This window comes from Heterodontus francisci, chromosome 31, assembly GCF_036365525.1.
Source record: "Heterodontus francisci isolate sHetFra1 chromosome 31, sHetFra1.hap1, whole genome shotgun sequence".
NCBI lineage: Eukaryota > Metazoa > Chordata > Chondrichthyes > Heterodontiformes > Heterodontidae > Heterodontus > Heterodontus francisci.
This window is the reverse complement of record NC_090401.1, coordinates 40,646,220-41,220,302: the sequence shown is the minus strand read 5'-3', so window position 1 is coordinate 41,220,302 and position 574,083 is coordinate 40,646,220. Positions and strand designations below refer to the sequence as shown.

The window sequence follows — 574,083 nt, the reverse complement described above, 5'->3', positions numbered from 1 at the left end:
TGGTATGAAAATTTAAAATTTTTTTGTCATACGTGAAGTTGCATCAGACATCGTAGCGCGACACGAGAGGTTTTATATGCGAGGTCACACACTTGGGTTGGGTTCATTGTGATGTGAGGGTGTGCATCGTCAGATCATCTCTTCCCCTTAATGTGAGTATTTTTGCCCTCTTAGAACCTCACAATGACTCCTCTCAAACCGCAATGTCAATTATTTGTATATTAAGATCCTCCCAAGAGGATCTGTCTATTAGATCTTCCTGGGTCTCTCTCGCACTTAACTCCAGATGACATTCAGCTTCCTTTTGGTTTTTGATTGAAGGCAGCGTCGGTTGTACAGTTTCATGTCTGTTCTGTAGTTTGTCTCCTCGCCTGCCTGCGGGTAGTTTGCTGGAGGGGAGATGTAGCATTGCGGTGAGGTGACACTGATGAAATGAAGGATGGAGAGGAAGTGGCAGGACACCAATATTTGCTTGCAGCTGTAAAACAAAAACAAACCTTTTGACATAATTTTTAAGCCTGACAATCAATCAGCATACCTTGAAACAGTGATGCTGGTAGGAAGGCTGTTTATTAATCCTTTTAAAATTAATCTTGCTGAACTAAGCTGGAGACACAAAAACAAATGCTATGAAAAAAGCAACAGAGATAACACCAGCCACCGAGAGACACTAGTGCTTTAGTTTATGAAGACAAAGCCTTGGACCTCAATAAGATGAAGCATCGTGTTCCAACAACATGCAAACATCTTTTTCTGGAAAACTGACAATAAGGAGCTTCATATAATGGAAGATTACTAGAGAAAACAAAAGAAAAATGGTCAGCTTTCTGAGCAGATTCAAATCATGATTTAAACAAAGAGCACAGAATATAATTGGGTATTCTGAGTGTTGCAGACTGGCACATTCCAAGGTCCAGGACTACGTGCTGAAGAACACACTAAAACTTGGGGCAGCAGCCGCAAAGGCTCAATGGGGAAAGGCCACTGTGTAAGGCCCTCATCCATAGTAAACAGAGAGGCTGGAAACTGTAAAACCCCCCCCAGGCTGTATGAAATGTAAATGTACATTGTAAATATAACCTGAAATGGCAAGTGTAGTGAGGCACCTCATTTACTATACTGAAAGAAACTGATTTGCATTGCACTTTATGTAATGTCAATTTGAATTGTTATGTAATGTATTTTTACACATTTAATGAATAAAGTATATTTTTGAAAAACAAAATTGAGATCTCAAGGAGAAGGAACTTGGCTGATCACCAAGAAGAGAACTTACAATTAACAGCAATGGTCACTTTGGTTGATTGTACGACCAGCTGGTAACATAATTGAGCATTCTACTGCTAGATATTGTTGAAACATTTACTTGCTGGGGTAGAGTAACATTGTTGAAGCATTCATTTGCTGGGAGTAAAGTAACAAAGCAGCTTTTTTTTTATTATTTACTTTTCTCAGCCTTTCAAAGCTGTATTCATTTTCTGTAACCAATTGAATTTACCATCGCCCAGTGTGTGAAACAAAACAATGGATGCAAGGTACTACCTGGCGCCCTGGTTTCTGAAAAGTTGTTTGGTTTGTGGCATACCAGAAAAATGATGAATGTGAGAAGATAAGGTTAAGAAAAGAAATTGAGGAAAAGAACACAAAAGCTAGTGATCGGGAGGCTGTGGTTGACCGATTATTTAAAAAACAAGAGAGAAAAACGTATGAATGAGGAGGGTTAAAGTTACAGGACATGAGAGGAAGAGATTGTGCAGGAGTTATGGCATTCAAGTGCTGCAAAAGAGTGGCATAAGAGAAAACTCTGAGTTAGGGAAAACAGTTAAAAGGAAAAGAAATAAAATAAGAACATAAGGAACATAAGAAATAGAAGCAGCAGTAGGCCATTTGGCCGCTCGCACATGCTCTGACATCCAATAAGATCATGGCTGATCTGATCATGGCCTCAACTCCACTTTTCTACCTGCGCCCCATAACCCTTGACTCCCTTGTAGATCAAAAATCTGTCCAACTCAGCCTTGAATATATTCAATTACTCAGCCTCCACTGATCTCTGGGTAGGGAATTCCAAAGATTAAATGACCCTCTGAGAAAAGACATTGCTCCTCATTTCCATCTTAAATCCTTATTCTGAAACTGTGCTTCCTAGTTCTAGATTCCCCCATGAGGGGAATCCAGGGATAGGCATGGACATGTTGTACCACGGACATTTGACAAAATTATTGACTCGGCCACGGACATGAGGGCAATTAATTTGTACATAAAATGTATAGCCAATCTAATGCCATCAAAACACAGTCCAATTTAAAACACATTTCTCCCTATGAATAAAGTAGTCAAGCATACAAACATGAATGGAGAGCAGCACAAATGTATTAGCTAGCTAGGAAGCAAATTAGTATGCAATGCCAAAGCAAATTACTTTTGTTGACAGAATAGAGTTAGTTGGACCATTTCACGGAGTAGTAGATGAACCTTATTTATTTAGAGATACAGCACTGAAACAGGCCCTTTGGCCCACCGAGTCTGTGCCGACCATCAACCACCCATATATACTAATCCTACACTAATCCCATATTCCTACCCCATCCCCACCTTCCCTATATCCCCTTACCACCTACCAATACTAGGGGCAATTTATAATGGCAATTTACCTAAAAACCTGCAAGTCTTTGGCTGTGAACACACATTATCTGAACACACAATGTCACGTTCCACATGTAAGGTGTAAGGCTTCAACCAATCACCACCTCTCTCAGCTCCCATGTGTTGTCAGACTGCTTGTCTGACATCCAGTCATAGATGAAGCCAAAATGTCTTCCAAGTAAACATTGGGAAGTTTAAGTCACTGCCTTTGGTCCACAGCACAAACTCTGTTCTCTGGCCATCGATTCCATTCCCTCCCCTGACCACTGTCTCAGGCTGACCACACTGTTTGTAACCTTGGCATTCTATTTGACCCAGAGCTGAGCTTCCGATCCCATACCCACTCCATCACAAAAAAATGCCTAATTCCTATTCTGTAATATCACCTGTCTCTACCCCTGCTTCAGCCCATCTGCTGCAGAAACTCTCATCTATGCTTTTTTTTAACCTCCAGACTCAACTATCCCAATCTTCGACTACTACCCTTTGTTTCCTGGCCCTGACCTAATTTTGGACCCAACCTGCCACATTTCCCTGTATCCCATGGGCTTTCATTCTACTGACCTTGTCAAATGCCTTACTAAAATCCATGTAGACCACATCCACTGCACTACCCTCATCAATCCTCCCTGTCACTTCCTCAAAAAACGCAATTAAGTTAGTGAGACATGGCCTTCCCCCAACAAATCCATGCTGACTATCCCCAATCCATGCCTTTCTGAGTGGCAGTTTATCCTGTCCCTCAGAATTTATTCTAACAATTTTCCCACCACCGAGGTCAGACTGACTGGCCTAGAATTATTTGGCCTTTTCCTCACCCCCTTTTTAAACAATGGTACAATGTTCGCAGACCTCCAATCATCTGGTACCTCACCTGTATCTAGTGAGGATTTGAAGATGATCCTCAGCACATCCGCTATTTCCTCCCAGGCTTCCTCTAACAATCGGGGATGCAATCCATCCGGTCCTGGCAATTTATCCACTTTCAAGGATGTCAGACCCTCCAGTACTTCCTCTCTCATTATGCTTATCGTATCTAAAATTTCACACTCCTCTTTAATTACAATGTCTCCATCAACCCTCTCCTTTGTGAAGACAGAGACAAAAAACTCATTAAAAACCCTGCCTATATCTTCTGCATCCATGCATAAGTTCCCTTGTACATCTCTGATAGGCCCTACCCTTTCCTTAGTTATCCTCTTGCTCTTAATGTACTAATAAAACATCTTTGGGTTTTCCTTGATTTTACCTGTCAATAATTTTTCATGTCCTTTCTTTTCTTTTCTAATTTCCCTTTTTACTTCACTCCTGCACTTTCTATACTCCTCTTGGCTTTCTAAAGTATTAAGATTTTTGTGATCATCATAAGCTTTCTTTTTCTGCTTTAACTTACCCTGTAAGCTTCTAGATAACCAGGGGGCTCTAGATTTGGCAGTACCACCCTTTATACTTGTGGGGACATGCCTACACCGTGCCTGTAGAATCTCGCTTTTGAATGCCTCCCACTGGTTTGCCACTAATTTTCCTTCAAGTAGCGGTATCCAGTCCACTTTTGTCAGGTCACCTTTCAGTTTCTTAAAATTTGCCTTCCCCCAATTTAGAACTTTTACTCCTGTTTTATCTTTGTCCTTTTCCATGATTATGCTAAAACTTTCTGTATTATGGTCACTATCTCCAAAATGGTCACCCACTGTTACTTCCTCCACTTGCCCAGCTTCATTACTGAAGACTAAATCTAGAATTGCGCCCCCTCTTGTTGGGCTTGTTATGTGCTGGCTAAAAAAGTTCTCTTGAACGTAGTTCAAGAATTTTGTTCCCTCTGTGTTCTTCACATTGTTTGTATCCCAATTGATATTGGGGTAGTTGAAATCCCCCTATAGTTTTTGCACTCAAAACTGTGTCTACATATTTGTTCTTCTACCTAAAGGCTGGCTCGGGTCTGCAAATGAAACCCGACCTGAGCCTGACAGATCCACATTCGACTCCAAGCCCAACCCGGCTCGAGTCTTTCCATTTTTTCCCACGCCCGACCCGACCCGACCATCAGCTAACCTACCTTCCATTTTTCACTTTGTTGCTGATCTGCACAAGTTTAAAACAAACACACCTTTTTTGTCCAAAAATTACATTAGCATTGGAGCCACTTACCTGAGGTGGTGATAGAGCATGTCCAACCCGACCCGGGCCTACCCGAACAGTGCCCAAATGCCAGACCCGGAAGTATGACCCGACCCGAAGCCGACACTGGGTCCCATCGGGTTCGGGTTGGGTAGCTGGTCTTTACTTCTACCTCTCTCTCACTATTTGGGGGTTGTTGTTGTAAACATCGCTCATTAATTAATTTTTATTAATGTAAATTTTATTAATTTAAAGTTTACTATCAAATTTGAGATGACATTATTTCTAGTTTTCTCCTATTAAATTACATTCCCCATCCTCAATGATGGGGGAGCCAAGCACATCAGTGCAAAAGACAAAACTGAAGTATTTTTAACCATCTTCAGCCAGAAATGACAAGTGGATGATCCATCTCGGCCGCCGCCTGAGGTTCTCAGCATCACAGATGCCAGTCTTCAGCTAATTCGATTCACTCCACGTGATATCAAGAAATAGCTGATGGCACTGGATGCTGCAAAGGCTATGGGCCATGACAACATTCTGGCAATAGTATTGAAGATCTGTGCTCCAGAACTCGCCGTGCCCCTACCCAAGCTGTTCCAGTACGGCCATAACACTGGCATTTCCCCTTGATATTCACTGGCATTACCATCGCTAAATCCCCCACTATCAACATCCTGGGGGCTACCATTGACCAGAAACTGAACTGGACCAGCCATATAAGTACTGTGGGACTACAAGAGCAGGTTAGAGGCTGGGAATTCTGTGCCGAATAACTCCCCTCCTGACTCCCCAAGGCCTGTGCACCATCTACAAAGCACAAATCAGGAGTGTGATGGAATACCCACCACTTGCCTGGATAAGTGCAGCTCCAACAACACTCAAGAAGCTGGACACCATCCAGGACAAAGCAGCCCACTTGATTGGCACCCCATCCACCACTTTCAACATTCACTCCCTCCACCTCCAATGCACAGCGGCTGCAGTGTGTACCATCTACAAGATGCACTGCAGCAACTCACCAAGGCTCCTTCAATAGCATCTTCCAAACCTCTACCACCTAGAAGGACAAGGGCAGCAGATGCATGGGAACACCGCTACCTGCAGGTTCTCCTTCAAGCCACATGCCATCCTGACTTGGAACTATGGGCTGGATTTTACCTTAGGCGGACGGGAATTCGCCACCGACCTAAAAGTTGGTGGCAAACCCACTTTTGCCTAGCCCGGGGATCTGTCCCGCATTTTACAGGGCCCCGGGCTTTAACTGTCCCGAGGCGGGACTTCCACCCGCCTCATTGAGCTTTCAGACAATCAGCGGGCATTGTGTGCCCTCTTTTCCTAATTAAACAAAAATACTTAGTTTAAACATATTTGTAGGGATATCATGCAGTCACCCAAAGGGGTTGATGTTGCATTTCATTACTGTGCCATTGCTGAGCGCTACTTGAACCCTTCCGCATCACTGTTCATCTCAGACTTGCCCATCTTGCCTACCAATGCAAGGCAGAAGCCAAACAATGATCATACAGGGCTTCCACATTGCATCATGAGTACACATATACCCTCCCTTGACACATTGACGATTATATGAATAAGGAATGCCCCTTACCCGGGCAGAGCGAAGCAGGTCATTGAAACTCTTGCGGCACTGGATCCATGTCCGCCTTACAACGCCATGGCTGCTGACCACCTCCGCGACATCCAGCCAGGCCCTCTTGGTCACTTGGGAGGGTTGCCTTCTACCATCTGGATTGAAGAGGATCTCCCGCCTCTCCTCAACCGCCTGAAGGTGGACCCGCAGTGAATAATCCGAAAATCGAGGGGCTGAGCGAATGCTTCTCCCCTCCATCACTTCTTGTACTTCACCTGTACTCTGCCAGTCCTTCTCTCCTTGCGGGTGTAGAGCCTTTTAATATGCCAGACCTAATGCCACTGATGTCTTAAAGTCAAGCCAGGTAAGAACTAACTGTTCAATTTCATTGCAGTAAACCTTTTTCAAGGGCTTACATCAGACTTTCCCGGATGTGGCCCCACCCCCATTGCTGAATATCATCCCGACCGTGCACGCCCTTTCATTTCACAGATACGCCACGGGGCCGCTAATTGGCTGCCCCACACGTGATGGCAGTGGCCAGGAGACGCGGAGTAGTTTCGGAGCCCTCATCCGCTTCAGGTGCATCCGCCCCAGAGCCACAGGTAACAGTAAAATTCTGGCCGTGATATCCGGTAAATGTTTTTTAACAGAGTCCTTTAAAAAATCAAAGTCCAGCATCTATGGAATCACTTCAGTCCTCCAATGAATTCATCTCCACAATTATAAAACACAAATCCTCAAAAAATATTTTAAAAAATAAGCAATTTCATAACAAAGGGTGTGAATTTACCCACTAGATACCCATTAAAGACACCAGAAAACAGTAGGGCTTGTCCAGTCAAGTGTAAGTGATTTTTTAATGGTGTGATAGAGAATAGTATTAACTACTGCCAAACAACCTCTCTGGCACTGAAAATTAACTTTTAAAATTGTTGAGTCTCAAGCTATTAGATTTTAATTATTGTTGTAGATTTTTAAAAAATAGAGGCTTTTTTTTTACATTTTCTTTCTGTCTCTTATCTGTCTTTTTTTATTCATTCGGGGATGGTGGGCGTCGCTGGCTAGGCCAGCATTTATTGCCCATCCCTAACCATCTCACCTAATCCCATCTCACTTAATCCCATCTTTCTTTCCCTCACTTTATTTCACTTTCTGTACATGATTTGGCATTGAATTAAATATTCTAACTTATATTCTGGTTTTGACTGTGTGTCTCAGTAAGGATTCTTCAATCTAATTTGTTGAGGAGATATACTGTTGCCTACCCTGTCACACAGGTCCCAGATTCCCTTGGAGAGGGTGTTTTGATGCTCTTATCATAGAATCGTAGAAATATAAGGCACAGAAGGAAGCCATTTGGCCCATTGTGTCTGTGACAGCTTAGAAAGAACTATCCAGCTTAATCCCACTGTCCAGCTCATGGCCCATAGCCTTGTATGTTACGATGCTTCAGGTACCTATCCAAGTACCTTTTAAATGCGATTGGCGTTTTCTGCCTCTACCACCGTCTGGGTGAAAAATGTTCTCCTCAACTCCCCTCTATTACCTCTACTAATGCTAAAGCTCCCTCCTATCCACTCTATTTAGGCCTCTCATTATTTTATACACATCAATTAAATCTCCCCTCAGCCTCCTCTGTTCCAAAGAAAACAACCCAGCCTAGCCAATCTTTCATCATAGCCAAAATTTTCTAGTCCTGGCATCATCCTTGGAAATTTCCTCTGTAGCCTCTCTGGTGTGATCACATCCTTCCTGTAATATGATGACCAGAACTGTACGCAATACTTGATCTGTAGCCTAACTAGTGATTTGTACAGTTCTAACAAAACCTTGCTGCTCTTACATTTTATGCCTTAGCTAATAAAGGAAAGTATCTCATTGCCTTCTTAACCATCTTATCTACCTGTTCTAAATTCAGGGATCTGTGGACATGTGCTCCATGGTCCCTTTGTTCCTTTACACTTCTCAGTGGCCTGTTATTTATTGTGGGTTTCTTCGTCTTTGCCTTCCCCAAATACATTACCCCATTGTTCGCCAAGTTGAATTCCATTTACCAGTTTTCTGCCCATCTGACCTGTCCATTGATATCTTCCTGCAGTCTACAGTTTTCTTCCTCACTATCAACTGCATGGCCAATTTTTGTATCATATGCAAAATTCTTAATCATGCCCCCTACATGTAGGTCTAAATCATTGAAATATATGCATCTAAGCCTAAATCATTGATAAACACACCATAATAACCGCAAGTCACGGTGCAAAATCCCACAGAAAGTCTGTAAGCAATTGCAAATGTAATGAATGGCAAGTGCTGTTCTTTTGCTACTGACTGCAAATCGGAGCCAATATGATTTAAATGTTTTCTCACATATACAAACATATACATACTTACCACCATCAGAGTTAAAAATAACACACTGTTTTCCAAGACCTATATATAATTCATCAAACAGCTTTTCATTATAACCTCTTTGACATGATGACAGGCGAGAGTAACCCTCAGACACTGGTGAGGTGCGCTGAGAGATTGCTCTGCCATGCTAACCACGAACAAATCTCCCTTTCTTAGATAATACACAGGTGAATATCCAATATTACAACTCTTCATATTACATAGAACGTCACAAAGAATCAGTTCATTATTGTTTCAGTGTTGTAGAAATATTCTGTGTGTTATGAATAAATAGTATATTCACTTTTAATCATTTCCTATCAGTCATCTTGTGTAGTGATTTATACATACATGTTCTTTCTTCGGTAGTGACGCCTGGACGATAAACTCCAAATGAGAAACAAAAATCTCCTTCTGTCTGACTGGTTGTTGTGTAAAAGGATAATTGTTGTGTAAACACAAGACAATAATCATATTTCACTGACATTAAAGCTTCAAAGTTTCATCAGAAACCAGTTTTAACCCATTTCCTGGGGCAATAAAACACATGGCCGTGATTTTATCCGGGCGACGGGGGTTTTGACATCCGGCAAAAACGCCACCGAGAACCCTGCATAGCCCCTACTGTGGGAGGCCCGCCGATTCAAGTGCCAATTCGGCACTTAACTGGACAGCAGTACGCTTTCCATGGGAACAATGACACCGGCAACGGAAATCCCACCCTCTGAGAGCTGTCAGCCAATCAGAGGCCGGCAGCTTTTTAACTTTTTTTTATTTCCAAAATTTACTTTATTCATAAAAATCTGTAAAAAATACATGAAAAAACAGTTCTAAACAGCACCAGGTCAAAAACTACAAACAGTGCAAAGGAGGTCAGTTTCCTTCAATACAGGAGTGAGTTGCCTCACAACCCTTCCATTTCATTTTTCATGCCATATACATTTTTCAGCAAACGAAAATTTTCCCGATACAGTTCGAGGGGTTTCCCATGGATCCAGCCCCTCCATTCAGCTTGGTGGGGGGACCTTACACAGTGGTCTTTCCCCATTGAGCCTTTGCTGCAGCTGCCCCAAGCTTTAGTGCGTCCCTCAGCACGTAGTCCTGGACCTTGGAATGTGCCAGTCTGCAACATTCGGTGGTGGACAACTCTTTGCGCTGGAAGACCAGCAAGTTTCGGGCAGACCAAAGGGCGTCTTTCACCGAATTGATAGTCCTCCAGCAGCAGCTGATGTTTGTCTTGGTGTGCGTCCCTGGGAACAGCCCATAGAGCACAGACTCCTGTGTTACAGAGCTACTTGGGATGAACCTCGACAAAAACCACTGCATCTCTTTCCATTCCGGCAGCTCTTTAACTAAGTAACGCCAGCACGGAGGCAGTGGCTACTGAGGCCCAGGAGCGGCACTGGACTCAGACCACAGGTAGGTCAGGGCGGGAGGGGCCTTGGAGGGTGGGGGTTGTGGGGAAGGGGGCGTGGGGTGTCGGTCGCAAGGGCAGGGGGTTGGCCCGATGTTGGGTCCCTCATTCAGGCACTAAATATCTTTTAACTTGGAAAACCACCCACCCCACCACCCCCCCATGTGGAGCTAGCAAGCAGCCCGCACAGTTTATCCTGCCACACAACACAATGGTGGGCACCCTCAGTGTGAAGACGGGACTTCGTCTCCAGGAGGACTGTGCGGTGGTTACTCCTGCCAATAATGTCATGGACAGATGCATCTGCGACAGGTAGATTGGTGAGGAGTTGCCTCATCAGCCTGGACCAGGAGAAGGCTTTTGACAGGATATCGCACACCTAAATGATGGACGTGCTTTCCAAAATGGGGTTTGGGGATGGAATCTGCAATTGGATCAAACTGCTCTACACAAACATCAGTAGTGCAGTCTCAATCAATGGGTGGGAATCAGAAAGTTTCCCGATCCAATCTGGAGTCAGACAGGGCTGTCCTCTCTCCCCTGTCTTGTTTGTTTGCTGTATTGAACCCTTTGCTGAGTCTATTAGGAAGGATGCGAGCATAAGAGGGGTGACAATCCCAGGCAGTGGAGGCACTCAGGTTAAAACCTCCCTGTACATGGATGACGTCGCCGTCTTCTGCTCGGATCCGCTGTCCATTCGCAGACTGATGAGCATCTGCGACCAGTTCGAACTGGCCTCGGGAGCCAAAGTTAACCACGGCAAGAGCAAGGCCATGTTCTTTGGGAACTGGGCTAACCGATCCTTTGTCCCCTTCACCGTCAGGTCAGACTACCTGAAGGTGCTGGAGATATGGTTCGGAAGGGCTGGGGCATGCACCAAAACCTGGGAGGAGCGAGTAGCCAAGGTACAATACAAGCTGAGCATGTGGGAGCAGCGATCTCTCTCCACCTGATGATCAGATGCGAGGCGCTCACGTTGTTGCTGTACGTGGCGCAGGTCTGGCCCATACCCCACTCCTGCACTGTGGCGGTCACACGAGACATTTTCCACTTCATCTGGGGATCCAAAATGGACCGGGCCCGGAGGGACATGATGTTCAAACCTCTGGATAAGGGCAGGAAAAATGTACCCAACGTGGCCCTCATCCTGATGACTACCGTCGTGTGCGGCTGCATCGAGCTGCGTGTAGACCTCCAGTCCGCAAACTCCAAGTGTCACTATGTGCTGAGGTTCTATCTGTCCCTGGTGTTGCGAAGGATGGGCCTGGTCACATTGCCGCGGAACACTCCAACCAGTGCCGTACTACCTATCCTTCGTGGAACAGTTTCTGTGGAAAAACATCTTTGACCACCAATCCATCAGAAAGTGGTCTGCACGGAATGTCCTCAAGGCCCTACAGGAAAAGGAGATGGTGGATCCTGTTGGATGGTTCCCCAAGCAGACTGCCAAAGTTATTTGGCAGAATGCCTCATCACCAGAACTTTCAAACAAGCACCAAGATGTAGCTTGGCTGGTGGTGAGAAGAGCCCTCCCCGTCAGATCCTTCCTGCACGCCCGAAGTCTCACCCCCTCCGCACAGTGCCCTCACGGTGGCTGTGGTGGGAAAAAGACGGTTGCCCACCTCCTTCTGGAATGTGTCTTTGCAAAGCAGTTGTGGCAAGAGATGCAGTGTTTTTTGTCGAGGTTCATCCCAAGACCACTGTTTATGGTACCCCCACCAAGCTGAACTGAGGGGCTGGATCCATGGAAAACCCCTCTTTGCATCCTCCTCACAACCCAGATTCCCATCTAGTTTTTGTGTCATCAGCAAACTTGGAAATACTACATTTGGTCCCCACAACTAAATCATTGATATAGATAGTGAATAGTTGGGGTCCAAGCACTGATCCTTGTGGTACTCCACCAGTCACAGCCTGCCAACCTGAGAATGACCCATTTATTCCTACTCTCTGTTTTCTGTCCGTTAACAAATTCTCAATCCATGCCAGTATATTATCCCTAATCCCATGTGCTCTAATTTTGCCTCTGGGTTGTGAGGAGGATGCAAAGTGGCTTCAAGGGGATTTAGACAGGTGAAGTGAGTGGGCAAGAACATGGCAGATGAAATATAATGTGGAGAAATGTGAAGTTATCCACTTTGGTAGGAAAGACAGAAATGCAGAGTATTTCTTAAATGGTGAGAGATTGGGAAGTGTTGAGGTCCAAAGGGACCTGGGTGTCCTTGTTCGTAAGTCACTGAAAGCTAACATGCAGGTGCAGCAAGCAATTAGGAAGGCAAATGATATGTTGGCCTTTTTTGCAAGAGGATTTGAGTACAGGAGTAAAGAAGTCTTGCTGCAGTTTATCAAAAGCCTTATGAAAATCCAAATTCATTGGGTTCCCCTTATTTATTCTGCTAGTTACATCCTCAAAAATCTCTAACAGGTTTGTCAAACATGATTTATCAACATTCAGTCCCATTAATTTCTCCAGTACTAGTTTTTCGCTCATACTAATTATGAAAGAGCTGCATAAAAGCTGCTTGGAAAAGGATTAAAATAGTAAAATAGACAGATTCCACTGATCCAGGAAGTTAAAAGGGAATCCTGGGTGTGAGGGAAGGAAGAACAGGTGAAAAAAATGATATTCATCGTAAACATCAAGTACCACGACCTGTAAATTACAGGGATAAAAATAAATAAATTACATAATTTTAATGTATGAAAATCACAACACATTAAATCCTAGGACAATAAATTGTCCCATTAATTTCTAAAATGCAAACCAAAAGCAAAAAAAGTTATTTGTTTTAAATAGAAATTTGTTTTCCTGTATACATGCCAACTTTCCATTTTATTGAGACAAACAACAGGCAGAATTTCATGGAATACCCTCAGGAGGAGAACGAAGGAATGAGGCCCATAAAATTGTGTTGGAAAGCAGGGGTTGGAATGTCCGTTGCCTTCCCATTTAGTTGGGGCGGGGAAGGCTGAGGACAGCCTTCCTGCCCCAGGCCAATTGAGGCTTTTAAGTGCCCAATTAATGGCCACAAGGGCTTCTTCCCACCTCTGCCTCAATTTAATGGGAAGTAAGGAGATACTGCCAGGTTCCTCCTAGCGGGGTCGCAAGGTCCCTCCTTTGGGGGCAATCAAGGGCCCCCGGAGGGTCTCCCTGTGAGCGTTTGCTCCCCCCACCACCGCCTGAAGACCTTCCCTCCATCCTCATTAAGTCTACCTCACCCACCCCAGAGACCCTAACCCCACTCAACTCTCCTGGGGTCTCTGATGACCTCAGCATCCCAAGGCCTCCTGCAGTACCGAAAGTCATCACTGCTCCCAGTGGAGCTGCTGTTATGTAGAGCTGCCCGCCCCGATTGGCCGGCAGCGCTTGGCAGCGGGAGCTTGTCCCTTAAAGGGACTGAGTCGCCGACTGCGGGCAGTTAATTGCCTGCCCTCTGTTAAATAGTAATGGGGCCCAACAGAGGGCTGAGGTGGGGTACCCCCCCCATCTTCCGACCTGTTGCCAGAATCCCCGTCTTCAGAACAAAATCCAGCCTAACATTCTAGATCCAGTGCCTACAAGTCCATATTTGCTGGTAAAATTCCATTCTGTTTTAGAACATCCGAGCTGGTTGACATTGAAAATTATTCCCTTTCCACACATTATCCTTTCCAAATCTGCCATTGTCACACTTCTCCTCATAAACTCATTCTCAGCCCCTCTATCCTTGCACTTTACCGCCCCATGTCCAGTCTCGCTTTTCTCTCCAGAGCCCTTAAACGTGCTGTCACCTTCCAAGTACATGCCCATCTTTCCCGCATATTTCCTGCATATCATGTTTGAACCTGCATGCCCAATCAAGTTTTTGACACTGCTGCAGCAGAAATGGCCCTATCAGTCACAAATGACTTCCTCTGTGACTGTGATCACTCTGCAATAGCCCTTGACCACACCAATGCTTCTCATATTCGGCTGAGTGGGACTTCCCTTGCTTGGTTCTGCTCTTAACTACCCAATCAGAGCCGAATAATCTCCTGCAATGGTTTCCCTTCCTGCCCACAGACCATGACCTCGAGATTCCTTCAAGGATTGATCCTTGTTCCCCTCCATTTCTTCATCTACTTGACCCTTTGGTGCCACCATCTGAAGACATAGGGAGTTCCACATATATGCAGATGACACCCTGCTCCATCTCTTCATCACCTCTCTTGATTCATCCACAGCTTCTGTGTTGTCAGACTGAAATCCAGTCCCGAATGAGCTGCAATTTCCTCCAGTTCAATATTTGGAAGATCAAAGCCATAGTCTTCGGCCCACACCACAAACTCTGTTCTCTGACCACCAATTCCATCCCCCTCCCTGACCACTGTCTCAGGCTGGCCAGACTGGTTGTAACTTTGGTGTCTTATTTGATCCAGAGCTGAGTTCCCAATCCCATAACCTCTCCATCACAAACACCGCCTACTTTATATTCCGTAAAATCGTCTATCTCCACCAATGCCTCAGTCAAAACTCTGCTGCTCATATCTTATCCCGCAGCATCGTGTTCACCGATCAACTTCATGCACATTGACCTACATTGACAATCGGTGCCCAATGCCTCAAATTTAAAATTCCAATCCCTAACTACCTTCCTGTTCTCTTGCTGCCCTTCCAAGCTTGAATCCGCTTCAACTAAGATATCTTCTATGCCTCTCTTGGCAATTTCAGACGAGCACATGGAGGCACTCAACGCTGTCACTTTATGAATAGCAACTGGCACTGCCCCATCCTCCTCTATCTGACCTTCCCATTCACTGCATCCATTGGGCCGAATTTAGTTGAACTGGCGGGAGTCCCGGCACTGGGCTGGAAAGTTGAGAGGAACTCTGCCTCAGCCCTTCGGAGCCACCCCAGCACAATACAGCAGCGCTTGGGTACTCAATTGCCTCCAAGAGCTGCTGCCCAATCAGAAGGACAACAGTTCAGTAGTGATGGCAGCGCCACAGGAGCGGTGGCCACTGCTGGAACTACACCAGGTCTGGGATCAGGCCCCATGCAGGAACCCTGGACCCAAGGTAAGTGAGGCGGGGTCACCATGGTCAGTCTGGCAGGCCCCGGTGAGAGAGGGAGGAGGGTGGTCTTGGTGGGCAATCAATGGGGTGTTAGCAAGGGTCGGCTTTATTTGTCAAAGAACAAAGAACAAAGATAATTACAGCACAGGAACAGGCCCTTCGGCCCTCCAAGCCTGCGCCGATCCAGATCCTCTCTCTAAACATGTCGCCTATTTTCTAAGGTTCTGTATCTCTTTTCTTCCTGCCCATTCATGTATCTGTCTAGATACATCTTAAAAGACTCCATCGTGCCCGCATCTACCACCTCCGCTGGCAATGCGTTCCAGGTGCCCACCACCCTCTGCGTAAAGAACTTTCCACGCATATCCCCCCTAAACTTTTCCCCTTGTCAGGAGCCCTCTTTGGGCCACTGATTGCCCACCGAAGAGGACCCCCCATTGTTTTACTGAACGGCCTCCCCATATGGCAAAGATCCCCCCCTCCCACCACTGGATTAATTCCATTGGCATTGGGAAGAGGCCTTTAAGTGGTTACTGATTGGCCACTTAAGGGCCTCAATTGGCCTCTGGGCGGGAAGGCTGCCTTTGACCTTTCCCACCCTCAACGTAAATGCAGTATGACGGGAAGGCGACGGGCCCTCTGCCCTCCCCCACCATCCATCACAATTCTATGGGCTTCCCCGCCTCCTAGCCTGTCTCCCAGGGGCCCATTAAATTCCAACCAGTATGTGCTAACCTCACCCACCTCCTTCCTGCCCCACTCACCACTGCTCACTGGGATGCTGCCAGCAGATCAACATTCACCACCCATCTCTGCATTTCTCTCCAGAATGTTTGCTCATTGGTGAACAAGCCCCTTGCCATCCACAATCATATTGTGGATGATTGCATTGATATTATGGCCTGACGGAAATAGGTAAAGACTCCTTGCCTGGTGATTGCATTCATCACTTGCCCTATCCAAAGTGCTGCAGTGGTAGTGTGGCCCTTATCACCAAGTCACATCTTGGTCTCTCCTCTTACCTCTCTGGCATCTCCTGCTCCTTCCACTTCCTCAACCGCCCTTTAAAATCCTTACTATTAGAGGTTAAGTATAGTCCACACTTGTTGCTGAAAATGTATCTGTTGGTGTGAAGAGGATGGCTTTCTGAATTTTTGTCTGCACACAGAGTTGATGGAAGATTCTGTTCCATTGGTATTGGTCCATTTTACTTCTCTGCCAAGCGGCAGACTATGCCCTACTTTGCTTGCTTTTCCTGCTTTGAAAACTTTCTATCTGCAGAAATAGAAGGGATCAGACAGGGGGAAATGCGAGGCAGACTGTAATGGGTTAGGAGGGTATTTGCATAAATGCACAGATGTTGGTGAGCTGCAGGCACAGACTGCTACATGGGACTATTACGTACTTGCAATAAAAAGGATACCTTGCTCAAAGAAGGGAGGATTGGGAACTTAATCTTCCTGATTACAAGGTACTCAGGAAACATAAGGAAGGAAAAAAGGGGGGAGGTGGCAGTGTTGATTAAAAATACACTTCCAGCACTGAAAAGGGATGATGTACATGAGGTGTCAAAGGCAAAATCTACTTGGTTAGAATTAAGGAACAATATAAGGGCCATTACATGGCTGGCTGCGCACGACAGGTGACCAAATAGTGGAAAGGAGATAGAGGAGCACATTTGCAGTCAAATTGCAGAAAGATACAAGAACTTTAGTGTAGTGAGAACAGGGAACTTCAATTATCCTAATCAAGGCTGGGAAAATAATAGTGTAAAGGGTAAAGAGGAGGAGGATTTCCTGAAATATGTACAAGAGAACTTTCTTGATCAGTGTGTTTCCAGCCCAATGAGGAAGGAAGCAGTGCTGGATCTAGTTCTGGGGAACGAAGTGGGACAAGTGGAACATGTTTCAGTGGGAGAGCATTTTGGAAACAGTGATCTCAATATCATTTGGTTTAGAGTAGTTATAGAAAAGGACAAGGAACAAGCAAATGCTGAAGATATTCAACTGGAGGAGGGCTGATTTCAATAAGTTGAAAAGGGATCTTTCAAAAAGTGTTTGATAAAGTACCACATAATAAGCTTGTTAGCAAAATTGAAATCCATGGGATTAAGGCAGCAGTGGCCTTGAGGATACAAAATTGGTTAAGGGACAGAAAGCAGAGAGTAGTGGTGAACAGTTGCCTTTCAGACTGGAGGGAAGTGTGCAGTGATGTCCCCAGGGGTCAGTATTAGAACCACGGCTCTTTTTGATATATAATAATTACCTAGAATTGGGTATACAAGGCATAATTTCAAAGTTTGCCTATAACACAAAGCACAGACATGTAGTAAACGGTGAGGAGGATAGTAACAGACTTCAGGAATTCATAGACGGACTAATGAAATGGCAGACACGTGGCAGATGAAATTTAACACAGTGAAGTGTGAAGTGATTCATTACGGTAGGAAGACTGAGCAGAGAGACAATATAAACTAAATGGTATGATTTTAATGGGGTGCAGGAAAAGAGAGACCTGGGGGTATACATGCTCAAATCATTTGAAAGTGACAGAACAAACTGCGAAGGCTGTAAAAAGGCATATGGAATCCTTGGCTTTATAAATGAAGGCATAGAATATAAAAGTATTATGTTAAACCTTTATAAAACACTGGCTAGGCTTGTGACAAAATTGAGGGCGCCACAATTTAGGAAGGATGCCAAAACCTTGGAGAGGGTGTAGAGGATAAAGAGAAACTGTTTCCAGTGGCAGAGCATATGAACGTAGGAGCAGGAGTAGGCCATTCAGCTCGTCGAGCCTGCTCCGCCATTCAATTTGATCATGGGTGATCATCTACCTCAACACCACTTTCCCGCGCTATTCCCATATCCCTTGAGAAGGATTGGTAACAAGGAGACACAGATGTAAGGATTTAAGACGCAACATGAGGAAAAAATAATTTAGGTAGCAAGTGTTGTGATCTGGAATACACTGCCTTAAAGGGTAGTTGAAGCAGGTTCAGTAATAACATTCAAAAGAGAATTGGTTAAATACTTGAAGAGGGAAAATTGTACAGGGCTATGTGGAAAGAGCAAGGGAGTGGTTCTAATTGGATAGCTCTGGCACAGACACATTGGACCTTGACTACACTTCCTCACATGCTGTTTCCTGTAAGGACTCCATCCCATTCTCCCAGTTTCTCCGTCTCCGACACATCTGCTCTGATGATGCAACCTTCCACAACAGCACTTCTGACATGTCTTCCTTTTTCAACTGAGGATTTCCCTCCACTGTGGTTGACAGGGCCCTCAACCGTGTCCGATCCATTTCTAGCACTTCTGCCCTCACCCGTTACCCTCCCTCCCAGACCCGCGACAGGGTTCCCCTTGTCCTCACTTTCCACCCAGCAGCCTCCACATACAAAGGATCATCCTCTGCCATTTCCTCCACCTCCAGCATGATGCCACCACCAAACATATCCTTCCCTCCCTTCCCCTGTCAGCGTTCCGAAGTGATCATTCCCTCCATGACACCCCGGTCCACTCCTCCATCATCCCTGACACCTCGTCCCATTCCAATGGCACCTTCCCACGCAATCGCAGGAAGTATAATATCTGTCCTTTTACCTCCTCTCTCCTCACCATCCAAGACCCCAAACGCTCATTCCAGGTGAAGCAGCGATTTACTTGTACTTATTGGCTGTAAATTTACATTATCGGGGGTAGGTGGAAACGTGGAGTAATCAGTTCAGCCATGAACTTATTGAATGGTGGAGCAGACTCAAGGGGTCAAGTGGCCTACTCCTGCTCCTAATTCGTATGTTCATATGTTCCTTCAATTTAGTATACTGTATTCGCTGCTAACAATCCTGTCACCACTACATTGGGGAGACCAAACGCAGATTGGTGACTGCTTTGCAGAACACCTCTGCTCAGTCCAAAAGCATGACCCTGAGCTTCCGGTTGCTTGCCATTTCAGCACACTACCCTGCTCTCATGCCCACATTTCAGCCTTGGCCTGCTGCAGTGTTCCAGTGAACATCAACACAAGCTTGAGGTACAGCACCTCATCTTTCGATTAAGAACTCTGCAGCCTTGTGGACTCAACATTGAGTTCAACAATTTCAGAGCATGACTAGCCTTTTAAAAATTTTTGTTTAATTATTTTATTTTATTTTTTACCCATGTGCCTGTATTTCATGTTGTGCTTTTGGACAGAGCTGCTCGATATTCTGCCATTAACACTCTCCCTGGACTAATGCTTTGTCTTTCACCACAACCATTAACATACTCTTTGCCTTTGTCCCATGACATCTTTGTTATTTAATCTCTCCTGTCCTCTGCCCTATCTCTTCCCCACCACCACTCAACGCCCCCTTCATTTGCTTAAAAACCTAATACTTTTCTTACCTTTGTCAGTTCTGATTAAAGGTCTCAGACCTGAAACGTTCATTCTGCTTCTCTCTCCACAGATGCTGCCTAACCTGCTGAGTATTTCCAGCACTTTCTGTTTTTATTTCCGATTTCCAGCATCTGCAGCATCTTGTTTTTATTATGTTGGACCTATTGGTCTCCCATTCCGCATCATTCTATGATTCATGTCTTTCCTGGAGATACCTCCCTCAAATATTCATACATGCTTTGTTTCACTTTAATGCCTTCCCCCCATTGTCTTACTTCTAACCATCTAAGAGTTTGCATTCTTCTCTATTATTGTTTCAGATTTCCAGCATCTTTTAGAATCATATAATCATAGAAAGTTTAAGGCACAGAAAGAGGCTACTTGGCCCATCATGTCTGTGCCAGCCAAAAAATGATCCACCCATTCTAATCCCACCTTCCAGCATTTGGTCCGTAGCCCTGCAGATTATGGCACTTGAGGTGCATATCCAGATTCCTTTTGAATGAGATCAGGCAGTGAATTCCAGACCCCCACAACCCTATGGGGGAAAAAAATCCTCATCTCCCCTCTAATTCTTTTTTTTTATTTCCAAAATATACTTTATTCATAAAAATCTGTAAAAATTACATTGCCAAACAGTTTCAAAACAGCACCAAAAAATACAAACATTGCAAGGGAGATCAGTTTCCTTCAATACTGTCATGAGTTTCTTCCCAACCCTTCCGTTTCACAATTGTCATGTCAATGACAGTTTTACATTTACAGCAACTGAGAATATTAACGATACAGTTCGAGGGGTTTCCCATGGATCCAGCCCCTCAGTCCAGCTTGGTGGGGGAACCTTACACTGTGGTCTTTCCCCATTGAGCCTTTGCTGCGGCTGCCCCAAGCTTTAGTGCGTCCCTCAGCACGTAGTCCTGGACCTTGGAATGTGCCAGTCTGCAACATTCGGTGGTGGACAACTCTTTGCGCTGGAAGACCAGCAAGTTTCGGGCAGACCAAAGGGCGTCTTTCACCGAATTGATAGTCCTCCAGCAGCAGTTAATGTTTGTCTCGGTGTGCGTCCCTGGGAACAGCCCGTAGGGCACAGACTCCTGTGTCACAGAGCTGCTTGGGATGAACCTTGACAAAAACCACTGCATCTCTTTCCACACCTGCTATGCAAAGGCACATTCCAGGAGGAGGTGGGCGACCGTCTCTTCCCCACCACAGCCAACGCGGGGGCACTGGGCGGATGGGGCGAGACTTCGGGTGTGCATGAAGGATCTGACGGGGAAGGCCCTTCTCACCACCAGCCAAGCTACGTCTTGGTGCTTGTTTGAAAGTTCTGGTGATGAGGCATTCCGCCAAATGACTTTGACGGTCTGCTCGGAGAACCATCCGACAGGATCCACCGTTTCCTTTTCTCGTAGGGCCTTGAGGACATTCCGTGCAGACCACTGCCTGATGGCTCTCCCCTTTAATTCTTCTATCAATCACTTTATACCTATGCCCCCTAGTCAGTCACTGCTAAGGTAAATAGACCTTTCACCTCCACTCTATCCAGGCCCTTCAAAGTTTTGGACATTTCAATCAGATTTCCCCTCAGCCTTCTCTGTTCTAAGGAGAACAATCCCAGCCTATCCTCATGTCTGCATTTTCCAGTCCTGGCAACATCCTCGTAAATCTCTTCTGTACCCTCTTTAGTGCAGTTACATCCTTTCTGTAATGAGATGACCAGAAAAGATTTTGGAAGGCTCCCCTTTGCCATCCAATCAGTTGGCACCAGCCCAGGATCCCAGTGTTCCAGGGTGGCCACATGCTCTGAATTCTGGGTGTTGTAGTCCAACAGCGACATAGTGGTGCCGCAGTGCCCTCTGGCCGTTGTAGTCTCTGTTCTGTCCCATTCCTCGAGAGCAGATGGCTGCGCTGTCGGGAAGTGACTACAATTCCCATCAGGCGGCGGGGTGGGGGGGGGGAAGAGGCGGATAGGCTGCGCGCATGCGTATTCCGCGTTTCTTGGGTTGGAGCGGTGAGCATAAAGAAGCAGAGAGACGGTTGGAAGTCTCGAGTCTGTCGGAAAATGTCTCGACAGGCGAACCGAGGTACCGAGAGCAAAAAAATGGTAATTCATGGATTAGAAGTTGTGTGGTTACTGAGGCCAAAAGCGAATGGTCGTAGTGATTGCTCTGTCAGCGCCTGGTCTGTGTCTAGGCCCGTTCTGCTTTATACAGGAGTTGCTGACCTAAACTCAGTGGGTTTCTTAATGGCAGGGTCGGGTCCTTCATTCTCATGATATGTCGCAATACACACCCATTTTGTTTAAATGTTTAACCTGTCTTGATGTGTTCCTAAACGTATACACCGTATCGGTGAGTTTGCAGTCTCTCGCATCCTGGCCATAACTGTCCTATTTGACAGATCTGCACTATTCTGAATTCGGTATTTTATTTTTGTTACTTTTTACTTCAACGCTGTACAATTTGAAGTGATTAAGTGCAAACTATTGTGCTGGTGCAATTTTTAAAATATGCTTTCATTTACAAGTTTAAAAGGCACCTTGTAAGTAGTCCAGGTTGGTGTGAGGATGATCATGTTCAAGTACTAATATTTCAGGGTCCATACCTCTCTGAAGAATTCGAGCATGGATATAATTTGTAAACTTGGGATAATAGACTGAAACCTGGACTAGGATTTTTCATTGGCTATATAGGGTCTCAAATGTGGTTCAGTTGGTAGCACTCTCGCATCTGAATCATAAGGTTTTGGGTTCAGGTTCCATTCCAGGCAGTACTAAGGGAGTCCTGCACTGTCGGAGGTGCAATCTTTTGAATGAGATGTTAAACAAAGGCCCCATCTGCCTGCTCGGATGAATGTAAAAGATTCCATGGTGCTATTTCAAAGATGAGCAGGGCAGTTACCCCAGGTAATAAAAGCAAAATACTGCGGATGCTGGAAATCTGAAATAAAAACAAGAAATGCTGGAATCACTCAGCAGGTCTGGCAGCATCTGTGGAAAGAGAAGCAGAGTTAACGTTTTGGGTCAGTGACCCTTCGGAGGACACCCTAGGTGTCCTGGCCAATGTTTCTCCTCAATCAACATTACCAAACAGTTTATCTAGTCATCATAGAGTCATTTATGCCACAGAAGGAGGCCATTTGGCTCATCGAGTCCATGCTGGCTGTCCATGGATCAATGCAGCCAGTCCCACTCCCTGTAGTCGTGCAAGTCTGTTTCTCTCAGGTGACCATCCAACTTCCTCTTGACGTCATTGATGGTCTCAGCTTTCACCACCCTTGTGGGCAGTGGGTTCCAGGTCATTACCACCTGCTGTGTTTAAAAAGCAAAGTGCTTCCTCATGTTCCTCCTACATCTTTTGCCCAAAACTTTCAATCTGTTCCCCCCCCCTAGTCTTAGTACTATTTCTTATTGGGAACAGTTTTTCCTTGTCTAACTTCTCTAAACCTCTCATAACGTTGTACACTTCTATTAAATCTCCCCTCAATCGCCTTTTGTGCTAAGGAGAACAAACCTAGCTTTTCCAACCTAACCTTGTAACTAAAATCCTCCATCCCGGGAACCATTCTGGTAAATCTCCTCTGCACCCTCTCGAGGACCCTCACATCCTTCCTAAAGTGTGGTGACCATTGCTGTTTGTAGGAGTTTTTGCAAATTGGCTTCCACATTTTCTACAACAGTGACCACACTTCAAAAAATACTTCATTGGCTGTAATGTGCTTTGAAACATCTGGTAGTCATGAAAAGCGCTATATAAATGCAAGTCTTTTTTATTTTAACAACCTGGTCTGGCTTGTGAGCATATTTTTTGCTGTTACTTGGGGTTATTATCTGGATATGTTGTGAAATAACAAACTATGATTTAGTCTATTTGACAGAAAAGACTTGTTTGGATATCAAAATATCAAGGCCTAAGTTATCTAAGTGTGAAATATAATCAAGTTTTATAAACTTTCCATTTAAATTAAATCAATTCAAATGTAATGTGTCTTTATTTGAATTTAAATCCCATTATATTATAACTGGAGAAAATATAGTAATTTGCTGTGTTGTGGTAACTTACTGATATAAGCTGTGATGTGATACAATCTATGTTTCTGACTTTTCCACCAAAGTATTTGCCCAGTCCACTCTTGTTGCTTGACGAGTACTTAGCCAGCATCTCCATTTTCCCTTAAATACTTTTTGTGTTCCATAAATTCAGTTCATTTTACATCTTTATTTGTAAAGGGTGTGTTGTATTTTAAGCCTGTCAAATCTAGTGTCAAATTTGAATTGTATTTGTAAATATAATAGCTGGTCAGCATCAGCACTGCAATATTTGGGACTTAAAGTAAGATGGAAGCACAAAGAAAGCAATAGAAATTGAAGACTCTTTGTCTATCAATTTGCAAGGGTTTAATTTGGATTTTCAATAAAATGTAATAGAGAAAAAAACAGCTTTTTAGTTTGAATTTTATAATTTATTAAATTCAACCAAAATTCCCTGAAAAATTCTACTTCAGTACAATATTGTATTTTTTTCACAAGGGTATCTTTGAGAGTTTTCTGTCTTATTTGGAATACAATGTACAGAGGAGGTGTTGGGTGACAACTCACTGCAGTAATTGCAAATTCAGTTTTCCTTATTTACATAAATATTCAAATTCTGCTGTATCTGTCATTGATTTGAACAGCGATGTCAGTCATATGAGAAGAAACCAGTCCATTTTGGACTTGTGAAGAGCCCGATGGATATACTTGTAGATAAAATTGCTTAAGCTGAGAAATTTCAAGCACTAGTTTTAAACATATGACAGAATGGAATGAATTGTATCCAGATTTACTGCTGAGACCAGTTGGAGATTAGATTGTCTATAGTTTTATTCAGTAGTGAATTAATCAGACTGTAATATAATACATCACATGATTAGACTAATGCTTCCTTGAGTATTATCGTGACATCTTCATGAACATTATGGACTGCATCCCTATATTTTTAAGCAGTAAACTAGCAATAATGCAGTTTGAAGAAATGTGTAAAGAAGACTGGATTTGTTATATCAGAATTACTAATTATATTGATAACCATACAGTACATTCCCATGCTTGGTTGCACTGTGGTGCTGAGCATTGTGTAGAGGGCAGAGGCTTATTACATAAATAGGTCAGTTGGTGAGAAGTTACTTTGGGCCTGTCTCTCGTGTCTTTCCAGGAAGATTAAGTGGATTGGAAGAGGCCTGGGTGGTGCTAAGCAGTTTGTCGGCCCTACTTGGTTGGCTGTTGTGTGTGACATTGGAAAAAGTGAAATAGTAATATTGGGACTTCACTGCTAAATTCATATTTTGAACTGAATGCATGGTGGAAAGAAAGGATTTTTTTTATAAAGAGCAATCTGGTTGTCATATGCACCCTGATTATGTGACCATGCAGCCATAAACAATCGGAGTACTATCATGACTTTTGATGTATTTCTTCCCATATCTGTGATGCCATAATCACATATATGCCTGTGTGGGCAAGAAACAATACCAGTCATAGTTTTTAACCAGAAGTAGTACAAGTAACTCCCTTCTGATTTTTGTTTTGTTCAGAGAATCTACCACTAGCTTTGCTTTTCTGCAAATAATTATGGACTTACTTGAGACTGTTAACTTTAAAACAAGAGACATGAACTCCCAGACTGAGTAAAGAATTACATGGCAAGATTTAACGTTTTAAGGCTTATGCTATAACAACTATACTAAAATTCAACATTAACTGAACAGTACACTAAATTACAGAGAAGTGTATTTCCTATTGACTTATTAACACACACGAAAACCCCACACCACATTCACACATTACACAGTATTTTTAGAAAGTCCCAAACTCCTCCCAGTTGCAATGGATTTGATCTCCCAGTGTCCTTAACAAAGCCAATGTCGTCTTTGCTCACTTCTTCCGAGCACACTTGACTGCTCTTCTGTTAATAAGGCAATCTCTGGTGACCCTGTTGCTCTTTTGTCCTCTGCAAACCACAAGCCTTCGAATCGGGTTAAAATCTCAGCAGCTTTTTGCTATATCAGTGTTCTGAGAGGAGTTTTTTCTCTTCTGAGGCTGCTGCTGCAGGTCTTTGTGTCTTCCTCTCTCCCTTACAGCCTGTCAGACCTAGGAAAGCCTGTTGAATTTATCCAGACAAAAGTCAGTAGTCACTTCCCTTTTTCAATATTCAGAGTCCATAAGACTGGTCATAGAAAAACCACTTGGTCCTTCCTTTGTTTCCAGGTATTAGCAATTGCAACTCAGATTTGCATTTTTAGAGCCCCTGCCTCTCTGTTTACGATCTGAGATTCTGGGAGAGTGAAACCCATCGTCCTTCAGTTGTTACAACCTTGCACTGTGCTTTCAAAAGGGTCCTTGATTTGGGTTCCTTGTGTTCATGGTAACCAAGATCCCTGCCTTGTTTCTGGGCAGACTTGGTGTGAGGTCACATATCTCCTCCGAATCCTCCTTCCACTATATTAAATGTCTCAGTTTTTAAAATGTAATCATGCTGCAAAGTCCAGCATTCATAACATAGTGAATTGCTTATTTGGAATCTCAGGTTTGGATCATCAGTAATGAGTGCCATTTGATAACTTGAATAATTGGCATTATGTAAGAAATAAGAAACAATGTATGCATCCATTTTTGTAATGGATTCGGAGCTTGATATCTTGAGATTTCAGCATTGGTTTTACTTTTGAGTCTCTTTTTCTATGGCAGAAATTCATCAAAACAAAATATTCAAGCCCTATTTATATTACTACTGCTTATTGTGTTTATCCAATGTTTGTGGACTGTGCACACAGCAACTAAATTCTTGCTGCTAAAAACGATAAATGCCTGTCAATTTTCTCTTGTTCGAAGTATGCAGATTGTGGGGGAAAAGTACCTGCGTGGGTTAAAGTATGTTGGCATAATAACTTGAACTTTAAAAGTTCTTAAATATTTTCTACTAGCATTGTCCAGTCAAGCATAATTTTTTAATTAAATCAAGGATATGTTAATAGTACATTCAGTACTGAGTTCCAATGTGTTGGGGTTAAAACTGATGAGTTACCCCGTTTGCTGTATGTGCAGGACTGCAAGATCTTGGGTTGTGTTCTGTTATAATTTTTATTTAGGTAATACATCCTTTTGATGTGTACTTCATTGTGTACAAGTTTTGCTTTATGTGTGATGTCACTAAATCTCGATTCTGTCTTTTTCCTGTCTCCTGCCTAACGCATTCATTCTGTAGTACTGGTATTTGCCATTCATTTCACCTTCTGCATCTCTGCATCTCATGGTAGGTGTTGGGAATACTAATCTCTTTGAAAATGGGTTTGTCGCAATGCATGTTTTCATTTTGTCTGATTTGCTTCATGGCTAGTCCTGTGAATTTTTGGGTTTCCCTTAGATTATGAAATGTAAAGTGAAATTTGTAATCAATTCAAAACTTGATTTGGTTTCCAATATCTGCTAAACTATTTTATAGAATATTGCAACTATTATTTGAAATGTTGCTGCATGAATTAAGGAAATATGTTTGGTTAACTTTAATTGAAATTGCTACATTGATCCTCTACTATGAGGAACATATCTGTGGCATTATAGAAACTACATTTCAAGTCTAAGGAGAGGAACAGAATCATTTGCGTGCATATTCCTGATCACTATCCTGCTGGAATGGAGATGTGTATTTATTTCTAGACATATTAGGAAAAGTTCGGGTCAGGCTTGGCTGTGATCACCTATTTCTCCTCTCTCTTTCACCCACTTCGCCCTCCCCATCAGTTAAATAAATAGCCTGTCAACATTTACACATGTGAAAAATAGCTGTTTAGAAGAGGTGCAGGAGGACAGCCAACACCTATGGGAGTTTGCAACTTCAGAAGCGGTCTGATAGTTGGAGATGATTATTTCATATTTTGAGGTCCTATAATCCTAAAACCATTGGAACATGTGGGTGGGGTTTAAGAGGGCAGAGGAATGTGCATTAGTTTTTATCTAATGTAGCATGACTAACAATAATTTTCTGGAACTTGCTTGACTGTTTTGGGGAGTCGTGGAGAGATTTCCCAGAGTTTCTCTAAAATTACCCAGTTTTTGTATTCTGTTTTATTGCCTCCCATAGAAGTTCAATTTTACTAGTAGTTGGATATTGTGCAACCTGGTAAAGCACCATCTAATGGAATGGGGGAGAATCAATGGGATGAATCTTCCCTCACCTTTCCTTTTGTATGGGAGGGGTGGGGGCAGAAATAGAGGCAACACGAGCCTTACTCCAGGGCTTCCCAAAGGCTCACTAAGTTATTGAGTGTATAGCTGACTTATTTGAACCTGGGAGTCTTCTGTTTGATTCCTGGCTTATGCTGAGTTAGTTAATGTCAGCAGTTGAGCACGACGATTGGCTTGGGCACCCATGGCTTAGAGAGAAAAGTATTGGGCAGGTTTCCCACTCCAGATAGCTATTCAGCTCCTGTTAGAAGTGCAGTTTGGATGAATGTTTGTTTGGTGAGGATTGGATTAGGGTTCTCTGTGATGTCTTGCCAAAATTCAATGTTGAGACTCATTTATAACTAATGGTAATTTGGGTAAAATACTGTATGGTGACCAGCACCAGAAAATTGTACCATAGGTCAGAAGGGGCAGAAAATTGGTGGGTGGAAGTTAAATACTAGCTGCAATGCAGCATCTAGTTTCTGCTTGCTGGAAGGTACTGATCTACATGCTCAACAGTTTGTGGTAATCATTTAAAACACACTGCCTTGAGTTCATTAAAAAATACCACAACAAGGAAACATTTATAACAGGAATACATTCTATGATCTCATAGGTTTAGCAGCGATATTAGATCAGATTAATTGAAACGCTCAGTAAGTAGATATTTATGAACAAACCCTGGAATAAAATGGTGATCACACTGATAGTGTGGCAATCCTGCTACTGATTTTGTACTAATCATTTGATTGTCTTTTCAGTTTTGGTGCACATCCGTGTTTATCAGATAAGAAGTAAACAGGTTTACAAATAAACCTTCAAAGTTACTCTGATTTCCAACTATGGGAATATTTTTCACCAATGATTATTTAGATGAGAGGAGAAATTATAACGAACACTATTTTAAGCCAAGTTTGTCATCTTGGTGCTTTTACTAATGTAGGGATATGAATTTTCCTCTGACTCTCATTTAACAAATGAAAATAATTGTGTGTGCATTATATCCTATTTGCTTCCTGTAATACTTTCCCTGTCACGTTGTTGATAACACCATGATTTTCTGACTTGACATCCACATTCATTCCATATATATTATATAAATATAAATAAAATGAAGGCTAAGTAGTAACGTGTTATCTCGAATACACAAGAACAATGTTGCAATTAGGAATAAAATACTAATGTATCCTTACTTTTCTGAAAAGCTACTTAAGCATTCAATTTCAAAGTAGCCTTTACCATGGGCAACTCCTTTTTTTTATATAAAAAAAAGGGACATTGTCTCCATTCCAGTTTCTCAATCACCTCTGGATAAGTGGATTAATTAACTTCAGTTTCTTTTTATGAATGTTTTCCTGATCAAGACGTCTGCTTCTCCTATGCGTGTGCTTCATAAATATCTATAAGAAGGTTCATAATGTTTATGCTCATATTTCGAAGAAGTGAGTAATTTTATGATTATGTAAAGCCTGACGTATCGTACCTTCCGCAAACTGTGAAACTGAAATGCTACTTAAGAAATTCTTTCTGGTAGGGTTAAGATGACATGTAAATAAAATGAATACTTTATGCTATAACGTTTCAAAAGCCAATGACATTTCCTAAGCTGCTCCAATCCCTTGCATTAACATGCATTGGTGATGCAGTGGTAGTTATCAACAGTTGCATCAAATTGCTTGACTGGAACATTTTGCATTTATAGTGAATTTCTGCAAAGGGTGAAGATTTTGGGCCAATTATTTGCAATAATGAGTTGAACCAGAGACATTTTTCCCCCTTGACCCTGTGCTGAGTTTCATAGCCACGGCCTACCATCACTAAGATTGTGTACTTCCACCTTCACAACATTGCCCACCTTTGTCCTAACATCAGATAATCTGTTGCTGAAACTGTTGCCTGTTCTTTTGTCCCCATCAAACTTGATTACTTCATCATCCACTCTCCATAAACTCACTTGCCCAATACCCCTATCCTTGGTGACCTACACTGGCTCTCTGTCCTCCAGTGCATCTCCTTTTCCCTTTTTCTTATGTTCCTCTTATTTGTCTGTAAAATGCACTATGATTTCTTGTACGTTAAATGTGTTGTATAAATGCAAATTGTTAACAAAAGTTGCAGAATCTGAAATGTTTCTTTGTGAAGGTGGGGTGTTGTGGGGAGTGGAAGTCCAGCTTGCTACATAAACTGACTTTGTTCAGTACATTTGGCAAATAATGCAAATAAAATAATGAATGTTCTAACAATACAGTCAAAAGTTGTTCTGAGTTGGCATGTATGTATATTTTATACAAATATATAATATATGGAAATTGAACAAAAAGGACAGGACTATTGAATTTCAAGGTGTAGGGACTTAGCAAACTGCATGGAAATTGACAGTTCAGTGCGAAGTGACTAAGGAGAAATACAATGAATCAGAAGTAAAACTACAGTGCATTTTAGTGCATATGTAACTTCAGCTCAGTTGTGATACTCATTTAGTTAGCAGTTATATAACTGACCCGTTGAATGAAATTAAAACTATGTTTTTTAAAAATTCATTCAGGGATGTGGGCGTCGCTGGCTAGGCCAGCGTTCATTGCCCATCCCTAATTGCCCTTGAGAAGGTGGTGGTGAGCTGCCTTCTTGAACCGCTGCAGTCCATTTGGGGTAGGTACACACACAGTGCTGTTAGGAAGGGAGTTCCAGGATATTGACCCAGCGACAGTGAAGGAACGGTGATCTGCCCTTGTCCTTCTAGTTGGTAAGCCCCCAGATGTTAGTAAGGAGGACTTTGCAGGGTCGACAGGGCTGGGTTTACCGTTGTCGTTTCCGGTACCTTGGTCGATGCCGGGTGGTCCGTCCGGTTTAATTCCTTTTTATTGACCTCTTAGCGGTTAGGTACAATTGAGTGGCTTGCTAGGCCATTTCAGAGGGCATGTAAGAGTTAACCACATTGCTGTGGGTCTGGAGTCACATGTAGGGCAGACCAGGTAAGGACAGCAGATTTCCTTCCCTAAAGGACATTAGTGAACCAGATGGGTTTTTACAACAATCGGCAATGGTTTCATCATTAGACTAGCTTTTAATTCCAGATTTATTAATTAAATTCAAATTCCACCTTCTGCTGTGGTGGGATTCGAACCCATGTCCCCAGAAATACCCTGGGTCTCTAGGTTACTAGTCCAGTGATATTACCACTACGCCACTGCCTACCCTATTTTTCTATTTTCTATTTAGTGAAGGCTATTTCCCACCCCTGCCCCAATTCCTATCTGGTTATGTTGTTGGCTGGAGGTGACCAGATTGATGGCTGTGTCCAGTATGTTCCTTGTAGTTCATGTATGATGTAATAACTGGTTCAGTTGGTCAAGCAGTAAGCTGTTGAGAAAGAATAGTCACTATTGCTATGTGTTAGACATGCACCTGATTGCATTTATCATCAAACTAATTCAGTTTTTTTTTTTAGTTTGAGTTGGAAGTTATTAATGTAGTTCTTGGAGTTTCTGAATGTTTTGCTCATCGTTTCTCGCTTCCTCAACAGAACTCAGAGCTATTCACTCTGACCTATGGAGCTCTGGTTACACAACTCTGTAAAGATTATGAAAATGATGAAGATGTCAATAAGCAGTTGGATAAAATGTAAGTATATTTGAAAAATGTAGTCACTATACAATGGGCCAACTGTTCTTTTTTGTACTTGCCAGGTTTACTTTAATCTTTTCCTATCTGTGTTTAACTTTCTCCATTGTTAGTGAAAACACAAGCAAGCATGGGCTTGTTAGAATTAGGTTAACATGGAATTTGCATGTGAAAGCAGTATTTGGCTTTAAACATAGAAAATAGGAGCAGGAGTAGGCCATTTGGCCCTTCGAGCCTGCTCCGCCATTCATTGTGATCATGGCTGATCATCCAGCTCAGTAGCCTGTTCCTGCTTTTGGCCCATACCCCTTGATCCCTTTAGACCCAAGAGCTATATCTAACTCCTTCTTGAAAACATACAAGGTTTTGACCTCAACTGCTTTCTGTGGTAGCTAATTCCACAGGCTCACCACTCTCTAGGTGAAGAAATTTCTCCTCTCAGTCCTGAAAGGTTTACCCCATATCCTTAGACTATGACCCCTGGTTCTGGATTCCCCCACCATCAGGAACATCCTTCCTGTATCTACCCTGTCAAGTCCTGTTAGAATTTTATAGGTTTCTATGAGATTCCTCCCCCCCCCCCTCCCCCCCTCCCCCCCTCACTCTTCTGAACTCCAGCGAATATAATCCTAACCGATTCAATCTGTCCTCATACATCAGTCCCCCCACCATCCCAGGAATCAGTCTGGTAAACCTTCGCTGCACTCCCTCTATAGCAAGAACGTCCTTCCTCAGATAAGGAGACCAAAACTGCACACATTCCAAGTGTGGCCTCACCAAGGCCCTGTATAATTGCAGCAAGACATCCCTGCTCCTGGACTCGAATCCTCTCACTATGAAGGCCAACACACCATTTGTCTTTTTTTACCACCTGTTGCACCTGCATGCTTACCTTCAGCGACTGGTGTACGAGAACACCCAGGTCTCGCTGCATATTCCCCCTCAGTTTATAGCCGTTCAGATGATCTGCCTTCCTGTTTTTGCTACCAAAGTGGATAACCTCGCATTTATCCCCATTATACTGCATCTGCCATGCATTAGCCCACTCACTCAACTTGTCCAAATCACCCTGAAGCCCCTATGCATCCTCCTCAAAACTCACCCTCCACCCAGTTTTGTGTCATCTGCAAATTTGGCGATATTACATTTAGTTCCCTCATCTAAATCATTAATGTATATTATGAATAGCTGGCTTTATTACTTTTCCGAATTACTGTTCTGATGACGATACTTGCAGTCTCAATGAGAACAGTAAAAATGAAGCATTGAATTTTTTTTATTGATTAACAAAAGATATGAGGAATGGCGTTCCAATGGTTTCATAATGTCACAAGATATTTCAGTATTTTAGATTTTCTTTAAGTCATATGCTCCATGGCCAGCATGTGTTGAGATTCTATCTGGCACTCACAGATCTCATCTGGCATAACATTTTTGCTTTTAAATTATGCAGTTAGTTCCAGTTGGATGAATATTGTATATATTATCCCAGAAGTTAATGGCAGATTGTTGATAGGTTCAGACTAAACTAATGTCTGTTTACTCACATTGTTGATTGATTTAATTTAGTACAAAGCGCATTCTAAATTATGTAGACGTAAAACCGATTACACAGTGAATTTTGTAAGGACAGCTGTTTGAATCTGATACCTTTAGAACTGCATCTGGGATGCATTTGGATGTACAGTAGAACTGCTCCCTCTCAATGGATAATGGAAGGTTGCAGGAAATCAAGAGTGCCTAAATTTTGGTCTTGCTACAGTCATGCTTGGAAGGAGCTGTGATGAAAAAGACAATGAAATGGAAGAATTGGGAATTAAAAAAAGTCAAGTGTTAAACAAAACCGCAAGAACATGGACCCTTGTACCACAGTCAAATTGGAGTAGCAGTCACGTGACCCCTCCTGCACTGGAAATCAACAAACTTATCTGCAAGGATGGAACTCTTTAACCTCATCGGAAATAGCTCTGGGGAGTCGCCTTTGAGATTGAAAAGAGCACTATTTCATATTAATGACTCATCAACATGAATTAGCTAACAAAGGATTCTGGAGACAGAGGGACTCGCAGCTCAAACCAAAATTGAATAGGTGTAAAATAGCACCGTGTTTCCAGAATGATCCCCATTCAGACATCAATCAATAGCTGTGATCTTCCTATCCTGGTTCATTGTGTGGTCACTCGGAGAGTGGGCAAATGTCTCCTAACAGAAACTCTAATGTGATGAATGTTTACTTTTAAAAAGGTATCCCTCTAGATAGAAAGGGGGAGATCAAGCCAACACCTTCAGAAAGCAGTCCAGCCAGGGACTGTGAAACAGATCCAGCCAAGCTGCTAATTCTATACTTCAAATTGCTGCAGCAGAGAACTTAGTGACCACCATCTCCAGCCTGAAGTTTTAACCACCAGAAAATCTACAACACGTCAACAGGTTCAAGACAACAAACACCCAGGCCTGCACTTTTAAAAGAGACTGTCCTCCTGAGAAAATTCAACAGGTTTACCGTAAACCACGAACTCCTACTTACCCTTTTTCTCTCACATCGACCTATTCTTGTCTGTGTGTGAGAGTGAATGTGTGCGTGGGTGAGGTTACAACCATTTTGGAAATTGTATAAAAATAGTTTTTTTTTAACCTATGAGCAAACCTGTTGTGTGTTTATTTGACCTGAAAGACACTGACAAATACAGCATTTTAACAAAACACAAATACGGTCAGTTGGGAGGTTAAAAAGTGGGAACCACCCACACCCTATTCTACGGTTCGTAACACTGCAGAGGTAATTGCTGTAACAATCACTTAAGCATGGGAATGAAAACCAGTAGAATACAATTGCCGTGAACTGAATTTGATCTTTCTTGGGCTGAGAGATTGCATTGTCAGAATTAAGTTGGTCCTGGAGTCTGCAAAGAAGTGATCTTTCAAAGTTTTGTCCTATGAAAGTTTAGTAGATAGTTGGGAAAGTGGCTAAATGGAGTGAGGTTAAGGGGCTTCAGATGTATAAAACATTACTGGTGAATAAAGGTCTTTTTTTGTTTTACAGTAGGTAGGTAGTTTCACCAGTCAGGGAAAACTGTCACCATATGGTGAAAAGCATGATTCCTGATCGATCCCCCTCCCATTTCATTGTTTCTACGAAGTGATTTTAAATCAATTGGACACTGGTTCTCATGTGACATTAAAATTCATTTGAAGCAATAGAAGAAATTCTATTTCTTTTAATTTGTGAAACACCATATTGGCACTTGTGCAGTTTTATAGAAGTAGAACTTTTGCTTTTTCTCTGACTCAATTTTAATGTTAAAAGTGAAAGCAGCTGACTCTGGGTGAAAGCAATTGAAATTGATGATGGATTTGGGGTAGGTTACCAAAACTTCAGTATTTGGATCCCAACAGCACTACCTTTTATTTTTTGATTTTCGCCAAGGTCCATAGTACAATACAGTAAGCTTGAAGAGCTTAAAAGAGAAAATAAGGTAAATTGGGAAGCAGTGATAACATTGAGCATAGATTTTTTTTTAAATCGTAGGAAAATGAAAAGGAATTAGGAACTCTGCATTCAGTTTCATTTCAGAAAAGCAAATTTCATAAAACGTAGGTTTTGTTTATTCTCAATACGCTATTGTATGCTGATAAGTGTACATTATGCTCATTGCATACTATATTGATTTGTGCTGTTGATAGCAAGGGTATTTTTTTTGCAGCAGTGGAGATTGTTGTTCCCCATATCTAACTAGTATTTTTTAATAAAGGTTGCCTTATTTGAGTAGTTTATCAGGGATGCTAGGAAATATATGCAAGTTTGAAGGGAGTGTATACGTGACTTTTTTTAACGCGACTATTTTCTGCTAAATGAACAATATTAACTTACCCTGTGTTTCAAAATAGGGGGTACAATATTGGTGTCAGACTGATTGAAGATTTTTTGGCTCGATCTAATGTTGGAAGATGCCACGATTTCCGTGAAACCGCAGATGTTATTGCAAAGGTAAATTAAAACTTGGCATGGATTTAATGCAAATTAAATCTACTTTTAATTTATATGGTCATTTTACAGTAACAAATGCTACTTGAATTGGGTAGAATTTACAATGAACAAAACTGTTAGAAGTTAATAGAAATTGGGAAAATAAAACTGCTCCAGAATCCTGCTGTTACCGACAGCCTGTATATGTATTTTTAATGCTAGTATATGAGCTATTGTGAAGACTGTAGTCCAGTGGTCAATTATAATATTTTAACATTATAACTTCACATAATTCCAAGCCTTAGCTGGAATTTATTATCCCCTTTAGTGCAAACAATGCTGCAGTAACCATTGTTGGGATTATTTTGCTTGCCATTATAATTGGATTGTTAACATGGTACTATTCAGATTAGATTTCTATTTTGCAATGCTTTGTAATGTAAATTTTATTCAGGTTGTTTTATGCTTCAAGCCTTGTGATTTATTAACATGGTCATTGACATGGATATAGAGGTTTGAAAATTTGATTGACAGAGGCTGGATGGTTGGAGGGGTTCTACAAAGCTCTTTCAGCTTCCAATATTCCTGCATGGGCCAAGTATGCTCAACTTCCAAGTTTATTTTCATGGCAACAACTGTCAAGGCAATGAGATTATTAAATAGGTCACTTACTACTTTAGTTATCTGCCCTTGTGAAAATTATTGGCCTGGATTTTGTGGTCAGTGGTGAGTGAACAGCACTACACTAACAGCTGGCCACAGGTTTTCACGGGCTCTTGAGTGGAGAAATTTTCTAATGGCTGATCTACTGTGACACCCACTACAGGGCATCCACGAGAAGGACAAGAAACAGCTCTTGATTGAATCCTCTTTGAGACATGCTGGCCGGAATTTTGCGTCTCTTTCCCCTGCCACCCCCTGCCCACAGAGTGGGCTGGGAGGTGGGGTGGCATAAAATCATCTGGGAGGCAGGGGTGCAGTGCCCATCGCCTGCCCGCTCCTGCTGCTATGTTACCAGCAGCGGGGGAGGTGCATATGGCCCACCCGCCCCTGTTCAATTGAGGCCCTTAAGTGGCCAATTTTATAGCCACTTAAGGGTCTCCTTCAGCCATTGCTGGTATTTTACCAGCAACGGATGGGAATTTCAGAACATGAGAAGGTCACGCAGTGATACCTGGTGGCTTCCTTGTGGGATGGGGGTGGGGAACTCCCCTGATCGGACACGCTGTGCCCCACGGAGGCCCCCACCCCAGCAGCACTGGCCTCACTCGCTAAAACAATGCCACCTGCCTGCTATCCAACCCATTCACGCGCCTCCCCCACTCCCCTGTACTTGCCGGGTCCTAGCTGATTGTCCCCGGTGTGTCCCAATCCTTACTTGCCTGCTCCAAGGCCAGTGTCCAACGTTGCTCCTGTCGCTGGCTGCAGTCCCAACAGTGGCCACCACTCCCGGTGGTGCTGCTGAGATGGAAGAGCTGGCAACCACTCCAGTTTGATTTACTCTAATCTCCTCTGCAGAGTTCTGAGAGGTGCATTGGAAATGGTGAGGATTGTGATATATTTGTGCATTGCAATTTAAGGGCTGAATTTTATGCAGGAGATGCGGCTCTTGGCACTGGGCCAAAAAGGCAGGGGGAGCATCGTCTCTGCCTTTTCCTAATTAAAAAAAAAAGCCCCACCGCATTCCTCCAGTCTTTTTTTCTATCAAAGTTTCAGGAGACGGGATCCCCATTCCTTTAAAAACGTGGATTTCTCCTCCCATGAGCTGCCGGCCCTATCAGCAGCGCCACTGGGAGTGGTGGCCACTGCTAGTATTGCAGAGGCCTTGGACCCAGGCCCAGTGCTGGAACCCTGGACCAGTGGTAGGTGAGGCAGGGTTGCCAGGGCTCTGGAAGGCCTTGGCGAAGGGCTAGGAGGTGGTCTTGCAGTCCGGGTGGTGGTGGGGGGGGGGGGGGGCCACAGATCTTCCATGGAGGAAGGTCCCAACTGAGGCCAATTAAGGGCCTGGGCCATGCAAAATAGCAGCTTGACTTCCTGGCCTGGTGGAGGCGCCCCCCCCCCCCCCACCCCAATCCCCAACTTTTCAGTTGATGGCGGGGCCGCTGCCTTAATGTTAAATTCCAGCTGCAGAATCTAAACCAGGAAGCATAAAGCAGGAAGTATAAATTGGGTTTAAATCATTTACAGAGTGTGAAATAAAGATTGGGAATTAAAGATGGGGTTGAGAGAGAGAGAGAGAGAGAGAGCGATAAGAGACAAGCACACAAAGTTTTAAAAAAAAATTAATTTTTTTTAAACCCTCCATCGCCAATTAACTTCTGAAGGAATGAGGTTCCACACGTGTAAAATTAAACTTTGAGCAGAGAGGTTGTTTGGCAGTAATTATCACTTATTACATTGTTTAAAAAAAAAAATCACTTACACCTACACCTGAATTCACCAACCCTAACTTCTGGCATTTTTAGTGGGTAGCTATCACGCGAGTACCCCAAATTCACATCATTGCATTCATTTCAATGCCGAGCCTATCGGTGAGGTACTGTTATTGTATGGCCTGCGGAGGAGCTTGGGAACTTGGACCACAGCTTCTTGATTTCCACATTTAACTGAACATGTTCATCCTTTGGACTTGCTGCCTAATTTACTCCATAATAATGGCACATGCTGCTGGTTTCACTATGATTATTAATGCAAATTCCTATCTCTTTTTTGACAATTGTCAGGTTGTTAAATGGATTCTGTTGCTTTGCAATATTTCTACAATTTTTTGTTTTATTTACAGGTTGCATTTAAAATGTATCTGGGTATAACTCCCAGTGTGACCAACTGGAGTCCAGCAGGAGATGAATTTTCATTAATTCTGGAAAACAATCCACTCGTGGACTTTGTGGAATTGCCTGACAATCACTCCAGTTTGATCTACTCTAATCTCCTCTGTGGAGTTCTGAGAGGTGCATTAGAAATGGTGAGGTTTGTGATATATTTGTGCACTGACAATTTAACACTTTAATGCTCATCTATCTAAATCTATTGGGCATGAATTTGAACTGATTTGAAAGTTTATTCAGGTAATGGGACTATGCCTGACCCTTAATTTGAAATATAAGTTAAAGAGAAAAAAGAAAGTTGCATTTATGTAGTGTTTCGCAGCTAATGAAGTACTGTTCAAGTGTAGTCAAGTTGTAATGTACGGAAGAGCAGCAGGTAATTTACACGAAACATCACCTTCTAAGCAACCAATAGATTAGTGGCCACATAATGTTTTTAGTGATGTTGGTCGCGATAAATGTTAGTGCCATGGGATCTTTTATATCCACTTGAGGGAGAAAATGGGGCCTTCATTTAACATCTCATTTGAAAGATGGCACTTCCAACAGTGCAACACCTTCTCAGTACTGCACTGAAGTATCAAATTGGATTATATGCTCTGGTCCCTGGAGTGGGACTTGAAGCCACAACCTTCTGACTTGAAGATGAGAGTGCTATCACTGAGGCAAGATTGAACGCGTAACATTTTTAGAGTGAAGGTGCATTATGCTTGATCCTTAAAATGTTCATCCTTCTGTTTAACTCCCTTTATGGCCTTGCACCTTATTATCTATGTAACCTCCTGCAGTCCTAAAACCTGCTCTGACTATGGCCTGTTATGCATTTCCCTCCAGTTGTCCTATTGTCATCTGTGGCTACAGCCAACTTGGTTCCATACTCTTTACGTACCTCCCAAATCCCCTCCACATCTTTAAGACCATCGTTAAAACCCACCCCTTCTAATATCATCTTTGGTTTGGTAACCATTTTTGCCTAATTTGGCATTCCTCTGTGAAGTACCTTGGGGTGTTCTAAGTTAAAAGTGTTATGAATAAAAGTTGTTGATCCTTTCAGTAAAGTGGATTTGGCATGTGGCTATTTGGTGTAGCCCAGGCTAGAGCATGTCTGTTTCTTGAATGTCCAGTACTGGTCCACTTTCTTTATGCCTCACATCCTTTTACTGGGGTGTTTACTTACAAGTCATTATGTTTTCCTCCTCATTAGTTCCTGTGATATCAAATAACTGTGAATCACAACCATCTTTAAAATTTCACAGTATTTATTACAAATCACTTAACTCGTTAAAAATAGATGCCATAATTGATTAGTTGCTATGTTAATTTACTGAATGAAAGCAATTTATCTGGCTTGCAGCTCACCTATGTGTGATCTATATGCAATTTGAAAATCCATAAGAAGTGTACTCATATTTTTCAGTGGCAATTAAGTATACCATAATGTTTAATCCCAAATTAAATGGAATTTTAAAAACTTTGAAAGATTATATGTATTGTTCAAATATACAACACTGCTAATGTGCATATGGAGACGTGATCCAGTAAATTTAATGTTATAATGCTCAAAACGTGAGGTGGCCTGAAGTTAATTGACTGGGTTTAAAAAAAAAAACAGTTCTGACCTCTGTCAAGAGCATTATTAGAATCAACAGTACTGTGTATTCTCTCTCTAACTGTTTCTGTATTACCAGGTTCAAATGGCGATCGATGTGAAATTTGTCCAGGACACACTCAAAGGTGACAATGTAACGGAAATCAGAATGAAATTCATTAAAAGGATTGAAGAAAATCTTCCAGCAGGAGAAGAATAACATTTTATAGTGCAGTATTTTACTGGACAGTAAGAAGATATTCTGTCAATTCTATAGATTGTTGCATTGTGAAGTTATTTTATTGGCAAAAATCTGACTTTTAAAGAGGAATGGAAAACAATTTATTAGCCATGGAGTTAATCTAGAGAGACTCCTTAAACAGAATACAGCAGCAAAGTTCCTGTGCTCATGCTCTTTCACTTCTTTGAGGTCATATTCAAGAGTTTGTGCTTTTCTTTACTGTTCTGTAATTATCTGTATTTCTGTGGATTGCATATCTCTGTTTGGAGGCTTTAAAAAAATATGGTTCCTTCACCTGTTCTCCTGACACCACCCCATGGATTACTCTTTAAGGATGCAATGTTAATGTAAACAAGGTCACCACTGCCCACTCATCCCATACCCCAAAACTTTGTTATGGCCAAGACTGGCTACTCAGAATGAAGAGCCATATCACTAACATGCGCTTTTATTCCTGGTTATTAACATGACAGGTTTGTGGGATTTTGTTATGTTGGCGGTTATGTGGAGCTGGATGGAGCTTGAAGGAAACTTAAAGGCTACTTTAAAATGGTAAACAGAAAATGCTGGAACTACATTACCGTGCTGACTAACCTAAAGAGAGAAGACAGGTTAATGTGCATTTTGGGTAAAACCTGTTAAAGCTTCATGCTTTTCAACATTTCATTCTTTCTATTTCTAGCATTTGCAAATTTTTTATTTTATTAGAATGGTGGTTGAGCTTATTGAGGGTGCTATATATCCTGTATTATGATGATCTGGTTCTACTTTTACACTGTTTTACTTGAACTTGAATTTGGTTTGGACTCTACTCCAGTGTAAATCTTTCCCTCCAACTCTTTGTAAATTGTAATTTCCAGTGTTGATCTAATTAAAACCGAAATAGTGCTATGAAATTTCTTCAACAGTAATGTTCCAAAGGAAAATCAATGGAAATTGCTCCCCCAAATCCTTCTGATGGCGGACAATATAGCTGCCTGGTAAATGTGTTGCTGAGGCTTTATTTGGGTCAATGATGTAATGAACTTACTGGTAGCTTTTTTGTTAATTTAAATGTTCCAGATCTGGCACATACTTTTACAGGTGTAATTTTCAGTCCAAATTCGAACATAGCACTGGCATCCTAATACATTCTGTTGTTTCTAACTCTGAATCTCTCCAACACTTCATTTCATGATGTGGCAAATGTGCATATTTACTTATCTGTGTGATAACCGTAAGCCGTGACAATATTCACTGACAGTGAAAGATGTATGGAAAACTGGATAACAAAATAAAACTCATTCATTCAAGCTTTTGAAGAGAAGGAGGAAGAAAAATTTGGCTCTAATTCCAAGAAACAGATCTAGGTTGATCTTTTACAATGTACCCATATTCTTTTCAGTAGCACTTTGCTATCTAGTTTTTGCTTGATGGAAGAAGTTGCTATTGTTTCAAAAAAAAACTTACAAATGTGCCACTTTCACTTAATATTCTGTTTTAGCTGTTGAGAGAGTTCCAGATCAGTGGACAAAATGCAAGGGAGACTTGGTAACAAAAACTGATACAAATGTGGTATTTCTGCTGCTTAGTTGCAGCTTGCAGAATTTTCTAAACTTTGTACACCTGCATAGATTGTTGAAATAATATTTTGAAATTTACTCATTACAAATTATGCCTCATTTAACACTGATTTTCAGCACTAGATTTAGTCAGGAATTTGCTTTTAGCCATCTTGTTTGTTTGTTATGGATTCTGTCTGCACTAGATTTGATCAGAAGTTAAGCCAGTTCAATTTTGAAGGGTGAAAATGAAACTAGTGATATTCTGCATATGTAGTGATATGTCCCCCAGACGAACTCAAAACTGGAACCCTGATTCAAATCAAGAGCAGTACAAGTCCAGCATTGCACTGTACAGGAGATGTAACATTTAAAATGTGTAGTTTAATATCTAATAAATAAAACTATGGTTTGCTCTATTTTTAAGATGTAGACTTTATTAGAAAACTTACTTCAATATTGGAAATTCTGCCTTTATTAAAACTTTCTTAAAGGGACATAGTGAAATGCAGCACAGACCAGGAAGCAGACATGTTGATGGACCATTAATATAACTTTTTTATTCTAAGAAGTTGCAAATATTTATAAAAATAAATTGCATTAAAATGTACAAAAACACAAGGCATGAACTAAGTTAAGTCATCAAAACTATACATTTCAATAAAAATGAAATTGCTTGAAGGATGTATTTTTTCACCTTGTGATTTAAAACCAAATCTAAAATAGTTTACCATGAACATGAAGTCTGGAGTGAAAAAACTCCACTCCTGCTCCTTTCAATAGGTTATGTACAATTTGCTTTGGAGTTCATTTCAACTGAAGGAGAAAAGGAACATGGTTACATTTTAAAAATGAGGTTAAAATTCCAAAACATATGTGGATATCAGTAAGCCTAATTTGTTGCTCCTAATTAACTGCACCAATCAATAAAGTTAACTGTCGGCCAACTGAGCAGGTTAATTATCAGTGTTGCGCAAAGGTTGTGCAGTGTTTTGGTCAATGTCTCCTGATGGTACAAACAGGCCATGTTCAATCCCTTGAAGTGATTCTTTAATTTTTCACTCACAGAAGAATGTTTCAGCTTATCTTTATGTGGTTGTTAAATTAATGGTTTCTGGACGGGTACCTGAAGAAGGATCGAAGCCGTTCAGTCCAAATAGAAACCTCTTCTGTGATTTGTTCAAATCTATATTTTTGATAGCTCTGTTTGAATTAAACTGAGTTATTTAAATTCATTGGGTCCTAGTTATTTTTTGTAGATATATTTCAGCTTGCCTTTTTCAAATCAAAGAGCACGTTTTGAGCCTGTGGGGAGAGATAATTAGACCAGATAACTTCCTTAGCGAGGAAAAAAGGAAAATAAATTGCATTAAAATTTTTTATTGTTTAACACAACAGTTACAAATACTATTTACTAGTGGTAGAGCTAGCTAAATTTAACCAGTTAAAATTATGTTTTGCGTTACTGCTACTATTTGCTTGTTCCATACAGTTCAATACATTTGCCATTTAATTCTCAAGTCAAAGTCTAGTTGTGCTATTCTACACCTCCCAAAGACCAGGATCATATGAAAACATGGTATAAAACTTATAAGTAGATTGAAGAGGGTTCTATGTTCACTTCCTACCACGCTACAAATTTACTTAGATATCTGGGAAAATGAAAATGCTCTTTTTGGGAGGTAGGGACACTATTTGCCCACAAGAATAGGACTGGCACATGAAAGCCAAAGCGATCTAAAGTTTAAAAAAAAAAATCGAAGTCTGATAATGTAACAGTGGGCCAAGTTATGATGGGGTGTTCTCCATCACATTTCGGGTCATAGAGGCACTTTAAGTTTTACTGCAGACTATTTCTTCGAGTTGGGGATAAAATTTACATTGTGGGTGCCTGGAGCTTGTCATTACAGGGAACCATTCAGGTACATACACTTTTTTAATATGTGAAGACATTTAATTGTAAAGCAAGTATAAACCACTTAACACAGCATGCTTGTTTTATTCTGAAAACGATGTGATGTACAAAATTTGATTTTGATCTACCTTTTATTGTGTAACTCGGGCCAGGTGCATTTTATTTGCAGGATGTGATTTGACAGTCCAGATACTTGAAAACTTCTCTTTCTTACACCAGATAGTCCAGAAGATGTCCTTCTATGGGAGGTGTTGATTGGGCCTACAGCTGTAAATCAGTAAGATATATTTTGGTATCCAGCTACGACTCTTTATCTTGATAGATCTGAAGAACTAGAGAATGGAAACACTAATGGTTAAACAAAACCAACCGTGTAAGTCCTGTGTTGACATTAGTTCATGTTTACAGTTACTAAGAAAATTGCAAAGTATTTTGTTTTGCACGAGGTGTAAATTTAAGATTCTATAAGTGAATGTCTATATTAATTTTCTGCTATTGTTTACCTTTATTTTTAATAAACCTAATTTGTAGTTTATAGATGAAGTTTCAGACTGAAAGTGTTTATTCTTCCACAAGCTGAGGATTTGAGAAGAATCAGTTCAGCGACCAGTGTTTCTGATTATTCCTGAACAATACTACACTGTTTCATGGGGAACAAAAGCAGACTAAATGGGGATCTTTGGTGCTGAGCACAAAGAAACTATGCTGAACAACAGCAACAACTTATATTTATATAGCATCTTTAACGTAATAAAGCATCAAGATGCTTTGCAGGAGCATTATAAAACAAAGTATGACACTGAGCCACATAAAGAGATATTAGATCAGATGACCAAAGGCTTGGTCAAAGAGGTAGGTTTTAAGGCGGGTTTTAAAGGAGTGAAGTGGAGAGGTAATTCCAGAGCTTAAGGCCAAGGCAGGTGAAGGCATGGCTGTCAATGGTGGAGCAGTTAAAATCGGGGATGCTCAAGAGTCCAGAATTAGATGAGTGCAGATATCTTGGAGGGTTGTGGGGCTGGAGGAGATTACAAATAGGGAGGGGCGAGGCCATAGAGGGATTGGAAACGAGGGTAAGAATTTTTAAATGGAGACGTGGCTTCACTTGGAGCAAACGTAAGTCAGCAAGCACGGGCAATAGGTGAATGGAACTTGGTGAGAATTAAGACATGGGTAGCAGAGTTTTGGGTGACCTCCAGTTTATGGAAGGTAAAATGAGAGACCAGTCAAGAATGCATTCAGATAGTCAAGTCTAGAGGTAACAAAGGCATTCATGAGGGTTTCAGCAGCAGATGAGCTGCGACGGGCAAAGTCGGGTCATGTTACAGAGGTGGAAATAGGTGGTCTTGGCAATGGTGCAAATATGTGGTTGGAAGCCAAATATTGACACAAAGATTGTGAACAGACTGGTTTAGTCTCATTGTTGCCAGGGTGTGGATGGAGTCGGTGGCTAGGGAACAGAATTTGGAGCGGGGAGCAAAAACAATGGTTTCAGTCTTCCCAATATTTAATTGGAGGAAATTTCTGTTCATCCAGTACTGGAATTTAGCAACTGTCAGGAGAGGTGATGGTGAGGTAGATCTGGGCATCGTTAGTGTACATGTGAAATCAAACGCTGTGCTTTTATGTCACCATAGGGCAACATGTAGATGAAAAATAGGAGGGCATTGAGCATACCAGAGGTAACGATGTGCGAATGGTAAGAGAAGCCATTACAAGTGATACTCTGGCTAGGATTGGATGAATAGAACCAGGTAACACAAGTCCCACCCAGCAGGACAGGCATTCTCGGAGGATTGTGTGGTCAACTGTCAAAGGCTGCAGATATTCAAGAAGAATGAGGAGGGATAGTTTACCTTTGCCACAGTGATGTAGGATGTCATTTGTGACTTTTTGGCAAGATGACGCTCTAGCAATGTAGCAATTAGATTAAAGGAAGATAGTTCTATGTCCGACATTGATGTTTCTTGTACAATATTCAGAACCATCATTATTGGACAATGTGGAGGTACTATTTAAAGTATATTTGCATGTGCAATTATTCTTCCTGGCCTTCCATGTAATATTTACTGAGTATTTGATTGTGTTGATCCCTTGCTGCATTCTGAAATGGAAAACTTCACAATGCATTAGTTAGTTAAAAGGCAAACTACCTTTACCACTAGATGGTAGCATTGTACTGAATGATGAGCCTTAATGGCAAATTCTCATATGTGTTTGGTCAGCATTATCCCTAAAGTTGCATGCAATAGAGAAGTACCACTCGTTCAAAGTGATGCAGACCCGGTTATTTGAAATAAGCGACAGTAGACATTGATCCAATAAGAAATATGATTTGTAAAATAAAAATACAACACTGATTAGGAGGAGGTTTACTAGAATGATACCAGGGATGAGGGACTTCAGTTATGTGAAGAGACTAGAAAAGCTGGTATTGTTCTCCAGCACAGACGGTTAAGGGGAGAATTAATAAAGGTTTTCAAAATTCTGAAGGGTTTGATAGAGTAGCTAGAGAGAAACTTTCCTCTGGCAGCAGGGTAAATTATCAGAGGACAGATTTATGATATTTGGCAAAAGAACTAGGGGAAAAGAGAATTTTTTTTGAGTGATGGAAGCAGATTCAGTAGTAACTATATCTTGTGTTACTGCTGCTATTTGTTTGTTCCTTATTGTTTAATAACCTTGGCATTTAAAAATTAAATGAAAGTGAAGTGCTATTCTGGGCCTTCCAAAGGATCATGTGTAAGCATCGTATAAAAATAATTTGTAACTGTTGTTCAATTCTATTGCTATTTAAAAATATATAGTTTGATATAGGAACATAGCAGGAGTAGGCCATTCAGCCCATTGACCCTGCTCCACCATTTAATACGATAATGGCTGATCATCCACTTCAATGCCTTTTTCCCCACACTATCCCCATATCCCTTTGTCATTGGTATTTAGAAATATGTCTATCTCTGCTTAAACATACTCAATGACTGAGCTTCCACAGCCCTCTGGGGTAGAGAATTCCAAAGATTCACAACCCTCTGAGTAAAGATATTTCTCCTCATCTCTGTCCTAAGTGGTGCCCCCGAATTTTGATTTTGTGTCCCCTGGTTCTAGACTCCCCAGCCAGGGGAAACATCTTGCCTGCATCTACCTTGTCTATCCCTTTTAAGTATATTGTAGGTTTCAATGAGATCGCATTCTTCGAAACTCTAGAGAATACCGGCCCAGTTTCCCCAATCTCTCTTCGTAGGACAGTCCTGCCATCTCAGGAACCAGTCTGGTGAACCTTCGTTGCACTTGCTCTATGGTGTTACAACTGAGGCAGGAATAATGCACTGTCAATTCAGTCCCACTATGCAGGTCATAGCATATTATTAAAGTTTACCAGCTACCAGAAATTAACCAGATTAAACACTTTATTAACCCCCAGAATAAAACAGCTGAAGGGACTTGAGGAAGGAAGGGAATGGCAGTCCAAGAGAAACAGGCAGGTAGTTCAGGAGTCCCCTAGAGTCTCGCTTGCAAATCGGTATTCCATTTTGGAGGCTGATGAGGCTGGTTCCTCCAGGGAGTGCGGACAGAGCCAAGCTTCCTGCACCACAAGCAGCCTGTCTGCACAGGAAGGGGGAAAGAGAGGAAAAGCAATAGTAATAGGGGATTCTATAGTCGGGAACAGATAGGCGCTACTGTGGCCGTCAACGTGACTCCAGGATGGTGTGTGGCCTCCCTGGTGCCAGGGTCCTGGATGTCACTGAATGGCTGCAGGGCATCCTGAAGGAGGAGGGTGATAAGGCAGAGGTCATGGTACATGTTGGTACCAAAGACATAGGTAGAAAGAGGGATGAGGTCTTGCATCAAGAATTCAGGGACTTGGGCAGTAGACTAAAAAGCAGGACCTCTCGGGTTGTAATCTCTGGATTACTCCCAGTGCCACGTGCTAGCAAGTATAGAAATAGGAGAATAGCACAAATGAATGCGTGGCTTAAGAGTTGGTGCAAGAGGGAAGGTTTTAGATTCCTGGACCACTGGGACAGTTTCTAGGGAAGGTGGGACCTGTACAAGCGGGACGGTCTACATCTGAACCAGCGGGGGACTAACATCCTTGCTGGCGGGTTTGCTAGTGCTGTTGGGAGGAGTTTAAACAAATTTGGCAGCGAGAGGGGACGCAGACTCCTAGCAGAATAGGGACACAGCTAAACACAGGAAAGCAAACAAGTCAGAGGGAATACAGCGGAAGTAAGTTTCAAGGGAGTAAGACCAGGATGGATGGCCTCTACTTTAATGCCAGGAGTATTACAGGTCAAACGGATGAGTTAAGGGCAGGATTGGCAGCTCAATGTCCCGGGGTATAGAATCTTCAGGCAAGACGGGGGGTGGGGGGTAAAAGAGGAGGGGGCATTGCAATATTAGGTAAGGAGTCAGTTACTACAGTAAGGAAAGGAGATATCTTGGAGGGGGCATCAAATGAAGCTTTATAGGTAGATTTTAGGAATAAAAAAGGGACAGCCACATTGCTAGGTATTATAGACCCCTAGATAGTCAGTGGGAAATTGAGGAGCAAATATGTGTGCAATTCAGAGGTGTGTAAAAATAATAGGGTAATTATATTAGGTGATTTCAACTTTCCCACCATTAATTGGGATAGTCATCGTGTTAAGGGTTTAAATGGAGTGGAGTTCTTAAAATGTATACAGGAGAACTTTTTAGCTCAATATGTAGAGGATCCAACAAGGGAGGGTGCAGTGCTGGACCTAATTCTAGGGAATGAAGTCGGACAGGTGGTTGATGTGTTGGTGGGGGAGCATTTTGGTGATGGCGACCACAACATGGTACAATTTAAGCTTGTTATGGAGAAAGAAATAGACAAGTTGCAAAAAAAGGTTTTGGATTGGGGAGAGAGCGAATTTTAGTAAAATAAGGCAGGATCTGGCCAAGGTAGACTGGAAAGAGTTACTTGTCGGGAAATCTACAGAAGAGCAGTGGGGGGCATTCAAAAAGGAAATGGGGTGGGTACAGGCCCAACATGTTCCCTCTGGGGTAATAGGTAGGAGCAACAAGCCCAGAGAACCATGGATGGCCAGAAACATTCAGGGTACGATGAGAAAGAGAACAGAGGCTTATCGTAAATACAAGGAGAGCAAATCAACAGAAGCATTAATGGAGTACAGAAAGTGTAGGATGGAGCTTAAGAAAGCAATTAGGAGAGCAAAGAGGGGATATGAGAAAGCTCTGGCTGGTAAAAGTAGGGAAAATCCCAAGATATTCTATACGTATATCAACGGGAAAAGGATAACTAGGGAAAGAGTAGGACCCATTAGGGACCAAGAGGGAAATCTGTGGGTGGAGCCTGAGGACTTTGGTAGGGTGTTGAACGAATTCTTCACATCTGTCTTCACCCAAGAGAATGAGGATGTAGATATGGAACTCAGAGATTGAGGTTCTTGAGCAAATTGTCATAGGGAGTGGAAAGGTATTTGAGGTTTTGGCAGGCTTAAAAGTGGACAAATCTCCAGGTCTGGAAGATTTGTGTCCCAGGATGCTGTGGGAGGCGAGGGTGGAGATTGCAGGTGCTCTGACCCTAATTTTTAATACATCTCTGGCCACGGGGGAGATGCCAGAGGACTGGAGCACAGCTAATGTGGTCCCGCTATTTAAGAAAGGTTGTAGAGATAAGCCAGGGAACTACAAACCAGTGAGTCTCACGTCACTGGTAGGGAAACTATTGGAGAAAATTCTGAAGGAGCGAATCTTATCTCCACTTGGAGAGGCAAAATTTGATTAGGAATAGTCAGCATAGCTTTGTCAGAGGGAGGTCATGCCTAACAAATTTGATTGAATTTTTTGAGCATGTGACCAGGTGTGTCGATGAGGGTAGTGCAGTTGATGTCGTTTACATGGATTTCAGCAAAGCCTTTGACAGGGTCCCACATGGGAGATTTATCAAGAAAGCAAATGCACATGGGATACAGGGTAACTTGATAAGGTGGATTCAAAATTGGCTTAGCTGTAGGAGACAGAGTGATGACAGGCGGCTGTTTTAGTGACTGGAAGCCAGTGTCGAGTGGTGTACCACAGGGATCTGTGCTGGGTCCCCTATTGTTTGTCATTTATATAAACGACATGGATGACTATGTGGGGGGTAGGATCTGTAAGTTTGCGGATGACACAAAGATTGGCCGTGTCGTTAACAGTGAGGTTGAGTGTCTTGGGTTACAGGTAGATATAGACTGGATGGTCAAATTGGCAGAAAAGTGGTAGATGGAATTTAACCCTGAAAAGTGTGAGGTGAGGAGTAATGTGACATGGAAGTATTCAATGAATGGCCTGACACTGGGAAGTTCCGAGGAACAAAGGGACCTTGGCGTGTTTGTCCATAGATCTCTGAAGGCAGAAGGGCAGGTTAATAGGGTGGTGAAGAAGGCATATGGGGCACTTGCCTTTATCAATCGAGGCATAGATTACAAAAGCAGGGAGGTCATGTTGGAGTTGTATAGAACTTTGGTAAGGCCACAGCTGGAGTACTGTGTGCAAGTCTGATCACCACATCATAGGAAGGATGTGATTGCACTGGAGGGGGTGCAGAGGCGATTCACCAGGATGTTGCCTGGGATGGAACATTTAAGCTATGAAGAGAGGTTGGATAAGCTTGGGTTGTTTTCGCTGGAGCAGAGAAGACTGAGGGGGTGACCTGATTGAAGTGTACAAGGTTGAGGGGCATGGACAGGGTGGATAGGGAGCAGCTGTTCCCCTTAGTTGAAGGGTCAATTACGAGGGGACACGAGTTTAAGGTGAGGGGCAGGAGGTTTAAGGGGGATTTGAGTAAGAACTTTTTTACCCAGAGGGTGGTGACGGTCTGGAATGCACTGCCTGGGAGGGTGGTAGAGGCAGGTTGCCTCACATCCTTTAAAAAGTACCTGTATGAGCACTTGGCACGTCATAACATTCAAGGCTATGGGCCAAGTGCTGGCAAATGGGATTAGGTAGATAGGTCAGATGTCTTTAATGCATCAGTGCAGACTCGATGGGCCGAAGGGCCTCTTCACTGTATTATTCTGTGATTCTGTGAACACACCAAACCAGGTTTCTTTAAACAGCAACAAATTAGCTATTTATTAATAAACTAAATCTTAAACAATATCGAGATAAATCTATGTCTAAAATGATTTTATAACCTCTTATTCCTCCTAACCCACAAACACACACACACACGTTCAAAAACCAATTTCCAGCATTTCTTGTTTTTATTTCAAAAACCAACGGTTAACTGGTTTTAAAAATTATGTTTTAAACATTCAAGCTGTTTCTTAAGAATAAATAAATAACTGGGTTGTAAGTCTTGGTGGGTTATGTTACCAGTTTGGTGAAGTGTCCCAGAGTCGAATAGTCAGATGCCACCTGAAAACTCCAGGCAGATTTGATGAACAGTCTGAAATGGATCGGCATTCAAGGCATTTCGGCTGCACAGGCGTCACACAGATCTCTCCACGAAGAGTATAGCCACAGATCTATTTGGATTTTGAATTAGCAGTCAAATAGTAGAAACTTTACTGAGAATTCCTGAACCTCCAGAAACACAAAAGGCAACAGAAAGTCACTCCTGAGGCAGAGACTTCTTAGAGACTGGAAGTAAAAAGGAGTTTGCTATCTCTAACGATGCAAAAATTCCGCTCCAGGAGTCTTTTCCTCTTTAGACGAAACACAGCCTGTTGGCCAATGTAGATTTTCTGCTGAGAGACACTTCCTTCCTTCAGGGACAGCACGCTTCACTGGTCTGCCAGATCAAACTAATTCTAGCCAGTCGTGTACACAGTCATTGTATCAAACTGATACAATATGGCATGTGAACTCCTCTCTCGTTGTTGCCTAGGAACAGGCTTGCAGTTTGCACACACTGTTCCCAGAGAAATAAAAACTTCTTAAAGGCACATGGATCCCCCTTAGATTTTAAAAACAGAGGGGAAAAAAACACTCCCATGACAATAATATCCTCCCTAAGGTAAGGGGACCAAAACTGCACACCGTGTCCCAGATGCGGCCTAACCAAGGTTCTATATATTGAAGGAAGACTTTGCTACTCCTTTACTCAAATCCTCTTGCGATAAAGGCTAATATACCATTAGTCTTCCTAATTGCTTGCTGCACCTGCATGTTAGCTTTCAGTGGCTTATTGATCAGGACACCTGGGTCCTTTTGTCCATCTACATTTTCTAATCTCTTACCATTTAAGAAATATTTTGCACATCCGTTCCTCCTACCAAAGTGTATAATTCTAATTTTTCCACATTATCACCTGCCATGTTCTTGCCCACTCACTAAGTCTGTCCAAATCCCCTTGAAGCTGCTTTGCATCTTCCTCACAACACACATTCCAACCTAGTTTTGTGTCGTCTGCGAACTTGGAAATACTACATTTGGTCCCCACATCCGAATCATTGATATATATTGTGAACAGCTGGGCCCAAGTACTAATCCGAAGAAGGGTCACTGACCCGAAACGTTAACTCTGCTTCTCTTTCCACAGATGCTGCCAGACCTGCTGAGTGAATCCAGCATTTCTTGTTTTTGTTTCAGATTTCCAGCATCCGCAGTATTTTGCTTTTACCCAAGTACTAATCCTTGCGGTACCCCACTAGTCACAGCCTGCTGATGCGAAAATGTTTAGAGGAAAAAATAGCAGAACTATGAGGAAAGCAGGACAATGGGAATAATTGGATAGCTCTTTCAAAGAGCTGGCAGAGGCACAATGCATCAAATGGCCACCTCCTGTGCTGTTGGATTCAATTATTAATGATTTGAAATTTTATAAATTCCATCTACAAAAGATGGACATGCAGCAAACAATTAATTTGGATAGGGTGTCTTCTCTTGGTGCACCTTTGGTGATGGCTGTGAAGGCCAATTCTTGAGAGGCCGTTTGACTCGTAGTGTAAAAACAGAAATTGAACTAATTTTTCCGGGGCTGGGGCAGGAGACTGATGGAACCACTTAACTTCAGAATTTGTAGTATTGGATAAAGCTAAGTAGTCGCCCAGAACTTAATTTCTCACCACTTAAAAAAGAAAACTTTGAACGATAGCGAACTGGTATTTTATTTGCATTTAAAACAGCAGCCCTCATCCAGGGAAGAGGAATGCCGCAACACAAAAGTGAGTTACATGCACATAATAGGCTGTGAATCTAATATTCAGGAGTGCTGTTTACAGTGGGGCTTTGACTGAGGAATATGCAATACTGGAAGATGATCCAAAAGGATTTTGAATGACTCCAATTCTGCTACCTGTGGTTTTGAAAGTAACAATGGTCATGAATAATCTGTCGACTGGATCTTTCCAATCACAGGGAGGTGATATCCAAGGAAATCACTGAAAGTACTGTACATTTGGATTTAGGAAGTAACTATTTAAAGCACTCTTCCTGAAGGCTTGGTCATAAGATGTGGAGCAAAAATAGAAACCAATATTAACATTTTATACCATTGTTGACTTCCCTGGAGTTCAGAATGCTGTTGACTGTACACAAGTGGAGATGGAGGTGCCAGTAGCCAATATTAGGATAAAATAACTACTAGGCCTTGTGTTCCTTCAATATGCAGGTGAGTTTAATGTCCAGGGTCAATATGTGACTCCCACATCTTTAGCCAGTCACATGGCTGGTTTGTTTGGGACAATGAACTGCAAGAATGACACTTTGACCTATTTTAAAGGAGAGCAGGATTGGTGTATGTGGGCATCAAGGTTGATAGAAAGCTGGCCTGCCCTCTGCAGCCTAAGGACTAGGAAATTTTAACTTCAGGGCCTTGTGTATATGCATTGCAGCGCGCTCCTGCTCAAAATTAATGGCAAGGGTTACCTGGGTGGCAGGCAGTAGCTGGAGTTCTGGAGCCTGAAGGCTGCCCTCTGAGGCCAATTGGAACGGATCCCAGCACTAAGGTAAGTTTGTAGGAGAGCATTGGGGTAAAGGGAGGGAAGCCTAGGGTTGCGAAAGCCTAAGGTTTCCTTGTAGCAGCAGAGGAGATCCTTCATGTCCATAAGCAAATGAAAAGAAATTAAAATAAACTTGCTGTCTGGGTTTCTCCTGGCCCTGGCTCCTCTTCCCAATAGGTTTGATTTTGGTGAGAAAGCCACGACAGTTTGTCTGCACAGGCCTTGGGTTAAGATTGCAGTAGAGCTCTGATCAGCATATTTAAAATAGGATCACTGCCTCTGGTGAGTGCTTGCTCGCCTGCTACAAAGGATGCACTAATATTAAGACTCGCCTGAAGACAGTGGGATCAGAGTGGATAATTCGCAATGGACATTTTAACTGTCTACCTGAGTTCTTCTGGGTGGGAATGGTTAAAATTTGACCCTGGATGTCAGATTTAGATCTTAAAACTATGGTCCATTTGTTGACTCTTGCACAACTCTTTGGTGCCAGCAAATCACAATTTTAATAAAACTCTAGTTTTTTAAATTCTTCTCCCTCTTCTGAAGGCGTTAATTTTTTGCTGGGTTATGATCTTGTGTTTCTGTGCTGATTGTCTTCTGAAACTTATCCATTAGTCATATAACAATAAACATTAGTGAGTTATATGATGTGAGGCATCATAACTCAGCCCAAGTAAAATCAGTAATGAAAAAGTAAAATATTGTGGATGCTGTCTGAAATAAAAACAGAAAATGTTGGGAACACTTAGCAGGTCTGGCAGCATCTGTGGAGAGAAAAACAGTTAACATTTCAAGTTGATGTTTTGTCAAAACTGTACAACTCAATCCAATCCTGTTCTCTCCCAAAGTTCACTGTGCACTTCCAGCAGGTGTCACTGGATAATAAGGACAGGTAAGACCCCTGGACATTTTCCTTCCCCACCTTCATAATCCAAGGATGTTGGGACCAATTGTAAATCCTTTTCTGTAACCTGGACTGAGACCAGCTAACTTGGCATTGGACTGAACTTAGGGTTTCTGTGGTGTCTTAGTGTAATATTTGAAATTAAATGCTTCAATTATGATAAAAGAAATTAAGGATCCAATGCAGCATTTTCCCATAATTGGTTTAGTCCAGTTTTCACCCATGTTACCATTTAATGAAAGCAGTGTGGTCTTTATGCTGTATAATTGAAATGCAATTTTTGATTTAAGTTGATGCAGTTCACAGATTCTCTCAGATTTAGTTGATTTTAAGCTGGTCACAAAAGATTTTATTTTTGTACTAAAATCTTGGACTTCTTTGTGTTTAAAAAAAAAATGAAAGAAGGATTTTGCTCCGTGAAGGACACCTGCAAAAATAATTGGAATTCCAACAATGTTTTGAAAGGAAGTTCAGAACAATGAGTTGAACTTTATGGGTGTTTTGAAAGGAAGTTAAACTTGGAAAGGGGTAGGAAGGTCAGCAGTTTCAAGGAAATCACAGGGGTTTGACCTTTCTTCAGAGCAGCTTGAGTGACAAGAGTGAGACACTCTTGTGTGGCACAGTGGCGCAGTGGTTAGCACTGCAGCCTCACAGCTCCAGGGACCCGGGTTCAATTCTGGGTACTGTCTGTGTGGAGTTTGCAAGTTCTCCCTGTGCCTGCGTGGGTTTCCTCTGGGTGCTCCGGTTTCCTGTCACCGCCAAAAGACTTGCAGGTGATAGGTAAATTGGCTGTTATAAATTGCCCCTAGTGTAGATAGGTGGTAGGGCATATGGGATTATTGTAGGGTTAGTATAAATGGGTGGTTGTTGGTCGGCACAGACTCGGTGGGCCGAAGGGCCTGTTTCAGTGCTGTATCTCTACATACATACATACATACATACATAGTGTGTCTGGACATGTAACCATGTTTTAGGAAGGTGATTTATTTCACTTTGGACCATTTAAAAGCCTGTGAATTGGGCAAAGAGCAGGCATTTGAAATCTTTGCTTGATCTGCCTGTAGCCAGAGAGAAAAGACCCAGAAAAGTGCTACCTCCCTCTCTGTAAAGGAGACTCCTGTCTCTTGAAAAGGAATTCTGCATTTGAAAGGTAGCAGATTCCTATTGCCTCCGGTCTCTAAAGAATTTCTGCGTTCAGTGAGATGCCTGCTGCCTCCTGTGTTCTAAGAAAGTCCTGAAATCTGAAGAATTCTTCTATTGCTAGACTGCTGCTTCAGAACACAAGCAGACCTGCTGCTACACCCCTGATGGAAGACCTATATGACGCCTGCTGCAGTTAAATTGCCATGAATACCTACCCATCACAGACTGTTCATCAACCTCGCCTTGAGAGACTTCAAGTGGCATCCGACTATTCAACTCTGGGACACCTCACTGTACCGAAAACATCCTACCAGAACGTGAATCTCAATTTTTTTTATTATTTCTTCTATTCCTAAGAAACAGTTATAACCCCAAAGCCACTTTTGAAACCGGTTATCCGTTTCTTTTTGAATGTATGTGTGAGTGAGGGTTAGGGAATAAGGTTTATTTCATGTATAGATTTATTTCGTTAGTAGTTAAGACCTAATATTTCTTTTCTAATTAATAGTTAATGTCGTTGTTTAAAGAAACCTGGTTTGGTGTGCTTTACTCTGGGGAGACAATAGTGTTAAATTTGGTTATGCTTCGGTGGGTGGGAAACTTTATTTGATATCCTATGACCTGTGGAGTAGTGGGACTGAATTAACAGTGCATTACTCCCGCCTTGGTCATAACAAGCTTGATGTGATCAGTTGGTTGTTTCTTTAAAGAAGCAGAATATATGGAATGAAGATTTTTTTAAGCTCTGCATTTCTAGCAAGATACCAGAGCATTCTGTTGAATAATGGGCTCATTCATAGCTGTTCTTTATCTGGGGCCTTTTCTCTATAGAGGGTAAGTATACCAAGAGGTCATTAGAGTTGAATATGTGGCTTTTTCACGAAAATGTTTCAAACTATTAAAAAAAAGTAGACCTTTTTATTTATATATATATATATATATATATTAAAAACTCCTAGACAGTAAGGAAACTAGAGGTGCAATTAATGTACAGCTGCAAGAAGTTAAAAGATTGCAGCAACTAATCCAGCCAATTTATTTTAGCAACAGATAACGTAAGTGATTGCATTTCAACATAAATACCTAGCCAGGGTTTGGACTTTGATGTTGTATTTACTAAGAGTTTCTTGGAACTGTAGCTCTGCAGGAATACATGGTTAAGTATTGAGAGTTTGATTGGCCTGATACTGATAAGTAATGGTCTGTGTAATGTGAGCCAAGGGAAGCAAGTTATCGTTTAAAGTTTTTTTTTACTTGAAAGGGGGATTTTCTCAAAATAACTTCCAATAGCTCAGAACCAGTTATTTATACGTGAAATTCAAAATTGAACAAAATGTTCCCTTGACCATATTTTCAAGGTCACCATCCACATATTCTGAATAGTAGTCTAAGTTCATGGCTTTTGCTTCTTTTGTTTTCTATTTTATCTCCCCAACCCCCACCAGTTATTCCTGAATTGTTATTTTTGATTCATTTCCCATTTATCTTTTCTCCATTTTCTCCCCCTTCATTCAGTCTCCTTCCACTGTCTTTTGTCTCTGCTACAACTATTTATTTACTTGTGAGATATAGTTGCTATGGAGTCCGGTAGTGTCCGTTATATTTTCAAGTCACATATATCAGGGTTGTGCTTGTAAGGTATCTGGCCAAGATATAGTGGTCTCCAATTGTACTTTGCTTTATGATGCACAAAACAGATGATTTATACTTTAAATTTGAGAAGTACCAATTTTTTAAAATACTGCATATTCTCCTATAGTACTGCTAAAATATATTAATAGAGGTTTTACCTTTCCCTGCTGTTGCCAGTTTTTAGAAATATGTTCCTTAACGGAATATTATCAGATGTATATTTATACAATCTATGACTTTTAATATGCCTCACCCCAAATACAATAAGGTAAATCCCAAGGTACTTGCAATTGCCTTACAGTATTTATCATACTTTCGTAGATCTAAGATTATACATATTAAGGTAAAGGGGTATACTCTGTTCCCTACACTTCTTTTGCAGCTGGCATATGGAGAATATCATATCCACAGTAGATCTGCCAGCACGGAAACTGTGCTGTGCTTCCGGGTACACTCGGTCTTCAAGTAAATGGAGTCTTTTGAGTATGACTCGAGCAAAGGCTTTCCCCGTGACACCAAGGAGTGAGAAGCCCCTGTAGTTGTTCCAGGCTCCTCTATTGCCTTTGTTTTTGTATAGTGTGATGATTTTGGCATTACGCATCGCCTGTAGAACGGAGCATACTTTCCAGCAGTGAAATAGAAGGTCATAAAGGTGTGGTAATACATGGAACTTACATGCCTGAGCAAATAAAAACAAGAAATGCTGGAACCACTCAGCAGGTCTGGCAGCATCTGTGGAAAGAGAAGCAGAGTTAACGTTTCGCGTCAGTGACCCTTCTTCAGAACTGACAAATATTAAAAATGTCACAGGTTATACGCAAGTGAGGTGGGGGTGGGGCAGGAGATAATAAAGGAAAGGAACAAAGGATGCCTGAGCAGTTCAGCTGGGATTCCGTCTCTGCCAGGTGCCCTTCACTGGAAGTTGTTAGCAAATTCTGCTACCTTGGGTCCACAGTGACAGAGAATCTGTCCCTTGATGCAGAGCTCAATACACAGATAGGGAAAGCAGCTACCACCTTTGGCTGACTTGCGAAATGCACAGAAGTGCACATGGGATAACAGCAAGCTGACCCTTAGGACCAAGCTGCTGGTTTATAAGGCCTGTGTTCTCAGCACCTTGCTGTACAGCTGTGAAACATGGGCGACTTGCAGCTACCAGGAAAAGCTCAATAATTTTCCATCTTCACTGTCTACGGTGCATTATGGGTATACCCTGGCAGGACAAAATCACAAATGTAGCAGTCCTACCAAAGGCAGAGCTCCCAAGCATGTTGGCACTAATCAAACAGAGGTGGCTTCGGTGGATCGGACACATCCACAGGCTGGAGAATGGTCACATACCCAAGGATCTTCTGTATGGTGAGGTAGCCGATGCCAGGTGACTAGTGGGGCACCCAAATCCCCGCTTCAGGGATGCTTGCGAGCATGACGTAAAGGACCTAAATGTTGACCATTGTACCTGGGAGTCACTAGCTGGTAAAGAGGCATCCTGTGGACTGGTGTGCACTACCACGATGACCAGTTGCTACAGCAACTTGGCAACAGGTGCCAACGTTAAAAACAACTCGCATCTCTTGGCAGCTTCACATGCAGCACTTGTGGCAGAATCTGCCCCTCAAGGATTGGCCTTCACAGCCATCAGCAAAGGTGCGCCAAGAGAAGACACCCCACCTAAATGGATTGTTTGTTGTGTTTCATAGAGTCATAGAGAGATACAGCACCGAAACAGGCCCTTCGACCCACCGAGTCTGCACCGACCATCAACCACCCATTTATACTAATCCTACATTAATCCCATTTTCCCTCTCACATCCCCACCTTCCCTTAATTCTCCTACCACCTACTTACACTAGGGGAAATTTTTACAATGTTTAATTTACCTATCAACCCGCAAGTCTTTGGCATGTGGGAGGAAACCGGAGCACCCGGAGGAAACCCACGCGGTCATGGAGAGAACTTGCAAACTCTGCACAGGCAGTACCCAGAACTGAATCCGAGTCACCTGGAGCTGTGAGGCTGCGGTGCTAACCACTGTGCCACCCTCTTTCGTAAATGGAAGGATGCCAACCATAAATAACTTTTCCAATATTTTATGCTGAATACATGGGGGTGAAAACCAACCTTAAAAGGCATCTTTTCCAGCATGTTGCAGATATATTTGGATATAGGTGATGTACTCTGGATGGAATGTAATTTGTTTCTAACGCATGCTGGAAATTGATGTGCTAGAAGCTGAGGTCTGGATGATCCATACAACCAACAGCACTCGTAATTATTTTTATTCATTCATGGGATAAGGGTGTTGCTGGTAAGGCCAGCAGTTATTACCTATCCCCAATTGCCCTTGAGGTGGTGGTGGCATGAGCCACCTTCTTGAAGAGCTGCAGTCCTTGTGGTGTAGGTACTGCACAGTGCTATTGGGTAAGGAGTTCAGAATTTTGACCCAGTGACGATGAAGGAATGGAATCCAAGTCAGGATTGTGTGCGACTTGGAGGGGCACTTGCAGGTGGTGGTGTTCCCATGTGCCTGCCTCCCTTTCCTTCTAGATGGTAGAGGTTGCTGATTTGTGAGGTACTGTTGAAGAAACTTTGTCAAGTTGCTGCAGTGCATTTTGGAGATGGTACTTTGTAGCCACTTTGTGCTGGTGGTGGATGGTTTAAGATGGTGGATGGGGTGCCAGTCAAATGGGCTGCTTTGTCATGGGTGCTCTCAAGCTTCTTGAGTGTTGTTGGAGCTGCACTTGTCCAGACAAGTGGAGAGTATTCCATCACACTTCTGATTTGTGCCTTTTATAAATAGTGGAAAGGCTTTGAGGAGTCGGGAGGTGAGTCACTCACTGCAGAATATCCAGCCTCTGACCTGCTGTCGTAGCTTCAATATTTATGTCACTAGTCCAGCTAAGTTTCTGTTCAATAGTAACCCCCATGATGTGATAGTGGGGGATTCGGTGATGGTAATGCCATTGGATGTCAAGGGGAGCTGGTTCACCCTCTGTTGTTGGAGATAGTCATTGCCTGGCACTTGTGTGGTGCAAATGTTACTTGCCACTTATAGCCCAAGCCTGAATGTTGTCCAGGTCTTGCTGCATGCAAGCACAGACTGCTTCATTACCTGAGGAGTTGTGAATGGACCTGAACACTCTGCAAATCATCAGTGAACTGCTCCACTTCTGACCTTATGATGGAGGGAAGTTCATTGATGAAACAGCTAAAGATGGTTTGACCTAGGACACTGCCCCGAGGAACTCCTGTAGCAATGTCCAGGGGCTGAGATGATTGGCCTCGAACAACCACAGCCATCTTTCTTTGGGCTAGGTATGACTCCCAGCCACTGGATATTTTTCCCTGATTCTCATTGACTCCAGTTTTGCTAGGGCTCCTTGATGCCACACACGGTCAACTGCTGCCTTGATGTCAGGGCAGTCACTCTTGTAACACTTCTGGAATTCAGCTCTTTTGTCCATGTTTAGACCAAAGTTATGGTAAGGTCTGGAGCTGAGTGGTCCTTGTGGAAGTCAGTGAGCAGGTTATTGGTGAGTAAGTACTGCCTGATAACACTGATGACACCTTCCAACACTTTGCTGATAATTGGCTGGATTGGATTTGTCCTGCTTTTTGCAGACAGGACACGCCTGGGAAATCTTCCATTTTGGACTTCAGTAAAGCCTTTGACAAGGTCCCTCATGGCAGACTGGTACAAAAGGTGAAGTCACACGGGATCAGAGGTGAGCTGGCAAGATGGATACAGAACTGGCTCGGTCATAGACAGACGGTAGCAGTGGAAGGGTGCTTTTCTGAATGGAGGGCTGTGACTAGTGGTGTTCCACAGGGATCAGTGCTGGGACTTTTGCTGTTTGTAGCATATATAAATGATTTGGAGGAAAATGTAGCTGGTCTGATTAGTAAGTTTGCGGACAACACAAAGGTTGGTGGAGTTGCGGATTATGATGAGGATTGTCAGAGGATACAGCAGGATATAGATCAGTTGGAGACTTGGGTGGAGAAATGGCAAATGGAGTTTAATCCGGACAAATGTGAGGTAATGCATTTTGGAAGATCTAATGCAGGTGGGAAGTATACAGTAAATGGCAGAACCCTTAGGAGTATTGACAGGCAGAGAGATCTGGGCGTACAGGTCCACAAGTCACTGAAAGTGGCAATGCAGGTGGATCAGGTAGTCAAGAAGGCATACGGCATGCTTGCCTTCATTGGTCGGCGCATAGAGTATAAAAATTGGCAAATCATGCTGCAGATGTACAGAACCTTAATTAGGCCACACTTGGAATATTGCGTGCAATTCTGGTCGCCACACTACCAGAAGGATGTGGATGCTTTGGACAGGGTACAGAGGAGGTTTACCAGGATGTTGCCTGGTCTGGAGGGTATTAGCTATGAGGAGAGGTTGGATAAACTCGGATTGTTTTCACTGGAACGACGGAGGTGGAGGGGCGACATGATAGAGGTTTACAAAGTTATGAGTGGCATGGACAGAGTGGATAGTCAGAAGCTTTTTCCCAGGGTGGAAGAGTCAGTCACTAAGGGACATAGGTTTAAGGTGCGAGGGGCAAAGTTTAGAGGGGATGTGCGAGGCAAGTTTTATTACACAGAGGGTGGTGAGTGCCTGGAACTTGCTGCCGGGGGAGGTGGTGGAAGCAGGTACGATAGCGACGTTTAAGAGGCATCTTGACAAATACATGAATAGGATGGGAATAGAGGGATACGGTCCCCGGAAGTGCAGAAGGTTTTAGTTTAGACAGGCATCAAGATCGGCGCAGGCTTGGAGGGCTGAATGGCCTGTTCCTGTGCTGTACTGTTCTTTGTTCTTTGTCAGGTGGATGCCAGTGTTGTAACTGTAGTGGAACAGCTTGGCTAGAGACGTGGCTAGTTCTGGAGCACAAGTCTTCAGAGCTTCACCTATGTTGTTGGGGTTCATGGACTTTGCTGTTGTAAGGGGTAGGGCTTGCCCCGGTACCCATAAACGCCTCGAGAGTCGGGTGTCTTATCCAAACAAGCGATCTTTATTATGAGCATGCAAGGAGAAGTCCTACTCTCACGAATGATTGTAGGCATTCTATTAGTACAATATCTGAGCAGTCACTTTATACAGTTTACAGGAGGTTTATTTGATAAGCTGTTTCTTTAATTATCTCCTCTCCCACCTACTGTCTTCCCTAATCTCATCCTACCTTGATTATATTATTCACCTCGTCAACCTCTTGATTAGTTTTTTCATGTGATTCGGGTGTCTTCCTCCTGATCTTGTTTACCTTTTGATCATGTGATTTGTGTGTCTAGCAGGCAAGCTTTTCTTCAGTTTCAGGGACCTAAGTTATGCCAAATATCCCATAGTCCCCATAGGCCAGTCTCCCCTACAGACCCCCCTTTTGGCCCTTGGCAAGCTCCTGGCCCCAGGTAGCCATTACCATAGAATCCTCTGCCCGTCAAATAATCCGTGGATCCTACCAGTTTCGATGAGCTTCGGATCCTTCCCGAGCATCCTCTTATGACCTCACCTGTGTCCTAGTAACCAGGCTTAGTCTTGGATTGATACTTTGTATTATGCTACATAAATTACAGCAATTTTAGTTAAGCCTGCCATACTGCCAGGGTACATCTCTTTAGTCTTCCCTTTTGGCCCTTGGCTATGAGCAAGATGGCCAACTAATGCTAAGTGCTCCTTGCTCCATCACTGTTGGTCAGACAGGCAATTAGATTTGCACGGTTACATTTTCTAAATTGTCTAACATCTCAATTTAGGTGCTAGGGTACAACATTCAACCATAGCAATTAGCAACTGCACCGGTACCAGCACGTGCAAATCAATTCTAATCCAGTGGTGAACGTCCACCCTAATACCCCAGTCCCAAACCACCTCCCACCACGATGCTTTCTCCAGTTCGGCTTCCACATCCTCTCCCAGTTGTTTGACCTCCAGTTGGATTCGGTGATACTGCTTCATTGCTGTCTGGGCCTTTTCCTTCACCTTCAGTAGATGTTCCAGCAGTTTAGGGAGACGCTTCCCCTTGGGAAGCAGATATCTTATTAAGTCCTCCGTTAGATCATCGGTTATGCTCATCCACTCCCTATGGGGAGGCTGGATGTGAGCTATTGCCGAATGTCTGATTGTCGTTGGGGCCCGGGGGTGGAAGCAGAAACTCAAGTTGATCACTGGGCAGTGGATGTTACCGTACTGGTATTAAGGTTTGCTGGTGGTCACGCAGTATTCCCCTTCTCCACGGTATGCCACCTGCAAGGGTTCATGGCGGGTGCTGGAAATTTCAAGGATACAGTTTAGGGTGGTATTAAAATCATGCGCGGCTCTCATCCCTATCCCTATGGGATGTGGACTGACAACATTATTCCCTACACCCAGCCAGTGAGATTCCGTAAGGCAGGAATTTCTCTGGGTCACGTATTTGGGTACGAGGTAGTACTTTGGCCAATTGCTATCTCCCATGATCCCTGTATTCTCTACCCTGAGAAGGGTTTGGATGCCCCTGGTTCTTAAGTGTTTTGCTGGCATGTTGGTTAAATTCAAAGCTAACTTATAATTCCATTTAAACATTGCTTTGCTCAATATGATTTAGAAGTCAGCAAACTCATTATAGCCAGCAGCTGTAATTCATTATTAAAATACAGACTGGCTCTACACAATTATTCTAGCAATCCAATTTAAAAAAAATTGAGTTACAATTGAATCAGTGAATCTGGCTGTGCAGTTCAGCCACGAAGCTAGTCCGTGTGCTCATGTACACTTAATGGACTCGAACAACCTCTCATTCAGGATACAAATAATGAACAGATTACCTAAAATGGGACCCTGCAGTCAACATTCACATTGGTTAGACAATTTAGTAACAAATAACTTGAATAGAACTTAATCCAACAAGTAACTGCTTACAGATAGAATAGGGGTTATAAAGTTAGAACTCCAGTGGATGATACTGATGCTAGATTTATGCATGACTGCTTTAAGTATAAAGGGAAGCTTCATTGCCATGCTTTGCAACTTCAGGCGCTGCTGTTCCCCATTCCCAACTGCCCTGAGCTACTCCTTAGGCATACTAGTTTGTTAACCATGACATTTAATGTTCCACATGCCTGATCGCAATTGGCATCGTTCAAGTTCTTTTAGAACAGGCCTTGTTGGGTCCCACAGTCAACCGACTTGGTTCCTTCCGCGATCGAGGTTGCCAGACATATAAGCAGTACTGCGGTTTTCATGGTCCTGTAAAGGGAGAACATAGCGAACGCCGGTCATCACCGGTTAGTCCTGATTATTCTTTGTGTTTCCATACTCCTTGATCTGTGTCCAGTGTTTCTACCGGCCTTTCCCTTCCACATCCACATGTACAAGTGTTGCTGGTCATTGGGACCTCGTAAGGTCCTTGCCAATGAGATGCTAAGCCTGGTTTTGCAAGTAGAACCCTAACAATCACTTGATCCCCTACTCCTGGCAACGTTTCCCTGTCCTTTAGAATAACTTCCAAGTTCTGATCCATACTTAACTACATTTGAATTGCGTCATCTTTAACTTGCTGCAAAAGTGTGAAAGGTTAAAACTGGGTTTCTGCCGGACTTCTACAAGGCTCTGGACTTATCTTTATATTTGGAAAACAAACTGGAGCTTCATCCCCAGTTGCCAGTAGTTTGTGCCAGCATGTCTTAGTTTTAAAATTGCGCTGAAAATCACAAATTCAAGCACACAAGCATCATGCACCCAAATAAAATAAATAAATCCACACATACCCACAGACATAAAAGAATAGCACGTGCGTTTAAAGGAAGAGAAACAGAAATAAATCAATACGTCAACGATCCCAATTCTCTTTTCTTCAAATATAATTAGAAACTAAAGGAAAAAGATAAACTCTCACAAAGCAGACAAACTGCAAGAGGTTATGCAGCAGCCTTTCACAGTCATTCTTGGACGAGTATTCTGAACTGGCTGATATGCATCGCCTTTTCTGAGGCCCATAGCCATAGTTACCCAAGTCTTCATTTTGTCTCAGGTGCGGAGCCATTCTCCCTTCCTCTGGTAGGGCTGAGTAAATTCCTGAGCTTAATTCATAGTCTATCCTGTTCCCACACTCTGCCTTAACATTGTCTCACTCCTGCTCAGCTTCGCTACACCTCTGCTTTAACAATCTCTCGTCCATCTCCCTCTTTTCCCCTTCCTTTGATATATCTGCACAATATGCCTTCAGGAACTCCACTTTCCCAGCCCACTGACCTGTCTCTTAATTGACTTTATCCTGTCAACTATGGCACACCTATCTTCCTTTTCTTTCCTTAATTTACTCCATTCTAATTCCAACTGTCTATACTTTTCCTCCTGGTGCTTACACTTAGCCTGATACTCCAACAGCCAGACTGCTTTCATTTGTCTGTCTTTACATGTGGACTCCTGCTGGGGCAGCACAGTGGCGCAGTGGTTAGCACCGCAGCCTCACAGTTCCAGCGACCTGGGTTCAGTTCTGGGTACTGCCTGTGTAGAGTTTGCAAGTTCTCCCTGTGACCGCGTGGGTTTCCGCCGGGTGCTCCAGTTTCCTCCCACAGCCAAAGACTTGCAGGTTGATAGGTAAATTGGCCATTGTAAATTGCCCCCAGTGTAGGTAGGTGGTAGGAGAATTGTGGGGAGGTGAGAGGGAATATGGGATAATGTAGGATTAGTATAAATGGGTGGTTGATGGTCGGCACAGACTCGGTGGGTCGACAGTGCTGTATTTCTCTATGAATCTACTGCTCTGCCTTACTGATAGGGTTGTCTGCAATTTGTACAATCTGGATCCACCCTATAAATTTCGCTACCAAACAAAGCAAGTTAGAAAGCAATGCTTTCTAATAACTTAAACACTCCTTATCGTAGCTTCTTTTAACTTACACCAATTTAATACAACTTCACTCAGAGATGCTTCACACATATTTACGTTTACCATTCAACAAGTTCTGAACACACAGACCAAACATCAACATAGACTTACATGCACCCACACACACGCACAAACATTGTCCTCCTTTTGGCCTTTCAGCTGTATTCTAGACTACTGTGGTACTTCCAATGTAATTTCTACCAATCGTTTTCTATCTCTAGACTTGTTTCTGGACTCTGTTAATTTGTTTCTGCTTTTGAGAATTTTGGTGGACTCGCCGGCAGAGTCCCATATAAGAATTGATTATGATCGCAATTGCCTTATCTCCCGACCTTTCTTTTGGCCCTTCCATCATGCTCTTTGTACTTCTGGGTGGTCGTTAGATTTCCACCTACCCTTTTTCATTTTACTAGTCAAATTTTCACATTCATCTGCCATAAACCCGGACCCCCCACCCAGTCCCCAAATCTAGGCCTTCTGCACTATTGGTCATTCTGTCAGAGCAGTATTGACCTGCAGAATACCCTTTAAATCCCCTGAACGGTATTGATCTGTGGGATGCCCTTTAAATCCCCTGGGGGGTATTGACCTATGGGATACCCAGCTCGACCTCTTGTGAAGGTCTGCCTTGCGGTCTTTCTCAGCACGGTCTCCTGCGTGGTAACGGCCTTTGGGATACCTCCTAAATCCCCTGCGCGGCTCCGCCTACAATGTGGCTCTGCATTGCAGCTTTCTCAGCGCGGCTCTCTCCCCGGTTCTCTCAACTTGGGACCCACTACCCTGGCGCGCGCTTTGATCGCTCGGTACTCGAGTCTCCAGGCATTGGTTCTTTGATACCCACTTAAAGTACCAGTCCTGCGACTGTGAGGTAGACCCTTCCTAACTATGGGTGGTAAAATAAAAGGTTCTTGCCCCTTGATTGGACTCCTCACTGTTGCAGTCCCGATATGGTATATTCTGCCAACTTTCTTTGGCCTCCTTATCTCGAGAGATAATGGGTAAGCGCCTGGAGATGGTCATTGGTTTGTGAAACAGCGCCTGGAGTGGCTATAAAGGCCGATTCTAGAGTGACGGGCTCTTCCACAGGTGCTGCAGAAAAATTTGTTTGTCGGGGCTGTTACACAGTTGGCTGTCCCCTTGCGCTTTTGTCTTTTTACTTGCCAACTGCTAAGTCTCTTCGACTCGCCACACTTTAGCCCCGCCTTTATGGCTGCCCGCCAGCTCTGGCGAACGCTGGCAACTGACTCCCACGACTTGTGATCAATGTCACAGGACTTCATGTCGCGTTTTCAGACGTCTTTAAAGCGGAGACATGGATGGCCGGTGGGTCTGATGCCAGTGGCGAGCTCGCTGTACAATGTGTCTTTGGGGATCCTGCCATCTTCCATGCGGCTCACATGGCCAAGCTATCTCAAGCGCCGCTGACTCAGTAGTGTGTATAAGCTGAGGATGTTGGCCGCCTCGAGGACTTCTGTGTTGGAGATACGGTCCTGCCACCTGATGCCAAGTATTCTCCGGAGGCAGCGAAGATGGAATGAATCGAGACGTCGCGCTTGGCTGACATACGTTGTCCAGGCCTCGCTGCCATAGAGCAAGGTACTGAGGACACAGGCTTGATACACTCTGACTTTTGTGTTCCGTGTCAGTGCGCCATTTTCCCACACGCTCTTGGCCAGTCTGGACATAGCAGTGGAAGCCTTTCCCGCGCGCTTGTTGATTTCTGCATCTAGAGACAGGTTACTGGTGATAGTTGAGCCTAGGTAGGTGAACTCTTGAACCACTTCCAGAGCGTGGTCGCCAATATTGATGGATGGAGCATTTCTGCCAACTATGCCAAATGTAAGGGGTAGGGCTTGCCCCGGTACCCAAAAATGCCTCGAGAGTTGGGTGTCTTATCCAAACGATTGATCTTTATTATGAGCATGGAAGGAGAAGTCCTACTGTCTCGAATGATTGTCGGCATTCTACTAGTACAGTGTCTGAGCAGTCATTTTATACAGTTTACAGGAGGTTTATTCGATAAGCTGTTTCTTTAATTACCTCATCTCCCACCTACAATCTTCCCTAATTACATCCTGCCTTGATTATATTATTCACCTCGTCAGCCTCTTGATTAGGTTATTCATGTGATTTGTGCGTCGAACAGGCAGGCTTTTCTCAAGTTTCAGGAACCTAAGTTATGCCAGGTATCCCATGATCCCCATAGGCCAGTCTCCCTTACACTGCATCTGGTGAATTCTGCCATTTCTGATATCAACTGGCATCAATAGAAGGCAGCCAATTCTGTGATGATGGAGACCTCAGGAGGGCACAGTGATGGATCATTCACTTGACACCTCTGGTTGAAGATGGTTACAAACACTTCAGCCTTGTCTTTTGCACTTGTGCTGGGCTGCGCCATCATTGAGGATGGGAATGTTTATGGAGCCGCCTCCTCCTTTAGTTGTTTCGTTGTCCGCCACCATTCACAACTGGATGTGGCAGGACTGCAGAGCTTTGATCTAATCTGTTGGCTTTGGAATTGCTTAGCTTTAACTATTGCATGCTGCTTCTGTTGTTTAGCATGCATGTAGTCCTGTGTTGTACCTTCATCTGGTTAGCATCTCATTTTTAGATACACCTGGTGCTGCTCCGGTATGCTCATCTACACTCCTCCATTGCAATGGGTTTGGTCCACGGCTCGATGACAATGGTGGAGGGAGAGATATGCCAGGCTATTAGCTTACGGATTGTTGTGGAATACAGTTCTGCTGCTGATGGCCCACTGCACCTCATGGGGACCCAGCTCTGAGCTGTTAGATGGAATAGATTCAGAACAGACCTAGCAGAGTTGTAGTGCCGTACAACACAATAGAGGGCGTCCTTGGTAGGAACATGGGGCATCATCTCCTCCACAATGTCTGTGTGGTGGTCACTCCTATCATGGATAGATGCACCTGGAATAGGACATACCCAGGGATGGTGATGGAGGAGTCTGGGACATTGGCTGAAAGGTATGATTCTGTGATTATAACTGTCATATTATTGCTTGTCCTTTGTGTTGGTTCTCTCACCATCTGCCACAGGCCTAGTCCGGCAGTTATGTCTTTCAGGACTCAGCCAGCTAGGTCAGTAGAGATGCTACTGAGCCACTCTTGGTGATGGATATTGAAGACCCCATCCAGAATACATTCTGTGACCTTGCTTCCTTTATAACTGGGGACGGTCGCATGGTGGTAATGTTACTGGACTAGTAATCCAGAGGCTCGGGCTAATGCTACAACAACATGAGTCCTTACCCAGTCTGGCCTACATGTGACTCCAGACCTACAGCAATGTGGTTGACTTTTAATTGCCCTCTGAAATGGCCTAGCAAGCCACTCAGTTATAGGTGGCTCACCACCACCTGCTCAAGGGTAATTAGAGATGGGTAATAAATGCCGGTCTTGCCAGCGATGCTCACGTCCCAAGCACGATTTTTTATTTTTTAAAGTTACTTCCAAGTGGTGGACAACATGAAGGAGTACTGATTCATCAGCTGAAGGAGGGCAATAGGTGGTAATCAGCAGGAGGTTTCCTTGCCCATGTTTGACCTAATGCCATAAGATTTCATGTAGTATAAAGTTAACATTGGGGATTCCCTGAGCCACTCTGGGCCTGCTTTACCTGTGGAACAGGACATATTCGGATGGTGCTGGAGAAGTCTGGGACATTGGCTGAAAGGTATGATTCAGTGATTATGACTCCCCCTCGGTGACTAGTCTGTGGGACAGGTCTCGCAATTTTGGCACAAATCCCCAGATGTTATTGAGGAGAACTTTGCAAGGTCGTCTGCTCTGGCGTGTCAAGTGCCTAGCTGACGCCAGGTGGTCTGTCTTATTGTATTTTTCTTATTTTTTTGTAGTGGTTTGTTGCAACTGAGCAGCTTGATAGACCATTTCAGAGGGCACTGAAGAGTATTGCTGTGGATCTGGAGTCACATGTAGGTCAGACCAGGTAAGGACAACAGATTCCCTTCCCAAAGGACATTAGAGAACCAGATGGGTTTATACGACATTCAGGTAGTTTCATGGTCACCATTACTGTTGTTAGCTTTTTATGCCAGATTTAATTAATTAATCTGAATTTTAATTCACCAGCTGCTGTGGAGGATTTGATCATTAATCTGGGCCTCTGGATTACTAGTCAGTAACATAACCACTCTGCTTCTGTACCTGTATTTCCATTTTGTAATCCTGTTTTCAGATTGTTTGGGTATTTGCCACAACTGCATTGTCACTTGTATAAATAAAGTCACCATGCAACGTTAGATTTGCTGAATTAAATTCTAGATTTCTATTCTCAGTTAAATCTCAGAACTCTACTTATACAAAACATCACATGCTAGTTTGAAGCTTTGCTTTAATTGGTCAGATGTTTTAATCATATTCTTAATTAACTGATTTAGTCCTTCTAGTCCTTTTATACATTAGCACAGCAGTGTAACAAAGAGGGACTAATTTTCATTCCTGTTTATGGATGGGAACAGGGCAATAGTAGAAAGAAACCTGGAATACAGGACTTAGCCCTCCCCCCACGACCGTTATTGCCGATGTCTGGGTTGTCCCATCTTGAGGGGCTCCTTGAAATGGGTGGCACTATTGCCTGCTAAAAACAGGTGAGTGCTGCATTAGCCCATAGAAATCAAGACCCTATGGTGCCAATAGAACTCTGATGCAATTTTCTGGTACTAATGGGCAGAGCATGTGCCATATATGCTCTGCCCATTACTTCATGCATTGAGTGGCCTAACCAGTGGTCCTTAAAGGGACTACGGCATACTGCTTAAACACAAGTAAGTTAAACTTTTAAAATGATTTTTGTGGGATCCGCCCTCCCCAGGCTTGGTTTACAAATGTGGCTGGTCTCCGCACTGGGACCATCTGGTTTTTCAGTCTCTCTTACTGGTGAACTGTTTGACTGTATGAGAAGATTTCTGGCAGATATGGAAGTGAGGCCTGACATTGAAAAATTATTTGGGCCTTGGACCAATTCCATTGGTCTGGCAGTGGGTTTGCACCATCCGCTTCTTACCTGATGAAATCGGACACATGAAAATCTACCTCAGATTTAAATGAGCAGTGTGACTCTAGATTGCACTTGGAATTGGACAGTGACTCCCAGCAGCTGAGAGAGTCAAACCTAAACTGAAGATCTGCAACTGCAGCATAATCTTAGTCTTCAGTCATGTGAATTCCAAACGCTTCTCCCTTATCACGGGTAGTTTTGTGATGCCATGACATCAGAACATGACAGAGCTAGAAATACAGCCTCAGACAGAGCAAGTGAGAATTGGTTTGAAAGAATCAGCTGTTTAAACTTGCAATGAACTTGAGAACAGTTTGCTATGCTCAGTATCAATGCACACTAAGCCCATTCTTTTTTCCATAACCAGAATGAGCTAGGATTCCTGTAACTGCTTAAGAAGGTGGCGGCGTCCTGTACAGATACTGAAATTCTTGTGAAATTTGCTGCAAGTTTAGAAAGCTCATGATGCAGTTTTAAACTAACGTCTTGGATCTTTAGCATTTAGCAAAGTTGTTCCACAACAGTTTAGTTCTGATAATTCAGTCATTTCTTGTGCTAAAATTTGAATTATCCAATAATTTGAATGAAGCAATGTAAATAACAAAGCAAAATGAGAATTTAATACCAACAAAATTTGAATTATCTGATAATTTGAATTTAGTAATTTTGAATTGATTAGACAATATACATTTATGTTACTTGCTGTTTGCCTTTCTTTGCTGTGTCTTGCTCCTATTTCCTTTTGCTATTGTTTTAATTTGTTTTATTAATTCTGTCCACTCATCTGTACTCATTAGTGTCACTTGTTTCTCTCTCTTGTTTTGTCTGCTCCCTTCTATCTTCCCATTGATTTTTCTTTGCTCTCTGCTGCATCTTAATTTCTCTCCTTTTTCCCATCTCTCTGTCCTTCGGTTCCCCCTCCCACCACCTCCCCCCGCACCCCCTCTCCCCCGCACTCCTTGGTTCTTTTGATTCCTCTGTTTTTTCTGTCCTATCTCTTTCTGTAAGTACTACATGACAGCTAAACTATCTTCCATTTATTCCTACTGCACTGGCAGATTGTGAACTATGAGTGCTGGACCCGTGATACGGGCCTGGCTGCTGGCCTGCGGCCAACTGAATCACTTAATGCAGTAGCCATAAATCTGAAAAATATTAGATATGCTTCTTGCCTACTCTGTGCTGTCTTATTGAAATACGTTTTTAGCACTGCTGTTGCATGTTAATTAAACAGTCACAGACATTGCTTTGATCCATTTCTAGCTGCAACCTCTAGTGGAAAATCTCAATGCATTTTGAGTAATGGTACACTAATGGTTGTAATGGCACACTAATGGTTGTAATGGCATTAGATTAGATTAGAGATACAGCACTGAAACAGGCCCTTCGGCCCACCGAGTCTGTGCCGAACATCAACCACCCATTTATACTAATCCTACACTCATCCCATATTCCTACCAAACATCCCCACCTGTCCCTATATTGCCCTACCACCTACCTATACTAGTGACAATTTATAATGGCCAATTTACCTATCAACCTGCAAGTCTTTTGGCTTGTGGGAGGAAACCGGAGCACCCGGAGAAAACCCACGCAGACACAGGGAGAACTTGCAAACTCCACACAGGCAGTACCAGGAATCGAACCCGGGTCCCTGGAGCTGTGAGGCTGCGGTGCTAACCACTGCGCCACTGTGCCGCCCTAATGTTCCTGAATGCAGCTGCAAAACCACAAAAACCATCAAAATGTAACATCCACAAAACAAATGTTTGACATAAATTGTGAAAAGTGGTTAAAATGGGAAGAAAAACATTTTTAAAGATTGCCGGATACTGTGAATAAATTAACTGCATGACCTTAGTGCACAAAAGGTTCATTTAAGCCAAATTCATGTAAGAAGTCTGTGGGAAAACTAGAGCAAATTATTACAAGACAGAAATGAAAATACTCTATCCAGGACACTAAGTAAATATGAATGCTTTGAAAGAAAACACTCGACAAGCCATTAGGCTTTGTGCGCATTAAAATAATTTGATGTACCAAAGGCATTTTTATTGGTTATAAGGAGTGAGTTCCAAGAAGAATCACCCTTCACTTTGATACTATTCCCTGTAGAATTCCCAACATATTTTTCCCAATTTATTTTTTAATCATTCATGTGAAGGCCAGCATTTATTGCCCATTGCTAATTGCCTTTGAGAAGATGGTCTGGAACTGCTGCTGTCTATGTGATGCAGGTACACCCACAGTGCTGTTAGGGAGGGAGTTCCAGGATTATGACTCAGCGACAGCAAAGGATCAGCGATTTAGTTCCAACAAAGAATGGTGTGTGACTTGGAGGTGAACTTGCAGGTGGTGGTAGTTTGTGCGTCTGCTGCCCTTGTCCTTCTAGGTGGTAGAGGTTGCAGGTTTGGAAGGTGCTGTTGAAAGAGGCTTGGCAAGTTGCTGCAGTGCTTGTACGCCGGTGGTGGAAGAAGTGAATGATTAAGGTGGTGGATGAGATGCTGATCAAGGAGCTGCTTTGTCCTGGATGATGTCGAGCTTCTTGAGTTTTGTTGGAGCTGCACCCATCCAGGCAAGTGGAGAGTATTCCATCAAACTCCTGGCTTGTGACTTGTAGATGGTGGACAGGCTTTGGAGAGTCAGGAGATGAGTTAGGCGTCAGGCAGAATTCCCAGCCTCTAACCTGCTCTTATAGCCGCAGTATTTATACGACTGGTCCATTTAGGTCAATGGTGACCCCCAGGATGATTTTTGGGGTTTCAGCTATGGTAATGCCATTGAACTTCAAGTGGAAATGGTTAGCTTCACAGCACTAGGCCTTTACATCATGTGTAATTGTGAAGTGCCACATGACCTTGGAAGGAGAAGGGAGGAAGAACAGCACAATAAAGTTTTTCTAATGGTAAGATAATTGTCTTAAGTTTCATTTAGATAGAAAGCAAAGCATTCAATAAGCTGTCCTGACATTGTACAACTTCAGAAGGGTTAGCCTTATTAGATGGTCAATGCCACTAAGCCAAAGAGTTCCAATTTCCACGTTCAAAGTGAGGTTTGCCAAATTAGTGCCACTTGCTGTGAAGTCTGAGGGCAGTTTTGCTTCTGCTGTCTGGGAACTGGGTTGTGACTGCCTGAGCTCATTTCCCTTTGGGTTTTAAAGAACTGTCAAAATGAGTTTTAAAAATTCCATTTATTTATATTGAATTAGACCTAGCCTAAAAAGTGAAATGACACAATTCTCACATACTATGCCTGCTGGTCTCCTGTTTCATCTTTTAAGTACCAAATGCTTACAAACCTGAGCCATTTGTGAACTTGAATCCTTTGTATTAACAACCTGATTTAACTGATGTTGCCACCCATCTGAAAATCTTTTTACTAGTATTGCTATGATGTTTCCCAGTGTGAATATTTTGCATCCACTTAGTGCTTCAGCTAGAAATTTCAGTAAGAACTGAAAAAAAATGGAATTGCAATGGAAGGAAAATAATTTGAACAACAAATTGAACCTTGAGTCAGTTCTTCAAGGAATAAAATATCTACGTAAAGAATGCCTCTTGCTGTAACTGGTAATGTGCTAAGATAGACCTTTGGACTTTTACAGAGCTGTTATAGAACAGACACGTTTATATTACTGGTCCTACTTTTCACTATTCAAGTTTCCCCCAAGTTGATGCATACAAGATTATTCTTCCAAGTTGCAAAATTTCTTCAAATTGCAAAGAGGCTTTAATTTTAAGAGCAATCACAGAGTCAAATTCCTCTCAATTTTTATTGAGGAATGTCTCAGGACAGTTAAGTCATTGAAATAGAGATAAAACAGCTATTTATTTTAGTAAGATCTTGATGTTATTTTAATTGTGCCATAAATCAGGCACAATTTAGCTACAATTTTGGGTCGAAAGGTCATAACTATTTTTGCAGTTCTGCTTGTACTTTTTGCAGCAATCAGATTGGCGATCTGTTTGTGGGAAGTTTTTTTTCACTGTATCATGTTTTCTCATTATTACATGTTTGACACATGCACGGAAACGTTCACAAATTCATTTTCTACAGCTTAAATAACCTTTAACATAATGGTTCTGAAATATCAAGCAAAACTGCTCTTGTTAACAAATGAAGTGAAAACTCCAGGCAAGGAAACAGCAAGACATCATTTACAGAAAAAATAATTCTGGTCATGTTTGGAGCAGGACTGTAAAGCAGGAAACAGCACTCACTTTAGGAAAGGGAGGATAATATCCACTTAGGAAAGAGCGCCTAAACAAGACACAGGACAGCTTAATGGTGAAAGCCAAACAAACCTCTCATACAGAGAGGAAAGCAAAAAGAATGGTAGAACAAAAAAAAATGCTGCTGCCTGCAATCCCATATGTGGATGAGGAGAAAAAAAGCAGTTACAAAGGCAAAGGGATAGCTATTTAATAAGAAAAGCAGGACAGTTTTAACACGCGGGCATAAATGGATGAGAAAACTAAATTCCAACCAGGCAACGTCATGTCCCACTAAATTTAGACATTTCCCAAGTTATTGGAATCCTGCTAAGGTTTTTCTTAATATAAGATTATACCAAATATTAAATAATTTATTGTTCAAAAGCCACTGAGCAAGAGAAACAATCCATGCCAGAGGACCAGATACAGGTGGTGAACCTGTGCAGGTACCAAGCATGCTGAGGGAAGGATTCTGAGATAAAAACAGAAAATGATGGAAATACACAACCGATCTGACAATATCTGTGGAGAAAGAAACCGGTTGATGATCTTTTGTCAGGATTTTTAACATTGGTCATATTTGTCACAAGTGAACAAAAACCTGCTTTGGAAACCGTTATTCAATGTCCCACTAAAATCTTCCTGACAGGCCAAGTTCAGGTAAAGTAGCCTGCGAAAGGACCAGAAAATCACCTCTCCTGCTTCCATATCTACCTCAACAGTCACTGAACAGCACAGAATTTATCCCCTCATTCCAGGTTTACACTGAAGGCGAGGTCTTTTACATTTGAAACCAGGACCAACAATGGTGTCGCTCAGCTGCACCAAGTTTCTTTCCAGAATAGCAGAGTGAGACGATTCATTTTTAACAATTCTTTTCTGGTCTCAGCTACCTTCACTAAGACAAATGAGCAGAACTTTCTGGTCACCGTCTTGTTCATGACTATGGTGATTACTGAGCAATTTAAAAACATGAAGAATTCAAAGGGACCATTTGGTCTCCTTACCATCCCATTTTGGTAGCCAGTGGAAAATGAAACAGCCATGCACTATCTACTTACCATTCTTTAACAGTTGGTCAGATTTTTCAGTGGACATTAATCCTGGCCGCCACAGCTCCCATCTGAAACCAACGGAGCCTCATGAATATATTCAAATTGGGGACAAATTACATTATTCTGACAGTAGGCAGTATGAAGCTTTTGAAGATGTTTTTATTCCAGTAGCTTGTGGGTTTTTTGATCTAAAAGGATTGGAAAGTACAGTACTTTGAAAGTTGCTGCTCGAAGTTCTGGACCATTGAAAGCCTCTGCCACTACAATTGCTTCTTGATGGGGGTCCTCTTAGGAATCCCAATCTGGAGAGAAAGAGCAGGAGCAGGACGAAGGAGCAAAGAACTGCAACTGGAGGGAGAGCAAATAGAAGGAGGTGAGCTTGTAGGAACCCTCACTCACCCTTACAATATAGTTTATAGGTTCAGAAAACTATACCTGCAGCTCCTTGGACACTTCCACTTCCTTATCTACACGCTACCTCTTGGCAACATCATCCACAGACATATCTCAACTTCCCTAAACAACACCCAGCTCTATCCCTCTCAACTCCTTCACTCTTTCTGTACTGTCGCACTGTGCGTCCAACATGCCGTTCTGGATAAGTTGCAATTTCGTCCAGCTAAATATAGAGAAAACTAAAGCCACCCTCTTTTTGCCTACCATAAACCCTTGCCACCAATCCATCCCCTTCAATGGTCACTGTTTTTAGGTTGAGCCAGAATGGTGCCAAAATCAGCATCCTATTTTACCCAGTGTGGAGCTTCTGATCCCCTGTAGGTATGTGACCATGTGGTTACAGTACTTTAGGATGTGAAATGCACTACATAAATGCAATTCCTTTCTTTTGTTTGTTGAATCCCACCATGGCAAGTTATTAAATTGAATTTAATAAATCTGGTAATATATGGACTAGCACCAGAAATGTTGACTATAACAAACTGTTGGTTTTGTTGTAAAAACCTAACTAGTTTACTGATGTCTTCAGCGGAGGGAGCTTGCTCTCCCTACTCAGTCTGCCCTACATGTGAGTCCAGTCTCACACTATGTAGTTGACTCTTAATACTTTAAGAGCATCCAGGGCTGGGCAATAAATGTTGTATCCCAAAAATAAAACACAAAAAATCCAAACAATCAAAAAGATTGCCTACTTCCACCTCCATAACATCACCTTCCATCCCTACCTCATCCTACCTGCTGGCTCAAATCATTATCCATACTTTTGCCATCTACAGACTCAACTACTCCAGGAGACTACTAGTCTCCTGGCTAGCCTCCCATTTTTCACCGTGCATATCTCATCTAAACTGTGCTGCCTGTATCCTATCCTTCACCAAGTCTTGCACACTCATATTCCCTGTCATTGCTGACCTACATTCACTCATGGTCTCCAAATGCCTCAAATTTCAAATTCTCATCTTTGCGTCTAAGTAATTCTGGGGTCTTGCCCCTTCCTATCTCTGTAATCACTTCCAGCCCTACAACTCCCTTCAGCTTTCAATTTCTCAGGCTCCATATTCTTGTGCATCCAACTCCCTCCAATGCACCATTGGACCACACCTTCAGACACCTAGGCCAATGGTCAAGAATTCCCTTTGTAAACCCCTCCACCACCGTCTCCTCCTTTAGGACCCTATTTAAAACCCAACACATCAATCAAGATTCTGGTCACCAATTCCAATAATACCTTCTTTAGCTTGGTGTTCTTTTTCCTTATGCTTTGAAAGGCTTTGGGATATTCTGTGTTAAAGGCGCTATTTAAATGCATGTTGTTGGTAATGTCATCAAGATTCCCTGTTTGACTAATAATAGACAGAACCTAATGAAATATATTCCCATGCTAAAGATCTCTTTGTAAAGCTTCTTTCTTTAAAAGGGGTTTCGAGGGTAAGACACCTTTAACTTCTAACAAAAACGTAAACAGATTGCATGATTTTTACATTCCACCAATTGCAGAAGAACTTTAACAATGAGAACTTCCCAAACCTAGCTAAAATGTTTCCTTCTGTTCATAGAGTTTGATCATTGTTTGCTTCAATGCAGAAAATCTCCACTGGAACAGGTTTGAGTTCATATAAATGAAGCATTCAGAATTATGACTCTAATCTGGTTTGGTTGTACTTATTGCCATATGACTTTGGAGGTTTACATTCAGGAAAAGACACCAGAATTCAACAATAAATTTCTGCCACAGTGAGGTTTTATGTGCCAATCTTCCCCCTCATCTCAATTGAAAAAATAAATATGTTTGAAAGGTTAGTATTTCTAATATATAAATTAAACAAAGGGAAAATATGCAAAGTAAGCTAGAAAGTGGTCAAATTCTTTTAGGCAAAGAACTTTTATTCCCTAGATAGCTTGCCTTCAATGTTTCTTTCAAAGTAATAGATTTGGCAGTATATGAAAGCCAATGGTTTCAAACATTTTTATGCAGTTTTCTGTACAAGTTTTATCATTTATAGGTTTGTCTTTCAATGGGATGCAGTTCTACATTTGTTTTTCATAAACACCACATGGGAGTATTTGAAGGTTTTTGGGAGATTCCTGTATATTTACACTTGGGGAAAAGGAATGTTATTGGGTATTGATAGACTTTTTATGTAGCAGTTTTAAATTGAATGTTATTAACTAACTAAACAACACCTACTTCTGGTTTCTCCTCTAATTTATCATTCACATGTTTGCTGCAGCCCAGTTGATTTTTAGTTTTCAGCTTAACCTGATATTTCATTTACTGTATAAAGCAGGATGCCAGATTTATAAGCAACCTCTGATGTCTGCTCTGTATGGTAAACAAGCCTAAGACCTGGACCATATTCAGCAATGTGTGAAAGTGTTAGCCTTTCAGAGTCTACATGCTGAAAAATATGATTTAAGACTCCTCGCCAACCAAATCTCTTTCACAAGACTCTTGTAGTGTTACATTATAGAATGAGATATGAAAAACAATGTAGATTCTCCTAAAACACTGAAAATATGAAAAATGAAACTGCCGCAGCCTAGTCCTTGGGATGGATGATGTGAAATACTGTATGTAAAGAATACTTTAATGTGAATGACGACTACTGCATCTAAAGCTTTCTGTCTTTAATTACGATACTCCTTGAGGCACCTTTTCTGCAATTCAGTGCTTGCCTGTTTCAAGCTGATTCAATCTCCTGGGATTTCCTGGCGATGACCTAATTAATTACTCGCTATGAACTGGCACTTGACATTTTCCAAAGGAAGGGGGAGAATTGTATGTCACAGCTGCACTTAAAGGGTTGGTGGAAACATTAAAAGAGATGTGGCCATTAAATGTTAATGTTCACATATGGAGGTACAAACCTGTCCGAAGGCTGCTTGAGTCAAACCCAGTGACTCATAAAATAAACTGGAGGCAGAAAATGAGGACTAGAAGCAACCAATGGATTGGTGGAGCACCCAAATCCCATTTGGTGACTGATGGGGTGCAGGTGCTGTGGAATGATGTGAATACATGGGGATTTCTGTGTTTGGCATTCCTCAGAGATTAATAGTGGAGTGTGTCTGGCAGGAGGTGGCAATAAAATTCAATTTCATTGGCAATGCCATCACTTTGGCACATGTTGCCTATAGGTGTCCTTGCAACAGATGGCATAGATTTACTACTGATACTGCTCTGACCATAACCAGTCCCTCACTGTCTTTGTCTTTGCCAGGTAGATATCGCAGGAACTGCAGAGGTGGTTGGCATAATGCATAATATCTGGCTTGTGATTTCCCTGACACAACGTATTTCATTTTGGATTACTTTATGAAATATTAGGGCTGAAGCACTTCAAAGCCAGCCCCATCAGTAATTTTAACTTATCTGCGTAGTCGCCAGGGACCCTTTCCTTAGATGCTCCCATGAAAGTTTGTATTGTAAAATCTCCTTTCACATGTCCCCCTATTTTCTCAGCTTTTCTTTATCTGACGAATTCTTCTACGTGCGCCAGTGAATGAGCATACAGAATGTAGCTACTTTAGTTTCCACATGAACATTACGTACCATTGGGAGAAAAAAAAATTCCATAAAGATGTAAACCAAAATTAATAACAAGCCTATACTGAAATCTGCTGTAGACCAAAAAAACCTACTGAAGCCTTGATTTTTAACTTGGGACGAAGTCAGAGTGGAATCAGCATGAGGCCGGCCATGACTCCCCGATGTGAGGCCTGGGCCATTTTAATTCCCAAGTTTCATCAGCATAGTCCAGCTCCAACATCTGTCTGAAGCTGGTTAGGAATGACAAGGAGCCTGCATGCAGCAGTAGGACAAGCGTGGAGGAAAACTGCTGCCAGAGACCTGTGGGGAATGGTCACCAGCAGTCAGGTACGTGGATTGAAAGGCCTCTGGACATGATTGCGTTCAGGCTAGGGGAAGTCCAGGCATAGAAGATCGAAGGGTTTTACTCAAAACACTCAGCTTCAAATCTCATCCCAGCTGTAATCCAAGCATGGAAGCAAGAGCTGAATGCTAGAGGAGGAGAGAGTAGCTACCCTCAACATCAAGGCAGGCTTCAACCACATATAGCATCAAGGAGCTCGAGTAAGACTGAGTTAATTGGCGTTCAAGGGGAAAGCCCTCTAGTGACTGGAGTCACACATCACACGAAAAAGATGTTTGTAGTTGTTTGAGGCCAATCATTGTAGTTGCAGGAGTTCCTCTGGGAAATATCAATGATTCAACCATTTGCAGCAGCTTCACTTAATTATATTAAAGGTGTTATATTATTCTGCTGTCACTAACAATATTTAATAAGATCTACTTTCTCAATGTTTTTTTAATTGATGTATCAATAGATTGAGATATTGAAATGGTTGTAGGAAATACAAACATTCGGAAAGCTTTAGTGGGATACTAACAATGAAGTTTCTGTTTCCCACTGAATATTGCTACAGCAGCCCTGATTCAATTCAGCCAGTGATGGATTGAAATTCTGCACAGAAGGGATGAGGTTCCAGGTGCCAAGACTGGGAGAATTCCTCAGACAGGTGAGGTGATGCATGAAACATTTGTTATTACTTCATGTATCCTTTTAGACTTGATGCAGGATGTACAGGTGCAACGGTGTACGAGGTATTGACGTGGAATTTTGGCTTAAACAATACAAACCCTCATAGCATTGATATAAAATGCTGGAAGCACTGAGCAGATCAGACAGCATTCATGTAGAGAAAGGGCAGGTTTTGGGTGTAGCCCCTTCAAAACTCCATTGTGTTGATCTATTTACGATCATGTAGAAGACTGAAAGAGCAGACTGGGGAGCGAGGACAGTATTTTAGCTAAATCACCCCATTCAATTCAATAGCTTTGTCCTATGCTGAATCCAAAAACAAGAAAGGATTTTTTTTCCCTGTCACTTTCCAACAATTACAATATTTTATCACTGGGTAGATATGGGGGCCAACAAGTCATACGAAGAACATTACCTTCCCCCCCACCCACCCCGATTCTTTGTCCCTGATAAAGTTATTACTAGTGAAACTTTTTAAGACATGGAAAAAGATCTAAAAATATTAAGAAGACCTTGTAAACATTGGTTTAAAAAACACACATGACACTTCGGAGTTTTTATTGATGGAACTTCCCTTGCTCCCATTCTAGGCTGAGCAAAACCAGGATAAATTGCACAGCATCATGCAATTTTCCCACAAAATCTGGGTCTTAAAGAGACTAAGGCACAAATTCAGTGCAGGCTGTCAAGCAGATGCAACAAACTGCATGCCAATAGGAAATGGGCATAGGGCCTGCTCTCCCAGTTCCATTGCACATGTGATGCAACTGCTTCCCCAATGTACACCAGCACCTAATCAGCATACAGTCCCTAAAGCTGCGGATGACCAATATTTCCAGCATTTTATCCCACTTGTCTTAGAGTAGTTTGGATCTGTTTACAAAGCTAGGACATTGAATGCTTATAACTGAAGAGCATTTGGCATTCTTATTGAATAGAAGTGAGTGTAAAACATCACAGACAACCTTACTGATCTGTCTTATAGAGTTGGCCGCCTCAGCATCCCAGATGTTTGTCTGCATGCCTTGTCCTTAACACTTCAATAAGCAGTAGTAAAGTAGTAGCTTACATTGTATAATCTTTTTTTGTTTTAGATATTTTGTGACCTCTCAGATATTGCTTTAGTTATTTCCAGATCTTGATCAGACTTTTTCTGTATACTGCATGATTTTTACTTCCCTATTTTCCTTTCTATATGAGTGAGGATTATAGCAAACCAGGAATTACCAGAATATTATTTCTAATTGTTTGTTTTTCTCTTTTATGTGTTTCATTCTTCCTCTTAGCTTTTTTTTTGATTTTTGTCTGTCTGCCTTTTTTTGCTGAAGCTTGATGTTGCAGTATTTTCAGAAAGACTATTGTTAATATTTTTAAAGTTTAACTGCTTTTCTTAATCTTGCTACCCACCTTCCGAGGTCTCTCTTTTCTGTTTACACACACTGCTTGTGCTTTTTATGCTTCCTCTCCTTTCCTCTGTTCCCATACTACTTATGTTTTCTGCTCTGTTATATTTTTCACCCTTCTCACTCTTTGTTTCTTGTTCTACGATGCTATAGTCCAATCTTTATTTGCACCACCTTAGAAAGCAATTTTTCAAATTCATAGTCAGGGATTCAGAAATATATTCCAGTGACAGGTTTTACTTTTAAATAATTTTATGACGGCAAGACTTCTTTTCGCATTGGAGGATGCTCGAGCACATGTAATGAAACTGAAATAATGTAGATCGAAAACAAAAATGAAGGAATAACATAACCACTTTTGAGTTTGCTGTAGAATAAAAAATATTACCATTAAATACCAATAAAAATCTAAATATAATAGCCCTTTATATTCCATTTATTTATGTTCAAATGCAAGATGAGAAGATGCAGTTACTTTGACTATTCAGATAAAGAAAAGTGCAGTGATGTCTATATTTTACGGCACGATCAGTTACCCAAGGCTGACAGTCTCATGTTGAAGTAATTTCCTGCTCGGGTATGTGACTACAGACAGAATTGAACACACATACCAATCCATTTCATTTTTTTTTATTACTGTGTTCAGTGGTTTCAGAGTATGGTGAGAATTGTAACGTCTAGAAAGTAAAAATTCCATTTGTAAACATTAGCTCATGCTTTTACAGAGTTTTTTTTAACATAGGGATTGTGAGTATGATCAGCAAATGTTTTAATCAACATTTCAGTTTTAAAAATGTTCATTTTTAAGCTCCTTATTAGAAAATGCAGCAGATTTATATGGAATATAATTAATAAGTCATTCCAATTACTTTTCTCCTGCTCCTATGTCCCTGGACTAGACCTGACTCTGCAGCTAAAAAGACAGATCGGAAAACTGCTATCAGGATTTTGTCAAGGATGCTTTTCAACCAGCTACTGGACAGTGGGCAACAGCAACCTGGGTGACTTACCTTCTAACTCCTTTCTCCTCCTCTCCCTGTGCAAAAGTCCCTCCCTTTCCAGTCTTCACCTCTCCTTGATGGCAAAGCCAAGATCAGAAAGCTGCTTGTGGTGAATCATAGATATGAACTAATACCTAATAGGGGTTTACAATTGTATGCAAAGTGAACACTGCTTTTGAAGAAACAGACTGTTGACAGATATCAGAGATGTTTTCTGAATGAAAATGTGCCATTGCTGAATACTGTGTAGTGTTTAGAAATATATTCAAAATGATAATTGTATTAAGACCTTCTTGCAGCATGATCTGCTATACAGGTAACAGACACATTCTGCTACCTTTTGATTCTATAATAAGTTATAGAATCACCTTGGTATATTCACAGGTATTGATGTGGGACACAACAGAAACTTTGAGATGAGAAATGACAATACATTTCATTGACTACAGAGAACACTGAAGCATTCTCAGTTCTGCTCTGCTGATCACTCTGTGATTGGTCCTTTATTTACGTATTTATGGAGCCTAGGTGGTCACCTGGAATGTCTGCAAAGCTGCCATTAACAATAAAAAATAATAAAGACTTTTACCTATATTGTGTCTTTTTGACCTCAGGATATCCCAAAGCGGTTTGCAGCTAATGAAGTACTTTTTCACTAAAGTGTAGTCACTTATGCAATGTTGAAATATACACTCAGGTAATATGGTGGTGCCATTAACACAGGTGCAGATCAGGCATGGGGTGCTGTGCCCAAAATTAGTCCTTTTCGCCATAAAACAGGCACAATATAATCCAATTTCTACACCTAAGTGTCAAAGTAAGTGATATTAAACTCTCAGGGAGAACAGTGTAATTCACCAGAATGCCAGCAGGTGACAGTGTTTATTAAATTTTGTTTACACCTGTACTCTCTCTTGATGCAAAATCCTTGGGTTGGAAATGACACAGTGAGATTACACTTATAAATTCCTTTTTCTGTTATTTTAGTGGAAATGTTTATCCATTTATTTTAAATGGGTAACTGGGTTAATACCTCCATTTAGATAGTAGAGGATGAATTAGAGGCAAATACGTTAATACATTTGTACACTAATATCCGATTGTGTATTTTTGAGGTTTAATTTTTAGACTTGCTACTTTGGCTGTCCTCTAAATTTACTTTAGGAACAGAGCTTGACACTAATGGCTAATCCTGATGCCCAGGCACCAAGGCAGTGTTTGTTGACAGGTGGAATGCTGGTGGCATTTTCCTGAGGGCCAGACCATTTGTCTCTCACTGTATTTAAGTTGAAGTTCCCCTTTCTCCCACCTGATATGCCATGAAGTTGCTGCTTCAACCCACACCAGTTGCCATGATAAAAATGTGTTGCTCCCTCAATAGATGATAGCACTGTAAATGAAAGAAAGACTTGCATTTCTATAGGGCCTTTCATGACCACAGGACACACCAAAGTGCTTCACCGTCAATGAAGTTCTTTCAAAGTGTAGTCACTGTTGCAATGTAGGAAATACAGCAGCCAATTTACTCACAGCAAGCTCCCACAAACAGCAACGTGATAATGAGCAGATGATCTGTTTTTGTGATGTTGATTGAGGGATAAATATTGGCCAGGACCTGGGGATAATTCCCCTGCTCTTCAAAATAGTGCCATGGGATGTTTAATGTCCACCTGAGAGGGCTGACGGAGGTTCGCTTTAATGTCTTGTCTGAAAGATGGCACCTCCAACAGTACTGCACTGGCATGTCAACCTTGATGGAGTAGGACTTGAACCCAAAATCTTCTTGACGCAAAGGCGAGAGTACTCCCGACTGAGGCAAGGCTGACACAGGAAATGGGGAGATGGAATTAGTACACACGTTGAGCAAGATGAAGAGATTGGGCACATGAGGGTATCAGAAGCATTAGGACCAGCGGGTTGAGCACCATCAGTGATGTGGTAGTATTGAGGAGGGGACATCAGTTGTTGGCATAGATTCTTCTTCAGTTAATTCCTAACCAGGTAGCAACTAGAACTTAATCTAATTCAAAATTCAATAAGAATGGACAGTAATTATAAGAAATGAAAAGAGGAAATGTTGGAAATACTCAGCTGGTCAGGCTGCATCTGTGGAGAGAGAAACAAAATTAACGGCTGGAATTTTATGTCCAGGTGGTGGCTCTGCCCGCCGGCTAAAATTTGTGGGCAAGCCTCTGCCGGGCCTGGAAGCAACGTAGTAATTTTACACGGCCCAGGCCCTTAATTGGCTTCGGTCCAGACTTCTGCCCCTCTGATCCAGGAGGTCCCGCCTCCAGGAGCTGCCGGCCAATCAGAGGGCTGAACTCCAGTCTCAGCAGAGCTACTAGGAGTGGTGGCCACTTCTGGGACTGTACCCGGCCAGGACCAGCAACAATGGACGAGAGCCCAGAAGAGGTAAGTGGGGATCAGGCCTCGCCGGGGACAATTGGCTGGTCCCTAGCAAGGCAAGAGGGCAGTGGGGGGGGAGGTGTTCCAGCGGGGGCAACTTGTGCCACTGGGGGGCCCTCTGTGGAGTATGGGTTCCCGATTAGGAAGGCCCCCCCAGCCCACAAGGAGGCCGCCAGGTATTACTGAACAGCCTTCCCAAGTGCTGCAGTGCCTGTCTGCCGCTGGTGGGGGTGGGGTTAGGGGACGGAATGATGCCCTGCCTCCCACTTTATTTTACGCACCCCCTGCTTCCCAGCTTGCTCCGGGGGTTGGGGTGAGGAGGGGGCCTGTAAAATTCCGGCCAAAGTTTCAGTCGATGATTTTTCATTTTCTCTTTATTTCAAATTTCCCACATCTGCAGTAATATAGCTTTTGTTTTAGTAATTATAAGAAATTCTTAGAATTTTCTGTCTCAGAATGCTTGAAAATGCAAATAAGTTTCTATCAAGAAGTATCTGCTCAGAAAAAGACATGCAAAACACAATTAGAGATACAGAGAAAACACATTTTTCAATTGCCATTCTAATTTTTTAAAATTCCTTTTCAAACAACCTTAGGCTTACCATAGATCACGGCATATAAGTCGACCCAATTTTCCAGCCCCAAAAATCATGTTTTTTGGATATACACAGCATATAAGTCGACCCTACTTTTCAGCCACGACCTGCTATGCTCACGTTAGTAGATAGCCTCAATTTTTCACCCCACAAATGCATTTTTTATTTACCTTTTATAACTGGGTGCAAGGGATCAAGCAGGCGATATGGGCTGTGTTGCAAAGCTGCGCAGGAGTTTATGAAATGCTGGCATGGATTAAGGATTGATTAACAGGCAGAAAACAGACAGTAGGAATAACCAGGTCATTCTTGCGTTGGCAGTCTGTGACTAGTGAGGTACCGCAGGGATCAGTGCTTGGGCCCCAGCTGTTCACAATCTCTATCAATGATTTGGATGTGGGGACCAAATGTTGCCATAGTGAGAGAGAGTACAACGAAGGTTCACCAGGCTTGTTCCCGGGATGCCAGGACTGTCCGATGAAGAGAGATTGGGGAAACTGGGCCTGTATTCTCTAGAATTTTAAGAATGAGAGGTGATTTCATCGAAACCTACAAAATACTTAAAGGGATAGACAGGGTAGATGCAGGTAAGATGTTTCCCCTGGTTGGGAGTCTAGAACCAGGGGACATAGTTTTAAAATAAGGGGGAAGCCACTTAGGAAAGAGATGAGGAGAAATTTCTTTACTCAGAAGGTTGTGAATCTTTGGAATTCTCTACCCCAGAGGGCTGTGGAAGCTCAGTCATTGAGTATGTTTAAAGCAAAGATTGACAGATTTCTAAATACAAATGACATAAGGGGATATGAGGATAGTGTGGGAAAAAGGCATTGAAATGGATGATCAGCCATGATTGGATTAAATGGTGGAGCAGGCTTGATGGGCTGAATGGCCTACTCCTGCTCCTGTGTTCCTATGTGCCCACAGAGAGCAGACTTTGCGTGGCAAACGAAGAGAAAGGTGTCTTCCAGCAAAATGAATGCAATATGTTCCTGGTCTGAAGCTAAAAGTCATAATATTTGCTAACTCATCAAATAACTATGCTGCAGTGAGGGAATTTGGTGTCAGTGAAAAACTAGTGCGAGAATGGAAGAAGGAATCTGCCCTGAAGATGATGCCCAAGACCAAATGAACAGGGACCAATCATTGGCCTGATTTTGGAAGGCATGTATTGGAATGACCAGAGCACCATGGGTGGCTCAGCTGTGCAGGGAAGGTGGATTCTATAGTTAGGGGAACAGATAGGCGTTTCTGTGGTCACAGAAGTAGTTCCAGGATGCTATGTTGCCTCCCTGGTGCAAGGGGCATGGATATCACCGAGCAGCTACTGAGCATTCTGGAGAGCTAACAGCCAAAGGTCATGGTCCACATTGGAATGAACGATATAGGAAGAAAGAGGGATGATGTCCTGCAGGCTGAGTTTAGGGAGTTAGGAATGAGATTAGCAAGCAGGACCTCAAAAGGTAGTAATCTCCGGATTACTCCCAAGCCCACATGCTAGTGAGTATAGAAATAGGAAAATACTCCAGATGAATGCATGGCTGGAGAGATGGTGCAGGAGGGAGGGCTTCAGATTTTTGGGGCATTGGGACTGGTTCTGAGGAAGGTGGGACCTGAACAGGACTGGGACAAATATCCTTGCAGGAAGGTTTGTAAGTGCTGTTGGGGATGGTTTAAACTAGTTTGGCAGGGGGATGGGAACCTGAGTGCAGTCTTAGATAGGACAATTTCATGGCAGGGAACAGGAGGCAGAAAATTAGCGAGTGACTGAAAGACAGAAGTAAAGGTTAAAAAGTGTGCAGCACAGGAAATTGGTAGTATTAAAGGGTATTTATTTAAATGCAAGGGGTATAGTAAATGAAGCTGATGAGTTGAGGGCACAGATAGACACATGGCCACATGATATTGCTATAATGGAAACTTGACTTAAAGTGGGGCAAGAATGGCAACTCAACATCCCTGGATATTGAGTTTTCAGTCAGGGGGAGAGAGATAAAAAAGGAGGGGCTGCACAATTGTTAATTAAGGAATTAATAGCAGCTTTGAAGAGGGATGGTATGCTAAATTAATCCTCAAATGAGGCCAGATGGGTGGAGCTCAGAAATAAAAAAGGGGCAGCCACATTACTAGGAGTGTACTATAGACCCCCAAATAGTGTGAAGGAGATAGATGAGCAAATATGTAGGCAAATTTCGGAGTGCAAAAACTATAGGGCAATAATAGTTGGGGAATTTCAACTACTCCAATATCAACTGGGATGCAAACAGTGTGAAGGGCACAGAGGGGACGAAATTCTTGAACTGCATTCAAGAGAACTTTTTTAGCCAGCACATAACAAGCCCAATGAGAGGGGGCACAATGCTACATTTAGTCTTTGGTAATGAAGCTAGACAACTGGAGGTAGTGACCATAATACAGTTAGTTTTAGCATAATCATGGAAAAGGACACATAAAATAAGAGCAAAGGTTCTAAATTGGGGGAAGGCAAATTTTATGAAACTGAGAGGTGACCTGGCGAAAGCGGACTGGATACAGCTACTTGAAGGAAAATCAGTGGCAAACCAGTGGGAGGCATTCAAAAGCGAGATACAACAGGCACAGTGTAGGAATGTCCCCACAAAGATTAAGAGTGGTATTGCCAAATCTAGAGCCCCCTGGTTATCTAGAAGGTTACAGGGTAAGTTAAAGCAGAAAAAGAAAGCTTATGACTATCACAAATATCTTAATACTTTAGAAAGCCTAGAGGAGTATAGAAAGTACAGGGGTGAAGCAAAAATAGAAATTAGAAAAGCAAAGAGAGGGCATGAAAAATTATTGGCAGGTAAAATCAAGGAAAACCCGAAGATGTTTGATCAGTATATTAAGAACAAGAGGATAACTAAGGAATGGGTTGGACCTATCAGAGATGTATAAGGGAACTTGTGTTTGCATGCAGAAGTTGTGGGCAGGGTTCCTAATGAGTTTTTTGTCTCTGTCTCACAAAGGAGAGGGTTGATGTAGACATTGTAGTTAGAGGGAGAGTGTGAAATATTAGATACGATAAGCATAATGAGAGAGGAAGTACAAAAGGGTCTGACATCCTTGAAAGTGGATAAATCACCGGGACCAGATGGATTGCATCCCAGGTTGTTAAAGGAAGCCAGGGAGGAAATAGCAGATGCACTGAGGATCATCTTCAAATCTTCACTAGATACGGGCGAGGTACCAGATGATTGGAGGTCTGCGAACATTGTACCATTGTTTAAAAAGGGGCTGAGGGAAAGGCCAAATAATTATAGGCCGGTCAGTCTGACCTCGGTGGGTAAATTGTTAGAATCAACTCTGAGGAACAGGGTAAACTACCACTTAGAAAGGTATGGATTAATCAGGGATAGTCAGCATGGATTTGTTAGGGGAAGGTCATGTCTCACTGACTTACTTGAGTTTTTTGAGGAAGTGACGGGGAGGATTGATGAGGGTAGTGCGGTGGATGTGGTCTACATGGATTTTAGTAAGGCATTTGACAAGGTTCTGCATGGCAGACTGATCAGTAAAATGGAAGCCCATGGGATACAGGGGAATGTAGCCATTTGGATCCAGAATTGGCTCAGGGACAGGAAACAAAGGGTAGTAGTCGATGGATGTTTTTGTGAATGGAAAGCTGTTTCCAGTGGTGTTCCACAGGGCTCAGTGTTGGGTCCCTTGCTGTTTGTGGTAAATATTAATGATTAGGACTTAAATATGGGAGGCATGATTGGGAAATTTGCTAATGACGCAAAAATTGGCCGTGTAGTTAATAGTGAAAGGGATGGCCGTAGACTCCAGAATGATACCAATGGTTTGGTTGAGTGAGCAGAAAAGTGGCAAATGGAATTCAATCCATAGAAGTGTGAGGTAATGCATTTGGGAGGGCAAATAAAGCGAGGGAATACACAATAAACGGGAGGATATTGAGAGGGGTAGGAGAAGTGAGAGAACTTGGAGTGCATGTCCACAGGCCCCCAAAGGTGAAGAAGGCATATGGATTGCTTTCCTTTATTGGCTGAGGTATAAGAATACAAAAACAGGGATGTGATGCTGGAACTGTATAAAAATTGCGTACAGTTCTGGTCACCACATTACAGAAAAGCCAAAATTGTTCTGGAGAGAGTACAGAGGAGATTTACAAGAATGTTGCCAGGGCTTGAAGGTTGCAGCTATGAGGAAAGACTGGATAGACTCGGGTTGTTTTCCCTGGAAGTAAAGAGGTTGAGGGGAGACTTAATTGAGGTGTACAAAATTATGAGGGGCCTAGATAAAGTGGACAGAATGGACCTGTTTCCCCTGGTGGGGTGGGGCGGTCAGTTACCAGGGGACACAGATTTAAGGTCATTGGTCGTAGGATTAGAGGGGACATGAGGAAAATCTTTTTCACCCAGAGGGTGGTGGGTGTCTGAAATTTGCTGCCAGGAATGCTGGTGGAGGCAGAAACCCTTACTTCTTTTCAAAGGTACCTGGACATGTACCTGAAGTGCTGTAACCTACAAGGCTATGGACCAGGTGCTGGTAGGTGGGATTAGATTGGGTAGCTAGTTTTGTCGACCGGCCTGGACACAATGGGCTGAATGGCCTCCTTCTGTGCCGTAATTGTTCTATGGCTCTATGGGTCCGCAAATCGTCAGAATGGTTACATCGTCACCAGAAATGCAATGCATATATATGCACTTAAGTGGGCCAAATCAAACCCTGAGTCCAGCAGAGATTTCAGAGCAACAGCTAGTTGGTATAGCCACTTAATGGAACAACAATGTCTAGTGTTGTGGCAGAAGATCAAGATTGCTCAGGGACTACCAAAAGATCTCAATGCCAAAATTACCAGTTTCCAGTAATTCATCAGACAGTGGCAAAAACACAAGTACCCATTCTGCCACATTGGCAACAAGGAAGAAACGCCCATGAATTTCTATATGCCCAGCAACCAAAGTGTGGAATGGAAAGGTTTGAAAACAGTTCTAGTGAAAACTACAGGATGTGAGAAGACAAGATTCACGGTGGCACTAGTCTGCATGGCCGATGGAACAAAATTGAAGCCTATAGTAATTTTCAAACGTAAAGCCATGCCGAGCATTCAGTTCCCTGCAGGAGGTTTTGTGTATGTCCATGACAATGGTTGAATGGATGAGGATGGAATGAAGTTATGGATTGATAATGTGTGGAATAGGCATCCCAGTGGCCTACATAAAGAATGCAGCTTATTACTGTGTGACTGTTCAGATCCCATATAACCAATGAGATCAAGAGGTGCCTGCGCAGAAATAACACCCACACTGCAGTTATACCCAGGGCTCTGATGTCTGTATTTCAATCTTTGGATGTGCGCCTTAACAAGCCATTCAAGGATCATGTTCACGCTGGATGGTTGACGGAGAAAAAACTTTCAAGAGGAGTGGAAATACACGCACTGGATCGCTTGATGTTTTGTGTGGTTTTGTCATCAAATCGTGGAATGCTATTGGTGCACAAACTGTCAGCTGATTGTTCAAAAATGCAGAATATCCAATTCAATGGATGGAGAGGAAGATGATTTGTTGGGGAGAAATGATTATGAAACTGAAAGTGCCACATCTAATCCAGAGTGGGATCCTTATGATGATGCCATAGCCAAAGTGACTCGCAATGCAGTTGATGAACTCTTTGTGTCTGATGCTGAAAGCAATGAATTTGATGGGTTTTTAAAACCTTGATTGTGGTTAAAGGTATCTTAGAAGAATTAATTTATTCAATACACTACACCACATTGATTTAATATGAATTACCTGGGTTTTTTTCACATTTCAAAATGGCGACCACCCACACCCACACCCACACCCACACTGGCGGATCACATTTTACACTCTGTATAATAAGTCGACCCCGTTTTTGGAATGATATTTGAAGGCTTCAAAGGTTGACTTACATGCTGCCATCTATGGTATCTTAATAAAGATTGTTCAGTGTCAAGTTTTATTTTGAACAGATTACACAAGTACACACCTCTTTAAAGATGCATTTCTTTTTAATATTTTTATAAAGTGAAGTTTAAAATTAAAAATACACTCTGAACCTAATTTATGTGCTATATATGTTTGATTGCAATTAAATCCATATATCAAAATGTGCTTGGTAATGTACCTTAGGAATTCACATTGAAATATTATCATTTGAATATTCCTGACAAGTGAATGCAATTTTACAGTAAACAAGTTATTTATTTAAAAGGAGCCAAGTGCATCAATAGCTAAGTAGTTTGGATTTTCCTGGCTTTTGTTACATTGCTGAAATTTCCATTTATTTCTCTTCGCTACTCAAGGTCCTATAGTTACCAACTCTGTTTTGCATGATTCCAGACTCTCTCTAACATATTCCAGATGGAGTTTTTCCCCCAAAGGGATGTTTTGCATATTTCTATCAGTCCTGAATAAAAAATATAAACTTGGATTACAGTACTAAAACCACTGCTATTCCAACAAATTCAGTGGAAGAATCGAGCAAAAATCAAAGGGCTGATGGTGCCAAATGGCACTATGGACAATTATTATTACTACATTGTTAAAAGTATGAAGATTATAATGTTAGATGTTTACCTTGCAAGTTTTGCTTGATTACCTTACTGGGATTTGGAAGCAATTTCAAAGGATTTTCACTCACTACAAGTGTTGCATCTGGTTATTCTTTGCTCTCATTAGATGAGCAATTTAGGTCCAAGAGTGCAAGTTATACCCTGCCTGTTGACAACAGTAGGCTCAATGAACCGAGTGGTCTTTTTTTGTTGCTTACTTTCTTAACTAAATACCTATCTCGCTTGTTATAGACCACCCTATACCTTCCTCCTCCTTCTCCCTGCATTCTCACTGGGTTTCAATCAAGGCTTATCACACCAACTTACACTCTAACTCGGTCTTTCTCAAAACTCTGTAACTACTTACCTTGCTTGAGTTTGCCTTCTTCCTACAACCCACAGGCTTTTGAAGCCCAAGCTTTTGCCCACTGACTTCAACTTTTCACTTTATCCTATGTTCTCTATTCTTTTGAAGCTTGTTGATATATTGTGCCAGGAGCTTGGTTTTTTGCCAGTTTTTTCCAATAATATAGCAAAAGATCTACAACAGATTTTACATAGAATTACGTAGAATGTACAGAACAGAAATGGGCCATTCAGCCCAACCTGTCCATCCTGGCATTTATGATCCACTTGAGCCTCCTCCCATCCTTTCTCGTCCAACTCCATCAGCATAACCCTTTATTCCCCAATACCTCATTTACTCATCAAACTTCCCCTTAAATGCAAATATACTATTCACCTCAACTGCTTCCTGTGGTAGCGAGTTCCACATTCTCGTCACTCAGTGAAGAGGTTTTCTTCTACGTTCCCTATTTGATTTCTTGGTGACTAGCTTATATTGATGGTCTTCAGTTTGGCTCTTTCCCACAAGTGGAAACGCTCTCTCTGTGTCTACTCTACCAAAGCCTTTCATAATTTTAAAGACCTCTATAAGATCACCTCTTTCAGAAGAGACCAGCCTGTTCATCATTTTCTGATATAACTGGGTCTGAGTTTTAACTTTTTTCACTTTTGACACTTTTCTCTCTTCACCCTCTAAAGATGTCAACTTATTACTGCAGACAGCTCCATGGGCATTTGGCACTCTCAGATCCTTTGTCTGTCTAAATATCTTTTATTTATCTGTGAGACTTGACAATGAGTGCCAATATGCTGTTTGACAATAAGAGCATCAAAGCTGAGTTTTGAAGTGTCCTCACCCAAAATCCAAATGTGCACTTCCAACAGGGATAACTAGATAGCAATCAGCAGCTGGGAGACTGGTTGATCCTCCCTTCTCTAACTCAGGGTACTAGCCACTTGTATTTATGCTACTGCTATTCCAGATGACATCTGGGGATTCAATTTTGTACCTTTTCTGGTCTGAATAGAGGCCATTAGGGAAGCTTACTAAGGTGCCAGTTTTACACAAGTTCATCGACCAATAAAATGCAATTCAAGTTTTTCTTTTAAAATGTCTGAAATTATATAGTACTTAAATAAGTCACTTTGCATTGAATTGTTTTGATATATTGCTCTGAATTATTTGAAGTGTAGTGATTTGTTATGTGAGCAAATGCAGCAAATTGTGCACAATAAGATCAGACTGCAATGAAATGAATGACCAGGTCATCTGCTTTCTGTTAGTATTGTACAAGAAAATAGTGTTGACCAGGACGCTAAAAGAACTACCTACCCCTTGAATAGAGCCATGGGATCTTTAATATCCACATGAACCACTGGAACAGACAGATGCAACCTCATCTTAAAGTTGGTATCTCTGACAATGCAGTACTCCTTCAGTACAGCACTGTAATATCAAACTAGATGATGTGACTAAGTATTGGAGTGAAAATTGAACCCACAAATTTCTGAATCAAAGGGGTTTATTACAACAGGTTCCCATGTATTGTATAAAATCATAGCATATGGATAATTCTGTGACGCGGGGGGTTAGTGTACCATCCACTGTACCAGTGATAATATGTTGATTTTTTCCTCGCCGTTTAGTTTCTTCCATCAGCCAGCTTGGGTTGGGGGACGGTGGTGGTGAGTGAAAGCTATGTACCTCTGTCTTCCAATCTTTTTGTCAAGACATAGTTCATCCTATATTGGCATCTAATAGAGAAGAAAGATAGTTAAAAGCCCAAGGGAAAACATGAACATTCAAAAAAGTACTTTAGACTTAATAGAATCCAGTGCTGTTTTCTGTATATGAGCGTAGGGACTTATTGTGTGAAGGTTTCTCTTGTAAATGGCCTGTGGGGGGAATAAAAGTGTTGTATAAATATTGCTTTACAACCAGTGAATTCCTTTTGAAGTATGGTCATGTTATGGCAGCCTTACAACAAGGTCCCACTAACAGCCAATGAATAAATGGCCAGGTAATCTGTTTTTGTTTTGGGTGGTGTTGGTTGAGGAAAGAATGTTGGTCAGGACAGCTGAAGAACTTCTGGCTTTCCTTTTAGTTATGCTACAGGACTTTTTTACAACCACACTTGGGGATTCGGTTTAACTTCTCTTCAGCACTCTAACAATGCAGCACTCCCTCAATACTGCACTGAAGTGTCAGCTTAGATTCTGTGATAAAGTCTGTGATGGGACTTGAACCTACTACTTTACAACTATCAACTGAGCCAAGCTGACGTTTAAGTAGCATGAGCAGTAGCGTTCTGAAATCATGCTTAGGGAACAATAGCTGGATAATGGCTTCCTTGACATTTATTGTAAGTAGTTGTATGATGCATTACAACAACACTTTGTTAACAGGAACTGAGAAATTATAGCCCTGATATTTATGGGCAGGCAGGAAGGATGCAAGGGAGGCTGATAATAGCTGAAGAACCTGGAAAGGCCAGGGTTGTGGAGGTTTTTCCAAATGTGAAGGCAGGACCTCAGTAACAACTTTATCTTCCATTTTCTGCCCGACAGCCAACCAAATGGATAGGCAGATCAGTGGGAAAACCAGTGACAGGAGGCTCCAACCAGGTACCCTTGGGGATGATCCCGGGCAATTTTCTTTTTGGGGTGGTGAGGGAGGATGATGGTGGAGAGGTGGGGAAGATCAGCATTTGATGCTTAAGGGTGGGGGTGGCTGGCTGTGATTGGGGTTGGTGAGAGAGGACATTGGGGCACTTGGGAGGGCACGGTGATTATGGCAGGCAGATGAGAGACTGTAATTTGCTAAGTGGATGCTGATGGCTTTTTTGAGAGGCCAGTGGATCACTTCTGCTCCTCCTAGCACACGAGAAGTGCTGCAAAGGGCACTTACCTGTTGCAGTTGGCGGCTCCCATCGTCCTTACACTGGGTTTCCCCAATGCATTTCATTGTGGAAGTATTTCAGAGATTAAATGAGGAAAACGTGGGAGAATGAACTTTGGAAAATTTAGGAAACTTTTTCATTATGTTAGTCTCTCATTTTACCTTTTTAAGGAGTTTAACTCACAGCATTGATGCTGGGTCTGTAAAATATTTATTTTGAAGTGCATATTTTGCCCAGTGCTTTACACTAATTTTCTGTATATTAGCTTTGTTCTGTTTGAGTGGCTTCCAATGTTTTTAGAGGTTATGTGGTAGCCTTTACTTGTTCTTGGGTGGGTTTTTTTTAATCATGAAATTTTGATAAGATTTTGGCATTGATTTTTCTTTACTTCTATCATCTCATAACAGTCCAGCACAATCAAGAGCTTTAAGATCACAGGAGAAGCCAAGGGGGATTAGTTGGTACAGTTGGTTAGACACTTGTTCTTCACCTCAGGGACATGGGTTGACTCCAGTCCAGGCTGATGAGATGAAAGTTTCCTCCATCTGCAGGCTGTAAAATTTCTATCTGGATTAAATTGGAGCAATCTCAATCCAGTGGCACTAAGGAAATATAGGGCTGGATTTAACAGCCGCCGCCCCCTCCCCCACCTCCAATTACGGGGGTCATGGTGGTGGGGGGAGGCTGTAAAATTCCTCCGGCAGAGGCCCACCACGGGCCTCAACACCGATAAGACCTGGATCGATATTGGCGGCGAGGCCTCACAGCAGCGGCCCCCTGCCGCTCGGCGACGGAAGGCAAATTTAAATATGCAAAATAATGTTAATGACAGAAATAATTAATTACTTACCTGCTCCCGCCATCCGTTCCGCAGCGATATTGCTGCCGGTGGCCAGCACTCCTGTGCCTTCGGATACCCGTCCAGGGATCCGATGTGGGACACTGGTGGGAGAGGGGAACAGGTAAGTAATTCAGTGCAGGATGGGGGTGGGGGGTTTGGTGAGTGGCATCAGAGTGATTTGATTGGTGTAGGGGATGGTGGGAAAGGGTAAAGGTTAACGTTTGTGAACTTTGGTGGGGGGAAGGAAGGTCAGGTGCGCAAGGTAAGTATTTTGTGGGGGGGGGTGCGGGTTGCTTGAGAGGGTAAGGAATGAATTGTATGGTTATTAGTGGGGTGGAAGAGGGGCTAGAAATATTAATTTCTTTGAATAAATTTTACATTACTATCTCTTTAAAAATTTTAATTAAATGGAAGGGATTGAAGCCCTTTGAAAATGGCGTCAGTTCCTGCGCAATGGCGCCTGACACTATTGCTGGGGACGGACAGCCCGACCCTCCACATCATCAGGGGTGGCGGTCTGCTTTGGCCATTTAAATGTTTAATATTGCAACGGCTGCGCAAAGTGCTACCCGCACGTGTGGGCCGCCATTGTTTATGGCCGCCATCGACATAAATTTCAGCCTATCGACTTGCTTAACTTTTATAGTGTAGATTAACAGAAATTGGCACATCGTATATATGAAAAATGCCATACAAGATCAAGCAAACCTTGAAATGGAAAGTAGTTCATTCCATTTCATTCTCTGGCACTAACCTCCCCACCTTTTTATGAGTACAAATATAAGCACATAAGACTAAATATACCCTGAGTTACAGAGGCATTGCAAGTCAGAGAAGGGAGTTCAGAATGATTATGCAGGAGTGATGGGAAAGAAATTCAGGTTCTGAACCTAAGTACTTTACATATTACCATACATCTGCTTATTGTGCATGCAAGCTCTTTTATATACTGTTTTGGTGTGCTGATAATCCATACCTTTTTTCTTCCCCCTTCACATCTGCGAGAAGAATAGTCTTCATCACTTTCACTACACCAGAAACAACAAATAACTACTTCAGAAAATACACCCAGCAAAAGTGTGAACTTTGTTTACATGATTCATGAAATGCGGCCAGTTCTGAATTATTGTGGCAGCAAACTCTTGCAGATAATTACTGGTCATCTGTTCTGAAAACCACATGGATGAACTGCTCTTTATTACATAATATTTCATAAAATCTAAGCTTAGAAACAGGCCATTCTGCTCAACTAGTTTATGCCAGTGTTTATACTCCACCTGAGCCTACTTCCACTCTAATAACCTCTAGGTTACTTATGTGTATTTTAAATAATAGTGGTCCTAGCAAGGATCCATGCAGGGCACTGCTTCCCACTTTCTGCTAGTCTGAGAAGCTTCCATTTATCCCTACCCTCTATATTGTGTTTTGTAGCCATATTTCAATTCCTGACTCCACATGCCTTGCCCTTTGTCATGAGTCTCTTATGTGTCAAGGAACACATTCATGGAGTGGGTGGAAATTCTACTCGGCCGGATCTGCCCCAAGAATGTTCAGGCTTACAAGCTGTATGTTTCAATAGGAAAGACACAATAAAGTCACTTGCTGGCATATTTAATTCTGAAATACTATATATGATCATTGTTGAAGGTGTTCACTCTTCTTCACATTGCTGAGACACTGTTAGAGTAATGGGCTGCTTTGGAAGTACCTATTAGAAAGAAAGACTTGCATTTATATAGTGCCTTACACGACTACCAGACATCTCGAAGTGTTTTACAGCCAATGAAGTACTTTTTGAAGTATAGTCACTGTTGTAATGCAGGAAATTCAGCAGTTTGTGCACAACAAACTCCCCCAAGCAGCAATGTGATAATGACCAGATAATCTGATTTTGTGATGTTGATTGAGGGATAAATATTAACTAGGACACTAGGGATAACTCCCCTGCTCTTCTTCGAAATAGTGCTATGGGATCTTTTACATCCACCTGAGCAAACAGATGGGGCATTGGTTTAACATCTCATCCAAAAGACAACATCTCTGACAGTGTAGCACTCCCTCAGAACTGTACTGTCAGCCTTAATTTTTGTGCTCAAGCCCTGGAGTGGGACTTGAACGCACAACCTTGTAACTCAGAAGCAAGGGTGCTACCAATTGAGCTACAATTGGTAATCTTGAAAGCAGTAATCTAAAAATTGGCATTTGAAATGCTCTGTGGCCTGTAGAATGAAGCTCAACTAATGTGCAGCAACCTGTCGTATAGGTTTACCTAACCTCACATCTTTAAAAAGTTGTTGTCAATATAACAGGTAAAAGTTTACATATGTTCTGAATTAAACTGGTCTTGGTAAAGACTAATTTACTGGTACATAAATTGGAGAAAATAGAGATGGGGAGACTTTTCACATTTCTGTCCTTGGTTCAAATTTCTGGATCAAAACAACTTTGTAGATAAAAGAAAGGTAATGTTCAAAGCCAATGCTTGAGCTGTAGAAGCAGTTTATCCTAGGAAAAGAAGTATGTCTAATTATTGGCTCTGGCTGATAGATTTACTGAAAAAAATCGGCAGCATAAGGAAGCAACTAAAGGATGAAAATGTCGAATCTGAACTGTTGACAGTTCCGGAGGAAAAGATTGAATTCCTTATTGGCAAGTGCTGGCATTACATAAGCATTATGAAACATCTTTTTAAAAAAAAAGTACGCATGCTTAGATTCCCACAGTTGTACATTTCGGCAGTGCTAGTTCCGTCCCATGGAAAAATGGAATGATTGTGCATTGGACAGACCAAAGTCTGGTTGCTTGAAAATTGAGACTTCAAATAATATATCATGTGGGAAATTTAGTAAGAGTGAAGATTACTGCATCTGGCTCATGCCTTCAAAGGTTATGTTCTACTTGTGACATTTGAGAAGTCTGATATTCACCCATTCTAACATCACCATAAGCATAAAACTGACAGCATTGAATAAAATACATTTTTGGTGCACACTTAAATTTAACTTTTATTATTTAGTAAGATATCATCCATTCCATGATTTCCATGGTTTTGCTGACACACACAGGAACAATTTGTTTATTCTCAGAGCACTGGTGGGGCCTTGCCATGAACCAAGGAGCAGCAGACCCAGAAGAAACTCAGAAAGATAATGCATTAATATTTTAAGGTTTCTGGTGGACCTGGAGGAGTAGAAGTCCTCCTCTGGGCCCATAAAGAAACCTTGGACCTCCTGTACCCCTAGCCTCCCCCCTCCTACCCCAACTGGATCCTCTCCTCCCCCACAACTGCCAGAAACCGTTACCACAGTTTCACCAATGGCAGACTCCGGCTGCAATTGTCTCACCTCTGCCCTCCTCATTCCTGGTGGGTTCAGGTGGCAGTCGGACCTGGACTATGTTAATGAGACTCTGGTGTTAAAATGTCTTGGGCCTCATGTCGGCGAGTACTGCTGCAAACCTGCTGGATGTCCCGCTGGCCCTACGCTGACCTCTCACCCTCAGTTAAGGTCCGTGTTTAAGAATTCAGTCACTTGCCCAATTTTAGGTAGTCTAGAATTTGATGATAGGAATCAAAATTAATAAAATAATTAGTCCCTTGATCACCAATGTTTGATTATATTCCTGAAAAGTGTCAGAACATGTTAATACAATTGACATATAATCTATGTGCCCACTTTCTGCACTAGCTCATGAAAGGTTAGACCCAGGCCCAACATGGCTCTGTTAATTTACAACCACAGAAGTTCTCAGTACAGAGGAGGCCATTCAGCCCTTTGTGCCTCTGCTGGCTCTTTACTAGAGCAATTCAAAATTAATACTACTGCTCTCCTCTCTGTCCATAACCCCATATTTTCCTCTGGTTCAAATACTTACCTAATCTTCCATTAAACATTTAAATATGGTGCACTACTCCAGAAAAATTGGCAGGAGGACAAGGAAAGGTTAGACTCAGACCAAAGAAGTTGCATCATTCCAAGCAGAAGGGCCACCTGCGCATCAACACGAGCAGAATTTCTCACCCACAGCTGTTACAAAAATTTCTAAATTCACTTGTAACAGCCCTTCAAAACACTCCCACAGGGGATGCTGAGACCAAGTGGGCCCACATCAGAGACGCCATCTATGAGTCAGCTTTGACCACCTACGGCAAAAGTGCGAAGAGAAATGCAGACTGGTTTCAATCTCATAATGAAGAGCTGGAACCTGTCATAGCCGCTAAGCGCATTGCACTGTTGAACTACAAGAAAGCCCCCAGCGATTTAACATCCGCAGCACTTAAAGCAGCCAGAAGTACTGCACAAAGAACAGCTAGGCGTTGCGCAAACGACTACTGGCAACACCTATGCAGTCATATTCAGCTGGCCTCAGACACTGGAAACATCAGAGGAATGTATGATGGCATGAAGAGAGCTCTTGGGCCAACCATCAAGAAGATCGCCCCCCTCAAATCTAAATCGGGGGACATAATCACTGACCAACGCAAACAGATGGACCGCTGGGTTGAGCACTACCTAGAACTGTACTCCAGGGAGAATGCTGTCACTGAGACTGCCCTCAATGCAGCCCAGCCTCTACCAGTCATGGATGAGCTGGACATACAGCCAACCAAATCGGAACTCAGTGATGCCATTGATTCCCTAGCCAGCGGAAAAGCCCCTGGGAAGGACAGCATGACCCCTGAAATAATCAAGAGTGCCAAGCCTGCTATACTCTCAGCACTACATGAACTGCTATGCCTGTGCTGGGACGAGGGAGCAGTACCCCAGGACATGCGCGATGCCAACATCATCACCCTCTATAAAAACAAAGGTGACCGCGGTGACTGCAACAACTACCGTGGAATCTCCCTGCTCAGCATAGTGGGGAAAGTCTTTGCTCGAGTCGCTCTGAACAGGCTCCAGAAGCTGGCCGAGCGCGTCTACCCTGAGGCACAGTGTGGCTTTCGTGCAGAGAGATCAACCATTGACATGCTGTTCTCCCTTCGTCAGATACAGGAGAAATGCCGTGAACAACAGATGCCCCTCTACATTGCTTTCATTGATCTCACCAAAGCCTTTGACCTCGTCAGCAGACGTGGTCTCTTCAGACTACTAGAAAAGATCAGATGTCCACCAAAGCTACTAAGTATCATCACCTCATTCCATGACAATATGAAAGGCACAATTCAACATGGTGGCTCCTCATCAGAGCCCTTTCCTATCCTGAGTGGTGTGAAACAGGGCTGTGTTCTCGCACCCACACTTTTTGGGATTTTCTTCTCCCTGCTGCTTTCACATGCGTTCAAATCCTCTGAAGGAGGAATTTTCCTCCACACAAGATCAGGGGGCAGGTTGTTCAACCTTGTCCGTCTAAGAGCGAAGTCCAAAGTACGGAAAGTCCTCATCAGAGAACTCCTCTTTGCTGACGATGCTGCTTTAACATCTCACACTGAAGAGTGCCTGCAGAGTCTCATCGACAGGTTTGCGTCTGCCTGCAATGAATTTGGCCTAACCATCAGCCTCAAGAAAACGAACATCATGGGGCAGGATGTCAGAAATGCTCCATCCATCAATATTGGCGACCACGCTCTGGAAGTGGTTCAAGAGTTCACCTACCTAGGCTCAACTATCACCAGTAACCTGTCTCTAGATGCAGAAATCAACAAGCGCATGGGTAAGGCTTCCACTGCTATGTCCAGACTGGCCAAGAGAGTGTGGGAAAATGGCGCACTGACACGGAACACAAAAGTCCGAGTGTATCAGGCCTGTGTCCTCAATACCTTGCTCTACGGCAGCGAGGCCTGGACAACGTATGCCAGCCAAGAGCGACGTCTCAATTCATTCCATCTTCGCTGCCTTCGGAGAATACTTGGCATCAGGTGGCAGGACTATATCTCCAACACAGAAGTCCTTGAAGCGGCCAACACCCCCAGCTTATACACACTACTGAGTCAGCGGCGCTTGAGATGGCTTGGCCATGTGAGCCGCATGGAAGATGGCAGGATCCCCAAAGACACATTGTACAGCGAGCTCGCCACTGGTATCAGACCCACCGGCCGTCCATGTCTCCGCTATAAAGACGTCTGCAAACGTGACATGAAATCGTGTGATATTGATCACAAGTCGTGGGAGTCAGTTGCCAGCATTCGCCAGAGCTGGCGGGCAGCCATAAAGACAGGGCTAAATTGTGGCGAGTCGAAGAGACTTAGTAGTTGGCAGGAAAAAAGACAGAGGCGCAAGGGGAGAGCCAACTGTGCAACAGCCCCGACAAACAAATTTCTCTGCAGCACCTGTGGAAGAGCCTGTCACTCCAGAATTGGCCTTTATAGCCACTCCAGGCGCTGCTTCACAAACCACTGACCACCTCCAGGCGCGTATCCATTGTCTCTCGAGATAAGGAGGCCCAAAAGAAAAAGAAAAAAACTCCAGAAACTTTGGCAGGAGGACAAGGAAAGATTGATTTCACCTATACAACTTTTGGATTGATGCTAGGATGTTCTTCTTCACACAAAATGTGATCAACATCTGAAATGGACATCTGGCTAGGGCAGTGGAGGCAAAAATCATGGAATGATTTAAGAAACGGCCATATGTTATGACTGGAGGGGATGGGGTGGAGGATTCTATCTGAACAGGCAAGGATGAGTTCAATAGGCTTCCTCATCCATTTCCATCCCGGAAGTTACATGAAAGAATCTGAAGATTGCATATGTACAGTTTCAACTCATTGAGAGGTAGTATAATTGCATTTTAGGTGAAAGAGATTACAAGTTAGTTATCAGCTGAATTACATTACGTGGGAGCTACTATAGTTTGTGTTCCAGCAGAACTAATGAACGCTATGTGCAGAAAATCACAGTTCACTTCCCTGCCAGGTTAAGATAGACTATTGGAGAAAACAGCCCTTGCAAAGTGAAAATGGGGAACAGAGTCAAAGATAAGCTTATTGGTCATAGTAGAAAACCGAAGTAGAAAATCAAAGGTAATGAGAAAGTTTGGTGGTTTTGTTAGGGAAGGTTTTGTGATGAAATACAACTTTCATTCCATCTGCAATAAAAGAAGCCAAACAGATCTCTTATTTGTTTCAGTTTTATATGTAAAAGTCGTGCAAGCTTGGGAAATGAATGGGAAATCTAATAATGTAGAAAAATCGTATATGAATTGTTTCTTACACTCTGCAATGATTACCAGAATTACAGTAAAAGGCCAAAGGTGGTTTGTTTGACATACAAAAACACGGTTTGGTCGGAAAATGATTTGTCTTACGTCAAATGCTGGGAAAAAGTCATACCCATGATATGTTTCACTAAATCAGAATTCTAACTGGGTTTATACTTGGAAACATTTCTGTCTGTTAATTTTCCTGGTGGTTTTCCTCTAAACATTAGTCTCTGGTTACTCCAAAGAAGTCTTTCAGTGCTTAAAGATTGCATGCAGATTGCTTAATACTGTTTTAATAAGAGTGAGTCCGGTTTTTTAAAGTCTACTTTAAACTGCAATAAAATTCACTTTTATGTTTGTTTCACAAGCGAAGCATAAACGGAATTGACTTCAGTACTTGAACTGTTCTACAGCTGCAAATGAAAATGTTCACATAAATTATTTTTAAATAACGGTTGAGAGTCCAAAAATATCACAATTTGGTGGCACTTCAATGAGGAATGGATCAGATATCAAAATACACTGGGATCAATATTCACTTCTATTACCTGATGTTGATGAGACAGTGGCAGCCTCAAAATGGAGTCGGTAACCTCACTCTCCCATTGACACTGGCGAAGCGGGTGGTGACATTTTGAAGAAGGCACACTGCTGGGCGCCCAAGCCTGTTCTCAGACCCTGAATGCCATTTTAATTCAGAATTGGTTGCAATGTGTTTGGTGCACGTTTCAAAATGTTGAACGGGTGATGGAGCTGAAGAAGTCCAGCCAAGGTAAGATTGGAATTATTTTTGTAGGGCCTGGAAGAGCACTTCTGCTTCTCAGGGCCCTACAAAAATAACTTGGGCTGCTGCCGCCCTAGGACACCCCCGGTCTGCAGTCATGACTTCCCCCAGCCCCACACTTACCAAAGGGGCTTGATATTGAGAGGCCTCAATCTGCCGAGCTGCATCGGGATGCCCATTTGGGATCCTGCAGCTCGCCATCCTGATAATGAGGCGACTTGCCTGAGTATTACAGCCAACCCATCGTTGCAGATACAGCGATCAGCGTTGTGCAAAAGTGAAAAATTGACTCCTGTGTGATTCCTTGATTAATTTTGATGGGTAAGTTTAAAATTTAATTTGAATAACCAGCTCCATGCTCAAGATTGGTTTCCCAAGCTGTGCCCCTTAAAAATGTCACTCCACCTTGTTGGAGGCAATATCAAGGTATTGGCCTCCAATCTACTGCTCATATGCCATTAATTTCTGTCTGCTTTGGTGGAAGATCCTCAGAAACCCTGGAGAAATGGCATAACTGGCAAATACATCATTTCTCTGGCGTTTCTGCAGACCTTCCACCAAAGGTACAACAGATGATCGGGAGAACTCTCATGGAAATTCAAAACCCATGACGTTTACCAGGGCTAAGAATATTCCGAGACATTTCATCTAATATCTTTGTGTATTTTCTCATTCAAGACGCTGCCACCTCTCGGTAATGTCATACCAATGATGTTGCAGTGTCCAAAATCCAACAATGCGCAGCTTCAAAATGCTTGGACACAGGATCCAGACAAATAAGAGTGAGGACTTCAGAGAGCTTACAGCGGTGCAACTGTCTGTCTTATAACAGATCAGATGCCACTGCCTGGACTCTACGGTGACATGAATGCAGAAACACAGGAATATGTGGCTTGCTGTTAAGTTACCACTAGCAACTGCTTTAAACAGATGACAAGAGAATCCACCACCCCCCCCCACCCCACCCCCACAAATGGAATAGGCAAGGCAGAGGCTGCACCCCATCACTGTAGAATGTTTGACATGGCACATGCAGGATTGCTTTCTTGACAGGTAAAGAGATTAGAGGACATAGAGAAAAAGAACAGAAATCTAAACTTAAGAGTCCTGTCATAGCTAACAAAATGGTGCAGCACACTTGAATTGTCTAACTATCTTTCTCTAACTAAATAATACAAGACATGGATTGCTGACTTCAGGTATTATAATATAATTTTTTGAACAATGGTTGAGCTCCATATATTACATTTTCCTGTGTCATGCTTGGAAGGAGCTGTGTTGAAATAAACAATTAATTGGATGAATTATGAAAGTAAGTCAACTGTTCAACTGAACCACAAGAACATGGACACTTGTACCACAGACAAAATGGAGTAGCAGTCGGGTGAAAGGAGCACATTGCATATTAATGACTCCTATCTACATGAATGAACTAACAAAAGATTCACAGCCCAAACCAAAATGAATAGTACTAAAGTAGCGCCATTATAGCAGAATGGTCCCCATTCAGGCATCAATAGATAGCCATGGTTTCCATACCCTGGTCCATTGTGTAGTCATACCAGAGGAGAGGGCCATGTGTCACCTGTGTCAAAGTCAAATGTGATGGATTTTTACCTTAAAAGGTAACCCTCTGGAGAGAGAGAGAGAGAGACAAACCAAGACCACAGAAAGCCACTTTCCAGCCAGAAGCAGTGACAGAGATCCAGCCAAGAAAGAAGAACCCTGCTGAACAACAACTTGAACAGCCATGACAGCAGAGACATTACAAAGTGACTTTGAGAATTTCTACCTGTGAAGGTAACAACATTAACACCAGCTTGGTGCTGAGTTGTAAACACTAGAACTCTACAACATCTCCATAAGTTCAAGACTACAAACAACCAGGCCTGCACTTTTAAAAAGACTTTTCGCCTGAGAAGATTCAACAGTTTTCTGTAAACCACCAAACTCTTACACCACCTTAGACTTTGATTGCATCCTACCCTTTTCCTTCTATCTATCTATTCTTGTGTGTGTATGGGTGAGGTTGCGACCATTTCAGCAATAATTTAAAAATAAATAGTTATTTTTTTTAACCTATGAGAAAACTTGTCATTTGTCTGTTTATTTGACCCTAAAAGCACTAAGGAGCAAATGCACCATTTTTAACAAAACACGATTGTAGTCAGTTGGGAGGTGAAAAGTGGATGCCACCCACAGCACTTACCACCTGCTCATACCACCTGCCTTATGCACTGATTTATGATGTATTGTGTGTGAGCAAGTTTGGTGAGAGTTTTCAGGTGAATTTGAAGTTTCCCTAGTATCAAGTACTGATGTGCATGCTGTAGCTCTACAGTAGTATAATGTATATGTAAACTATACTAAAATGTAATTATACGTAATTGTAAGCAAATGTTCTTGTTTTAATTCCAAAGATAGTGCCAATGCCTTCTACAGATGTTTCTTCTTTGGCCTCCTTGTTTCGAGAGACAATGGGTAAGCACCTAGAGGTGATCAGTGGTTTGTGGAGCAGTGCCTGGAGTGGCTATAAAGGCCAATGCTAAAGTGGCAGACTCTTCCAAAGGCGCTGCAGAAAAAATTGGTTGTCGGGGCTGTTACACAGTTGGCTCTCCCCTTGCGCTTCTGTCTGTTTTCCTGCCAACTGCTAAGTCTCTTCGACTCACCACTCTTTAGCCCCGCCTTTATGGTTGCCCGCCAGCTCTGGCAATCACTGGCAACTGACTCCCATGACTTGTGGACAATGTCACAGGACTTCATGTCGCATTTGCAGATGTCTTTAAAGCGGAGACATGGATGTCCGGTGGGTCTGATACCAGTGACGAGCACGCTGTACAATGCGTCCTTGGGGATCCTGCCATCTTCCATGCAGCTCACATGGCCAAGCCATCTCAGGCACCGCTGGCTTAGTAGGGTGTATATGCTGGGGATGTTGGCTGCCTCAAGGAACTGCGTTGGACATACGGTCCTGCCACCTGATGCCAAGGATTCTCCAGAGGCAGGGAAGATGGAATGAGTTGAGACGTCGCTCTTGGCTGACATATTTTGTCCAGGCCTCGCTGCCGTAGAGCAAGGTACTGAGGACACAGGCTTGAAACACTCAGACTTTTGTGTTCCGTGTCAGTGCGCCATTTTCCCACACCTTCTTGGCCAGTCTGGACATAGCAGCAGATGCCTTTCCCATGCGCTTGTTGATTTCTGCATCGAAAGACAGGTTGCTGGTGATAGTTGAGCCTAGGTAGGTGAACTCTTGAACCACTTCCAGAGCATGATCGCCGATATTGATGGATGGAGCATTTCTGACGTCCTGACCCATTATGTTTGTTTTCTTGAGGCTGATGGTTAGGCCAAATTCATTGCAGGCAGCCGCAATCCTGTCGATGAGTCTCTGCAGACACTCTTCTGTGTGGGATGTTAATGCAGCATTGTCAGCAAAGAGGAGTTCCCTGATGACGACTTCCCGTACTTTGGTCTTCGCTCTAAGAGGGGCAAGCTTGAACAACCTGCCACCTGATCTTGTGTGGAGGAAAATTCCTTCTTCTGAAGACTTGCACATGTGAGAGCAGCAGGGAGAAGAAGATCCCAAACAGGGTAGGTGTGAGAACACAGCCCTGTTTCACGCCACTCTGGATAGGAAAGGGGTCTGATGAGGCACCGCTATGCTGAATTGTGCCTTTCATATTGTCATGGAATGAGGTGATGATACTTAGTAGCTTTGGTGGACATCCGATCTTTTCTTGTAGTCTGAAGAGACCACGTCTGCTGACGAGGTCAAAGGCTTTGGTGAGATCTATGAAAGCAACATAGAGGGGCATATGTTGTTCGCAGCATTTCTCCTGTAGCTGGCGAAGGGAGAACAGCATGTCAATGGTGGATCTCTTTGCTCGAAAGCCGCACTTTGCCTCAGGGCAGACACGCTCAGCCAGCTTCTGCAGTCTGTTTAAAATGACTCGAGCGAAGACTTTCCCCACTATGCTGAGCAGGGAGATTCCACGGTAGTTGTTGCAGTCACCGTGGTCACCCTTGTTCTTATAGAGGGTGATGATTTTAGCATCGCGCATGTCCTGTGGTACTGCTCCCTCGTCCCAGCACAGGCAAAGTATTTCATGTAGTGCTGAGAGTATAGCAGGCTTGGCACTCTTGTTTATTTCGGGGGTAATGCCATCCTTTCCAGGGGCTTTTCCACTGGCTAGAGAATCAATGGCATCACTGAGTTCCGATTTTGTTCGCTGTTCGTCCAGCTCATCCATGACTGGCAGAGATTGGGCTGCATTGAGGGCGTTATCAGTGACAACATTTTCCCTGGAGTACAGTTCTAGGTCGTGCTCCACCCAGCGGTCTATTTGCTTGCGTTGGTCAGTGATCGTTTCCCCTGATTTAGATTTGAGGGGGTGGGCGGCGATCTTCTTGATGGTTGGCCCAAAAGCTCTCTTAATGCCATCGTACATTCTTCTGATGTTTCCGGTGTCGGAGGCCAGCTGAATATGACTGCATTGGTGTTGCCAGTAGTCATTTGCACAGCGCCTGGCTGTTTTTTGTGCAGCGCTTCTGGCTACTTTAAGTGCTACGGATGTTAGCTCGCTGGGGGCTTTCTTGTATTTCAACAGTGCAGTGCGCTTAGTGGTTATGACAGGTTCCAGCTCGTCAAAGTGAGATTGAAACCAGTCTGCATTCTGCTTCTCATGTTTGCCACAGGTGGTCGTTGCTGAGTCATGGATGGCGTCTCTGATGTGGGCGCACTTCATCTCTGCATCCCCTGCAGGAGTGTTTAACACCCTAAGAAAGCATATATTTTTCAAATTTATCCTTGTTTTCAGAATTGTGTGGATGTTTTGATTGTCCATCTGTGAAGGTAACCAAATTCACACCACCAGCTTGATTTATTTAGATTTAGAGATACAGCACTGAAACAGGCCCTTCAGCCCACCGAGTCTGTGCCGACCATTAACCACCCATTTATACTAACCCTACACTAATCCCATATTCCTACCACATCCTCACCTGTCCTTATATTCTCCTACCACCTACCTATACTAGGGGCAATTTATAATGGCCAATTTACCTATCAAACTACAAGTCTTTTGGCTGTGGGAGGGAACCGGAGCACCCGGAGGAAACCCACGCAGACACAGGGAGAACTTGCAAACTCCACACAGGCAGTACCTAGAATTGATGCTGAGTTGGTCCTGAGTTGTAACCACTAGAACTCTACAACATCTCCTCAAGTTCAAGACTACAAACAACCAGGCCTGCACCTTTAAAAATACTTTTCTGCCAAGAAGATTCAACATTTTCTGACTCACTTATGATATAAATTTGTTTTTGATCACCCATCTAAAACCTCTACTGTGCATCAGCATTCCTGAGGGATTAGGTGTCAAATCCCGATGCTAACTTGTAGCATCTGCTTTCACAGCACATGTATTACAGGTTACCAGGTTTGATAAGAAGTTTTCTTTTCAAATCCCCTGATTTTATCATCATAAACCTGATTTGAATGTGGCAATGTGACTAGACTTTGTAAAACATTCCGACAGCTCATTTGGACCCAGCTTATGTGGGAGAGATACTTCTGCAATCAGATCCACAAGCAGTACTGTAATTAATTCAGATTTATTTATATGACAGAGGTTCTTCTCAGAAACTTGTCAGGCAATTTCCTTGAAAGATTTCTTCAGCTAATAAGAAAGAAAACAACTACTGTGTTGGACACAAACTGACTCAAAGAGATTGCGGGCATTCAAGACATGTGTCTCAGGCTCAGGAGGGTCCAGGCAGTTTATAGTTTGGGAGTTCGCACCAAAGACATAAACATACATTTTAGAAAATTGCTATAGTTCCTGATGATTCTGGTTCTGCTTGAAGTGGTTTACACAATTCACAGCATTTATACTGTCTACAAGCAATTAGTTTCCATAAAGGTCTTTGTTAAAAAATCATCCCTTGGCCACTGTGTGCAACAAAAAATTCTGATGCTGTGTCTGTGTAAATTTAATGCAGATCACAGGACTTTATTTCACACAAGATGATCCTGGTATTTTTAAATACAGGGTACAAACCAGTAGACAGAAACCAGCTACAATTTTACTACAGCTGCTAACAGACCACCATATACAAAGAAAACAAAGAAAATTACAGCACAGGAACAGGCCCTTCGGCCCTCCAAGCCTGTGCCGATCCAGATCCTCTATCTAAACATGTCGCCTATTTTCTAAGGGTCTGTATCTCTTTGCTTCCTGCCCATTCATGTATCTGTCTAGATACATCTTAAAAGACGCTATCGTGCCCGCGTCTACCACCTCCGCTGGCAACGCGTTCCAGGCACCCACCACCCTCTGCGTAAAGAACTTTCCACGCATATTCCCCCTAAACTTTTCCCCTCTCACTTTGAACTCGTGACCCCTAGTAATTGAATCCCCCACTCTGGGAAAAAGCTTCTTGCTGTCTATACCTCTCATGATTTTGTACACCTCAATCAGGTCCCCCCTCAACCTCCATCTTTCTAATGAAAATAATCCTAATCTACTCAACCTCTCTTCATAGCTAGCGCCCTCCATACCAGGCAACATCCTGGTGAACCTCCTCTGCACCCTCTCCAAAGCATCTACATCCTTTTGGTAATGTGGCGACCAGAACTGCACGCAGTATTCCAAATGTGGCCGAACCAAAGTCTTATACAACTGTAACATGACCTGCCAACCCTTGTACTCAATACCCCATCCGATGAAGGAAAGCATGCCGTATGCCTTCTTGACCACTCTATTGACCTGCGTTGCCACCTTCAGGGAACAATGGACCTAAACACCCAAATCTCTCTGTACATCAATTTTCCCCAGGACTTTTCCATTTACTGTATAGTTCACTCTTGAATTGGATCTTCCAAAATGCATCACCTCGCATTTGCCCTGATTGAACTCCATCTGCCATTTCTCTGCCCAACTCTCCAACCTATCTATATTCTGCTGTATTCTCTGACAGTCCCCTTCACTATCTGCTACTCCACCAATCTTAGTGTCATTTGCAAACTTGCTAATCAGACCACCTATACTTTCCTCCAAATCATCCAAATCCAGCACGGATCCCTGTGGAACACCACTGGTCACACGTCTCCATTTTGAGAAACTCCCTTCCATTGCTACTCTCTGTCTCCTGTTGCCCAGCCAGTTCTTTACCCATCTAGCTAGTACACCCTAGACCCCATGCGACTTCACTTTCTCCATCAGCCTACCATGAGGAACCTTATCAAACGCCTTACTGAAGTCCATGTATATGACATCTACAGCCCTTCCCTCATCAATCAACTTTGTCACTTCCTCAAAGAATTCTATTAAGTTGGTAAGACATGACATTCCCTGCACAAAACCATGTTGCCTATCACTGATAAGCCCATTTTCTTCCAAATGGGAATAGATCCTATCCCTCAGTATCTTCTCCAGCAGCTTCCCTACCACTGACGTCAGGCTCACCGGTCTATAATTACCTGGATTATCCCTGCTACCCTTCTTAAACAAGGGGACATGTGTGTCCTGCAAGCTTGGGACCAGCTTGGAAAGTGTTTGACTTAGTTGTACTGCATCTTAGAAGCATGGATCTCACCAAAATTGGAACTGTTCTGCTTTCTGAACCACAGTATAACCAGGATATAAATTTATTAACTTCTGAGTAAAGTATTGGATGGAATTTTGGCCTTGTTATTGCCAATGGGAGAAAATTCTTGTATAAAGTAGCTCCAAGTACTTAGTTTTATTTTGCTTACAATTTTTCTACATGAATGTACCAGCAGCTCACTGTTGATTTATCTTTAGAACAAACTGTTTACAAAAGCAATAAACATAAATGATGAGAAATGTTACATTAAATTCCTACCTTCACTGTTTTCTGACTCTGTCTGACAGCCTGTGTTAATATTAGTCCACAAACTCAATGCCAAATACTGCCTTTAGACTCTGCTTTTGGCAGATAAACAAGGCAATATTAAAGAGAGCTGACATGCTGTCCTCTGGGGATTCTGCAGAAGCTCATGTGAATCTCTACTTATCTTACACTTAACTGTAGCACTGTGAGTGGAACCATTGTGCATGAGTTTCTTTGATATTTTAGTTACAAACTGTTGAATGGGTGAATGAGTCTATGTTTCAGTACACTTTGCAAATTAATAGTTTGCCTTTCATTTCGATTTTCTTTTTTTGGTCTGAACTTTGTGCCTATCAAGGTGCAAAGATGATTGTGTTGGGCTACAGAAAACAATTCCAATTCATTCACAATGACAGTTATGGTGCCACAACTCAGGTACTGTCCTTACACGGTTTCATGTAAAATGATGTATTAAAACCATCCTCAGTAGTACAGTAGCATCTGTACCAGTGTGAAAGCTCAGTATCATACCCCTATTAGCGTTGATTAACGTGTAATTTAATATGTCAACTTGACAATAACGCTCATAAATATTATCAGAGAGAAAACGTCTTCACTCCCGATCTAAACTGTCTGGGTTTAAACCCAGGCCCAAGATGTGAAAGAACATAATAATAGGGCAGCACAGTGGTTAGCACCACAGTCTCACAGCTCCAGCGACCCGGGTTCAATTCTGGGTACTGCCTGTGCGGAGTTTGCAAGTTCTCCCTGTGACCGTGTAGGTTTTCGCTGGGTGCTCCGGTTTCTTCCCACAGCCAAAGACTTGCAGGTTGATAGGTAAATTGGCCATTATAAATTGCCCCTAGTATAAAGTAGGTGGTAGGGGAATATAGGGACAGGTGGGGATGTGGTAGGAATATGGGATTAGTATAAAATGGGTGGTTGATGGTCGGCACAGACTCGGTGGGCTGAAGGGCCTGTTTCAGTGCTGTACCTTAAAATATAAATGTAACCTATATTAGCACGTCAATCTTCATGTGCATTGCCAATTACCCACTCTATATCAAAAAGAAGTAGTATACCTTCTATCGCAGAGGTCTTATAGTTGAAAGGAGAATGTTTTAACATATGGGCTCAACCATTATTCATCTGTTGGATGCATATTTATAAAACTTAATTTATTGGCTATGTTTACATAGCAGACATAGATTGGCACTTCCTTTTTCTCATTTACAATCTTTCAAAATTTTGAAATAAAAATGCAATTCTTTCTTTTAGTATCCTCTGAGCAATTATGATCTGGTCATTATCATATTGTTGTTTGTGGGAATTTGCTAAGCGCAAATTAGCTGCTACATTTTCTACACTAAAACAGTGAGTACACTTCAAAAGTACTTAATTGGCTGGAAAAAGCTTTGCAACACCCTGAGGTCATGGACAGTGCTCTAAAAATGCAAGTCTTTCTTCCACAGAGCATGGTTTATTTTGTTATTTGTGGTTTACTGAATGTCCTGGACTACATACATGGTTCGATAGTTTCATAGAGTTATTACAGCACAGAAAGAGGCCATTCAGCCCATCAAGTCCATGCTGGCTCTCCATGGAGCTACTCAGTCAGTCCCACTCCCCCGCTTGATCCTCGCACCCTGCAAGTGTTAAATAAACAGATGTCCAGTCACCAAAATGAGGAAGCCAATGACAGTCTCTATTCCACAACTGTTTTATTGGCAATTCATAGTTCAGTCCAAACATCAGTTCCCACTTTTTTCTTCTGGACTAACTCTCTGTCCAGAGGCAACTCCCCAACTGGGCAAAAATACAAATACAAATACAAAACTATAATGAGCATCACCTGCTCTCTGTAAACACTGAAGTCAGTTCTGTTTAATTAAAGGGACCAGCATTTTCAATATTGTCACAAGTCTATTTCTTTCAAGTGGCCATCCAATTTCCTTTTGAAGTCATTGATTGTCTCCGCTTCCACACCCTTGTGGGCAGCGAGTTCCCCTTATGACCTCCTGTGTAAAAAAAAAATTTCCTCATATTCCCCCTGCATCCCTTGTCCAAAACCTTCAATCTGTGTCGCCTAGTCCTTGAACAATTAGTTAATGGGAACAATTTTTTCTTGTCTAATTTATCTAAGCCTGTCATTATCTTGTAAATTTTTATTAAACCTCCCCCCAATCTCCTTTGTTCTAAGGAGAACAACCCCAGATTTTCCAAAGTAACTAAAATGCCCCCATCCCTGGAATCATTCTGGTAAATCGCCTCTGCATCCTCTAAAGGACCTTCACAAACTTCCTGAAGTGTGGTGACCTGAACTGGATGCAATACTCCAGTTGGGCCCTATAACCAGAGCTTCAAAAAGTGTTATGATCAGATGAGGAGGGGTTGAAAGGTTCCCCTCTTGTCCCTCTCCTTGGTTGACCGCAACAGGGTTTATTTCTTTTAAACAGTGGATATGCTTCCCAATTCAGTGAGTGTTTAACCCTTTTATGTGCTATGATCATAAAAGAACCAATCACACAGGTTTTCATGAGTTTAAACAAGAAAGAGGTTAATTTATTGTACTTAAAACCAAATCCCATCTAAGTACATTAATAAACTATGCTACAACTTTCACACACATTTCTCCCAGGGGTCTCTGTCTACAGCAATGATAGACTTGGATGTTTTGCAGCCCACAGGCGGGGTTCAAACTTAGAGGATTGCCTGGAGACAGAGAGACAGACTGACCCCCTCACTTGGGTCCTGCACTGGTCAAACTCAGGTTCTTGTTTGCTGTAGCAAAAAAACCTGCCAGTTTTCACAAAGATGGAGAGACTGTCACATGATTGTCCAGTGTATTCTCTCTTTTGCAATTTCGTTAGACAACATCTAAATTCCAATCTCTCAGGGTCCCATTGCTTCAATGTTTACCCTTTGAGGTTCATCTCCACCAGTGTTAATGTGCCAAGATGACTTTAAATGTCTTGTTAATGGAGGTGAGGCAGGTACCTCATTCAAAATTCACAAGCCATTATTCTGGTGGGAGATTAACCAGACATTCGTCTTCATCTTGATACCTTGGTATGTGAGGTATTTCAATTCAAATTGCGGTGGTCATTTTAGCTGCTTTCTTTTTAAAGTTTAATTCAAGTTCTTTGTCTCCTGCTTTCTTTTTAAAGTTTAATTCAGGTTTCCAGCTGATGAATTAAAAAGACATCATATGACATAGCATGTGTTCATGACAAAAGGTTCAGCATAACTTCCCTGCTTTTGTACTCAATGCCTCTGTTTATGAAGCCCAAGATCCCATATACTTTACAAACCACTCTCTCAAAATGTCCTGTCACCTTCAAAGATCTATGCACATGCACCCCCAGGTCCCTGTGTTCTTGCACACTTTTTAGAACTGTGGCATTAATTATATCTCCCTATTCCTTCTGCAATATACATCATCTCACACTTGTCAGTATTAAATTCCATCCACCACCTCTCTGCCCATTCTGCTAGCCTATCTATGGCCTGTTGCAGGCGGCTCATATCATCCTCACTGTTTGCCACACCTCCAAGTTTGGTGTCATCGTCAAACTTTGAGATTCTACTCTGTATTCCAAGATCCAAGTCATTTCTCTATAGCAATAAAGCAATGGTCCCAGCACTCACCCATGGGGAACACCACTGTCAATCATCCTCCAGTCTGAAAAACAATCATTTACTACGATTCGCTGTTTTCTGACCTTAAACCAATTTTTAGTCCAATTTATTAGGACGTTGTTCCAGAACAGTGAATGCAGTGTAAGATTAAGAAGAAAGAAAGAACTTAGACTCATATTGTAACTTATCACACTCTTAATATATTCTAAAGTGCTTCCAGCTATTTATAGCACAAAACATTTTGAGCGGAAGCAGCAGGAAAATGTCTAACAAATGTCGTACACTTTGAGATGCCCTGTTCCAGCAAAATTTGGCCCATTTCAGCAGATTTTGTTTGGGATCCTTGAGAAAGGGTATAATGAGTAGAGACTATGGAGAGGAAATAGCAAAATATGGGTTTGATTCAGTGAGTGATAAAGCTGTATGTTGTAAGAGGCTTGTAGACCTTCCTCACAAGTATAATTCCATATGTAGCTGTCTTTCATTTAGTATTCTGCATGAACCACACATTTGAATGTAAGAAAGATTTTGTACTTAATTAAAATTTGAGTAATATGTGGGGGAGTAGCTGTTTTACAAAAGGTCCAATTTTTTAATGGGTTATATGTAAAATTATGCTTTTTAGGATTGAGAAAGGGGTATAATATTATGCAATAATTGTACAAGATGATATTAATATTCAATAACTATCACTGGTAATTTTACAAAGAAATTGAAATCACAGAAGAAATCCAAAAATGATATGTTTATCAGTAAAATTAAAATTAGTAGTAATTGTACTGGAAATCAGTTAGGAATTGCTTTAATGTTTTACCAAGTTTCTTCTCCATTTCCAAGTAGTTTACTTTTGCTATCTTTACCATAGTTTGGGGAATATGTAAGTTATACTTAAACTTTCAAAACAAGAACTGTCCATCTGCTTAAGTGTCCAAATCCTAATGGGAATAGTGCTCGTTAGCTATCAGTCTTTACACTCATAAATGTACTGCTGTTGTTTACCTTCAATGGTGAAGTGTTCTCTATTGATTCAATTGTTTCTTCCAACCTAACCGTATGTATTATGCTCATAGTATCCTGTATATATATCCCAACAGGACAAATCACAAATGCGGCAGTCCTCTCAAAGACAGAGTTCCCAGGTGTGTTGGCACTAATCAAACAGAGATAGCTTCAGAGGATCGGACACATCCACAGGATGGAAGACGGTTGCATGCCCAAGGACCTTCTGTATGGTGAGATAGCCAGGGTCAGACGACCAGTGGGAGGCCCAAAGCTCCACTTCAAGGATGTTTGCAAGCGTGACATGAAGGCCCTAAATGTTGACTGTGGCACCTAGGGGTCACGAGCTGCGAAAGAGGGAAATGGCGACACATTCTGTGGACTGGTGTGCACTACCATGATGACCAGTTGCTACAGCAGCTTGGCAACAGGCACCAATGTCAAAAACAACAACTCAAATCGTCACTTGGCAGCTTCATGTGCGGCACTTGTGGCAGAACCCGCCTCTCAAGGATTGGCCTTCACAGCCATCAGCAAAGGTGCATGAAGAGAAGACACCCACCTAAATGGATTGTTTGCTGTGTGTCCATCATCTTTCGTAGATGGAAGGATGCCAACCAACCAACCATACTATTAGAGGGAGGCATTTTCAGAAAATTAGCAAGGATTAGAAGCCCACTGACATGAATAAGTTGCTGTTATTGTTTTGCAGGACAATAGAAGAAAATCAATAAATCTCTCGCAAAATAAGAGAAATTTATCCAAATGTATGGGCCAGGAAGTGCTGGGAGGAGGCTTTGCACCTTTTGTGTGCTAGGACCACACTACCCATTTTCTTATGGTTGGGCTGTGCTGGTTTTGCAGAAAGCTTGTGCTGCTACCAAAAGGGCCTCAGTAAGGAATGAAGGATAGGCATGTATGGAACTTGAGGTCAAATGGAGGATAATAATGGGCATGGGCTTAGTGTGCCAGTTCATTGTCAATATGTTGGTGTTATTTTGATTTGTAATTGAAATTGTAAGTTAGATATTGACCCTCTAATCTAATTGACCCCTCTAATAGTTCTATTCGTTATACCCTTTCTCAAGGATCCCAAACAAAATCTGCTGAAATGGGCCAAATCTTGCTGGAACAGGGCATCTCAAAGTGTATGACATTTGTTAGACATTTTCCTGCCGCTTCCGTCCAAAATGTTTTGTGCTATAAATAGCTGGCAGCACTTTAGAATATCCTAAGCGTGTGATAAGATGCAATATGAACCTAAGTTCTTTCTTTCTTCTTAATCTTACACTGCATTCATTGTTCTGGAACAGTGTCCTAATAAATTGGACTAAAAATTGGCTTAAGGTCAGAAAACAGTGAATCGTAGTAAATGGTTGTTTTTCAGACCGGAGGATGATAGACAGTGGTGTTCCCCAAGGGTCAGTGCTGGGACCACTGCTTTATTGCTGTATATAAATGACTTGGATCTTGCAATACAGAGGAGAATCTCAAAGTTTAATGATGACACCAAACTTGAAGGTGTGGCAAACAGTGAGGATGATATGAGCCGCCTGCAACAGGACATAGATAGGCTAGCGGAATGGGTAGAGAGGTGGTGGATGCATTTTGCAGAAGGAATAGGGAGAGGCAATGTATAATTAATGGCACAGTTCTAAAGAGTGTGCAGGAACACAGGGACCTGGGGTGCATGTGCATAGATCTTTGAAGGTGACAGGACATTTTGAGAGAGTGGTTTGTAAAGTATATGGGATCTTGGGCTTCATAAACAGAGGCATTGTGTACAAAACTAGGAAAGTTATGCTGAACGCCTTGTCATGAACACATGCTATGCCAAATGATTTTTTTTTTAATTCATCAGTTGGAAACCTGAATTAAACTTTAAAAAGAAAGCAGCTAAAATGACCACCGCAATTTGTATTGAAATACCTCACATACCAAAGTATCAAGATAAAGACGAATGTCTGGTTAATCTCCCTCCAGAATAATGGTTTGTGAATTTTGAATGAGCTACCTGCCTCACCTCCATTAACAAGACATTTAAAGCCATCTTGAAACATTAACACTGGTGGAGACAAACCTCAAAGGGTAAACACTGAAACAATGGGACCCTGAGAGATTGGAATTTAGACGTGATCTAACTAAATTGCAAAAGAGAGAATACATTGGACAATTATATGACAGTCTCTCCATCTGTGTGAAAACTGGCAGTTTCCTTTTGCTACAGCAAACAAAAACCTGAGTTTGACCAGTGCAGGACCCAAGCTGGGGTCTGTCTGTCTCTCTCTCTCCAGGCAATCCTGTAAGTTCAAACCCCGCCTGTGGGCTGCAAAACATCCAAGTCTATCATTGCTGTAGATAGAGATCCCAGGGAGAAAACCATCTACATCACTGTCTCCAAGAAAACCCTGAACCAGGTGGCCACCTCTACCAGCCAGAAACTTCAGCCACGAGTTCTGCTGGAAAACAACTGAATTACCAGACCCCGCAGACTGTATATTCTTTTATTTATTCTGGACTCTAATCCAACCAATCTATTCTTCTTCACTCTGTAACTTATTTGTGTGCATGTGTGAAAGTTGTAGCATAGTTTATTATTTTATTTTGCTTGGGTTTTGATTTTAAGTACAATAAACTAACCTCTTTCTTGTTTAAACTCATGAAAACCTGTGTGATTGGTTCTTTTATGATCATAGCACAAAAAGGGGTTAAACACTCACTGAATTGGTAAGCACATCCACTGTTTATAAAGGAATAAACCCTGTTGTGGTCAAACAAAGAGAGGGACTAGAGGGGAGCCTTTCGACCCTTCCTCACCTGATCGTAACACTGGCCTGAAACCAATTGCTAAGATCAGTTTATGGTGTCAGTTTTGTGTCAGCCTCTATAGTTCAAGTAGTTACATTGTGGAATGGAGCTGATACCAGTTCTGTATAAGCAGGCATGTGGTTGTTCAGTAATTATCATACAGACCATTTGCTATCAATTGGACTTTTAGTAGCGTCACTTTTTTTTAACATGGGCAATATTGAGAGGCAGTTTTGTAATTAACTTTTACAGCGCCTGAAACACATTTAACTTGCAGATAATATGTGTTGCTGTATGATTCCCCACAGTTCTCCTTTAATATGTCTGGAATTCAGAGACTTGCAATAAAAAAAAGCATTAAATGGACGAGGGGAAAAGTCAGGTCTGTAAAACATAATAAAAATGGATTTTTGTACAGAATGGAAATCTGTAAAATCGCTGGGTCAAAATCCTGGAACTCCCTGCCTAATGGCACTGTGGGTGTACCTACACCAGATGGACTGCAGTGGTTCAAGAAGACGACTCACCACCACCTCCTCAGGGGCAATTAGGGATGGGCAACAAATGCCATGATAGAATAATTATTTTTAAAAAGGCTGTAGATTCCCATTGACTTATACAGTCAATTTCAAAAGAAAAACAGAAAAGAGACAGTTTTTTAGTGATTTGAACAACAGTCGGGCAGGTTCTGTACTGGTTTCAAAAGCCAAATCTGTGAACATTACTGTTGCAATAAAACGACTGTTACTTCTTTGACTGTTTTCTACATCATTTAAAACCTTAAAACCCACTAAGGTATTCCACACATTGACTGTGAAGTGCAGTTTTTCTAATCATTGCTGTTAATAAAAGTAATATCTGAGAGAGTTACAATTTTTAGAAAGGAAATTGTCTGCATTTAAAAGAGACTATGGGCCTACCTGATCTGTTTTTTATATATGTAAGCATTATCATTTTTCCAGTCATAAATCCCTATAATATTGAATAAAATTCTCTTTCGCACAGGTGGTCATTCCTGCAGAGAAAGCCACCCACACAGACATATTGGGATGAATTTTCGAGGTCAGAAACAGAGGCCAGGCTGGGGAGGTGGTGGTGGTGGGGCCCAAAAATATTGGTGCCGACCGGAATGTCAGTTTCAAGACACTGTTCCCAGTGCTTGCAATGTTCACCAAGGCAGGGGAGAGGGTGGGACAGCGATCTCATCCACATCCCAATTGAGGCCAATTAAAGCACTTAAACAGCTCATTAAGAGCTTGTTAGAGGGGGAGGTTTGAATTTCTGAAGTGGGTGTACAGGTTTCATGCGCTATCCATTGCTGACCAGCTAAAGGTGGGCGGGTACAGAGTGGGGAGCCAGTCATGGCTGCCTCAGGGAACTACCCTGACCATATAAGAGCATTAGCAGGGCAAAGGAGGACTCGACACTTGGTAAGTAGGTGCCCTTGGTGCTGCGCAGGTGGCAGGGAGAGTGGGCTCTCTGCTCTTGGCTATTGAAAGGGGTCATCATCCGCCCTGGCACTGTGGGGGCAGAAGAGCATGGAGCAAGGCTGCCAATCACAATAGGATGGCCGCCTGGCCAGAAGGAGTGCTTCAGTTGGGAATGGGGGCACAACAGTCAGATTTTAGGCCCAATGGCAATGAGGAGCAACAGGAAGGCATGGGAAAGGAAAGAGGGGCAGAAAGGAATGGCAGCCGTACACTCACCACAGAATCTACCACCGAAGATGAAGCTACCCAGAGATGACTGAGACCCAGTCCTGCAGGAGATGGTCACAGATCTCTGTGCCCTCATGCCAAAAACCTTGCACCTCGCAGCACTGTTCGCCATACTCTGCCAGTAGCTGTCAAAGTCACTGTGGCCTTGGCCTTGAACTTCTTCACTTCTGGCTTCTTCCAAGGATTATCTGCAGACCTTCATGGCTTCTCGTAAGCGCCAGCACACTACTGCATCTCACAGGTCATTGACGCCCTCTTTGGAAAGCTGCTCAGTACATTCACTTCACAACAAACACGTCCTCGTAGGGACAGAGGGTATTGGGTTTCACTGCCATCGCTGGATTCCCCCATGTGCAGGGCATCATCGATTGCGCCCATGTGGCCATCAAGGTACTGAGTGACCGGCCAATGAGATTCATTAATAGGAAGAGCTTCCACCTTCTCAACGCCCAACTAGTCTCTGATCACAACAAGAGCTTCCTCCATGTGTGCGCTCACTTTCCAGCCAGCTGCCGTGACTCCCTCATCCTCCACCAGACCACACTGCCACAGATCTTCACTCCAATCCCCAAAGTGTGTGGATGGATCCTGGGGGACAAGGGATATCCCTTGAAGACATGGCTACTCACCACTATACGGGAGCCCCAGACAAAGGCGCAGAGGCAAAATAACCATTGCCACCTGCTAACTAGGACAACCATTCAGCAGGTCATCGGGCTTCTCAAGATGTGATTCTAGTACCTGGATCGGTCGAGTGGCATGCTTCAGTACACTCCTGCAACAGTCTCAGTCATTGTAGTGGTCTGCTGCAGTCTGAATAAAATGGCACTCCAGAGAGGTGTGAACCTTGAGGTATACCATTATCTTATGGGGGGCCTCCTGCAAGAAAATGTAGGGTTTAGAATTTCTGAGCTATCCTCTCAATTGTTTGGTATTCTGTGCCATCTTGTCATGCAAACGCATAAGTGGTCTTCCAATGTTGTAATTTGAAGGAGCACCTACACACTGACAGACATGTGTCTGATCTGCAAACAATGCCTTGTGTCAGAAGTGACCATGCATTGCAAAGTTTTGTGAAACCCTTTGAAGGCATCAATGTGCCAGTACTTTGCAGTGTAAGCTTCAATGTCTTGGTGTTTGGGTATGCATAGTTAGCAATAAAAGACCTATAACATTCTGTGGGTGTTAGGCATAGACCAACATGAAATGTTGACAGGCAACACATTGCAGCACACACATTGGGCCATCTCCTGGTTTGCAGCAATGTCAGGTTATTCTTCTTTGAATTTCCATAAAGTGTCCCATCTTCTTTTCAGGGCATGTGGGTAGTGCACACAGTGTTGATCCTGACTGCTACCTTCTGTCTGGCATGCTGTATTATACTGTTCTAGAAATAGAAATAGTGCCCTGGAGTACTCAAAAGGGCATTGCTTTTCATGCAGCACCACTTTGCAAAGCCCATCAAATAGTGGGTTTGTATGCAGTGCTTCTCCATCACCTTCCCACAGACATATTTTGCTGCCTCCATATTTATTTTGTCAGCCACTGGTTTTTTGGCAGGCTTTTGTTTTTGTCCCTTACAATCTTTGGAAAGACTGCAAAAATGTTTTTCCCACATGCAGCCACGTACCTCCAAGTGGCATCTCCTTTTCAATTTGGCTACAGTCCTTTAAGGGTTACTGATACATACAATTTACTCTCCACCCTACAATTTGAGGAGCTCCCAGTACCAGGCCCAAAGAACCAGGAGCTTCCATTAATAAATAATATAGACAACCCTAAAATTCCAGGAGGTAGGATTAGTGTGAATCACGTGAGAGAGAAAGAGATTCTGTGGGTAATCCTGCTCCAACTCGCCTTTGTAATGGTTATAAGAGAATTATTGTTGTGGAATTTTACACAGAAGAAAGAATGTACATTCTTTAAGAACACGCAAGGCTTTACTGTACTCCAAAGAACTTCCATATTTAACTTGTGCAATCAGCAAACGTTCTCATCTGTGTGCTATTCTCCAAATGATATACACAAAAAACAGATGTGGTTTAATAACGACATTAATAACATTATTTTAGAAACTGATTGAAATAATAAACAGAAGAAAATTTTAAACATCAGTTCTCAGCAGCCAAAAAACTTTGCCATATTTCAGTAATAGCTACAGGTCGCAAAGGAATCAGAGAAAGACTAATTTGTTTCCTCAAGTTGTGTGTAAGTAAATCAACAGTCACAACCCTCAAAATAAAGCCATTATTAAACTCAAAATTCTAGTTTAAATAAAGTAGACAATTAATTTTTTGATTTGTCCATAGCTGTGGAGAATTTTTAGGCTGCTGGCCCAATGTATATCTAATTAGCTCATACTGTATCATTGATAGTTTAAAAAAGTTCCTTCATGGGATCACTGGCAAGTTGACATTTATTGTCCAGCCCTAGTTGTCCTTGAGAAGGTGGGTTGGGCCTTCCTGAAACACTGTAGTCCATGAGGTGATGGTGCTCTCACAATGACATTAGGTAGGGATTTTCAGGATTTTGCCATGATGAAGGAATGGTGATGTATGTCCAAGTCAGGATGATGGGTGACTTGAAAAAGAAGTTCAAGGTGATGGTGGTGAGTTTCTCTAGTGCATCCTGTAGATAGTACACAAAGCAATTATGCTTCATTGATAATGGAGGGGGTGGATTTTTTAAACTAGTGAATGAGGTGCCAGTCAAATGGACTGCTTTCTGGTAAACTTTTTGAGTAAAAACAGAAAATGCTGGAAATACTCAGCAGAGCTGGCAGCAACAGAATTAACGTTTCAGGTTGATGGCTTTGCGTCAGCAACTTCTTGAGTGTTGCCTTAACTGCACCCGCCCTGGCAAACAGTAATCCCCAAGATGTTGTTAGTGGAGGATTCGATGATGGTGCTAATGCCATTGAATGTCAGGAAAAGGTGGCTGGCATTCCCTTATAAATACAAGTTCATTCTTTCTTTCTTATTGGAGATGTTCACTTGTGTGGTGCGAATATTGCTTGCCTCTCATCATCCCAAACGTCACTGTTTTCCAGGTCTTGCTGCTTGCATGCATGGACTGCTTCATTATCTGAAAAATTGTGAATGGAATTGAACACTGCAATCATCAGTGAATAGCCCCACTTCTGACCTTATGATGGAGGGAAGATCATTGATGAAGTAACAGAAGATGTTTGGGCTTAAGACACTATCCTAAGGAATGCCTGCATCAATGTCATGGGGCCAAATGATTGGCCTCCAAAACTGTCTTTCTGCAAGATATGACTCCAACCATGAGAGAATTTTCCCCTTGATCTCCATTGACTTTAGTTTTTTTTTTAAGAGTTTCCGGGTGCCACATTCAGTTGAATGCTGCCTTGATACCAAGACCAGTCACTCCTATATCACCTCTGGAATTTGTGCCTGTGTTTGGACCACGGTTGTAACGAGGTCCAGAGCTGAGTGGCCCTAGAGGAACCCAAACTGAGCATTGGGAAGCAGTTATTGGTAAAGAGGTACTACTTGATAGTATTGTTGATGACTCCCTCCATCAGTTTGCTGATGATTGGGATAGACTATTAGGGTGGTAATCAATGTTCCTTCTAACTTCTGTTTGCTGTGAGCGGCTGGCTTACACTGTGTGGTCATTTTAAGATTGGCCCGCGGCCGTGCACGCACACATTAAAGGGAAAGTTGCTTGTACGTGGCCTGTTTTCTCCATCTGCACGTCTTAGAGTGAACATTGGTGGTAATTAGCTGGTTGAATTTGTCCTGCTTTTTGTGGACAGGACATACCTGGGTAATTTTGTGTATTGTCGGGTAGACTCCAGTATGTAATTGTATTGGAGATGTCCAGTGCACTTGGCCATTTCTCATTGTAATGTGGAGAGAATTGAATTGGCAGACATCTGGCATCAGTGATGGCAAAGACCTCATGAGAAGGTTGAGAAGGATTATCTACTTGGCATTTCTGGTTAAAGTTGGTTGCAAATGTTTCATCTGCAGCCACATGCTTGATTCTGCCATTATTGGGGATGGGGATGTCCATGACACTACCTCCTCCAATTGGTAGCTTAATTAATTGGTTATCTAGCTTGATAGTGATAGAGGAATGAAAGACATGCTGGGCCAGGAGACTATAGATTGAGGTGGTGTAAAATTTTGCTGCTCCTGCTGGCCCACAGAGTGTCATGAAAGTCCAGTTTTGAGCTGCTAGATCTGCTATTAATTGTTCTCCCTCCAACCAATGCTGTTATCTGTGACAGGTAGATTAAGAGGATAAGGCCAAGTAGGTTATTCCCTCAAATAAAAACAAGAAATGCTGGAACCACTCAGCAGGCCTGGCAGCATCTGTGGAAAGAGCAGAGTTAACGTTTCGGGTCAGTGACCCTTCTTCGGTCACTGACCCGAAACGTTAACTCTGCTTCTCTTTCCACAGATGCTGCCAGACCTGCTGAGTGGTTCCAGCATTTCTTGTTTTTATTTCAGATTTCCAGCATCCGCAGTATTTTGCTTTTATTTTAGGTTATTCCCTCATGTTGATTCTCTCATGACCTGCTACAAGCCCAGTCTGGCATCTGTGCCCTTCAGGACTCGTCAACCTGGTCAATGAGGGTATCATCAAACGACTTGGTTGTGATGCAGATTAAAGTCCCCCACCCAGACCACATTCCGTGCCCTTGATACTTTCAAGGTTTCTTCCAAGTGGTGTTCAACAGAAATTTGTAATAGTATTAACATTACACCAACAAAGCTTTTAAAATGCCAATAAAATTTTTATTTGTTATAATGAACAGAGAAATAAGTTTACTCTTAAAGAAACCACATTGACCTAGAAATTTGATGGTGGGTGGTCTTTATTCAGGCGCAAATTGGGTGGGCGAGATACATACACTTATTATGCAACGGAAGTGAGCTGCCTGCCATATTGCTAGAAGCAGAAAAAAAGACATCTAGGACCTACAGCTAAAACAACATTCGGCCCATTGCGTATGTAAATAGGAGGGCTAATGCCTGTTTAAGGCCCCTTTGTAAAACTGGGTACCCTGAAAGCAGTCAGCAGCAGGAAACAGGACTGTTGGAGGCTGCCATTAAAATGATGAGTTTTAAAACAAAACTCTTAACTGAATATGGAGTTCCTCCTCTGTCCTCTGCAGTACCAAAGACTATTACTGGCCTCTGCTCTGTCCCCTCCCAAATGCCTCGCTCCTTCTACCAATTGCTGCAACCCCCACCTACCCCGTGGTAGCTGCCTTCCTCTCAATCACCCCCATCCCTCTCCTGATCACCCCATTTACTCCCGCCAACTTCTCCCACTCACCCTCCTCCCTCCTGATTGTTTCCCCCTCTTCCAGGACTTAAGTAAGGAGCGCTGTCACTGACGCAGTGTTTAAAAATTGATATCTTCTTCACTGAGATGCCCATCAGGTGTTTGCAGCTCTCTGGTCTCATGGAAACGAGACCCATTATTGGGTTGGCCTTGGTCCTACCCATTCTGACTTAGGCACCATTCGCTGCTGCCAGTGCAAACCATTTTCTTGGCCATTAATTTCTAACTTTTGTGCACTTATAGATGTCAAATCAAGAAGAGGACTCAATGGATACTTAAACCCATCAGTAGTCTCTAAAGTCCGAAGTAAGTAAGTTTAGCTGTATTTTTCAAAATATTAAGCTTTCATCTTAACTTTGCATTGTAGAGCTGTACCATCTTTTTCCAACTTTAATAAAATTTATTCTTGAATTATGTTAGATTAAATCTAAGATATTTGCCTGCATTAGTCAGTGAAATAAGTGGCAACATCACTGCTTGTGAAATAATTTCCTACAACATCACCTCAAGTCATTAAATTACCGCTGCTGCTAACAACACAGAAATGGGCAAGATAAGAAATTACGTTTATAGAAATTATATAGTCTAACACACTGGAGTATGCTCCAAGGAATTAGATGGTATAAGTACAAAACTGAAAGTCCGATTTATCATCTTAATTTCTTGATTTATTACTATCTTGGGACATGTAGCATAAGTTCTCCAATGTATAATTTATTCTCACTTCAAGTGATTGTCAAAGCTCTGCTTTCCCTAATCAGAAGTTTTGACCAGTGAAATAATTGATTGAAACTGGTATTGAATGTACCCTGTATACAACAGCTTGTGGTAATCTGCACATCAGCAGAAAATTGTAGCTTTCAGCAGCTGAATGGGATAGCAATAAAGATCCTGGTTTCACAGCTGCGGGTGATTTTGTAGATCTCCACTGGGCTGCCAAATAGGATGGCTTACCAGGGCTGGAAAATTCCTTTAACCGACTTGGCAATTTATTAGTGAACATTTGGAATCTCCGGTCTTTCTTTTCCTACTGCGTTGCAAGATCAATCCAGTTTATAACTGTTCCAACACTCAGCCCCTTGTCTGTATAAGACGTAACCTTTATTTTTAGAATTAACTTCTTTTGGTTAAACTTCATGCAAAACAATGTTAAGTTATGTGTTTTGTAGGCCTGTTGAAAGATTCCTACTTGCCAAATGGTAAGTAATTTTGAAAGCATCGAGCATGTGTTGTCCATGGTAAGTAAAACAAAATTAAATACTTTTTTTAAAAACATGTTATTGGAAAGACATTTGAAGCTTATTTAAATGAAAAGCCCTTCACTTATAGGGGTCTTAGATGTTGTTTCGATATCTCCATATATGTTTATTAAAAACAGGATTTTGTACTGAGAGATGTGCAATGTAGAATTGTAATTCAAAGGCAAATGTATGTTTAATGTCTCCTGTCCCTTTAAAGCTACAAAATCTAAATAGGTGTATGCCAAGGCCCGTTAAAAGTGTTTCGTGCTTTTCTTGTTCACTGTTAGTTTCATAAGATTAAGTTGTAACTTCACTCAAATTACTATTCAGTCACTACACATCAATCAGTTCACTTTGAGGTGTGACTGTTTTCAAGTGTCCATAATGTATGCTTATGAAAGATATATAAAATTATGTAAGTGTGGCTCTCCCATTGTATTGTTCACAGTTGCATGAAATGATGTGTGCGTTACCTGTTTATGTTGCCTTTGTACGGTTGGTGTCGCTGTGTCTTTTTCTGGTTCTGTTTGGTGTTTTGTGGCTGACCCTGATGTTGTGGTTGTGTCTTCTCTGTCTTTTCGGCTACGCCATTCTTATGGCAGGGGAGGCACATGGTTTCTTGATCTTGTGCTCCTAGTTCTCCCCCTGCTAACCTACATTTTTTAAAAATTCATTTATCCTGTGTTCATGCTCCCATAGTTTCCCATCTATTCTGCTTTTCTTCTTTCTCCTTGAGCTACTTATCTTTCTCTCTCTCACGCGTTCTCATTTCTCATGATCCCATACTTTTCCCCTTTGACATCTTTGTTACCTGCTCCCTTCGCCACCCACCCACCCATCACTTTCCTACTTCAGCTCTCTGTACTCTTGTGCAAAAGGTCTCTGCATTCTTAAGGGGTCCCCATAGCATTACATATTGTGATATATCACTTACCTCCTCACCCTTCTTTGATCTCTGATCAGACATTCACAAAACTGAATTCCAGAGGTGGAGAGTGATTGTCCAAATATGGTATCTAGGAGCCCTCACAAAATTGAAGTCAATGGGAATCAGGGGGAAAACTCTCCCCTGTTTAGAGTCATACCTCACACAAAGGAAGAAGGTAGTGGTTGTTGGAGGCCAATCATCTCAGCCCCAGGACATAGGTGCAGGTGTTCCTCAGAGTAATGTCCTCAGCTCAACCATCTTCAGCTGCTTCATCAATGACCTTCACTCCTTCATAAAGCCAGAAGTGGGTATGTTCATTGATGGCTGTACAGTGTTCAGTTCTATTTGGAACTCCTCAGAAAAGGAAGCAGTCTATGCCTGCATGCAGCCAGATCTAGACAACATTCAGGCTTCAGCTGATAAGTGGCAAGTAACATTTGCGCTAAACAAGTGCCAGGCAATGATAATCTCCAACACAGTGGCGGCACAGTGGCTAGCTCCGCAGCCTCACAGCTCCAGTGACCTGGGTTCGGTTCTGAGTACTGCCTTTGCAGAGTTTGCAAGCTCTCCCTGTGACCGCGTGGGTTTCCTCTGGGTGCTCCGGTTTCCTCCCACATGTCAAAGACTTGCAGGTTGATAGGTAAATTGGCCATTGTAAAAAAAAAAAATTGCCCCTAGTGTAGGTAGGTGGGGATGAGAGAGGGAAAATGAGATTAATGTAGGATTGGTATAAATGGGTGGTTGATGGTCAGTGTGGACTCGGTGGGCCGAAGGGCCTGTTTCGATGCTGTATCACTCTATGACTAAGAGAGAGGCTAACCACCATCCCTTGATGTTCAGTGGCATTACCATCACTGAATACCCCATCATTAACATCCTGATGGATTACCATTGACCAGAAATTTAACTGGATCAACCATATAAATATTGTGGCTACAAGAACAGATCAGAGGTTGGGTACTCTGCAGTGACGGACTCACCTGACTCCCCAAATCCTGTCATATACAAATCAGAATGTAATGGAATACTCTCCACTTGCCTCGTGTTAGCCATTCCAACAACACTAAAAAAACTTGATACCATATAGAACAAAGCAGCCCGCTTGATCAGCACCTCATCTAGCACCTTAAACATTCCTTCCCTCCACCACTGGCACACAGTGAGAGCAGTGTGTACCATCTACAAGTTGCACTTCAACAACTTGTCAAGGCTTCTTCAGCAGTGCCTCCCACACCCACGACCTCTACCACCTAGAAGAACAAGCTAGGCAGACGCATAGGAACGCCACTGCCTGCAAATTCTTTTTCAAGCCACACACCATCCTGACTTGGAACTATATCTCCCTTCCTTCACTGTTGCTGGATCAAAATCCTGGAAATCCTTCCCTAACAGCAGAGTGGGAGTACCTGCACCACATGGAATGCAGCAGTTGAAGAAGGCAGATTACCAGCACCTTCTCAAGGGCAGTTAAGGATGGGCAATAAATGCTGGCCTTGCCAGCGATGCCCACATCCCATGATAGAATAAAAAGAGCACTTCCTCATTATAAGGAGAATGGTTCTTGTGGTGGGCTTCTTGTTTCTTGCCACTTTTTGGTGTGCTAACATTTCTAGTGTTACTTATAAAAAAGCAAATTACACATTTTGACTGCATTCTGGTTCTTGATTGTGGAGTTGTAGCCAGCTTTTAATCACCTCCTTCAAATCTGTTTCAACTCCAATTCATTTTCCTGGGTTGGTGGTCATTAGAGATGTACCTTGGACTCCTGAAAGAATTCCTGCTACCAAGAGGGAGCCTGCCAGTATGAGGGGGTAAAATCCCCGGTGGTGCGGCAGCACCATAAGAGAGCATGAGGAACCTTAAAGGGCAGAACCATCCTTAAGATGGCATCGATGCTCCCAATGAAGTCTTCGGTCTTGACGGAGGCCTTCAGCTGGAGGTGATGGGCCTGAATTGGAGAGAAGAGACCACTACATGGCTATCTCCTTCTGGTGTGTAAACTTGGGGTCTACCATTGTTTTACTCCAGAAAGCTTGTTATAGAAGGATAAGGCCGGAGCCTTTATTTACTCAGTTTCACATTTATTGTGCGCAGTAAAAGGATTACAAAGATGTAGTTCTACACACAAATCCCTCCACCAGTCCCAGTGAATGTCTGCTTTTACGTGCTCAACTAAAGCCCCAATTGACTCCCTTCACCTGCATATAATCACACAATTAGCACATATAATTGCACAATTAACAGGTTCCCTTCTTTCTTTCACAATACAACTTAGATTAACATGCTCAAAGAATATTCAAAATAAATCAAAATTAAATTCCATATTGGGCACAAAGTTTTTTTTTACATTGTGAGACGGCCCTCATCCAGCACCTCGAACAATTTCTTTGCAATTGCATTTCTCTTTGTGAAACAATCGGATAGCTGATAACTTGCATCTACCCATTTGAGTTTGGAGATTTCCTTTCTCTCCAGCATTTGTTTCAATGCAGCGAGGTCAATACATAATCTTTTCTCACTCACACTTTTTGTGGAGTGTATATTGTCCCATTATCCACATAACATTCAATGGGTATCCTATCTTCAGGATGTCCCTTGTTCAGAATTTCACACAAAATATTTGACAAATCGAACCCCATATCCACTGCCTCCACAAGACCCGGTGTTTCTGCAACTAACGTGCTTTTAGCAACCCATTTATTTTCTTAGCCTCCCAAGCTAAAGGACAACATTTCCCATTTTCACCCATCAGAAATATTATGAAGCCAGCCGCACTTGAATACCCATCAGCAGGATTAGCATGTGAAGCGTCACAAAAAATTATTAGCTTCATGTTCTTTGGGTCACCTAAGGATGGGAACTTCAGTACACATTGCTCTAGATTTAGTTTTTTCAATGTTTTATATGCCCTTAAAACATTCTCAACTTTTGGATGTTTCATCATCGTACTTTCTCCAGCACATCAAAACTAACATCAGGCTGAGTCTGAGAGCACAACCAGTTTAATTGACCCACCAGGCTTCGCAATTGCTCAATCTCTGCTTTAGATATATCATCTGTTTGTAATGATCTAACAATCTAACACTATTAACCAGGATGGGAGTAACACTCTCTAAATAGGATTGTTGATTCAAACTTATTCCAGATTTATTCTGTTTAATATGTAAACCAATATATTTAAAGGCCCCACAAGCCTGACTCCCAGTCTTAAATTCTGCCTTAATCTTATTTATTTTTTTTATTTAGAGATACAGCACTGAAACAGGCCCTTCGGCCCACCGAGTCTGTGCCGACCAACAACCACCCATTTATACGAACCCCACAGTAATCCCATATGCCCTACCACCTACCTACACTGGGGGCAATTTATAACAGCCAATTTACCTATCACCTGCAAGTCTTTGGCGGTGGGAGGAAACCAGAGCACCTGGAGGAAACCCACGCAGACACAGGGAGAACTTGCAAACTCCACACAGACAGTACCCGGAATTGAACCCGTGTCCCTGGAGCTGTGAGGCTGCGGTGCTAACCACTGCACCGCCCATGTTATTAATAACATATTTCTCAAAATCCACAGTACCACCCCATAAGAAATCATCAACGTGCATCATGAAGATGCCTGGAAGTTTCCCTTTATGATACCAATAAAACATTGCAGGATCTGCTTTTAGTTAAATCCAACTAATTTTCAACAAAACAGATCTCACCGAGAAATACAATACCCTGGAAGTATTAAGGCATTTGTTCAGTTTCCATAGTTTTCCTTCTGCATCTGCTGCCTCTTTAGGTGGTTTCAGAAACACTTCTCTCTGTAAAGGATCATCTTGCAGAAATGCAGCCTTTATGTCAATGGATCTACACTCCTATGAATGTGTGGCCAAAAGAGCCAAAAAGATTTTCAAGATTACTTTTCCAACTGTGGGAGAGTCCACTCTGACATCGGTATTCCCCCAATCGCTCTTCAAAACCCCTCGCAATTAACCTTGCTTTAGCCTTATAAGTTCCATCGGGACTTTCAGTACAAATCCATCGATGTGACAAAGCCAGCTGTCCCCTGTCTGGTACCTCAGAATAGACTCCAAACTCTCTCCAATTCTCTAATTCCTTATGTTTTGCTTCTCTTATTAGTTTATCCTCAAGTTTATTGGCAGCCACTAAAACTTTACGATCATGAGGACTTCTGCTTCTAGTTCTATTCCCAGACTGCCCTATAGCTTTCATTTCATTGTGGAATCTATTAATACTACAGCCTCTATTAGCACTTTGATGTCTTTCGGAACTACAGCTAGAAGATCTCCCTTGCATTTTATCGGAGGCTCTTTCTCCAGCATGTGATCGCTTCCTTACGCAAGAGTCACTTCCAGACCCACTATCAAAACTTGCACTCCGCTTTCTTACCCTACACTCTTTCACCCCATTCTGCCAGTCTATGGCCCTTGCTTCTTGGCCATCATCTTGAACATTTAACCAATATTTAAACTTGCCTGTAGATTTTCCTGCACACCCCAAAATTGTTACATCCCTCCATTTTTCAGACCCTCTCTGGAATATATGTCACCGAGTGCCTACTCGAGGCAACTGGCCTTTGGATGCGACAGCTCTTTCCTGAGCATCATGATCGGTTACATTACTATCCAACTCTTGAAGGTCCTGAGGCACAGGTAGATCATCACAAAACACATGAGTATTCGAGGTACAAGGTGCCTCTTCTCCCTCTATCAGCTGCTCAGATTGAGATTTTGTAATCAACCCGATTAATGGTGAAGAATGAACCTTAACAGTTTGATTTCCATGCTTGATGGCTACTGTCTTACCATCACGACTGATTACCTTACCAGGGTCCTTCCATTCCCTATGGCCCTCTCTTTTAAAAAAGACCAAATCTCCCAAACTAAATTTCACCTCAGATGGCCATATACAATGCATCAGAGCTCTGTGAATTTTTTCCAGAGACCTCAGCCTTGATGAAAGCCCGTCTCCCTGCATGTAAAGCATTCAAATATGTAGAAAAAATGGAACTAATTGTAGTACCTTCTGGAGCAGGAGGGCTGTCGCACAGTACAGAAGGCAATTTGGGATTCTGCCCATAGACCAATTGATAAGGACTATATCCTCCAATCATCCGAAGTGAATTCTTCGCATGAACCGCCCATGCCAGAGAGATAGTCAACTTGCAGTTTGGCTGGTCAGCCAAGATTTTATGTAACATTTCAGCCATCGCTGTGTGATTCCTTTCACAAAGCCCATTGCTGAAAGGACTTTCAGCTGCAGTATGCATAACCGTAATGTTCATGTTTTCACACACATCTCTGGAGGGGAATTTGCCAGTCAGAAACTTAGCTGGTGCCCCAAGTCCAGTCCCTATCCATTTCTCCATAAATTTTATCTATAATCACCCTTTTGTCCTTACTATTTATTATTGTAGAAAGACTAAATCTAGTTGCTAGTCTATAAAATGTAGAATGAAAATATTCTTGTCTTTTTCCCATACTTTTAAATCCATGGCAACAAGCTTGTTAAAGTCACGTGCCAATGGAAGGCTGACGATGGTGTCCTCCAATACTTTTTACAAATCTCACACTATTCACTAATCTCTTCCATTATCCTCATATACTGTCCATCAATCACACCTGCATCTTTTAGTAGGGTTTTAAATCTCTGACAAGAAGGGTGAGCAAATTGCCTGTGCAACTTTAAGACAGTTCGCCTTTTATCTCTGATTCGTAATACCTGATGTCATCAGCACTTCTCTAGCACTGACTAGAAATATCAGGTTTTGTTAAGGGGACACAACAATGCGCAACGGGAGTCGGTTAGCTCAGTTGGCTAGTGTGTGATGCAAAAAGATGCCAACAGCACGGGCTCAATCCCCATACCAGCTGTGGTTGTTCTGAAGGCCTGCCTCCTCGCCTTGCCCTATGCTTGTGGAGTGGTGACCCTCAAGCTATACATCACCAACAGTCTCTCTCAAATGGGAGAGATGCCTATGGTCCTTTGGGACTATGGCAGCAACAATAATGCCCTGACTGGGCTAATTGCCAATTCGCTGGCTTCCTAAAAACAATTGCCTTATCATGCTCCATATCAAGTTTCATCTGTGCCTTTTTCATTGAAGGCTCACTCAAGAGTAAAGGTATCTCACTGGAGACTACATCAGTACTGATAAAGTGGCTTATCCCAGCTATTTTGCATGGGATTACTACTCTCTTCAGTGACTTCAATGTGTTATCACCAAACCTAAAGCTGGTAGTACTTTTATATTCCTTAACCTAGCATCGATCCTCACTACTGAGTGAATCCAGATAACACTGTAACCAATTTCACATACTGTCGATGTACAAGCACTATCCGGTACCGCACAGTTGAATGAATCCACAACCAACACATTCATCACAGGACTAAAACTTCTTGTGACTAGTACAATTCCTTCAGATCCATCAGTGTCTTCCTCTTCTGCCTCAGAATTTTCTGCATCATACGTTATCTCGAAAACTCTGCCTGTCCGCTTAGGGCAATTCATTGCATAATGATACTTTGAGTTACATCTGAAGCGCCTATTAACTGTTCCTTGGGAATTCATTCGCCTTTGATTGCTGTTCCAACCCTGTTTTCCACTGTAATATTCAGACCTAACAGTGCTTTCAACCTCATTCTTCCTGTCTTTAACTCTTCCATTGTACTTAGGCCTGCTTCCAGTACCTGGATTATTTCTAAATCTTGAGAACATGGAGTCCTCCATTCTTTGTGTCACCACAGAGTGTCCTGCTTGTTCTACCAGGACTGCAGGAAATGATTGTTTCCCCAGGAATTTTTTTAAGGCTGCAGACATTTGGTCCAACAGTGAGTCTTTGTCCAAGGACCGAACCCCAGTTAGAACCAAGAGCCTGTCCATATGAGACACCCTGGCACAATCTAGCAATTTAAAAGCTAGCACTGAACCAGGGATCTCCAAATTGAATTTCTTCAATCTTTTATACAGTCTGTTAAAGTCCATGATATATTCTTCCAATGGATAACCATCTGTTTTCCAAAATCTATCAAAGTCTGACCATGCCTCATACGCATTAAATAGGTCATCTTTCTTGTAAATTCATCCAAGAATTATACCAGAAGATCCAACCCTTCATCAGTATCCAACTGATGAGCATCCAGATCAGAAAACACTACTTCTGATTTTACTTTTGGTAGGAAGTGACAACGCCAAGGCCACACCTTATTTCATTTTTGGTAGAAATGTAACCCATATCCACTTCATTCTTCCACTGGTCATATGGTTCAGCATCCAAAAAACAGTGGAGGGTAATCATACCCTGACAACTTGCACTTACTTTCTGCCATATTTTTCACAATAGCCTTGAGACTTTAGTTTTCTATCCCCAAAAAAATTCCTATTTTCCAACCTTTAGCTTTAAGTAACCATCTTCTACTACAATGTTTAACTCCAGGAGCTTGTTATAGAAGGATAAGGCTGGAGGCTATATTTACTCAGTTTCACATTTATTGTGCAAAGTCAAAGGATTATAAAAATGTAGCTATACACAAATCCCTCCACCAGTCCCAGTGAGTGTCTGCTTTTAAGTGTTCAACTAAGGCCGCAATTAACTCCCTTCACCTGCATATAATCACACAATCAACACATATAATTGCACAATTAACAACCATCACCTTTCACATAATAATATAAAAGCAAAATACTGCGGATGCTGGAAATCTGAAATAAAAACAAGAAATGCTGGAACCACTCAGCAGGTCTGGCAGCATCTGTGAAAAGAGAAGCAGAGTTAACGTTTCGGGTCAGTGACCCTTCCTCGGAACAGGATGATAATTTACCAATTTAAGAGTTAATTCTTCCAGAACCAGTATTTCTGCTGAATTATTTATCCTCACTCCTGCTGAACGTTTGGTCAGCTATTTTTAAAAGAACATTTCGTATTGTTTGAGGCTTCTGAATCACATATCCCAAGCAAGAGTAACCAAAGGATTGTGGGTCCTTTTATTACTGTCTGAAAATGTATGCTTAAAATAGTTAAAGACCATTAATTCCGCCTCCTTTTCCTTATTCTCTTCCTTCGTAATTTGAGAAAAAAAGTAAATAATGTCTATATTTGTTTTGGCCAGTATTAAATATTTAATTTGTTTATTTTTTTCATAGCTTTCCAACTCCAAAAGACATGAAATTCCCTTTTAAGATGAATCAGTATGTTTTGAACAGTCATTTCTTTTACATGCAATTACAGTTAATAATTTTATTTTTAAGGAATTGTACTTGGGAATTTCAACCCATCTCCCACTTGCACCGTCTGAAACTCCTTTAGCAGATATGCAAGTCTTAAAAGGAATTTTTAAATCTTTCAAGTCGGGTTCAAAATGGCTTGCATTTATTGATTTCTTGGCCCAAGTGAAATCTAGCTTCCTTGACTGATTTCAGCTGGTAACATTTGAGGTAATACCACATTACTGTTAACACTATCAGTGCAAAAGTCCATGATGGATGCAGAGAATCAGATATTCAGTTTTCCAAAAATGGTAATGCTTATGGAATATCAATTGATATAAAAAATGGAAGTGCATTAAAACTGTCATATACTTCAATACACAAATTTTCCTTATTTTTAGACAACATAATGTCCGCAATAATTCTTTCTTTTAAACATTGTTCTGAGAATAACAATTTTTCTGAACTTTAAACCAAAAGTAGTAAAACCAAATTACTGTGCAAACTGCAGTGCAGTTACAGACAGTCACTGTCAATAAATACTTTTTAACTCGTAAATAACAGGAGTGGAGGAAAAAGCAGAAGTTCAATGTATAATACCCTCAATGAGATCAATTGGAGCACTCCCACTAGTACCCCTCTTAATATGAACTAATTAAGCACAGACCAGGAACTGAATCTCTGATCCATTTTAGCTACAGTTAGGTGAAAGAGAGGAAGGGAAAACTGGATAGGGAGACCTCTCCACGCAGCCTTCCAGAAGCAGCATTAGGCTTGGCCTGAGACTGGGTGTAGGTTGTTCAGCTTTACCTCTGTGCTAAATTAGGTACCCACCCAAGGGAACTGGTGAAAAGAGAAAAACAGGCATCTTGAGCATATACCACTGAATATAAACAACAGTATATTTATTTAGCTGCTGATTCTGTAGTGTGTATCAATGCATGCATTTTGTAGGTGTGGGAGTTCTCAGGTGCTGTAAGGATGCATTACTATGACCTTAGTGATTTCTTTTTAGAGGGTTGCATAATCTTTTAACTCTTGAACCTGTGTTTAAATCTATTTGAGTGAGAAGAGATGAATGTCTCATCCACAGAGGATTAGGATACTGTAATTTTACCTCTGGGTCCTGGGTTTATATTCCAACCTAGGCAGGATGGAGCCAAGCTTTCTCTGATGGAGGACTGTGTATTGCAATATGTTACAATATTACCTTCCTCTAACATCCTAATCTAAAGTTTAGACTAGACAGAATGAATGAAGGTTTCTGTCTTTGATGTACAGGTTGGTACAATGTTTTAGAATAGATTCATCTCTGGGACTTGGGTTTTAATTTATTTCTCACAGATGGAATTAAAGTCTTTGTTGCAATTAAATTAAATTAGTTTGACTAATTTGGGTCAGCTTCCCAGAAACCATGGGATCTACAAGGAAAATGTAGTTTGTACAGAGCATAAATGATTACAATTTAAAAGTATTTGACTGTAAAGCGCTTTGAGGTGTCTGGTGATCATGAAAGGTGCTATATAAATGCAAGTCTATAAATATGTGGAGTGTAAGAAATTACAATCCTTCTATGCAGTTGCATGATAAGTATGTTCTTTTGAGTTTGAAATTCAGGAAGATTGCCGAGTTATTGTGTTCCAGTTGAGCTTGGCCACTCCAAATTGGAATGTGGTAATGACGCTACTGAGTAAAAGGTCATTCCAGTCTTTCATTCTTCTCCCTGATGAATACCAATGCACCCAGAGATAATCTTGGCCTGTAAAGAGTTACCAATCAGGACTTGATCAATATGTTCACCGTTTATCACTAGAAAACCTTCAATACTCTGGATCCAGTAAACATTAACAACAGTTCCTTTTACAGTTATTCTTCTATAGTTTCACTCACAGTAGTTCCGCTAATCTGTAGCATATGGTCCGCTCAATTCTTTTGTTGATTTCTTTTCTCCATTTCTTGTCATTAGTCTGCTGTTAATCCAACAACCATCTGTCCTTGGCAAACAATAGAGCTGGACCTTGCTCATATGGAACCTGTACAATTGCCAGACTGAAACTATTTCCCACTGTTTGCTATTCACATCTGTTGAACAGCTGAAAAAATTGCAAAGGATCTTTGTGTCTGAGGCAGAATGTAATGTTGCTGGAAACTTAGTCTGACCAAACATTCTAGTCTGCACTCAAACGTACTGACTTATAGATTTTTTTTCAAACTAATGTCTAAGAAATATTAGGCTGAGTGTTCGTAAAGTTGAAAGCATTTATTGCCAAGAGTACATCAACTCTGAATTAGTGAAGCTTAGATGACTAGTATTCCTTTGTACAATCTGCTCTGGAGATATTTAAGAACTATTGTGATTGGTATTGACACTCTACCTGTTCGCACTTGTCTCGGTCACAGCACCAAAGGAGGTCATTCAGCTTATTATGTTCACGCCGACTGACAAATAGCCATCCAATTGAATCCCACTTTCCAGCTCTTGGTCCATAGTCTTGTAGTGACGGTACTTCAAGTGTATATCCAAGTATTTAAAAAAATGTTATGAGGGTTTCTGCCTCTACCACCCTTTCAGGCAGTGAGTTCCAGATCCCTACCACCCTCTGGGTGAAAAAAATTTCCCCTTGAACTACACGCAGTGCTCCAGTTGTGACCTAACTTGCGTTTTACACAGTTCCAGCCCAACCTCCTAGCTTTCATATTCTATGCCTTGCTAATAAAGACAAGTACCCCTATGCCTTCTTGACCACCTTATCTCCCTGTCCAGTCACTTTCAGGGATCTGTGGATGTGCACTCCAAGGTTCCTCTACCCTTCTCAGTATCCTACCATTTATTGTCTAGTCCCTTGCCTTGTTAGCCTTCCCCAAATGCATTACCTCACACTTCTCTGGACTGAACTCCATTTGCCACTGTTCCACTCACCTGACTAGTGCATTGATATCTTCCTGCAGTCTACAGCTACCTTCTTCATTGTCAATCACACGGCCAGTTTTTGTATTGTCTGCAAACTTCTTAATCATACCCCCTACATTCAAGCCCAAATCTTACAGCTTTCTTCTTCATTACCAACCACATGGAGGTGGGTGGTCAGTTAGCTCAGTTGACTAGATGGCTAGAGTGTGATGCAGAAAGATGCCAACAGCGCACGCTCAATCCCTGTACCGGCTGTTGTAGTTCATGGAGACCTGACTCCTCGCTTGCCCCACACTTGAGGAGTGGTGATCGTCAAGTTATGCATTATCAATTGTGTGTCTCTCTCATGGAGAGCAATGCCTATGGTCTTTGGGACTACGGCTAGAGCAACAACAATCAACCATGTGGCCAATTTTTGTATCGTTTCCAAACTTCTTAATCATATCCCCTACATTCAAGTCCAAATCATTCATATATATATACCACAAAAAGCAAGGGACCTAGTACTGAGCCGTGCAGAACTTCACTGGTAACAGCCTTTCCGTCACAAAAGCACACTTTGACCAATACCCTTTGCTTCCTGCCTCTGAGCCAGTTTTGGATTCACCTTCTCTCACCTTTCCATGGTCCATCTCTGACACTTCCCTTCCTCGACTTCTCTCTCTCCATCTCTGGGGATAGGCTGTCTACTAATATTGTTAAGATTAGATTAGAGATACAGCACTGAAATAGGCCCTTCGGCCCACCGAGTCTGTGCCGAACATCAACCACCCATTTATACTAATCCTACACTAATCCCATATTCCTACCAAACATCCCCACCTGTCCCTATATTTCCCTACCACCTACCTATACTAGTGACAATTTATAACGGCCAATTTACCTATCAACCTGCAAGTCTTTTGGCTTGTGGGAGGAAACCGGAGTACCCGGAGAAAACCCACGCAGACACAGGGAGAACTTGCAAACTCCACACAGGCAGTACCCAGAATCGAACCCGGGTCCCTGGAGCTGTGAGGCTGCGGTGCTAACCACTGTGCCACTGTGCCACCCCCATTACAAGATCACTGACTCCCACAGCTACCTCGACTAAACTTCTTCACAACCTGCCTCCTGTAAGGACTCCATTCCATTCTCCCAGTTTCTCTGTCTCCGACACATCTGCTCTGATGATATCTTCCATGACAGCACTTCTGATATGTCTTCCTTTTTCCTCAGTCGAGGATTCTCCTCCACTGTGGTTGACAGGGCCCTCAACCATGTCCAGCCCATTTCCCGCACCTCTACCCTCACCCCTTCCCCTCCCTCCCAGAACCGTGACAGGGTTCCCCTTGTCCTCACTTTCCACCCCACCAGCCTCCACATCCAAAGGATCATCCTCCGCCATTTCCGCCACCTCCAGCATGATGCCACTACCAAACGCACCTTCCCCTCCCTTCCCCTGTCAGCATTCCAAAGGGATCGTTCCCTCCGCAACACCCTGGTCCACTCCTCCATTACCCCCACCACCTCCTCATCTTCCCACGGCACCTTCCCCTGCAATCGCAGGAGGTGTAATACCTGCCCATTTATCTCCTCTCTCCTCACTACCCAAGGCCCCAAAGACTCCTTTCAGATGAAGCAGCGATTTACTTGTACTTCTTTCAATGTAGTATACTGTATTCGCTGCTCACATTGTGGTCTCCTCTACATTGGTGAGACCAAACGCAGACTGGGTGACCGCTTCGCAGAACACCTCCGCTCAGTCTGAAAGCATGACCCCGAGCTCTCATGCTCACATCTCTGTCCTAGGATTGCTGCAGTGTTCCAACGAACATCAATGCAAGCTCGAGGAACAGCACCTCATTTACCGATTAGGCACGCTACAGCCTGCCGGACTGAACATTGAGTTCAATAATTTCAGAGCATGACGGGCCCCTCCCTTTTATTTTTAGTTATTTTTAATTTTTTAATTTTTGTGTTCATTTTATTTTAGTTTATTTAGTTTGTTTCTACTGTGCCTACCCACTGTTTTTTTCATGTTTGTGCTTGGGGCCAGGCTGTTCAGTTTTCTGTCCATTTACACCCTCTCTGCACTCACGCTTTGTCTTTCAGCACACCATTAACATACCGTTTGCCTTTGCTCCAGAACCTTCTGGTCAGTTATTCTCTGTGACCTTGTCCTAGCAACACTTTCTCTTTTGTTATCTCTTGCCCCACCCTCACTTTACTTGCTTAAAACCTTTTACATTTCTAATATCTGCCAGTTCTGATGAAGGGTCACTGACCTGAAACATTAACTCTGCTTCTCTCTCCAGAGATGCTGCCAGACCTGCTGTGTATTTCCAGCATTTCTTGTTTGTGTTTGGATTCACCTTGCCACTTTGTCTTGGATCCCATGGGCTTTTACTTTCATGACCAGTCTGCCATGTGGGACCTTATCAAAAGCTTTGCTAAAATCCATATAGACGATATCAAATGCACTACCCTCACTGATCCTCCTTGTTAGCTCCCCAAAAAATTCAATCGTTAGTCAGACACAACCTTCCCTTAACAAATTTGTGCTGACTGTCTTTGATTGATCCATGTCTTCCTAAATGAAGTTTTATCCTGGCCCTCAAAAATTTTTTTAAATAATTTTCCAACCACCGAGGTTAGGGCGACTGACCTGTAATTACTTGGTCTATCCCTTTTTTAAACAATGGTACCAGTCCTTTGTCACCACACCTTTAGTTAAAGAGGATTAGAAAATGCTGGTCAGAGCCTAGGATACATTTTTATCTGGGGATTTATTCACTTTCAAAGATTTTTTTTTTATTCGTTTGTGGGATGTGGGCTGCATTTATTACCCATCCCTCATTGAACTGAATGGCTTGCCAGGCCATTTCAGAGAGCATTTCAGAGTCAACCACATTGCCGTGGGTCTGGAGTCACATGCAGACCAGGTAAGGACAGCAGATTCACTTCCCTAAAGGATATTAATGAACCAGATGGGTTTTTACAACAATCAACAATGGTTTCATGGTCACCATTAGATTAACTTTTAATTCCAGATTTTTTTATTAGTTGAATTCAAATTTCACCATCTGCCGTGGGGGATTAGCCTGGGCTCTGGATTACTAATCCAGTGACATTACCACTACGCCACTGCCTCCTCCTTAATACTTCCTCGCTCACCATGTTAATTTCACCTAATATTTCACACTCCTCCTCCCTGATTGCAATGTCTCTATCGTCCCTTTCTATTGTGAAAATAGTTGCAAGGTATTCATTAAGAATCATACCCATATCCTCTGTCTCCACACACAGATTATCCTTATGGTCTCTAATAGGCCATATTCTTTCTTTAGTTATCCTCTTGCTCTTTATGCATTTATAAAAAATCTCATTTGTAATTCTGGAATTTCAGTAAAATAAAACCACATTTATCTAACTACAGTTTCATATTTATCTTTGATATGAAGATTCTAACAACTAAATAGTTTCATTTGATCACTTCTTGAATATCTATATTTTGTTTCTGTGATATTTATCATTCAGATTGGCAGAAGCCTGAATGATAGATTAGTCAAAAGTAATTATAATACCGAGACAGACTCAGCGTGAATATTGCACCAATCCTAAAAGCCTTTTTAATTTGATAATTGTAAGGTTAAATTCATAACTTTCAGATTTGGCCCAATTTCCACTCTTTAGTTTCAGGGCCTCCTGTCCTTTTTTGATTGAACGATGTGGTGCTTTGTATCATTTTTTTCCCCCTCTGTGGAATCTTCTTGCACTGTGCAGCTTCTTTATTCAAGATTGCATTAAGTTCATAAGCCATTAACCAATGCTACTCTTGTGGAAGGGGTGCCAACTGACCATCTGGGTAATTGAGGGATTTCCTCAGTGTCCCCTGTGAATGATTCCATAGCACTGTATTATCAGCCCTTTTGAAGGAACCAATTCGCCCTGGCTACTCCACATTCTGCTTCTACAAATTGTATGAGAATGGCGGGGGCTTATTGGGCCTTAGGATTTTGTTCCTCCTTTTATTTGGGGAAAGGCTTATTCTTCATTTGCTGCTTCTTCATAACACAGTTGGACTTGACAGCTAACCATGGCTGGAATAACAGGTGGAATCCTATGTACAATTCTAACATGCTCTGCTTTTATGGTGCCTCAGAAGCAACTGTCCCATTTGAAGGTAATTCCTGATAATGCATAAGCACATAAGGTGAGTCGAAGAGACTTAGTAGTTGGCAGGGAAAAAGACAGAGGCGCAAGGGGAGAGCCAACTGTGCAACAGCCCCGACAAACAAATTTCTCTGCAGCACCTGTGGAAGAGCCTGTCACGCTAGAATTGGCCTTTATAGCCACTCCAGGCCCTGCTTCACAAACCACTGACTACCTCCAGGCGCGGATCATAATGAGCTATATCCTAGAACTGTTGCCATCCTTGAGCTATTGGTGCTGCCATGGGGTTTATAGGGAATTCCACGATTTTTAAGCTGGAAGTTGATGGATGGTGGTGTATGTCCTAGTGGGAATGATGTGTGACTCCAAGCAAGAAAACCTTACCAAAACAAAACAGCAACAACATGAATAAAAATTGGATGTTCATTTGCTTGAAAAGGCTGTTTGTGTTTTATTCCAGCCAATACACTGAGATGGCCACATCATAACAGTAACTTACTGGCTCTACATTTGAAGTGTCTTCTACTGCATCAATCTGTATGTGTTATTACAAATAAACTATTTCAGCCAATAAATCCTATTTTACTTCATTGTCTTCTGAGCAAATGCAACAAAGAATATTCTGATTGTAGAGCAGTTATGTGAAATGGTCACCACTATCACAGCCACTTGGGTGTAATGGTTATCAGTGTCCCTCTACATATGTTTAATGTTTGCTGCTGTTACAGGAGAATGGGATCCATGAATGGAAGTAAATGCGGCCCTAGGTATGATAATATGCTGGCAGAATTGAAGTTTTTCTTTAAGAAAAGACAATTGAGAGGCAATATGCTATAGGTTGTTGATAAGGATCATGTCAATTCAAGCAATTTACTTCATTTAAACCAGGACCCCTGAAGTAGAGGAACATTTAAAAAAACTGCTCAGTAAATAATGATTAGAATGAAACTGCCTGCTTGATGTTGCAAACATTTTGAATAGATTTCTATCTAAACTCAATGCTGAGTAACTCCTTGATAAGGTCAACGAGTGCTTGGATTAGAGTGGTACTGAAGGTTATAAAAAAATTCCAGGAGTTTCTTTGCTACCTTTATTCAGACTAACTTTGATTACAAGGTGTAGACAACTGCTTTCATAACCATATAGGCTCTTTCATTAGGAAATTAGGTCTTAATGAACGTACCAAAGAATTCACTATTATCTTGCTACTGAAGCAGCTGTAGTTTCTTTAAGGGTATTTAAGACAGATTACAACAGCAACCATATGGCTCCTTTAATGTAATAAAACATCCCAGGCGCTTCACAGGAGCATTATAAAACCAAATTTGACACAAGCCACAGAAGGAGATATTAGGCCAGATGACCAAAATCTTGGTTGAAGAGGTAGGTTTTAAGGAGTGTCTTAAAGGAGAGAAGAGAGGTAAAGAGGCAGAGAGATTTAGGGAGGGAATTCCAGAGCTTGGGGACTAGGTAACTGAAGGCATGGCCACCAATGGTGGAGCGATTAAAACTGGGGATGCTCAAGAGGCCAGAATGCAGATATCTCGGAGGGTTGTGGGGCTGGAGGGGATTACAGAGATAGGGAGAGATGTGGCCATGGAGGGAGTTGAAAACAAGGCCACTATACTTCTAACTCTGTTGGAAGCATCGACATCTATCTTTGAAATAGAACAGGTCATGGTAGACTGTAAAGTATAGACTACACAGAATATAATGTCTGATTGATATTTTGAAATTATTGATTCAGTGTTCTTATCTTCTTGGGAATTTTACCTTTAGTAATTTATTGGGCAATTAAAATAATTTTGAGAGAGTCTATGATTATACAAATTGGAAATAATCTGTTGGAAGGATTGACTTTTTGCAATTGCTTCAATTCCATACCTTTATGTTCTAAAGAGTTGATTTTCCCAATAGTGTTCTCAGTGATGAGAAATGCTTGGAGCAATGATTTGAAAATTTCAGGCTCACAGATCTTGGGCTGGATTTTACCAAGCCCACGACGTTGAGCTCCGTGGCGGGGTGGGAGTGGGGGAAGATTGTTCTGGCAGAGGCCCGCCATGGAGGCTGATGCCAGGAAGGCTATGCCCGATTTTCCTAGTGGCAGCAAGGCTCTGTGGCGGCCCCCCTGTTGCTGGGTGATGGGAACTGAATTATAATATTTAAATGAACAAGATGAATAAATTTTAAATAAACTTACCTTTAATCGCAATCCTCAGTGCGGCGGCCGGCACTCCAGTGCCTTCAATTCCCCGTCTGGGCAAGGCCGGCGTGACTCTGATGGGAGGGCAGAGGAGTTAAGATTTTCAGTGCTGGTGGGGGGGAAATGAGGTCAAATAAATATAAGGGCTGGATCTTACCAGCCCCCTGATGTTGGGAGTCATGGTGGGGGGGGGGCCTGGAAAATGCCTCCGGGAGAGGCCTGCCACGGGCCTCCACGCTGGGGAGGCCCCACCCCATATTACCGTCAGTGGCGAAGCCTCGTGGCAGCCCCCTCACCGTTCGGCGACGGGAGCAGGATTTAAATATGTTAATGAATGAATTAATTACCTACCTGCTCCCGTCGGCTGTCCTGCTGCCATATTCCGGTCGGTTGCCGTGACTCCCGTGCCTTTGAATCTCCAACCGGAGATCCAATGCAGGACACTGGTGGGGAGGGGAGAGGAGGAAGGTTTTCAGGGCGGGGGGGAGGGGGAGCTAGGTGAAACCTTTTTGATTGGTTATAGGGAGTGGTAGGAAAGCGCAAGTTTCAAAGTTTGTAAACTTTGTCGGGGTGGGGGAGAAGGTCGGGACCGCAAGGTTAAGCTTTTTTGGGGGTGGGAGGGCAAGTAATAATTTGTTTTGCCATTGAGGGGGTGGGAGAAAGTATTGAAACTTTTATTTTGTTTTTTTTAAATTCATTCATGGGATGTGGGCATCGCTGGCCAGGCCAGCATGTATTGCCCATCCCTAATTGCCCTTGAGAAGGTGGTGGTGAGCTGCCTTCTTGAACCGCTGCAGTCCTTTTGGGGTAGGTACACCCACAGTGCTGTTAGGAAGGGAGTTCCAGGATTTTGACCCAGCGACAGTGAAGGAACGGCGATATAGTTCCAAGTCAGGTTGGTGTGTGACTTGGAGGGGAACTTGCAGGTGGTGGTGTTCCCATGCATTTGCTGCCCATGTCCTTCCAGTTGGTAGAGGTCACGGGTTTAGAAGGTGCTGTCTAAGGAGCCTTGGTGCATTGCTGCAGTGCATCTTGTAGATGGTACACACTGCTGCCACTGTGCATCGGTGGTGGAGGGAGTGAATGTTTGTAGATGGGTTGCCAATCAAGCGGGCTGCTTTGTCCTGGATGGTGTCGAGCTTCTTGAGTGTTGTTGGAGCTGCACCCATCCAGGCAAGTGGAGAGTATTCCATCACACTCCTGAATTGTGCCTTGTAGATGGTGGACAGGCTTTGGGAAGTCAGGAGGTGAGTTACTCGCCTCAGGATTCCTAGCTTCTGACCTGCTCTTGTAGCCACGGTATTTATATGGCTACTCCAGTTCAGTTTCTGGTCAATGGTAGCCCCTAGGATGTTGAAAGTGGGGGATTCAGCAATGGTAATGCCGTTGAATGTCAAGGGGAGATGGTTAGATTCTCTCTTGTGGAGATGGTCATTGCCTGGCACTTGTGTGGCGCGAATGTTACTTGCCACTTATCAGCCCAAGCCTGGATATTGTCCAGGTCTTGCTGAATTTCTACATGGACTGCTTCAGTATCTGAGGAGTCATGAATGGTGCTGAACATTGTGCAATCATCAGTGAACATCCCCACTTCTGACCTTATGATTGAAGGAAGGTCATTGATGAAGCAGCTGAAGATGGTTGGGCCTAGGACACTACCCTGAGGAACTCCTGCAGTGATGTCCTGGAGCTCAGATTATTGACCTCCAACAACCACAACCATCTTTCTTTGCACTAGGTATGACTCCAGCCAGCGGAGGGTTTTCCCCCTGATTCCCATTGACCTCAGTTTTGCTAGGGCTCCTTGATGCCATGCTCGGTCAAATGCTGCCTTGATGTCAAGGGCAGTCACTCTCACCTCACCTCTGTTGAGTTCAGCTCTTTTGTCCATGTTTGAACCAAGGCCGTAATAAGGTCAGGAGCTGAGTGGCCCTGGCGGAACCCAAACTGAGTGTCACTGAGCAGGTTATTGCTAAGCAAGTGCCGCTTGATGGCACTGTTGATGACACCTTCCATCACTTAGCTGATGATTGAGAGTAGGCTGATGGGGCGGTAATTGGCCGGGTTGGATTTGTCCTGCTTTTTTGTCCACAAGACAGACCTGGGCAATTTTCCACATTGCAGGGTAGATGCCAGTGTTTTAGCTGTACTGGAACAGCTTGGCTAGGGTCGCGGCAAGTTCTCGAGCACAGGTCGTCAGTACTATTGCCGGAATATTGTCAGGGCCCATAGCTTTTGCAGTAACCAGTGCCTTCAGTCGTTTCTTGATATCATGGGGAGTGAATCGAATTGGCTGCAAGTCTGGCATCTGTGATGCTGGGGTATTCAGGAGGAGGCCGAGATGGATCATCAACTCGGAACTTCTGGCTGAAGATTGTTGCAAATGCTTCAGCCTTATCTTTTGCACTGATGTGCTGGGCTCCCCCATCATTGAGGATGGGTATATTTGTGGAGCCACCTCCTCCAGTTAGTTGTTTAATTGTCCACCACCATTCACGGCTGGACTGCAGAGCTTAGAACTGATCCGTTGGTTATGGGATCACTTAGCTCTGTCTATCGCATGCTGCTTACGCAGTTTGGCACGCAGATAGTCCTGTGTTGTAGCATCACCAGGTTGACACCTCATTTTGAGGTATGCCTGGTGCTGCTCCTGGCATGCCCTCCTGCACTCTTCATTGAATCAGGGTTGGTCTCCTGGCTTGATGGTAATGGTAGAGTGGGGGATATGCCAGGCCATGAGGTTACAGATTGTGGTTGAGTACAATTCTGCTGCTGCTGATGGCCCACAGCGCCTCATGGATGCCCAGTTTTGCATTGCTAGATCTGTTCGAAATCTACCCCATTTAGCACGGTGATAGTGCCACACAACACGATGGACGGTATCCTCAATGTGAAGGCCGGACTTCGTCTCCACAAGGATAGTGCGGTGGTCACTCCTACCAATACAGTCATGGACAGAAGCGTCTGCAGCAGGCAGATTGGTGAGGACGAGGTCAAGTATGTTTTTCCCTTGTGTTAGTTCCCCCACCACCTGCTGTCGACCCAGTCGAGCAGATATGTCCTTTAGGACTCAGCCAGCTCGGTCAGTAGTGGTGCTACCGAGCCACTCTTGGTGATGGACATTGAAGTCCCCTACCCAGAGTACATTTAGTGCCCTTTCCACCCTCAGTGCTTCCTCCAAGTGGTGTTCAACATGGTGGAGTACAGAGACATCAGCTGAGGGAGGGCGGTAGGTGGTAATTAGTAGGAGGTTACCTTGCCCATGTTTGACCTGATGCCATGAGACTTCAAGGGGTCCGGAGTCGATGTTGAGGACTCCCAGGGCAACTCCCTCCCTACTGTATACCACTGTGCCACCACCTCTGCTGGGTCTGTCCTGCCAGTGGGACAGGACATACCCGGGGATGGTGATGGCAGTGTCTGGGACATTGACTGTAAGGTATGATTCCGTGAGTATGACTATGTCAGGCTGTTGCTTGACTAGTCTGTGGGACAGCTCTCCCAACTTTGGCACAAGCCCCCAGTTGTCAGTAAGGAGGACTTTGCAGGGTCGACAGGGCTGGGTTTGCTGTTGTCGTTTCCGGTGCCTAGGTCGATGCCGGGTGGTCCGTCCAGTTTCATTCCTTTTTATCAACTTCGTAGCGGTTAGGTACAACTGAATGGCTTGCTAGGCCATTTCAGAGGGCATTTAAGAGTTAACCACATTGCTGTGGGTCTGGAGTCACAGGTAGGCCAGACCAGGTAAGGACAGCAGATTTCCTTCCCTTTTATTGAGGTTTTCATTTTTAATTTACAGTAATTAACTTAAAAAATTTAAATATATTGGAAGGGCTTGAAACTCTTTAAAAATGGCGCCTGCACAGTGGCGGACACTGTTGTCGGGGACAGAGTGCCCCCCCCCCCCCCCCCCAACAACATCATCGGGGCAGGTGGGCAGTCCGCCCCAGCCACGTAAATATCACAGCGGCTCTGCCAAGTAAGTCTCGCGCATTCGCCCCGCCATTCTTGAAGCTTGTCACCATGGAAAAACTCAGCCCAGTGGGTGGAGAGGATGGTGGAAAGGAGTTAACTTTAAACTTTGTGCATTCTTGGGCAGAGTGGGCAGGGGGAAGGTCAAGTTTAAAAGGTAAGTATTTTGGGGGGGAAGGGCAAATAAGTAATGTAATTGTTAGGGGGGATAGGAAAGGGGTGTTGGAAATTTATTTGATAAATTTTGGGGGGGGGGTGGGTGTATCTTTAAAAATGTAAATATGCCAGTCTGGCTGACAGCAATTTAAAAATGGCACGACCGCCTGCGCATAGGCAACTGACGCCATTGCCGGCGACAGACAGCCCGCCCCCTCCACATGATTGGGGTGGGAGTGCGCAGGCCGCCCCAGCTATGTAAATGAGCCGCCACGCGGGAGATTGCGGCAGCACTTTGGGTGCGGCCCGTATGTGCGGGCACCCATTTTTTGAGCTTCCCACCAATATTGGTGGTGGACTCAAAATCCAGCCCCTTGATTTTCCAATTATTTAAGTTAACGGACAAAACAATAAATCAGCAGCTGTCGGGTTGTGATCCCTCATAACCTGTCTCTGGCAGTGGGATTGGGAAATGACACTTATGTTTCCCGTAGCTCTATGTTTCTGTGATTATGCAACGGCTTTCAGTGTTTATTGTACTAAAACGGGTGTGTGTCACTACTTTTAGTCACCTCCTGTTGAGATTTTAATTGAAACTAGTCTGAACTTTACCTGGCCCTTGGAGACAGGCTGGAAGGTGGAGGGTGGGGGGCACACAAAATGGTGTGGGTGGTGTTGGGCAGCATGCCCAACATTGTCCTACCCACATGCCATTTTGTCTGTGCCGGACACCATTGGGGAGGGAAAGTCTGCTGGGAGGCCAATTAAGCCACTTAAGTGGCCTATTAAAGGTCAATAAGGGCTGCCTCCCACCTCTATTGGCATTTAGCCATCGTTGGAGCCCACTGCTGCATGGAGACAGCATCAGTTGAGACCTGGTGGCCTTCTAGCAAATTTGTGGTGGGCTCCCTCCTCTGGAGGCAATCTGTGGCCCACGGAGGGTCCCCTGGCGGCAATGGCCGCCCCCCACAGCAAGACGCCCCTCCCCCCCACCGCTGTCCTCACCCCCTTTCAGGGCCTGCCTGACTGACCCCAGCAACCCCAACCCCACTTATCCTGGTCCCAGGGTCTCCTCCATCTTTGCTGCGCCAGAGCTCCTGCAGTACTGGAGTGGCCACAGCTGCTGGTGGAACAGCTGGTACAGCTGAGCTGCCAACCCTCTGATTGGCCGGCAGCTCGGGGTGAGATCTTGTCCCTTAAAGGGCGAGCGTCCCTGACCGAGCAGTTAATTGCCTGCCTGCCATTGAATTTGGCTGGGGGTCCAATGGTGGGCCCAGGCGGGGTCGCCCCCTGCCTTCTGGCCCATCGCCAGGACCCCCGTCACTGATATAAAATTCAGCCCTCTGTTATTGGATACCTTTCGACAAGGCTTTTTTGGTAAAATGGTGGCTCTCAGTTTCCCTTACCTGTGCTGCTTCAGAAACTCTCCAACCTCCAATCGTTTCAGTGTTGATTGCTGTGCCACTCACTCTTAATCTGCTCTCAATTCCAACATTTTCCCACTGGAATTCCATAGGCTCTGATTAGTTCAGCTGTGAGGGAAAGATCCAAATAGAAATTGCCTTTAAACATGGTCCATAGTTTTAATAGTTTTCAAGTTTTGGTTAGCTTGTTTGATTGGCATTACTGAAATCAACACCAACTCCAAAATTTCTATTTGAGAGTTTACGGACATCTGTTGGTTAAACTGGATTCCAAAAAACATATATCATATTCCTAATATATAGTGTTACGGCCAGGTGAGGAGGGGGGGGTCTCAGGCTCCCCTCTTGCCCTTCCTCTTATTTGACCCCAACAGGGTTTATTCCTTTTAAACAGTGGTTATGCTTACCACCTCTGTGAATGTTTTACCTTTTTCCTTTACTGTGATCTTGAAAGAACCAATCGGACAGGTTTTCTTGAGTTTAAACAAGAAAGAGGTAAGTTTGTTATACTTAACAATCTAACCCTGATTTAAAAATAATAAAAAAAACTGCTACACATTCACACACACATTCACACGAGAATCACACACACACAAATAGATCACAAAGTGGAAAGTAGGTTTTTGGTTGGATTAAAGTTCAGAATAATGGAAAGTTAAATACACAGTTTGAGGTTGGATGATTCGGTGGTTATCTAGCTGAAGTTGTACTCTTGAAGCCATTGGTTTGTGCACTTTGTGGCTGGGCTGCTTTGCTCAAGGTTTTCTTGAAGGCAGGCTGGTAGGTGGTTCTCTTCCCCTGGTCTCTGGTTGTAGCAGTCTGTAGGTTTGGAGGCTCCACAGTCGGAGACGGTTTCAAACTTGACGTTTTCTGAAGAGAGAGAGGGGGAGAAAAAGGGAGGCACACAGCTTTCTCTGCTGCTGTACAATCATAGAGTCATAGAGTCGTACAGCATAGAAACAGGCCCTTCAACCCACCACGTCCATGCTGACCATAATGCCTATCTATACTAATCCCACCCGCCTGCATTAATTCCATATCCTTTATGCCTTGCTCATTCAAGTACCTGTCCAGATGCCTCTTAAATGTTGCTACTGTTCCTGCCTCCACCACCTCCTCAGGCAGCTCATTCCAGAGACCCACTATTCTTTGTGTGAAAAATTTACCCCTTTGATGCCCTTTAAACCTCCTCCCTCTCACCTTAAATCAATGCCCCCTAGTTTTAGTCACCCCTACATTGGGAAACAGACTCTGGCTATCTACCCTATCTATGCCTCTCATAATTCTATATACCTCTATCATGTCCCCTCTCAGCCTCCTTCGCTCCAGGGAAAACAGACTCAGCCCATACAATCTCTCTTTATAACTCAAGCCCTCCAAACCAGTCAACATCCATGTGAATCTTTTCTGCACCCTCTCTAGCTTAATCACATCTTTCCTGCAGTGCTTGTTTCTCGTGAGTGTAACAAAACTCCCAGTATTTTCAAAGATGGACAGACGGTTACATGGTTCTCTCAATCCCCTTTGTTTTTAAAAAGGTCCAAAGTTTAAAACCCAAAAGCGCTCTCAGGTGGTGTTGTCACTGTTTACCCCTGGAGGGATGTTTTCCCTTATGAATGCCTCCATATGTCCTGCTAACGAGGATGATCTAGATAATCTACTCAGCCAAACCATTGTTCTGGCTGGGCTTCTTGTTCGACTTCTGGCTCCGGTTGGGGCCTTGTAATGTTTAAAGGTGTTTCAGATGTAAATTGCAGTGGCCATCTTGGCTGCCAGTTTTTTTCTAACGTTAGCTGCAAGATTTTCTCCATTGAAAGTCTAATGTAAGTTTCCAACCAATGAAACTAGTATTTCTCATTTGGCATATAGGGTTTTCTTGACAATAGGAAATCATTCTGGTGCCACATAAATTGTAAAATTTACTTTGGATGTTCGACAAAAGATCTTTAAGTCTTGTAACATAGAAATAAACACTAGAAAATGGTGAGGTAGACAGCGAGATGCGGTTTTTGCAAAGCTAAGATATACACTTTTTACATTCCACTTAGGCTTATGAAAGCAATGGTATTTGTTGAACTGATGTAACCTTGTCTGATATGCTAACTGATTAGAAACAAATATTCTGTGTGTCTGTTGTAATAAAGGTGATTAATGAATGCAGGAGATGGCATTTATTTAATAATCGTTATTCATCCACAGTTTTTGAATGGAAAGGGAAACAGAATGCTGCAGCATACCAATTCTCCACACTGATACCTTTAGTGACTGATAACTAACCAATATCAAAAACCAAACTTTAGAACCCCGCATATCTTCTCAATGGTCTGGTGGGTAAAGGGACCACTTGGATCTATACAGACCAGATAGATCACTGCTTTGATTTACAGTCTTTGAATTAGCCGATCTCAGCCAGGTGTGCAACCAGTCTCAACGTCTCTTGGCCCATGGGGGAAGAAACTACAATTGCTTCAGATTGCTATCCGGTGACCTATTTTGGAAAAGCCATGTGTGAGGATGTCAGGTAAGAACCGTATCAGACATGGCTGTGATGTCCACCATAGTTCAGTAGCTGACCACTCATCCCTATCTTAGCTCGTGTGAGGAACAGATGAGATACCCGAAATCTGCCAGCACCCTGTGGAACAGTGACTCAGCAGGAAACAGCAGATTCAGGAGAGGAGAGAAGGAAAAATTGGAGAAAATATCACTGGAAATTCTAGCTTCGGTGATTACAGATGCAATTTTACTAGAAATGCTGGTTTGTGACCAATATAGTGTAAGGAGTTTATTGGTTCAAAAAAATGGACAAGGCAAAAGGTAGAGCTGTACCATGGAAAAAACACCACTCCTCCAGCAGGAAATGTGCCAGTACTTTTTCAATGTCTGATTTAGATGAACAACATATCTACCTATCTAAGTTCTCTGATTACAGTAGTTTGATTTTTTTTTTAAATTATGTATTCACTATTTAAATATATCATGCCAACAAGAATAATATCATTGCCAAAAGTTAAAAGTCATCGGGCTAAATTTTAACTTAAAAAACAAAGGCAGCTTTGGTGGAAGTGGAGGGGTGTTAAAGTATGAAAAATCCTTTTCCTGACCCAAAGCCACTGATTTCCATCTTGAATTGAGGTCGGAAGTTGGGAAGACAACCAAGCTGATTCAAGGAGGTGGGTTGCAACTATAAATATGTTAATGAGGCTGCGAGCCTCATTCAGGTTTTTGACTTTAACAGCTGTCAGCTGGGTTTCCAGAGCGTTTGGAAATGCTAGCCGCTTCCTTAAGGTGAGGACTTCCTGGATTCAGGAGGTAAGTGCCAATTGCCTTCACACCTACCTCTTGGATTCAGGCACCTGCCTGAGGAGACTCTGCAATAGGGCTTCTCCTGAACGACCTTCTCCACCAGGCCTCCAATCTCCCCCTACTGCCCTCCAAATCAGGCCCCAATCCCACACCATCAGGCCCCAATTTATTTTTTCCCCTACCACGAGGCCTCCAACCTTCCCGCTGCCATCACCCACTCCCCCTCCAGGCACCTGGGCAGCCCCCACGATCATGCCAACCTCCATTTCCCCTCCACCCACCCCACTCTGTACCCAGCACGGACTTAATTGTTGCTGTGACCATCAGTGACTGGTTCCCAACTGGAGCCCCAAATACCAATCAGGTCACTCCCTGCGGGTCTGGTCAGTTAAAAATTCTGCCTATAGTGTTCAATTATGCATATTTATCTGCAATTCATATAAGAATATATTAAATAATTCAATTTATATTGAGTTATTTTTTTTAAAAAGAGAACTCCTAGACTCCAAAGTCACATCTACACTTGTCCGACTCCGTCCTTAGCTTTGCAAAAATGGCATCTTGCTGTATACCTCACCAATTACTTGCATTGAACTGTGAGGTTGCTGTATTTGGGGAGTAAATACAAAGTAAACTTGTCGCAGAAAGTTAAGTCTTGTCATTAGTAGTGTAAGTACTTAAGAAAGGGGCCGGTTTGGGTTATGTTTGGGGGTTAAAGTCTGAAAAATCTCTTTCCCAAACCAAATCTATCATTTCTGCCTATAATTGAGGTCAGAAGGTGGGTGGCCACCAACCCGATCCAAGCAGGTGGGTTGCAACTTTAAGGTCGTGATGATTGTTAATTACTGCCAATCAACCACTTGTCACTGCAAATTAACTATTACAAGTATGGAGTCTCATTCCTTCAGGTATTAATTATTGGAGATTTTAAAACTGTAAAATTTAAATTTTTTTTAAATGATTGCCTTATTTTCTCTCCTCACTTAATACAATAATTCTTTCCCTCTTCAGTTTTCTTTTTGTACCTGATTTGACACAGAATTCATTAATTATAACTTACAATTCCTTCTCAGTCCTTAGGCTGCTAATTTCACAATTTTTTGATCTCATTGGTTAAGGAGATATACAGTTGCAAGCTCTGATCACTCAGGGCCCAATGCCCTGTTTCCCGCTCTGTGGAATTATCAGCTCACACTTTCAGAAACTTCGCAGGCAAAAATGTTTTGAGATGCAGGGGCAAATCTAACTAACAGCACTGTTAGAAGCCCTGCAAAACCTGGCTCACTATAATTTTTATTGATGCAATGATTGATACTTCCATTTTAAGCATCCTACGTAATTATCGTAGCTGGCTTGTTAGAATCATACTTTGCTTACAAATCCTAAAGTTCCTCATGGTTACATCATAATAAATAAAAATGAATTTGGTTCGTAAGTCACAGCAGTTCCACTACTTTTCTACAACATTGATGCAAAATTAGAGACCTCAATTACGCAAGCTTGTGATTCAGCTTTTTCCTTCACAGGGTAGAAACGAGCCCTATTTTAAACATGTGCAGCTGCCAAGTGTTTAAAAACATAGGAAATAGGAGGAGTAGGCCATTCGGCCCCTGGAGCCTGCTCCGCCATTCAACTAGATCATGGCTGATCTGCCTCAATGCCATATTCTCGCACTATCCCCATATCCCTTGATATCTTTAATGTCTTTAATCCAAAAAATAGTGCAGATTGGCTAATTCTGACCAGTTTGTCCTTTACTAGCCAATTATTTTAGTGGTAATGCCTAAATTCTGTAATTAAATCACAATTCAAAATTCACAATATTCCTAAAGTACTTTTAGCACCAAATAACCATTCCACAATAGTTCCTAAATATGGAAATTCAAAGATTGTTTTAGAGCAGACCATTCCAGCCATGGTTCATTGAAAAAGGCAACTGTTTGATTCATGTCTGCAGCCATTGTTCCTTTATAAGCATTCCATTAGTCTCTTGGATAGTAAGCAAATATGATAGTTTGTTGGGCTACTTCAATTCTGTTTAAATTACAGTTGCTCTAATATCACTAAATTCTCCCCCCTCCCAATCAATCGAGAAAAAAACTGAGGTTGGTCAGGTAGGAGACAGCCATTTTAATGCTGTGTTAATGATTTGTTTCCCTGACACCTACTGTTTCATTTTGTTTTTATTATTGTTTCAACTTTTTTATTATTGAGGTCAGATTGTAGTTGTCAGGTAGGACTCTGGTGTTCTTCTTGAGAATTACATATGTCACGTTCCTGGAGGGTTTACATTTGTTTCAGGCAATTTGGAATTAATTTACTTTTTCAAATAATTGCTGCACAGATCATTGAAAGAAGATACAGTTCACTTTCTCCATGAGCTGCTGAGCGAGAGGAAAAAATTAGAGCAAATAGAAAAACAAAAGGCAAGAGGTCTGGATTTAGAAATGCAATGAGGAATGTTAAAGAAATGCAGAAGTAATTGGTGCAGAACCATGAACAATCGTTGTTATCTTTTCTAGTTATCTGAGAAACTATGTTTGTAAAGAAATGGTTTCACATACATCGGGATAACAGCTTTTCAGAAGACCTTGCAGTCAGATCTCTGTGGAATGCTGCAGCGTGCTTTAGAGGCCTGGTTTCTAAATACAAATAGTCAGCAGAATGTTAATTACTTAGAAATCAAATAGCAAGAATTAAGTGGGGGTTCTGAGTTCACCAACTGGGATTCAGCATCCACCTCTGATCATCAACTACATCTGTTTGCCAGATTTTAAAAAATATCTATTTTTCTTCTCATCACCATCTTCATTCACATCGACTCTGTTGGTTGAGACACTTGAGTAAAAGACTGTCCTTTTAAATTTCTGGAGATCGTAAAAACACGGACAGAGCTCTTGGCTGTCAGAAGGAGATTTGGGGAAAAACTGCAACAGCAATTTGAGTTTTGGTGAAAATGTAAGGTTAATTTGAAACTGTATTAAAGCTCTGGCAATTCCAGGCTAGCTGGTAAGAGTAAGAGCTCATTGTCTCGTCATAACCACTAAAACTCGAAAGATGCAGTTTCCAATTTGGTCAAGTTGATGTCTGCCATGATTCAAAACAGATGAAGTATAGGAGTGTAGGTTAATTAAATGTGACAGTGGTTCAGATAAAATACTTCTTGGTACAAACTCCATTCCCTAGCCACTGACTTCATCTTTCTCCCTGGCAACTGTCTCAGGCTGAACCAAGCTGTTCGCAACATGTTGTTGGCATCATGTTTGACTCCGAGATGAGCTTCCAACCACAAATCTGCACCATCACTTATATTGCTTATTTCCACCTCCAAAACATCGCTCAACTCTGCTTCCATCGGCTGCCTAAATCCTGATCCATGTCTTTGTTACCTCTAGACTTGGATATTCCAATGCACTCCTGGCTGCCCTCCCACGTTCTACCCTCTGTAAACACGAGGTCATTCCAAAACTCTTCCCGTATCCTAACTCGCACCAAGTCCCATTCACCCATCACCCCTGTGCTCGCTACATTGACTCCCAGTTAAGTAACACCTTGATATTAAAATTCTCATCCTTGTTTTCAAATCGCTTCATGGCTTTGCCCCTCCCTATCTCTCTAATCTCCTCCAGCCCCACACCCTTCAGATATCTGCACTCCTCTACTTCTGGCCTTTTGAGCATCCCAGATTTTAATTGCTTTAGGTGCCAAGGCCCTAAGCTCTGGAACTCCATCCCTAAAGCTCTCTGCCTCGTACATTTCATTCCTCCTTTTAAAACCATTTTTTCCCTCCTTAAAACCTAATTAGTCGACCAAACTTTTGGGCATCTGCCCTAATATCTCCTTATGTGGCATGGTGTCATATTTTGCTTTATAACGCTACTGTGAAGTGCTTAAAGGCAGTATCTAAATGCAGGTTGTGCCAATACAAAAACAATTTCACAGCAAATGAAATCACACTATCATGGTACTATCCAATTTGATTAACTGCTGTTTAGTGAATCATGTTGGATAGTGTCTACAGTATGTTCTGGCTTTAGACATAAGTGTACTTGCTCTGTATATCAAATGTTATTTGGGTTAAGGGACTCTATGTAGTCTCAATATACGTGGAGTAAAATAAATGAAAAGCCAAAGTTGCAGAAAATCACAACATTTGTAACAGTAAAAAACTTTTCTGAGGTAAGGGGGAAGTGCTTCTGACATGAAATACAAAGGAAAAAGCATGTTTTGGAACAAAAGGTGTTTAGAAACATAGAAAAATAGGAGCAGGAGTAGGCCATTCGACCCTTCGAGCCTGCTCCGCCATTCAATACGATCATGGCTGATCATCCAAACTCAGTAACCTGTTCCCGTTTTCTCCCGTATCCCTTGATCCCATTAGCCCTAAGAACTATATCTAATTCTTTCTTGAATATACTTAATGATTTGGCCTCAACTGCTTTCTGTGGTAGAGAATTCCACAGGTTCACCACTCTCTGGGTGAAGAAATCTCTCTTCATCTCAGTCCTAAATGGCTTACCCCTTATCCTTAGACTGTGACCCCTGGTCCTGGACTCCCCCGCTATCGGGAACATCCTTCCTGCATCTAGTCTGTCCAGTCCTGTTAGAATTTTGTAGGTTTCTAAGAGATCCCCTCTCATTCTTCTAAACTCTAGTGAATACAAGCCTAATCGACCCAGTCTCGTCATATGTCAGGCCTGCCATCCCAGAAATCAGTCTGGTGAACCTTCGCTGCACACCCTCCATAGCAAGACCATCCTTCCTCAGATAAGGAGACCAAAACTGCACACAATACTCCAGATGTGGTCTCACCATGGCCTTGTATAATTGCAGCAAGACATCCTTGCTCCTGTACTCGAATCATCTCGCTATGAAGGCCAACATACCATTTGCCTTCTTAACTGCCTGCTGCAGCTGCATGCTTACTTTCAGTGACTGGTGCAGAAGGACACCCAGGTCTCGTTGCACCTCCCCCTTTCCCAATTTGTTTACCTAATGTCATGGAAGATCTTTTAAGGGTCAAGAGAAGCACATGTATGGTCAGGAACAGCTGGTTAAGAGGCTTGCCTAAAGGGTAGAGTTGAGGTGGAGAGGAAATTATTGTGCCTGAATATCTGATTTCAGGGAGGATTTAACATGAAGATGAATTGCTTCCTTTAGAAATAGCACCATTATTTTCAATGAAAGTAAACCTTCATCTAAGCCAACAACTGGGTGCACCTAGCTATAGTGAGTGTATCTGAATACACTTATGTATTTTAAGTCTATTTTTCTGCTTTTGGAATAAAGACCCCAAGATCATAGCCACACATTTTTTGAAATTTTACTGCATGCTGTGTGTGGTCTGAGTACATATGGGAGTTGGATATGGATTTCTAATTATCAACAAAATATGAACACAGGATGTTTAATAACTCTTGTGGCTAGCCATTTATTATTAGTTAAATGTTTTTCTTCACTATGGCACTATGCAATCAGTTGGTTGTCAGTTCTGTCAATATTTCCACAGGGAAGCATGTGGAATAGTACATTAATTTTCACACAAATTACCAGAAGTTGATGTTTATTTTTTAAATAGGCTCAATGTTAAGGCTCCACATGTTGTGTAGAGCCTAACACCGACCAGAAGTAACAAAATCAGGCCTTTATGGGTTTGAAGTATATTTTTCTGCCGTGAATATTTGATGAATGTGGTAAAATAGGATTATTACGTCTGTGTTAAATATTAAACAACTGTTGTATGCACACAGCCTTTGTTGAGCCAGCAGGAGCATTTCAAAATCACCAGCTCCTCTGTAAGGAGATAGTAATTGCGTTTAACATTAAGTGGTGAAGTCTTTATTAGAGTGGAACTTCCGTTTTCAAACGAGGTGAAAGGAACCCCTCACACCCCTCTCTGCTCCTTGTAAATAATGGGAATTAATAAATAAATTAGATTATTCAATCATTAAGCTTATTTTTAAAATCCAGTAATAGCATACCAGAGTGGCTAAAAAGTGGAAAAATGAATTTAAAATATATGGCTTACATTATTACATGTTTCATAATCGAGTTATGAACTTATCTGGAATTGGTTGAGAAACTGGGCTGGGTTTTTGATGCTTTGATTAATTAAACTGAAATTTAAAATCTATTCATTAAAAAAGTAGCCTTTCAAAGCTAATTTAGCACTGATCTGTGTTGCCTTCTTGAAATTGAGATGACAATTATTACAGGTTTTTAAAAGTTATTTATTTTTGCTGATGTTTAATTTCTGCTATCTTTTGTTGCGCATATGGTCAAGTACCAAATGGCTATGGGCTGGATTTTAAATGGTCTCTGGTATAAAGTGACTGTCTGTCTGTGATTTGGGTTATTCAAGATTTTGCGGAACTGAAGTCCCTGAATATATTCTTTCAAAGGATCAGTCTACTTCCCACGTTACTCGATTAAAGGAAAGATCAAGATTGCTTAGATCGTTTCCCAATAATGTTCATGCTAATTTCAATCAACGGGCAGAGTTCATGTGTGGCCTGTGCCGAACTCCAGAGCCTGGGAAATAAAACAACTCGCTTCCTCAAATATGCTTCTTTAAATAGAAGTCTATAAATCACTCCATTGCCAGGTCTCTAGCAACATCATTTTTAAGACAGTCAGTGGCATGAAAATTGACTTAAATGCTGGAAAATTGCAATCACCATTGATTTCAATTGGGGAACGGAGCATTACTAATTACCTTCTGTTCTTGGAGAGGGTCATGGCGGAGCAGCATAAAAGCCCCAGGAAAATGTGGAGTTGCAATATTGATGGTGTAAATCACTTACTCCATATTGTTTTTTCGTCTGTTCAAGGGCCCCTATGCCATAGATGTGCTATTACAATGGCACAAGTACCCAGGAAAATCTAGACCATTCTGTTTGTTTCTTGTCCAATAGTAACTTTAACAATTTGTGACCTATGTGGACTAGAAAATTAGCATTCCTGAAACAGTCCATTTTGACTCATTTGATACGTGGACAAATTACGCGTACTTTATGGATACCCTACATCTGCAACCTTCTCCACCTTTGCATCCCATGCCCTGTGGACCTGCAATGATGAGGCTGCCCACTGGAATAGAACTGAGAAAGTAAAGGTAGATGCTTACTCAGCAAAATTGCTGGTGCCCTGTGCAACCTTCCCACCTCCAGCATTTCTCACTCGGTAGAGATTTCAGCCAAGTCCTACCCGCTGTAATTTTCCTTTTTAAATGTCTTTGCCTAGCTACCTCCTTCCCCACCTTTTAAAAGCCTTCTGTTTTTCATTGTGATTTTGGTCAACTCTTCTACCTAAAGACCTTTTCATCTGTTCTCCTCTACCTGAAGCACCTTTGGATGTTTTATTGTGCTGAAAGCATTTTACATATGCTAGTTGCAACTTTCTTCACTACTGTGTATAAGGGCCATAAGTGAGAGAGGTTTGGGTAGCCTCAGTATATTTCCTAGTATGTGTGAATCTGCAGCACAAGATTGCCTATAATTTGGCATTGAATCAGTAGCGTCACTCAGAAACTATACACAGGGCTTCTGTAGGAAATAGAAATTTATATTTGTGTAGCAGGGTGAACTCTTGCAGTTGGGATTAATGAGTATTGTTGAAAGAGTGTAGAAATAATTTACTTTAAAGCATTAACTTCCACTCTTAGGGCTGAATTTTAGATGAAATTTTATTAAAACTTAAACTCTAATACAGTTCACACCTACGGATATACAACGCACCCATGCTGGCGTGCACACACGATATCACATGCAGACAGGGACAGAAAAGAGAAGAGGGAAATATAATAGAGAGGTGTTTGAGGCAATATCTTGCTATGGTGCTTCGAGCGCACCGTAGACCTTTTGTAAGTAGTCTTGCTTTTCGTTGGGGCCCAGTAGTCTTCTTAAAACCTTATTCACATAGGAAACCTTTCTCTTGTTGAGTTTCGTGTGTTTTCACAAGATTCAATTCCATGGGAAAGAGATGGAGGCAGGCAGACAGGAGAGGAGATGTTCTCAGTTCCAGGAGAGATCTTTACTCCATGAGCACACAGCTTTGTTTGTCTTCAGATCCTTTGTTGGAAGTTCAAATTCTCTGCAATAGCCAGTTAGTCATGTGACTAAAACTGGTCTGACCACTTCTGTGTATTGGGGAAGCAACTACTGGGTCCCCATTGTTCTAACATTGTTAGTACTATGCAAACGTCCTTCAAGTCATGTGGTGAAGTAATGGATGCCTCAGTCTTGGTAGATGGGGGGTTTACCTGACACCTCCACACCCAGGGGAATGAAGTGTGATTTGAAGAAAAACAGCACATTTCATTGCAGAGTTTGAGAAATATAAGATATAGAAAGAAAACCATGTATTTCTTTCATTCATTTCCATTTATTCACCAATCTTAAAGCTCATTAAAAATGGTCTGTTCTGGGTGCCAGGGCTGCTTTACAAAGACTTTTGACTTCAGGGGATGGGCGGTTCCCTTTTCCTCTGACTGTGGGGGAGGAGTCTCTGTTACTCTCCCCTTTGTTCTCTGGGACACTCCTACCTGTAGGTATTTGTGCAGACTTGGCTGCATGCTCCTGTGGCACTTTGACTAGGTGAGGTGGTGGCGTAGTGGTATTGTCACTGGACTAGTAACCCAGAGACCCAGGGTATTGCTCTGGGGACATGGGTTCAAATCCCACCACAGCAGAAGGTGGAATTTGAATTCAATTAATAAATCTGGAATTAAAAAGCTAGTCTAATGATGGTCATGAAACCATTGTCAATTGTTCTGCTGTGGTGGGATTTGAACCCATGTCTCCAGAGTAATACCCTGGGTCTCTGGGTTACTAGTCCAGTTACAATATCACTACGCCACCGCCTCCCCATATATAACTTATACTATCCCCCCAAAACAAACTTTTATTCAGATGCCAATCTTTCCCCCCCCCCCGAACTTAGTTTCCTTTGACCCTTAACCCCTTCCCACCAGCCTCTCAAGCAGTACGAAGTTTCCCCCTCCCGCCCTGAAAATTTCACTCCTGCCCCCTCCCCACCAGTGTTACACCTTGGAACACCGAACGGAGATTTGAAAGCAGAGGACTTCCGGCAACCGACCGGAATATCAGTGTGGGATGGACATCACAACAAGGTAAGTAATAATTCTTCAATTATAATTTATTTATATATGCTAATGAAGTTTTTTTTGCCAAGTGACAGGGGTACCGCCCCGAGTCCTCGCTCCCAGGAGAAATCCTTCAAATCCACTGACTCCTTCAAACACTGACTGCTACAAAATTGGCACAAGATAAATTTATCATGGAAACATCTAGGTAACAAGGTATGGACTGGCATGATTCTGTGTTGGAGATCACTGATCAACAGGTCATTTCTGCTCATCCAGGTCAGAGTGTAGTCAGGTGGTACATGGGTGCAATCCGTCATTGCTTTTACTCATGAAAGCCATGCTGGTAGTGCAATAGAATTGTTTAGCCCTCTCCCCTGCTGCTGCTGTCCAGTGGTGAGTGTAATAAAGTTGCTGGCCCTATTGAATAAAGCATAAGTTTTTTTCTTGATACATCAATGCAGATGTTCTTGCAGCCTAAAAGAAGGAATTGAACACAAAAATTGAGGTCGGATTATCTTGACAGGCACTTGCAGTGCCTTTTTAAATTATAGCTTTTGTCTTGTAGGCCTTCATGTAGGAGATGGTCCTACTAAATCATAGTTTCCCAAGACACTGCTCTGCAGACAGACTCTGGTGCATTTGGATAGTATAGCAGCAGATCCTGGCAAGAGGTACAAAAGGCTTATTTACACCTTTGTCAGTCTGTTCCAGCTGTTGTCAATCTGCCTTAGCCAAGTCAAGTGCTAAAAAAGCACCGTGCATTACGCATTCTTCTGTCTTAACAGACCAACATTGTGGAAAAGCATCTATTTCTTAATGATTCCCCACTACTGAGATGTTAGATCAGCTCCAATGACCATATGATATGAACAACAGGAATGCATCACCCCTGTAATGCAGAAACTCTGGAATGAAATTTGTCCCCCAGCTTTGAGTGAAACTGTGAATTTTAGCACTCTTGATTTTACTGCTGCTGTTCCCTGAGTTATCACCAGCATAAACCTATATGCCAATAGTAACCTTTCAGCTATGAAGTTTATAACAAAAGTTTTATTGGCTACAGAACATTATTAAGTATCAGCCACTGGGCCTGTAGCTGCCTGAAAAATCAACCTCAGAGCAGTTTCCTGATTTAACCTCTGCTTTCTTCTGTCTGATGATGATGATCGTGAAAGTAATGTCCCCATGCCCACTTTTTTCTCCTTTTGTATTGATCGTTCATTCTAAAGAAGCCAAACTGATATTAGGTCCCGAGATGCTTCTAATCAGAAAGTAAATCTTTAATAACTTGCCAGTACTGTTAAACCACATGAAGCTCCTATTATTGTATTTAACAACGCCTGAGATTGTATTTTGTTTACCATCCTAGAATGGTACAGCACAGAAAAAGCCATTCAGTTTATCGTGTCTGTGTTAGCTCTTTGAAAGAGCTACCTGATTAGTCCCAGTCCTCTGCTCTTTCCCCATGGCTCTGCAAATTTCTCCTTTTCAAGTGTTTATCCAATTCGCTTTTGAAAGGTACAATTGAATCGGCTTCCGTCATCCTTTCAGGTGGTACATTCCAAATTTTAATAACTCACTGACATGATTCCTATCTTCACATTCATACTCGGGGCTGATTTGAAACAATTCACTTGCTGCGGTCTCTTTTGATTAAATTATTTGTCCTGTTAATTTAATTTCAAGTTACAGTTTAATTCATAGGAAATGTGTAACAAGCACTTGTACTAGCCTCTTGTGATATGACAGTGCCAAGTAAGACTGAGATGAAATGGCAATTTTATTTATTAAAAAATGATCAGATTAAATAACTTCCCGTGATTACTTTTTCCCATTGGTCCTCCAGATTCATAAGAATTGGAAATTTGCACCATAAACATAATAGGGGAGAGAGTACTGAATAATCCCTTTATGGGAGAAATTAGAAAGGTTGCTGAAGTTAGGTGGTACAGATTGTTACAGTTTTCAGTCAGTGCTTAAGGGCAGCATCCTAATCACATCAATGGCAATTGTAGTTTAACCTCCAGGAGGAAAAATGTTGATCCTAATTGCATCAGCCTCTAGTAATTTCCAACTAATTCTCTTCCATACAAAAATGTTAGCAAGTATGTTGAAGTGGGAGTCAGCAAACTGTTACAAATCTGATGGAAAGTGGTTCACATGCTGTTAGAAGATTAATTTACAATTCTCTTGTAGATTTAAAGTGTACTTAAAATCAGTGTGGACGTTATGCTGGCAATTTCACTTAATTTTAGACCTCTGAACACAAGAGCTGACTGGAGGCAGTTCCCTATATCAACCCAAGATGTGAACAACATCAATTTGCATTTATATAGCACCTTTTAACATGGTTAAATATCCCTAAGTGCTTCAGAGGAGTGTTATGAAACAAAATATGACACCGAGCCACATAAAGAGATATAAGGGCCGATGACTTAAAAGTTTGGTCAAGAGGTAGGTTTTAAGAAGCGTCTTAAAAGGAGGAAAGGGAGGTGAAGGGATGGAAAGGTTTAGCAAGGAAATTTCTGAACTTGGGTCCGTGGCAGCTGAAGGCATAGCCACCAGTAGTAAAATTAGGGATGCACAAGAGGTCAGAATTGGAGAAGTGCAGTTATCCCTAGAGTTGTAGGGTTAGAGGAGGTTATAGAGATATGGAGGAGTGAGGTCATAGATGGATTTGAAAACAACGAAGAGAATTTTAAAATCAAAGCATTGCTTAATTGGGAGCCAATGCAGGTCAGTGTGCAGTGGGGTGATGGGTGAATGGGACTTGGTGCAAGTTAGATTACAGACAGAAGATTTTGGAAGAGCTTAAGTTTATGGATGGTGGAAGTAGGGGGCTGGATTTTACTGCAGGCAGACGGGACTTTGCCACCGACGTAAAAGTTGGTGGTGAACCCGCTTCCACCTAGCCCCGGGATCTGACCCGCATTTTACGGGTCCCCGGGCTTTAATTGTCCTGAGGTGGGACTTCCACCAGCTTGAGAGAGGAGGTCCCACCTTAGTGAGCTGCCGGCCAATCAGCGGGCCTGCAGCTCTTAGACTCAGCAGAGCCACCGGGATCAATCGTGGCACGGAGGCAAGGATAGCGGTTTGGGGGGGTGGGGGGGGGGGGCGTCTTGGGTTCCGGGGGTGGGTTGGGAGGTGGGGGCAACCCTTAATTGGGCACCCTCTGCCCGACTGCCATGGCACCACCACCCCCCACCCCGGCACGCAGAAAGGCCAGCAGCCTTCGCTGGGAGGCCCTTCACGTCCCCAGCATGCCCACTTGCCACAGGTAAAAAAACCCATGGAGGTGGGAGAGGGCCCTGAAGTGGCCATTAAGGTCACATAAAGGCCTTGATTGGCCTCGGGCGGGTGGGCCACTTCCCCCAACCCCCCGCCCGACTGCCGTAAATTTGGCCGGAGGACGGTGGGAAGGCCTCCCACCATCCAACCTGGTGCTGTTTGGAAGCTCAGTTCAGCGTGGATCAGGATGTTAAGAATGGTTTAGAATGAGACTGTGGATGGGAGAAGGATGGTGTTGGTGCTGAAGTATATAGTTGTGGTGGGGGCCAAGGATGATGGCTTTGGGCTCAATGGTTAGCTGGAGGAAGTTACACCATCCAAGACTGGATATCAGACAGGCAGTTAGATGACAGAGAGACAGTAGAGGAATTGAGAGAGATGATGGAGGTCGAACTGGATATCATATCCTATGTCTAAAACAAAGGTGTCGGAGGAGGATGGTCTGAACAAAGAACAAAGAACAAAGAAAATTACAGCACAGGAGCAGGCCCTTCGGCCCTCCAAGCCTACGCCGATCCAAATCCTCTATCTAAACCTGTCGCCTATTTTCTAAGGGTCTGTATCTCTTTACTTCCTGCCCATTCATGTATCTGTCTAGATACATCTTAAAAGACGCTATCGTGCCTGCGTCTACCACCTCCGCTGGTAATGCGTTCCATGCACCCACCACCCTCTGCGTAAAGAACTTTCCACGCATATCCCCCCTAAACTTTTCCCCTTTCACTTTGAACTCGTGTCCCCTTGTAATTGAATCCCCCACTCTGGGGAAAAAGCTTCTTGCTATCCACCCTGTCTATACCTCTCATGATTTTGTACACCTCAATCAGGTCCCCCCTCAACCTCCATCTTTCTAATGAAAATAATCCTAATCTACTCAACCTCTCTTCACAGCTAGCGCCCTCCATACCAGGCAACATCCTGGTGAACCTCCTCTGCACCCTGCACGCAGTATTCCAAATGTGGCCAAACCAAAGTCCTATACAACTGTAATATGACCTGCCAACTCTTGTACTCAATACCCCGTCCGATGAAGGAAAGCATGCCGTATGCCTTCTTGACCACTCTATTGACCTGCGTTGCCACCTTCAGGGAACAATGGACCTGAACACCCAAATCTCTCTGTACATCAATTTTCTCCAGGACTTTTCCATTTACTGTATAGTTCACTCTTGAATTGGATCTTCCAAAATGCATCACCTCGCATTTGCCCTGATTGAACTCCATCTGCCATTTCTCTGCCCAACTCTCCAGTCTATCTATATTCTGCTGTATTCTCTGACAGTCCCCTTCAGTATCTGCTACTCCACCAATCTTCGTGTCGTCTGCAAACTTGCTAATCAGACCACCTATACTTTCCTTCAAATCATTTATGTATATCACAAACAACAGTGGTCCCAGCACGGATCCCTGTGGAACACCACTGGTCACACGTCTCCATTTTGAGAAACTCCCTTCCACTGCTACTCTCTGTCTCCTGTTGCCCAGCCAGTTCTTTATCCATCTAGCTAGTACACCTTGGACCCCATGCGCCTTCACTTTCTCCATCAGCCTACCATGGGGAACCTTATCAAACGCCTTACTGAAGTCCATGTATATGACATCTACAGCCCTTCCCTCATCAATCAACTTTGTCACTTCCTCAAAGAATTCTATTAAGTTGGTCAGACATGACCTTCCCTGCACAAAACCATGTTGCCTATCACTGATAAGCCCATTTTCTTCCAAATGGGAATAGATCCTATCCCTCAGTATCTTCTCCAGCAGCTTCCCTACCACTGACGTCAGGCTCACCGGTCTATAATTACCTGGATTATCCCTGCTACCCTTCTTAAACAAGGGGACAACATTAGCAATTCTCCAGTCCTCCGGGACCTCACCCGTGTTTAAGGATGCTGCAAAGATATCTGTTAAGGCCCCAGCTATTTCCTCTCTCGCTTCCCTCAGTAACCTGGGATAGATCCCATCCGGACCTGGGGACTTGTCCACCTTAATGCCCTTTAGAATACCCAACACTTCCTCCCTCTTTATGCCGACTTGACCTAGAGTAATCAAACATCTGTTCCTAACCTCAACATCCGTCATGTCCCTCTCCTCGGTGAATACCGATGCAAAGTACTCGTTTAGAATCTCACCCATTTTCTCTGAGTCCAAGCATAACATTCCTCCTTTGTCCTTTAGTGGGCCAATCCTTTCTCTAGTTACCCTCTTTCTCCTTATATATGAATAAAAGGCTTTGGGATTTTCTTTAACCCTGTTTGCTAAAGATATTTCATGACCCCTTTTCGCCCTCTTAATTCCTCGTTTCAGATTGGTCCTACATTCCCGATATTCTTTCAAAGCTTCGTCTTTCATCAGCCGCCTAGACCTTATGTATGCTTCCTTTTTCCTCTTAGCTAGTCTCACAATTTCACCTGTCATCCATGGTTCCCTAATCTTGCCATTTCTATCCCTCATTTTCACAGGAACATGTCTCTCCTGCACGCTAATCAACCTCTCTTTAAAAGCCTCCCACATATCACATGTGGATTTACCTTCAAACAGCTGCTCCCAATCTACATTCCCCAGCTCCTGCTGAATTTTGGTATAGTTGGCCTTCCCCCAATTTAGCACTCTTCCTTTATATCCACTCTCGTCTTTGTCCATGAGTATTTTAAAGCTTACGGAATTGTGATCACTATTCCCAAAGTAGTCCCCTACTGAAACTTCAAACACCTGGCCGGGCTCATTCCCCAACACCAGGTCCAGTATGGCCCCTTCCCGAGTTGGACTATTTACATACTGCTCTAGAAAACCCTCCTGGATGCTCCTTACAAATTCTGCTCCATCTAGACCTCGAACACTAAGTGAATCCCAGTCAATGTTGGGAAAATTAAAATCTCCTATCACCACCACCCTGTTGCTCCTACATCTTTCCATAATCTGTTTACATATTTGTACCTCTATCTCACGCTCGCTGTTGGGAGGCCTGTAGTACAGCCCCAACATTGTTACCGCACCCTTCCTATTTCTGAGTTCTGCCCATATTGCCTCACAGCTTGAGTCCTCCATAGAGCCTTCCTTCAGCACAGCTGTGATAACCTCTTTGACCAGTAATGCAACTCCTCCACCCCTTTTACCTCCCTCTCTATCCCGCCTGAAGCATCGGTATCCAGGGATATTTAGTTGCCAATCATGTCCTTCCCTTAACCAAATCTCAGTAATAGCAATAACATCATACTCCCTGGTACTAATCCAAGCCCTAAGTTCATCTGCCTTACCTACTACACTTCTTGCATTAAAACAAATACACGTCAGACCACCAGTCCCTTTGCTTTCATCATCTGCTCCCTGCCTACTCTTTCCCTTAGTCACGCTGACTTCATTATCTAGTTCCTTACAGGCTTTAGTTACTACATCCTTACTCTCCACTGACCTCATTTGGTTCCCATCCCCCTGCCACATTAGTTTAAACCCTCCCCAACAGCGTTAGCAAAAGCACCCCCAAGGACATTGGTTCCAGTCCGGCCCAGGTGTAGACCGTCCAATTTGTAATAGTCCCACCTCCCCCAGAACCGGTCCCAATGTCCCAAAAATCTGAACCCCTCCCTCCTGCACCATCTCTCAAGCCACGCATTCATCCTGACTATTCTTTCATTTCTACTCTGACTATCACGTGGCACTGGTAGCAATCCTGAGATTACTACCTCTGAGGTCCTACTTTTTAACTTGGCTCCTAACTCCCTAAATTCTGCTTGTAGGACCTCATCCCGTTTTTTACCTATATCATTGGTGCCTATGTGCACAACGACAACTGGCTGTTCACCCTCCCCCTTCAGAATGTTCTGCAGCCGATCTGAGACATCCCTGACCCGTGCACCTGGGAGGCAACATACCATTCGGGAGTCTCGTTTTCGACCACAGAACCGCCTATCTACTCCCCTTACAATCGAATCCCCTATGACTATCGCCCTTCCACTCTTTTTCCCGCCCTTCTGAACAGCAGAGCCAGCCACGGTGCCATGAACCTGGCTACTGCTGCCTTCCCCTGGTGAGCCATCTCCCTCAATAGTATCCAAAACGGTATACCTGTTGTGGAGGGAGATGACCGCAGGGGACACCTGCGCTGCCTTCCTGCTCTTTCTCTGCCTTTTGGTCACCCATTCCCTTTCTCCCTCAGCAATCCTAATCTGCGGTGTGACCAATTCACTAAACGTGCTATCCACGACCTCCTCAGCATCACGGATGCTCCAAAGTGAGTCCATCCGCAGCTCCAGAGCCGTCATGTGGTCTAACAAGAGCTGCAGCTGGACACACTTCCTGCACGTGAAGGAGTCAGGGACATCAGCCATGTCCCTGAGCTCCCACATTGAGCAAGAGGAGCATGTCACGGGTCTGAGATCTCCTGCCATTTTTAATCTTAAGCTTAAACTTAGTTAAATGAAAAAGGAACGAAAAGTTTTTTACCAATCACACGATAAAAAAAAAAGAGAAATAGAAAAAGCCTTACCTTATCTACACACCACCGAGTCCTTTTTTTGGTTAGAGGAGGAGGGCGGATGGGAGACACTACAGGTGTAGTGTCTCGGGTTCAGAAACGGCCCAAATATATAGGGTTTTACTTACCCAGCAGCCCCCTGGTCTCCGCCGAAAACAAAAGGAAATTAAATTTACTTTAAACTGACCTTCCCAGCTGCTCACTCGCTCGCACTCTCTGCTCCCGAAAAAGCTGCTGCAATGAAAGGCAAGTTATTTTAAACGGCCCAAATATATAGGGTTTTACTAACCAAGCAGCCCCCTGGTCTCCGCCGAAAACAAAAGGAAATTAAATTTTACTTTAAACTGACCTTCCCAGCTGCTCACTCGCTCGCACTCTCTGCTCCCGAAAAAGCTGCTGCAATGAAAGGCAAGTTATTTTAAACGGCCCAAATATATAGGGTTTTACTTACCCAGCAGCCCCCTGGTCTCCGCCGAAAACAAAAGGAAATTAAATTTACTTTAAACTGACCTTCCCAGCTGCTCACTCGCTCGCGCTCTCTGCTCCCGAAAAAGCTGCTGCAATGAAAGGCAAGTTATTTTAAATGGCCCAAATATATAGGGTTTTACTGGTCAACTGTTGTAGAGGTCAAGAATGGCTAATCCAACATAGTCACAGAGAAATACATTTGTGACTTTGGTTTGGGCTATTTTGCTGCTGAATGATGGATTCAAACAGAGAGCTGTTGGAACAAAGGACAGAATCAGCGAGGCAACAAAATTTTAAGGGCCAGAATAAATGGAGGCTGGAAAGAGTACAGTAGTTCGCAAGGGCAGAGGAGTTGAGGGTAGTTTTGGTTGAGAGAATGGGTGATGACTATGCTTTTGAAAGGGAGCTAGATGTTGCTTGAGTAGAAGAAACCATTTACAATATCAACATGGGGGCCAAGAAGGGAAATTAGGTGGTAAGGAATTCAGTGTGATTGGGGATGAATGAGCGAGAGGACAGTATTGTCGTCAAGATGAGCTTGGAGACAACTGAGGCACTGAAATGGGGGAGAAGGTAGAGAGATGAGTGTTCAGAGTTAGTTAGGAAGAGGGCATTGGTAGAAGAACAAAACAAACAAAGAACAGTACAGCACAGGAACAGGCCATTCGGCCCTCCAAGCCTGCACTGATCTTGATACCTGTCTAAACTAAAACCTTCGGCACTTTCGGGGACCGTATCCCTCTATTCCCATCCTATTCATGTATTTGTCAAGATGCCTCTTAAATGTTGCTATCGTACCTGCTTCCACCACCTCCCCCGGCAGCAAGTTCCAGGCACTCACCACCCTCTGTGTAAAGAACTTGCCTTACACATCCCCTCTAAACTTTGCCCCTCTCACCTTAAACCTATGTCCCCTAGTCACTGACTCTTCCACCCTGGGAAAAAGCTTCTGACTATCCACTCTGTCCATGCCGCTCATAACTTTGTAAACCTCTATCATGTCGCCCCCTCCACCTCCGTCGTTCCAGTGAAAACAATCCGAGTTTATCCAACCTCTCCTCATAGCTAATTGCCTCCAGACCAGGCAACATCCTGGTAAACTTCTTCTGTACCCTCTCCAGAGCCTCCACGTCCTTCTGGTAGTGTGGCGACCAGAATTGCACGCAGTATTCTAAGTGTGGCCTAACTAAAGTTCTGTACAGCTGCAGCATGACTTGCCAATTTTTATACTCTATGCCCTGACCGATGAAGACAAACATGCCGTATGCCTTCTTGACTACTTTATCCACCTGCGTTGCCACTTTCAGTGACCTGTGGACCTCTACTCCCAGATCTCTCTGCCTGTCAATACTCCTAAGGGTTCTGCCATTTACTGTATACTTCCCAACTGCATTAGACCTTCCAAAATGCATTACCTCACATTTGTCCGGATTAAACTCCATCTGCCTTTTCTCCGCCCAAGTCTCCAACCAATCTATATCCTGCTGTATCCTCTGACAATCCTCATCACTATCCGCAACTCCTCCAACCTTTGTGTCGTCCGCAAACTTACTAATCAGACCAGCTACATTTTCCTCCAAGTCATTTATATATACTGCAAAGAGCAAAGGTCCCAGCACTGATCCCTGCGGAACATCACTGGTCACAGCCCTCCATTCAGAAGGTTTGGTTTAGTGGGGAAATGGGATGGGAAGTGGCAGGGGAAGCAACAAATGCAGCTCTATCTTTGTGTTCCACCAGTATTCTAAACAATTGACCTTGAATATTTTGTTCAAAGACTCAACAGTGAGTTGGGGTAATCTATTTTCAAAGTTGTCTTCTCACTTTTTCATTGCTTTGGTTTAGAAAGGTTTTTTTGTCTTTCTGGTGACAAGTCCTCATAGGCTGAAAACAGATGCAAATATTGGAATTTGTTTGGTGGAAGTGAGATTGTGGATTAACTATATGCTTCGAATGCCATGTGGCCTTGTTTCAGTGTTATTTTTATTTGATTTACACCAGGATTGCCTTGCATACCAGTGGATAAGCCGATAGGCTAAAACAGTCTTCAGTTCTTGGAAACTGGAACAAAATTTATTCAGGATATGAGAGCATCATGAGCCAAGTTGTTACCTTACACCATTTGTACTTTGTTGGACTTGAGTCCTGTGGTTGGCTACAGTAAATAAACCTAGTTATATTTGAACTTTCCCCTGTTGGTAGTATTAGCAGAAATACCATCAAGACTGGTGAACTCCTTGGGAGGTGTAAAAAATAAAGAATGGAATCTATTGAGGAAGGACTGTGGCACATCACATGGTGGGATGTTGGTACACATCAGCTGTTCCCCACTTAGTGAATTTCTAATCATGATCATGCCGATATGGGAAAGGCTAAGCAGAGACTAGGCGCTCCTTTACAGAAAGGCAAGCAAAGTCAGAAGACCAGTCAAAGTTAACCCATGTTACTACTGTGTACATTCTTTATCATTTCAAAATGTGCCAACAGTACAGCCTGCAGTAGGTAACATGTTCTGTCAGCTGAGAAATGATGATAGAGGAAGAGGGGGCAAGAAGGAAAGGAGTTGTAAAGGGTGAGAAAATGGAATAAGGACGTATGACTTTAAATATGCTTTTTGTTGCCTGAAGTACTTAAAATAGATACCTTGTATACTTACCCTCTCAGCTGAAGAGAATTACGTGAATCAGTTTGCTTGTTCGCTCTCCCAGCTTAAGGAGACTTTGTAGAGTGTCACTGGCTCATTTGCTCATTATCCCAACCAAAGGAAGGTGTTTGGAGGTGGAAGTATTTGGAACTAATGATTGAAAGATGACATTAATATCAACCATGTGCATGCAACTGATTCTGTACAATAAAGACAGCATGCAATCATTATGCTAGAACTGGGACTGGGCTTACACAGGTAATATCAGCTATCCATTTAACATTGTGTCATATTTGTACATAAGGATAGATTTGGGATTCAAAGGCACCCAGTGAATTAGTTTAAAAGGACTTTTATAACTGTAAAAGCAATACCTTATTTTTAAGAAAGGAAACTCTCCCTAATTGCACACATTATCACAGGTGAGATATTTGGCCTATAGTTTCCCAGATGTACAAAGAACAGTTTGTGTCATATCCATGGAAAGACTTTTCTATCAATTACACATACTACCTCATGATTTTTTATTTGTGATGAAAATACTTAAGAAGTATGATTGATTGAAGCAACAGACGAGACAAGAGACATGTTCGGTTTGCATTCCCAAGGAGGCAAAAATGTAAGCAATGTCTGAGAAAAGCAGTCTTGTTGATTTTGGTATTGGATAAAAGATGAAGATATTACTTTTTCTATAGCCAATACTACATTTATGGAGTAAGAGACTATATTTAAAATGTTTCCTAAAATTCCAGCAACTTGTATGTGCTTAATGTCTTTTGGAGCATGTATTTATCCATAATGTACTGGAATAACAGTGCAGGCTTATACATAATTTGCTCCCAAGAGATAACAGTTGACTCTACTTCTGCTTAAGTGATTTTTTTTCCACTTTAATTTCCAAAAGTTTTAGAATTCAAACCCAATTCCTGTATTGGTTAGTATTCCTTGTAAACTTGCAGTTTATACACTAGCTTGATGTTCCAAACAGCCAGACAAGAGCTGTGTTATAAAGCAGATGTCCTTTGTTCAGAAGGGAATGATAATATATGTTAAAGCAGAGGTCATTAGAGAATCATTGTGCTGGACGTTAAGGGTACAGAATAGGCGGCACAGAGGCGCAGTGGTTAGCACTGCAGCCTCACAGCTCTAGGGACCTGGGTTCGATTCTGGGTACTGCCTGTGTGGAGTTTGCAAGTTCTCCCTGTGTCTGCGTGGGTTTTCCCTGGGTGCTCCGGTTTCCTCCTACAGCCAAAGATTAGCAGGTGATAGGTAAATTGGCCGTTGTAAATTGCCCCGAGTGTAGGTAGGTGATGGGGAATATGGGATTACTGTAGGGTTAGTATAAATGGGTGGTTGTTGGTCGGCACAGACTTGGTGGGCCGAAGGGTCTGTTTCAGTGCTGTATCTCAAAATAAAATAATGATGATGTTTTGACATTTACACTTAACCCTTGAAATAAGTTGAAGGCTTCTTGCATATTTGCTCCGCATACTATTATGGTTCTTACAGCTTAATACTGGGATGATAACTTGATATGCTAAGAATCTCAAAATTTTATCTCATTGAAATAAGAAAAATGTTTGTGAAGACTGTGGCTATCCAATCCAGAGAGGCAATGTGGAGCAGAGCAACAAGACTCGTCTGTGAGGTCAGACAAAAGCTGTGAAGAAACATTTCAGTTAGGGTAGGGTTCTTCACTGTGGAAAATTCAGAATCTTTGAGGAGATCTTATTAAAGGTTGCAAAACTTAACACGATAAGAGAAAATAAACAATATTTTCGTGTACATCAGCAGGATGAGAGGCTTTGGGTTATGAAGAGCAAATTTAGGATATACATCATGGAGGTCCTGGTGGGGGGGGGGCCTGGAAAATTCTTCCAGGAGAGGCCCGCCATGACCCCAATGCCAGGAAGGCTCCGCCCCATTTTACTTGCGGCAGCAAGGCCTCAGTGCGGCCCCCTCCCCCGCCACACAGCGGCGGAGCCTTCATTTCCATATTATAATGAATGCAAATAAATGTTAAATAACTTATCTGACTGGACGGCTGTCCCACGGCGATATTCCGCTGTTAGCCGGAAGTCCCATGCTGTCGGATCCCCATTTGGGGAACCGTGGCAAGTCACTGGTGGGGAAGAGGGAGAAGTGTAATTCTCAGAGTGGAAGGTGTGGGGGGGGGTGGGTGGTGCTTGGGGAGAACTATTGTTATTGGTGTGGGGATGATGGGAAGGGGTTGAGGGTCAAAGATGCTGAAGTCAGGGGGGAAAGTTCAGAATATCAAAAGATTTTTTGGGGGAGATATGTCAAATTATTAAAAGAAGACTCAGTTGGGGGGTGGGTGGGAGAGGGGAATCATAGTAAAATTAAAAGTATTTTGCACTTTTCTTTGAAATGGTACCTTTAAAAATTTAAAAGACTGAAAGGCCTGAAGCCTTTTAAAAATGGCGCCGACACCTGCATGGTGTTGCTGGACATCATTACCGGGGAGGGAGCGGCTGCCCCCTCTACGTCCTCGAGGGAGGCCGCTCCACCCCCTCCATTTAAATGAGCCCCCGCGCAAAATATTGCGGGGGCTCAGCGATGGCCCATCCCTGTGGGAAGAACACCGACATGATTTGCGATGTGCTCATAAAATTCAGCTCCAAGTATTTATTTATACAGAAGGTAATCATGGCTGAAGGGTATTCTTCATCTGAACAAAATGCAATATTGAGATGATATCAAGTGTGGCACATTTTCAAATGATTTTAATTAAAATAATAGTTAAGATCATTCACAGGATTAACTTTATTTACTTGAAGTATGGGAGTCAAATAACAGTTTGAATTAAGTGTTCAGATACGGAAGGGGGACAATTAGCTATTTAGAGTTATTTTTGATTTTACTATACTGTACATATACAGTATTTAGTACCAGACTTAAATTTAAATACTTTTTTCCAATAATGGAAGTTTACCTGGTCATTTTACTGCAATGTACAGAAATTTAACAAATGAAAAGTTTAATCATTGAAGATCTTATAGGATTAAAACATTAATCTGAAAGTATATAACATTGATACATATTAAAAATATTACCTTCACTCAAACGTTCTGTGTCATTCAGTTAGAATGAAAACTGCCTATGTAAACTTGTCACAATGTAATTACATCATCTTGCCAATGGTTGCGCTGTAAACTCCTGTTTTGTGCACCCGGTTTCTGAGCCTGGCCTGAGAAATTTCAATGTTCCAACCAACTCTACTTGTCTGTTTTTCAAATCGCAATAGGTTTTACCATTCAGCTATAAATAACATAATATCCAAGTATTAAAGAGAAAGAGGACAAAATGTATAACTCCTCAACTCCCACTTTAAGAAAACTACATATCTTGACTCTGTGCAATATCATGGGAGATCAATTCGCTTTGAAATAAATATTCTTCTGACAAAATTCTAACTAAACTACAATTACATGGCAACAACAATCTTTATATATAACCAGCACCACAAAGTTTGTAGATCTCATAGATAATTATTTTTTTCATGGATTGAACAGTTCACATTAGCACAGAAACACTCATTACTTGTAAAGGTTATTTGTGTAATTGTACACATGTAGCTATCCCAAAGATTACTGTTCCCTGTTGGTTTTTAGAGGCTTAGAAAATCCTTTGATCCAAGCTGGAGGAATTACTCAGTATTTTATTCAAACAGCAGAATTTACAATTTTGTGGCTCACTTCCTCAGATCATTTATCAAGATCAAATGTAAGAAATTCCACTTTAATGGTGTTGCCAGAGTCCAAAGTCAAGAGGTGAAAAGTTTGAAACTTCACCGTGTCATCAGAATATAATTAATTGATACATAGGTGAAAGTCTTTCGTCATCATCATTGTAAAACAAATACAATTTCAGTAAAATGCTAATATTTTTCTGGCTCATTCTGTATATTTTTTTTATTTGCGGGGAGCTAATTAATCTCAAGTAACTCTCATTATCAGAGTGAACTATTTAAATTCAAACCCAGTACTCCATGAGGTGGTTAAAATACGTTCTTGAATACGTAGACATATAAGCAGTCCAAGTGCACTTCAGCTACACAGGGTATAATCTTCCTTCTGAGAATAAATGACAGCACCAAACCTGACAAGGTATTTATAGGAGACCCAAATTTTAAACAATGGCCCTATTCCTACTTTGATTATTCTCTTGCTACTAATGTACCTATAGAAAGCTTTTTTAAATAATCTTTTGTTTGCTTAATGTTCCCTCATATTTCCTCTTAGCCTTTATAATTTCTCGCTTTGTGGCTTCTTGAATTTGTATTTATTCTGACTGTCCTTTTTGTAATTATATGCTTTCTAATATTTCAGCCATGCCTCAGTTGGCGACTCAGTCAGAGGTTGTGGGTTGAAGTCCATCTATAGAGACTTGAACAAAAAATCTAGACTGACGCCCCAATGTAGTACTGAGGGAGTGCTGCACTCTGAGGTGCTGTCTTTCAGATAAGACATTAAACCAAGGCCCCATCTGCCCCCTCAGGTTTTAAAAAATTCATTCAAGGGATGTGGGCATCACTGGCTAGGCCAGCATTTATTGCCAATCCCTAATTGCCCTTGAGAAGGTGGTGGTGAGCTGCCTTTTTGAATCGCTGAAGTCCTGGTGGTGCAGGTACACCAACAGTGCTGTTAGGAAGAGAGTTCCAGACTTTTGATCCAGCAACAGTGAAAGAACAGCAATATAGTTCCAAGTCAGGGTGGTTTGTGGCTTGGAAGGGAACTTGCAGAAGGTGGTGTTCCCACCCATCTGCTGCCCTTGTCCTTCAGGTAGAGGTCGCAGGTTTGGAAGGTGGTGTCTAAGGAGCCTTGGTGCGTTGCTGCAGTGCATCTTGTAGATGGTACACACTGGTGTCACTGTGCGTCAGTGGTGGAGGGAGTGAATGTTTGTGGATGGGGTGCCGATCAAGCGGGCTGCTTTGTCCTGGATAGTGTCGAGCTTCTTGAGTGTTGTTGGAGCTGCACCCATCCAGGCAAGTGGAGAGTATTCCATCACACTCCTGACTTGTGCCTTGTAGATGTGATCCCATAGCACTCTTCTTCTTCTTTGGCCTCCTTGTCTCGAGAGACAATGGGTAAACGTCTGCAGGTGGTCAGTGGTTTGTGGAGCAGCACCTGGAGTGGCTATAAAGGCCAATACTAGAGTGACAGACTCTTCCACAGGTGCTGCAGATAAAATTGGTTGTCAGGGCTATTTCGCAGTTGGCTCTCCCCTTGTGCTTCTGTCTTTTTTCCTGCCAACTGCTAAGTCTCTTCGACTCGCCACACTTTAGCCCCGCCTTTATGGCTGCCCGCCAGCTCTGGCGATCACTGGCAACTGACTCCCACGACTTGTGATCAATGTCACAGGACTTCATGTCGTGTTTGCAGACGTCTTTAAAGCGGAGACATGGACGGCCGGTGGGTCTGATACCAGTGGCAAGCTCGCAGTACAATGTGTTCTTGGGGATCCTGCCATCTTCCATGCGGCTCACAGGGCCAAGCCATCTCAAGCGCCGCTGACTCAGTAGGGTGTATAAGCTGGGGATGTTGGCCGCCTCGAGGACTTCTGTGTTGGAGATACGGTCCTGCCACCTGATGCCAAGTATTCTCCGGAGGCAGCGAAGATGGAATGAGTTGAGACGTCGCTCTTGGCTGACATACGTTGTCCAGGCCTCGCTGCCATAGAGCAAGGTACTGAGGACACAGGCTTGATACACTCGGACTTTTGTGTTCCGTGTCAGTGCGCCATTTTCCCACACTCTCTTGGCCAGTCTGGACATAGCAGTGGAAGCCTTTCCCATGCGCTTGTTGATTTCTGCATCGAGAGACAGGTTACTGGTGATAGTTGAACCTAGGTAGGTGAACTCTTGAACCACTTCCAGAGCGTGGTCGCCGATATTGATGGATGGAGCATTACTGACGTCCTGTCCCATGATGTTCGTTTTCTTGAGGCTGATGGTTAGGCCAAATTCGTTGCAGGCAGCCGCAAACCTGTCAATGAGTCTCTGCAGACACTCTTCAGTGTGAGATGTTAATGCAGCATCGTCAGCAAAGAGAAGTTCCCTGATGAGGACTTTCCGTACTTTGGTCTTCGCTCTTAGACGGGCAAGGTTGAACAACCTGCCACCTGATCTTGCGTTCGAAGAAAAGCAGGGGAGTTATAACCCTGACCAATATTTATCCCTCAGTCAACATCACTAAAAACATATTATCTAGTCATTATCACATTGCTGTTTGTGGAACCTTGATGTATGCAAATTGGCTACTGTGTTTCCTACATTACAACAGTTGAATACACTTTAGAAGTATTGCATTGGTTGTAGAACACACAGACATTGTGAAGAGATTTCCTTGTTCATCCTGTTGAAGAAAAAAATCACTTTCTTCCCTTCCTGGAATGTACGTGAATTGTAACCTTTCAACCCCCTGTTTAAACATTTCCCATTGTGATCCATAGTTCTATTTGTCTGTTTTTCCATTCTATTTAAAAGGATATAGGCCCCTTTTAATCATTTAAAACATGCTTTTTTTCCCCTAGTCTGTTGTCCTCTGCTTTTCTTTTTCCTTTTTTGTTCTTGCACTGAACCTAATTACATTGCAGTCAATGCATCTTTGCTTCTGTATCATAGAATCATAGAATAGAATATACTTGCTCCAGCTCATTACACAGAATCCAGTCAAGTCGTGCTTCCTTGCTTGTTGGAGCAGCAACATATTGACTTTGTGCGATAGTGTAAAAAAGGTGATAGCGAATCTGTAGCTCGTTTGACGTATCTTCCGACTTATTAAATTTCCACTGAAGCAGCCTACTCTCTTGCTTTACCTCTCACCCCCTGCCAGATTAGTTTAAACTCTCATCCACAGTTCTAACTAGCCTCCCTGAAAGAATATTAATCCCAACTCCATTCAGGTGCAGGCCAGAGACTGCAGAGGTCTTGAGTACTGTGGAGTTTGCTGCATACAAGTACATTGCCGCATTCGTGGAATCATAGAAATTTACGGTGCAGAGGGAGGCCATTTGGTGCATTGTGTCTGTGCTAGCCAAAAAAGAAATCTAGTCCAATCTCACTTTCCTGCTTTTGGTCTGTAGCCCTGTAGGTTACGGCACTTCAAGTGCATATCCAAGTTCTTTTTAAATGTGCTGAGGGTTTCTGCCTCTACCACTCTTTTTAGGCAGTGAGTTCCAGACCACCCTCTGGGTGAAAAACTTTCTCCTCAATTTCCTTTTAATCCTTCTACCAACTATTTTAAATCTATACCCCTGGTTATTAACCTCTTTGCTAATGGAAATAGGAACCTTCCTATCCAATCTGTCTAAGCTCCTCGTAATGTTATACACAATTAAATCTTCTCTCAGCCTCCCCTGTTCCAAAGAAAACAACCCCAGGTAATTCAATTGTACCTCAGAACAAACATTTTCCATTCCTCGCAACATCCTCATATATCTCCTTGTAAATCTCCTCCGTACCCTCACTATTGCGATCACAATTTTAAAAAAAAAAACTATTATTGAAGAATTTGCATCATTTAGGTGGTATATTAATTTTAAGAACAAAATTGTTTTGGAGGGAAGTGTTTGCAATATGAACTACTTACTATACTTTTGTATCCAGCTAGTTTAGTGTTAACCTTAAATGGAAATCAGCAGGCTATTCAACTATGTGTGCATACTTTCCAATAGAAGTCACAGGATAGTGAGCAGGAGTGAGACCAGAACCTCCTTCGTCCTGTGATACTAAATCCAACATGAGCACCCTTGAAGCTCAATGTAAGCTCAAGGAACAGTACCTTATCTTTCAATTAAGCACTTTACAAATTTCCAGACTCAATAATGAGTTCACAATTTTCAGTTCATAACCTCTGCTCCCATTTTTTCAGACAGTAGCTGTTGGCGATGCTTCTGCTATTGCCATTTACACCTCCTCTAGACATTGGGCTGAGTATTACCAGCCCCTCGAAGCCGCGGGGCGCAGTGGGGGGGGGGGGGGGCCAGTAAAATCCTGCGGGCAGCGGCCCGCCTCGACTCCCAACGTTGACAATGGCCTGCCGCATATTACCAGCGGTGGGGACCTCAGTGCGGCCCCCATGCCGCCTGGCAAAGGGCCCTTCATCTAAATATTTAAATGCACAGTAATGGCAGGTAAATGAACTTGCCTGCAGGCGGCACCCTCCCCACCAGGTTGTCGCTTTGGAACTCTGTACGAAGTTCCGAGGCGAGAACCTGGTGGGGAGGGAGGAGAAATAAAATTTTCAGGGCGCAAGTGGAGGGAGCAGCAAAAACAAACGCAATTGGGTGAGGGGATGGTGAGAAGTGGTTGCAGTTTAAAGGAAAGAAAGTTCAGGGGGGTGGGGGGAGAAAGGTTGTTATGGCAACTTTAATGTTTTTGTAGGGGGATAGGACAAATAATACTCTGATTATTCATTGAGGGGGTGGGAAAGGGGATTTGAAGTGTGCATAACATTTTATTCAAAAGTTTTTCAAAACCTGCTACTTTAAACATTGAAATGTAATTGAAGGGCTTGAAGCCCTTTAAAAATGGCACCAGCACCTGCGTAGTGGTGCCGGATGCCGTTGCCGGGGACGTGGCGGCCGCCCCCTCTACGTCATTAGGGGCAGCCGCTCCGCCCCCTCTATTTAAATCAGGCCCCACACGAAATATCGCGGGGGCTAAAGCGCACCGCTGCAGAGCAGGACGCACGAATGAAATTCAGCCCATTGTTTCTTTATTTATCCCATTACCATCTCCCTTTTGCCTTGTGCCATCTTTCCTTTTATCATTTAATCTCACCTGCCCTCCACCTCACCCTTTTGTTCTTCCCTCCCCTCCCCTGCCTCTGTATTTGCTTAAAACCTGTTACATCTCTAATTTTTTCCAGTTCTGATAAGTGGTCACCGGCCTGAAATGTTAACGGTTTCTCTCTCCACAGATGCTGCCAGACCTGCTCAGTATTTCCATCATTTCCTGTTGTTTCAGATTTCCAGCATCCACAGTATTGTGCTTTTGTCTAAAGCCCATAGTGCTGCCTTGGCTGATATCAACTATTTCAGCACACATCAAAGTTTGACCTTGGGATGTTCTTGGTCTAATGACTGTGCTCGGCAGTACTTTTATTAATTCAAACTAGTTCTAAACAATTTCTGTTCTTTCCAGCATTACCTTTAGAAAGGGATGCTTCAAAGAGCATAAAGCTACTTTCTTTAATGACAGCGCATTGAGTTAATTCACACTGTTTAGATGCCGTATTAGCATCATTTGCACTAGTGTTAAACTAATCCTCTTTGTCCATTGAAGTACATCAATATTCCCATTTACACTGTCACTTGTAAACTGAAAAGAAACAGACTTGCATTTATATAGTATCTTTCATGACCTCGGGATGACCCGAAGTGTTTTACGGTAAATTAAATACTTTTGAACTGTAGTCACTGTTGTGCTGTAGCGAATTGCGGCAGCCAATTTGCAGACAGCAAGTTCTCAAATAAGAATGTGATGATACCAGGTCCTCTGTCCTCTTGAGAGGGCAAATAGCTTCTCTGTTTAAAGACAGTACTTCCAACAGTACAGCTCACTCTTAGCAATGTACTGAAGTGTCAGCCTGGATTATGTGCACTCAATGCTCTGGAATGAGGCTTGTACCCACAATCTTCTGACTCAGACAAGAGTTCTGCCACTGCCATGGCTGACATATTTCTAACCTCAGAGTGTGCCCGAGGTTAGAGAAGCTCTAACATCCAGCATACTGCAGCTTACAACTGACAATAGAAGTGCCATAATATTCCTGGAGCATATTCGACAGCTGTGATCAGCGGTGGTCAGTAGAGTCCGCTTGCGTTAAATTGGGAATAAAACCTGAATTATCTCAGATCCGTCCTTCTGAAAACCAACAGAAAAGGGTGAAGACTGTTTGTTTGGACAGAAATTCGAGCTCTTAATATTCAAATTTATGCAATAAATTAATCCTCATGGTTTAAAACTGGGATAGGTTAATCACATTGTTTCTTATGTTGTATTGGATTAACTTACCCCATTTAGACTATAAAATTAAGGTCATTATCAGTAGTTAGTACATTTAAACTAAATACAAATCCAACAATCTACTGTAGAATGAAGGAGTGCAAGAGAAATGTTTGGAATATTTTGACAGATTGCATTTGCTGGGTGTTTCCTAGGTCCATTTATTTTTTTTTTAATTAGTTGTCGTGATTTCTCACACTTTTAATACTAGAACAGCAATAAATGATGCAAACTGACTGAGAAAAACTTCAGCTGGCTCTTAGCCACCAAGAACAACAAAACATTCTTGTTACATGTATCTATAATACCTTGACAACAGGTACTACAAAAGGATTGTGATGAATGTAAAAATTATTCATTATGATTCTTGACTTTTGCCAAGTTCTGTTGTCATAGCACATCAAATCTTTTTGCTTTGACAAGTTTTTGGCAATATAATGAATGAATTAAGAGGCGTCAAAGCATTTCCAGTAGAAATTTGCATGTTTCAGAGTCCTGGGAATTAATTCCACAATCCACCCAGATGGTTGGAGCGAGAACAAAAAAACCCTCAGTGGAAGCTAGTTGAAAAGAGAATGCACAAGATATAAAAGAGATGCAGCATAAATCAACAGTTGAATGTCACAATGTGAACATTTTACCTCTTTAGCTCTTCCATCATAAACCCTGACAAGATAAAGAATCCTTACTTTGTTTCAACAAAATCTATGAACATTTTTTATTGGAGTATGTAACTATGAAAGGGTCCTGCTAGAGTTGATTTGAGTTTCACTCAAGTAAGTGTCTGCTAATTAACTATTGAGTGACTAGAATATTAACTGGAAAATACATTCAATTAATGCCTATTGATCAGTACCAGATCTGCAATAATCTCATAATATTTGTGCTTAAAAAGAAAAGAGGCTGCCTCAACTTCAGAAGCTCAAGTTAAGGTAGACTAGCAGCTCCAGCACAAGCAGTTAAATTTTGACCCCTTTCACTCCTGGCCCAAGTCACTCAATTTGTTCTCTAACTCCATATGCTCCATATATAGCTTGTCTAGGCTTAGCCTAGTCCGTCTTCTTTTGGTGTCCCTTTCGCTGACCTCAGCCCAAATCCATGTTTCAGTATTCATTTATTCAATCCAATCTGGTCAACTTCTCTAAAACCAGCAATGCAGTGAGATATTGTAATGCCATATCATTTCTGTATCACACTTGTGAAAACATACAATGCAATACATTAAAATAGGAGAATATTGAAAATCTCACATTACAGAACAATTGAACTTAGCTTTTGAGATACAAATAAATGATAGAATTCCCTCAGAAAATTCTAGTCCCAAATATCATTATAGAAGAGTAATTATTCCCTCAGGCTTACCTGCGGGATTCTATCGCCAGGCACAGTAGCATGTAAACAAATTGACAAAGATATATTAAAACTCCATAACTCAAAAATACAATGCAAAGGTTCTTAAGGTTCTGACATTATGTTGAGATACTAACATGCAGATAGTTAAATTATTTATACCTGAACCTCCCCTCTCTATTTTAGTGGAGGTGTTAATTTTTAACTAAATAGTTTTGTAACTCTGCTAAATTAATGAGAAGTTTGGGGCCACATCATATTATCCCACAATATAATTTTAAGATCTATTTCTGAACATTATGAATGAAAAATACCAGTCTGAGTAAATTCGTTGTTTATATCTAGTGCTCATATTTATATAATTTCTTTCATAGGAACATATTGAAGGATTTTACACAACAAATTACTGTTTTGGAGTGCAGTGATTGTGGTTATATAAACAAATAACTTTAATGTTCATAACTTGCCAGTTCAATCCTCTGATGGAATACAGTGACTCATCACATTGTTTATTTCCTGTTCTACTTTCTGATGATCTCCTTTACCATGAAATAAAACATATGACCTGACAGAGTTCCTCATCAATTGTTTCTTTCTTTGTTTTTCAATGCTTTATACTTCTGAGAGATCAGCTGTGTGTGTAATGTCAGTGAAGGCTAAATTTACAGCCTGCTCCATTACCTAATCTTCTCATTATCACCCACATGTACAACAATAGAAAAATATTGTAAGTGGATCAGCTGCCTCACACCACAGAGGAAATTCCAATTGATTGAGGTTCAAAGTTATTCTTCGATTTCCCTCCGCTCCCCCCATACCCCCCCCCCCCCCCCCACCAATGTAACACTACACATCACAAATTCTCAGTTTGACTGCTAATCTTCAAAGTTTTGTACAGCTGGAAAAATATACAACGCTACATGTGAACAGAATGCAGAACAGTCCAAATCTTTCCTCGACCAAGCAAGCGGCATGTGTTATGAAAAATCTACTAAGACTATATTATGGCCTTTTAGAAACATGCCAAACTTTTTTTTAAAAAAGTAATCGGAAAATAAAATCCAGAGACAACTATCTTGTTACTCATGGCAACTGAAAATCTTCTTAACTAACTTCCTCGATCTACAGTGCTAGAAATGTTCAAATATTGCCATAGCATTTCAGGAAGAATGAGAAAGGTTTGAAGAAAGTTTTTATAGAGCAGTCTGGAACCTGATTTAGTTTGTGTTGGCTGTCAAAAGGGACCCAGCAATTTTAACTTCAAATCTTACTATCATTTTAAAATCACTAGCAATCATTTTGCAGTTATGAAAAATAAAGATATTACACGTTTGTGAAATACAATTCAAGGTCTCGTCCATATTCTAAGTAATCCCTCTTGCTGAATATCCTACCAAAATGAAAACCTCTGCTGCCACAAAATCAAAGAAACACTAATAACAAAATACTCAAAAGAGCATTATAATCATTTTATGGGAAACTCAGTGGCCCAGTGAATTAGAACACAGGCCTTTCATTTCTGGGACGTGCATGCAAGAAGGATAAAAGAAAATCCTTCTAATTTGACTGTATATTTTTTAAAAACCAGTTTGGGCAATCTCAACCCAAGGCCTAGAGGCCACAGAGCCAAACTGCCACCAATATAGCAATGAACAGGAAATCACATTTCAAAGCCATGGGATGGCTGATGTGGCATATAGAAACAGTAGTTATGGCATTGGAATATCAAATCAAACGTCAGGGAGTTCAAATCCCACCACAAGGTGTAAAAATAAATTTAATAAATATGGGTTAGCAGCAGACGAATGACCACAGTAATTGCTGTATTGTTGTAAAAATCCAATTGGTTCATGAACATTCTTCAGGAAGCAACTTGCCATCCCTCCCCCAACTTTCTGGTTGATACTTTATACAACTGGAGATGCTGCAATCAATGTTGCTCATGTTCCAAGATCAAAATGAAAAAAAACATTGTACTGCTGCTGGTGCAACATATTATTAACTTCTGTACAATAACATCTAGAAAAATCATTAATATTAGATTTTATTTTTCCTCTCATTTACCTTCCATTCAAGTTCCTCACCATATCTTATCCAGGGCTCAAGAAAATGGTTTGAAAAACCTGCTCTGACAATGTAGGTAAGAAAGATAACAAATGGATTATCAGAGATATTTGGCATAACATTTGGATGAGCAGCCAGAGCTGTGGCACCACGGCTGGCACTGTTGTTCAGCAGGGAGGGACAAAGCGCAGAAGAGCAATAGTTATAGGGGACTCTATAGTCAGGGGCACACATAGGCGCATCTGTGGACGTGAAAGAGACTCCAGGATGGTATGTTGTCTCCCTGGTGCCAGGGTCAAGGATGTCTCTGAACGGACAGGGGGCATTCTGAAGGGGGAGGGTAAACAGCCAGAGGTTGTGGTACACATCGGTACCAACGACATAGGCAGGAAGAGTGATGAGGTCCTGCAGAGGGGGTTTAGGGAGTTAGGATGAAAGTTTAAAAAACAGGACCTCTGGGTTGGAATCTCGGGATTACTCCCTGTGCCACGTGCCAGTGAGGCTAGGAATAGGAAGATAGTACAGCTAAACACGTGGCTGAAGAGCTGGTGTAGAAGGGAGGATTTCAGATATCTGGACCATTGGGATCTCTTCAGGGACAGATGGGACCTGTACAAGAAGGACAAGTTGCATCTAAACTGGAGGGGCACAAATATCCTGGCTGCGAGGTTTGCTAGCGTCACTCGGGAGGGTTTAAACTAGTGTGGCAGGGGGGTGGGAACCAGAGCAGTAGGACAGCAAGTGAAATAAATGAAGGGGAACTAGTAAATAAGGCCAGTAAGACTAAGAGGAAGAGCAGGCAGGGAGATGTTGCGGAGAATAGTGGGACTGGTGGTCTGAAGTGCATTTGTTTCAATGCAAGAAGTATAACAGGTAAGGCAGATGAACTTAGAGCTTGGATTAGTACTTGGAACTATGATGTTGTTGCTATTAGAGACTTGGTTGAGGGAAGGACAGGATTGGCAGCTAAATGTTCCAGGATTTAGAAGTTTCAGGCGGGATAGAGGGGGATGTAAAAGGGGTGGGGGAGTTGCATTACTGGTTAAGGAGAATATCACAGCTGTACTGCGGGAGGACACCTCGGAGGGGTCATGCAGCGAGGCAATAAGGATGGAGCTCAGGAATAGGAAGGGTGCAGTCACGATGTTGGGGGTTTACTACAGGCCTCCAAACAGCCAACGGGAGGTAGAGGAGCAGATATGTAGACAGATTTTGGAAAGATGTAAAGGTAACAGGGTTGTAGTGGTGGGTGATTTTAACTTTCCCTATATTGACTGAGACTCACTTAGTGCTAGGGGCTTGGATGGGGCAGAATTTGTAAGGAGCATCCAGGAGGGCTTCTTGAAACAATACGTAGATAATCCAACTCGGGATGGGGCCGTACTGGACCTGGTATTGGGGAATGAGCCCAGCCAGGTGGTCGAAGTTTCAGTAGGGGAGCATTTCGGGAACAGTGACCATAATTCCGTAAGTTTTAAGGTACTTGTGGATAAGGATAAGAGTAGTCCTCGGGTGAAGGTGCTAAATTGGGGGAAGGCTAATTATAACAATATTAGGCAGGAACTGAAGAATTTAGATTGGGGGCGGCTGTTTGAGGGTAAATCAACATCTGACATGTGGGAGTCTTTCAAATGTCAGTTGATTAGCATCCAGGACCAGCATGTTCCTGTGAGGAAGAAGGATAAGTTTGGCAAATTTCGGGAACCTTGGATAACGCAGGATATTGTGAGCCTCGTCAAAAAGAAAAAGGAAACATTCGTAAGGGCTGGAAGGCTAGGAACAGATGAAGCCCTTGAGGAATATAAAGAAAGTAGGAAGGAACTTAAGCAAGGAGTCAGGAGGGCTAAAAGGGGTTATGAGAAGTCATTGGCAAACAGGATTAAGGAAAATCCCAAGGCTTTTTATATGTATATAAAGAGCAAGAGGGTAACCAGGGAAAGGGTTGGCCCATTCAAGGACAGAGAAGGGAATCTATGTGTGGAGCCAGAGGAAATGGGCGAGGTACTAAATGTATACTTTGCATCAGTATTCACCAAGGAGAAGGACTTGGTGGATGATGAGCCTAGGGAAGGGAGTGCAGATAGTCTCAGTCATCTCATTAGCAAAAAGGAGGAGGTGTTGGGTGTCTTGCAAAGCATTAAGGTAGATCAGTCCCCAGGGCCTGATGGAATGTACCCCAGAATACTGAGGGAGGCAAGGGAAGAAATTGCTGGGGCCTTGACAGAAATCTTTGCATCCTCATTGGCTACAGGTGAGGTCCCAGAGGACTGGAGAATAGCCAATGTTGTTCCTTTATTTAAGAAGGGTAGCCAGGAAATTATAGGCCGGTGAGCCTTATGTCAGTGGTAGGGAAATTATTAGAGAGGATTCTTCGGGACAGGATTTACTCCCATTTGGAAACGAATGGACTTATTAGCGAGAGGCAGCATAGTTTTGTGAAGGGGAGATCGTGCCTCACTAATTTGATTGAGTTTTTTGAGGAAGTGACAAAGATGATTGATGAAGGAAGGGCAGTGGATGTTATCTATATGGACTTTAGTAAAGCCTTTGACAAGGTCCCTCATGGCAGACTGATACAAAAGGTGAAGTCACATGGGATCAGAGGTGAGCTGGCAAGATGGATACAGAACTGGCTCGGTCATAGAAGACAGAGGGTAGCAGTGGAAGGGTGCTTTTTTGAATGGAGGGATGTGACTAGTGGTGTTCCACAGGGATCAGTGCTGGGACCTTTGCTGTTTGTAGTATATATAAATGATTTGGAGGAAAATGTAGCTGGTCTGATTAGTAAGTTTGCGGACGACACAAAGGTTGGTGGAGTTGCGGACAGTGATGAGGATTGTCAGAGGATACAGCAGGATATAGATCGGTTGGAGACTTGGGCGGAGAAATGGCAGATGGAGTTTAATTCGGACAAATGTGAGGTAATGCATTTTGGAAGGTCTAATGCAGGTGGGAGGTATACAGTAAATGGCAGAACCCTTCAGAGTATTGACAGGCAGAGAGATCTGGGCATACAGGTCCACAGGTCACTGAAAGTGGCAACGCAGGTGGATAAGGTAGTCAAGAAGGTATACGGCATGCTTGCCTTCATCAGTCAGGGCATAGAGTATAAAAATTGGCAAGTCATGCTGCAGCTGTACAGAACTTTAGTTAGGCCACACTTAGAATATTGCATGCAATTCTGGTCGCCACACTACCAGAAGGGCATGGAGGCTTTGGAGAGGGTACAGAAGAGGTTTACCAGGATGTTGCCTGGTCTGGAGGGCATTAGCTATGAGGAGAGGTTGGATAAACTCGGATTGTTTTCACTGGAACGATGGAGGTGGAGGGGTGACATGATAGAGGTTACAAAGTTATAAGCGGCATGGACAGAGTGGATAGTCAGAAGCTTTTTCCCAGGGTGGAAGAGTCAGTTACTAGGGGACATAGGTTTAAGGTGAGAGGGGCAAAGTTTAGAGGGGATGTGCGAGGCAAGTTCTTTACACAGAGGGTGGTGAGTGCATGGAACTTGTTGACGGGGGAGGTGGTGGAAGCAGGTACCATAGAGATGTTTAAGAGGCATCTTGACAAATACATGAATAGGATGGGAATAGAGGGATACGGACCCCGGAAGTGCAGAAGGTTTTAGTTTAGGCAGGCATCAAGATCGGCGCAGGCTTGGCGGGCCGAATGGCCTGTTCCTGTGCTGAACTGTGCTTTGTTCTTTGAGTAGCGTTCGTTGTTTTAGCACTACAGATGCTGTTTAGTGTCCAAAATACTGTCCGTGGTGCGTGCACATACTTTGGGACAAGTCATGCCTGACACCATATTGGTGAGGGCATTAGCATGCACAGTCATTGGCCGGCAGAAGTATGCAGAGCAGCCAGATCATGAAATCAATATGATGCCATTGGTGCCTTTTTGGAGATCAACGCTCCAGCTAATGTCATATTTTATATTGGAAATGGTGGGGGGATGGGCGGGGTAGAAAAGCTGTATTTGGTGGAAAGTCATGAGATGAAACTGCAAGGGATAACTTTTAACCTTGCACAACTGAACATGCGTTCAGCAGCAGCAAGAACCAACCACCAGCGTTACTGAAAGTGATCAAGGTAAGTGTCAGCTGTGGCTCAGGTGGTAGCACTCCCACCTCTGAGTCAAGAAGGTTGGGATTCAGGTTCCACTCCAGGAATTGAGGGAGTACTGCACTGTCAGAGGTGCTGTCTTTTGGATGAGATGTTAAACCGAATCCCCATCTGCTTTCTAAGGTGGATATAAAAGATCCCACGGCACTATTTCAAAGAAGAGCAGGGGAGGTATTCCTGGTGTCCTGGCCAATAATTATTCCTCAATCAACAGCACAATGTAATAATGTGGTCATTATCACATTGCTGTTTGCGGTAGTTTGTTGTGCGCAAAATTGGCTGCCACATTTTCTATATTACAACAGTATTTAAGATGTACTTAAACATTTGGTGGTCAGGAAAGGTGCTATATAAATACAAGACTTTTTTTTGTCAACTACCTTCAGGTTTGTGGCTGGTTGATTTCTTCTGGCTGTTGCTCTGATTCTACAAGTGTTTGATGCTTTCTACGGTTAGTTGCCGAAGTTTACAGGGAGCGGTGTGACAGGTGTTCAAGGAGCTTTTCTGACTTCAAGACTTCTGGACAAACCAGTTGCTCCCATGCCCGGGTGCATTAGCTACTTCCCTTGGAATACAGCACAACATAGGGTATGGACAGAGGCCACGCAGAGCAGGACAAACTGTTGGAAGAGGACAAGGGGGAGAAGGGCCCTCAGCAGTAGACCAAATCCACACAGTGTGTTCAGGGGAAAGTTCTCCTAGAGGCTAGTTTGATGTGTTGGATATGGCATTTGAAGATGCATTCACTGACCTTGACCACTCATTTCAGGATATTAAACTTCTGGCAGCACTACATCCAGATCCTCGGGGCTTGACTCCTGACATTGACCTCCATGGCTATTTGCTCCCACGACCTTCTGAGCATGTGTCCTGGCCCCCTGCCGATACAGGATATCTCTCCTACCTTTGATCTCCTCCACCAAGGCCTCCAGTGCAGCGTCTGAAAACCTTAGAACCTGCTCTCTCCCATGTTGTGCCGTTATGCAATGTTTTCCTGTCAGATTCACTTACTGTACAACTGCCAGTGCCTGCTCCAGCCACAATGCACCATCCCTTTAAGAGGTGCAGGCTAGCTTTAACTGGTGCTGGCCACTCACGATTTTGGCCCTCTGCTCAGAGCTTCAGCCAATCAACAGCATGCTTAGCATTGGCTGGATGCTGAAATCAATTAAAACAGCAGGCAACATGATGTTGGCATGCTGAGTGCTTTGCAGTCAACGGGCGTGGGTTAATCGTGCATCACGATCCCCCGTCTAGTTTTGGGGACTATCCAATCTGGCCTGCTACATCACTAAGATGCTTTTTTTTCTGAACAATCTTCATATTTTGAACTGAAGAAATCTATTTCATAGTTGGCTTCTGAGAATATCTACAAGACATTTTGGTACCTTATTAAAATTGCATCAACAAGCCTTGTCACTGTCCTCATAAAATATATCCCCACAGTAAGATGAAGAGATCCTTTTTAGATGACCATTAGCCCTGCGGAGTTGGCATGAACTAAGGCCCATATTCACAAAGCTTTACGCAGGAATCTTTAGCAAAATAAAGTAATCTGTGGGCCACACAGCATGTCATTTAACAGAGACCAATAGTTAGTAACAGGGAGGTTGTAGTACAAACTGCAGCTCCTCAGTTCCACAGCTGCATAAACATGTTCATATGAACAAACTGATATTTTGATAAATGAGATCATAAAGATGTTAACTGTGAATGAAGTTTCATCTTGGTTAATGAATGCTTTTCTGGAGTTTTCTGAATATTGTAAAATTGCTAGCTCAGTTTATTAAAGAACATAATGGCCGAAATTTTACGCCACCCCAGCGAGCTGGATGGTGGCGGTCGGGGGGACGGTGGTGGCATAAAATTGAGCGGGAGGCTCCGGGAGGCCTTCCTGGCCCGTTCCTGCCTCCGCCCCACTTTACATGGGCCCCAGTGGGGGCGAGAAATGGGCCGCCCGCCCCAGGCCAATCAAGGCCCTTAAATGGCCACTTAACGTTCACTTAAGGGCCTCTGCCCGCCTCCACGGGTATTTTACCCGTGGCAAGCAGGAGTCCGGTAGATGTGAAAGGTTGCTCAGTGATACCTGGCAGCCTCTCAGCGCACCGGGTGGGAGGGTTGGGGGGGGGTCCCTGACAATCGGGAAGAGGGTGCCCAATTGAGGGCCTCCCCTCTTCCCCAACCACCCCCAGGACACAACATGCCCCCCCCCCCCGCTTTCCCCGCAAACAACCACCCTTGCCTCGCTGGGTCGCGGCCGATTCCCACAGCGAGGCAAACCCCCAACTTACCTTCAGTCCCGCCTCCATGTCCTTGGCTGGGCTGCAGTCCCAGCAGTGGCCACCACTCCCGTTGGTGCTGTTGTGACTAAGAGCTGCCGGCCCGATGATTGGCCGGCAGCTCAATGAGACCGGACTTCCTCCTTCAAGCAGGTGGAAGTCCCGCCTCAGAACAATTAAAGACCAGGGACCTGTAAAATGCGGGACGGATCCCGGGGCCGGGCGGAAGTGGGTTTGCCACCGACTTTTACATCGGTGGCCAGCTCCCATCTGCCCAACGTAAAATCAAGCCCAATGTTTTCCTGCTCTATATTTCTAGAATAAATTTGTTATGAATGGTACTTATTTATGTTTCACATATATAAAAATGCTGGAATTACTCAGCAAGTCAGGCAGCATCTGTAGAGAGAGGAGAGTTAACATTTCAGATCTGTGACCTTTCATCAGAACTGGGAAAAGTTAGAAATGTAGTAGGTTTTAAGAAAGTAAAAGGGGGAGGGCTGTGAAGAAGAAGAAAAGGGAAGGTCTGTGATAGGGTGGAGGACAGGAGGGATAAAATGACAAAGGGTACAAGGCCAAAAGGAGTGGTAATGGGACAAATAAAGAAACAAAAGATATGTCTAAAGGAGTTGTGAATGGCAGGATTCTGAATAGATGCCAACAGACAGCAAAGGAAATATGAGAGAACAAAACCAAACCAGTAAAGAAAAACTTGCATCCACAGTATTTTGCCTTTGTATGTTTCATATATTTGTCGTACTTTCTCCTTAAATGTGCAGATATTGTGTGGAGACATAGGCCGGAATTTTACGCCGGCCCGGCAGGTCAGATGGTGGCATGGGGGCGGCGTAAAATTGAGCGGCAGGCTCCGGGAGGCCTAACCACCCTAATTCCACCTCCGACCAAGTTTACGGAGGTGGGGTGGGGTGGGGGGGGGGGAAGAAGCGGCCCGCCCGCCCAAGGCCAATCAAGACCCTTAAGTGGCCACTTAACGGCCACTTAAGGGCCCTCGCCCGCCTCCATAGGTATTTTACCAGTGGCAAGCAGATGTACCGGGGACGTGAAAGGCCACCCAGCCAAAGCTGTTGGCCTTTCCGCACCCTGGGGGGGCCTGGCAATCGGGCACAGGGTGCCCGATTGAGGGCTGCTCCCGCCTCCCAACCCAACCCCGGGATCTAAGATACCCCCCTCCCCCCAAACGACCACCCTAGCCTCATCAGGGCACGACCAATTCCCCTGGTGAGGCTGCCCGAACTTACCTTCTGTCCCGTTCCATTACGTCCTCCTCCGTCGGCTATGCTGCAGTCTCAGCAGTGGCCACCACTCCCAGTGGCGCTGCTGAGACTAAGAGCTGCTGGCCCACTGATTGGCCGGCAGCTCACTGAGGCGGGACCTCCTCCCTCAAGTGGGTGGAAGCCCCGCCTCGAGCCTATTGAAGCCCGGGGATCCGTAAAATACGGGACGGATCCCCAGGCTGGGCGGGAGCGGAATCAGCACCAACATTTACGTCAGAGTCCGGCTCCTGACCACCCAGCATAAAATTCTGGCCATATTAACAGGAAATTTTATTCACAATAATATTGCTGAAAAAAGAGACATGCTGTCGCAGCTTTTCATCTTGCACTCATCAGGACAGCTGCAAGAATGCCAAATTCGAAGTGTTATGACCAAGGCAGGAGTAATGCACTGTTAATTCAGTGTCACTACTCCATAAGTCACAACATATCAAGAAAGTTTTCCACCTACCAAAGAATAGCCAAATTAGACACTCTGGACTGCATTTTAAGAGACCACCGCTGAAGTAGACGGCAGATGTAAAGAAATTCAGCCCGCATGGGTGCCACATCACGGAGCCACCGGGATTTCAAATGCGATGACATGGAGGGGGAGGGCAAACTGCTGCAGGCAACAGCGTCCAGTGTCCGGCGCCAAAATTCCGGTGCCATTTTATAGTGTTTACAGCCCTCAGTGGGACATTAAAGGGACAGGCAAGTAGAATTTCCACAAAACATATTTCAATGACCTTTAAATGAATTTTCCCAGCCCTTCAATGGCATTTCCAGACATTTGTGCCCTTCCCCACCCACACCCCCCCCCCCACCCCAGTATTTGAATATTGACAATTTGACCTTCCCCCTTCCCCCCCAAAGTTCAGGAATTATGCCCTTTACCCCTTCCCATCAGCCCCCAACCAATCCACAACATTGTTATCCCACTCCCCCCTTCCTGCACAGAGAAAAAAGCTGCTTGGAAACATGTGCCTTGCAGTCTGTGTAATTCATTCAGTTCAAACCCACCAAGTTTCAGCAATCAATGTCCACAGAGAAAAATCCTTTCCTCAGTTTTTAAAAACGCACAGAATTCTAAGTTTTCAATCCAAAAACAAACCTCTTGTAACAAAAGGGAGCAACAATTTATACTGCATGAGCAAAGGGTGCTGATTGGTTGGCAAGTCAACTCTGGTTGAGGCATTGCCATGGAGATTGCACGAGGGAACTATTGTCCTCCATGCTTTTATTTAATTCAAAAGAAAGTGCAATATCTGGACATATTTCTTTTGCCTGCAGAGGACAGGCACCTGTATATGAATACATGTAGCTTCTAGCAAGCGTAAATGAGCCACATTGCGAGCCTGACTGATAATCTTAAATTGGTTGTTAGTGTAATTCTTAGCACACTTGGGATTGTTCAGTATGTGCTGTCCAGTCACGGAATCATATCTGATGTTAGACATTGTGTTCTGAGTTTTGCAAGTACGGGATGGTTGAGTACAGTCGGTACTCTGCCTATTGCGAACAGCCAAAGGGACATGCTGTTTGATATGATCCGCCAGTCATTGGGACGTACACCTGGCATCACACTGGCACTGGAATTCATATACCACATTACTCATTTGTGTGGTAGGCAGAACGTCCTTTTGGCTTGACGGTAAAGTGTGGCTACCCGACCCGAATCCGACGAGACCCTACAACATGCTTTGGGTTCGGGTCGGGTCTCTCTTCCGGGTCCAGCATTTAGGCTCGGGGCAGGTCAGGCTGGACGTGGACAGTGCTGCCTTGCTCCGGGAAGTAATCTTCAAAATGAACATTCAGGACGTCAAGGCGGGAAACGTGCAGTCCAGACTCCACACTCTGCAGTAAAGCCTGGCTACCCGACCAAACCCGACTACATGTGTCGGGGTCAGGTCGGGCATTTAAAAAAAAATTAAAGAACTCGGGCCCGGGTCGGGTTTTAATTTTATACCCGAGCCAGGCTTTACTTGACGGCAGCATCCTGTTAGTGGAAAATAGCACTTGTGTTGTTACTGTATAGTAGTAGTGTGAAACGGCTACCCCTATCAGATCATTATGTATCATGCATACTCACAAAGGGGCCTACTGCCACTTTCAGATCTGAAAAGTGCCCAGTTTACCTCAAATTACCCTGGAAGGGAGAGGTATCTCAAAAATTTGAACAACAGGTGAAGCTAGCCTTTGATTATGTGACATAATATTACCTTTGGCCTAATGACATAAAAGATGTTAAGTAGTTTATGCTATTTTACTGGCAATTATGAGACAATATTGTATCTTCTGTACTTTGTAAGTAATTATGTCAAAGCATGGTCATTGCTTTACAGCTGGTCTCTTCTATGCACTGCTAGTGTTCTACAGAGGTCACTCATTCTACTCAAAGTACTTGATCTATCAATAATGTTTTAAATAAATTGCTTCAAACTCAAAAAGGTATCAGGAAAAATCATTGTTGGGTGCACATGGCTTGCATCAAGATCTGAGGACTCACACAATCATTTAGTATAGGACTAAGTAGGGTGATGTATTAAAGGACAGACAGGGTGAGAGAGACAGGCCAATTCATGGAAAAGAGATTGGACAGATAAATAGGATTACTGATGCTCAGGCACAAAGCAAAATGAGCTTTCAGACAAATGGTCAGAGATAATAAAAAACCTAGTGATATACATAGAAATTGTATAATAAACCTAAACGAGGATAAATAATCATTTTTATAATATTGTGCCACAATTGAACATCAAAAATAAAACTGTGGACAATTCTCCCTCTCACACTGGATCCACAGCTCAGTTTCAATAATGTTTCAAAAACTTTTAAGTATAGCATTATATATGAACATGTAGCAGACATGTATTAGTGATTAAAATTTGTCATGGATCATTACTGTAAAACACTAATGCATACAATCTGTGACAAATGTAAATTAACACCAGTAATTATGCCATAGACTTTTCAGTGAACTCTCATCATCCTGCCTTGCACAAGCATTGGAAGATAATAAAATGTCTTCAAATTTTCCTCAAGTTTCCTCACAATGATCTGTCACATTCATATAACATCCTTCAGTCAGGGCAGTGAATAAGCAAGGCCACAATTTTCATGGCACCCACTTATGTAGTCCTTGGACAATCCAACAGAAAGACTAGTGGTATTCAAGAAAACTGAGATTTTCCATTGCTAACTCTGAAAGTCGACAATTCCTTTGAGGAATATTTCTAATGAATTGGTTAACACTTTTGGTCGAAATTCCTCTCTTTGCTTTTTTAATTAAGTTGTTGAGGACTTTGTTAAAATAGTGAGCAGAGGAATTTCACTGAAACACGTTTATCAATCCATTAAAAATAGCACACAGAGAAATTTGTACCCTCTGGTAATTTGAGCAAGAACTACCAAATCTTATTCTAATGACAAGTAGATTGATTAAACTGATCCTTTAATGGCACAAGATAAGACTTGGTTTCAGATCAAGAACTGATTAAACTAATTTCAGTTATGAGAAAAAGAACCGGAGCCTGGAACTGATTAAACTTCTCTCTGATGTTGCTGGTCTAATTGGTCAATTGAAATGACGGACAACCCTGGAAATGATTAAATTCATTTGAAATCTGGTGATTGGATTTGAATAAAAGTCAGCCATAAAACAAGCTAAATTTAATCTAACTAGCTAATACATTTTAGTGACAAACAGACTTAGGAGTGACTCAACTCATTGCGATTTGATTGCAGTTTGATTGACATGTAAATCTAGATAACGTTTCTTTTATGACACAGTGGAAAATTGCTGTGAGTTACAGGACTTCAACTCACCTCAAACACAGCAAGTGGACTTGAGTGACAGGCAGCTTTAAAACTGATTAAACTTTCCCCGTTGACAGCTAGATTAAAGTGGCTGTTAGCTCAAGCCAATAGGCACCAGTTTGCAACACTAGTATTGAATCCGAGGTATACTACTCGGTTTAACATAACTGAGAAACAATTGTTACACTTAACACAATTGTTTACTTTGAAATTAGTACACATACTTTACGGCACAGTGGCGCAGTGGTTAGCACCGCAGCCTCACAGCTCCAGGGACCCAGGTTCAATTCTGGGTACTGCCTGTGTCTGCGTGGGTTTCCTCCGGGTGCTCTGGTTTCCTCCCACATGCCAAAGACTTGCAGGTTGATAGGTAAATTGGCCATTAGTAATTGCCCCTAGTATAGGTAGGTGGTAGGGAAATATAGGGACAAGTGGGGATGTGGTAGGAATATGGAATTAGTGTAGGATTAATATAAAATGGGTGGTTGATGGTCGGCACAGACTCGGTGGGCCGAAGGGCCTGTTTCAGTGCTGTATCTCTAAACTAAACAAATACTTGTGTGCTTCAAAAAATGTCTGGGAAGCTCCACTCCGAAAAAGGTTCAGTTTCATTCATTTTGCAATTATAGACACTCCGTTACACATGCTCCACTTTTGTTTCATCATGGGGAAAATTGATATTTTTGCAATTTATTAAAATCATAGATGGAATTTTTTTTAAAACTTCTTTGTTGAATTTGTACAATTGAACACTGAGTTTTGAAATTGCATATGAATATATTGCAATTTCAAATGCATATCAAAACAATTTAGAGTAAAAGAGCAGATGCTATACAGTATTTTAGAATTTTAACAGTATAATTTTCATATGGATGTAATTGCAATGTCCAGAGATGCAATCATGCAAAATGACGGGTCAGGTATTTGTAAGGAGATGATATCAAAATGTTTGCAGGCATTTTAGTTGGGTTGATGCCACAGGATTTGAAAGCCACTTGCATGTATGCATATGGTGGCTATATACGGCTATAGAAATACAAAGAGTCCCATCAAAATAATGGCAAATTGTATGTCTAAATTATTTTCAGGTTTCCTCACAAGTAATTTTTCACTTCCATATAACCTTCAGTCAGGACGGTGAATGAACAAGGCCAGAGCTTAAGAATGCATTTATTAAAACACTGTGGCATGATTGCTAACAATACTTCAGTGGTGTTTTGATAGTTTTCCAAGGAAGGGGTTACAAATCAGGATTTAAATGCATGTGCAATTCTGAAAGTCAGGACATTTTACTACACCACACTAAAATTTTCAACACACTGGGGGATATTTAAGAACACATTCCTTCCACGTTGGTACCTCTGAAACATTGTATTGCTTTAGAGAGGATTTGGCGTTTACTGTAGCTCCATCTCCAGTTAAGAATGCTTGTTGCTAGGTTACACAGTATTTAGAATTTGTAGAGATAGGAAGTTTCTTGCTGTGCAGAAAATGATAGCTGCATTGGTATGTAGATTAACAATAGTCATATTGATTTTCTCACACTGAATCCCACATTCCGTTCCACTATACTTTCCCTGTATTGAACTCAGAATTAGTGCCATTATTTTTGCATTATATACTAGGGGATACTGGGTGGTGGGGCGAGGGCGGGGGGTGGGGGAGGGGTGGGTGGAGAGGGGTCTCCCACTGAGCTGCGAAGGCTCCAAAACTAAATGGTTGTCCTGCACTCGGACTTTGACTCCTCCAATGAGGAGGAGAGTGGGAGAGAGATACCGTATCAGTCACACGGAGAGAGGTGGGCAGAGCACCAGCAGCATGAGGCTGCGATGGGACGAGGATGGGAAGGCGCAGAGGGGCAATTATGCGGACTAATGTTCGAAGCAGTCATTACCCACTTCAAAGGGTTTACCAACAGAGGCTTAGCTTCATGGAGATGTCTGAGCATTAGTATTTCCGAAGATTGCATCTGTCCAGGCAGGTGGTAATGGCAGACTTGTGCGAATGCTGGAGGATGAGTTGAGGCCACAAGGATGTGGTGGGAACCCATTGCCTGTGGTGGTGCAGGTAACTGTGGCACTCAACTTTATCACATCAGGCTTGTTGCAGGGATTATCTGGAGACATTTGTGGGATCTCTCAGGCAGCAGCTCATTATTCCATGAAGCAGGTGACGGATGCCTTGTTCCAGAGGGCAGGGGAATACATCAGGTTTCATACTGATCAGGCCAGTCAGCAGAGAGGGTGATCGAATTCGGGGCCATGGCAGGATTTCCTCCGGTCCAGGGCAATATAGACTGCACATATGTGGCATCAGAGGAGCCAGGCACATTCGTTAACTCGCTCAATATTCAAACTGTCCGCCACCACCGCAAAAGGATCCTCCAGCTGTGTGCAAGATTCTCAGGGAGCTGCCGTGAATCGTAGATCCTGAGACAGTCCCAGGTGCCTCAATCCTTCACTCCACCTGAACACCTTCATGGATGCATCTGGGTCTCAAGGGGTAGTCACTAAAGACATGGCTGCTTGCACCTGTGCGGAACCCCAACACAGAGGCAGAGGAAGCCTGCAACTGCTGCCATAGATCTATCAGAGCAACTATCAAACAGGTAATTGGGCTTTTGAAAATGCAGTTCCAATGCTTATACAGATCTGGGGGAGCCCTGCAATATGCCGCATCCCGTATCATGGTGCTCTGTTCCACTCCAGATAGGAGTTGCATTGGAGACGGATGGCCACATTGAGCACGCTGCCTCCTCCGAGGAGAATGAGGGGGATCCTATCAAGACCCACTATCCAATGGCTATGCACCTGCTGGGTCAATGACTTTGGCCATTGACATGCATGCTTTTTTCCCCCAAAATATACTTTATTCATAAAAATTTGCAAAAAGAAATATTACAAAACAGTTCAAATTTCACATTTTGAAAAATACAATAGAGATCAGATTCCTTCGATACAGAACATGAGGTGCCATCTTGCTATTCCATTTCATCTGCAAAGTACATTTGCATTACACAGGAAAAACATTTTTGGTGCATACAGCCCAAGGGGTTTTACACAGGTTCCAGCCCCTCGGTTTACTATGGCAGGAAGACCTTACACAGTGGTCTTTTCCCATTGAGCCTTTGTGCCCCATGCTTTAGTGCAATTCGCAGCCCATAGTCCTGGACCTTGGAATGTGCCAGTCTGCAACACTCGGTCGTGGACAACTATTTACACTGGAAGACCAGCAAGTTTCAGGGGCAGACCAAAGAGCGTCTTTCACCGAGTTGCTGGTCCTCCAGCACAGTTGATGTTTATCTCAATGTGCATCCCTGGGAACAGCCCATAGAGCACAGAGTCCTGTGTCACGGAGCATGCATGCAAGGGAGACACATGCCTCCCTCATCCACATATGATTCTCCTGAGATTCCCTGTAATGCCAGTGGACATGGTGGCCTGTCATGAAATTCCCTAACCATGTCACTGACCCCGTCATGAGACTATTCTAAGTCCTACACCCACCATCAGCCTACATTCAGTGCCCACCATTTCATGCCCTCCAGCTCAATGACTTAACATCTGGTCAGGGCCCACTGGGGTAGAAATAAACAGACAAACCATCTCAGTATGCATTTCACCAAATTTTAAGGTGCACAGAGCAATTATACAGTGGCATTCAGCAACTGAATATCACCCAGTGACACCCCAATTTCTACTAGGTGCTTTTATGTAAAAGCTTCCAGATACACCTATGTTGTGCTCTCCTGGCAGCAGCAGTTGAAGTGGAGGCAGGTTCCCGGCCTTGCTGCTGTGATCCATGAGATGCCCACGGCGGGCAGCCTTTGGATAGCTGAGCCCTAGAGGGGCACATCACACACTGTGCCACCTGCCTCTGTGCAGGGGCAGCCTTTGTCCTTGGGGCTGCAGGCAGCGCTCGTGTCACTGTCAAAAGGCCGAGCTCACGCCGTCAATGCAAGAGGCACCCACAGCATTCAGACATCTGCTCCTCGACTCTTTCAAGGTCCACCTGCATTCCCCTGCTTACCTGGAGTGGGACGATACCTGACGATGGGTTGATGCTTCTCTGTGCTATCTAACCTACACAGCGCTCAACACTGCTCAAGGATGAAGCCATACAGTGGAGGCCAGTGAGCACCTCCTGTATCTACTTGGTGGTCAGCCACATGTAGTTCTCTGTGAGGGTCTCTACTCTTTCAATGAATGAGAACATGTGTTCATATGTCACAGGCATGGTGCCACTCATGGCATCGATGGATGCCTCCACTGTTCACGCACACAAGTGAACAGCCTTTGGGAACTCTGACAGGTGTCCACACATTTCACGCTGCTGTTCCGGTATCTGTCCCTTCAGTGAGGACTCCTGAGGCTCAGGCATCTGCGTGAAGCTGAGCATAGCTGGGCCTGTCCTCAAACCTCCGATAGGGTCAGGCTGGAGCTGTCACTGCCTCAGTCACCTGCTCCCACGTGTGCTGTGCTGACCAGCTGGTACCGCCCACTCTAAACGCGCATCAATGCCCACCGACGTGAAAGTATCTGTGCTGTTGGAGCGTGTGCTGATGTGATGCTGTCTCCTCAGATGGTGGCTCCTCCTCTGATTTGAAATATTCATAAAACCAAAGCCTAATGCTAGTAACTGGAGACCTTAGTGAAAATCTCTCTAGCTTCCAAATGAACTTCCCTACTGATGTTGGGTTAGTGCAGATTTGCAATGGAGTTTACTGGTCATTCTTATCTGGACAATTATTCTGTTAATGAGGTGACATATTATCTTGTTTCTGTTATACAGGTAAACCAAGTTGGTGAGAAAAATAATACCTGTTGGGTCACAGTATGTCAGAGGGTGTAGCAGTGATGAATAGCAAGTGGGCAGGGGTTTTGGAGGCTGATAGGGGTGACAATGGAGGTGGGCAGGTGTGTACTTTTGCGCCACTGGCCAGCATGCCAGTTTGCCAGCACCATCCCGTCCTCGAGCCATTTTCAAGAAGGTTGGATCGGGCATGGAAAAATTATCCACCCACAAGCAGCCGGTAGCTTGTGAAGGTAATTAAAAACCCAATTAAGGCCACTGATCAGAGGCCAAATGGAACTTTCCAGTCAGCCTGTGGGCCCCCCATGACATCGGAAGCACGACAGCTGCCTGGAGCCGGCCTCCCAGTGGCCGACCAGGGGAGAAACGCTCCAGGAAGACTTTGAGGCCTCCCCATCTGCCTGGCTTCAAATCTTAGAACATCTGATGCTGAAACTGCCCAATTTCCCCTACCCCTCAAAAAAAAAAACAGAATATTTCTTCCAGTTATTTGAACCATGTAAGTGCTGAGGCATTACTCCACGCAAAATGTGTGAAGAACACCACATTTTTGTGAGAGTATCCACAGGGACTCTCCAGCGATACGATCAAACACACCATTTCAGTTATGATACTGATATGTTCTGAAACTTCACCCCAATCACAGATGAACTTCCATGGTCTAAAACAGGTCTAGATTGTGTAAAGTGTCAGTTGCGATAATGGTGCCATTCTTAATAAAACAAATAGTAAGACAAAACCTAAAGCTGGAAAAAGTAAAGAATGCTAATAAGAGGTGGTTCTCACTCACACTTAATGGGCTAGATTTTACCAAATGAGTCAACGTCCCAATGCTGGGGTCATTTGCGAGTTGCGCAGCCTCAAAGGTGGGTGGCAGGACTTCACCAATCTTCCTATATGCAGCCAATTAGAGTTTGGCCCTTGGGGGAGCTGGCCAATAATGGATAGCGGGCTGGAGTAGAACCAACAGGTAGATTGCTGCACGTCGCCCTGTTGAGGCATTCTCCACCACAGTGTTGCCCTGGCAACTATAGCCTATTTTATTTCAAATATTTTTAAAATGCTGAGAAGGTGCCTCAAGATGGAAGGTCTCCTATTGACCCTACAGCTTTGAGAGCCCACCCACTGCCCTTCATTGGACGGCGAGTGTGCCCTCAGGTCACTATTTGGCCATTCCAGGCAAAGTTGTTGTCGGGTGAATGCTCATGACATGGTGGAGGGTCAGGACCTGCATTTGACCCCAACGTTAGGGTTCTGATCCAAATTGGAAAATCCTGCCCTATGTTTATTACTATTGCCTCTAAATGATTATTTGAACCAGATATTAATTAAATAGGTTATAAACACACCTCATGTCCCCCGCTTTAAATGGGATAAATCGTTTATTTTGACAGACGTTCACAGTGAAAATTGAATAATAGCTTACCAGTGTCGATAAGATAGAATAGTTAACCCCAGTTTCTGTTTCAAATGAATCTCCACTCATAACGTTCAGATTAGAGTGATCTGAATTGCATGCATTTCATGGAAATACGCTGATGTCTGACACCAGTGCAAGATTGTTGGTCAAACACAGGAAACACTTGTATGCAACAAATGAAATTCCATTTCAGAAAGATTTACTGATTGCTCACAGGCCCTGGAATGTTGAGACAAATATGGAAAGCAGCACTAACAAAAGGTTAATCTAAAGGCCTACTCGATTATTCAGAAAATCATGTAAACAGATTATACCATCGGTTGCGCTGACAAATCCTACTAAATACTAATTATCCATCATTTATGTAACTGTTGTAAGCCCAATGTGAAAGCAGATGAGTGGTCTTTATGTGATCTAGGCTATTAATAAACTATATATTTGCGAGCCTCATATTTGCTCATTTAACCTGCTCCAATGACACTTCTCTTTTGACTATTTTTATGGAAACATTAACCCATTTAACAGGTTAATGCTTGTATTAAAATAGTGGACGGAGGAATATCATTTGCATGTGTTAAGGTTTCGGCAATTTTGCAAATGGTAATTTCTTTAATTTTTTTAATTAAAGAAAACAATTGTGACATAAGTGGGTTCTTGTATATGGAGTCATGATATGAAAGAGCCCTGTATAATTTACTCTATGTCACGAGTTATGCAGTCAGCTTTAATTGTGAAATTGCTCTGGATTCAGCAACTTCATATAAAGAATTCACACGTCTCGATTTTAAAATTCTACCCATATTTTCAGATCCCTCCAAGGTCTCGTGCCTCTATCTCTGTAACTTCCTCCAGCCCTACAAACCTCAGGAGATCTCTGTGTTCCTCCAATTCTGGCCTCTTATGCACTCCAAATTTTATTGCTTCACTGTTAGTGGAGGTGCTGCTTCAGCTGCTGAGGCCCTAAGTTCTGGAATTCACACCATAAACCTCTCCACCTCTTTCGCCTCCTTTCTGTCACTCCTTAAAACCTACCTGTTTGGCCAAGGTTTTAGTCACCTGTCCTAATAGGTCCTTATATGGCTCAGTGACAAATTTTGACCAGTAATGCTCCTGTGAAGCCCCATGGGACTCTTTTTACTTCATTAAAGGCACTATATAAATGCAAGTTGGTGTCTCATTGGGAAGTAGGCATGGCCTCATCATCTGTATTTATCTATCCAATTTTATTCTCTTATTAGATGATCTTTTGGAGAGGTAATTTGTGCATAGAAATTCCAAATGGCACTCGTGATAGCTCTTGCTCCTTATTGCATACTTACCTGCTCTCTAATCTTATGAAGTTGTTTCTGTTATGCCAGGGATCGTGGATGGGAAACACTTTCAATATGACTTGTGTGCTGTGCTGTTCTGTTCTGCTACACTTGGCTAATTTGCCACTGAAGTAAATCCTGATAACACCGCATAAATAGGTACTAAAAACAAAATAAATGTGGGGAACTAATTGCATATCTTTCAAGTAAGGAAGATGCAGCAGGACCTGAGCCTGTAAAAAGAATAAAGGCAAGGACTAACTGTAATCTTAGCTGAAGAACAGATCTAGTTTTTGGTGGTTGAGAATGAAATTGTTGAAGAGAAGCTACAAACGTAATTGTGAATAGGAGATTGGGGAAATTGTAGGCCAAAACCTTGGAATGGGTAGAAAACATTTTACGTATAATATTGTAACATAGTCAAAAATGGCCGCATACTTATCTGATTTGCGGGGAGGTGGCACCGTGGTGTCTGCACTGATAGCTTAGTATTAGCTATTTATTGTTCACACTAAGGTTTTCCAATGTTACAGGTATTCAACAATAAAGTAGGACTTAGCTTTGGAACAGTTTATATAGTAGTAAAGGTTGGGTGGAGATTAACCAAAATCATTTTCAGACTTGGCTCCAGAGTTTAGTTAACATTATTGGTTTTCAGTCTGGACTGAATCAATCTACGCAAATGAACGTTGACTAATTTGATTTCTACTGGCAAAAATGCCATATATAGTTTTCTTTGAAGGCAGCATTTCTATTCTGTTCAGCTTACAGCTTACATCACCCTGAAAAATTGTTGCAGATTTTCTAGTGTTAAAACTAATTCCACATTTAATACTTTACACCCTTTTTCACACAATGGAGCTATTTGATTTTATATTCTTTGAAAATTGTAGTGTAAAATCTCCATCTAATTCCCCTTGGGCAAGTTTTAGTTTTCAATGAATGTTTCTGAAACATCAGAGCCTTAGACTGACTGTGAATTGTATTCCTCTCCACAGGCATTTATTAGAAAGGAGATGGGGATGAATTGCTTACAACTTACTTTTTAAAACAGCTATTTCCTGAGCCGATGAATAGGAGTCTCATACATTCAGAAAGACTTGAGGTTGCAGTCATTAATAAAGAAGTAATGACGTAATGGCGTTAGCAATTTGGGTAAAAGTTTCCATTTTACTAGAATAAATATTGGTTCATCCAAACTCCCTGAATAGGGCTTATGCATTTTCTCCGAGTGTGCTCTGAAAATGTATTCAGATATTTTCTATTCATTTGTTTTCCTTGAGACATATTCTCTACAGATGCATTTCCAATAATGGATTGGCTGCCAAAATGCCTTGCAGAACATATTTAGTAGCGAATGATGTAACTAATGAAACATGGGTTATCGTTGTACAATCTAAGATTGTTCCCCTTTGCATTCCAATTAGTCCAGGCGCTGCGTACTATTTCACTATGGTCTTATTTTTCTATTAAAAACAGTAGCAAAGAATCACAGAATAAAGGATTATGTGAATGAGTTATGGGGTTGCTGTTTAATCAAATGATACATCATCAGAATAATAACTACTGTCAATGCTTTTATTTATCTGAAGCATATCTCAATGATCTTGAGGCATTTTCTCCATCTGTAACACACAACTATCAATTGCTCAATAACGAATGCTTCAATTTTGTTTCTTGCAGCCTTCTTCCCCTGTTCTGTTTGGGTATAGTTTCTTAAGTGCCAGCAGCACAGGCTATTCTATTGTGAACAGGAATCACAGAAAAGCCTGATCCTGTTCTTATCTAATATCCATTTTCTTTGAGAGATCAATGAATAGCTAGCAGGAATGGGAACCCTCCCTGATTGCTCCCTCTTAGCACAGGGGAACTGTGGCACAATTTGGAAGCCCAACTGCAGCTCTGACTGAGATCAGCTAACTCACCACAGAATAGAAATCAAACCTGGGACCTTCTGGTCTAAACTTGGTGCTATGCCAGATATTGCTCTTATTGACTAGGTCATTGGGGGAAACTGATTGCTTTTATTTTTATAATGTACAATGCAGCACAATTCTCTTAAATACTATTGGACTAGGGGACTGTTTGATGCAGAATACTATCCTTTCATATCTGGAATCTGCAGTTGACTCCACACAAGACTGATAGGATGAGAGTCTGAGTCTCCTTTCTGTAAATTTAAAGGTAATTATGGCTGATGAGTAAAATAAATAAAATATTTGTTCCAGCTTTGATCTATTTCCTGGTGAACATAACTCTAATATATCTGTCATGATGTTTTATAAATTGGAACTAAATAGACAATGTCATTTAGAGGTCAAAAGTATAACTGGCTTGGCAAATGCAGGTCTCACATTGACATAGTGGCAGGGGTTGGGGGGGTGGTTGGTCTTTTAAGATTTGCATCTGTCGCATTGTTAGAGTAACATTAAGAGACGGTAGAATTGAGGGACCCTCATGATGCATCTAACTTGATGTTGATATAATACAATCAGCAAAAAAAGGTATCATCCCCTCCCTTACTGCAGGATTTTTATTGTTGATTACCTAGCAGTCTGTAATAGTGGACACAGCATTGTTGAAAAGAGGATATTCAAATATTGCAGCAGAAAGTATGTAAGAGAAGACCTGAAATAAACTACTATAGTTCTATGGGTTGTAATACTTATCAGATAAACCAAGCATAATGATAGTTTAAAATATGTCTCATAAATTTAGTGCTATGCACATTTTGACTAAGTAACTTACTGTGCATAGAAATAAATGGACTCTGAAAACAACAAGAGCAAGTACCACTGCAGGCTATTGACTTCATGTCGAGACTGCCATTCTGCCAGCCATTAAAATCAGATCAAGTTAAGGGTCTAGGAATAAGCAAACACATAATATTTCGAACCACTGCTCCTGCTCTTGCAGTGGGTGGGGGGGGGGGGGCGGGTGGGTGGTGAGTGGGGGTGTGGGAGGAGAGCAATGACTGAGGAATGCACTCCTTAATACATTAGTTCATTTACAGAAGAGAGATGTAATGTATTGTGCATGTACATAAGAGAGGGATGCATTATTCAATGGGCACTTTAACTTGCTCCCAAATAAATTTTAACGTTACAGTGAGAGCATGTGAAATGCGGAGGTTGGCAAGTATGCTACTATAATAAAAGAACAAACTTGCATTTCTATAGCACTGCTCGTGATCTCGGGATGTCCCAAAGCACTTTACAGTTAATGAGGTACTTTTGAAATTCAGTCATTGTTAAAATGTAGGAAATGCAGTAGCCAATTTGCACACAGCAAGTTCCCAAACCAGCAATGTGATAATGACCAGATAATCTGTTTTAGTGATGTTGGCTGTGGGATAAATATTGGTCAGGACCCTGGGGAGAACACCCTTGCTCTTCTTTGGAATCGTGCCATGGGATCTTTTATGTGCACTTCAGATGGCAGATGGAGCCTTGGTTTAACATCTTGTCTGGAAGATGGCACCTCCAACAGTACAACAGTCCCTCAGTACTGTGCTGAGTGTCAGCCAAAGTTTTGTGCTCAAGTCTTTGGAATGGGTCTTGAACCTTCAACCTTCTGACGCAGAGGCGAAGGTGTTATGGCTGATGGCTGACCACAAAACTAAGAAAATGAAACAAATATTCTGCCAGCAGACTTTCAAGGAATATGGATCTAAATCTCCTTGGGCAACTGATTATCAAAAGGTCCTGATTCCATTTGATGCTGTGATTGATGAGCAAGCATCTGGCATTTTTGGCCACAATCACCAGATAATAGAAACATAGTGGACATGTAGAATGACATTGTACACACTTACAGAAATATTCATCCCCTTGCATGTTCACAGTGCCATTGTGTTTTGCCATCTAAAATAATATGGTTCAACTTGCTCTGCATAAGGCAAATTGGATCTTTGGGCCTTTCTACTCAAGCCAGTAATGGCCAATTTTGAGTCCCAAATTCAGATCAGTGTTAATCCTGTTTGAGTCTACAATGAGGCTTTAACCATTTGGAAGCTGTATGAAAGGAGAATGGTTCCTTGTTTGAAACCTGAAAGTCTCGAGGGCTAATGAACATACTTTAATGAAAGTTGAAAAAAAAATGCAGTTCTAAATTCTACAGATTTTGTTGCAAAGACTGATGTATTCATTCCTTTATTAAATCAATGCACAATTCAGTAAGAGATCGTGATACATTCAGGAAAATACCAAGTCAAGATGCCAAATGGGGAATGACGTTAGACAATTACTGCCTGGAAACAATCTCCATGCTTGCTGTCTGGCCGTCTCAAACCTGCCTGAAGATATTTGAAGTCTTTCATTTTTTTTTTAAAGTTCCAGTTGTACTGAGACTTAAAACCTCAGTAGGAAGCTATTTGTATCTATTATCAATGAAAAGAAATGTCTGTGTTAGCCCTGGAGTGTAAAAACTCTGCCAAATAAAGTATTTTCCTCGATGCTGATGATGGCTTTGAATTTAGCAAGAACATTTAGGTAAGAGAAACCAATATAGTTTTGCACAGATTCTGGCTTGGAATAACCAAGCAGAGGATTTTAAATTTAAAACATTAAAAAGGAAGAAACATTAAAGAACAGAAAATCAATGAGGACAGTTTCCGAAGGTAAAAACTGGTGGGGATGGGGAACACAAATAACATGGTGGAAAATGAAGAAAGAGGCCTGGGGTTTCCTTGAAACTAATCCATTTTGTTGCCATGACTTTGCTGAAGGTGTGTTGGAAACCCCATTTAACAGGTCTAAATGGGATTGCTGCACATTTCTGGTGAAATTATAGTGGCAAAGTGGGAGCAGCTAAAAGAAAATGCCATGCCAAAGAAACTTAACCAAAATTATTCTCTGACTGTGAACTTGGTGCCTTATCCAACTTCAACCTCTCTGTTGCCTTTAACACTGTTGACCTCACCATCCTCCTCCAATGTCTCTCCTCCATTGCCCAATTAATGGGATTGTCCTTGCTTGGTTCCATTCAGCTATCGATCATAGCAAGGGCATCTTCAGTAATGGCTTCTCTTCCTACCCTTCTGCCATCACCTCTGGAGTTTCCCAAGGATTTCCCCTTGACCCCCCCCCCCCCCCCCCCCACTTTTACCTCATTTATAGTTGTCCCTTGGTGAAATTATCAGATGTGGAGCAGCTTCCACAAGTACACTGATGGCACTCAGTTCTACTTTTCTGCCAGCTCTTTCAGCTCTTCTACTGCCTTTGTGTTGTCAGACTGCTTGTCTGACGTCCAATCTTGGATGATTCACAATTTCATCCAGTTAAACACTGGGAAGATTGAAGCCATTGTTTTCAATGCCTGCCCCAAACTCCTTACCATTATCAATAACGTTGATTTCTCTCCACTCCGTCACTCTCCAACCACTATCTCAGGTTAAACAAGAATGTTTGCAGATTTAGCACATTGTGAGAAAGGGGTCTAGGGTTCCCTTTCAACCTTCACCTGGTCTTACCGTAACAGGGTTTAATTTTAAACACACTGTTTTTAGCTCCCCCTTGGTGAATCCTTGTTCACGAGCTTCCAATTATAAGGAAAAGAAACTAGCTGAACAGGTTTTCTTAGGCTTAAAGAAAAAAGGTTAAACTTTATTAAACTTAAACTCTAATTCGGTTAACGCCTACAGATACGCAACACGCCCATACTAGCATGTGTATGCGATACACACATGCAGATAGAGGCAGAAAAGAGCAGAAGAAAAATGAAATGGAAAAGTTTGAGGCAATCTCTGAAGAGGGTTTTTGTTATGGTTCTTCAAGCTCACTGTAGAGTCCTTGATTGTAGGTAGATCTTGCTGTTCATTGGGGCCCAATATTCTTCTTAAACCTTGTTCACTGTAGGAGGCCTTTCTCTCTTGGGGTTCATGTGTCTTCAGTGGATTTGAAGTTCCATGCGAAAGAGAGGGAGAGCCAGCCAGGAAAGGTCTTTTCAGTCCAGGAGCAAACAGACACTCTGAGTTCAAACATATCCTTGCAAAAACTGCCTACTTCCACCTTTATAACATCGCCCATTATGATTCATCTCTCAGCCTTTCTATCGTTGAAATCCTCATCCATGCCTTGATCATCTCCAGTCTTGCCTATTCCAATGCTCTCCCGGCTGGCCTCCTATCTTCCACCCTTTGTAAACTTCAACCAGATGTCTGCGGTCTGTATCCTATTCCACAGCAAGTTCTACTTACTCATTGTCCCTTTCCTTATTGACCTACTGATCCTCCAATGCTTCAAATATAAAATTTCCATCCTGGTATTTAATTCCCTTCATAGCTTTACCCTTGCCTATCTCTGTAACTATCTCCAGCCCTACAACTACTCCCCCAATATTGTTATTTTGTGCACTCCCCGCTCCTGTGTTTTAGATTCCTCAGCCAGCGAAAACAAGTTCTCAGTGCCTACCCTGCCAAGCCCCTTCAGAATCTTGTAACACCTTCAGAAGCTGAGGACAAAAAATGGAAAGGAAAATGTATTTAGATAGTTTTGCTGTGTTGAAACATCTATAGATACACAAGCAAATTATTGTGATTAATATTTTAATTCAATGGATTAGCATCATTGTATAGCTAATATGTGGTACACTAAGAACAAACTTTCAATTATATGACTCCTTTCATATTTTCAGGATGTCCAATGGATAAATGATGATACCATGGTTGTTATGTTTAGTTTAGTTTAGAGATACAGCACTGAAACAGGCCCTTCGGCCCACCGAGTCTGTGACGACCATCAACCACCCACCACCCATTTATACTAATCCTACACTAATCCCATATTCCTACCACATCCCCACCTGTCCCTATATATTTCCCTACCACCTACCTATACTAGGGGCAATTTATAATGGCCAATTTACCTACCAACCTGCAAGTCTTTTGGCAGGAAACCAGAGCACCCGGAGAAAACCCACGCAGACACAGGGAGAACTTACAAACTCCACACAGGCAGTACCCGGAATTGAACCCGGGTCGCTGGAGCTGTGAGGCTGCAGTGCTAACCACTGCGCCACTGTGTCGCCCTATGTAGACAAAGGAGAACATACAAACACACGAATTAGGAGCAGGAGTAGGCCACCTAGAAAGCAAAATATTTTCCTATTCAAATCAATCTTGTGAAACAAACAGCACAAAAAATATTTGCTGTGATCTCAAATCAAAATTGAAAATTCTGTAAGTGTTCATGAAATAATATATCAGCCATCTATAACAGCAGATCTGCATTACATGAAAACAGAACTGAATATTGCTGAAGGAAACTTGATAGGATGGGGTCCATCATAGCACTAGTTGGAAGGAATTTCCTGAGATTTCAGTCTATTCTGGGAGTGGCTCATTGTGACATGAGCAATTCTACAGCTGATTGGTGAGTTCAAGGGATAAATATGAGAGAGCTCCCTGCAATTTTTTTCCTTTATATATCACACACATTTTATTAAGCTACAGACTCTCGGTTGCATTGAAAAACTAATAGCAGACAATTCACTCAGGCTGCCAGTCAGTCTGTGGAGGAAATAACATAATAGATTCTCTGTTTTGATAACTGCTGCTGCGATAGCATCTGTGAGTACCTAAGCAACTAATTGTGGAACTGCTCCTAGGGCTCTGCATTTGTTTTGTCAACTGTTTGGAAGTTAGGTCTCTGCTGTTTGGGACATGCATCTCACACCAGTAAAAAAAAAAGCATTCCAAATTAGTCAGGAGTTTCATAAAGTGGTAATAATTGATTATCCAACATGTTTTAGAACATAGAACATTACAGCGCAGTACAGGCCCTTCAGCCCTCGATGTTGCGCCGACCTGTGAAACCATCTGACCTACACTATTCCATTTTCATCCATATGTCTATCCAATGACCACTTAAATGCCCTTAACGTTGGCGAGTCTACTACTGTTGCAGGCAGGGCGTTCCACGCCCCTACTACTCTCTGTGTAAAGAAACTACCTCTGACATCTGTCCTATATCTATCACCCCTCAACTTAAAGCTATGTCCTCTCGTGTTTGCCATCACCATCCGAGGAAAAAGGCTCTCACTATCCACCCTGTCCAACCCTCTGATTATCTTATATGTCTCTATTAAGTCACCTCTTCTCCTCCTTCTCTCTAACGAAAACAACCTCAAGTCTCTCAGCCTTTCCTCGTAAGACCTTCCCTCCATACCAGGCAACATCCTAGTAAATCTCCTCTGCACCTTTTCCAAAGCTTCCACATCCTTCCTATAATGCGGTGACCAGAACTGCACGCAATACTCCAGGTGCGGCCGCACCAGAGTTTTGTACAGCTGCAGCATGACCTCGTGGCTCCTAAACTCGATCCCCCTACTAATAAAAGCTAACACACCATATGCCTTCTTAACAGCTCTATTAACCTGGGTGGCAACTTTCAGGGATTTATGTACCTGGACACCAAGATCTCTCTGCTCATCTACACTACCAAGAATCTTCCCATTAGCCCAGTATTCTGCAATCCTGTTACTCCTTCCGAAGTGAATCACCTCACACTTTTCCGCATTAAACTCCATTTGCCATCTCTCAGCCCAGCTCTGCAGCCTATCTATGTCCCTCTGTAACCTACAACATCCTTCGGCACTATCCACAACTCCACCGACCTTCGTGTCATCCGCAAATTTACTAACCCACCCTTCTACACCCTCATCCAAGTCATTTATAAAAATGACAAACAGCAGTGGCCCCAAAACAGATCCTTGCGGTACACCACTAGAAACTATACTCCAGGATGAACATTTACCATCAACCACCACCCTCTGTCTTCTTTCAGCTAGCCAATTTCTGATCCAAAGCACTAATTCACCTTCAATCCCATACTTCTGTATTTTCTGCAATAGCCTACCGTGGGGAACTTTATCAAACGCCTTACTAAAATCCATATAGACCACATCCACGGCTTTACCCTCATCCACCTGTTTGGTCACCTTGTCAAAAAACTCAATAAAGGTTTGTGAGGCACGATCTACCCTTCACAAAACCATGCTGACTATCTCTAATGAACTTATTCTTTTCAAGATGATTATAAATCCTATCTCTTATAACCTTTTCCAACATTTTACCCACAACCGAAGTAAGGCTCACAGGTCTATAATTACCAGGGCTGTCTCTACTCCCCTTCTTGAACAAGGGGACAACATTTGCTATCCTCCAGTCTTCCGGCACTATTCCTGTCGACAATGACGACATAAAAATCAAGGACAAAGGCTCTGCAATCTCCTCCCTGGCTTCCCAGAGAATACTAGAACAGAGGACTTATATGGGCTATGATTGCTATAGAGTAAATATTTACACTTAAAATGGCTGGCACAGACATGATGGGCCAAAGGGCCAGTTTCTTTGCTGTATAACTCTATATGATTAAAAAAAAATCAAATTAAAAAAATTAGGAACGAGACTGCACTTTATAAAAGAACAAACTGAGATTATTATACATATAGAGGCAGCTGGACAATGTATAGTAATGTTTTTTATTCTACATCCTTTGTCAACCTTACAAAGGGCATAGATAAACTGGAATCATTTTCTGAAGATGTGAAAGTAGAGTCTTCATTGCTGCATGAAGTTTTTCGAACATATGACAAGCAGGTCTCCAGCTTCTGCCACCTGCTCAACAATTGGAAGGTATTTGCCTTTCTCACAAAGCATGGGGAAATTGTCTTCAGCAGTTTATCTATCTCATTGAGTGTTTTGAAGCTAGGGTTGTAAAAATCTGGTTGGACATATGGGTTTCACCTCATGACCTCCTGCCTCCAACTGCCCTGCCCACTCAAACAGCAAATCCTAATCTCCAATATTTTTTAGAACCAATAAACCGATGTTCAAAGAAGATGAAAAAACATACATAATTTTCATTTTCAATTCCCCTATGGTTTTTCTCCTGTGTTGCTCGTAGCAGTCTTCTGAAGGCTCCAGGTTAATCCTTTGGGCTCCCAACCCTATTTGGTTCTCCGGATTGTCAATACCACCAATCTTTAAAGAAAAATCCACTTTGAAACATAATGATTAGAGATCAAGCAGCTAGGTACATCAAACAGTTAATTTACAAATGCTAAAATGCATTTTCATACCAACATTAACAAAATACCAGATGATGTCATTAGCAAAGCTTTGACAGCCACAAAAAAAAAGACACTAAAGATCCCAGGGAGATGATGGTGTAGTGGTAATGTCGCTGGCCTAGTAATCTAGGCTATAATGCAGTGGGAACATACGTTCAAATCTCACCATAGCAACTGCTGGAATTTAAATTCAATTCATAAAAATCTGGATTTGAAAGCTAGTTGTAGTAATGGTGCCATGAAACTATCATTGATTGTTATAAAAACCCATCTGGTTCACCAATATCCTTTAGGGAAGGAAATCTGGTGTGGCCTACATGTGACTCCAGATCCACAGCAATGTGTTTGACTGTCCTCTGAAATGACCTAGCAAACCATTCCAGTTGTCAAGGACAAGTAGGGGTAGGCAACAAATGCTGGCTTTGCCAGCAATACTCACATCCCATGAAAGAATCATAAAAAAAAGTTGATGAGCTCAATGAACAGAGACTCATGAATAATTAACATATTGAATCCTTAATCTAAATGGAAGGCTATTTGCATTGCAGTCTACAACATTAATAGTAAATTACAAACTAGTGAAACATAGGTCAAAGGGAATTTCTGAAACACCATCCAAAGACATAAAGTACAAGGAAAACTTGTATTTTTCTTATGCTTCCATATTTCTGCAAAAAAATGTAATGCAATCAAGATACTAAATTATTGTGGAACTATTAAGCTGTGAAGATAAAACAGTAAGAATTCTCACCAAACTCTGATGGAGGGTCCCAAGTGAAATACTATCCTATCTTTTTCTCCTTTAAATGCAAACTGGCTTCCTCTATGTATTTCCATCATATCCTGACCCGTTGTGGTTGGTTATATTCTCTCAATGACCACTTTTTTAATGCATGGATATCTGCCCACTTTTCCAATATAGGACACAACTAAAATAACATATCCAGCAATGATTTATAAAATCTGATAATCCACTGAAACCTTTTATGTTGAATATTGCTTGCTGTGAGAAGATGCTATTTACTAGGAATTTAAGTAGATCGGGTGCAGCTGATGAGCATTACTGACTGACGGGTTGGTGAAATGGAGCAAGCAGCAAGTTCAGTCACAATGAACAGACAGGCACAGCACTTTAATGACATCTAGCCAGATTCAGCTCAGGTTCCTGATGTAAAATTAATTTGCACAAAGTTGTAACTTGAGGCTGCTTTCTGTAGAAAGTTTAACGAATATTCACGTGTAATTAAGGGAGTGCTGAGACAGAGATGAAGCACTTTTTGATAAGTAGTACATGAACTGGTGAGTCATATAATATTGTTCCTTTCGTTAATCTTTGTGCAGCACAGTTTTCACTATAAACAAGTTTCTTTTCCTCTCTCTTGTTTTCTCATCTACTCTACTACAGTATTTTAATTGTTTATAAAGTTCTAGCCCTGCTTTTGTAGAGCACAGGTAACTTGGTCAGTGCTATTTACATTTTTAAAAAATGGACAAAGAACAGTATGACTGAGTTAAACCAACAAATAGTTACAGAAATAAAGCCAGGATCAGAAAGATTCTCTTCTGCAACAGATTTGTAAATCATGGAGGAGACCTTCAGCCAAAATCAATAATATATCAATTAGCAGCTTTAAAAAGGAGCTGGCTAAATATTTGGTTAGGAATTCTATTGAAGATTATAAAGATAAGTGCAGTTAGAAATGAGTACGTTGTTTTGAATAGTTCCTGAACTGCTGGCACCACAGTGTTGTATGTGGAAAATGAAGATGAATAGTACAGGATGTATGTCTTAAATATTCTAACATTCTTGTTGAATTACCTATTGGCAGAACACTGGAGGTGTAGAGATTTTGCATAACATCTGTCAGGGGATTAAATAGATTTGGTAAATCCATTGTCTCTGCAAGGAATGGGCTTGAATGGCCATTCTCATTACATGTTTTCTTAAACTATGTAACAATATTCACAGCATTGCAAAAGTAATTCTGCAATCCAATTCCTAATAACATTCTCTGTGACTGTGACCATGGTGCACAATCCCTCCTTGCTCTTCCCATCCACTCTGCAGCTTGTGACATGGTCAACCACACTATTCTCAATACCTCTCTGTTGTCCAGCTCATTTGAACTGCCCTCAGTTCATTCTATTCTTACCTATCCACTCGTAGCCAGAGTACCTTTAATAATGGTTTATCTTCCTGTCTCCACACAGTTACCTCTGTTGGTACTCCCTTTTCCTCATCTATGTGCTGCTTCTTGGCAACATCCAAAGACAGCACCACAGCCTCACGGCTCCAGCGACCCTGGTTCAGTTGTGGGTACTGCCTGTGCGGAGTTTGCAAGTTCTCCCTGTGACCGGGTGGGTTTTCGTCGGGTGCTCCAGTTTCCTCCCACAGCCAAAGACTTGCAGGTTAATTGGTAAATTGGCCATTGTAAATTGCCCCTAGTGTAGGTAGGTGGCAGGAGAATTGAGGGAAGATGGGGATGTGGTAGGGAATATGGAATTAATGTAGGATTAGTATAAATGGGTGGTTGATGGTCAGCACAGACTCAGTGGGCCGAAGGGCCTGTTTCGGAGCTGTATCTCTCTATGACTCTCTATGACTCTATGACATGGCATACGTTCCACATGTACAGTGGCCATGCCTCTCTGCCACCTCTGTTGACCCCTACTTGTCCAATATCCAATCCTGAATGAGCTACAATTTCCTTCAGTTAACCATTAGAAAACCTGAAGTTATCCCTTTCAGCCCCTAATTCATTTATTTTCCTGGCTACTGACTTGACTTGAACCAGACTGTTTACAACCTTGGCATCCTATTTGATCCCAAGCTGAGTTTTCGATCCCATATTCGCTCCATTACAAAGACTGCCTACTTTCACTTTCATAACATCTGCTGTCCATTGTTGCTGAAACTCTTATCCATATTTTTCACCTCTACTGTTGGCTTTTCCAGTGCTTTTCTGGCCAGCTTCTCATTCTGTAGCCTCCACAAACGTCAGCTCATCCAAAGTTTTGTGCCTGTATCCTATCCTGCACCAAGTCCCAATTACTCATCGTCCCTGTGCTCACTGATCTACATTGGCTTCCAATCCCCCGTGCCTCAAATTTAAAATTCTCATCCACTTGTTTAAGTGCCTTCAGGGTCTCACCCTACCCCATCTCTGTAATCTCCTACAGCCGTACATCCGTCAGAGAGCTCTGCATTTCTCTTACTCTGGCCTCTGTTGTATCCCCACTTTCTTTGTCCTACAGTTAGCATTTCTGCCTTCAGCCTTCTAATCCCTGCACTCTGTTATTTCTGCCCTAAACCTTTGAAGCTCCCTTGCTCCCTCAACTTATTTAAAAGCAATCTCTTTGATAAAGCTTTTAGCCACCCCTCCAATATCTCATTCTTTGGCTCCGCATCCATTTTTGTCTGATTATGCCTTTGTAAAGTGCCCTTGTTATCTATAGACTTGACTGTTTCAATACACTCCTTGTTGGCCTCCATGTTCTACTCTCCATAAACTTGAGGTCATCCAAAACTCTGCTGTCTGTGTCCTAACTAGTACCGTCCCATCCACCCATCACCCTTATGCTCGCTGACCTACGTGGACTGCCAGTTAAGCAACACCTCGATTTAAAAGTTCTCATCCTTGTTTTCAAATCCTTCATTGGCCTCGCCCCTCTTTATCTCTGTAATCTCCTCTAGTCCCACAACCATATGAAATATCTGCACTCTGCTATTTCTGGTCTCTTGAGCATCCCCAATTTAATCATTCCACCATTGGTGGCTGTGCCGTCAGCTGACAATGGCCCTAAGCTCTGCAATTCCCTCCCTAAACATTTCTGCCTCTCTACCTCTCTTTCCTCTTTTAAGATGCTCTTTAAAACCTACCTCTTTGACCAAGATCTGCCCTAATATCTCCTTATGTAGATTGGAGTCAAATTTTGTTTGATCACACTCTTGTGGAGCATCTTTGGACATTTTATTATGTTAAAGGTGCTATATAAATACAAGTTGTTGCTTACACTAAAAGGTACTATATAAATGCATGCTGTTGTAATGTTCTTAAGCTCATATTGTTTGGTCCCTACCTATTTCTGTCATTGTTGAAGTTTCTGTAGTACCTCTTCGATTATTAAATAAACATAGGTTTGACTAGCTTCAGCAGTGGAGCTTTCAATCAAATAAAACTGTTGCTCTTATTGATTTTGTAAGCTAAACCCATTTTAGTCTATGGCAGTGTAGAGTAAAACAAGATTTAGTATCCAAGATATAGGGAATTAATGAATTATTATTCTTGGATCATCCTTTTTGTTAGTATTTGAACTATTATTTGTTTCAGTCAGACTGCTCAATCCCTTATGTAATAATTGTGTCTTATTGACTTACATAAAAGAGGCCATTTATTGGGGATATGAATATCCTCAAGCTGGTCTTTATACTTAGTGGAGCCAACTTGTAATTGAGAAGGAGTTCATTGGGAATTAAATCACATATTAAGGATTGGCACCAGTGGGATCGTGGAGACTCCTTATCAGCATGAGTAAGGAGGAAGATTAAATAATCTATAATCTATCTTGTGCTGACTTTTATAGGCTTTTTCTACTTTGAACATTATTGGGGAAAGAATTCCAAATTAACATATGGAATTGGTGCTGAAGCATAGAAAATTCCAGGCAGCAGTTCCAGAAATGAGGAAAAGGTGGAAGTTATACAGACTGAGGTTTGAAAGAGACATTTTTGAATGTGTGGCTCCCTTTCGAATAGCTAGGAGCTGGAAGACCTGATTAATTAGTAGCCCTGTTTAAAACCAATGAGCTTTATTGATCCTACTTTATTTATTTAACTTCCACTCCTTGGTCTCATATACCAATAAGACAGAGCCAAAGGCACATTACTGCAGTGCAGAATGTAATCGTACTGTTGTAGACATAGGATTATTTATATTCCTTGCTGTTTATTATTTTCATTTTATTAATCTTCATTGCTTAGTGATTCTGATAACATTGAAGTTAACATAAATATGATAGCTGTGACTGCATGTACCATTTGTTTAATAAGCTCCTCGATAATAGCCTTCTTTATCTCTGCGACGTTACAACAGTGACTAAACTTCAGACCTATCTCATTGGCTGTAAAGTGCTTAGTGATATCCTGAGGTCAGAAATGATGCTATATAAAAGCAAGTATGTGGTGTTCAGATGCTTCTGAGACATATGTTTCAGAAATGTAAATTTTATTGATTTGTATTCCAAAAAATATTTATAGTTTTAAAAAGGAAAAGTTATTACTTGAATGAAGTGATTCTGTCTAAATAGGGAGCTCACAATGGGGAAAATTAAACATTTCACCCACTTAATGACACCTACTGATGGTGGAGAACCAGTTCTATAAATTTGACTTCTCATCAATGGTGTCCACCTTTTATTGAGAACCTGACATCCAGGAGACATGAATAATAATACTCCCCTCCAGTCACAGTATGTACCTGACTTGTGCGATATTCAGCTTCTCCTCAAGTGACTTAACATTACTTCTGAACACATTAAAACTCAGATCATCCTCTCTTGTGTACCCCACCCCCCCCCCACTTCACAAAATTTGGAAACACACTCCAAAAGGAAATGTTTCTCAAGCAAACTGAACCAATAGGGAGTAAAATGGAGATGACATTTTTTCCTAGATGTGTGGTGTTTAAGGTTGTTTATTTCATTTTGCTGAAAACAGAGACATTTTGTCGAAGCTTTTCATCTTGCACTCATCAGGACAAATTACGAGAATACCAATGTAAGGGAAGCAAAAAATTTATAGTAGATGAGAAGAGAGTGTGGATTGGTTGGCAAGTGGACTTTGATTGGTAGAGGTGTTTTTTTTCATGGAGAATGCACTGGTTTATGGTGACTGACAGTTAACTGCCAAACTTTGTTTGAAATTTAAACCAAGCAGTTTGACTCTGATTGGTCACGGCATTGCCCTGAGGAATGAACCAGCGAATGGCTGCCAGTTATTTTGTTTAGCTGAAACAGGCGAAATGTGTGTACATGTTCTTTCTGTCTGCAAAGAACAGAGCCTTATGTATTAATACATGTAGCTTCCAGTACGCGTAAATGCGCCATACTGCGAGCCTGACTGACGATCTTAAATTGGTTGTCAGCGTAATTATTAGCAAGAATTATTTAGCAAGTGTTGTCCAATCGCGGAATCACATTGTAATCACATCTGTGTTTTGAGTTTTGCAAGCACGGGCTGCTTGGGTACGGTCTGTATTAATATTGTCATTCGGGCTCGCAATGTGGCTCATTTGCACATACTGGAAGTTTCAGTTGTTCCCTTTCTGGCCCAGAGAAGTGGATTAATAGTTATAGCATCGCTAAAAGGGATTATACACTCTTAATGACCAGACTTAACTTTCTGCAGTGGCTTTAATGGACAATTACTGTGCAAATCCAGAAAGTTCTTAAAAAAGACAGAGGAGAAACAAACGCTATGCCTTATATGTGAAGCAAACAGCAGAGTGGTGTAAAATCCACCAGCACATTGTCATGCAGGCCCCCACCTGCCAAGAATGAGGCACTCATTATTTCGCCACATGAACATTAAAACTTAAAATTGCTACTGGGAAGAAAAGAGGGCCTATCACAAGGAATTGCCAGGCACCTCGCTGGAAAGACCTTTTTTGCATAGCAACAGACAGTATTTGGAATGGACGAAGGAGACACTCCCTGCTCCAATTTAATCCACAATGGACTTTTGATTACCAGACGTTGAAGGTGGAGAGGCTAGCATTCCAGGTTAACTGCTAAGATGGCCAAATACACAGATGTGGTCAGACCAGTTTAGTCACATGACTAACTGATTGTTGGAGTTTTTTTTAATTTGAACTCAGAAAGATCTTTGCTCCTGGACTGAAAAGACCTCTCTTCTGTCTACTCTCATTTCTTTCTCACAGAACTGAAGACCCATTGAAGACACATGAACCCCATGAGAGAAAAGTCTCCCACAGTGAACAAGGTTTAAGAAGAATGCTGGGCCCCAATGAAAAGCAAGACTACTTGCAAAGAGACTGCAGTGAGCTCGAAGCACAGTAAACAAGAAACTCTTCTGATTGTCTTAAACCTCTCTACCTTATTTTTCGTCTGCTCTTTTCTGTCTCCATTTGCATGTGCGTATCGTGTATGCATGCTAGCGTGGGGTGCGGCATGTATCTGTAGGCATTAACCGAGTTAGAGTTTAAGTTTTAATAAATTCACTTTTCTTCTTTAAACCTAAGAAAACCTGGTGTGCTCATTTCTTTACCTTATAATTGGAAAGCGGTGAACAAGGATTCCCAAAGGGGAAGCTCAAAAACAGTGTGTTTAAAAATTAAACCCTGTTACAATAAGACCAGGTGAAGTCTAAATGGGACACCTAGACACCTTTCTGACCTGGTCGTAACAACATTCTATAGATTTTCTACTCATGGCATATCTCTAAATCCCCTGAATTTACTGAACGATTTGCACATTAATAATACCATGCGTCGTTAACACCATTACTTTATCAGGACGAAACAGCTAATTAATTTTGCAGTGATTAAAATCGTACGTAACGTACAACTAACCATGTTCTTCATATCGCTACATTGCTTCTGATTCAGCTGATTAACGCACCATAAAATGAAATTTATTAGGAAAAGTGTCTAGACAATGAAACAGACTCCAGCAAGTCTGGCAAAAGTGAGTCAACACACTTTCTGTACAAAGCTAATATTGGGCAGACAGAGAGAAAGAGAGAGAACTGTTTTCCCTTGTATTATGACTTGAATAGGTTCTACTTTGTATTTTTCTGAAGTTGTTGCAAAAAATAAGCTTCTCAATGGCACAGTTGGTTTATGTTTTGGCACCAGGCCATACAGAAAGGAAGGCTGGGAGTCAAATCACAAGGGTAAATTCACCAACACTTGAAGGGAGTGTGAGCTGGGAATAGGGCGACAACACTGGCATTGATTCTCTGACTTGCACTTCCTTTCTGCGTGGGTCCCTGAGAGTAGTTGGAATGTGGGAACTCACAACCACAGGCAGCAGTTGAGGCGATTAGCATAAATGCATTTCAGGGGAAACAAGATAAATACGTGAGAGAAAAAGGAGTAGAAGATTCTGCTGATAGGGTTAGATGAAATAGGGTGGGATGAGGCTTGTGTGGAACACAAATCAATTGGGCCGAATGGCCTGTTTCTGTGCTGTAAATTCTCTGTGATTGTATGGATGCGAGATTGCATATTTACCCTCGTGCTCTGATGAGTTAGCTGATTTCAGTCAAAGTGTTAGTAATATATACAAATCTTCAATATCTGAATGAGAGTGAGAAAAAAACTGAAGAGGACTCTTATTCCTGATTGCTATTCAGCCATCACTTGTTATGTGTGTAGACCTTTGGTGAGGACTGAATGAGGCTTGTCTGTGAGGGGCCCTGTGATCAATGAATATTCCAGGGTCTAACATAGGTGAGAAACTGGGATGGGATTTTTATTTTAATGAGAGGGCGGGAACGGGGCCGGGGGGGTGGGGGGGTGGTTGCGGGTTGATGCTTAAACCCACCCCTCAGGTCGGCGTGCCGATTTCCTAATGCGAAACTGACACACTGAAAGTTTAAAAGGCTCCGAGAAGAGACGGAAGAGGCAACCTGCCCAAAATGGATGAAGGGCCACTTAAGCCTCTTAATAGCTTAAATTAACAGTTTTGAATTTTCTTCGTAAGTATGGGATCCATGCAGGGTCTCAACCATGACAAGAAGGAGGAGGCACAAACAGCAGGGATTGAGTCAGAAAGGCAGGATAGCAGCAAGAGGCACCATTAAAGAGGGAAGACTCAGAGAAGGCCCTCATTCACAAGAAACCAGTTGCTCAGAGTCAGGAGAATTATCCTTAATATCTCTTCGCTCTTGACAAAGGAAGGTCGTAACAGGAAATGGGATTAAGCTACTCCGAGATAGGATTGACTAGCCTTGAGGAGCAACATTTGCAGGAGCAAGAGGCAGATCTGTGGGCAGCAGGGGCACAGGGGTCAGGAATAAGGAGCAGAAAGGCAATGAAGGTGATTCTCTCAGCATCGGGTCTACCATCAAAGGAGATGCTAACTCGACATGTCAGAGCATCAGTGCCGCAGAAGGCTGTGCCTGTCCAGGCAAATGGTTGCTGGCTTGTGTATCCTCATTGAGGGTCATCCAAGCATTTGCAGGAACTGTCACCATGGCCTGCCCATGTCACAGTGGCCTTGCACTTTTTTGCAACCAGTTCCTTGCAATCAGCAGCAGCAGACATTGGTGACATTTCACAGGCAGCAGCACGTCATTGCATCACCGAGGTAACATATGCTCAGTTTGAGAGGGCAGGGGATTACATTGAATTCCAGGTGGATAGTGGCACTCAAGCTCAAAGTGCAGTGGGATTTGTCTCTGTCGCTGGATTCTCTCAGGTGCAGGGGATCATCGATTGCACCCATGTGACCATCAAGGCACCGATTGACCAGCCAGACAGATTCCTCAACAGGAAGGGATTCCATTCCTTAAACATTTTATGCAGGTGTGTGCACACTAACTTGGAAGCTGCCATGATGTCTTCATCCTCCGGCAATCGCAGGTGCCGCGGCTCTTCATGGAGCATTGGAAATCCGTGAAATGCTGTTAGTGGATAAGGCTTATCCTGTGAGGAGATGGCTGATGACTCCGGTACATAACCCTGCCACGGAGGCTGAAAGACACTAACCGATGCCACCTGAGCACAAGGGTCATTATTGAGCAAGCCATCGGCCTCATGGATATGAGATTCAGGAGCCTTGACCAGTCGGGTGGTGCCCTCCAGTACACTCCCTCAAGGGTCTCACGCAGTGGTGGTCTGCTACATTCTCCATTATATGACCTTCCAGAGAGGTGTGACCCTGAAGAAGAAGCACTGGAGAGGTCCTTGGAGGAAGAAGGGGAGAAGATGAGGAGGAGGCTGAAGGAGAACTAGAGAACAGTCCCCATGCTTTGTAAGGATGTTGCCATGGTAGACTCGAGAGGTGGAGCACTCATCAGGATGGCAGGGACACGAGGGCCACCCTGATCCAGACACATTTCACCTGAGCGAGACTCAGTAGGTATGACATCTGGAGAGGAGAGTCGCCTTTATCTGAGTGAGAGCAAGCATCTGTTAACAACAATGTCAGCAACCATCCAATGGCACAAGCACTGCAAGGCTTCAGAATCTCCACCTGACACACTCTTCCCCAATACGTTCCTTCGGTAACGCTTATTTTCCAGTCACCTGCCTTTTGCCATGATCAAATGGAAACACACAGTCTGCCTTGGTGCAACAACATGGCCAGTGTTTCATCACTTAACAATTCGATATCATTTACAACAGAAATACCCAAGTGACCCACAAAGTGGCATCGCTGATGCATTAGCCTGTGCTCACGGCCACTCCTATGGGTTGCTCCCCTGTGGCTGAAGATGAGGTGGAGGCAGACTAGTGCCTGTCTGGGACTGAGATGCCCGTGGCAGATGGCCTCGATGTGGAGCTGTCAGGGGTGGGGGGTGGTGGGGGAGGGGTGGTGGTGGTGGTGGGGTGGGGGAGGGGTGGTGGTGGTGGTGGGGTGGGGGGGGGGCACCTTCAAAGGCTGCTGCAGCGGCCCCACTGCAGGGGCAGCCTCTGTCACAGGAGGTGACTCTACAGATGCTTCTTCTGTCAGAGGGACCATGGATGTGGATGTTGACATCTTTTCACCCTGTCTATGTTGGACTCCTGTTTCTCCATCTCCAACGTCCTGGTGGTTTGTCACTCTGGCCAGATCAAGGGCCAACTCCTGAAAATGCACCAGTGATGCGAGCTGGGGAACTCCGCCATCCAATTGTGTCCCCTCCCTCTCCCTGTCATTGTTCTTCCGTTTGGCCTAGGAGAAGAAGAAAGATGCTGTTAGAATAATACCTCTTTCCCTCACCTCTTGCAGCTTTTCATTCACATAGGATGTTGCAGAATTCCCTGTAGTCTACTGTCCAATAGCACTAGGATTCTGATCTCTGCTTATGGATCATCAATGCCGCTGAGCACACATCTCTCCCTATGATCAGGAGAACTCTATGCGCCCTCAGGAACCCCTCACTTTTGCATTTTGGTGACTGCTGAGCAGGAGGCATGACATTTGTGTCTCTCTTTAGACTCACCTTTCCGGACCTGAAACATTGAAACATTTCCTGCACTGGATCCAGTTCTTCCTCACCACTCCTCTGCTGCTGACCTCACGAGCCACCTCCAGCCATGTCTTCTTGGTCAGCCTTGCAGGTGTTCTCATGCTGCTGGCAGGGATCAGGATGCTTCTCCGTGCTGTCTCCACCTCCAGCGGCACCTCACGTGAGGCGTCCCTGGTATGGGAGCCCACCCTACCCACTGTCCTCAGCTTAGCTTCTCCTTCCATCATGGAAATAAATGGCAACTGCAGTAATGGCTGCCACTCACCCTTTAATTCGGGCCCACTGCTTCCTGCATCCCACTTCCGTCCCACCTCTGCCTCTGTTAATTGGGCAACAAATGCGATTCTGGGCCAATTAACTGGTGCGGGTTCGGGATCTGGAAATGAATGCAATGTTGGGGTCCCGACACTGGAACTGAAATCCCACTCCAGAATTCTGTCACCATTTCTGGAACTGAGCTAAAAGATGAGCTGCTGTCTTCTGAAGAGGATGAATATAGGAGAAAAATCAAAGGAAAATTAGAAGGGAAAGCTCAAAATCAAAATAAAAAGAAATGTATAAACTGTTTGAAACTTTATTTTCTGTTTTGTGTTCTTTGCTTGCCACTGAATGTCAGAATTCAAGATTTAAAACCACTTTACCATGGAAAGACTTCAGTACTCAGTGTTGGGACCCTTACTGTTTGTAGTGTACATTAATGATTTAGACATGAATATAGGAGGTATGATCAGTAAGTTCGCAGACGACATGAAAATTGGTGGTGCCGTAAATAGTGAGGAGGAAAGCCTTAGATTACAGGACAATGTAGATGGGCTGGTAAGATGGGCGGAGCTGTGGCAGATGGAGTTTAATCCTGAGAAGTGTGAGGTGATGCACTTGGGTATGACTAACAAGGCAAGGGAATATACAATGGATGGTAGGACCCTAGGGAGTACAGAGGGACCTTGGAGTGCTTGTCCATAGATCACTGAAGGCAGCAGCATAGGTAGATAAGGTGGTTAAGAAGGCATAGGGGATACTTGCCTTTATTAGCCAAGGCATAGAATATAAGAGCAGGGAGGTTATGTTAGAGCTGTATAAAATGCTGGTTAGGCCACAGCTGGAGTACTGTGTACAGTTCTGGTCACCACACTATAGGAAGGATGTGATTGCACTGGAAAGGGTGCAGAGGAGATTCACCAGGATGTTGCCTGGGCTGGAGCATTTCAGTTATGAAGAGAGACTGGTTGGCTATGTTTGTTTTCCTTGGAGTGAAGAAGGCTGAGGGGGACCTGATTGAGGTAAACAAAATTATGAGGGGCATTGATAGGATAGATAGGAAGAAACGTTTTCCCTTAGCGGAAGTGTCAATAACTAGGGGGCATAGATTTAAGGTAAAGGGCAGGAGGTTTAGAGGGGAGTTGAGGAAAAGTTTTTCACCCAGAGGGTGGTTGGAATCTGGAACACACTGCCCAAAGTGGTGGTAGAGGCAGGAATCCTCACAACATTTAAGAACTATTTAGATGGGCACTTGAAACACCATAGCATACAAGGCTACGGGCCAAGTGCTGGAAGATGGGATTAGATTGTATGGGTGCTTGATGGTTGGTGCAGGTGCGTTGGGCCGAAGGGCCTGTTTCTGTGCTGTAAAACTCTATGACTCTTTGACTCTACTGAAGACTTGCATTTAAGATAAAAATTAATCCGCAAAAGTCGAAAATCCATTTTGCGTCCAGAGATATGTAGTCAAGCCAGATGGTTATTGGAATATTGCTTTGCTTCTGATCTAACAATGGAGGAGGAGTTGATGAGCCTTTCCTCTGCATTATCCAGGCTCATTCTGTTGATTAAACACTATTCATTCTGAAAACTGCAGGAGTTAGTTACCAGGGGCCTCTGCTAGCCAGACAGTAGCTGGTGTAATTAACTGCTCTCCAAACCAACTCCTGGCTAGGAAAAGGGCCTGGGGTCGAAAGACAGGCCAAAGAACAAGAAAACACAGTTTAAAATCTGTTCCAACTGAGGCAGGGAGGAAGTGAGTCTCCTTTCATTGGATGTTAGCTTCAGCTTCAAAAGCGGGTCAGATTTGAGATAAAAAAGGACTGCCCAAGAAAAGTGAATGAGGCCAAATTTGTCTGGGTGTTCCACTAGACTTGCATCATAAGGTCAACAGGAATCTGTCGGAGTATGTTGAGTTTCTTGCTCCACCTCCAGTTCTGCAATTGGGAACTCCCAGTTTAGGAACTCCCTACACTGACTGTTCTCACTTCCCTGACTTCATTGGGACCTGGAATAAGGTTGGCGGGCAGTACACCCAGCGAGAGGAAGCACAGCAGCCTCCAGATGAATGCTTGTGGCCCACGTCTAGCGTGCGGGGGAGTCCAGGTGATGGAAGTGTCTTGGAGCTTTAGGGATGAACATAGTCTTTTTGTTATAAAGTTTGGTCTGTTTCTTTCATATGATCTTTTTTTTTTTGCAATGTTTCAAAATTTACTGGTTATATGAAAAATCTTGGAGTTCGTGAGGTCTTGAAGGAATTACATTCAAATCGAATTCTGCAAAACAAAAATGAGAACATAGGAAAGCTTGGCATGACTGAAGGCCATTCCTCCCATCAAACTGATTCCTTTCATGGTTGCCATCTATCTATGAACTTGCTTTGCCCCTCAGCAGTTCTACTTTTGTTTCTTTCAGCCCCTTATGAATCAAGTAGATCTATCAATATCTCTATAACCCTCAGTTCTTTTTTAAGGGCACCAATTGACCCAGAATAATCTACCTTTTTGTGGTCATCTGATCCACCTACTCACAATTAGACTGTGAAAAATACTCTTCTAATCTCTACTTTTGCTCAACACTCTTGGAGGCCGCCCTGCTTGCGCTAAAAATGGGGTGGTAGCAAGACCAAAATAGCTTGGCAGGGAATTACTTGTACTGCAGATTTGCCACCCTTCCTGATTTTTGGGTGAACTTCTATCCAGGTAACTGGTCCTCCCATCTCATGTATGTTAATCAGGGCCAAAAGATGCAGTAAGAACCCCTGACGCCATTTGCATCTCAGCTCACCTGAATACAGTCAGTTCCTGCTCCCACCCACAGATAATGGATGTAGAAATCGGGAGTTAGTTGTTTCCAGTGGAAATTAAAGGGATCCTCAGCTGTAGCCAGGGAAAGCTGGACAGAGGTTCAGAAGTTATTTTTATGGCAGTTGCTTTAGGGTACTGAACCTTAAAGGCTTCCAAATTTAATCTATTTGCTGCTGTGGGATTTGTTCACCAGATGCCTCTCCTCTAACCTACTGCTGACTTCATTCTCAGTGTTTATGTCAGTCCCCTTTAAGGTGCTGCTAAACCAGGCCCTTCATTTTTGGCTAGTGCTCCAGACTGGCAAACTGCCCATCAAGGAGCATGCTTCATTCTGTCAGCTCACCAACCATATTATATTGAGGAGCCAGGACCAAAATGGGTTGGCTCCATACAGACTCCTCCAGGCTGCCACGTACTCCCTGCTCACTGCCTGCCTCAATAGCAATCAAAATGAAAGTTGGCCCCATGAATTTCATAACCATACTCTCACGTTCTATGCACATTACTTAAGCTAAGTATCCTGCTTACCTCAACCTCTCCACGTCTCTCATTATTCTCTAGGCTTTATAATGTCCCCTGTTTGCTTATTTCACGAGTAAAAATAAGTATTTCTTTGTAACTTGGACTCAATAGATTTGGAATCACCCCTGTCTCTGAACTCTTTCCAATATATCAATAATCCTTTATAAATCGGTGGAGACCACCACTGCTCACCATACCCCAGAGATGGCCTCACCCGTGGCCATGCATTGCCATTATAGTTTATTCGGATTTATAAGCTAATGACCTCCAGATGCTTGATTTGCATCATTAATAAACTGCTTCACTTAAGGTGTGGTCAGCTGCCAATTCTCTTTTCCCCTGTTTAATTAGTTGTAATATTAGTTTAATTAATTGTATGAGCAACAGAATTCCCAGGACTGAGCCGTTTGCTAAATCGTGTTATGACCTCCCAGACAGGTCGTTTTCATGAAAAGGATTGAAGTTGTAGAAAGGGTTAAAATCGCATTGCATAAGCAAATCTCGTGATCAGGCTCCACATTCCATTCCACTCATTGTTTCTAATGCAAATTAATCTTTCTTAATGTTTGTATGCATTTGGATAATCTCTTATGATTCTGTAATGGAATTTGCAAATCAGTTACAGCAAGGATTTGAACTTTTTCCCCAAGTGTAGTCGGGATTTTGCACCAAAGTAAAGCAGATTACATTGAATTTTCTGTTTGGACAGTTCTGCTGATGATGCCATGCGAGGAATTTTTGTGTTCGCGCAGCTCCCTGGTAGGCGGTCTAATGCATTAGCAATTACTGTTGCACAGGAATCATCTTTGTTTTAAAGACTGGGCTCTCAGCCCAGTTTGCATCCCTGTCCTTTTCAGCAAAAAAATGGACATCAGCTGGCCAAATGGTGTCTCTTTCCTGGGCAGACCCTGCCACCTGCACCTGTTCCTGCTTATTTGTGCTCAATGAATTCCCCAGTGCCAATCTTTCTAACAGTCTATCCATGCCACATAGTTTGCTGATTTCTATGTGGGCCCTTGGAAGGGTAAAGTGGTGAATCTTTTGAGGATTTTATTGTCACTCTGCAGCACCCGAGTCATCTGACCTAGAAAAAAGTGAAGGGGTCAACGGTTAGGATGAAGTCTCAAGGGTAATTACTAGTGGATGAGTGATAGTGCATTGGGCTATCAGGTTGATGTGCTCAGTGAGTGACAATATGTGTGTGTATGAATGAGAAAGTTAAAGCAAAAAGGAATGAAAGATGCCCAAGCCAGCCTCGCCAGTCCCAATGCTGCATGCTATTTCTGTGCCAATTTTTTTTATTCTTTCATGGGATGTGGGCATCACTGGCATTTGTTTCCCATCCCTAAATGCCCCTGACAACTGAGTAGCTTGCTATGCCATTTCAGAGGGCAGTTAAGAGTCAACCACATCGCTGTGGGTCTGGAGTCACATGTAGGCCGACCAGGATTTCCTTCACTAAAGGACATGAGTTAACCAAATGGGTTTTTACGACAATCGATGATAGTTTCATGGCATCATTACTGAGACTAGCATTCCGTTCCAAATTTTTACTAATTAATTGAATTTAAATTCCATCAGCTGCCATGGTGGGATTTGAACCCATGTCCCTGGAGCATTAGCCCAGGCCTCTGAATTACTGGTCCAGTGACATTACCACTATGCCACCATCTCCCCAATTATATCAATTGTGGCCCTTTCCATTAGTGTCAGTGTTGTTTGAGTGGCAGGATTACCTCCTTTGCTGTTTTCCTCTGTCCTTGTGTGCCAGCTTCTCCTGCAAGAAGAGTCAAAGTGCGTTAATATGTTCCCTGGGCATTGTCTTTAAGCATGTCTGAGCCTGTTTAGCATAGTGTGTCTGATGACGGGAAGATGCAGCAAGTGAGGTCAAGAGGGAGAATTAGTTGTGAGGGCAGTAGCAGATTTTGAGGGTGTGACTGCAAGCAGGAAGATTGTACCATGAAGTGCTTCCTGGGAAGTGGCGAAGGGAGGATTGATGATGTTGATAAAAAGTTAGGATCCTTGATGGACTGTGCAGGAAATGGGAGAAGCTCGAAGAAACGGACCTTAGCACTTCTGTTCAGATCATTGTGTTTCTTTCTGCACTGCAGGCAGGTCCTGAAGGCAGTGTGGATATTTCGTGCCGCTTCTTTCCATGTTCGTTCACTAGTTTGCCTTGGCACCCTCCGACCATCTGTGGGAGGAGAATCTTCCTGATGGTGACTTGTTTCCTTCAGCATCTCCGCTGCCATATCAGAAAACCTCAACAATATACTGCCTGCTGCTGCCCTTGTCTTGCTTGTCTCTCTCCCTGTGAAAACATGCACCTCCTATTTAAACTGCTGCTATAGACCTTTAGGAAGTGGCTACTCCATCAGATTGTCCTGCCTTCCAATTGGCAAGCTGTCTATCAGCAGGCAATTCAACACTTAAACGGGTATTCACAATCTTTCAATATTACATTATCTATACATTCACCATGTCAATCAGTGTTAAATGCAAAAGTATGTCTGATAAAAGCAAATCCTGCCAATGTGATTCACCCATTGATTTCACCACTTATTGAAAACAAACCGTCTCAGGGAGTTTCCTCATGGCTTCTCCTGCTTCACCCTTGTACCACTCCGCCGTAAGGCTCAAATGTGGTCAGAAGACCGCACTGTATGGAAAATAGGCACTTATTGTGATTTTCCCCAGATCAGTTAACGGCCAGAGGGTGGGCTCACCAGCCAATTCAGGACGGCAGGCAGATTCTTGAAGAGGGAGGGCCAATCAGAGGCTTTGCAGCTTGAAAGCAGCAGCAGGATGCCATGGCAGGTAAGTGAGGGAAAGGGCGATCCAAAATGGAGGCACCCTCGCCAACCTTTTAAAATTGAAACTAAAAATGTTTTTTGCAGCCAGGCCACTGCTGGGAGGGGGGTTGGTGGGGAGTGAAAGGTGCAGGGGCATTGGGAACCCCCCTATAGGGTCTCTAGCCATGCCTGGAGCATTTGCATCCCAGTCTGCTGCCGGGAAGCCACCTCCAGGCAGTTAAACTGGCCCTTGCTGCCTGCAGGAAACTGGAAGCTGGCTGGAAAATCCCAATCGGCCTCCTTTAATTGGCCTTACGTGGCCGTTAACGAGCCTGATCGCTACCCCTGCTGTACCGCCCATCCCGCCTCTGAGAATATGGCTCGGGGGCGGATGGAGCCGGGGAACTGGCACGCCAACTGGGAGCACTATTTTTAGCATCCACCCATCTCCGCTCCCGGCCCTGGCAGAGCCCAAAAATCAGGCCCCACATCTGCAGATAAATGGATTTCCATCGAATTTTTGCTAAAGTTTGGTAGCGGAGCAGGAGAAACCCGTCATAGATTCACAGCTTTTGTATCTTATTGACACACTCGGCTGGATTTTACCCCGCCCTAGGAGACAGGCTGGGAGGCAGTGTGGGAGACAAAGTGGCATGGGGTGGTATCGGGTGGCATGCCTGATGTCCCAATGCCATTTTGTCCACGCTGGGCACCATGGTGAATGGGAGGTCCACTGGGAGACCAATTAAACCACTTAAGTTGCCTGTTAAGAGTCACTTAATGGCAGCCTCCACTGGCATTTAGCCAACATTGGAAGGGCCTGCCACCACATGGAGATACTGCCAGATGAAACCTGGTGGCCTCCTAGTGAGCTTGGGGGGGGGGGTGCCTCCTCTAGGGGCAATCCATAGTCCATGGAGGGCCTCCTGGCAGTGATGGCCACCCCCAGAGCAAGACCCCTCCTGCCCTCACCAACAACTCCCCCACCGGGGCCTGCTTGACTAGCCCTGGCGGCCCCGACCCTACTTACCCCGGTCCCGGGGTCTCCTCCATCTTCGCTGCTCAGGGGCTCCTGCAGTATTAGCAGTGGCCACTGCTCCTGATGGTGCTGCTGGGACTGCTGAGCTGCCGGCCCTCTAATTGGCTGGCAGTTCTTGGGGTGGCATCTTGTCCCTTAAAGGAGACAGTGTCCTCAATGGCGGGCAGTTAATTGCCTGCCTACTGTTGAATTCAGCTGGGGGTCTGATAATTGGCCGAGGCAGGGTTGCCCCCACCTCCCACTCACCTTCTGGCCTGTCACTAGGGCCCCTGTCACTGAAATAAAATTCAGTCCATTGTTTTTTTGTGACTGCACCACATCTCAATAGGTCCTGGGATGACGTGGATCAATGACAGTACTCCAAAACAGGCTGAAAACAAATTGGCAGCTGGCTTTATACCTCACTGTGATTTTTTTCATAAATATAAACAGCAAATGCTGGAAATTCTCATCTGGGGAGCTGGAAACAGAATTAATGTTACAGGTTGACGTTCATCAGACAAAATTCTTGTCCATTGGGTGCAGAGTAAACAGAGCTGACAATTCACCATCAACCCATTTTGTGCTGCTGCCCTTGACCAATTTCACCTCTCTTGTGCCCAAAGTGGGCCATTTATTTTTCTCCCTTTGTAGATGTTTATCTGTCTGCTTTTATTTTCCTTTATTTCGTTTGCCAATATCTTCTTCCCTGTTGAAAACATTGACTCCTTCCTGGGACACTGTTGTACAGGTGCTGGCCATCCTTTAGTACTTTTCCCAAGGGGCTGTTCCTCATATTTGGTTGTGGAGAGTCAGCATCAGCTGGCTGGTCAATTGCTGGTGCTGCAATGGCTGAGTCTGATCCAATTCTCACCTGACATCAGTTTGTACACTTCAAACACAGACTGCCTGTTAGCTGAGTTTTCTCCTTGTCAATCAAAGGACTCTGAGGCTAATGATAGCACTTCCAGTTTTCCCTGGCTAACTCAGTATTGACAAGTGTTTGACTTTGAGACCTTGCTGGTATGTATGACTTACCTTCCCCAGCATTTGAATAGGTATCAGTTACCTACCTGATAAAGTATTCTCTTAGAATCTTTATAAGCTGCACTGCTGTGATATGTGCTGCATCTAAGTTTCATCATTCAGAACAAACATAGTATATTAGAATGCATAATCTTCTGTTTTTTTTTTAACTTTCACATTCGTTCCAGTAGTTGCTGACTCCAGCTAGGGTCTGGTTCTATCAGTACCCACCATGTTTGGGTACTTGCCCAAATAGCCGATTTCCTCATGAACCAGAGCAGTGAATGCTGGCAGATTATTCATCTGTTGTCGCCCACACTTTCCATCAGGGGTCATTGAATAGTGACCGTGAGCAGGAATACTCTGCTGTTTGGTCATCTCTCTCTCTCTCTCACCACTCAAACCAGTAACAGTGCTCCTACTGTTGCACAGCCCAGCCCAGCTAACTCAACACAGACAGGCACTGAATCTGGAATATTCCTGGCTGGGAAGACTCCGTTCCACATTAAGCACTATCTTTACTCCCTGAGTACCAGAGGAGTTCTAATTCGTATTATGAGTTAAGTTGCTGCTGCAAATTCCCACTGGTTTTTATGAGGAGCTAAGTGGATCTGGTTACAGTCTGCACATTGATGTCTTAATGTCGTACTGTGTTAAAATAAAGACTTCACAGAAGCAAAATTTATTTTTTGCAAAGGATCAAAGAACTGGTTCTAAATCCACACGAGGAATGGGAAATGCAGAGCACAGGCCAGAGGCTTTGCTGCAGTCTGTTACAAGTGTTTTATAGGTACAGAGTTTAATTAACTTTCCTCCGATAAAGAAGTGGAATCGAGCTCATGAGCCAGTCAGCATCAGCTTTTTCTGTTTTCCCCATTTTTAACATTTTGTTTGCAACTGCTTTGATGTTTCATTCTTTTTATGACTGAGTCCAAAAATTAAAAGAAAATTACATTTGCAATCATAATTAATTCAGAGTCCGCTGTGCCTCTGATGAGGGCTGGTATATTACCATTCATGAGTCATTGTGAAGGGGTTTTGCCAAACCTGACCTCATGCTGAGACTTAATGAGTAACTAATATTTAATGGAAATGTGTGTGGTAAAATTAAAACCAGCTTAAAAAACAAATCAAGCAGCCAATCTCTCATCCCTCATTAAAATCTACAAGCACAGGTGCACTTTTAAATAAAACTGCCCCCCTCCCCCACTGCTCTTACCTGCTTATAAATCAAAAATTAAACTTTAGGAACAGTTTCCCATTAATGTCACAGTTCAATTTAATTAACTTTTAACATTTTGTCTATTATTTTCTGCTGTCTCCTTTCAGCCTCTGCATCGTATATCATTCTTGGACTTGAAGAGCAAAACCTGCTCCAAGCTTCTACTAATACAACTTTTAAACTATTTGTTAACAGGTGTGAAAAGGAAATGCAAGTTAGGAATGTTGGAATTGCTACACAAAAAAGATCCAGGTCCATTTAATACAAAAACAAAATGCTGCAGATGCTAGGAATCTGAAAAACAGAAAACGTTGGAAGTACTCAGTAGGTCTGGAAGCATCTGTGGAGTATTTCCAGCCTTTTTTGTTTTCATTCAAGGCCACCTAGCTTGCCATCCACCATCCTGGTATTCACATGACACAGTGATACAATTGATCATGTTGACTCAGAATTTTTTTTTTCTCTCCAGTTCTTGTCCTCTTCTCTGCTGTTGTCATCCACCAGCACTATATGGCATTCATGCTCCAGTTCTGCCTTGTAATTCCCCTTCAATCAGTCTTCCATAAATGATTTGGCTGAGATTAGGAACTCACTATCTGGGAATCTGTTCTCAACAACCCATAGATTGCAACTTCAGTGGACACATGATGGACCACAAAGCCAACTGACCCAATACTATCTCTGGTATATATCCTCAAAGAAAAGGGGCTATGAAAATACAAGGGAAGGATTACTTTTTTTTGGGGGGAGTAGCTATCTAAAGAACTGTGTGAAAAAAACCTTAATCCCATGCTGACTAATTGGAAAGTGCATTTACCAAATATGGAACCGAGCTTTGCACTTGATGCTGTCAGTGATCTCAGCCAGGGTGGCAATGGCGGGTTCACTGTTGGCTGTCACTACTCTGAATTAAAATGGGGGAAAGAAATTTCTGTCGAAGGAGCCTTGGTGTGCTGCTTAGTACACACTGCTGCCACTGTACGCTGGTAGTGAAAGGAGTGGGTGTTTAAGGTGGTGGTTGTGGTGCCGATCAAATGAGCTGCTTTGTCCTAGTTGGTGTTGAGCTTCTTGAGTGTTGTTAGAGTTGCACTCATCCAGGAAAGTGGATAGTATTCCATCAAACTCCTGACTTGTGCTTTGTACATGGTGGACAGCATTGAGAAGTCAGGAGGTGAGTTACTTGCTGCAGAATTCCCAGCCTCTGACCTGCTCTTGTAGCCACAGTATTTATATGGCTGGTCCAGTTAAGTTTCTGGTCAACGGTAACCCCAAGGATGTTGATGGTGGAGGATTCAGCAATGGTAATGCCATTAAATGTAACGGGGAGATGGTTAGATTCTTTCTTGTTTAGTGGACCCTGCTGCAAAGTGCAGACAACCAAGCTGGGGCAGGTGGGAAGGTGTTGGCAGGGAAGAAGCAGGCTTTGCTGTAATGACCCCATAGTTGAATAGCCCATGCTCACTGTCTATGCTCAGAGAAATATGGCCACCTGAGTGAGGTACTGGAGAATGGTTGGCACTGATGAAAACATATCCCAAGCATACCTCCTTAGGTATGGAAGTGGTGTCACAGGATTGGAGGGTTGTGAACATTACATTCCTGTTCAAATTGTGTTGTGAATGGATTATATCTCTCTGTGCCACAGTGTAGGATTTGTTCAAACTAACCTTATAACATCAATAATTAGTGTCACATTTTATAGTTAAATTGTGCATTGTAAAATATTGCAATCCAGCATCTTCAGTGGCACTTGCCAAAAATGTTTAAAATCTAAGACAAAGCTTCCTGTACAATGTATCTAAACAGTACAGCTGAATCTATTTCATTAATTTATCGAGGAAAGCTAGGCTGCTGTGTCAGAATCCATATTTTATGGACATGATTCTGACAAGTTAAATGCAATCAGAACATTTCTGCTCTTTTAAAAGCCATATGTTATCAGAAATGTTTACTTTTCATATCTGAAATTTTTACTTATGAACAAAGTTAATTTAGATTAGATGAAGGCAGAAGCATAAGTCGGTCATGATTGTCTTCAGATGTTTGAGAAAGTACTAAAAGTATAATTCATCCAAAACAGTATTCATATGAAATCTGAACATTGTAAACTCACGGAAAACTATTTTATTTCTGAAAAGTTGTGATGTAAAGGGAAAATATTGTCCAGTGCATTGGTGCTCAAATGTGCTGTGCCATAGATATGAAAATACAAGAAGATGTTAACAAACTTGTAGAATGGGCATGTAAATAGCAAATTAGTTTCAATATAGACAAGTGTGAGGTGTCGCATTATGGTGGGAGGAATTATGAAGTGCCCAGTCCTCAGAAAATAAGAGTTGAAATGGGGTAGAGGCACGAAGGGATCTCGGTGTAGAGTCACAAACCCATTAAAAGTATCAATGCAGATTAGCAAAGCCATAGTGTTCATTTCTACAGGAATAGAATTCAAAAGCAGGGAAGACATGTTAAACCTATATAGAACTTTGATTAGACCACATTTAAAATTCTGTGCACAGTTCTGGTCTCCATATTACAAAAAGGATTTAAAAGCATTGGCTAGGCCAGCATTTGTTGCCCATCCCTAATTGTCTTTGAGAAGGTGGTGGTGAGCCGCCTTCTTGAATCGCTGCAGTCCATTTGGTGTAGGCACACCCAAAGTGCTGTAAGGGAGGGAGTTTCAAGATTTTGACCCAGTGACAGTGAAGGAACACAATATAGTTTCATTTCAGGATGGTGTGTGACTTGGAGGAGAAATTGCAAGTGGTGGAATTTCCATGCGTCTGCTGCCCTTGTTATTCCATGTGATGCAGGTTTGAAAGGTGCTGTTGAAGGAGCCTTGACGAGGTGCTGCAGTGCATCTTGTAAGTGGTACCCACTGCTGCCATACTGTGCTGGTGGTGGAGGGAGTGAATGTTTAAGGTGATGGATGGGGTGCCAATCAAGTGGGGTGCTTTGAGTGGATGTTGTTGAACTTCTTGAGTGTTGTTGGAGCTGCACTCATCCAGGCAAGTGGAGAGTATTCCATCACACTCCTGACTTGTGGGCCTGTAGATGGTGGACAGGCTTTGGGGAGTCAAGAGGTGAGTTACTTGCTGCAGAATTCCTAGCCTCTGACCTGCTCTTGTAGCTACAGTATTTACCTGGCTGGTCCAGTTAAGTTTCTGATCAATGGTAACGCCCAGGATGCCGATGGTTGGCGACTCAGTGACGCTAATGCCATTGAACATCAAGGGGAGATGGTTAGATTCTCTTTTGCTGGAGATGGTCATTGCCTGGCAATTGTGTGGCAGAATGCTACTTGCCACTTATCAACCTAAGCCTGAATGTTGTCTGGGTCTTGCTGCATGTGGCCAAGGCCTGTTTAGTATCTGAAGAGTAGCAAATTTTAGTGAACATTGTGCACTCATCAGTGAACATCCACACTTCTGACCTTATGTTGGAGGGAAGGTCATTGATGAAGCAATGGAGATGTTTGGGCCTCCATGCTCTCGACCTTCCCTAATGTCCTCCAGCCCTGCAACCCTCCGAGAATGCTGTGTTCCTCTAACTCTGGCCTGTTATACAGCCTCACTTCCTTTCCCCCACCATTGGTGGCCATGCCTTTAACTGTCCCTAAGCACTGTAATTCCCTCCACAAACCTCTTTGCCTCTCAACTACTCTGTCTCCTTTTTAACATCATGCTTAAAACCTATCTCCATGACTCAAGCATTTGGTCACATGTCCTAATGTCTCCTCCTTTACCTCAGTGTTAAGTTTTGGCTGAATACACTCCTGTGGAGTGCTTTGGGATGTTTTTACTATGTTAAAGCTGTTACATAATGAAAGTTGTTATCATTAGTGAATCCAGACCATTCCTAAATAATGTGAGGAAAATCAGTGATATTGATCGTGCCTACCTTCAATCTAATAGTGGATAAGTAGGCAAATCCTGGGAGCTGCTTATCTGCTAATGCTCTTGGCTGGAGAAAGCGCATGGGAAAATACAACTTAAAAAGAAATCAAGGTAGGATAATTGGATAGTGTATTTTGTTAGTGTACTAATGTAACGTAAACTGGTAGGACCAGGGTTTAGCTCCTGTGATTTAGCACAAATAAGATTTCTGTTTTAGTCAGGTTATCTAGGAAGTTAAGCCAAATCTCTCTCTCAGCAGCTGGTTCACCAATACTACGGGCAGGTGTTTAGTGACAGATCATGAAACAAACTTGTTTTTAAATAAAACAGTAGGGATTACCACTGGCCTTAGAAAATCTCGGCTAATGCATTGTAGCAGGGCTTAAGAACGAACAACATGTGCAAGGCAGAATAAATTGAAAAAAAACTGATTGTGATGGACGCACTGTCATCTCACTCACAACCTTTGCTTTAACACTGTGAAAAGCAGTCACTCTTGCTTTTGACCTAGGTCCTTTTGTGTGGGATGTTGCACTTGGACTGTTGGACACTTTGACTGTTTCACTGCAAGCGCACAGAGTGTTAGCATGAAGTACTGCATACATTCCTCTACTTTGTGCTGAGCACAGAACTGCTATTTTCCTGCAACAATCTATGCCATTGTTCTCTTTGCATGACAGCCATTATGTGGAGCTTATGGGCAGCGTTTTACTGGCCCCGTGGTGGCGGGAATGAGGTCAGGGGTGGGGGGGCATGTTGGGCCAGCTCCCTGACATGTTACCGCTGCTGACTAAATTTAGCGGATGTGGATGGTGGGGTGGATCAATGGCCAATGCAGTAGCAGCGGGGCAGTAATTAAGATTGCTAAACAGCCAATTGTCAGGTATTTTCCTACATTTTTGCAATTTTGCCAACGCTGCACAGGTCTGGAGGCTCAGAATCTCTCCTACTCAAAGAAGATGAGATCTGAGCAGCAGTTGTGTTGTGGAGGGAACTGGCAGCCATACTGTGAATGTGTCTGTAGGCTGTGTCTTCAAGAAGCAATGTTATCAAGTTTAGAGGCATTCCAGAGGGTGGGGCCAAAGTGTCGTGCTGTTAGGGGAAAGGTGACTCCCAGGTTCACAGCAGCTACTGGTGGCAGGACAAAGTTCATGAGAGGCTCATCACAGTGGAGGCTTCATCTGACTTGCTTTCAGACTTTGGATCCTCCAATGAGGAGGAGAGTGGCACAGAGATGGGGATGTAGCCACACACAGCAGCTATACAGCAGCCAAGGGAACTCCAGCGGGTTGAGGAAGCCATTGGACGTGGACAAGAAAGGTGAATGGTAGCTTCCCAGAAACCTCGCAAACACTTGAATGATTCACTTACAATGGTCACAGACGACTTGAACACTGGGGGCAAGAGGGCAGCATCACGGTTGCAGAAGGTACTACCCTGCTCAAAGGGTGTATTGTCAGAGGCTCAGCTTCATGGAGATGTCCGAGCACCAATGCCTATGAAGATTCCGTCTCTCCAGGTAGGTGGTAACGGAGCTGTGCAGTCTGCTGGAGCAGGGGTTGATGCCAATGTGAAGTGGCAGATACCCAATCCCTGTAGCCTTAAAGGTGATGTTGGCACTCAACATTTTCACCTGTGGTTCATTCCAGGGATTGTCTGGAGATCTATGTGGCGTCTCTGTCAGCGGCCCGACGCTGCATAAAGGAGTTCACGGATGCCATGTACCGTGGAGCTGGACAATATGTCAAGTTCACAACCAATCAAGCCAGTCAGAATGAGAGGGCAGTTGGCTTTGGGTCCATGACTGGATTTCCCCAGGTGCAGGGGGTCATTGACTGTACTCATGTGACCATCAAGACGCTCTCAGAGCAGCCAGGCACCTTTGTGAACAGGAAGGGTTTCCACTCCCTCAGTGTTCAAGTCGTCTGTGATCATTGTAAGTGAATCATGCAGATGTTTGCGAGGTTCCTGGGAAACTACCGTGACTCCTACATCCTTACACTGTTCCAATTACCACAGCTCTTCAGGTCACCTGATTGTCTTCATGGCTGAATACTGGGGGCAAGGGGTATCCACTGAATTCTGACCCCTATACGCAACCCCAACACATAGGCAGAGGACACTTGCAACCACTGCCATATGACTACAAGTGCTACTATCGAGCAGGCCATTAGCCTTTTGACAATGAGGTTTAGAAGCCTCGATAGATCTGAGGGAGCCCTACAATATGCACCCTCAAGGGTATCCTGCATTATTGTTGTTTGTTGCACATTCCACAACCTGGTGCTCCAGAGAGTAGTAGTGCTGGAGTCAGAGGAAGACACAGAGTAAGCTGCATCCTCAAAGGAGGAGGATGTGCATGATGCACCGATGAAGATGGTACCACAGGGACCAGCTCACTAGACAGTGACATGCATGGCAGGGAGGTTTGCGACTCTCTGATTAGCAGATCTTGACTTGAGGATGTGCAATGGACCACGGAACCAAGAAGTTCTTTCCCAGAGGCAGCCTTGCTGACATTTCATAAGAGACCCTTAGCATCTCTCTGTACCCATTAGCACTATATGCTAAGGTCTACTTCAACACAGGCACTCATGAGGCCCTCATGTTTACATACCATCCACATCTGGTCATTGTAAACTGTTGCATAAAAATAAATACACGAGTCGTTACACATTGAATGTCAAGACCTTTAACTCTCATTAAACATTAAAGGCTTTTGCAGTTAACAAATTATCACTCCGTGAAACCTCAAGTGTTAGTCCATGCATTTACACGTTTGCTTATGGTCACTTTTATAGGGTGTTCCCCTTGTGCCTGGAGTTGATGTGGGGACAGGCTGCTGCCTTTCTTGTTTCAGTACATTAGATGGCCATGGCCTGCATCCTCTGTGTGCCTGAACCTCCTGAGAACTGGCACATTTGGGGCTGCTTGTCTCTGTACGGGGATTGCCAGTCACCAGATCAGCATGCAGTGTTGGTGTCACCATCAAAGGGGCTGAAGATCTGTTTACAGCTATCTAAGTGCCTTGAGAGGAGCCCCCATTGCCTTCAGCCTATCCCTTCTCTGCCCTTTCAGGCCCCACGTGCATTCCCATGGTTGCCTGGAGTGACTCAGCTCCTGGCAATGGGGAGATTTGTGCTGGCCCATCGCCCCACCCATCACTCCATAGACCTCATGGATAAGGCCATGCTATGTGAGTTTGTGCACACCCCCTGCATCTACTAGGGTGCTATGCACCATCTGTTCTCCATGAGGTTGCCACTCCTTCAAGGGAGGACACATGTGTTCACATGCTACTCATTGTAGTGGGAGTTCTAAATGAAGATCACCAGAGAAAGTGATGTCACATCACACATGATTAGGGAGTGGTGGGTGTAGCCCAACAGAGTGAGAAGTGTTTAGATGTGGCTCATGCAGTAACTGTTTGTGTATATATGTTCTAGTTAAGTTATAATGCAAACCAATCTGTATGGAACTGAGCCTCGCTGGACCTCTCCTCACTCCTCTGAGGGGAAATGGCCACAGCTGACACTACCTCTGTTACCTCCTCCTGCAATTTGTTCACTGCTCATCAGATTGTGCCACCCGTTCTACACATGTAACAAAGTCCACCAATGTAAGTATATCTGCATTGGTGGACGGTATGCTGGAATAAAGCGATGCAGTGTCTTGAGATAGCGGTGCATCCTCTGAGCTTTCCAATGTAGCAGGAGCCCTCATCTCTTCCTCATCTACTGCTGTACCTGGTGGAGAGACATGATTTAAATGAAACTGATGTCAAAAGACCCACACAGATGCCACAGGTCACACATGGTCCTGGGAATGTTGGATTCAACCATCGCTTTATTCACTCTCCATAGCTTCCACACCTGCCTTGCCCTCAGCTACAGGCTGCCCTGCCAAGACCCATGCGATCTCCATGGCCGCCTCTTCCATTGGTGTCACCATGACGATGAAAGGCACTCCACCTCTGGTGTGTTGACGCTCTCTGGCATTCTGAGCGCGCTTCTCCTGCAAGCACAGAAATACACGGTGTCACTCCTGTCTACCGGCCCATTTGAGCTGGTAACTCTGAGGCACTGTAAACGTGCAGCAGCACGCTGCTGGGATTGCATGGTGAGGCGGCCATTCAGCCATCTCAATGCAGCATTCACCCATCACTGATCATGAGGTTTGGGTGTGCTTGGACTGGGCGCCTCAGTGTGGGCGTCGGTGCCTGGTGTTGCCCTATGCATGGCTTTACCACCTGGCCTCACATTTCATGGGCATCTTTTAATTCATGCTGGGCTCCCAGTTTGCAATTCCAAATGCCGCTCACCTTTCCAGAACGCAGCAGGTCATTAAATCTGTTCCTGCACTGGATCTAGGATCTTGCAACGACCCCTCAGCTGCTTACAATGTCTGCCACCTCCAGCCATGCCTTCTTGGTGAGGCCTGCTGGCCTCCTCCTGTCTGCTGGCAACAGGACGTTTTTCCTTTCTCTGACTGTCCGCAGGAGCGTCTCCAGGGAGGCGTCACTGAATGGTGAATCGACCCTTCCTTCTTCTGAAGCCACTCCTCCGCTGTCATGGACTCCCTCCTTTTTCCCTGTGTCTTTAGCCTGCCCAACTGCTGCACATGTGCCTTTAAAAATGGGAGCTCCGTGCGAGCTGCTTGGTACTGTGACCCACCCGTCACTGTTAATCGACTGGCTCCCTCGCATGCTGGCTGGTATTTGGCTCTTCCTGGTAAAATCATGGAGGAGGCCCCGCCACCCATCCATGCGTACCGCCGACTCGCATATTCTCTGACATTGGGTCAGCCGCTCGATCTGTAAAATTCAGGCCTGTGACTGAGATTGGTAATTTGTGGGGCATCAGTTTAGTACTCCTCCCTAGGAATTGTGTTTGACATTCTTAAGCCCCGATTTTAACTCTGGGTGGGAACCTGGTGGGCAGCAGGAGTACAGTGTAATGCCCTGGCCATTTTAACTTTATTCGTTTGTCATGATGCTGACTCCTGCCTGCTGCTGGCAGGAATGATTTCAAGGCTGGCGGGCAGGACTCAAAAGTCATGGTGGGGTCAGATCACCACTGTGCATCCACAAAAATGGTCACTGGCCAACTGAGGATGAGGAAGGATCGGGAAGGCTCACGATCGGGCTGGAGTCGGGGATGAAACCCCAGTGCAAGGGAGGCCCAAGGTATTCTTGTAGGGTCAGGGACATTCCAGCACCTCCAGCAAGAATAATACTTAACAGGGCCTCCTGTGGCCGGTGGAGGAGGGGGGAGGGGGGAATGCTGCCTGCTGCCAGCTTTCACTGGTGGAATTGTATTGGCGTGGCCTTAGTTAGCCCACAGTTAAAATGGCGTGCCTGTCCCAAACTTGTCATCACGACGCAACCTCTCCATTTAAGTTAGGCGCCCTGCCCATGCCTGAATTCAGAAAACAAAAGGTGAAGGATGGGTTTGGGAACGCATCTGGAACATGGCACAAACAGCCACCCCCATCATCTTAAGCCCTGCTCACACTGTTCCTACTGGGAGGGGAAGGTGGGTGCTGGGCATTTGGGGTGTGATCAGGCTTTTACAACCAGAACAAAGAATCTTCCATTGCATCTCTCTGAACTTGATTAAAATACAAATCCCAGTGGTGGAAGAACAATGTGCTGATCTGCTGCACCTTTAGTCTGAGTTATCGCTCCAACCACAATGCTTCCTTGACCTTTCTACAGGTCAAAATGAGGCTTTTAATATAATCATAGTTTTCAATTTGTTTGGCTAAAAACATGGCCCTGAAACACTTCTAAGGGCTTGAAAATGTGCCCAGTAACATATTTTTGTTTTAATTTCTTGAATTATAACATTTTTGAATAGATCAGAATTGTTATAACATATTTCTTTCCATCCCATTGGACATTGTTTCCTTTGAGATCCACCAATACTTTTGTTTTCCAGAATAAACAGTGGCATAATTTACATATCTGCACAGTACACGAGGCTGAGTAATGCACTTTTAGTGCCTGACATGTACTCCGGGTGTTTTCAATGGAACATTAGAACAAAGAACAAAGAACAGTACAGCACAGGAACAGGCCATTCAGCCCTCCAAGCCTGCGCCGATCTTGATGACTGCTAAAACCTTCGACACTTCCGGGGACCATATCCCTCTATTCCCATCCGATTCATGTATTTGTCAAGATGCCTCTTAAACGTCGCTATCGTACCTGCTTCCACCACCTCCCCTGGCAGCAAGTTCCAGGCACTCACCACCTTCTGTGTAAAGAACTTGCCTCGCACATCCCCTCTAAACTTTGCCCCTCTCACCTTAAACCTATGTCCCCTAGTAACTGACTCTTCCACCCTGGAACAGATACTAGAAAGTTTTCTTTGCTTGTGAATTAAAATGAGTTTTAACTCATTAGAAATAACATTAGAAATGAGTTCTGGTTTCCTCCCACAGCCAAAAGACTTGCAGGTTGGTAGGTAAATTGGTCACTATAAATCACCCCTAGTATAGGTAGGTAGTAGGGAAATATACGGACAGTTGGGGATGTAGTAGGAATATGGGATTAGTGTAGGATTAGTATAAATGGGTGGTTGATGGTCGGCACAGACTCGGTGGGCCGAAGGGCCTGTTTCAGTGCTGTATCTCTAAAAAAAAAACTGCATGAAACATCAAATTAGAAAGGAGAACATGTATTTCACATTGTTTACAGTTTCTTTTCCTTTAAGACTTAGAAAAAAATCAAGTATTTATGATAAACTGTTTAGACTTTCTCATTATATGTTACCATATTCATTCTTTGATATCTACTATAGTACTGTTCAATACTTCACTAAATCCATAATTGTGATGTATAGTTTTGCATATTAGTTCAATCATAGTACCTTTACTTTACAGTACACTACTGTAACACATGGGTATGAGATTATGGGATATCATATTGATCATTCATACTGAGATGTGGTAAGGCCCAATGCTGAGCTTCAACATAAATGGTTCTAGTTGAAATTTTTTTAAAGCAAGTCACGCATACATCAACTCACATGGAGGGAAATGGGAAACAGGTGTCCTCAAATCTCTAATTCTCAATTTTCCATCTAACACACGAAACATATTGTGCAAGTATGTCACCTATTTGGTAATGCATTTAAAAAGGCTCCTTTACAATCTGGGCAAACACACACTTTCCTGGAGGATGTTGTTTTTAATAACAAAAGATATTCTCAGCTGTGCTCTCCAGGGGCTATTTATGGATCTATATCAAGGACATAAAAACATAGCAAACATAGTAGAATGAGGTGCTTTATCTTGTTTTTCTGTTTCCGTTTTCCTCTTTGCAGGATGGGCCTATGGGCCACACACTCTTGTATGACTGCCAATGCTATCTGTCCCATATAGATTAGAATCTGTGTTTGTTGTAGGTAGAATGGCCACTGAGACTGTTGATCTGATCACCTTTTTGAGAGCTGCTTCTCTCTCCAAAGATGCTGCCAGACCTGCTGAGTATTTCCAGCATTTCTTGTTTTTATTTCAGATTGCCAGCATCTGCAGTATTTTGCTTTTACTATCTGTTGGCAGATGGGTTCAAGCATCTGCCCCTCTCGGGACAGAAATTAACCTTCACAATTTCCACTTAAAGTATCAGTTTATTTACCTAGTTTATTACATACGACAGAATTGTTTTCTAGTGAACATTTTTGCTTCTTCTCTTGTTGTATCCTGTATTGGCTGGGAGATGTTTTAAGCTTCTTTATGATTGCTCTGTGATTAGCCAATGGGTGGAACATGTAATGGGACAAGATGAGTCGTATCTATTTTTCTGTCCCAGAGCCGGGATCCTGTGCAAGTAGCCTGCCTACAACTGACAAAATTCATATTAATGTTTTGTTTGGTGAAGTAGCATTTAATCAGATAAGAATTTAAGAATAATGGTTACGTAAAGGCCATTACGTCTATCAAAGCTTATCCTCTAGTGCCCAAACTCTTGCAACCTATCATCTGACATTTATACTAGAGCATCCTGAATGTCTTTGTTTCTATTATCTTGTTTAACAGATTATTCCAAACATTCACAAGCAAAGAAAACTTTCTAGTATCTGTTCCAAATTTCCTTTCCATTCATGGAAATGTATGCTCTCTTGCCCGATGGTTTGATTTACTTTGGAGTAATATTTCAGATACCATTATTTATACCACTTTAGGTACACTATATTCCTTAGTTAGGTCCTCCTTAATGCTTTTCTCTCTACATCGTCCCCAGTCAACTATCGCCAGAGTTAAAGTGAATGTCCTTTATACCTCTTTATTCATCATGCATGATGATAATTCTTCTTTGAAAATTTCTATATCCTGTACAAATTAAGTATTGTCATTAATTCTAGGTCAATCTCTCTTTTTATTCCCATGTTTTGGTTCCCAGCGTAATAATTCTGAAAGCAGTTCCTCCTCTGCAATGATGGAATAGCTGGAAGTTTCATCCTTCTATGCTTTATTACTGTTGCTCTAAGTCTGCATAAAGTATTTCATTGGGGGCGAGATCTTTCCAGTTGATACCTAAGGCCTTCATCAGCAGCCTTGTCTAGATGCCATAGAGTTTATTTTCCTGTTTCTTGGTAAATGCCTAAGTGTCAGTGCCATATTATCAACAATGACTCAACTGTGCTCTGAATGTCTTGATATATTTCCTTCCCAGAACTTCCAGACGCTATTCATTATATTGTAAACTGACCAAGCTTCACTTCTCTGTAGTTGATATCCTTTTCTGATTTTGTAATCCATGGCCCCAAATATATAAAATTGCTGACTTCCTCTAATATTTAATTTTGCATCGTTCTCAATTCTTCTGTTTCTTCATTGATATGTAGCACCATTTATTTGAAGACTTACTTGTGCTGCTTCTTTTTCTGCCTTGTTTAATAACTTCTGTCCATCTTCTGCTGTGTCTGCTGTCTGGATGGTAAAACCTCATTTGCTTCCCTTGGAGTTTGCTACTTTCCTCATTGCATGGTCGATGAAAAATAAAAAGATTACCAGAGTATTTCTTTGAAGAACTCCTGCTTTAATCTGACTGGCTCTGTACCACTATCTGATGATTGTACTTTTGCTGCGGTATTGTCATTCGTCACTGAGATGATGACAATGGTTTTATGAGATTCTGTACACTTTCAGAATTGAAAATATTTAGCTGCAAAGTGTAGTGTCCAAGGCCACCTTAAAATTTACAAATACAATGTGTTACGGACAAAATGGAAAGGGATGTGGTTCCTACTGTTCACCTCCCAAATGACAACAAACATGCTTTGTTAAGAACGATGAGTTTTTTTTAGGGTCAAATAAGCAGAAAAATGACAGGTTTTCTCATAAGTTATAAAAAGATAACTATTTATTTTTACACAATTCCCAAAATGGTCGAAACCTCACCCACACATTCGCTCACACACATGTACGCAAGAATAGATAGAGAGAAAAGGGTAGGTAGTTTAGAGTTCAAAGTGAGGTAAGTGATTGTGGTTTACAGTCAACCTATTGAATTTTCTTGGGTGGAAAGTCTCTTTTAAAGGTTCAGGCCTGGTTGTTTGTAGTCTTGAACTTGTTGAGTTATGAAAGATTTCTGGTGGTTAGGACTGGAAGTGATGGTCATTTTAAGTTCTCTGCTGCAGGAAGTTGAAGTGTAAAATTAGCAGCAGGCCTTCTTTTTCGTGCTGGTCTGATCTCACAGCCTTTGGCTCGACAGCTTTCTGAAGACGTTGGCTTAAACTCCCCATTCTCTCTCCAGAGGGCTATCTTTTAAAGGTAAAAATCTATCTCACTAAAGTTTCTATTAGGAGACACATGGCCCTCTCCCCTGGTGTGATCATACAATGGACCATGGTGTGGAGACCATGGCTATTGATTGATTGATGTCTGAATGGGTACTATTCTGTTAACAAGGTGCTATTTCACACCTATTAATGAGTTCTATTCTTCTATACAAGTTTGTTGATTCCCAGTACAGGAGGGGTCATGTGACCGCTACTCCATTTGACTGTGGTATAAGTGTCCATGTTATTGTGGTTTTGTTTAACAGTTGACTTATTTAAATTCATAATTCTTCCATTTCATTGTTTATTTCATCACGACTCCATCCATGCATGACAAATGTAATTTTTTTCTTCCTACAGTAAGGTTTGTTTCTCATAGTCGTTATGAACGCTGGACTTTGTAGTATGGTTATGTTTTTAAAACTGTGATCTTTAATGCAGTGTTAAATTAACATTCAGAGGAAACTTGTGACCTCACACACATTCTGCCCAGAGCCAAGCCAGAGTCTTGGATAACATGAAAACAAGGAACCAAGATCAAAGACCCTTTTGAAAGCAGGGTGCAAGTTTGTAACACCTAAAGGACAATGGGCTTCGCTCTCCCAGACTCTCAGATTGTAAAAAAGGAGCCAGAGGCTCTCAAATGCAAATTTGAGTTATAATTTTTAACACCTGGAAACAAAGGAAGGCCCAGGTGGTTTTGCTATGGTCAGACTTATGGTATCTGAGAATTGTTAAAGGCAAATGACTATTAACTTTTGATCTGAATAATTGAAAGGCTTTCCTAGGTTTGGAGGCTGAAAGGAAGAATGGAACACCAGCAGAGTTGCGCAGCCTAAGGAGAGACAGAGAGGGGCTAGTGGGCTGTTTCTGGAGACAGCTACTCTCAGATCATCGATACAGCTAAAGGCTGCTAAGATTTGAACCCACTTTGAAGGCTTGACGTTTGCGGAGGAGAAAAAACTAATGAAGTCACTGCAGAGTGCCTTATTGACGGAAGTCCAGTCAAATGTGCTCAGAAAAAGTGAGTGAAGAGGACATTGGCTTTGAGAAGGATACTGGGAGATCCAACCCATTGCGGCTGGGAGGATTTTGGGACTTTTAACTGCAAGAATACCTTTTTCACTGACAACACTGTGTAACGTATAAATGTAGTGTGGGGTTTTCAAGTGTAGTAATAAATTAATGGGAAATACCTTTCTCTGTGTGTTAGCTACCTATTATGTATTGTTTATCTAATGTTGATTTTTAGTTTAGTTGTTATAAAAACGTGAAATTTTGTGTGATTTTTTTAATTGGTCACTGGGAAGTTCATATCTCCTGTTTGTCGGCTCTACTGAGGTTGTAACATAGTTCATGTCTATACATTTGTTGCTCTGCTCTATATCCTGTTCAATGCAATATTGTTGTTTTTGTAAGCTGGTGTACAGAATTGAACACAGTACTGCAAGTGCGGTCTGGCCAGTGTTTTGCAAAGCCTTGGCAAAACCACTGATACATATTCTAAAAAGAAAGGCTTGCATTTATATGGCACCTTTCATGACCACTGGATATCTCAACGTGCTTCACAGCCAAAACAGTACATTTGAAATGTAATCACTGCTGTACTGTAGGAAACACCGCAACCAATTTGCTCACAGCACCCCTGACAGTGCCGTACTCCCTCAGTACTGCACTAGAGTGTCAGCATTGATTTTTGTTTTCAAGCCCTGGAGTGGACTTGAATTCAGAACCTTGTGACTCAGACGCATCTGTCTGTCTGATGTCTGTCTCTCTCTCACACACACTAAATCTATTCTAAACTCAATAACAGGCTAATTTCTGTTACTGAGTGAAGTTTATAGGTTAGCAGGTGCTTGTAATTCCTTGTTTCCAGGTCCAAAAAACAGCAGGCAATTTCTTTTTTTTTGTGATTTTTTTTTATTTTAGAGATACAGCACTGAAACAGGCCCTTCAGCCCACCGAGTCTGTGCCGACCAACAACCACCCGTTTATCCTAACCCTGCAGTAATCCCATATTCCCTACCTATACTAGGGGCAATTTATAACAGCCAATTTACCTATCAACCTGCAAGTCTTTGGCTGTAGGAGGAAACTGGAGCACCCGGCAAAAACCCACGCAGTCACAGGAAGAACTTGCAAACTCCACACAGGCAGTACTCGGAATCGAACCCGGGTCCCTGGAGTTATGAAGCTGTGGTGCTAACCACTGTGCCACCGTTGTACTAGTAAGGGATTAGTACCTGCTTACAGCACTGTGGAGTTGGTAATGTTGACTTATATGATGAACTCTGCATCAGTCTCCTGTCTGGCAGAGTGAGACATTGGTACCCCAGTGGAATCTGTGTCATTCAAATGCAAGTTAAGTGGAATGTTCACAAAAAGTCAATAAGAACTCTTTGCTTACTCCAGAGTACTCCTTGCCAACTTGCACACCTCCACCCTCATTCTTGTGAGCTGTCCTGCTTCAAGGCCTACACTCCAATCCCCGCTGCTCTTGCCAAGTACCACGGGATTCCTGGACCACAGCAAACTGACTTTAAAATCCTTAAAAGTTCTTTGAAGGTTTTCATGGTGAGAGCGGTAACGTTGAGTAAGACGATTTTACAGTTTTACACCATGTGAATTTGCATTGAAAAGAGCAGTTGTTTCCTTGAAAAAGGAATTCTTTTTGGGCAGTGTTCTCTGCCTGTCGTTTGGAGAAATTGGAGAAAGGGATCGCGCAGTGCAATAAGCTGGTCACCCACAGGAAACAGAGGTTAGAGGGAACATTGCTGGTTTTTCACCCTATATACCCCGTTCTCTGAAACTCTTTCCAAACGCACCTCCAGGATGTTACCCCTCTCCTTGTCACCATAAGATCTTTCTGTTGGCCTCCGCTTTCACTCGCAAATGCCTCTTTTTCTCTTTCCCCACCCTGTTTGATGTATATTCTTTGTCTATCCTCCTGTAAAGTTCTTTGAGCCATCTCTCTGCATGTACAGAGCGCTATAGAAATGCAAGGTGTTGTTTACCAACATTAGAAGCTTTAAAAAGGTTTCCTTTGTACTGGCAGCAGTTATGGTGTATCTGATATGAAAGTGAAACAACAGGTCCTACCTGGTGTGGGTGCTAGATTTCAAGCCTGGTAACTTTGTTTCTAAATGATACTACATATTTGCATTGATTCAAAGCTGAAACTTCTTTCCACTGATGTAAAATGAATAATGTGTATGACCTATAAGTTCCAAACTGAACATAACACCTCTGCTGCATTAATATGATTTTTTTCTATCCCACATTCTAATAGCCTATCTTTGAGTGAGATTTCCAATTGGATACAGATTTGTGATACTTACGCCCACAAAGATCTCATTGAGACTTCCCCAAACTCATTTCAGTTGGGATCCTTAAAGCTGAGGAGAATTTTATTCCATCATTCTTTCCAAGATTCAAATAATGTTCTAACTGACTGTGTTAGCTGGGCCCCCACAATGTTTCCTTCAAAGTTTTAGTAAAAGGTTTCCTGTTGTGTGCAAGTCTGGTAAAATATAACTGTTCTCTTTATTTCTATACCATATGTGGTCAGACAGACTTGACGTGAACACCGAATATGTGAATATTTCTGTTACGTGAACAGAGATTGAACATCCTTTGTACTTTCTCCATTACAGGAGATTAAAAACAAAATTATTCAGTGAAGTAATTTATTTCTGCCCAAATTACAAAGTTAACTTCTTAATTATAAGAATAAATTTTCCTCTGCCTTGTGCCTGAGAAATTGACATTCACATTAGGTATATGCTGTTTTGCACCAGCAGGGATCTCCTGGGACTTGCCAAGATGCACAAGTGGGCTATACCAGTAGTAGGTGCCAGCCTAGTGTAGATATGTTAATGGGTGATATTGGGAATGGGGGTGGACTTGTTGCCCCCGTCTTCTGTCTTATTTTCCTTGCGTTTCACCTGGTTGATGCCCTAGAAGAAAAGCAGGTAAAAAGCTGATATCATAGCCTGTCTCAGATTCCATTGACACGAGGTCACCAAGGCAGGCTGAGGAAACCAAGGCAAGTATTGCTCTTCAATTTTACTGCCCCTCCCAGAAAGACTTGAGCCTGCAGCTGGGTTCTGACTTGCAGCCATAGATAAGTCTACACCTGGAGAATCTCTGGGACATGGAAATGGTCTGGAAGAGGAAAAAGTTGCACGGTTGTCTCCTCGCGACCATAGCACACCTCAGTTGTACCTGTTAGACGCTCAATATGAACTCCGAGAGGAACATCAATCTTATTATTCTTCCGGCAAACCAAAAAAGAGCAAATTGAAGTAATAGATGGTTTAAGTTTTGCAAAATAATTAGATGCATTATAAAACATGTAAGAAATTCAATAACTGAAAAACTGAGTAAAGTTACATTGAATTTCTGGTAGGAATCAAATTGGAGCAAGTAGGTTACTCACTTGATAGGAAAGGAGTCAATGTATATGTAAAGAACACAGTAAGAGGAAAATGAAAAAAAATCTGTTTAATCAGTCCCTTTCCACAACAAAGTGTGCTTTCTAATGGGAATCAAAGAACTCTGGCTAGTGGAATATTTTACTGGCAAACACTCTCCAAGTTTAGCTTTGGGTTTGACTTATTTCTGCCTCTTCCACTTCCATTCTCTTTGGATCCTCTCTTCCCTGTTTCTAGATAAATGTATTCCTGTCAGTTATGCCATACCCTATTATATAGAACTCCTGTGCAATTATCAAATCACTGCACTGAAATCAGGACAGTTTTGAATTGTGGCCTCATCTCCCTTTAGAACGGAACCATTTGTCCCCATCTGAATCAGATATTTTACAACTCTTAGAATATATTTTCGCTTCTGGCAGCACGCAAATTCAGATAAACACAGCTTTCCACATTACTGTTCTTTTGCACAATCCGATCCACTCTAGAAATCAATCCATTACTTAAGTTAGAAAGGTTGAGCCAAAAAGCACAATATTAATTTGGTTTAGCCTAATGAGACTTTGCCATTTTCAAAGTTATAAATTAAATTTTTCAGAATGTATTTTTCTTGTCTTTAGAAGGAACCCTTAGATTACTGCAGAAAACTGAAACAGAGTCAATATTAATAGCCGAAAGTCAAGAATGTGGCAAAATAGAGTCTGAAACTACATTTAGCCTCCCAAATTGATAAATCATGAAGTTAGAAAATTTCAGGCCTCCATCCAGATTCACTGAACAACAATAGAGCCAAGTGAAATAGGACAGCCAAGAACTTAAAAGTTTGGCAGAAAGGTTTCTTGATTCGGAAAGATATGCAAAGAGGGTTTCGGTGCATTTATATCATAAATGAAATACATTAGAACAGTAAACGTATGGATCCCAGAGGTGATGCTGCAACTCTGCTCAGGTGATAGGTAATGCACTGAATAACAGGGCAGGAAGGACTAACAGATAATGTGCCAGTGAGATGGACATTGGATTGTGCCAATCCTCCTCCCCATCTTCAATCTAACACTCTCTTCCAAAACATATTCTAGCAGGTTCAATGGGTGTGAAATTGGGCCCATTATTTGGCCGCTACTGATGGCGTCCGGGACCAAAATGATATGCTATGTGTGGGCACATTTCAGCCATGAATCGCATCAGATGCCATATTGGTGAAGGTGTTAGCGCACGCACAGCTACTGTCCACTGAAAATATGCAGAGTTGGGCGGATCATGATGTCAATTAGTGTGCAATGCTGAATTGATGCCAGCACTGCCATTTTGGAGCTCTGCATACCGACGCCCTCTCCTAACCATGAAGAATCCCCCCCCCCCCAACACCCACCTCACCACCCGCTCACCAATCCTCCCCCCTCCCCCCCGCCACTGCCCACATCAATGCTATTTCAAGGGATCATCAATTATCAACAGGTTAGTTGCTTGTTGATTTCTTCTGGCTGATGGTACAATTCTATCAGTGTTCGGTGCTTTCTATAGTTGTTTCAAGTGGCAATCATCTGCAGGGAGTGGTGTGGTAGGTGCTGAAGGACTTTTGCTAACTTCAAAGCTGCTGAACAAACCAGATGCTTCCAGACAAGGGGGCCTGGTAGGGCTTTCTCTTGGCAGAGCAGGACAAGCTGCGAAAAGAGCAAGGATGAGGGGATAAGGGCACTCAGCAGACGGCCATATCTGCAGAGGGTATTTAGAGAGCAGCTATGTTGGAGAGGAGTTTGCAGGAGTGCTGTGATGTCCTGGGAGCTCCACTGCACAGTCTAACCCACGGCCATGATGGCAGCAGTCTCCACGTCCAATGCAGCACTCAAACCTTGGGTGGCTTCTGCTTGTGTTACAATGAAAGCTGAGATATTAGCCATCAGACCCTGTATCATAGTTGGGTACACAAGGGTGCTCATGGAGGTGGCAACAGCTTCAATGCTGGAAAGGATGGGCTGCAAGCTCTGCTCAAAGTTCTGTGCCAAGTTGGTGCCAGTCTCCTCCATGCTCCTTGACATTAACTGCAGGCTTTCTGACAGGCTTCCCAATACACCAAGTATTTTATTGTGTATGTCCATCAGCCTTCTTCTGTAGCTTGTCTTATTGAGTCCTCATCTGAGACCTCTGCAGCAGCACTCACATATGACCTCATCCTCCAGCATGCTGGCACCTATGTTCCTCTTGCCCCTTGCTCTGGCTGCAACACACTCGTGTCCAGTGTCTCATCACATGCAGATCCAATCTCTGTTCCACTAAGATACAGAGAGTGTCAGTATCTGAGCTGGTGGTTGCGAGTGTCAGATCAAGTGACAATGTTTCTTCCTCATCACTCTCATGGTGTTCAACCACTCTCAGGTCGGGATGTAGTTTTTGGGTATCTGAAAGGAAAAAGGCACAAGGTTAAAGTTGTGTTAAGGGATGGGGGAAGGTAAGGGGTGCATGCTTACATCATCTGCAGCTTGTAAGTCAGGGATTGTGTGATGAGAGGGAAGTGGGATGTGAGACAATGGTTAGCACCGCAGCCTCATAGCTCCAGGGACCCGGGTTCAATTCTAGGTACTGCCTGTGTGGAGTTTGCAAGTTCTCTCTGTGACCGCGTGGGTTTCCTCCGGGTGCTCCGGTTTCCTCCCACAGCCAAAAACGTGCAGGTTGATAGGTAAATTGGCCGTTGTAAATTGCCCCTGGTGTAGGTAGGTGATAGGAGAATTGAGGGAAGGTGGGGATGTGGTAGGGACTATGGGATTAATGTCTTCTTCTTTGGCCTCCTTGTCTCGAGAGACAATGGGTAAGCGCCTGGAGGTGGTCAGTGGTTTGTGGAGCAGCGCCTGGAGTGGCTATAAAGGCCAATATTAGAGTGACAGACTCTTCCACAGGTGCTGCAGAAAAAATTGTTTGTCGGGGCTGTTACACAGTTGGCTCTCCCCTTGCGCTTCTGTCTTTTTTCCTGCCAACTCCTAAGTCTCGTCGACTCGCCACACTTTAGCCCTGCCTTTATGGCTGCCCGCCAGCTCTGGCGAACGCTGGCAACTGACTCCCACGACTTGTGATCAATGTCACAGGACTTCATGTTGCGTTTGCAGATGTCTTTAAAGCGGAGACATGGATGGCCGGTGGGTCTGATACCAGTGGCGAGCTTGCCACATTAATCGAGGGATTAATGTAGGATTAGTATAAATGGGTGGTTGATGGTCGGCACAGACTCAGTGGGCCGAAGGGCCTGTTTCGGTGCTGTATCTCTCTATGACTCTGACTCTATATTGTCGTCTTCGATGGTGGTGACCCTGGCATTAGCAATGGTCATTCCAATAATGGCCTGTCCTCTCCAGTTAGCTCCTGCTGCCTCTGGTTGTGCACCACCATGTCCTGCAAGAGACAGGGAAGAGTGTCAGTGAGTATCATGCAATCTGCTTGATGATGTGGCTGTCATCATTGACTAGCTGGCTGCGTATGCAAGCTGTGAGATGTGTGTGTGAGACTTGCAGCAGTGCCAAGTGTGTACGGGTGCGGTGGAGCAAATTTTATTTTTGCTTTGACGAGATGTGGGCGTCGCTGGCTGGACCAGCATTTATTGTCCATCCCTAATTACCCTTGAGAATAAAGGCCGGCTCAGGTCTGTAAATTAAGCCCGACCTGAGCCCAACAGAACCACATCCGACCCCAAGCTCGACCCGTTATTCCATTTTTTTCCAGCGCCGACCCGACCTGGCCATTAGTTAACCTACCTTCCGTTTTTCACTTTGTTGCTGATCTGTACAAGCTTAGAATAACTAACAAAACAACCTTTCAAGCCCAAAAAGTAAATAAACAGTGGAGCCACTGACCTGAGATTGTGATAAAGCATGTCTGACCTGGCCCGACACGACCTGAGCCTGAATGCCAGACCTGGAAGTGTGATCTGACCCCACCCGAGCCCGACACGTCGTCGGGTCCCATTGGGTTCGGGTCGGGTCAGATCACACTTCCAGGTCTGGCATTCAGGCTCAGGTCGGGTCAGGCCAGGTCAGACACGCTTTACTTGAGAAGGTGGTGGTGAGCCACCTTCTTGAACAGCTGCAGTCCATGTGGTTTAGGTACACCCACAGTGCTGTTAGGAAGGGAGTTCCAGGATTTTGACCCAGTGACAGTGAAGGAATGGTGATATAGTTCCAAGTCAGAATTGTATGCGGCTTGGAGGGGAATTTGAATGTGAGGTATGAACCCTGATAGAGATTGTTGCTGTGTGAGTGATGGAGGTGTGGTGATTTGAGCAGTGGCTGACACCAGTCATGCATTTGGCAGGATATGCCATTTGACGATGCAGTCACTGATGTATGTCATTGAACTTCTTGCAGCACTGCATCCAGGTCCTTGGGCCTACACTGCTGGCATTGACTGCCATAGCTAACTGCTGCCTTGTTCATCGTGTGTCTGGAGGGCTGCCTGGCTCCCTGCAGATACGGGACATCACTCCTCCTTTCAACCTCCTGTATCCAGACCTCCAGTCCTGCATGGAAAACCTTTAACCCACTCTCTCCCATCTTCTGGCATTCTTCAGTTTCACTTCCTGCACCAACTGCCAGCGCCTGCTCCAGCCATGCAGCCTAGCTTTAAGAAGTGTTCGGAAGTACAGTTAGTGCTGGCTGGACACTGGAATCATGGTAATGAGCAAGCTGCACAAAGATGCCATCTTCCTGTGTTTCAAACAGCAGGTGCAGTTTAATCATGCATCGCGATCCCAGCACCCATTTTCGGGGCTTTCCAATTTATTCCCCTAATATCTCCAACTAATTGAAATGACAGCCTACCTTGCTTTTCTGTGAGCTCTGAATTGTTTGTTTAACAAGCACATCCAATCCTGCAATAACTAAATACTCTTAATCAGGATTAAGAGGGCTAAAAGGGGTCATGAAATATCTTTAGCAAACAGGGTTAAGGAAAATCCCAAAGCCTTTTATTCATATATAAGGAGAAAGAGGGTAACTCGAGAAAGGATTGGCCCACTAAAGGACAAAGGAGGAATGTTATGCTTGGACTCAGAGAAAATGGGTGAGATTCTAAACGAGTACTTTGCATCGGTATTCACCGAGGAGAGGGACATGACGGATGTTGAGGTTAGGAACAGATGTTTGATTACTCTAGGTCAAGTCGGCATAAGGAGGGAGGAAGTGTTGGGTATTCTAAAGGGCATTAAGGTGGACAAGTCCCCAGGTCCGGATGGGATCTATCCCAGGTTACTGAGGGAAGCGAGAGAGGAAATAGCTGGGGCCTTAACAGATATCTTTGCAGCATCCTTAAACACGGGTGAGGTCCCGGAGGACTGGAGAATTGCTAATGTTGTCCCCTTGTTTAAGAAGGGTAGCAGGGATAATCCAGGTAATTATAGACCGGTGAGCCTGACGTCAGTGGTAGGGAAGCTGCTGGAGAAGATACTGAGGGATAGGATCTATTCCCATTTGGAAGAAAATGGGCTCATCAGTGATAGGCAACATGGTTTTGTGCAGGGAAGGTCATGTCTTACCAACTTAATAGAATTCTTTGAGGAAGTGACAAAGTTGATTGATGAGGGAAGGGCTGTCGATGTCATATACATGGACTTCAGTAAAGGCGTTTGATAAGGTTCCCCATGGCAGGCTGATGGAGAAAGTGAAGGCGCTTGGGGTCCAAGGTGTACTAGCTAGATGGATAAAGAACTGGCTGGGCAACAGGAGACAGAGAGTAGCAGTAGAAGGGAGTTTCTCAAAATGGAGACGTGTGACCAGTGGTGTTCCACAGGGATCCGTGCTGGGACCACTGTTGTTTGTGATATACATTAATGATTTGGAGGAAAGTATAGGTGGACTGATTAGCAAATTTGCAGATGACACTAAGATTGGTGGAGTAGCAGATAGTGAAGGGGACTGTCAGAGAATACAGTAGAATATAGATAGATTGGAGAGTTGGGCAGAGAAATGGCAGATGGAGTTCAATCAGGGCAAATGCGAGGTGATGCATTTTGGAAGATCCAATTCAAGAGTGAACTATACAGTAAATGGAAAAGTCCTGGGGAAAATTGATGTCCAGAGAGATTTGGGTGTTCAGGTCCACTGTTCCCTGAAGGTGGCAACGCAGGTAAATAGAGTGGTCAAGAAGGCATACGGCATGCTTTCCTTCATCGGACGGGGCATTGAGTACAAGAGTTGGCAGGTCATGTTACAGTTGTATAGGACTTTGGTTCGGCCACATTTGGAATACTGCGTACAGTTCTGGTCGCCACATTATCAAAAGGATGTGGATGCTTTGGAGAGGGTGCAGAGGAGGTTCACCAGGATGTTGCCTGGTATGGAGGGCGCTAGCTATGAAGAGAGGTTGAGCAGATTAGGATTATTTTCATTAGAAAGACGGAGGTTGAGGGGGGACCTGATTGAGGTGTACAAAATCATGAGAGGTATAGACAGGGTGGATAGCAAGAGGCTTTTTCCCAGAGTGGGGGTTTCAATTACTCGAGGACACGAGTTCAAAGTGAAAGGGGGAAAGTTTAGGGGGGATATGCGTGGAAAGTTCTTTACGCAGAGGGTGGTGGGCACCTGGAACGCATTGCCAGCGGAGGTGGTAGATGCGGGCACGATGGAGTCTTTTAAGATGTATCTAGACAGATACATGAATGGGCAGGAAGAAAAGAGATACAGAACCTTAGAAAATAGGCGACATGTTTAGAGAGAGGATCTGGATCGGCGCAGGCTTGGAGGGCCGAAGGGCCTGTTCCTGTGCTGTAATTATCTTTGTTCTTTGTTTGTTCAGGATTGTTAGATTATAAGCTTGCTCGTAATTAGAGAAGATTTTACACCCCTGTTTCCACATGGATTGTTCTCTTTTATTTTGCATATATTTTAAAAAACTAACAAATGTTGGAGTCAAATATTTGGAAGAATAGTTTCAAGGACATTGTTTTATGCTTTTGAAGGTGGACTATTTACTGGCAGTATAAATCACAGTTTTTTTTAAAGAGTATTAAATGAAATATAAGTGAATTCTGATAAAGATTCGACAATCTTGTTGGCCTTGGAGAGATGCTGAGTAGGGATGGTTTGAGGTGTTTGAAAATTAGAGTTGGAGGGGGAAAAGAAATAGAAGAATAAACCTGTGTAATGATCGATTATTAGAACTGATCTTGACATCACCACGATGGTACATCTGAAACCTTAAAAACAAAACCTTGCATAGTTTGCTCATGAGATAAGGTGGGCCTTTTCGATAGGAGGAAATGGACATAGCCAGGGATGGTGATGGAGAAACCTATGATGTTTGCTGATAGGTTCTGTGAATATGTCCAGATAATAGGCTTCTGCTTAAATAGTCTGTGGGACAGCTTTCCCAATGTCTTTTTTTTTATTTGTTTAATGGGATGTGGGCATCGCTGGCAAGGCTAGCATTTGTTGCCTATCCCTAATTGCCTTTGACAGCTGATTGACTTGCTAGGCCATTTCAGAGGGCAGTTAAGAGTCAACCACATTGCTGTGGTTCTGGAGTCACATGTAGACCGGGCACCAGATAAGGACGGCAGATTTCCTTCCCTGAAGGACATTAGTGAACCAGATGGGTTTTTACAACAATGATCATTTCATGGCACCATTACTGAGACTGGCTTTCAATCCCAGATTTATTAATTACATTTATTAATTCATTGAATTTAAATTCCACCAGCTGCCATGGTGGGATTTGAACCCATGTCCACAAGACAATAGCCTGGGCTGCTTGATTACTAGTTCAGTGATATTACCACTATGCCATCATCTCCCCCAGTCCCGAAACGTTAGCGAGGATGTTTTTCTTATTACTGAACTTGATTATTTACTAAGCCACTTCAAAGACCATTAAGGGGCCAACTATATAATGGATCTGGAGTCGCCTGTAGACCAAACCATAGAAGTGTGGCAGACTCATTTTCCTGTAGAAATTTTACAGCAATCTAGCAGGCTGCAATGAAGCACAATTTCAATGTTGTGCACAATTGGTTGCAAAAATGGATTTTAGAGTTAATTTTTAAAAATGCTTCCAGTTCTAGAATGAACAGTAGGGTGTTGGAGGCACAGATAATACGAACTTCTGGCATTGGAACATAAGTAAAACATATCTAAATATTCAAATATTAACTAAGAAATAATACTTAGTATAAGAGAATATAAAAGAAAAGGAATCTAGGATTAGAAAAATTGAGAATAGAGAGGAAAACCCTTTTAAAGCGTTTTAGGGTTGATTTTCCTATCCTGTCCAGGGCTAGCTGTGCCTGAAGTTTGGGTATTGGAGGACCTTGCTCAGGCAACTGGAAGCTTGGTTGCTGCCCTCGGCCTTCTCGGTGCTACTGGAGAGTAGCAAAGGTCCCAATGCCTGAAGATTTGCTCGGAGTGCAGAAAGGATTCCACTTACCTCTGGGGTACCCTTCACCCTGCTACCAGAACCCCTCAAACCCTCCAAGGTGAGCGGTCACTGGTGCAGGTCTGCCATCATCTTATTGCGATGCCCTGTGTATGAGCACCTGATGAAACAAAACATAGGAAGATATAGTAGGAGGCCAGGTACACCATGTTGTAATATGTCTTTAAGTAAGTATGTCCATAATCTGTTTGCATCATCAGTCAGGGTATGATGTCGTCTGTCACGTGACATGGTAGTCTGAATGTGTTAGTGGACCAAGACCTACTAGAGTTCTCCAGCAATGTGTATATACTACTGTAATGTTCAAATAAAGAACTCACAGTATAGTTTACCAGTCCTATTTGAGTGATTAGTGAGTTTTTGTTTGAAGGATGGAAAGAAACACAATATGGTGGCAACTAATGGGATTTCAAAGATTTTGAGCTTTTAAGGCACATTGGAAGAGCATCAGATTCAGCTTGAGACTACAGCAGCATTCTGCGAGGGAAGCAAAAGCTGTCAACAGAGCTCCGAGAGGTGAAGACTATCAGCAGGCTGTACTCCGTTGGGAACAGAGAGTAACTGTACAAAGGGGCACTGGATCGGTAGCGAAGGGGTGCGATCAGTTGATATGGATCAGGCCAGTGCAGATCAATTCAACTGCAGGCTTAAAAAGAGGCTGAAAAAAGCCATTACAGCTATTTGGGGCATTCTAGTGCCTTTTGCGCCAAAACACCGCTTAGTGGGCGGGGCCTGAAAAAGCATGCAAAGGGGAGCAACACCGCCACAGACCCGCAGTGCCATAGAGTTCAGAAACAGGGAATGGCAAGTAAAAGTACTGCAGGCAGCCAGATCTGCAGCACATTGAAACCTTCCTGTGGAGGAAAGCAGGAAACCTTCTTCCTACCAAGGAAATCACAGAATGTGAGCAAGATGTTGGTAAAATTCCCATGTATGAATTGGAAGGCAGCAGATATTCTTTCCAAATTCAAACTTTTCAAACAAAAAACAGAGCTGTGGTTCCTTCACTTGGCTGTATCAGAACCAGATAAACAGGCTGTCAAAATTAAGATAGCTATCGAAAATGAAGGGCTTCAGAGGTTGAATACCTCAGGCTTATCGGAGGACAATCAGAAAGACCCGAAGAAAATATGGATCACAGTAGAAGACCATCTATATCTGAAAGTCAATTTCAGGATACATTGGTTGGAATTTATGCCATATCTTCTTTGGCCTCCTTATCTCGAGAGACAATGGGTAAGCGCCTGGAGGTGGTCAGTGGTGTGTGGATCAGCGCCTGGAGTGGCTATAAAGGCCAATTCTAGAGTGACAGGCTCTTCCACAGGTGCTGCAGAGAAATTTGTTTGTCGGGGCTGTTAAACAGTTGGCTCTCCCCTTGCACTTTTGTCTTTTATCCTGCCAACTGCTAAGTCTCTTCGACTTGCCACACTTTAGCCCCGCCTTTATGGCTGCCCGCCAGCTCTAGCGAACGCTGGCAACTGACTCCCACGACTTGTGATCAATGTCATAGGACTTCATGTCGCGTTTGCAGACGCCTTTAAAGCGGAGACATGGACAGCTGGTGGGTCTGATGCCAGTGACGAGCTCGCTGTACAATGTGTCTTTGGGGATCCTGCCATCTTCCATGCGGCTCACATGGCCAAGCCATCTCAAGCTCCGCTGACTCAGTAGTGTGTATAAGCTGGGGATGTTGGCCGCCTCAAGGACTTCTGTGTTGGAGATACGGTCCTGCCACCTAATGCCAAGTATTCTCCGGAGGCAGCGAAGATGGAATGAGTTGAGACGTCGCTCTTGGCTGACATACGTTGTCCAGGCCACGCTGCCATAGAGCAAGGTACTGAGGACACAGGCTTGATACACTCGGACTTTTGTGTTCCGTGTCAGTGCGCCATTTTCCCACACTCTCTTGGCCAGTCTGGACATAGCAGTGGAAGCCTTTCCCATGCGCTTGTTGATTTCTGCATCGAGAGACAGGTTACTGGTGATAGTTGAGCCTAGGTAGGTGAACTCTTGAACCACTTCCAGAGCGTGGTCGCCAATATTGATGGATGGAGCATTTCTGATGTTCTGCCCCATGATGTTCGTTTTCTTGAGGCTGATGGTTAGGCCAAATTCATTGCAGGCAGCCGCAAACCTGTCGATGAGACTCTGCAGACACTCTTCAGTGTGAGGTGTTAAAGCAGCATCGTCAGCAAAGAGGAGTTCCCTGATGAGGACTTTCCGTACTTTGGACTTCGCTCTTAGATGGGCAAGGTTGAACAACCTGCCCCCTGATCTTGTGTGGAGGAAAATTCTTTCTTCTGAAGACTTGAACGCATGTGAGAGCAGCAGGGAGAAGAAAATCCCAAAAAGTGTGGGTGTGAGAACACAGCCCTGTTTCACGCCACTCTGGATAGGAAAGCGGTCTGATGAGGCACCGCTATGCTGAATTGTGCCTTTCATATTGTCATGGAATGAGGTGATGATACTTAGTAGCTTTGGTGGACATCCAATCTTTTCTAGTAGTCTGAAGAGACCACGTCTGCTGACGAGGTCAAAGGCTTTGGTGAGATCAATGAAAGCAATGTAGAGGGGCATCTGTTGTTCGCGGCATTTCTCCTGTATCTGATGAAGGGAGAACAGCATGTCAACGGTCAATCTCTCTGCACGAAAGCCACACTGTGCCTCAGGGTAGACGCGCTCGGCCAGCTTCTGGAGCCTGTTTAGAGCGACTTGAGCAAAGACTTTCCCCACTATGCTGAGCAGGGAGATTCCACGGTAGTTGTTGCAGTCACCGCGGTCACCTTTGTTTTTATAGAGGGTGATGATATTGGCATCGCGCATGTCCTGAGGTACTGCTCCCTCGTCCCAGCACAGGCAAAGCAGTTCATGTAGTGCTGAGAGTATAGCAGGCTTGGCACTCTTGATTATTTCAGGGGTAATGCTGTCCTTCCCAGGGACTTTTCCGCTGGCTAGAGAAGCAATGGCATCACTGAGTTCCAATTTTGTTGGCTGTATGTCCAGCTCATCCATGACTGGTAGAGGCTGTGCTGCATTGAGGGCAGTCTCAGTGACAACATTCTCCCTGGAGTACAGTTCTAGGTAGTGCTCAACCCAGCGGTCCATTTGTTTGCGTTGGTCAGTGATTATGTCCCCTGATTTAGATTTGAGGGGGCGATCTTCTTGATGGTTGGCCCAAGAGCTCTCTTAATGCCATCATACATTCCTCTGATGTTTCCGGTGTTTGAGGCCAGCTGAATATGACTGCATAGGTGTTGCCAGTAGTCGTTTGCGCAGCGCCTGGCTGTTCTTTGTGCAGTGCTTCTGGCTGCTTTAAGTGCTACGGATGTTAACTCGCTGGGGGTTTTCTTGTAGTTCAACAGTGCAATGCCCTTAGCGGCTATGACAGGTTCCAGCTCTTCATTATGAGATTGAAACCAGTCTGCATTTCTCTTCGTACTTTTGCCGTAGGTGGTCAAAGCTGACTCATAGATGGCGTCTCTGATGTGGGCCCACTTGGTCTCAGCATCCCCTGTGGGAGTGTTTTGAAGGGCTTTTTCAAGTGAATTTAGAAATTTTTGTAACAGCTGTGGATGAGAAATTCTGCATGAGAAATATAGGCAGCAACCAAAAGAGTCAATCGACCAATTTGTCAGTCACTGCAGAGACAAAGGCAGGGACTGCGACTTTTCTGAAGCTGAGCTATATGAAAGTATTGCAGAGCTGGTAATAGCGCCGACACCCATTGAAGTTAATCAAAATGACCTCCTAGAAAAGCCAAAAGGTCTTGACATTGACGTTTTATTAAAAGACGGGCAAAAATACGAAGCTATCCTTGCAGGCCGACAGTGTTTGCAAGCATTAGGTGCAGCTTCAACTATTGGCACTGTAGCCAAGATGGTGAAACCGAACAAGCCATGTGGAAGATGTGGACTTCTTTATCCATCAAGAAGCTGTCTAGTATACCAGGATCAGTGTAAGGCATGTGTTATTAAAGAGCATTGGGTACGCCAATGCAAGAAACCCAGTTCAGAAGCTGTGGCAAGAAGTCACCAGAAGCCACAACCAAGTAAAAAACATATGCAGCACACTGTCAGCAACACATAGCATGCCAGGCATAGAAGTGAGTGCATACACAAAGTCACCAACACAGCAGACAGCATGGAAAATGATGATGGCCAAGTTCTTACAAAAGAAAGTGAGCAAGCATTCCACATTGCATCCATGGAATTGGTAATGTTTACAATCACACCACTGGAAGCTCTTTCAACCATTAATATTATATGTTCTAGGAAGATTGGTATGCACACATTAAGGGCCAAAATTGACACCGGGGTGAGCACCAACATCCTTCCCCTAAGGATACTGAAGGATATGTACCTCCAACATTGGACTGCAACAGTACAGCCAGCTACAGCTAAGTTAACTGCATATAATAGATCAGTGATTCATTGCATTGGTACTGTTACGACTGAGGCTGCAGTAATGCACTGTCAATTCAGTCCCATTACTCCAGAGGTCATAGCATATTATTAAAGTTTTCCAGCTACTGGAAAATTATCCAAATTAAACACTTTGTTAACCCCCAGAATAAAACGCACCAAACCGGGTATCTCTAAACAACAAATTAACTATTTATTAATAAACTAAATCTTAAACACTATAAAGATAAACCTATGTCTAAAGACCTTATTGCTTCTTATTCCTCCTAACCTTCAAGTGCACACACATACATTCAAAAACCAACAGTTAACCAGTTTCAAAATGATTTTTTTTTAAAAGAAGAGCTGTTTCTTAATAATATGGTCCACATAGGCACCAACGACATAGGTAGGAAGAGAGATGGGGATTTAAGGCAGAAATTCAGGGAGCTAGGGTGGAAGCTTAGAGCGAGAACAAACAGAGTTGTTATCTCTGGGTTGTTGCCCGTGCCACGTGCTAGCGAAGCGAGGAATAGGGAGAGAGAGGAGTTGAACACGTGGCTGCAGGGATGCTGTAGGAGGGAGGGTTTTGGTTTCCTGGATAATTGGGGCTCTTTCTGGGGTAGGTGGGACCTCTACAAACAGGATGGTCTTCACCTGAACCAGAGGGGTACCAATATCCTGGGGGGGAGATTTGCTCGTGCTCTTCGGGGGGGTTTAAACTAATTCAGCAGGGGGATGGGAACCTAAATTGTAGTTCCAGTGTACAGGATGTTGAGAGTAGTGAGGTCAGGGATAAGGTTACAAGGACGCAAGAGGGCACTGGCAAGCAAGAACTTGGTTTAAAGTGTGTCTACTTCAACGTCAGGAGCATCCGGAATAAGGTGGGTGAGCTTGCAGCATGGGTTGGTACCTGGGATCTCGATGTTGTGGCCATTTCAGAGACATGGGTAGAGCAGGGACAGGAATGGATGTTGCAGGTTCCAGGATTTAGATGTTTCAGTAAGAACAGAGAAGATGGTAAAAGAGGGGGGGGGTGTGGCATTGTTAATCAAGAAGAGTATTACGGCGGCAGAAAGGACGTTTGAGGACTCGTCTACTGAGGTAGTATGGGCCGAGGTTAGAAACAGGAGAGGAGAGGTCACCCTGTTGGGAGTTTTCTATAGACCTCCGAATAGTTCCAGAGATGTAGAGGAAAGGATAGCGAAGATGATTCTCGACAGGAGCGAGAGTAACAGGGTAGTTGTTATGGGGGACTTTAACTTTCCAAATATTGACTGGAAATACTATAGTTCGACTACTTTAGATGGGTCAGTTTTTGTCCAGTGTGTGCAGGAGGGTTTTCTGACACAGTATGTAGACAGGCCAACCAGGGGGGATGCCACATTGGATTTGGTACTGGGTAATGAACCCGGCCAGGTGTTAGATTTAGATGTGGGTGAGCGCTTTGGTGATAGTGATCACAATTCGGTTAGGTTTACCTTAACGATGGGCAGGGACAGGTATATACCGCAGGGCAAGAATTATAGCTGGGGGAAAGGAAATTATGATGCGATTAGGCAAGATTTAGGATGCGTAGGATGGGGAAGGAAACTGCAGGGGATGGGCACAATCGAAATGTGGAGCTTATTCAAGGAGCAGCTACCGCGTGTCCTTGATAAGTATGTACCTGTCAGGCAGGGAGGAAGTTGTCGAGCGAGGGAGCCGTGGTTTACTAAAGAAGTTGAAGCGCTTGTCAAGAGGAAGAAGAAGGCTTATGTTAGGATGAGACGTGAAGGCTCAGTTAGGGCGCTTGAGAGTTACAAGCTAGCCAGGAAGGATCTAAAGGGAGAGCTAAGAAGAGCGAGGAGAGGACACGAGAAGTCATTGGCGGATAGGATCAAGGAAAACCCTAAGGCTTTCTATAGGTATATCAGGAATAAAAGAATGACTAGAGTTAGATTAGGGCCAATCAAGGATAGTAGTGGGAAGTTGTGTGTGGAATCAGAGGAGATAGGGGAAGCGTTAAATGAATATTTTTCGTCAGTATTTACAGTAGAGAAAGAAAATGTTGTCAAGGTGAATACTGAGATACAGACTACTAGACTAGATGGGATTGAGGTTCACAAGGAGGAGGTGTTAGCAATTTTGGAAAGTGTGAAAATAGATAAGTCCCCTGGGCCAGATGGGATTTATCCTAGGATTCTCTGGGAAGCCAGGGAGGAGATTGCAGAGCCTTTGTCCTTGATCTTTATGTCATCATTGTCGACAGGAATAGTGCCGGAAGACTGGAGGATAGCAAATGTTGTCCCCTTGTTCAAGAATGGGAGTAGAGACAGCCCTGGTAATTATAGACCTGTGAGCCTTACTTTGGTTGTGGGTAAAATGTTGGAAAAGGTTATAAGAGATAGGATTTATAATCATCTTGAAAAGAATAAGTTCATTAGCGATAGTCAGCACGGTTTTGTGAAGGGTAGGTCGTGCCTCACAAACCTTATTGAGTTTTTTGAGAAGGTAACCAAACAGGTGGATGAGGGTAAAGCCGTGGATGTGGTGTATATGGATTTCAGTAAGGCGTTTGATAAGGTTCCCCACGGTAGGCTATTGCAGAAAATACGGAAGTATGGGATTGAAGGTGATTTAGTGCTTTGGATCAGAAATTGGCTAGTTGAAAGAAGACAGAGGGTGGTGGTTGATGGCAAATGTTCATCCTGGAGTTTAGTTACTAGTGGTGTACCGCAAGGATCTGTTTTGGGGCCACTGCTGTTTGTCATTTTTATAAATGACCTGGATGAGGGTGTAGAAGGGTGGGTTAGTAAATTTGCAGATGACACGAAGGTCGATGGAGTTGTGGATAGTGCCGAAGGATGTTGTAGGGTACAGAGGGACATAGATAGGCTGCAGAGCTGGGCTGAGAGATGGCAAATGGAGTTTAATGCAGAAAAGTGTGAGGTGATTCACTTTGGAAGGAGTAACAGGAATGCAGAGTACTGGGCTAATGGGAAGATTCTTGGTAGTGTAGATGAGCAGAGAGATCTTGGTGTCCAGGTGCATAAATCCCTGAAAGTTGCCATCCAGGTTAATAGGGCTGTTAAGAAGGCATATGGTGTGTTAGCTTTTATTCGTAGGGGGATCGAGTTTCGGAGCCACGAGGTCATGCTGCAGCTGTACAAAACTCTGGTGCGGCCGCACCTGGAGTATTGCGTGCAGTTCTGGTCACCACATTATAGGAAGGATGTGGAAGCTTTGGAAAGGGTGCAGAGGAGATTTACTAGGATGTTGCCTGGTATGGAGGGAAGGTCTTACGAGGAAAGGCTGAGGGACTTGAGGTTGTTTTCGTTAGAGAGAAGGAGGAGGAGAGGTGACTTAATAGAGACATATAAGATAATCAGAGGGTTAGATAGGGTGGATAGTGAGAGTCTTTTTCCTCGGATGGTGATGGCAAACACGAGGGGACATAGCTTTAAGTTGAGGGGTGATAGATATAGGACAGATGTCAGAGGTAGTTTCTTTACTCAGAGAGTAGTAGGGGCGTGGAACGCCCTGCCTGCAACAGTAGTAGACTCGCCAACTTTAAGGGCATTTAAGTGATCATTGGATAGACATATGGATGAAAATGGAATAGTGTAGGTCAGATGGTTTCACAGGTCGGCGCAACATCGAGGGCCGAAGGGCCTGTACTGCGCTGTAATGTTCTATGTTCTAATAAAATAACTGGATTGTCAGTCCTGGTGATTTGCATTCCTGGTTCGGTGAGGTGTCCCAGAGTAGAATAGTCAGATACCACTCCAAGTCTCCAGGCGAATTTGACAAACAGTCTTTAATGGATAAGCGTTCAAAGTACTTCAGTTGCAGCAGGTGTCACACAGCTCTTTCAAGAAGGAGTATAGCAACAGGTCTATTTGGATTTTAAAATTGGTAGTCTTTCAGTAGAAACTTTAATGAGAATTTCAGAAAACACAATTAGGCAACAGAGAGTCACTCCTGAAGCAGAGACTTCTTAGAGTTTGGAAGTAAAAAAGAATTTTCTACCTCCAACAATACAAAGATTTCCTTCCCAGGGTTTCTTCCCTTGCCAGGCAAAACACAGCCTGTAGATCAATGTAGATATTTCTGCTGAGAGAGAGACCGAGAACTCCTTTCTTCCATGTAGAGCATGCTTTGCTGGACTCCAGATCAAACTAGTTTTAGCCTGTCTTTACACACATTCAAATGGACACAATACAGTACGTGGCCTCTCCTCTCCTGCTGTTGCCTAGGAAACAGGTTTGCTGCTTGTCCAGAGAATATAAAAGCTTCTCTCAGTCTTAAAGGCACACTGTTTTAAACAGAGGAGAAAAATAACTACATCCATGACAGTACGATAACATTGAAGTGCAGCTACAATCAATTGGCATGGATGTCACAGGTCTTTTATCTCGTTGATACACAAGGTCCAGTTATAGCAGACCTATCAGGATGCAGAGACCTTAAGCTCATTACTGTTCTTGGGATCAACAAGGTATTAGTGGTGATACCAGATATCAAGAAAACCCCATTGATTCAGTCATCGACTTGAAATCTAAATACCCAGACCTGGTCGATACAATCAGCAATTTCAAAGGGGAATGCCATCTTATACCTATGAGAGGATGCAATTCTGTCAATAAACCCTCCGAGAAAATGCAGCATTTATATCCGAGGCAAATTAAAAGTTGAATTGGACATAATGGAACAAGATAGTATTCTCCATAAAGTACAACAGCACATGGATTGATGCAGTTTGATGAGGTGCGTGGTAAAGAAGGACGGAATGATTAGGGTATGTCTAGACCTGAGACGTCTTAACCGAGCATTGAAAAGATGGCCACACAATATTCCAATGTTGGAGGAGTTGAATCCAAAGCTCGCTGGTGTGAAATTCTTCTCCAAGTTGGATGGTAAAAACGGTTACTGCTCTGTCCATCTGGCCGAAGGCTCACAGGAGTTGACAACGTTTCTGACACCGTTTGGAAGATGCCATTTTCAAAGATTGCCTTTTGGATTATCAATCAGCCAGGACTTGTTCCAACAGTACATGGACCGAATCACTGGAGAGGTGCAGGCTGCATTTCCCTCACTGATGACATTGCCGTGGTTGGCAAGACAAGGAAGAACACAATCTTAATTTTCATCTTTTAATGGAGGCAGTACGTTGTGAAGGCCTTGTCTCCAATTGTCGAAAATGCGAGGTGAATGTGTATCACATTAACTTTTTCAGTTCTATATATTTGAGTGACAGTATTCGTCCAGATCCAAGCAAATTGGAGGACATACATTCCATGCTTACTGGATAGGGAGGATCTACAGCATTGTTTGTGATTGTTTAGCTTCCTCACACTGTACATTCCCAACTTTGCTCAGAAGGCATTGTCGCTCAGGGAGTAGTTGAGGAAGGAAATACCATTCATATGGCAAGAAGAGCATCAGCACATGTTTGAGGCGTTAAAGTAGGATTAGGTATGAGCATACCGTTATCTTTGATGGTTTCAGCCACGCCCTCAGTCAGGGTCATTCCAGTGATAGTAACCACTGTCTCCTCCGTGGGAGTAAGGACATGCAGCCATGCCTGACCCCACTGGCTAGGTACTGCAGCCTCCGGTTAAGTGTCAATGAGTGTGGTGCAATCTGTTTGGTTGATGTGGCTGTCATGGGTGAATAGTTGGCAGCATTTACAAGCTGTGAGTTGTGGATGTGAGGCTTGCAGCAGTGCTAATTGTGTGAGGGTGAGGTGAAGTTATGAATGTCAGGTATGAGTCATGATCAATAGAGATTGTCGGTAGATGAGTGATGGAGGTGTGGTAAAGTGTGTGAGGCCCAAGGTGCAGTTGATGGGATATGGCATTTGAAGATGCATTTACTTACCTTGGCCAATTGTGTGAGATCATTGAACTTCTTGCGGCACTGCATTCAGGTCCTTGGGGCTGGACTCCAGGCATTGACCTCTATGGCTATCTGGTCCCACTGCCTTCTGAGAATTTGTCTGGAGAGTCTTCTAGACCCCTGCTGATAGATAACATCTCTCCTCCTCTTCACCTCTTCAACTAAGGCCTCCAGTGCAGTGTTGGAAAATCTTCAGCCTGCTCTTTGCTATGCTTTTTTTTTTATTTCCAAAATATACTTTATTCATTAAAATCTGTAAAAATTACATTCCCAAACATTTTAAAACAGCATCAAGTCAAAAAATACAGAAAGTGCAAAGGTGATCAGTTTCCATCTATACAATCATGAGTTGCCTCACAACTCTTCCATTTCATTGTCATGCCATATACATTTTTACATTTACAGCACACAAAATTTCTCCGATACAGTTCGAAGGGTTTCCCATGGATCCAGCCCCTCAGTTCAGCTTGGTGGGGGGACCTTACACTGTGGTCTTTCCCCATTGAGCCTTTGCTGCGGCTGCCCCAAGCTTTAGTGCGTCCCTCAGCACGTAGTCCTGGACCTTGGAATGTGCCAGTCTGCAACATTCGGTGGTGGACAACTCTTTGCGCTGGAAGACCAGCAAGTTTCGGGCAGACCAAAGGGCTTCTTTCACTGAATTGATAGTCCTCCAGCAGCAGTTGATGTTTGTCTCGGTGTGCGTCCCTGGGAACAGCCCGTAGAGCACAGACTCCTGTGTTACAGAGCTGCTTGGGATGAACCTCGACAAAATCCACTGCATCTCTTTCCACACCTGCTTTGCAAAGACACATTCCAGGAGGAGGTGGGCAACCGTCTCTTCCCCACCACAGCCACCGCAGGGGCATTGTGCGGAGGGGGCGAGACTTCGGGCGTGCAGGAAGGATCTGATAGGGAGGGCCCTTCTCACCACCAGCCAAGCTACATCTTGGTGCTTGTTTGAAAGCTCTGGTGATGAGGCATTCCGCCAAATGACTTTCGGTCTGCTCGGGGAACCATCCGACAGGATCCCCCGTCTTCTTTTCCCGTAGGGCCTTGAGGACATTCTGTGCAGACCACTGCCTGATGGATCGGTGGTCAAAGGTGTTTTCCCGCAGAAACTGCTCCACGAAGGATAGGTGGTACGGCACGGTCCAACTGCATGGAGCATTCCGCGGCAAAGTGACCAGGCCCATCCTTCGCAACACCGGGGACAGATAGAACCTCAGCATGTAGTGACACTTGGAGTTTGCGTACTGGGAATCTACACACAGCTTGATGCAGCCGCACATGAAGGTGGTCATCAGGATGAGGACCACGTTGGGTACATTTTTCCTGCACTTATCCAGAGATTTGAACATCGTGTCCCTCCGGACCCGGTCCATTTTGGATCCCCAGATGAAGCGGAAAATGGCTTGGGTGACGGCCACAGCGCAGGAGTGGGGTATGGGCCAGACCTGCGCCATGTACAGCAACAATGTGAGCGCCTCGCACCTGATGACCAGGTTCTTACCCACAATGGAGAGAGATCGCTGCCCCCACATGCTCAACTTTTGTTGTACCTTGGCTACTCGCTTCTCCCAGGTTTTGGTGCACGCCCCGACCCTTCCGAACCATATCCCCAGCACCTTCAGGTAGTCTGACCTGACGGTGAAGGGGACAAAGGATCAGTCAGCCCAGTTCCCAAAGAACATGGCCTCGCTCTTGCCGTGGTTAACTTTGGCTCCCGAGACCAGTTCGAACTGGTCGCAGATGCTCATCAGTCTGCGCACAGACAGCGGATCCGAACAGAAGACGGCGACGTCATCCATGTACAGGGAGGTTTTAACCTGAGTGCCTCCGCTGCCTGGGATTGTCACCCCTCTTATGCTCGCATCCTTCCTAATAGACTCAGCAAAGGGTTCAATGCAGCAAACAAACAAGACCGGGGAGAGAGGACAGCCCTGTCTGACTCCAGATTGGATCGGGAAACTTTCCGATTCCCACCCATTGATTGAGACTGCTCTCTGCCATGCTGTGCTATTCTCATGCCTTTCCCAGGTCAAACTCACTTCTACAATGACTCCCAGCACCTGCTGCAGCCAAAACACACCTTTTTAAGTGATGCAGGCTGACTTTAAGTAGTGCAATCTGGCTTGAACTCATGCTCGCCGCTCATGATTTTATACCGCCTGCTCAGCTGTGCAGCCACTCAACAGTGAGCTCAATACTGGCTACATGCTGCAATCATTTAAAGAAGTAGGCAGCATGAAATTTGCGTTCTGCTTGCATCGGAAGGTTAATCCCGTATCACGATACCCGCACCCGTTTACTGATCTGATTAAATTTTGCTGCTAGACTATCCAACCAACACTTGGTCACTCACCCCTAACAAATTGATTATTTACAGCATTCTTCGAGCAGGTGGAAACTTTATAATATTGTCTTGATGCTGAAAGTCTGTGCAATGCTCAAAGGGTTAACTTACAAGCAGCAGATATCTAACCCAATGTTTTATTTATTTAGTTGATACTTGAAGTAGGGTGGGCTGGAGGAGCTACTATTTGTTTGTCTAGGGACTAAGCATTACTGTACGTCCGCCACCAGACACATTGAAACAGTTGTCTCTCTCCTGCAGCCGGAGACGTCTGTTGTGAAACAGGGCGTGAAGTGGCCACAACGGATTTCCTGACTTGCCAGCCAAGTTGTTGTTGTCTAAGACGTTCCAATGAATGTTATTTTTGGAGCGGTCACAACTCGTGTGGATCTTTACTGCACAGATGGGCAGTGCAGTAAAATACTCTGAAAATTAACTTGAGTCCAGCTACTGATCAGGGCACTAACCTGAAGTCTTCTATAACTGGGCAAAATGGCTTTTCATTACAGCCAATAGACTAGAAATTTGCAGTTATAGGTCAGTAGGAGTTTTCAGTTGCAAAGTCTCCTGTAATAAAATTTTCCCTAGTTAAATTATTTCCTATTCTGATTATTTACTTGCTTTAGTTACAAAGATGGTATAAATAATACAAATACAAATTATAAAATAATAAAAGTCATGCAACGGATTGTACAATCTATAGTTCGACAATTTAGGCAAAAAAGAACTAAATATGTAAACTACACAACAAAGGCTTTAACAGGATTTTTCAATTAATCTAGTTCGTGTATCTGAGAGAATACAGTGAGTGTAGTTCGAAAATTAGTGTTTTTAATTATATAAAGCTTCAACATTTTCACTTATCTTTTCCTAATCAAGACTTTTGGTTTCTATCATTTGATCTTCCTAATATATCTTGTAAAACCTTGTATATTACCAACTAAAAACAAATCTATTTTTGTGTTATGTTCTGAGACAAATTTGAAATTTTAACCTTAGTCACCGTTTCATGCAGCAATCTGATTGTAACCCTCACCTTTGTTCCTTTAAGAATATCTGATGCAAGTTTTAATTTTTTTGCATTTATTTGCCCCAAATTTCACGATGTCAACATGGTTTGCAACAAACACCAACTGCTGTATTCTATCCCTCCTCCAGATTCAATGATGTGTGAGCTTTGGAGTCTAGCAGCCACATATACTTCGGAAACGCCTGAGGCACTGCCACTAACTGCTACCAAAATGTTACAAGCAGTGATGATGATGAGAGATTTTCTTTGAATATTTTAACAACCTTCTTATTTGGCAAATATGTTGCTGGCCTTTATCCTATAACTGAATAAATCACACCTTTGGCACAGACCAAGAGTTGGTCAGTTTGACAGAAAACAGCTGTGACAGTTCATTTATGGTCTATTTTAGTAATTGAGGAAAGCCGTAATGAAATATTGGAGATGTAAGAAGCACGTGCTTCTTGTAAGCTGTATTCTTCAGATATCCAAAGCATGAAAGCAAATTGCCCTGATTTGCTTCTTTTACTGACAATTTGGAGAAGGGCCCAGCCCACCAAAGGACACACCAATATTTGAAAGAGTAAGAGAGAAATCATCTTAAATCAAGAAATGAGCCTAAATGCTTTTATGGGCCTAAAATGGGTGGTGTGGCGATAAGCATTTAGCAGAGCAGAGTCAGAAGGAGCAGGAGTGCTTCTCCTGGCTCCTCAAAAACAACTCCAGGCTGCTGCTGGCCCATTCTCATTCCCGCTCCCACTTGCCTCCCCTACCCAACCTCCACCCCCATCCCAGCCTTTCCTGTGGATCTCAGTGTGGAATGAAATTGGTCAGATACTGTTTTTGGCGAGCTGTGCCAGGGCACATGATTGTCACCTGCAGCTCACCTGGTATTTATTCTGATGAGGCCTGAGGACCAATTTAGGTTGGTCCTCCAGGGTCTCCATTCTGCTGTGCTGTCACTGCGTGTCGCCAGATTGAGTGTGGTTTGGGCATTAAGAAATTTGGGCCCTGTTGTGTGATTAAAATAATGTAGCTGTTCATAGCTTGAAGCTCTGCTGAATATAGATCTATATCCATTACAGTGTAGTAAAACACAGTTTTACACAAATTAAACACAGTCTCACAAATACTCGTGCACTAAGTGAGCTTGTATATATCCATTCAATCCCCATGTTTCAGCCCAAGAAAACAGAAAAGGGATTCATGGCCCATGCATAAGTTGAAGGTTCAAGGTACAAAGTTTCTGATTGCCAAAGGTCACACCATCACGCCAGCTATCATCCATAAATGCACTTTCTCTTCCCAAAAGGTGCAGCCCAAGGAGCTGTTACTTTTGCTGCAGCATTGTGGTAGAGGTAGCCCTCTAGTGCACTGTGCAAGTGGTCATTATTCATATGAGAACCTAAACAGTAAGTTTCAACAGGTTATCCAACATGAATGACATCACAGACAAGCCTAATCATGTCCTCACTTGATATTTACATACTTTCATTATTTCCTTCAATACAGCAGTGACTAAACTTCAAAAGTACTTCATTGGCTGTGAAGAACTTTGGGACGTCTTGTGGTCCTGAAAGGCACTGTATAAATTCAAGTCTTTTAGTCTTTCTTTACAGCAGGGATCATTAAACCAAGTTTGGGAAACCTATTTAATTTTCCCCTTTTTAGTTTGAGATGCTTTTACCATTGCCCTGACTTTATATATATATATATCTCCTAAGATTAGTTGTATACTGTAATTTCTCACTTTTTATCTGTGGTCTAATAAGAAAAATGGTAAGAACACTAAAATAATGAAATGAGAATGCAACCACAAGGCTGAGAGAGCAGGCATTGTCTCATTGTGTGATAGTCATTAGAAAAGTGTTAAGTTCAATTTAACATTCAATTTCCTTATGTGCTGTAACTGTTCTATGTTTCTAATTGAGGGTTCCTAATTTCAGAAAAATGTACCTACAGAATTGGTGTTAGTGATAGAAGGAACTAAAACCAATAAATATGATTAAGCTCCTTCCTCCCACCGAGGTGACGCTCCAGACATAATTCCTGCAGGCTCTTTCATTGACCCACATAATGCAATATTGAAAACTTTTTCTTTACAGCTTGCCAGTTCTGGGCATTCACACACTGTTGGCAACTTTCAATTCAGACTCTGAGGCTACTTCCCACTTCTGTGGCCTCAAAAATCTCCTGAGAAAGGCAGTGAAATGGGACAGACATTCTGTCTGAAAGTTTAGCACACGGGTGGTTAAAACTTCCAGAGAAACCACTGAAACTCACTGACACTATTTGGGTAATACGTCTATTGGTACAAAGCCGTAATTACATTTGAACAAAATACTTCTTTGGTGTATTCGCCTATATGTGGGCAGACACTACTATTTTTCTTTATACAATCAATAAAACCTCAACATCTTTGTGGCAACCTAAGAATGAAGAACAGATTTGACTCAATAAGGAATTTATCTAAATTTATTTCAAAAGTCAAATAAAATAATACTTCAAATATTGCTTCAAAGCATGTAGTGTGTTGTGATGTACTGAAAGCTTTTCGGTCAATACATTGGCCCGGATTTTACAGTCGGCGGTGAACAAGTCATTCATTATGCTTTCACTTGCCCACTGACTTTCTACGGCTTTTGCACAATTAAGACTCTGCTAAAAGTTCGCTTACACTTGATTGGACAAGCCTTAACTTTTTCTGGCGTGTTTAATGGCTATATGTCATGTATGTACTCCAACACAGAAGTCCTTGAAGCGGCCAACATCCCCAGCTTATACACACTACTGAGTCAGCGGCGCTTGAGATGGCTTGGCCATGTGAGCCGCATGGAAGATGGCAGGATCCCCAAAGACACATTGTACAGCGAGCTCGCCACTGGTATCAGACCCACCGGCCGTCCATGTCTCCGTTATAAAGACGTCTGCAAACGCGACATGAAATCGTGTGACATTGATCACAAGTCGTGGGAGTCAGTTGCCAGCATTCGCCAGAGCTGGCGGGCAGCCATAAAGACAGGGCTAAATTGTGGCGAGTCGAAGAGACTTAGTAGTTGGCAGGAAAAAAGACAGAGGCGCAAGGGGAGAGCCAACTGTGCAACAGCCCCAACAAACAAATTTCTCTGCAGCACCTGTGGAAGAGCCTGTCACTCCAGAATTGGCCTTTATAGCCACTCCAGGCGCTGCTTCACAAACCACTGACCACCTCCAGGCGCGTATCCATTGTCTCTCGAGATAAGGAGGCCCAAAAGACATGTATGTACTGCAACTTCATGCCCTTCCGCGTATTTGAATGTCGAGTGTCTGAGCAAGATGCCGGTATACTGAAGCTTCTGAAGGAGCAGGGCAGCTCGGACAGCAACTTCCTGAATTCTGTGTTTAATCACGTGGACATTGGAATTTTCTGTTTGATTTACTCTTAATGACGGTGAGTTCTGATGGCTTCACCGTTATCTTTACCACAAAATCCAGGCCATTGGGTTGAAGAATTTAACCTACTCCCTGTCGAAAAGACAAATAAAATTATTTCTAGAATTGCTTTTCAATGGCTACAAGAATATCACCAGCCCCCAGCTAAATACATAACAATGGGCTGGATTTTGCGGTGCCAGTAATGGTGATGTGTTCAGCATTCACCATTACTGGATGTTAGAGAGGCCCCGCAACTTGCGGAGTGCACGCACATTGTAGCGCATAAACTGAAAGTTGTGGTGGGCCAACTAATGCTAGTCCCAAGTATTCGCTACTCCAAAGAACAAGCATGGAACCAGTGTGAATTTGGTCTAATAGCCTATAAATTGCAAATTAATTACACTTTAAAATTTTAGACCTGGTATGTCCCAGAGTAAGGGGCCTCCTCTCAATTTGCAATGAGGAGGCCCACACCAAAAAGGATCATTTAAAAGTTAAAATAGATTGATTTTTTTTAACATGGCACCTTTTAGAAGTGTGTTAAGTCTTGTTATAAAGTAAAATTATGATTCTTTAGAAAGATTTATCGGACTTTTTAAATATCAATTTTTAAAATGATGTAACTGATCAAAATTATCACACTTTCAAAATATGTTCAATTTTTTGCTTTTGAAAAAAAAAAGTTTAAATTTTAATTTTGTTAAATTAATCCCGTCTACTAAATTTGATTTCCGCATGCCTTTTTACTGCAGCATCTTGCATTATACAGCTTTTGTGCATCAGTGACTATAAGCCATGGCACAGCTGCCAGCCTTTAACATCTGCACGACACAGCTTCTCTCAAAGCAATCGGAATTCTCGGCATCGGGATTACAGGAGGTTTGTGCGTATTCTTATTCAATATCAGCGGCGAATGCTGTCACTGAACTGCTGACCACAAAACCCGGCCCATTGTATTTTATTCAAAGAATGTTGGCCTGTGATTCAAGAAGTAACCCAAAGCAACATATATTTCACTAATTCTAATTTATAACTCTGGGTGAGTATTTGAATGAAGTCAGATGTTGGTCCTGGATTTGAACCACTTTTTCTCCCAGGCAAAAGACTATTTAAAAAATATTACTGATGTATGAATGGGGAGAGCTTCCAGAATGCCCGAAGATTTCCATATGTAGATTCACAAGATCACCAGCAAAATCAGAGGGTGCAGACCTACTAGATTATCAGAAATATTGGACACAGAGTCACTACACCTGTAATAAAATGAAACGTGCAGAAGCCACAGGACTATCAAGAAAACACACATCAAACATATAGCATTTTAACCATTATGGAAATTGGATGGATCAGATGGACTGCATATACACAAACTGTAAAGTAAAAACTACCTACAGTACAGTAGCATAGTGGTTATGTTACTGGACCACTAATCCAGAGGACCAGGCTAATGTCCAGATACTCAAATTCAAATCCCACCACAACAACTGGGGAATTTAAATTCAGTTAGTTAAATAAATCTGGAATTAAAAAATCTTGTATCAGTAATGGAGACCAGATAGTTGTAAAAACCCATCTAGTTCACTATGCCCTGGCATAGTCATATTCACAGATTTGTACCTTCCAACCGAGGTCCCAGACTTCTTCATCACATTCCTGGGTATGTCCTGTCCCACCAGCAGGACAGACCCACCAGAGGTGGCTGCACAGTCGTATTACAGTCAAGAAGGAGTGGCCCTGGAAGTCGTCAACATTGACGCCAACACGAGGGTAAAACCTACTTGACCTCATCCTCACCTGTCACAGATGCCTCTGTCGTGACGATAGGAGTGACCATCGCACAGTCTTTGTGGAGACAGTCAGTTTTCACATTGAACACAATCTCCATCATGTTGTGTGGCATTATCAGTGTGCTAAATGGGATAGATTCTGAACAGAACTAGCAGCTCAAAACTCAAAAGCTGTGGACCAACAGCAGCAGCAGAACTGTATGCAACCACAATCTGTAACTCCATGTCCTGGCATATTGCTCACTCTACCATTACCATCAAGCCAGGGGATCAACCAAGTTCAATGAGGAGTGTAGGAAAGCATGCCAGGCATACCTAAAAATGCAATATCAATATAAAAGCCACAACACCGGAATATTTGCCTGCTAAACAGCTGTAGCAGCATGCTGTAAACTAAGTTAAGCAATCCTACAACCAATGGATCAGATCAAAGCACTGCAGTCCTTTCACATCCAGTCATTAATGTTGGACAATTAAACAACTAACTAGAGAAGCAGGCTCCATGAACATCCCCATCCTCAATGATGGCGGAGCCCAGCATGTCAGTGCAAAAGACCAGGTTTAGTGTTTGCAACCATCTTCAGCCAAAAGTGCCAGTGGATGATCCATCTGCCCCTTCTTGAGGTCCCCACCATCAAAGATGTTGTCTATTCCAATTCAATCCACGTGCTATCAAGAAACGGCTGAAGGCATTGCATACTGCAAAGGCTATGGGCCCCAACAACATTCTGGCTATAGTCCTGAGGACTTCTGCTACAGAACAAGCCATGCCTCTAGCCATGCTATTCCAGTACAGCTACAACACTGGCATATACCCGACAATGTGGAAAATTGCCCAGGTATGTCCACAAAAAGTAGGACAAATCCAATCCTACCAATTACTACCCCATCAGTCCACTCTCAATCATCAGCAAAGCAGTGGAAGGTGTTGTCGACGGTGCTATTCAACAGCACTTACTCCTCAATAACTTGCTCACGATGCTCAGCTTGGATTCTAACAGGACCACTCGACTCCAGACCTCATTACAGCCGTGGTCCAAACATAGACAAAAGAACTGAATTCCAGAGGCGAAATGAGAGTGACTTCCCTCGATATAGAGTCATAGAATGGTTACAGCACAGAAGGAGGCTATTCAGCCCTTTGATTCTGTGCTGACTCTCTGGCAGAGCAATTCAGCTAGTTCCACTCCCTTGTCCTTCTCCCATAGCCCTGGGAATTTTTTCTCTTCAGGTTCTTATCCAATTCTCTTTTGAAAGCCATGATTGAGTCTGCCTCCACCACCCTCGCTGGAAATGCATTCCAGATCCTAACCACTCACTACATAAAAAAAATTTCCTCATGTTACCTTTGATTTGTTTGCCAATCACCTTAATTCTATGTCATCTGATTCTTGACCCTTCCACAAATGGGAACCATTTCTCTCCATCTACTCTGTCTAGAATCCTCATGTTTCATGACATTGAGGCAGCATTTGACTGTGTTATCAAGGAGCCCAAAAAAATTAAGTCAATGGGAATCAAGGGGAAAACTGTCCACTGGCTGGAGTCATACTGAACACAAAGGAAGAATGTTGGAGGCCAATCATCTCAGCCCTAGGATATCGCTGCACTCAGGCCATCTTTTGCTGCTTCATCAATGACCTTCCCTCCATCATAAGGTCGGAAGTGGGGATGTTCACTCATGACTTCATAGCGTTCAGTTCCATTCGCAACTCCTCAGATGATGAAGCAGTCCATGCCCGCATGCAGCAAGACCTGGGCAACATTCAGGCTTGGGTTAACAAGTGGCAGGTAACATTTGTGCTACACAAGTGCCAGACAATGACCATTTCCAATAAGTGAGAGTCTAACCACCACCCCTTGACATTTAATGGCATTACCATCACAGAATCCCCCACCATCAACATTGTGGTGGTCACCATTGACCAGAAATTTAACTGGGCCAGCACATAAATACTGTAGTTACAAGAGCAGGTCAGAGGCTGGGTCTTCTGTGGCGAGTAACTCACCACCTGACTCTCCAAAACCTTTCCACCATCTACAAGGCACAAGTCAGGAGTGTGATGGAATACTGTCCACTTGCCTGGATGAATGCAGCTCCAACAACACTCAAGAAGCTCGACATTATTCAGGACAAAGCAGCCCGCTTGATTAGCATCGAATACCTTAAACATTCATTACCTTCAACACTGGCACACTGTGGCTGCTGTGTCTACCATCTACAGGATGCACTGCAGCTCTTTCCGAGACTTCTTCAACAGCATCTTCCAAACCCGCAACCTCTACCACCTAGAAGGAAAAAGGCAGCAGGCTCATGGTAGCACCACCAGCTGCAGGTTCCCCTCCAAGTCACACATTATCCTGGTTTAGAAATATATTGCTGTTCATTCATCATTGCTGGGTCAAAATCCTGGAACTCCCTATCTAACAGCACTGTGGGTGTACCTTCACCACACAGACTACAGAAGCTTAAGAAAACAGTTCACCATCATTTTCTCCAGGTCAATTAGGATGGACACTACATGCCAGCTTTGACAGCAACACCTGCATACCATGAATGAATAAAAAAGAATGTAACACACGATTAAAAGAGAAACTATGTCACTTGTTCACTTGATTTGCACTCCAACCACCACCTTAACCATTCACTCACTCCACCACCAGTGCAATGATGTACTGCAGCATCTCGTCAAGGTCCTTTGACAGTATCTTTCTGTTATGATCAGGTGAGGAGGGTCAAAAGGCTTCCCTCTTGTCCCTCTCCTTGTTAGACCGAAACAGGTTTTATTCCTTTTTGAATAGTGGATGTGTTGATCCAATTCAGTGAGTTTTTAACCCTTTATGTGCTATGATCATACAAGAACCAATCGTACAGGTTTTCTTGAGTTTAAGCAAGAAAGAGGTTAGTTTTATTGTACTAAAAAAAAACAATCGAAGTAACATAATAAACTACCCTCAACTTTCACACTCACACACACAAATAGGTTACAGAGTGGAGAAGAATAAATTGGTTGGATTAGAGTTTGGAACAAAAAAATAAGTATATGATCTGTGCAGTCTGATAATTCAGTGGTCTTCTGAATGAACTCAGTGGTCCTGAGGTTTCTGCCTGGTAGATGTTGTCAACTGGTTCAGGGTTTTCTTGGAGACGGTGATGCAGATGGTTTTCTTCCCAGGGTCTCTGTCTGCAGCAATGATAGGCTTGGATAATTGCAGCCAGCAGGCAGGGTTCGAACTTGCAAGGTGGCCTGGAGAGAGAGAGTGACCCTACTTGGGACAGTCTCAGGTGCTTGTCTGCCTGTAGAGCAAAAGAGCAGCTAATTTCACACAGATGGTGAGTCTGTCACATGATGGCCCAGTGTATTCTCTGTTGCAACTTAATTAGATCATGTCTCAGAATTCCAATCTCTCTGAGTCCCATTGTTCCAATAATTACCCTTTGAGTGGTCCCTTTCTACCAGTGTTAATATTCCAAGATTGCCTTTAATGTCTTGTTTAATGAAGGCAGGGCAGGAAGCCCATTCAAAATTCTCAGGCCATTGTTCTGGTTGGAGATGTACCAGATCAATGTCTCCACCTCAGTACATTGGAATGTAGGGTATTTTGATACAAATCGCGGTGGCCATTTTAGCTGCTGGCAGTCATCTTTCATAGTTCCTTTTTCTCCTGGTTTTTAAAGTTTAATTCAGGTTTCCAACTGATGGATTAAAAAATCATCATTCTGCGTAGCACGTATCCATGACACTTCCAAACCCACCTGGAAGGCCAAGGGTAGCAGCTGCATGGGAACACCACCACCTCCAAGTTTCCCTCCATGTCACGCACTATCCTGACTTGGAACCACATCACTGTTCCTTAATTGTTGTTGGCTCAAAATCCTGGAACTCCCTTCCTAACAGCAGTGTGGGAGTACCTTCACCACATGGACTGCAGTAGTTTCCGAAGGTGGCTCGCCACCACTCTCTCGAGAGAAATTAGTTATGGGCAATAAATGCTGCCTTGCCAGAGATGCCCACATCCCATGAATAAATAACTATAAAAAGAAAATGTTCCAGACAAATTCAGAGAAGAGTACAAAGCTGCAGAAACTTCTGTTGGTAAATACCTGCCAAAAATGTTACTGCTATGTTTTACACATGACAGACACAAATCAGCAAAGTGGCCAACCGTACTGGTGTGGTACCGTTTTCTCATAGGGCCAATGAAATCCAAATTAATTTATATCTGCATAATCCAAATCTGTTTACTTAACTCATTCTTATTGAACAAAACAAATATATAAAAATTAAATGATTCAAAATGTGTGTATTTTTGTACTTTACAGGGAACAACTATCACTCAATGGGTTAATTTAAAAGGCACTTCACAGTGTTGGGCAGGCCTTATTATGAGAATGTGTAGCACAGCTCCTTCTGGCCCACTGACAAGCAAAAAAAAAAGAGTTAATTGAGGGGAAGTGATATGTCTGATGCATTTTTGGTGTAATAATGTTTGTTTAGGAGCACAAAGAGATTATATATCATAATTGTGCTGGGTGTGTAGGTATATCAAAACCATCATTCCTTAATGAGTTAGATAAGGTCACAAGGTACATTTATTGTGGCTTGAAGCCAGGGGTGGGGATGCAACAGTTGAATTCCATGTGAAATGAGGAGAGTAGGACAGGAATCAATGCAAGCAGGGGAGGGTCACAAAGAATTTAAGTCTGAGGACTGTTTTGTCCTGTTCTTAGTGTGTGAGGGATGGCATTTTGCAACCAGGAGGAATTCCATGAAAGAAAGGCAGATAAATTAGACACAGTCTAACTCTTTTTTTCCCCAAATATTGTTTGGCTAGCGAACCACTGTGAAATTCAAATATAACTTGACAACAGAAACCTGAAGCTCTAGGGCTTTCACAACACAATGATCAACTGAAAGTCGTTCATAAGAATTAAATGTGTAGAATAATACACGGGGGGATATTTCCCCGATGAAATTATTATAAATAATCTCCGTGAAAAATTCTTGAATGCTCATAGGCTACAATCAATGAATGTCCATTGAACAGCAAGTGCTAATTGTAAGTTCTGAGATGTGCATTAACAGTAAATAGTATATTTTGGGAGTAATTACATAATCAGGAGCATAAACAATTAATTGGCAAAATTTAAATACATGTACATTTCTGAATGTTGAATTGTACAACTCTAGTGACACTCAAGAATGGTTATTAGCACCCCTCTACCAAAATATTTATATGTCATTCTTCAAAGTCCACAAAAAGTTTTATAATTTTAATATCCCATTTTGAATGCATGTTGTCTGAAGTTCATCCAGTAGTAAAACAGCAAATTTCAAATACTCAGTTACACTGTGTGAAGAGCATTCTTTTAGAAAAAAGACTGACCTATTTTTATGAATATTCATTCAAAATATCTGACTAATTCTGTTGTCCATGAACATTTTTTGTTAAAAATAAGGTTAAAAGCAGTGGAAAGAGGAAAATGCAAAGTATGACTCAAATATTTGAAATGTCAAGCCGTTATGAGACTAAATTGGCTGTATTGAATCAAAATGAATAAAGAGTATATACATCTGGTTGCACAACAGACCTGGATTCTATTGAGCACATTTTTAAACACAAGATTTAAAGTAATTTACTGTTTGAAATCAACCCTGAGAATTTCGGCACAAAATGCACATATGTATTCAAGTAATTAACATCAAATTCTGGAGCATTTCAGTAAATTGGAACACTAGAATTGGTCAAACTACACCAGTAAATCCAATGACGACATTCGTTTTTCTCCCCGTAATTAGTGTAAATACCTCCAGGCCTGAAAATAGTCACATCAATAAATATAAAAATATTGCAAAAGGAAAATGAATGTGGCCTTTGCACAAAGTTCCATTTTATTGCAATTTTCTGAAGAAATTTATTCTGCCAACTCAGCAGCAATACCTGTCTATGGAAACATTATATACAATTTCTGTGTTACAGTAAGTACTCCTTAAGCTCTCCAGTTATGTTGTAATTAATAATTTCATACAATATCAATGATCCACACAGTGCAGCCAGAGCAGGATTAATTTATTAGCTTAATGCCAAACCATTCATAAGTCAAGAGTCAACATTCTTCACAATTTTTAAATTTGTAAAATTTATCGTTGAATTTGAACTAAAACAAGATGTAGCACAATTCAAGAAAATAAAGCTTAGTTGGATTAAGATCTTTTAAGCTAATGACATGATGAGAAAGCTCTGTCCAGCAATGTCTTTCTCTGGAGGTCATATTCTTTTTTATCATAAAGAAATACATGCCATCTGTTAAACTGAAGGAGGAGCTGCTAATTATACACTGCTGAAACAAAACTGCTGCAAATGGAAGCATTTAAAGGCTACTTTAATAAATTAAAGTCAAGTTAAATGGGAATCGAATGTTTAAAAAACGCTAGACTACAAATTTTGCAAATTCATTATTTTACTTAGCTAAAAGCATCGGGTCCCAACATTGCAATATTTGTGTCTTAACAGCATCTGGATTTATCTATATTTAAATAACATCCGCCTTGAGCTTCTTCAAAAATTCAAATACGTCTTAAGTCTTTTGACTACTGTAATGTATTTTGCATTTAATGACTGTTTCATTGATATCTGTGAGCTTTAATTAATTTTGTTATGCTGGGTTTTAGAGTATTTTGCAAATGTAGTGATGGCTTATAATGTAGTATATTCTTGAAAGTTCATAGATGTGGCTTTAATTACTTGTCTAGGTAAGTTTACTGTGACCATTAAGATCCATGGAGTATCTCTGAAAGATTAATTTTCTGATAAATAATGAGCTTCAGCACAGAAACCCATTGAAAAGTGTCATATTTCATAGTTAATGTTCTTTGAATTGTTGAAATGATTCCTGCTATTTCAACTAATAAGAATCTTGCTGGTGGACAAATGTCACACCTAGCTGAACTACTCTAATAGACCGTTGATGAACTTTTATGACCAAAGATCATCACATGATGTACATGCCATGATTCCTCTTGCCCTTGACAATAAGATATAAAAACTAAAGAAGTGATTAGAGTGACATCTAGTGATCTGGAAATAACGTGTCCTTAATAAGGCAAATCACAAAGGATAAGAAAACTTATATTGACTTCAGATTCTGGCTGGATAGACTTCCGACAAATAAGCCGTCATTGTAGAATGTGGTTTGAGTTATTGTGAAGTCACTTCTGCAAAGTATTTACTTGCTGAGCCATGTCAATTTTAAATATTCCTCACAGTCTTTGAATTCTACTGGCTGCGTAAAGACAGAGTACTCACATATAAAGTGTTTATTAATTAAAATTTCCATTCTTCAATTAATTCATTACATACAAGATGGAGTGGAATAACATTTCCAGCACAATTGATTTATTGGCTGCTAATTGTTACACTTCAACTGTTTAATGTATATGGTAGAATGGACATCATTGATGAACAGACAGATTACTTGAGCTGTAAAGTGTTCCACCTTTTGTCTGCAGATTGATTAAAATAATTATAGATGTAAAAGTATCAGTTCCAATTTACCTAAAGAAAGTAGTTATTTTCAAAATCACAACTTTCGTATTAAGGAAGGGTCAATTTTTTTGTTAGAATTTTGTCACAAAATTGGGTACCAAAAGTTACGATTCTGACACTAATTGCAAGAACTGAACTTGAGCTTGTTGGGACAAACCTCCAATTTATCAGTAATGCTCAGCAAACTCCCTCTTAAAACACTACTGTGTTGCTGGCAAATATGATTTATTGCAGGCATGTTCCACTATCCTGCACATATTTGCAGTCCTATTCGTGATATTTTATTAAATGTTTACTGTAGTTCAGATTTTGTAAATGCAGAGAGGTCAGTGATGAGGGAGCATTGATTTAAAGTGATTGGTAGAAAGATTAGAGGGGAGATGAGGAAATGTTTTTTCATGCAGAGGGTGGGAGGGGTCTGGAACTCACTGCCTGAAAGAGTAATAGAGGCAGAAACCCTCAACTCATTTAAAAGGTGTCTGGATATGCACCTCAAGTGCTGTAAATTGCAGGGCTATGGACCAAGGCCGGAATTTAATATTGGGTGGAAGGCTCCGCCCACCGGTTGCAAAGTCGCTGATGAGCCTGCCTCTGCTGGGCCTGGGGACCCACGCTAGGATTTTTCGATCTCCAGGCCCTTAATTGGTCTCGGGCGGGACTTCCACCTCCTTGAGGCAGGAAGTCCCGCCTATTGGAGCTGCTGGCCAATCAGTGGGCCGCAGTTCTTAGTCCCAGCAGCGCCACGGGGAGTGGTGGCCACTGCTGGGACTACACCCAGTTTCAGGAGGAATGGCCCAGGAAAGAAGGTGTGTTTTTGGGGTCTCGCCAGGAACAATTGGCTGGGCCCTAGTGAGGCATGGGGGCGTTGGTTGGGGGGGGGGAGGCAGTATTATGCATTGGGGGCAGTTGGGGCTTCTGGGGAGGACCCCCCCCCCCCCCCCAGCCTGCAAGAAGGCCGTCAGGTTTTACCTGGTGTTGTTCTTGGAGCCTGTGCCACCCACTCGCTGTGGGTCAAATACCTGTGGTGGTGGGAGGAGGTGCTTAACTGGCGGTTAATTGACCACCTAATGGCCTTGAATTGCCCAGGCAGGCAGGCCATTTCTCACTGCCGCCGCCCCGTGTAAATTGGCAGCAGAGGCGGAAAGTTGTCAGGAACAGTACCCCCTGCCTCCCAATCAATTTTCCCCCCCAGGTCACCAGCCCACACTTTGGGGGGGCTGTAAAATTCCAGTCCAAATACTGGAAGGTAGCATTACGCTGGGTGGCTTGGTTTTCAGCCTCTTTCTGTGTCATAAACGTTCTCTGATTCTATATAACAGTAGAAATTTAGTTTGGTGTGAAATGCAGTGTGAATTGTGTCATGAGTGTTTTGCTATGGATCTTTTTTGCAAAGTTACATATTTGCTATTTAACTTTAACATATGTTTTCACACTGCCAGTGACTACATTTTTCCAGTCATCAAAAATTATTTTAGTAGAATTCCAGTAAACCTTTCCCATAATGTTGCCTAGGGGAGCCATTTAAACAAAGGAGATTCTATAACTATCTATAGAGGGAGTAATTAGATGCTTTTTCTGTTGAAGAAGTAATCATGAATGGAGATTGCATCATTTCTGAGAGTGCAAATATTAAAAGTTGTCTTAGGTACTTGATTTTTGGCCAAATAGCTCAAAGTAGATTTGACAAATAATTTCACATCAGTGATTGCAGTAATTGCAATGTGCTGGATAAGGCAGGTGTTGAAGCTTTATTGATGGATTTGGATGGATTTAAATGGTGAAAAGCTAGGAATGGTACAGGTATAAAGAGATTTAGGGATCCATGTACAAAGATCACTAAAATGTAGCAGTCAGGTACAAAAAATAATCAAAAAGGCTAATGATATTTTAGCTTTTACAACTAGCAGGTTGCACTATAAAGGGGAGGTAGTTTTACTGCAACTATACAAAGCCCTGGTTAGACCACATCTGGGGTACTATATGCAGTTCTGGGCAACACACCTTAGAAAGGATATTGGAAGGAGCTCAGCTCAGATTCACGAGAATGTCACCTGCGCTCCAAGGGTTAGATTATGAGGAGAGACTGCATAGGCTAGGTTTGTGTTCCCTGGAATATAGAAAGTTAAGGGGTGATTTGATTAAGGTTTTTAGGATTTTGAAAGGAATTGATAGGGTAGATGGAGAGAAACTTTGCTTCCACTGGTGGGGGAGTCTAGGACAAGGAGACAAAACCTTAATCAGAACCAGGCTATTCAGGAGAAAGTTTGAACACGTTTTCATGCAAAGAGTGGTTTAAGTGTGGAACTCTCTCCCACAAAAGCAGTAGGTATTTGCCAGACACAGCAGGTGGATGGAGCTAAAATACAGATCAACTGCACAGTGGCGCAGTGGTTAGCACCGCAGCCTCACAGCTCCAGGGACCCGGGTTCGATTCCGGGTACTGCCTGTGTGGAGTTTGCAAGTTCTCCCTGTGTCTGCGTGGGTTTTCTCCGGGTGCTCCGGTTTCCTCCCACAAGCCAAAAGACTTGCAGGTTGATAGGTAAATTGGCCATTATAAATTGTCACTAGTATAGGTAGGTGGTAGGGAAATATAGGGACAGGTGGGGATGTTTGGTAGGAATATGGGATTAGTGTAGGATTAGTATAAATGGGTGGTTGATGTTCGGCACAGACTCGGTGGGCCGAAGGGCCTGTTTCAGTGCTGTATCTCTAATCTAATCTAATCATCAGACCCCTTTCCTATCCTGAGTGGCGTGAAACAGGGCTGTGTTCTCGCACCCACACTGTTTGGGATTTTCTTCTCCCTGCTGCTCTCACATGCGTTCAAGTCTTCAGAAGAAGGAATTTTCCTCCACACAAGATCAGGTGGCAGGTTGTTCAACCTTGCCCGCCTAAGAGAAAAGACCAAAGTACGGAAACTCCTCATCAGGGAACTCCTCTTTTCTGACGATGCTGCATTAACATCTCACACTGAAGAGTGTCTGCTGAGTCTCATCGACTGGTTTGCGGCTGCCTGCAACGAATTTGGCCTAACCATCAGCCTCAAGAAAAGGAACATCATGGGGCAGGACGTCAGAAATGCTCCATCCATCAATATCGGCAACCACGCTCTGGAAGTGGTTCAAGAGTTCACCTACCTAGGCTCAACTATCACCAGTAACCTGTCTCTCGATGCAGAAATCAACAAGCGCTTGGGAAAGGCTTCCACTGCTATGTCCAGACTGGCCAAGAGAGTGTGGGAAAATGGCGCACTGACACAGAACACAAAAGTCCGAGTGTGTGAAGCCTGTGTCCTCAGTACCTTGCTCTATGGCAGCGAGGTCTGGACAACGTATGTCAGCCAAGAGCGACGTCTCGATTCATTCCATCTTTGCTGCCTCCGGAGAATCCTTGGCATCAGGTGAATTAACACATCTCCAACACAGAAGTCCTCAAGGCGGCCAACAGCCCCAGCTTATACACACTACTGAGCCAGCGACGCTTGAGATGGCTCGGCCATGTGAGCCGCATGGAGATGGCAGGATCCCCAAGGACGCATTGTACAGCGAGCTCGCCACTGGTATCTGACCCACCGGCCGTCCATGTCTCCGCTTTAAAGTCGTCTGCAAATGTGACATGAAGTCCTGTGACATTGATCACAAGTTGTGGGAGTCAGTTCCAGCGTTCGCCAGAGCTGGCGGGCAGCCATAAAGGCAGGGCTAAAGTGTGGCGAGTCGAAGAGACTTAGCAGTTAGCAGGAAAAAAGACAAAAGTGCAAGGAGAGAGCCAACTGTGTAACAGCCCCGACAAACAATTTTTTCTGCAGCACCTGTGGAAGAGCCTGTCACTCTAGAATTGGCCTTTATAGCCACTCCAGGCGCTGCTCCACACACCACTGACCACCTCCAGGCGCTTACCCATTGTCTCCAGAGACAAGGAGGCCAATGAAAGAAGAAAGAAGAAAGTACTAAGGAGAGGGCTAAAATTGGGAACCAAATCCAACAACAAGATATATTTATATAACACCTTTAATGTAATAAAACATCCCAAAGTGCTTCACAGGAGCATAAATCCAAACCCAAACCTTGGCAAAGCTGGGGATGACCGTATATTCAAAACAGCAGGAATATGCTTAAAAAGCTGTTGGAATTAAGTGTATTGGCAAGTGGAAAAAAGGACTGAGGTAGCCTATGAAGAATACATTAGAGGTCGGGGGTAGAGTTTCCTCTGTTGGTGTGATTAGCAAATTACACCCGTTTTGAGAAGTGTTTTTTTCTGCTCAAACTCATTTGCATATCGCCAAACGCAAAATCTGCCATGAACGTCATGTGTTTGAAACAGAATTATTTTCAAAGAAAATTTTGCTTTCAAAAATTCCTTGCTATTTAAGATTGTTAACTTGGTAAAGTTTTAATAATACAACTGCAAATGGGTGGGAATTTAATCACCAAAAAAAATCAGCAACTGTGAAACCACCACCTGTAAGTAACCCAATTTTAAATGACAGAAAATGACTTTTAAAAATATACACAATTATTTTCTAGTTAGATTAGGTTACAGTAGTCAGTTCTTTAAACAAAAAATGTACCCATTAGTTTCCTTGTGCCCAAAAGGGCCAAAGTTTATTTGTTGAGCCTCCTTGAAGGACTGAAAACAAGCGCAATTGGCGGAAATTCCCAATGGTGATTTAATTCCTCCTGGGAACATGGCCAGTTTGGTGGGAGGAACCTGTTTTTAGCGCGACGTCTTTTAAACTAGCGCAAAAGATCGTGGAAACTCGAGTTACGCTCAATGCAATTTGCGCTTAAAATTGTGCGCTGTTTTGCCCCGGTTATGCCAATATTGGGCGAAATGCGACGGAAAACACCAGCGCAGTCAGCGGGAGCTCCCGCCCCTGAGGATAAAGTAGGCAGATGTTTAAACAGTGTATGTAGCACAGAGCATCAGTAGATTTAGCTTGTATTCGGACAGTAAGTGCTGAATACTAAGCTCAAAATGCTTTAGAGGTTCCACGTGCTAATGGACATGTTGGGATATACGGGAGCATCTGTTTCTACTTCACAAAGCAGATCCATATTCAAGTTATAACATTCAGACTTTACAATGAAAGCGCATCAAATTTATTCTTTTTAAACAAACAAATCTCCCAAAACCTAGCTGCTGTGTTTCATAGTACATTCAACAATTATCTGTCACGTGAACTGGCCTTGGTTCTTCACGATACTGCAATTATATCTGTTGATTTATTTATTAATGACAAGAAAGCGTGGTTTATACAAATATTTTGTGGAGACAGAGCGTAAGAAGAACTATAAAAGTAAACGGTTGCAAGTGCTTCTGTCAGCTGCACAATCACAGTGGCAAATGTCTATGAATTACGCCTGTGGAAATTCTTTTTTCAAAGACATCTCAAAAGTTCTTTCCCCTCCCCCACCCCCACAAACACGATCCTTTGTATCTTAGAACCTGAGAAACAATTTTCAGCTGGAACATGCTCAAAAACCAAAGCTGATCTCAGTCTAACCCATTAAACAGCTTGTGAAATAGCCCACTCTCACACACACACACCCTCGCAGACGTGCTGTCAAAGTGACTCACTCTCTCTCTCTGCTGTGCAGCTTCAAGTTGCAAACTGCGTAGGAGCAAGTGCTCATAGAAACCTATGGAGTAGAGCATTCAGAAGAAGTTCCACCATCAGAAGAAAGCAAGTCCTTTATTTTTGTAACTGCCGTTCTGCCAACTAGCAAAGGTAGGAAATTGTAGTTTTCATTTTGTATCTGTAACGATTACATGTGCATGTTAAGCTCAGGAAAGCTCTACATATTAACAGCAACAGAATCTTTTATTTCTGAGTGGTAGTAGCCAGTAAAGCACAACAGAATTGAAATCAACTATACAAATTATTTTATGGCTTAATTTAAAAAAAAAATCCTAAATGAGTTTTTTTTGAAGTGTTAATTCAGTGTTTGTTTAAAAGCACAAAACTTCTTAATACCACACCTCTTCAATTTTAGATTGACTATCGAGAGAGTTTAAGGTGCCAATTAAGACAGGTTTCAATGCTATTAACAATGATAATACATGGAACTGAAATAAGTTCCTATTAAAAACAGGTGGTGTCCTGACTTCTTCACTGGCACGAGATGGTATAAAAAGTTGAACAAAGAAATCTCTGTACGGTACTGCCCACAAAATGTAATTTTGAATATTAGTCACATAACATATAAGAAAATATATGCTGTACTCATCACACTGTTAGAAGCTAATCAGATTGGTGATTGAACTAATGCTGTCATCTTTAGTATCAGATTCATTGTATATGTGAGCATTCCACCCTATTTGCACCCAAAATTTCCATCTTTTGGGTGAGACATTAAACAGAGGACCCTCTCTGGTAGCTGTAAAAGATCCCATGGCACTATTCAAAGAAAAGCAAGAGAGTTCTCCCAAGTGTCCTGACCAATATTTATCCCTCGATGAACGTCATTTAAATAAAAAACAGATTATCTCATTGCTGTTTGTGGAACTTTGCTGCACACAAATTGGCTGCTGCTTTTTCCTACATTTCAAGTGACTACATTTCAAATAATTACATTGACAGTTAAGTGCTTTGTGATGCCCTGAGGTTGCAAAAGGTGCTATATAAATGCAATTTTTTTCTTTATTCCTTCTTTCATTCCTTTTCTCCTTCCACCCGCAGTGCAATGGTGACTTCTGGTGCAAAAGATTGAGCAACTTTAGATGACTTACACCTGTTCTTGTGCTACACCTGAATTCTCTCAATGTATTGTACCAGTTCTTCAAAATCTTCAGCCAGATCCCCCCCCCCACCCCTCCCACTGCTCATTAGCATAATTTTGTTCCACTCAAAAGAGCGTGCAGTGCAAATTTGCTGAATTTGCATAGATTCAAAATGGGTGTCAACTTGCACCCAATTCCTTTCATTTTCTTCTCTTTAAAAGATTGGCAAATGTAATCCCAGTGCTGGAATTCAAAACCAAAGGCAGTGCGGATAAAGAATTTAAACTTGTTTTGTGTGTGCATTTAATTCATCAAACTGTACTGCTAGACTCCATCAATAAATCAGTGAATATTTTTCATAATGAAAGGCTGAAAACCACCTTCAATATTGTTGTGCCTGGAATGCACTCATTACATTGTACAACAGACAAGTAGATAAGCCTCTTGATCAAAAACAAAATGCTGTGGATGCTGGAAATCTGAATCAGCATCAGTGAAGAAAGAACATTTCAGATCAATGACCTTTCATTGGAACAAAAAGCTTCTTGATGAGTGTTTTCAAATTTAATTCATTTGATTCAGTCGAATCATAGAATCTACAATAGTGTCATTATATTGCTTTAGAAAAGAACTTTCAATGATTTTGGTTAAAAGACCTTGTAAGTTGTTAAAATGACAGCAAGCTGGGTGACTGCTATTTGGGAGAAAGAAAAAGACTTTCATTTATGTAGCATCTTTCACAACCTCAAAGTGCTTCACAGCCAATGAAGTACTTTTGAAGTGTAGCAACTGTTGTTTATTTAGAGATACAGCACTGAAATAGGCCCTTCGGTCCACCGAGTCTGTGCCGACCAACAACCACCCATTTATACTACCCCTCCAGCAATCCCATATTCCCTACCACCTACCTACACTAGGGGCAATTTACAATGGCCAATTTACCTATCACCTGCAAGTTTTTTGCGGTGGGAGGAAACCGGAGCACCCGACGAAAACCCACGCGGTCACAGGGAGAACTTGCAAACTCCAAACAGGCAGTACCCAGAATTGAACCCAGGTCCCTGGAGCTGTGAGGCTGCGGTGCTAACCACTGTGCCTCTGTGCCGCCCTAATGTAATGTAGGAAACGTGGGAACCAATTTATGCACAGCAAGCACCTACAAACTACTATGTGATAATGGCCAGGTAATCTGTTTTAGTTATATTGATTGAGGGATAATGATTGGAAGGACACCAGAGATAACTCTCCCAATCTGCTTTGAAATGTGCCGTGGGATCTTTTATGCCCACCTGTGACGGCAGATGGGGCCTTGGTTTAGCATCTTATCTGAAAGACTGCAGCACCTCTGCCAGTGCAGCACTCCCTCAGTACTGCACTGGAGTGTTAGCCTAGATTTTGTGCTCAAATCTCTGGATGGAACTCAAACCCACAACTTTCTGACTTGGGCGAGAGTGCTACCAACTGAGCCACGGTTGTGAAACAACCCTTTTATGGCGCTATGTGTGAAGAAGTAATGTCAAAGTCAGTAAAAAAATAATCTAATTTTCATATACATACGTCATGAAGAGAGCACAAAACACTCTGGAGGAAAAATCCACTTGTGTAGTGCCACTTCAACGAGGCACAACACAGACTATGTAACTCCCCAGGGACATACAGCGCCAAATGATGTGTGGGCCACACAGGTAGCGGTTCACGGTGTTGCCCACCCCCGAGGAATCAACGTAGTGCTGCTAGAAGCAATGCAAAGTGAAATAATTTCTCCCCCTTTTTCTTTGTCTGCAGGAGCATTACCAATAGAATTGGTAGTAATGAGTGATTATACTGATATTGTGCTGTAAAGAGATTTGACAGTTCGGGCAATACTGGTACCATCTGATGCATCACAGAGGCAGAGGGCATTTTTAAGTTACGTTTCAATTATGTTAGTTTTCTTAATGTCCCAGCGCAGTTTGCTTGGGTGCGCAGGAAATTTAGGTGTAAATTGAGGTCAGTAAAATCGGCCCCAAATGTACTGTTACAGAAAATTCTACCCCAATTATTTATGCACAGTAGGAGATATGCATCTCTATTAGAAATGTTTTTCCAGAATGTACTAGTACATTAGCTCAAGAAACACACCATGAACAATTATTCAGGCCAGCTTTTGTTGCCCATCCCTAATTGTCCTTTAGAAAGTGGTGGTGACCCGCCTTCTTGACCCACTGCAGTCCCACAGTGCTATTAGGAAGGGAGTTCCAGGATTTTGATCCAGCATCAGTGAAGGCATAGCAATATAGTTCCGCGTCAGGATGGTGTGTGGCTTGATGGGGAACTTGCAGGTGGTGGTGGTGGTGTTCCCATGCGTCTGCTGCCCTTGTCCTTCTAGGTGGTAGAGGTTGCGGGTTGGGAAGGTGCTGTTGAAGGAGTCTTGGTGAGTTGCTGCACTGCATCTTGTACACACTGCTGCCACTGGGCGTCAGTGGAGTGAGTGAATGTTTAATTTTGTAGATGGGGTGCCAATTAAACGGGCTGCTTTGTTCTAGATGGTGTTGAGCTTCTTGGGTGTTTTTAGAGCCACATTCATGCAGGCAAGTGGAGAGTATTCCATCATACTTGTACCTTTTAGATGGTGGAAAGGCATTGGGGAGTTAGGAGGTGATTTGCTCACCACAGAATTCCCAGCCTTTGACCTGATCTTGTAGCCATAGTATGGCTGGCCCAGTTCAGTTTCTGGTCAATGGATGTTGGTAGTGGGGGAATCAGCAATGGTAATGCCATTGAATGTCAAGAGGATATGGTTAGATTCTCTCTTGTTGGATATTGTCATTGCCTGGCACTTATGTGGCTTGAATGTTACTTGCCGCTTATCAGCCCAAGCCTGGATGTTGTTGAGGTCTTGCTGCTTCAGTATCTGAGGAGTTGCAAATGGTACTGAACATCGTGCAATCATCTGTGAACATCCCCATTTCTGGCCTTATGATGGAGGGAAGGTCACTGAAGCAGCTGAAGGTGGTTGGGCCTAGGACACTACCCTGAGGAGCTCCTGCAGCGATGTCCTGGGACTGAGATGATTGACCTCCAACAACCACAATCCTCTTCCTTTTGTGCTAGATATGACTCCAACCAGCAGAGACTTTTCCCCTTGATTCCCATTGACTTCAACTTGTCTAGGGCTCCTTGATGCCACACTTGGTCAAAAGCTGCCTTGATGTCAAGGGCAGTCACTCTCACCTCCACTTGAGCTCAGCTCTTTTGTTCATGTTTGGACCGTAATGAGGTGAGGAGCTGAGTGGCCCTGGCAGAACCCAAACTGATCATCAGTGGGCAGGTTATTGCTGTGTAAGTGTCACATGATAGCACTGTTGACAACACCGTCCGTCACTTTGCTGATGATTGAAAGGAAACTGAGGGGTGGTAATTGGCTGGATTGTATTTGTTCTGCTTTTTGTGGCCAGGACATACCTGGGCAATTTTCTACATGGTTGGATAGATGCCAGTGTTGTAACTATACTGGAACAGCTTGGCGAGGAGTATGGCTAGTTATGGAGCACAAGTCTTCAGTACCAGAACTGGGATGTTGTCAGGGCCAGAGCCTTTGTTGTATCCAGCACCTTCAAATGTTTCTTTATATCACGTGGAGTGAATCGAATTGGCTAAAAACTGGCATCTGTGATGCTGGGGACCTTAGGAGGAGGTCTGAACGGATGATCCATCTTACACTTCTGGCTAAAGATGGTTGCAAATGCTTTAGCCAGTCCTTTGCACTAATGTGATGGACTCCTCCATCATTGAGGATGGGGATATTTGTGGAGCCTCCTTCTCCTCCTCCTGTTAGTTGTTTAATTATGGCAGGACTTCAGAGCTTTGATCTCATCCATTGGTTGTGGGATCACGTGGCTCTGTCTATCACATGCTTCTTCCGCTGTTGGGCATGCAAGTAGTCTGTGTCGTAGCTTCACCAGGTTGATGCTTCATTTTTAGGTATGCCTGGTGCTGCTCCTGGCATGTTGTCCTGCACTCTTCATTGAACCAGGGTTGATCCCTTGGCTTAATGGTAATGGTAGAGTGGGGGATATGCCGGCCCATGAGGTTACAGATTGTGGTTGAATACAATTCTGGTGCTGATGATGGCCCACAGCACCTCATGGATATCCAGTTTTGAGCTGCTAGGCTCTTAGAATTGAGCAACCAGCTACTATCTATATTAGCAGATGGTATCAGTTATTCCCAGATACATCTTTGCAGATCTTGAATTTCCATTGTATCTCTTTATGTTTAGTAAATGCCAATTAATGTGTATGTCACACATGCACTACAATGGATGGGAGCATTTTTGTGATGCATTTAGATTATTATTGTAACTGTACTGCAAAAAAGTGGTTTCAGATATTTTAAATTTAACATGACTTAGTATTGCAATCTGTATTAGATATGTCGTATCATAAAAACAATGAACTTTTTGTAGTAAGTGCTACGTTGCACTGATAGCCTCTGGCATTTGCTGTTTGATAGTATGAAATCGGTTCAGTTTTGTCTCCAAAGCAGAGCGTTTAATGAGCAGAAATATGAATTAACCCCATAAATCCCAAATATACTAGTTTCACGTGTTAACAGAATTAGAGTGAGGCAAAACATTCTAAAAATATTTGTTTTTGCATTATGGCTGTTCTAGGTTTGAAATTAAGAATACATTTTTGAATGGAATTCCAAAAAACAAAAATAACAAAAGTTTTGAGGAACAGTTTTAAATAAAAATGATATTCTCAGCAAGATTTGGCAGTGAGGGAGATTAACACCTTTTAAGGACAAGTTACATTTCTGAAGCAAAATAGCAAAAATATCACCACTGTTTTGTTTATTGAAAGAATTCTTTAATATTGGAAAAGGACGGCAATTCCACTTGGAGCAGACCTTGGACAGTACTTTGTTTCCACAGTTAGTGCCAGTCTTAGTGTTGATGTGAATAATTTCATTTAAATCCATGACTAAGAATTTATGTAATCTCATAAATAATATAGAATCAAACAATGTTGTATCTTGGTGGTTGAATCTACCAATTATTTATACATTTTTCCAGTATGGTTCTGATCTGTGAGATGGTTAGATGCTCAGACTATCAGGATAGAAATGAATTATTAATGGTTTGGATACCATTGAAAGCCTTGCCTAGTATACACAGACATCCTAATATTATGGCATTTTGAATTGTGCAGTCTATGGGCACAAAATCTCAATGTTTACTGTCAGTGCTAGAGATTTTATCAGTGCTAGAGGCCCATAAGATTCTAAGTAGAACATTTCCCTGTCTCTCTCGCACATAAATTTTAACACTATTGCTACTTAAGGCTATTTGAATAGTTGCTGATTGTATGCACTACTATGAATGGTATTTGGAATGATATGTTATACCATAATATACATGCAAGTAGTTGTCATGTAAATAGCACCTGCAATGGGAGAATGCAATGATAAAATTGTTACTGCTGCTTTTAAACATGTATAATGCAAATTTGATCAAGATCAGTGTTAGGACTAAATCTTGATGTTTCAGAATCCAGGCTTGCACTGAATCATCCATCACTAGGGATAAAAGTTTCAATTAATTTGGAATTCATAGGGTTTCATGGGATACACAGCACAGAAACAGGTCATTTGGCCCAACCAGTCCATGCTGGCATTTATGCTCCACTTGAACCTTCTCCCATCTTTCATCATCTAAATCTATCACCGTAACTCTCTTTTCCCTTCTCCCTCATATGCTTGTCTAACTTCCCTTAAATACATCTATGCTATTTGCTTCAAGCACTCCCTATGGTAGTGAGATCCACATTCTCACCACTCTTTGGGTAAAGAGGTTTCTTCTGAATTCCCTATTGGATTTCTTGGTGATTATCTTATATTGATGGCCTCCAGTTATGCGCTTCACCACAAGTGGGAACAGTGGCGTAGTGGTTAGCACCGCAGCCTCACAGCTCCAGCAACCCAGGTTCAATTCTGGGTACTGCCTGTGTGGAGTTTGCAAGTTCTCCCTGTGCCTGCGTGGGTTTCCTCCGGGTGCTCCGGTTTCCTCCCACAGCCAAAAGACTTGCAGGTTGATAGGTGAATTGGCCATTATAAATTGCCACTAGTATAGGTAGGTGGTAGGGGAATATAGGGACAGGTGACGATGTGGTAGGAATATGGGATTAGTGTAGGATTAGTATAAATGGGTGGTTAATGGTCAGCACAGACTCGGTGGGCCAAAGGGCCTGTTTCAGTGCTGTATATCTAAATCTAAATTCTCTCTCTATCCAATCTATCAAAATCTTTCATAAACTTAAAGATCTCTGTTCAGTCACTCCTCAGCCTTTTTTCAAGAGAAAGAAGACCAGCCTGTTCATTTTTTCCTGATGGGAATACCCACACATTTCTGGTACCATCCTCGTAAATCTTCTCTTCCGGTGCCTCTCATATCTTTTTTATAATATGGTGACCAGAACTGCATGCAGTACTCTGTGTAGTCTGTCTATTGTTCCATACAGCTTCAGCATAACTTTCCTACTTTTCATTCTATCCTTCGAGAAATAAAGCCTAGTGCTTGGTTTGCTTTTTTAATGGCCTTGCTAACCTGTGGCACAACTTTTAGTGATTGGTGTATTTGTATTCTGAGATCCCTTTGTTCCTCTACCCCATCTAGACTCCTACCTTTCAAATCATAAGTGACCTCCCTATTGTTCCTACCAAAATGTACTACCTCGTATTTATCTGTGTGGAACTTCGTTTGTCAATTCTGCAAGTTTATTAATGTACTTCTGCAATTAGTTGCAGTCCTCCTCAGTATTGACTACACCACTGCACCCCCCCCCCCCGCACCCCCACCCACCCCCAATTTGGAGCCATCCTCAAATTTAGAAATTTGTGTTTTTTGATTTCAAACTCCAAATCATTAATGTAAATTGTGAACAGCATGGCACTGATTCTTGTGGAACACCACTTCTCACCTCTGCCACTCTGAATAACTACACTTTACTCCCACTCTCTGCTTTCTGTTTTGAAGCCAGCTAGCAGTCCATTCTGCCACTTGTCCCTTGTGCATTCTCTGACCTTATTCCTTAGTCTATTATTGGGCATCCTATCAAAGGCCTTTTGAAAATCCAGATAAGTTACATCGACTGCATTACCTTCCTTTTTTATTGATGCGCCTGTAAAATATTTTACTATTTTGTTTTATGTTCCTTGATACTTTCATTCAAATTTTGCTTTGGAAAGTTGAAATTTTTGTCCTGTAATTATAAACTAAAAGTTGAAGTTTAAATGTGAGCACTGAAGTATGCAAGCTAAACTAACAATTCTTCTTGTGCTCTTTAAGACTAAATTAACCTGGGTGATAAGACTACTTTCTCCCTTCCAATACACCACAAAGGAATAACTGCTTTGCCTGTGCTGGGATGAGAGAGCAGTACCACAGGACATGCACGATGCCAATATCATCACCTTCTGTAAGAACAAGGCTGACTGCGGTGACTGCAACAACTACCGTGGAATCTCCCTGTTCAGCATAGTGGGGAAAGTCTTCGCTCGTGTCGCTTTAAACAGGCTCCAGAAGCTGGCTGAGCGTGTCTATCCTGAGGCACAGTGTGGCTTTCGAGCAGAGAGATCCACCATTGACGTGCTGTTCTCCCTTCACCAGCTACAGGAGAAATGCCGTGAACAACAGATGCCCCTCTACGTTGCTTTCATTGATCTCACCAAAGCCTTTGACCGCATCAGCAGAAGTGGTCTCTTCAGACTACTAGAAAAGATTGGATGCCCACCAAAGCTTCTAAGTATCATCATCTCATTCCATGACAATATGAAAGGCACAATTCAGCATAGCGGCGCCTCATCAGACCCCTTTCCAATCCTGAGTGGCGTGAAACAGGGCTGTGTTCTCGCACCCACACTGTTTGGGATTTTCTTCTCCCTGCTGCTCTCACATGCGTTCAAGTCTTCAGAAGAAGGAATTTTCCTCCACTCAAGATCAGGTGGCAGGTTGTTCAACCTTGCCCATCTAAAAGCGAAGACCAAAGTACGAAAAGTCCTGATCAGGGAACTCCTCTTTGCTGACGATGCTGCATTAACATCTCACACTGAAGAGTGTCTGCAGAGACTCATCGACAGGTTTGCGGCTGCCTGCAATGAATTTGGCCTAACCATCAGCCTCAAGAAAACGAACATCATGGGACAGGACGTCAGAAATGCCCCATCTATCAATATCGGCGATCACACTCTGGAAGTGGTTCAAGAGTTCACCTACCTAGGTTCAACTATCACCAGTAACCTGTCACTCGATGCAGAATTAAACAAGCGCATGGGAAAGGCTTCCTCTGCTATGTCCAGACTGGCCAAGAGAGTGTGGGAAAATGGCGCACTGACACAGAACACAAAAGTCCAAGTGTATCAAGCCTGTGTCCTCAGTACCTTGCTCTACGGCAGCGAGGCCTGGACAACGTACGTCAGCCAAGTGCGACGTCTCAATTCATTCCATCTTGGTTGCCTCCGGAGAATCCTTGGCATCAGGTTGCAGGACCGTATCTCCAACACAGAAGTTCTCGAGGCGGCCAACATCCCCAGCATATACACCCTACTAAGCCAGCGGCACCTGAGATGGCTTGGCCATGTGAGCCGCATGGAAGATGGCAGGATCCCCAAGGACACATTGTACAGCAAGCTCGTCACTGGTACCAGACCCACCGGCACCAGACCCACCGGCCATCCATGGCTCCGCTTTAAAGACGTCTGCAAACGCGATATGAAGTCCTGTGACATTGATCACAAGTCATGGGAATCAGTTGCCAGCGGGCAACCATAAAGGCGGGGCTAAAGCGAGGCGAGTCGAAGAGACTTAGCAGTTGGCAGGAAAAAAGACAGAAGCGCAAGGAGAGAGCCAACTGCGTAACAGCCCCGACAACCAATTTTTTCTGCAGTACCTGTGGAAGAGTCTGTCACTCTAGAATTGGCCTTTATAGCCACACCAGGCGCTGCTCCACAAACCACTGACCACCTCCAGGCGCTTACCCATTGTCTCTTGAGACAAGGAGGCCAAAGAAGAAGAAGATACGTTCTCCACAAAACTCTCTATAGACCTTACCGTTGAGATGCCAGGCATAGTCACATCACTGCCATGAAAATGACTTTCTCCCTGCCTTTGCCCTTCGCTGCAGATAACTGAAGAATAAGCCAGTGGCCTGTGACCAGAGCAGGTGGGAAGGATAGTGCAGGTGCCAGAGAGCAAGGGCACACACAAGTATTACTGCATAGAACTTAGATGAGAACTTCGATGGGGCGGCACACAGAAGAAAGCTGATGGATATGCACAATAAAGTGCTTTGGGAAGTCTGCCATCAATGTCAAGGAACATGGAGGAGTCCAGCACCAACTTGACAGAGCTTGGAGCCCATCCTTTCAAGCATGGAAGTGGTGGCCAACTCAGTCAGCATATTTGGACCTAACCATGATGCAGCTTCTGATGGCTGATATCTCAGCTTCCATTGCAGTCCATGCAGCTTCCACCAGAAGTCTGAGTGCTGCAGTGGAAGCTCAGATTGAAGACATGCAAGATCAACTTGCTGTCATGCAAGTTCAGACTGATGCTATCATGGCTATGGATTACAGTGTGCAAAGGGGCTTGCAGGGTGTCACAGCAGTCCAACAAGATTGTTGAAGTGCCAGTCTGGGAGAGTGGCAGTGGCTCCATGGAGCACAAACTTGCTGTTCTTTCAGAGGAAGGCAGCCATTTGTCCTCCCACCTCTGCCAATGCTCTTGCTGTTGTCTGTCAGCAAGCCAGCCCAGACTGCTGCCACCCATGCTGAGATGGTGCAGTCCACAGCTGGGCCTTCTAGGCTCAGAACTGCTGAAGGTTGTTATCCAGGGCCATTTACAGTCTCCTCCACTGAGATTCAGCAGCCTTCCGCCAGCCATGCTGCAGCCTCTGGGGTAATACTACACAGGACAGGCAAAGGCGTACGGGAGATAGGCACCAAGAGAATGTACAAGGATGATTAATTGACTTTTGTATGAAATATGGAATGATTCCATTTATAAATTTGGTTTGGAATGTTTATTTTGTGGTGACTTTTATTTTTGCATCGTGGCCAAATGGATGTTGTGATGGTCAGTGACAGGGTGTGAAACTGTTGGTGAATGGGGAATTGGGATTGCGGTTACTGGTATCACACTTGGATGAGTCCTTCACAACACAATTACACCACTTCCAGTTTAATTTCCTTGAAATTGCTGCTTCCATTGCATTACTTGAATTTTAAAAATGTCAGTGATCAAAACTCAAATCAATAAATGCAGTCAACAGCCAACTACTGAGGCTGCACTTTTTAACATGACAATAAGAGGAGAACCTTAATCACTCTGAAGCATGTCAGCTTTATTTGAGTAAAGCTATCATTAAAATAAGCAAATGACATGGCACCACATTTCCACACTGGCTCAAATCGAAGTCACAGGACAGGCCTGGAAATTAAACTGTCCTCGATTCTGGAGGTGATGCAGCTGGTGCGCATGCTGGACATTCCGAATGAGGCCAGTGGTAGGATTGCTGCACATTGGTTCTTGGCCTAATTTGTGGACACCAGTTGCATCCCAGAAGCAGTTCGCCGCTCACAAAGCTGAGCGAAGTCGGCTGACCCAAAGGAAGGGAGTGCAATCCATGAATGAAGCATCGACATCCCAATAAGGATCCATCTGTTCTTGAGAGCATCTGCAACAAGCAAAGGCAGGGCTGGACATAGTGTTGTCTCAGTTTGTTCCAGAGGAAAATCTTGGCGTTTTCTCTTTTTGCGTATCATTAATATTTAAATTAGACCAAAATAGCAAAGAAGTACAGCAAAACCATTTTTGCAACCATATTCTCTGTGATTGTGACAATAAAACACACGCAGCAGCTGGCACCATGATGTGTTCTTCATTGGCCCAGGGAAAGTTAAACAAATAGAATTGTTACTGTGTTGAAATGGTACAGGAGGAATCTGAGGATATCATTAAATCTGAGGATATCATTATGTTGGCATACAGATAGTTAAGGTGAGCTTAGTGTTGACTTTACTGTCATGCTTTTGTTGAAGGAAAATAGTTTCTTGGTTTCGCCAACACACTGGGGTCAGTTTTGAATGCTTTCACTGACTATTAATGGGAAAGGAACAGCCTCAAAATGGGTTTGGAAGCCTTACCATCCCTTTCACTCCAGCAATGCAGCTGGCTCCATTTTAAAAGGGGTCTGCCGCTGGTTGTTAAATGGGACAACCTGTTTCAGGTGATAGGCCCCTGTGAATATGCGAATTAGGATTTTATGATGTTAATTGGGACCTGATTGCCAATTTAGATAGGAACTGGTTGGAGCCTGTGTGGTGCAGCCTCCGATCACGTCCATGGCTGATGGAAGTGAAGAGGGCCTCTTGAGCTAAGTCCTGAATTTATTTTTGTGGGTCACAGAAGTGCGCATCCAGGCCCAACAAAAATAATCTGAGCTATTGCCGCCCTGGGACAATCCCCCTGCAACCCCTCAACTTACCTTGCTGGTGGCAAATCTGGCCTGATTTGCAGGCTTCAATCTGTGAGCCATACTCCCTGCTGAATTTAAATAATGTCAGAGCCTCAAAATCACTGGGGCCTCTCAAGGGAGTCAAAGGGGGTATCGGGGGGGGGGGGGGGGGTAGGCAGGAAAGTGGAGTTGAGCCCACAAACAGATCAGCCATGATCTTATAGAGTGGCAGAACAAGCTTGAGGGGCCAAATAGCCTACTCCAGCTCCTAGTTCGTATGCATGTTCTTTGCCACCAGAATGGGCACCTGACCAGTGCATTCTGCCAGTTAGCTGCGCAAGGGTCAAAATTTGCTCCATTCTTTCTAAATTTATCCCTTCTCATTATATAGACCAATTCCGTGGTAAGGTAAATAGAGAGTCTTGTGGAGAATATATATTTGTCTATTCCCTTATGATGCATTGGAAGGGAGGAGATAGTTTTGTGGTCCATCAAATGTACAAGGTGAAAATTCAATAGATCTGAAAAGGCAGGAATTACAACCATTTTGATGTGCATACTGCAGTGCTTTCATATTGACTTTTAACTTTCAGTTTATCCTCACAGGATATAAACTACAGACTGTCGAAAAGAAAAAGGTTAGAATAAATTATTCCACCATCCTCAAACCTCATGCACCTCAGCAATAACTTGCACCACACACAGCCGCAGTCCTTTTGTCATTTTGGTATATCAGTGTTTCTCCTTCCCAGCTGTCGTCCTTTTTGAGGTCCTACAAACTCACCTCTTTCCACATGAGTCTTTGGCCTCCACTTCTTTCTCTGTCTCCTAGTGGATGTCAGTGCAATTCCTGATCAGCAGCCAACCACCATCATTTATGTTCACGTCCAAAGTATTTAGGCACCTGTTTCTAATGATGGTCTGCAGAGTGGTTTGGCTCATCCTTTGTCTGACTTCCTCACTGAAGGTAACAATTCCATTGATTCTTCAGTGATTATTGTAATGGATCATATTCCTTAAAGCCAATTGGGAGAAATGTTTACAGCATTTAAAGAGTCAGGAGACTGATTAACCCAGGTTCTGTTGTGATAATATTGTCGATCATGTGTAACTGGATACCAAAGTGTCTTACTGTACAAAACTGCGTTCTCATCTCTACTATATGGGATATAGTCCAGTACAAGGAGATGAAGTTCCCTTTAACTAGAAATCACCTTTTTACCTAGGCTAATTTGGTTTAAAATTAGCCTCAAGAAAATTATGTAAGAAATTGATTATTTAAGTCTGATTCAACATTTTTTTTTGCTTATCAGCCGTGATTGGGTTAAGAAACATATTGTTGATTGGTTATGGCAGTTTTAAAACTGGGAATTTCAGCATGACCGATTGGTCTAGTCAGGTGTAATATATCCTGTCTGAATTTTCGGTAGAAGCTGACTGTCAGGGGATGAGAAACAATGGCCCAATGAATTTATTGGAAGCATTTCTGATGTTCATCAATTGTCTGGAACTCCAACCTGTACTCAATTATTTGAAGATAGCATCGGGTTCATCGCCATCCAGTCAACAATGAAGTAACTAAGTTTTGCAGTATATTATTTCTTTGCAGTCTGGGTATGGGATTTTGCTCCCAGACGTGTTTAATAAGGATTTTCTATCTCTGATACTTGTCAGCTATACTAAGGATAATAAGTAGTACAGCTATTATACCTTTAGTTAACACTGCATCAGTAAACATTTTGAGGATAACTTCATTACTAAAGTTTTTTTTAAAATTGTATATCTGTAGTTGCTCCTTCAAACTTTAGTAGAAGCCATGAACTTAGCCAGTAATTTGTTTATATGTATTCCCAACTTCAAACTAATCTGAAACTAAGTGTGATGTGTACACCTTTGATTTTTAAAATCAAAGGAAGACTATCCCACTGATTTAATTAACTCTGGCCTGATTTCAGATTGGTAGAACAATGTTAGAAGAATACCACAGTGCATTGTGAAAGGGAATGGGGTGGATTGGGGGTTCAGATTTCTGTTTGTAATTTTTCATGGTTTCCATTCACAATCTCAACTGTTGGCTGAGAATTGCAAACTGGCTGAAGTCTTTCCTACAAGAAGAGAGGGAGAAATAGTAAGTCAGCATGAGCTCTTTTCACACACCTCCTGGTAGCTGTTTCTGGAGCAGCTTTGCAAGGTGACTGAGAGCTAGCTAGAAGATGAGAACACACTGGCTGAGAGGAAGGCCATTTCAACACCAAGCTGCTGCTTCCACAGACCATGATCAATCTTTGCTAGAGTGGACTCTTCCCCCACCAACTGATTCCCCAGAGGTAAAGGCCTCAAATACTCCTCCCCGTGATAGACAAGGAAAACTTGAGATTATCCAGGTTGTTTACTCTTGCCAATTGAATGGTGTGTGGCTGAGGGAAGAATCAAATACTTTTCAAAAATAGAGATGGAGAGTCTGAAATCTGTAATCTCAGTTGGGAGTTTTGATTTTCAACATGCATGTTCCCCCAGGCATCTGCCAGCAGTCTGTTTTCACCCACTGCACCCTGTTGGGCTGCACCCCCTGGGGCCACACCCCTTCCTCCCCTTCCCCCTACAGACCTTACCTGCCTGCTGGCTCTGAGCAGGAGTTGGCTAATTTTCTGCTGCATCAATGGGCAAGCAGCAGCAGAGCAGCTGGCTGGTGAAATCCAAATGCTGCCTGAATGTAAGAATGATTTGAGCCTCCGGACTGGGGATATTGTGCCTGTTTTGGAACCGACTTGAAAATATCCCCAACTCTTGTATGGGGAATCAACTGGCAACAGGAAAACTGCAGTCAGCAGAGTGCACAAAGTCCCACCTGTACATACAAAGTATTGGATACAATCACTGATATGAAAATACCAGGATTTGAACGATCATGTGGACTAAACTCAAGCACATGTGAATGGAACAGTGAAAAGAAGGACATTATATGATCTCATAGCTGAGATTATTGCTTTCATTATTTTGGCACGTTATTGAATCATTGATCACCATGCTGCATTGCTGCTTTAGGTTCCAGTTGGTCATTTCTGTAGGAGGAGGATAGATCATTTTTTAAATGACTCCCGTAAGCCTAGTGTGGTCAATGTTTAGAGTAAAAGTGAAATATATTTGCCTTACTACATAAGCCTGACAAGATCCCATTTTTTACAATGGGCGGAATTTAGTTCCCCAGTCAGGAACAGGGTGGGGTAGGGATGAGGGTCCGTAGAATCGGGATGGAAGGTGGGGGTTGGAGTGCCCATCACCTTCCTAAATCCCTCCCATTACGTCTGGGGCGGGGAAGGCCGAGGATGGTCTTCCGGCTCGAGGCCACTTGAGACCTTTAAGTGTCCAATTAGTGGCCACTTAAGGGCCTCATCCCACTGTCACTGGCATTTAATCGGGAGTGGGGTGGGTGGGGGGCGGGGTAGCTGCCATCATGTGGGGAGGTTACTCAGTAAAACCAGGGCTCTTTGGGGGCCCTCCTTTGTGGGCAATCTGTGACTCACGGAGGGCCTCCAGTGGCAAAGGCTGCCCCCATGCCAATACCCCCGTGCCCTAGCCTCGACAGCCACCCACCTGCCCCCCTCGCCAGGGCCTGCCTGTCTGGCCCCACTGAGCCCTGTCCCACTTATCTCCAGTCCGGGGCTCCATGGTGTTCATGGTGCTGGGTGTACCTCCAGTCCCAGCAGTGGTCACCGCTCCCGGTGGCACTGCTGAGCTGCCAGCTCTCTGGCCAGCAGCTCTTGAAGGTGGGATCCCCATCCTTAAAGGTCCCTCCGACTTTAGTAAAATGGGAGTGGAGGCAGAAGCTGCCCTTAAGTGGCCATTTCACTTAAGGGTTTCAGTTGGCCTCAGGGTGGGAAGGCTCGGACAAAATGGCAAGGCGGCAGGACAACGTCAGCATGCCGCCTGATGCCACCTTGTGTGCCACCGCCTCTGTTCCCGTCTCCAAGGGCAGGCGAACCTCCTGCCCATGACTCCTGCTATTCAATGTGACAATTTAAATGGACAGGCTTCAGGGGCACCTCTACTCAATGTGGTCATATTGAAGTTTTTTAAAAAGACTATAATAGCTTCACACATACTCAACATTTCTTTGCTCGAGACGTTATCAGCTAAAATTTCAGCTTTCCAGGAAATGATCTGTATAGTCTAAACAATTATACAGATCGGAAACTTTCACACTGAATGAGCAGCCACTCCATCTAACAGTTGCAATTACTTCTTGGCAGGAAGTTTAATAATTCGGCATTCTCGCTTTGAGAAGTGAAAAATTTCTTACATGTGAGAAATTGAATCAACTCACATCCATTTCCCTTAAACAATGAAAGCATGAGAGATTGGGAAAAATGTATCGTGCTTGGGGCACGATGGATTGCACATATTAGCTCATGCACCCTTTGTTTCTAAAGCAAAATAAAATTGCAGGCGCCGTCCTTTGCCACAGTTTCTTTCCTTAAAAGACAAAACAGTTAAGTTTATTAAACACGACCTTAATTCTTTCCCCTGAGTACAAGACTAAAAGTGAAATGCAACTTAAGTCATTGTTTCAATTAAAGAATAAGAACACAAGAAATAGGAGTAGACCATTTGGCCCATCGAGCCTGCTCCGTCGTTCAATATGATCTTCGGCTTCAACTCCACTTTCACGCCCGCTCACCATATCCCTTGGATTCCCGCAGAGACCAAAAATCTGTCTATCCCAGTCTTAAATGTTTTCAATGCTGGAGTATCCACAACCCTCTGGGGTAGAGAATTCGAAAGATTCACAACCCTTTGAGTGAAGTAATTTCTCCACATCTCAATCCTAAATGATTGGCTCCTTATTCTGAGACAATGCAAGCCAATGGAAACATACGAAATGTGAACTATGAGCAGGAGTAGGCGATTTGGCTCCTCAAGCCTGCTTCACCATTCTGTAAGATCATGGCTGATCTGTTTGTGGACTAACTCCACTTCCCTGCAACCCCGATACCCTTTGACTCCCTTGTTTGTCAAGAATCTGTCTATCACTGCCTTAAAAACACTCAATGACCCTGCTTGCATTGCTGTCCGGGAAAGAGATTTCCACAGACTCACAACCCTCTGAGAGAAATAATTTCTCTTCATCTCTGTCTTAAATGGGAGACCCCTTATTTTTAAATTGTGCCCCCTCGTTTTAATCTCTCCCACAACGGGAAATATCCTTTCAACATCTACCCTGTCAAGTCCCTTCAGGATCTTTATATGTTTCAATAAGATCATTTTTAAACTCCAATAAATACAGACTCAACCTGTCCAACTTTTCCTCATAAGATAACCCTCTCATCCCAGGAATCAATCGAGTGAACCTTCTCTGAACTGCTTCCAATGCAGTTATATCCTTCCTTAAGTAAGGAGACCAAAACTGTACACAATACTCGATATGGTCTCACCAATTCCCTGTACAACTGTCGCAAAACGTCTCTCTACTTTTATATTCCATTCCCCTTGCAATAAACAACAACATTGCATTTGCCTTCTTAATCATTTTGCTGTACATGCATACTAACATTTTGTGTTTCGTGTACTAGGACGCCCAGAACCCTCTGCATCTCGGAGTTCTGCAATCTCTCTCCATTTAAATAATATGTTCCTTTTCTATTTTTTCAGCCAAAGTGGACAAGTTCACACTTTTCCACATTATACTCTCTGTGTCTACCCTATCCAGCTCCTCCAGAATCTTGTATGTTTCAATGAGATCGCCTCTCATTCTTCTAAACTCCAGAGAGTATAGGCCTAATTTACTCAGCCTCTCATCATAGGACAACCCCCTCATCCCAGGAGCCAATTTAGTCAACCTTGGCTATACTGCCTCCAATACAAGAATATCCTTTCTTAAATGTGGAGACCAAAACTGCACACAGTACTCCAGATGTGGTTTCAGCAAAACCCTGTACAATTGTAGCAAGATTTATTTATTTTACTTTATTCCTGTACTCCAATCCCCTAGCAATAAAGGCCAACATGCCATTTGCCTTCTTAATTGCTTGCTGTACTTCCATGCTAACGTTCTGCATTCTTTGCACAAGCACACCCAAGTCTCTTTGAAATCAACACTTACAAGTTTCACACCTTTTTTAAAAAAAAATTCTGCTTTTCTGTTCTTACAACTAAAGTGAATAACTTCACACTTCCCTACATTATACTCCATCTGCCATCTTGTTGCCCACTCGCATAACCTGTCTATATCTCTTTGCAGCCTCGATGCCCTCCCCACAGGTTACCTTTACACCTACCTTTGTATCATCAGCAAACTTAGATACATTACCCTCTGTCTCTTCGTCTAAGTCATTAATATAGAGTGTAAATAGTTGAGGTCCCAGCACTGATCCTTGCGATACGCCACTGTTCACTGCCTGCCAACTTGAAAATGCACCATTTATGCCCCCTCTTTGCTTCCTGTCCGTTAACCAATCCTCTGTCCATGCTAATATATTACCCCCAACTCCATGAGCCCTTATCTTGCCTATTAACCTTTTGTGTGACGCCTTGTCGAATGCTTTTTGGAAATCCAAGTATACTACATCTACTGATTCCTCTTTATCTACCCTACTAGGTACATTTTCAAAAAATTCTAATTTGTCAATCATAATTTCCCTTTAGAACAAGTCAACATGGTTTTTCTAACCATACTGTGCTTTTCTAAGTGCATTGTTAAGACTTCCTTACTAATAGATTCCAGCATTTTCCCAACAACTGATAGGCTAACTGGCCTGTAGTTCACTGTTTTCTCTCTCCCTTCTTTCTTGAAAAGTGGTGTAACATTTGCCAACTTACAGTCTGATGGGACCGTCCCTGAATCTAAGGAATTTTGGAAAATCATAGCTAGTGCATCCACGATCACTGCAGCTATCTCTTTTAGAATCCTAGGGTGTAGACCATCTGGTCCCAGGGATTTGTCAGATTTTAGTCCCTACATTTCTCCAATACTTTTTCTCTGCTGATATCTCCCTCTCTCTTTTTAGCCCTAGGCTACTGTCCATTTCTGGTATGAAACTTGTATCTTCTAAGACAGACACACAATATTTGTTCAATGCTTCTGTCATTTCCTCATTCCCCATGATAATTTCTCATGTCTCTGCTTCTAAGGGGAACAACATTTCCTTTAACTACTCTCCTTTTTATATACCTATAAAAGTTCTTACAGCTCTTAGTTTACTCTCATTCTACTTTTTCCTTTTTTATCAACTTTTTGGTGGCCTTTTGCAATTTGCTCAACAATGAATGTTTTCTTTTAAATGAACTGAAAAAGATGCATCATTATTTCCCAAAACTTTATAACTGTGGCATTCTGCACTTCACTCAGTCAACCCTTCTTTCCACGATCTCCAAGCTGTCAATACCAAGCCTGATGACACCTAATCATTGCTTGGTAGTTTTTCTGGTCTTCTCTCCTACTCTTTTCCAGTTTTAAAATAGCTACTCGCTCCACATACGCTACTCCTCCAATTTTTGATCTGTTTGAGGAATAAAACTACTCCCGATGGGGGATAAAAGGACAGTCAGCCACTGCATGCCCAGTGTATTTGCACCTGCTGCCATTTTATCTACGGCACTTTGAGTCACGGGGAAGGTCCCCATTGCAGCATCTACCATTCTAACCTGTCAGATCAATACTTCCCATTCAATTCTGTTTTGTTGACTGTCACAATTTTGTGGCAGGTTCCTTTCTCCAATTATTTCATCTTGTATCTTAAATTTTCTTCAGTTGTTCATGGACAACACCATGTGCAGTTTACTAGTTATATATATATGTATGTGTAACATGAAATGGACAATATTATGGAACACTTGGGTGATCACCATGAATACCCTCAGGTATGATTAGTCAGTTATCTAATCATTTTACTAATATACACACACAGGATTAAAGACAGATTATTGACCTGAAGCATTAACTCTGTTTCTTTCTCTACAGACGCTGCTGAGTATTTCTAGCATTTTCTGTCTTTATTTCAGATTTCCAGCATCTGCAGTATTTTGCTAACAGTCTTGGTTTTTCTTAATTTTGTGATTCAGTCAACTAACCACTTAAGTTGTTTTAAGTGTTGATTGATGTTGTAAGATGCTCGTTCATATTAACTGTTTTGTTAAGATTGGCACAGTCGTGCAGACCTATTACTAAGGGCTGATTGCCCAGAAAGGTTAAAACTATTATAATAGTGACAGACATAAAAGCGGCAATTTTTCCAACTGCTTGCTCCCAGTGGGGAGCCTTGCCAACTGGCAGCACGCATTGAAAATTCAACTTGCATGGCATGCTAAAATAATGTCCATTAACTTAAACGGTGGGGAAATCAAGCACAGCATATGTCCACATTTCCGATAAGCACTCCCGGTTCGCATGGCCCTCCCACCAGGAATACCAAGCTGAGAATTGCCCCTAATCTTTACACACAACTTGGTGTGCCTGTCTGCAAGACATTATCTCTATGTAACATGCTTTGCGGACATGGAAAAGGTATGCACTGGAAGTGCACTGGTTGGCCCATTTAATACAAAACTGGAAACACTCAGCAAGTCAGGCATGACATCTGTGGGGAGAAGTGACAAGTTAAAGTTTCAAGGGTAACCCTCCCATCAGAATTTGAGTCCTGATGAAGGGTTATGCTTGAAATATTAACTTGTCACTTCTCTCCACTGATCCAGTGCCTGACTTGTTGAGTGTTTCCAGCATTTTTGTTTTCTGTTTGATTTCCAGCATCTGTTGTATTTTTTTTTGATTCACTTGATTTTCTTCTACAATAGAGTACAGCTGGATATATTGCTGGCAGTCATCAATGGCAACGTACTATTGGGCCTTTCTTATAGGATCCACAGATTAAAAGAAGTAGAACTGAATTTAGATGAAAAGCTACTCTTCAAGCAACCGATGGAGGAGGAACTTAGAAACATAGAAAAATAGGAGCAGGAGTAGGCCATTCAGCCCTTCGAGCCTGCTCCGCCATTCAAAAAAGATCATGGCTGATCGTCTAATTCAGTACCCTGTTCCTGCTTTCTCCCCATATCCCTTGATCCCTTTGGCATTAGGAAATATATCTATCTCCATCTAGAATATATTTAATGACTTAGTGAATTCCGCAGGTTCACCACCCTCTGAGTGAAGAAACTTCTCCTCATCTCGGTTCTAAATGGCATACCCTGTATCCTGAGACTGTGACCCCTGGTTCTGGACTCTCCAGCCATCAGGAACATCCTCCCTGCATCTAGCCTGTCGAGTCCTGTTAGAATTTTATAGGTTTCTATGAGATCCCCTCTCATTCTTCTAAACTCTAGTGAATATAGGCCTAGTAGACCCAATCTCTCCTCATACGTCAATCTTGCCTTCCCAGGAATCAGCCTAGTAAATCTTCTTTGCACTCCCTCCCTGGCAAGAACATCCTTCCTCAGATAAGGAGACCAAAACTGCACATAATACTCCAGATGTGGTCTCACCAAGACCCTGTATAACTGCAGTAAGACATCCTTGTTCCTGTACTCAAATCCTCTTGCAATAAAGGCCAACATACCATTCACCTCCCTATAGAACATTCAACCTTGTAGAATATGGATATGGTTGCAAAGAGAAATGCAGTAGTTTCCGATTTTGGGGAGTTGTGGATTCTTGTAAGAAGAATAGTCAGTCGTCTTTGCTGCCATTTTCCATGAGAAATGTTAACATACTCACTCTGACCTGAAGGTTTTCAATGGCCTTCGTGCTACTTTCACTGTCAGTCTGAAACCAGGAAAGAAATTTGCAGTGCCACATGAGGCCATTTCCAACTCCAAAATCGGTCGTGTGAAAACTGTATAACGCTAAAACTAATTTGATTTGAATATCAATGGCAGGCACAAGCCTGCACTGATTTTTATTTTAATTGGAAATGTTGGTTGAAGGGTGACAGCCTATCATGCATGAAAAACAAAAAGAGCAGGGAATATCTAGGTCAACCAAGTATCTGTGGTCAGGTAAGACAGGCTTGGGTTTTGAAAATGTATACTTTGTTGGAAGATGGGAGAGCTAAGAGAAGTAAAGAGCTCCACAGTTTTAAGAAAGAATGAATATTTATGATTTTGAACATACTAGAAGAATAAAATGAAAGTGCACCAGGACAGTGTCAACCTGGGGCAGCCTGAAAGCTGAACGATCCACAAGTTTAAAAAAAAACAGGGAAGCAAATGGTAGTCTCATGAACAAATAATATGCATCGATTTTAGTGTACACTTCAATGACAGAAATAACCCATTATCCAAAATTCACAGCACTCCCTTTCATTATCGCACTAAGTGATAAAATGAATGCGTATCTTCAAAGTGTATAAAATGTATTTTTCAGCTGCATTAGCCAAATACAAAATTGTTGTTGATTTTTGGCCAATTTTTTCCAAGAGATTTTAATTTTAATTCTGAGCTGAAAAGCACATCCCATTGCTATGAAGATGTTGTTTAAGCGTTAATTTTATTTTTTTTACAATATGGAAGGGAGGGAAAGGAATTTTAGATTGTACACTTTCTGCCATTTAGTGTGATCTAAAACTGATGTTCATGAGGCAGCACTTTACATCATTTGATTTTTAATATGCTGGATGAATAATCATACTCAACTAGGCCTCCAATTTGCCAGTAGGTAGTTGCCTCTGATCTCAGCAACATCTCCATAGTTTTGGTAAACAAAAGGACTGGAGAGACAAAGTTCTTTTATCCTGTTATGGAAACTTACTTTGAGTGCCATTTCTTCCTTTGTGGGGTTTGGCTCTACGCCTGGCATTCTCAATAAAACAAAATTGTTAAATTTATCAAACAAGAAGCTTCTTAAGTGGAAAAAAAAAATCGTCCTTGATATAATAACGAAAGAGGGAAAGGAGACAAGTGACTCTTTGAATTCTGAATAGAAAAAAAATCCACATACTGCATCAGATGTGTAGCTGTGTCACCTGTGGCTCAGTTGGTACCAGTCTCACCTCAGAATCAGAAGGTTGAGAGTTCCAGTCCCACTCCAGAGACTTGAGCACAAACATTTAGGCTGACACTCCAATGCAGTGCTGAGGGAGCACTGCACTGTCGGAGGGGCCGTCTTTGGATGGAACCTTAAACCAACACTCCCTCTGCCCCCTCAGGTGGATGTAAATGATCCCACAACACTATTTCAAAGAAGAGCAGGGGAGTTATCCAATATTTCTCCCTCAGCCAACATCACAAAAACAGATTTTCTGGTCATTATTGTAGTATAAGGACATGTAAGGGTTAATGCTGGAGACAGTGAGAGCAACTCCTCCCACTATAAGGCTGATGATGTAACAATCACGTGGTAATGTGCTATTGGAAAAAGAGAGTAGCAGCACAAAGGATGCTAGCTAAGGAGGCTTGAGGAGAGTGTAAATAGTGATGTGTCAGTAATAGTTATTAGTTGACATTCAGACTCCGAGACTTTCTCAATAATGACCTAGCTACACTACAACTACAACAACACACAACTATTGTCACGCTGCTGTGTGTGGGGGCTTGATGTGTGCAAACTACTTGCTGCATTTCCTACATTACAACAGTGATTATACTTCAAAAAGTACTCATTAGTTGCAAAGCGCTTTGGGACATCCTGTGTTCAGGAAAGGCACTTTAGAAATGTAGGTCTTTCTTTTAGAGCAGAAATAAATGTTTGAACAAGTGCATTACAATCACAGCCATGGGATTTTGTGCATAATAGTGCTCATATTGTGTGTATATCTGCATACATTCTATTTCCATTGAACTTGTCTAAATCACTAGTTCTTCGTTTAAGTACTAGAACGAATACCCCTGTCCAAGATGAGACAAAACTTAAGATCGTTATATATAAACCAGTGGCAATAATATGCCAACTGAACATTTGAGTAAAAGTCAGTAGAAACACTGGAACATATCCCTATTATTTTTGCATAGTTTAAAGTAGGTGATAAGTCTCTTCTGTATGTTGTTACCTCACAATAGTCTATTGTCTAAGATTAGTTGACAATGATCTTAATCTGTTGTTGATAGAAACAGAACTATAGCCCACATGACTCTTTTTGCTAAGCATCTTTAGTAACCTAATATGTGTTCTTTCTCTTCCACTATAGTCACACAAATCTCCCCACACCTACAAATCCTACACCATTATATTCCTGTATTCAGCCACATCATCACAAGGAAGTTCTGAGCAGAGTTTAGAAACTTCCCTGAAAAAATATATATAATTTCAGAGGGAAAATTTATTCTGGGACATTGGGCGGAGTTTTCCTGACTTCATCCCTGCTGGAATAACGGGACCATATGTGGATTGGGAACCCGAAGGATGCAGGAGCGAGCTTTGTCAAGGCTCTTTCATAGAGCCACAGCGTTAGCATCTTGCCTCTGGGTTCCCCAGCCAATAAGAACATAAAAAATAGGAGCAGGAGTATGATTAGATTAGATTAGAGATACATGGCTTGGCCATGTGAGCCGCATGGAAGATGGCAGGATCCCCAAAGACACATTGTACAGCGAGCTCGCCACTGGTATCAGACCCACCGGCCGTCCATGTCTCCGTTATAAAGACGTCTGCAAACGCGACATGAAATCGTGTGACATTGATCACAAGTCGTGGGAGTCAGTTGCCAGCATTCGCCAGAGCTGGCGGGCAGCCATAAAGACAGGGCTAAATTGTGGCGAGTCGAAGAGACTTAGTAGTTGGCAGGAAAAAAGACAGAGGCGCAAGGGGAGAGCCAACTGTGCAACAGCCCCAACAAACAAATTTCTCTGCAGCACCTGTGGAAGAGCCTGTCACTCCAGAATTGGCCTTTATAGCCACTCCAGGCGCTGCTTCACAAACCACTGACCACCTCCAGGCGCGTATCCATTGTCTCTCGAGATAAGGAGGCCCAAAAGAGAGAAGAGATACAGCACTGAAACAGGCCCTTCGGCCCACCGAGTCTGTGCCGACCATCAACCACCCATTTATACTAATCCTACACTAATCCCATATTCCTACCAAACATCCCCACCTGTCCCTATATTGCCCTACCACCTACCTATACTAGTGACAATTTATAATGGCCAATTTACCTATCAACCTGCAAGTCTTTTGGCTTGTGGGAGGAAACCGGAGCACCCGGAGAAAACCCACGCAGACACAGGGAGAACTTGCAAACTCCACACAGGCAGTACCCGGAATCGAACCCGGGTCCCTGGAGCTGTGAGGCTGCGGTGCTAACCACTGCGCCACTGTGCCGCCCAAAAGACCATTCAGCCCCTCAAGCCTGCTCCACCATTCAATATGATGATGGCTGATCATCTACCTCAACTCCACTTTCCTGCCTGCTCCCCATATCCCTGATTCCCTGAGAGAGCAAGCATCTATTGACCTCAGTCTTGAATATACTCAACCATGGAACTTCCACAACTCTCTTGGGTAGAGAATTCCAAAGATTCATAACCCTCTGAGTTGAAGAAATTTCTCCTCATCTCAGTCCTAAATGATTGACCCCCCCACCCCCAGTGGAAACAGCCTCTCAGTGTCTATCCTGTCAAACCCCTTCAGAATATTGTATGTTTCAATGAGATCACCTCTCATTCTTCCAAACTTCAGAGAGTATAGGCCCAATTTACACAACCTCTCATCATAGACAACCCTCTCATCCCAGCAACCAATCTAGTGAACCTTTGCTGTAACGCCTCCAAGGCAAGTATTCCTTGATTGTGGAGACCAAAACTGGGCACAGTACACCAGGTGTGGTCTCACCAAAACCTTATAAAATTCAAGAGCTTTTTTTTCCAGCAACTCTTACATTGTATAGGCTTAGTAAAGGTTCTGGATGTAGCAGGCAAAACCTCTGGTCTAAGCACAACTGGAACACAAATGGAATTTCTCTTCTTCGTAGAAACCAGCCACTGCACTACAAACCAGTCTGTGTGATACGTGTAACCAAACACGTTCAGTATGACAGCTGTTAGCACAGTTTTGTTTATTCACTGCAGAGGACTCATTAAACTTTACTCAGCCCTGATTTATTTGTGGAAACCAGAATATGGCTGGGTAGTCTTTTCACTTTTCTTAATTTACATTAAACCAACTTGAGCTGCCCTGACAGAAACCCAGTCATTCACAACAGCACCTTTGTGTAGAACCTGAAAATAGTTGTCTGAGGTGCAGTTTAATTTGCCTTTATCCAATGTCCTATTACAAGAATTGTCCGCGGGATAGTCAATTTATTGAATAAAAATAGGAATTCTCCATCTTGACCTGTCCCGTGACCTTCTGCTGTAACCCTTTGAAGAGTGCAACTCGTGTTCCTATATCTTGCTGCACAACGGTGTCAGATTTAATCTTGAAGTTTTTCTCCATACATATTCTGAACACTGGTACCTGTCTCTAATTTGCTCATGTTACTGTTTGTGTTTTGCAGGAATACAAGTTTAGTTTAAAGGAAGTGAAAATCTGGACTTTCAGAAATGGAAAAATATCCTTGTTATTAAAAGATTACAATTTAACTGCTTGATAAATTTGAAAAAAGGGAATTTAAAGAATGGAATATTATAAACTTTCTTTTCCTGGAAGCTGTTAGCTAACGCCATGCAAAATGTCAGCTTTTCTGCCAGGACATACATGGTATGAAGGAGTCCATGTACTTGTGTAGTCCTATATTAATAGCAAGGTCTTAGGGAGGAGGGTATGGTCTCCAAAGATATCAGATTAAAAATTTCAGAATGTTTCTGTATCTGTTGTTCGACAGGCACTTATTTCTGAATTGAAGACAACATAAGATAGCAAGAAAAAAATGCAAATGCTAGAAATCTGACATGTAAAATGCTGGCAATGCACAGCAGGTTAATCACCTGAGAGAGGCTTGTGAGGGGTTGCACTGGAAACATTGACCGATCTTTCCGCTTTCGATGTTACTGCAGCTGCCTTTCATTTTCGGCATTTACTTTTTCATTGCAGTAATAGAAAATATTGTTTGAATCACTGTTCAAGGAAATAGAAGATCTTACACTTATTATTGTTTTTTTAACGTAGTCTAGATTTTCAGCTCACCAGAGATAGTATATGTGTTGTGTGAAAGTGAAAGCCGAGGGCTATTCAAGTCATTTGAACCGTTTCCCTTTGCTTTGTGTGTTGATGTAAGAGACGTGAAATTCTTCCCTGTGGAGGTGTGAAATTATGCAGTTTGGGTATGCAGGAGTGGAATTTCAGATGTACCCAGGTCTGGAGGTTGGGGTGTGTGTTCCTTTTGTGCACCATCTTCTGTGCAGACTTCATGGAGAGAAGTGACCATTTTTTTTATTTGTTCATGGGATGTGGGTGTCGCTGGCTAGGACAGCCTTTATTGCCCATCCCTAGTTGCCCTTGAGAAGGTGGTGGTAAGCTGTCCTCTTGAACTGCTGCTTTCCATGTTGGATTTAAAAACTAGTCTAATGATGGCCATGAAATCATTGTCAATTGTCGTAAAAACCCATCTGGTTCACTAATGTCCTTTTAAGGAAGAAAATCTGCTGCCCTCACCTGGTCTGGCCTACATGTAACTCCGGACCCACAGTAATGTGCTTGACTCTTAAATGCCCTCTGAAACAGCCTAGCAAGCCGCTCAGTTGTATCAAACCGCTACATCCTTAACAGAAATGGTATGGGCACCTTCCCAGAATATGGTGGTATCTGTGACCCCAAGATTTGGGACCAGGTCATATCCATGGGGTGAGCAGAATTTCTGCATTACACCAGGTTCAACCCAGTAGTACAGTGTAGTTTTAAGCTCTGATTATCATGCACAATGGTATTGGGTAGAAAATGTATCATATTTTCTCCTGAATCTGAAAAGTTGCAAGAAAAGATAAACACAAGTTGTACTAAGAAAGTCTGGCATCACAGCATCCACTTTCCTATCTGAAACATATAACATTTTGTGGTATCACCTCCCACTGCCTCCTGGATGAGGCAAAAAGAAGATAGTTATCCCAGGGCTAATAAGGGAAAAATTCTCCTCCAGGTGATGAAAAACAGGCCAGGAGATAACATGGACATTCTATGGCGTAATCTCTGCCTCAGTTAAGAACTGGTCCAACTCCCTCTTGAAGGCTTCCTCAAGGACAACTAGGGATGGGCAATAAATGTTGGCCTTGCCTAGGGAAGTTGTGCAAACTTTTACCCTGGTTGCATGCCTGCATCCCATGTACAAATCAAAAAAAGTCAGCATCCATCCCACCAGCAGGGATTGAATTCCAGAGGCTCGCAATTCTCGGGGGAAAAGAAGCACTGCCTAACATCCGATCTAATCCTACTCGAACATAGTTTAAACAAATGCCACCACATTAATGTCACCGCATTTTAATGGCGACATTCTGAAGCCTGCAGGGAAAATCCAGCCCCTAAAATCTGTGAAACAGTGCAACTGGGCAACGGAATAGAACATAATCATTTAGTTTTCTCTTTCCATTTAAAAAATATTCCCTGATGTATTTAAGAGTGGTAACCTGATGCAGTTTTATTACTACAACTGAAAATGGATTTATCACAAAACATATGTAATTTTAATGAGTGCCCAGCCCTCCCTTTGTGAATACACTGATTTAAAATCACTGAAAATTACTTTTTAAAAGAAAACTATACTGAACTATTTACTAGTTTCATTGGTGTACACGAGTCGGTTTCTAAATAAATTAAATATTTTTTGATATGAAGAAACTTTTGAAAGTGTGCCTAGTAGTACCTGTGCGCCAAAGAAAATAAGCAGTTTGAAGAGCCTTCCTAAACCAGCACAATCAACGGAATCTTGCACTGTTGACCCGGGAGCATGAGCTGTTTTGCTCACAGAGTCTGAACCAGGCAAACTGCATCTTAAACCAGGGTAAAAGTTTGCACAAAACAGGAAAGCAGGTGGTCTTGACGCAACTCACTTAGGCTTAAAATTCCCTGATAATCTGCGTTGGTTCAGCTGCTTTTTCACTGGGCTTGTGCTAATATGAGCAGCGGAAACTCTACCTCAATGACTTTTATCTTGTCAGACTTGATTGGAGGAAACTGTGGTATTTTTGACTGCCTGGTTTTGATTTGGTGCCATTTAGAACACAAGCAGTTTAGTTTAGTTTAGAGATACAGCACTGAAACAGGCCCTTCGGCCCACCGAGTCTGTGCCGACCATCAACCACCCATTTATACTAATCCTACACTAATCCCATATTCCTACCACATCCCCACCTGTCCCTATATTTCCCTACCACCTACCTATACTAGGGGCAATTGCTAATGGCCAATTTACCTATCAACCTGCAAGTCTTTGGCATGTGGGAGGAAACCGGAGCACCCGGAGGAAACCCACGCAGACACAGGGAGAACTTGCAAACTCCACACAGGCAGTACCCAGAATTGAACCCGGGTCACTGGAGCTGTGAGGCTGCGGTGCTAACCACTGCGCCACTGTGCAGTTCTTGTACCAAGCCTATCTTTATAAACAAATATAATTGGTTATAGGTTTGGGAAAGGAGTCCCTCAGGATTAAACAATACTGTGTGATTGGTTCAGTTTGTAGGTGACTGACCGATCTTTTTTTAGATTTGAGTGATCAGTGAAGCAAAAATCCAAGACGTCCCAGTCACTCTTTACCAGGATATAAAGAGGGTTCTTCAGTTTGAATCACCTGGGCTAAATTTTGCCGGCCCATTAGCGATAGGCTGGGAGGCGGGAGGGCTGGAAAAATGGCGGGGGTCAGGCGTTGGGAGGGGAGCCCAACATCTTCCCACTGCCATGTCATATTGGGAGAAGGTTGGCATCTCGGGCACCCGCAGGTGGTTAATTGAGCCACTTAAGTGGCAAGTTAAGGGCCACTTCCTGATTCTGCAGGCATTTTGCCCACGCTGGGAGGCCCCACCACTGCATGGGGAGACCGCCGAGTGAAATCTGGTGGTCTCCCAGAAGGCGGCGGTGGAGAGGGGCCCTTCTTTCTGGGCATTCCATGTCCCACAGAGGGGCCCCATGGTGGCAATGGCCCCTGCAGCAACTGCACCATCAGTGCTCCATGACCTCTGCATCATACACCCCCTCGCAAACCACTGATTGGCAGAGCTCAGTTTCAGGCCCCGGTTTCCCCCAATCTGCCTCCACTCTCTTCAAGGGTGCCCACCACTGAGGCGCACTCTCCCTGGAGCTGCAGCCTCACCAATGGCCACCGCTACTGGTGGCCCTGCTGAGCTGCCTGCCCTCTGATTGGGCCGGCAGCTCTTGGGGACAGACTGCTGTCTTTATTCGACGGTGGTCCCAGTGGCAGCCTCTTAATTATCTGCAGCCAGCAATATGCCTCCTACTTTCGGCCCTGGCGACAGGACTTGTATGTGGCAAAATTCAGCCCGGGAGTGAGTTGAAAAATCCCAGGAGAGTGAATCTGAAAATATCTCTGGAAGAATGATTTTAAAACTCCACAGAGACAGAAAAAAAATCATGTTGAAACCACCATGGATAACAAGAGGAAAAGGAACAGTACAAGTTAAAGTTATGGGTCCTTTTATTTTACCCACTCAATGGCTGGGATTTTACTGAGCTCCCGATGGGCTCCATGGTGGGGTAGGGGGGAGCAAAAGATCATTCTGGCAGTGGCCCGCCACGGAGCCCGACGCCAGGTGTGCCGGGCCCGATCTTTCCAGTGGCGGTGAGGATCCGTGGCGTCCCCTCCCCCACCTCCCCCCGCCCCAACCCCGCTGCTAGGTGGCATATTTAAATTAATGAAATGAATACATTTAAATAAAATCAGTAGCAATCTTGCCTTCGGGCCGCGATCTTCTGAGCGACGGCTGGCACTCGCGCATTCACTTGCTCGTCCAGGGAAAGTAGGCACCACCGTGGTGGGGAATGGGGGAAACTTATTCTTTTTAGTACAGTGGTGGGAGGAGGGGAGGGGCGGGATCTAATTTAAATTACTTGTGTAGGGGATGGTGGGGAGGAGAGACCTCTGCACTTTGATCAGTTTGTGGGGGCGGGGAAGGTCAAGTGTTGAAGGTAAGTGTTTTGAAGGGGGGGGGGTGGCGGTAGAGGGCAAATGTTGAATTTAATTGTTATGGGGGGGGAAGAGGCGATAGATTTATCAGTGGTGCACTGAAGTGGGGGGCTAGCCCTTTAAAACTTCATTGGCTGGCAGGGCTGGCTGCCCTTCAAAAATGGGACCAGTGCCTGCACACAGACAGCTGATGCCATCACTGGGGTCGGAGAGCACACCCTCTCCACATGATTGGCGAGGGGAGGTGGTGCGGTCAGACCAGCTCATTACCCTAGGCTGGCAGCAGGAGAAAAAAATCCGGCCCAAGGAATTAAACAGAACCATTTATAATTTAAAATGCGTAAATATGATGTAACTGCTACTTATTTACTTGTTCATATTTTGTTAAGTAAATCACTTAATTCCTTTAGACTTAAAATAAACTCTGAAGGTGTAATGTTTTAATTGATCATTAAGCACTGAAGTGATGCTTTGAACACATTGATTAGTAGCTAAAAATAACTAACAGGCAGAGTTTTCTGTTTTAAGTTATGACTTTCATGACTCGCCTAAAGTATGAAAACCAAAATATTCTTCAGAGCACTTCATTCCTTTTACGGCTCAGTGTTTTGTTCATCATTTTTGTATACCTGAATTAGCTGTAGAGAAGCTCATTAATTTAAAGTTACAAGTCAATTACATAATTGTCAGTGCTCCAGTAAATAACGCTGTTATACATTGTGGCCTTTTCTTCAAAGTTACTCTTCTGAAAACAAAATAATTCAGGAACATTTTACCACCAGCTACAAGGTCTGAAGTAATCCGTACACAACTGAGTCTCTTGATGTGAACAGCTTTTAGGCAAGAAAACTTGTAAATTCCTGTTAAGCAAACATCAGAAGCATGTTATCTGGTCCTTAATGGCAATAATGGGGGGAATTTTGCCAGGCAAGGGGAGGTGGGATCGGGTGCATGCAGGGCGTTAAATCCCCTATAAGTGACATCAGGTCAGAATCCCAACATAATCACACCCTAATCCCATCCTCTTCTGGCTTTCACCCAGGTGGATTTAAAGGCGAGCAGGGAACCTCCGTGCAGCTGTAAGGTCAGGCATTTAAATATTATAATACGCAATTAACTGCTGTTTTAACCAGGGATTCTGCGTTTAACAGGCTGCAGACTAATTTCCCGAGCTTTCTGGAACTCGCCAGCATCACCAAGGCAAGTGCAAAGCAGGGAGTGCTACTTCAGTGAGACTAACAGGCTGGGAAGCCTTTGATCAGTGAAACTGAAGATCTGCAGCCTTGGTCAGGTGAAAGGCTGCTGTTTGCAGCATTCCTTCTAAGAGTGCTTTCAGTTCTTGACAGGTGATTGCCAACTTCTTGGAAGTCACTTCAGCTGTCTTGCACTTCACTCACCTTCAGCTGCACTTCCCTGCTGCCCGCCTTCACCACAGCATGGGAGCAGCTTATGCAGCTCTACCTTGCACCTCTGACACAGAGCAAGAGCGGCAGCAACACCAACAGGAGCAATGCCAGCACCATCTGCCTGCTCCTCAGCCCTGTGCTGCACCACAGGGCAGAGGGGATGAGGAACAAGATCCAGCTGAAAGGAGGTGAGACCTCCAAAACAGGGACTACAGGTAGAGGATCATCTCTCTGGATACATCTGAGCACCGGTGCTTCAGGAGGCTCAGGGTTTCATGGCAGGTCGTTGATGAAGCTTGCAGCCTCCTGGAAGAAGACCGCTTTCCCAGTGGAACAGTTAGGCATGCCTTGTTAGTGGCTGATAAGGTGCCTGTAACTGGAGAGAACATTTCCCACCCACCTCCGCCCTCTGCAGGGACTGCGATGTGTGATTATCTTTCGCCTATTGACTGCCACGCAGCAGCACGCCAATATGGTGCTGCCTGCTCCCTATCAATGATTTCAGCATCCAGCCAGTGCTAAGCATGCTGATGATTGGCTGGGCACCTGAGCAGGGGGCCAATATCGTGAGTGGCTAGCACCAGTTAAAGCTAGGCTTCACTGCTCAAAGCCAGTCTGCACCTTTTTAGAAGGGAGGTGAACTTCGACGGGAGCATGTGCCTGCAGTTGTGCGGAAAGTGAATCTGACCTGTGTAACATTGAATAATGGCACAACATTGGAGGCGGCAGGCTCGAAGGTATTCGGATGTCACACTGGAGGTGGAGGAGGTGAAAAATAGGAGAGATGCCCTGTATCCACAGGGGGCCAGGAGACCCTCCAAGCACACACGCAGTTAGCCATGGAGGCAATGTCAGGAGTCAAGCCCTGAGGACCTGAGACTTCAGGCGAGTGGTCAAGGTCAGTAAATGCAACTTCAAATGTCATATCCTACCAACTGCACCATTAGCCTCAGATACTCCTCAGTTCATGACATCCCCATCACTCGCCTCCTAACAGTCTCTGTCAATCTCCATGCTCCATCGCTCCCTCACACGTTTTTCACTGCTGCAAGCTTCATATCCACATCCCACAGCTTGCACAGACTCCCAACTATTCAACCATGACAGTCGCATCACCCAATCAGATTGCTTGATGCTCATTGATACAATTCCCTGTCTCTTGCTGAACAAGGTGGCGTACAACCCGAGACAGCAGAAATGAACCAGTGGGGGAACAGGCACGGCTGCACGCCCATCCCCCATGGGATAATGAAGATTTTTTTTTAAATTTCCAAAATATACTTTATTCATAAAAATCTGTAAATCTTACATTCCCAAACAGTTTAAAATAGCATCAAGTCAAAAAATACAAACAGTGCAAAGGTGATCAGTTTCCTTCTATACAATCATGAGTTGCCTCACGACCCTTCCATTTCATTGTCATGCCATATACATTTTTACATTTACAGCACACAAAATTTCACCGATACAGTTCGAGGGGTTTCCCATTGATCCAGCCCCTCAGTTCAGCTTGGTGGGGGGACCTTACACTGTGGTCTTTCCCCATTGAGCCTTTGCTGCGGCTGCCCCAAGCTTTAGTGCGTCCCTCAGCACGTAGTCCTGGACCTTGGAATGTGCCAGTCTGCAACATTCGGTGGTGGACAACTCTTTGCGTTGGAAGACCAGCAAGTTTCGGGCAGACCAAAGTGCGTCTTTCACCGAACTGATCGTCCTCCAGCAGCAGTTGATTTTTGTCTCGGTGTGCGTCCCTGGGAACAGCCTGTGGAGCACAGACTCCTGTGTTACAGAGCTGCTTGGGATGAACCTCGACAAAAACCACTGCATCTCTTTCCACACCTGCTTTGCAAAGACACATTCCAGGAGGAGGTGGGCAACCGTCACTTCCCCACCACAACCACCTCAAGGGCATTGTGCAGAGGGGATGAGACTTTGGGGTGCATGAAGGATCTGACGGGGAGGGCCCTTCTCACCACCAGCCAAGCTACATTATTATTTGGATTGTAATGCATCTCCAATATCAAGTAGATATAATGGAGAATAAAAGGGTTTGTTTGTTAACTGTCATTACATCTATCAGTGCTTGTGGTTATAAACTTATTCTTTTTTAATGCATTTATGAGATGGCCACGCAGCTCCATCAGGGCCATTCTTCCTCCAAGTCTTTTTTCTCAAAGTTAATTCATGTGCCCACCATATCAGCACAACTCCACCTTTCCTTTTATGGTAACGTCCTTTAAATATTGTCTCTGAAAACTGTGCATTTTACAGTCTAACAAAATAACTTTTCCCAGACCTCCTTCAGTTGTGAACCTCTGATACATGGAATCATGCAGTATTTATCTTGACTCGGCAATATATTTTTGCCCAATATTTGTTCTGTTCTTGGAAAAGGAAATATTTTTCTAGGAGAAGTGTCTGAAGCCTTTGGCAGGATCAGTTACTGATAAGAACATTGCTATTCTTGATCAGTGTTGGCAGCTCTTGGTCAAATATTATTGCAATCAATGATTTCTAAGAGTATTTCTGTCAGTTCTTTTTTTCTCAGACGAGAACTCCCACATTCCGGGAGATTTCATAGCACTCTTCAGAACTTGTGTAATTGAAAAACTTGTGTGGGCAGGAGAAAGTTGCTTCTTTGATTTTTATTGTGTGTGCAAACCAATTGGTTTTTGTACTAATCCTCTATGGATTGTTATCTTTTACTAACCATGTGAATGTAAATGTCATGGAGAAAGCTGATATTCTGGAGCATGTTTTTATAATCTTCTTGAATTTAGATGCCCTGTGAAGAAAGAAATATTTCAGCAAGTTAATTTGAATGGACAGAGAATCATGCTTTTGGCGAGCTCGCCCTTGCGTAGAGTGTCCAATGGATAACCTGCTTTGTTGTGATTTTGGGTTAATCTGTGACGTACCTTTACAACTACATTGATGCACTTTTCTCAAGTTTTATTTGCTTTTATATACTGTGGTGAAAAATTGCTGCTTTAGAGAAGTACAGTTTTAAAACAAGCCACCTTTGCCATTTGCTACTCTTAGATTTTTTTTCTTATAGCAAGAGTCATAGAGTTATACAGCACAGAAACAGATCCTTCGGCCCATCGTGTCCGCGCTGGCCATCAAGCACCTAACTATTCTAAATCCCATTTTCCAGCACTTGGACTGTAGCCTTGTATGCTATGACGTTTCAAGTGCTCATCTAAATACTTCTTAAATGTTGTGAGGGTTCCAGCCTCTATCACCTCTTCAGGTAGTGCGTTCCAGATTCCAACCACCCTCTGGATGAAAGCATTTTTCCTCAAATCCCCTCTAAATCTCCTGCCCCTTACCTTAAATCTATGCCTCCTGGTTACTGACCCCACCATTAAGGGAAAAAGTTTCTTCCTATCTAACCTATCAACGCCCCTCATAATTTTGTATACCTCAATCATGTTCCCCCGCAGCCTTCTCTGCTCTAAGGAAAACAACCCTAGCCTTTTCAGTCTGTCTTCAAAGCTGAAATGCTCCAGCCCAGGCAACATCCTGGTGAATCTCCTCTGCACCCTCTCCAGTGCAATCACATCCTTCCTATAGTGTGGTGACTAGAATTGTACACAGTACTCCAGCTGTGACCTAACTAGCGTTTTATACAGCTCCATCATAACCTCCCTGCTCTTATATTCTATGCCTTGGCTGATAAAGGCAAGTATTCCATATGCCTTCCTAACCACCCTATCTACCTGTGTTGTTGCCGTCAGTGATCTATGGACAAGTACATCAAGGTCCCTCTGACCTTCTGTACTTCCTAGGGTCCTACCAGCCATTGTATATTCAAAATGCATCACCTCACACTTCTCAGGATTAAATGGATAAGGAAAATAGATTCCCAGCAAAGGCAATTAATACTCTAATAATTAAGGGATTGACTTTTATAACGATCGATTATAGATACTGTGTAGATTAGCCACTGAGATCATGGAAATGCCACATCTTGGGAAATAAAAGGTGAGGGTTGAATAATGTAGCATGGTAGGTAAGATACATACATATAATGGACTTTACTCTATTTAACTTTGGGGCACTGGGAGGAGCTTTACAGAATCCTTCCTTTGGAGACAAAATGGGCAGAACAGAGCCCATAATAGAGTAAGTTGTACATCATTTGTGGAAGGAACAAACTTGATGGGACAAATGTTCATTTCTTGTTTAATGGTTTCTTATGGGGTGGGGGCGGGGTTAGTTGGATATTGCCATTGCCTGCAAGTGTCAGTATTCCCTGTAATTGACCTTTTACTTGCCGAGATTTCTGTTTTTTTGAAAACTCATCCCCATCAATAATCTTTTAAATATAATACATTTGCGCTTGGGAAAATAGAGCTGCAGAAAAAAAAATGATCGTTTTTGCATCTGTTTGGGTTAACACGCTGCTGTCTTTCCTTTGTAATTTATATTCCTGTAGGGTGAAAATAGGTTTTCCCAGAGGCAATATTTTCTAAAAACAAAAGTCTCTCGCCTTCGCTTTCTCAGCCCTGCCCTGACTGACCAAGATCACTGAGCAGCAAGTGTGAATACTCTAAATAAATAAATAAATAAATAGGAGCCCCTGTTGCTGCCAATATACACAGGAAAGGTAATGCTGATGATCCTGACATGTTTTAGAGATTATTGTTAAATGAACCCCAGTCGCACATTCTCATATTTTAAGCCCATAAGCAACACTGAAAAGATTGGCTTAAAAAATGGAAAGACACACAGACAAGAATGACATCTCATATTTCCTTCACACAGTGTTCAAAACAGAAGAGACTGCCTCTGGTGCCAAAGCATAGTACAACGTGTAATAAGGTTTGCTTCAGTGCTGGGGTAACCAGACAGTCTTTGCAAAATGTTCATGATTAACAGCCAGATTTGTTCAGATAACTGGAGCAATAAATTGTGGAGCTTGATTGATTTAACGCATTTTAATAGTGGAATTTGGGAATGGGGGTCCTTGACATTAACCAACCAATCTCCCAGATGGTGACTTACTCTCTCAGGCGTTTAGATGATATTGCAACAACATCAATTAACCTTGTGCACTTTGCTGAAATGAGCTCCTGACTAAGAATGTTAACTGTTTAAACAAGCACATTTTTCCACTATTACTAGCGCACTACAACGTTTTCTACATTTTTGTTGAAGAATTAATGCTCCTCATTGAATAATGGTTCAATTATTCACTGAATATAATCTGGAAATACTTTGATGTACTCCTATAGTACTTGACCTAGAAATGACAGTTACCAAACATGTCCCTGTCACATCCCTTAGTTTGCTTTTTACTGGAGGTGTTAGTTAATACCTGCTTTAACAAAGGAATGTCATATGGATGCATTAAAGATTTGTATGATATTGTCAATAGTAACTTCTAGTCTTCAGTCTACTAGAAAAGATTGGATGTCCACCAAAGCTACTAAGTATCATCACCTCATTCCATGACAATATGAAAGGCACAATTCAACATCAGACCCCTTTCCTATCCTGAGTGGCGTGAAACAGGGCTGTGTTCTAGCACCCACACTTTTTGGGATTTTCTTCTCCCTGCTGCTTTCACATGCGTTCAAGTCTTCTGAAGAAGGAGTTTTCCTCCACACAAGATCTGGGGGCAGGTTGTTCAACATTGCACGTCTAAGAGCGAAGTCCAAAGTACGGAAAGTCCTCATCAGGGAACTCCTCTTTGCTGACGATGCTGCATTAACATCTCACACTGAAGAGTGCCTGCAGAGTCTCATCGACAGCTTTGCGGCTGCCTGCAATGAATTTGGCCTAACCATCAGCCTCAAGAAAACGAACATCATGGGGCAGGACGTCAGAAATGCTCCATCCATCAATATTGGCGACCACGCTCTGGAAGTGGTTCAAGAGTTCACCTACCTAGGCTCAACTATCACCAGTAACCTGTCTCTAGATACAGAAATCAACAAGCGCATGGGAAAGGTTTCCACTGCTATGTCCAGACTGGCCAAGAGAGTGTGGGAAAATGGCGCACTGACACGGAACACAAAGGTCCGAGTGTATCAAATCTGTGTCCTCAGTACCTTGCTCTATGGCAGCGAGGCCTGGACAACGTATGTCAGCCAAAAGTGAGGTCTCAATTCATTCCATCTTCACTGCCTCCGGAGAATACTTGGCATCAGGTGGCAGGACCGTATCTCCAACACAGAAGTCCTCGAGGCGGCCAACATCCCCAGCTTATACACACTACTGAGTCAGCGGCGCTTGAGATGGCTTGGCCATGTGAGCCTCATGGAAGATGGCAAGATTCCCAAAGATACATTGTACAGTGAGCTCGCCACTGGTATCAGACCCACCGGCCGTCCATGTCTCCGCTATAAAGACGTCTGCAAACGCGACATGAAATCGTGTGACATTGATCACAAGTCGTGGGAGTCAGTTGCCAGCGTTCGCCAGAGCTGGCAGGCAGTCATTAAGGCGGGGCTAAAGTGTGGCGAGTCGAAGAGACTTAGCAGTTGGCAGGATAAAAGACAAAAGCGCAAGGGAAGAGCCAACTGTGTAACAGCCCCGACAAACAAATTTTTCTGCAGCAGCTGTGGAAGAGCCTGTCACTCTAGAATTGGCCTTTATAGCCACTCCAGGCGCTGCTCCACAAACCACTGACCACCTCCAGGCGCTTACCCATTGTCTCCCGAGGCAAGGAGGCCAAAGAGACAACTTCTAGTCCTGTAATTTTTAACCACTTAAAGATTGACCTTGTTGTCATGACACCACCATTTCATGAATGCCGACGTGCTGCTCAAAAACTCTTTATCCAACTTCTCAAACTTTATTAGCACAGAGATTTAGCTTGCTAGTCCCTGCGCATAACTGAGAATTTTCATAATATTTCAATAAATTCTTAAAGCACAGTAAAAGGTGAAGAATGTTGGACATTGTGGTTGATTAAAAGATTTTCCATTGACAGTAAGAAAATTCATGGGAATATATTGGAAAATAAAAATATACTAATGCAATTTGACATCTTTGCTGACAAGCAATTTTTCTAAACACAACAGTTTTGTATATATATGGCCGATGAGTCATAGATGAGCTGCGCAGAGCCAGATGTGAATGAATTGCTACATTTTACCCAGAGTGTACTGTATGTCAACTTTTCACAAACAGCACTGTGATTGAAATCCACAACCATTTATTTTGAAAGTGAATCTGAAACTTATGCTAACCATGCTACCCATGAGTTACAGCTCTGATACCTGTTTTATCATTCTTTTACATACCATAATTCAGTGACACAGTACATTAGTTTCTTCTCTGCTTTATAGTTGCCAATTGGTCAAAGACTTCAGAGATTGATTTATTTATACAATCAGCACCTTAACTTAGGATGAAAAGAGCATCCATCATGTACATTATGTTTTACAGTAATCATTGTGTGAATTTAGAAAGTATACGGGACATTTTATTGGGGCTCAGTAATGGGAGATTTGCTCTGCAGCTGTCTTGTGTGGAAGTTCTAGCAGCTAACACTAAGCGATAAAGAGGTGCAAAAGCAGTATCCCATTCCTTCGAAATGCTCATCAAAAGTTGACACTGTCCCCATCCTTCATCTTAAATGAGAATAAGTTCATTTTTTAATACACAACATAAAATAGCTATTTTTTTCTGGTGTGCTCATTAGAATAAGGAAGGAGTAGCTTGGTTTTCAATTTTATTTTATTTATTTTATTTTATTTATTTAGAGATACAGCACTGAAACAGGCCCTTCGGCCCACCGAGTCTGTGCCGACCAACAACCACCCATTTTATGCTAATCCTACATTAACCCCATATTCTCTACCACATCCCCACCATTCTCCTACCACCTACCTACACTAGGGGCAATTTACAATGGCCAATTTACCTACCAACCTGCAAGTCTTTGGAGGTGGGAGGAAACCGGAGCACCCGGCGGAAACCCACGCAGACACCGGGAGAACTTGCAAACTCTGCACAGGCAGTACCCAGAACTGAACCCGTGTCGCTGGAGCTGTGAGGCTGCGGTGCTAAGTGCTCTTCACTCAAAAACAAAACCCTGTGCCATTTACCGTTATTTATTAGTAATATAACGTTTGGAGCAAAACAGCTTGATAGGATTATTGGACATTTATTTGTGCAAATGTTATTAACACATTTATACACTGCAGTGTAGCTGCTGAGATGTCGAATATTTGCATGAAAGATCTATGCCTGTGTTATTGAAACAAATGGTCCGTCACTTTTATTGTGCGCAGAATTGTAATGTGGAAGCAAAAAGTTTGGACAAATTGTGATACAGGCCCCCACCTGTCAAGAATGAGGCATATTAATTTTGTCATATGAACGTTGATTTTAAACTGTTGCTGGAGTGAAGAAAGGACTTGTGAAAAAAATCACCAGAAACTTGGCTGGAAGGATATTTGCATACTAACAGACAGTGCTTGGTCCACTTAACCCACAATGGATTTTGGTCACCAGACATTGAAGGTGTAAGGAAGAGTGTTCCAGGGATTGCTAAGGTGATACAATCCACAAAAACCAGGACTGGTTAAACCAGCTGGTCACATGGCTAACTGGCTGGTCCAGGGTTTTTTGAACTAGCCACGGAGTTTGAACTGAAAAAGACTGTTTTACTCCTGGACTGAGAAGACCTCTCCTGTCTGCTCTCATCTCTTTCTCACTGAACTCCAAATCCACTGAAGACACGTGAACCTCAAGAGAGAAAAGTTTCCTATATCGAACAAGGTTTAAGAACAATACTGGGTCCTAATGAAAAGCAAGACCTACCTGCAATCAAGGACTCTACAGTGAGCTCTAAGAACAGTAACCAAAAACATCTTCAGGTATTGCCTCAAACGTTTCCACTTTATTTCTTCTGCTCTTTTCTGTCCCTATTTGCATGTGTGTATCGTGTATGCATGCTAGTGTGGGCACATCGCATATCCATAGGCGTTAACCGGATTAGAGTATAAATTTAATAAAGTTCAACCTTTTTTAAACCTAAGAAGGCCTGTTTGTGCTGGTTTCTTTGCCTTATAATTGGAAAGCAATGAACAAGGATTCACCAAGAAGGAGCTAAAACACAGTAAGACCAGATGACCAATCAAGGCTAAGAGGGAACCCTAGACATCTTTCTCACCTGGTCGTAACCAAATCATCGGAGTAGAAAACTGAAAAGACCTTTAGTCTTGAGTTACTAAGGTGGTTTCATTAATAACAAGCTCTCAGTGATTGGCAATTTGTCTTCATCAAGCTGGCATGTTAGCCCCATTCATTTGTGTCAGAAGACATTCTTTTTCACTTACTTACCTACTGGACCTGATAATAAGGGCTTGAAAAAGCAATAAACATTCTCTGAGTGATCAAATGGGCCATTAGAAATGAATGGTTCTGTTATTTGATTTTCTTCCTTGCCATATGTTATAACATCTAAGAATGATGTGTTCAACTAAATGTCGAATGTATTTCTCACCAACTGCAAACAGGCATAGCTTCTCATAGAACCATGTATGTTTCTGAAACAAGAAAGTTGCGTGCATAATACGCTGTGTGTAGTCTATGAGAAGCTGTGGTCAGTAGTGTGATAGACAGAAGATATTCAAAAGGAAATAGCTGTCTACAGCAACAAGGAAGGCCCCATAGCCAACAACTAATAGCTTTACATATGGGACAGGTTCCACACGCTGCTGTTTTCAATCAAGTATTAAGTTTTTCTAACAGTAGATGGATATTTTCATTGTCCTAATGTATATAATGTATGTGCAGGAACCATGCTGAAGACAAACTTAACACTTCAGCATGACTTAAAGACAAACATGTGACATATTGTAGAGCATAACTAATAAGCTGCCCTTTTTAAACTGACAAACCTGTTTGAAGGGCCAAGCTCTACCGTGCAGGAAACAATCAGGCATGAAAAGAGGCAATGAATTAAATCAAGAGGTAATCAGAGCTTTGGGTTCTAAAATGTTGTGATTTGTAAGCAGAAGGGAAAATAAGAGCGGCAAGGAGCTATTTTTGAGATGGTGGTGAATAGTGAATTAGAGAAGGGAATTGTGCAATATTTTGATTTCAACACATAAAATGGAAGGAGGAGGAAGAGCGTTGTTGGACATTACATTGAAAGCTTAATAGGAACAAGAGGGAAAAGTAATATATCTCACCACACAATAACTAGCACTTATTACAGAGATTATTCAACTGGTGCAAAAGACCATCACAATTTACTCATGCCTATGCTATTGAAGCTGGTTGGGTCTTTTGTACTCAAGCAAGGAAATCCTCAAATACACTAACATCAGTGTGCCACTAGAACAGAGGAGGAGGGAGGCTGTGTAAGCTTCAATCTGAAGCTTATGATCTACTTACAGCCCCAAGTCCCAGCAACCTAGCTCTCAAAATCCAGGCAACCCAGTCAAAATTTGCTTTTAGATGTCTCATTTACTGGTTTGAATACTGTGGTCCTGGAGGTCTGGAATGCTCTACTCTCAGCATTGCTGACTCCTAAATCTGAACATCAAGATCAGTTAGTACTAACAACTCGAAATATGTGCAAATTTATTCAAACATGCACTGAAACTTTATATTCCCTCCATAGCTTTATTGTTTGCCTTTGTGCAGCTCATGAACAACTACAACAACTTACATTTATATAGCGTCTTTAACATAATAAAATGTGCCAATGCACTTCACAGGAGCATTATAAAACAAAATATGAGATATTAGTTCAGGTGACAAGAAGTTGGTCAAAGAGGTAGGTTTGAGGAGTGTCTTAAAGGAGGAAAGTGAGGTAGAGAGGCGGAGAGGTTTAATGAGGGAATTCCAGAGCTTAGGGCCTAGGCAACTGAAGGCATGACCACCAGTGGTGGAACAATTCAAATCAGGGATGCTCAAGAGGCCAGCAATAGAGGAGCACAGATATCTTCGACGGTTGTTGGGCTAGAGGAGGTTACAGAGATAGGGAGGGGTGAGGTCCTGGAGGCATTTGAAAACAAGGATGAGAATTTCAAAATCAAAGCATTGCTAGACTGGAGGCCAGTGTAGGGCAGCGAGCACAGGGGTGATAGGTGAATGGGACTAAAACACGAGGACACCTTTGTCTTAGAACTTAAGTAATAAAATGCTTTCTTTGTTGACCTTTAAATTAGAAAGTTGCTGACAGAGCTGTATTGTACATAAGTTTCGACAAAATCATATCATCGTGGTACATTAAGTTGCTTCATCTGTATAGAGGTTCTTCAAAGCTGATATTAGGATAGTTGGCTGTTATGCGTCCAAAGTTACTGAAATATGTAATTTGCACTATTTAAAATCACACCACAGAAGATATGTGTCTATAACAGCTGCTTCCTCTTGACTCAAAAAAAAACATATTTGGTGGCTTGCTAGCATGGGTAGTTTATAGCTTCAATAGACGAAACAGCACATTCTTTCCAGAACATCACTGCAAGTGCTGAATATTATTCAAAGTTTCATAGCATTCTTTTGAAGATACAGTGACTATGTTGCGCACAGCACTCCAAACAATTAAAAAAGGAATGAAATAACTGCTTGAAAGTGTAATCAAATGTACTTGAGGTATATTCCAGAACTTGATTAACCTTGCATTCAACGAATACTTTTCGTGAACGATAATTCCAGCAAAATCTTTTTCATTTTCTACCTTTGGCAATGGACCTCATTCCAATCTACAAATTTCACGTCCCATACTCCCAAAGTGCGTCACTTTTCGTTTGTGCCACGTCTGTCAAGATCCTTTGAGCTCTTTCAAGTATCCCGATACTGGGTGTCTGGCTGCATAGTTTCATGTCATCAGAAATGTTTGTAATATTATATAAAGTACTCTGTGTGTTGAATAGATTATCAGAGAATGCAGAATACACCATTGTGGAATCCCACAGTGAATAGCCTAGACACAGGTTGGTGCATTTATGTTTTCCATTCCTTAGCTTGAGTTCGATTAGCTGTTAACTCTTGGTGTCAGTTGTAACATAGAGAGATTGAAATGTCTTATTCTCCTTTGATATGGTACACTGAAGTGCAAGGGCTCAAATTTCAAGAGTAAACACTGGAGGTGGAAAGGAATGGGAATTCTTGCACCGTTCCTAGGAAGATGGGTCAGTGCTGTTACAAAACAAAATGCAACCTTATGGAGAGACAAGGAAGATTAATCATAGTTAATGAACTTTAATACCCACCATTTATATTTTATGGTGATGCAACTTTAAATGAGATTCTGTGATGTGTTAAAATCCCTCTTTTCTCAATGATTTGCACACTAAACTATATTTGTGTGCTTTGGCATATGGCATATATATCCATCAAACCACAGGTTTCAGAACAGGTTAATTGGTCTTCCAAATTTTTCTAGTGGCTAGAGCTTCATGTGATCATCTAGGTTCTTCTGGGAACACTTCTACTTTTGACAGTATTATTTTAACTACAGACACGCTACTTTGCAGAGTGTGTAGATAGAATGTGACAGTGCTGAGAAGCAGAAGTGGTTAATGAATACATTACTAACACGCATATCAGAGCACTATGTATTTCATTCAAATCACATGTTGAGAGTAGTCCTCTGAGATGGGAGCTGGTGCATTTCTCTTTAACACAAACACACCAACTACACGAGGATTGGTAACTAAAATAAGTGGATTCTTTATTTGAAGATATGAAACTATATACAACAATAACTGGGAGGGTCCCTAACACGTCTGGTCACTCTGACTGCTGCTAACCTCTGCTTGATGATTACATGAGTATATACATCATATCCTGTCTGGTGATGGACAGCAGATTTAGACACACCCCTTAAAGGTATACCACAACATCCCCATTTTTTTCCAAGTTAAAATTGTATCCTTAAGCAATAGAACTATTTACATTACATCAAGAGAAAACTGTTGTGTTTCAATATACGATTATACAAAGTGATAAACTCCTAAGTCTCTGAAGCGTAATGGTGGTTTACTGATCCGCCCAGACTTAGCTACTGTGGAGCTGGTTTAAGATCGCTGTATGTTCTCACAGCTCTGGTTGTCTGTAGGGGTGTTGTGCTTGGATCATGTCTTAGATTGTGTTTGACTTGTGATGATTCAGCATCACTTGATCTCTCCATTGCAGGCAACAGCTCAGATACTGACACCACGCATATTTTGAAGTCTAGGCTAAAAAGTGGATCTTCACATGATGAATCACTGGGCACAAGTGTGCAGGAGCTAGGGAAGAGGGCTAGGACACCACAGGTGCCAGCTCACTTGAGGGCAAAACTCACATAACTGCTCAGCTGCAGAGGATTCAGATGTTACCTTTGATGGCACAGGCTACCGAAGAAGGCTGATGGGCATATACCAGGAAATGTTTGTAGTATTGAGCAGCCAGCCAGTGAGCTTGCGCACAACGTCATGGAGCATGGAGAGATCCAGTTCTAACTTTTGCCAAGGCTTTGCACAGAGAATGGAGACCATTCTGTCTAACATTAGCTACAGCTCCATCAACACAACAATGCTCTCATGCCCACATCTCAGTCCTGGGCTTGCTGCAGTGTTTCAGTGAACATCAATACAAGCATGAGGAACAGCATCTCATTAACCAATTAGGCATGCTACAGCCTGCTGACTGAACATTGAGTTCAGTAATTTCAGAGCATGACGGGCCCCACTTTTTATTTTCAGTTTTCTTTTTTTTTTCTTTTACATTTTTTATTTTATTTTAGTTTGCATCATTAATTTTTCTTACCATGTGCTTACCCACTGTGTTTTTTCATGTTTGTGCTTTGGGCCAGGGCTGTTCATTTTTCTGTCCACTAACACCCTCTCTGCACTAACGCTTTGTCTTTCAACACACCATTAACATACTGTTTGCCTTTGTTCCATGACCTTCTGGTCAGTTATCTTCTGTGAATCTGTCTTATCAACACCTTTACTTTTGTTATCTCTTGCCTGACCCCCACTTTATTTGCTTAAAACCTATTACATTTCTAACCTTTGCCAGTTCTAATGAAGGGTCACTGACCTAAAATGTTAACTCTGCTTCTCTGTCCACAGATGCTGCCAGACCTGCTGAGTATTTCCAGCATTTCTTGTTTTTATTTATTATTATGACTTTCACCATCATGATATCTCTCCTGATAGCTCTCACAGCTACCATGGAAGCTCAGATGGCGGCCATCTTGACCTCGGTGGAGGGGGGGGGGGGCCATTGTGGTCAGCAGTTTCCAGAATGTGACGTCACATCTTCACTCTGTTCATGCGCAGAGCTGGTGGAGTCCTGAGGCTTAGTCCCAGGAGAGTGGCTTTGGCTCCATGGGAGAGACACCTGTTATCCTCTTATAGAATGCTTGCTCCTCCACCAGCCATTCTGCCCGTGGCCTCCTCTGTGACACACAGCCAGATGGCCCAGATCGCCTCGGTTCAAGCTGAGATGCTGCAGTCTGAAGCTGAGCTCCCAAGGCCCACAGCTGCTCGAGGTCACCCAGCACGGCCATCTGTAGTGTCCACAGTTGAAACTCAGCAGCCTTCCACCTCCCAAGCTGTAGCCACTAAGGAGATACTTCATAGAGACACTAAGACAGATAAATGATCATGCAAAATAGGCACTTAGGGCTTCCATGAGGGTGATTCATTATTATTTCTGTCATTCAAATAACCCTAATCAAAGTTACAAATAACTTCTGATCCCTCCATAGCCTCACCCCTTGCTTTCTCTGTAATTTCATCTAGCCTTCCAACCTTAAAAGAACTCTGCATTCCTCAAACTCTGGTTTCATGTGGATCACCCACCATTTGCGCCACCGTTAGTGGGCATGGCTTCAGTTATCTAGACCCCAAACTCTGGAATTCGCTCCCTGTACTTCTCCGTTTCTCCAACTCTGTCTTCTACTCTAAGACTTTCCTTAAACCTACCTCTTTGACCAATCTTTATGTCACCCATTCTGATATCTCCTCCTTTGGCTTGGTGTCAGTTTTTCTCTGAATACTCTCCTGTGAAGCCCCTTGAGATGCTTTGCTACTTTGAAGTTGCTATGTTACAGCACAGTGCTCTTGTTGTTCATGATGCAATACTTTTATCTTACCTTGCACAGCATAGTTTCAAAATATACCATGTACCCTGGAGGGCATTTGAAGGGATCCTTCGAGGTCTGCAAATTATTAGAGTTCTATCAATCTGTCATCAGATGTAATTTTCTGAAATTGTTTTGAGGAGCACATTATTTCTGTCCTTGTATACGCATAAAACATTTTGGGGTGTGGCTGAAAATATATTTAAGAAGTTGCGCTGACCCTTCCTGTGACAGTATAGGAGTTTCCCAGAGAGAAAAAATTGAAAATCACTGTTTGAGAAAGGTTGCTAAAGTTGCATGAACCCTAAAGGTTTAATTATTTAATTAAAGATCAATTTTAATATGAGCTACTCAAAAATACCTCAAAAGAATAACTTCTTTGTAGCTAACAGATGATACGATAGTAAAATACATGCAGATTTTGTCTATTGGTCTATTGATAATGGCTACTCTGGTAACATGGACCTTATGTTGGATGAAAGCTGGCAGAGAAGAGGAGGTGTCTCTGTTCATTGGCAAACAAAATGCTTGGTATCACAGATACATGAGTGATACATGGCTGGAATGGAACACAAACATGGACGGAGATTTTATGCTGGATCTCTGCCAATAATAAGCAAATACACATTTTTGGGCAGTCCTGAATTGCGCAGGGAGCTCTATAGCATGATTTTTCCAGTCCTGGTTAGACTCGCTCAATGTAGAAAGCTACAATAACTAAAGAAATGACTTAATCACAGGAAAATTGTATGCAATCAGCCTTTTGCACCTCCGGCTAACTTTACACAACTACCTGGCCATTATGCACTTAACGTCATAGGGCCCACGAAAGCTACCCTCTTTTAATTTTGCCCTTTTGCACAGCTTTATGGTTGTCCACTGTTGATCCCTTTGGCCTGAAACATTTATACAGAAACGCTGCAAGGTTGCTGTCAATGCCATACAATAACTAGTTGGCAAGAGTAACTGTTGAAGCAGATGATGCCAGGTTTTCCACTCCTTGAAATGGAATGCACTCCTTTCATGTTGTGCTTATTCTGATGGTTTGATAACAGATAAAACCCGCCTGAGCAACCAAGTAGTTTAGGCAGCAGTGTGATTTGATATCTTGGTCTTCTGGGTGGTAGTAAAGTACTTGGCTGCTTGAATTACTAAACCACTTCAGATGTGCTTTAGAGCTATACAAAGCCAACGGAATGGATTAATAGATTGGCAATATGGGTCGTGGTGCTGTATTGTGGTGGGGCATGGATTTGTGCAAATTGTTCATATGCTTAATTCCTTTGGATAGATTTTCCTGTGGTCAGTGTGAAAATGTGTATTGGATTTCCCCTTCACAGACTCATTTATATTGCTTATATAAGTGGCGGAAGGAAAATTAAGGGCAGGCTGGAACAGAAATCAGGGCCTAGAAATTCAGACACACAGGGATAGGTCACTGTGCTTGAGTGGAGAGGCTTGAAGCACCCCCAATATTGGGCCTCATTTCCATTGAACCAGCAAACAGCAGAGAGCTCACTGGCGAAACATGATGGCACCCACTACCTCTGGACAAACCAGTTTTTCAGTGGGATTCTCAAATCTTAGGTCCCTTATTTGCATATCCAAAGGATTAATGCCAGTTTCAGGCATGGACACCACATGATAGTTTTTTGGCCTATACCATAATAGGTGGCACACTTCTGGCTCATAAAGAGTGTGCACTACTGCCCTGCCATATTGGAGGCTTAGGAAGATGTTAAGTGCTGAATAATGGACACTGTGTAGCTGAATTTTCAGGTCCATGTATGTGTACATAGGGAGGAAGAGACAATTAAAGTAAATAAGCACTGGGCAGCCTTTGTACCTCCTGTTGGCCTAATCAAAAGTGCTTCAGGTGTAGGTCATATTTTCACTGTTTTGGGGATTGGCGCATGATGGAAAACTCAGGGGCAGGAGAGAGAATAAAAATTAACTATTTGGGTAGTCCACATAATACAGACAGTGCACTGACAATTCATTGAACTGTATTGCTTGTGTGAATCTCATTGTCAAATTCCATTTATGAATACTCTAAACTAAGTAAATCTACCATAAAACTTGGCACTAATATTAAGTAGAACAAGCTCTATTGGTGTATATGAAACCAATATACCTTCAGTGTATAGATGATGCATAATTCTGATAAAATGCAACACTGTTTCTGCATGCTACATAGGATGTAGATCTGATCCAGTTTGCGTACTGCAGTTTTAGGCTGCGTTTACACTGCAGCTGTCGTGTCAGTGCAGAACAGTTTTACCCCACACCCACACTAAGAAGTGTCATGTGATTCTGGACTTGGGGGCCCAAATTGAGAAAAGCAGAATGAGACTTCCTCTTCCCAAAGAATCGTCCGGATTAGTCCAGGTCCTCTCAATTAAACAGTCATTCATACAGCAGACTGCCAGTGACTGCACAGAAGTCCATAGCTTAAATTTTCCTGCCCTCTGAGCTGAAGAGCAAAGTACTTTAGTCCAAAATATGAAAATAGAAGAAAGCAGTCAAAATATACAAGCAAACCGGAAAAGACTGGAAGGTATCATTAGACCATCTGGGAACCTTGGCACATTGGTACTTCCCCAGATCACTGTCCACCTTGCAGGGATATATTGTGATATGAGAGAACTCAGACTCTCATTAGATGTAGCTATGCACCAGATAACCAGGAAATTAGTTTGCATCTGCCCTAGACCACAATGAAACGCATTTGGACCATTCTTCACCTCACACAGTAGGAAATTCAAACAGAGACCTCAAACTAGACAATCAGTGAATTCAGATGCAGCTTTCCCACAGAAACAACAGGAAATCATTTGCATTCTCTGCCACAGGACTATCAAGGAACTTAGACATAGATATCCTGCGCCCGACTCCCCTCCCCAGCCTACTGGACTGCTGAGGATTTCAGACTGCAATGATTTTAATATTATTTTAAAGAACTTCCTTCCTTTACAACCTCCAATGGTTGTTCATGGACAATCAATCTACAAAGGGATACATTTACGATGACTCAAAATATATTATTATACATCCACACGACAATTGAAATCTGGCTTGACATGTTCATACGACATTCCTCTGTCTGCTGACATGGGAAATGTTAACCCATTTATTTTAAACAGCGTTGGTGCTGATGGGCCTGATGACCTTTTCTTGCCCTTCTTTGCAAATGTTCTTTTCATGTGTTGAAATAGTGGGCAAAAGAATACCATACAAACATGTTGAAAGTTCATCCGCGAGCAATGCTAGGCTGTATCAGGCGTGACAATCTGCTGCTATCAGGTATGCACACAACACTTTGTTTTTTTCCCTAAAAGCACTGCAATCTAAGCTCCTGAAATAAAATGAAAAAATGTAACAAACCTTAAATAACTCTTCCAATGAAGTGATTAGCGCCATACGGGAGACATTCTGTTCATACTTGGACAAGCATTTGCATCTCTGAAGAAGGTTGTAAAGTGTTCTCTCAGAGGCATTTCAAATCAAACTTGCAGATTATTAAATTGCCGACAGTTACGCAGGATCCAGTCAGACGAAAGAAGCCCTTCACTCTTGTTTGCTTTAAGCCACTGACCTTGCCCAATTGCACCAAGGCTCTAATTAATTTTTCACTTCTGTTGACAGATTTCATATAAAACACATGTGGTGAGATTCCAGCTATTAAAACTAACTGCAATAAAAGCTGAAATCATGCTGTGCATTTAGTGTAATGTTTTAGATGCTTTTATTAACCTGGCTCAATAACTAGCTTGACGTATGCTGCAAATAACGACACTTCTTTGTAGGGAGGCGAGAAATGTTTCCAAGTTATATGTAAAATGTTAGAAAATGATTTCAATGATTCTAAGGAATTATATTTTGGCACGTAAGAGTGTGAAATTCCACAGCTGCTACAGTTGCATGTTGCTGTTCTCTTTATCTTTCTTATTTTTATGCCTCCTAATATCCACTTTTTTTAAGCAAGTAGGTGTCTACCAGGCCCCTGTCTGTGCCTTCCTGTAACCAGCAATGAAGGAAATACATGTAAACGCATGCTTAAGTTACTCTGTTATGCATTATGAGTCAGTATTCACTGCCCTGCAGGTCAGCTTCCCACCTACTTCAAGAACATACAACCAGCCTGGACCAAAAACTAGCTGCTGGGGAGCTGGCACTCCACTAAATTTTCCATTGAGCCTCTGTAGTCTCAATTTATTGCAGCACCTGCCCCTCTCTCTCTAACAAATCCACAGCTCTCCCTGACTAGGAATTGCCCATTTTTGGTCACCTAAACCCCTACACTCTATCAAACTATAACTATATGAGGTTCTCATTGTACCTGCAAGTCATGTAAAATCTGAATCCATCCTTTGCATCAAACCATACCCTGAAAAATGTGTGAAAACATAGAGTAGAAAGTAAGCAAAGTGAAAGGGATTACAGAATTGAAATTTATGCAATTCTGATTGACTGGTTTAAAAAATACACAAGGTCAGTTTTACATGTGACAAACAAGTTCTGTATCTCCTTGGCTGTGACTCTCTGAAATAGATGGTTGTTTAGTGAAAAGTATCAGGTAGTTATGTAAATTCAGGAAATAGAGAGGAATAAAAAAAGAGCCTGCAGAAGCAGACAAGAGACTGAACAGCACAGTTGTTTGTAGGACCAGTTTAGGCAAACTGCTAAGTTAAGATAATAAGGTAAATTATCTGAATTTGCTGCTCGCAGCTAGTAAAGCTCTCCATTAGAAGTGTGAATTTTTAAAACTTAGGCTGGAAATTACGCCCCCCAAAAGTGCAGGCTGGTGACTGGGGGTGGGGGGGGGGGGGGCGGGGTGTAAAATGGAATGGGAGGCTGGGGGGCCCTTTCCGTCCCGCTCCCGCCTCCACTGCCAATTTATGCAGGGCGGCAGCGAGAAGCGGCCCGCCTGCCTCAGGCCAATCAAGGCCCTTAAGTGGCCAATTATGTTCCACTTAAGGACCTCTGCCAGCCGCCATGGGCATTTCACGTTTGGCAGGCGGGTGGCTGAGGCCTCAGAAAACCCACCTGATAAAACTAGGCAGCCTTCTGACAGGCTGGGGAGGGCCCTCCTGATCGGGAACCCTGTGCACCACGGAGGGCCACCCCCAAGGCCCCAACCGACACCAACGCACAACATTCCCCCCCATTCCCTTAACCGACCCCCTTTGCCTCACTGTGGCCCAACCGATTGTCCCCGGTGAGGTCCTAAAACCTTACCTTTTTTCCTGGGCTGGCCGTCATCTTACTCCTGAAGCTGGGTGTAGTCCCAGCAGTGGCCACCTCTCCCAGTGGCACTACTGGGACTAAGAGCTGCCGGCCCACTGATTGGCTGGTAGTTCCATTAGGCGGGACTTCCTGCCTTAATGTCCTGCCCAAGACCAGCTAGGGGCCTGGGGACCGTAAAATCCAGTCTGGATCCCCAAGCCCAGCGGAGGTGAGATCGCCATCGACTTTTCGGCTGGCGGACAGGCCCCCCCCATCCACCATCAAATCCGGCCCTTACTCTAATATGCAAATTATAGGGATGATTCCCTGATTGGAATATCAAAGACCTACTGTCACCCAGACAACAACTGCTCCTTCTTCTCCCTGCTGAACCAGTAGTGTTTTATCCCTGCAAAAGGGTTTCTACCCCTCTCAATGAAACGCATGAAAAGGAATGACCATTTGACAGTCCCAATGCAGGTGGCAGACTTGTCATACACAAATAGGGACAATGGTCCCGATATTCTGTGGAGGTTTCACAAGTCTCCCACCATAACTTTGGCCAGAGATCAACAGAATCCCCAGAAAATGGTATCTACAGCTGTTTACGTTATTTCCCATGAAGTTCTGCATAAGAAGCCCCATGGATTTCACAGACAATAACTTTAACATAAAGATGAACACTTTAGCAGCATCATTACAACAAAAGCAACTTATATTTATAAAGCACCTTTAACATAAGATATCCCCAGGTCCTTCACAGAAGCAATATTAAACAATTACTGTACTATAATTGTTGTAATAAGTAGTTCTGGTGCCTAACATATGAATATATAATCAAAATATTCTGAGGATGGTAGCTTGCTACTGGTTTAGCTATTTTCAGGACAATGTGGAGGACTGCAATATTGCGTGATGCTGATAATGGCAGAAAAGCAGATAAATATTAAATTCCACAGTACTACATTCTTTGCCTTGATAAATATAACATACTCACGCATAAAAACAATAGAAAAAACAATATGTGGACAATTGACATTTTGGTCTATTCCTTTTCATGATGGCCTTGTTTCATTCTTGAAATGTGTTATGTAAGTGTTTGGCCTGATGGATGTTTTCTTTGCATTAGTTTGCAGTTGTCCTTATTTTCTCAAGGATCATGAAAGGAATGTTGGCAAATGGTACTTCAATTTTAAAAATATTTTTCAAGAGGAAAAAAGAGACTTTTTTTTAATATAAAAGGATATATGTCAGCCAATGATGGTTTAAAAACAACATTCCATTGAGTGATATTAAACCTAATTATTTTGGTGCCTTCAGGTTACTGGAGCAGCCTTACGTATTTAAACTGTGATGAAAGCACATGTCCACATTCAGTGCTGTTGCTTCCATTAAATCATCGGTTCCATTTATTTTTGATTAAAACATTTTTACAAATTACTACAGAAGCTCAAAACAGTGTGTATCTTCTGCCTACTCTAGATTGCATTATGATGTCCAAGATGAATATGGTACCACAATATGAGTTCCTCTGTTCTCAGTTGAAAGTTGGAAGTTTATAGTAAATCAGATTTACAATTGAATTTCTATTCTTTCCATAACTTTTAAGAAAATTGCTTTTGAAAAATTGGATTATATCAATGCCATTCACAATTGGAGTTATTCAGAATTACCAATCTTACAAATTCCATGCATGAGTTAGACACATGAGTGGACAAATGGTAGATTAAGTTGCAGTGTGGAGCACTCCATATGGAAAGATAATAGGGCAACACACATACTGCATGAATTGTGTCTTAAGTAGCTAAGGATGAAGTTGAAAGTGAGCAAAGGGTTCCAATAGTCTCGATGCTCAACATATCCAACTACTGCAGGACACCAATCAATATAACCAAATAGTATGCTGAATTATATGAAGAGTAGACTGCAAGTCAGAGGAAGCCATGCTCAAACTGTATGTTGCTCTGGTCAGACCACACCTTGAGTACTCCAGTTCTGGTCACCTAGATACATGGAGATAGCCTTGTCTGGACTATGTCCTAGAATGGATGGAATGAGGTGTGAGGAGAAAGATTGGGATTTTCAGCCTTGACAGGTGAGAGGTGACCAAGATATACAAGATAGTTAAAGGTAGGTCTTGAAAATGACTTCAGTTAAGTTGGAATGTAGGACAAGGATACACAGACTCAAATGACTTAAAGACAAATTTAATGACTTATGTCAGGAAATTCATCAACACATGGAATGGGAACTTCTGGGCAGTGTAGTGGAGCCGAAAGCCCTGGAATTATTTAAGAAGCAGTTGTTTGTCACAATGGAGGGGACTGTATGATCTTTCTGAATGGATAAACTATAATCAGTTGGATGGCCTTTATCGTGTGTATTGTGCTATTGTGTAACAGAGGATCAATGGAATTTCAATGTCACATAGGCAAGAATTCAAAGATCTTAAATAACATGGTAGCGTGTATGTTAACTACACATTCTGAAATTAAAGTGGAAGACTCAGTTTAATAATATCTTATAAAATGCCAGCTAAAGTTCAGTGCTGTGAATTGAAATATGTAAACAAGGTTTTTTTCTTCTTTTGTAATTCTTCCCTCTTGCTTTCCAGAGGATACTGTATCATGTTGGGATATGTGTAGCATAGGTGCTGGTCATCCTCCAGTAATGTGCCCAAGTGCCTACTTTTCATGTATAAGCCTTGCTTCGACAGCCTTTTGAACATGGAAGATTCACAGCAAGCTCAATTGTGTGATGTCTACATAAATACTGTGCAGCAATGTCCTTTGGGATGCAATTATAGAATCATAGAATGATACAACACAAAAGCAGACCACTGGGCCCAACATGCCTGTACCAGCTCTTTGAAGGTGGTATCGAATTAGTCCCACTCTCCTCTTTGCCAAAAGCGTTTATTTTTTTTTCTGTCTTAAGTGTTTACCCAATTCCCCTTTGAAAGTTGTCATTGAATCTGCTTCCACCATCCTTTCAGTCAGTGCCTGCATCATATTTGAGAAAACAAGCTGATCTTTCTTCTACCTGGTCTGGGGATGCCATGGCTAATTGTTGCTTGCCTTCCACTGTCCCGGATGAGATTAGCAAAATCATCATGGATGGGATAAAACCCAGAAAGTCGATCCCTGCTGTCATTGAGATTCATGTTTTTAAAGAATAAAGATTCTGAGATGAAAATTTTCTAAACAGATCAGGCAACAAACATTTTTTTAAATCTGCAGAGAATGCTAATAGTTTCAAAAAAGATGAGACTCAGCAACTGAAAAATGCACATATTTTTGCAATGTATGGGATACCCTGACATCACTGATCAAATAGAACACATTCAAAAATGGTGAAATGTCTTTGTACAAAGAAACTGGAATCCTGTATATATATATATATATATATATATCCAAATCTGGTGCTTGATACTTTATGGTTTAATGTTTGGTGCAATACATTTAGTCTTCCACTCACTGAAAAGTAGCAGAATCGTACCTGGTGGTTAAAACCATTGTTCTCATTCCCACACACTCTTCCCTACCATGGGCTAAAGGGTGGGGGAGTCCAGAACAAGGGGGCACAATCTTTAATTTAGAGCTGTGCCATTCAAGGGTGATATTAGGAAGCACTTCTTCACACAAATGGTGGTGGAAATCTGGAACTCACTTGTCCAAAAAGCTGTTGAGGCTGTGGGTCAATCAAAAACTTCAACATTGAGCTTGATAGATCTTTCTAAGGCATGGGTATTGAGGGTTAAGGAACTAAGGTGGGTAGATGGAACCAAGATACAGATCAACCATGATCTAATTGAATGGCAGAACAGGCATGAGGCGCTGAATGGCCAACTCATGCTCCTGTGTTCCCATCTACACTCATCAGTCAATGATGTGGCAGCAGTACCTCTGAAGGGAAACAATTAATGCTTAAAATTAAAGAGTGGCCTTATCCTAAGAGAATAATGTTTAAAGGAATTGCTGCTAGTTCATTGAAAAAATTGTCATTCTCTTGTCAGAATTGCATAAACATGTTTATTTGACTGAAATTCTTTTGCAAAAATTGATTAAATACTTTCCTACTGGAGTGTAAAAGAGTCTTCTCACACTTGATTGTTAAATATACCTTGAAGCCCATAAAACTTTTCATTTGGTTTACAGAAAAGTTCTCAGCTATTCGAGACATACAATGCTTGTTACAGCTATCTGTTCGGTGTCAGACTCTAAACAGGGTTAGTTTGTTTTCAGTTCATTGAAACCAGCATTGCTGTGTTAAACTGAAGTGTCTGCATTGATGGCTGCAGTACTGTTGACAGGAACGGCTTTTCAAAAGTTTCTCTACAAAACATTTGCACATCCTCTAAGATATGAGGAACATTTGGCATTTCTCAGTTTACTACCAGAAAATGCAGGAATTATCCAGGCCCTGGGACATTCCGCACTGTTTAAATAAAAATGTAAACAATTATATGCCTTCCTTCTACAATAGAAGATGACATGGAGTGATTTAATAATTAACATTGATGAAATGAAGATCTTTGAATTGGAAGCTTTTATAGTCTGCACCTGCTTTTGCAGTTGAAGAGCCCCAAATAAATCATATTTGTGTATCATGAGATCATAAAAAATAGTAGCTCATTCGTCCCCTTGAGCTGTTCCACCATTCAACAAGATCATGGCTGATCTGATTGTGGCCTTAACTCCACGTTCCTGCTTGTTCACCCAGTAACCCTTGACTCCCTTGTGAATCAGCCTTGAATGTATTCAGTGACCCAGCCTCCACTGTTCTCTGGGAAAGAGCACTCCAAAGATTAATGAACTTCTGAGAGAAGAAATTCCTCCTCATCTCCGTCTTAAATGGGAGACCCCTTATTTTGAAACTGTGCTCCCTGGTTCTAGATTCTTCCATGTGGGGAAACATCCTCTCAGCATCTACCCTTGTCAAGCACCCTCAGAATCTTGTATGTTTCAATAAGATCACCTCTCATTCATCTAAACTCCAATGAGTATAGGCCCAACCTGCTCAACCTTTCTGTCATCCCAGGAATCAGCCCAGTCAATCTTCTCTGAACTGCTTCCAATGCAAATATATCCCTCCTTAAGTAAGGAGACCAATGTATACAGTACTCTAGGTGCGATCTCACCAATGTCCTGTACAGTTCTAGCAAGACTTCCTTATTTTATACTACATCCCTCTTGCAATAAATGCCAACAATATATAGTGTGCAGAGACACATACAAAAACACACAGACACACACACATAGCTACTTGGATGTAGGCTGAAAACAGTCATAGGAACTGACACACATTTAATTTGGATAAATATTGGATCAATGCAAAAATGAATGCTGTATTTATACTGTAGTGTTGCTCTCAGAGGCAGCTCTGACTCCAGCATCAACACTAGTATAAACAAGGCAGCATTAGTGACTTCAGTGCCATCGAGACAACCTCAGGAGGTGGGTTTTCCACATTACTGTTTCTTTCAGGCAATCTGAGAGTTCACCCCTATGGGCTAGCACTGGGGTATCTATGTTGCTGGCTTCCCAAACATTAACAAGTTTCATAGTTTATAGTCAGAATCAGGATTTTTAAACAACCACGCAAGCCGTTTGGTACTCCGAGATCCTCCCAACAATGCAAGCAGGAAATATTCCAGAGCATTGGCAACCTCGCCATGGTAAGGTTAAGGTAAATGCACCATAAACTGCCAGTTAAGTTAAAGGCCAGAGAGGTTGCTCAGTAGTAATTATGAACTTAGTACATAGTTAAAAACCCAGTTATGCCTCATTCAACAAGGCATAACTTTTCAAGGGTTTTTACTGTGAGACTAATAGCGTAAAAATGGAAGTTCACACCAATTGATGTGATTTCAATTGATTTCCATTTGCCAGAACTTCAGCGCATCCTGTGGAGGAGTAGGGAATCATTGACAGCAGCTTCTGGATTTCTGCATTTAACGCACATGTGTGAATGCCAGAATTTCCTATCAAGTTTCACAGTTGTAATGATAGTGAGCATTGCCAGTTTTGCATCATTACAACTGCAAAATCTGGGCCATCATTCCATATATGTCACTAAACTCTTTTGAACCTAGAGGCAGGAATACTAACCACTGAGACTTACTCCTGATTATTATTGGCAGATATTTATTACAAAGGGTATCAAGTGTTTGAAAAGGTGATTTCCTATCACCCTAGTCATAATATTCGCTCGAACTATGGTGTTCCTATTTATATTGTAGTTTAAAGATTAAGCATGGATGTTTAGGCTCAGACGAAGAAACACAACTCTAAAGGCTGCAGATACTTTAAACTCTGTGAGGCATTTACTGGGACCGCAAGTATATTCAAATATTTGGAAGACAATTATGGGGTAGCAAGTATATTTACCAGACTGGGATAATTACATGAACAGTAGACATATATTACGCTATCTGCTATGTATTGACATGGGAGAGCACCTATATAAAATACTGAGAGGCAGTTATAGAGGCAGCAGATCAAGGTAGGCTGTTTTACGTTTGATCCTTTAAGCAGGACAAAACACACATCTACACTAATTATAATCTGCTCACAAAGTACAAGTAACTTTAATGTACAATAATTGTAAATTTATATCATGAATTAATGTTGAAATGTCTCAAAACATTTCATTAATGAGCTGTTTTATGAAATACAAAGGCTTGTTATGTAGGCTGTTGCTGTGTAGTGCAGACAAACTAGCTATCAATTTATATAGCAAATTCTGCCCTCTGACAATAAAGGCATACTTTTAACAATTTTGCCATTGATATAGAAAGTTGATCTATCTATAATGGCACCCCATTTCTTAAAAATTGTGGGGCAGGTATTCGTGTAGGGTCCTGACGCAAGATGAGCTGTATCGAATTTGGTGCCTATTATATACAGCGCCTAGTAGTCAGTTCCGAAAGCTATGGTCCAAGTTGCACTGCTGCTCCACAGATTGCCCTGTAACTGTACTTCACTAGACTCGGCATTGAAATTGATGTGAGGGCATGAAGTTGCAGTTCTTGCCCACTAAACAAACAAGAAAATGTTAAGGCTGATACATTGAGGAGTAAGTGAATTTTTGATGGCATGATCAGTCATAATTACTGCTAAACGACCTCTCTGGCCCTGAAAATGTAATTTTTCAATTGTGGAGACTCATTCTTCCAGAATTTAATTGGTGTTGGAATTTTTTTGATGGTTTTTAATTTTATCTAACTCATTTATCTCCCTTTCTTAATCCCATCTTTCTTACCCTCTGCTTATTTCACATTCTGTACATGATTTTACAATGAATTAAATCTAATTTATACCTTCTAGTTTGGACCATGCTTGACTCATTGAGGATTCTCCAGTTTGATTGGTTGAAGAGCCACACTTTTGTTGGTCTTGCTAGCACATGCCACAGACCCCCGGTAGAGGGCATTGCAATGAAATGATCCCTAATTACTGCAAGTTGCTGCTCAAAAACCCACAAAAAGGCTGTCACCAAGACGTCATTCTGTACTGTACCTTGTACATATCAGAAATGTGATTTTGAAGCAGACTGTAGAATGTAGCTCTATTTAATTATGCTTTGTGGATAAATATTGATCACTTTCTGAACTCTCTGGGTGGGTGTTGGGCTGGTGGCGGGGAAATGTTCAGGACAGAAACTAACCAAATATCAGAAAAAATAACTGTGGTTTAGAGAAACCAGACAAATAAAATGTACGTGGTCAGAGAGCCACCACAGCAATACTCCAAGGCCAAGTCTGGAATCCTTAGAAAAATATATAAATCAAAATCTTGGAACAGTTACCAACCTGAATGGATTTTTCACAAGTGTGAGAAAAGTAACAAACCGTACCCTCTATGTTTATATATGTTATTTATTATTTTTTGGTTGAAGACAGATAAGCCAAATGCTGGAGCTGGAATAACCAATTTGGCAGAGAGTTGATAAACTGTAAAAGCTGTCAACCCTTGGTGGTGTAACTTTCTAAGAAGCGACTCATAGTTTTTTGCTCTTTGGAGACCAAGGGCTTTGTTTTTTTTAACAGGAGGTGTGATTGGGTCGGTGGATGCAGGACAAGTGGCAAACTTGGTCCAGAGAGTTTTTAGGTCCCAGAACTCCTTTTAATATGGTAGGTCAGACTCCCACCCAAACCCAGCAGGAATTAGAACCTTGCCAGCAGGAGATTGTGGCCAGGAACCCAACTGAGCTTTGACCAGCATTAAAGAAAGATATTGGGGGGTGCGGGGTGGGGGGGGGGGGGGGGGGGGATGTCGGAAGGGGAGAGATCTGGAAGCAAAGACAGTTGGGGGCAGGGGAGGCCCAAGGTTTCTTTTTGGGATCTGCTCCTCCTGGCCCACAAAGAAACCTGAGAAACAATTTAAATGTTAAACTTACCTGACACTCTTCTGGACCTCAATCCATCCACCTTCCAGAAGGTTTGGCCTGGTGGGGATGTGACCATTGCTCAATGCACAGGCTTTAAGTTAATATTGCAGTTAGGCCCTGATGACATTAATGCAGCCCAATCTGCATATTGAAAGAAGGACCCTGCCAGCTTCTTTGCCTGATAAGAATATTGCAGTCGGCCAAATCGAGGCAGGAAGCCAATGGATAAGACCCCTGCTCCAATTTAATTGCGTGGTTTTCCCTCTCCCCACTTCCCAACTCTTTGAATTCAGCTCAATCAAAAAAGACAGAAGTAACATTAAGAAGTAATAATTCTTGGGATTGGCCGCCCAACAAAAAGGAAGCAATACAAAGCAGCAGCTTCAGCAGCTTTAACAGCTCACTTCCTTTAGTAGAAAGAGAAAGAAATGTAAAGGCTATCTGAAGAAATTGCTGTAATATCTATGGAAAGCTCGAATTACAAAATGACTGCAAGTTATTAAAACACTGAAACTTTCGAAAAACTGAACAGGACTCAGCACACCAGCTAATCAGATGGGTGTTATACTGATTCATTCCTTATGTATAAATTAATCATGCTTAAAGAGGAAAATAATGTTCCATAGCAAAGTATTATTGGAACTGTCAGGTAAAAAGTGAAGAAACATGGGAATGTAAGTGGAACCAAGTTTTTCTTAACTGGGGGATTTTAATGAAGCAATCTGAACCACAGGTGTTTTCAGTTAGTAACTCTAATGTTGTCTTTCCAAGACTTAGAAATATTACCTTTATGCAGATTAAATATTGTGATTAAGATTACTTTCAGCCATTAGGAACTTTATATGCTTCTTTTTAAATGTGCATGTTTGGTTTTTAGATTAAATTAATTAATCTGTGTTGCCATATCATTAAATTGGGAAGGCATCATGCTTTAAGCACTTTGCTAAACGTTATTGGTTTTGTCAGAAATATTAACCTTCTGACATTCTTACCTGAAATTGGCATCCTCTTTCTTTTAGCTTTAATTCCAAAATTTTGATAGTTGCATGGAAACTGGATTGGGAGTGCTCTATTGACAGCGAGGAAAAGGATAGGTTTGCCAGGACCACTAAAAAGTGTCAAGTGCCTGGAAATTTTTAAGGGTACCACCAATTTTCATATTGTTACGACCAGGTGAGATAGGGGTCTAGGGGTTCCCTCTCAGCCTTTGCCTGGTCTGACCGTAATAGGGTTTAATTTTAAAAACACTGTTTTTAGCTCTCCCTCAGTGAATCCTTGTTCACTGCTTTTCAATTGTAAGGCAAAGAAATCAGACAGGTTTTTCTTAGATTTAAACAAGAAAGGTGGAAGTTTATTAATCTTAAACTCTAATTCGGGTAACGGCTACAAATACGTGACATGACCACGCTAGCATGCATACACGATAAACACACACGCAGATAGAGACAGAAAAAGTAGAAGGAATAAAGGGGAAAGTTTGAGGCAATATCTGGTAATTATTTATGGTCCTTTGAGTTCAATGTTGAGTCTTTGGTTGCTGGTAAGTCTTACTGTTCGTTGGGGCCCAGTGCACGCTTTAACTTGTTTCAATATAGGAGTCTTTTCTCTCTTGAGGTTTACGTGTCTTCAGTGGGTCCTTCGCTTGTGAGAAAGCGAGAGAGAGCCAGCCAGAAGAGAGGCTGTCTTGTTCCAGGTTCAGTTACAATCTGCAGTCTGTGTCTTCAAAACTGTCCTGTGAGCACAATTCAAAACTCCCAAGTTGGCCAGCAGGTTAGTCATGTGACTAGCTGGCTTAACTACTCCTGCGTTCGTGGATTTCAAAGCTCTCAGTGTGGGGGTGTAGTGCTGTCTCTTACACTGACAAGATCACCATTACCCAGACCAATCTCTGTTAATTGAATCAGTGAGCAGTTCTTTTGCCTCTCCAAGCACTGTCTCTTAGTATGCAAATGTTCACCAGTCAAATGTCTGGTGATCTCTTTAACCAAGTCATTTCTTCACTCCAGCAACAGTTTAAAATTAATGTTTATATGACAAAATTAATATGCCTTATTCTTGGCAGGTGAGGGTCTTCATGGCAATATATTTATTTTAAAATACCCATCTAAATTGTTAACTTGACACAAAGGAATAACAGGATCTCAGTTGCTACAACAAAGTCCAGATAATCAAAGGAAAGTAATTGTCTGCATTGTTAGTTATGAAGATAATTTTTAGGAATATGATAGCTCAGGATGAAGCTGAAAAAAGACTTAATAGTCTTTGTAGGCTCAATGTTAAATAGGTTCAACTAATGCAAAGCAGCTATCAACAAGGCCAATAGCATGTTGAACCATTAACTCAAACAGTAGCATATAAGTGAGAGGAAGTAGTGATCAAGTGTTATAGAGCTGTGATCAGACTGCACCTTGAATACTGTGTCCATTTCTGAATGTCACAAAACAAGAGAGGCATTCACACACAGGACGTAATGTTCCCTAAAGTCAGGGGTCAGAGTTTTGAGAAAATAACTGAACACTCTTGAAATTTTCAGCTGGAAAGGACGCCGAGCAGAAGTGATTTTCTGGACATATAAGATCGTTAAGGATACAGTTCACCTCGCATATTATTTAAATAAAACTGTGAGTAGGAGATGTGGGCACAGGTTCAAACCAGTAGAAGGTAATTTTAAGATTGATATCAACAAATGCCATTTCAAACAGAGTTACCAACATGTAGATAGATTTCCAGTTAGATTAGTGGAGACAAAAGCCCTGAAATTATTGAAGAAACTACTGGATGCAACGATGGGCATATGTTAGGATCACCCTGGATTGATGAAATTAAATGAACTGAATGGCGCCTTCCTAATCTAATTGCAAGAGAGATATCTTACGCCACCTTAAAACTGTCCAAGTGTTTTACAAATGGTCCAGGATGGCTCAATTTACTATGGTATAGTAGTGTACACCATCCAAGTGTTCATGCTGACTGAGAGGAAGTGCCTGTAGTGTGCGAGATGAGAAGCTGAATCTTAACTCACGAAAATAGGTGGGTTGGGGTCTGGTGAGATGTTAAAACTTTAAAAATCTCAAACCCGACTATAACCCACTCACTTCTGGGTTTAACAGAGGTGGGACAAGGGATGGGCAGCCAATCCCGTGCCAGGGGATGAGTTGCCAAATTAAATATTTTATTGAGGCTGGCAGCTTCCGATTTGACATGTTTTTCAGGTTTAACAATGGCTGGCTGGGTTTCCCAGCTGTTAGGAAATATGGCAGCTGTGAAGGGATGTAAGAATAATTATAGGGAGAAGGTAAGTGCTTCCTCCTGGCCCCCCATGCTCCCCGCAACCCTCTCACCATCAGACTACTCACCCCTGCACCACCACCCCCCATAGACCCCTACCAGGGTTGGGGCTTGGACCCGTCCTGGGATCCAACCACGCCAGGGTTGCATGCCACCACCTTCCTCCTGTGGTCTCAGGGATTGTATCCCCTGCTTCCACCCCATGCTCCCACTAGCAGCTGCAGGCTCCATGTCTGCAGCTGTGGCTTGCTTTGGAGTGCTTCTCACCTGATTGTAAGCCAAACCTGTCAATCAGGCCGACTTCCAGCCGGGGAGCCTGTCAAACCAAAACAATGCACGATGTGGAATCGAAACTCCGCAGCATGGTGGGGGAGAACCCAATCTTCCTTGTTTTCCATCAGAAACTCCATGTCCACACCCCCACCCCCCACTGTCTACATAGCCCACCCTGTCAAGATTCAGCCCCATATTTCCACAGTATATTTATAAATAAGATTTTCAAATATGTAGTTGCTTAACCCTAGTTATCAGAGGAATGTACAGGTGTGGGTGGGTACATCAGTGAACTACAATACACAAACTATGCGTTTATCTTTTTGCTACACATCCTAAAACATGCTCTAAATTATTATGAGTATCAATTTGCAACAATCAAAGAGCAAGACTAAGGATCATCACTTGATTAGTAATGACTGGCTAGCACGCATTAACATGCATTTCAAACTGGAGCATACTTTGGCAGAACACACTAAAGAACAAGCTGATCCCAGACCTTTCAAACATACACATTTTAGTTAAAAATTGTTCAATAGTTTTCCCATGCAGGCACCAAGTCTAGAATGGGATCCAGTGTGTATTTTTTTGTCTTGGTAAGATTGATTAAAGAGGCTCGAATGTCAACTTAAGAAATTGCTTTGAACAACATGTTGTCAGTTAGCTGGAGATATGCCTAGTGTGGAATAATGTGTACTACCATTTTCTACACCTCTTATGGTGAGCCGCTCCACCAGCATGAAGTTATGAATGGAACAAAGTAGTGGCACTTATCACAAACAAAGCTGCTACAAAGCACTATTGATATTAAAAATATGATCAGAGAGATTCAAGGACCCTCTATACATTGAGAAGGTCTTGCAGTGTTAGGAGGTGAATATTCCTAATTTATGATCTCATTTTCTAAGTTGACCTAATTCTTACCTTCATGCGGACTGAACTAACAGTTATGGGAGTCTTTTACTACATCGGAGGTGCTATACAAATACACGTTGTTGTTATTCTGCAAAGACAAACTGTATTGATGGAAATAGGGGAGGGGAATTTTATGCTCTCCCCCAGGGTGGGTTTGGAGGGTGGGGGAGAGCATATAATCAGGTGAGATGGTGGCGGGAGGGAACCCCTTCCCACCTTCGCCGAAATTAAGTCTGGGGTGAGAAGGCCTGTGAACAGCCTTCTCGCCTCCTGCCAATTGAGGCCCTTAAGTGGGCAATTAATGCCCAATTAAGGGCCTCATCCTGCTGTCACTGCCGTAATTTGCTGAGTGGCAGGCGGACCTGTCGCCACACGGGAAGCACAGCAAGAGAAACAATGCAGGTTGCCTGCTGGCTTCGGGTGGGGCTCCCTTGTTAAAATGCACTTAATGCCCGTACGAGGGACCCGGCAATAGGTGAGGGGGGCCCGCTGAGAGCCACACCCCTGATCATGCTGCTGACCCACCCCCCCCCTTGGACTCCATGCATTGCAGCCCCCACCCCCACAAGACCCTTCCCGCCCTGACCTACCTGTGGGCTGGGTCCAGCGCCACTCCTTGGCTTCTTGTGTGTGCTCCACCGGCAGCAGCCACGGCCTCTGTGGTGGCGCTATTCAGTTAAAGAGCTGCCGGCCTCTGATTGTCCGGCAGCTCTCAGGCGGGACTTCCATTGCCGGGGTCCTTGATCCCGTGGAAGACCCGCCGCTGTCCACTTAAATGCCTGTTTGGCACTTGATTTGGCAGGCCTCCCACAGGAGGGGCAATACGGGGTTCTTAGCAATGGTTTTGCCGGACGTAGAGACCCCCCATCACTTGGATAAAATCCCAGCCAGTGAAACTGAATGTTACTCTTGTTCTGTATGCTCACCTGATAGGTAATAAAGCAGCTTAACAATTTATATTCAGCCTTGTTCCACAGCATATGTGTTTAGTCAGCCTATGGAGAGATTGAAGAAATAAACATGTGAATGACATGAGTATCTGGTCCAGATCACAAAAGGATGCTGTTGTTATATCTCTAAGTTATGCTATCATATTAGTAGATGTAAGGCAATGTGAATCAACTGCCATAAAAGTAAACACTCAGGCAACTTAGAAAAGAGACTGATGTCAAAAACCTGAGAAGTTATCTCCAGTAGACCTGAGTCCATTAGATATTAACCCATCCACTTATTTAAACAAGTTAAAATTCGTCAAAACAGTGAACAAAGGAATTCCATGTGAATTTGTTAAATATATTTTTTGCTAATAAAGGCAAGAATAATTTCTAGGCTTTGGTCCCATATTGAATCATTGATAATATAATAGTATAGCATAAAAATAGTTCTTCATTACAGAAGTTTATGATCTTCATCAGAAAAGGGTTTCCCATTTTTCTGGACTTTGTGTCATTTGCCATGCAGTATTTTTGGAGTCACGATCTGCTATATTTATTCATGTAGTGTATGTGATAAGGGGGATGAAGTGTGAAGGAGAATCAAATCAAATTCTGTGGGGTTCCACTATAACTCCAGCAGAACACCACCTTGGGAAACAACGTAAAAGATAGATCAGGACCAATCATAACACTGTTTACCCTTCATTCATATTTTGATTCCAATAACTAAAAGCAGATATATACCTTTCATTATTGTGATGTGCAAAAAGTTGTAAAATCCTTCCTCCAAAAATACTCTACCATAGTCTCCACTGCAACCACCGGTGTATGGCTGAGATATGGAGGCAGGCAATATTGAGAGAAGGAAAATGGCTGGAAGTACACAGGCCCAATGCACCAATGTCGTCTCCAGTACATTCTGTGTGACAAAATAGTACAGAATACCTCACAAAATACAGGTTCATATCTTTTCCCAAATGAAGGTAAAAAAGAGAATTGAGATACTTCAAGCTGCATCATCCACCTTCACTTACTGTAGGTTGAAGTTAGAGCCCTGGAGGAGAACAAATACTATAGGGGAAAGAGTCCAATCACCACTGTGAAATAAATCTCAGTACAATTCCACGTCTTTCATTGCTGAAGCAGGAGGTCAAAGCTTTAATTCATCTGACAGTTCACTGCTTTGCACTTCATAAATCTCTTTCGCATTGTTTTCATTTGTCCTAAACAAGTGAAATCTGAGCATTTAAATGACAAATTACTGCAACTCGCATAATAGAAAGAACACATGACAAATGTAAGTGAAGACTTTTTGCATATAACTGCTTTTAAAGACATGGAATGACTCATTTCTCAACTTCAGGACCAGAGGGAAATTATCTGAACTTGGCTTTTTAAAAATTCTTTATGTGCCGAAGTGGTGGAACAATAGAAGGAAAGCCATTTACAATGACTCCCTATACAAGTTTAATAGAACTACGCACAACTTCATGTTTCAAATAATATGTCCTAGAAATTGGATTGCACCTAAATCGGGGCACGATTCTGGTGCTATGCACGTGTAAAGAAGCCAGTGGTAGGACTACGAGAAATTGGTCCCTCAGCATTACTGCAAGCGCCAACTGTGGTGTCAGAGGCAACTCGCCAGTCCCAGAAGGCACCAAGGTTCGTCAGCTCAGACACAGGTTAAAATGATAAGTAGAGTTTTTTTTAGCTTGATATTGTCTCTTGCCTCAATTTTTGACCATGGTTGCTTAACCACAGTGTTTGCCTTTTAGGGGTAAGTACCAGTTTTGTATAAAATACTTCTTTGACTATTTCCCACTATTTGTATGTTTAAAAGTTCAGCCCAGTTAACTGTGGTCCATTTATTTCTCATCCCTTTTGCTTTATTTAAATTTAAAATTTTGACTTGTGACTCTCCCTTCTGCCTCTTAAGCCTAATATCAACTTCAATTATATTGTGGTAACTGTTCCCAAGATGCTCCCTTACTGGCACTAATTCTGGATTGTTACTCATCATTAAATCTGCTATGGCCTATTGTTTTGTTGGTTGTCAAATATATTGGTGGGTGAAATTGGTCTACACTCGCAGTGTGAAACAGGCTCGTAGCAAATCAGCAACTGATTTTTCACCATGGCCAATCCTTTTTCACTGACGTTCACAGAATGATAGGAACATAGGAACAGGAGTAGACCATTCAGCCCATCAAGCCTGCTCCACCATTCAGTACGATCATGGCTGATCATCCACTTCAATGCCTTTTTCCCACACTATACTGATATCCCCTTATGTCATTTGTATTTAGAAATATGTCAATCTCTGCTTTAAACATACTCAATGACTGAGCTTCCACAGCCCTCTGGGGTAGAGAGATCCAAAGATTCACAACCCTCTGAGTAAAGAAATTTCTCCTCATCTCTGTCCTAAGTGGCTTCCCCCTTATTCTGAAATTGTGTCCCCTGGTTCTAGACTCCCCAGCCAGGGGAAACATCTTAGCTGCATCTACCCTGTCTATCCCTTTAAGTATTTTGTAGGTTTCAATGAGATCACCTCTCATTCTTCAAAACTCAAGAGAATACAGGCCCAGTTTCCCCAATCTCTCTTCATAAGACAGTCCCGCCATCCCAGGAACAAGTCTGGATAGTTCAAATTCTTTTGGAGACTCATTTCCTAGTCTCTGTTATTTTTACTTGATTTGAAATTAAAAATTTGTGCAATATTTTCCAAGTCAATGGAAAATAAAAACTGGCACAGTGAACGATCAGCTGCCAATTCACTACGAGTCCATTTTACATTGCTGGCGTAAATGAATTTCACCCCCATTGTTCTGGAAAACTGCCCCATTTACATTTTTGAAATCTGTTACCCACTACTTGAGCTGTCCTAGCCTATGTGAAAATTAAAATCTATTATAATCACATGCTTCCTGCGACATGCTTCTCTGATCTCCATTGTTCCCCAACTACATCACTATTATCAGCAGATTTTTAGATAACTTCCACCAGAGTCTTGCATCCTTTACTGTCCCTACTCAGTTCTACTCAGTGGGTTTCCACTGCCTGATTACAGTCATTGAAATCCTTTTTTACTTCTGTAATATGTAACTATTATAAATATTGCTGCTGCAGCTTTCTCAGTGTTCCTGTCCTTTCTAGAGATCCTATAGGCTGAAATATTTAGCTCCTAGTCATGCCCTGCTTGTAGCCAGATCTCTGTAATTGTTACTACAGCAGACCTGTTAAACTGAATTTGTGCTTCTAATTCCGCTGTTTTATTTTGTATGCTACGTGTGTTTGTATACAGAATACTTATTTGGGTAACTGTCTTCGCGCTGTCCTTATGCACTGGTGCTTTGCTCATACCTTTTGCCTTATCACACTTTTTGTTGCTGTTGCGCTTTACATTGCCTTCCAGGCAATTTAGTATGTTCTTGCTTTTCATCACTCCTGCTTGATTTTTAGCAAGTATTTTATTATTAATTCCTACAACATTTTCTGTCACTGAGTATTTATGTTAATCTTATCACTTTCCGTGCTCTGACTGATTGATTTACTATAGGTCACAATTATTTCCTCTTTCATTGGTTTCAAGTCCTTTCTACAGTCCAATTTATTCTTACCATTAGGACATTGACCCTAGCCCAGGTCAATGCATTGCAGTTAGGAGGCATAATTAACAATAACTTGCATTTATGTAGCATCTTTAACAGATCAAAACATCCTTAAGATTGAATGTTTGTCAAGGGAATGTTACGACCAGGTGAGAAACGGGTCTAGGGTTCCCTCTCAGCCTTCACTTGGTCTTACTGTAACAGGGTTTAATTTTAAACACACTTTTTTTAGCCCCCCCCCCCCCACTTAGTGAATCCTTGTTCACTAACTTCCAAATATAAGGCAAAGAAACTAGCCAAACAGGTTTTCTTAGGTTTAAAGCAAAAAGGTTGAACTTTATTAAACTTAAACTCTAATTTGCTTAATGCCTACGGATACGTGACGCGTCCATGCAAGCATGCATATGCGATACACACATGCAGATAGAGACAGAAAAGAGCGGAAGAAATAAAATGGAAAAGCTTGAGGCAATATCTGAAGATGGTTTTGGTTGCTGTTCTTCAAGCTTGCTGTAAAGTCCTTGATTGTAGGTCGATCTTGCTTTTCATTGGGGCCCAGTATTCTTCTCAAACCTTGTTCAATGTAGGAGACGTTTCTCTCTTGAAGTTCATGTGTCCTCATTGGATCTAGAGGCTTGTGAGAAAGAGATGGGAGCAGACAGGAGAGGTCTTCTCACTCCAGGAGCAGTCTTTCCTGAGTTCAAAAACTCTGTGGTTATTTCAAAAAACCCTGGACCAGCCTGTTAGTCATGTGACCAGCTGGTTTAACCAGTGCTGGCCTTTGTGGATTGTATCACCTTAGCAGTTTCTGGAATGCTCTTCCTTACACCTTCAGTGTCTGGTGATCAAAATCCATTGTGGGTTGAATGGGTCAGGGAATGGTCCTTTGTCTTCACAAGCACTGTCTCTTAGTCTGCAAATGTTTTTCAGCTAAGTGTCTGGCAGCCCTTGTAACAGGCCTTCTCTTCTTCCCAGCAACAGTTTAAAATCAATGTTCATATGACAAAATTAATATGCCTCATTCTTGGCAGGTGGGGGCCTGCATGACAGGAATCAGAGTTATTCAACCAATCTGCCAGTCCTTCACTTTGCTCCACGCTACTCTCCCATATGAGTGTTCAAAGTCCCAATGGTAACCCTCCCTCTCACTTCCAACATAGTCACAGGTGAATGAGGTGAGCACTATTGATAAAAAAAAGCACTTGGAAACAGATGGGGACAGTTAATGTTGTTCATTCTGTTGCAGGGAGTGCACATGGCTGGCATAGACCTCTTGCTGCCAGCTTTGTAGCTTCCTCATTTTAGTTGGGACTGGCCTCAGGAATTAAAAATATTGCTGAGTCTGGTCGCAGCAACAACTGATTTAGCCAAAGCAGTCCCAAAAGGTTCATACAGGTTTGATGAACCTAAGCATGCCAGCACCACTGGCCCTCCAACAATGGCCTGTGCTAACCCATGCCTTCAACTATGATATGCAAGGTGATTTACCAGGAGCCATCATATCTCTTATCAATGTAACAATGTAACATGAAGGGAGGAAACAAAGAAAAAGTAAACTTTCTAAGGAAAAATGATAAAAACTAGTTGAGTCTGTACAGGCAGGAATGTTGTGTACTCCATTGAATCCTGTCTCCTGAGTTTCTGACTTGGTTGATTCTCCATACACCACGTACAGATATTAAACTTGTCTTTTGTCTGTGATTGTTCCAGATTTTTACAATGATTTTCATGACTTTTCATCATCAGTAAGTCATGATTTTCCCCGTACTTTACCATGGCAAAATTATAACCCCAGGTATGATCTATTTTATAAAGTAACTTCTCAACTAAGAGTCACAGGAACTGCTGCCAATCATGTAAATAACTAGCGAGCACCATTAATGTCACTGGCTCCTATCAACTATAATGATGTTTTCATGGATTCACATTCTTTAGGTTTGAGGCTTAGCAAAAGCCTATAAAGAATGTTTTTTACAAGCTCCGAGTACAAAATAGTGCCAGTTATTTAAAAACAAATGCCCCATTGCCTGTTTCCATGGTTATTATGGTTGTGGCGTCATTACTTTCCATTTACATCTGAGTGTATTTTTTCTTTGAAAGTATGAATGTTTCACAAATACTAGATCATTTATGCATGAAAGAAATACCTCTGGACTCTGTCACTGAAAGTAGGTGAACTATGTATGAGGAAAAGTAAGGATGATGATTGTTTCCTGGGGGCCTTTGCATTCCTACAATTTTAAAATTAATAGTTTGACTTTTGCTTTGTGTCAATGTTAGCCTGTGGTGTGCTTAAAATTCATAAACGGGTTTCAAAAATTGCTCACCAATTACAATTGCTCAATATTAGCTGTAAATTCTTTCTCCAACACTCCCAGGAAGCAGATTAATTCGAGAGGGAGTGTTGGAACCCTATGCTTTTTCTAAAACAGTTACAGGATGTGCTTCTAAATCAAACATGCTAAGTGCACCCATTAGCCATATCATCACTATCATTACTGAAGCTGCTGGTTTTCTATTTTCATAGTAAAATGGAATAAGATGCCCAAAACATTAATAAAAATTCTGGAATTACAAGTAATAAAGACAAAGATTTGCCTCATTCAGTTACTATATACCAGTGGCACCTGGATATAGAAAATCTCCGCTTTACTGCATATTTTGGGTAAAGTCACTTGATTGCTATTTTTACGGAGAAACAGACAGAATTGCAGAATATGGTCCATGAAACGGCCATAAAAATTCCACTACCTCATGCAGTAAGAATGAATTTAACTTCTTTGGGCCAGATAAAGCAGTGATCCCAACATTAATCTCATTAGCTGAAATACCTCTTCCTGCCTCATTACTAGATTTCTTCAAAGAAACTTAGTAGATAGTATGATAGAATAATACAGCACAGGAGGCCATTCAGTCCATCAAATCTGTGCCCGCTCTTTCAAAGAGCAATCCAATTAATTCTAGTCCCCTGCTCTTTCCTCATGTATCTGCAATTTTTTCTCCTTCAAGTATTTATCTAATTCCCTTTGGAAAACTGTTATTGAATCTGTTTTCACCAGCCTACCAGGCAGTGCATTCCAAATTCTAACCACTCATTGTGTAAAAAAAAAGTTTTCCCTCATGTTGTCTCTGTTTCTGTTGTCAGTCACCTAAATCTATGCCCTCTGTTTATTGACCCTTCAGCCATTGGAAACAATTTTCTTTTAGTCTAGCTGAATCCTTCATGATTTTTAACACTGCCATCTAATCTCTTCTTGGCCTTCTCTGCTGTAAGGCCAACAATCCCAGCTTCTCCAGTCTATCCACATAATTGTACTTGCTCATCTTGGAACCATTCTAGTAAATCTCTTCTGTACCCTCTCCAAAGCTTTCAAGTCCTTCCTAAAATGTGGTGCCCAAAATTGGACACAATACTCCAGGTAGGGCCAAACTCCTGTTTTTTTATCAGTTTAGCGTAACTTCCTGGCCTTTGTACTCTATGCCTCTATTTATAAAGTCCATGATCCCATATACCTGTCCTCCACCTTCAAAGGTTTAAGAACAAAGACCCTCAGTTTTCTCTGTTCCTGTACCCCTTTAAAATTCTACGATTTAGCTTTTATTGTTGCTCCTCATGTTTCCTACCAAAATGCATCTTCCCACACTTACCTGCATTGAATTTCATCTGCCGTATTTTCTCCAAATTCTCACTTCATTTCCTTGTCTTAAAAGTTGCATAGTGAATGAAAATTTATGTATCATTTCTTTTGATCTTTCAGTTGAAAATAGGAAATTATCTGGGAAACAGAAAGCATTGTGTTTGCCATCTTGTTACACATAATGACCAGAGCAATCCTTCCCCCTCAGTTTGGGGAATTCCATTCTGTATTTAATGTAGGAAAATGATCAATTCATTTATAAAGGCGGTTACTTCTAAATATGGGCTGTAAAAGAATAAAGAAGAATATTAGAAGGCAGTTTCTTGGTTGGCACTGCTTTTTTCACAAAAGGCTAAAAATTCTATGCGAAGTAATGGAAGATCATAATATTTGTAATAATACTTTAATAACAACAGCAGGATGTTTAAATGTAAAGATATGTATAAAAATTCCCAAATCTATAGGTAGCAAAAGTCTTTTAAAAAGACCTATCAAATCCAAATTGCATCATTATAAATCTGCCTCTAATAAACAATAAATCTGTACTAAATAATTGGCTTGAAACCTTATCACGATGCAGGAAGTGCAACTGATAATCTAGCATTTACTTGTATGAGTTTTGTCCACTTCTAATATAGAGCGATGTTTGATTTGCCCTGAAGTGATACTATTGCACTGATGGGAGCAGCAGCATTTGTTGAATTCACAACATAACGAGTGGCAATTGAGTTAACATCCTCGCATCTGAAATGGTGATCTCATTACTTATGAGACAGATGGTTTATTTATGGCACATTTCTGGACAGTGATGATGGGGGATGATTGAAGTTGCACGTGGAAAGAACTGAAAGCATAAAGTTGCAGTCATATGGAATTGAAGTCAGACATACACAGAGCACAGATAAAGGAGGGATACAGTGTAAGTGTATGGAGAGACTTCGCTATGAGCTGCTGCTAGTCTCTACTGTTTTATCATCCGACAGAGATGAATCACTCATGATTTTAAGACAGGTCCAGTTATGTTATCTGTACTATCAGTAAACAACGACTTCAGTAGGACAAGTGAAGAAAGTATAATACCAAAACAATGAGGTTAGTGTCAAAACAACTGAAGCAGTACAGTAAATTAAACTCTAATAACCCTTTAGATTCTATTGTATCCTTCAGTACGTGTCTTGAACAATCCATCACAATGCTCACACTGATCTTTCAGGCTGGAATCAAGTTGGAGGTATTAATGGCTAAAGGAGCCTGTTCCTAGTATTTCCACACTTGTTTCTGCTGTGCAAATTGGGTTTGAAGGTGAAACTATCACATTAATTAATGTTTCTGAATTTGCTTCTTGTTTAATTAGGTGCTATAAAATAATATATAAATTCCATGTACAGTGTGAGATAGTCGAGTTTAATATGGACAATGAGAACAGTTGGACATTTGCAAATGAGAACTTATCTCAAATCTAGCCATCCTGAAACAGAACAGATACTTGAAACAGTTTATGAACAGTACTATATAGCACTAAACCATTTATAAAACTGTCCTTTGCATTCACTGTTTTGCTCTCCTGATGGTAACCCTGCCTTGTTTACAGTGCAGATGGTTAAACCAGCAGCAGAAAGCAGCAGCTCAAATATTTGGCTTATACCACCAGGCCAAATGTGCCAAACCCTCCCATTCCTCACACTGTGTAACTGAAGCAATTTTACAGCCTCTTATAATAACATGGCTAGTCTTACCAACTGATTAAACCTGTGGGAAAAAGTCTTTTTAAAAGAAATGCATATAACCTGACCATTGTGCACATGTGCTGTATGTGTGCGTGCTTGCAGCATACTGTTACATGCATAGTTTTGATGAAACATTTTAAATACTGGATCCTCTTCTGAGATTTAACAAACTAATGAGAAGAACCAGAAGACTGTTAAGAGTCTCGGGGGAGATGGAATTGGGCGGGGGTTGGGGAAGGTGCAGACAGGAGATCTTGGTACAGTATAGTAAAAATTGTTAAGTTCACTTTCAGTATCTTCATAGTTTATAGCTCAAGAAAATTGAACTAGAACTTGCCTCTGCACCTTTGAATTCTTAGCTGGCATTTTGGTCAAAACATCATTTATTTTGACAAACAGGTCTGAACTGTGCATTATTTTCACCCCTGGTTGCTACTAAAAATGGGGTATGAGGCACTAGAAAACCCATGAGTAATTGTGATTTGCATTGAAAAGTTCCTAGTGAAACTGGTGACAATTTTAGGAATCCTTGGACCCTAAACACAAATCATTATATGTAGGCATTCTAACAGTAACCTGGAACATAAAATTCTGTTTTAAGAATTGAAAAAAAAAGTTTAAAGACTCCTTTCCTTAAGTTTTGCTAATGTTGGGAGCTTGTGCATTTAACAAGCAGTAATTTGAAGCAGTGAGATTACATTGGGGTGCCGTCTATGTGAACAAGTGGGATCAGAACAGGGAAGCATGAATCAGCACTGTGGAGTAATTAAATGAAGTAAAATGAATGAAAAATTATACATTTGAATATATTTTGACAAATTTAATTTGTAGGAAGTATCTCTGAAGGGGATGTAGCAAACCAGTTGAAATCAGGAGCTCATGTGGTTGGCATCCTTCCATTTATGAAAGATGATGAACACGCAGCAAACAATCCATTTAGGTGGGGTGTCTTCTCTTGGTGCACCTTTGCTGATGGCTGTGAAGGCCAATCCTTGAGAGGCAGGTTCGGCCACAAGTGCTGCACGTGAAGCTGCCAAGTGACGCTGTGAGTTGTTGTGTTTGACGTTGGCGCCTGTTGGCAAAGTGCTGTAGTAACTGGTCATCGTGATATTGCACACCAGTCCACAGGATGTGTTGCCATTTCCCTCTTTCGCCAGCTAGTGACTCCCAGGTGCGATAGTCGACATTTAGGGCCTTCATGTCACGCTTGCAAGCATCCTTCAAGCGGAGCTTTGGGCGCCCCACTGGTCATCTGGCCCCAGCTACATCACCATATAGAAGGTCCTTGGGCATGCGACCATCTTCCATCTTGCGGACATGTCCAATCCACTGAAGCCACCTCTGTTTGATTAGTGTCAACATACGTGGGAGCTCTGCCTTTGAGAGGACTGCCACAATTGTGATTTTGTACTGCTAGGATATACCCATAATGTGCTGCAGACAGCAAAGATGGAAATTATTGAGCTTCTTTTCATGGTAGCTGTAAGTCACCCATATTTCACAGCCATACAGCAAGGTGCTGAGAACACAGGCCTTATAAACAATCAGCTTGGTCCTAAGGGTCAGCTTGGTTTTATCTCATGCGCGTTTCCCAAGTCGGCCAAAGGTGGTAGCTGCTTTCTGTTTGTGTGTATCAAGCTCTGCATCAAGATGGTCACTATAGACCCAAGGTAGCAGAATTTGCTAACCACTTCCAGTGGGATGTTATTTAGTGTGATCGGAGATGCAACACTGTGTCCCATGACCATGGTTTTCTTGACGCTTATAGTCAAGGACAACATGTACTGTATTGAAAACTAAACTGTTCCGTTTACCAGTTTAATTAGAAAGTTGACATAAGTATAGTTTCCAAAAGATGATCTAGTTCACCTTCCAGATGTTCAAACTCCAGCACAATGGTCATATTTTTAAACCATGTAGAATCAGTTTGGCTGTTTCTGTTGTTATTAAGTATTTACAATGTGTGTCAGCTCAGCAGACCACTTGTAGGAAGATTTGGTGAGCATAGAAGAATATTGTCCTTGCATAACAAGAGGAAAAAAATAATGAAAAGTACAAATGATTAAACTGCTATCACCTTTCACGTTACAAGGCAAACCCTGACATTTATAGTACTTTTGATAAAAAGTGAAAACTGGAGGGATAACATTGCGTGAGATATTCGGGAGAATAATATATAACGTTTGTGTATGCTTGTGGTAAGCAAAGTATTTAAGTACATTTGGGGTCTATAAAGTGAAACATAAGATGGTGGAAAGCAATATTGGAAATTTGAAATGCTTTTTTAACAAGCCATTGCAATATAAAAAAAATGATACATTCTTTCTCGATACCTGCTAAGTAGTAAGCGCATCAAAGTTTAAAGAGAAACTGTGAGCAAAATGGTCATTAAAAAACTGAAGTCCTTGAATACCGTATTCATAAGACAAAACCAGATGAAATGCATCCAAGAATACCAAAGGAAATGAGGACCTTAGAAAGGGTGCTGTGGATTAAATTGTTCACAGCCCATTAAGTGTAGTGGTAGTACCAGACGTTTGGAAATTTTCAAAAAATGTCATACGTATGATTCAGGGAATGAAAGCTTGACATCTTTAGTAGGAAAATGTTACAGAGTCTATCTTTTTTTCCCAAATATACTTTATTCATAAAAATCTGTAAAAATTACATTGCCAAACAGTTTCCAAACAGCACCAAAAAATACAAACATTGCAAGGGAGATCAGTTTCCTTCAATACTGTCATGTGTTTCTTCCCAACCCTTCCGTTTCACAATTGTCATGTCAATTACAGTTTTACATTTACAGCAATTGAGAATATTAACGATACAGTTCGAGGGGTTTCCCATTGATCCAGCCCCTCAGTCCAGCTTGGTGGGGGAACCTTACACTGTGGTCTTTCCCCATTGAGCCTTTGCTGCGGCTGCCCCAAGCTTTAGTGCGTCCCTCAGCACGTAGTCCTGGACCTTGGAATGTGCCAGTCTGCAACATTCGGTGGTGGACAACTCTTTGCGCTGGAAGACCAGCAAGTTTCGGGCAGACCAAAGGGCGTCTTTCACCGAATTGATAGTCCTCCAGCAGCAGTTGATGTTTGTCTCGGTGTGCGTCCCTGGGAACAGCCCGTAGAGCACAGACTCCTGTGTTACAGAGCTGCTTGGGATGAACCTTGACAAAAACCACTGCATCTCTTTCCACACCTGCTTTGCAAAGGCACATTCCAGGAGGAGGTGGGCGACCGTCTCTTCCCCACCACAGCCAACGCGGGGGCACTGTGCGGAGGGGGCGAGACTTCGGGTGTGCATGAAGGATCTGACGGGGAGGGCCCTTCTCACCACCAGCCAAGCTACGTCTTGGTGCTTGTTTGAAAGTTCTGGTGATGAGGCATTCCGCCAAATGACTTTGACGGTCTGCTCGGGGAACCATCCGACAGGATCCACCGTTTCCTTTTCCCGTAGGGCCTTGAGGACATTCCGTGCAGACCACTGCCTGATGGACCGGTGGTCAAAGGTGTTTTTCCGCAGAAACTGCTCCACGAAGGATAGGTGGTACGGCGCCGCCCAACTGCATGGTGCGTTCCGCGGCAATGTGACCAGACCCATCCTTCGCAACACCAGGGACAGATAGAACCTCAGCACGTAGTGACACTTGGAGTTTGCGTACTGGGGATCTACACATAGCTTGATGCAGCCGCACACGAAGGTACAGAGTCTATCATAAAGCAAGTCATTCAAGCATAATTAAAAAAATTAAAGGGGAAAAATGTCCAAGCGTGCATGTGTTTGTGAAAAGCACATCATGGTGCATGTGCATCATAGTTCTTTTAAGATGTAACAGAATTAATGGTATGGTAATGTTTCATATGCTAAATACCTTGACATTCCGGAGAAATAACTTGCATTTATATCATGCTATTCATGACCTCAAGACCTTCCGAAATGCTTTACAGCCAATGAAGTACTCTTGAAGTCTAGACATTGTTGTAATCTAGGGAAATGGAGCAGCCAACTTGCGCACAGCAAGGTTCCCACCAATAGCAATATGACATGTGACCAGATAACCTGTTTGGTGATGTTAGTTGAGGATTAAATGTCAACCAGGACTCCAGGGAAATACCCCTGCTGTTCTTTAAGCAGCACCTATGGATATTTTATATTCACCTAAGACAGCAGACGTCGCCTCAGTTTATCGTCCCTTCTAAATGATGGTACTTCTGACAGTGCAGTACTCCTTCAGTTAAATACCGCCCGAGTCCAAAGCCAGGGCCCAACACGAAGCTGATCGAGATTCCCTGAAGGAGTCAGTTCTGGCCTTCACCACTGATTTACACTCCCAACATTGGCTTGAGACCAATGCTAAACTTGCAAAGTGTGAATGCTCGGTAAGAATAGAAGGTTATGATCAATAGAAATTCCAGTAGAAATTCTGTGACCAGCAGATTGCCCTTAAGACGGTCCTGAGACCTCTGTTCATACATTTGTAGAGGATTTTGATGATAGCACTAAATTAGTTTATTCAAAGTTCCTGTTTATTTTAAATTCTGTTACTTTAATTCGTTGTAGTATTATAAGTCACTGTATGAAGCATTTTAAAACGTTTCGACGACATAAGGTTCTATATGAAAGCAAGTATTTCTCTATGTTTTGCTTTATAAGTTAAAGAGAAATATGTAAAGGAGTCCAAAACTATGGGCCACAAATATAGGTTAGTAACTAATAAATCCAATAAGGAATTCAGGAGAACCATCTTTATTCACAGACTGGTGAGAATGTGGAATTCCCTACCACAGGGAGTGGTTGAGGCAAATAGCATAGATGCATTTAAGGGGAAGCTAGATAAGTACATGAGGGAGAAACGAATATGTTGATAGCATGAGATGAGATAAACCGAGAGGTAGGTGGCTCAACAAGTATAACCAATGGCATAGACCAATTGGGCCGAATGGCCTATTTCTGAGCTGTAAATTCCATGTTATGTATTTTTACGAGAGGTAGGGGAGCCATGTTTGCATTTGGCAGAAAGCTGTGCAGAAAAGTAGAAGTATAAGAAACGAGATAAAATTCTAAGTGGTTTACAGTCACTTTGAGAGTTATAAATTGAATTTAATCTGAGGAATCTAAAACAACATGAAATGGCACTAAAAAAAGCAAATATGATTTCAAAGTTAAGGGGTATCATTATACCATCAAGAAAATATCAAGATGTGATAATTAAACAATAATCGAAAATATAGTAACAGTTGCAAAGACATGTAAAATTTCAGGATGATGGGTAGATTTAAACAAAGTTAAAAGCAGTGTTAGAAACACACAATGGAAAATTAGTGGGCACATCTGGAGTCTTGTGTTTAACTGTGGTAACTGTGTTTATTTGCATGGAAGTAGTGAAAGATAGGAGCAACCAGCAAGATGATCCTAGATTTAAGATTAGTGAGCTATGGAAACTAATTCTGTTCTCAGAAGTAAAGGATATTGAAAACATTCCAAGTTTTGAAACTTAATTATGAAGTTGACCAGGCCAATAGCAATAAAAAAGTTCAGGAAATATGATATGCTAAAGAATCTTGCAGCTGACCTTAGCTACAAAAAATAATTTTTTATCTATATTTGTCAAGTTATGGAATAGACTGTGGAGTATATATTGATTCAGTTGAAGAATTTAAAGGGAAATTCAATTAACTTGTAATTCATCAGGGAGCAGAACATTATGCATTTGGATTAGGAAAGAGGAAGAAAATGGTCATACCTGCGATACGGACATGATCTGGATTGCATTTTCCCTTTCCCTTTTTATTATGTCTTCCCAATGCTAAATATCAACCATAAATAAGGATACACTGTAGCATTGGTTTAACCATTCATTGCTGGATCTGGTCGGACCACATCAAGCACTATCGGGCCCTGTTCTCTTCTGCCAAAATTGCCCACTACTCCAGGATCATACTGGAATGTAAAGATATCCCCGAGCTTCTTTTCCCTGCTAACATTGCTTCCTTATACCCCTCTCCCCTGCCCCCTCCACCCTCACCTTCAACAAGTGCAAGGAGCTCATGGACCTCTCTGTCACTAAGATTGAAACCATCCCTTCAGTTGGTCTGTTGCTGCACCTTCCCTTCTCCTTCCCTACAAAGCCAAGCTACCCCCAAAGGTTCCTCTGTCCAGCTCTGAATCCACATCTTTCTCTAACTTTTCCCTTAGCTCCCCTCATGCCCTCTCTGAGCTCATCTTATTCATGAGATCCGCCTCCTGTTCTCTTGACCCTATTCTCATTCAAGTGCTTATCGCATTTCCTGTCTCCATTCTAGCTGATATTGTAAATGGTCACCCTCTCCTCAGGAACTGTTCCCTTCCCTTTCAATGCTGCTGTTAGTAGCCCCCACTATTGGCGGCTGTGCCTTCAACTATCTCAGCTTTAAGCTCTGGAATTCAATCCCTAAGCCTCTCCGCTTCTCCACCTCTCTCTCCCTCACCTCAATTGGGAGCAATTGTTCCAGCTTCTGTTATATTTTCTACAAACATCATAATGTGTATGGTGCGAGTTCCTTCAGGTGATAAGTATAATCCAATTTTCAGAAATGAGCTGAGCACCAAACTGGTTAATAGGCAATAGGTATGTGTTATTTGACTTTCAAAGAGCCAAGTATTGTTAAAATCCAGCAATAAAGCAATTGATTCATGCTGGTTAACGTATGGCCCCTATCAGCCTTGTATCTCCTCTGAGGCAGTCTTTTGCAGATTCTGGAGTCTTAGAAGCTGAATCGGCTTCAGATCATCCAGTTCCTGAATCAGTGTGTGGGATTTGGCTGTGTCTTGTTTCAATCTATTGAATCTTTAACAGAAACCATATGTAAAAACAATCAGGAGGAATGGGAAGACCAACAATACAGTTTGGTTAGAAAAAATGGGAATTCCTGCATCAGCAAAAATATTTAACAACTTTGGACACAGAGTTGAATAATATATTTCAACTGAAAGTAGCATACATTTAAAAAAATTAAGTACTTATTTGCCAAGATACTAAATGTCCAGAATGCCAAGTCTAGATGTTGTTCCACATGCAGTTTTAATTTCTTCACATGGTTAGGTCTGCTATGAAAGTTTTGCGAGGTGCTAGAAGTACTTTATTATTGAGCCTGAGTATGTAAAATGTCCTAATGCTTTAGAAAAAATGACTGGATATCTCACAGAGTACAGTGAAATTTGCAGGTTACTTCATCCGTCAATGAATAGTGTTTCGGCTTCATTGCTCAGCCGATTTTTTAAGCACAGTATGAAATTTGGACAATTACTTAGCTGTTTTTACATTGTTTATTTTTGTATCTATTGATGACTATTTTATCATTTGTCTGACCTTCCTACAGAATTGCATCTGCTTTATATTATCATCTTCTCAGAATTGCTGTTTACTGTTCATGATAACCCCTAAACCTTTACTGGCACTGATGTACAGCCCAATGCAGTATTGTGATGTGAGTTCATTGGCAGTGCTACATGTAAATTACAGTACAGTTCAATGATGGTAATTCCCCAGTAGTGTTTTACAGTACTATTCCATTATGTAGCTTCCGCTGTACTTTTGTACAAGTAAGTGCAATTATGTAAGTTTCTTGTTATTGCTGTAAAATACAGTGCAATATTGAGTTCTTCATTATTGTTATACAGTACAATTGATTTGATTCCCCTGTAATGTTGTACAGTACAGTGAAGTGAAGTGAGCTTTTCAGTACTATCGTATGATGCAATTTAAATTTCTATTACGTTGTATAACATATTGCAAAGACTTGAATTCGTCGATGATTTGAGTTCACCAGCAATGTTGCACAGTACAGAGTACATGCCAAGATTGTAGTAAATAATGTCAGGGATTGCGCAGTGAAATATGGAAGTGCATCGTGCTGCATTGTAGAAGGAGAAAGAGACCAGAGTGTGTAATATTAGAAGTGTACAGTGTAGGATGACAGATACTTGAGGTAGTATGACATTGGGTCCAAGGTGAAATAACCATACAATATAGAATAGTAGATGATGTACTGAAGACTGATAAGAAAGTGTTGTGCAGGACTGAAGAAACACATGGTTTGTAACAGTAGAGGAACACTGTGCAATATGGCAAATATAAGCCCAGGTTGGTGGTGATGCTGTTGTTAGAATGACAAACTTGTAAAGGTCAGAATGGCATCTCTGGTGGGTTTGTTTAACAACTTGAACTTCAATAAGTTTTGTTTCCCCCTATGAAATACTAGAGTAGCTGAGTTATACTTAGTAGGTTACCACATGCTACAGTCAAATTATATTCCAAAATTTATTTTTCTTTTTGGCTGAACAAAAAGCCTTATGTCTACTTACTGTGCCTTTTATCAGTTATTTAATCAGTGTGGTCTAGTAAAAGACACTGGAGATCAGTATAACTGAGCCAGTGCCAAAAAAAAGTAACTTGTTGATTTTATACAAGTTTTAACAATTTACTTTATTAACACAGTACACAAAACATTGGCGTTGTCAAGGTAACAGAATTAAAGGTTACTGGTCAAAAAGCCACAAACAGAAGTATCCAAAGAGGGAGCTCCAGACAGATCTGTAAGGTCTTCAGGAGAAGAAGGTTCTATTTGGATTAGTCGGTTAACTTCAGGATATGAGACTCACAGTCTCACATCATGCATGTGAACTGCATATTTTAAGCTTCCATATGTGCTTCACATTTACAGACTGACATCGCCCTCTGTTTAAGGCTACACTTTCTTCATTTTCTGCGGAATCAGTAAAATGTAATCATTGTGCATTGTTCTTTGAAGGATGTGCATGTAAAACTTACAATATTTCATGAGAACATTAACAAACACAACTCTCCTACTGGGGTAAAAAAAAAAGGCTGCTTTTTCCACTTTGTTTTCTCATAATTGTATATGGTTGGGAATTCCTGGGCTGTAAGAACATGAATGAGCAAATGTCCAATTAACTGATCATAATTTAAATTATTGCAGACATTCAGAGTCAGTCCATGCCACCCTGCTGAGCAGTCCTGAATGACGCAGGTATGTGCGTATTATATTGGCAACAAAGCTTATTTTCTTGAATGTCCACTACCTGTTACATATTCAATTTGGACAATTCAAAATATATATAAATTAGTCTTTGTTGGAGCAGGTTAAAATTAATTAAGTTCCGATGAAGGGTCACTGACCCGAAACGTTAACTCTGCTTCTCTTTCCACAGATGCTGCCAGACCTGCTGAGTGGTTCCAGCATTTCTTGTTTTTATTTAAAATTAATTAATATAGTTTAAAACACCATGTCCAAATGCAGTTACTATTCTGCCTGAGATTCATTAAATTTATTATTTTTATCAATTTGAAGTAGAGAGGATTGGAATTTGATTGCTTGTGATGTGTGCACCTAGCATTACTATTCATTTATTTGTCTTGAATAAGTTCTACATTTATCACTTTTCCCCTTCTTCTCCTTTTTCATTGATAGATGCACAATTCTGCACATAATTTTAACATTACATAAGGTCTATCTCTTCATAGGAACAAGAATAGGTAATTTATCCCCTCAGGCTCCATTCTATTAGATCATTGCCGATTTGTACTTCAACTCATTTACCTGCTTTTGCTCCATCTCCCTTGATACTCTTGCCTAACAAAATTGTATCAACATTAGTCTCAAAACTTTCAATTTACTCAGCATCCAAAATTATTTTTTGGGGCTGATGGTGGATAGTTCCATTATTCCTGGTGTGAAAAATAATGCTTCCTAATTTTATGTCCCCTCATTTCTTTTGCCACCTTGTCCTAATTCCTCCACCAGAGCAAATAGTTGTTCTGTGCCTAATCTATTGAATCCCTTTATTATTTTAAAGTCCTCGGTAAGATCATGTTGCATGTTCTTATATGAATTTACATTATCATGTGTTAATGCATAGTTCTGCCATCACACATTCTTGTCCTCTTTGCTTTTATCTTTCCCTTACTATTTTATATTCTATGTCATTTCCATTGAATAGCTATGTCAAATCTTTTGAATGCTGTAATTATACTTAGAATCATAGAAGGAGGGAATTTGGCATATTGTGCCAAAAAAGAGTAATCCAGCCTAATTCCAACTTTCCAGCTCTTGGTCCATAGCCTTTTAGGTTATCGCAGTTCAAGTGCAGATCCAAGTACTTCTGAAATGCGATTTGCCTCTACCACCCTTTAGGGCAGTGAGTTACTAAGTGGCTATTATTCCAAGTTACCACATCATATTATGATCAGTTATATTACTGGCTTAGCCCAGCTCGAACACATCATTTAGATTTAGACCATTAGGCTCAAAAACATGGGAGCAGCTTCTCGGCTCAGAAAGTATGCATGCTGGCTAAAACTGAGAAACATAGAAGGAGAGAAAAGTATGAAATTCCAGGGAAACAGAAAAAAAACTGATAAGAAGTGGAATCATTGATGTCTGTGGTCATAAAGTTAATCAAATTTGTCTGAATATAGTTACAGTTATATAGTCCTAAGTGATGATTATGGGATTTAGCTTTGATTTGACATGTGAATGGATTTGACTGCCGGTACCCGGAACCACCAGTTTACAAGCCCTGGCTGTCAGATATATTTAAATCTTGATCACCAATAACTCATTTACACAGGGAAATTAGGCTTGGGCATAATTTCATTAAACTTGGCCGGATCAAGGTTATGCACAGGCTAAATACATATTTCTCTAGACCAGGCTGAAGTTGCCGAGTCTAGTTTTTTGACTTTTTGCCAACATAGTAATAATTATTGGACTTAACAACAAAAAAATAATTTGTTCTGTGAAGCACTTTGAAACATTTTGACATGAAATGTGCTATATAAATATAAGCTTTATAATTGCTATTATTTCCCAGTGTGTCTCATGTTGAATCAGGCATTAGTTCATTCTCTGAGTACACACTACCAATTTCTCTCCTGTTGATTAATCTTTCCCAACATGTTTACCAATGTCTTTCATAGAATTGAATCACTCACAGCACTTGATATATTAGTGCATTCCCCTAATGAAATATGTATGAAAATGTTGAGAAAACCATTACTGTATAGTGATTCTGAAGACAGAGTAAACAGTTCCTTAATACATTGAAATACTATCACAGTATTTCAACATACTAAGCTAATGTTTGTAGTAAATCTTGGTGTAATGGTTACAGTAGTGTAAGCATAAAGGGCAGACCTGTATTCTTTTCACAGCTATTCTACATTTATGTTTGACTAAAATAATCAAATGTTGTAATGGGAATCTAAACATCACTTTCCTCTGCTTAAAGTACAGTTTGTAGTTGGCAGGAGGACTTTGTTTTACTGGAGGAGACAGAACTATAACACTGCATAAAAGGTGCTTTTAATTATATTTACAAATAAATATTATTTGCAAAAGATAGCCCTTTTTCAATAATATGTCCTTTTATTAAAGGTAAACAACATCAAAGTCACCTGTAAAACGTAACTTTCTTACACCATTTGCAATTTTATTTGAAGTGTAAGCTGAGATTGCTGGTCAGACAGCTTTTGAAAAAGAAAAGCAGAACAATTTTGAATGAATATTGAGAGATTGCCTTTTTATTTTGACTAGCCAAATTGAAATATTACAAATTATGAGATGCAAATGTGCAAAAACCCCTTCACAGAAACAAGGTTACCTTTATGCTGAAGGAATTTTGTGAACAGTAGGTAAGCTTGCAGTATATTTTTGTTCCTTCAGTAAGGGGTTTTACCCACTACATGTCACTTCAGTTAAAACATACTGTTCATTTGGAATGTTCATTATTAATCCTTCCTGTTGTTATTTCAAGAATGTGTCCTAACCAGCGATTGTTCATTGATTGAAATTGTATGACCCGAGACCAAGTAACAGAGACCATTGGCATATTAGAATTTAGATAAGTTTAAGTCATAAAAATGATCCATGTATTGTCGATAAGGATCATGTTATGGTATTCCATCCAGCCTGGGCTATACTTCAAACTATTAAACATTAAAAAGTAAACTCTGTGACACCTCCCTTACCTTTTGAGGATTACTGCAATATTTGCAATAATAGTACAACATTCAAATTGTCCATATCTTTCCACGGGCAATTCTATGGCTATGTGTCTGTAGCCTATTGTGATTGTGCTGCAGTTTTGTGTTCTGCAATTTTTTTTATTCGTTGGTGAGATGTGGGCATCACTGGCTAGGCCACCATTTATTGCCCATCCCTAATTGCCCTTGAGAAGGTGGTGCTGAGCTGCTTTCTTGAACCGCTGCAGTCCTCGGGTGTAGGTGCACCAACAGTGCTGTTAGGAAGGGAGTTCCAGGATTTTGACCCAGCGACAGTGAAGGAACAGCGATATAGTTCCAAGTCAGGATGGTGTGTGGCTTGGAGGGAAACTTGCAGGTGGTGGTGTTCTCATGCATGTGCTGCCTTTGTCCTTCTAGGTGGTAGAGGTCGCGAGTTTGGAAGGTACTGTTGAAGGAGCCTTGGTGAGTTGCTGCAGTGCATCTTGTAGATGATACACACTGCTGCCATTGTGCGTCGGTGAGGGAATGAATGTTGAAGGTGATGGATGGGGTGCCAAACAAGTGGGCTGCTTTGTCCTGGATGGGGTCGAGCTTCTTGAGTGTTGTTGGAGCTGCACCCATCCAGGCAAGTGAAGAGTATTCCATCAAACTCCTGACTTGTGCCTTGTAGATGGTGGACAGGCCTTGGGGAGTCAGGAGGTGAGTTACTCACCGCAGAATTCCCAGCCTCTCACCTACCCTTGTAGCCACCATATTTATTTGGCTGGTCCAGTTCAGTTTCTGGTCAATGGTAACCCCCAGGATGTTGAAAGTGGGGGATTCAGTGATAATATTCAGCATTGTGTTTTTATTAGATTATGGTGCATAAGTTATTTTTGATGGATAATCTCAAAGCTACTACAGTTCATGAAGGGTTGAAATGTAACATCAAATGACAAATCACAATCTAATTTTAAAAAATTTGAAAAGCTAACATTTTATATTAATTGGCTGGAAATCACATTTTACTCCTCAACAATATCATGAGCAAAAACGTTAAAAAAAAAATGACCTCCCAAGTCTGGAAAGATAGATTTTCCTTTCCAAAGCTAATTCCTATCCAAAACAATAGAACGATTTTCAACTATAGCACAGAGCAATCGGACAGCCCACCTGAAAGCACTAGGGAGAGGCCAGAACCATCTTCATGGCCAGGCCTCATTTGAATGTGATCAATAAGCTGCCAGTGCTCAATAAGTACTGGCAGGAAGCTCATCGATTGGAGGAGGGCATGGGAAACCTGGCAGTTCCTCCACCAAGTTAAGATGGAAGTATACACTTAAAGGAGAGGGAGATAATACTGGATGGGGGGGTGGGGTGATGCAGCAAGCTGGAAAAGTTGTTGTAGGACCAGGACAGTTATTCATGTTCCTTCTTGCCCCATAAAAATTTGCAGTATTTCAGGAGCGGCCTCCGCTGCTTAGGCTGTTCTGCAGCAATATCAATGGGCAGAGGGTCTGTGGCACATGCTGCACCCACCAGTAGCTGACAATTGTATTGAGATCCTATCACCAGCATACACCCCCAATGTATAGATTGTAATAAGGCCTGTGTTGGGCAGGAGCACTTGCTACTCATTTTGACGCCTACTCAAAAGTCAAGGTTGGGCCACAAGCAGCCAATGTTTTTTTCTAATTTTTATCTGCTTACTGTCTCAGTTCTCAGCATGAAATGGGTGGTGGGCAGGTAAAAATTGGCCCAATTAGTTTTTATTTCTTCTCTCTGTCTCTTCTGTTCAAAATTGGTGCTCAGTTAGGTGTGCCATGGAGTAGTAGATTACAGGTTTGTGGGTCTGATTGTCAATGCCCTGAGTTACTAAGCTGTGTCATGCCATTGTAGACAGGTGTCCAGCGTCAGGCAGACATTTCCATATTGGGAGGCAGGAAAATTTACAGGATTGGACCTGTGAGCTACTTTCATAAACCTCCCAGTACCATTGGCACAGCCCTTGGAGCAGGTCAGTTGCCTGAGCTCTCGACCAGCGATGGTTTAAGGCATTGGGAGACCACAGAAATGGAATAGAAAAGGGATTACAAGGCATTAAAATTCATTCAGTACATTTAAATATGTTTCTCCCCTCAATAGATTTAAAAAATTAGACACTCTATGCTAATTATGGACTTCTAAAACTGAAGTAAATCATCAAAAATATGAAGTTAGGAACACCCTTATGTGGAATTTCACCTAGCAACAATGTTTGTTTTCTGTAAACAGCTGCAGGAAGCATAGTCCTCATGACTCCCTGTTGCTAATATCTGTGGCCAAATCATTTTCTCAGACAAAATGTGGAAAGTGCAAAATTAGGTTTTAAAGGAGTGCATTAATAATAGGATTAAAGTTTAGCAACATTTATACAGAAGGCAATTAAGAAGCTGCTGATTGGTGTGAAGACAATTAACAATCATTAAATTGCTAAAGTTGCCAAGAGCTCGTTTTATTGTGGTCCTTCCAGACATACTTTCATTCCTAACTAAATGAACACTTTGTCTCACATTCAAGCATGCAAATGTTAAAAAAAAACATGAGACTGAGAAACAGACTGAGGCTGCACCAGCGCTTGGCAAAGCACAATAAATGTGTTCAGCTAGTTCTGCAGTCTCCTGGCAAGCAATTGGATTCAGGAGGATTGGGCTGTTAGGTACTGGTAAGTGAGAACTGCAACTCAGATCTGCTGGGAGTCTTTACTGGCCAGTTCAGTGTGGTTAACATCACAGAAGCAGGGTCAGTTGTGGGATTTTTATGCTTTGTGCAGTTTGGGTGTTGTTCATACATTATCAGCAGTTAAAGTCGATCATGTTTAAATGAATACAGAGATTTGATGGATAAAAAGCACTTTTAACACTTGAAGATCTCGGTGGATTCCATCCGCAGGGGCCGTTCTCTAGTGTTCATTACCAATGTTCATTTTTATTGATGTAATCGCATGTAGAAAGATTTGCACTAATTTCCATTAAACTATTTGCTTTTCTTTTTGTTCACTTGTTTATTTTTTATTTTTTATTTATTCATTCATGGTATGTGGGCATCGCTGGCCAGGCCAGCATTTATTGCCCATCCCTAATTGCCCTTGAGAAGGTGGTGGTGAGCTGCCTTCTTGAACCGCTGCAGTCCATGTGGGGTAGGTACACCCACAGTGCTGTTAGGAAGGGAGTTCCAGGATTTTGACCCAGCGACAGTGAAGGAACGGTGATATAGTTCCAAGTCAGGATGGTGTGTGACTTGGAGGGGAACTTGCAGGTGGTGGTATTCCCATTCATTTGCTGCCCTTGTCCTTCCAGTTGGTAGAGGTCGTGGGTTTGGAAGGTGCTGTCTCAGGAGCCTTGGTGCATTGCTGCAGTGCATCTTGTAGATGGAACACACTGCTGCCACTGTGCGTCGGTGGTGGAGGGAGTGAATGTTTGTAGATGGGGTGCCAATCAAGAGGGCTGCTTTGTCCTGGATGGTGTCGAGCTTCTTGAGTGTTGTTGGAGCTGCACCCATCCAGGCAAGTGGAGAGTATTCCATCACACTCCTGACTTGTGCCTTGTAGATGGTGGACAGGCTTTGGAGAGTCAGGAGGTGAGTTACTCGCTGCAGGATTCCTAGCCTCTGACCTGCTCTTGTAGCCACAGTATCTATATGGCTACTGCAGTTCAGTTTCTGGTCAATGGTAGCCCCGAGGATGTTGATAGTGGGGGATTCAGCGATGGTAATGCCATTGAATGTCAAGGGGAGATGGTTAGATTCTCTCTTGTTGGAGATGGTCATTGCCTGGCATTTGTGTGGTGCGAATGTTACTTGCCAATTATCAGCCCAAGCCTGGATATTGTCCAGATCTTGATGCATTTCTACACGGACTGCTTCAGTATCTGAGGAGTCATGAATGGTGCTGAACATTGGGCAATCATCAGTGAACATCCCCACTTCTGACCTTATGATTGAAGGAAGGTCATTGATAAAGCAGCTGAAGATGGTTGGGCCGAGGACATTACCCTGAGGAACTCCTGCAGTGATGTCTTGGAGCTCAGATGATTGACCTCAACAACCACAACCATCTTCCTTTGCGCTAGCTATGACTTCAGCCAGCGGAGGGTTTCCCCCCTGATTCCCATTGACCTTAGTTTTGCTAGGGCTCCTTGATGCCATACTCGGTCAAATGCTGCCTTGATGTCAAGGGCAGTCACTCTCACCTCACCTGTTGAGTTCAGCTCTTTTGTCCATGTTTGAACCAAGGCTATAATGAGGTCAGGAGCTGAGTGGCCCTGGCGGAACCCAAACTGAGCGTCACTGAGCAGTTATTGCTAAGCAAGTGTCGCTTGATGGCACTGTTGATGACGCTTTCTATCACTTTACTGATGATTGAGTGTAGACTGATGGGGCGGTAATTGGTCCGGTTGGACTTGTCCTGCTTTTTGTGTACAGAACATACCTGGGCAATTTTCCACATTGCAGGGTAGATGCCAGTGTTGTAGCTGTACTGGAACAGCTTGGCTAGGGGCACGGCAAGTTCTGGAGCACAGGTCTTCAGTACTATTGCCGGAATATTGTCAGGGCCCATGGCTTTTGCAGTATCCAGTGCCTTCAGTAGTTTCTTGATATCACGCGGAGTGAATCGAATTGGCTGAAGTCTGGCATCTGTGATGCTGGGGACTTCATGAGGAGGCTGAAATGGATCATCAACTCGGCACTTCTGGCTGAAGATTGTTGCAAATGCTTCAGCCTTATCTTTCGCACTGATGTGCTGGGCTCCCCCATCATTGAGGATGGGGATATTTGTGGAGCCACCTCCTCCAGTTAGTTGTTTAATTGTCCACCACCATTCACGACTGGATGTGGCAGGACTGCAGAGCTTATCCGTTGGTTATGGGATCGCTTAGCTCTGTCTATCGCATGCTGCTTACGCTGTTTGGCACGCAGATAGTCCTTTGTTGTAGCTTCACCAGGTTGACACCTCATTTTGAGGTATGCCTGGTGCTGCTCCTGGCATGCCCTCCTGCACTCTTCATTTAATCAGGGTTGGTCTCCTGGCTTGATGGTAATGGTAGAGTGGGGGATATGCCAGGCCATGAGGTTACAGATTGTGGTTGAGTACAATTCTGCTGCTGCTGATGGCCCACAGCGTCTCATGGATGCCCAGTTTTGCATTGCTAGATCTGTTTGAAATCTATCCCATTTAGCACGGTGGTAGTACAACACGATGGAGGGCATCCTCAATGTGAAGGCGGGACTTCGTCTCCACAGCGACTGTGCGTTGGTTACTCCTACCAATACAGTCATGGACAGATGCATCTGCGGCAGGCAGATTGGTGAGGACGAGGTCAAGTATGTTTTGCCCTCTTGTTGGTTCCCTCACCACCTGCTGCATACCCTGTCTAGCAGCTATGTCCTTTAGGACTCGGCCAGCTCGGTCAGTAGTGGTGCTACCGAGCCACTCTTGGTGATGAACATTGAAGTCCCCCACCCAGAGTATATTTTGTGCCCTTGCCACCCTCGGTGCTTCCTGCAAGTGCTGTTCAACATGGAGGAGTGCTTACTCATCAGCTGAGGGAGGGTGGTAGGTGGTAATCAGCAGGAGGTTTACTTATCCATGTTTATTAAAACTATATATTTATTAAAACTATATATCCCCATCGTGAAAGCATATTGTATAAAAAATACTTTAATTGAAATGTTACATAATTTGGATTAAATTCTACAATATGAAAGCCTTATTATTAGCTTCACTTTCCTGTTATGTAGAGGAGTGTCCTGACATGCTGTTTTCTCTAATTTTAATGACAAAGTAGCCATGAGTATAAAAAGTTATTACACTGCAAGAAAATGACAATGGAGGATTCATTCATGAGGTGCTGTCTTTTAGATGAGATGTTAAACCAAAGGCCTTTCTGTTCTTATAGTTGGATATAAAAGATCCCATGGCACTATTTTGAAGATGACCTTGAGAGTTCTCTCCATTGTCCTGGATAATATTTATTCCTCAACCAGTAATATTAAAACAGATGAATTGATCCTTATTTTGTTGCTGTTTGTGAAACCTTGCCGTTCACAAATTGGCTGCCACGTTTCTCTGCATTACGACAGTATCTACACTTCAAAAGTACTTCATTGGCTTTGGGCATCCCGATGTCATTAAAGCAGCTATATAAATGCAGTTTAGCTCTTTCTTTCTGAAATGTTTTGTTGGCTTTTGACAATTGACACAGCACAATCAAAAAATGATAGACTGCATGATATAGCAACAATGAATTCATTCTGCATAGTTCTGCAGTGTTGCCTATGTATTGAATGTGTCTTTCTGCTGTGTTAGATGTTGTTCATTCCTTGTATTGGCTGTCGATGTCCTCCATTAGTGCCAGCTGTGTCTTGTGTTGTCGTACCTGTCGGCTCGGTGTGCTCAAAATGCCTGTTGAACTTTGAACATTGTTGAATCTTTCTGTCAAGTAACCATTATCCAGTTGAATTGAAGTTTTAACTGTGCCTCAGGCCATAATTTAGCACCCCCCCCCATTCCGGGAGCAGGCTAGGAGGCGGGGGGAGGTGCTGGGGATGTAAATTTGTATGGGAGGTGGTGGGGTGCCATACCTGTCGCCTACCCCCGCTCCCCCACTGCTATTTTACCAGCAGCAGGGGAGGTGGCAAACGGCCCACCTGCCCTTAGGCCAATTGAGGCCCTTAACTGGCCTAGTATTAAAGCAGCCTCCTTGTGGGTTGTGAGGGGTGGGGGCCTCCTGATCAGGCAACACGGGCCGCCCCCACTCAAACAACTTCACCCGCACCCCCCCACCCTACACTTTGATCCCAACCCCCCTTGCTGGGGCCCAGCTGATTGTCCCCGGCGAGGCCCTACCCCCACTTACCTTTTTGGAGGGCAGCGTCCACAGTCCCACCCGCTTCTTGCTGGGTGCAGTCCCAGCAGTGGCCACCGTTCCCAGTAGCACTGCTGGGACTGAAGAGCTGCCAGCCCTCTGATCGGTTGGCAGCTCGGAGGTGGAACTTGGAAGCCCTGATTGAAGCCAATTAAGGGCCTGAGCCATGCAAAAGAGCAGCATGGCTTTCAGGTTCGGCAGAGGCGAGCTCCTCTCTAGCTTTCCAGCTGGTGGGTGGGGCTACCGCCTCACCGTTAAATTCTAGCCTTGGAGTTTAGAACTATAGCTGGTTAGAACCATAGACCTTTACAGGACAGAAGAAGCCAATTTGGATTATTGCGTCTATGCCGGCCCTTTGCTAGAACAATCAAAAACTAATCACATAGATATAAAAGCAAAATACTGCAGATGCTAGAAATCTGAAATAAAAACAGAAAGTGCTGGAAATATTCAGCAGGTCAGGCAGCATCTGTGTTTGCATCTCTCCACAGATGCTGCCCTGACTTGCTGAGTATTTCCAGCACTTCTGTTTTTATTATAACTAGTTGCTGTAATCTGCTCTCTCCACATAGCCATGCATCTTTCTCTGCTTCAAATAATTACAAAAAAGCAAGTAAGATTTTGTATTTATGTAGTGCCTTTCACGTCCTCAGGACATCCCAAAGCAACTCACAGTCAGTAAAGTACACAAACAGCAATAAGATAAATGAGCTAATAATCTGTTTTTAGTGATGTTGTTTGCAGGATAAATGTTGCCTAGGACACTAGTTTTCCAAATTTCCATTAAGGAATGCCACAGTCTCTGCTTCAACAATTCTCTGTGGCAAAGCATTCCATGCTCCAACAACCCTCTGTGCAAAGACATTTTTCTTAACCTATTAATTACAGACTTTGTTTAAACCTCTTTTATAATGCTTCCAAAAACTTGCACAGTAACAAAATATCCTATGCTGTATTGAACAGTATGCTGAATTCTCCCTTTTGTCTTCATTCCTGGTCCATCCCTTTCTGCAATCTGACTGACTATGTCTTAATTTTAAGTCGAAACCTTGACCTACCTCTCTCAACGTTTCTTGGAACTGACATTGAAATCTGTGGCCAATGACCATTCATCAGAATCTGGCCATTTCTGATGAAAGGTCACAGACCTGAAGCATTAACTCTGTTACTCTCTCCACAGATGCTGACAGACCTGCTGAGTATTTCCAGCACTTTCTGTTTTTATTTATTATTATTGAACATCTGCTCACTCTTTAGTTGCTCTTGAGCACAAGTTGAGGGTCATTTCTCTGACTACTTCCCCGTCTAGATGTTGGCCAGTTAAACAGGCCAATGTCCTGAGTCGAGGCCCAGCCATGCGGCGTCATGCTGTGTGTACATGAACACAGTTCTTCCAATATTTTCTGTCTGAATGTCCACTGAAAGTATTTGAAACAAGATAATGTTATCTTATTGTTGCAAATCATTAACGATAATTGTTACAATTATTGGCTCATCTGGCTTGACTATAAAACTTCATCCTTCTCCACTCCTCAGGCCTAGCTGCAAGTTGGAGTTTAACCTGTGAACTCACTTTAGCTCTTTAACACAGCATATCGATATAAACTGTACCCCAATACTGTGGTAACAAAGAGTTTTTTAAAAAAAAACTGAAATGGGGCAGACCCATTGATAAAACATTATAGTAGAATCTGCAAAATCTATATGTAGTTATCTACCTGCTTGTTCATCTGGTAAAATTTAGTGGGGCAAAACCTTGCATGAGATGTTGTTTCACAACACCATCCATTAACACCAGTCATTCAGTCAGAAATCAATATCACAGCCACCCCCCCACCCCCCCAAAAAGTATGTTATTTGGAGTTTTCTTGTTTTCATTCCTGTGCATAGATTATTGTTAGCCATATGTGTGACCAAAATTTAGTTACTGTCAATTATTTGCAAATTTCCATTATCCAGTGGCTGGGCATGCTCCATTGACAAAAAAGTGAGGTTCCAATGAAACATGTCCCATACATTATCTTTCCTTCAACATCTGCAGTACCAATAACATCTCGATTCACCCTCTTGAACAAATCAAATATAGTTTCTCCTGTATAATGTGTTCCTTAATGCCTAGGGCACTGCTATCTGCTACATGCTGTGTTCTCTATTACATACCACGGAGCATAACAGCAGAGGAAACTGACACATGGTGAATTTACCAGTAACATGTTGCGACACTTCTCATCTTCTATGCATGCTAGGGTATTATCTCCCCAAGAAAAATATATTTGTGGTTCACCCTTATCTTGCCAGGACTTGCAGGTGCTCATTGTTAATTTAGCTGTTCATCTCTGGAGCTTTTTGGGTGAGGCTGTCAATTCACTGGGTTCTCCATTTGGGGCCTTCGTTAGTGCCCAGCTATTTTTTTCCAACATTAGCATAGTCCATTGCCAGATTATCAAACTTTTTGAAACTAGTAATGATTCAGTGTCTCGTTGGCCGCCTGAGGAGCATTCAAGGCAGGTTTGACTCTACTTCTTTTCTGTGGTATATGCAATGATTTATTTTATGTTGTCTGATGCAACATAAATGAGATGTGGAATTCAGTTGGTTGAAGATCTCAAACAGGTTTGTTATAGCTAACTTATTATACAGTACAGAGCTAACTATTTACAGAACCTTACTTTGGGTGTTACAGTTGCAGAGTGGCGCTGGCTTTGAGTCACATGACCAAGTCTGGTACTTAGCTCATTAGCATACTAAGATCTTAATGGGACATCACTCTTAAAGGCAATCATACAACAAAGTGAATAAATTCTGACTCTCACAAGTTGCACGATTGACAGTGATTTTCCCATTTTTAGCTAAAACAAGGATGTTGGCTGCTTACTGTCTGGATGTGAAGGTTTCCCTTTAGTGAAGATGAAGCAGGTCTAGAGAATTGCATGTGTTTCTTTCTGAATCATTGCTGTTAATCCAATTAGGGGTTTCATTTACTGCTTCGCGGGAACATTGCTACTACAGGGAGTAGTTGAGGTGAATAACATAGATGGATTGAAGGGGGAAGCTAGATTAGTTCATAAGGGAGAAAGGAATGAAGGTTATGCTGATGGTGTGAGATGACGAGGGGTGGGAGGAGGCTCGTGTGGACCAGTTGGGCTGAATGGCCTGTTTCTCTGCTGTACAATCCTGTGCAAGTGAAGAGAATACATTTAGCAATGAACATGTTAGGACTGTTGCTGTATACTTTACATTTAATTTATTTCACTGGCCATCCACAATGCAGCCTCTGCATTTCGTACAAGCAAACCATTTTACTGTTGTGTGTATTGCAGACACTTGGGCATTCCTATTTTTTTTGTAGTAGCAATGTCGTAACAACAGCTAGTGCTGTGATAGCTGCATTGTTAGAATTCAAAGACTGCTGTTAGCTCTCCTTGCGGTTTAGTAGATAATCGAACTGCCCCATGTCGAATCTAGCCATGCATGCCAGGCGGGTCCCAGTTCAGTTTCTGGTGTGTGCTTAATTAGCTGATTTCAGCCAGGGAAGTAGATGCTTTCCTACAATTGGCATTAGTGTTCCTGATGTCAGGAGGGGCTATTCCAGTGACCTCTGCTTTATAGTAGTTGTGTCACACGGTGAAAGAACTGGGCTCAGCTATAGTGGAAAATCCATGCTCTTAATTATGTCAATTAAATATAGTTTGAATTCAGATTTATTTTAATTTAATTAACTATTGAATGCATCTTAAATGTACAAAGAGAAAACCTGAATTTATATATCATATCACATCTTTAGGATGTGAACCCCCAAAACACATCCAAATAAATACTTCATTGAAGTATCGTAGATGAGTGAATGACTGGTTGAGCTGTTTTCCTGGTGTTAGTTGAGGGTAATTGTGCCTTGGTCTAACATTTCCACTAAATGTTCACCATAAGAAGGGAATAGATCCAAACACTCAAGTAAATATAGAACCAAAAGATGGTTCAAATTTGGATGGCGAGCCTCCACCAGTTGGTACGTAGAGCATCTTGGACACAGGAGGGGCATCACACTGTCAAAGTAGCATTAGAAGTGAATGGAAGAGAGAAAAAGAACAATTGTGGGCCATTCAGTGATGCCTCCTGGAAGCACCTGTGTGTGCATATTGGCATTGGATTTGGCTGTGATAACCCCACAGTCACATAACTTATTAAAACTTATTGTTTAAGTTCACTCATGACTGGTCACTTGAACAGCAATCCCCCTTGAATATAGAGGAGATAAAAAATGAGATAAGCCAATCGGAAGAAAAAGAACAAACTAGATTACAAGACTTTTTATTAGATATGTGACGCAGAAGCAATTAATTAACAGTTGTCTGCACCTTCAAAAAACAATTAACTATCTGGTTGGATATGGGATTGAGGTTTTCTGTGAATAGGCACAAACTCAGATGTCCAATATTCCATAGCGCACAATAATTTCTGTGCAGATGTGGCCAGAACTGGTGAGGAGGGTGTTCTCTATAGACCTCAACCAAGTCAGGGTTGGACACGCAAAGATAGTCAGGATCCCTTTTTGAGGATCAATGAGTATTGATGCAGAACCTTCCTGCAGGGAATTCAGATGGAGCAGAATCAACAAAGAACAGTACAGCACAGGAACAGGCCATTTGGCCCTCCAAGCCTGCGCCGATCTTGATGCCTGACTTCTGCACTTCCGGGGCCCATATCCATCTATTCCCTTCCTATTCATGTATTTGTCAAGATGTCTCTTAAACATCGCTGTTCCACCACCTCCCCTGGCAGCAAGTTCCAGGCACTCACCACCCTCTGTGTAAAAAAACTTGCCTCGCACATCCCCTCTAAACTTTGCCCCTCGCACCTTAAACCTATGTCCCCTAGTAACTGACTCTTCCACCCTGGGAAAAAGTTTCTGACTATCCACTCTGTCCATGCCGCTCATAACTTTGTAAACCTCTATCATGTCGCCCCTCCACCTCCGTTGTTCCAGTGAAAACAATCCGAGATTTTCCACCCTCTCCTCATTGCTAATGCCCTCCAGACCAGGAAACATCCTGGTAAACCTCCTCTGTACCCTCTCCAAAGCCTCCACGTCCTTCTGGTAGTGTGGCGACCAGAATTGCACGCAATATTCCAAGTGTGGCCTAACTAAGGTTCTGTACAGCTGCAACATGACTTGCCAATTTTTATACTCTGTGCCCCAACCGATGAAGGCAAGCATGCCGTATGCCTTCTTGACTACCTTATCCACCTGCGTTGCCACTTTCAGTGACCTGTGGACCTGTATGCCCAGATCTCTCTGCCTGTCAATACTCCTAAGGGTTCTGCCATTTACTGTATACCTCCCACCTGCATTAGACCTTCCAAAATGCATTACCTCACATTTGTCCGGATTAAACTCCATCTGCCATTTCTCTGCCCAAGTCTCCAACCGATCTATATCCTGCTGTATCCTCTGACAATCCTCATCATTATCCGCAACTCCACCAACCTTTGTGTCGTCCGCAAACTTACTAATCAGACCAGCTACATTTTCCTCCAAATCATTTATATATACTACAAACAGCAAAGGTCCCAGCACTGATCCCTGCGGAACACCACTAGTCACATCCCTCCATTCAGAAAAACACCCATACAGTGATACCCTCTGTCTTCTATGACCGAGCCAGTTCTGTATCCATCTTGCTAGCTCACCTCTGATCCCGTGTGACTTCACCTTTAGGGTACAATAGGGTAGATTTTTTTCCAGCCTGTGGAAGGAGCAGCTCAGTGTCCAAGTAGCCTTTTCTCATTCCGCACTTTCTTACATTTTTAAATCATAGAATCCAAGAATATTACAGCACAGAAACATACAGTCTGTTAAGTCTACATTAATGCCTTTCTCCACATAAGTCACCTGTTCAGTTTCACTCAATCCCTATACCCTTTAATATTTCTCTTCTTCAAGCAACCATCAAATTCCCCTTTAAAATAATTTACAGACTTAGCTTCGACAACAGTTTGTAACAGAGCATTTCACATTCAGCCCATTCTCTGTATAAAGATATAATCTCTTTAATTGTTTCTACAATTACCTCATCTTTGTGTCTGTTACTCCCTCACCAAGCAGTGGAAACTGCTTATCGCTATGGCACCCTTTAACCTTCCTGGCTTTAGCCGAAATAAAAGCCCTGGGTTCTCAAGTATCTCTTCATTGTAAATTATCAAGAGCAGTTTAGATTTTTCAGGTAGTGCCAGTTTCTCTAGAATTAACCTGTTTGATGCTGGATCTCAAAACTTTCAGTGCCAATTTACCAAATTTGACCAAAAGTAGAAAATATATCTTGGGTCTAAAATCAAACTACAAAAAGAAATGTGAAGGAAATGCATCTAATATTCCCTCATTAATAGGGTGAAGAAAATCTTTGGATACATTTTCTTTGTTTTAGCCCCACTTTATATTTTTTCAGCCATTTATCCAGGAGATCCAGTACATGAAGAAATGTGTTTTTTGTATATGCCATAATTTCACCTTGGAATATTCAACAAAAGAAAATTGCAGGAAACAATTTTGAGAGAAGGTATGTGATTGAAACTGTGAAGGAAATGAAAGCATGCCAAGCATTTACAAGTCTGTCCCATATCTGATTTGAAGTGAGCAGCACACCATTATGATTTTTGGCTGGCCCAATATGTGCTAGACATTTCAACAGTTGCAATCCACTGTTAAAATACAGACTCACTGGACTGTTTTCATTTCTTCTTCCCTAATGTAGCTTCTCTTTCTCCTCTCTTTAGCCCCATTTACTTAGGAAAACAACAATTTTTGGATTATAGCTGATCTCCTTGCAGAGTTCACAAAAAGGCTAATCTGTCAGATCAGCCTTTGTACAAACAATCTGCAAGTTCTTTTATTAATTTTTATCTGAACTGTTTGTCTTCACAAAGGTGTAGAATGTTTAGCACTGGGAAATGAACACTTTAAATTTCAGGCAACCAAAGTCAGCAGCAAGCAATCCCAAATCAGATATAGTAAAATTACATGCAGAGCAAAGCTCCTTCTACTCTGCCTCTGTAATGTCTCTTAATTCCTTTAGTAGAACAGCTCCTATATTCATCCCATCAGGCTGTGTTGGATTTAAATCTAGGTTTCATATGTAAACGGTCAGTATCTAATTGAGTTCCCAAGCAATTTTAATTGTTATCTGCATTGATCTATTCTTATCTATTGTTCATTACTAGTTTAAGCTTGAAATTTAAATTTACTTACAGTTCTACCTATTGCAGGGTGTACTTGAAATCAGATTGCAATTCAGAGTGAGTAATAGCCTTGATCTTCAAACTATCATTTCAAATGTTAGAATTCTCTTAGGCTGCCAATTTTCATTTGCATTTAATAATTCTATCAAACATCACTTGTGTCGATTAATGTCAAAGCATTGTGGAAGTTTGCAAATCACTCACTCGTATTAATGAAAGAACTTTTGAAACCTGACTTTATGCAACAGTGATCGATGAAAGAGATGCTCTCAGGGAGAACTATTGCAAGATAAATAAAGATCAAATATAATGAAAATGCTGGAAATCTGAAACAAAGGTGCAAAGTGCTGGAAACAAACAGGTCAGTCACTATCTGTGGAGAGAACAGGAGAGTTAACAGTCCAGGTTTAACCCCTCATCAGAACTATGAAAATTATAGATGAGCAGAATGTAAAAAGGAACAGAGCTATGGCAAGGAGGGGGAACACACACATGCACACACAGACACAAAGAGACACAAACACTTGCATGCAGAGACCCACTCACGGGACTGAATTTAAGGTGGCCCCCCCGGGATAGGCTAGGAGGCAGTGGGGCCATAGAATCGCGATGGAAGGCAGGGGGCGGAGGGTCCGTCACCATCCTGCTCACTGTGATTAAGTTGGGGTTGGGAAAGGCTGAAAATGGCCTTCCTGCCCAGAGGCCAATTAAGGCCCTCAAATGGCCAATAAGTAGCCACGTAAAGGGCCTCTTCCCGCCACTGTTGGAATTAAACCAAGGGCAGGGAGAGGGGGGGGGGTTGTCCGCCACATGGGGAGGTTGCCCATGAAACAAGGCATGTTCCGTGTGGGCTTGGGTGCGGTGGTTTGCCTCCGTGAGCAATCTGTGGCCCACGGAGGACCCCCGGCAGCAAAGGCTGCCCCTCTGGCTCTCTGGTAACACCCACCCCCTGCCCTTATCGCCCACCCTCTGCTCTCCCTCCACCCCACCCCCCCATCCCCCACTGGTCTGCGGCTCCAGTGCTTGGCCTGCTCCCAGGCATCCTGTATTACCACCGGGAGCCACGCCGGCATGACTAAATTCGGTCCATGCTCACAGAGGCACATACAAATGCATGTGCGCACATACACACAGAGCCACACGCGTGCACGCACATGGGCTGAATTCAGTGGAGCTGGCAGGGGTCCCAAAGACGGGCTGAAAAGGCAAGAGGAACCCCACCTTGGCCCTTCGGAGACCCACCTCCCAGCACAATTCAACAGTGCTCGGGCCATTAACTGCCCGCCGCTGGGGTCCCTATCCCCTTGAGGACAGGATCCTGCTTCCAAGTGCTGCCAGGCAATCAGAGGGCTGACAGCTCAGTAGTGTCGGCAACACCACTGGGAGTGGCAGCTACTGCCGGTCCTACACCAGGCCTGGGACCAGGGCCCATGGAGCCTGGGACTGCAGCTAATTGAGGTGGGGTTGCTGGGGCCAGTCCGACAGGCCCCAGTAAGGTGGGGGAGAGTGTTCTTTTGAGGACGTGGGGTGGGGGGGGTGGCGGCGGTTAGAGGAGGGGCAGCCTTTGCGCCCGAGGGCCCTCCGTGGGCCACAGATTGCCCATGGAGGAAGTCCCCCGGTGAGCCCCTATGGATGTCGCCTGGTTTTACTGGGTGACCTCCCTGTGTGGTGGAAGCCCCCGCTGCTGGTTTCCAGTGGCGGTGGGAAGAGGCCCTTAAGTGGCTACTGATTGGGCATTTAAGGGCCTCATTTGGCCTCTGGGCCGTCTTCATCCTTTGCCACCTCCGACTTAATTGCAGTGCGACGGGAAGGTGATGGGGCTCTCTTTTCCCTCCTCCCCTCTCCGCCTGCCGTCACGGTTCTATGGCCTCCCCTTCCCCCGCCTCCTAGCCTGTATCCCGGGGGCCCATTAAATTCCGCCCACATAGACAGATACAGAAAGACACACACACTTGCAGGCACCTACACTGAGACACACACACACATGCATACACAGACTACACATGGACGAACACACAGTGATGCACATGCAAAGACACACTTGAAAGAGGATGTAGAGTGATCTGTTTAAAAAGAAAACAGGAAGTGGTTAAATGGCTGAAGTTATATGAAATGAGATAATAGTAATAAATATAATAGGAATAATTAAAGAAAATATAAGTGACAGAGATGTGTGAATAGCTGAGGTAATGGGGGGGGGTGGGGCGGAGATGTGCGGGTAAGGATCTGAAATGGAAACTGGTAAGGTTGGAAAAGTGGAACACAGTGCATCTGGCTGAGAAGAGAACAGCAGACTGGAATCAAGGGTGCAGATCTTGCCACCATCATAGTAATCAGATGGCGGGTCCCCACTCCAACTCTCCTACCCACCCAAATCACTGACACTGCTAAAGATAAAATAGCTACTAAAAAAATCTACTCATTGGACAGTAAATACGACAGACAAGGTAAATACAGAGCTTCACTTTACATTCGTCCATGACAGTAGGGTGAGGGAGCACAAAATCAAACTGGCAACATGCAAATTTAAGGATTCATTTTCTCACACAAATTGATCACTCTTGCCAACCGTCAGTTTCAGTGTATTGATGGGCATATCAGCGGGCAATATTTACTAACGCACATCAGTGGCAACCAGCCCTCCCAGCGCCAGTTTGAACAATGCACACGTTATATAAATCTAGCCTTGTGATAAAAGCACATTTTATCTGTAGCTCGTGAACAAACATCCCTCCCTGCTTTTCATAAATGAAATATCTTATGTTGCCCTTTTTTTCCTTTGTGAAGTTCTATTTTAACCCCAGGTATCCACAATGATATAAACTCGAAGAACTAGAAATCCTACTTTTTCACACCGTCGGAATGGTTTTAATTTGGAACATTTGAACTCACTTAAGAAACAGCCGTGGTGAGGCCCATTGTTTTTTCTGGATTAATGTGTTCGGGTGAGACTAGCATTTATCTTGTGATCATGTCATATTTTTACCAAGTGCAAAGGATGTTTTTGTGGTCACATTTATTATTATTAGAATGATGAACTCCTCAAAAAATGAATTAAAAGTGCAAATGTAATCTAATGACGAAGCTATGTGATTTTAAAATATTACTTATTTTTGAATTCATTCTTCATCCTTGCCCTGATTAATTGATTAAAGGAAATCTATTGGAATGGGCATATAGAGGAAGCACAAAGTTTATTTGCTGGGTTCCAACATTTAGCTCTTGTATCCACAGAATAACTCCTGGCTAATTAGTGGGTTTTTTGGGTGTGAGGCAAGTTATTAAAATAAACATTCGGAACTCTGCAGCTCTGTAAATTGAATGGCTTATAAAATACATTGTGCCTCGGTTCTCAAAAGCATTAACAAGGAATCGGCAAGAGGAAAGTATTTACTCCTCCACTGACGTCCCCAATTAGAACAAAACTGCTGATCAATTTTATTTCAGTACTATGCCCTTAATTAGTTGTGGGCTTGCATATTTCTTAATGTATTGTACAGGCACAATCACTGCCTGCTGGCAATTAACCCTAATTAGGGGACCTCACATAATGCTGATGGTGTTGAGTGGTTAATTGGTTCACTCTAGTTGTTGAGTTTGGGGAATGGTTTTAATTTGGAATATTTGAATAACACAGCAATTAGTCGCTCGGTAGTACAGAACTTGAGTGTTGCTGAAAAAAGAGACATGCTGCCAAAGCTATTCATTTTGCACTCATCAGGACAGATGCAAGGATGCCAAATTATTGCTCCCTGCAAAATTTGGCATTCTTGCATGTTCTGATGCGTGCAAGACAAAAAGCTTTGACAGCACATCTCTTTTTTTTCAGCAAAACACAACAATTTTTAAGAACAACTTAATGTTTTAACTGACATGGAAAAGTGCAATGAGGGATGTGACAGCGTGTATGGTTTCAGCAGAACGTGGGAGAGGGGAGGAACATTGCACTCTGAGAAACTGGGAATGGCAGCACCAAGGGATACTTGAGAATGCAAGGTGATAATTTTTTGCAGTTTAATTAATTTCTCTGAATTGTTTAGTTTCATGTAGATTCTGGTTGCGTTTTGGCTGTAAAAAAAAAAGCATAGAACAAGAAAAGTTCATTGGACCCATCAAACCTGCTCTTTCCATATAGTTTCATGGGAACAGGAGTCGGCCATTCAGCTCCCTTAGAAATTGGCTGCTCTGTATTTCAACTGCACTTACCCACATTTGTTCTATATCTCTTGAGACTGTTATCCGACAAAAATCTATGGATCTCAGTCTTGAAAGTTTCAATTGAATTTTCATCCACAGCCCTTTTTGTGAGAGAGTTCCCGATTTCTATACCTTTTATGTGAAGAAATCCCTCCTTACTTCAATGCTGAATGGCCTAGCTCTGATTTTAAGCTAATGCTCCTCTGTTCTGGATTCCCACACCAGAGGCTACGGTCACTTGCAGTAAGTGACAAAGGAGCAGTACTCACCACTGATCTGGAAGAAAGCTGCCCACGAAGATCTAGCGATCTCTGTGGCGTAGGTTTCCCCTTTCTCAATGTCACTTTGAATCTGGTGCCAAGTCGAGGGATCTCCAGGCATCCAGCAACATCAATCATCAAGCATAGTGCAGCCATTTGAAGTATATTCAAGTATTTTCACAAACAGCAAACCAGGAAGTAAAAACCACTGAATCCCTTTTTTTCAGGTTTTACAGATAATGAAATCAATGATTGGGACATACACAGTGGATTTAGGTAGAAACTAAAATATCAACAAACTTTAAAAAGATTTTAAAATGTGGAATTTCTTATAATGGAGAAATGTGACATTCAACAAATAGACCAGTGGGGCTGTTCAGCAGTAATTATGAACTTAGTATGTCGTTAAAAGCCCAGTTACACCTCATCCAACAAGATATAACTTTTTCAAGGATTTTTACACCAAGAATAAGAGCATAAGAATGGAGGTTCTCATCAGTTCAGTGATTTCTAAATGATTGCATTATGGGGTGCCTCAACAGCACACCCTTTGGAACAGTGTAGAATCACTGACAGCACTTTCAAGATTTCTGCGTTAATCCCACATGTGTGGATGCCAGAGGTTGCTGTACTCAGCAAATGTCTCAGTTTTATCCCCTTACTCCCCCACCTCAATGAATTTCGTGCTCGGCATGACGTTGAGCTCTTCTTCCGTCGTCTCCACCTCCGGGCTCACTTCTTTGACCAGGAGTCCTTCCCCCGATCAGTAGACGCATTCATCCGCCTCCAGCATTCTCCCTCTACCTGAACCCCTCCCCCTGGCCTCTTACCTGCTCTTGATCTTTTCATTGAAAACTGTCAGCGAGACATTGGTCATCTCAATTTCTCTGCCCCCCTCACTCACTCTAACCTGTCCCCCTCTGAACTTGAGGCACTCCGTTCTCTCAGGTCTAACCCTGACATGGTCATCAAACATGCAGACAAGGGTGGTGCTGTTGTTGTATGGTGTACCGACCTCTACCTTGCAGAGGCTCAGCGCCAACTCTCAGACACTTCTTCCTACCTCCCTCTGGACCATGACCCCACCACCGAACATCAAGCTACTGTCCACAGGACTGTCACTGACCTCATCTCTTCTGGAGTTCTCCCCTCTATAGCTTCCAACCTCATAGTCCTGCAACCCTGGACAGCCCGCTTCTGCCTCCTTCCCAAAATCCACAAACAGGACTGTCCCGGCAGACCCATTGTGTCAGCCTACTCCTGCCCCACTGAACTTATTTCTTCCTATCTTGACTCTATCTTTTCTCCGCTGGTCCAGTCTCTTCCCACCTACATCCGTGACTCTTCTGATGCCCTATGTCATTTTGACAATTTCCAGTTTCCTGGCCCCAACCGCCGCCTCTTATTTAGAGATACAGCACTGAAACAGGCCCTTCGGCCCACCGAGTCTGTGCCGACCAAGAACCACCCATTTCTACTAACCCTACAGTAATCCCATATTCCCTACCACCTACCTACATTAGGGGCAATTTACAATGGCCAATTTACCTATTACCTGCAAGTCTTTGGCGGTGGGAGGAAACCGGAGCACCCGGCAAAAACCCACGCGGTCACAGGGAGAACTTGCAAACTCCATGACCCCGAGCTTCCGGTTGCTCGCCATTTCAACACACCCCCTGCTCTCATGCTCACATCTCTGTCCTGGGATAGCTGCAGTGTTCCAGTGAACATCAACGCAAGCTCGAGGAACAGCATCTCATTTACCGATTAGGCACACTACAGCCTGCCAGACTGAACATTGAGTTCAAAAATTTCAGAGCATGACGGCACCCCCCCCCCCCCCCCCCCCCATTTAACTTTTATTTTCAGTTACTTTTTTCTTTTTTTGGGGGTTTATTTTATTTTATTTCATCTTAGTTTGTTCAGTTTGCTTACCCACTTTTTTTTCGTGTTTGTACTTGCGGCTGTTCAATTTTCAGTCTTTTACACCTTATTTGTACTAATGCTTTGTCTTCCAACACACCATTAACATATTGTTTGCCTTTGCTCCATGACCTTCTGGTCAGCTATTCTGTGACCTTGTCCTATCTACACCTTCTCCTTTGTTATCTCTTGCCCAACCCCCGCTTTACTTGCTTATAACCTTTCACATTTCTAATATTTGTCAGTTCTGAAGAAGGGTCTCTGACCTGAAACGTTAACTCTGCTTCTCTCTCCACAGATGCTGCCAGACCTGCTGGGTATTTCCAACATTTCTTGTTTTTATTTCAGATTTCCAGCAACTGCAGTATTTTGCTTTTATTTTAGTTAAAAATCAATGTTCATGACAAAACTGATGTGCCTCATTCTTGGCAGGTGGGGGCATCGCATGACAGGTCATTTAAATTAATTTAAATATTTAATATCAGGCCGGGTCTTCCTGGCGTTGAGGTCCATGGCGGGCCTCTCCTGGAGGCATTTTCCGGCCCCCCTCTGCGCCACGACCCCCGACGTCGGGTGTCTGTAAAATTCGCCCCTCTATCTGTAGAATAATTCTTCTCCCAGCTGGACCTTTATGCTATTAAAGTGGTTACTCACCTCAGCATTTAATCAGTTTTGAGTCTGTTGGAAGTGGTAACATTTTATAATCATAATTTCATCTTTATAGATTTTGTGATACTAGATTTGTTTTTACAACCGTTTCCTGTCAAAAAATCTCACTGGGGAATCAAGTATGTCTGCTAAACCTCAGTCTGTCTAAAGTTGTCACTTCCAACTCACTGCCTATGTTCAGCATGAACTGTTGTATATTCTGCCACTAACATATTTTCCCAAGGATGGGTGGAAGCAACATTTTACTTCCTGAGGAAGTGTTTTAAGTGTAATTCTCTTCCAACACTCCCTACCAAGAAACCTCCAAAAATAGTTTGGAATACAATCACAGACTGTTACATCATTACAGCTGGTTTTGAATTGTTTTCATTAACTATAATCAAGAATAAAGAGTGAAAAATAATCTCTTACTTTCACTGCATGCTGAGACTTGTTTACAATTGGCATTGTGCTGAAAGATTTATGAAGGACTGCAAAAGTTTTTCACTAGACTCATAGGAAATTAAATTTTTCGTCTATAACACAGAGTTAAATCCATACCCATCTAGAATTAATAACACTAATCCTGTTAAAATGGAGTATATTTTGTCTATTTTCTAAAATCTCAATTATTTCCTGCAGCTCCAAAGTAACATTTTACTTGACAAAGTGTGATTTCATTCACCATTTTTGGCTAAAGCTACTTTTTAAATAGGAGTTGTTTATACATTTTTGATGGATCCAGACTCAAGATTATGACAGATGCCAGGTAGAAAATATTATTGAGAACCAGGCTGAATATAGAAGGTCCAGAGGGGAAGTGAAAAAGCAAATAAGAGAAGCAAAAAGAGAGCATGAAAAGAGACTGGCAGCTAGCATTAAAGGAAATCCCAAAGTTTTCTATAGGCTTATAAGTAGTAAAAGGGTGGTAAAAGGAGGAGTGGGGCCAGTTAAGGACCAGAAAGGGGATTTACACATGGAGGCAGAGGGCATAGCTGAGGTAATAAATGAATACATTGCATTGGTCTTTACCAAGGAAGACGATGCAATCCAGGCAATTTTGAAAGAGGATGTAAGTCAGACACTAGAGGGGTTTAAAATTGATAAACAGGAAGTATTAGATAGGCTGTCTGTACTTAAAGTGGATAAAGCACCAGGACCAGATGAGATGCATCCAAGGATACTGAGGGAAATGAGGGTGAAAATCGCAGAGGCACTGGCCATAACTTTTCAGTCTTCCTTAGATGCAGGGGTGGTGCCAGAGGACTGGAGAATTACAAATGTTACACCCTGGTTCAAAAAAGGGTGTAAAGATAAGCCCAGCAAGTACAGGCCAGTCAGTTTAACTTTGGTAGGAAAACTTATAGAAAAAATAATTTGTGACAAAATCAATAGTCACATGGACAAATGCGAGTTAATTAAGGAAAGCCAGCATGGATTTCTTAAGGGAAAATCATGTTTAACGAACTTTGCTGGAGTTTTTTGAGGAGGTAACAGAGAGGGTTGATGAGGGCAATGCTGTTGATGTGGTGTACATGGACTTTCAAAAAGCGTTTGATACAGTGCCACACAACAGACTTCTGAGCAAATTTGTAGCTCCTGGAATAAAAGGGACAGTAGCAACATGGATATGAAAATGGCTGAGTGATAGGAAACAAAGAGTAGTGGTTAATGGATGTTTTTTGGCTTGAGGGAAGTTTGTAGTGGAGTATCCCAGGGATCAGTGTTGAGACCCTTGCTTGTCCTGATATATATTAATGACCTAGACCTTGATGTACAGGGCACAATTTCAAAGTTTGCAGATGATACAAAACTTGGAAGCATTGTGAACTGTGAGGAGGATAGTGTAGAAATTCAAAGGACATTGAAAGGTTGGTGGAATGGGCAGACAGGTGGCAGATAGGTTCAATGCAGAAAAATGTTAAGTGATTCATTTTGGTAGGAAGAACATGGAGAGACAATATAGAATAAAATGTACAATTCTAGAGGGGGTACCGGAGCAGAGGGACCTAGGTGTATATTTGCATAAGTCATTGAAGGCGGCAGGACAGGCTGAGAGAGCTGTTAATAAAGCGTACAGTATCCTGGGCTTTATTAATGTGGCATAGAGTACAAGACCAAGGAGGTTATGTTGAACTTGTATAAGACACTAGTTAAGCTTCAGCTGGAGTATTACAACCAATTCTGGGCACCACACTTGAGGAAAGACGTGAGGGCATTGGAGAGAGTACAGAAACAATTCACGAGAATGGTTCCAGGGATAAGGAATTGCAGTGATAAAGATAGATTGGAGAAGTTAGGACTGTTTTCCTTGGAGAAGAGAAAGCTGAGAGGTGATTTGATAGAGGTATTCAAGATCATGAGGGGCTAGATTTTATAGCCCCTCCGCCATCGGGAACGATGGTGGGGGGGACAATGAAGATCAGTGCGGCGGAGGCCCACCACCGAGCCTGACAGCGACTGGCCCCGTGCCGATCTTGGTGGCAGCAGTGAGGCCTCGTGGCAGCCGCCCCGCCACTTGTTGACGGGACCTCCATTTAAATATGTAAATTAATTTACATATCTGAATTAATGAGGGTCCCGTCGCCTCCTTGATTGCCGCACCGTTCTTCATTCGGGCAGCCAACAATGCTGTGCCTTCGAATCCCCGTTCAGGGAAACATGGCGCGCTACCTGTGGGGAGGGGGTGGGGGAGAAGGATTATTTCTCTGTGCGCAGTGGTGGGGGGGGGGGGGGGGTGTGTGGAGTGGGGTGACATTGCTGCGGATTGGTCGGGGGGTTTGATGGGAAGGGGTAAAGGGCAAAGGTGCTGAATTTTGCGGGGGAGGTCAAATTGTTAATAAACAAATTCTGGGGTGGAAAAGGGCAGGAATGTTTTGAAATGCCATTGGGGGGGTGGGAAAATGAATTTAAAGAAAATTTAATTCCATTTTTTTTTGGTCATTGAACTGACCTGGCCCTTTAATTTAAAAATCTCCAGTAAGGGCTGTAAGCCCTTTAAAAATGGCATCTGCACATTGGCGCTGGATGCCGTTGCCTGCAACTGCTCAGCCGCCCCCTTCACGTCTTCATGAGAGGCTGGCGCTGCAGCCATGCAAATGAGCTGCCGCGTTTGAAATCATGGCGTCTCTGTGACGCGGTGCCCGTGCTGGCGGGTTGCATTTTTAAAAATATCTGCTGCCAACTTTGGCGGCGGACTCTTAGAATCCAGCCCAAGGGGTCTGGACAGAGTAGATGGAGAGAAACTGTTCCCACTGGTGAAAGGATCGACAACGAGAGGGCACAGATTTAAAGGTATTTGGTAAGAGAAGCAAAAGTGACATGAGGAAAAACTTTTTCACGCAGCGCGTGGTTAAGGTCTTGAATGCGCTGCCTGAGAACGTGGTGAAGGCAGGTTCAATCAAGGCAATCAAAAGGGAATTAGACAATTATATGAAAAGGAAGAATGTGCAGGGTTACGGCCAGAAGGCAGGGTAATGGAATTGAGGGAATTGCTCTTTCGGGGAGCCAGTGCAGACACGATGGGCTGAATGGCCTCCTTCTGCACTGTAACAATTCTGTGATTCTGAGATTAATACCCCATCAAATCTTTTGAATCCAGTGTCTCTTTCATGCCATTGCAAAAGAAGTTTTAAATTAGCTGTGTTTCTTGCACTACTAAAATCGTATGTGACGCATGGGGAGAACATGGCCATGAGAGGGCAGCAGTAGGTGCTATTATTTCACCTGCAGAAACAAAGAGCTCACAAAGAGAGCAATATATAATGCAATAGTATCAGATACAGAGCCATCTAACAATTGCAAAGTTACAATTGATGGGTGCATGGTGGAGATCAAATGCACAGTGAGCTATTTTACCAGTCTGAGGTATATATTGAAAATTTGGACACTGTGCTCCACGATTTTCCAACCACTAATATTAATAGTTTCACCCGTGCCCCAATTCCAATATACCCTTTATCACATTTAGAGGCAACATTTTAAAAATACAACGTGGCACTCTGTATCAAGGCCGCTGCCTCTTTACAGATGACAACTATTAATACCAAATGAAGAAAGAAATGATTGGAATTTTAGTAATATTTTTAACGAGAACCAGCACAAAAATTCCTCCTGGGCAGTATTTCCCCCCCAATTTCTGGCAGTTCCACAGTTGGCACACCACCTCAAATGCCCAACATAACTCTGACCACAGTACCAAAAGTCAGTTTGTGATGTGTTTATTTTAGAGATGGTGTGAAAATCTTAGCTTTCTTAAACCCAGTTTGAAATGTGTTTTGTTACATCTGTTCCAATAATGTAAAGTATGATCCGTACTGATTTACAACCAGAATCCAGCTGTTTCAATCACAAATGCTAATTTTGTGGCTTCAAGTCCCACGCCAGAGATTTAAAAACCTACAATTTGCTGGAGTGGGGCATCTTGCGGCATGCCCCATTAGTTAGACTTCTTTCCTTACGATTCAGCTCAAAAATATTTTGCCCTGTAAGTTGCTGGACGTCCGAGCTGATAACAGCATGGCAAGGGCAATAGGGCATCTGGCACCTCAGTGAATGATAGGACCAACAGTCTATCGGCGTAAGCAATGAGATTTAAAGATTGAGTAAGAAACAGAGGAAAAAGAGAAAAGAAGGGTGAATAACAGTCAAATCAGATACAAAAAGAGAAATATAGAGAGGAAAAGAAAGATTGGATTAAGAGAGACTAAAAAAGATACAAAGGAAAAGTAAGAAAAAATCAATTTAATTTTTTTAAGTATCTATAACAACAATTTACTACCTATTGGAATGAGACTCAACAGGTTAAATCATTCCCATTCTGGGTTAGAGAGGTTGATTGGCATTGCAGGAGCATCAATGGTTTCTGTAAATCTCACGATAAAGGTATTTATGCTGTTAAGTACTAGCCTTAACTTTCTGCAGTGAGCTTAATTTGGTAATTAATGTGTAATTCCAGCAATTTCATAAAACTCTCAACGTTTGAGGACAAGCTGCTGTTTTGAGAGGCCAATGGCAGAGCGATGCAAATCGTCCAGCAATAGTGGTGATTCTCAACTTATGGGGCATCTCTTTTTCACCATAAGTTGTTGGACTATTTTTGCATCATTAATGACAAGTGCCATCAAGCTCAGTGTTATTTAGGCAGCAAACAAATGGGCGGCGCAGTGGTTAGCACCGCAGCCTCACAGCTCCAGGAACCCGGGTTCAATTCTGGGTACTGCCTGTGCGGAGTTTGCGAGTTCTCCCTGTGACCACGTGGGTTTTCCCCAGGTGCTCCGGTTTCCTCCCACCGCCAAAGACTTGCAGGTGATAGGTAAATTGGCCATTGTAAATTGCCCCTAGTGTAGGTAGGTGGTAGGGAATATGGGATTACTGTAAGGTTAGTATAAATGGGTGGTTCTTGGTCGGCACAGACTCGGTGGGCCGAAGGGCCTGTTTCAGTGCTGTATCTCTAAATATAAATAAATATAAACTCTGGGCCAATAGCACAAAATCTAGTCTAACACTCCAGTGCAGTACTCAGGGGGTGCTGCGTTGTCATAGGTGTTGTCTTTCAGTTCGGACTTTAAATCGAGGCCCTGTCTGCCCTGTCAGGCAGACATAAAAGATCCCAATGGCACTATTTGGAAGAAGAGCAGGCGAGTTATCCCTGCTGTCCTGGTTAATACTTATCCCTTAACCAACATCCCCAAAACAGATTATTTAATCAATGTCACATTGCTGTTTGTGAGGCTGTACTATGCACAGTTTGGCTGCCACATTTTCTACATTATAACAGCGACTATATTTCAAAAGTACTTCATTGGCTGTAAACCATTTTGGGATTTCCTGAGGTTATGAAAAGCACTATATAAATATAAGTCTTTATTAATTCAGGCTGGTGCAAATTTTTCTCTGATAGACATTCTTCTCCAGGGCAATAGTTGGAAACAACAATTGGTCTTAAAATCTCCTGGGCTAGAGAGGAGGAAAATCCTGGAAGTGTTCTCATTCCTGATCATTATCCAGCTATCCAGCAGTAGACTTTGGGTGAGAATAGGATCAGATTTAGCAATGGTGCACTTTACAGTAAAATTGTCTTCAAACAGTCTCAAAATGTACATACTGAGAATGGAGATTTGGACAAGGTACGAGAGAGCTGTCAACAATTCCAGACTCACACCCCAGAGACAAAAAAAGGGGAGAGAAGAGAAGTTTGGAAAGAAAAGAAATATTTGCATCTATATAGCGCTTTTCATGACCACCGGACGACCCAAAGCACTTTACAGCCAATGAAGTACTTTTCAAGTGCAGTGACTATTGTAACTTAGAAATTACAGCAGCCAATTTGTGGACAGCAAGCTCCCAAAAACAGCAATGTGATAATGACCGGATAAGCTGTTTTTGTGATGTTGATTGAGGGATAATAACCCACCCTTCTTCGAAATAGTGTCACAAAATCTTTTACATCCACCTGAGAGGGCAGACGGGGCATCAGTTTAATGTCTCATTTGAAAGACGGCACCTCCGACAGTGCAACACTCCCTCAGTACTGCACTGGAGTGTCAGCTTAGATTGTTGTGCTCAAGTCCTGGAGTGGGACTGGAATCCTCAACCTTCTGATGCAGGAGACAGTGCTACCAACAGAGCTACAACTGATACAAGGCTAGTCTTTATTGTTTTTGGTGTTAAAATGCCATGCAAAGACAAACACGGTCCCGCCCCTTCATGCACATACTTTCCGCTCCATGGATTCTCCCTTCCTTACACCCCATACTTCCTGGTGATTGTTTTTTTGTTCATTCTTGGAATGTGAGCATCGCTGGTATGCCAGCATTTATTGCCCTTTCCTAATTGCCCTTGAGAAGGTGGTGGTGAGCTGCCTTCTTGAACTGCTGCAGTCCTTGGGGTATAGGTATACCAACAGTGCTGTTAGGAAGGGTGTTCCAAGATTTTGACCTAGCGACAGTGAAGGAATGGCGATATAGTTCTATACTGCACTCATGATGGGACTCATTGATTATTTTAATGTACTGGAATGAGTTTTTAACATATATTTTAATCAAGTTAGATATTTTGTGATAGGGTAATTTTCATTATTTTTAGTATTATTCACGAGTAATTTTAATGAGCAATGTAGCTGAAGTGAATTTCTGTATGGACAATAAACTGAAATTGATTAAATTAATCGAAATCTTGCTATTTGCTATTTTGTAATTTAAAAAGGAAGGGAATATCTGCCAGGATAAATCGGCACTGAACATTTAATTCAACCTCTACAGAAGGTATCCCTGCCGATTCATGCTCAACTCTTGGTTGTTTTTAAACTTTCATCTTTTATTACAAGGTATTTTTATGAACTGCTTTCCCACCCTCATGACTGAAGGAAGTGATTGAAGTCGTTAGTATAGTTCACCCGTCATCTGTCTCTGCTCACGTCTAGATCAATACTTTATGCATATGGAGCTTAAAAATGTTTCTGTCTGATTTTTAAGAAAGAAGTTGCTTGATTGTTACCATGGACCATTCCTTGGTTAAGAAGGCAGAGAGTGGATTGGTACCTCACCTTCTGCAAGTGCTCAAGTGAGCCCTGGTGAGCGCAAGTACATCCACGGGTAATATAATGATGGGATAAAACTAAAATTGTAGACAAGTGAGTTAGGCTAAGGGAAGCAGTGCCAGCTGCTGATATGATACACATCCTATAGGATTCGGAGGAAGATGAGCAAGGAAATAGCCAAGGTCCTAGTACAAGGGGTAGCCCCCTCATTAGTACAGGCAATGGGCCAAGGCCTGATTTAGGCAGTAAAACAAAAGCAAAATACTGCGAATGCTGGAAATCTGAAATAAAAACAGAAAATGCTGGAAATAGTCAACAGGTCTGGCAGCATGTGTGGCGGGAGAAGCAGAATTACCTTTTTAGGTCTGTGACCTTTCTTCAGATTTAGGAGGCTTCCCTGGACACCTGAAAATCATCTGAGTGCATGATGACGCCCAGAAAACGAGCACGATGATGACCAATTTCTACCCAAGAAGTTCAGGACTATTTTTCAGTGGTTGGAAATGGGCAGTGGTGTCCCACGGGGTCCATTTCTGGGGCCACTCTGTTTACTGTATACATCATTGATTTAGATATTGGCCGAGAGGGAGTGATGTCTAAATTTACAGATGACATAAAAACAGGAGGTGAAAGCTCCAAAAGGATGAAGTGGGGTAATAGACTAAATAATGGCAAATAGAATTCAGTTTACTAACTGTGAGTTGAGAGATACTTTGGTTTAAATATAAAATAGTACAGGAATTATACTGTGAATGGAAATAGTGATGTGGAAGAGCAGAGGGAATTTTGGGTTTCAAGTTCACACAATATTAGAGGCAGCATCTGAGGCTGTTTTTTGAAAAAAAGTCATGTAGAATTTTAGGTTTTAGTGCAAGAGGTATAGAAGATAAAAACAGACAGGTAATGATACACATACATAATAAGAGCTCAGTTAGAGTACTGTGTGCAGGATTGAGCTCCACACTGTAGGAAGGAATCTCCTGAGGATTCAGATGCACTCAGGAGCTAGTGGGATGAAAGTCTCTTCGATCTGCAAGTTGTAAGGCTTTGACACGAAATGAGTTTAGATATCACAGTTCAGGTCCTGATAGGGTTTGCTCTTGTAGTGCATCCCTGTCCCTAATTCAACAACAATTGACGATCTCACTCAGGGAGGCCATAGGATAGATAGTGTGAGAAATGGAAATAAATGGTGCTCATCTGTGGTGGAGGTTGAGACCTGATGTTGGGAACAGAGCAGAGGAAGCTTTACTGTGCATTTGCCTGGGCTATATCTGTATTAAGGGTGCCTGAAAAGGGAAGGTTTCGTTTTCCAGTAATAACATTCCTTGCTGTGACAACAAATAAAGCAAAGAAAATAGGAAGAAGATCTCCTTAAGAAAGGTTCTGCAAACCTTAAAACCTGACATATTGGGCCAGATTTTCCAGTATGGGGTGGGAGTGTTTAAGGTCCAACTGACGGCGTTGGCTGTCATTACCCTTCTGAAACCGACCACAACTTCAGGATGTCGGGCATGCGCAGATTTGCACGGAAATTCTGAAGTTACGGTCTGTCACTCAGTACTCCGACAGAGGCTGTGCTGTGGCTGCTCCCAGAGTCAGCAATCACTGAAATCAGAGAGAATTTCAACTTTCCCACTCCCACATCACTGTCAGAAACCCTTTCCAAAGTTACACCTTGTTTAATGAGTGTTTTTAACAGTGATGCGATTCATAAAATTTGAGGAGCAACAGAACTACTCCTGAAAGAATACGTTTATAGTCATGGAGTGCGGTTAAATGATTAAGTAGTAGATTTTTTAAGCTAAATTTTTAATAACTTTTTTTAAAAAGAAGTTTTTCAGGATATTTCAGCTTCTACCTTCATCCCATGTTCACATCTCAATCTTTAATTTGCTCTGTGCAAAATAAAATTTAAAAGTGATTTTATTTTACTGCTTTTTGTTTACAGGTTGGGTGTCTGTGAAAATGCTATAATGTGATTGGCTGCTTGAACAGCTTGATGACATCACTGCAGCTCCACATTGGGAATGTCCAGTAAAGAATGTTGCAATCAGTTGCAGTATCACTGCATGGTGATAGAGGTGAAATTTATCGCCAGAGAGATTGCTAGATTGAGGTCAGCAGTGAGCGCCCTTGCTTCGCTGGAGATTACAAACTCTGGGCCAATATTTTTCATTCATAAAAAAAAATTCAGGGTGAAGATGATTGAGTTCTTTTTATTCTTCCATGGGATGTGGGCATTGCTGGCAAGGCCAGCATTTGTTGCCCATCCCTAATTGCCCTTGAGAAGGTTGTGGTGAGCCGACATCTTGAACCACTGTAGTCCATTGACTTTTCTATAGCGGTTTGGTACAACTGAGTGGCTTGCTAGGCCTTTTTCAGAGGGTAGTTAAGAGTCAACCGCATTGCTGTTGGTCTGGAGTCACATGCAGGCCAGACCAGGTAAGGATGGCAGATTTCCTTCCCGAAAGGACATTAATGAACCAAATGGGTTTTTATGACAATTGATGAAAGTTCATGGCACCATTACTGAGACTAGCTTTCAATTCCAGATTTTTATTAATTAATTGAATTTAAATTTCACCAGCTGCCATGGTGGGAACCCTTATGGTCAGCTCATGTCCATGTAATTTAACACAGTGACCCTCAGTGTCTGATCTTAATATCAAATACCAAAGCCATTGTTTTTGTCCCCCACCACAAACATTCCCTTGCAGCCAACTCCATCCCTCTCCCTGGCAATTGTCTGAGGCTGAACCAGATGGCTCCAAACTTTGGTGTCGTATTTGACACCGCTATGACCACATAATCTTATCCATCAAGACGGCCTACTTCCACCTCCATTGCCCAACTTCGCCTTTGTCTCAGCACATCTCCTGCTGAACCCTTCATCCATACTTTGCTTCAGCTGTGGCTAGATTGGTAGCACTCTCATTTCTGAGTCAGGAAGTTTTGGGTTCAAGTCTCACTCCAGATACTTGATCATTAAATCCAGGCTGAAACTCCAGTGCAGTACTGAGGGAATGTTGCACTACTGGAGATGCTGTCTTTCACATGAGATGTTTAAACTGAGGCTCCATTTGTCCTCATAGGTTGTGAAAAGATCCTACAGCATTATTTTGAAGAAGAACAGGGGAGTTCTCCCCAGCCTCTAGGCCCATATTTATCCCTCAATCGACATCACTAAATACAGATTATCAGGCCATTATCACATTGTTTTTTGTGGGAGCTTGCTGTGTGCAAATTGGCTTCCGCGATTCCTAAGTTACCACAGTGACTACACTTCAAAAGCACTTGAATGGCTGTAAAGCACTTTAGGGTATCCTGAGACCATGAAAGGGTGCTATATAAATGCAAAGCTTATTTTTTTACCTTTTATTGCCTCTTGAGTTGACTATTCCAATATTTTCCTCACCAATCTCCCATCTTCCACCCTACATAAACTTGAGCTCATCTAAAACTCTACTGCTGATTACCCTAATCTGCATTAAGTCCCTCTCAACCCTCTGCTTGCGGACCTAGAATGTCTCCCTATCTGGCAATGTCTCGATTTTAATATTTTCATCCTTGTTTTCAAATCCCTCTATGACTTTGCACCTCCCTAACTCTGTAACCTCCTCCAGCCCTGAAACCCTCCGAGATCTCTATACTCGTCCAATTCTGGCCTCTTGCACATCTCCAATTTTAATTGTTCCACCAATGGCTGCCGTGCTTTCAGCTGCCTAGGCCCTAAAGCTCTGGAATTCCCTCCCTAAACCTCTCCGCCTCTCTCTCCCTCCTTTTAAGATGTGCCTTAAAACCTACCCCTTGAACAAAACTTTTGGTCACCTGTCCTTATTTGGCTTGATGTCAAATTTTGATTGATACTGCCTCTGTGAAGCATTTTGGTACATTTTACTATGTCGAAGATGCTACATAAATGCAAATGTTTACCATGTTCTGTGTATTGTGATGTACGTTGTAGTTTTCCTCTGTTCATTTTCCTTCCTTCTCTTGTTTCTTTCGCTTCTTTGGCTCCTTGGAAATAAAAGTAAATAATTTGTATCAGGGTTTACTGAATATAGTTATACCACTAACCACAGCTTTTCACTGATGAAAACAGTATTGGCAAGCATAGTTCATCATGCCATACAACTACCCCAACATCTGTTAAGTACTAAGTACACTGGTTGAGTAGAAACCATAATGGAACAGACCTAAACATGGAGGGAAAAACTTGGTGCATATTAGACACTATGATTTTATGAGAAGACAATTATTAACAAGTACATTTTGTTACTTTGCCCTCCAACCACATTGTTGTAATGTCATCCTTAATTTACACAAAGCCATTCAGCCACAAACAGAAAAGAGATTTGTTGGGGATGTGGTTACACTGATTGTTGGTTAACCCACATTAATGCTTCATTCAGTAGGAACTATTGAATAAAGCAGCTTGTAATTATAGATGGAACATGGGCAGTTACAGAACAAGAGAGTCATGAATGAAGCAATTTCCTTTTAAAATAACAGGAGTTATAACTCACTAAGTGGCTTATGGAGAATAACCTGTTTTTGGAAATAACAGCTGTAATCTAACCATTGAATAGTCCTCCAGCTTTAGTACCAAGCTGCATGTGAGAGACATTAAGGAAGCCACAAATAAGCCATGCAGAAAAATATTGCATGAGATTTTTTGATTTTTTTCTGTTTCTTAAAGAGTTAGCTTAACCTGAAGTTAACTACTTAAAAATAGTCATGAAGCCATTTATTTTAAATGGGTCAGCGGCTGTGTTAAAGTACTTACAAAGGAATTCTACCTGGTACATTAATCAGTGTGCACCAGGAGAAATTAAACCCTAAAGGCTTACATTTTACTGTGCATTCTATGATATCTCACGCTGTTTTTGAACAATTCTAGAGTGCAGACACTGAAATTACACAGTGGGTTACTAGGTACATTCATAGTGTTCCAAAGTGTAATTTCAGGGGCTATATTTCTCCTCCAAAAGCAGAGAAACTGTCCTTCAATCTTCAAAGGCAAATTGTGGAACAGGCTTAAATATCCTAGCTTGAATCTAACTGATCTGTATTCATTTAAATCGGCTCCTACAGTAGGAATTTAAAGACCTTTTTTTTCCATTATCAGTCACCATCTGGCAATTATGCTGTGGTGTGCTTGCTCCAGCCATAACATAAATATTGTCAGTTGTTAGTTGGAACGAATGTACTTTTCCCAAAAGTAAATTCAAAGTAATTATGGCTATGTCATGTTGAGAGACATGTTTAATGGATAAGTTCACAACTTATATCCTTTGGCTTCAAATATTTCTTATGTTATGGAAGTTAAAAAAAAGTTATATTGACTAGAATGGCAAAATATTGTATAAATTAACACAAACTCCCTCTGTGATATATACATTCATTAGCAAACTGCTCTTCCGTCATCTTGATGTCGGGTCTACATAGCTTCCTTTCTGGTGTTGAAGATTTGCTTCTCAGTCTGTCAATAATAATAAAAATAACTCACTGAAATATATTCAGTTTTCATTTTAAGAGATTTTATCACAAAATGTACTTAGTCCATTTTTTAAAGGTACTAGATAGGGTTTTGCTTCCAGCTGAAAATAATGCATTTATTTGGATTTGGATAACGTAAAGAGGTTCAGTTACCATTTTGTATAACATTTGTTAATACATAATGGGTATTTGTATCCATATGTGTAAGTGTGATATTGGTTTTGCCATTAGCTTTACTGATTGTGTCATTGTTCTTTCAGGCACATGCAATTATAGCACAGGACAGGCTGTCTATACATTCTGAACCTACATGATTAGTATGTGCAGTGCTTTGGAAGTGTGTTTCATAACCTCTCTAAAATGAACCCATTTCTACTCATCATTTCCTGCCTCCCTTTAGAGTGGGCATCATGACATATATATGCTGGCGCTCCTCAGCTTGGCTGGACATTCCGGGCACGCTGTTGCCCTCAGGTAATGGGACGTTATTCCAGAACAATGATCAAAGATTGCAGTGAGGCATGCTGGGAAATAATGCATTCTTTTTGCAGGGGCCGGACATACCACACGATTGTGGGCCCTAATGGTGAACCAAAGATCGGTGAAACATATCACATTGGAACATGGACTCAGATTTTGGGGAATTTGCAAATCAGCCTCATTGTTGTTTGCTTGTGAGCACTTTCTAGCACACAGCTTCCCAGACATGGGCATTGGAGGTAATTTGAACAAAGGTCGCTGATTAATCAGTATTTCTGATGAAACACATGGCAGAATTCGAAACAAAGCCAACTGATAAAACTCTAAGGCTGGAATTTTCCACCTCCTGTGGCAGCAGGCTGAGGGTGGAGGGGCATAAAATTGAGTGAGAGGTGGGGGCTGTCATTCCCGTCGCCTTCCTGCTCCCCTCTGCAATTTTATGAGTGGTGGGGGAGGTTACAAGCAGTCCGCCCACTCAGGGCCAATTAAGGCCCTTTAGTGGTCAATTAATTGCCACTTAAGGGCCTCCTTCTGCCGCCGCTGGCATTTTATGAGCGGCCGTAGGCCCTCCACTACATGGGGAGACTATTAGGTAAACCCTGACAGCCTTCCTGCAGGCTCAGCTGGGGTCGGGGGGTGGAGGGGGTGGCTTCCTGATCAGACACCCTGTGCCCCACGGAGGGCCCCCCACCACGGCATAAGCAGCCCCCGCAGGAGCACCTCCACCCCTCAATCGACCCACACTTTCTGCTTTGCCGGGGCCCAATCGATTGTCCCCAGCGAGGCCCCATACCTTTGTTCTGAGCTGCCGCCTCCATTGCTGCTCCTCTTGCTGGATGCAGTCCCAGCAGTGGCCACTGTTCCCAGTGGCGCTGCTGGGACTGATGAGCTGTTGACCCGCTGATTGGCCAACAGTTCTAGGAGGCGGGACTTTGAGCCTCTGAGGCTGGAAGTCCTGTCCGAGGCCAATTAAGGGCCTAGGCCACTTAAAATCAAGGCATGGCTTCCAGGCCTGGTTGAGGTAGGCTCGCCCTCAACTTTCTGGCCAGTGGGCAGGGCCGCCACCCTAACATAAAATTCTGGTCTAGTTTGACTTGTGAAGAGTAAGACTGGGACATATCCGAGGAGTATTTCTTTACGTAGAAGCCAATCCGTAGCTGGATCAGGTTGTCGAGAGGGGTGTTTGGAGTTAGGACACTGACTGTTTCAGGGCTAGATGCTGTAATGGCAAGACAGTCAGGTGAACATCTAGAAGACCTATATCACAACCTATCATGGCATTAGAACCTAACTTTGGACCATCCAAAGCAGTTCCAAAGCTAGGCAACGTATCCCTATCTTTAGCCGGAATTTTTACCAGGTCTGAAAGAGTCAGGTAGGAGAAGGGGGGTGCGGGGGCAGAAAAATTGTGAGGGGATGCAATCGCATGGAACCCTGACATTGAGATGTCGGTTTCAAATTTTACATGCAGTGGGAAAGATGGAGGCCGGACTTGCCACTACAACATGGCAGGACATCGATTTAGCTTGTTTAGAAGGTAATTAACCTGAACTTACTTGCAATTGAGTGGAATTTTAGGGAGTGTTTTGTATTTCATGAATGGCACATGGGAATCAGAGCCTGACCTGTTAAAGGTGGTGTCAACAAGGTGAGGCCTCAGTCCCGCCTCTGGCAGCCAGCCATTTTGAAAGTCTCCATTGGCTCGAAGGAGGAGAGTGGGGAGCGGGGGCCATTGCCAGCAAGTGGTGGGAGGCCTCTAAGGGTGGGAGCTGTGTTAGGTGGTGATCGCACAAGGGTAGGAGCTGCATCAGGTGGTGGTTGTGTAAGAGTGGCATCAACAGGGTGTGGGGGTTGCCCGATGCTGAAGAACAAGGCAGCACTGCATGCAGGGCTGGCAGCCCTTTAAAGATGGCGCCTTTTAGTCAGGTTACGCTGAGATCGGCACCTCCAATACCTGCTCCGGAGCTTGTCCATTGGACAGGCCCCGCACCTCCAGGCTGTTAATTGGTCAGCTGCCATGTGCTCGTGGTTGTCCGGCCACATCGCTTGTGCGGCAATGGCACCTACTTCCAGTGCTGGCACTGTGACCTGCGCGTGCGCATAAAATTTGGCCGATTATGTGCAGTAACAACAAAATAATACAAAATGGATAACTTGGACATAACTGAATGCTTGAAAAGAAATTCTGTATCAGGAGTTTTTAGTATGTGTTTTTTTTAAATAAATGGAGATATCCCTGTTTCCTTTAAAGCATCGATGGTGGAAAATAAGAGAGAAATTGGGATTAGGAGAAGTTAGTGACAAAAAATGTGTTTAACTGGAATTTTAGATTGGTTGCAGTTGTGCACTTTATTGCTGTTGGCACTGATACACAGGAGCTCACCAACAGCCAGAGAGTCTGTGTGCTGAGGCTGAGATCTTGCCTGCAGAGCCCGCAAAATGCCAATCAAAACTGTACCTTTGCCAGACGGGCTGTAGGATTTCAGAGCCAGCCTCAGACTCTCAGACATGCCACTAATCCTGCCTATGCATTAATGTACGTGTTAATGCATTTAGCACACAGAGGAATAAAGAGAGACCAGCCATTCCTTATTTGTTTTGTTTTAAAGTGCAAAGCAAGACACTGAAGCAACGAGAATATTTTAAAGAATTCCGACATTACCTGGATACAGTTCCTTTCAGCTCAGTTCCAAAATCATACTGGATCAGTTCCAAACCTAGATTGATGGCATCCGTATAAAGATGTCTTGTGTTCAAGTTTCAGTCTAGTTTTTTTTTCTCCTAATAGTTCCTCTTTAATTTCTCACACAGATCACACGGGAAAGGACAATGCTGCAAATGAATATCTTCATCCTTTTGTTGATGTCCATCATTGGCTATGTTTTCAGTGGAGGCTACTCTCCTTCAAAATACGTGCACCCAATGGTTAAAGGCCCAGCTGGACCTCCGTTCAGGGAAGGCAAAGGACAATATATAGGTAAGAAGTAATCAGGAGCAGATGTAATGGATTGAATCGTTCAGCAAATCGTTGCTGACATTACATCAATATTTCACTGAAATCTTAGTATGTTTGATCTGCTAGATAACAGGCAGCATATATGAAATTCTACTTAATGAATTAAATGTAAATTATTTTGGAATTGTTTCTATGTTTCATAGTTTGCTGCATTTTCGGTACTTCCTGCATCATCCAACTTGGACTAAAGACATGAAACCTGAGTATTTTTTGTGAGGTAAACATGATGAACGAGACAGAAACAAACACATTTCAAGGGAATTTTAGTCAGAAATCTTTCAGTTAATAAGTGTGAATATAATACTCTGAGTGCAGCTTAAAATGTTTTATTAATAATTCTGTTCACCTATATTTGAAGTTACCATAAATATGTAAAGAAATATTGCATCTCTGGAGATTACAATTCTTTGTATCAATGAACGATCATCTCCATGCTTTCTATGGGGAAAGTATTGCCAAGGTATTAATGTACGTACATATAATTTATCACTGCTGAGATAAAGAATTATTATACTATTGCACCACATCCCAGGGGAAATTTGATAATTCAGGTCAGGTAGAGACCCTGACAATTATCAGGTAACATCACCTACAAGTCTGGTTAGTGACTGCCTGCATTAACACAACAGCAGTTAATATTCTTGATGCTACTGGATGCAAATCAAGAGCTGTTGGTTATTCCTGAATACTGCAATCTATTCATCAATTACTGGGATGTAAAATGATTAAGAACTCCTGATCAGCTTCCAGGATTGAGAACTGCAAACTCTGAATTTTCTTCTGTTTCTGATCTCCTTTCCCCAGAGAGTCCAGATACTGTCTGGAGTAATTCCATGGATACTGTCAAGTCACCTGTATCTCTTTATATGTGAAACTTAGTTGCGAATGATGACAGGGCATTTGTCTTGTGGGAACATCACTGCCAAGCCTGATTCTGATCTCACCCAATCCCAACAAGTGCGTTTTCCAGCGTGGGTAACGGAACTGCGATAAGCAATGGGATTCTTGGCTGCATTCTCACCCTCCCTCTCCCTTGCTAGGGGACATTGAAGTTAATAGCAGTGCTCCCACTGAACAACTAACTCAGCACAAAACAGGGGTTAAACCTGCCCTAACCAACAATGAGTTCATTTGCAGAGATATTGAGGGAGCCTTTAACACGGAAAACAAGCAAAAAGAAATATATGTCTTCTTATCCTGCAGCATGTACCAATTATTATGGTCATGGACCTGACAAGTTTGGCACTGAACTAGGGAACTGAAGCTAGTTAAGTCTACCTCATATTGTGTTTTAATTCCAAAAGGCGATGTTGAACTACTTGGAGCAACAAATGAACACACCTAAAGAACATGTAACGATATGGGAATGCAGGAGACAGGAAACAAAAGTTAAAAGCACTGGAATATTTTTGTTATGTTAAGAGATCACTATCTAAAACCTGCACAGTTCCCTACACTACAATACCACCAGCAAACAAAAATAGCATTCTTGTATCAGTGCAACTCGAGTTGAAATGTCCAGTGCTGCTCTGAAAATCACTGGGGACAAGTTAATAAGCAACAGTTGTTGAAGATTAAGTGAACAAATTTGAGAAGTGCAGAGGTCAGTAGTCAGTTAAAGATTTCTGACCCTAGGTCCACAGGGTACAGTAAAATTCTTGCTACTGTCGTGTGTGTATAATTAGAAGTTTATGTTTTCATTTCACTTGTGCCATAAGTTAAAATAGAGCAGCAGAGTTTAGTTACCTTTCTCTGTATGGACTACTGTTGTTGGCTCAACTGATTAAGGGAATAAATGGCTGAGTCATATAGACCAGGAAGGTTTCAGTTTCAATCCTGTGCTGAGTTAACTGTTCTCAGTAGGGGCAGGGACAGGGCTTTGGGCCTTACAATGGGACACTGCACCCCAGGATCAGGAGGAGAAAATTCGGCAGCTGCCCCAATCACTCCTGATCGTGTCTGTAAGTTGGTGAGGTGAAGCTGCATACCAGTCCATAATGTAACATCTCCTTTTCCTGCTTAAGCAGTATCTTCTTGAACTGCTGCAATATCATTGCATTAGACATAAACCATGGCCATTAAATTTAACTGATGTGTTACAGGGATTCTCTGATGGAGATTACATTTCCTGCAATTCTTACTTTATTGAATCAATAAAGTAATAACTTCTTACTGGAAGTACAAGTATATAGGTGGTGGGTAAGGACAGGATTGACCTGGGCTGGGAGGCTTCACAGTTGAGTTCCCTGCTGATAGTCCCTGTCAAGATTTTAATATGAAGAATGGCCATTTGGGTGAGAAACTGAACCTCAGACACTTTCAAGTGGGGAGAAAACTTGGCATGGAAAAGGAAATGCTGTTGCTATACTATAACATAAACTTGCATTTAGGCACAGTGTTAAGAGTAGGAAAATAGATACAGTTTGATTTGGTTTGTGCTATTAAGGCCCATGCTGTATGATGATGCTTTCTCAGTTAAAATAGCATTGTGCTGTACGTTCATCTCATTTTTAGATACCTCAAATAAATGTATGTGAAGCGATAGAAATATATTAAATACCATAAGATGTTTATGATTTAGCAAAATTAATCTGCTTTGCAAAAAAAGTAAGAAAGAAACTTCCATTAAAGGACATGCTTTACAAATCAGGAATAAGCATGAGATACAAATAATTCTGAGATCATGAAGCCACAAAAGAGATGCTGTTTAAAACAAGACTGTGTTGCTTTCCGTGATACTAAGGCCCCAGAACATAAGAATCCCAGATCGTGAAGTAACCACCAACAATTAAACATTACTGTGATGTTCTCAGGATTGGAGTGAGGTTTAGCTGAGTTTAGTAAGAAATATAAGGCAAAGACTGAGACAGCGGCAGCATGCTGTTGAACATAATGGAGATTTCTTTATTCTGTTTTACATTCACTTTCTCTTTCAGCGCCCTCTGCTGGCTCATGTGTGCGTGAAGTGAACAATATGTACAATGCAATTCTCAAAAGACTACAATTACTGGACTCAGTGCTGAGACCTTTTGTCTAATGAGAAACCCCTAGATGGAAGGCCAAAGTCTATAGTACAGGACAGCAACAAGACTGAAAACAGTAGGAAAGAAGACAGTGTTAACCAGCAAATAAGGGCTATTTAAGGCTGGGTTTTAGAAATCTACAGATTTTTGGAGGGAGTCAAGAATGAGAAAGGGAAGGAAATTCTCCCGTTTTGGAAATGGGTGAGTTGGACTTGCAGTCTGTGTGATGAAGCACCAGAAATTATGCATGGTAGAAAGCAGGACAGAAATCATATTGCCAATAACTATATATTACAGAAAGCAGGTCCAGATTGTGTTCCTATTACACTCGGGCTTCAACATTACAGAAATTGGCATTGTGATCAGGAACTTCATATATCAGAATGAGCTATTTTAGGAAACAGGATAGAGATGAGGAACTTGCTCATGAATCAGACATCAGAATTTGCACATTGTAGAAAATGGCGTAGAACCTCACATAAAACTAGGCACATTTCACAGAAAAGGATGACTGAGATCATAAATCAGTTAGTAAAATGTACACATATACCAGAGGTAAGATTAAGTGAGAAATCTTTTCTCCAGAGAAAACCATCTTGATATTTTTGCATTGGTAATTGTAATTTCAACTTCAGAAACAAATCCAACTGCTTGACTGGAATAATATCAGCAACATAATGAAGGCTGACAGACGTGTATCTGATCCAAGCATAATTACAACTGAAGCATAGAATTCCATTTTCTGTTCCCGTTCACTTCCATTATGTTGAAATTCTGATCCAAATATAACATTTCTTGGCAAACCATGTACTTATCGGACTGGTTTATATTTAGATAATTCGTATGAAGGAATGACTGATGGGGCCACATACTTCACCTTGGCATCCCACCTTCTCTTGCAGCACTAAGAAACATTTCACTCTTTTAAGGAACGTTGGTTTACAAAGCACTCTGTTGGAAGGTTGGTTAAGAAGGTTCTCCACTTGAGGATGTAGCTTTGATGTGCTTTTGTGAAAAAAAACAACTTAAACTAGAATTCTATTCCTTTCCATCACCAGCACTGTTGTGACTCATGTCTCAAAATATACTGTTAGTATTAAATATAAAAACTTATTTCCATCCATAATTCAAGACCTAATATATGAAATTTGGAACAACATGCTCGTAATTCAAAGTGTAAACTTCAGCTTTTTATTTGCTGCCTACTTACGAAGTATTTCTTTCTCCTTTTTTGAACAATTTTCCATTTTTTTCCTCCGCTCCTGAAGGAATCAGAATGTTGCTATGGATACAGTTCCCACAGGTTCTCCCAATACCTTGCCCAAGTCTCTATTCTCATGTATGTCAGCTGTCGTCCCATCACAGTGGCGACTGATCCTGGTGTCATCTGACCGCCATATACTAAACTTCCAGCAGTCTCTGTATAGATTTGAAAGCTGACAGCTTAGAGTCATAGAATCAAAACAGCAAGATTGCTGGAGATAAGTGTATACTGCTTCTGGCATTCTGTAGTTGAGGGACTGTAGTAGTCCATTCCATCTAAGCAAAGTCAAAGTAAAATACTTAAACCACATCTCCCACCTCTGCTGCTGGGATCATGTTTTGTTATGTGCGGGAGAGGTACATTGTGAGCTGGCAGATCAGATTCTACTGGCAGGATAATAAGGCCTCCGAGGGAGAACTGAGACAATGTGATGAGAAAAAGAAGAACAATTGGCAGTGTACAGCAATTTGGAGGGTTTGATTATCCAATTATTTCTATTATCCAATTATTTCTATTATCCTTCAGGTGGGCCCTTCTTTATGGTGGATAATCAAGACTACATTGTAGTTAAAAAATATATATATATAATAATGTAAGGCAGATTAAATAATATAGCTAATGTTTTATTTGTCTTTCCAAGAGAGAAGAATATTTGTAGAACCATAGGGCTGGGTTTTACGTTGGGCAGATGGGAGCTGGTCACTGACGTAAAAGTTGGTGGCGAACCCGCTTCTGCCTAGCCCGGGGATCCGTCCCACGTTTTACGGGTCCCCGGGCTTTAATTTTTCCAAGGCGAGATTTCCATTCGCTTGAGGGAGGAAGTCCCACCTCATTGAGCTGCCAGCCAATCATCGGGCCGGCAGCTCTTAGTCCCAGCAGCACCACTGGGAGCGGTGGCTACTACTGGGACTGCAGCCCAGCCGAGGACATGGAGCTAGGAGTGCAGGTACGTTTGGGCCGCCTCGCCGGGGCTGGTCGGTCGGGCCCCAGCGAGGCAAGGCTGGTCGTTTGGGGGGAAGGGGGGGGGCGTCTTGGGTCCTGGGGGTGGGTTGGGGAAGCGGGAGCGGCCCTCAATCAGGCGGAGGTGGGATTGGGTCGGGAAGGCCTCCTGGAGCTTCCCGCTCCATTTTACACCATCCACCCTCCCTGCCACCATCCGGCTTGCTGGGGTGACGTAAAATTCCGGCCATAGACTCTGTATAGTCTGTGATGGAACAAATTGTATCTGGTCTCTGGAAATAAATTTTTTGACTAGTCCAAAGGCCTTTTCTTTGTCTTTGTATTTTCTATATTATAGAACATACAATGTTTTCTTTATCACATAAATCCACTATTTTTATATATCATTGAGTAAAATGTCTTTAGGACATCATACCTATTTTTATATAAACAAAATTTTGTGTTTCCCCCCTTTACTATTTTTCTCCCTTCTGCTCAGAAACATTGACTTTTTACTGCTACAGTTCCGTGGATGTCAGGCACCCTTCAGTAACTTGCCCAAGCGGCTGTGTGAGCCTTGATGGTGTGTGTTGAGAAGCCATTTTACCCCTAGGTTATCTCAGCTGAACATTATCCAGCTGACAACCAATAGCCACACACCTGCATTTCCAGCGGATGTCACTAGGTAGTGATAAGGAAAGAAATGATTGGTTTGGTTCCCCCTTAGGTATTTCAGAGGTGCTTTGACCAATTGTAGTCCTGACCATTAAAACAGTATAATCAGTGTGAGCGGCATTCCTGCAAGGTGAAAGCAGGTCGGCAAATGCCAGGAAGAACAAAGCGTCCCAGAAAGTAAGGTAGAAATTTTCCATTTGTGCGGTCAGGATACTCCTCTTCAGGGCACCACAAAGAAAGTCATATCCACCCTGGACCTTCTCCCTTCCTCTTCAACGAGATCCTCCTGAAAACCCCACTCCCTGCCATATACCTGGAAGACAATGACGTCCTTGTCTTCTGCAGCCACACCGTGCCTGCTTCATGTGTGGAGCAGACAGGAAATGGACTACAGGGTCATGTTCAATTTTCTATACTCAGATTAAACCCTTGCTATAAAAGTTATCTATATGATAATTTTCCTGTCAAAGTAAAACATCTGTGTGACGGAAACCACAGCTGCCAAATGGAAACACATTAATTTTGTCAGATGGAACATTCTTTGAACCCTTTTACTGGACATGGCACAGAACTTGTTTAAAAAAAACACAGAGTTGGACAGCTGAAACATGGCTGCACATTTGCATTCTGAGAGACAATTGAATAGAGAGACAATGGCAGTGCTCACTGATTCAATTAACAAGATTGGTCTGGGCAATCATAATAATCAACTTTCTTTGTGTGAGAGCCAGAGATCCACACCCCACTGAGTGTGGTTGGAGAACTTTGAGAATCAACAACCCTCGCAGATGGTGCTGTTTCAAACAAGGAGCTGGTCACCTGACTTACCTGCTGGCCAGACTGGGAACTGTTTGAATTGTGCCTCACAGAAAGGTTTGGGCAAATTGCAATTTGAAGACAAAAGAGAAGGAAGGTCTCTCTCAGTCTTTCTCTCAAGCAATGTCCCAGGGACCCACAGAAGCAGCTTAAGCCTCAAGACAGAGGACCTCTTCAGCTTTCTGGTACCAGAGAAGCAAGTTTGAAAGTGTGCATTGGGCACTAGAGAAAACTACAAGACCGCAATTCCCACCAAGGACTTTATAGCAAAACTAAGGACAGTAACTGAATTCCATTTACTACTCCAACCCCCCTCCCCTTAATTCTTTCTCCCCCTCTGTATCTGTTTGTGTGTGTGTTTGTCTCGTAAGCATACTAGTGTGGTTCATTACATAGTTTAATAATTTTAACCGAGTTAGAGTGGTAAGGTAACTTACATCTTTCTTGTTTAAACCTGAGAAAACCAAGTTGGTTCATTTACAATTCCAATTAGAGAGCAGTGAGAAAGGACTCACTGAGGTGAAGCTAAAAACACTGTGTTTTAAAAGTTAAACCCTGTTATGGCTAAACCAGGAAAGGGGCCAGAGGGGAGCCTGAGACCCCTTCCTCACCCGGTCGTAACATCTGCACATCACTTCATTTTGCCAAGTTATTTAAAAAAAATATTTTCCTAGGTAAATTATTGAACAGGTCACTGTCTCTGCTTATGAAACAGGATCAGCGGAAGCAAAATAGCAGCAAGAATTTTTGACTAACCTAGCATTCCCACCTCCCACTTCCTGGTCATCTCTACATTACCAGACAAAGCGAGCTGGATTTTATGACGGCAGTGGGGATCCTGATGCTGGGCCAGACAGGCAAGGGCACCTCGCCTCGGCCATTCTGCGGGGCCCCCGGCTGCATTTAATGGCACTCGGGCAGTTAACTGCCTGGTGCTGGGGTTCCCGTCCCTTGAAGGATGGGGATCCCGCCTCCAAGAGCTGCCTGCCAATCAGAAGGCCAGCAGCACCACTGGGAGCAGTGGCCACCATTGGTACTGTAGGAACCCCAGAACCAAAAGCGGTGCTGGAGCTTCAGGCTGACAAATGGGGGGGTGGGCTTGCTGGGGCTACAGGCAGGCCCCGGCAAGGAGTATGTGGGGTCTGTTGAGGGCAGGGGGGCAGGTGTTAGCGCAGGGGTGGCCTTTGCCATCAGGGGCCAATTGTGGGCCACAGCTTTCCCAAATAGGAGGGCCCAGCCCACAGGGAGGCCACCTAGTTTTTAGTGGACTTGAACCACAACCTTCTGACTTAGAGGTGAGAGTGTTACCAATGAAACTACAGCTGACACATAAATTCACACTATAAATGACTTTTTGTAGCTCTGTAATTGTTTCCAAAGGATCAGAAAGCAGGCCTCATCATCTTGACTCTGACAAGAAACTCTTTCACCATATTTTTAATTCAGCTTTCGTCTACCTACATTTTAATTGTTTTGAAATGCAGCTGCCTGGATTACCCAAAGGAAACTGAACATTAAAAAAGAAAGGGCATCATTCCAAACTCATACAACAAGTTGGAAAAAATTAGCAGTTCACAAAACAGACAGAAATGCAATGACATCAGTCAGTCCTCAAATCACCCCCTTCATGTGGGGAAATGACGTCAGTGCCCTTTTATCAGTCTGCTTTTGATTCCATATTAATACAATTTGAGCTGTTAAAGTGATGTCTCCCATACATTCTAATTAGCTTAAAGGTCCAGGATTTCTTCAGGACAAATTATACTTTTAAACCAGGGCAGCTTCCTTCAGTAAGACTGACTTCACAGGAAACTATTTGACTTATCAAACTTTTGCGATGGAGCCACGTAATGGTCACGTCTACATTCTTCTGCTTCAATTTCAGTCCCATTCAGCAGCGTCCCACTCAGCGTCTGCTGCAGCACAATGAAGATTTTATAATTGACAAAGCATATCATATACCACACCAAGTCTTTTTCCCTCCACCTACTCTTCTACTTTGGATCTGTCTGTGGAGAGAGAAACAGAGTTAATGTTTCAGGTTGATGACCTTTCATCATAACTGTGTTCTGATGAACCAGTTCTGACGAAAAGTCATAGACCTGAAATGTTAACTCTATTCCTCTCTCCACAGATGCTGCCAGACCTGCTGAGTATTTCCAGCATTTTCTGTTTTTACTTCAGATTTCAAGCATCCGCAGAATTTTTCTTTTGCATTGGATCCTTATTCCCCAAAAGTCTGATTCAAAATTCTCATCCCAGTGTTGGAATCCCTTCATGACCTTGCTCTCTCTATTCCTGTAACACTTCAAAAACTCTCTAATCCTCTAACACTGGGCTTTGGACGTGTGTTGCTACTCATAGTTACGTTTCTATTTCTTGTAGCCAAAAGATGATTGAAAACACTTTTGCATGATGTGATTGCATAAGGTCCTACTTTGTGTATTGGTAGATTTTTATTCTTTGTTTGACTCAAATTTCATATTCTCAAAACAGTGAAACAGTGACAAATTTGCACCTTGGCACGATATCTGAAGTGTGATAAATAAAATATCCACCACTTTCATAATAATGAAATGCCTCTCCTCTGACAATCAAAGGGTTTCAAATAATATTGTATTATTATCAGTTTTATGGTGATGAGTAATACAAATTGTGTTTTATTGCGTGGTATTCTTGGCTGTTTTCTGTGTTGTGTGGATCAAATTCTGTTGGCTGAATTTAAAAGGCCCTCCAAAGACAGGTTCGGAGGTGGGGTGTGGGGGGCCCGTAGAATTGTGATGGGAGCTGCGGTGGGGTGGAGGGCTTGTCGCCTTCCAGTCACACCAGAATTTAGTCAGGAGCGGGATAGGCCGATGATGGCCTTCCTAGAATCAAATTGAGGTCCTTAATTGGCCCATTACCGCCCACTTAAGGGCCTCTTTCTGCTGCTTCTGGGATTTAACTACTGGGGGCTGGGGGGCTTCCGTCATGCGGAGAGGTTGACCAGTAAAACGAGGTGCTCTCCCTGCGGGCTTCTTGGGGGGGCGGGGGGGTGGTGGGGGAGGTCTTCTCTGTGGACACTCTGTGGCCCACGGAGGGCCCCCGCCAGGAAATGCTCCACTTCCGTTAACAGCCCTCGCTCTGCACTAAACGCCTTGTCTCCCCACACACACCATCCCCACACCGCCCCCCCCACCCCCACCTTGCTGGGGCCAGACCAGCATGCTTCTGTGACCCCACCTCACTTACCTTGAGTCCGGGCTCCAGCGCTAGACATGGGTCCCAGACCTGGTGAAGCACCAGCAGTGGTCGCTGCTCCCAGTGGTGTTGCTGATACGACTGAACTGCTGGACTGCTGATTGGCCGGCAGCTCTTGGAGGTGGGATCTCTGTCTTTAAAGGGACAGGGATCCTGGCACCAGGCATTTAAAGTGCCATTAGATTGTGCCGGGAGGTGTCCGAAAGGCTGAGGCGGGGTTTCCTTCACCTTTTTGGCCTAGCGTTGGGAACCCTGCCGGCACAACAAATCCAGCCCTATGATTCTGCCCAGCTTTTAAATCACTGGTCTAAATTAATAGCATATGTTGCTTCATCTATAGATTCAGTTTATTGTTTTTGAATTCCTAGAGCCCATGATATATAAAGAATATACCAAGTTCATGGTAGGTGCCCAGTATATAACAGCAATGGGCAGTTGGGGGATGGGGTCTTGTAAGGTTAAGCAGTACTTAGATACAGGTGGGATTCCTAGGTTTAGCAACTACTGTCACGTGAGGGTTAAGGTCAGGAAACGGGACAGGACAGCATTCTTAAGAGGGACAGAAAACTGATGGAGGAAAAGTGGATCATGTTTTGAAATACTGTGCACAGAAGTACAGAATAGATGCATGCCCCTTGGGAAGAAGGGTAAAGCAGGTGAAAGACTGATGTGGGCGACAAAGAAAATAATACATTTGAGTAAATCCCTTCTGCATGACGGAGGTTGCACTGCTGCACACTCTGCACTACTGCTGCAGGCTGCTCGTGATGGATTCAGAGGATGTGGAAAGTACCACCTTCTGAAGGCAAACCCAGTAGGATGCTAACCCTATGTCCATGTAGTTGACATACGAATTAGGAGCAGGAGTAGGCCACTCGGTCCCTCGAGCCTGCTGCACCATTCAACAAGACCATGGATGATCTGATTGTAACCTCAATTCCATATGCTCGCCTACCCCTAATAACCTTCCACCCTCTTGCTTATCAAGAATCTATCTACCTCTGCCTTCAAAATATTCAAAGACTCTGCTTCCACTGCCTTTTGAGGAAGAGAGTTCCAAAGACTCACAAACCTCCGAGAAAACATTTCTCCTCATCTCTGTCTTAAATGGGCAACCCCTTATTTTTAAATAGTGACCCCTAGTTCTAGATTCTCCCACATGGGGAAACATCCTCAGGATCTTATATGTTTCAATCAAGTTGCTTCTTACTCTTCTAACACCAGCGGATACAAGCTTAGCCTGTGCAACCTTTCCTCATAAGACAACCCGTCCATTCCAGGTATTAGTCTAGTAAACCTTCACCGAACTGCTTCCAACATGTTTGCATCCTTCCTTAAATAAGGAGACCAATACTGTACACAGTACTCCAGATGTGGTCTCACCAATGCCCTGTATAACTGATGCACAACCTCCCTACTTTTGTATTCAATTTCCCTTGCAATAAATGATAACATTCTCTTAGTTTTCCTAATTACTTGCTGTACCTGCATACTAACCTTTTGTGATTCATGCACTAGGACACCCAGATGCCTCTGCATCTCACAGCTCTGCAATCTCTCATCAATTAGATAATATGCTTGTTTATTCTTCCTGCCAAAATGGACAATTTCACATTTTCCCACATTATACTCCATTTGCATGATCTTTGCCCATTCACTTAACCTATCTATATCCCTTTGTACCCTCCTTATGTCCTCTTCACAGCTTACGTTCCTACCTATCTTTGTGTCATCAGCAAATTTAGCAACCATACCTTCGGTCCGGATAGCACATAATCACATCCTGGCCAGATCTACCTTTCTTCCTCTCCTGCCGCCAACAATTGATGCTCTCCTAAATCACTCCCGAAATTCTCCAGGATGCTACTATTTTTGCTGATGCTGGGGGTATGTGTAATGTAGTGCAGTGGTGACTTCACCTTTAAGAAACTATACCTTTAAGAGATCAAGCCACTGATGACATCATCAGACGTTATAAGGAGGAGACCATTTTGAGAGACACGCTCATCACATGGCTTTACAGAGAGCAGATACACACCAGCGAGGAAAAGACCTGTACCTGGATCATGCAATGTCGATAAGTAAGACAATAAATTGTGTTTGTGTTGAAGCTGAATAAGGCCTACAGTTATCATTTAAAGAAGACTTAAGAATATCGCATAACACTACAGTATGCAGGTGCAATGTGCTATGACTATAACTCCACTTCTTCAGTGTTCCTCATTTTAGAAAAAAGTCTAAAAGGAGTAAGATGTACAATGCTTCCTCTATACGCTTGCTTCCAAAATAGGAAAGATCATAAGAATTTTGAGTGCATCATACAGCTGTTTAGTAGGGACTCAGTATACGAAGAATCGTAGTACATGGAAGATTCCTGTGCTGGTTGCACCATGCCTCCAGGCTTACTCTCACTAGTGCCTTTTACAGAGTCACGACAAAAAAGGGTAAGGCCAATTTCCTCAAACTCAGATAGATCTGCTTCAGGACCGCTGGCCCATCAGCTGTCCACCTTTTTCCTGAACAGTTTGCATCTTGGCATTTATATGTAGGTGCCCTTCAGCACCAAATAGGGCCACCTTCCTTGGCGACATTTCCTGTATCAACACCTGCAAAGTGTCATTACTGAAGTCTTTGTGCTGCCTTCAATGCACACCTGATGCTAAAACTGCTCTCTTACCAGCAGAATAATTGCAGGTCACTCCCCTTTTAAAGGCAATTCGCAATTCCTTTTGTCAACCTTCCAGCTTGGAGCCTGACTCCCTGTGCATGGAAATCTGCAGGGAGTGAATTCTAATGAAGAAGAGAGACTTGCCTATAAAATTTAATGAGGCCAAACCTCTCTGCCTGTGCCATATGTAAATTAATTACCTATTTTGATGGAATTAGAAAATCAGTGCTTACATCTACAAACATGTTCGGGGACAGGTATTCGGGTGTATTTCTGGTTAGACGGTTTCCCATCAATAGAATCTTGTGATTTCCTGAAGCAGACATCAAAATATTGCCCTCTGTCTTGGGTTTCACCTTTTTGATAGTGATAAACGAGGGTGATTTCTTTAAATGAACTTCACTTTTCAGAAATCAACCTGAAAATTAAAACAATTCAGCTCCCTTCTCATTCAGAATGTCATATCCAATATAGAGCGGTGCACCATATCTGCTCGGTAAAAGAACAAAGTGAGCTGAGTTCAACCCGTGTTTTATTCTGGAGCTCCCCCTTTAACTGTACTGATGCTGCCATCTACTGGATGGCACCACACAGGTTCCAAACGCTAATTTCAAACCATAAGAATGTGCTTTCCTAAATACTGCTTATCCCAGCTTAGAACTCCTGTTTTACTCTATAGGGGTAGCGAAAAGAACATTAAAATGTTTACAGAACTGAATGAAAAAGCTGATAAATTTGCATAACTCACACTGATTCTCACAATTGCATTTAAACTGTTCCACTACAAAGTAACATCACTTGTTGCAATTGCAGTGGAGGCAGCATTGGTTGATTAACATGCCATTAAATTGGAGATTGGCTAATTTTCCCAGCTTTTAGGTGATAATTTTTATAACTGGACATTCAGTTCTCATTTTATACATTATTAATTGTTAATCAATCCTCCTTTGTTGTGGCAGTGGTGCCAAAGAACTGGAGGATTACAAAATTTATACCCTGTTTAAAAAAGGGGAGAGGGATAAACTTGGCAACTGTAGGCCAATTAGCCAAATTTTAGTGGTGGGGAAAAATTTAGAGACAATAATCTGGGTCAAAATAAATTAGTATTTGTTAATGGCAAATCGTGTTTGACTAACTTGATCGAGTAACGGAGCGAGTTTGTGAGGGTAGTGTGATTGATGTGTATATGAATTTTCAAAAGGCGTTTGACAAAGTACCACATAAGTTAGCAAAACTAAAGCCCATGGAATGAAAAAGATGTATCAGCACGGCTACAAAATTGACCAAGGGACAGAAAGCAGAGAGTTGTGATGAAAGGTTGTTTGTCAGACTGGAGGGAAATATACAGTGATGCTCCCCGGGTGCAGTATTAGGACCACTCCTCTTTTTGATATATACTAATGACCTGGACTAGACCGGGCGTAATTTCAAAGTTTAATGATACAAAACTCAAATAATGGCCAGAATTTTATGTTGCGGTGGTGGCCCCACCCACCGGCTAAAAAAGTTGGGGGTTGGCCCATGTCCACTGGGCCTGGAAGTCACGCTGCTATTTTGTGTGGCACAGACCCTTAATTAGACTCGGTCGGGACTTTCTCCCCTCTGAGGCAGGAAGTCCTGCCTCCAAGAGCTGCCGGCCAATCAGAGGTATTACTGGGTGGCCTCCTCAGGTGCTGAAGTGCCCAGCAAAGCAGCTAATATACCAGCGGCAGGGGGAGGAGGCCCTTAAATATCAATTAATTGGCCAATTAAGGGCCTCAATTTGGTCTGGGGTGGGTGGGCAGGTAGGTAGTAAGAGACCTCAGGAGGTAAAATGAGTAGACACATGGCAGGTGAAAGTTAATGTGGAGAGATGTGAAGTGATTCATTTTGGCAGGATGAATGAGGTGAGGCGATATAAACTAAATCGACAATTAGATCATTTTAGAGTTCACAGCACATGTTTGTGCCTTCATTGAGCTGTAGGAATTTCATTTTTTTGAACCACAGCGAATGCATGAGTGTCAGTAACTTTGCAGTTAAAATGCCACATGTATGATGTGCTCCTGAGTATCCCATTCCCTTGTGCAATGAGCTGGAGCCAATCCAGATTGAGCTCCGAATTCTGCTCTGCTCAGTGAGTCTTCCACTAACGGGACAGGAGAAATTGAAGGGGAAAGGCTTGCCCGGCCCTAAGTAACTCACCGGACTGAGGTCGCAAGATTGGGCTGGAGCGGCTACCAACAAGCCAAGTTAAAGGGGTGTTGGGGTATGGGGGATGGGGTGGCAGTAGAGGGGCATTATCACAATCGTGGAGGGTCAGATTCCTGTGCCCACAAAGGTAATTCAACACCTATGGTAGGCCTCTTTGGTTCCATCACTTGTCAGAGGGTGCAATGCGCAAGCTTCAACCATTTCCGATCCAAATTAGGGCGGCACAGTGGCGCAGTGGTTAGCACCACAGCCTCACAGCTCCAGGGACCCGGGTTCAGTTCTGGGTACTGCCTGTGCGGAGTTTGCAAGTTCTCCCTGTGACCGCGTGGGTTTACGCCGGGTGCTACGGTTTCCTCCCACCGCCAAAGACTTGCAGGTGATAGGTAAATTGGCCATTGTAAATTGCCCCTAGTGTAGGTAGGTGGTAGGGGATATGAATTAATGTAGGGTTAGTATAAATGGGTGGTTTTTTACGGCACAGACTCGGTGGGCCGAAGGGCCTGTTTCAGTGCTGTATCTCTAAATAAAATAAAATAAATAAATAAAAATAGCCATCAGGGTGCTATTTACATCTAATCAAATAGAACTTACAGCACAGAAACAGATCATTCATCCTAACTGGTCTATGCCTGTGTTTATGCTCCACATGAGCCTCTTCCATGCTACTACATCTAACCCTACCATAATAACCTTCTATTCCTTTCTACCTCATGTACTTACCTAGCTTCCCTTTAAATGTATCTATTCTATTCACCTCAACTACTCCAAGTGGTTGTAAATTCCACATTCTAACCACTCTCTGTGTAAAGATGTTTCTCCTGAATTCCTTATTGGATTTATTGGTGACTACTTTATATTTATTGCCCACTTCCAAATTGAATTACTTAACATTTTTCTCGATGGAAAGCGCTCAGCAGCTTCTTAAGCAGCAGCTCCTTTCTTTTACAGGTGATTATTTGTGTTTTGATTTCCCCTCCAATGTTATTCCCTTAGTCTCCTCCCCAGCTCTTGGTGCACTACCACTGTGCAGGCCACAATAACTTCCGTTTACCTTACCAAGCATCTGCTCCTCAGGAGGGAGACTAGACATTAAAGAGCAGCGTGTTACTTAAGTATGGAGGGAGGGGAGAGTGGAGAGAGAAACAGGGAAGTTGCACTCGTGACCTGATGCTGTCCTAATCTGACATCTGTACAGGCGCAGTTCCAGTAGGACTCGCACCAGATTGTGATTTATAAACAAAATACAATCTGAAAATCTCAATAAACCTACTGTAGGAGAATGTTTGGGCAGACAGGAATTCCAACTTTGTGGCATTTCCAAAAGAACACAGTGCTCAAAGTAAAGAATTTAGCCTGGGAGCATTTTGTTTTTGGCCAAGTGACAAACTTGTAGTTTAGGGGCCAAGTTGAAATGGTCCGGAGTAGCCGATTTAAAGGGGACATCGGCGGTAGAAAAAGGAATGCTTTGCGTCCATTTTCCAACTGCTCAATCTGCGCGTGCATGGTTCCCACTGCTAAATTCATGGGGGTAATTTTTCAGCACTTGCCAACAGCCATTAGGCCCCTTAACTATGTTAGTAAGAGACCTTATGTCAAGTGAACATAATATGAAAATAGTCACTTGCATCCTGCCATCACAGACACTGTGGATCTGATTGGGTGGTTAGTGCTGCCAGGCAGGAAAAGTGGGTTTAAATCAGATCCCAATTTCCATATTAAAAAAACAGGCAGACACTGTGAACACCCTGCAGTCGGCCCCTTTCAAAATGGAGTCAGCAGCATCTGTGGTGTTAATGAGGCTGTAAGGCTACTGACCTTGTTTGAGGCAATACTGCCTTCTTACTGGCAGATGAAGGCCCCAGTGAGATTGCCAATTAGTGCTGAATTAGGAACTGCTTTGTTTTTGTAAACTGATGCTCCCTAAGAACTGAATTCATATTGGATCTTAACGCAACAGACTATCATTCTGGACTGGAGTTTAACCCGGTCTGAAAGATGAGTTTCTAATCCATAATGCCACCAAATTCCCCCACAAGTGTAAAGCATCAGGAAGAACCCCGAATTATAATGCTTGCAACAACTTTGCCACTGGGATTAAATATACCTTATACGAGTCATAAAACACACTTTTTGTATTCTGTAAACACGTGTCAGGGTGGTATCAGTGGTTTACAACAAAAAAAGTACTTGGCACTTGCCAATTGTGCTTCTGCTGCCAGTCAAATTATTTTAAGGAACCCACCCATCCATATTGTGTCTCTTCTATATAAATTCGGCTTCATTTTAACTGTCATTAGGATTGTTTCCATTTGTCAAGTATTTTGGGTATATTGCTGGACTCAGTCTCATGGGTTGTCATCTAAACCACTCGAGTACTTCACACCCTTACTGGTTACTGCTTAAAGCTAGAATTTTCAAGCATTCGCAATTCCACTGTCCAGTTCATGTGTATTTAGACATGCACGGTTTAACCTCTTGAGATCCACCTTGTAAACTCTGGTCCTTTCTATCACAAGCATGCCCATAAATACATCAGCACGACAGCTACAGGGTTCAAATATTTGCTTGACAAATTATTGAAGCAAATCTACTGCAGAAGCTCAGCTCAGACACCTCTGTCGGTCACTGAGGCAACTCTGCCCTGTAAAATAGCTGCAGTGCAAGTTTTTAATTAAACATAACAAAATTTATAGTGTAGGCTGCGTTGCAGTGTCATGACAAACCTGGTAAAGATGTGGCAGGCATGAGATTTGATCAGATAACTGGATGTCTTCCATGCATTAAATTCCCTTCCTACCTCCTCCAGTCATTACCAGTGATTAGAAGGTTGTTCTATTTCACCCGGCTGCTAAATACTTGAATGGCAGTAGAATTCCCCTCCGGTCCAATGTGCCAACCTTAATGGGGTGCCCTCCACACCTAACCTGGACTAAAAGTGCCTAATGTTCATTTCCTTGAGTGCAGCAGCCCAAGGATGTGAAGCAACAGTTGATCCCAATCGTGTTCCCGAAACAGTAATCCTGGAACTGGTGCTTTGTAGAAGGCATCTCATGTACCACCTCTTATCACTATTAATAGACATTTTATTAAAACTAACAGGTCTTCCATGATGTTGCTTATGATGAGTTGGAGGATCCACTATTTTGTAACAAAGTATCTCAAATATTGATGTGTAGTGTGTTATGACCGAGGTGGGAGGAGTGCACTGTCTTTTCCAGTTCCACTTCTCCACAGTTCACAACATATATTTAAATGTTTACCTGGTTACCGATACAGCCAATCATATACTCTCTTTTTTATCCCAGAATAATACACCAACCAGGTTTCTTTAATAAACAACAAAATTATCAGTTTATTATGAAACAAGACTTACCCAGTAATGAAGCAAAGCATTAACACACAGATTGAAATATGAAAGTTCCCTTTTTAAATTCCCCAATTACACACACACTGGAAAAAAAATACAGAAGTTCTCTCTGCAGAGGTCTGTTACAAAAAAAAAAGACAAGATAAAGACTACTTTGACCTGATACCTGCTAATTCTTGATGAAAAATGAGAAGATATGGAAGGAAGTCAGTTGTCCCTTTTTTGGTCTGGCGTCAGGATATACGGAGACGGGTCACTGGGATCATTTCAGAAGCAGTTCATTCTGGAGATGTCGAGAATTATTCAAGTAGGTATTCCAGGAGAAATGTGGCATCGGGGTTTTCCAGCAGCATGCAATCGCATGATTTTTTTCAGCTTCTCAGGAGCTATGCAGCACCAGGGATTTTAGCTCTCTAACACTGGATTTCTTCAAATTGGAAGAGAAGGAGGTGAGCTGGATGGTTTCTTTTTTTCTCTGGCAGGAAAACACCAACTGTCCTCAAGCAGTTCACACTCCAACTAAACTAAAAACAATGTCCAACTGAGAGAGTCGACCTCCTGACCTCCATAAAGCTTGACACGTGGCTTCTCTGTAACCATTTTTCCCCACGTCACCAAGGGTTCTGTTCTTTACTGAGCCCAAAGCACATGATTTCCAGCACAGGTGGCTTTCAAACAACATCTCAAGTGTCCTTTCGGTGAACTTGGTTAAAAAAAAACATCCATGTTTCAGTTTTAACACAAGTCCTCAAAAATGTTTTTTTAAAAAGGAAGCACTTTCGTAACAAATGCCTATTTGTATGTGTCTTTTACAAAAACATATTAATAGAGAAATAACAGCGACTGGGGGTTCTGCAGATTTGACATTTTACTCTCAGCTTTTCTGCAATCCCTGTACAACTTGCTTTAAAAATGTTCTGTAGATTACCAGTCTAGCACCTGGACAGGTTGCAACAATCCTAGAACATTGTGGAAATAACACAAATGTTATTCCTGGCCATTAGAATACCATATGGAACAGGAATGCTCAAGTAATCATGTGAAATACAATGGCATTCTGAGTGCACTGCTCAAACCCCACAGCACACTGCTAACTTCATAGCCTAGTAATACATCATAAGAGTTTTTTTAGTTTTTAGATCATACTTAATAAAATCAAACAAACTCATTTAATAGAAAAACAATCTGTCCTCTAGCTGGGCACAGCATGTCACCTGTACACACAAACTTCTAATAGGGGTCCTGGGTACATATTCCACTGCCAGTACTTGAGTTCCACATTTAGGAAATCAGCCTGTTAATGATGCTTAAAATGGTAACTCAGTGTATTGTGCTCAGCTAGTGCAGTCAGTCCATTTGGTGCACTGAGGGATCATATTACATACAGTATCAAATAATTATAATGTACAATGATCAGCAAAATGATCTAAAGCACTGAATGCTGCTAATCTGAAAAATAAAGAGAGAAGGTGTGTCAATATTAGTAAGGTTGTAATCTCATGATTTTTATGTTTCATTTATTGAAATGTGAGAAAGCTATCAGACTGGCTCATTTGGTAACATTCTTTGCTTCTGAATGAGATTCAAGCTCCGGTTCAGAACTCAAGCATATAACCCAAGCTGACACTGCAGTGTAAGGGAGTGCTGCATAGTCAAAGCTGCTGTCCACTGCCTGAGACGTTAACTTACATCTTTGACTGCTAAAGAAACCATGGTACAATTTGAAGAGGAGCAGACAATTGTCCCAATGTCCTTGCTAACATTCTCTCCCCAACCAACATAAAGAACAGATTAACTGGCTATTCATTCGATTGCTGTTAATGGAATCCAATTGTGCACAAAATGTTTGCTTACATAAGAACAGTCACTGCAATTCAAAGTAATTATTTTTTATTTTATTTATTTATTTATTATTAATTTTATTTTATTTTTTATTAGTTTTAGTTTTATGGGAAGTATGTTGAGAAATTGCTAAGTTTCTGATGAGATGTGACGTAAATTTAAAATATAATTAAACTCATTGAAATTCATTATGCTATTATTGTCAGGAGCAGTGATACTAGAAAGATTTCTAATTCCGTAATATTTAACTGCAGCTGCATTTTAAAGAATATTTAATGGCACAAAAGAGACAGAACCAAAATTTAAAGTTGCAAGATAAATAGGTAAAGTGCAATATTACAGTCAAGACGAGGAGACTGGAGTCTCCTGATCCATCTCCTGAAATTAAATGGGTATGTACTGTGTTGAGTGTGCTTGCATCTGAGAATGCATCCAAAAGTATGGTTAGTCAGGTGTTTGAATATCTTAATGGTGCTACCACATCTGTTCTATCAGTGTCCTTTGGGAAAAGGAGTCAATACATTAGTACCTGCCAAAATGAGGTATGTTCATCTCCCTCTTTACAGATGCAAGCATTGCACAGAGGACCTCTGACCTCCCGGGCATCTCAACCTATGAACACCTCAGGTTTGGGGATTCCTATTAGGGACCCATTGGTGCCAGTAATACTGTTTGGGACAACAAAAAATAGATTTACAACAATTGGCCCAAAGTCTCGTGTGAAGCTAACTGCCAGCAGGAATGAAAAGAGGGAAAATAGCTAAGAAATAGCCTAAACTCACTTTCCTTACCAACTACCATGTCCTTCCTATGACTTTCCATATACTTACAGTTGTCTAACAAACATACCGATTTCCCTTGTATATGATTTACACCTGATCTCCAGTACACCAGAATATCAGGAAATAATGGCCAGAACATTCACATCCCAAAATTAGTATTTAAATGAAGTTTTCGACAAGATGGTCTCCACCCACGGAAATGACATTGTACCGCAAAGTGGGCAGAGTTTCCCAGCAGGTTGAGATTCACATCCATTTTCTGCTCCTGGCTATCTGATTTACACCATTAGAACGGGACAGCATAATAACCAGGTTAGGGTGTGATGAATGAACAGATTTTATTTTCGTCTGAATGAAAGATTGGTAATTTGTTGATATAAAATTGCCATTTATAGTCTGGGAAATATTTTCCAAAAGTGAGCATCCCAAAAGATCCGACCTGTGCTCAAAAGATTCCAAAGCAACATGTGTTAAAAATTAAAAGATTCCGATTCGCAAACTCCAGCGTTACAATAAATTACATTGTTAAATCTCCATTATGATGCAAATTAGTTCAGGATATGAAATAAATGCAGGACACTTAAACATCTAAGAGGATTTAATCGTCAGCCTTTCCTTTTGCTATGTTTTGCTATTACATGTAATGTGTGCCTGAATCCTGATTTTGGCCCGGATATTATTCCATTCCAGGTATTTTATTTTAAGCATTTAAAGCCTTTTGTGAATGCATTCCACTTTATATAGTCTTTGTAAGGTCAGTGGTGTTTATTGAAGTTCATTTGGTTGATGGCCAACCTCAGAATTCATAAGTTTGTTTGGACTGTAGATTGATGATGTTTTAATGGCGTTCTAACTTGACGTGACCACAGATAATCTGAATATGGTTCTATAATGGACACAGTACTTCAACAGAAGAATACTAAAATAATAAGCTTTTAGAAAAGGAACTGAAGTATAAATATTTTTAAATGGGTTATCACGTTTGGGAATTTTGCGGGCAATTTCTGAAATAAAATCTGACCAAACCTCCACCATATTAACCACTAGGGAGCAAGCTAGGGTTGCAGCAGATACTCTATAGTTTAGTCTTTGTTTCACATTGTTACTTCATTGGAGCTTGTGTTTCAATGGCTTTCTAACTGGTGCCTTGGGATTTACCATTAATGTTGGGGCTACTAAGCACTGGGTGCAATTTAGGAACCAATGGGGTAAATCATGTTGTTAACATGCTTGTATGAAATTACCTTTGTCACTGCTTTATCTTGGAATTAACCCACATTAAAATAGTTTGCCCCCTCCCAGTTTGGTTGTGTGATTTCGATGTGCCTCTCCCACTAGAAAAATGTTGAGGCACTTTTCAGGCTTTTCCCTGCTCTTCACATCTACGATCTGAAACAATGTTAAAAACATCTGTCATTTCTCCATGTTTTGCAGGCCACTGGTGTTCCCAGCTGCTAGGGAATAATGAACAATTTTGCTTTTGTTGTACAAAATTGTTAGATTTATATTCCTAATGGTCGAGGAAAATGAGACATCCTTCCTGTTCCCAACTCATGCTGTGGCTTGATTTCAATTGTTATATTCACAAGCTTCATTCAGCAGTTGACTGTAAGATAAATGTGATGTATTGAGAACTGCTATGAATTGACTACAACAATACTATGAGTGTGACATAATCTGATAGAACATTATCATTTACTTTCAGAAAGCTTTTTCGAGAACTTGCCACGTTTATGTGAATGTTTCTGAATAAGACTTTGATGATCCTTTTCACAGGCATTACCTGGACTAAATAATTTAATCAAGAATAAAAACTTGTTCAGAAAGAGGTAGCGTGCATCGAATTACTGTAATGTTAACTGTCTGGTATTCGTTTAGTCTCTGTGTTTTTGCCAATGCAAGGAAAGAAAATCTCTCCATGACTAAACATTTTGATCTCATTGCGTGTTGGAATAGTTTGTTGCGATGTCCGCTTTGGTTTACCAGAGGCACCTGCAATCCCTACAGCTGCAACCTCCAGATTAATGCGGCCATGTCACATTCTTGGCAAGACACAGGATTCCACACAATAAGGCAGATGTTTTTGATTTCCTGTCCAGTTGAAAGGAAAGTCAAATAAGTTAGCCAGGAACCAGTAAAAAGCACAATAACAATCATCTATCATTTATACACTACACAAAAAAAAAACTGAACAAATCAATTGGAAGGGAAAAGGGAATTGTTTCTATTGAACATCCTCCGCTTGTCCGCTACAGCTTTGGTGAAAAAGTCTCAAACTACTGAGAGGTGACACAAATGGCCATTTTTCCACAGCTCTCCCAAGAAACTCATGGTAAGCAAGTGGAGGAACTCTTTTAGAAATTCACCTTCTCTCATATGTTTACGTCTCTTAACTTCCAAAAATAAAAGTTGATATACTCATCACACCCTTGCATACCCTCCACTATATCTCTGCAGGGATGGAACCTTAGGCTTTTGTAGTCTCTATGGGCAGAATTTTAACGAAACTGGCCCACTTGCAACGTAGGGGCTATCAGAAGGTCAGGAACCCAATTATTAATGGAGCGAGCTTTGCCATGACTGTTTTAACTTAGCCATGGCATTAGCATCCAACTTCCGAGTTTCCCAACCAATCACAGAGTGTGACTGTGAGGACAACCCATGCCTGCCAATTGAAGGATCTCTTTTTAAAGGGACCCCAGCAGGGGTCAGAATGGCTCCATTACAGGTCTCTTGCTGTCAGTATTAACTGAAATATAAGCATCTGCACAGTGATGACTTTGAACACTTTCCCAATGTCAGTTCTAATTCATGTTTTTCATCTTCCGTGGGTCCTTTATGCATGACGCAGGAACTGGAGTAGGACGAAGCCCAGGAGTCCTCAGAGGAGGTCATTCAGTCTGAGGATGCACCATCACACGACTCATGCGCATCCTCCACCAGTGCGGATACACACACCACAGTGGGGACGTCCAAGGGAGATAGCTAAGTTCCCACATGATGAGCCACACATAACAAGTGAGCAGGAGCAGGTGTGGAGACAGGGACAGCAGTGGAGAGTCCCTGTCGGAGGGTACAGAGTACTCCAAGTGCTGCTCAGCTGGATGCAGATGCTAAACGTCAGGGGTCATCAACGACAGCTGGAACAGCAGCAGAAAATGTGTGAGATTCTATCAGCCTTTCCAGAAGCACTGTGCATCCTTAGAGTGAGATTGGAGAGGTTTGTCTCTGCCATGAGTGCCATGATATCTCTGGCCTCAGCACTGATGCCCACTTCCATGGAAAGAATAGCCACCAGCATGGAGAATCAGACATGACAGGCAACCAAGTGCATGCTTGCCCTCACCAGTAGCCTGCACAATCAGTCAGCTACCTAGGATAGAGAAGAGCCTCACCTTGGCTGCTCAGCACCTCACTGAAGTGTAGCAAAGTGCTCTCCAGCTCTTGGCTGGCAGTGAAGTGGAGGTGGACCCTGAGAGTAAAGATGGAGAAAGGGCACAATGAAATGAGGACTTTGCTCAAGGCTCTACCACTTCTCATCCTTTGCCTGCCCCCTCAGCCAGAGCCCCAAATGTTGCCTTCTGCCTTGATGACTGAATCTGCCCCTGCATAGATGCAGGTGGGGCAGTCTTTGGCAGGGCCCTCATGGATCCCAAAGCCCAGAGGATGTCAGTCATGGGCATCTCAACTGTCAAAGCAGGAGAATGAGCAGTCTGCCTCTAGCTCTGCTGAAGCCATAGGTGTAGCACTATGTCGACGTAATAGGAAGTGGAAAAGAAAGACTTTTTTCTTGCACAAGCAAATTCACTTCGGCGTTTATAACAATGTCAGTGCCTAAATGTATTTGAAAATGTTAATGAATCATAACTTTTTATTTCAAGTCTCCAGTGTCCAGTCTTCTCCATTGCTGCCTCCTGCCTCCCAAATGGCTATTAGCCTTGAGGACCCAGAGTTGAAGACACTTACCTTTCAGGAGCGGAGTGGAGAGGAGCAGACCTGCAGGGAGAAAGCTGAGCGAGGAGCGGACAAATACAGCCCAAGGATCATGGCCTAGACACTTACCATCCGTGAGTGGAGCGGAGAGCAGTCGGACCTGTGTGGGAGAACGCCGAGCGAGGAGCGGATAAATACAGCCCAAGGATCATGGCCTAGACACTTAGCTTCCGGGAGTAGAGCGGAGAGCAGTCGGCCCTGTGTGGGAACGGAGCAGTCCAGGCGCGCCAGTTTTGAAAAAAAAAAGCAACAGTGACATCACAGGAAAGCTGCAAGGTTGGTGAGTAACTGCTGTTAGGAAATAACTCTGAATAGCTGAGTAAGTGACCAAAGTAAAAGGAAAGTTCTACAGTTTTTTAAAACAATTATAGTAGGTAGTGTTTTTTCGGGAATCAAGGTCCCTAGTGTAAATAATCTAATTTTGGGGGAATTTAAGGGAGTAAATTAAGGGTAAGTCATGACAGAGCAGCTTGGCAGCATGGAGTGTTCCTCCTGTGCAATGTAGCAAGTCAGGGAAACTTCTAGTGTCCTGGGCGAACACGTGTGCAGGAAGTGTCTCCAGCTGCAACTACTCAAAATCAGCATTTCGGATCTGGGGCGGCGGCTGGAGACAGTGTAGAGCATCCGCAAGGCTGAGATCGTTGTGGATAGCAAGTACAGGGAGGTGGTCACACCGCAGTTAAAGACTACTCAGGCAGAAAGGGAATGGGTGACCGCCAGGCAGAGTAGAAGAACTAGGCAGGAGTCCCCTGGGTCCATCTCCCTATCTAACAGATTTTCCGCTTTGGATGCTGTTGGGGGAGGTAGCTTCTCAGGGGAATGCAGCAAGATCCAAGCCTGTGGCACCAAGGGTGGCTCAGCTGCACAGGAGGGGGGAAAAAGAATGGGAGCGCAACAGTGATAGGGGATTCTATTGTAAGGGGTACAGATAGGCATTTCTGTGGCTGCAAACGTGACTCCAGGATGATATGTTGCCTCCCTGGTGCTTGGGTCAAGGATGTCACAGAGCAGCTGCAGGACATTCTGAAGGGGGAGGGTGAACAGTCAGAGATCATGGTTCACATTGGTACCAACGACATAGGTAGAAAGAGGCATGAGGTCCTGCAACAAGAATTTAGGGAGCTAGGTAGCAGATTATAAAACAGGAGCTCAAAGGTTGTAATCTCTGGATTACTCCCGGTGCCACGTGCTAGTGAGTATAGGAATAGGAAGATAGAGCAGATGAATGCGTGGCTGAAGAGATGGTGCAGGAGAGAGAGCTTTAATTTCCTGGGTCACTGGGTCTGTTTCTGGTGAAGGTGGGACCTGTACAAGTCGGACGGGTTGCACCTGAACCAGAACGGGACCAACAACCTTGCTGGGAGGTTTGCTAGTGCTGTTGGGGGGTGTTTTAAACTAATTTGGCAGGGGGGTGGGATACAGAATGGAGGTACAATAGAGGGTGATGCACAGTCAAATATGGAAGAAAAACTGAGTCAGTCTGGAAGGCAGAGCAAATATAGACCTGTTACGGCATAAGTGAATAATGCAAGGCTGGATTGCATCTATTTTAATGCAAGGAGTCTTACTAGTAAGGCAGATGAGTTGAGGACATTGATTAACACATGGGAATATGATATTATTGCTACCACAGAGACATGGTTGAGGGAGGGGCAGGACTGGCAGCTCAGTATTCCAGGGTATAGAATCTTCAGGCATGACAGGAGAGAGTATAAATGAGGAGGTGGCATTGGACTGTTGATCAAGGAGTCAGTTACTGCAGTAAGGAGGGATGATATCTTAGAAGGTGCCTCAAATGAGGCCATATGGGTAGAACTTAAAAACAAAAAGGGGACAATCACTTGGCTGGGACTGTACACTAGGCCTCCAAACAGTTAGGGAAAGATAGAGGAGCAGATATTAGAATTAGAACATTACAGCGCAGTACAGGCCCTTCGGCCCTCGATGTTGCACCGACCATCTGACCTACACTATTCCATTTTCATCCATATGTCTATCCAATGACCACTTAAATGCCCTTAAAGTTGGCGAGTCTACTACTGTTGCAGGCAGGGCGTTCCACGCCCCTACTACTCTCTGCGTAAAGAAACTACCTCTGACATCTGTCCTATATCTTTCACCCCTCAACTTAAAGCTATGTCCCCTCGTGTTTGCCATCATCATCCAAGGAAAAAGACTCTCACTATCCACCCTATCTAACCCTCTGATTATCTTGTATGTCTCTATTAAGTCACCTCTCCTCCTCCTTCTCTCTAACGAAAACAACCCCAAGTCCCTCAGCCTTTCCTCGTAAGACCTTCCCTCCATACCAGGCAACATCCTAGTAAATCTCCTCTGCACCCTTTCCAAAGCTTCCACATCCTTCCTATAATGCGGTGACCAGAACTGCACGCAATACTCAAGGTGCGGCCTCACCAGAGTTTTGTACAGCTGCATCATGACCTCGTGGCTCCGAAACTCGATCCCCCCACTAATAAAAGCTAACACACCATATGCCTTCTTAACAGCCCTATTAACCTGGGTAGCAACTTTCAGGGATTTATGTACCTGGACACCAAGATCTCTCTGCTCATCTACACTACCAAGAATCTTCCCATTAGCCCAGTACTCTGCATTGCTGTTACTCCTTCCAAAGTGAATCACCTCACACTTCTCCGCATTAAACTCCATTTGCCATCTCTCAGCCCAGCTCTGCAGCCTATCTATGTCCCTCTGTACCCTACAACACCCTTCGACACTATCCACAACTCCACCGACCTTCGTGTCATCCGCAAATTTACTAATCCACCCTTCTACACCCTCATCCAGGTCATTTATAAAAATGACAAACAGCAGTGGCCCCAAAACAGAACCTTGCGGTACACCACTATGTAGGCAAATCCCAGAGAGGTGTAAAAATAATAGTGTAATAATAGGGGATTTCAACTTCCCCAATATCAATATGTCTTAGTGCAAAAGGCTTAAAGGGGACAAAATTCTTAACGTGCATACAGGAGAGCTTTTTGAGCCAGCATGTAGATAGTCCTAAAAGGGAAGGGGCGGGACTGGACCTAATCCTAGGGAATGAAGCCGGACAAGTGGTAGAAGTGTCAGTGGGGGAGCATTTCGGGGATAGTGAGCAGAACTCTGTAAGATTTAAGGTAGTTATGGAAAAGGACAAAGAGGGATTGGAAATAAAAGTACTGAATTGGGGTAAAGGTGAAGGGTAGGACCAACAGGTCCAGGGAACCCTGGATGTCAAGGGATATAGAGGATTGGATAAGGAAAAAAAAGGAAGCTTCTGGCAGATTCAGAGCGCTGAAAACAGCGGAGGCAATAGAGGAGTATAGAAAGTGTACGGAGGTACTACTTTAAAAAGTAGTTAGGAGAGCAAAGAGGGGACGTGGAAAAACACTGGCGGGCAAGATAAAGGAAAATCCCAAGGCGTTTTATAAGTATATTAAGGGCAAGAGGATAACTAGGGAAAGAGTAGGGCCCATTAGGGACCAAAGTGGCAATCCGTGTGGAGCCAGTGGACATAGGTGAGGTTTTAAATGATTACTTTTCATCTGTGTTCACTATGGAGAAGGACAGTGTAAGTGTAGAGATCAAGGATGGGGATTGTGATATACTTGAACAAATTAGCATTAAAAGGGAGGAAGTATTAGCTGTTTTAGTGGGCATAAAAGTGGATAAAACCCCAGGACCCGATGAGATGTATCCCACGCTGTTATGTGAGGCAAGTGAGGAGATAGCAGGGGCTCTGACACAAATTTTCAAATCCTCTCTGGCCACAGGAGAAGTACCAGAGGACTGGAGGACAGCGAATGTGGTACCATTATTTAAGAAGGGTAGCAGGGATAAACCAGGTAATTACAGGCCAGTGAGTCTAACATCAGTGGTTGGGAAAGTATTGGAAAAAATTCTGAGGGACAGGATAATATGCACTTGGAGAGGCAGGGATTAATCAGGGATAGTCAGTATGGCTTAGTCAGGGGGAGATCGTGTCTAACAAACTTGATTGAATTTTTTGAGGAGGTGACGAGGTGTGCAGATGAGAGTAAAGCAGTTGATATAGTCTACATGGACTTCAGTAAGGTCCTGCATGGGAGGTTGGTTAAGAAGGTAAGAGCCCATGGGATCCAGGGCAATCTGGCAAATTGGATCCAAAATTGGCTTAGTGGCAGGAGGCAGGGGGTGATGGTTGCGGGTTGTTTTTGAGAGTGGAAGCCTGTGACCAGTGGTGTACCCCAGGGATTGGTGCTGGGACCCTTGCTGTTTGTAGTGTACATTAATGATTTAGACTTGAAAATGGGAGGTATGATCAGTAAGTTCGCAGATGACATGAAAATTGGTGACGTTGTAAATAGTGAGGAGGAAAGCCTTAGATTACAGGACGATATAGATGGGCTGGTAAGATGGACGGAGCAGTGGCTAATGGAATTTAATCCTGAGAAGTGTGAGGTGATGCATTTTGGGAGGACTCACAAGGCAAGGGAATATACAATGGATGGTAGGACCCTAGGAACTACAGAGGGTCAGAGGGACCTTGGTGCACTTGTTCATGGATCACTGAAGGCAGCAGCACAGGTAGATAAAGTGGTTAGGAAGGCATATGGGATACTTGCCTTTATTAGCTGAGGCATAGAATATAAGAGCTGGGAGGTTATGATGGAGCTGTATAAAATGCTAGTTAGGTCACAGCTGGAGTACTGTGTACAGTTCTGGGCACCACACTATAGGAAGGATGTGATTGCATTGGAGAGGGTGCAGAGGAGATTCACCAGGATGTTGCCTGGGCTGGAGCATTGCAGCTATGAAAAGAGACTGGATAGGCTAGGGTTGTTTTCCTTAGGGCAGAGAAGGCTGAGGGGGGACATGATTGAGGTGTACAAAATTTTGAGGGCCATAGATAGGGTAGATAGGAAGAAACTTTTTCCCTTCGTGGAGGGGTCAATAACCAGGGAACATAGATTTAAGGTAAGGGACAGGTGTTTTAGAGGGGATTTGAGGAAAACATTTTTCACCCGGAGGGTGGTTTAAATCTGGAACACACTGCCTGAAGGGGTGGTAGAGGCAGGAACCCTCACAACATTTAAGATGTATTTAGATGAGCACTTGAGACACCATAACATACAAGTGCTAGAAAATGGGATTAGAATAGATAGGTGTTTGATGGCCAGCACAGACACGATGGGCCGAAGGGCCTGTTCCTGTGCTGTATAACTATGACTCTAAGACGAGCAATCGATGTGAATGAGATGGAGAGATTATTTATTGTAGGAATGTTTTGTGTTGGGAGGTGGAGAGGGGGCAGTGTGCCACAGGTTATCTGTGCGTGGATGAGTCCATCACAGCTAGCTCTGGCAGCTAGGTGAGCGGCTTCAAGGACCCTGGCAGCATCTGGCTTCTCCCCATCGTGCTTCTCCTCCTTGGATACAGACAGTGATGATCTTCCTCCGCCTGTAACGCCAGTGTACTCTGCACCGCAATGTTGTGCAAGACACAGCATACCACTATCATTCAGGACATTTTTGCTGGTAACTACTGAAGGGCACCCCCAGATTTGTTCAGGCACCTGAAGGCACCAGTGGCTTGTTCAATGATTGATCATGCTCATGTGGCTCCGGTTGTACCTATCCTCTGCTTCAATAGTAGGGTTCCTAACTGGTGTCATCAACCACGTCCTTAGAGAATATCCCTTGGCTCCAAGTAGCCATCACTGACTCTATTTGGAGGTGTGAAGACCTGTGAGAGATGTGACTGGCATATTATGAAAACATCCTCGCAGCTTCCAGGATATTTTACACTGACATTAAAGCCTTCCGGTGGTCACATACCAGTTAACCATTGATGGAGCAAAATCCTTTTCAATTGACAAATACTGCTGGTTAATCTGAGGGCACCTTGATTGCCATATGGGTGCAGTCTGTGACTCCCTGTACCGGTGGGAATCCAGCCATTGCAACAAATACCAGAGCCCTCTAATCCTGACTGGCATCATCAATAGTAAAGTGGCCATAAGTAGTGATCCTGGAAATTATGGCATTGGTCACCTGGGAGATGTATTTGTGCGCAGCAGATTGTAATACCCTGCAGATGTCACCAGCGGATCCCTGGAAGGAGGCGGAGGTGGCGAAACTGAGGGTTATGATGATCTTGATGGCCACTGCTAGTGCATGTCCACCTGGCCCACTATAAGGCGGTCTCGTTCCAGGAGGATGTAGATGTCAGCAATGTCGTGGCAGCCTGAGCCCCCTGAAGCAATGTCAGTCATGTCGAGAAAGCTGATCCTCTGTCTGTACACGTTGTGTTGGGGATATTGCCTCCTTTGATATGGAGTTCTGTGTCCATCCCCTCTGCCCTGTGGAGCAGCATTGGTTGAGGAGAAAGCAGCTGCTGTTGCTGCTGGTGTTGCTGTCCTATTGCTATTGTTCCTCATCAAAGGCAGAGCTGCATAGCTGCTCCCATGCACTGTGAAGGCTGACAACAGTGAAGTACTGATCAAGGTGAGTAAAGTTCAAGATAGCAGAAATGACTTCCAAAATGTTGGAAACCACCGATAAAGTAGAGAAAGCATATTCTCAGGACAAGTCCTGTGAACAAAGCTTTTCACCTCGGCAAGCTAGCAGCTGTCTTGTTTCAGTATTTAAAGGCTTTACGGCCTGTCAGTTTCACAGAGCCATCAATCCCTGTTGTGCCCTCACCTTGTTGACCCTGGCAAGATTCATATAGTTTGGGAAACCGATGAGCTGGCTGTTGAAGCAAGAATGCTGGGTTAAATTTTATATTAATTGCCTATTAACATATTCAAATAACAGACCCATCACCCCCACGAGAGTTTCCGGCATGCCTCCAAATGTGTGCCAGTTAAAAGTGGAAGTGAATGGGATCATGTCGGATTCCTGGCTTGTTGGCATTTCTTTGCTGATTTAGCCCCCCACCCACAACGAACCCCATCCCTGCCTTGCTGGTAAAATTCCACCCTGTATCTCAACTACTGTCTGGAAAAAGCATGTTGCAGCATTGGGAGAGTCCATTCTTTTTTAAAAACAATGTTATTTTGTTTTGAAAAGCATCTACGTAGTGGAATTTGGATAATGGACCATGTTTCATCAGCAATAAGGTCCCAAACAATCTTGAGCTGAATGGTAGTTAAATAGTAGGTTCTTTATTGTGAAGTAACAAGTTTACAAGAGAGCTCTATCATACACGTGTGACTAGGTGACTAACACGACTCCCAACTGCTCTATCACTTGTTGGTTGACATTACTTCCTGTGATGTTGTGTGAAATATTCAGACTGTTAAAGTGATGTCATAACAGGCTGGGCTGGACATAACCTTAACTTTCTGGAGTATAGGAGGGGCTGATAACAATTTGATCTACCCAGGGCTCTAGAATGGTTCAGTAAGAAACTGCACAGATGCATGCAATTTACTCAGCTTTCACGACTTTTTAAAAAATGCAGTCTCCACTTCCAGTCTAGGTCTTTAAAATGCAATATGTGAAGGATGTTTTTTAATGTTTCATATTTTACATCCTCAGAATGTGCAACCTCTCCTATAAATTGTGATTAAAATAACTCATAGGTTAAGCAATAATCCAAAAGAAAGCAGTGACTGCTGGAAGCTTGAACGAAAACAGAGATACATCTGAAAATAGAGTAATGTTTAGTCAAGCAGTCACTTCCAAAATCCCTTCCTGACTTGACTTACCGATTTGTATATTTCCAGCATTGTCTGTTTATATTTGAAAGCTAAGCAATAACTGGCTGATATCCTTTGTGAAAGAGAAGTATCTATATTGTTGCTTTTGCTACTGTGCAGTTTTAAATGGGAGCCAACTCATAGAGAAAGTTTTATTTTATTAGTATCTGCAGGCTCTTTCAAATTTATTTTTATCCTGATTGAATGGCGCCTGGCTCCGAATGGTGCATTTTTACATCTTGAGTCATGTTGGGGCAAGTCCTCAATTGTTTTCAATAACAAGGATTCTCTGAATTAAGAGGATTTACACCTTTTGAAATTGAAACCATTTATCAAGTCAATGATTCTTATCAATATAGCCAGACCAATGCAGAAAGTGAAATTTCTGAGAAAGGCATTGACACTGATTGTAAATCAAAGAGAATGAATCAAAACTTTATATTCCAGTGAGATGCATAAAACAGTGAATACTGGCATCTGGATATCTGTGTGGTACATTAGAATTAAAACATCAGTCTAACTGTGATTAACAGCAGGTATAATTATAAGACCACCTCGCTAACCCTGCAAGTGGGTGAAACAATGGCAGATGGAATTTGATATGGAGGCTTGTGTACATGTAAAGCAGGAAGAAAAAATGAGCAACATGTTTATGCCATGAATGGTGTGGAAATAGTTGAGGAGTAGTTGAAAGAGATCTAGGCTTCTGAATAGACTTGGCATTCAACATGGCTGACTACTGAAGTGCCGCAATCAACAAAGTAAATAGAATGTTGGCAGAGTGCTGGAACTCAGTAATGACCACAGGGCTGTTAATATGAATAGCAGAACTGAAGTGCTTCTGGCGAAGGTGAAACTCTAAAGCTCAATTTAATGTTTTAGACATAAAAATACCATAAAGGTAGCAGAACTGCAGAGAAAGTTAGTATATTTTTTTGGAAATTGGAAGAGTCCCCACAGTACTAAATCAACGTTTAATAAGTTACAGACTGAGGTTGTTCCTGGCTTGCATTAGTGTTACCATTTTACTAAGCTTATGTTGATCAGATTAGGTATTTCCACATGAACAATATGCAAGATCAACATTGGTCCTAGAAGTCACAGTAGTTATAGAATAATTAAGATAAATGTACATTCTCGTGGGTAGTATCTAAATCAGAGCTGGCATTGTTCTGATTTCACAGTGGATGCCATGCTTTCTATAGGCCTGGCAGCAATTAGTCAGGAATTCCCAAGCTGCTCCTCAGCTCACTGGCTTCCACTGAGATTGTCCTCGTCACTAGGAGATAGTCCAGATAAAATAGTTTGCAAAGTGTTTTTTATCGTGTTCTAAACCAAAGCTGGAAATTAGAAAAAATGTCTTACTTTTCCACAGAACAGTAGATAGGTACAATAGACTCTTATTAAAAGTGGTAAATGCAGATTTGATTAGGTTCTTTAAAAAGGAACTGGATGAATACCAGATTCAGAACAGGATTAAAGGTTCCAAGGACAAGTGTGGACAGATAATCAAACGCTTTATGGTTGCTGTGCTGCTGAAACATCGGGGAGTCATCTGTGGAATCCAAGTGGCCAATGTTGAATAACATAGATTGTAATGTTGGAGTACTATTAGGGGAGACATTTCCCAGAACTTTATCTACTTGGAAGTTTGCCCCGAATGCAATGCAACTCACCTCTTTCAGGAGATTATGACAACAATTTGTGTACAGTCCATTGGAGGGAATTGACCAAATGGACCTGTCTCATTTCATTTTACGTTCCTAAGCTATCTTTAAAGTCACTGCCTGCAACATTTGATGAACAGATTGGAATTATAATGGGCCTTTTCTCATTTCCAAGTTATTTATGCTCATGTGTTTTCAAATAAATTACATCTTAAAATTTTTTTCTCTTGTCTTTCAAGGCAGCTGGTGTTTTAATAACTACAGATTGGTGACCTGTTTATGACAAATGCAAGATGTTCTCATTTACAGGTGTTATGACCAGGTGAGAAAGAGGTCTAGGGTTCCCTTTCAGCCTTCACCTGGTCTTACCGTAACAGGGTTTAAAAATTAAGCACACCGTGTGTTTTTTTAGCTCCCCCTCGGTGAATCCTTGTTCACCGCTTTCTAATTATAAGGCAAAGAAACCAGCACAAAGAGGCTTCCTCGGGTTTAAAGAAGAAAAGTTGAAATTTATTAAACTTAAACTCTAATTCAGTTAACGGATACGCGACACGTCCATGCTAGCATGCAAACGCGATACACACATGCAAATAGAGACTGAAAAGGGCAGAAGAAAAATAAAGTGGAAAAGTGTGAGGCAATATCTGAAGAGTTACGGTTCTTCGAGCTCACTTGTAGAGTCCTTGACTGTAGGTAGAACTTGCTTTTCATTGGGGCCCAGTATTCTTCTTAAACCTTGTTCGCTATAGGAGACTTTTCTCTCTTGGGGTTCATGTGTATTCAGCGGATTCAGAGGCTTGTGAGAAAGAGATGGGAACAGACAAGAGAAAGATCTTCTCAGTCCAGGAGCAAACAGACACTCTGCCTTCAAATTCTCTGTGGCCAGTTCAAAAGAAAACCCTGAAATAGCCAGGTAGTCATGTGACCAGCTGATCTAACCAGTCCTGGCCCTTGTGGATTGTATCCTCTTTAGCAGGCCCTGGAATGCACTTCTTCACCTTCGATGTCTGTTGGTATGTAAATGTTCTTTTCCAGCCACGGTCGATCTGTTTAACAAGTCATTTCCTCGCCCCAACAACTGTTAAAAATCAAAGTTCATGACAAAATTGATGTGCCTCATTCCTGGCAGGTGGGGGCCTATCATGACACCCCCACACCCAGCGAAATGAAATGCTATTTGAGAAAAACACATTTCATTTAAAGGGTCTCGAGAAAATATAAGATACAAAAAAAAACCACGTATTTCTCTCATTCATTCACAAATCCTAAAACTTATTAAAATCGCCCCTTTTTTGGCATCCCAATAAACATGTTCTTTTTCGGGGAAGTTTCTCTTCCATTTCCCCACTTCCATGGCTGCCTAGGGTCTTTGTTCCTGCTGAGGTAATTTTTTTTCCCAGGAGAGTTAGAAGTCTCCTTCAATGCTTTGCTGAGTCATGCAAAGTAAAGGCCGGCTCGGGTCTGCAAATAAAACCTGACCCGAGCCTGACAGAGCCACATCTGACCCGGCCCGAGTCCTTTCATTTTTACCCGCGCCCGACCCGAACCGACCCAACCACTGGAATATAATCAATTTTACCGAAGAGGTTGTGCTCTACCTTGGATGGAATCGCTCACTGCAGACTAGTAAGGAGTGTTTCCCACCTTGACGTCCTGGCTGTCACTATGTCTGGCCCGACCCGACCTGAACCCGAATGCCAGACCCAGAAAAGCAACCCGACCGACCCGAACCTGACACATGTTGTCGGGTTCGGGTCGGGTAATGCAAAGGCTTTTGACTTTAGGGGGAATGGGTGGATTTCTTTTTTCTGACTGCGGAGGAGGATTCTTTGCTAATCTCCCCTTTGTCCCAGAGGACACTCCTGCCTGCAGGTATTTGTGCAGACTCTACTGCACTCCCCTGTGGCACTTTGACTAGGTCAGGCATCACCCTCACAGTTTCTCTGCCCCCTAGAGGTCTTTCTTTGTCTCTGCAGGTTCCTGTAAATGCTGTTAGCAACTCTGGTGGGGTGCTTCTAGTGTCTTCATTTACATAGGAGGATGTGGGGTCTAACTTTTCACATTTTCCGAGGTTCGCTGACTGGACAGTAGGGGTTTTCATCTGGAATTCCTCCCGGACTTCCTTTACCCTGCCCTCTTGGTCAATTTTTCCCCTTCCCTGTCTAACCTTTTGCCAGCCTTGTGCCTGCCTGTCCCCTTTTGTTCTCGGTGGGGCTCCCTTACAGTTCACCAACCCTCTGCTGGAGGGTCCTCCTAACACCAATATAGGACTTAGGGGTGCAGGTTTCACTGTAGATTGGGGTTTCCCCTCAACCTGGCACATGTGGCAACTCCTGCAGTACTCCACCACATCTTTGTGGAATTTTGACCAGTCAAACTGCTGTCTTATGCAGGCTTTGGTCTTTCGTATAGCGGCATGTACAGCCACTGTAGTCTTGTGGACCCTTCATAATATTTCTCTCCGGTACCTCTGCGGCACCACTAACTGGTGAACCACTGTCCACTCCTTACCCTCAGGTCCGTGAGGAGAATTCCATTTCCTCATCAGTACCTCATTCTTTAAATTGTAATAATAAGGGACTCCTTCTGCTTCATTTTCAGACTGGGCAGCCTGTGCTAACTCACGCAATACTGGGTCGGCTTGCTGAGCCTCACCTAGGGAAAATCCATTTAATTCATTCCCTGGGTCTCCTAACTTTCCAAAGAAAGTCTCGGACAGACAGTCTTGGTCATCTGCCTGCAGTGCTAATTCAGTCTCTTCTGGGGTAGCTGGTTTGATCATGGCCTGATCCACAACACATTTAGAGAAACTGCAAGGTCCATCACTTGTCACTGCCCTGTCTCTCTGACCTCCTGCAGTCTTTCTTTCACTACTGGGGGGGCTACCACCTTCACCCCCTGCTAGATCATCACCTAGGAGCAGGTCAACCCCGTCCACAGGCAAACTAGGGACAATCCCTACGGTTACCGGTTCTGAAACTAGGTCGCACTCCAGGTGCACCCGGTGTACAGATACAGGCATACACTGCCCTCCAATACCATTCACCACCATTCTGGTGCTCACTGCACTCACTGGTGGAAAGGTCAGGCCTTTTCCTAGTAAAAGGGATCTCATGGCCCCTGTGTCCCTGAGAATTACTATGGGCTTGCTTGGCCCACTCAAGGGGTATGGGGTTACTTTCCTTTCAGACACAAAACCCTGATAGCTTTCAGGAATCCTATTAAAATTTCCTGCACTTACAGCTGTAAGCTTCCTAGGTTTCACTCTTACTATAGTTAAAGCCACAGCTGGTTCTGCTGTGCTTTCCATCAGGTTCCTGTCTTCACTGAGCGGGTGTGCCCTGATTAACCCTGCCTGCTTTCCCTTTAGTTTCCAGCAGTCAGCTTTTAAATGCCTTGTTTTATTACAATGGAAGCACACAGATCTATGGGTCTCACTCTTGCTCACAGCACCTTCCTTTTTGGCTGGAGGAGGGCCCCCTGTTCTCCTGCTTTCCTTTCTCTCCCAGGGCTGCTTGGGCTCCTATCACCTTCCCACTGTCCTTTTCAGATTTGTGAGGGTGATTAGGAAAGGTTCTCCCCTGGGAAACCGACATAAATTAAAGCAAACTTATCGGCCAGAACGGCTGCTTGCCAGGCTCTCTGAACCCACTGCTCCTCTACATGGGTCTTTATGGAGAGTGGGAGAGAGTGTTTAAATTCATGTAACATAATTACTTCCCTGTGATTCTCATAGCTGGGCTGTACTTTAAGAGCCCTCAACCACTGGACAGCTGCTCACTTCTTTCAAACTCCAGATAAGTTTGATTAGCTTGCTTCTTGAGGGTTCTAAACTTTGGGTACTAATTCAAATGTCCCGAGGATAGCATTTTTGGTCAGTTCATATTTTGATGAACTCTCACTGGCAACAGGGAATAAACCTCATGGGCTTTTCCAGTTAGCTTGCTTTGTAGTAAAAGAGGCCAGGTCTCAGCTGGCCATTTTAGCTGACTTGCCAGTTTCTCAAAGGACACAAAAAATACTTCTACATCCTCCTCATTAAATTTTGGAATTAGTTGAGCTGTTTTTAACAATTTTGTACCCAGCCCTGAATTTTTTTCTCCTCCATATTGGCCATGCTTTCACTGGGGTTACTCTGTTGCCCCCTAGTTAATTCAAGCCACTTCAGCTCTCTTTCTTTGCATTCCTTCTGGAATATGCTTTCTCTCTCTCATCTTTCTTTCCCTTCACGTTCCTTCTGGAAGGCTCTCTCTTTCTCCCTCTCCTGTTTTTCTCTTTCTCTTTCCCTGTCTTCTAATTCAGGTTTCATTTGTTCCAATTGTATCTTTGCTAGCAATACCCTGTTGGCGTCTGCTTCTAACCCTGTTTCTTCTTCTTCAGCTTCAAGGGAAAAATGGTTGGCCACTAGTCTTAGGAGTTCAGACTTCCTAGCCTTACCATGTACAGTGATCCCATACTGCTCAACCATTTTCTTCAACTCCTCCAAGACAGTACTTTTAACTTTATTCCAAGTTAAATCACCCTGGCTTGGAGAGCAACTAGCTTCAGTTGCAGACATGTTAGTATTCAAGCACACACAACCATAAGAAAACCTGCATTGAAATCTTGCTCTTTTTTTTATTGGGAACAATTTGGCTTCCCACTTCCAATTTCTCTCATTTGTCTGTAGGTCAATTCCAGATGCTAGCACCCAAATTTCTGTTATGATCAGATGAGAAAGAAGTCTAGGGTTCCCTCACCTGGTCTTAATGTAACAGGGTTTAATTTTAAACACACGATGTTTTTTTAGCTCCCCCTTGGTGAATCCTTGTTCACCGCTTTTCAATTATAAGGCAAAGAAGCTAGCACAAACAGGATTTCTCAGGTTTAAAGAAGAAAAGCTGAAATTTATTAAACTTAAACTCTAATTCGTTTAAAATCCTACGGATACACAATGTGCCCAGGCTAGCATGCATATGCAATACACACATGCAAATCGAGACAGAAAAGAGAAGAGAAATAAAGTGGAAAGGTTTGAGGCAATATCTGAAGAGTTGTTGTTATGGTCCTTCGAGATCACTGTAGAGTCCTTGATTGTAGGTAGATCTTGCTTTTCGTTGGGTCCAGTACTCTTCTTAAACCTTCACTGTAGGAGACTTTTCTCTTTTGAGGTTCATGTACCTTCAGTGGATTCAGAGGCTTGTGAGAAAGAGATGGGAGCAGACAGGAGAGAAATCTTCTTAGTCCAGGAGCAAACAGACACTCTGAGTTCAAACTCTCTGTGGCCAGTTCAGAAGAAAACCCTGGAACAGCCAGGTAGTCATGTGACTAGCTGATCTAACCAACCCTTGTGGATTGTATCCTCCTTAGCAGGCCCTGGAATGCCTCCTTCGATGTCTGTTAGTACGTAAATGTTTTTTCCAGCCACGGCTGATCTGTTTAACAAGCCATTTCCTCGCTCCAACAACAGTTAAAAAATCAATGTCCATAACAAAATTGATGTGCTTCATTCCTGGCAGGTGGGAGACCAGCATGAGCAGGCCTGATATTTATATTCCAATAACCCTTTAATGCATATCTTACTAAATTATATTTGGAATATTTACCTATTTCATGTGCAAAATGTAAAGTGGATCTAGTGGAAAGGTAATTCACTGAAGCCTTTCTGAATTCATTACTGCTTGTGTTTTCCACTTTGTGACATATATGCAGTGCTAAGCGTGATTGAAATTCTAAGCACAGAGAAACAACAAAAGTCTAATATTATTCTTTCATTGTGTGCTCTGTTGGCCACATTTTTAAAAAGCATCACACAAGATGTTGTTCTTACTGTTAGATTTACCACCACTGCAGACAAGCACTGGGAGAAATGCAGTAAATGTTATTTTTCTTGTGTCGGCTTGAATTCTTATCTGATTCTTGTGAATAGCTCAGACATGGTAGAAGAATGACAATTGTATGCCAAAAATGGGTAATTTCCTTCTACGCATATTAAGGCAAGTATATTATCTAAAGAAAGTATAGTGATTAGCATTCCAAGGATCGTAATACTTGGCAGTTTTTTTTTACTGTAAATGAAGATTGTTCATCTAGTAGTGAGTCAAACATTTATATATCATCTTTAATGTAGAAAAATGTCCCCAAGGCAGTTGACAGAGCTGCAAGAAAAATGATCAACGCAGCCAAAGAGTGAGATATCAGGAAAGGATGCTCTAAAGCTAGCTCTAAAGAGCTAGGTTTGAAGAGGGTCTTAAAGGATGAGAGGGAGGTAGGGAAATGGATATCGGTATCTAGAACATTGTTTCTGTCTTATAGAGTTTGCTCGTGATGCCATTACAATCTTGAAACAATGTATTTTTTTAAAAATTGAAGGGAGGAGAGGGATTTTTGTGCTTATAATTGTCAGAGGTATTAAGCTGAGGGATGGAATATGCTTGCAGTTCAGGTACCCCACTCTCAGCATCAAGCACTCCCAGATTGGGCAATGTGCCTTTCCTTCAAACTCAGAAAAGCAACTGGACTCTAACTAATAGCTAAATTATAGGTTCCAACTGGGTCGTACCCTTACATTTCTTGGCTGTCAATATCTGGCCGAGGAGAGATTTTTTTTTTTTTACTGATTTAAAAGGACTGCAGATCACCATGTCCACATTTAAGTTAATTGAAAGTAGGTTTCAAAACTATCTAGCTGATCTAGAGATGTATGAAAAGCCAGTTTGATACCTCACCTCACTGGAATTGCACGCTATGTGGTGTCAAAACTCAGTGGTGTGATTTTACATCCATCAGGGAACTGGAGAGAGACTCAGAACAGGGAAAGCACAGAAATCTTGGGCTGAATTTTATTAGCGCGCTGCAAATCGCGGCATCGCGCTTTGAAGTCGGCAGATTGCCTGTGTGCGGCACCCGCCGCTGAGCCCCCGCGATATTTTGCGTGGGAGCTCATTTAAATGGAGGGGCCAGAACGGCCACCCCCGATGACATAGAGGTAATGGCGTCCGGCGTCAATGCGCAGGCGCCGGTGCTATTTTTAAAGGACTTCAAGCCCTTCATCTGAATTTACATTTTTACAGAAACATTTGTTTGACATTGATTTTAAAGATTTCAATAGACGCTGATAGCCCCCCCCCCCCCCCCCAACCCCCCCGTGACCACATTTTATTTTTGGGCCTTTCCCATCAAAAAAAAACATATTCCCAAGCCTAACTTCCACCCCCCCCCACCCCGAACTTAGTCACATTTGCCTTTCAACCCCTTCCCACCATCCCCTCATGGAATAAAAACATTTTTCTCCGCTTCTCCTGACCCCCACCCTGAAAATTTTACTCCTCCTCCACCAGTCTCTCGCCTTGAATCCCCAAACAGGGATCAGAAGGCACGGGACTTCCGGCCACTGGCCTGGTCCAGATAAGTTAATTATCATGTATTTGTATAAGTTGTATTAGGCAAATGAAGGCCCTGCAGCTTGGCAGTGGAGGGGCCGCACCGAGGCCTTGCCGTCACTGGTAAAATGCGGCGGGGTTTTCTTGCCGTCGGGGGTCATGGAGGGCCTCTCCCGGAAGAATTTTCCAGGCCCCCCCCCCCACCACGATCCCTGACGCCAGTGGGCTCATAAAATTCAGCCTCCTGAATCTACAGAGTGCCTAGTAGTTTCTCTATATGGCTTTGCTGCTTTACAAAGCTCTATTATTTAACTAGCAATATTCCCTGTTTAGCTTTAATACAGTACTGGACCTAGTTGAATTGTACATAACGCAAAGTTGAATAAATGAAAAGAAACAAAAGGTTTTTGAAAGCCCATAAACTATTGTTCACCTTGCTTCCTTACAAGTCAAAGTTTGATTCCTATGGTTTAGTTGATGCCTGCTACATTCAAGTTGCAATTTATGTGCAAAGATACTGAACAGGATTTCACTTTTGTCTTTTAAATGAAAATGTGAACAGCCCTCTAAAATCTCAGTAACATCCCCTCTCTAACACAGAACTTTCCAATTTTGTTTTAAAAAGATCAGATATGTTGCCAACACCTTTCGTTTATATTCTTTCCAATATGTGACGCCAATACCTCAAACATTTCCCAGTCAGTTAAATATGTCCCGCATGTAATGAATGTACTTAACAACTTTCAACATTTGCCAATTCTTAATCATCTACATCTCCAGCCCAATTTCCTGTAGCTTTGCAATGCTGAATGTGACATTGTAATGTTGAGTTAGAAAAATATACAAAAACCTCTGAACATCCTCTAGTTAAAATAAAACAAAGTAGTAGAGTTTATTTTCAATCCTATCCCACATAATGGGGTTTCTGCTTCACTCTGAATGGTTGTTTGCTTATCAGGAATTTGCAGTAAATTATTAGTGTGTGTGTATTTAAGAATGTGTTAGGACTATGTTGATAATACCATGAATTATAAATATTTACCTTTCCTAATTACACATGCTATATTCTCATGGAATTGCTAAAGTTCTTCCTTGTTTGAACAGCTGATTTTGTTTTGCCCCATTCTTATCCACTGAATTAAAGCTGTTGTAACCAGTTTATCTACAAAGACTTTTTAACACATGCATGAAACACATGCCAGAAGTAATTCTCACACTGGATTTTGTGGAATAAACTGCCATCTAGTGCCGGTGAAAGTAGTCTGTAAATTCCTTTACAAGGGACCAAGACAGATTTCTGTTGCAGGAGACTGAGTGGCAACATAAGAGTAACTGTATGATATAACCAGCACTGTTCACCTGCCAGCACCATAGCGACAATTATTTTGTTGTAAAAATCATGTGATTCCTGATAGTCGGAAATTATAGGGCCAATTTTAACTTCGCCTACCTGTTGGAGATGCCTTTCCATGAGTTCTGATCTTAACCTGCTCTTCTGAACAGTGGGGTGGGGGAAACTGAATGGACGCTTGTGGGCTCCTTTAAATATGCAGAACGGGCTTGGATGGCACCATCTATTGGCCCACGCTCCCCCACCCAGTAAAGAAAACCCAGAGATACAAATACATGCAACAAGTCTATATGCAAACAGGACGCAACACGCTCTGTTTCCAAATTTATCTGTAAACTCAGAAATAGTGGACTCCATTGCTGTGCATACTGCGGGTTAATCCTAAATCAGCCCCAAAAGAGAATCAGAAAAGCATGTCTTTATGATTAATGATATTTCAATGTTTTCACGTTACTTAATCTATGACTCACCTTTTGTGCATTTCCCCAACTGTCCACCACCTGTGCAGCATTGGTATTACAGAATTCAGCTCCATTGCTCCTACTGTATGGAATTTCCTCCCTAAACCACTCTACATCACTACCCCTGTCTCCTCCTACAAGAACCTTCCAAAAACCGAATTTTGTGTCTGATCTCTCTGCTCATTCTGACCATTTCCTTTCCTGGCTTGGCATCCATTTTCTTTATACTTTGGGACTTTTTTAAAAATTAAAGCTTATTATACAAATGAAAATTGTTGTCATCGTACTAACACTTAACATGTATGTGCCAAATTCCTTTCTCTTGTTTTAACCGAGTTACTTGCCCATTTAAATACCTTATTAAAGTAGCAGAGGAATTAGATATAGGCATGTTAATCATTCTTGGTATAACATGGCCATCAAATATTTCTGCCCTAACATGCGTTAATATCATACTTCAAAAATGATACTCCGAACCTTTCAGGTGAGTTGTATTGACTCTACTCCCTAAATTGGTGAAGAAAGTTAGAGTGGCTCTGACCACAATTTTCACCTTCCTTAGGAATGCACATGGTGCTGGAGAGTTGGAGGGTACACTATATGTATCATTTCTGTTCAGTAAGGAAAAGAATTAAACTAGGTAACTATAGACCAGTTTATCTAATGTCAGTTTTGGGCAAACTCTTCAAATCCATAATTCTAGATCAAACTAATTAGGATTTTGTGATAATACAGATCAGCCACCGCAGATTGGTTAGCGGCAAGATGTGTTCAGTAAATTTAATGGTGTTTTTCAAAATACATGCTTAGATAAAAGGAATTTAGTATTTGTAATGTATGCATGTTCATATCCACTTGACAAAGTATTTTGCAGGAAAGCATAGGGCACAAAAGGAAATGTAGCAACATGGGTAGGAAATTAATTACCAAAGGGTCAGGGTTAACGGACATTGCTCAAATTGAAGGAAGGTTGGAAGTGGTATAGTCACGATTTCACTGCTGGGGCCCTTTTTTGTGAGTTAATATCATAAAAATAGTATAAAACATTATATAATACAATTATTATACATAATATATTCAAATCCAAAATATTATATTTTGGATTTGAGGAACGTGACATTGAAATTTGAGGTGACACATATCAACATATGAAATGGATGCACAGGAAAAGATCAGCTGGTCCATTGAGTAGCAGTGCTCCCCAGCGCCCCACAGGAAGGTTTAGGTCTCCCCTGCCCTGTACCCCCACCTTCCTTTCCGTGAAACCATCCCAAAACCCTGTCCCCATGATTTACCTTCTTTTGGTGTCGGCTGGCAAATTTTTGCCACCCAAATTTCCACTGCTACATACCAGCCAACTGAGTGCCATTTTCCATCCGCTTCACGCAGTGGGGATGATGGGAGTGGGGGACGGGCTGCTGACTGACAACATGCAGATGGAACCCATCCAAATCCCACTCCCAATTACAATTCCACCTAAAGATGCATAAAGCAACAAAGAAGGATTGTACTGTACATACAGTGTAAAAGTTTTACTCATAGTTGATGCATTGTGGTTTGGGTACATCTACATAGCAACGTCTATTCACACATGCTGTAAACTGGCTATGCTGAGTGCTACTATAGAACAGACCCTGGTATATAAGAGCAGGTCAAATTTTTTGGGTATTGTGCAAGCTGTCATTTGTCTGGCATGTTACATCGCAATAGCAGCTATGGAATTGCTGTATATCTCTTGCCATGAGTGTATGTCCATTGTACAAATGACATATACTGCTATATGATACCCATTCCAGTGTCAGTTCAACATGGTATTTATTGTATGTATTATTTTAAACAGATGGCTTAGAGTGTGTTTAGAATTGTACTGGCTCTATAAATCTTTTGACTCTTGCTCTGATCACATGGGAATCTTTCAATTGTATTGTACTCGTAACACATGATCAATCAATGATTGTTCTCTATTAATCTTAATGAAGAGTTTGATAGGGTAATTAGACGAAGACTATTTCCTGTGTTTGGGAGTGAGTAACAATTTAAAATTGTCTTGGGAAGTTAGGAGACTCACTCTTGTAAAATTGTGCTCATAACTGTGGTCAACATAATTTCTGCTCAATTATATACATAAAATAATTTTGGACAGATAGAGGCAGATTTTCTGATCAGGTCCTGTTTGAGAGTTAGTTGAGAAGTGTGTTATTAATGTCGACTTGGTTTGATTGTCGGTGAACTGAAAGTGATGCAGAATAAGGTGACGATGAGGAGATGGCATGCTGGCTGCAATATCTGTGCTGCTCTAGGATTGGGTCAGCATTGCAAAATGCCTTTTATCTTTTATGGGGGCAGAGGAAGATGATTTGAGAATACAGCTGGCCATTACTGTCATTGGTACACTATACTTCTGCACGATCCTTGCCAGGTAGTTGAGCCTCTGCCTGTAAATGGGGGTGGGAATGTACTGGTCAGGTGGGCACAGTCTGCCTCTGGTGCAGCCTGACCTGCCTGCCATCCTTCCATTGAATCTCCTCTTCTTCCTACAAAAAACATATGGGAGATTCCCAGTGGGAAGTCCATTGGCCCAAAATCATGGGCTCAAAGAAAAGGCAATCCCAGAGCAATTGGCATGAAGCCCCAACCAAGTAAATGGAAATGGTTTTAAAAAAACAAGCAAAAGAAGAGATCTCGCTAGAGCTTCAAGGTGTGGCGACAAATCTTCCTTCCCACCTTTTTAACTGCAGTTTCCTAACAGCGGATCCTAGTAGCTTTGGACAGTCGGTTTTTATGGGAATTAGTTGCTAAGTACTATACTGGTGAAAATTTGTTATATGGTTACTTCCAATTGGTATGCCTGTTTTATGTGTGGTAATTAAACTTAACCAATTGGAGAAAGTTACACTATAGTGAGTCTTACATGTGCCTAAGAAGTTGGCAAAGACTAAATTGATCATTTGAAGTATTGAGCATTCTGCAGCATGTCACAGCTAGTGAAGAAAATACTGGAAACTTTCTGTCCACTGAGAAAGAAAGTTCTCTGGATGGTCACACTGAACTTTGTTCATGAAACAAATAATCAGTTCATTTTATGGCTTATTGCAGCTGCTTCCCCTTTAATAGTACCTAATTAGTGCCTGGAAACAAGGTGACTGCACTGTGATTTGCAGCACGACCAACCAACACTTGCCATTCATACAATATTACTTACTTATGAGCACTAAGAATTCATCCACATCGAACTGATTAAAAAGGAACACACAGAATTCACATGGATTGGAAAATCTGCACCATTATTCTGTACTTATAAAAGGTTTATTTAGGCCTTAGCTAATGGCTTGGGAAGTAAAAATACTACCTGGTTTGGTAATGAGCTAAATGGACCCAGAAATTTTAGCCATTCAAAAGCAAGCTATAGGAAATCGACAGGATCAATCTAAGACATACATTTACACATTAAATCAGGGCGATGGCTGGTGAATGAGTACCCTTGGCAGTACTCCACAGAGTACAACAGCACCTGACCAAGCAAACAAGTCATGTGTGAAGCTCTTAAGGAGTTGAGGTTCAAATCTCAAAATTATTAATTTAAATGTCAACATTATTGGATAAAATGTTTACGTTAAAAAGGTAAAATCAATTAAATCATTTACAAAAAAATAACATTTTGTCCTTCAGAATTGTTACATTTTCAGTTGTTCTAGTTTGTAACAGTTTTAACATAAAATTCTGAATACATTCACAATAAAATTTTGGCAGTACTTTATATTTTTCCCCATTTCATTATAAAAAGTATACAATGTAAACTGCGAGATTTGAAGTTGCACTTTCAGGGACAATAAACTATAAAAGGTGTGAATGTGGATTTTTGGAATTTTGAGGAAAAACAATTAGAATTCGCTTGTGTAAAATGTAGATATTTTGAACAATTAATTGTTAAATTACTGATTTGAAAATTCAAACATAGCACTTCATTTACTCTTTACAGTAATTTTTTTTGTGACACGCAGTACTAAAAAGTCACATATCCACTGGCAGTTTTGTATCTGTAATTGTGATATATATATAATAGTTGAAATATCTACATAGATGAAATGCAACAAAATACTTGCATTATATTTCCAGACCTTGTGACTCAGTTGGTAGCACTCACCTCTAAGTCAGAAGGTTGTGGGTTAATCCAGGCAGTCACTCCAATGCAGTACTGAGTGAGTCCTGTGCTGTTGAGAGTATAGTATTTTAGCTGAGGCATTAAACTGATGCCCAGCCTGCTCTCAGGTGGATATAAAGGATCCCGGGACCTATTTGAAAAAGAGTAGGGGAGTTTTTCCTGGTGTCCTGGCCAATATTTACCCTTCAACTAACTACACTTAGAAAAATAGACGAACTAGTCATTATCACACTGTTGTTTGTAGGTCCTTGCTGTGCTGGCTGTTGTGTTTTCTACTTTACGACAGTAAAAACAAGTCATTGAGTGAAAAGTCTTTTGGGACATCCTGAGGTTATGAAAGGTGCTATATAAGTGCAAGCCCTTTTCCTTTATTCTTATTCATTCCACTGACCGCTTCAGTTTAATAGCAAAGTCTGAACAAATTGTGCAGTTGAGGTCTTTTTTTTTATTCATTCTTGGGATGTGGGCGTCACTGGCCAGGCCAGCATTTATTGCCCATCCCTAATTTCCCTTGAGAAGGTGGTGGTGAACCGCCTCCTTGAACCATTGCAGTCCATGTGGTGTAGGTACACCCACAGTGCTGTTAGGGAGTAAGTTCCAAGATTTTGACCCAGTGACCGTCAAGGAACAGCGATATAGTTCCAAGTCAGTAAGGTGAGTGACTTGGAGGGGAACTTGCAGGTAGTGGTGTTTCCTTGCATTTGCTGCCCTTGTCCTTCTAGGTGGTAGAGATTGTGGGTTTGAAAGGTGCTGTCAAAAGAATCTTGGTGAGTTGCTGTAGTGCATCTTGTAGATAGTACATACTGCTGCCACAGTGTGCTGGTGATGGAGGGAGTGAATGTTTAAGGTGGTGGATGGGTCGCTTTGTCTTGGATGGTATCGAGCTTCCTGTTGTTGTTGAAGCTGCAGTCATCCAGGCAAGTGGAGAGTATTCCATCACACTCCTGATTTGTGCCTTGTAGATGGTGAGCAGGCTTTGGGGAGTCTGGAGGTAAGTTACTGGCTGCAGCACTTCCAGCCTCTGACCTGCTCTTGTAGCCACAGTATTTAAATGGCTGGTCCGGTCCAGTTCAGTTTCTGGTCAATGGTAACCCTGAGGCTGTTGATGGTGGGGGATTCAGAAATGGTAATGTCTCTAATATTACCCGAACAATCTTAACCTAATTGCGTTCCCTTTACACGCATTGACATACATAAAGATGGGCCACCTTGATATGAAGCTAGTTGGTATTCTCCAGAAAGTATTTGTGTATTGTTTCACTTCCGCACACACAAAGAAAAATAAATTTGATTTTGTTTCCCGCTAACAGAAACATAACTTAATTCTCATTACACACAGTCCATCTAAAATATCATCTGAAAAAGCTATCGTCAAAAAAGTTTATAATATGAAGCTGGACAATGCTCTGCTTCCATTACAGATTGTCACAATGAGAGAAACACATAACTGGAAGACAAGCCTTCAAATAGAGATTACCTCGCAATGTATTGTAAGCAATGATGTTGCGCTTGAGTACTCTTTTGCTGTATGAGAGTAAATAAGTAGTAAAAGCAGGCTTAACGAATGAAGGATAATACTATTGCTCAGCTTGGGGGACAACACTTTAAAACTCTCTAAATCTGCTTGATTGGCTCCTTTGCCACTGGAATTACCATCCTAATCCTTCCACCACTGGCAAACTGCAGCTGCAATATGCACCATCTACAGGATACATTGCAGTGAGGTGCCACTTTGGTAGCATTTTCCAGGTTCATTTACCTCTGTCATCGAGAAGGATAAGGACAGTAATGTCATGGAAATACCCACCATTCCCTTCCAAGACACACATCATCCTGACTTGACCATATATTGCCATTTCTTCTTCATGGCTAGGTCAACATCCTGAATTACTTCCCTAGCATCATTGTGCAGTGCACTGCCACCACAAGACCTGCAGGAGAAGAACCACTACAAACTTATCAGGGCAAACAGACATGATTTAGCCAATACGTTGCACATTCTGAAAGCAAATGTAAAAGAGATTGGAAGGTCATCTAGCAACATTGGGCATTATTAACTATGACAATAGCAAGCTGAAAAGTTATATTCCATACCAGTGGCTAGAACCTCTTCTTTGTGTTACATTTACACCATGGGTAAAGTTAAGTATCCATCATGGTTTTCTATGGGGAAAATTTGGGCCATTGAAGAATTTTTAGCCACTAATTAGATTTAGTCAGTGCAACTCAATTCTTTTCTTTGGTTGTTTTGTTTCCTTTATCTTTTCATTCAAAATCTCATTACAGGTCATGGACAAGTTCATTTGGTTCGCTCACAATGATATCTGTCCCTTTCAAGTGGAAAGTTAATGAAAATTTTTGTAGCCCTGAGTTAGTACATCATTGGCATTAGTGCAAGGCCCAATTTACACTGCAGTTTGTTTCAGATGTTTATAATAGCTCATAATAAAAACAGTGCGGGAAATACTCAGCAGGTCAGGCAGCATCTGTGGAGAGAGAAACAGAGTTAATGCTTCAGGTCTGTGACCTTTCATCAGAACCTTTCATCATTTGAATTCCGATGAAAGGTCATCGACCTGATTCGTTAACTCTTTTTCTCTCTCTCTAAAGATGCTGCCTGACCTGCTGAGTATTTCCAACACTTTCTGTTTTTATTTCAGATTTCCAGTATCCACAGTATTTTTTTTTGTATAATAGCCCTGTTGCTAACTGCAAAACTCTTCAAAATTAAAGCTTAAAAAAATTCCAATGTCTTGTTGTGGACAATGAAATTACCTGTGCTCATTTTGAATTTGTATTAAAAGTAAATAAAAAAATGAATAGAAAAAAGAATATAAAAATAAATTATTTAATAAATGATATAAGTATAATTTATAATATATCTGTCAATTCAAAAGCCATAAAGTAATATTTCATCATTTAACTTTTGGTTGTTGACATGTCTTTTGCATTTTTTTTTAATTACAACAGAAATTCCAGTGATTCTTCCTTCAAATCTCAAGGGTGCAAAAGGTGCTCCAGGAAAACCTGGGCCAAGAGGACCTCCTGGATTACCAGGAATACCAGGGAAACCAGGGAATGGAAAACCTGGCCTTCAAGGACGGACAGGCCCACCTGGGGCACCAGGATTTGCAAGCTTTGGAAAACCAGGACTGCCAGGACAACCCGGTAAACCAGGTATCAGAGGAATTCCTGGGCCTAAGGGCGATATAGGACTCAGAGGAGACACTGGACCTAGAGGCCTTCCCGGGCCTCCAGGATTACCTGGGCCTTCTGGTTTCTCTGTCATTGGTAAGCCAGGAGCACCAGGAGCCGCTGGATCCCCAGGGCTTAGAGCAGAACCTGGTCCAAAGGGAGAACGTGGACCTCCAGGGGATCGTGGTCCCAAAGGTGAGAATGGATATGGAAAACCAGGTTCTCCAGGTCCAAGAGGTAAGGAAGCGGCACCAGGTAAACCTGGACCACCAGGTCAACCTGGGAGAGGAAAACCAGGAATTAATGGTTTACCTGGTGGTCCTGGTGAGAAAGGTGAAGTAGGGCCACAAGGTGAACCTGGCACCCCAGGACCACCTGGTCCTCAGGGACCATCAGGAAAGCCAGGATTGGATGGTATAGGAAAACCAGGTCAAGATGGGTTATCAGGCATTCCGGGATCTCAAGGTCATAAAGGTGAGCCTGGACCTCCTGGTGTTCGTGGTATGCCTGGAGCTCCAGGGTATGCAAAGCCAGGAATGAACGGATTTAAAGGAGAGCGAGGACCTCCTGGGAGACTAGGTGCCTCAGGACTCAATGGTGAGCCAGGTGCAAAAGGCTTGCGTGGTGAACCTGGAGCTAGGGGTGAACCAGGATATCCGGGGGCTATGAGCCCTAAGGGATCAATGGGAAAACCTGGTGTACCAGGAGCTAAAGGTGAAATTGGGCTTGTTGGGCCACCAGGTCTGCAGGGAATGCAAGGTGAACAGGGACACAATGGGTTACCTGGAAAACCAGGTGTACCTGGAGAGAGAGGTTTCCATGGACCTCCAGGAGCACCAGGTCAAATTGGTCAAAAAGGAGAAGGTGGATACACAGGGGTTCCTGGAGCCCCAGGATTAGCTGGCCCTGTAGGACCCAAAGGGGAACCAGGAGAAGCAGGACAACCAGGACCTAGAGGTTCTTCAGGAATACCAGGCCTTCAGGGGCCAACAGGACCCATAGGACCAATAGGTTTACCAGGTCCCAAAGGAGAACCAGGACCACCTGGTTTGCCAGGAGAAAGAAAAATAGGTCAACCAGGAATTACAGGACCAACAGGTCGAACTGGAAGCCCTGGCATACCAGGCATGATGGGAACTCGAGGTCCACCTGGTCTACCTGGGCCACCTGGCCCACCTGGGATCATCATTAATGGGGAAATAACAGGTGTGGCTAGCCTTCATATTGATGGAGCTGTGGATGGTGCAAAAATTCCAGGGGCTGTAAAACCTAAAAAACCACAATATGGAAGAGGAGAAATTTCTGCAAGGGTAGCTCCTGCTTTCACTGCAATTCTGACAAAACCATTTCCACCATCAGGGGCACCCATTAAGTTTGGTAGGATTTTGTATAATGGACAAAATGGTTACAATCCAGCAACTGGACTATTCACGTGCCAAATACCAGGTGTCTACTACTTTGCTTATCATGTGCATGTCAAGGGAACCAATATATGGGTGGCACTGTACAAGAATAATGTGCCTGCAACATACACATATGATGAATATAAGAAAGGATACCTTGATCAAGCATCAGGAAGTGCTGTACTGGAACTTAAAGAGCATGACCAAGTGTGGGTCCAGATGCCTTCAGACCAAGCCAATGGGTTATATTCCACTGAATACATCCATTCCTCTTTCTCAGGATTCCTACTTTGCCCAACATAACGTTGATCAACTTGAATTAGCGGATATATATATATTGTGTAGTAATAAACTTTATCAAGAGGAACAGTTTCACTGGAAAAAGCACAAGTGTTATTATATGTTGCTACAGTTTTCCAGTATTTAAAAAAAGCCTTAAATGCCTCTGGGTGATAACCAGCATAGTATAACAACCACACGGCAGACATTTCCCCTAATGACTGCACAAGTCTTCGGCTTATGTTGCAATGAATTTAATGTGGAACTGTTGCTTTTATATGGGCAGTTAGAGGCAAAACTTAATTTCCTTTGCAATGAAAGTCGATACGATGTATGTGATACTTGTATTTCCTGTGCCTACTTTTGAGTAATGTTCTACCTAAGGATGCATTTCTTATTTCTACACATTTATACCATTGACAGAAAAGAAAACATCATATTACACAGTTGTATTCTAGTTACTATAATCATACCTTTTTAAGTGCAATACATGGTAAGTGGTGTTCCATTGTGAATTCAGACAACTGTGTACACTGTATACTGAGTGAGAATTAAAATATTGAAGACTGGTATAATCACCACTGCAACTTGCTTGAATTTTAAATTTCAAATTAACACGTAGGAATGACTAGGAGAAGGTCTAAAGTTAGACAATGTAGCGCAAAGTAAATGTTTTTTTTGTACTGTTTAGGTTATATGTATTTTGCATTATCTTAGTGATCTGAGATGTTACTGAGCTTCAACGTGTTTTCAGTTAAAGGGTAAGGAACATTGGACTGTACTGAATCCAAATCAACACAGTGCAGCTGTCTCTCGGACACATGTAGCCCAGTTGCTTACTAATTCAGTTTGTTGATTCTGCTGGAGGGCTGACACTTACATATGCCACTATTTTTCCACTATCAAAGACTGTGAAATGTTTAGTCTTTTTCAAGTTCAACCCAAACCGTGTTGATCACAATTACCAAAAGAATTCCAGAGTTAAGATGAGAGAATTGTGACCAGATAGCACCTAAAGCAAACACGGCAATTGTAAAATGTGGTAATGGATCCTTAAAGAGGATATGCATTGCTGAGTTCAAAAAGTTAAATAACTTCAGGAGGTGGACCATTGTTTCCTGTAGGGGCTGTACTATATTTTGCCTCATGTTGGATTGGATTATAGTGCATTTTAGAGCTGCAGCATGTTTGCAACAGTAGATACTGTTTTTCACAGGGAAGTATGAATTCAGAAGCTGTAATTTTAAACTTTCAGTCTGATTGTTACATGTGTTTTTCAAAAAACTTCTTAATGTAAAGCATTTTCTGATCTCATATAGCCAAATTGTATTTGTCATTCAAAATGCCTACAAATTTTGGTAAATTCTCTACTACGAAATCATGGTTAGTTAAAAATTATTACTTGCATTGGTTAATTTTCAAATGTCTTACCTGTGCCTTTCTTTTGTACTTTAAAAAAAAGTAGTATCCTTCTCTGTCAAACCAAATAAAGCCTTGAAATTGGGCTCTTCTGAAATTTTAATGGTATTTTAAGAAACATTAATCCATTTATTTTAAGGGGTGAATGTTTTCAATAAAATCATGCTCAAATAGCATAAGAATGCATTAATTGTTCATACAATGTTATTCAACAAACCTAAATTCAAGGCACAAATGTGCAAGTAGTTAAAAAACAAATACATACAAAAATTACCTTATCATCAACTAGCCTTCTACAAAGTTGCTACTAATTTTTCTTTCCTACCATTTGAATGTAATAATAATACAGCCTACTACTTAAACTACTTAAAACGACATTTTGGCTTAGAAATTGAGCAGTGTCCATTTTTGGCCGCCTCACCCACAGAGTGCTAGCAGCCTGTGCTCAAAGGAGAAAGTGTGAGGAGCCCAAAATTTTGGGCCCCAGACCTCATTATCGGGTAGAAGGCACAGTAGTAGGAGACCACACAGGTTGGCGTGCCACTGTTCAGGTAATTGTGTAAGATCGAAATGGTCTGGAGGAGAAACAGCTGGGCCTCAGAAGCCAATGCGGGAGAGTGTAAGATGGCAGGAAAGAACATTGTGGGGGTTTGCAGTAATGTTGGGGTCCACGGAACTTGATCAGGTAGGGGGTCGTGGTGGTTCTAGCAGGTCCGAATCAGGCCCAGCGAGAGATGGGGGTGACCTGGGAGTCAGAGTCAGGAGTGAGATCGGAGATCTCGGGACTGACAGCAGAGGTGATTAAGGTGAGTACTAACCTTTTTTTCATTCTGTCCTGCTTAGAATTGGTCTTCCTGGAGGCAATCGGCTGGTGCTGGCTGCCTCAGGCACAAGCCAAAGTTGCAAAAGGGAGCAGAAGCAGGTGTTAGGCCCCTAATTTGCATATGTTAATGGCCTGACATCAGTAAAGCACTGAAACAGGCCCTTCAGCCCACCAAGTCTGTGCCAACCATTAACCACCCATTTATACTAATCCTACATTAATCACGTTTCCATACCACATCCCCTCCTACATTAATCCCATATTCCCTACCATTCTCCTACCTACACTAGGGGCAATTTACAATGGCCAATTTACCTATCAACCTGCAAGTCTTTGGTGGTGGGAGGAATCCGGAGCACCCGGCAGAAACCCACATGGTCACAGGGAGATCTAGCAAACTCCACACAGGCAGTACCCAGAACCTAACCCAGGTTTTTGGAGCTGTGAGGCTGCGGTGCTAACCACTGCGCCACTGTGCTGTCCTCTCTGTGACATCTCTTGGTTTGGCCTTTATCAAAATGGTGTCCGGCTTGGCCCATACCGAATTGTGTCTGTGTGGCGCGAAAGCCATTTTGGTTACAAAACTGCACTCATAGTACCAAAAACCTGGGCACTGTGGAGCAGAATTTCTAGCCCTTTATCATTAAATGTCAGTGATTGATTCTCCTAATCAAAGTGTCCCACAAGACCATTGGTTAATCAGGCTCTTCATAGGAAATGATGCCCAGCTTGAAGGATTCTGTACAAAGGACCCTATTGACTGTTTTTATTGGCTATGTAGATTTACTGTACACCCATGCTACTTTGTGAGAAAGACAATTAAACTACCCTTTATTACAGGCAAATCAAAAGAAATTGAATTAGAAAATGCATGGCAGAATCCAGTTTCGAAAGAACATGCTGCTGGAAATAATTGCCCCAGTCATTAGAATATAATTTTCAAACCATAAGTAGTGAAAATCAAACATCATATAGAAATTTTAATAACTGAATGGATACTTTCTCTTTAAATTACCATTATAAGCAAAGGGACATACCATAGTTTATTTTGTATCAAAAAATCCACCACCTAAATAATGCTCATTTTTTTTTGAAAGCTGAACTGATTGTTATTGTGGAAAAAGTGCAAGATACACTGCCACATTGCTTAATAATGTCAAAATGTACATATGAAAATATGAGATACCCATCATTCAAAACAAAGGCATAGGTCAAAGGCTTGGAAAGAGTAACAGGTATGGATTTGTTACCTAAAATAAAAGCAAAATACTGCGGATGCTGGAAATCTGAATTAAAAACAAGAAATGCTGGAACCACTCAGCAGGTCTGGCAGCATCTGTGAAAATCCTAATATTTGTCAGTTCCGAAGAAGGGTCACTGACCCGAAACGTTAACTCTGCTTCTCTTTTCACAGATGCTGCCAGACCTGCTGAGTGGTTCCAGCATTTCTTGTTTTTATTATGGATTTGTTACCATTACTCGAACTCTGCATTTGCCGATTTAATATTAGAAGACAGCACACTGACACCTTCACCTTTCTACAATAAAGTCAACAGAAACTCCATCAAAAAATTTGAGCTATACATGTACTTTATTAATCTATGGTTATGTCAAATTTCAGTATAATAATTCCAGCATGACAAAATTGCATTCCAATGTTCAATGCTATATGCAACTTCTGATGACCTGTTATTTTCACATGAAATCACATTTCAAACCCCTGTAATCCCATGGCTTTGTTAATGGGTTGTTACTTATGGAGAAAAAACAGACATTCTCCCTTTATTGTTAAAAGAAGTATTTCACTTTCTATAGCCATCATTGTCTTATATAGAAGGATAGGCTCTCTTTTGTAAATACTTATATGCACTGTAATAGTAACTGGTAAAATGCACTCTTATTTTATTTGAATTGAAAGCCAGACTCTTCTTTGAAAACTAAACTACTTGGTTGTATTGATACATCAATAAAAGATTTCCTGATGTAAAAAAAAAGACTCTTTGTCCATTTTGTTTAGGTGCAATAAGACGTTTTCTGTTTCTTCCTTCCAGTACACTTTGCAGTTACAAAGTCTATTTTAATTTTCCATCTAATCTCAGTTGTAGACAAAAAAATAATAGCTTTTACAAGATTATCCAAGAAAAATTATTAGTTTGTCAGTATGAATCCAGTTATAATAAAATTCCATAACTGATTTCCATAACCATAAAAATAGTTCAAGAATATTCTGAATTCAACTTTCGTGACTATAACAGTAATGCCACCCCATTGTCTCATATCAAGAGACAAATGCTTAAAATTCAAGAGATTTGGTACTAAAATCATGAGTTGCCTTTTTTCAAGCATTAACCAATATAGAATAACAGTTGGTTTATAAATATCATAAATGGCTTATATAATGGCGAACAGATCTTTACAAAAACTATATTACTAAATCTGCAAATACTTTACAAAAAACTTTTACTGAGTCCCAAGCAAGGAGCAAGAAGATCCCAGGCTCCATTCCTAGCCTGTCCTCACCTGACTTCCACACACAAGCACTTCCTGTAGTAGTGTCCGGTTAGTAATCAGGACTAGAAACCATGGTGATTTTAAGCTCCCTCAGCCCAGAGATTCTGTCGCTGATTCTGGCATCCTTAACATCAACTTGACTCAGACCTGAAAATGCAGCACAGACAACTCACATTTATATAGTGCCTTTTATGTAGAAAAACATCCCAAGGCACTTCACAGTAGTGTTATCAAACAAAATTTGACACCAAGTCACATGAGATATTAGGATAGGTGACCAGAAGCTTGATCAAAGAAGTAGGTTTTGAGGAACATAGCAGTGGGCCATTTAGCCCCTCAAACCTGTTCTGCCATTTAATGAGATCATGGTTGGTTTGTGACCTGACTCCATATACCCATATCAGCAGAGCGGAGTGAGTGTGTGTGTGTTAGGGAGCAAGGTAGAAAAAGAAACAAAGTATCGTTAGCCTGAGCAAAGTAAGTATAACAAACAGTAAATTAATTAATAATGAAAAATAGCACAGAGTAGATCTAGAGTCATTGATTAAAAATAATGGTTTAAACAAGGTATTGACTAGAGATTGTAAAAGAGGGAATAGAGATTTTTTTATGGTCATGGATGGACAGCTGAGACCTGTTGCTTGCAATTCCTGCACCATGTGGGAACTTCAGGACACTTCATGTGTCTTGGGTGACCATGTGTGTATGAAGTGACTCGAGCTCAGGATTTCCGAGCTTAAGGGGCAGCTGGAGTCACTGTGGAGGATCAGGGAGGATGAGAGTTTCCTGGATCGTACGTTCCAGGCGGTGGTCACAAACAGGAGGAGTTCAAGTTAGTTGGTGGGTAGCCATGCGGAAGAGTAGGAACAGGCAGGAAGTGTGGGAGTCTTCAAGGTGTGTGCCGCTCTCAAACCAGTACTCAGCTTTGGAGGTTGCTAGGAGTGACAATACTCTGAAGGAGTATGATGCAGACCATGGCACCAATGAGCAAACAGGAGGGAATAGCAAAGAGTAGAAATGCATTAGGAAATTCCATAGTTAGGGGGACAGACAGGAGTTTCTGTAACTGTCACTGTGCATAACCCATGGTGTGTTGCCTCCCTGGTGCCAGGGTAAAGGACATCATGGAGAAGGTGCAGGATATTCTGCAGGGGTAAGGGAGTGAGCCAGAAATTGTGGTACATACGACATACAGAGGGCAGGTGAGGTCATTTGGTCTGATTTTCAGTAGTTAGGGAGGAAGTTAAAAAGTAGGACCTGAAAGGTAGTAATCTCTGGATTACTCCCAGTGCTGTGCACCAGGAAGAATAGAAATAGGAAGATAGGGAGGATCAATGTGTGACTTGAGGCATGGTGCTGGAGGGAGGTCTTCAGATATTTGGGGCAGGAGGCATCTATTCAAAAGGGACGGGTTGCACCTCAACAGGACTGGGACCAATGTCTTCATGGGGAGGTTCAATAGTGTGGTTGGGGAGGGTTTAAACTAAATTTGCAAGGGAGATGGGCACCAGCATATAGAAGTAGAAAAGAGGAATAAAGTGCATAAAGTGATGGTGTTGGATATTACTTGAGAAGGAAGTAATACCATATTAAATAGAACAAGAGTAAGGAAGGCCACAAGGGGTATACAAAGACAGGTTTATAATGCATATATCTAAATGCACAAAGTGTAGTGAATAAGGTTGGTGAGTTACAAGCACAAATAGCCATGTGGGAATATGATGTAGTAGCTTAATGGAAAAGAAGCTTAAAAATGGTGAGGACCAGGTGCTTAATATTCATGGATACAAAGTGTTGGGAAAAAATAGAAAGGAAAAAAGGGAGGTGGAGTGGCAGTAGTGATTAGGGAAGACATTGTAGTGTTGGAAAGAGAGGATGTCTTTGAGGGGACAAAGACAGAATCCACTTAGTTAGAGTTGAGAAGCAAGAAAGAAATGATCACACTATTGGGGGTGGGGGGGGGGGGGGGGGGGCGGGGTATTCTGAAGGCCTCCAAACAGTGAGAGAGAGAGAGATAGAGGAGCAAATATGCAGGGAAATCAGAGATGTGCAAGAACTATAGAGTGGTGATATTAGGGACTTTAATTACCCAAATATTGATTGGGATAATGTTAGAGTAAAGGGAAAGGAGGGGGAGGATTTTCTGAAATCTGATCAGGAGAACTTCCTTGACCAGTATGTTCTCTGTCCAACTAGGAAGGAGGCATTGCTGGATCTGGTGCTGGGGCATGAGGTGGACCAAGTGTCTGCGGGGGATCACTTGGGTTAGAGTGATCATTTTATCATAAGGTTTAGATTAGTAATGGAGAAGAGTAAGAAACAATCTAAAATAGAATGTCTGCACTTGAAAAAGGATAACTTCTATGGGATAAGAGTGGATCTAGGTAGAGTGAAATGGAACCAAAGACTGATGGGAAAAACTGTAATGGAACGAAGGGTGATCTTTAAGATGATGTTTCATACGCAGGCTCGATACATTCCAACAAGGGTGAAAGGTAGGGGACCAAAGGCAGGGCTCCTTGGATGTTGAGGATGATAGAGAATATGATGAAACAAAAAAAGAGGGTGTACAATGCATGTTAGATGAATTCTTCAAGTGAGAACCAGGCCAAATACAATAAGTTGAGAGGAGAGGTGAAGAGGAAAATAAGACTGGCCAAGAGCAAATATGTGAATAGGATGGCAGTTAACATAAAAGGGAACTGAAAAATCGTCTATCAGCCGGTAAATAGTAAGTGGGTAGTAAGAGGTGGGATGGCTCCTATTAGGGACAAAGTGGCTGATACACGCTTAGAGAGGCAGAGCAAGGCTAAAGTACTTAATGAGTACTTTGTATAGGTGTTTACTAAGGAAGAGGAAGTTGACAAAATATCAGTAGAGGCGTCAATGGTAGAGATAATGGATGAGGTGAAAATTGATAAGCAGGATGTACTGTAAAGTCTGGCTATGGTTAAAGTGGATAAGTTGCCAGTTCTGGATGGCTTGCATCCCAGGTTGCTAAAGGATAGGGTTGGAGATAGCAGAAGGGCCTGCCATAATCTTCCAATCTTCCCTAAATATGGGGGAGCTGCCAGAGGATTGGAGAGTGGCAAATGTGACACCTTTATTCAAGAAAGAGCATAAGAAAATTTCTAGTAACTACAGGCCAGTCAGATTAACATCAATAGTGAGTAAAGTTTTAGAAACAATGATCAATCGGGAAAAAAAAATCAACAGGCACATGGAGAGTTTGAGTTAATTAAAGAGAGCGAGCAAGGATTTGTAAAAGGCAGATCATGCTTGACTAATCTAATTGATTTTTTTTGATGAAGTAATAGAGAAGGTTGATGAAGGGAATGCAATGGATGTTGTCTATTTGTATTTTAGGAAAACATTTGATAAAGGGCGGCACAGTGGCGCAGTGGTTAGCACCGCAGCCTCACAGCTCCAGTGACCCAGGTTCAATTCTGGGTACTGCCTGTGTGGAGTTTACAAGTTCTCCCTGTGTCTGCGTGGGTTTCCTCTGGGTGCTCCAGTTTCCTCCCACATGCCAAGGACTTACAGGTTGATAGGTAAATTGGCCATTATAAATTGCCCCTAGTATAGGTAGGTGGTAGGGGAATATAGGGACAGGTGAGGTGTGGTAGGAATATGGGATTAGTGTAGGATTAGTATAAATGGGTGATTAATGGTTGGCACAGACTCGGTGGGCCGAAGGGCCTGTTTCAGTGCTGTATCTCTAAATCTAACAATCTAAATCAAAGTACCATGTAAAAGGATGGTTAACAAAATTGAGGCTCACGAATAGGAAGATCAGTGTCAGCTTGGATAAAAAATTGGCTTAAGGTCAGAAAACAGCGAGTCATGGTAAATGGTTGTTTTTCAGACTGGAGGATGGTAGACAGTGGTGGCTCCACTCAATGTTGAGTGCTAGGACCACTGCTTTTTTGATATATACAAATGACTTTGATATTAGAATACAGAGTAAAATTTCAAAATTTGCTGATGATACCAATCTTGGAGGTGTGGCAGACAGTGAGGATATCAATCAATTGCAACAGGACATAGATAAGCTAGCAGAATAGGCAGACAAGTGGAGATGGAATTTAATGAAAAACAGTGTGAGGTGATGCATTTTGGCAGAAGGCAGAGGCAATAGAGATTTAATGTCACAGTTCTAAAAAGTGTGAAGGGATAGAGGGACCTGGGGGTTCATGTGCGTAGATCTTTGAAGGTGGCAGGACATATTGAGAGAGTATTTAGGAAAGCAAATGGAATCTTGGGCTTCATAAATAGAGGGATTGAGTACAAAAGCAGGGAAGTTATGCTAAACCTTTTGTTACGATCATCAGGTGAGGAGGGGTCTAAAGGCTGCCCTCTTGTCTCTCTCCTTGTTAGACTGCCAAAGGGTTTATTTCTGCTTAAACAGTGGATGGGATCCAATTCAGTGAGTGTTTAAACCTTTATGTGCTATGATCATAAAAGAACCAATCGGACAAATTTTCTTGCGTTTAAACAAGAAAGAGGTTAGTTTATTGCACTTAAAATCAAATCCCGATCTAAATGAAAATAATAAACTATGCTTCAACTTTCACACCCACACACACGAGAATCACACACACATAAATAGGTTATAGAGTGTTGAAGAAGTTTGGTTGGATTAGAGTCCAGAACAAATCAAAATAATATACAGTCTTTGGGATCTGGTGATTCAATTGTCTTCCGGCTGAATTTGTGGTTCTGAAGTTTCTGGCAATTTCTTGGAGACAGTGATGTAAGTGGCTTTCTCACCCGGGATCTCTGTCTGTAGCAATGGTAGATTTGGATGTTCTGCAGTTGCAGACAGGTTTTGAAACTTGCAATGTTACCTGGAGAGAGAGACACACACACAGCCCCACTGGGGTCTTGCGCTGGTTAGCTCTCAAACCTTGTTGCTGTGTGTAACAAAAAAACTTCGAGTTCACATAGCCTGGGGAGACTGTGACATGGTTCTCTCAGTATTCCTTTTTTCCTCTTTAATGAAGTCCAAAGTCTAAGAATCCCAAATCTCTCTTAGGTTGCATATTCAATATTTACCCCTTGGAGGTACGTCTCCATTAGTGAATGCTCCAAGATGGCTTTGAATATCCTGCTAACGAGGGTGATCCAAGATAATTTATTCAACTGCTCAAGGCATTGTCCTAGATGGGAGCTTTTTCGTCATGCATCTTCAATGTCCTGGAATGTAAGGTATTTCAATGTAAATAGCAGTGGCCATCTTAGCTGCCAGTTTTTTAAAAGTTAAATATAGGGTTCCAGCTTTCTTTTTTAAAAGTTTAATGTAGATTTCCAACCGATGAATTAAAAATCCTGATTCAGCATAGTATGTTTTCTTGACACTTTATAAAGCTCTAATTCGGCCACAACTAGAGTATTACGTCCAGTTCTGGTCACCAAACTTTAGGAAGGATGTGAAGGTCCTTGAGAGGGTGCAGAGGAGATTTACCAGAATGGTTTCAGGAATGAGGGATTTTAGCTACAAGGTTAGGTTGGAGAAGCTGGGGTTGTTCTTCTTGGAGCAAAGGAAATTGAAGAAGATTTGATAGAGGTGAGCAAGATTATGACAGGTTTAGATAAGGTAGACAATGAAAAATTGCCCCACTAGGGGACATGGCTTCAGGCAAGAGATGCAGGTGGTTTGTGAGGAAGAACATTTTTACACAGCCAGTGGTTATGACCTGGAACTCTCTGCCTAAGAGGGTGGTGGAAACAGAGACAATAAATGATTTCAAAAGGAAATTGGATGGGCACTTTAGGGAAATAAAGTTGCAGGGCTATGGAGATAGAGTGAGGGAATGGGACTTACTAGGTTGCTCTACAGTGAGTCAGCATGGACTTGATGAGCTGAATGGCCTCCCTCTGTGCTGTAAATGACTCTATCCCTTAATACCTTTGGCTAACAAAAATCTATCAATCTTAGATTTAAAATTATCAATTGATTTAGTATCAATTGGTGTTTAGAGAAGAGAGTTTCAAACATCTATCGCCCTTTGTGTGTAGAATTGTTTCCTAATCATTCCAGAAAGGTCTGATCCATCTTTTAGACTATGTCCCCTAGTCCTAACCGCCTCAAGCACCAGAAATTGTTTCTCTCTATCTACCCTATCTGTTTCCCTTAATGTCTTGAAAACTATGATTGAATCACTCCTTAATATCCTAATTTCCTGAGATTACAATTCTGGTTTGTGTAATCTCTCTTTGTAATTTAACCCTTGGAGTCCAGGTATCATTCTAGTAATCTAAACTGCACTCGCTTTAAGGCCAATATGTCCTTCCTAAGGTTTTGTGCCCAGTACTGCTCACAGTGTTCCAGGTGTAGCCTAATCATTGATATGAAGAAATGGCTGTGTGTACTGGATGCAGAAAAGGCTGTGAGCTCCAACAATATTCCAGCTGTAGTACTGAAGACGTGTGCTCCAGAACTAGCCGTGCCTCTAGTCAAGCTGTTCCAGTACAGCTGCAGCACTGGTATCTAACTGGCAACATGGAAAATTGCCCAGGTATGTCCTGTCCACAAAAAGCAGGACAAAATCCAATCAAGAGAAGGTAGAATCGGAAAGGGTTAGGGAGGGAATTCCAGAGTTGAGGGCCTAGGTAGTTGAAGGCACAGCCTAGGAACAATTAAAATCAGGTATGCACAAGAGGCCAGAACTGGAGGAACGCCGGGATCTAGGAGGGGTATAAGGATGGAGGAGGTTATGGAGATGGGGAGGGGACAAGGCCATGGAGGGACATTCCTGACCTGGGGATTAGGTCCTCATTGAGAAAACTCTCCATCAATGGAGGAACTGAGTTTAGATGCTTTTTATCTCCTATTTGTTGAATCAGGAAGCTTAAATTTACCAAAACAAAACATGCGGGCGTGACACTCTACCAGATAAAGGAGAAGGTGGCACATCTGAGATTAGGAATCATGCCCAAATAATAAAAACATACTAAAAACATGTTTAACCTACACAGAAATGAGAGGTGGAATGGATCCCCAAACAGATCCAAAAAAAAAAGACCTACAACTGGCTTTTCTATACTTGGAAGCAAATCAAAAGGATTTTCCCATTTCCATAAAAAAGAATAGTTTTTGTGAGCCGGTGCCCCATTTAGCTTTTAGGGTTCAGGATGCTGTTTCAACACATTCCCTTACTCTTCGGAGGCTGAAGTGAGGCGCTGGTTTCCAGCAGGTACTTTTTTGCCCCTCCTTATCCTTCTTTAAGCCTTTTTTTTCAATGTTGTTCTGATCAAATTGCAACAAGGAGGGGTAGAGGGAGGAAAAATTAATTTACATCAGTACACCGACAGAAGACAAAGGATTTACAGCCTGTTATCCCTTTGAACAATATTTTTATATTAACAAAGAAAACCTTAAGTGAAAAGTATGTGAAATGCAGAGGACAAGTGAGGTATTTATGTCTCTGGTTACATTGCCTAGCCATTTTTTCCCTGCTTTTTATCTTGCAGGCACTCCCTCGGGTTAGATGCAGTTCTGGTAAAGAGTCACCAGCTCGGGTCCCTTTCTCTTCTTTCTTTTCTCAGGATATTGTCCCATTCTTCTGTGTTCTCACAGCATCCCAGTGATCAACTTAAAACATGCAGTTGTGAACCTTTCCTGGGGTCCAGCATGCCAGCAGCTCTGGGCAGGACACAAGAGGAGAACAAACAGGAGGTGGTTTAAAGTGAAAGTGAGTTACAGGGAGGCCACTCCAGGCCCCTGCAACCCAGACTGAGGCCCGGATCCAGGCCCCGCCTTCAGTTCTGCACTGCCATCATCATCCTCACCATGGCTCGAAGACCGCAGAGGGTGAGGAGCCTCCACTGTGCAGCTGCCATAACACTGCCACTCCAGGCACGGCACCCCTTATGACAGAGTTACTACACATGCTAGCCACTGATTCCCCACTCTAGACTCTGTCCATATCCCTGCGAGACGGCAGGTTTGAGTCACCATTCAAATATCCTGAGATTTTAGAGCCAATTGGGTTTACAGTGCTGATGTGGTACGAGTCCCTGAAAATTTGCATAGCTATTTAAATATTTGCCAGCTATGTATACACATAGAAATGTAATATTACAGAGCTCAATCTGATTAGTCACAGGGCTTGATGTACCTGGCACAGGTTTAGAACATGGATGTGGCTGCAGTTCAATGACAGAACAGAAAATGAAGGAATTCCATGGATGTCATCATTTTTATACTATCGAGGCTGCTCTTCAAAATGCACCATCAAAGCAGGAGAGGTTTGTACAAACACCAAATAACAGAGTGTAGAAAATATTTAATTTTAGATTTGTTTGAAATAGGAACGATGGAATCTTACTCTCCTTTGTGACACGAGGGAAATTCTGCCCCATACCACATGTTGCTGGAATTAATTGAATTAAATTTACATATTCATAGAATCATAGAAATGTACAGTATAGGAGGCCATTCAGCCCATCATGTATGCGCTGGCTGACAAGGAGCCATCAAGTCTAATCCCACTTTCCAGCTCTTGGTCCGTAACCTTGTAGGTTCCGGTTCAAGTGCATGTCAAAGTATTTTTTTTAAACGTTTTGAGGGTTTCTGCCTGAATCCAGATCCTCACCACCCTCTCGGTGAAAATATTTCCCCTTGTATCCCCTCTAAATCTCTTCCAACTTACGCTAAATCTATGCTCCCGGCTTATGGACCCCTTAACCAAGGGGAATAGGGCCTTCCTATCCACTCAATCTAAATCGCTCATAATTTTAAAAACTTCAATTAGGTCTCCCTTCAGCCTCCTCTGTTCCAAAGAAAAAACCCTAGCCTATCTAATTTTTCCTCATAACTAAAATACTCCAGTGCATGCAACATCCTCGTAAATCTCCTCTCTACACTCTAGTGCAAACACATCTTTCCTATAGTGCGGTGACCAGAACTGCATACATACTCTAGCTGTAAACTAACAAGTATTTTATACAAATCCAGCATAACCTCCCTGTTCTTGTATCCTATGCCTTGGCTAATGAAGGCAAGTATCCTTTATTCCTTTTTGACCACCTTAACTACCTCCCCAGCCACCTTCAGGATCTGTGGCCACGCACTCCAAATGTTACTCTACATTTATCAGTATCCTACCATTTATTGTGTATTCCCTTGCCTTATTAGCCTTCCCCAAATGCATTACCTCACACTTCTCCAGATTGAACTCCATTTGCCACTGTTCCACCCACCTGACTAGTCCATTAATATCCTCCTGCAATCTACAGCTATCTTTTTCATTATCAACCACACATCCAATTTTTGTATTGTCTGTAAACATCTTAATCATACCCCCTGCATTCAAGTCCAAATCATTGATGTATACCACAAAAAGCAAGGGACATAGTACTGAGCTCTGTGGAACCCAACTGGAAACAGCCTTCCAGTCACAAAAACACAGACTGACCTTTACCCATTGCTGCTTGCCTCTGAGCCAATTTTAGATTCAACTTGCCACTTTGCCTTAGATCCCATGGGCTTTTATTTTCATGACCAGTCTGCCATATGGAATCTTATCAAAAGCCTTGCTAAAATCCATATAGATTACATTAAATGTATTACCCTCATCAACCCTATTTGTTACCTCCTCCAAAAATTCAATCATGTTAGACATGACCTTCGATTAACAAACTTGTGCTGTCTTTGATTAATCTCTGTCTTTCTAAATTAAGATTTATCCTGTCCCTCAGAATTTTTTCCAATAGCATTCCCATCACTGAAGTTAGGCTGACTGGCCTGTAATTACTTGGTCTAGCCATTTCTCACTTCTAAAACAATGGTACAACATCAGCTGTCCTCCAGTCTTCTTCCACCATACCTGTAGCTAGCAAAGATTGTAAAATGATGGTCAAAGCCTCCAATATTTCTTCTCTTGTTTCCCTTAACAATCCAGGATACATTTCATCCGGTCCTGGGGATTTATCCACTTTCAAAGATGTTAAACCCATTAATACTTCCTCTCTCACTGTTAATTTCATCTAATATTTCACACTCCTCCTCCCTGATTGTGAAAACACTTGCAAAGTATTCATTAAGAACCATACCCATGTCCTCCACCTCCACACTCTTATGGTCCCTACTCTTTCTTTGGTAATTATAAAAAATCTTTGGGTTTTCCTTGATTTTACTTGACAATATTTTTCATGCCCTCTCTTTGCTTTCCTAATTTCCTTTTTAATTGCACCCCTACACTTTTTATATTCTTCTAGGCTTTCTGCAATATTAAGCCTACAGTATCTGACATACACTTCCCCTTTTTTTCTTTATCCTCTCCTTTAAGTCCCTTCAGATCCAGTGGGCTCTGGATTTGTTAGTCCCACCCTTTTCCTTTAAGGGAACATAACTTGCTCTGAACCCTCACTATCTCTTCCTTGAATGCCTCCCACTGATCTGGCACAGATTTGCCTTTAAGTAGCTGTTTCCAGTTCACTTTAGCTAAATCACATCTCAGCTTAATAAAATTAACTTTTCCCCAACTGAAAACTCTTATTCCTGGTCTATCTTTGTCCTTCTCCATAACTACCCTAAATTTGACTGAATTATGATCACTTCCACCAAAGTGCTCCCCAACTGATAGCCCTTCCACCTGCCCAGCTTCATTCCCTAAAACTAAGTCCAAAACCGTCCCTTGTCATGTTGGCTTGCTACATACTGGCTAAAAAAAAAGTTCTCTTGAATGCTTTTTAAGAATTCTGTCCCTCTGTGCCTTTGACACTAATTCTCTCCCAGTTAATTGTCGTTGAAATCCCCCACTATTACTGCCCTATTGTTTTTTCACTTCTCAGATTTGCCTCCATATTTCCTCTTCTATCTCCCTCTGACTGTTTGGGTGTCTATAGTACACTCCCAGTAGTGTGATTGCCCCTTTTTGTTCTTCAGTTCAACCCATATGGCCTCATTTGATGATCCTTCTACCAATATCATCCCTCCTCACAGATAGAATTATTTCTTTAATCAATATTGCAATCCCCCCTCCTTTTTTAATCCCCCTCTATATATTGTCTGAAAGCCCTATAACCAGGAATGTTAAGGTGGCATTCCTGCCCTTCTTTCAGCCATATCTCAGTAATAGCTATATTATCATGCCCCCGTGTGTCAATCTATGCTCTCAGCTCATCTGCATTATGCTCTAGACTTATGGCATTGAAGTAAATATCATTTAGCACTGCCAAATTCCCTTGTTGTCTATCTTCTAGCCTTTGTTTCCTCTGCCTTCCAAACATGCTTACTAATTCTCTGACTTCCATTTCCACCTTTTCTTCTCTCCCTTCTGAATCTACTCTCAGGTTCCCATCCCCCTGCCAAGCCCGTTTAAATTCTCCCCAACAGCACTAGTAAAGCCTCCTGTGAGGATAGATAAAAGCAAAATACTGCAGATGCTGGAAATCTGAAATAAAAACAAGAAATGCTGGAAATACTCAGCAGGTCTGGCAGTATCTGTGGAGAGAGAAGCAGAGTTAATGTTTCAGGTCAGTGACCCTTCATCAGAACTGGCAAATATTCGAAATGTAATAGGTTTTAAGCAAGTAAAGCAGGGGTGGAGCAAGAGATAACCAAAGAGAAGGTGTTGATAGGCCAAGGTCACAGTGAATAACTGACCAGAAAGCCATGGAGCAAAGGCAAATGGTGTGTTAATGGCGTGGTGAAAGACAAAGTGTTAGTGCAGAGAGGGTGTTAATTGACAGAAAAATGAACAGCCTGGCCCCAAACACAAACATGAATAAGAAACAGTGGGTAGGCACAGTGGAAACAAACTAAAATAAAATAAACAAATAAAAAAGAAAAAAGAAAGAAGAAAAAATAACTAAAAATAAAAAGGGGGGCCCGTCATGGTCTGAAATTATTGAACTGAATGTTTAGTCCGGCAGGCTGTAGCATGCCGAATCCGTAAATGTGGTGCTGTTCCTCGAGCTTGCGTTGATGTGGATATTGGATTGAGGATATTCGTTTCGGCCATGTTGAAGAGCAACCCTTTGGGCTTGTACGGATCCCACCTCCCTCAAGCGGTCCCAATGCCTCAGTAATCTAAACCCCTCTCTCCTGCACGACTTCTCCAGCCACGTATTCTTCACTTCTATCTTTCTATTTCAGTACTGACTAGCACTACCAGGAGCAATCCGGAGATTAGTACCTTTGGGGTCCTGCTTTTCAATCTCTCTCCGAGTTCCCTAAGTTCTGTCTTCAGGACCTCATTCCTCTTTCTGCCTACGTCATTGATACTGATAGGGATCAAAACCTCTGGCTGTTCACCGTACCCCCTCAGACTGTCCTGCAGCCGCTCCGTGGCATCCTTGATCCTGGCACCTGGGAGGCAAACATACCATCCTGGAGTCACATCTGTAGCCACAGAAGTGCCTGTCTGTTCCCCTCACTATTGAATCCCCTACAACTATTGCCGTTCCACTCTTCTTCCTCCCCCCCCAATCACCCCCGTGCAGCTGAGCCACCCATGATGCCATGGACTTGGCTTTGTCTGCACTCCCCAGAGGAACCATCACTCTCATCAATATTCAGAACTGAATACTGGTTGGAGATCCAGATGCACTAATGGGATCCCTGCCATGCCAGCCTGATCCTCCTTGTACTTCTGGCGGTCACCCATTCCCTCTCTGCCTGCACATTTTTAAGCTGCAGGGTGACCAACTCCAGAAACATGCTATCCATGAAGCTCTCAGCCTCGCAGATGCCCTGAAATGACTCCAGTCAGCGCTCAAGCTCCAAAATCCAGAGCTCGAGCTGCTCTAGCTAACGGCGTTTCCTGTATATTTGGTCATTCAGGCCATGAGAAGCATCCAGGATTTTCCACATGGCACAGGATATGCATTCCACGGGGCTGAGGTTCCCTGCCATATATTATATTGTGGCACAATCAAATTAGGTATGAAGAAGACAGATGTTTACAAAGTTAAACTTTACCTGTCTAAAGTCAAGCATCTACCTTGACTCTGAGGCCCATATTTTCCTACTATACTGAAAACAGTAGCAGAATACTCATATTTCTGTTCATGTTAAGCACCCATCAATCAGCTTCCCTTGTTGTGTATTTTGCTGCATGTTTCCTCTACTCTCACCTGTCAGAAACTGGCCAATCTCAAGCAGCTAACCAACGACTTAGCTAAGGAGAAGCTGTAAAGGTCATAACCAGCAGTTCAATGAGGGAAACTGTTTGCCAAAGGCTAGATGGAACATTTGTAAACCTAGGCTACTGTAAAACCTGACTTGAGCCCCAATGTCTTGACCAATCCATGCTGCTGTCATACATGACTCTCATCCTTAAGACCTGATCATTGCTCTGAGACCTATCTGGGGCCTGGTCTCCACTTCAACTATCAGGCCTGAATTGACCAATACTAATTTCCACTGAATGTGAAGCATATGAGATTCTGTATATTTTCATTGCAGCCCAAAAGTTGACCCTCCACACAGAAAAGCGTATATTCGACAAACTCTGAAAGGGGCACACACTGAAAATTAACCTGTGAGACAAATAAATTGTTATTATTTCCTTCCACTATGTTCTGCACAGAGACTTAAACTCAATTATGTGTTTTGCTAATGTAATACTGTCACATAATGTTTTGTAATATTTTCACTCCCTCATTCTGCAAGAAATGTCATTTCTATTTAGATCCTAAGAATTGTGTAAAAGTGAATATACCTCTGCTTCCACAAATATACCTATGCTGTCCAAATTGAGAAAAGACTTGAACTTCTAAGGGGCAGTTAGTATTCTGAATCAAGTGCTCACATACTTCATATTCATTTGATTGGGGGAATACTGTATATGATTTACAATGTTAAAAAATTGGCTCTTCGAAGAGTAGAGGTTAGGTCCGAGAATAAGGATCAGGTCCAGCAGCAGAAGCAGATCATCAGGTCTGGGGTGGAGAAAGATATGAAATGACAGTGGAGACATTATCTGCATCTCATCTAAACCTATTATATTGCTTCCCACAGCATACAGGTGGTACCTGGGAATTTGGCAATTTGTTCGTAAACGCTAACTTTCTTCCTGTTTTATTTTGACTGTGGAATGCTGGATTTATTCCTCTGAATTCTGATCTTGCATGTGCTTCCTTTAATAGTTGCATACCAAACAATTAACAAGTTTTTCTTGGAATTGTCTTCCATCACCACCTTCTCAAGGGCAATAAATGCTGGCCTTGCCTGCGATGCCCACATCCCATGAACGAATAAAAAAATAGCATTTTACCTGTGGGTGGAGTCCATGTAGCAATCCAAATAAAATCCATACACAATAAAAAAATGAGCATTATTCAACAATTTAAACACGCCATTACTTCTGATCACTATTTCCTGATGAAAACACATCCATCAGAACAAAACAAAAGCCAAACTAAATTAAAATTTTCAAGTTATTGCTGTCTTTTTTATAAGTTGAAGACATGAGACACAAAGTTCAAAGCAGTACCCGATGCCTTCAACTACTCATTTCGACAACGAAACAAAAAATATTTAATATATAAGGAGAGTCCAGAGCCTGGGGCCAAGGCACCTGAAGCCTGGCCAACAATGGCTGGGCGAAGGCCGGGGAGATCACAAAGGCCAGAATCAGAGGAATGCAGACTGTGGGCAGGGTGCTGGGTTTTATAGGGTGAATGAGGTCACAAAGATAGGGGATAGGGAGGGGCAAGGACATGAATGGATTTAAACACAGGAGAGGAATTTTAAATTTGAGGCACTGGGGGACTGGGAGGCAATGTAAGTCAGCAAGGACAGGGTTGATAAGTGAATGGGATTTGGTGCGGGATAGGATAAGGGCAGCAGAGTTTTGAATGAGCTGAAGTTTACTGAAAGTGGGGATTGGGAGTCTAGCCAGGACAACATTGGAATAGTTGAGTCTGGAGGTGACAAAGGCATGGGTGAATATTTCAGTAGTTGATGGACTGAGGCAGGTGTGGAGACTGGTGATGTTACAGAGGTGAAATAGGTGATCATTGTGATGGAGAGTATATGGGATCAGAAGCTCAGCTCAGGGATGTATAAGATGCCAAGATCGCAAACAACAATTTGCATTTATAATGCCTATTTAAGCAGTCCGGAAAATTCTGCCCATTAACTCTGTTTCTCTCTCCAAAGATGCTGCCAGACCTGCTGGTTATTTCCTCACATTTTGATGCAAAAGAACCACTGATGCACCGGATTCGCAAGTTTTATTTTATGCTGAATAGTTTCAGCTTAAGAAAATATTTGCAAATTGCTCATCTATTCAGTCGCCCTCTTAAATGATACAGGAAAATGATGTGAACTCTGGACGAGTTCTTGTTCTAGGTTTCACTTCATCCCTTTAGACTTGCCAGGTTTCATTTATGAAGTTAGACTTATTTATTCTGCTTAAAGGTGTGGCATAGTTTTGATGCCTGCCATTCTTAATAAAATAAACAGAACTCTGTGAGGAATAGATAAAAAGCCAGGGACAGAAAAGAACCATTTAACCCAGAGGATACTGACTGTCTGATATCCCAACTCTACAGCCAACAAAATCGGAACTCAGTGATGCCATTGATTCTCTAGCCAGTGGAAAAGCCCCTGGGAAGGACGGCATTACCCCTGAAATAATCAAGAGTGCCAAGCGTGCTATACTGTCAGCACTCCATGAGCTGCTTTGCCTGTGCTGGGACGAGGGAGCAGTACCACAGGACTTGCGCAATGCCAATATCATCACCCTCTATAAGAACAAGGGTGACCGCGGTGACTGCAACAACTACCGTGGAATCTCCCTGCTCAGCATAGTGGGGAAAGTCTTCACTCGAGTTGCATTAAACAGGCTCCAGAAGCTGGCTGAGCGTGTCTACCCTGTGGCACAGTGTGGCTTTCGAGCAGAGAGATCCACCATTGACATGCTGTTCTCCCTTTGCCAGCTACAGGAGAAATGCTGCGAACAACAGATGCCCCTCTACGTTGCTTTCATAGATCTCACCAAAGCCTTTGACCTCATCAGCAGACGTGGTCTCTTCAGACTACTAGCAAAGATCGGATGCCCACCAAAGCTACTAAGTATCATCACCTCATTCCGTGACAATATGAAAGGCACAACTCAGCATAGCGGTGCCTCATCAGACCCCTTTCCTATCCTGAGTGGCGTGAAACAGGGCTGTGTTCTCGCACCTACACTGTTTGGGATCTTCTTCTCCCTGCTGCTCTCACATGCGTTCAAGTCTTCAGAAGAAGGAAATTTCCTCCACACAAGATCAGATGGCAGGTTGTTCAACCTTGCCCGTCTAAGAGCGAAGACTAAATTACGGAAGGTCCTCATCAGGGAGCCCCTCTTTGCTGACAATGCTGCATTAACATCCCACACAGAAGAGTGTCTGCAGAGACTCATTGACAGGATCGCGGCTGCCTGCAACGAATTTGGCCTAACCATCAGCCTCAAGAAAACGAACATCATGGGACAGGACATCAGAAATGCTCCATCCATCAATATCAGCGACCACGCTCTGGAAGTGGTTCAAGAGTTCACCTGCCTAGGCTCAACTATCACCAGTAACCTGTCTCTCGATGCAGAAATCAACAAGCACATGGGAAAGGTGTCCGTTGCTATGTCCAGACTGGCCAAGAGGGTGTGGGAAAATGGCGCACTGACACGGAACACAAAAGTCTGAGTGTATTAAGCCTGTGTCCTCAGTACCTTGCTCTACGGCAGCGAGGCCTGGACAATGTATATCAGCCAAAAGTGATGTCTCAGTTCATTCCATCTTCGCTGCTTCCGGAGAATCCTTGGCATCAGGTGACAGGACCGTATCTCCAACGCAGAAGTCCTCGAGGCGACCAACATCCCCACCACATACACCCTACTGAGCCAGCGGTGCTTGAGATGGCTTGGCCATGTGAGCCGCTTGGAAGATGGCAGGATCCCCAGCCGTCCATGTCTCCGCTTTAAAGACGTCTGCAAACGCGACATGAAGTCCTGTGACATTGATCACAAGTCATGGGAGTCAGTTGCCAGCGTTCGCCAGAGCTGGTGGGCAGCCATAAAGGCGGGGCTAAAGTGTGGCGAATCGAAGAGACTTAGCTGTTGGCAGGAAAAAAGACAGAGGCGCAAGGGGAGAGCCAACTGTGTAACAGCCCCGACAACCAATTTTATCTGCAGCACCTGCGGAAGAGTCTGTCACTCTAGAATTGGCCTTTATAGCCACTCCAGGTGCTGCTTCACAACCACTGACCACCTCTAGAGACAAGGAGGCCAAAGAAGAAGAAAGGCCACCATAGTATTCAAATGTATAATACCTAAAATATTTACTCCCCTCTTAGATTATCCCAGGCATTTATTATAGGTAAATAATGATTGCTTGTGATGATACAACCAATAACCTTCCTGTTAAGAATTTGCTGCATCCAGCACACTGTAATCCAATGATAGTTCAATTGTTGCAGCTTCAGGAGCAGGTTGGCAGTGAGCAATGATCGATGATTGCGACTCGGCCGTGCACCCTGCGTTTGCGCAGGGCGGCGAGTGGATGGTGCAGATTCGGAGGCTGATGCAACCGGCAGCGTGGAGCTGGAGGAGCCGGAGGCTGCACACAGTAGGGGACGTGCCGTGGGTCTTGATGCTGAAAGAGTCCGAGGCGGTGGAGGTCTGTTACCGTGGCGGGCAGCTCCTGGAGCCGCTGGTGGGCGGGATGGTGCCGGCGTGTCAGCAAGGCCGCTCTTTTCATTCAGATTTTCCTTCACTGAAGCAACTGTACCCTGGAGCCGGGAGGGGGGGTGGGGTCTGTACCCTGGAGGCGGGGGGGCCGGTCTGTACCTTGGAGCTGGGGGGTCGGTCTGTACTTTGGAGCTGGGGGGGGCCGGTCTGGACCCTGGAGGCGGAGGGTCCGGTCTGTACTTTGGAGGCGGGGGGTGGGGGTCCGGTCTGTACCCTGGAGGCGGGGGGGCCGGTCTGTACTTTGGAGCTGGGGGGGGCCGGTCTGTACCCTGCAGGCGGGGGGGCCGGTCTGTACCCTGGAGGCGGGGGGGCCGGTCTGTACTTTGGAGCTGGGGGGGGGGGCCGGTCTGTACCCTGGAGGCGGGGGGGCCGGTCTGTACTTTGGAGCTGGGGGGGGCCGGTCTGTACCCTGGAGGCGGGGGGGCCGGTCTGTACTTTGGAGCTGGGGGGTGGGGGTCCGGTCTGTACCCTGGAGGCAGGGGGTCCGGTCTGTACCCTGGAGGCGGAGGGGCCTGTTTGTACCTTGGAGCTGGGGGGTGGGGGGCCGGTCTGTACCTTGGAGCTGGGGGGTGGGGGTCCGGTCTGTACCTTGGAGCTGGGGGTTGGGGGGCCGGTCTGTACCATGGAGATGGGGGTGCCGGTCTGTACCATGGAGCCGGTGGGGGTGGGGCGCGGCCGGTCTGTACTTTGGAGCTGGGGGGGCCGGTCTGTACTTTGGAGCTGGGGGGGCCGGTCTGTACCCTGGAGGTGGGGGGGCCGGTCTGTACCTTGGAGCCGGTGGTGGTGGGGGGGCGGGGGTGCAGGTCTGTACCAGGGAGCTGGGGGGGCTGGTATGTACCATGGAGGTGCGGGGCCGGTCTGTACCCTGGAACTGGGGGGGGCGTCGGTCTGTACCCTGGAACTGGGGGGGCGTCGGTCTGTACCCTGGAACTGGGGGGGGGCCGGTCTGTACCCTGGAACTGGGGGGGGGCCGGTCTGTACCTTGGAACTGGGGGGGGTCGGTCTGTACATTGGAACTGGGGGGGCCAGTCTGTACCAGGGAGCTGGGGGCGGGGGGGGCAAATAGATAACTAAAGGGAAGATGTTGATAAGGCAGAAGGTCACAAAGAATAACTGCCAAGGTCATGGAGGAAAGGCAAAGGGTGTGTTAATGGCGTAGTGAAAGATAAAGCGTCAGTGCAGAAAGGATGTTAAATGACAGAATAATAAACAGCCCTGGCCAGAAGCACAAACATGAAAAAAACAGTGGGCGAGAACCTGTCAGGCACATAACAATGGAGTGCTTTCAAATAATGTGTTATTGGTCATATTGTTAACATGGACCAATCAAATACCAGGAAGTGAATAGTCATAGAGTGTATATATAAATCTACAAATATTTGCTTTAGATTTTACAATGCTGTTGCAACCTTTAAGAGTTAGTCATCTAAACATAAGGAAGTATTGGACTAGAGATGTTCACATGTACTGGAGATGTTTATGAGCAATGATAACATTTCAGCAGTGATAGAACTGTAATGAGCTGAGATTTGTTTCAAAGCTAATGACATTGTTTTTCTTCCAGTTCATCCCTGGTAATCAGTAGAAGCATTCAGCATCATGGGTGACAATAAGGATGTTGAGGAAAAAATCAGTCTGATCACCAGGAACTTGCAGGTACGGTCTTGTTATATAAATATCAAACGCAATTGCGATCAGAATATTCTTCATAGATTGCCAGAAAGACAGGCAGCAGCGAAACCACTGGAATCTGCTGGATGCTGAAATGTGGAGAGTATAGACTTGAATGGCCGCCTCCACTATAATGAACTGTCTAATCTTTTGTAAATTCTAACACTTCTAGCTAATATACAAACTGAAGACTATGTTTTAGGGTCACTGTAAGGAAATAGACTGAGAAAGTATAACAAATGATCATAAATAAACTACCTTAATGAACAATATTCAAATCATTATGTTGGTGGTAAAGCAAAAATCAGATTAAACAGCAAACAATCTGTGTATGTTGGAGTGGGTGGATAATCAACTACCTTTGAGAGACCCAACATTTCAGTGAAAAGCAACTATTTTCTTGTCTGAATGTTGTGTTTTCAAGCTTTGATTATTTCTGTTAGCTTCATATTTTCTATGTGGCAGATAGACTTTATCTCACCCAAAAAATTATTTGAATAAAAATGCTTTTATGCGAATCTATATAGCCATGAACAAAACAAACTTTTCTTGCATTTTTTTTTTACAGGAGGTCCTGGGTGAGGACAAGTTGCGTTCAATTCTGGAGGAACGAGATTTGACTGTTTACTGGGGGACAGCTACCACTGGAAAACCTCATGTAGCATACTTTGTGCCAATGTCAAAGATCGCTGACTTCCTAAAAGCTGGATCTGAGGTGAGGATGGTTTTCATACATTAGGTGGCATAATAGGAAGATACAATCAAAGTCAGTTGTAACGAGACAAGATGCCTAACTAACTCTCGTGCTACTGCAACTGCAGAAGGATTTGTATTACGATGAGACAAATCATATCTTTCATAACCTAATGTACATTCCAGCACTCCTTATTTTGAGAGAACTGGTCAATTCTTTGTTGCATCCCCTTCATAGAGATGGGCAAATCACCACAGAATTCTTCTGTCTGGGAAGGAGATATGCAAATCGGAAATGTAATGCGAGAGGTTCTACTGCAGATATTCTGTACAGATCTAGTAGACCTCGTGTAAATATGTAGCTCAAACGGCAAAGCCCATGGATGTCCTTCAGTCATAATCTTGTAGAAAACTGATGATGTAGGTAGAGATGTAACATTCATTAATGATTCTAATTTCCATAATACTGTATCATTAAGATACACAATCAGTTTCCATATTTATTTTTATTAGGCAAATGTGCCCTTCTTTGTTCAGGAGGCAGGTAGCCTAATCTTAACCTCTTCAATGATGTTTGTAATTGGTCAATAGGTAAATATGAAAAATCCATTCAGGAAAACCTCTTTCACCAATATTGAGAAAATACTGGCTTGCACATAGTGTTGGCACACAGTGACTGACTTAAAATCAGGAACTCAGTGATGAACAACTTGCATTTGTACAACAAGGAGGCGGTGGAGTAGTGGTAATGTCACTAGACTAGTAATCCAGACTAATGCTCTGGGGACATGGGTTTGAATCCCACCACGACAATTGGTGAAATTTGAATTCAATTAATCTGGAATTATGAAACGATTGTCAATTGTTGTAAAAACCCATCTGGTTCACTAATGTCCTTTAGGGAAGGAAATCTGCCACCCACATCCCACAAACGAATAAAAAAAAAAAGTAAAACATCACAAGGTGCTTTGCAAGAGTGTAAATAGACAAAAATTGGCACTGAGATGACCATAAGCTTGGTGGGTTTTAAGGAGCATCTTAAAAGAAGGGATAGGTTCAGAGAGGTTTAGGGAGGAAATTCCAGTGTTTAGGGTCTGAAGGCACAGCTATGTGCTATGGTAAGGCGATAAAAGTTGGGGATGCACAAGAGGCCAGAATTGGCAGAATACAGAGTTGTCAAAGCTGGAGGCGGTTACAGAGATCAGGAAGAGCAAGGGCATGTAGGGATTTGAACACAAAGATGAAATGTTAAATTTGAGTAGTTGGGGATGGAGTGTCAGTGAGTAGAGGGTGAGGGGTGCAAGTTAGGTTATGGGCAGAGTTTTGGATAAGCTTATGTAGCATGGAAGTTGGGAGCTCAGTCAGAGGAGATTAGAAATTGTTGAGTCAGGAGGTAACAAAAGTATGAATGAAAGTTTCAGCAGGTGTGCTGAGGCAGGTGGTATATTATAGAGGTTGTCCAGGTGATGGAAAGGATATGGGGTCAGAAGCTCAGCTCAGGGTCAAATGGTACACTGAGGGTGCTAACAGTCTAGTTCAGCCTGGGAATTTGGCCAGAAAAAGATACGGAATTGGTGGTTAGGGAACAGATTTTGTGGTAGGGACCGACGACAATGGCTTCAATCTTCCCAATGTTGGAAGAAATTTCTGCTCTTCCAGTACTGGATGTGGGACAAGCAGCCTGACAACACAGAAGCCATGAAGGGATCAAGAGAGGTGGTGGTGAAATAGAGCAGGCAGCATCACCATTTGGGTTTCTACATTTGTGCTGCATTTCAGTTTCTGTGTGAATATTTATAAGGAAACCATATCATCAATTCACAAACATAATGGAAGTTGTCTTATAAAATTATTCATCCAGATAATATTTTTGAAATCTTTATCTTTATTCCCTTCCACTCCAGGTAACTATTTTGTTTGCTGATTTGCACGCTTATTTGGACAACATGAAAGCTCCCTGGGAACTGCTGGAGCTGAGGACACAGTACTATGAACATATCATAAAAGCAATGCTGGAAAGTATAGGTGTACCAATAGAAAAACTCAGATTTGTGAAGGGAACTGATTTTCAGCTAAGCAGGTGAGATATAAATATTTAGCCTGCACTAATATAATCTGAAGGAATGTAGAACGGAATCCTTTTGCTGTTTTTAATGGGTTACAACTGTTATTCCTTTTGATTGTGACAAACCTTGCAACATCAGAATGTGTCTGCCTTTTTTCAGGGAATACACTTTGGATGTTTATAAATTATCCTCTGTGGTGACTCAGCATGATGCCAAAAAGGCTGGTGCTGAGGTAGTTAAGCAAGTGGAACATCCCCTCCTCAGTGGTCTCCTGTATCCTGGATTACAGGTAAGAGTGGGGAAGACCAGAAACTGAACAATTTAAGGGAAATTGTTTTCCGTATAACCTATCCAATATGAATATATTGACAGAAACTTCAAGTCATTAAATGTAAGACCGAGTAATACGCTGATGTTCAAATGATGTCAATAAGCAATTCAGGCTTTACTTAATAGCGTTTTTGTCTTTTGTGCTCCTTGGTTCATTTGTATTCATATAAATTCACAACTATCCATAATACATTCAAAATCATGAGGCTCTTGTATTAATTCTGTTGTGCTAATTTTAACACTTGTGATGAACTTAACGGGCAAGAGGTTGCTTTCATGTGCCGGTTCTTTTTGTACTGAAAAGTACAATGTTGGCATTGACAGAAAACTTAAGATGATTTTTTTTAAAAATCATTCTGGGGCATTAAGGTATGTTTTTAAAATCATCTACTCTCTTAGGCCTTGGATGAAGAATATTTGAAGGTTGATGCACAGTTTGGTGGAGTTGATCAGAGGAAAATATTCACTTTTGCAGAAAAGGTAAATTTATTATCTTAAATTGACAATTACATGAACAGATTGGGAAGTCCAAAGCAATTTAAATATTAGGCTGAAATATTTGTGGCAAAAGTTGTGTACCAGAACTTAGCTGTAATTTTTTTTAAAAAGTATTAATATCCCTAACAAAGTTTATTTATGGGGCATTTCATGTTCGAATTCAGACTATAGTAGATCTTAATCAAACTTCATTAGAGAATTTTTGTGATGGGGCCCCGCGTTTCTTAATGAAAGATGAAACTTTTTGAAGAAGTGCATATGTTACAAATGAAGGCTTTCTAATTTAGTAACTTTAAAAATGTGTTTTATTGGGCTGTAATTTATTATGTTCCTCTCACCAGACATAACATTCCATTTTATAAATAGAATGCTTGGAGCTTCCTGCATAGTTTTTCCCTGTGCCAAAATATTCATGTCTTTTTTAGAAATGTTTACTGCCCTTTTACTACTAAGATCTTGTGTTCTATTCATTTTAATGGTGTGATAATTCCAGGGCAAGATTTAGTGGAGCCAGCAGGGCTCCCAGTGCCAGGCTGAAAAGGCAGTGGGAACCTCGCCTCAGCCATTCAGAGTCCTCCCTCCCACCCCTGCTCCCCACTGGCTCTACTCAGTGGTGCTCGGGGAGTTAACACGCTGGTGCTGGGATCCCTGTCCCTTTAAAGACGGGGATCCCACCTCAAAGAGCTGCCATCCTATCGGAGGGACGACGGCTCAGTAGTATTGGCAGTGCCACCAGAAGTGGTGGCCACTGCCAATATTACAGGAGGCCTTGGAACCAGGCTCAGGTAAGTGAGGCAGGGTCAGTCCAGCAGGCCCTGGCGATTGAAGTTCTGGGAGGTGGGTTTTTTCCCCGCTGGGTGCCATCTGTAGGCCACAGATTGCCCACGGAGAAGGCATCTCATTTTACTGGGTGACCTCCCCGGATGGCGGAGGCCCCCCAGCCACTTAATGCCAGTGGCAGAGGCGGGGGGGGGGCGGGGTGGGGGGGGAAGAGGCCCTTAAGTGGCTGCAGATAGGCCTCTTAATGATCTCAATTGACCTCTGGGCGGGAAGGCCGTTGTCGGCCAATCCCTCCTCTGACTTAATTGCAGTGTGACGGAACAGCGATGGGCCCTCCTCCCTGCCTCCTAACCTGTCTCCAGGGGGCCCATTAAATCTAGCCCCTAGTGTGCAGCTGTCAAACTAAGCATACTTTACTTTGTTCAGATACCACTGCATTGAGGAAGAAAAGAATCATATTGAAGCATAAATGTGCAATCAATTTATTTTGATCGGCTGTGAAGCCAAATTGTTAATTAGATAAGGTGCTGTGATTGAGATGTTACAGCCTCTCATTCTCTACACTTTCTATAAGCTTTAATGCAGCTCTTTGGATGAATAATGTTTTTGCTTGTTTGATTTTAAAACAGCTGAATTAGTCATCTTTCGCGGTTTGAAGGACCTTGTTAAAGCAGAATGGGTGTTGCCATCTATCACAATAGTCTTTGCTCGTCAAAAGTAATCTATTACTGAAGCACTTTATGAAACATTTTGATTAGGTACTATATAAACAAAAGTACCAGTATAGAGTTAGCACAACATGAAATACTTTTGAGGTTTTTTTTCTTAAAGCTGTCCCCTCAGTTCTTGTTTGTCCTCCAGCTGTTCAGCTCCTGAAATAGCTCTTTGTAGTTGTAAAATTTTAAAATCTTGAAGTACTATGCAAATGTAACTTTTAATTTTTTTGTATTTATTCAGTACCTTCCAGCTCTTGGGTATGCCAAGCGTATTCACTTAATGAACCCTATGGTGCCAGGTCTGACTGGAGGGAAAATGAGCTCCTCTGAAGAGGTATTACTTACCGATGACTTTCATTTCATATTATAATTAACAGTTTTACAGATATTGTTCTGGTCCAGAAAGTGAACGACTATATAGTATAAGCTAATGTAGATTTGTTCAACATAAATACATTGTAATTCAAAAATATTTGTAAGTACAGAACAAAGTCTGGCAGCCAGAAATATGAATGAAATTCATAATTTAAATTCATGGAATATTTTACACTCTTGGCAGTTTATGGCTTTTCAGAAGTGAAGTTGTGTAGTTGACATCAAAGTACTTAATTCCTGACGGCTCTTTAGGTGCCTCCGAGTTAAGGCATAGTTGAGGTTAGCAGAGTTCTGTATCAAAGCGAGCTGTTGGATTAGATTATCCCCCAGCTAGTGGCAGATATTTTTATATTTAGTTCCTCCGTCATAATCTATCAACTTGTATGTAACAAATAACTTTTATTTAGATAGCACCTTTGATGTAATGTCCCAAAGCACTTCACATGAGCAAAATTGACACCAAACCACATCGGGCTTTTTTAAGGCAGATGGCCAAAAATTGGTCAAAGAGCTTAGTTTTAAGGAGCTTCTTAAAGGAAAAGAGAGAAGTAAAGAGTCGGAGAGGTTTAGGGAGGGAATTCCAGAGCTTGGGGTCTAGGCAGCTGAAAGTCTGACTAGCAGTGGTGGAAAAATTAAAATTGGGGATGCTCAAGAGGCCAGAATTAGATGAGCGCAGTCATCTTGGTGGTTTGTGGTGCTGGAAGAGATTACATAGTTGGGGGGGTGGGGGAAAGTGAGGATGAGAATTTTAAAATCGTTGCTTGACCAGGAGTCAGTGTAGTTCAGCATGCACAGGGGTGATAGATGAATGGGACTTGATGCAAGTAAGAGCATGGGCAGCAAAGCTTTGGATGAGCTCAAGTTTACAGAGGGTAGAATGCAGGATGTCAGCCGGGAGTGTGCTAGAATAGTGAAGTCTAGAGGTAACAAAGGCATGAATGGGGGTTTCAGCAGCAGATGAGCTGAGACAGGAGGGATGTTGGGCGATAGTGGGGAAGTTGAGAGACATGGTGATGAGGTAGAGTTGGGTGTCGTTGGCATTCATGTGAAAACAAATGCTTTGCTTTCAGCTGATGTTGCTGAGGGGCAGTGTGTAGATGAGAAATAGGAAGGAGCCTAGATCCTAGGGGAACGCCAGAGTAACGGTACGGAAGCGGGAAGGGAAGACATTTGCAAGTGTTACTCTGGGTATGATTAGATAGATAAGAATGGAAATGGGGAGTGCACTCCCACCCGGCTGGACCACATTGGAGAGGTGTTGGAGGAGGATTGGGTGCTCAACCGATGACAAAGGCTGCAGACAGATTGAGGGGGACGGGGAGGGATAGTTTACCTTTGCCACGGTCACAGGATATCATTTATGACTTTGATAAGAGCCGTTTTGTTTTTGTGGCAGGGGTGGGAACCTGATTGGAGAAATTCAAACCTGAGTTCTGGGAAAGATGGGCACAGATTTGGGAGGCGTCAATGCATTCGAGGACTTTGGAGAGGAAAAAGAGATTGGAGATGGGGCAGTAGGTTATAAGGATGGTGGGGGTCAAGGGTTGGTTTTTGAGGAGAGGGGTGATGACAGCAGATTGAAAGGGGAGAGGGGCAGCACTTGAAGAAAGAGAACTATTAACATCAGCTAACATGGAGACCTGGAGGGGAAGTTGGGTAGTCAGTGGTTTAGTGGGAGTAGGGTCATGGGAGCAGGAGCTGGGTCTCGTGGATAAGACTAGCTTGGAGAGGGCATTTGGGGAGATAAGAGAGAAACTACAGAATGATGCAACGCTAGGGCAGGGGAATCTTTAGATGAAGTTTGGTTCGGTGGACTTGTGGAAGGGGAGGGAAGATGCAAAGACAGCTGATTGGGTGGTCTGAATCTTAGTGACAAAGAAGTTCTGGAGCTCCTCCCACATATAGTTGGAGGTGAGGGTATAATTGAATTAAGATACCGTAATTACAGTGCTGTCACCAGAGTCGTTCAGTGTATTATTAATATGCTACAGAAAGGATTGCATTCAAAACAAGGAATTTTAATGTGTCAGTATGATTCTTGTGTGAAATTTTCTGACTTCTTCAATACCACCAATAACTGACCTGTAACCACTAGTACTTTAGCATACAGCTCAAAATGCATTCTCCAGACACAACCAATTGATACAGCTCTCATTGTAATATAGAATATTTGTCACAGTTCAAAGGACCATTGTATGAAACTTTCAGCCACCTCCCATTACACTTTACTGAAATCATACTTTTCTTTTGGAGCATGTTACAATATTATGCAAAGGTGTGCAAAATACCATGATTTTATTTCCTTCTTGCTATGGCATACTCAGAGCAAGTACAATATATAGAATTATGGATGGCTATGGCTATGGGTGAGTAAATTATAGCTTACTCTAAGGGTTCAGATAACATAAGCCATAAGAGTGAAGCAACAGTCACCTGAACCTACCCTACCCTTTGCCATCTTTAATATATAATTATCTCTATAAAATGAAACTGATGCTATTTGCAGTGAAAGTTGAACTGAAATTAAAATGAATGAGAAAGGTTATTCTTAATTGCAGATTTACACAAAGGTGTAATACAGGATTGAAAGAGATTTAATAAGCTGGCATGTATTATGATGAGTGAGAATTAACTATCCGTTTTTGAAAGGTTCTGAGAGGTAGGGACATGCTGCACACTGTTAGTGAGTTCTCTTAGATCACTTCTCATATCTTCACAGTTAAAAGTATATTTTCATTTAATAACTACCACTGTTTTGCAGTATATGGATATATTTGAGGCAGGCTGAGACCTTATTTAAAAACTAAATCAAGTGCATCTTCTCACAAAATGTTGGTGAAAGTTTCCATTCTTCACTTGAAGTCTTATTGAAGCAGAGGAAAGCTTGGAATAGAGAAGAGATGCAAATATTCGAATTACTTGTTTCACTTAGTCAGAGATCAGGTTGTATCCATTGATAAAATGATCAAATAAATTCAATGATACATTATATCTAGTAAACAGGATGCTGAAGCGTACTCTATGGGTACCGATCTCTGCTGATGGCTGATTACAGAAAAGCTACAGCTTTAGGATCATAAAGGATATTGTCTGTTAATGGGAAAAAACCATAGAAAAGTAATGGCACAGAAGGAGGCCATTCAGCCCATCGTGTCTGCTGGCTGAAAAAACTAGCCGCCTAATCTAATCCCACCTTCCAGCACCTTGTCCATAGCCTTGCAGGTTACAGCACTTCAAGTGCAGGTCCAGGTACCTTTTAAAAGAGTTGAGGGTTTCTGCCTCCACCGCCAATCCGAGTAGTGAATTCCAGACACCCACCATCCAATAGGTGAAAAAGCTTTTCCTCATGTCCCTGCTAATCCTTCTACCAATCACCTTAATTCTGTGTCCCCTGGTAATTGACCTCTGCACTGAGCAGACAGGAAGATCCTGTTTCCCCATCTAGGTCCCTCATAATTTTGTGCACCTGAATTAAGTCACCCCTCAGCCTCCTTTGTTCTCAGGAAAATAATGCTAGCTGATCCAATCTTTCCTCATAGCTGCAACTTTCAAGCCCTGGCAACATTCTTGTAAATCTCCTCTGTACACTCTCCAGAGCAATTATGTCCTTCCTGTAATGTGTCCCGAACTGTATGCACAATTCCACTGTGGCCTGATCGGTGTTTTATACAATTCCAGCATTACATCCCTGCTTTTCTATTCTATTTTGGGAACTGGTGGAAAAACAGATGTGAGGGTAATTAGTTCTGTAAAAACTCAGAATTGTCACAGATATTTTAGAAGAATTGATGGTACTCCAAGGTGTGTAGATGACGAGTCGAACAAGAGGCAGAGGACTCTGAATATAAGTGATCATATATATTCATAAGTTTGTTTTTTTTTGGTAGTCTCTTTTGGATACTCATCTTCATTATTGCTTTTAGGAATCCAAAATTGACTTGCTAGACAAAAAGGAAGATGTAAAAAAGAAGCTGAAACGGGCATTCTGTGAACCTGGCAATGTAGAGAACAATGGTGTTTTATCCTTTGTGAAACATGTCTTGTTTCCATTACATGGAGGTGAGAGGCAGGAACGTGGAATTTTATATTGTATTGTTCTCAGAATTGTTTTGGAAAAAATCTCAATTCTTTAATTTCCATCGTATCTTTTTAAGCTCTGTAGTTATATCATAAACATCCATAAAACTGATTTTTTAATTTGAGATGTATATTACAAACTTAAAATTGAAGGAAAATGGAAAAATGTACTTTAAATATAAGGGACCAAAACTTAATGTCAGAATAACAGTGAGGTTAATAATGCTCACTGCTATTTGTGCACTGATGCCACAGCAACTTCAGGCGAAGGCAGAAGCTGATAAGTTGCTGTTGGGGATGCACTGCTCTGATAGCTTTGTGAAAAACAGCATCTCGCCATCTGGATCCCCATTGGAATGCATTGAGCTGCATGAGGTTGCTGTTCTTGCACAGTTGAAACAAAGTAAACTTGCCACAAAAACTTAAGTCAGGTCATTTCAAATCTAAACACCGTAACGTTTTAATTACTACCAATGAACCGCTCTGGCATTGAAAATTAACCATTACGAATGTTGCTGCTCTAGCCATAGTCCCAAAGGACCGTAGGCATCTCTCCCCATTAGAGAGGCAGTTGGTGATGTATAGCTTGAGGGTCACCACTCCTCAAGCGTGGGGCAAGGTGAGAAGGCAGGCCTCCATGCACCTACACAGTCAGTATGGGGATTGAACCCGTGCTGTTGGTATCTTTTTGTATCACACTCTAGCCATCTAGCCAACTATTACAAATGTGGAGTCTTCAGATTTTAGGAGATTTTTATAAAATTTTTTAATTTTCTGTTTTCTTTTTTCTCTTTCTCAATCCAATCTTTCTTTTCCTCGTGTATTTCTCCTTCCGTACCTGAAATGGCATTGAATTCACCCAATATAACTTACTCTTCCTTCTCAGTCCTTGTACTGTTAATTTAGCAACCCTTCAATCTAATTGGTTAAGGAGATACACAATTGCTTGCCCTGTTCTTACAGATCTCAGGTGCTCTATAGAGGGTGCTACATCATTTCTGTCTCACTCTTGCAGCCGCTTGCAATGCAAAATATCATCAACATTAAACAGGCAAAGGCAGGACTAACAAACTAAACGGGCACTGTTCGTTGCCCTGCCGCACTAGATTTTGGGCCAAGGATTTTACCAACATATGCCTTCCATGCCCATTCCACGAAAACACATTGAGGGAAGATCCAAAAGCTTGACCATATATATGGGTTTTTGAAGTTTTTAAAGGAGGACAGATAGGTGGAGAAGTTTATGGAGGGAATTCCAGAGAGTGGCAGCCAAGGGGCTGAAAGGTCTGCCACCAGTGGTTAGGTGAAAGGATGGGGGAATTAAAAAGTTGGAGAAACTTGCAGAGATATGGTCATGTTATGATTTCTAGATGAGGATTTTAAATTTAATGTATTGGGTCTTTGAAAGAAACAAAGACTTGCATTTATGTAGCACCTTTCACGACCTCAGGACATCCCAAAGTGCTTTATAGCTGATTAAATACTTTTTGAAATGTTGTCACTGTTGTGATGAAGGAACTGCAGAAGCCCATTTACTCACAGCAAGATCCAACAAACAGCAATGAAATTAGAATTTTTTTTAATGATGTTGGTTGAGCGATTAATATTGACTAGAACACCAGAGAGAACACTAATGCTCTTCTTTGCAATACTGGGATCCTTCGCATCTATCTGAGAGGGAAGAGGGGGCCTCAGTTTAACTTCTCATCCAAAATATGGTACCCCTTACAGGGAAACACTCCCTCAATGGAGTGTCAGTTTGGATTATGTATTCAAGTCTCTGGAGTGGGACTTAAACTCACAATCTCTGACTGAGCGGTGAAATTGCTATTCACTGAGCCACAGCTGCAATTAGTGTATGGTAGTAAGGACAGGGGTGATAGACGAGCAGGACTTAGTGCAGCAGGATATGTATGGTAGAATTTTGCATAAGTTGTGTAAGATGCATAGGTTGTAATGATCCAACTGGGGTGGGGGGGGTGAGTGAGCTGGGAAATAGTTTTTGAAAGGAGAACATTCCATACATTAAAAAATGTAAATGCTTTTACTTTATTTTGCTGAAACATTTTGAAGGTAATTATAAATGTACCAAGTTCATTCCAATTACATATTACATTTATTTGTTACAAAATCTGTTGCCAATTTTAATAAACCTTGTTAAATAAACATGCTCATTCTTCCATGTTCTACAATGAACTAATAATGTATATTACACCATAATTTTTCCTTTAACTGCTGCTCCAGTCTTATGGAAATTCTAATTACATAACTCATTTAAAGGGAGTTGGGAACAATTGCATCTGTCTGGTGTAATTAGAAAATAATGTAGTGTGTATGCGCATAAAATACCTGGAAAGTGCAGAATAATGAAATTGGGCAGCAGATTAAAAAATGAACAGTGAATCTGTTGAGAACTGTTTGGCCTTGAGAACATTGAGAAGTATAATTCATTATATATTGATCACCTTATTAACAGTGAAATTTACAGAAGATGTTTGTGAAATATTCCTGTTAGGGGAGGAGTAAACATTTCATGAATTGCAGGGAGCATTATATCTATAGGGTGTAGGGAAAGCATTGTTCAAGTATTCACTAGTTGAACCCTAATACAAAACCATAGCTTTGCGTATTCACCAGATCTGAGAATTCTAGGATAATGGCCTGTTCAGAGCTAGAATTTCAAGCACACACCAATTGTGCAATATTGTTATAAACTCTCCATTTCTTTCTTCCCTTTTGTCAAGTACTGCTTCTCCTGCTTTTCTGCTTCCTCCACTCGTAGCCAATTGCTTTTACACATTTGCAACAGTCCCTATGTCTTTTATAGAGACTTAGTCTCCAAAGAGGTATAGATGAAAAGTCCCAGCCCATTCTCTCATTCGTAGTGTGTTTTGTTTGAAAGTTGTGCATGGAAGAATTTGTGCAATTAATTTTGAAAGGATATGGGAATTTGCTAATGCATTGTTGCACAGTAGTTCAAGCTTAAAAAAAACTGTTGTATGCTACAAACAATATTCATTTCAAAACTCTAATCAGTCATTTCTATTTGAGTGTTCTATAAATGGCAGTTTTACCTTTATGTTTCAGAATTTGTTATTTTGAGAGACGAGAAGTGGGGTGGCTGCAACACCTACACAGAGTATGATGCACTTGAAAAAGATTTTGTTGATCAGGTAAGTTTAAAAAATGTTTACCTCTTTTAAACCTATGTTTAATATAAGTTAATTTATTTTCCTGTACATATTACCTATACTCTTGCTTGTAGGAGTGACTTGCTTTTGAATATTTAACTCTTGTCCATGTTTGCTACAGAAATAGACATTGTACCAATAATTTCTATGGAGTCATTAATACCAGTACTTGTAATGGGGAAGCCCTAAGTAGAGTTTCAGCAAATCAATTATTATTTACATGAAAATCCATGTTAGAAATTGTTGAGAGTTATCATTGGATTAAAACATTTTCTCCCCAGTCTGTTCATCCTGGGGATCTGAAAAATTCTGTGGAAATTGCCTTGAATAAACTGCTGGACCCAATTAGAAAGAAGTTTCAAATGCCAGAGATGCAGAAATTAACCAGAGCAGCTTATCCTGTACCTACCAAACAACAAGGTGAGTAATTTTTATTTAAAATAGGGAGTTAGCTTTTTGTTTCCCGAGTGAAAAGGAAACTAGAGTACAGTAGAATTAGGAGCTACTTTGTTAAAAACCATTGGCACATCACAATAGCTTGTATTTATATAGCGACTTTAATGTAATGAAATGTCCCAAGGTGCTTCTTGGCAATTTTATCAGACAAATGTTGACACTGAACCACATTAGGAGATATTGGGATACGTGAACAAAACCTTGGGTAGGTTTTTAAGGAGTATCTTAAAGGAAGAGAGAGGTTGAATGGTTTAGGGAGGGGATTACAGAGCCTGAGGCCTAGACAACTGATTGCCAATGGAGGGGCTGAAAGAAATTGGAGATGCAAGAGGCCAGAATTGGAGGATCCCGTGTTTTCAGAGGGTTCTATGACAGTAAGAGATTGCAGACCTAGCGAGGGGCAAGGCCATTTGAACAGAAGGATGAAAATTTTTAATTTGAGGCATTGCTGGACATTAGCAAGTACAGGGGTGCCGGGTGAACAGGAATTGGTGCGGGTTAAGAGTTTTGGAGGCCATTTTGGCCATCAATAAATATTGTGCTTCAAATCAACTTCTGCCAATGTTTTCTATAGTCTGATCTTTTATGTGAAAAAGATTCTTCAAATCACCACCTTTCTGCTTCTAATATCCTAAATTGATGCCCCTTTTTAACATTTATTAACTAGTGGAAAAAAACATTTCAATATTTACGTTTTTTTAAAATTCATTCATGGGATGTGGGCGACGCTGGCCAGGCCAGCATTTGTTGCCCATCCCTAATTGCCCTTGAGAAGGTGGTAGTGAGCTGCCTTCTTGAACCGCTGCAGTCCATTTGGGGTAGGTATACCCACAGTGCTGTTAGGAAGGGAGTTCCAGGATTTTGACCCAGCGACAGTGAAGGAATGGCGATATAGTTCCAAGTCAGGATGGTGTATGACTTGGAGGGGAACTTGCAGGTGGTGATGGTCCCATGTATTTGCTGCCCTTGTCCTTCTAGTTGGTAGAGGTTGCGGGTTTCGAAGGTGCTGTCTAAGGAGCCTTGGTGCATTGCTGCAGTGCATCTTGTAGATGGTACACACTGCTGCCACTGTGCATCGGTGGTGGAGGGAGTGAATGTTTGTAGATGGGGTGCCAATCAAGAGGGCTGATTTGTCCTGGATGGTGTCGAGCTTCTTGAGTGTTGTTGGAGCTGCACCCATCCAGGCAAGTGGAGAGTATTCCATCACACTCCTCACTTGTGCCTTGTAGATGGTGGACAGGCTTTGGGGAGTCAGGAAGTGAGTTACTCGCCTCAGGATTCCTAGCTTCTGACCTGCTCTTGTGGCCACGGTATTTATATGGCTACTCCAGTTCAGTTTCTGGTCAATGGTAGCCCCTAGGATGTTGATAGTGGGTTATTCAGCGATGGTAATGCCATTGAATGTCAAGGGGAGATGGTTAGATTCTCTCTTGTTGGAGATGGTCATTGCCTGGCACTTGTGTGGCGCGAATGTTACTTGCCACTTATCAGCCCAAGCCTGGATATTGTCCAGGACTTGCTGCATTTCTACACGGGCTGCTTCAGTATCTGAGGAGTCACGAATGGTGCTGAACATTGTGCAATCATCAGCGAACATCCCCACTTCTGACCTTATGATTGAAGGAAGGTCATTGATAAAGCAGCTGAAGATGGTTGGGCCCAGGACACTACCCTGAGGAACTCCTGCAGTGATGTCCTGGAGCTCAGATGATTGACCTCCAACAACCACAACCATCTTCCTTTATGCTAGGTATGAGTCCAGCCAGCAGAGGGTTTTCCCCCTGATTCCCATTGACTTCAGTTTTTCTCGGGCTCCTTGATGCCATACTCGGTCAAATGCTGCCTTGATGTCAAGGCCAGTCACTGTCACCTCACCTGTTGAGTTCAGCTCTTTTGTCCATGTTTGAACCAAGGCTGTAATGAGGTCAGAAGCTGAGTGGCCCTGGTGGAACCCAAACTGAGCGTCACTGAGCAGGTTATTGCTAAGCAAGTGCCACTTGATGGCTCTGTTGATGACACCTTCCATTGAGAGTAGGCTGATGGGGCAGTAATTGGCCGGGTTGGACTTGTCCTGCTTTCTGTGTACAGGTCATACCTGGGCAATTTTCCACATTGCAGTGTAGATGCCAGTGTTGTAGCTGTACTGGAACACCTTGGCTAGGGGAGTGGCAAGTTCTGGAGCACAGGTCTTCAGTACTATTGCCTTGCTTGAATTCTTTCATAATTTTGAACACTTCTATTCTCTTACCTTTTCTAATGCAGTCAATGCAATTCTAGTTTCAAGTCTTTTCTTACTATCTCCTCTTATTCTGGTATCCTCCTACTAAATCTATCATGCATCATTTCCATGGCTCCAAAATCCTTTTCGTAATAGGTTACCCAAAACAGCACATCATACTCCACCTGAGACCTATACAATATCTTGTACAGATACTCTCCCAAATCCTTACTTTTGTAGTTGCTACCGCTGTACAGAACCCATCTGCAACCCTATCTTAAAATAAGAACAAAGTACTGGAAATGCTGAACAGATCAGATGCGATTTGTGGCGAGAACAGAGGAGTTAATATTCGGGTGTGGATCCTTCATCAAAAGTGGAGGATATTCCAGAAGATCAGCATTGAAAAAGGAACAGATCAAAGGAGTAGGGCTAAACTCACACACACACACAAATAATAGAATGACATGTAAAAGTGCTTATGCAGAAAACAGGAGATGGTAAAATTGCAGGAGTGAAATTGACCAATAGGCAGCATAAGAGAAATTAAAAATCTTGGGAGTAAAATCAATGGAAAAGATAATTTGGTAGTGTAAATAGGCTGCCGATCATAGTGCTTTCGCTGAAGACCAATTCCGCACCCATTATGTCTCATACTAATATGTCTCTTTTCAGTTAATCTAATGCCAGGAATATAATGGAATTATTAGAGCATTTCTGTAAGTTAAAGCTGTAGAATACATATCTTCCCTGTCAATTAATTATTCTCTTAAGCTGCTTTTGCTGATTCATTGTATAGATTTGCAAAACATTATTGTCAGTGAAATTATTCTTTCAAAGAATCAAGCTTAAATTCCTAGTGTACCATTGCAAAATCATTTATCATTTTCCGATTCAATTTGCAGAGAGAGTTTCCAAGGGACCAGCTGCAGAGAACGATGAAATTGTACCTTCAAGGCTTGACATTAGAGTTGGAAGAATTATAAGTGTGGAGAGGGTAGGTTACAAGCATAAGTGTGAATCCTTTGTGGCTGAGTAAAATGTGCTTTCTCTCCAGTAGTTTCTACCCTTTTCCAGTAGGTTTGTGGCACGGTACTTAGTTATTGTTTGCTACTTATTCCCAGAGACCATAATTTCAATTAAATAAAGGTAGCACATTAGAGCAGTTTTGTGATTGGATGTGGGAGTAAACCAATATATATGGGGTAGGCATTGTACTTGGTCCTTGTTATGACTGATGTGGGATTTTTGGATATTTGCAGTGGCCAAAAATGAAAATATTAATTCTCAAGGACTATTATGTCTCACCCTGAGCAGGCACGATGCAACCCTTCAACATCAGTTTTTAAGATTGTTACGCCTTCAGTGAGACCGTTAATGTTCAACTTAAAGAATTACGTGATAAGATTTCATGTTTAAGACTTCTATTACAACAACTAAATTAAAAGAAATCCCTATTAATTAAATAGCACTTTGTAAGTAACTAATAGTCCAAATTACAGAGAAAAGTATTTTCTTCACTTATTAAAACACTTGAAAACCCCACACCGCACAATACGTTACATAGTCCTCCTTGATGGCGAAATCTTTGAAGTTAAAAGTCCCAAACTCTTCCCAGTTGCAATAGATTGGATCTCCCAGATCTTAGTCAATGTCCTCTTTGTTCATTTCTCCCAGCACTTTCAATATGGATGTTGTGAATAAGGTGATCCCTGCTGATCTTTTCCTTCTCTGCAAACTTCAACTTTCAAAACAGGTTCAAGTCTTTGAGTCTTTCACTGTATATCTTTTGAGAGCAGGTGTTCCCTCTCTCCTTTGAGGCTGCCACTGCTGGTCTTCCCTAGAGCATGTCTGCCTTCAGAAAATCTGTTGAATTTATCTGGAATCAAAAGTCAATAGCCCATTGTCCTTTTTCAATATACGAAGTCCACAAGTCTGGCTACAGCAGAGCCACCAGGGCTTTCCATTGTTTCCAGGTGTTAACAGCTGCCATGCATATTGTCTGGGAGGGTGAAACCCATTGTTCTTCAGGTGTTATACCCTTGCAGTCTCTGCTTTTCATAAAGAGTCTTTGATCTGGGATCTATGTTGTCCTGGTAACCAAGGTTTCTGTCTTGTCTTTAAGCAGAGTTGATGAGGTCACCTGACTTCTCCGACTCCATCTTAAACTTTTAAAAATCACAGTTTTTCAAAACATAAGCATGTTACAAAGTCCAGCATTCATAACAAAATTCAGTCATCATTTCTTTTTCTGTTATATTATCGCTTCGATGTGAAGGGTTTTTACAGCAGGAAATTGCAATGTATTGCAGATGAGAACAGAATTATCGTTTAGTAAAACAGGTAAAATGAAAGACATTCATAGCCATTTCCTAATTAGTAATATTTAAATAAATTAAAATATATTTTAATTTGTAACTGGGCGATGAGATGAGTTTGGCTTCTGAGACATGGGTTCAATTGGAATTTGTTTGGGCGTTTTCAACCCAATTTCTTCAAATTGAGGGATCCACCGATCTACTCATAATTTGGAACTTAATTTGACTGTTAGACAAACAAATCAAAATCAACCATTGAGATTGTAATTAATGCACCATGTTGGAGTAGAGTATGGGAGCTCTTTTCTTCATTAGGTCTTGGTGTAGCTTACCTGCAAATGCTGGTTGATAATGTTGGGTCTTAAGTGGAAAAATGTTATGTTCTGTAGCATTAAAATTGATCCTGTACTTCAAACAACCGAAGGAACTCTGGTTAACACAATGGCTGCTTTGATTTAATTTTGTTATACTATTACTGGAGTCTGCAATTACAAAGGGCTTATGAATGACCTACCCCTGCTCCTATCTCCTATTTCCTATATCACATTAAGAAGGATTTACTGAAATAGATAAGCTCCGCTAGATGGATAATTACTAATGGTAGATAATCAAGAAGTGGCTTTTGTTAGAATCATGTATTAATCCTAAAGTGAATAGCAAGATAAACCTTGTTTATTGTACACTTACCAGGGTACTTCTATAAGCATGATGGTGCTAGTTGAGTGTCTCTCAAAGTTATCACATCACAAATGTTATAGTCTTTGTGTGGTTCACTTAAAAAGAAGTGTTTTACAGTACAGCAGTGTAAACAATAAATTGTTACTTGGCAAACTAAACCCAGGTTTTCTTTAAGTTAATTGCAACAATAGTAACTTTACAGAGTTAAATTTCTATAAAATATTGAATCCAGACATATAATTCCATTATGCCAAGTCCCTTCAATTTAGCTCCATTTTGTGGAACAACCTATTCAGTTCCATCATATTTATTTTCTGCAAACCTATTTTAATAGTATTTGCACTGTGCACTCTTGTGGCAAAAATGGTACTGCAACTGGCAGCAGCAAGTGTGGCGTAAAAATGATTTTTAAGCTAAAATCTTTAGGTCTGCCCTATCTTAGTACAAACCAAAGTGTCTTGATTCTGAAGAAAACCTTGTTTCTTGTCAAGCCAGTTGTAAAATGAAAATCAGTCTTTTCTCCCAAGTCAGGAATAATTTTGCATTCTACTGCCAGCAATATTTCATTTATACCACACATTTAGTCATATCTTTTCTTAGTTTTATTTTTGACTTCATTAAATATTGTTGGTTTGCATTAAACAGATCCTCCTAACACTTGTTTCATAAACGGATTGTTTGGGGGTTAACTTTCTGTAAAATCTACAGGCTGGTTGTCTTGAGTTTTGTCACTTTTTGTTTGGGCCACTAAATGGAATATCTTACCAGAGCAGAACATTCCATTCATAGGGTGGGGGTAAAGGTAAAGAAAACTTCACACAGTGTCTGTTTAGAACCATACAGCATCTCTCATTAAAGAGTGCTGTTTCATCCAATTGAGAGAGGGCAACTTTTTTCAGTGTTGCTGTATGGCTCTTCGTTTCTTGAAACTTTATATTGTGTCGATGTCTGTTTGATTGTATGTCCATTTCCTCCTGATAACCTTCACCCCCACCAGATGCTGTCCCTTTTAAATAAAGTAGGTTTTAGATCTATCGAAGAACCTCACAGACACAATGGCCAAATTGCCTCTTCCGTGATGTATCGCTCTATGATTTTATACGATATTTCTTTAGTTTTTCAAATGAAGGAAGAGGAGTGACAGTCCTGGGATTCAAAAACTGTAAGTGCTGGAAAAACTCAGCAGGTCTGGCAGCATCTGTGGAGAGAGAAACAGAGTTAACGTTTCAGGTCAGTAACCTTTCATCAGAACTTCTGATGAAAAATCACTGACCTGAAACATTAACTCTGCTTCTCTCTCCACAGATGCTGCCAGACCTGCTGAGTTTTTCCAGCACTTTGTTTTTATTTCAGATTTCCAGCATCCACTGTATTTTGCTTTTATTATCGTCTTGGGATTCAACCCCAGCAGCCATCTAGTTATGTGGGAGTACTAGTTAAAAGCATCACCAGCCAGCTAATTAAGTGAACACTGAAAATTATCTTTACGTTCTTCATTGAAATCCTTATTCAATGTGATTTTTATTCTTGGAGTGCTACACATATAACCTAATGACTCCGATCTCCAGTGACTAAAAAAAATCTCTCATCTCCCTAAATCAATGCAGTGGGTATCACTTTCTTATCCTTTAGAACCCAGCTTTTAATTTTTTGTGAAGCAAAATCAAATTATCAATTTTAACTTCCTCTCAGCTGTATTCATTATTCATGGTGGTTTCATTATTTACCACCAGCAATGGCTCTGATCTCTTTGATCAGGCCAACAAGCCAGGTCTTGAAGTATTTTGAACAACCTGTCAATTCACTTTGCTGATCATCCCAGTAAATCAGCTATCTTCCTAGATCTTTTCCTCCTTTCTAATCCTAACTCTTACACTTTGCCTCTTCACTACTGAGCTTTTCTGATTTCTGTCTAAATGCCCAGAGACAAATTGCACACTGCAAACCAATCCGATCTTATTTGACACCATGTCAGCCAGATTGAAATGTCTTTGAGAATTCTGCTACATTTTCCAGTTGCTGCTTTCACTCTATGCTGCAATAACTGATATTCTAGTCTCCATTGTTCTTGTCGGCTGTCCCTCGATTCAAGGATGACACCTGCTTGGGGTGGTGAGTTTCTGCCATGGATCTTCAGGTGACTGAACTGGCCGATTCTTGACCTGCAGATCTTTGGGCATGTGGGGCAAGGCATTCCCACAAGGTAGTGGGATCCAGAGTGCAGGATTTGCTTCCTTTTCTTCTTTGCCACTGCTCTGCCTCATCATTAAGGCGTTTGGACTGGAAGCATGATGCAGCTTGATGGACAAGTTGTCACCATTTTGAACGATTGGTAGCAAGCTCCTGCAAGTCATTAATGTCAATGCTGCCGCGCTTCAAAGAGAGCTTCAGAGTCTCTTTAAAGCATTTTTTTTATCCTCCCCTGGAATGCTGACCATTTGTCTGGCAGCAAAGACCATGTCGGAGGTTGCTGTAGAAGGCCTAAGCCACACTTTAGGGAGGATCACTCTGGGAGGATTTCCTCAGCCACAGGAAGTACGTGATTCAGGAGAATGCATGTCAGGATTTTCCCTGCGATGGATAAAAGGGAAATACCTCAATAGTTTCCACTGCATGATTTAACTCCCTTCTTGAAGATAGTTGCAATTGTCGCATTCCTGAAGTTAGGGCGGAGTTCTTTTTCCTCCCAAATCTATGGGATGAGTAAATGGAGTCTTGATGTGAGCAAAAGGCCACCAGCTTTGAAGAGCTCTGCTGGAATACCATCGAGCCTGCAGGCTTTGTTTTCCATTCATTTGATTGCTTGTTGTACCTCTGCCATCGATGGTGGTTCAGCCATGGATTCTACTACAGGGTGCTGAGGGATAACCTGGAGAGAATCAACTGTGGATTCATGGTTGAGGAGTTGTTGAAAATGTTCTTTACAGCGTTGAAGGATGGCATTATCATTCTTAAGAGAGAGACATCATCCTGTGAGTGAAGGGGATTTTTGCAATTTGACCTTAGTCTATAGATGGCCGTGGTGGTTTCAGAAAAGCTTTGCATGTCATGATGGTCAACATATTGTTGGATCTCTTGAGTTTTCTCTTCCCACCTCTTGTCCTTTATCTTCTGGATTTGTCTTTGGTGTCAACCTTGAGCTGTTGGAATGCTGCCTCCTTGATTTGCAACCTTGGCAATTCTGCCAGGCAATGAAGGCTGCTCATTTTTGTTCAAGGGTATCCCATATTTCAGCATCATTTGCGTTGAACCAGTCCTGGTGATGACGATGCTCGAAACCAATGGTCTGGACACAGGAGTCTAGTACAGCTGAGTTTATTTGTTCCCACTGTTCTGAAATTGAGTAGGATCTGATCTGGTACTACATCTTGGTCAGTCTTGCCTGTCTTTCTGTTTCTTGTTTTAAAAAACCTGACAATCGCACCTGGCATTGTGAGCCAGCTTTCTGTGTGCTCTTATCTTCTGTAAATGCAATATTAGAGCTCCTAAATTTAAATTTATTGAAAATTGGTGCCAGTTGTTGTCTTCCCCCTCCAGCTGTCATTGCTAAAGCGCTCTCTCAAATTCTGGTACTATTCAATTCTAGTTCTTCTCTGTCCACATGGCGCCCTTGCATCTGTTCTAAAGAGCTCATTTTTTTTCTCTTCCAACTGAATTTCAATGTGAAGAATCTCCATTGCACCATTCTATTGTACGATTATGATCAGAATCAAATTTTATTCCCTCTAGATGTGGTTTCCAAAAGACCTGTTGCTGTGGTAGTATTCCTTCTCATTATATTCAAAACATATGTACCCCTGAATTTACTCTTGATCGATGCTGTCTGTTCAGTCTCCTATACTTCTAGTGGACCTTTCCTCTTTCTAGGAGATTTTTTTTTAATAATTACTTTTATCCCTAAGAATCCTTCTAATTCCTTATTGCTCTTATACTGGTATTTTCTAAAGTTATGGCAGCTACTGTTAATTTTAAAGTTGTCCATCACAACAAAAATTTTGACTAAACCATGATTGCCAGTATGGTTCTCAGCATGGCTGCTGCATCGATCTTTTTGCCTCTAGTGCCTGTCACTGCATAGGCACCTTCAAGTAGTGAATACAGTCTGGCACTTTGAAATTCCAAACATGCTGCCATTGTATGGCCTCCCACTAAAACTATGTTTGTGGCTATTTAGCTTCCTCTCAAATTACTTTCTCTGTGCAATAGTCAGAGAGTAATCATCAGGTGGATTTTCTGTTAACTCAAAAGCTTCCTAGAGCTCAGACCTCTCTCCTAAACTGTTCTTCCTTTGTGCAAATGACCTTTACTTAACCAGCCATCATTCTTTTGCTGCTGATGTAGTTCTACATCCATCATTTTTTCATGCGTGCCTCAGGGACCATAATTTTCAACCCTCTCAGTAATGTAACTGTAACACTACAACTTGATCTCCATGCCCTTCAGTGTGGCAATAAAATCCCATATCTTTTAATTTCTCAAAGGCAGTTTCTTTGTCACTCTCAGGAGTCTAAATGATAGCTACACTTTCTTGTCTTTGGCTCCAACTTTACTTTATCTGTCTCACTATCACCTCTGTCCTCAAATGAAACTCCCTCAACTTTTCCCTAAAGATGCAACTGAGAAACTTGGTTTCCTCGTAAGCTAACATGTTATCCTTTCAACAACTATTAATTCTATCTAAAGCCAAAACCCATCCAAAACTAGGCCTGCTGCTCACGATCTGGAAAGACTTTTCTACCATCTCTCATAGAAATAGGTAGATACAAGAAAATGTTTGTATTCTGATAGGCAATCTATCACTCACATTTAGTTTCCAACCTCCTATTGCAATCTTTTTCTTTAGGTTATCAATACTGGTCAATGCTTTTCTGAACATTCCTCTCTTGTTGCTTGTACACTTGAAATCCACCACCCTATAAACTCTTTCTCCTGTTTATATCCTAAGTGGGTTAAAATTAAGGCTGTTCACACACCTTCCTACTTTTAACAGAGTCTATCCCAGGCACTTTCTACCTGACACTGTTTTATCTTCCTCCAGCAATCTTCAGGCTTGTGATCACTATTTCCTAATGTACCTCAAATATATAGTGGGGAAAAAAAGTGAGTCTGATTGTTATGAAATGGATTTATTTTCTTTTTGTTTACCGCAGCACCCTGATGCAGATGGTCTCTATGTGGAAAAGGTGGATGTTGGGGAAGCACAGCCACGGACAGTTGTCAGTGGGTTAGTGCAGTACGTTTCTGTTGAGGAGCTCCAGAATCGTGATGTCATAGTGTTATGTAATATGAAGCCACAAAAGATGCGAGGAATCGAATCTCAAGCCATGTTGCTTTGTGCATCCATGTGAGTAGATAGAATAGTAATTAAGAGTCCTGGAGTCTATTAAAACATGGTTTGATCACTGCACTATAAATTTTTGATAAAGGACCAACTTTTAAATAAAAAGTTAAAGGCAACTAGCATCAGAAATGTTAATGTTGGGCCAACATTTTATATTTCTCCAGTTGTGTTTTTTAATATTTTTTTAAATATATTTTAAGATACAGCACTGAAACAGGCCCTTCAGCCCACCGAGTCTGTGCTGACCATCAACCACCCATTTATACTAATCCCACACTAATCCCATATTCCTACCACATCCCCACCTGTCCCTATATTCCCCTACCACCTACCTATACGAGGGGCAATTTATAATGGCCAATTTACCTATCAACCTGCAAGTCTTTGGCTGTGGGAGGAAACCGGAGCACCCGGCGAAAACCCACGCAGACACAGGGAGAACTTGCAAACTCCACACAGGCAGTACCCAGAATTGAACCCAGGTCGCTGGAGCTGTGAGGCTGCGGTGCTAACCACTGTGCCACTGTGTAAATTAGATGTTCAGAACACTATTATAAACAAATTCAGATAATCCACTTATGGGCGTGATCCTGTATAAAAATAACTCCATTTTATCTATGCAATCTTTTCATATATCTTATGTTCCCTTTTTATTTATGATCACTTTCTTATTAGACAATAATTTTCAGATCTGGAGCATTACTGGTTGTCTTAATCAAAATGAAGGCACTATAAATTAATTCCAAAAGAGATGTACCAATTTGTCCACATCTTTGTTCAGATAAATAATGAAATTGAACAGATCCAGTGATGATATCAGTTCCATAAGTGGAATGTTAATACATTAATTTGTTCATATTATGCATCTCGTAATACAGTAAAGCATTTTGGCTTGTATTACTTTGAGCTGAGATAGGCATGTTTCGTTATTCTTTTGCCTATCAATCTTTGAAATTAAATAGTATTGTGACAGTATAATGCTAACACAACTTTATTATTGCAGATGGTGTATAACCAGTATCTCTGCTTTATTGCCATATTCAGTACAGTAAGCTTTAAGCTTGGGCAGGGAGTACTTTATTTTTTAGCTTAATGTGAGCATTTGCTAACATTGTCACTATTTTTGCTTTTGACTGTTCTGCATGCAATACCTCAGCTTCTTCGAAGTTCTTCTATAGATGTTTGACCTTTTTTTTAATGTGAAGTGTTAGATAGAATTCTATTTTCCATAGGGTTATCTCTGACACTGCTGGATTTCCTTCTCCTTCCAGCTTTCTAAATTGCTCTCTAGGCTGTTGAGTCACTGAGATCTCCAGCTCCCATGTATAAAGATATCAGGCCTTCCGTTACCTTTGTCAAAGACAGAACCTGCTTGAAGATCAATCTATTGTACCAAATTCATCACTTGGTGATGAAGAGTAATAGAATAGGCATTCAGATAGTATAGTTTTTCATTGTAGGATTTATTTACCTGCTAGGTATTTGCCAACTTCATCTTGATGGAAGCAAAGCACAAAAGGACTTAAAATGTTTTCCTCACTTTCAGGTTACTATTTGTCATAACTATTGATAACTTGAAGTTAAGGAATGGAGCTTTAGTCTCCTTACTGACTGTGAATGACCTCATTTGAATATAAAATTCCTGAAATAAGCATTTGCTTAGTGCTTTTCCCGATGCTGGGCCTCACTTTTTCCTCTGAGATGAAGGGAACAGTACTAACACACACACTAGGGGTACAAATCCAAATCTTCTTTGGCTAATTTATTTATGTTCACTTTTTTTTATTTGTGCATTTACTTCTGGAACCTTGTGACTGCGTTAGCATTTTTAAGGTCATTATATTTATCAAAACATTCTGCAACCTTTGTCATTTTGGAAGTTCCAGTTCTGTCTTGAACAAATTGCATTTGAGCCAAGATGTTTCAACTGGAAATTGATTTTGGAATACTTTGTACTTTGAAGCTGATGCATATTTCATAGCATTGCAGCTTTGATGTAATATATAGACCAGTAAATTTAATCAGTTTCTGACTGGGAACACTGACATGTTTCCTATAGCCTGCATTTGGCATCATCTATTTAGGCAGCATCTTCAAATATAAAAGTAGAAAAATGCCCCAACGGATAGAAGTGCAAAAAAAAAAACAAATCTCAGGTATGTTTACACTAGGACCAGCCAGATGGACTATAGTGACCTTTACCGGTTCTGTACTTTCCTATGTTATATATCCTGGAGTTGTTAAAAGTGCCTGACCAGCTAGCTCTGTCATCTTTAGGGCTTCTAGCTGGAACTCAGTTCAGGCATTCTTTCTCTTTGCTGGATCTCACTTTTTCCTGTGAAGTGAAAGGAACAGTATTAAATCTTGCCTTAGGGATACAAATGCATAAATGGCAGCTCTGCTGTACCTCACCAAATAACCATTCTTCATTTATGATTCTGAACAGCAACTTGGCAGCATCTGATCCCAGCCTGGCTCTTCATGGTCCTGGTGTTTGCATATCCACTTTCAGCAGAATTTGCTGGGTAGCCACATGAGCAAGAAACGCAGCTGATGTTTTTCTCCTCACAGCTCAGGGAAGCTGAAGCTAATTGTAGTGGCCCCTACTGCTGTTACAGGTAGAAATCAAAAAACCCAGAAGCTTTTTAGTGTGTATGCCTCGGTGCATTTACCCTCTGAACCTGCCCCAGCCTGAGCACCGATCGGAAGGACTGCTCCCAAAGTGCATCCTACCTGACCTGTGTCTGTTTGTACTTGTGGGTTCAGGTCATTGAAATTGGTCTGACATATCTCAAAAGTGTACATTAATGATTTAGACGTGAATATAGGAGGTATGATAAGTAAGTTCGCAGATGACACGAAAATTGGTGGTGGTGTAAATAGTGAGAAGGAAAGCCTTAGATTACAGGACGATATAGATGGGCTGGTAAGATGGGCGAAGCTGTGGCAAATGGAATTTAATCCTGAGGTGTGAGGTGATGCGTTTTGGGAGGACTTAGAAGGCAAGGGAATATACAGTGGATGTAGGACCCTAGGAAGTACAGAAGGTCAGAGGGACCTTGGTGAACTTGTCCACAGATCACTGAAGGCAGCAGCACAGGTAGATAAGGTGGTTAGGAAGGCATATGGGATACTTGCCTTTATTAGCCGAGGCATAGAATATAAGAGCAGCGAGGTTATGATGGAACTGCATAAAACGCTAGTTAGGCCACGGCTGGAGTACTGTGTACAGATCTGCGCACCACACTATAGGAAGGATGTGATTGCACTGGAGAGGGTGCAGAGGAGATTCACCAGGATGTTGCCTGGGCTGGAGCATTTCAGCTATGAAGAGAGACTGAAAAGGCTAGGGTTGTTTTCCTTGGAACAGAAGGGGGGACAAGATTGAGGTATGCAGAATTATGAGGGGCATTGATAGGTTAGATAGAAAGAGACTTTTTCCCTTTGCGGAGGTGTTAATAACCAGGGGGCATAGATGGCAGGATCCCCAAAGACACATTGTACAGCGAGCTCGCCACTGGTATCAGACCCACCGGCCGTCCATGTCTCCGCTTTAAAGACGTCTGCAAACGCGACATGAAATCCTGTGACATTGATCACAAGTCGTGGGAGTCAGTTGCCAGCGTTCGCCAGAACTGGCGGGCAGCCATAAAGACGGGGCTAAAATGTGGCGAGTCGAAGAGACTTAGTAGTTGGCAGGAAAAAAGACAGAGGCGAAAGGGGAGAGCCAACTGTGCAACAGCCCCAACAAACCAATTTCTCTGCAGCACCTGTGGAAACGCTTGTCACTTTAGAATTGGCCTTTATAGCCACTCCAGGCGCTGCTTCACAAACCACTGACCACCTCCAGGCGCGTATCCATTGTCTCTCGAGATAAGGAGGCCAAAGAAGATAGATTTAAGGTAAGGGACAGGAGGTTTAGAGGGGATTTGAGGAAAAAAATTTTCACCCAGAGGTGGTTGGAATCTGGAATACACTGCCTGAAGAGGTGGTAGAGGCAGGAACCCTCACAACATTTAAGAAGTATTTAGATGAGCACTTGAAACGCCATTGCATACAAGGCGACAGGCCAAGTGCTGGAAAATGGGACTAAAATGATTAGGTGCTTGTTGGCTAGCACGGACACGATGGGCTGAAGGGCCTGTTTCTGTGCTGTATAACTCTGACTCTAAAAGCAGATCTGACCCTTAGTAAATGCTTCTTCTCGATCCCCTCCAAATGAGTGCCCAACCACCATCCCAAGAAGAAAAATGAGTTGAAAGCTGCAATTAGACCTGCCTCATTACAGTATATTTTACATACTTGCACCTGCTGCAGGTGCAAGTACTCCACTCCCTTCACCTCTCAGGGGACACCCAAGAAATCCCTGGGAACTGTAAAGGCAGTGAAGCCCTGACATCATGGGTCTCCACCCTTTTTTCTTCTAATTTACACCTGAAAATTGAGCATTCCCCACAGCAGAAGAAAATCTACCCCTAAATATTAAATTAACTGCAAGAACAATTACTATTTATTGTGGCACTAAAATTGGTCTGTGTCCTTGGCAGTGTAGAGGGAATAGATTAGTCAGGGCTGCACTCCCGAATGCTGTCCATTATACCAACTGAGAAATGGCTGTCATTGTCGAATGTTAAAATAGGACTCAGCTGTGATAATCTCCATTATCAAACAACCTGCTGATGTTATTCAGGTTCTTAGCTAAAGAATATTCATTTGGATGAGATACCAGAGCTGTGCCAGTAGACTAAACATGAACCAGCATCTGCAGGAGAGAGCAAGGGTATGCTTATAGCGCAATATCTGTAGCTTTATTGTTTTCATCTGTGCCTCTACAATGGACAGTGTACATTAATTGAACTCTGTAGTTTTATGGTGTTTAGTTGAAACTTGCATTTTCTTACTTTGTAAAATATTTCATTACAATTGTTGCCATCAGTGTGAACTAATTAGAAATGTTGCAGATGTGTGACAAAGTTGCACAATAGGAATGAATGAAAATGGCACTTTTCCAACAAACTGTAACCTTGACAATAAGGTGGTGAAATAATGTTTAAAACTAATTAGGATGATGGTAAATGTGAAAAATATGAGAGAATGAGCAGTGGGACGGCACAGTGGCGCAGTGGTTAGCACCGCAGCTTCGCAGCTCCAGCGACCCGGGTTCAGTTCTGGGTACTGTCTGCGGAGTTTGCAAGTTCTCCCTGTGACTGTGTGGGTTTCTGCTGGGTACTCCGGTTTCCTCCCATAGGCAAAGACTTGCAGGTTGATAGGTAAATTGGCCATTGTAAATTGCCCCTAGTGTAGATAGGTGGTAGGAGAATTGAGGGAAGGTGGGGATCTGGTAGGGAATATGGGATTAAATGTAGGATTAGTATCAATGGGTGGTTGTTGGTTGGCACAGACTCGGTGGGCCGAAGGGCCTGTTTCAGTGCTGTATCTTTCTAAGAGTAAATGGTTCAAACCCAGATCTTTACATGAACATTGATGTTCAGTCAAGTTTTTGCTCCTTGTAATTACAGAGAAAAAGAAAAGCGTCAAGTGGAACCATTAAATCCTCCAGAAGGTTCTGCCGCAGGAGAGCGTGTGTTTGTAGTAGGATTTGAAAATGGTACAGCAGATGATGAACTGAAACCAAAGAAGAAAGTATTTGAAAAATTACAGGTAATATTTAAAACAGGAAACTATTGAAGGATTTATTGAAGAGAGAAAAAAGCATACTCTTGCAGCAAATTGTTTGCACATGATATCTCTTTGCAGCTGTGAGTAATAAGCTTTCTTTTGGGATTTATGAGAATTTGAGAAATGCGTTTGAGGTTATCATTACAAGATGTAGACCAAATGTGTGAGTAAAGAAATTCAACAAAAATTGAAACTGACAACACAAATACCAAAGTACATGTATTTGACTAGAAAGGAGTGCAGTGAACAGCTTGAGGGTTTATGGTGATTGGAAAGGTGTTACCAAGGAATAACTTCATTAGCTAGGAAGGCTTATTTTGTGCTCCAGGTGGCAGTGATTTTTTTGCATTTTTACTCCTAGTGCTACAGATTTGGTACAGATCAGTGATCCTATTCACTTCCTCGGCGGGGCATCTTTAGTTGGTAGGGTGTGCATCCATTGTGAAGGGGATTTCTGTGCATCAAAACTGTTCGTACTCCTTTTACTTAGGAGAGTGGATCTTCAGATCTGTTGGGGTCCAACTGTATCCATATTTTAAAGGTGCAAGGACAATGGCAGGACAGTTTTCTAACACACCATTCCAGCATCATAACTAATTAGTTCCTTCCATGATATTTTTAGGCTACTGTCATAACATTGTAAGGAGAAAAAGCTTTGAACGGTTACAGTTCAGATACATCACCTGCAGAATGAACTGGTCTACTTCACATGCAGAATTTACCACTGACAATAAATATAGCCCATACAGAGGCAAATTGAAATGGGACATTGCTCCATAGTCTCCTTCTGTGCTGTAAACCTCTGTGTAGCCCATGTTATTTGTTTGTTCTGTTAATGCGATCCAAAACTAATCCCACTGCCCCATTCTCTCTCCCTCAGCCAGTTCCTTCCTCTGCTTTAAATATTTATCCAATTTTCCCTTAAAATAAGCAATAGTCTCTGCCTTAGTGATTCACGCATTTCAATACTTGTATTAAATGATGTACAAAAATAATTTCCTGAGATTAAAACTTATTTTATTTCCAGGTTGATTTCAAGATCTCAGATGACTGTACAGCCCAGTGGCAGCAGAAGAATTTTATGACCAAACTTGGCGCCATTACATGTAAATCACTGAAAGGAGGAAATATAAGTTAGTGAACAAGGACTATATAGTTCTACATGGAAATACAAGGCTTGTTTTTCTTCTAACTTCAGTTCCATGCTTTATACAATTGGGATGTCATTACGTTGTAATCTGTCAATGAGTTAAACACAAGATAAGTCAGCTTCTGCCAGCGATAGCATAAAACAATGCAATATGAAGAAACTGGGTGCGGGTTCTTGGAAAAATCAGACCTTCATGAATAATAGTATTCTGAGCTAAATATACCAATTATGTGTGTGTTATGATACATTTATTTCTGTTGTGGCATCCCAGTAAGATTTCTGGGATAATTGTGGGCATTTTACCTTGACATCTGTCTTGCACTGTAGTAGGGAAATTTAATATTGTGATAACCAGACTCTTGAGTGACTGGATATTATAGAGTCGCTGTAATCACAAAGCAGCATTTTGTGTTGCAGCACTATCGGGTAACCTTGTTGAAGTATAGTACTTCTGTTTGTGAAAGGCCAAGGGAAAAAAACAATTAACATTCTTTAATAGTTCCCCCAAATTCCCATCCGAATAAACCAGAACATTATCAATTTTTCCAGTTTCTTTGCTGGCTTAATAGTATACCCCAACTGAAGCAGAGTGTGGACAGTCTATTTATCAATGTGTACAATTGCAAATTGGTTTCACTCAAAAAGATAATGAATAATTATACGCAGTCAACCTCAGAATTGTACTTCGATGATTTTAATCTGTTACTGCTACATATGAAATATTCTTTCCAAATTTAACATGCAATTAAACCATCTTAAACTAGATTTTATTGTCTGTCCATAGACATTTGCAGCATCCTGATTAGGTTGTACTTTTTGGCACAGGAAACTCCAGCACCCGAACATGTGCATAGGTGGTAAATTTCATTCATTGAGGCATTGGATCAGAGATTTCTCTCGCCACCACCTTGTAGTTGCTGCTTTGTATAAGTTTACCCCTACTCCTTACTTTGTGAATGGCTTGGGACATCTCTTTATGTTAAAAGCCGATTATATTGTTGTAAGTTATATCATGTTTGTTGTAATTTAGATGGTCTGAACATGATCAGTCATTCTAAACAACTACAATTACTGTGCATTCTACAGGTGATTTAAAATAATATTGACAAGTTTAACTGAAATTGCGCTTTTAAAATAGTGAATTGGTTGGAGACCAATACAATCCAAATGGCATCCACCTCTAAGCCACATTGCTCCCAGAATTGGCCAAGAAATTGGAATGTATATGCCCTCTGACATAGACACTATAATCAGAATGTTCAATGACACCATCAACTAAATATATAAATGTAAATTCTTGAAAATTCAAATAAATAATAAGTAATTCTGCCAAGAAACAGGTGAGCACACTGGATGCAGCAAAGGCTACGGGTGCAGTGCTGATGACTTGTGCTCTGGTCGCACCGCTAGCCAATTAAACACAGGCATCTACCCGACAAAGTGGAAAATTGCCCAGATATGTCCTGCCCACAAAAAGCATTCAATTGCCATCCCAACAGCCTATACTTAATCATCAGCAGAATGATGGAAAAGTTGTTGACACTGTTATCAAGTGACATTTATTCACCAATAATCTGCTCATAGATGCTCAGATTGGGATCCACCAGGACCACTCAGCTCCAGGTCTCATTGCAGCCTGGGACCAAACATGGATAAAAGAGCTGCATTTGCAGAGATGAGGTGAGCGTGCCCTTGACATCAAGGCAGCATTTGATGGGGTCTGACATCAAGGAGGCCTCATAAAATTGAAGTCATTGGGATTCGGTGGGGGAGCTCCCCACTGGCTAGAATCATATACAAAGGAAGATAGTTGTAGTTGGAAACCAGTCATCCCAGCCCCAGGACGCTGCTGCATGAGGTCCTCAGGGCAGTATCCTAGGCCCAAACATCTTCCGCCACATCTTCAATGATCTCTCCATCATAAGGTCAGAAGTGGGGATGTTCACTAATGATTGCACAGTGTTCAGTTCCACGTGGTTTCCATTTTTAAAAACTATGAAATTGTAATTGGTTTTCCAACATTAAGAAAATTCAGTTGCAGAAGTGGTGTAAATGATGTGTTTTCAATTGAAAAAGGCTAATGTATTTTTATTGAAGTGTTTTTTTTAAAAGTATTTCATCACTAATTAAGATTATTGTCAAGCTCCAACAATTACTATTTTGGCTGTAACTTGGAATCATGCAACACAGAAGGAGGCCATTCGGCCCATTGTACCTGCACTAGCTCCTTGAAAGGGCTATCCAATTAATTCCAGTCCTCTGTTCTTTCCTCATCGTCCTGCAAATTGTTCCTCGAGTAAGTTTTGCCAGAAAGCATCCTTTCTGGGGTTAGATTAACTGGACTGGTATATCAAGCACTTTGGCACTCGATTCTGTCACTAAAATCCCATAAAGCTGGCCACACGAGGACTTCAAGAAGCTCAGATTTCCAGCATTTCTAAGCTTTGGAAGGCAGATTGGTTACTTCCAGACCATTGTTAACTGTTGGTTTATGATGGAACCAAACTTTCTCCTAATTGTCCAGAGAATGGAATAAGGGTATGATGCGAAACATTTTCCGTGTCTTTGAAGCAATTATTTAGGAACAATGTATTTATTGCAGGTTGGATTGTATGTTTAACTCCAGGAATTATCAGGTTGGTTCTTTTCAGAAAAACAGAGAATCCCAAAGCTCCAGTTATAACTCAGTATTGCCTGTTGTGTTGCTTAGTCGTACAGTCGCCAGAGAAGTGATGAGTTAATTAGTCTCTGCTGTGCATCAGAATCTTGACAAACAAGGGAGTCAAAGGGTATCTAGGGTAGGCAGGAAAGTGGAGTTGTGTCCACAAACTGATCAGCCATGTTTTTTAGAATGGCGGAGCAGGCTCGAGGGGCCAAATAGACTACTCCTGCTCCTAGTTCGTACGTATGTTGTACTAGGGTATGTCAGCTAGAATTGGTCTCCGTATCTTCAGGTTTGGAAGGGGAGACAGAAAACTCAGGCAGAGTTCTTGCTGCTGATTGCTGGCCAGAGACAAGTGTGAGTGCACATAAAATGGATACTGGGTGAGGACAGGGGGTCAGGCTTTTTTTTTGTAATAGCTTCCAGATCTCGTCAACTACCCAGGCTAGCATAAGAAAAAAACCCTTTGAGTAGGATGTATGTAGCTAATAGCTGTGGAACTAGATCCTGTATCCGTCTCCTTTCAGAGTGGGGGAGTGTGAAAGTAGCGAAAAACAGGCATCCAGTGCTGTTTTAAAGAATACATTAAAGGCCGATAGCACACTGTTAAAGTGTGATGTTCATGATTTCTTTTGTGCTATGGTTTTGTGCACAAATCAGAGAGAATGCACACAAAGAATTGAGAATGAAAATAAAACAAGTAGAGGTGGGGCATTCCTTGAAGTGTAAACTCGACTGCACTTAAATGGAAATTATTAATGTTGAGGGAAATATATAATTGGACGTACCCTTCAGCTTATGCACATTTGAATTTTTTTTTTAAAAAGCCTTTCCATTTCATGCACATTTGAAGTTCATACTCACTTTGTATTGACCCATTTGTGTATTTTCAGGCTATAATAGCTCAAAATTGCTTTTGAGTGGCTCCTTGATTTGAATCTTAAATATGCCAAAAGTTATTGAACTTTTTTGGTGATCATCTCATGAGGTTACCACACCAATGCATCTAGCTATGGCGGATGCATGCCAAGTGGCACAGCTCACTTGCATCACAAGAATCTGAGTGTCTGTTCATAAAAATTTATTTCAGAATTGAAAACCTCATCCTATTTGATGACTGAATTGTCAAATTGCTGTGTTGGGAAATGATATGAAGCATATGTAACTAGTAGGGATGGTAAAATACTCCTACCAGTTTGCACATTTGATGATTTTAACCTTTTTGAAGTTTCTCTAACTCATAAAATATAAACTGTGAATATAAGCCTAGGAGAGTTAAAAATGTTCTCTATTAAGACAGCTAACTCTCAGTGAGCTTTTTGCCCTACCAAACATGCATTATACCTGGGAGAGTTCAGATCCTCAGGTGAGTTCAGACTCCATTCACGTTCATATAAATTTTTTAAATAATATGAAATGGTGAATGCAAATCAGAATGCAGAAAATGGAACTAAAAAATGGAGGCTTGGCATTTTCTTAAAATAAATGCATTTAAATTAAAATTATGTGTTAATACGTGGGAACTAACGAGTTAGATACATCCCTCAAGTTACGCCCCTGGAGTTTTTTTTTGCCTTTCCATTTTAGGCATGCTACAAGTTGATGGCAAGTTATAAATTTGGAGTTCGCACTCTATGTATTAGAGTGCTTGACCTTGATGCATGTGTTTTCAGGTTAAAGAGGGCTTTACATGCAAAAAATTGATTTCAAGTTGCTACTTGCTTTTGGTTTTATATCTTCCAGAACTTATAGATGATTTTCTAGTGCTCAAGTCATCAGCATGAAAATTTTACAGAAGAGTTTAAGGAAGGTGCAAAGAGTTATGGTTATGATACTGGACTAGCACCCAGAGGTCCAAGTCCCAGTATGACAAGTTGTGAATTTTAATTCAAATTATAGAAAAGGCACAGAATGTACTCCAGTTGGGAACTTTAGTGGCCATAGAGTAGTACCACCACTGATTAGAATGCCCAAGACCTAAAAGACATAGCTGCCAGACCAAGCCTCCCTGACACAAGTGAGAGAACAAACACTTAGTATCAAGTAGGTTTTTAAGGACAAATAGGCTAACAAGTCTGTCCACTGAAGCATGGGTAGGACTTCAATCCCTGTAAAGACAAAGGGGGAGGGATTTTTTAATTTTATTGAAACTCTAGAAGCTCCACAGTGTGTGTGTGACATCACCGACTGGTTTCCCTGCCATGAATGTGGAGCAGGAGTAGACCATTCAGCCTGTCGAGCCTGCTTCACCATTCAGTTAGATCATGGCTGATCATCTACCTCAACACCACTTTCCCTATATCCCCATATCCCTTGACATCATTAGTATCCAGATATCTAGTCATTTCTGTCTTGAACATGCGCAGTGATTGAGCTTCCACAGCCTCAGGGGTAGAAAATTCCAAAGATTCACCACTCTAAAGAAATTCCCCCTCATCTTGGTCTTAAATGACCACCTACCCCTTATTCTGAGACTATGTCCCCTGAAGCCAACTTGATTGACATGCTTGGCTTCCAGTTGACAAGAGTGTACTCTTGAGGCTGCAGGACCAAGTAGGGTTGGGGGTGCTGATCTCGGGGAAGATTGAAGGGTTTGGGGATGTGGTTGGAAGCCTCAGAAAATAGGAGGCCTGTAGTGGGGGAATAGAAGCCCAGGGGTTGAGAGCAGATGCTTGGGGGGTACGGGTGTCCGATCACAGGGATTTTCCCAGGCAGGCATGCTGAATCCAGCAGCTAAGTGTGAAGGGACCTATCTCCTGATTCAGCAGTCCCTAACCTCACTTTAGCTGGCAGGTATCCCAAGGCCCCAGAAACCTGACCAGCCACGGTTAAACTTTAAATGGTAAATAAAAATGTAGCACACAGCCTCATAATATTTAAAGTGCCAACCTGCCTCCTTGTAATGTCCCTCTCCTTTTCCCCCCCCAACCCCCAACCATCTTACCTCCATTTTAAGTGGAAGTGGGTCAGGATTTAAACCTTTTAACACTGCCACCAGGCCCAAGCCTGTCTGTTTTTTGGGGTTAAATTTCTCCCAAAGTCTCATCTTTGAAAAACCCTCCAACCATTGTGCTAAGTGGAAAAGGTGAAAGACAGATTTAGCATCCCATAATTTGGCATCTGAGGTGCCATAAGCCATTGGTAGCAGTTTCAATGCCACCCACAATATGCTAGTGGTCACCATTGATCAGAAACGTAATGTGGCTACAACAGCAGGGCAAAAGCTGGCTCTACTGTTATGAATGGCTTGCCTCCTGACACCTCGAGGCCTATCCAACATCCACAAAGCTCAAGTCAGGAGGATAATAGGAATACTTACCACTGGCCTGGATAAGTACAGTTGAAAAAACATTCAAGAAGCTGCACGTAACAAAGCCGTCTGCTTGATTGACACCTCTACCCCGACTGAGTATCCACCCCTGTCTCAATGGCTTCATTATGTACTATCTATACAATGCACTACAACAACTCATCACCTACCCCAAGACGTCCATTTCCTAGAAGGACATGATCACCAACACAATCACCTTCAATTATTCCTCCAAGTCATGCGCTATCCTGACTTGGACACATTTTCAATATCATGGAATTCCCTACCAGTGTTGGAGCCCGTCAAAAGAGCTACAATGATATAAGGAAACATTACACCACAACATTCTCATGGTAACTAGGAATAGGCACTAAATGTGGCTTTGCCTGCATGACCATTCTTAATGAATTATTTATGACGAGACTATTTTTTATCGACTTTGAACCAATCACCTTTATCTACTAATTTCCAGATTGATTAACACAGCCAAATTCCCAGCAACAGCCTGTTTCTGCCCTGCCTCACCCCTCCCTATCTCTGTAACCTCCTCCAGCCGTACACCCCTGTGAGATCACCGCACTCCTTCAATTCTGACCTCTTGTGCATTCACAAATTTAATTGCTCGACCACTGGTGGCTGTACCTTCAGCTGCTTAGCCCCTAAGCTCTGGAATTCCCTGCCTAAAGCTGTCCGCCTCTCTTCCCCTCTCTCTTCCCCTCTCTCTTCCCCTCTCTCTTCCCCTCTCTCTTCCCCTCTCTCTTCCCCTCTCTCTTCCCCTCTCTCTTCCCCTCTCTCTTCCCCTCTCTCTTCCCCTCTCTCTTCCCCTCTCTCTTCCCCTCTCTCTTCCCCTCTCTCTTCCCCTCTCTCTTCCCCTCTCTCTTCCCCTCTCTCTTCCCCTCTCTCTTCCCCTCTCTCTTCCCCTCTCTCTTCCCCTCTCTCTTCCCCTCTCTCTTCCCCTCTCTCTTCCCCTCTCTCTTCCCCTCTCTCTTCCCCTCTCTCTTCCCCTCTCTCTTCCCCTCTCTCTTCCCCTCTCTCTTCCCCTCTCTCTTCCCCTCTCTCTTCCCCTCTCTCTTCCCCTCTCTCCTCCCCTCTCTCCTCCCCTCTCTCCTCCCCTCTCTCTTCCCCTCTCTCTTCCCCTCTCTCCTCCCCTCTCTCCTCCTTTAAGGCACTTGTTAAAACCTATCTCTGACCAAGCTTTTCGTCATCTGTCCTAATATTTCTTTATGTGGCTGTTAAATTTTGTTCAATATGAATGTTCAATGTGAAGGACCTTGGGGCATTTTATTATGTTAAAGGCGCTATATAAATGCAAGTTTTTGTTAGAAATTTTGACTTCATTGGACAGGAAAATTAGGCAGGGTGTATTAACAGGCAGTCGATCCACTCGTGTGTTTTGTGCCCTTGCCAAAGTTAAATTTCACCACCTTAACGTGGGAGATTTAAATGCCTACTTCCAAACTATGAAATAAAGACAGAATTTTCCTTATTTATCTTGAAAGTCCTCTGGAAAAATTGCAAATTTATGAAGAAAACTCCGCCATAAATAATTTCCCTCATTTCACTATAATGCTAAAAAGGAATTATTCCCTTATAAAATGGAGATAGTCCAAAGTGGCCTTTCCTGTTGGAACATGTTTGAAATGGAGGGGGAGGGGTTGGAAACATCAACTAAATATCAAATAATCTGCAGGATTGCTGCAGGATCATTAGCTCCTTAAGGAGTTCTGACTAAACTAGGTCTAACGAAACATAACTTGAATCTTATAAACCAATGAGATTGCAGGAACAATGGCACATTTCCAGTCGAGAGATTAATTTTTGAAACCAGAAAGTACCTGGAATATCTGCACTTAGAATCTGGAAACCTTTGATTATTTGTTCCTGAGAATTGTTCTGTTCTCTAGATATTTAAATCTAACTCATTTATCTGCTATTTTTCACTGCTGCTTCATATATATATCTATATGGGTTCAGCTCCAACAACACTCAAGAAGGTCGACGCCATCCAGGACAAAGCAGCCCGCTTGATTGGCACCCCATTCACAAACATTCACTTCACCGATGCACAGTGGCAGCAGTGTGTACCATTTACAAGATACACTGCAGTAACGCACCAAGACTTCTTAGCACCTTCCAAACCAGCGACCTCTACCACCTAGAAGAACAAGGGCAGAAGATGCATGGGATCATCACATCTGCAAGTTCCCCTCCAAGTCACACATCATCCTGACCTGGAACTATATCGCCATTCCTTCACTGTCACAGGGTCAAACTCTTGGAACTCCCTTCCTAACAGCACTGTGGTGTATGTACCCCATATATGCTGCAGCGGTTCAAGAAGGTAGCTCACCACCACTTTCTCAAGGGCATTTAGTGATGGGCAATAAAGGCTGGCCTAGGCAGTGATGTTCACATCCCATGAACGAATATAAAAAAAGAAATTAATGGCACCATTGGGCAAAGCATTTATATTTTCTCACTAATCAATATAGTGGAACATTAAATCCCTTTAGTCTTTCACCTTAAATTTGTTTGCAAATGATGTTTTTTTGTAATGACTTTTTACCTAATCATAATTAGCAAAAAAATCTTCTGAATGCAGCCGTCTGATAAATGCACATAATTTGTATATATTTTTGTCTCGCCCTGCTCTGACCACAGAACCTGTCACCAATTCATAGCAATTTGCAACCTCATGGAGATTTTATGGACGATGTTATGTTTCGAATATCCATCATACCTGGGGGTAAAAAGATAACAATTGCTCCTTAACCAGGAATCCTGAAAGATAATATTGCATAAATTAACATCTTCCTGGTAACATATACATACATATATATACGGGGGGGTGCAAGCGAGCGGGCTGGGGACGGGGGGAGCAGCCAAAAGAGCGGAGCGACCGGAGAGAGCAGCGAGGGGGGGAGTGGAGTGACCGGAGAGAGCAGCGAGGGGGGGAGCGGAGCGGCCGGAGAGAGGGGTGGGGGGGAGCGGAGTTTGATGCATGGTTAGCGTTGCATTGCTGTACATAAAGAGCATGCGCAGAGGCCAACCAGGCGTGTTGTCCGAAGATGTACACGTCATGCGATGATATCATCGGCACATGGGCTAACCAGTCCTGGAAAGTTGGAACGCAGCGCACGCGCAGAGAGCAGGAGACAGTCTGCTCATGTGCCCACCTTGGCGTAACCTGATGACGTCAGTGGTCGGCTGCATTGTCAGGAATCACTGTATTTATAATTGCTTTATCTCCTATGGTTTCCTGAACTGCCAAGTACTATATCTTCACACTGGTATGTACCATCATTCTTACATATCAAAGCCGTAACATTCTTGCTACAGGAAACATATCATTTATGGTCTCACTAGAGTGGACGTATCACGTCGTATCAACGCTAAAGAGATACACTAAATTGTGTTAAGCTTAGTTTTAAATTAAATTTAAAAATAGAATTGAATTACCAGCTATAACTCGATTTGGAACTGTTGCTAAATGCCATCCAAATCCCAAGATTTTGAATTGTCAATAATCTCCAATCTGTTATTTTCAGCATAAACTGGCATTTAAATTCACTGCTTCAAATGCTCATGCACAGAATGTATTTTGACATATAACATGTTTTCAATCAAATTGTTGCCTGGTCTGGAGGGCATTAGCTATGAGGAGAGGTTGGAAAAACTCGGATTGTTTTCACTGGAACAACGGAGGTGGAGGGGCGACATGATCGAGGTTTACAAAGTTATGAGCGGCATGGACAGAGTGGATAGTCAGAAGCTTTTTCCCAGGGTGGAAGAGTCAGTTACTAGGGGACATAGGTTTTAAGGTGCGAGGGGCAAAGTTTAGAGGGAATGCGCGAGGCACATTTTTTACACAGAGGGTGGTGAGTGCCTGGAACTTGCTGCCAGGGGAGGTGGTGGCAGCAGATACGATAGCGACGTTTAAGAGACATCTTGACAAATATATGAATAGGGAGGGATTGGAGGGATATGGGCCCCGGAAGTGCAGAAGGTGTTAGTTTAGGCAGGCATCAATATCAAGATTGGCGCAGGCTTGGAGGGCCGAATGGCCTGTTCCTGTGCTGTACTGTTCTTTGTTCTTTGTTCTAAATGGCTCACAATAATACTACTCTCTATTTCATAAGGATGATTGTCAATATAGAGATAGTGGAAGGGTGGAGAGAGATGCTGATGAGATCGAGCTGGATGTCGTCAGCGTACATGTGGAATCTAATGCTGTGTTCTCAGATGATGTCAGTGAGGGGCAGCATGTAGATGAGATCTAAGAGGGGGCAAGGTAGAACTTGGGATCTCTAAAGGATTCGCCTTGCAGTGCTCTGTACAAATTTGTCATGTGTATTGTGTAACACTAATAAAATTATCAACCTATTCAGCATGTAGTTTACAAATACTATTCTAGTTTTTGATTTCATTTCTCGTTTTACTTCAACAGGGTTTATTTAGCTCATATAATTTTAATACACTGGGCCAGTATTTAATGCAGCTGATGAACAAATGTGCTGACCGTTCTTTAGTCCTGCCATTGTATGTTTAATTTCCATGGGATGTTGCATGGCAAGTTGCTGCAAGTTGGAAATCCAAATGACATGCTGCCCTCTACAGGGCACCTGGAGGCTGTATGAACAGGGCAGACTAATATCTATCTCCTTAGCCAATCAGATTGAAGCAGTAGGATTGCACAGCACAGCGATTGAACCCAGAAGTGTAAATTAGAATATTGAATTCAATGCCAAATCAGGTACGGTAAGTGCAATAAAGAGAAGGAACAGAAAAATTGGATTATGAGAGAGCGTAAAAAAGAGATGGAAAGAATAAGTTTTTTAAAAATGTTTAAAATCTCCAACAATTGAAAGGGAATGAGACTTCACACTAGTAATTATTAATTTCAGATAGGTTGTTGAGCAATAATAATATCACACTGTTAAAAAGTGTATTTAAACTGAAATGGACATGCCTTAACGTTCTGTGTTGAGTTTAGTTCATACTTAGCACGCAAGTACAGAATCTTCATGCTGGTCAGTGTATTTCAATGATGACCCAGACAGTGAGATGTTGTTTTGGTGAAGCTAACGATGGAATGGCACATTTTGGACAGAAACCTTCAGATTTAACCCCGCATCTGCCCTGGCCTGAAGTTGCTGTGCAATTTGCACATAAATTGTGGTGAGCACCATTAGCCTCACTGGCATTTTCAAAGTAAATTGGAGCCCATTGAATCGCTGTTTATTAAATAATGAACATTTATTTGCATTTGTAATGACAAAGAGAAATATATATATACAATTTGAATGTAATAATATTGATATGTTAGTTAAGCCAGTTGTTGCTGAAGGACTAAACTATCAGATATGTTTCATTAATTTTTTTAAATTGAACATCAATTATCCAGGTTCACATTAATCATGTACCTGATTGCAATATTTTTGCAGGAGCTAGGGCTGTGTAAGAAGAGATGTGGTAAAGTTAGTTCTTTACTCTAAGTGGTCTGATGGTGTTTTCATCTTTGTTCTCTGAAGTATCATCCAATTCTAAATAAGATGTTTTTACAATGTGGTGCCTGTAGAAAGTGGAACTCCCCAGTGAGTTTTCAACTACAGGGAGTCCTATGGAGACTTGTTGAATCAATTGCCTTCCAAGTGTGGGAACATTGAGTCACTTATTGTAATTCCGCATACTGCTGCTGAAGTGTCCAATGTCTCTGAATTCTTCAGTGTACAGGCACCGTACTGATGAAACATTTTGTTTGGATTTGAGTGGCACTTCAGAGATCCAAATTGTAACAAAATGTCACTAGAGCAAAGAATTAACTGTTTTATTAGAATCTTGTACATTGCAGCCACTGTGCAGAAGGACTAATTGAAACAATCCCATGGGGGATCTGTAATAGACAATGGCAGTGCTCTCTCTAGGCGATTAAATGCACAGATTCCACAGTTATTCCACTGCAATTTTATTTAGTGGGATTCTTGGTTATCTATTAGCTATTGGTGAATCATAGCAGATCTGCTCTAGTATGAGCTTAGCAGTCTATCTGTTTTCATCATCAGTTTTCTTTCAATCCAGAAACAATCACACTTATCCCCCCCAATTCTCCACTCAGTTTCCACCAATGTGTTTTACTGGAGGGCATGAGTTAATGGGCCTCCCTACAATCAATGTCAGTGTTAATAATTATTGTATGGATTATATGCCAACCAGCAAATAGATTTATCATGGTCCTATTTTGCCCTGAGCGCAGAAATTGTCATGAAACAAGGAGCACTGTCAGGAGGGGGATATATCATGGATGATATGATCTTTAAGTACTGTACATCTTGCTATTCAGTTTAGCATGCAGCGAAATCAGCAAATGGCTAACATTAAAGGGGTGATTTCTTATTAGTTTTCCTTTGTCTTTTGCCACCCTTCACTGAATAGTGAACTCTTGAAGCTGAAATCTCCCTTACCAACTTTCTTAACAAAAGAATGTACTGAACACATTCTAGGTATTAACAACTGATCTGACAGCATTGGAATTCCTTATGCATGTAACTAGCATATTCCAAACAAATCTATGCATTCTCAAAGCTTAAGATATGGTCATGCTAGATCCCCCCCCTCCCCACCCTGCCAAAAATGAGGCATATTAATTTCGCCACATGGACATTAAATTTCTAATTGGTGCTGGGAAGAAGAGAAGGCCTGTTACAAGGGCTGCCAAACTGGCTGGAAATACAGTTGCATATTAACAGTCACTGTTTGGAAAGGACAAAGGACCATTCCCTGACACAATACACAGAGCCAAGACATGGTCAGACCAGTTAGTCACATGGCTAACCTGCTTGGCAACCTGAGTTTTTTTTTTAATTTGTAAAAAAACAGTTTGAACTAGCCACAGAGACAGCAGAAAAGTCTGTTTACTCCTGGACTAAGAAGATCTCTCTCCTTTCTGCTCCCATCTCTTTCTCACAAGCCTTTGAACCCACTGAAGACACATGAACCCCAAGAGAGAAAAGTCTCCTACAGTGAACAAGATTTAAGAAGAATACTGGGCCCCAATGAAAAGCAAGATCTATCTACAATCAAGGACTCTACAATGAGCTTGAAGAACCATAACAACGACTCTTCAGATATTGCCTCAAGCTTTTCCACTTTGTTTTTCTTCTGCTCTTTTCTGTCTCTGCATGCGTGTATCGCGTATGCATGCTAGCATGGGGCGCATGGTGTATCCGTAGGTGTTAACTGAATTAAAGTTTAAGTTTACTAAATTTCAACTTTTCTTCTTTAAACCTAAGAAAGCCTGTTTGTGCTGGTTTCTTTTGCCTTATAATTAGAAAGCGGTGAACAAGGATTCACCAAGGGGGAGCTAAAAACAGTGTGTTTAAAATTAAACACTGTTACGGTAAAACCAGGTGAGAAAGAGTTCCAGGGGTTTCCTTTCAGTCTTCACCTGGTCATTACAGAAATTTGGGTGCCAGTGTCTGGAATTGATCCATAGACAAACGAGAGAAATTGGAAGTGGGAAGCCAAATTGTTCCCAATCAAAAAAAGTAAGATTTCAATACAGATTTTCTTGTGGTTGTGTGTGCTTGAATACTAACATGTCTGCAACTGAAGCTAGTAGCTCTCCAAGCCAGGGTGATGTAACTTGGGATAAGTTAAAAGCACTGTCTATGGAGGAGTTGAGGAAAATGGCTGAGCAGTGTGGGATCATTGTACATGGCAAGGCTAGGAGGTCTGAACTCCTAAGGCTAGTGGCCAGCCATTTTTCCCTTGAATCTGAAGAAGCAGAAACAGGGTTAGAAGCAGACTCCGACAGAGTACTGCTAGCAAAGATACAACTGGAACAGAGGAAACTTGATTTTGAGGAAAGAGAGAGCCTTCCAGCAGAAATGTGAAGAGAAAGAAAGAGAGGAGAGAGAGACAAAGACAGGAAAAGGAATGAGAGAGAGAATATTCCAAAAAGAATGCGAAGAAAGAGAGCTGAAGTGGCTTGAGTTAACTAGGGGGCGACAGAGTAACTCCAGTGAAAGCATAGCCAATATGGAGGAGCATAATTCAGGGCTTGGTACAAAATTGTTAAAACTAGCTCAGCTGATTCCAAAATTCAATGAGGAGGATATAGAAGATTTTTTTTGTGTCCTTTGAGCAACTGGCAAGGCAGCTAATATGGCCAGCTGAGACCTGGCCTCTTTTACTACAAAGCAAGCTAACTGGAAAAGCCCATGACGTTTATTCCCTGTTGTCAGATGAGAGTTCATCAAATTATGAACTGACCAAAAGTGCTAAGCTCGGGGCATATGAATTAGTACCTGAAGCCTATGGCCAAAAGTTTAGAACCCTCGAGAAGCAAGCTAACCAAACTTATCTGGAGCTTGAAAGAAGTAAGCAGCTGGATTTTGACCAGTGGCTGAGGGCTTTTAAAGTATAGCTCAGCTATGAGAATCTCAGAGAAGTAATTCTGTTAGAGGAATTTAAACACTTTCTCTCACTCTCCATAAGACCCATGTAGAGGTGCAGTGGGTCCAGAGAGCCTGGCAAGCGGCCGTCCTGACTGATGAGTTTGCTTTAATTTATAAGTCAGTGTCCCAGGGGAGAACCTTTCCTAGTCACCCCCACAAATTCAAACAGGACAACGGGTGGGTAGATGATAGGGGCCCAAGTAGTCCTGGGAGAGAAAGGGACACAGGGGGCCCTCTAGCTGAAAAGGAAGGTGCTGTGAGCAACAGTGAGATCCGGAGACCTGTGTGCTTCCATTGTAATAAAGCAGGGCATTTAAAAGCTGACTGCTGGAATCTAAAGGGAAAAGCTGTAGGGTTAATCAGGGCACACCCGCTCAGTGAAGACAGGAACTTGATGGAAAGCACAGCAGAACCAGCTGTGGCTTTAACTGCAGTGAGAGTGAGACCCAGGAAGCTTACTACTGCGTGCAGGAAAATTTAATCGGATTTTTGAAGGTTATCAGGGTTTTGTGTCTGAAGGGAAAGTAACCCTATACCCCTTGAGTGGGGCAAGCAAGCCCATAGTAATTCTCAGGGACACAGGAGTCACTAGATCCCTTTTACTGGGAAAAGGCCTGACCTTTCCCCCAGAGTGTACAGTGAACACCAAAGTGGTGGTGAATGGTATTGGAGAGCAGTGTATGCTTGTACCTGTACACTGGGTGCACTTGGAGTGTGACCTAGTTTTGGTCATAGAGATTGTCCTTAGTTTGCCTGTGGACAGGTTTGACCTGCTCCTAGGTAAAGATCTGGCAGGGGTGAAGGTGGTAGTCCCCCAGTAGTGAAAGAAAGACCACAGGAGGTCAGAGAGACAGGGCAGTGGTGGGAGACAGACCCCTGCAGTTTTCTTGAATGTTAGGGGATCAGGCCAAGATCAAACCAGCTCCCTCGGAGGAGATTGCATTGGCACTGCAGGAAGATGACCATGAATCCGATACTTTCTTTGGAAAGTTAGGAGACCCAGGGAATTAATTAAATGGATTTTCCCTAGCTGAGGCTCAGCGAGCCTGCCCAGTATTGCAAGAGTTAGCATAGGCTGCCCAGTCTGAAAGTGAAGCAGAGGGAGTCCCTGATTTCTACTATTTAAAGAATGAAGGACTGATCAAGAAATGGAGTTCTCCTCACAGACCTGAGAGCAAGGAGTGGGCAGTTGTTCACCAGTTAGTGGTGCTGTGGAGGTACCGGAGAGAAATATTAAGAAGGACCCATGAGACTACAGTGGCTGTACATGCTGGTATACGAATGACCAAAGCCCGCATAAGACAGCATTGACTGGCCAAAACTACACAAAGACGTGGTGGAGTACTGCAGGAGTTAGCACATGTGCCAAGTTGAGGGGAAACCCCAACCTACAGTGAAACCTGCATCCCTAAGTCCTGTACTGGTGTTAGGAGGACCCTCTAGCAGAGGGCTGGTGAACTGTAAGGGACCCCCACCTAGAGCAAAAAGGGACAGGCAGGCACAAGGCTGGCAAAAGGTTAGATAGAGAAGGGGAAAAAGTGACCAAGAGGGCAGGTTAAAGGAAGCCTGGGAGGAATCCCGGATGAAAACTCCTACTGTCTGGTCAGCCAACCCCGTAAAATGAAACGTTAGACCCCACATCCTCCTATGTAAATTCAGACACTAGAATCACCCCACTAGAGTTGCTAAGCATTTACAGGAACCTGCAGCAACAAAGAAACACCTCTAGGGGGCAGAGAAACCGTGGGGGAGATGCCTCACCTAGTTGAAGTGCCACAGTAGAGTGCAGTAGATTCTGCACAAATACCTGCAGGCAGGAGTGTCCTCTGGAAAAAGGGGAGATTAGCAAAGAATCGTTCCCCACAATCAGGGAAAAAAAGCGAACCATCCATCCCCTAAAGTCAAAAACCTTTGCATGACTCGGCAAAGCACTGAAAGAGAGTTCAGGATAGACCCACCCACTACTGACTCTTTTTTTAATAATAAATTACCTCAGCAGGAACAAAAACCTGAGGCAGCCGTGGAAATGGGCAAACGGAAGAGAAACTTCCCAATAAAAAAAGAACCACATGTTTACTGGGATGCCAAAAAGGGGGTATTAAAGCAGCACTGGCCCCAAGAGAAGACAGGTTGTAATAAGTTCTAGGATTTGTGAATGAATGAGAGAAATGCATGTTTTTTTCTGTATCTTATATTTTTTCCCAACCCCTTTAATGAAATGTGCTTTTCTCAAATCGCATTTCATTCCACTGAGTGTGGAGATGTCATGCTAGATTCACCTCCCCCTCTGCCAAGAATGAGGTATATTAATTTCACCACATGGATATTATATTTCAAATTGTTGCTGGGAAGAAGAGAAGGCCTGTTACATGGGCTGCCAGACTGGCTGGAAAGATGTTTACATATTAACAGACAATGTTTGGAAAAGCCAAAAGACCATTCCCTGACACATACAATACACAGAGCCAAGACATGATCAGACCAGTTAGTCACATGACTAACCTGCTTGGCAACCTAAATTATTTTTAAATTTGTTAAACAACAGTTTGAACTAGCCACAGATATAGCAGAAAAAGTCTGTTTGCTCCTGGATTGAGAAGGTCTCTCTCCTGTCTGCTCCCATCTCTTTCTCACAAGCCTCTGAATCCACTGAAGACACATGAATCCCAAGAGAGAAAAGTCTCCTACAGCGAACAAGGTTTAAGAAGAATACTGGGCCCCAACGAAAAGCAAGATCTCCCTACAATCAAAGACTCTACAGTGAGCTTGAAGAACCATAACAACAACTCTTCAGATATTGCCTCAAACTTTTCCATTTTATTTTTCTTCTGCCCTTTTCTGTCTCTATTTGCATGTGTGTATCGCGTATGCATGCTAGCTTGGGCATGTCATGCATCCATAGGTGTTAACCAAATTAGAGTTTAAGTTTAATAAATTTCAACTTTTCTTCTTTAAACCCGAGAAAGTCTGTTTGTGCTGGTTTCTTTGCCTTATAATTGGAAAGAGGTGAACAAGGATTCGGCAAGGGGGAGCTAAAAACATGGTGTGTTTAAAATTAAACCCTCTTACGGTAAGACCAGGTGAAGACTGAAAGGGAACCCGAGACCTCTTTCTCACCTGTTCGTAACAATATACAAGATATTGATATAGTAGTCCAGGTTTTTTATGGGAAGTGTTGAACTATTGAGCAAAGTGGATTACAGCCCTGTCCCCTTGCAAAGCACGCCATGTGGGCCTGAGCACGAACAGGACAATTGTCTTTGAACCATTATCTGCAAATGTTAAATTAAACTTTTTGACATTTATATTAAGTAGCTCATTAGCTGCTTGAGAAGCATTCAAGGAGCATCACTCAGGCACACTATAATTGTCAACCAATTTAACATTTTGATTAAGGATCACATTCTTTCAATGCTGACCTACCAGCTATGCAGTTCCAACATTGTTTCAGATTTCCAGCATTCAATTTATTGTAAATTGAGCACTTAAGACAAATGAAGCTATTATATATGATTTTTAAAGATATTTTGGTGATTTTATCTTCATGCAGTATAATTTTGATTGGTGAGAATAATAAAATACCTGCTCATTTGTTCCTCTTGGCCATTCCATCTGAGCAAAAACACAATAATTTGCCATTGCCTTATCAATGGCTTAACGCCATGTTTTATATCAAACCAATTTGTAAAGTAGTTTCTCTGAGCCTCTCAAAGAATTGTGTTTAGTGATAAGGGTAAAGCCCTGGAAGGCAATTTTTAATTTCACTGACTGAAGTTCTTGACTTCGCCATGTGATGTTGCTGTTTCATTTTAATGTACATGCTTGAAAGTAAGAAACACAGATAGATAGTGGCAAAGCTTTGCTTCAGCTGCTCTCCTTTGCATGCATAATAAACCATTCATCATTTTCAAGGACTTTGCAAGGAAGAATAGCTTCAGAAAAATTAAAGAGCTCTTGCCACAGCTTTTTATTTTAACCCTTTCATTATAAAAGTTCAAGCCTAAAGACACCTCTGAACCTATCCTTTGAGTTGCATACCTGTTACTTTGGTCTGCTTGGTGACATTTTTCATCTCTGTGACATTCTATGGATCAAATTAATCAAAAGTAAATGGAGACTAAGGCAATATTATTTGCTTATTTTATGAGGCAAATGTAAGTGGCAGTTATAGCTACAACAGTATCAAAAACGTCAATCTGCACCCCACCCCTAAAATGACTAAGTGCATTACTGTATGTGTTCTTCCTTATTTTTGGAATTAACATTCATAATTTGAAATCCATCTGCATTATAATTTGCCCACTTATCCTCTGTGCAACTATCAATCAGTATGTTGACCAGATAATAATTGTAATGGGTTTAAGGAACAGAAATGAATCATCCATTCTTATGTCAGTGTTCGAACAGTCATGTTAATGTTTATGAGTTATAATGATAGACCTTTTACTGTTTTTTCATTACAGAACAAGCAATTTAAATCCTTATCACAGGTACAGCATTCTACTGAAAGTGGCATTAATCAATTATCACTGATTAATCATAACACCTATTTCTCAAATTCTGGCACTAACAGTACCATGAAAGAGGCCAAAGGTTATACAAGGACTCATTACATGTCAACAGTGCAATGCTCATATATTCAAAATATTCTCTTGGCACACAAAATCATGTAATGGTAAACCATGCAAACCTGTAATATTGCACAATAGGTTGTGATTATGTGTAATTATTAAATTAATTCTTCACCCAATAATAATGGATGAGAGTTAATGAGTTACACCTGTTTAGTGACATAGCTAACATGTATGTAAAAGAAAATCTAGTGATAAAGCAGAATGGACAACTGTTATAAAGAATGAGCTTTGTGAGTTCTTGTTTGTTTTGAATACTGTATACTACTCATAGCTGAATTCTGAAATAAAAACAAGAAATGCTGGAACCACTCAGCAGGTCTGGCAGCATCTGTGAAAAGAGAAGCAGAGTTAACGTTTCGGGTCAGTGACCCTTCTTCGGAACTGACAAATATTAGAAAAGTCACAGGTTATAAGCAAGTGAGGTGGGGGTGGGGCAAGAGATAACAAAGGAGAAGGTGTAGATTGGACAAGGCCACATTGCTGACCAAAAGGTCATGGAGCAAAGGCAAACAATATGTTAATGGTGTGTTGAAAGACAAAGCATTAGTACAGATTAGGTGTTAACGGACTGAATATTGAACAGCAGCAAGTGCAAACCTGAAAAAAACAGTGGGTAAGCAAACTTAACAAACTAAGATGAAATGAAATAAATGCAAAAAAAAGGATTGTAAAAAATGAAAAAAGAAAAAAAGAAATAACTAAAAATGAAAGTAAAATGGGGGGCTGTCATGCTCTGAAATTATTGAACTCATTGTTCAGTCTGGCAGGCTGTAGTGTGCCTAATCGGTAGATGAGATGCTGTTCCTCGAGCTTGAGTTGATGTTCACTGGAACACTGCAGCAATCCCAGGACAGAGATGAGAGCGGGGGGAGTGTTGAAATGGCAAGCAACCGGAAGCTCAGGGTCCTGCTTGCGGACTGAGCGGAGATGTTCCGCAAAGCGGTCACCCAGTCTGCGCTTGGTCTCCCCAATGTAGAGGAGACCACATTGTGATCAGCGAATACAGTATACTACATTGAAAGAAGTACAAGTAAATCGCTGCTTCACCTGAATTCTGTTCTGTTGTATTGATAGAAATGTAATACAGTATTCATATCTAAGTGTGCATTCAAAGCTTAGAGGGGTCTGTTAAATTAACATGTAATTGAAGCTAATTGGGGAAGGTGGAGAGTGAAGAACATGGTGGAATACTATAAAGTATAGCAGAAAGGGGAAGCTGACCAACATAAACCAGGTTCTACCAAATAAGTGGCTGCTCGATAATCTTCTATACAACTTCCAGAGGAAGGGGCGAATGTAGTATCTGTCACTTGAACGTGAAGGCAGTATTGTTGTCACCTAAAAAGACTGGAAACCTGTATAAGATTCTGAACATTTTAATGCTACAGTTATAATATAATCAGTTGTTATATATATACCTAACTAAAATGTATCAATATCTCAACCAAGCTGTATGCTTGAAAATCTGCCTACTTCAAAACGTACCATTTCTCTCGGCTACACATCCTTACATTAAATACGTCTATGAGCTGTTGTGTATATATGAACAGTCGGTGACTCACATTGTCATTATTCTAATTTATGGTGTTTCAATTTTTCTGGCAAGCACAACATCTTCATTCACTCATGTGCTTATATTCTGGAATATCAACTAAGGAAACCGTATCTCTTTGATATTTTTTGGTCTCTAAAAAGTTAATATATATCTGTCACAAGGCTCCAATTTTTAAAAAAGTCTCCATGCTTTGTTGCTCTTGTTCAACCAATTGATGTTGAACACAATGATCCAAAGAAACTTCGATAGTACATTTGGGTAAAATTTGCATTCAAGTGTAATTATGATTTGGGCAGAATTTAATTACAGACATACAAAACAAAAATCGCAATCTAATATATTTGAGAGCATGTTCAATGTTTTACTCTTACATGTATGTTTGTTATGAATTATTGTGCTAGACTAACTAAAAGTATGTGTGCTGCAGTTGGGATGGCACCAGTATGATTGTTAATCTCCTTGTTACAATGTTTAAAATTCCACATGAAGAGGAGTGCAGGCACTCCATAGTGGGATTAATTCTTGAGAACAATGGACTGCTGATAAGTAAGAAGCAAAGGGACCTTGATGGTTTAGAAGCCAGATAAGAAAGAATAACAGATATCTAACCTTATGGTCGAAGCAAAATAAGCCATGGGAACATGTTTTAAGCGAATGGGTTATAAAAGCCCAAAGAAGATCAGTGGAACCCCTGTCATCGGTCAAGAAAAGCCAGAAGATGAGTGTTTCCAGAAGATGGAGAAGAAATCCTAGTCTATGTGGGCATAAGTATATGTGAGCATGAATCTATGCATGCAATGTAAGGGCAAAATTAGCTGAATAATAAGCATTTAATCCAACAGATATTAAAGATTAAGCAAACTCAGGGACTCCCTCTGTTATTGGGTTTGTACTAATTGGGAACCAAATAGTCATCAGTTTAAAGCTTCCCATTACATAGCTGGGCTACACCAGGTGTTGTGTATCTTAGTCATTTGAACAACTAAATGACCTTTGATGCATTGGATAGTTTCAGTTCCCTCAACAGCAAAAGCACATTTTATTGAATTTACTATGTTACTATAGTCTTCCATGAAAAATAAGTTTATCTGGATCAGCTTTTGTTGATTACACTTCAGCCTGCACATGCGCATCATTCTTCCCCCTCGCCCCACGACACTTATCTCTCATGGGATATGGTTCACACTGGGGGTGGTAGATGATGATGATGATGATGATGGTGGTGGTAGGGGCAGCAGGTGGTTGGGACGACCTGTCTGTGAGATTGTGGGATCAGTGAGAATGGATAACCAGCTTTGGCTCCTTATACCTGTTGAATTGTGTCAGAAATGCAATGCCAAATTGTTATGCAGTAGCCATTTTTATTTTGTAAATGTTCTAAGTTAAAAACAAATGCCATTGCATGCCTGGTGATTTTTGGGGGCGAGGGGAAGGTACTTAAAGAGTAAAGGCACCAAAGCAGAAGTATAATAATGTTGAACAAGAAGACATTCATAAAGATATTAGCAGTTGATTGATGAGAGGATGTATGTCAGCATATACTGGTTTTGTTTTTATGAAGAGGGAATGACACTCCAATTGCTTGAGCCCCTTTCCCCTGATCGCCAGATGAGCATCATTTATCATGAAGATTTGGACCAATTCCAGAACATCTCTCAGAGCCACAAACCAATATCACAGCATTGATGTATTCTACTTTCAAGAAAGTTCAATTCCTTACAAATGTCATTTCTTCCAGACCTTTTACTACTCATAAAGGCAGCATACTTAATGATGAGATGTCCAGGATTACCTACTGCCCATGTCCAATGGCATCACTTTACAATACCACTCATCCATTTCAGATTGTGTTATACTTTCTCCACTTGTCCCCAAACAGGCCTTGCTTCATCTTCTTTCCTAGAGATACCAATTTACTGTGCTCTTTGTAAGATTTTCTGCTTCCTCAGTCTCAATTATAGCCTCCAACATTTTACTCTACCATTTGGCATAGCAACCATAGTGTGGGGTGATAGGGCCAGCATGCAAAATGTGATTTCCATTAGACAGATTATGCCTCTGGTACTGCATAACAACTTGCAATTTATATAGCACCTTTTAGTGTAGAAAAGGGGCCCATGGGAAAATAGATAATGGGAATAAAGGAGTGAACACCAACCTATTGTGCAAGAGGTAGAACACGTGAGTGAAAGTTTGGCCAAAATGATGGGTTTTGGGAAGATTATTGAAAAGAGAAAGGTTAGAGAGGTTTAGTCAGGGAGATCCTGAGAATCGAGCTGAGATGGCGCAATAGGGTGGTGTAATCCACAAGGCCTGAATTGGATGATTAAAGGGTTTTCTAACACACTTGAATATCTATCCCTGAGGTAAAACCATAGTACTGTGCTCTTGTATATCATCCTATTAATCAGCTGCTGACACCTTTAATTTTTTTGTTCAATATTCTTCTTTGCGTTCAATAAGGTTGCATGTATAGGTGGCTTCTTGTCAATATTTGAGTTGGCTCACCTCGGATGCTCATTTCATTCCATTTCGTATCCCCCACTGCATTCTAACGCATCTAGCCACTTTTCTGATCATTCTGAACCACTCCCACCCATTTTGGCCCCTTTTCTGCCACTTAGGCTCCTACCAAAATCTGTTTTCCAGAATAATGGCCGTGCACTAGCAATGTATAAAGTTGTAGCAGTTTACAGGACAGAAGGAGTCCATCTGTCCTATGGTCTGTGCTTAAAGAATGCAAAACTAGGCCCATTGCTTTTATGTCTCCACATATCCTTGTATCTTTCTCTGCTTTGAATATAAATCCAATTTTACTTAAAAGATACATTTGTCTTTTCCTTGATTGTTCCCTGTGGCAAAGCATTCCAAGCTCCAACAACACATTCACTTACTAACAATTTTATGGAGTTACAAGAATGAATGACAGGCAAAGAACCATTGGTGGACAATCAAATCTGCAGTGTGACTTTTAAGCATCATCACTCCCATCAAACTCCCGACCTGAAAGCCACACAATCTCCTGGAAGAGCCAAAAATTCCTTGGGCAAATTTAAGGAAATAAAATCTGGCAAATTCATCTCTGACCCCCAAAGATGATCAGAACAGTTCCAGGAAATTTTAAATTGACAACGCTTCCTCACTGACTTCCCCAACCAAGGGAAATTTTCTTTCCCTACTCACGCTTATCATAATGTTAAAAACCTCAACAGTTTTGCAGCCTTTTCTACTCCAGTGGAAATAGTCCCAGTATCCCAGGTCTTTACACAGAATATCCATTGTTTACATCATTCTGGTAAATCTACATTGCATGCATTCTGTGACTTTAGTGTCCAAAACTGCACACAATCTTCAAATTGTGATTTAACTAATGTTTTATACAAATCTACCATTACTTCTCTACTCTCGTGCACTATGCTCTTATCGAGAAAAGCCAAAATGCTGTTGGCCTTTTAATAGCTTTATGTGCTTACTCTCATTCTGTATTTGAATTCCTAAATCTTCTGTTAACTCACACCTTTCTGGATCTTTCCATTGAGTGTATATTCCCATTCCTCCCAAAATATATTACTTACAATTATCCCCATTACAAACATACAAAATTGATGGGCAGAAAAAGACCAGCTGGTGCACCATGCCTGCCACACACCAGGATGGCTGGACCATCATAGCTAAACAGTTCTGGTCCATATTTTCTATTTTATTTTTTCTCTCCTGACACTTCAGTTCTCATGAACCTTTGAGCGAATAGTTCTTTTTGTCTAGCAGTATTGCTAGCATCAGTAGCAAAACCTGTTTCCGGTGCTTGAAAGAAGATGAGGATCTCTGAGGTTGCTTGGGAGGTCAAATTGCACAAGCGGTGCTCTGTGCTCAGTCACTGGTACCAGCAACTGCAGGGAGAGCAACAAGACTTCACTTTGGCAGATGAGCAGTGCACCTGGAGGCTCCAACTCTGAAAGTAGCTTGTGACAGCAGACCCAATAGGACAGATACATAAAAATAAAAGCAAAATACTGCAGATGCTGGAATTCTGAAATAAAAACAAGAAATGCTGGAAATACTCAGCAGGTCTGGCAGCATCTGGGGAGAGGGAAGCAAAGTTAACGTCTCAGGTCAGTGACCCTTCATCAGAACTAGTCAATATTAGAAATGAAATTCTCATAATTCTAATATTGGCTAGTTCTGAAGAAGGGTCACTGACCTGAAACGTTAACTCTGCTTCTCTCTCCACAGATGCTGCCAGACCTGCTGAGTATTTCCAGCATTTCTTGTTTTTATTTAGGACAGATACATATGAAGGCATGATTAACAGCCATGCTGCATAGTTCTTTAGAGGCACCACAATTACATAATGTTATGCTTTCAAGGCACTGTATGAAAGAAGCCCAGCCTCTACCAGTCATGGATGAGCTGGACATACAGCCAACCAAATCGGAACTCAGTGATGCCATTGATTCTCCAGCCAGCGGGAAAGCCCCTGGGAAGGACAGCATTACCCCTGAAATAATCAAGAGTGCCAAGCCTGCTATACTATCAGCACTACATGAACTGCTATGCCTGTGCTGGGACAAGGGAGCAGTATCCCAGGACATGCGCGATGCCAATATCATCATCCTCTATAAAAACAAAGGTGACCACGGTGACTGCAACAACTACCGTGGAATCTCCCTGCTCAGCATAGTGGGGAAAGTCTTTGCTCGAGTCGCTCTAAACAGGCTCCAGAAGCTGGCCTAGCGCGTCTACCCTGAGGCACAGTGTGGCTTTCGTGCAGAGAGATCGACCGTTGACATGCTGTTCTCCCTTCGTCAGATACAGGAGAAATGCCGCGAACAACAGATACCCCTCTACATTGCTTTCATTGATCTCACCAAAGCCTTTGACCTCGTCAGCAGACGTGGTCTCTTCAGATTACTAGAAAAGATTGGATGCCCACCAAAGCTACTAAGTATCATCACCTCATTCCATGACAATATGAAAGGCAAAATTCAACATGGTGGCTCCTCATCAGAGCCCTTTCCTATCCTGAGTGGCATGAAACAGTGCTGTGTTCTCCCACCCACACTTTTTGGGATTTTCTTCTCCCTGCTGCTTTCACATGCGTTCAAGTCCTCTGAAGAAGGAATTTTCCTCCACACAAGATCAGGGGGCAGGTTGTTCAACCTTGCCCATCTAAGAGCAAAGTCCAAAGTACGGAAAGTCCTCATCAGGGAACTCCTCTTTGCTGACGATGCTGCTTTAACATCTCACACTGAAGAGTGCCTGCAGAGTCTCATCGACAGGTTTGCGGCTGCCTGCAATGAATTTGGCCTAACCATCAGCCTCAAGAAAACGAACATCATGGGGCAGGACGTCAGAAATGCTCCATCCATCAATATTGGCGACCACGCTCTGGAAGTGGTTCAAGAGTTCACCTACCTAGGCTCAACTATCACCAGTAACCTGTCTCTAGATGCAGAAATCAACAAGCGCATGAGGAAGGCTTCCACTGCTATGTCCAGACTGGCCAAGAGAGTGTGGGAAAATGGCGCACTGACACGGAACACAAAAGTCCGAGTGTATCAGGCCTGTGTCCTCAGTACCTTGCTCTATGGCAGCGAGGCCTGGACAACGTATGCCAGCCAAGAGCGACGTCTCAATTCATTCCATCTTCGCTGCCTTCGGAGAATACTTGGCATCAGGTGGCAGGACTATATCTCCAACACAGAAGTCCTTGAAGCGGCCAACACCCCCAGCTTATACACACTACTGAGTCAGCGGCGCTTGAGATGGCTTGGCCATGTGAGCCGCATGGAAGATGGCAGGATCCCCAAAGACACATTGTACAGCGAGCTCGCCACTGGTATCAGACCCACCGGCCGTCCATGTCTCCGCTTTAAAGACGTCTGCAAACGCGACATGAAGTCCTGTGACATTGATCACAAGTCGTGGGAGTCAGTTGCCAGCGTCCGCCAGAGCTGGCGGGCAGCCATAAAGGCGGGGCTAAAGTGTGGCGAGTCGAAGAGACTTAGTAGTTGGCAGGAAAAAAGACAGAGGCGCAAGGGGAGAGCCAACTGTGTAACAGCCCCGACAAACAAATTTCTCTGCAGCACCTGTGGAAGAGCCTGTCACTCTAGAATTGGCCTTTATAGCCACTCCAGGCACTGCTCCACACACCACTGACCACCTCCAGGCGCTTACCCATTGTCACTCGAGATAAGGAGGCCAAAGAGAAGATGAAAGAAGGCATTTCAGGTGGAATATCAACCAACAAAACCTGTTTAGCTGCACCTGCCAAGATGTTATTGAGAGAATTGTTGCATCTTTCTGACAACAACTGAGAGGCAAACTTCTTTAAGAGTCTAGGTCAGCAGAAAAACATATGCAAAGCTATGCCAACTGTTAGGAAACCTGCTGCTAAGGTGCACTGTAGGGCTGGAACAGCCAATGACCATATCAGTTAGCTGTGTCCTGAGCTTCTTAATCCTAGGACTCCAGCCTTGCCAAAGGTTTCTGAGGGATTGAGCTGCCTTTTGAACCTTTCTAAAAGGCATCACATAATCTTTCCCTTTAATTTAACACAATTTACATCAATTCCTGCAATTAATGTGCTCCCTAAACCTGGAACTATGAATAATTCTGATGATTGCACTTTAACATTCACAATAAGTGACAGTTCTTAACTATACACCCACCGACCTGATCTATATGGACAGATTAAAATCACCCCCCATCATTTTTCTTCAGCAGTATCAGCAGCTTCCACAGTGCGGACTGCGACACCGACCACTCCCTGGTGTGCAGCAAGGTTAGACTCAGACCAAAGAAGTTGCATCATTCCAAGCAGAAGGGCCACCCGCGCATCAACACGAGCAGAATTTCTCACCCACAGCTGTTACAAAAATTTCTAAATTCACTTGTAACAGCCCTTCAAAACACTCCCACAGGGGATGCTGAGACCAAGTGGGCCCACATCAGAGACGCCATCTATGAGTCAGCTTTGACCACCTACGGCAAAAGTGCGAAGAGAAATGCAGACTGGTTTCAATCTCATAATGAAGAGCTGGAACCTGTCATAGCCGCTAAGCGCATTGCACTGTTGAACTACAAGAAAGCCCCCAGCGATTTAACATCCGCAGCACTTAAAGCAGCCAGAAGTACTGCACAAAGAACAGCTAGGCGTTGCGCAAACGACTACTGGCAACACCTATGCAGTCATATTCAGCTGGCCTCAGACACCGGAAACATCAGAGGAATGTATGATGGCATGAAGAGAGCTCTTGGGCCAACCATCAAGAAGATCGCTCCCCTCAAATCTAAATCGGGGGACATAATCACTGACCAACGCAAACAGATGGACCGCTGGGTTGAGCACTACCTAGAACTGTACTCCAGGGAGAATGCTGTCACTGAGACTGCCCTCAATGCAGCCCAGCCTCTACCAGTCATGGATGAGCTGGACATACAGCCAACCAAATCGGAACTCAGTGATGCCATTGATTCTCTAGCCAGCGGAAAAGCCCCTGGGAAGGACAGCATTACCCCTGAAATAATCAAGAGTGCCAAGCCTGCTATACTCTCAGCACTACATGAACTGCTATGCCTGTGCTGGGACGAGGGAGCAGTACCCCAGGACATGCGCGATGCCAATATCATCACCCTCTATAAAAACAAAGGTGACCGCGGTGACTGCAACAACTACCGTGGAATCTCCCTGCTCAGCATAGTGGGGAAAGTCTTTGCTCGAGTCGCTCTGAACAGGCTCCAGAAGCTGGCCGAGCGCGTCTACCCTGAGGCACAGTGTGGCTTTCGTGCAGAGAGATCGACCATTGACATGCTGTTCTCCCTTCGTCAGATACAAGAGAAATGCCGTGAACAACAGATGCCCCTCTACATTGCTTTCATTGATCTCACCAAAGCCTTTGACCTCGTCAGCAGACGTGGTCTCTTCAGACTACTAGAAAAGATTGGATGTCCACCAAAGCTACTAAGTATCATCACCTCATTCCATGACAATATGAAAGGCACAATTCAACATGGTGGCTCCTCATCAGAGCCCTTTCCTATCCTGAGTGGTGTGAAACAGGGCTGTGTTCTTGCACCCACACTTTTTGGGATTTTCTTCTCCCTGCTGCTTTCACATGCGTTCAAATCCTCTGAAGAAGGAATTTTCCTCCACACAAGATCAGGGGGCAGGTTGTTCAACCTTGCCCGTCTAAGAGCGAAGTCCAAAGTACGGAAAGTCCTCATCAGAGAACTCCTCTTTGCTGACGATGCTGCTTTAACATCTCACACTGAAGAGTGCCTGCAGAGTCTCATCGACAGGTTTGCGGCTGCCTGCAATGAATTTGGCCTAACCATCAGCCTCATGAAAACGAACATCATGGGGCAGGACGTCAGAAATGCTCCATCCATCAATATTGGCGACCACGCTCTGGAAGTGGTTCAAGAGTTCACCTACCTAGGCTCAACTATCACCAGTAACCTGTCTCTAAATGCAGAAATCAACAAGCGCATGGGTAAGGCTTCCACTGCTATGTCCAGACTGGCCAAGAGAGTGTGGGAAAATGGCGCACTGACACGGAACACAAAAGTCCGAGTGTATCAGGCCTGTGTCCTCAGTACCTTGCTCTATGGCAGCGAGGCCTGGACAACGTATGCCAGCCAAGAGCGACGTCTCAATTCATTCCATCTTCGCTGCCTTCGGAGAATACTTGGCATCAGGTGGCAGGACTATATCTCCAACACAGAAGTCCTTGAAGCGGCCAACACCCCCAGCTTATACACACTACTGAGTCAGCGGCGCTTGAGATGGCTTGGCCATGTGAGCCGCATGGAAGATGGCAGGATCCCCAAAGACACATTGTACAGCGAGCTCGCCACTGGTATCAGACCCACCGGCCGTCCATGTCTCCGCTATAAAGATGTCTGCAAACGCGACATGAAATTGTGTGACATTGATCACAAGTCGTGGGAGTCAGTTGCCAGCATTTGCTAGAGCTGGCGGGCAGCCATAAAGACAGGGCTAAATTGTGGCGAGTCGAAGAGACTTAGTAGTTGGCAGGAAAAAAGACAGAGGCGCAAGGGGAGAGCCAACTGTGCAACAGCCCCGACAAACAAATTTCTCTGCAGCACCTGTGGAAGAGCCTGTCACTCCAGAATTGGCCTTTATAGCCACTCCAGGCGCTGCTTCACAAACCACTGACCACCTCCAGGCGCGTATCCATTGTCTCTCGAGATAAGAGAGGCCCAAAAGAAATCATAGTTGTATTGGAAGCTGCTCAGTATTCTCCTTTCTTTACATTCCTTGAAGTACAGCTGAAGCATGAAACCCCTCTCACAAATTGGGAAAACAGTTTTTCTTCAATAATTGACCCCCTGACCAAATTACATTCTCAGAAATCATCCTTTACAAACCTGGTATTTTATTAATTATGGAGAGAAACAGGCATTGCCCCATTCAAGTGTTCTCCAATTCTCTGAGAAATCTTATAGGGTCTAACAAAAATGAAACACTCTCTTTCATGTTTTTAACACATTTTTTTAACCAGCTGTCCACATCATGGTGGGGAGACAGTGGTGTAGTGGTACTGTCACTGAGCTAGTAATTCAGAGGCCCAGGCTGGTGCCCTGAGGACATGGGTTCAAATCCCACCAAAGCAGCTGGTGGGATTTAAATTCAATTAATAAAAATTTGGAAGCTAGTCTCAGTAATGGCGCCATGAAGCTATCATCAATTGTTGTAAAAACCCATCTGCTTCCCTAATGTCCTTTAGGGAAGGAAATCTTCCATCCTTACCTGGTCTGGCCTACACGTGACTCCAGACCCAGAGCAATGTGGCTGACTCTAAACTGTCCTCTGATATGGCCTAGCAAGCCACTCAGTTGTGAAGGGCAATTAAGGATGGGCAATAAATGCTGGCCTTGCCAGTGATGCCCACATTCCATTAAAGAATTTTTTTAAAGTACAAATATTTATTGCGATAGCAAATCACATTTTCCATTTTGCAAATATATGAAAGTTTCCTACAAATGCTTCACCGCAACTGACTAAAGGTAGGCAATATTTGCTTTCTGAATGCACCTAAGCAAGCCCCCTCCTCTCCAGACAGCTGGTTTTCACAAGCCCAGCTGAGTTTTTGAAATTGCTGTTGGATGTCAGTTTTAACCAACAATAGGTGGCTGTTTTTAATGTATTCTGAAGAATTGAACAAGAAACAACAGGAAATGACCTCTATATTGTTTTTTAAAATTGTCAAGCAGCAAACATTGCCAATAAAATACACCATTTCCAAGTTCTATGCAATTATTCAACAAACATGCTTTCCTTCTAACCTCAACGAAGCGATTGGCACCATACTAGAATGAATTGTTCACTTGCTGCAGTAGCTATCAAAGAACAAAGAACAGTACAGCACAGGAACAGGCCATTCGGCCCTACAAGCCTGCGCTGATCTTGATGCCTGCCTAAACTAAAACCTTCTGCACTTCCGGGGACCGTATCCCTTTATTCCCATCCTATTCATGTAGTTGTCAAGATGTCCCTTAAAACGTCGCTATCATACCTGCTTCCACCACCTCCCCCGGCAGCAAGTTCCAGGCACTCACCACCCTCTGTGTAAAGAACTTGCCTCGCACATCCCCTCTAAACTTTGCCCCTCGCACCTTAAACCTATGTCCCCTAGTAACTGACTCTTCCACCCTGGGAAAAAGCGTCTGACTATCCACTCTGTCCATGCCGCTCATAACTTTATAAACCTCTATCATGTCGCCCCTCCACCTCTGTTGTTCCAGTGAAAACAATCCGAGTTTATCCAACCTCTCCTCATAGCTAATGCCCTCCAGACCAGGCAACATCCTGGTAAACCTCCTCTGTACCCTCTCCAAAGCCTTTACGTCCTTCTGGTAGTGTGGCGACCAGAACTGCATGCAATATTCTAAGTGTGGCCTAACTAAAGTTCTGTACAGCTGCAGCATGACTTGCCAATTTTTATACTCTATGCCCCGACCGATGAAGGCAAGCATGTCGTATGCCTTCTTGACTACCTTATCCACCTGTATTGCCACTTTCAGTGAACTGTGGACCTGTACGCCCAGATCTCTCTGCCTGTCAATACTCCTAAGGGTTCTGCCATTTACTGTATACTTCCCACTTCATTAGACCTTCCAAAATGCATTACCTCACATTTGTCCAGATTAAACTCCATCTGCCATTTCTCCGCCCAAGTCTCCACCGATCTATATCCTGCTGTATCCTCTGACAATCCTCATCACTATCCGCAACTCCTCCAACCTTTGTGTCATCTGCAAACTTATTAATCAGACCAGCTACATTTTCCTCCAAATCATTTATATATACTACAAACAGCAAAGGTCCCAGCACTGATCCCTGCGGAACACCACTAGTCACATCCTTCCATTCAGAAAAGCACCCTTCCACTGCTACCCCCTGTCTTCTATGACTGAGCCAGTTCTGTATCCATCTTGCCAGCTCACCTCTGATCCCGTGTGACTTCACCTTTTGTACCAGTCTGCCATGAGGGACCTTGTCAAAGGCTTTACTGAAGTCCATGTCGATAACATCCACTGCCCTTCCTTCATCAATCATCTTCATCACTTCCTCAAAAAACTCAATCAAATTAGTGAGACACAACTACCCCTTCGCAAAACCATGCTGCCTCTCGCTAATAAGTTTGTTTGTTTCCAAATGGGAGTAAATCCTGTCCCGAAGAATCCTCTCTAATAATTTCCTTACTACTGACATAAGGCTCACCGGCCTATAATTTCCTGGATTATCCTTGCTACCCTTCTTAAACAAAGGAACAACATTGGCTATTCTCCAGTCCTCTGGGACCTCACCTATAGCCAATGAGATGCAAAGATTTCTTTCAAGGCCCCAGAAATTTCTTCCCTTGCCTCCCTCAGTTTTCTGGGGTAGATCCCATCTGGCCCTGGGGACTTATCTACCTGAATGCTTTGCAAGACCCAACACCTCCTCCTTTTTGATATCCTCGTGGCATCTTTGAATGAGACAATTGATCAGCAAGTTTGTGGTGTGGACTGAACTCATTACAAACAGAATTTCTCCTGTAGAAAATCAGGAGAGTGCGGTGCACCATGCAAATTGCCCTAAGGATTTAAACAGAAGCAAAGCAGAGCAGTGGCAGAGAGGTAAACAGCATGACAGGGAAAATAAAATCGCAAAGTGCATCACAACATAAGTAGGGATGGCTGAAATAAGTCTACAGGTAAACATTCATGTTAATTTACCTATAACTTAAACTAGGTCCTGTAATTAATTAAATAAATAAAACACAGGTAGGTAGGCAGTGCAGGTAGTGTGCCACAACTGCAGTATGTGGGTGTTTGTGGAGAGCATCATGATCCTGGACAATCATAGCTGCAGTATGTGTCTGCATTTCGAGGCACTTTAGCTCAGAGTTGTTGAGCTGGAGTCTGAGTTGCACACATTGTGGGGGATCAGGGCGGGGGAGAGTTACCTGGTCGCTCAGGAGGAAGTCACACCTCTTAGGTTAGGTAGTGGTACAGGTCTAGTTAGTGGTCAGGGACAGAAGGGTGTGACTGTGAGTCAGGCAGGTAAGGCAACTACAGGTACAGTGCTGGAAAAGACTCAGCAATTGCCCTTATCCAACAGGTAGAAGGTTCTTGCTGCCTGTGTGGATGCGGGCAAAGTATGCAAGATGGATGAGCAAACTGTCCATGGCATCGTGTTACAGGAGGCTAATCAAATGGGTAAAGGAATGTGGTAGTGCTAGGGAATGTTATATTCGGGGAATAGATAATGTTCTCTGTAGCCATGACCCGGAGTTCCGAAGGTTGTGTTGCCTGCCTGGTGCCAGGGTTAAGAATGTCTCCTTTGGAGAAGATCTTGGAGTGGGGAGATGGGAAGATCCAATTGTCATGGTCCGCATTGGAGCCAATGACATAGGTAGAACTCGGAATGAGGTTCTGCTGAGAGTTTAAGGGACTGGGTTGAAATTAATGTGCAAAACCTCACAGGTAATAATCTCTGGGTTGTTACCTGAGCTATTTGCAATTTGACATTAACAGATTAGGTTAAATGCGTGGCAGAAATAGTGATGTGAGAGGCAGGTGGTTTGATTTATGTGGCACCAGTACTGGGAAATATGGAGCTATTTCGTTGGGATGGTCTCCATTTAAATCAGGTTGGGACCATTGTCTGCACAAAATTAATAACTAGGGCAGTAGTTAGGGCTTTAAACTAATGAAGTATGGGGAGGGCAGTGGGAGGATTCAGGAAAGGGTAAATTCAAAAGCAATATGAGAAATGTTAAGGTGGGAGAGCAGAATAGTGATTTGGGTTAAAAATAAGCAGAGTGGGTCAGGAAGGGACAAAAGCTTAACAAAGGGAGTGGGGCATTAATGACTAGGGTGACGTTGTGGAAAAATAGTTTAAAAAACTGAAGCTAAAGGCATTATATTTGAGTACACAACACATTTGCAACAAAATAGATGAATTAATAACACAGATTAAACCCGTTAATTTCTATCTAATAGCCATAAAGGTTATGTGGTTGCAGAGTGACCAAAGTTGGGAATTAAATATTCCAGGATATTTGACCTTTAGAAGAGATAGACAAAATGAAAAAGGAGGAGGGATTGCCCTAATGATGAAGGATGTGATAAAGGCAGTAGAGAGAAAGGATCTTAGCTCAGAAAATCAGGATGTACAATCAGTTGGGTGGAGCTAAGAAACAACAAGGGGCAGAAAACCATTGTGGTAGTAATTTATAGGCCCACTAACAGTAGTTATAGTGTCAGGCAATGTATAAATCAGGAAATAGGAGCTGCATGTAACAAGGGTAATACTGTAATCATGGGCGAATTAAATCTACACATAGACTGGGCAAACCAACTTTGTATTAATAGTGTAGGGGGTGAGTTCATTGATTGCATTCAAGATACTTTTCTAGATTGGTATGTCAAGGAACTAACTAGAACAGGCTATTTTAGATCTAGTACTGTGCACTGAGTCAAGGTTAGTTAGTAAAGGAGCCTCTGGGGATGAGTGATTTTATATTGTATTTGATATTGATTTAGTTATGTCAGAAACTAAGGTCTCAAATCTGAACAAAGTAAACAACATAGGTATGAGGGGTTTGTTGGCTAAGGTAGATTGTAAAACTAGATTAAAAGATATGACAGTCAATAGGCAATGACAAACTTTTAAAGAATTAATTCATAATTTGCAATGATTATACATTCCCTTAAGGAATAAAAAACCTACAGGAAAAGTAGTCCAAGTGTGGCTAACAATAGAAGTTAAAGATAGTATTAGATTAAAGGAGGAGGGTTATAATGTTGCTTAAAAAAAATAGTAAGCCTGAGGATTAGGAGGATTTTAAAATTCAGCAAAGGACGACAAACAGACTGATAGAGAAAATAGGATATGAGAGTAAACCAGCTAGAGACATAAAAACAGATTGTAAAAGCTTTGATAGGTATGTAAAAAGGATGAGATTAGCAAGAGAAAACATGGGTTCCTTAGAGGCAGAGACCGAAGAAAATATGATAATGAATAAGGAAATGGCAGAGACATTAAGCAAATACGTTGTATCTGTCTTCCCAGTAGAAGACACAAAAAACATTTGGGGAGTACTGGAGAACCAAGGGCCTAGTGAAAATGAGGGGCTTAAGGATATTAGTATTTGTAATGAAATAGTACTGGAGAAATTAATGAGATTAAGGTCATAATTTATGGTCCCCCAACAAGTGTGCTGGTGGCAGTTGGTGGGGGTGGGGGGGGGGGTTGCAGTGGGGGGATTGTAAAATTGAGTGGGAGGCAGGGGGGGGCCATTATTGAAATTATTGAGCATGACAGCCCCCCCACTTTACTTTCATTTTTAGTCATTTTGAGTTATTTTTTCTTCCTTTTTTTTGCATTCCTTTTTACATTTTTTACAATCTTTTTTTGCATTTATTTCATTTCATCTTAGTTTGTTCAGTTTGCTTACCCACTGTTTTTTTCAGGTTGTTCTTCTTCAGGTTTGCACTTGCTGATGTTCAATATTCAGTATATTCACACCTAATCTGTACTAATGCTTTGTCTTTCAACACACCATTAACATATTGTTTGCCTTTGCTCCGTGACCTTTTGGTCAGCTATGTGGCCTGGTCCAATCTGCACCTTCTCCTTTGTTATCTCTTGCACAACCCCCACCTCACTTGTTTATAATCTGTGACTTTTCTAATATTTGTCAGTTCCGAAGAAGGGTCACTGACCCGAAACGTTAACTCTGCTTCTCTTTCCACAGATGCTGCCAGACCTGCTGAGTGAATCCGGCATTTCTTGTTTTTGTTTCAGATTTCCAGCATCCGCAGTATTTTGCTTTTAAGAGAGTAGAAGTAGATGGGTCATTTTCGGCTTGGCAGGCTGTAACTAGTGCGGTACCACAAAGATCAGTGCTAGGGCCTCAGCTATTTACAAACTATATCAATGGCTTAGATGAGAGGATTGAGTATGAGGTATCCATGTTTGCTGCCAATACAAAGTTAGTTGAGAAGTAGGTTGTGAGAAGGACGCAAACAGGCTGCAAAAAAGATTTAGACAGGTCAGTGAGCAAGAATGTGGCAGATAGGATATAATGTAAATTGTGAAGTTATCCAGTTTGATAGAAAAAGTAAAAGTATTATCACTGGACCTAGTAACCCAGCGACCAAGGGTATTTTTCTGGGGACATGGGTTCGAATCCCACCACAGCAGAAGTTGGAATTTGAATTTAATTAATAAATCTGAAATTAAAAGCTAGTCTAATGATGGCCATGAAACCATTGTCGATTGTTGTAAAAACCCATTTGGTTCACGAATGTCCTTTAGGGAAGGAAATCTGCTGTCCTTACCTGGTCTGGCCTACCTGTGACTCCAGACCCACAGCAATGTGGTTAACTCTTAAATGCCCTCTGAAATGGCCTAGCAAGCCACTCAGTTGTACCTAACCGCTACGAAGTTAATAAAAAGGAATGAAACCGGACGGACCACCCGGCATCGACCTAGGCACCGGAAACGACAACAGCGAACCCAGCCCTGTCGACCCTGCAAAGCCCTCCTTACTAACATCTGGGGGTTTGTGCCAAAGTTGGGAGAGCTGTCCCACAGACTAGTCAAGCAACAGCCTGACATAGCCATACTCACGGAATCATACCTTACAGACAATGTCCCAGACACTGCAATCACTATCCCTGGGTATTTCCTGTCCCACCGGCAGGACAGACCCACCAGAGGTGGTGGCACAGTCGTATACAGTAGGGAGGGAGTTGCCCTGGCAGTCCTCAACATCGACTCCGGACCCCATGAAGTCTCATGGCATCAGGTCAAACATGGGCAAGGTAACCTCCTACTGATTACCGCCCTCCCTCAGCTGATGACTCAGTACTGCACCATGTTGAACTGCACTTGGAGGAAGCACTGAGGGTGGCAAGGGCACAAAATGTACTCTGGGTGGGGGACTTTAATGTCCATCACCAAGAGTGGCTCGGTAGCACCACTGCTGACCGAGCTGGCCGAGTCCTAAAGGACATAGCTGCTAGACTGGGTCTGCGGCAGGTGGTGGGGGAACCAACACGAGGGAAAAACATACTTGACCTCATCCTCACCAATCTGCCTGCTGCAGATGCTTCTGTCCATGACTTTATTGGTAGGAGTGACCACCACATAGCTCTTGTGGAGACAAAGTCCCGCCTTCACATTGAGGATACCGTCCATCGTGTTGTGTGGCACTATCACCGTGCTAAATGGGATAGATTTCAAACAGATCTAGCAATGCAAAACTGGGCATCCATGAGGTGCTGTAGACCATCAGCAGCAGCAGAATTGTACTCAGCCACAATCTGTAACCTCATGGCCCAGCATATCCCCCACTCTACCATTACCATCAAGCCAGGAGACCAACCCTGGTTCAATGAAGAGTGCAGGAGGGCATGCCAGGAGCAGCACCAGGCATACCTCAAAATGAGGTGTCAACCTGGTGAAGCTACAACACAGGACTATCTGCGTGCCAAACTGCGTAAGCAGCATGCGATAGACAGAGCTAAGCGATCCCATAACCAACAGATCAGATCTAAGCTCTGCAGTCCTGCCACATCCAGCCGTGAATGGTGGTGGACAATTAAACAAGTAACTGGAGGCGGTGGCTCCACAAATATCCCCATCCTCAATGATGGGGGAGCCCAGCACATCAGTGCGAAAGATAAGGCTGAAGCATTTGCAACAATCTTCAGCCAGAAGTGCTGAGTTGATGATCCATCTCGGCCTCCTCCTGAAGTCCCCAGCATCACAGATGCCAGACTTCAGCCAATTCGATTCACTCCCCGTGATATCAAGAAACGACGGAAAGAACTGGATACTGCAAAAGCTATGGGCCCTGACAATATTCCGGCAATAGTACTGAAGACCTGTGCTCCAGAACTTGCCGCGTCCCTAGCCAAGCTGTTCCAGTACAGCTACAACACTGGCATCTACCCTGCAATGTGGAAAATTGCCCAGGTATGTCCTGTACACAAAAAGGACAAATCCAACCCGGCCAATTACCGCCCCATCAGCCTACTGTCTATCATCAGTAAAGTGATGGAAGGTGTCATCCACAGTGCCATCAAGCAGCACTTGCTTAGCAATAACCTGCTCAGTGACGCTCAGTTTGGGTTCCGCCAGGGCCACTCAGCTGCTGACCTCATTACAGCCTTGGTTCCAACATGGACAAAAGAGCTGAACTCAAGAGGTGAGGTGACAGCGACTGCCCTTGACATCAAGGCAGCATTTGACTGAGTATGGCATCAAGGAGCCCTAGCAAAACTAAGGTCAATGGGAATCAGGGGGAAAACCCTCTGCTGGCTGGAGTCATACCTAGCGCAAAGGAAGATGGTTGTGGTTGTTGGAGGTCAATCATCTGAGCTCCATGACATCACTGCAGGAGTTCCTCAGGGTAGTGTCCTAGGCCCAACCATCTTCCACTGCTTCATCAATGACCTTCCTTCAATCATAAGGTCAGAAGTGGGGATGTTCGCGGATGATTGCACAATGTTCAGCACCATTCGTGACTCCTTGATACTGAAGCAGTCCGTGTAGAAATGCAGCAAGACCTGGACAATATCCATGCTTGGGCTGATAAGTGGCAATTAACATTCACGCCACACAAGTGCCAGGCAATGACCATCTCCAACAAGAGAGAATCTAACCATCTCCCCTTGACATTCAACAGCATTACCATCGCTGAATCCCCCACTATCAACATCCTAGGGGTTACCATTGACCAGAAACTGAACTGGAGTAGCCAGATAAATACCGTGGCTACAAGAGCAGGTCAGAGGCTAGGAATCCTGAGGCGTGTAACTCATCTCCTGACTCCCCAAAGCCTGTCCACCATCTACAAGGCACAAGTCAGGAGTGTGATGGAATACTCTCCACTTGCCTGGATGGGTGCAGCTCCAACAACACTCAAGAAGCTCGACACCATCCAGGACAAAGCAGCCCACTTGATTGGCACCCCATCTACAAACATTCACTCACTCCACCACTGACGCACAGTGGCGGCAGTGTGTACCATCTACAAGGTGCACTGCAGCAATGCACCAAGGCTCCTTAGACAGCACCTTCCAAACCCATGACCTCTACCAACTAGAAGGACAAGGGCAGCAAATACATGGGAACACCATTACCTGCAAGTTCCCCTCCAAGTCACCAGCATCCTGACTTGGAACTATATCGCCGTTCCTTCACTGTCGCTGGGTCAAAGTCCTGGAACTCCCTTCCTAACAGCACTGTGGGTGTACCTACCCCAAATGGACTGCAGCGGTTCAAGAAGGCAGCTCACCACCACCTTCTCAAGGGCAATTAGGGATGGGCAATAAATGCTGGCCTGGCCAGCGACGCCCACATCCCATGAATGAATTTTTTAAAAAGTCAACCAGACTTGAAGTACTGTGTGCAGTTTTGGTCTCCTTACCTAAGGAAGTGCCTTATAGACAGTGCAATGATGGTTTACTGGACTGATTTCTGCGATGAGGGGATTGTTCTGTGAGGAGAGATTGAGTAGACTAGGCCTATATCCCCTAGAGTTTAGAAGAATGAGAGGTGATCTCGTTGAAACATATAAACATCTTTAAGGGGTTTTAAAGGGCAGATGTTGGTAGGATGTTTCCCATCTGGAACTAATTTCAGGATGAGGGATAAAAACAAGAAATGCTGGAAATACTCAGCAGGTCAGGCAGCATCTGTGGAGAGAGAAGCAGAGTTAACATTTCAGATCAATGACCTCTCATCAGAACCTGATGAAGGGTCACTGACCTGAAACATTAACTCTTCTTCCCTCTCCACAGATGCTGCCTGACCTGCTGAGCATTTCCAGCTTTTCTTGTTTTTATTTCAGATTTCCAGCATGTGCAATATTTTGCTTTTATTTCAAAATGAGGGGTTGGCCATTTCGGACTGCGATGAGGAGAAATTTTTTCGCTCAAAGTATTGTGAATCTTTGGCATTCTCTACCCCAGAAATCTGTGGATACTCAGTTGTTAAGTATATTCAGGTCAGAGACCAACAGATTTTTGGTTATTAAGGGAACCGAGGAATTATGGGGATAGTGTGGGACGATGTAGCTGAGGTAGAAGATCAGCCATGATCTTATTGAATGGTGGAGCAGGCTCGAGGGGCCGAGTGGCCTATATCTGTTCCTATTTCTTATGCCCAAACTCATTTCATGTAAATCATTATATTCAGAAGACAGAGGGAGCACTTTTATCTCATCAGACATGGATACATTTAAATCCTGGTTTTAAATTGAAGACTTTTTTTTAAACCATGGTGCCATCCAGTCCCTTAGGACTGTAACTGTCTGAAAGGGGTGCAATAAAATACATTAAAATAACATGATTGTTAATGCAACACTAATTTAATGGATTATCTACTGATGTTAATTTGGGATTACCATGAATCCCCAACCATGAGCTGAGGCTGCTGAACAGTTGAAAGTGATTTCTTGAAATAAACAAACTAACAAATGGAAGCACAAAATGTAGTAACAACTTTTGATAAAAAAGCATGTTTGAAATACTATAGTGATGTAACTGAGAACGGCATCACCAAAACCAGCACTATTACAGGTGAATCCAGATGTTTGTGATTGCCAAAGGTTCCATTCTCATTAACTGTAACAGCAGTACCTCAATAGGTTATCTGTTTATTCTACATAATTGAGCATCTTCGTTGAGCATCGTCTTTGTGGAGTGAATTCCCTCAATGCAACAAAATATGTTTGTACTTTGTCAATCACCAGCTGTGCTTTTGCAGAGAAAAATAATTACTCTGTGGTAAACAGTGCTTACTATCCAAAAACATCTTAGTCATTAAAATTTTACATCAATTAAAATATCTGGTATCATTTATATTTTTGAAATTCATCCTCTGTCCCACATAAGGTACATAGCATTAATTTTCATTATTTACTGGATGACAGTGATAGGAGTGAAATTAAGGTCACTATGCATCCTGGGACAAGAGAGGTAATGAAGGAAAATTGCTAGGTGAAGTGTTAAAACTGACTGACATACCAGCTGTGTGTGCAAGTTGGTGGAGTGAATCCCCATAGCTCAGTAATATGATGAGGAAGCTAAGCTATCAGATACATGTACTGGTTTCTTATTTCATTGGAGCTTTATTTAATACACAAGGGGCTTTAAGATATTGTCTATAGGAACATGGGCCTAGAAATTAATTGGCTCAGCCCCTGTTTCTCAAGCACAAAATATGCACCTAAGTGTCCAATATGGCAGGTGTACTCAAGTCACGCCAGCAGTGCACTGACCACCATATTGGACCGAGCTACTCCAGGTATTCAGGATCATTGAAATAATTAAATAAGGATCCCACACTCTCTTATGATATTGGTCTGCCCTAGCGCCTGACTCACAATATGTTAAACTCATTCAGCATCTCAGGGAGCTAACAAGCAGAGAAGACCCTTCATCAGTGCTATTTAAAGAACTCATGCATGATGAACATATTAGTTCTGTTTTCTTCTTTTAGGCTGCTGGGTGTTTTAGGCCAGCTTGTTTGCAACCATAGGCTGCACATCATGCAGGTCTGTGTCTGGATTCCTGGCAACAGTCATGATTCATTTATCCTGCACCATGTGTGCCATCTTTGTTCCAACCTGGTTATTAGGTTACAAACTAGCTACTGGGCAACAAGGGCTATTACCATCATAGTTGGCTCATGACTTAAGACACCTGTCAGGAACCTGGGAAGGGCTGGCCTACAATGAGAGCCATTCTGTCAGGAAGAAGAACAGGAGTGGCATCAACCATCAGTGCCCCTAGCTGCCAGAGAGCAGCTTATCCTTGAGCACTTAATGTGAACCATCCTTTCCATCCCCAAAAGACCAACAGTCCTGCAATCCTTATCACCACCATCCTCGCTACCACCATCCTACTGCCTTCCTTCAGTCCAATCCCATGGGGCTTGCCCTCACTTCACTACAAGTATACATACCAATGCCTTTTTTTTATACAATTCTGGGATGTGGGCATCGTTGGCTAAGCCAGCATTTATTGCCTATCCATACTTTTCCTTGAACTGAGTGACGTCCTCAGCCATTTCTGAGGGTTCTTAAGAGTCAACCACATTGTTGTGGGTCTGCAGTCACATGTAGGCCAGACCAGGTAAGGACAGCAGATTTCCTTCCCTAAAGGACATTAGTGAACCAGATGGGTTTTTACAACAATCGACAATGGTTTCATGGTCACCATTAGTCTAGCTTTTAATTCCAGATTTATTAATTGAATTCAAATTTCACCACCTGGTGTGGTGGGATTCGAACCCATGTCCCCAGAGCATTAGACCGAGCTCTGGATTACTAGTCCAGTGACATTACTCCCGAACAGAAAAAAAAGCAAACAATTCTGTTACATCTCTAACTCTTCTTTTCTTTGGCCTCCTTATCTCGAGAGACAATGGGTAAGCGCCTGGAGGTGGTCAGTGGTTTGTGAAGCAGCGCCTGGAGTGGCTATAAAGGCCAATTCTAGAGTGACAGGCTCTTCCACAGGTGCTGCAGAGAAATTTGTTTGTCGGGGCTGTTGCACAGTTGGCTCATCTCTAACAGCAAAGAGAAATAATTAAGAATCTTCCTAATGTTAGCCCTTATTGCCGATGTTGCCCGCTTGTTTACTTTTGCTAGTTCTCCTATGAAGCGTTTCCCAAGTTGCTACAACTAGAGAGATGGAAGGCTGTTGAGCTACTATTGAGGATGCTTCACATGGCTGTGACAGACCATGTCAAGCAGTTTTGGGACTTGACGGCTCGGCTACTGAGTGCTGCATCTTGACTTGGGCTTGGGCATTCTGGCTCAGCTTGCTGCATAGCACTAACCGCTCTGAGATGCAGAGGCATCTGGGTGTTCTAATGCATGAATTGCAAAAGGTTAGTATGCAGCTACAGCACGTAATGAGGAAAGCTAATAGAATGTTATTGTCTATTGCGAGGGGAATTGAATACAAAAGTAGGGAGATTATGCTTCAGCTACACAGGGCATTGGTGAGACCACATCTGGAATACTGTGTAAAGTACTGGTCTTATTTAAGGAAGGATGGAAATGTGTTGGAGGCAGTACAGAGAAGGTTTAGTAGACTAATACCTGTAATGGGTGGCCTGTCTTA

The 574,083-nt window shown here is 42.5% G+C and overlaps 3 protein-coding genes across 8 annotated transcripts; all 3 read left to right on the top strand.

Annotated features, from left to right (window-relative positions):
- Positions 1-21,548: 21,548 nt before the first annotated feature.
- Positions 21,549-41,985, top strand: trappc3 (trafficking protein particle complex subunit 3). Of its 2 annotated transcripts, none has more exons than XM_068011374.1 (5): positions 21,549-21,681; positions 31,304-31,401; positions 35,290-35,389; positions 38,151-38,333; positions 39,885-41,985. In XM_068011374.1, exons 1-5 carry the CDS (start codon positions 21,640-21,642, stop codon positions 40,002-40,004), a joined length of 543 nt encoding a protein of 180 aa, XP_067867475.1. In that variant the 5' UTR covers positions 21,549-21,639; the 3' UTR covers positions 40,005-41,985. The 2 variants fall into 2 exon arrangements, with proteins under 2 accessions (XP_067867475.1, XP_067867476.1); XM_068011375.1 differs by having other exon boundaries at positions 21,559-21,661.
- An 86,777-nt stretch (positions 41,986-128,762) lies between these two features.
- Positions 128,763-479,675, top strand: col8a2 (collagen, type VIII, alpha 2). 4 transcript variants are annotated; one of them, XM_068011370.1, is made up of 4 exons: positions 297,983-298,122; positions 383,042-383,092; positions 423,564-423,729; positions 474,230-479,675. In XM_068011370.1, exons 2-4 carry the CDS (start codon positions 383,084-383,086, stop codon positions 476,158-476,160), a joined length of 2,106 nt encoding a protein of 701 aa, XP_067867471.1. In that variant the 5' UTR covers positions 297,983-298,122; positions 383,042-383,083; the 3' UTR covers positions 476,161-479,675. The 4 variants fall into 4 exon arrangements, with proteins under 4 accessions (XP_067867470.1, XP_067867471.1, XP_067867473.1 ...); XM_068011372.1 differs by lacking the exon at positions 383,042-383,092 and adding an exon at positions 330,644-330,685; XM_068011369.1 differs by lacking the exons at positions 297,983-298,122; positions 383,042-383,092 and adding an exon at positions 128,763-128,832.
- An 18,679-nt stretch (positions 479,676-498,354) lies between these two features.
- Positions 498,355-532,850, top strand: yars1 (tyrosyl-tRNA synthetase 1). Of its 2 annotated transcripts, none has more exons than XM_068011368.1 (14): positions 498,355-498,448; positions 500,135-500,226; positions 500,810-500,956; positions 502,839-503,014; positions 503,160-503,289; positions 503,730-503,810; positions 505,566-505,658; positions 509,623-509,758; positions 512,864-512,949; positions 513,249-513,387; positions 516,547-516,638; positions 523,788-523,981; positions 529,498-529,639; positions 530,685-532,850. In XM_068011368.1, the coding sequence occupies exons 2-14, from the start codon at positions 500,170-500,172 to the stop codon at positions 530,793-530,795; spliced, it is 1,584 nt and encodes a 527-aa protein (XP_067867469.1). In that variant the 5' UTR covers positions 498,355-498,448; positions 500,135-500,169; the 3' UTR covers positions 530,796-532,850. The 2 variants fall into 2 exon arrangements, with proteins under 2 accessions (XP_067867469.1, XP_067867468.1); XM_068011367.1 differs by having other exon boundaries at positions 498,370-498,499.
- Positions 532,851-574,083: the final 41,233 nt, after the last annotated feature.

Bases quoted from the DNA above. Each gene is read 5' to 3' on its own strand.
- col8a2 (XM_068011369.1), top strand. From the start codon at position 128,791: ATGGTAAGTAATTTTGAAAGCATCGAGCATGTGTTGTCCATG. The intron at 128,833-423,563 runs GTAAGTAAAACA...TTTCTCACACAG, and splicing joins TCGAGCATGTGTTGTCCATG to ATCACACGGGAAAGGACAAT. The intron at 423,730-474,229 runs GTAAGAAGTAAT...TAATTACAACAG, and splicing joins AGGCAAAGGACAATATATAG to AAATTCCAGTGATTCTTCCT.
- trappc3 (XM_068011374.1), top strand. From the start codon at position 21,640: ATGTCTCGACAGGCGAACCGAGGTACCGAGAGCAAAAAAATG. The intron at 31,402-35,289 runs GTAAGTATATTT...GTTTCAAAATAG, and splicing joins AATAAGCAGTTGGATAAAAT to GGGGTACAATATTGGTGTCA. The intron at 35,390-38,150 runs GTAAATTAAAAC...TTTTATTTACAG, and splicing joins CCGCAGATGTTATTGCAAAG to GTTGCATTTAAAATGTATCT.
- yars1 (XM_068011368.1), top strand. From the start codon at position 500,170: ATGGGTGACAATAAGGATGTTGAGGAAAAAATCAGTCTGATCACCAGG. The intron at 512,950-513,248 runs GTAAGTTTAAAA...TTTTCTCCCCAG, and splicing joins AAAAAGATTTTGTTGATCAG to TCTGTTCATCCTGGGGATCT. The intron at 523,982-529,497 runs GTGAGTAGATAG...TTGTAATTACAG, and splicing joins ATGTTGCTTTGTGCATCCAT to AGAAAAAGAAAAGCGTCAAG.